Source organism: Netta rufina (genome assembly GCF_964035555.1).
Source record: "Netta rufina genome assembly, chromosome: 3".
NCBI classification, from domain to species: Eukaryota; Metazoa; Chordata; class Aves; order Anseriformes; family Anatidae; genus Netta; species Netta rufina.
In genome coordinates this window covers 53,472,379-53,963,356 of record NC_140125.1, presented here as the reverse complement: position 1 = coordinate 53,963,356, position 490,978 = coordinate 53,472,379, and the positions used below count along the sequence as shown (strand labels likewise).

Genomic DNA, 490,978 nt, shown 5'->3' with positions numbered 1-490,978 from the left:
CCCACAGAGCCTTTCTGTAGCGGTAGGGTAGGTAGCTGCCGGGTTGCAAAGGAAAAGGCCAGCCTCTCACCTCCGCTTTGTCTCCTGTTCACCTTCCCCATCCCAAGCCCCCTGATACCACCTGGGCACCAGGCCATCAGGGTGAGCTCTGGGCTCCCTATCCCACAGGGTTGTTTGCCCCCGCTGCTGGTGCTGCAGGCAGCACTCCCACATCTGTCCCATGGCTCGTCCTGTGCCTGTGTGATGATTTTGTCCTTCTTTTGGTGCAATGGGGGTCTGACATCCGTTCTGGTCCTGCTAAAACAAAACCCCACACGGTGAAAGGAGCTAAAGTCCCCATAGTGCATGTAGGAAAGTGGATGGGGAAGGCAGTGTGGATTGCTCGTGCCTCAGGAAAAGGCAAACCCACTCATGGGATTGTCTTCGCCCAAGGACCGGGGTATACCTGGTAGGTCATGCAAGAGAATGGGGATATCAAGTGCATGCCTCAAGGAGATGCAACCCTGAGAGAAAACTAATCTGTAATCTAAGTTATATGTTGGAGGAAGACGCTGCAGGATCAAGAGGAGATCAACTTTGCAAGGAACCGGGCAAGTGCAACAAGGACTTGAGCTAAGCTGGTGCTAATTGTTTAGTTAATAATAATCTTTCCTTAATATTTTTTTTTTTCCTTTAATTAAATTATCCTTATCTCAACCCGTGAGTTGTTCTTTACTTTACTTCTTCCCCTCCTCATCTAAGGAGGGGGAGTGAGAGAGTGTTTGTGGTGTTTAGCTGCCTAGCACAGTAAAACCACCACACTCAGAAATCAACAACATGTCTCTTGCTTTGTTTTCTACATCTGCACAACTTGTTGCTGGGCTGCTAAGGTAGCGTGTTTCACTCTGGCTCATTGCTGGAGCTCCTGTTCTTCACTCGGTATTTCCTCCTCTTCCACAAGGAGCAGATGACCCGCCTGTGCTCCTTCCAGAAGATCAGGTATGTCTCTGGTGGGTGGGCTTTCTCCTACTTGGTGGGGCCTACTTGGGTGGGCTTTGCATGCTGTGTTGGCTCAAAGGCAGCATCCCCTTGTTTTTGGAAGTTTTTATGTAGTTTGTGTTCTGTACCCTGGAGATCTGCAGTCTTAGGCTGAACACCGCTCTCCTCTGATTCAGAGTGGTTCTGTCTCTGCTCAAAAATCCTTCCAGCAGCAGCCGTAGAGCTGGGCAAAACCTGCAAAGCCAACCCCTTCTGCATCTCCAACAAGACCCAAGCCTGAGGCCTTTCATGACAGAATTTTTTGGAGGGAAACACAGGCTCACCTGTCTCCTGAGTAGTGCAGGTGCTGGGATCCTGCCTCAAACAAGAAGCCATAAATACGATGTCTGTACGGCTGACCGGGACAGGGAGTCAACTCCCCCACAGGTCATTGCCAGCAGCTGGCTGGAGGGGTTTTAAGGGCCGAGTGTGGCTGCCCCGGGGAATCTCAGCTGGCAAGGGTGTGTCTCAGAGAGACTGGCTGCAGTATCGCTTTTCTTTTCTGATCTCCATCTGCCGCAAGCAAAATGAAAGCAAAAATCAGCTGCAGGAGTCAGAAGAGACTAGAGAGCTATGCTGCCTTTCATCTGTGCACAGAGACATGCGATGGAGAACGGGGAGCAGAAGTATGTTGAAACAGCAACTCAGATCTCAAGGGGAGAGCCTGAAAGATGACTAAGCAGTTAGGCACTCAGGAAGCAGTCACCTACACTGCAAAACTGTGACCATGCATCTAAGGACACCACCTTTCCTGTTTTTTTGGTTCAGTTTGGTTTGGTTTGGTTTCTTCTCTTTTGGGTAAGTGCTGTTAGGTTTTGCTTTTGTTTGTTTGTTTGTATTTTTACTCTGTTTCCTTTTAAGACAATAGGAACATATAAGGCATAGATGTAACAGTGAGGTATTTTACATTTATAGGTATTTTTTGACGTTGTAGAGGTTTCTGTGATAACTTTGAAAGGTGGATATGTCATATGGGCAGCTGGCAATGACAACAGTTTTCACCATGCAGCCAGACCATGCCCCAGTCCTAGAACAAGCATGGATCTAGGGGCTCGTGCCTTTCAATGTCTTTCTCAGCCTGAATTGAGAATGCCTGGCTCCTGCTGTGTCAACTGAGGGTAGTGGCACTCCAGAGACAGTGCTTCTCTGAGGGCTGGTGCTTTCTTCTCGACCCTGCCAGCCAGAGAACAGGAGGTGATGTTGAATGCAGTGTTCTTGCCCCAGGGAATGGGAGCACCCCCTTCAGTTCTCATTGGCTTGAGGGTCAGAGATCTCTTAGCATAGGATTTGTATATTTATAGAAAAATAATAATAATAAAATCAGAGAATCATTAAGGTTGGAGAAGACCTCCAAGATCATCTGGCCCAACCATCCCCCTACCACCAATGTCACCCACTAACCCATGTCCCTAAGCACCAGGTGTGTCTTAAAGAGAAGAGCATACTAGGGATTTGGAGTTGATGGAGTTGATATATACTTTTTTTCCCCTTCAGAAATTGTGAAAGATGGATCCTCTTGCTAGAAAGCTTCCTAAAGGAGTTGTTTTCTGCTCCCAAAGGAAGTTGTTACACAGGAATCAGAAGTCCTCAAGACCTGTATTTGTGTCGCAGCACAAGTCCCTAATACAGAAGGGCTAAAACCCACGAGAAAGTCACCTACTGTGGCAGTGTCACGTGAAACATTTTCCTCCTTCTCATACTGGTGAAAGAGAGTAGGACATGGTGGCTTAATCCAAATCTGGCCATGCCCTGATGGTGGTCTCCTCCAGAGTGCTTACAGGCACTGAGCATTTGCACAGTGAGAGAAGACAAGTGCAGCTGCTGCTGCCAGGTGGATTTATTTGGTCTGGCGTGTGACTGCTGCTAGTGGCACTAACTTGCAGTGCCACACCTTCGTGGTGATACTGAAATGAGAAACGAGCACATTTATTTCCTCCTGCTGCCAAGGAACACGATTAAATGTGGCTCTGAGGACCAAGAAATAGGGATACAATACCACTGACACTTAGCATTGACATCTCTGCTGCTCAACGTAAGGGAGAGAGGTCATTTGCACGCGTGACACTCAAGGCATTAAGCTGTCTCCAGGATAGCATTGAGGGCTATGGATTGCTCTGGTTGAAATGAAGCAGACAATTTTGCAAAAGCACCAGCTTGCAAGCTGTATATAAGAAGGCAGTTCCTCAGTTTGCTTTTAAAACTTGCCAGCTGAGTGGCAAAATCCTTCAGTGTCTGAAGGGATCAGCAGGGAGGCATTTCTTGGTATCAGCCTGCAAGAGGAAACGTGTTAAGATTACACAAACAAGTTGCTCTGGCTACTCAGAAACCCATGAGAGGCTCCAGGGAGTAACCAGAGCAAGTCAAACACCTGCTCAGGAGACGCTTAGGTCCAGGAATGACACTGCCTCTTCAGCTGACAGGGGCATTTGTGGCAAAGACTTGCACTGCAGCCAGAAACCAATGACCTGCCAAGCAGGCCTCAAGCACAGTACTCTCTTAGGCTGCAGTTTTGATGCAGAAAAGCCACAATCCAGAAAAAATCATCCTAATGCGGCTGAGGGGCCACAGCCTGCCCTCCCCAAGACTTTTTCATCTTGAATGAGGGCTGAGGGTTTCAGAGAAGGCTCAACTTGTAACCAAGGTGTAGGGTTAGGATTAGGGCTAGGACTGGGAGGGAAACATAGACAAACCTGCAAAGGGGCTGCTGAAGGAAGGGGATGGCTCAAGGACTGTGTAAGGACTGTGGTGGGGAGTGTGGGCACAGGACGCTGCTTGTTCAGCTGGAGTGACACCAAACACATAGTTCAAGTATTGCAGAACTAAACTGAACATGTTTCTCTACATGTCTTTCTCCATTTATTCTCTCCAAATGTCAGCTTTATTTTCCCTTTCACCCAAGAGCATGTGCAGGAGATGCCCCTGTTTCTGTCCCTGTCTCCCCAAAAGAAAAGGGTGAAGGAGGAGGGGGACTCCTTCCTGCCCCCCTGTGAGGTCTGCTGGTATCTCAGGGCAGTGGTGCCTTTGCACCACATTCACGTGGAACACACATGCATCTTACTCATCAGTAAAGGCATTGCTTTTTAATAACAATGACAAAAAAGGTGAAGTCTTCAAAAGAACGAGTGTTAGCATCCCTGAATTAAGCCACATGGATAAAGCTGCTGGCTCTGCCACAGCCTTGCCAGTTGTTCTCTAGAGCCAGCATTGCTTCAAATACCACATGGATACTTTGCACATCTAACAGAAAAAGGCTTTGTTAACAACATCTTACCCTCCCAAGAACATCTTACTTTCCCAAACAGTTCTCAGAGATGGAGATAAGGAAGGTCCCCTGACTTAAGCAAGTGTAGTAAATAGCTTGGGGAGAGACGGTGCCTATCATCTTTTCTGATACAGATTTCACTGAAATGCAAACAGCTTTGGGCATGAGGCACTCCATGTTTATCATGGAAAGCAATACTCATGTCCTCTTGAATTTTCAAAAAGCTTTACTAGAGGGGAAGTATAGTGCAGATCAAATCCCTTAAACCCTCAAAGGTAAAATACCTATAGTTAAGAAAACTGGAAATTATATGCTTTACCTCTCACAATAACTGCCTTAAACTACAGGCTGGAGGCCAAGATAAAGGGAGACACTGTTAAAGCAAGGGGTAGTGGTACATGAAAGAAACAAGGAGTTGAGTGGTAAAGAGAGGCAGTAAGGAGAAGGAAGAAAAAAAATGGCCTGATGATTAAACTGGTGAGCAGCACTGCCTCTAACCTCCTTTTCACTAGAATAAAGTAACAGCTAAGGAGACAAGACTTGTAGGGACCCAAAGATTACTCTGGAAGGAGAAAGATACTGTTTCTTAAAATGCTACTTACATTCAAGGCCTCAGGAGCCACTGAGTTCCAACTTTGTGGACTGCCACCACTGCCTTCATGGCAAGTATCATCCTCCAATGTCTATTTTCCCATTTTCCACTGAAAGAGGATGTTCTTCTGTTTGTGTGTGTGTTTGTTGGCCTGTACATTGATCTAGGATATCCATAATCTGCCCAATTTATTTTTTCTTTAATTCTGCTGGGTCCATTTCCAAGGAATTCTATGAATGAATTTCTGAAATCTTTTGTTCCCAATCCTGAATTCAAAAATTTGCTATTTCCATTGAAATGTCATCAGGATGACATTTTCTAGTAGAGCTCCCCCTCCTCAAACACATGTGTAATCAACAGGGTAATTGTCCAAGGGTCAGATAAGCCTCAGCAGTCTCTTCACAACACCCCACCATGACCCCCCAGCAGGCTCCAGCCATCCCTAGATATCCGGTGAGGTGGGAAGCTGGGGGTGTCTGTACCCTGCAGCAGGGAGTCACCCACTTTATCACTCGTTTCTTCCTCCCAGTGCTGCTGCAGGATTCAGGCTCAGCGTACATGGGTGCTTCATCTGAAACAGCTCCCAGCCTCTTGCCTGCTCCCAGCACACTGAATGTGCTTGGAGGCTGCAAGTCTTCAGGCGCAGCAGGGGCCACCCTCCAGGGACCACAAGGGACAAGCTTCCAGCCATCACTCTCATGGGAGCCTTTACATCCCAACTAGATGATGCATAGATGCTGCCAGCTCCTCCTTCAGTACTGCTCCTCCCACTGCTCCTCTGATGACCTGTGGTGGCACAGATCATTGAAGGAGACCTGCAGAGCTGTGTGCTCCTCCTGGACGCAGCTCTGAAAGGCAGAAGTTTGAGCAATGCTGTGTCTTGTTTTCTGTGCCACCTGAAAATTCATGTTTTTTTACACCAGTGATTCAGCAGAGCAAACTGTGTCTGAGGACTGGGATGTAAGACAGCTTCTGTGAAGGAAAACTCCAAAGCTGATCTCCAACACAAAACCAGGGTGAGTTTCTGTGTTGGCTCCCTGTAAATTCTGCTGTACTTCTTGGAAGCAGTTCCTGAAAGAGCATTTCATTCAGCCTAAAAAGAAGCACAGAGAGTATATCTGCTGACCAGCTGTGCTGAAACATGTCTCTGTCTCCATAGCCTGCTTCTCTTGAGAGACAGTGACAAACCCAGACATTACTGAGTTTGTTTTGGAGAATGATGCTCTGTGTCTCGCCCCGTCAGAAGTGACCTTGAGACGACAGCGCAGCAATGTGTTTAATTTGAATTCTGCCTGTCTGGTACTGTAGGGATAATTGTCCATCCTCAGAAAATAAGGGGGCTGTGGCATATATAAGATGATCAGCAGTAGGCAATGGGAAGGGGAAGAAACCAAAACTCCTGTGTTCTTTATACAAAAAATCAAGCAAGGGCTTTATCCCCTTTCAATGGACTAGTCTAATTTATCAATTTGCTAACTCATTTCTTCATTAATTCAAACATTCATTAACTCACAAAGTCATGAATTCATGAGCTTACAAGCAAAACAGTTGCTTGGGGGTGAGAGTGCTTGTCCTTCTTCCTCTGTCACACTGCAGGCATCCCTTGTGTCTCTGTGGGAAGCATGAGAGCCTCAGCAGCTCTGCTGCTGGTGGATCCACTTCAGAAAGCTCGTGCTACACCTAAAGGCAGTGGTTTGCCGGCAAGAATAAACTTAAGAATAGATAGTAGTAGCACATGCACTTTTACATCTACTTGCTTGGGTCATAGGTTCATTTGCTACCAGCCCTTTGTAAGCTGCTAATAACACGTTTTAAAAGATGAATAATTGTGCTGAGCAATCTGCCATGCTTTGGAAAGCAGTGTTAGGGGCTGGCCCCTGTTGCCTTTGTCCTCTCCAGGATCCCCTCTCTCTCCCAGCTGGATGTACAGTGAGAGGGGCTGCTTAGGGTGGATGAGCCCCAGTGGCTGGCACACATTTACATGTTTCTTTAAAAGTTTTGGGGCCCTCATCATGTCGTGGGGTCCATTCCTAGGCTGTTTTACTATAGTAGGTTACAGAGTGGCTAGGCTATCACACTACACCCTGGAATAGATGCCTCCAGATCCTGAAGTCCCCAGCACAGCACATAACTCTTGTTCTTCTCCCCGCTGTCCGTCTGACTCCACAGCAGATCAATTCCTGCCTGGGTCCGGGTTTCTTTTCTCTCGGTCTCTACCCCAGCAAAGTGGGGATGTGTTCAGACAAGTGTCCGCAGGTTCCGCCAGGCGGCCGGCTCTGGAGGCATCACTGATGCATTGCCCCACAGTGACCTCTTGTGGCAATTTAATGCTTCCAGCTCTGCAGAACAACGCAGTCAGCAGAGTGGGAGGACTGACCGCGTGCCGAGCCTTGGGTACACGAGTAAATGTATACCTGAGTCCTTGCCCGTGACTTTCCCCACGGGTGCCCACAATAGAAACAAATTGTTTGCTAACTGGAGCCTGTCCTTGCTCAGTGTCCTTATCTACCACCTACATTTGGGCTCCTGTGTCGATAAGGGTTGTTGTAAAGTAGTGGGCTTTAGCTGCCACCATCATCTTGGTACTTGGATCCTCAGCAGGGCAAGTAGCAGCTGCTCTGACTGCCACCAGGTCAAGCCCCAGCCCTGGTTGCCTGCATATCTGTGGTCTAGGGGCAGCGCAGGTAGATATCAACACCCCTGAGCTCGCATCCCCAACATCCCCTGACTCAGTCATTATATTTTTAATTACAGTGTCACCACCATCCCTGGGTACAGATCCCAGAGGACTGTCATGGAGAGCTGATAAGAAAAACTTGGCCAATTGACATAAAAGAGTGGTTGTCAGCCCATTTAACTGACTCAGGGAGAGTTCTTTATCTAAACACATTTTCCATAACCACTTACACCCAGTATTGACTGGGGGGTGCTCCTCTATTTCCCCATTTTGCTTTTCACTTCCACATAGAGACAGGCCTCCTTTCCATTATGTTAGCTGAGGTTCCCCCTGTTCTTTTGTCATTTGTGGTATATACTAGTATATATCACATATTCTGGGAACTCCCTTGGAAGGTATCATCACCTAAACCTGGCTAAGGCTAATGAATCCAGTGCTTCCTCCACTCCTTTTCCTATGGGACTGAGGTGTCCCTGCTCACAAATAACTGCCCAGAGACTTGGCTCTGCCAGGGGGGTAGGGGTGGGGGATGTTTGTCTGGCACCTGGGAAAATGGGGGCTCCTTCCTCCAATTCAGCTAAAACAGGGGGTTTTCAGTCTGACTGCCACAGCAGCCAGGCAATAAGGCTGGTGTCTAGTAGTTATTACAGGTTGAAGCAGGCACACGCTCATGGGAGTGCTCTGTTGTCCTGTCTTTATTACTGGTAGAGGGACGGGGGTAGGAAGATCATCCCTGCTATCATCTCCCCCTGAGGACAGGGGACCAGGGTCCAATAAATCCCAAATATCCAACAGACTTTAAGTGGGTCTAACATAGTGGCTTCCAGCAATCTCCTACTGTGCCCTTTGGGTTCTGCAATTATCTGGGGCTGAAGTTTTGATTCTAGCAATTCATTTTGCATTTCTATCTGTCTGTACTTTACTTCCCAGTTACTCCTTCCATTTTCCTTTTCCTCATTTTCCTCTTTCATTCATGCAATCTCTCCCTTCATCTCGTCTGTCGCTGCTCTTAAACAACGGCCTAGTAGCCAACACATAGCATCTTTCCCTCTTCCCTTCTTTAAATTACCAGAAGCCTATCTTAAAACTCATGCCAAATTTTGTTAGCATCCTTGCAACAGCTTTCTGCCGAAGATACATCTCAGTTAGATTTTCACAGTCCCTCTTTCCCAAATTTATCTCCCGGTTGTTGACACTCGTTATTCAGTTTTTCATTTGTCACCATGACACACACACACTTAACCAATTGCCTCAGTTGGCACGGTGAAGCAGCTCGTCCCTGCCAACAGACGTGTCAGAGAGAGATCCAACTTCTGACACTGATAAAATGTCACGGTTCATTTGGGTCTCTCACATTCACAGAGCAACATACTCTGTGAATCAAGCTTTCTTTCATGAGCTCATTAGCAAGGGTACAATCCCCTTTTGATAGATTAGTCCAACTTCTTAATTCTCTAAATAGTTGCTTCATTAATTCACCCTCTCATTAACTCACAAAGTCACTAACTCATGCACTTATGAACAAAACAGTTGCCTAGCTGGGAGTGAGAATGCTCATCTTTCCTTTTCCATCACACTGCAGGCATCCCCTGTGACACTCTGAGCACATGAGCCTAGCAGCTGATGGATCCACTTCAGAAGGCTTTGATCAGAAACTATCAAGGAGTTACTCTTGTAAAGGTGCAATGACTGCAGACCTTGTCCTCTTCTGCCCTTGGTACCCCGTGCACGTGCTGCTCTTACTGAGACAAACAGGGCTGCTACCAGCCAGCACCAGGCCTTAGCAGGAGCTGTGTGCTAGGGCAACACCTGACAGGAGCTGAGGGAACAGCCACAGACATTTATTTCCACCACTGCCTTATTTATTCCTGACTTGATTCACACTGGTACTGAGCACAGCTCATAATCTAGAGCTGAATCTGGATTTTTCTGCTAGAAACTACTGAAGTAGTTTGTTATTCTACATGTGCATCTTATGCACACATCACCAATGCAAGCTAGCACTATAATTCTTTTTCCTCTTTAATGACTTTCCAAGCTGGATGAAAGCTCATGTAACAGCAGACAGTGGCTTGAAGTAGCTGCTTTGCAACATCAATTTCTCCAGTTTTTGGGTTATTTATGAAACAGGAGGTCTCCTGCAGAAACAGCCAAGAGGACCCCTTTAACTGGGGCTGCAGAAGTCACTCTGCTCCGGGGAGCCCATTCCAGCCTCACTCCTGCCTGGGCAGCTTTGAATGTTGGCTTCTGGTTGGGTTTCCATGTTAGCAATAGCATTGCAAGAGTCCGGGGCCTGATTTCTGTGGCAATGATGCCTCAGATAGAGTTCTAGGTGCACTGGAGGTGTTGTATTGGGCTTATGTGGCAAGGTTTTAGTAGATGGGCACTGCAGAGGTGGCCTTTGTGAGACAAGGCCAGAAGCTGCCCTGTGTCAGATAAGGGCCAGCTCCAGCCTTCTCCATAAGGGACCCACCACTGGCCAGAGCTGAGCCAGTATGTGATGTTGTTTGCACCTCTGTGAGAGCAGATTTAAGAAATTGAAAATAAATAAATAAATAAATAAATAAAATAAAATAAACTGCTGCACAAAAGCAGCTGGGAGAGAGGAGTGAGCAGCAGCCCTGCAGCCCCCCAGGTGAGTGCAGCAGGAGGGCAGGAGGTGCTCCAGGCACACAGCAGCAGTTCCCCTGCTGCCTGTGCAGAGGCCCCTGGTGGAGCAGGCTGTCCCCCTGCAGCCCATGGGTCCCACATGGAGCAGATCTCCACGCTGCAGCCCCCCCATGGGTGGAGGAGCCCCCGGTGGAGCAGGTGGATGTGGCCTGGAGGAGGCTGCGGCCCATGGAGAGCCCCTGCAGGAGCAGACCCTGGGCCGGAGCTGCAGTCCGTGGAGAGGAGCAGGGGGTCTGGGGGGAGCTGCCGCCCACCCATGGGGGACCCATGCTGGAGCAGTTTGCTCCTGGGGGATGGACCCCGTGGTACAGAGCCGTGTGGGAGCAGTGCTTGGAGAGCTGCTGCCTGTGGGCAGCCCCCACAGGCTCAGTTGGGGAAGGACGCAGCAGAGATGAAGCCTCAGGGACTGACCGCAGCCCCCATTCCCTGTTCCCTTGTGCAGCTTGCAGGGAGGATGTAGAAGAAGGTGGACGGGGGGAAGGTGGTTTTAATTTGCTTTTAGTCTCTCACTGCTCTGGCTTGTTAGTAATAGGCAATAAATTGCATTAACCTCCCTACTCTGAGTCTGTTTTGCCTGTGATGATAATTGTTAAGTGATCTCCCTGTCCTTATCTCAACCCTGAAGTCCTTTCCATAGTATCTTCTCCCACTTTCCCTTTGAGGAGGGGCAGTGGGAGAGCAGTTGTGGTGGAGCTCAGCTGCCCAGCTGGGTAAAACCACCACGGGTACAGTGTCGACCTTGTGAGAAACCAGCCGAGCCTCCTGCCGGCAGAAGGACCGGCTGCAAGCATGCAAAGGACAGCACTAGATGGTGCAGTCACACCAGTGCAGCCACCCGGGCCTCCTGGCTCGCTGTCCAGCAGCCCATGGCAGAGGCAGGCTCCTGGTGTCCCACAGAGCCTTTCTGTAGTGGCACCTCCATGCCCAGAGGCCGCATTGGCCAGCCCAAGTGGGCAAAATGGATCCTTACTGCCCCCCCTCTTGGAGCAGCTGGAGTAAGGGCAGTAAAGCCAGCACTCAGGAGGGGAGCGGCCTTTCCTGAAGGAGAAGCTTTTCCTTTTCCTGAGCACCCAGTTCTTGCAGAAAGAGGTGCTGGAGGCAGGAGGTGCTGCCAGGCCACCACAAACAGCATCCACAGGACAGCCTGGCCTCAGGTGAGGCCAGGTGGGGAAGGGGCAGCGAGCCTCCGGGGGGTTCTGCCCTCACTGTCAGCAGAGCTGCCAGGAGACAGGCACGAGCCAACAGCTGGGCAGCAGAAATGATTTACTGGGGGGGAAATGCTGAATGTTCCCTACACACCATGTTCCAGCTATGCAAGGAAAGTACAAAGCTAAGGGGAGGCCACTCTCAGCCCCAGCACTGCCTGTCCCAGCGGCGGGTGGGAGGCTGATGCAGCTCCACATCCCCAGGTCCCATGTGGAGACAGAGCCTGAGCACATCCTGCCAGTGTGCATACACACACACAAATACATAAGTGTCTAGGCACAGAGGTTAACACAGAGAGAAAGCTCTGTCTTTACCAGCACCCGGATGCACACCCATAGTACTCAGGTGTCCTGATCCTGCTCCTCCTCTCCTACTGACCAGGATTGGAGTCTGCTACTGCAATATGGCCCCCACAACACACGGGTTGCTCCTGCTGTGGGCTTTGGGCCCTCAGCTTGCCCAGCAGCAGCCCCCTGCCCTGCTCCAGCCACTGGCAACCAGGAGCCCCGAGGTTGTGGCTCACCCAGCTGCTGGCACGCAGACCTCTGCTCCTGCCCCGTGGTGTTCATACCTGCACATGCAGAGATCACAGCCACACAGGAGGCAGTCAGGAATCAGATTTACACAGGGTAGGGAACCGACTGTGCTGATCAAGCACAGGGCTCAGTCTGACAAGTTGCTGATCAGCCACCCTTACATTCAATCAGCCCTTTCTTCCCTCTTTATCCTACAGCTGTTCCTCTCCAATCTGCCTCGATTATTTCCTTCCTCACCTTTGTTCTGCCCACTAAACACTCCCTAATTCTTAACCCATTCCCATATCCCCCTTCAAAGATCCTGTAGTCAGTTTTATACAGTCCCCAAGTGTTCTTCCTCCTGCATCCCATGGATCCCTTATCAGTTTCAGCTGGCAGTTTTCTGGGGAGTTTCCCTGTTGACTCATCCTGGTGGGTTTCACACCTGGGACAATGGTCTCCTCCAGGGATGGTCTTAGGAAACAGCCAATTCAGTGCGCTCTAATTATCACTGATTAGGTTTTCACTGATTAGGTTACCAAGGTTCCTCCACCTATCATTGTTTCTCTGATTTTCCTGTGTCTGTGTGTTTATGATGATTAGGCGTTGCCCTTAGTTGGCTAACTAACAGATGTCTGTAGATTTGGTTAAAAGTAAACAAAGGGAACTCAGATCTTTCTTGTTTGCCAAAGTAAAAATACAATGCCCTTTCTCCACACCTGGTTTAATTAAGCATTGTTAACAAATGGCAAAGTGTGAAGTGAGGACTGCAAATCTTTGAATAACAGAGGATGCTGTAGTCAGCCCACATGGCACCAGGAATCTGCTACATCTGAGGCCGTAGAAGAGACAGATGCTCCTGGTGTCAGCAGTATTACTGCAGAAGCAATGGTAATGTCTTTCTTGAAAACACCTGGCACAGAAAAAGCTTATCCTCTGAACTCTGTTGAACAGCTTGTGCTGTCTGTAGTGCATGTGGTACCTTAGTCATCCTCAATTATAGAACTACTGAAGAGTTGGTCTACCTTCAGCTGCTGTGTGAGCATTAGTGTCCTTACCTTCTCTGAGGGGGTGGCCTTGGAGGGAATACTGGGGCAGAGAAGAGGACTCCTGTTGGACACAGAGAGATTATGTTGCCTCCTTCTCTGGGAGCAGGAGCAGTTGCTGTGGTCTGACGCAGAGCTCTTATAGCTTTCTTGGATAAAAATTGATTCATGATCTAGTAAATGGAGGGCAATAGTGCTTTGTTACCAGGATTGTGGGATATTTCTGAGAGGTAGGTGGAAGTAGTTACACATCTAAGGAGGGCTTCAATTACTGTCATCTTCAGCAGACCACAAAAGGCTTACCTTTAGGGGAAATCAATGTGTCTCTGACCAAAAGCTATCTCTATGCAATATCTTGGGCAGAGAGAGAAGAAACCTGCCAGAAATCCTGGTGACAGGAGGTTTTGGAGGCAGGTGGCAAATCAAATCAGAAAAACTTAACTCCCTCAGTTTCTGGGCACAATCTCTGAACAGCAGCAGAACCAGCAGCCATTGCCATTCCCGAGAGGCAGAGCAAAAGTAACTACCTCCTGAGGGGAGGAGAAAGCACAACTGTCAGACAGCCTCAGTCTGACAAACAACATGGACAGTGAGTCAGGAAAAAAACAAAACAAAACACATTTTTTTTTGCCTTATGCTAACTTCGGGCATGTTTTGATTCTAAAGTATTCCAGTAAGTAAAAGCACAATAGCGTTGTACTACAAAACACAACTGTAATATTAGATCCTGTTGTAGACAGTAGCTCTAAGTGGGTACCTGAGGCAGGGTGTAAGTACAGGACACGTATATGTGGTACTTCCCCTTATATTTATACTTTCCCAGACTCAGTTTTGGGACTTCCTGACTCAGCTGTGCTTTCTGCATATTTGAAATCTCTCAGTGGATTTTCTTCCATGAATTAATGCAGTGTTCCCTTCCCATCCATGTAAACTTACACCACCTCTTTTGGCAAGGAGTCTGGTAGATAGTTACCTTTCACTCATGTTCCCTCAGAGGTGTCCCTACTTCAGCACAGGTCACCTTCTCCTAGCCTGGAGTAAAAAAAAGTTAATTCTCCATCTGCGATCACTGCTACTCCCCCTACTTCATTTTCTCTGCTTAAAATCAGAGTATCTTTTTTTTGTTTGTTTGTTACTGACGCTCTGTTCCCATGATTTGGTTACATTTTGAGCTCACAACAGAATCAAGCAGCGATTTCTCACTGGAACATTAAAACAGGCTAACCTCAGCACTCCTCTTTCGACAGCCTATTTTAAGCTCTTCTAAGCAGAAGAATCATTAATATTTCAGTATAACTCATTTAAAATTCAAATGTAACCTTCTAAACTTTGGTCCATGCCCTTTATAGTGGATTATTCAGTTATCCAGACCCCCTTTATCTAAACCCATTATCCATTCTCAGTATCTCCCTTTCCATTACTCAAGAAAATAACCCTGAGGGGAAAAATAGAGCTACACTGAACTTTATTCTTTAAAGGTCATAATTGGTTGTCCAGATATTTTTATGTTTCTTGTTTTTATCAAATTTTAAAAGCTGCCACTCCTGCCATCTCCTGCAGAAAGGGATATCACTAGCTTCACAGCATTTTCGATTCATTGCTAAGTGTAACTTAAAAGATATGAAGAGATTATTCTTAGTACTTGTGCTGGTATGTATGAGCATATTCTTTAAAAAGGTCTTCATCACAGAAGTTACACCATGGCCTTCTGCAGCGGTTAGGTTTTATTGATCAACCTTATTTCTTGTAAAGCTAGTTTTCTATCTACACACACACAAAGGGAACTCACTTAAATTTGGTGGGGTTTCTGGGGGTGGGCGTGGTGGAATTGCTTTGTTTGTCTGTTTGGTTTATGTTGTATATAACAATGAGTAGATCATGGATTCTTTATCTTTCATTCTCACTTTTGTAATGACTAGACTTAGCATCCAACTAGGAATTCCATCAGCCCTAAATTAGATATAAATATTGTGGCTAAGCTTTCACCTTACTAGCAGCACCCTAGATATGTTCACACCCCTTCTTTTGCCACTTCTCGTCCATCTCCCCGAAGCCAGGACTCGACACCCTGTGCTGCCAGTCCCACCGGGCCACAATTCCTCGTTGCTCCTCGTACCAAACCATACCTTTCCTTGCACGGCCACCAGCCTCCTCAGGCCCACTCCCCTCCCACGTGGCTGTGTGACCAACAAACATCCAGAATTTGGCATCCAGATGTGACCGTCTCAGGAATCCTGTTTCTGGCAAGCTGCCGGCCCGTCCCCAGGCACTTGCTGTATCCAGGCTGTGCAGGTTCCTCCGCGAGCACAGCTGCCTCCCATATGCTCCAGGTCTGAAGGGGAGAGCCAGGTCTGCTTCCAGAGCTTGAGCTAACAGGCAGGATACTCAAGCTATTTCCAACAAAACAGCCTCCTGCTGATTCAGGTGGCTCGGTCGCCAGTCCCTATACTGATGCCTGTTCAGGGTCCTTCACATTAACAAGTACCAGGATATCATAAATGCACAAACCTTGCATAAGGATGGGCAGAAGACTTCAGTGTCTGCATTTACTGTGACCAGAGCAGGTGTTTGCTGATAGTGAATTTAGCATCTCAGCTTCATAGCTGAGATAAGAACACAAATGTAGCTTTTACAAAATGAGTTCAAGTGTGAGTCTGTACAAAGCATGTGGTTTACTGATTTTTCATCCTGGCTCACTGAATACTATTATCTATCTTGAATTTAATGGATTTTTTTTTCCTCACAATTTTCTGAAGTATCTTAATAGTACATGCGTATTTTATAGAAACTTATACCCAAGTTGCCATTTAATTCTGTAATTAGCTCCTTTAATTCACATGAAAAGCTGAACATCCGTTAACAACAATCATCATGAGCAAATCTAACTCTGAAGATTAATCAACCATCAAAAAGTAATTTACAGTGAGCAAGCTGAAAAAAAAAAACAACACGTACACACATTAGAACAAATTGGTAGTTGTATTTTATTTAATCAATGAAAATCTACGTTAAAAACACAAAATCAAATTCAGTAACCCAATACATTGGATTAAAGAAAGCTTCAAGCTTTTAAGCACAAGCCAGAAGTCACAGTCTCAAATGAGAGTTTCAGAGGCCAAAGCAATACGCTGGAACAAAGGAGGATATTTAGGTGGAGTCATGCTCCTTGCACCGTTAGCATGGTTTCAGGTGCAATATATATTTTTAGCTGTCAGTTACAAGAAGCTTTTGTATTTGTTTTATAGTTATGGTTGTTGCATTGCTTACCTAGGCCCTGGATTAATGGAGAAAACAAGCAAGTTTAAGCACTTGCCTGCCCAATTACTACCAACAGACAATTTACATTGTGATAAAGCTAGCTTTATTTAAATGAGGTTCAGACAAGAGTTAACTTTACATATTATTAACAGCTTTGGAGCTACAAACATAAGAATCAGGATTACACAGGTCATGCTATTGTTATTTCATTTTACCTGCTGCAGTCATTGCAATATGGCTTAACGTACATAGGTACACAATTTGTACAAATTCAGCCAAGTTTGCACTTGTGAGGTGTTATTAAGAGCATGATTAACTTGCAAGCCAACTTAAACCTGTGGAAACCAACCGAAGTTGTTGGAATTGCCCAAAGCTAAGGGGGAAAGCTGCCACTAACAATGGACAAAGACAGACTGGATTGTTTGAAACCACATTGTTTGGCTTTAAATATTTATATAATTTGCTCTGAGGTAAGGAAAAATCTTTTGATGCTTCCACGCAGGGCAGCACCAGATGGTGCAATCACACCAGTGCAATCAGTCGCATTGCTTGCTGTACGTGCAGCCCCGAGGAGAGGCAAGCACCTGCCATAACAAGAGCATTTGTACACTAAAAGTTGTTTTTAAAATAAATTACTATACAGGTAGGATAGTGAGCTATTGTTCAACTTGGTGGGCATCGGTTTTCACAAAGTGCGATCTGTAACCTTCACTTTAGAAATCAGAGCTGTGACTGGTACCCCATGTTTGATTTTAATGTAAACAAACAGAAGGGAAGACCTACTCCTGTTAGGGACAGACATCCCAGGACTCTCAGGCTTGAGGCCTCTTTCTCCTTTAGATCACCCAGCTCAGTCTGCAGCTGTTCTCAGTCCAATCCACCTTAGGTGAAGACTTTTAGGATTTCAGCACCCCAAACTTCTCTTCTGTCTTTTGCAATCCAAAGCAGAATTCACTACCTGCCTGGATGTTAGATGGTGCGGGTGGAGGAAAGACTTGGGGATGAATGGGGTAGTGACCAGGACTGAGCAGGGTGTGATTTAGGTGTTGTGGTACAGCTGGGGTTGCTGTACGAGTAAGACAGCAGGGAAATAATAAGTCTGAAGGGTTCTCAGAAACCTGGGAGGACTGCAAGTTGAAGTGACGTTGGTCAACACAGTTGGATCTGACACAGGTCAGGGCTCTCCTTTTGTCTTTAGAAATACCATAGTTCTACATTAAAATCAGAACTGGGCTTAGGATATACATATAAATATTCAAAGCATGACAGCCAAGTTTTGGAGAGATTTTACAAAGGGAAAAACCTGGAACAATAAATAGGAAACTACATGTTATCAAATTCCACTCCACCAGTATCCATTTCCTCTCCAGGCTACTCTACAAAATTCCTTTAAGGGTACGCCTAAACAGTACAGAAGTATCATAGCTCTACAATAAAATCAGAACTGGGTTTAAGACATACATATAAATATTCAACACATTACAGTCCAGTCCTGAAACCTGAAGTCTTGAACAACAGAAAAAGAGCATTCTCAATCTCCTTTCAAGCTACGCTGTAGAAGTAATTTCTGACTAAATCAGGCCTGCGCAAACACAACTGAAGGATGGATGGAGATACCTGAATGGGACTGAAAGGCAGCAATCTTGAGCATCTTGCTCAAGGATTTGTGCGTGATCCAGTTCCTGCTGTTTGCTAGACATGTCTGCTAGTCAGCCAGAAGTCTCGTGTGTTCTCATCTGTCAGCTCTCCTCTTTCCCCTCAGCACAGAAGTGGAGCAGCAGCTGTGGCCACTTGTAGGTCAGATCAAGGCAGCTACGGAAGATGTTTGGGGTAAGGGAGACTGCAGAAAGGAGGTAGGGGATTTGGGGATGAATGAAGGGATTCAGGAAGTCAGGGCACAGACAGGACACGTTAAGTGAGGGGACGGTAATAACTGTGGCACAAATTTTAGTGGTCTGTCCATTCACTCAGTTGTGCATCTCCAGTCTAAATGGGATATTTTGGGCAGAGGCAAATGACCTTTGAATGGAACACGTGTAGATATACCCAACATTAAAGGCATTGTTTTTTAATGACAATGACAAAAAATGTGAAGTCTTCGAAAGAGCAGATGTTAACATCCAAGAATAAAGGGTAGTGAATTAAGCTCCTGGTTCTGTCACAGGATTGTCAGTTGTTCTCTAGGACCAGCATCTCTCCAAATGCCACATGGATACTTAGCACATCTGAAAGTAAGAAGACAGTACAAAGAAAACCCTGTATTAATGACAACTTACTCTCAAAATTATCTTATCTTTCCCAAGCAGTTTTAGAAATGGATTTGAAGACAGTCACATGGCTTAGTTAAGCAAAAACAGTAAATAGCAAAGAGAAAGACTATACCTATCACCTTTTCTGATTTGGATTTCACTGAAGTATAAAGAGCTTTGGGAACAAGGCACTTCAAGTTTACCATGTAAGGCAACACTCACCTCTAAGAAAAAAAAAAAAAAAAAAAAAGTCTGTGGATTAAATCTTATACACATCTGTATGGCATGTGTTTAATGTATCTTGGAAAACTGGAAACTACATGTTCTATCTCCCAGAAATACCACCCTAAACCACAGGTCAAGACAAAGGCCTTTAATGTGAGCACAGCTGTACAGAAAACAAATAAGGTGTAGAGTAGGTGCATATAGGGAAATCTGTGGCCTGTTGGTTGAAACGGGGAGTGCTTGTCTTTCACTGGAATTAAAAAAAAAAAAAAAAAAAAAAAAAAAAAAAAAAAAAAAAAGGGAGAGGAGAGACACAACAGTTGTAGAGAGTGCAAAATCTACTTTGGGGAGAAGAAGAAATTGCTGGCTGAAATTGCTACTTACATTCAAGGCCTCAGGAGCCAACGAGTTCTGACTTTGTGCACCATCACAAGACGTGCCTCCTTCTTGGCAACCATCATCCTGCCACGTCTGCATCTTCCCGTCCTCCACCGGTAGGTGACGTTGTTCTTCCTCCCTTTCTGCACACGTTTGCTGACCTATATGTTGGTCTGAGATTTCTGTAACCTGCCCAACCTCCTTTTCCTTCAGTTTTAGTGGGTGTACATCTTTGGTTGAATCTTCTGAAGTACTTAGCTCTAATGCTGATTTCTGAAGTCTTACACTCTCCCTTGAAATGTCGTCAGGGGTAGGCACAATATGAAGAGAATTCTGACTTTGTCCATCTTCCAGCACCTCACAAGTTAACAGCATGTCTTTTGTTTTTCCTACAGTTGCATGAATTTCCGCAGACTCTATTAATGTAGCATGTTTCTCTACTTTGGATTGCTGGAGCTCTTGTTCCATACTTGATATCTCTTCCTTTTTTACTAGGAACTGGTGATCTGCATGCATGTTTTCCAGAAGTTCAGGTATAATTGTACCTGATGGGCTTTTCCCTACGGTCTTAATGTGCTGCTCTGACTCAAAGGCCTCTTCTGTTTCCGCAAGTTTATTAACGGCCGTCTGGATGACATTCAGTACAATTTTTGTACTCTGGGACTCTATAGTCCCAGAAGGAACAACATCCGCCTCAAATTCTGTGTGGGTGAGGGAGAGACCATCGCTTAAAGGAGCAGCATGCTGTTCGGGTAGTCCAGTGCTCTGGGGACTCTCTGGTATTCCATTCATGTAAGCGGGACTTACTTGAGGCTCGGGTGCTTCTGCCCTACCAGACTGTGCACTTTCACTGCCTGAAGTGTCAAGGGTGGTAAATGGGACCTCATCAGAAACCATTTGCTCTGGTGTGGTTGCCAAGGGCTCTGCAGTTTCGGCTGTTGTGTCTGTGGGCGTGACGGTTTCTGCCACGACATGCTCTTCAACTGCTGCAGCTGCTACAGGCACAGGCATTTTCTGAGCCTCTGAGCTCTCAGCTGATAGGAAGGCTGAGTCGGGGTGCTCCTCCTGCGCAGTTAAAACCTCTTGCTGGACAGCTGTTGAACAACATTCATCACCCCTCACAGCTTCCTGTTCTCCAGATTCAAATACTTCTTTGGCTCCTTCCATCAATTGCCCATTTATGCTTTCTTCTTTCTGAAGGTCTTGACAGTTCAAGGTTTCTACAAGTTCTTGTGCTGTTTCTGCAGACCTTTCTTCAACTAAGCTGCTTTGTTTTTCACTTGTCTTAGGACTTATGTCAGTGAGGGGAGTGCTTCCATTTTCAGTGATACCTAGGCACGCTGATGCTGCATTAGATATGCTGTCTCCTTCAGTCTGGGGGGTGACCTCAGTAAGAGCCTTATCGCTTGGGGAGTGTGTTTCAGTTTTAAGCATGGCATCTTCTATTTTGCCTCCTTTGACTTCATCGCTCTGGGAGAGGCTTTCAGTTGTTTCTGTGCATTCTGGCTCTAGGATGGGGACGGTATCTTTTGTCACTATCTGCTTGACATCCCCATCCCTCACACTCTGCTCAGCAGCTTCTGCTGCTTCTGAGGCTGTGGTTTCAGAGGTAAGGGCACAGGTTTCTACCTCATTCTGCATCGGGACCTCAACAGCAATGACTTCTGTGCTTTTTACTCCAAGGAGTGCAGCATCTTCTTCCTCTTCCTGGGCAGGTGCCTTGCTAGGAACTCTTTCAGTACAAGTTTGCTCTTGTGAGTCTAGCTCAGGAATTTTGTCTTGTCTTTCAGGTTCAACAGGGACCACAGTGACAACTGCTTCTGTACACACTGGTCCTGCGGTGAGAGTTTCATCCTCTCCTTCAAGCTTCACGGGCTCTTCACCTGGAAGCCCCAAGGCAGAGGTTTCATCTTCGGTCTCGTTCTGCACCTGTGGAGAATCGTAACAGATCCTTAAAGAAGGGTACAAGCAGGGAGAGACTGAGAATGTTCTGGGTGAAAGCACCAGAAGAGGTGACCAGGAGGAGAGGAATGTTATAAGGACACTGAGATTAGCAGGTCACCAAGATCCCAGCACATCCAGTGTGTCGGGACACAGCTCAGAAAATAAAGGGCAGCTCAAAGCAAGGGACAGCTGACAGCACTTGAAACCATGACAGCCAGAAAGATGGTGGAGACATAGGTAAGAAGATAGGAACGCATCAGTCACAATAACTTCTGTACACACATAGAGATAATGGTATCATTTCTTTTCCTGCCTTTGCAGAAGTGTCTCAGATACAACTGTATCTCTGCCTATGACTAAAGATACCACCTGCTATGTCTGGTATCATATGCATCACAGCTGCATCATATGTTTTCATATAATATCTTCAGTCACAGAGTGCTGTGCAGGAGCCCCAGTGGCAATCGTTTTCAGCACCTTCTGATCCATGCACACCATCTCCCACCCCCTTTCTGCAGTCATTGCATCCACATCACTGCACATGAGCATCAGTGGCTGCTCCTTCTGGACATCCGTGTCTGTCTCACTAAAAACAAACTTCAGATGCCTCATGCTGCACAAGGAAGGTCTTTGACAGAACTATTGCCACAACCTGACTCTAAATCAAGTTAACACTTGCTGAATTTTTCTTTGACAGATCAACCTTAGTATCTTATGTAATACTTACTGCAGCCTGGACTTCTGGAATACATTCATCTCTCATCTCATCTACTGTTAACTCTGCTAGGGGCAGTTTCTCTTGTTCTGAAGGCTCCTGCTTTGTTAATGGCTCTTCCTCAGGAGTGACAGTTTTGCTATCTTGTGATGAAGGTTCCTCAACTGTCCTCTGCATTTCAGATATCTCTTGGTCTTCTACAATTTCTTCCTCACATGCCTGCCACTGCCTTTCATCTCTCAATACATCCACATTTTCATATCCTTCTGTGCTTTCTTTCACTGCAGCAGATAATTCACTTCTTTCTGAACCTTCATGTCCTCTCTCTTCAATTTTATCTCTGTCCTGAATGCTCTCTGCACTTTCCGGGGGCTGGACATCATCCTCTGTGTGTTCTTCTCTTTTCAAGGACTGATCAAGCAAAACTGTTTCCTGACCTGCAACTTTCTCATCTGTAGCATCATCCTTCACTTCTGACTCAACTTCTTGCACTGTTGTAACTACAGTTGGTGTCATGGTTCTTTCACTAACCATCTGTGCTACTTCTGATGACTTTACTCTTTCAGCAACTTCGTGAAGAACTTTTTGCGTCTGCTTCTCTAATTCTTTCAAATTTTGTTCAGTGGCTTCTACTTCTTGTACTGGCGTAACTTCTTCTGTAGTATCTGGGGTTTCTAGCAACTGTGAAACAGCAGAAACCATCTCAGTTGTCTCCTCAGCAAAGGATACTTCCATTGTTTCTTCAGCACAGGAAGCTTCAGCTGTCTCCTCCAGAGCCGTCACTGCCTCTGAGGTTAACTCTAGCTCACTTGCTGTGGTATCATCACTAAGATCCTTTCTCGTCTCCGGCGCTGTCTTAGCAACTACCACTGCTTGTTCTACAACAACTTCTGATTCAAATGCTTTCTCAGTTTCTTTCTCTTCCTCTTCTTCCGCCTGCTCAATGCACTCTGTCAGAGCAGCAGATATCCACGATGGTGACCTTTCTTCAATACTGGTAACAGCTCTTTCCCCTTCCACAACAGTAACAGTGACTGCATGTACCAGCCCTTCACTGGGTTGCTTAACTTCCAGGGTGTCTTCTAATTTTTCTGCTCCTTCTTCCTCTGAGGTTTGTTTTTTCATTGCTTCAGCATCTTTCACTTTCTGGGCTTCAATTTTCTCTTGCTCTGCTGCTTCATATTCAGACAAAGGAACAACAGCTGGAATATCTGAATCTTCCTCAGCTGTTTCTGCCATGTCTTCTCTTGCTTGTTTAAGATGAGTTGGTTCTGGCTTTCCATCTGACTTTTTCTTCCTACGGCCAGGCATAAGTTTTCTAAATGGAACCCATGATTCATCTTTTCCCGGCTCACCATCTGATGTTGAATGTTCCAGGCTAGATCCCACAACAGAGTCTTCGGTTCTCTCTTCCATTCTGGTTTTGGATTTCCTTCTTGGAGTAACTAACCTTTTAAATGACTCCCATGTTGAAATACCTTCACCTTCAGATGGGCTTCCAGCTTGTTCTGGAGAGGAATTCCCTTGTCCTTGATCACTCTCCTGAGAACTAGTAAGAATTGCATCTGTTGCTGTTTCTTTGCTCTGTCCAGATTCTTCTATTTTTTGGCCATCTTGACCAAATTTATGCTCAGCTTCTTCATCAGATGATGATGATTTCCTGGCTCTTTTCTTTGAAGAGCCTACACATATAAAGGCTTCCCAAGACACAGAGGTGTCAACCTTTCTTTTAGGCTCTTCTGTGACTTTCTCTGTTTTCTGGTCCATTCCATTTTCTTTTAACTCTACCTGACTTTCTTCAGCTCCATTTTCAGTTGCAGGCACTGCAGTGCTCTTTGTCTTATCAATTTCTTCTTCTTTATCACTTTCAGAAGGTCTTCTGACACGTTTCTTGGGAGTCACCATCTTTTTAAATGATGCCCAAGGCGTAACACTTTCTCTTTTTCTCTCCACATCTGAAATTGCAGCATCTTCATTTTCAGAGACCTGCATTCCATCTGCAGATTTTTCCAAAGAAGGAATTTCATTCAGCTCCTCAGGAGAAGAAGCAGAACTCTCCACCTTTTGTTCTTCCGGGCTATCTGGGGAATCTGATAAGTGTTGAGTTAGTTCTCCCTGTTCCCCTAACTTAGATTCTTCTCTTTTGCCTTTATGCTTCTTTCCAGACAGTTTTTTTAATCCAGTACCCGTAAAGAGTTTCTTTAAAGGACTGCCTTGTAATTTATTTTTTTCTTGAGAAGAGAGCAGTTCAGCTTCATTTGTGATACCTTCTGGAGGCCTCTTTCCAGCTGCTTCTTCAGGAGCTATTTCTGTGGTTATTTCTCCTGGTTTAGTACTATCAGTCACAATTTCACCAATTTTGCCTTGTAGCCCTTCATCAGTGGGTTTGACTGATCGTTGATCATCCGCGGTATCAAATGACTGTTCAGAAGTAGAAAAGGACTTTGATCCAGCAGCCTCCAGAGTCAGTTCTGTCTCATGGCCTTTGCTTGCTGCCTTCTCTGTGGTTTTATCATGAGCTTCTCCTTGTGTTTCAGTGGCATCTTCTGCCGTGGGTGAAATTTTCAATTCTGCTTTCTCTGATTTTTCAAACATTTCTTTCACCAGTGACACAGGTTTACTTCCTTCTATTCCTTCAGACTTTTTAAACTCTTCACTAGTTGCCAATGAAGATCCTGCTTCAAGTTTCTCTTCAGAGGATATTTCAGTTCTGTCACTTATTTTACATTTTCCTGTTGACTCCAGATTTTCTCCTACAGGTAGGACTTCTGAGGATGCCTTCAGTTCTCCATTCACACTGTCTGTGATTACAGGGATTGTTATTAGTGGTTTCTCTGTCACTTCACTTTCCTTCTCTCCTTCTTCAGTTTTTTCTTCCTTTTTACCAATATTTTCTGTGACTTCTATTAATTTACCTTCTTGATCTTCTTCAGCTTTTTCCTCCTTTGCACTTGCTGTAGCAACAGTTATCACTACATCCTGCTCATCATGCTCTAGTAGCTTTTCCTTCTCACTTGCATCAACTCCTATGGCTGTTTCAGTCTTAGGCTCTTGTTTTTCATCTTCTGTTTGTTCTTTCTCATGCGTTTCAATGGTTACTGCTGTCACATTCTTCTCTTCAACTTGCTTCTCAGACTCAGATTTCTCCTTTTCACTGGTTTCAGTTGTTAATGTTGCCCCCTCTTTTTCTTGCTCTTCTTCTTTTGTAGGAGATGGTTGTTCATCTTCTTTGGGCTTCCTAAAACTCTTCTTTTTTCTAAATCCAGCCAATCCCTGAGAAAAAAATTTTCTTAATGGTGATGCAGTATCATTGGCTAAAGCAGATGACTGAGAACTAATCTCATTTGCTTCTGGTGTTTTAGGAGATTCGTCTTCCGTTTTTTCATTTTTCAGTGCATCTTTGGTGTTGTCTTCTGCAGAGGGTGCATCTTCAGGCATCACTGTTTCTTCTGAGGTGACTTCTTTTTGATCATCAGCTCCTTCAGTGACTTGTGTTTCCTTTTTTACAGTAAGCAGCTGAACTGGTTCTGATTTTCCTGTCTTCTCTTTCTTCACTGTGAATCTGAATCCAACAAATTTAAAAACCTTTTTAAAGCCCAGATCATATGACGGTGGCTCAGATGCTTGTTCAAGGTCTTCTGCATCTTCTTCCAAAGATGGCAACTGTTTAACTACATGAGCATCCTCTTTCTCAGCATCTACACCATCTTTGGTGCTTGAGTCAGATGGACTTGTCTCCATAGTTTGGGTGTCTTCCTTCAGAATTACACCGGAATGTTCTGTTTGTTCAACTGTTTAAAAAAAAAAAAAAAAAAAAAAGGGGGGGAAAAAAAGTTAATTTAGTTAATTTCCTTCTTGATTTAATGTTATATTATACCTTTAGGTACAGATATATGCTATTTTTCTACAGTTTTATCAAGCTTTCCTAAACATACATGTTCCTTTATCTGCATGCCTCTCTTAAAATTTTTAAGGACTAGTTTTTCTGACCTAAGATTACTGTAATTCCTTTCCTTTCTCACTTCATTGTAAATATCCTTTCAAAGTTTATTTGCAAATGCACCTTTAGAGCTCATTCTCTTCCTCTCTTTCGCAGTATTTTTCTTGTTTTGGAATTTAACACAAACTTAAGAGACAAAAAATTAATTTCTCTCCAATCAATACTCAAAGAATGTAAAGAACAACATGTGCAATCATTTCTGAAGTAAAACTCAGAATCCTTTCCAGGTAGAAGGAAACCTAGAGGGGTGGGAGTGGTGGAGAAATGTTGACTTAAAATTACAGCAAGAAAAGGAAAGCTCATTTTACAGCTCTGTCCCAAAAGAATGGTAAGATGTTAAAATGCCCATGGGAAATTCCCTATTTTTCTGAAAACCTGTAAAGCCCAGAACAGTTACATTACAACGTATTTGGTTTAAAGATTGTGAACCTTGGAATTCTCCCATACATCACATCACTGCTGTTGCCAGACAGAAACCTCATACGTAGCAATTCCACACCACCTGAAAATAACGAAGTTGTTACTATGCAAGCAGGTAAAATTCTACCCTCCAGTTCTCACACGTCTGTGTTTGCATTGCCGCTTTCTTGAGCACTGTTTGAGTTTTTCCTTCAGGACACTGGCAGCCAGCCTCTCAGTCTTGCTGGGACAATTTAAGCATTATCACTCCCTCTAGCCATGAGCTGCCTAAATTCACAGACTGGCATATAAATTAATCCCCCTGAAATACAGCAGTTAAAAAGCCAGCACACATCCGTTTAAAAGCACAAAACTGTAAGCTCTACATACCCCCAAATAAGTAACATGTTCTTACAAATTATTAACAAACTATTGTAATAAGCCTAAATGCAAGTTTAACATTTGTTTGAAAGAATTTTGGACCAAAAAAAATAATCCAATGTTAGTGGCAACATCTTGGGAGAAGGCAGTGCCCTCATCTTTACATTGTGTATGTGCTACTTTGATGCCCAAGGGCATGCAGGAGACAACTTTCAAAAGTACATGCATCACTGCATTCCCCAAAATGAATGTGTTTTTATTTGAACCATCTTCAAGTTGTATCTAACTGTTGTGAGCCTTCCTTTGCCAGGGACTGGACCAGCTGAGCTCTAGAAGTACCTTCCAGTTTAGATGCTTCCCTGCCTCTGTTTGCTTACGACCTCTTTAGAAAGAACTGCATCTTTGTAAGAGTATACACAACATGCGCTAAGGTAAGGCTGAAACACAACTAAATAATAAGTAAAACTAAATCTACAAGTACACTGCCTTCTAATAGCTACATAGAGGGCAAATTATGTTTATATTCACTATCAGCAGCCTACTGGTTGTTGCTTCTCAACAGACATAAGCTTTTTTTTTTTTTCTCCTTATCTAGCTGTTTAAAATTACTTACTTTAATTGTTCACTCCTAATTCTCTTAGAAGTCTGACCTCTGATAACATCCTAGCTCCCTGAACTTTTCAAACAATGATAGAAATTTTCAAATTGAGTAATCTGTGCCTGAGCCAGGTAAGAAGAAATATGTATATATTTGAAGAAGCAAAGATTATTACTCCATTGGTAATAAACCTCTTGCAAACATCAGTACAGTCCACAAGCAAAAATAACTCACTGTAAGAACACTTCAGTCATTGGCAGGGTAGGGAAGGGAAATAAAGTTCTAAGCACAGCTCGAAGCAGCAACAACACATTTGAGCTCACTTCTCATTTTAAGATGGTTAACAAAGGAAGAAAACACTTTGTGTTTATTTTCCTAATGTTCTTGGACTCTTATGAATCAAACATTACAGAGCTGCACACTAAGACCACGTAATGATAAAGGCAAGGAACCACTTTGCTATCTATGTTCATTTATTCTTAGGTCCAGAAAGAAGTGCATTGTCATTGCCATCAAACTATGTAATTTAACAGGAAGCTTATCATGGCTCAATAGGAATTCATAAAGTCAGAGCCATTTCTTCAAATACTGGGGTACATATCACATTTTAAAAATATTTAGTAACAGGCATACTTTAGATCTTTAGTATACCCCATATATATATAGACTATACCCCATATACATATAGAGAGATAAAGGGACATCTGTAGATATATACATATATGTATATTTGTTTATATTTATATATACACATGTATGTATGTATCTATGACAACAAAGCTTGCAAATACCACTGTTTTCAATACAGCAACATATTAACTCCTCTTTTTTTCCTGCATGGAGAAGGTGATATTTCTTCCCTTTGTGTAAGTTACAAGTTTTTTTTTTGTTGTTGTTTGCTTTGTTTTTATGTCTGTTTTTCCCCTGGGTCAACCAGCTATGAAATTAAACACTTATCATTTAATGTTAAACACAGATTTGTTTATGAGCCAAACCTTTTACTATCTCCTATAGAAACAAGGTCTATAGAGCCTCCCTCCTGTTACTCCTCAATCCTGCACTAATGCCAGCACGCTTCCTCTCACATCTGGGACGCTCTGTCTCCATCTGACATGACTCAGATAAAGGTAGAGCAAAAACCAGGGCTGTGAGCCAGCCAGGAATGCTGGCTCTATGCAGGAAAGAGGAGAAGCAGAAAGACAGTGGGAGGAGAGAAGAGGTAAAGAGACAGTCATGGATCACTGTGGGCAACTGCTGAGCAGCTGAAGACATCTTTGTAAGGGCTCTCCTCTCCTCTTGCAAGCAGTCCTGGGGAAGGCATATTTACTATTTCAGAAAAAACAAACAAACAAACAAAAAAAAGTTTTGAAAAAAAGTTTATAGTTACAGTTGAGACGGCATTTCTTTTTGCTCGTTTTTCTTTTGTTAATTCCTAGAACACAAGTTTAGTGTTTAAGAGGAGTTTCAGAGGTTTACAGGTAAACTGGTTTACTGCAAGAGGGGAATGATACAGAATGTAAATGAATGAGTTATATCTGAAGTAAGAGATAATGAGGAGTTTATAAAGGCATCTCTTCAAACTCATAAGTAGTCGAGATTTTTTGCTTATGAATGCATTGATTTACAAATAGAATAACATACTAGGACAGTGAGTAGATATCTGTTAAAAGCTTTGCAGGCAAAAAGAGCCAAAAAACTACTGCAAAACCTGCATGTCCAGTGAGTATATAGTAAGATGGCAAATGGAATCATAAGAATAAAGAGGACACAGAAGTTTAGAGGCACTGGGGTAAACTTTTATAAACCGTTAAAGCAGGTTGACAGCAAGTAGGTCTCCTTTGTGGGTCCAGCAAACACACCGCCTTGCAATACTTTTATAAACAAACTGCAAAAGGTAAAAAAAAAATAAAAAAATAAAAAAAATAAAGAAAAGTGAAGATGTACTTTTAATACCAGTCAGAAAAGCTGCAGCTATGCTACACACATCACTCTTGCATCACTCCCTTGTAGCACAGGCAGTGGGTATTGCACCCCAAGGTAACACAGAGCCTGGATGCCAGCTATCGAGCGACACGCTGCTGTTGTTCCCAGTCTCTGCTTCACCTGCTTCCTTCTGCTCTATCCCATTGAGATCACTGCACCAGCCCCTTTCAACCAAGTCCATTTTGGATGTGTTTCCTCAGCACTGAGCAGGGCAATGCCATTCCAGACGGCTGCCTTGCGTGCTGCCAGGGGGCTGCTGCCACTGCTTGGTGACAAGCTGCAGGGAGATGCATACCCAAGCGATGCTTCTGCAAGGTGACAAAGGATACTTCTCCATCCCATGGGCACATACATGTAGTAAACAGAAGACCTGAGAAGCCAACCGTACATGCTGAACTTGCTCTTTCTTTAGCAATTGGATTCTTTAATGACGTTTTTATTAATGACATTCTTGGTGCTCAAACATTTCAGGGCACTTCTGAATGCAAAACAAACAATGAGTAACTCCACTTTGGAAGTTACTCACACAAGGTATTGTTCAGAGCATTGCAGCACATCACTGCCACAGGTATTTTGGCAGGGCAGCTAGCTCTTTGTTAATGAATTTATTGAATTCGAAAGTATCTTTAAGAAACACAGGAGATCTTCATCAAAATACTTCTTTTAATAGAAAAAAGCCTAGTAAAACACTTATGAACACAGTTTCTTCAGGTCTGTCCTGGGGTAGGGCTGCATGAGCTACGGGCTCATGAAGGAAAACAGTGCAATAAAACTATATCCAGAGGCAATGATAAAAAAAAGTCATAGGTCATATCATAACATTGATCCACTTCACTATTTAAATCCACTGGGGCTAAGAACTAGAGCTGAAATTCTATTTTAACTGCTCATGTGCCAGTTAAACTACCAAATATTTTAAAATTAAATCAAGGTGCTGTTTGTGTTTTAATCACTGCAAGTGGTCTCTTTTATCCCAAAGGAAACATATGATATTGAAGGCCTCGGGTAATGAGAAGTGCTTGGTCCCTATCCCCCATCCCCCAAATTTCTTTAGTCGCTTAGTCCATAGTGAGAGTTTATTTGCATTTTTATGAGCAGTATACTGATCAGATGTTGGAAAATTAATATTCTCAGACTATTTTCTAACTCGTTACATTAAAAATGAAATGAATTCATAGCACTCCTGTTTTAGCAGGCTGAGAGCCACTGTGGCAGCATGACTTAACTGCTCCCACCATCTCGCCTGTTTCTGAAGTGCAAACGTGTTCCTCTGCTGGTAGGTGCCAGAGGGAAAAGCAGCTCTCTGACTGCAAGAGTTAAATCCGCAGCACTTCATGTGCTCGCAGTCAACCATGTCAACATCTGGAGCTGGTTGACTTTTCCCCCTAAGGATTTGCAGTGCTGTGCTGGATTTTTTCCATAAATTCCCTGCATTCTAAATCTATCAGATGGATGTCACACACACCCTGAGCCCCGTGTTTCAAACCCAACTGGCCACTGAGAGACTCCAGAAGACTTTTTCATGTTGTTGTTTTGTTTTATTCGATGTTTAAGTATTTGTGGCCAGATCCTGCTTGTAGTCACATACACAATATCCTTGGTAGGCTTGCTTGAGCCTGAAGGAAAACTGAAGCCGCAGAGCCAAGGGGCGATTTCAGAATCATTTGCCTCCATTGTACCTGGATTTGCCACAAATACAACTTGTGCAGAACACCTACTGCTCTAAAGCTCATGTGGCAATGACACAGGAGAATGTAATTTAAAGAAGAATTTTAACCGAGTGTCTTTGATATTTCGCATTTAACACCAAGCTTTCATTCATAAAATACATTTTCCCTTAATGGCACAATTCCTTTAATTATTAGTAGAAATATTTGAAGGCAAGAACTAATACAAATGGAGAAGCAGTAATTAAAATACATGGTTTGAAACAACAACAGCTACAGAAAACCTACCCTAAACAGGTTTATTTGGAACAAGTCATCTATTGGGGATTATTAGTGAAACTTAAACAACAATGAAAAGTTGTGCTTTTGGGTTTTCATCACAGTGTGCAAGAACTGAACTTTATTCCTTAATTCCTTCGACCTCAAATTTCAGGTGATGAATTTCAGTAAATCAAACAAAAAGCCCCCCGTAGTAACAGAATTAAGCAGGAATATATCCAGGTGTTATATTTTTTTTTTTAACAAAGGTGGGGATTTTGTTGTTGCTTTTAACTACACAGTTTAATGTACCAAAATCTGTACAACTGCTGCTTTTTGACAATATTTCAGATTCTTGCTTCCTTTCCCTACTACTCATGATATTTATGTTTCTGCTTCAACGTATAAATATTTCTCTAATGGAAAGCACACACTTCTTCCCTCCTGATTCTATTCCCTCAATTATTTCTAAGGTCAGACTCAGTGTTAATTGTGGGGAAGGGTTTCTTTCAGAAAAATTAAATAAAACAGAAGGATTTACAAATATTTCACATAAATTTCACAGTGCATAATTGCAATTCATGAGCTTTCTAATCCTGTTCTTCTGTCAAAGCATTAACAAGTCCCCTTAAATTCAGTCGTCAATTCTCTGGTACTTGGGAGGCACCCAAAGTTAAGTCTTAAGTTTTCACATACTTGTGTGTCTCGTTTAAAAAAGAAAGAAGGAAAAAGTTACAAAATAGCTGTAATTTATCATAGCATAGACTTAAGAAAGCAAAACCAATGTCCCCAGAAAAGGACATCACACATAACCTCATATGAAAGAAACTAAAAGAAAGCACGATCATTTCCGCTGTGATGCTAAAACATTCCTCATAAACCTTTTATTTTTAGAAGTTTGTGCTTTAGCTGTACTTGTCTGCTCCAACCTAGAGACTAAGTTCTCAGATTCCAGCGTGGGATGTTATAAATTTCATTCATTCAAGATTTTTAGATATTTCTTCATTCAGTTCAATGTTTCACAAAACAGCACTGAAGTTCAAAAACCAGTAGTTAAGACCCAACAAAATTGTTCTCTTTTTTAACGGAAAGGTCATTAACCGTGGCTTGGATATACAGTTACTGTATTTAAAGATTCTTCATTAAACGAATTCACAATAATAAACTGCTCTCAAACTAGTCCAGCTGTTCTGCCTGTGAACCAGACCAGCATGCTGCAAATATTTATGAAATTTCATGGTTATCCATACCATCCGCGTCTCATGTTCTGCAACTCTGTTTTGCTTTTTAAAATAGAATGTAATCACTAAACCTAAGACAGATGCACTTGGGTATTTGAGAAAAATAGCTGCTCTGCTAAGAGCAAGGAAGGGATAAGCAACATGGCTTAGTCGTTGTTGTGACATTTTTGAGAGCCCCTAATGACTAATGAAAACACACAATGGGAAACAGATTGGAAGTTTTCTTTGTCAAAGCATCTGCATAAAGGATAACAGACATCACACACAAACAAAGGAGTTTTAGCTTGAGCTACACTAATTAGACAAATGATAGCTTAATACGCTCCCGCTTACCAATAAGGAAATGCACTCCATCCCTTCAAAGAATAACGCATACCATGAGCTAGATGCACTTCTTGCAAAATGTACTACAGAAGCAGTTGTGCTACAGTGAAAACCCAAGTTTCCACAAGAATTATTTAATAAGGAAAACCTCAGATGATCAAACTGTGCAATCCTACGAAGAAATTGCTATTGAAAAACAGTTTAACCTTTAAATACTAACAATAAAAGGAAATAAAAAAATAGAGAACCCTTGAGGAAAAAGACTCAGCATGTGATAAGCTCATTAAACATCGAGTTTAATGAAAACCCTATTGTAAACAGCAGTAGGATATCTCCTCCCCTACTAACTGATTCAAATCACGTACAGTCCTCCCCAGGGTCAGCTCCAAATGGAGCTGGACTTCTGCAGGCTTTGTTGTCAGTAGGCATTGTAACACTAGAGTACTTTGCATGAATAAGCCCCCACTATTTGTTGAATTGGTTCACTAATGCCAGCAAATAAGATAAAAGCAAACAAACAAATATTCATACAAGGCAATAAAAAAAGACTTAGTAAATTACAAGAGACATCATCAATCTGAGGGAAGTTCTGATGCAAATTAATTACCTTTACGGAAAACTAAGCTCTTTTTTTCTTTTTTTTTTAAAGTATAAAAATTGTAGTACCACTTAGTTTCCAGATAAAGAAAAAAGCCTGTGCAAAAGCAGCAGCGCAAAGTATTTTTTCCTTTTAGCTTTTCAATCCTGCAAATAGTAATATCTTTTCAGAAAGCCCAGTTAGTTTATAGTGTTAGCTCAACCACTTCAGTGGCTCATGCACTACTTTCTTAAACAAGATGCAGAGTCCTATGCATGTAACATCAAGATTTTAAAATCCCAGGCTGGAATCCTACTGGGACCCAAACACCCACCTCCACACCACGGTGTTAATCTCCTCTGGATTTTTGATTCATTATAATTAGTAAAAAAGAATAACAGCTTAACTTCTCTCATGCAAAATTTTTTACAATACCTAAATGATGCCTACTTCTACATTTCCTTACATTTGACTGTATTTAGCCTCTAAGATATTTGACCGCATTATGATATTTTTTCTTAATCAAGAAATAAAAAGCATTGTAGCCCTTGATTGTTGCTGCTAGATTTCAGACCCTATGTCACAGTCCAATACTGCAGGAAAAAAAAAGAAGTAAGCGTCCTCTAGTTTATAAAAGTCTTGCAATACAAGTGCCACTTCAAGCATGCAATTGAAGTGACAAGAAGTTTTAAAATTTCAGCAGCCTTCACTGTGAAATGGTTCTCATTCTGATGAAATATTTAAGGCAGACCTTTTAACTCCAACTACACCGCCAGGAAATCTATCGAAAGTAAAACAATACTTCTGAGAGCCCAAGGAGCGTTCCAGCATGCACACCACAGCTCGCCCCACCCCAGCAAGTCATAAAACCGCTGCAGCACAAAGTCACCAGATGTCACACACGCAAAGCCAGGCACTAACCAGCAGAAAGGGGGGAAAAAAAAAAAAAAAAAAAAAAAAAAAAAGGAATGTGCTTACGTTTTAGCAATGCCACACTGCCTTACCCGTGATTGTTATGGTCCCCAGCATTTTTAAATTACACTAATAATAAGAAACTTCCTTCTCACAGTATGAGGTTCCTGATATTTATTCCTCTGGAGCAGCCTGAGTGTGGGGAGCGTGCAGCAGAGCAGCCTCTTGCCTCAATGAGAGCGCACGAAGCCTCGTCCGTCTGATGAGAAAGGCAGACTGAAGCTGTGCTCCCACAGCCTCTCTCACTTGGCAGCTGCTCTTGGTGGACCATTCCCTCCTCAGCTGTTTGCTGCACAACTAAGGGAGCAAAAAGCAACTTGGGGGTGGGCTGGGCGCACGTGATGTGCCATAAGGACCTGGATCCCTCCCCTCGCCTGCTCCAGCACCAATTGCTGGCTACCAGACCTCATGCGAGGCTCTGGAAGTGTTCGCAGGCTGCAAAAATGCAGTTTAACTATTCTCTTTCCATTGCTTCACTGCTGGTAACTAAAAAAAATATACTTTGAAGTATTTGTCTTAATACCTTTCAATTCAAGTGCTCTTTTTTTCCTCCTTAAGAGAGGAAACGTCAGCTTTGCAGTAAGAAACAATTGCTTTTAAAACACTATTTCATTCCTAACTTCTGAAATGGTTTTGAAGCAGTCACTAGACATCCAGACCAAACTGATACTTCAATAGGTGCTAGTCAATAGCCCTAGGTAATTTAGCCCACATAAACAAAAAAGAGTATTAAACACTTGTTAATCCATAGTGAATCATTTGCTTCTTTGCATATTGACAGTCACTTTGGGGAAGAAATATAGAACTGATGATTTATTTCCTTGGATGGAGAGATTTCTCCTCATAGAGCATTTAAAAGATACCATCCCCACCTTTACTCATCTGCCTAAGGGACATTTGGACCAGACGCTGAAAGATCCAGACGAGTGATATGAACAATTATGGATATCCGAATGTAGTTTTCACTTGAAAGACTAACTTTTCAGTGCTTTACCAGAGAGTTTTTATTTGACTTTTGGATGGTGTCATTTTCAGCTATTGCTACGAGAAAACATATACTGTATTTCCTCCATAAAGGTGGTGTTTTGGTGTTGTTGGGTTTTGTTTGTTTGTTTTTATATATATAAAAAGTAAAAAGATGCTTTAAGATCAAACCTGTGGAACTGTTTCCCTTTCATATAAATTATGCTACTGTCTAGGCTTGGTTCCATTGACAACAGTAAGATAAATCCCAAATAGAACAGCAGCATCATGCAACCACATGAGAGAGATTAAAGAAAGTAAAACCTTTTGGGGCAATCTATTCAGGTACAAATTCCTAATACTATCTGCATTCATAAAGCATCATGCATTTCATCTACATCTAAGGGAGCTTCTCACTCCTCCTTTATTATACGCCTTAGGAACACAATTCCAGTACAACTAAAGATACAACACATAATTATATATAAAGATTAGTTTGATTGTTAACTTGAAACCACGCCCTTTTAAAGGCCTTTCCTATTAATTGATCCAAAAGCTGAATGCCAACACAAAATCTACTTCAAAACATCAGGTATTTTCTCCTCCTTCATGACTGTGAGTATACTTTCTTATACCTATCCTCTCAAGAGTAAAGTTTTAAAGAGGAATGAGTGAAAGATGAAACACGCCACATCGGTTTTACAGCACCCCTCTACCAATGCCAAAGTCAGCCTGCTGCTGGGCCTCTGCAGCCAATGCCGCCCAGGGCCGGGAAGGGGCAGGAGCAAGAGGCTGGCAAGGGCAGGGCTTCTTTGAGAAAGATTTGGAGGGTCAAAATGCAAGCCTGATTAAAAGCAGTTTGAAAGACAGCTTTAAGCAAAACAGAGCCAATGGATTAGCAGCCTGTCCCTTCCTCCTGAGGAGTTCAAATGGTTCCTGGGCACCCTGTTTGAGATGGCCCTGCTCAAGCAGGAGGTTGGACCAGGTAACCTCTAGAGAGTCCTGCCAACCTCAGCCAGTCTGTGATCAATATTAATATCATTAGTGAATATAATAGGATTTCTACCCTATGAAAGAAGGGATAAGCCTATGCAGCATAAACTCCTAACACAGGAAGAAAAAAAATGAACTGTTCCCTCAGGTGAATGCTCAAGCAATTGGTAGCAAGCAAGCAGAGGCACTGCAGGCTCCCACTAATGGAAATGAAGCTGCCTTGAAGGCAGAAAAGATAGCATCCTGTACCACTGACAGCATCAGCCCCAACTCATTTGTTGCCTAAATTCTGCTATAAAGAAAATGCATCCCAATAAAACACCCTAGAGGAAGCACTTGAGTAACCAACAGATCACCTGAGCAACTCCCCATCCACTATGACACAGCCAGCTGAGTCCCATTTCAACCTCGCACCCAGACCTCTAAGATCAGTCCATTGAACCCAGATTTTTACTTACCATCTGTTCCAAGGGCCTCTGCTTGCTGTCCAGGAGGTTCCTGTATTGGTGAAGCCACCTCTGGCTGCTGCCCGTTCAGCTCCTGAGGCGTTGTGGCAGCTCCTGGCTGCTGGGGCTCCTGCGGCTGGGCATCAAGCTCCAAGTTGTCTTCATTAACGTCAGGTACTGGTGAATTCGCATCTAAAACCTGGGCAGCCAAGTATTGGATGAAGGATGGTAGCAGAAGAGAGAAAGATAAAGAAACGTAACATCAGTACCAGGTCAGCACTTTTTGCACAGAACATTGTTCTTTTGTTCTCATTTCACTTATATACGTGCAAGCATTTGGGGAAGTAATTACTTCTGTGCAGCATTGCTCCTTCTCAAGGTTATTAACTTTAATAAATCAAAGTACTTCTGTGAGAAAAAAAAATACACGATATAATCTGGGACTATTTATTGTACTCTTCTACTGCATGAGATGTGTGGAGGAAGAACATTTTACAGACAATGGCCTATAACCTTGTGTAAAAATACATTTCTAACATTCCTTCTAGCATGAAGGAAAGCTTCGGGATAATGTGAAAAATATCTTTCCATTAGCTAGATTCATTCTTCAAAGTGTCTGGCACAACTCCTCCTATATGCACAGGAATCCTATCTGTATTTTGGCTTTTGGTATGGCTCCTCTGCTGACATGCTTATCTTGTGATCATGAACAGTACAATTGCAAAGAAAATTAACTATTTGGGACAGAAAGCTGAACATGTACATATAAATCCCATGAGGAAATTCAATTAAACTAGGGTTAGAACTAGAGCTTTGGGGCCTCGGTTATTAGGTAGAGGTTATTTTTACAGGGGAGAAAGAAGTTTGCAATACTTTAGGATTCCTCACTATAACATTTCAAACTTTTTTCCTAGATGTGCCAATACCAGGGAAAAAGCTCTCAACTTCTACATTTGATACATTTTAATCACTTCCAGAATGTCTATAGGCTTGCCATATAACAAGGGAGATACTTTTAAAATAAAAATGTCCTTCCAGAAGTATGAAATACATTGTGGTCATAAAAAAAAAAGCTTCCTTACACTTTGTTTAATTGACTAGCTCTCCAACTGATCACATTCCCTTCCAACAGAAGCTGCTTCAACTAATTAACCACATCTCAAATCTCTGCTCCTGAAGTGCAAGTTTAAAGTTCCTCTGGTGGGACAGCAGACCTTAATTACATATCATTTTCTTATTACTCAGCTGTATTCCCAAACTACTGGCATTGAAGACCTGTTAATTATATGAAGGAACCACAGATGCATCCCATTTTCCAATGTAATGCAACATCCAAACGCTTGAAGCACCAAACTGGGATCAGAAAGATGACACATTCGATGAGTATCTTCCAAAAAGCCACTAAAACAAGCTTCTGAATGGGCAGACCTATTTATTTATTTTTATTAGCAACTAGCCTGCTGCAGTGGAATTCCAAATCAACATGCAAAGTGCCAGGCAAAAGGCTTTCCTTTCCCTCTTATCCTTCAACTACCTATTCACGTGCCAGGTCAGATCTGAGGGAAGCGCTGCACCTACTTCCACAGGCAAAAGAGTCTGCATTAGGGCTCTCAATCTCCAGTTCAGAAGCCCTTAATTAAGCCAAATTGTTTCCACCTGGCATTGCTGCACTCCTCAAAGCTGCCTTTCACAGCCACATAATCCACCTCACGAAAAAGGACACCATTCTGCTCTACTGCCAATACCACAGATGGAATAATTTGGCTTCAGAGTTTTCACATGCTGAGACCAGATATCAAATAGAAGAAATACGGAATGGCTCAACACTCAGATTGTGCTCCCACTTCTCACATCATCCTTTTCATAAATCTAAAACATGGGAACTCAGAAGAAATAAAAATGCCACAGAACCGAACAAAGGGATGTAAAATCTGAGTTGTTCTACAATTGCACAAAGGATTAATCAAACAGTAAAAAACAGTTGAAGACTAATAACAAATAGACACAGAAAATAACAACCTTTTTTTTTTTTAAAAAAAAAGTACTTTGAGATTCTTCATTACAAACTTATTAAAGGACTTTTCCTTTAATACATATCATAAATTGTAGTCATTCATTCTTTTAAGAAGACTGTTAGTCCTGCAAACACAGGAACAACCTTAGCTTTACTGGCTCTAAGGGCACTTAGCTAGCCATCCATGGATGGTTATTTTGAGGTGACAACCTCAGAATTAGCAACAACAGCTCTTTGAACTCACAAGAAAGGCAACAGCACTGAATATTTTAGCACTCCTCACCTTGTTCAAAAACTTCCTTCCCTTTCTTTTCAAACTTCCCCTAGTCAAACCATCTCAAAGCTAGAGTCATATTGACAAATGCACTTAGATAGACATATACTTAAAATTTACCATTTGTGTAAGTGCCTAACGACATGAATAGGCACTTACAATCTATGGACTCTGTAAGGATGATGTGGTATAAAGGAACCAGGTACCCCAATGCAGTGCCATTGTCTCCTTCTTAAATTGATCCCTCAGTGTAACAAGGAAATATTAATTATTACCATAGCTAATATTTCCCCAGTCCTGAATTTATTCTACAGTCACAATGCATTCAGGAAAACAGTGACTATGTATTAACCCAGAGATACATAACCAAAATCCAGCAATCACTGAATCAGTGACTAAAGCAGATTATGCTTTAGATCTGTAAATGCTATGATACTTCCCAGTGTGAAGAACAGAAGGAAATGTATGAACACTGCTAGATGTAAGACTAGAAGCTGTTTTTACTATCAGCTGGTAGAATTATAACCAGTATTTATGCTGTCCATAAATTCAGTTTAGAAAGCAGGACACAGCATTCAAAACCAAGAAAGCTGTAAATATACAAAAAATTTAGCATTTTGAAATTTGACCAGATCTGTAGTACAGCCCAGCCCTTCCAGGGAACAGTGACTGTTTTAGCCCAATCTCTAGGACAAGAATTTGATGTGATTCTTGGCCACAGGAAGGCAAATTTAAATTTTAATATCAAGTGTCCTACTTTAAATAATTGAATAATTATCAAAACCAATAAAGTATTTTTTTATTATTTTTTTTTTTTTACAAATTAAAATGCATATAAAGGAGAATAAAATATGCACTTTCAGGGGCTGGGGCATTTGTAACATTAGGGGATACAACAGCATAATTAGTTTAAAAAAAAAAAAAAAAAAAAAACTTTTCTAAGAAAATTTGCTCAGGCTCTTTATGAGGGTCATTGCAGTCTGTCCCAATGCATTAGTTTGTGAAAGAAACTAATTTCAATTTTCACTCACATTAACTGCTTCATTTCTCTGAAGGGACCTGAACCACAGTTTAGACCAATTATGTCCAATTTATTCAGCTGTGTTCTTAATTCCACTGAGAATAATTATAAAGCTTCGACAAATATAAAGTCAAAGTTTAGAGAGATGGGTGAAAATCTCAAAGACAAAAATTAACAATATTGGGAGTCTCATTATTTAGCTCTGTGTTTATCTACAGGTAATGAGACATTACATTGGTACATTTATCAGTATTTATCAGGTTTCTGTGGCATTCACTCATAGCTCCCTCCTTGGGTTATGAATTAACTTATGAATGTGTTGTCTCATAAATGCAGGAGAAACTGAAAAGACTTGGTTATCCAGTTCACTGGTCCTTCAGCTTGATCATTCTCAAAACAAAGAACCATCAGTGATGTAACACTTCTGCTCTTGTCATGCCACCGCCATAAATCATGCAAGCAATTTTTAAAGACTTGCTTCATACCCACTGCGAAGGTGGAAGCCAAGCGCTGGTACGCAGTTAATGAGACTAAAATGCATACCGCTTGTTGCCCATGCCTACAGCAGCTTCTGCTTCATTTGTTGGGTAGTTTTGAGCCCAACCGTTAGACTTCAATAAATGCATACATCATTATAAACGTATAAAGAAAGATAACACAAAGAACCACATGAGATGTGGATTAAGAGAAGGCCCCTGACTGCTTGTTGTACGTTTGAACATGCTTCATACGCTCATTCACTATTCACCACAGGGCCAGCAGTACCCAGCTTCTTCCCCCACCAGGAATCACCGTCATTCCCAACATTCCTTGTACCAGTCCCAAATCATTCCAAGGATTCCTCATACCAGGCCCAAATGCACCAGGGTTAATTTTGCCTCATTCTGTTAATCCCGCTACACTGATTCTACGTGAGATTACTAAAATAGCCAGATCCAGCTGTCTGAACAACTGAGCAAACTAACGTAAACATCTCTAATATTTTTTCTGAAGTTGGATTTCAAAAATTTGGGAAGCTTAGAGCACCGCTGGTCAGCTCAAGAGGTCAGCTCCTTACACACATTGCTTCATTAAAAAGATCTTCAAACAGCAACATTAAAAAAAAAAAAAAAGTGAATTTAGGTCATTCTAGTTCTTTGTTCACAGCAGTTTGTCTTGGTTTGCATTAGCTAAGGACTAGAGGTTCATGGGACGTTACAAATTCCAGGTGGAGATACAGAATAAGGGCCTTCTGTCAAGGCACATAAGATCATACTTAGCTTCAGTATCTTATTTCTTGGTAATATCTCCTGCAGACAAAGCCAAGGGCCTTCTCCTTACCTTTTACTCTCTTGGATCTTGCCTCTTCTGTCCTAACTCTCTCTGACTTCGTTGTGACGTCTCCTTAAGGATGACTAACCTTGAAATCCACTTGGCTAAAATGAAGCCTGGTTTTTATTCCCAAACCATCACCATGATCTTTTTGCAAGTTGTGAAGAAAGCCCTCCTTCTAGCCTGCCATTCAGATCTGTACCCTAAGCCAGAACCAACACGAGCTCCTTCCTCAGTCTCACATCTCTCAACTCTCTGCATAGCAATCCTAGGACACCACCACAACACGGTCAGGAGGATAGAGCACAAAGCAGGTTACTCTTGTTTCAGTAACTAAACACATGGCTTGCATTTCCAACCAGAGTGACTTTCAAAGGCCGCATTGCTCCTCACTGCATCTCTTTAGCTTCTCTGTCACATCAAACACAAGCTAATTGCCTTCCCTGGCCTTCAAAGTGCCTGGACACTCCCTCTACCACCTCCCTCTTATCTCCTAGATGATTAGAGGGCTATTTCACACTTTCAGTAGATCCATGGCATCAATTTCCATTGTGCATTTTTTCAATTAAGCGCCTTTATGCTTTCTCTCAAGCCACTCTGCAGGCATGGGCCCAACTCCAAACATCACCACAAAACGACGTGACCGTCTTCCTTCCAGATCTGAAGAGGACTCGGAAGGGATCAGCCCCCACTGTACTGGGAGCACCCTGCAGCCGCATCCACCATTCAGACCAAAGGCTTCAAACTCAAGTGCTTTTTAACCAGAGCTCTTAGAGATGCTGTTTAGGGACTTTCCTCTGGTACTTGATTAAGCTGAGTTTTACAATCGCTAATGTACGACTTGCTTGTATTTGCAGGCTGACTCAGCCCTGTCACCAGCACACAGTTGTTTAAACAGCAGATGTAAGTCTGTCACAGCTGTTATTTGTCATGCATTCAGACAATAAGACATTCTGACATCTCAGCTGGTAACCTCTTTAGAAGAGACAGTTCCAAATATTTACTGTCTAGCAGACACTTGCTCTCATTACAAGGCAGGTAGCGTAATCAAGTTACTACTTAGAAATAGGAATTATCCAGAAAACACGGCTTGAATGATCGCTGCTCTTGAGCAGGGGCCCTAGCATGGGAGCAAGCCAGGAATTCACCACACAAAATTTTCAAGCCATCAAAATTCCCGCAGAAGGCTATCTTTGCCAAACCTCTATTTTGCTGCAAGAATAGCTTGTTGCTCTGCCAGGCTTTTTTTTTTTTTTCCTCCCCTGCATCCTACCTTTAAAAGTTTCCCCACGTAGCGGCAGGTAGCTGTTCCTACACAGCTCTCTGCTTTCTCAGCAGGGCCACAAAAAGGTACCTGTATTGAAATTGGTGCCCTGGACTTCTAAGTAAGATAAAAACGGGGTGGATCACACTTGTTCTGGCTCGGATGCTCATAGCATGACGCGGCTTTCCTTGCAGACCCTGCAGCTCGTAGTTGCTTCCCTCCCCACAGGGCCCCAGAGGGCACCGCCCTGAGGGACAGCAGGCCAGCACCTCACCTCTTCCCAGTCTCTCTTTTGGCTCTCAACATCAGAATGGGAGGCTGGGAGAGAGGGGCATCACTGCTATGAGCAGAGATGAGCACACAAGGTGAAGGTGACAGCACCAATCTAGCCATTCGCTGCCACCCAGGGAGGTGTCACCCAGGCCTGGTCTGCTCCCTCCACCCACTGGACCTTGACAAATTGGCAAAAATCAGTCCTGCCAAAGAAGCTGAACAGCTTCCTATGGGGTTAACTCACTGAATGAGCTTGCTGAGTGCCAGAAACAGCCCAGAGAAGCTGCAGGCACCCAGGCTGGAGAGGAGGCAGAAGTACAGGACCCATGCCAGCAGACATCTCAAAGCTTTTGCTAGCCTGGGACAGCTGAACTTTGTCTGCTCTCTCTAAAGAGATCCTGCTCCTATTTCTAGCACTATTATTATTGAAATCTGTTAACTCCTTCTCAGACCAAGCTTCAGTCCTCAGTGTTACTCAGGACAGAGTGGCAGGGAGATCTCAGCCATGGTCTACCAGCTCACTGCCACCAGTGTCGATGTTTTCATTTCCCCTCCTGGCTGCCTGCCACAGGTGCTTGCCTTGGCCTGGCTTTAGGTCTCACCTGGACATTGTATGAGGCAAATGAATCCATCAGGGAACTGGCCCAGCATCAAGACTGGCCTGAAGACTTAGCCAGTTTGTTTGGCTTATGGAAATGTACGGTGAGCACCAGGCACAGCATGAGGCAGGGCTGCATCATATGGGGCAAGGCAGGAAAGAGGGACGGGGGAGGAAGAAGAGGATGGGAAGAAGTATTGCTGCCGAAACAGTCAGGAAATATCTAGATCAGATCAACCCTCTGTGGGACCACACCCTGCCCACAGATTTCAGCAGGACATTGGATGTTGATTCACAGGTCGGATGGATTTGGTTCAGACATGTGGAGGGGTTGGTATCTCCAGCTACGTCCCACTCCCTGCAGAGGGGGCTTCCCACAGCAGGGTGGCTATGCACGATAAGGATCTGTTATAGCAAGCAAAAAACAAGAAACCACACCACCAATTTCAAGTCCCACTGACGTGTCGGGATGGAAACTCTGGAGCTGCTGCAGGTATAAGTCAGCAGCAACCTGTGAAAGGATGGGGCGAACACCTGAGGTCCTGGCTCCTAGAGCCTATGTTTAACCTGCAGTGCTTCCAAGCCAACATGCCCAAGGCTCCCAAGCATCTTTAGCACTGCAGCCCAAGTGCTTAACAGGGCATCTGACATCTCCCAGGCTGCAGCAGTGAGAAACACAGTTTCTGGACCCCCCTTCCAGTAACTAGGACACCTCAGGAACTGGTATCTGGCCAAAGAGTCACAGGGGGATAATGACGCGACTTGAAGACTGTAAATTTGGTCTTTCTGGAAGAAAAAGCAAACAGGTTTTCATCTTGTACAAAATACAACTGTTACAAAAGACACTTGATTAAATATTTTGAGGAATTTTAAGTGACTAAGAAGTACAACTGCTGAGATTTTACATTACACATTAGAACAGTTGCCTAGACAATTCGTCTAATTGATTTTTGCCAAGGCTCACTCACATTAGACTACACTGAAGCCAGTTTTCAGAGTTTTTATTCTAAAAGAGAGGGTAGTGATGAGCATTTTAACTTGAAAAGCATAAGAAAGATGACCATCCTTTAAAATGGCTCTATTGCATATTCTGCAACCACATTAGCTCATTGATAGATTTCTCCAGGGGCATAGCATGATCTGGTGATTTTCAAATTCAAAGGGCTAACTATGAAAAATTATGTCTCAAGTCCACATGAAGCTCTCTCACTGGAGTAAGAACAGATTAAGTGAGATATAAAAAAAAAAAAATTAAAAAAAAAATAGCAGGGCTAAAGTTCATAAAAGCTTCCTTTTCTTTTTATTTAATGTAATGGAAGACAAAAATGGCTGGTTTAGAAAAGCGGCAGTAATACAACTTCTTACAGCAGTGAAATGCAAAAACTTCCCCACCTTTAACCAGTTCGACTTAAATAACAAAATTTAATTATTCGAAAGCATGTTTCCTAAAGAGCGGAAGATATAAACCACAGCATTAAAAACAATAATAGTCTGTAGTCGAGAACAACATCGGCGATGTTCTCTTTTTTGTCTTGGTTCCCACAACTGGATAAACACGGCTATGAACATTATGTCCCTTCTTGAGAGTCACATTATCTTCATTTTAAAACAATCATGGTAACCAAATGCTTGCCCTCTGTAAATTCACCGCCGCCTAGATTTCAGCATCCGAGTTCTAGAACCGCTCAATGTAACTGCTAAATATTTTGTTAGCCAACACCAATCCCTCACACTTATTTGGTTAAAAAGAAAATAAAATAAATCTCAGTTAATTTAAAGCTCATTCTCAATGTGGTTTTCAAATCTGTCAAAACACGCACAAGGAGGTCTAGGGGATGCCAGGAACTATGGGAAATTCAACTTGAAAGTTAAAACTGAACCACAAGGTCAAAGAAACAAAGTCATAACCAGTTCTCAAGCTCTAACACACCCACACGCCAGCTCAGAGAAACTTCTGAATAGCCGTGCTCCGGGGACCCAAACTCCGAGCAGCCTGGGTATAACGCCGCGTTATTCCCCCCCTAACAAACCCACGTCTGACCCCACGGCGATGCTGTGTAAACACGCCGGTGGACATAACCTCCCTTTCAGTCCCAGAATCCCCTAAACACGCCTATTCCAGAGGGATAAATGGGTTCATTCATAATCTATTTTTAACCCCCAGACATGTTTTAAAAGAATTTCTTTCAATTCTTTCGGCGGCTCCGTTTAAAATAGCGCGGACCCGGGCCCCCCCCAGCCCGCTTTTAGGGGCTGCCCCCCGCTCCGGTGCGCCGCGGCACCGGGGAGCGCCCAAGGCGGGCAGCGCCACCGCCCGCCGCCGTGCATCCTGCCCCGGGGGGGCTGCGGAGATGCCGGGGGAAGGGTCGGGGGAAGGGTCGGGAGAAAGGGGGGACCCTCCCGGGGCGGAGGCCGGCGGGACGAAGTTGGGGCAGCGCGGGGAGGGCTCCGCGCTGCAGCCCCCGCGGGCGGGCTGGGCTAGGCTGGGCTGCGCCTCGACGCGCCTCCCACCGCACCGTCGGGAGAGATGGGAGGGAGGGGGGGAAAAAAAAAAAAAAAAGAGGGGGGGGAGAAAGGGAAAATTAAGAAATAATAACAATAAAAAAAAAAAAGGCTGCGGAGCGCAGCGGCTGCGGAGCGCCGGGTACCGCCGCAACCAGCCCTGCTGGCGCAGCCCCTGCCCTCTCCCCCCGGCTGGGCGCGGCCCCGCTCCCCCCGCAGCCCCCGCGGCCACACACAAAAGCGGCGCCCCCCGCCCTCGCCCCCGGCCCCCGCCGCCCCGTTTTATGACTGCGGCGCTGCCCGTGGCGCAGTCCCGGCCCGGAGCCCCCCCGCCGGCCGCGGCAGGTGCCCGAGGGGCCGCAGGAAACTTTCCCCGCACCGGGGGAGCCGCCACCGCCCGTCCCTACCCCCCTTCTCCCTTTCCCCTCGTCCCCCGTCCCCGGCCGCCCCCTGCCTTACCTTGGCGGTCTCCGCCGCCGCTTCCCCCGCCGGCGGTGGGGGGCTGCCGGGGGTCCCGGCGGCGCCGTCGCCCCCCGGCTCGGTGGAGCTGCCGGCGCCCATGGCGCTGCCCCGCGGCCGGGCCGGGCCGAGCGGCGGGAGGGGGCTCGGGGGGCGGCGGCGGCGCAGCCGGGAATGAAGGAGCCCGGCTGTCCGCGAACTCCTTTAGGGAGCGAGGGGAGGGAGGGAAAAGGGAGGAAGAAAAAAAAAAAAAAAAAGAGAGGGAGGAAAATCACCTCCGCCCCTGGTCCCCCCGCCCGTCTGCCTCTTGCTCCATCACATGAGCAGAGCCCCAGACACGCCTTGCAGCATCGAGCCGGGCTGATAAGGAGCGCCGGGGGGGGCAGCGTCCTGCCCGCCGCCGCCCCGCCGCCGGGGTCCGGCCCCTCTCTGCCGGGCACCGCCGGGGCCGCTCGGGGCGGGGGCGACCCCCGGACCCCGCTCCTCGGCGGCCGCCCCTCGACGCTGACTCAGCGCTTCTGGCCCCCCGCCCGCACCGGGACCGCACCGCGACCGCACAGGGACCGGCACCGGCACCGGCACCGAGCCGCCGCCCTCAGGGGGCGTCGGGCCCCCGCCCGGCCGCGCTGCCCCGCACCGCCGGGGGGCTCCTGCCCGTCCCCGGGGACCCCCGGGCCGGCGGCGCCCTGGGCTCGACCGCCGCCGTGCCGGGCCTTGTGCGGGAAGCCGGGGGCGCATCCTGGCTGCAGCCGATGCAAAACGAGCGGGGTCCTGTGCCTCAGGCCGCCTCGGGGTGGGGGGAGAAAAAAACAACAACAAATGTCTTTTTTTTTCCTTTTTTTTTTTTTTTCTTCTTCAGGTATTAATTCTTGCCAGATTAAACGACAAGCAAAGCAAGCGACGCGGTAGTCTCTCTCCTGACCCGACACAGGAGCAGGACCAACGCATACATAGGAATGCTCCGGTCCAAAAGTATCCCCCGGGAAATGACACACACTAAAGCACACCAACCGCTATGCGCCAAGTGGATCCATGTGCTTCAAATCCACCCACCCTCTGTGGGGTTCGTAGTTCAAATCAGATATCAGGTACTCAGCAGCCATATACGATTTCCATTAGAAAAATTAAAACAATCCGCTCTCATCAAGACACTGCTTCATTCAGGGAAGAAAATTAAAAAAGAGATAATTATCTTAAAAAAATCCATTCTACAAATTGTCTGATCTCTGCACATGGTCATTTCTTTTTCCTAAAGCAATCAAGCCATACCAAGTCATTGAGTGACAAAGCCACTGCAGCAACTCCCTTCAGCCAGTACGAGAACCTACCAGAGCCTTCAGCATAACAAAACTGCTGTCACGGATGGTGCAGGCAGAACCAGCACCCCTTCCCATGCTGATTAGTCCCACTCCTCCTCAGATTCCCTATAGATGTGTGTCACAGCAGGACCACATTGTCCTAAAGCCACTTATCTGCCCAACAGTTTTAATTGTTTATCTTTTTTTTCCCCCTCATCCACAGGAAATTGGTGTTTTAAGGGAGCTCAGGAAAAATAAGAAGGGATGGAAATCTGGTTGTGTGGCCAGTTGGTTCAGGGGGGTGGGAGTGAAGCCTGCCCAAAGTCATGGCTATCCCCAAGATCCAAGCAGGGGAGCTGCACCCTGGAGAGCAAAGCACTCAAATCCTCGCTGCAGAAGCCATTTTGAACATGCTCCAGCCTCCACACGGCCTCTGAGCCCAGAGCCGCCAAGCCCTTCTTGCATCTATTGCTCGTGTTGCACCTCTGCACTGAGAAGAGCAGCAGATACAGATATATTCCAGAGTGGGCCTACGGGATCTTTTCTGCAGTGAAATACTAGCAAATATATGCCAGTATATATGCAGAGACAGGCCTACAGCAACTCACAGAACCACACGGGAAAGCTTCTGAGGACTATTTTGCAGCGCACGTTTCTGTCTCCCTGCTACCAGGGCAAAGCTTGCTCTCAGGCTCTTGATGTGCCTCTGCCCATAGCACCGTGCACGTGTATGGGGCCATCAGCTGGGCCTGTGGTGTGTCATGGCCCCTGTGTGCCATCTGAGTTGTTCCTGGTGGTTCAGGTGAGCGGGCAGAAGAAAAGCCTTCATCAGATGAGATGCCCAGCAGCTCCAGAGAGAAGAGCCACTGAATGGTTACGTCTGAGCATCCCTCAGCATCTAACAGTGCCTCTGAAGAGGAACTTCCCCATAGGCACCCAGCAGCCAGCACCCACAACCATTCCCAGCCTCTCCTCACCATCGTCCTTCAAAGGATGTTCCTGCGGTGGAAGAGGATCAACTCCAGCAGCACCTCCATTCCCCAACCAGCCAGCCTTTCTCCCTGCCTTCAGCTGCCACACCATTTCTCTTTCCAGTGATGAATGACCACCAAATGCTTCTTTTGAGAGCAGCTAGGATGCAACCTGCTTTTCCCCACCTGAAAGTGCTCTGGAGGCCTTCTGCTCATGAATGCACCCCCTGCAACATGGACTGCAAGGCTGCAAACTGCAGCAGTGTGAGAGCACCTCAGTGCCTATACCCCAATCATTTTCCAAGTTTGGATTTCCTCCTTTTTAATGGAATTTCAGTATCACAAAATAAAGCATGCTCTTTTCTGGTTTTAAGGCTGAGCAGTGCAGAATGACTTGCGCATACACATTTAACTTCCTCCCCTTCCAAACCAGCAACTTTGTGCAAACCTGTGGCACAGACAGCAATGGGGTAGTGTCTCATTTCCTTTTTTTTTTTTTTTTTTCCTTTTTTTTTTTCCTTTTTTCTTCTGTTGCTGATTTGTTTCTATAGTTCCGCCATTCCTGTGGTAACTATAGCACAGGGACTTCAAGAGATCTGTCCTCTACCTGTGCTCAGAGGCTGGTCAGTTCTCTTTTAGCCTTTCACCATGTTTTGTACCCAGTCTATACAGAAGGAATCATGATGAATGACAGGTCTGGCTCTGGCGTGTGTTGTCCTGTGTTTCGTTATCTTCCACGTGCTAGAAGGGTTATTGCCCAGACCTTTAACCAGACCAGAATGCTTCAGAATGGCTCGACAATCTTTTAGCATTGTCCTTAACATGTAACTGCTTTAAAATTCTTTGAACTCTGAGTAAATTTCATAATAAGATTTAAGACAGTCTGTGGATGAGGCTAAATTCCTTCATTTTTTATTTTTTTTTACTTCTCTAAATAGGTTTATAACTGATGTCACCAGTGCAGATGTATTTGTAAAGAAGACATGAACCAGTGGACTCAGCCAGTGCTGATGAAATATTTTCTTGCCATCTTTTGTCCCATCTGTGATTTTCCCCTCCCACTCCTTGTGGTCTTGACTCTGTGTCCCTGCAAGTGATGCTGCCCATGAGCTCTGCCACTGCCACCCACACTGTCTGTGCCTGAGGAGCAGCGGGATGCCTGGGAGGGCTGGTCCCCTGTGTCTGCAATGGGGAACGGAGCCACCTGGCTCTCATGGGCTCCCCATCTCTGGCCCAGGGTGTCTGGCCACAGGTTTGTGCAGGAGCATGGCAGGAAGTCCGGGCAGCTGCCTGGAGCCCTGTTCACACCGACACCCCTGCTGCTTTTATCAGCGGGAGCCACACTGGGATATTTTTGGCATAAAAGCTAAGTGGAAACATATCATATAAGTGTTCTTGAAATGGGAAGCTCTTGAGAACATACCTTAGATCTGGATAGAGAAAGTAGTACTCTGATTTCACCTCAGCTGTATTTATCTTCAGCTTCCCCCACCCCACACCCCTTTTTGGCCAGTTTTGATAGGAAATCCCAGGATGCTCTTAGAAATAAATGCATATCCCTAAGTAGCTAATATGTATCAACCTAACAAAATACTGACAATGTGTGTAGAAGGAAGAAAATGACAAAAATAGCCATGTGAAAATAGTTTGCTTGCAAGCAACCTTGATGAAGCCATAGGAAGAAACAATGAAGGGCAAAGGAATAAAACTTTCAAAATTATCCTTTCCTTACTTCTCAGGAGCTAAAATACCCCAGAAAATCATGCTGATATACAAAACTAAAAACGTAGCAAACAAACAAACAACAAAAACACAAACAGCCTCTAATTCCAATGCAGATCTATATCAGAAAAGACCTATTCATGGGTAAAGACTCATATGTATATATATATATTATATATATATGAGTTCCATTAAAAACAATAGCATTAGTAGCAGAAGATGACTTTCAGTCTTGAATTTGATGATTTAAGTAAAAGCCATACAATTTGAATAAGAAGTGTGTCACCCAGTGCATGTTCGCACACAGTGGCTGGTCCCAGATGCCACTGCTCAACATGCTGGAGCCATTTTGGGAGAGCTGTCCCCAACTGTGGTTTAGTTTCTCTCCTCACCCTTTCCTCATTTATCCTGCTCCTCACAGAAGGACTTTGACAAACATGCTAAGCTTCAGTAGTCCAATCGTCATCACCTGCCTGAAAGCAGATCTTCACAGGGGCATGGGACAGGGCAGAAGACTTCAGAAGTGCACCTCCTTGGGAGTTTTATTGAAGAGATGCACAGCATGGCCAGGTCACTGCCCAAATGGTGCGGTCTCAGCCCTGTAAGAGCTCTGGCTGCTGGACAGCCCTCTGATCTGTTCTTATCAAAATATTGGGGTTCCCAGGGGACAATGTTTTGGAGTCCACGCTTAAAAGAGACAGTGGCTGAAAAGTTATTCTTCAGTAGAGGAAAGAAAAAAAAAAAAAAAAAAAGCTTGGCTTCATAAAGAAAAATAAAATTCACTATTATGACTGCTTTTTTTTTTTTTTTTTTTAGAGAGAAGAAAAAAGCTCAAAGGAATCCATTTCATACTGTTCCTATAATACTTTCCTGTGAATGGGGGAAAGCTAGACCCAGGCTGTAGTTTGGTTCCCTAGTCTTAGTTTGGCAATTGTGCAGCACAGCAGAATAAATAATGCGGTGTGCAGATGCATGGACCCTGGAGCACCAGTGTGGAGCCCAGCTTGCAGGCAAGCCCAAGTGACAGTGGCAAAGGGGAAGGAATGTGTCCTCCCTTGCAGCCTTTTATCTGCTGCATAGATAAACGCATCTGACCCACAGAGCCTTTTAGTCAGCGCTCTGAGGAAATTCCTCATCAGGGAAGGAATGCCTAGGGGACAGAGATAAGGAGGCAGAGCAGCTCTCTGTAATGCCATTGCCCCATTGTCCCAGCAACAGGTGAGTGACTTCCCTGCTGTTTTGTCCTCAGGAGGAAACCTCTGAGGACTGGGACTGAGAGCAGTGACTGTTCGGAAACCCCTTGGCACCGCTGGTGTTGTCATGGCAGCTGGGAAGAATGTCAGGGTTCAGAGGCAGCAGGTGCTGGGACACCACTCTGAAAATTAAATTTTAATTTAGAGTGAACTCAGAGAATAATTTAGGTTGGAAGAGACCTCTGGAGGTCACCTTCTTGTTCAAAATAGGGCTAGCTTCAACCTTAGATGAGGTTGCTCAGGACTTTGTTCAGGCGAGCTCCTGCTCCTCCTCACCTATTGCCAGTGGCTGCGGCGATGCACTTCCAGCCTCCGCTGCTGAGGGAGTCCCCACCCTCCACAAGCTCGGGTGAAGCCCCAAGATGCCCATCCTCTGCCTGTCACCCAACAGTCTCTGCCAAGCCCGTGTGTCCCCAGCTCCCCTCCTGAGATGTGTGGCCACCACCACTGCCCTGGGAGGCATCCAGCTCTGTCCATCACCCAGGCAGCCACCTCCTCTCTCAGGAGCCCTGTCCCATAAATAGGAAGTAGGACATGAAATTGTTCTTCACCCTATCACCCCAGAGAGACTACCTGCCCCTCAGGCCATTTCTCATCAAGTTTCATGGCTCTTGGATAAGCAGAGAGACATTTTTTCAGTGGGACTGTGTACGCCATGAAATCCTTCCTCTGTACTCCACTCCCAGGGAAACTTCTATCGCTGTAGGTGGAAAGCGCCAAGATGCTTTCTGGATCATAAAGCCAGCAAACAGAGCAGGAAAGCAACTTTAGAAGGAAACGTGCAGACCACCGGGATTGTGTCTCGGTACTGTCACATTCTTCCTCTGGCCCGAACAAGAACTGTGCTGCTCTGCCACTGCCCACCCAGAGCGCTGCTGCAGGGATCATTTTCCCAGCCCATTACCTTGACCTTTCTCTTTGCAGCATTCCTCTGGCTCTCCATCGAGCACAATTTACTTGTCTTTGCTTTCAAGAGCTTTCCTCATCTAACCCCACCATATTTATAATCTGTCTTTCAGTATTGCTGACAGTCATGGCTACCTGCCTCCTTCGTCTGCTTTTGAGATTTTCAAACAAGAAACTGTGCTTTGCCTTGTGCTGGAGGAAACGTCCTTCAAGTCCTTCATTAAATCATGCCTTTGACATGCCATCTACAGAAAATGGGACAGCTGCTGTGATGTGGCTGATCTACGATCACTGCCTGGCATGCTGAGCAACCTTATTTCCTCATTTCCTCACGTTCCTGTATCAGTCCATATGAATTTAGTGCAGGTTTACCAGACTTTACCTCTGAGCCCTAGCGCTATTTCTTCACCAGGAGCCCTCCCGCTTCCATGCAGCAGGCACAGGCAGCTCGTGCTGCTGCCTTCTGTTTTCCTTTAGCCCCATGCTGGTGGCACAGGGTCCCACCATCACCTCTGGATGCAGAAGATCCCACTAGAGGGACAACTCCTGGGCAGCAGCTGGGTTTCCAGGCCACCCACTTAACACGTGAACCTTTCCATCTGGGCAGGCAGAGCCACCCAGTGGTCCTTGGGTGGTCTCTGAGTGGAGGGAAGCTGTGAGATCTGTTCTTCACATTGTTTCATAATTAAATTGTAAATTCTCTAGTGGCTGGAGAGCACTTTTGTTCTGTCTGGTAGGCACAATACTGAAGATAATGGGGTTCAGTCTATGAGCTGTTTCTCCAACGGTACAAATAACAAATAGGCCTTAGCTATTCATAATTTATATATTTTGTCATGAGCAGTGAGTAGAAATGTTAGGCTCATTGCTTGACTGACAAAGTACAAAGAAGCACCCAAATCTTAACCAAAAGCTTTTAACCTCTCAGTGATCAAAAATAAGCTTGATTCCAGAAAAATAACCGGAAGAAAGATAGCCTGAAAGATAACCATCATGTTTCAGGCTTGTGAATAATTCCTGAGCTGGGACTCTAACTCAAAACCTTTCCAGCCCTTTTGTTGTCAAGGCACATAAGAAGATTACTGACGCGGGAAGAAAGTGGGAAGTAGAAAAAGCATAGATCATTTCCACAGTCAAGTTTTGTCTTAGTCATTGTACCAGAGGGCATTGATACACCTGGCAATCAGAAACCTTCAGGGATGGTGAGAATTACCTATGGTCTTTGTGTGGGTCATTGTATTCATCTTCAGCTCAGAAAACAAAAAATACAAAGCCATTGGGGTAGAGCCAGAAGTCTTTTTGTAAAGAGTCATGTATGTGTGTAAAATTTAAATAAACTTTTGCAGTTTTAGTACAGGAAAAGGTAAAATGCTTCTCTTGATAGGTCTCCCTCTTTAACCATTTCTGGCAATAGTAGCAGATTCTCAGCTGGTCCTGTAAATGCTTCGTGCACCTTCCTTGTAATAGCAGGAACAATGACACAGCTGGTGTCATTTCTATGGCTAGCCATGCTGCCACAGCACTTGAAGTGATCCTTGATAACATTTGAAGTGAAAGAAAGGAAGAAAGAAAGACAACAAGAAAGCCTCCCCCACGTCAAATTCTTCAGGCTGACCTGTCAGCTTCTATGTTACTACATTTGGACTTGAATTTCTCACCAAGGTCAGAGCAGATTAGAAACTGCTTTCATATCCGACAGAAATATTGCTCCCCTGTGAACAGGGGGTGTATCTTGAACGTGGAAAAAGAGTTCTGTCTTCTCAAACCAGCAGTGTAGAGGACGCGGAGGCCTCTCTATTCACTCTGATTTGCACCAGCAGGTCATCTTCTTTCCCTAATCCCACCTCCCCCACTTTCTGTTTGGATCTAAGCAGCAGACTCTAAAAGCACAACTGAAAATACCAGAAAGACATAACAAGATTTTAAAGATCTTATGATCATCTCATGATCACCAGCATTCATTTCTCTTTATGCTGTTTGTGGGAAATATGCAATATTTTTTTCTTAAACCATGCCTAAAACACAACAACAGAATTATGTGCAGCCAGGCGAGGGCTTTATTTCAGGAGTGACCTCAGGACTCACATTTCCTCTTGCCTGAAGCTCAATTCACATTTGTAGGGAACTTGCTCAGTGGGAGACATGTTTTTCTTAAATGTTCAACAGCTGCATGGAAGCGAGGCAGCAGGAAAAACAGAGGGGCAGGCAAAGGATAAAAAAAATAATAATAATGTATTCCCCCTTTGTCTTTTAAAACTCCGGTTCCCTCAAATAAAAAGCAAGAAAGGAAAGTCTGAAAATCCCGATCTGATGAAACTGAGACACATCGTTTGAGTGGCATGCCAGAGGTCATGAAGAAGTCTGTTATGGCAATTGGAACAAAGCACAATATCCATTTCCCAGCCATGTTTACAGAAATGTCTAGCTCCACCAGAATTAGTAATGGGATGCCAGAATGCAGAAGAGCCACAGTTTTTTCGAGCACAGATCTAAATGACATAGTGCTGAAAGAGCATGATGTGAAAGCAAAGGGTGCATAAATTTAAAAAATCTCTTTATTTTAGAACAGGCTGGCAAAGTAAGGTTTGTTGAGGAAGATGATTGGGAAAGATGTACAGTAGCAGAAAAGAAAGGTGATTGTACTAGAGAGCAGGTGATTTCAAAGTACTGAAGATCAGCATTAACCAGAGTTTTCTGCTTGGTCACTTGGCCTCCCATGTATGTATCCCACGTCCACTTTACATGTCAGGGATTGGACTTGCACCCCTTTCACCTCTAGTGACGGTCTGCAGCAGTGAAAGCAGCTACTCAAAATAAATGGGAAGAAATGTTTCCCTGGTTATCTTTCCCTCTGTGGGATGCCTTTCTCAGCTGGAAATCAACTTTTGTGCATCTCATAAACATGACAGAAAAGGGAAATTAAGACGAGAAAGCCAAAGAGAGATCTGCAATCAGCAGGGGGGTGGGGTTGGAGGTTAAGGACTCAAAAGACAGAGGAAGCAAAGGGCAGGTAGAGAAGCAAAGAAAATCAGTAGGAGCAAAGAGGTACCAATGAGGATTAAGGAGTGAGGGGAAAAGAAGTATTCCATAGATTTTTTCAAAAATGTATTACTCGGTTTGCAAAACCAATGCAAGATAATCCCAAATCTTTTATTTATTCTGATGCATGGCTTTAGTTGTATCAACAGGCACTTTTAGGCCAAAACCAGGAGCTGTCACTTGGCCTGTGCACCTGCAGTCTTTCAGCAGTCTGTAGGCTGAGTCCTCCTCGCTCATGGTGGGGAGAGGATGGAGATAATGCTGACAGAAATCAGATGGAGATGATGCTGACAGAAATCAGCATTTTTATCTGATTTATCTGGCCTGGCTCCAACTACAGGCTGAAGATAGTGCTCTTGTTGATGATAGGTCTTCCACAAATGCAGTGAGCACTCTCAAGATGTCCTTCTGGTGACAAAGTTGAGCACATGGGGCTTATCTGAGGTGGGGTCAAAGCACGTAGGCTCAGACCCGGAGCACATGTGGGGACCAAGATTTATCAAAGCGTGGCTGCTTTTTCTGCAGGGACACACTGCATACCCCAGGCATGTCAGCAGCCCTCTCAGGAGGACAGAACTCCTCACCACAGGAGCTCCTCCATAGCATATTTCTTGTTGATTCAGGAGCTGTAAAGCACTGCTGCATGTGGCTGTTCAGATTCGAGCATCGTCTTGTGATCGTGGCATAAAAAAACATCCTGTCAGCAGAATATGAGCCCTCTGGCAAAGCTCAAACACAGTTGTTTTGTATAACTCTGCTCCCAAGTCTCAGACCTTGACTCGCATTTAAGCCGCGTGGTGCAGAAGCTCAGTAAATACCACCAGGCACCGCGTCTGGCTGCTGGTGAGCAGCTGCATTACCAACACGGGCAGTTAGCAAGGCTGCTAGCAAAACCCAGGTGGGTTGTATCACATTTGCTCTCACAAGTAGCCAGTACCGACCTAAATCTTCTGCTCCCAAACAGTGACGGGGCACTCCCCGCCAGGGCTGGGGCTCCTGTCCTCACGTAGCAGAGTTACCCAATTCAAACAAAGATAAGTTATGCCTTTTTCGAGAAAGGCTGCCTTTTAAAAATATTCTGTTCTTTTCAAGTCTGTAGTGCTAGGCACACCAGAAAGACAAAGATTTTGAGTTATCCTTTTGTTTGCTTGTTTTTGAGTACATACTAGCAGTGATGGGCTAGTCCCCTGTATGTGTTTGTACAGTGTGAGCCCTTCATGGATGCTTATGAAATAGCTTCCTATTTTGTAGGTTGTGTTTTGCTCTGTTATGTAGTGGCCAATATATTTCTGAGGTAATGAAGGGATGTTCTAGTATTTTATCTATCTTACTACCTATTTTCAATCCAATTTCCAGAAACAATAAATATATCTGGAGTCTACTCCAGTTTGTACTTTTGTGGTGTCAGGAAATAAACCTGGCAATGAACAAAGCAGTAATGTCTTCTAGGGTTCTAACCACCCTCCATCTCTTCTTATGATTTTGTCACTTTAATTTCTATTTCAGTGAGCACCAGATCTGATTAAACTGCTTTGCACATTAATTTCAAATCCATCGTCCATTTACCCCAAAGCATGCAATAATGTAACCACCTGCCATACCCAAAAAGTAATGTGAGATGTGGCTTGAAGCTAGCTAATTGATAATTTTTTTCTGTCTAGACATCCACACTGCAGTATCAAGCATATTCAGATTGCTCCTCTGTCCCAAGAGGTTTTTCTCGTGACTCTCTGAACCCTTTCAAGCAAATGGAGGCTTGGGTGGCCCTGTGGCACTGTTTATTTCTTTCTTCTCTTGACCATATTTAAAGCTATCAGTGCAAACACAGGGAAGGATGTAGTATTTGGTGGTGCAGAGACAGAAATTCCCTTTGGGAAAAGATTGCCCTCTCCCCAAAACCTGCTCTCTCGTGCTCCCATTCTCCAGCACAGAACTGGGTACAGCATTGGTGGCACTTTAGGTGTTGAATTATTCTCATGTGAGCATGTTTCTTCTCACATAGTGTCCTTGTGAGGCTTGGGAGCGTCTGACGCCTGCACTGCACTCAGCTGTGTCTTTTTGTTTGTTTTTTAGCTTTGGGAATTTTTATGGGGGAGGGGAGGAGAAGGGCCTCTAGTTTTTACAAGAACTGGTTTCTGTGTGATGTAAGAGAAGTTTAGTTATGTGATATCTTTGTGGCTGCAGGATAATACTGCACGAAAGAGTAAATGCAGACCACTGACTGGGAGATGCGTGTGATGGTTATAACTATACTTATACTGATAGTTAAAGATGATGTGATCCACGGCCCCAGCTGAACCATAGTTATGCTTAAGCAGCTTCCTAAAATAACTCCTTCCCACCCCGTGGTGGAGCCTGGTGCCTGCAAAGCACCTAGGAGTCTTGGGATCTGCCCACAGCAGCTCGCAGAGCTTTGGAGAAGGGGAGAGGGATGCTCCTGGCAGCTCTCAGGCTGCATTTCCAAGCTCCATTTCCCTGCAGCACTGCTCCGGTTTGCAATGAGAGGTCAGGGCTCTTGTGCCCAGCTCTGGCAGGGACAGCTGCTCCATCATGCCTGGTCAGTGCTCCAACTCGACTTTCTCACCAGTTAACTAATGGCAACTGGTCTTAACTGGGATGTCCCAGTGGCTGTTTTACTCCATCCCAGTCCTCCAAAAGGGTTCTTACACTTGCATGTCTGGGGCTCCATTCCCAAGCACATGCATGCAGACCAGTCTGAACCTCAGCCTCAATAAAACCATTTCAGATTGTTTTGACAAAAGATGCTGGCCTGTCTTGAAGCAACCCTTTACTTATAGCTTGTAAATATACCTTAAATTAACTTTGATCATAGCAACCCAAAAACATCGTGATATTTTTGAGAACCTGAACAGTCTAATTTTTCTTTCTGTTGTACTTTGCTTAACCTTAAAAAAAATGCTGAACCAATTCAAACTGTTTTAGAAAGAGATACTGCCCTCAAGCTCTGTCTGTGGAGGTTGCTGGTGGCATTTCACTCCACAGACACACTTGACAGCAGAGATCTAATCTTTAGCACTGATGTTCACAGTGGTAGAGTTGACAGATCCATAAATACGGAGACTAACAAGCACAGCAATGCTCAAAATGTTTCTTTGTGACACACACACAATTTTCTTATCCGAACAGAGAGAACATCTTGTTGCTAACAGAGTATACAAGGTCATGTCAAACTGTGAAGTTGTTGTGTTTGTTTTTTTTTTTTTTTTTCCACTTTTGCTAGTTTTACATTCAGTGCCATCAAATTTCAGGTCCAACCATTGTTCTACAATGTCTCTTTGTCCAGTTTTACAGTTATTCTGCATCAGAGATATTTGGCCTTCCTCAGCCAGAAATGAATAGGTTTGGGAAGATGTTTTCAAATGAATAAAGCTTCTTTGAAAACCTTATTATTGTTATTATTATTATTTAGTGCCGCACAATTTTGTTTTTGGAAGCAAAGACTTGAAGAACATGACTATTAGCTACACCCCTGTTCTTCTGACTCACCCCAACAGTCTAGCTGGTGATGTTGCTTGGGTGAGAGAAGCTAACAGATGGGTTAATGTCAACATTTATTTTTATAACCCTTCCTTCTTCAGCCCCTCGGTTATACAAGGTGGAAAGCAGAGTGGATTCAGCAAATGTTTACTCAGTTTGCGCCAGTTTTCCAGCGTGTCTAGACTCAGTACGAGAATCCACAGCTCTGCACTTGAGCAAATGAAGCAGATGAATAATTTAGTTATTGGTTATTGAAACCTGATGCAAGAAGCAAGTAATATGGAGGAAGACTAAATGTCTAAGTACTCTGCTATTCATGGGGCATCCTTAGTTACAGAGTAATGTCCCGGTATAATGTCCCATGGTATCCATCCAAGAAGGAAATAGTTAGTAGCATTCCATTAGATAAAAACATGCAGCCACAAAGAAGTCCAGCAAATGATAATGCTCTGCTACAAATATGTAATATGAGTAAAAGGCATTGTTCAGCAGTGTCTCTGCAAAAGCAATCTTAATCCTCTTTAATTGTCATGCTCTTCATATTTATTCTCCCTGGTCATGATAAACACCACTAACATTTTTTGCGAGTATTTTGGTGGTGTGGGATGAGATCGCTGGCGACTGCACAGACGTAAGATAATGTAGGATTGCTACAGATGCAGTTAGTCTTCGATAAGAGGTTTTTGCTTAATGTCTGGGAGAGCTCTGATTTTAAAAATCACATCTTTTTCAGAGGAATAAATAAATAAATAAATAAATAAGCCTTCATAGGCTCTGACTCAATTGTCACAGAAGTCAAGGTGAAAAATTAAACTCCAAATGCACAGAAAAGACATTGTTCTGAATATTTTTTCTTTAATTTGAAAGTTAGTTTCTGTTGGCTATCTTTCTAATCTTACTGCCCTGTGTAATCAAACATTGCAAGGACATGCAGCACAAAATTTAGTGTCAGTATGAGCTTTTGAAAAAAAAATGTGATTAGTGGAAATGTTGTTTTTCTTTCCTTTTAACAATCTTTATTGTGCTTACAAATGCTCATACTGAAATACTGTGTTAAGGCAAGTGAGCCAGGATTGGCAATGACTGAAAAAAGTTCAGCTGCAAGTAAAAATTAACCTGATGTCTGTTTACATAATCTAGGCAAAATCCAAAAAGTAAACACGGAGTATTATGAAATAGCAATTAAACTGCCAGATTCATTCACTTTTAATAGCCTAATAATATTAAGTATTTTTAAAAAACAGCTTTTTAATCTGGCACCCTCTCTACTCAGGAATTTTCTGCTTCAATCCAGAAAAGCATTACGTGTGTCAATAGCTTAACCAAAGCAGGGAAAATGTTTGAAGATATCTGAAATATGAATTATGTGAGATAAATCTGGCGTTCCAGGCAAAACACAACCATCTTGTGAAGCTGGCAAAGTTAGGCCTTACATCTTGATCTGGGAGAGTTACCTTTTGTACAAACTTTGATATAATTACCTGTAGTTCACTAAAAATAGATAATAAATTCTCCTTAAGAAAAAGCGAACAGAGTTTGTCTAAAACACTATTAGATAGAGACCTGGAGAGGGGAAAAAAAAAAAAAAAAAAGAGAGAGAGAGAGAGAGAGAGAGAGAGAGAGAGAATGGTTCTTTCATGGGACCTGGTACCCATAAAGAAAGCATCAATTGCTCTGTCAGTATTAGGATCTGTATAATCCCGAGCACCAGCAGTTAATGGCATTTCTTAGCAGTAGGGTTTCACCACTTTAGAAATACCTTCTCAAAGCAAAAAGTTCAGAATAACCTTTCCAAACTAAATGAAAGAAGAAAGCTTTCCTTTTCCTAGGACAATTTTATGGACTTCTAGCCTTCTTCAGGGTGTTGGGACATTCAGGAAAAGCTTGCCTGCTTATGGAGGAGGGTAGGAAAGAGGCCATCAGGCGACAAACCTGGGGAGAAAGGACCCCATGTTGGGGAAGCAGTGGACATGAGTCCTGATAAAGCTTGTGTTAGGCAACACTGTGAGATGGAGAGGGAGAATTGTCATATGTTTTTATGGGTACATTCCAGCTCTGTCTTTCCAGATCATAAATGTCCATCAGTGGGTCAGTTTCATTTTATTAGCTTTCCCAGCTAAATATTAACTCTACCACTATTGTTTCACATACATGGCTATACCCTTGTTTACCATGTAGCAATTAGTAAGTTGTAGCCAAAATATTCCTATGAATTTGAGGAAGTCATGGGTTGTAGGGAGAAAATACATTTTCATTAAACTAATTAATGTTACTGGAGAAAAAATAAGCAAGTTTTTGATCATGCAAGCTTCTTTTCAGAGCTTTTCTTTTCAGAACAAATAGTTAAATACTATTTGCAATGAAATATTTCTCTTCAGCTCTAATAACCGTTATACTTTGTAGAATAGTTTATTACATGACCAATGTTAATATAGCTAAAATATTTACCTCTGTTTCTTACGTGTTCAATTATAATAATTTTGTGCCTACATGACATCTTGCAGTGATTTAACTGTCACCTTGATCTGAAACCTCTTAATTAAGGTAGTGTGAAATCTGTGCAGCCACGCCTTTGAAGCAGACTGATTTGGCCAAATCCTGGCAAGCCTCAGTTCAAGCTGAGCTGCAGTAGGCTGTTCTAACCTGATTTCACTGGGGTTTGGTAGCAATATAATTGCTTCAGTTAGGCTTGGAGTTTGATTTCTCTTTTGCCAAAATAGTTGTTTGAATACAACCTTTCTTGCAGCCATAAGCATACCTGAAGGGAGGTACTTAACAGTGGTGTGTGTTATTGCTGATAAGGGGGGGCTGCACTAACCAAACACTGCTCTGCACCCCAAAACCTCACCCACGGTGTTGATACTGAACCAACCCCACCATGGACGCACAGCATCCTGCTGCTGTCCTGCGCTTTCACCAAGCACGTGCCAAGTCCCTGTCAATGGGCAGGGGAGCGGGCTCATCCCCAGCGCTCAGGTGTTAAGAGTAAAAAAAATAAAAATAAAAAAAATAAAAAATATAAAAAAAATAAAAACTAAACAGCTTTGCTAGGAAAGCTGCATTCACACAGGGAGGCTCGGCTGCCAAGGACTGAAAATCTTGGAAACATGTCAGTGTATAGATAAATCATATGCATGTGCTTGCACAAGTTAGCATTGATCTATTTAAATTGATTTAGTGCATGGTTTTGGTTCAGTCATAGCTGCCTCGAGGCTGAGACGCATGAACCATAATCACTCTCCTCTTAAGAGCATTACTGGCAGCGTGAACTCTTGGCGAGGAGGAGCCTGATCTCAGGGTTGGATGCAGCTCCTGCCCAACGCGAGACACATATATGCTTGTTAGCCGAGACTGCTGTGCTTTGCTGCTCCTGTTATTTGCATGCTGCTTTTGAGACCAAGCATGGTGTTTCCCACAGTGATGCCCAGCACAAAATGTGGCCAGGCTCAGACGAGCACCATCCCTCCCTGCAGCAGCAGCTGCATTCCTAAGAGCTGCCTATAACATTAATGAAACAAAGTCTGAAAGCAAATAAGCACAGTTAACTCTATAGAGCAGGTAAAACATGAAGTTCCTGTGTGAAATCCTCCTCCTCCCTGCAGCCAGGTGGTGGGGAAGGAGGGTCCCTGTGGTACTGCAGCACCTGAGGGGAGGGGAGAGAGGGCCATGCCCTGGGGCTGCCTCTCCAGGCAGCATCCCAAAGAGACATGGGAAACCCAGTGGGGAAGCTTGGAGCACCCAGCTCCAATGTCTCCATATCCACCTCAGAGCTCCCCTGCTGCTATGCCAGCCAGTTCTCCCCACTGGAAATACAAAAAAGTACATAAAACATTTCTTCAACTGAATTATTGCTCATTCAGAGAAGGGGCTGTGCACGTCTTGGCCTCTTCTGTCACCTTTTGGCAGCAGAGCAGGCTCCTGGACCCCAGGATCTCCAGAGGAGGCAGTGGCAGGGGAGTGCTGCATGGACAGCCACCTTCCTGGTTGAGGCTTTGGGGACACCCCTGGCTGGCTTGGGGGGTAGAAGCCCAGCCTAGTGGCATGGCTGTATTTTGGCTAATGGAACAGCATTAACGTTTGGTTTTAGAGATAAATCTCCAGCTCAGTTATGAAGCTTTCTTTGTAATCCAAAATCTCCAAATTCAAAAGGTGACACTTCCATGACAGTGTCACAGGGACCACAGGTATGTGAGAGTGCACCCCTGGGGAACTCTGCCATTTCACTTTTCTTATAGCCACATCTTGCTTCCTCCCCTGTGCTGGGAAGAGTGCTTTGTATGTATATGTGAATCTACATGCACGTGTGTGAGAGACTGAGCCCAAATAGACACATTTTTCACATAAAGTGGCAGGCAAACACCATGCTCCAAAACACGATTACCGCCACCTGTATTTTGCTGCTGCCACCACTGACAGCAGTGTCCCCAGCAGTGGCTGTGGCTGTGGCTGTGACCACCCCTCATGCTGCTCAGGTACAAGTCTCTGGTGGCTCCAAGACATCTGTGTATGGATGCCTTGGCTGTTAAAGAACTGCTTGTGATCAGAGCAGGGTGGCAGTTTCCTCTCCTCATCGGACAGGCAGGCCACCTCCACCCATCCCAAGGTCTCCAGGGACTTTCAGTGGCTTCCCGCGAGGAGTTGCCTCCCTGGGGCACCAGGACCCTTTACAGGTGACAGTGCGGTCACAGCAGGAATCAGCGGCTCAGGGGTGCCGCGTGTGAGTGGAGATGCCTGCAAGCAGGTACATTACTGCATCCTGAGGGAGCGTACTAATAAACCTACTTAGCACCTCGTTCACGTCTTTGAAAGGTTTCACAAGTATTAGCTATGCTGAAGCATTTCTACCTATACTCTATGGGAGCCAGGCTGATGCCTTAACCCAGCTATCTCCATTTTTTCTCATTTTACACTCATCATGGAGACTAAATTAGCGCAGATGAAGCAGAGAATACACTGCTCTCCCCCCAGCACACTGAGGCTGCGTCTGGGGCTCTGCTGGGTGCCGGCAGCCCCCATCACTCATTCCTCCTGACATTTCCATTTTTCTCTCCTGACTAAACCACCCGCATGCACATGAAATGGTGGCACTTAGTGGTTCTCCGCACAGCCTCCTCAGCTTTGACACAATACTGCTTTTTAATGTGTGTAGTGATGACATCTAACATTCATACATAAAAGCACTACATTTCTATAGCATTTTAGAGTGTCATATATAGTATTTTTTATATATATATAGTTAAAAAAAAATAAACCACAGAGCTCTAGTTCTGGAGAAAAGCAGTTTAAACATGAGTTGCAGCCGCCTGTCTCTGCAGAGGCAGCTCCCCATCCTGGGGCACCTACCTGCCGGCTGGTGGCTGCCATCATGTTTTCTAAGCTGGGTGCCAGCTGTATTTTTCAAACTTGGAAGCTATTTGGCAACTTGCAGCTAATGTGCATGTGTGTGTGTGAGAGACAGACGGTAACTCAATCTGATGTGAGGAGTCACCTTTCTGCTTCTGAATCACACCTCAACCTTTTGGAGAAAGTAATTATTAGACTAGTGCAAGGATAGGAGGCACTTAGCATGATGATGAAACTCCAAGCGGGAAAGATAAGAGGTTAAAGAGTGCTTGCTCATCACTCAGGCCATCTGGGTTTGGTTTATGGTACACATTCCTCAGCATCTGTACTGGAGACTGGAGGATTTCCTTCTTTTCCTTGTGTTTTTTTTTTTTTTTTTTTTTTTTTTTTTTTTTTTTTTTGTCCCCTCACCCTATATCATAGCCACCCACCCTTGCAGATGCAGTGAATCCAGCTTTAGGAGACCCGGTACCAGACTGAAAACACAGCAGCCTCATGGTTTTGCAATGGAGTAAAGCAATGCATGGACTGCTGACAGAGAGCCAAACCCCCATACAAACACCACTTGCACTCTGGTTGATTTGAGAGAAATAGGATCCAAATCAAATCTGCATGCCCAGGTGACCCAGTGGCACAGGGAGACAGTGGTTTAATGAGAGTGGACCCATCTCCTGGATGGTGGAACCACTCCATGGCCTTGGTGGACATCCCTGGTAAGGGACCATATCAAAAATCCAGGGCAGGCAAGAGGCAGTAATTTCTTCCTTCACTCAACTCTTGGCAAGGCCACTGGTGTGGCCTCGCCTCGAGCACTGGGTGCCATTCAGGGTGCCACAATATAAGAAGGACATAAAGCTACTAGAGAATGTCCAAAGGAGGGCTACCAAGATGGTGAAGGGCCTAGGGGGCAAGATATGTGAGGAGGAGCTGATGTCCCCTGGTTTGCTCAGCCGTGAGCAGAGCAGGCTGAGGGGAGGCCTCATGGCGGCCTGCAGCTCCCTCACGAGGGGAGCGGAGGGGCAGGCGCTGAGCTCTGCTCTCTGGGGACAGCGACAGGACCCGAGGGAATGGCATGGAGCTGGGACAGGGGAGGGTCAGGCTGGGGGTTAGGGAAAGGTTCTGCACCCAGAGAGTGGTTGGGCACTGGGACAGGCTCCCCAGGGCAGTGGTCAGGGCACCGAGCCTGACAGAGTTCAAGAAGCGTTAGGACAATGCCCTCAGACACGGGGTTTGGTTTTTGGGTGATCTTATGCAAAGCCAGGAGTTGGACTCATTGATCCTGGTGGATCCCTTACAGATTGGGATATTTTGTAATTCTGTGATCCTGTGATTGTGTCCACAGTCTCTCTGGCAGCATGTGCCCTGGGTTTGCACCGCAGCCACATTGCTCTACGGTATTTGCAGCAGTATGAGGTTTGAAGTCACCCTGTAAAAGGCCGTACAAAGCCAAGCTGAGAAAATACTAATCAGATTCCTATCTGGTCATTGGCTGTATTCCTGTGGAAATATGGATCACTACCAAAACCAAAACCTTTTCAATAGTGAAATTAAAAAGAAAGAAAGAAATAAAAAAAAAAAGTTTATTTTGACTTTTTGCATTTAAAATCAAGTACAACAATTATGTTAAAGGCATACAAAAAGTATATGAAAACATGTAACTGTATCTCTGCCCAGAGACAAATGGGGGGAAGAAATCACTAGTGTGGCTTCAGCAGCCCTGCTGTCCTGAGGCCACTGCTGCTGCTGCCTGCACTCTGACACCTCCTCATCCTCATGCTTCTGCCTCCAGCCCTACCCACAATGGGGGGCCAGGCTCAAGCTGCAGGAACCAAAGGAGGCTCTCCAGGAGAGGCAGGCACCAAGCGTGGGGGTGGCTTGTCCCAGGGGAGTAGGGCAAGGTGGTCAGAGCATGGCTGGGGACCAAGAGGTGAAATGATAATCACATCGACACAGATAAAAATAGACGAGACTGAGGTCACTCTGCAGAAAGCAGCACTGGAAACACCACAAAAAATAATGAAGATCTGCAAGACCGTTTATAAAAAGGGCAGTGGGAGGAAAGAAGGCAGCAGAAAGGTAGAGATTTATGAGGACATCTTACAAGACATTATCAAGAGAGCAGGGAGAAGAAACAGAAATATGTGTGAAGATGCCAGGGGACATGTTCTGATCTCGTATCTGAGGATGTGTGTGCATTTATGGGCAAATGATTACTCCAGTGTATTGGTAAAGGCATATGAAAACAGGTATATGCATATGCAAGCAGCCGTTTACATTCACTGGTATGAATTATGCATACACAGCTTCCTGGAAGATGCAGTGTCCTGTGGCTTTTATTGGTACAAATCAGGATTCCTGCATTTCGAATATATGGTCTTTTTATGTCTGCTTACACCGATGTCAGTATTTTATTAGGCTTTTTGTGTATTTCAGAGGCTCTGTTGCAGAGATCTGTGTCACTAGCAACAATAGGTGTGGACAGCACAGCTACACTAGGTAGCAGAGTATTAAGGTAACCATCTTTTTCATCCCTTAGATGATGTAGATCAGGCCAATCACTTTACAGCGGATCCTGTAAAGTGAAAGCAAGCAAGCACTGCTGTTTTGTAAAGGAAGAAAGAGCTGGCATGGTTTCAGCTTTGCTCTCAGTGCCGAAGAGAGGTGATCACCTATCGTTGTGTTGAGGCAGGAGATTTGGTTATAAAGATACATAAAAAATGGTGATTGATTCTTAGCTGGTGACTGATTCACTGCACAGCCATAAGCACAATGTTTACCCTTTTGTTCCTGTTTTCTAACATAGCAAAAGAGGAAAAAAAAAAAAAAAGTGATTTTTTTTTTTTGTGGGTGTGGGTGTGGGTGGAGTGGGGGTGGGGTGGCGGTGGGGTGCCTTAGAAGTGTTGTTAAACAAAACACCATTGGTAAGGGGCTCTGAAACTATGAGATTTAAACAGCTTCAAAAATGCCAGTGTTGTTCTAGGGTAGTCTAAGTTTCACCTCCTCCTGTCAGAAGATTTTAGATTTTGTAGGGAAGGCTTCAGTGGAAGTCCAATGGTGCCCAGTGCTGGGATTGGCCCCCTTTGCCCAAGGGTATGCATGGTCCTGCCAGCGTGGAGCAGCAGTTCAGGCCAGCACTGGGGCACAGACCAGGTACAGCAGGACATGGAGCTGCTGCTCGCTGGCTGGTCCTCCCCTGCCCTTCCTCCTGAGATCAGGGCAGGAGAAACAGAAATATCAGTCTGATAGCAAGCAGCAACAACTGGGTGTAGAAGTTGGCCTGGAGACAAACGGAGGGGGAAGCCTACCCTGACTCCTTTGGGACACAGCGAGTGTGGCGGTGCCCTTTGTTCTTCCCTGCAGGCCCTCAGGAAACCCTCCTTCCCTGGCAGAGCTCCTCAGCACAGTATCACCCCGATCAATGCTGATTAACCATCTCCAGAAAAAGGTCCTTCCTTCCTTTGTTTCTTGCTAGACAGGAAGCAACTCTGCCAGCCCTTCCCTGGGGAAATGTCAGACACTTTGCAGCCTATAAAAGCAAGTGGCAGCTTTTGCACTGGGCAGTGAGCAGCCCAGGTGCCTCGCTCAGGAGCTGGGTTTGTTTCTCCAGCTGATGCAGCCAAGGAGGAGGCCAAATGACTGGGATGGGAATCCTTTTGTTTCCAGCTGTTGCAGCTCATCAAGTGAAAAGATATCTGTCTTGCAAGCCTGGCTTAGGTCTTTAGGTTTCTTATGTTTAAAACCAGTGACATCCCTTGTATTGGTTAGCAGAATATAATTTAAATGGAAAATAGAAATAAAACAGGGGCTGCAAAGGATGATTTTAGTGCACCATTCTCATTCAGTGCCACAGTAACTGTGTGGGAATGAAGTTGATCACCACAATGGGCAGCATTTAGAAGGTAAAGGGTGGCCCTGGATGAAGATGGACATTGGTATTATATTGGTACTTGGTTTAACTGATTGATTGTGATGGGTCCTTAAATTAGACTGTTGTCTTTACATACATGTTGGTTTTGACCATTGAACACACGCACTGCGTGGCTGTAATGGGACCCTGGTGAATCTCATGGGCAATAGCACAGAGACATTCTTTCCCAGTTTAAGTGATACTGTAGCGTGTCGGCACATTTGGAGGTCAAGCAGCGTGACAATATGATGAAAACTCCTGCTCAGCAAAGCGTTCGTCCTCTCATGGTTCGGCTGCTGTGAGCTATTCCCGTCCTGCAAAACCCAAGTCTGCAATATTCCCTCAAGTACTGAACTTGTATCTGTGCAAAAAGAGAATGAACATTCATGATACAAATCCCTGTCTGTCAGAGAGGCAAATGAGACATCTTCCATTTTATCTGCATTTCTGCCCCTTCACTGGACAACGTCTGGTGGTAGTAAGGAGATGGGGGTAGAGAGAGAATAATGCTGAGTGACTGAGGAAAGGTTCATGTAGGACATTTGCTGTGAGCAAGAACGATCATCCAATTATCTTCTTCTCCTACCCAGTGATGGGAAAAACATGCAGTGGTTTCAATTGTATTACCAGGGTTTTGGAGCCCCTTATTTAGAAAGATTTCAAGGATTTTATTAATTATTTTTGAAAACTTCCCTAGGAAATTTTCTTTAAATATTTGGCACAAATTAAAATGTACTATTTGAAATGAGCTAAAGGTTCTTACTTCCTTTATATTCTAGTTCATTATATATTTTTTTTTAATTTACATGATGAAATGGTGACCTTTAAATTGACTTATTCGTGACACTACATTACTTTTCTCTGTCTCAAGTTTTGGGAAGCCACATACTAATCTAAGTTCAGATCCCATACTGCACCTTGTGAGTGCTCACTGGGTAAATAATTGTGTGACCATAGTTTCATATTACGTTAGACAAAAGGCATAATTGTTTGTAATCCAATATGGCAGAGGAAAAGAACATCATACGCATCAAATCAGGCTTTATATGACAGCATCACTTACAGAATGTACAGCTAGCAAAGGACTTTTAGGAGCTGTGGAATAGTGGAAACTTGTAGGTTCAAAGAGCAGATGTTTTACTGACACAAGGCAGAAGCATTGCAGCTAGGAGCTATTAGCGTAACAAGGGAAAAAAGCCTTTGGGGTCTTCAGAGCCTGACTGGAGTAGATGGATCGTGTTCATTAAACCACCCAAGGGATGGGGTTTTGCAACATTTTGTGTACTTCTGATCAGTGAACGGCAGTGCTTTGGGAGTTACTGCGTTAAGTTCTTAAATTAAAGTTTGGGTAATATTTGGTAAAACCCTGGCTCCACTGAAAAGAGCAAGACTTTCATTATTGATTTGGTTGCAAATCAGATCTCATCAAGCATGGCAGGGAGGAGAAGTTTGATTTTTTTTCTTTTTATAAACGCTGAGCACTCAAAGATGGCAGAACAACTCTGCAACAGGACCTTCCCAGAGCCTGCAAACCTCAGCAAAAATCCCCTTGCCTCCATTTATGTCAGATGTGCAGTGAGGGAAGACAGGAGTGGAAGCACCTGAAGGCTTGGTGGACATCCGGAGGCTGTAGTGCAGCCACTGCGGGACCAGAAGTGGAAGCCACCTGATGGGAAATATGGCATGGAAAGAAGAACCTTAAACACCATCACCCTGCTCCTCTCCCCCGTGTCTCCCACCAAGTGCCCTGCCTGAAAAGCTCCTGGGCCACCTCCCTAACCCAGGAGCCACCCTTCTGCTGTGCTGCCCACAGCTCCACAGGAGCCCTGCTCTTGTCCTTTCCAGGAACACGATTGGGATTTTGTGGGGAGTTTCAGTCCGCTTTGGTTTTGATAGAAAAATTAAAATTAAAATACTGGAGCCCTAATAGAGAGCTTTGTTTCCTTGGAAAATTTTATTTTCTTCTCTATATTTTCATTCAATCATTTGCCAACTGATGTTATACAGTAAAATGTTTTTCTAAGTACTCTGAAAGTGAGAGGAATACAAACATCTCTACTATTTTCCTGTGGATCTTATAAAAAACTGACTAAACTTTTCCCCACTTTGAAATGAAAAAGCATCAACTGCTTCCCATTTTCCAACTTGAAAAACAAATTTTTGAAATGTCTTGTCTTCTCTGCCACATGCATTTTGCTTGAATCAAGCCTGTTCTCTAAATCAAAAGTTTCCAGACATTCAGTACCAGCAACATAGGAGCGGATGCTTCTTACGTGCCTCCCATAACGAAGACGAAAACCTTCTAGCTAGCAGCAGTGACTGAGATTTCAGTTGTGAAGGAATAATTCCCAGCTTTCAGCAAAAAAATATCTTTTTATCTTATCCTAGAGCATTGGTTCAACAGTGTAAAATTGACTGGAGTCTTTTATCAGTTTATACATTATATCAAAGCACAAACCAAGAACTCAAATGGGATTTGGGTCAAAAACCTGAGCAGGGGGATGAAGGGCGATGAGTTTTCACCATACCGATCCTTGCCAACAACCTTTACCTTCAGACAAAAGCCCTCATTCCTGATAACCTTTCCTGTGATTTTACCTCCAGACAACTTCTCTGTAGTTCCATCTTCCTCTCTGCCCCAGGTCCCCTTGGGGCTGGGCTGGTGGCAGTGGCAGGTCTCATAACTGGTCGATAGGCTTTGAACCAGCATAGAGGTGATTTCAAGGCAGTGGGAAAAGATTTCAGATAAAATCTAGGGTGTGTTCAAGCCACTTTTCTAACAGGGATTAGGCTAATATAGAAAAGATCCACATAACTCACCTCTCAATATTTTAATTTTCATATGAATATGGCAGCTAAAATTCCAATTAACCTTTGCCTTTCAACAGCTTTTGATGTTGAAATGCAACTGTTTTTATCCAAAAGACTACCGTTTTCAAATGTACTCTTTCTTATTTAAAATGCTTAAAAATAAATGTTTAATTTCTAATTTTCAAGACTTGCACACATATTTGGTAATTTGCCACAATATTTGAAGTAGTTTTGAGTCAACCTGGAGTGTTTAATTGACTAGTTTTATAGAACTGAAAAATCAGGAAAAAAATATGCAGAAAACCCTGTAGCACTGAATGCCTATGTTCCCACTGAAGACTGCCTGCATCCATGGAAGCTGGTCCCTTACTGTCCTCAAACTGCACAATATTGGATGCAAAATAAAATCCCCTCTGCTGAAAAATTTTTGAAATTTTGAGCTAGTATTATTTTATTTTTTTCTCCCATCTCCTAAAATGTTATCCAGTAAGTAGTCAGCAAATTAAAGAAAACCACGGGCGGAGCAGCAGGACCTGCTGGAGGTGGCATTGGTGGCAATGAGTTCACCAAGCCTCAGCCTGGCTGTTATCAATCTGCTTTCTTGTCTAGAGGTGGATGTCCAGCCTCAGACTTACACAGCCAAGGGACATGGGCAGTGTGAGAGAGCAACTTTCAAGGTCAGGAAAAATTCAGATGTGAGTCAGAATTACGGTGGAAATATTGTGTCTTTTTCACCAACCAGAACTAAATACCATTTGTCTCTTCCAGCAGATCCCCTGGGCCCAATTCTTTGCTCTTCTGCCTCCTTAGTCACTCAGGTCCATGAACAGTAACTGTATGGCAAAATGTTTTTCATGGTTGCTAGAGGAGCTGCAATAAATTCAGAATCCTGATTAAAATATTTTCTCCTCTTTTTAACAGCTCATGAATTAATGGCAGTGCTCTAGCAACACTTTGCACTGTGCAGAATTACAGGTGACACTTGAAGCAACAACACAAACAGCAATTTTGAACCTTAGTTCCGTGATGTATCCACATTCTCCTACCCCCCCACTTTTTTTTTTCTTTCTTTTTTTTTTTTTTTTTGTGCACAGCTTGTATATGGTATCATTTTCTGTAGTAGTAGTAGCAGCACAGCTCTCCAGCCGCCTGAATGAAAGGCACAAGCATGTGCTTACAGCTGCAAGCACTGCACACCCACTGGTACACCGGCAATCTGACCTCTCTTTAGAAAACAACTTCTGAACCCTTCGGCAGAGGCAGCCAAGGCATTTCTCTCCACTTGGGCTCTTGAAACGTCAGGGAGTATTTATCCGGAGCGATGAGGAGTTATTGCATGCTGCCCTAACAGTATCCACATATTGGTCAGGGGCAGGAGATTTCCAGTTACTCCTGCTTGTGTGATTAAGTCATTCAGACTGAAACACGGTTTCTAAATTACTCTTTTTTATACATTGGATGTCCTTGCCTGTCATAGCCGGACAAGGAGCTGGGTCCCTCCCACAAACATGGAGAAGGATGACAACAGCATGGGGCGCCTGGGAGGTGACCCAGTGGCCTCCCTGAGGCTGCCCTTTCAGGCTCCTGGAGTAGGAAAGACTGGCAGCGACTGGAAAAGTGATGCCAGTATTGATTTCTCCTAGTGGTGTAAGAAATGATAGTCACTTAACAGCTCTCCAAGGCCCTGTGAAAGAAGTCCTCAGTTTCTCCTGCCAGAAAGGAGCAATGGGCAGCAATTGTTCCCCATGGAACAGACTTTTCCTATACCTTGTGTAAACGTGGATGGACAGCTTTACCTGTTATGGCACATAAGACCCAATTTCTCAAAAATTAAGTGGATGGGATTCAAGAATCAGAGTGGCTTTGAGGTCCTAAGCTCAGATTTCTCCTCTGAGCCAAAGTTGTGTCGTTTCTTGATCTGTGCAGGTTATAAAACAATCAATGGAGCCAGTTTTTGAGCATTTTCTATCAATCACCAACACGCAGTAAGGGCCAGCTGGATTGCCTCCTATGCATTTGTTATGACCCATTTTCAGGGCTCTTACATGTGGAATTGAAGCAATTTGGGGTTTTATAAATATTGTCTTGTCTCACAACTGATTTACAAACTTAGTCAGTAAGATTCCTGGTTCTGAAATATAACAGCAGAATTATAAGCCTGGACAGAAGCGCTAGGAAGGGTGCGTGCTGCTGGTGGTGGGGCACGCAGGAGGGCCAGGGGTGTCCTGCTGGCTCTGGCCACCCCTCGTGACTGAAGCACCAGTTTTTGTGTAGGTTGGTGTCCCTGAGGGTCTGGTGAGCAGCAAACCATGCCAACCCACAGGAGCTGGTGGCAGTGTGGAGAGCAGCTGCCCCAGCCAGGCACCGCTCCTGCCACGGAAACAAGGGCACTGGGCGGGGACGGGGAGTTGGTCCCTTCAGGTGCTTATGCTTGTTTTACTTTTTTTTCCTCTTTTTTTAATTATTATTATTTTTTTTTTTCTTTTTTCCCCTGTGGTGGTTTGCAATAAAAGACTGAATCCATGCTCTTACAATCTTCAGGATGCCATTTGGATTACGACAGCCCATTTAAAAGAGTGATCGGGTTGGTTGGCTGAATATGGCACCTTTGAGAGGCGGTAGGGAAATGGCCCTAATGCTTCTGTGGTCAAGTTGGAGCAGCTGGATTACTTGCTTGTGTTGATTCTGGCAGTCACAGCTTTGCAGCAAGGCTTTGGTTTTCCAGCACTCCTTCACGTGAGTAAGCAAGCCTTCTCGCTTACAGCTGGTAAGAACACGTATGGTATATTACCTAGCTCTTCGTGAAAGTCCATGCTTATACAAAGAAATTTTGCTTATTAGTAAGGAAAAATCTGAGCGTGTAGTTGTACTTGGTGACATCCAGAGAGCCTTTTCTTCCTCTGTGGTTCTACGTAGTTCTTCTATAGCTGCTGCATTCAGTGGCAGCATCTGTACCAGACCTGAATGACACATTCGAATGTTAAAATCATTTGTTGAATTTAATGTGTGGCTGAAGAGGGAAAGCAGCTCCCTTTGTAGTAATGAGCTAGCTGATATTTAGCTTGCTAATGTTTTTTTCACTGGTCTTTCCTTAATGCAATAATGGTGTTGCAAGGATATGTGCCTTGTTTATGCAAACTTTGACTCTTCATGACCAGTATTGGGATGCGAAGGCAAGAGAGTTGTAGAGAACATGGGTGGGGGAATCCTCCCCACCTGCCTATTTAACGCCTACAAGTTTCTGGCACAACTTCATGATTTCTCCTTAGACGTGAGGAAAAGCCCAGATGTAAAACTGATCATATCTGGTATGAGGCTGCACAAAACGGAACTGCTGAGCCAGTTTGTGCCGGTAGCTGTACTTCTGTAAATTCTGCTGGCTATCTATTTGCTCGGTGGGTAATCAAGTCTGCCTATGTCTCTGCACATACTAGACCTGCATCTTTGGCCTCTGGTGGGATTTGGGGAGCAGGACTTGCTCCATTTGTGGGGTGCAGTGCCACGGGAAGGGTGCGCTGACTCCTGGGGACCTGGTGGCCCCGTGGCATGACAGAGGAGTTTGCCCAAGGTCTGACACCAGGGAGCTGCAGAGTAACTGGCTCCAACGCTGATCACATTTGAGCAGTACTGAGGCATTGGTTTGGAGATGCAGGAGAGGCTTTCTTCAGTCTCGCTACAGGGAATGGCTGTAAACATAGCTGTGGCTGCTCAGGCTCAAGTCAGGCTGGTTGAGGCAATGTGAAATTCAAGGTCAAAAGGCGAAAGGCTGCTAAATTTAAGATTCAAGTTTACGTTCAAAAGTAAATGGTTACTTGGAAGGCTTCCATCTCAGATGCGCTAAATAAGGGATGGCTCTCCCAGCATGTCTCCCCGTGCATCTGGGCACTGTAGCAGTGTCACAGGAATTATGGGCTGGAGAGGTCCTCCTCAAACGTGCTTTCCCAAGAATGCAAGCCTAATTGCTCTTGTGCATCCAGGCTTGTTTCTATAAATGTTTGGATGTGGCCCTGCAGGTTCACTTTGTTATCCCAAATACAGGATTAAACAGTGGATTCTCCTGCCAGATTTTTTTTTTTCCGGCTTCCTACCACTTGTAGCAGTGGAAAAACTTGAGCATCAGCCATGTGTGGGGTATGGATACAAATGGATTTGATGGGATCCTCTCTTACTGGGAGAGAGCGAAAGTGTTTTTGTTTTTTTTTGTCAGGTCTTAAAGGGAGAAAAACAGCACCAGCAGAAAGGCAGTGCTTCAGGGAACCTTTCCCTGTGTGAGTGCTCTTCAGTGCCCAGCACGGTGTCGGACTGACAGCTTGGTTGGCCATTTCTGAAGGGTTCAGATCATCTGCTCTTCAGATGGCTCATGATGCTCCCAGTTTGATAACTGCAGGCTCTCCGTACAGCCCCCAGGCAGGTTTCAGCCACATGATTGAAAGGATCGGGATGAGCTGGTAACCAAAACTGGAAGGAAGAATTTATAGGAAACAGCACCGTGAATGTGAACTGAAGTGTTGGCTCTGGGTCTTCTCCAGCAGTGCTCACTTTCCAGGTGTATCCTTCCTTCAGAGGGTGTTCTAGATTACCTTTTACTTGTTTATTTGTTTTTGTTTTGTCTACTCTTTCACTTGCTGCTCATTTTCTATTTCCTAGCATGATTTGATTACATTGTCCTAGCATAGCATCCCTTTATAAATAACAAATTATTATCAATGGTAAGCTTTGGTGGTGCAGTGAGAGTATTTTTCCTCTTTTCAGTACGTAATTGCAGATAAACTTACTGGCATAGCCTTCTTCAGAACTGTTGGTGGCAGGTTATATACCACTCTACTAAAATTAATTTTTGAAATGAGACTTAGTGAAATCACTTCTCAGACTCATCTTGATTTACATGTGCTGCTTTCATACAGTTCTGTGTCCCCCCCCGCCAAAAAAAAAAAAAAAAATTGGCTTGTGCACTTTGTTCCTTTATTTGCCATTTTCATTATCTCATTATCTTTCTTTCTTTATTTATTCTTTCCCATTTTCCACTCATTACTAGGAATTAAATAACTGACTTGCATACTTGGCCATAACTAACCGAGTGGGATCTGACAAAGTCTCTCTGTTTCCCTGTAGTCTCAGCGCTGGAATTAGACCCAGGATGAAGCGGGGCTGGCTCCTTGCTCCAGCCCAGAGCAAGCTTTTGCCAGGCACTCCTACCTGATGCTGAATTAGGGTGGTTGGATGATAACAGAGACAAAACCCATCACTGTATGGAAGCGATGCAAAGGGCTTAGGTCATTAAGCAGGTACTGTAGGCTAATGTCACAGTCTCTAGTGCCAGCTGTGGTGGCTGAAAGGATGCTGACCCCAGAAGCCATCAGCCCTGCCTCGCTGGCGCTGTCCCCAATTCCCTGCTGCCAGCAGGGGTTTGCCTTCTGAACTGCCCACTGTAACCATGCAAACAGGACCTGAGGTTCCCAGGTGCTGCAGGAGGGAAGGGTTGGGGTCGGGAAGCCTCTCACACTCCCACCTCTGACAAAACATCTGCAGTGCCCAACACCGGGCTGCGACCTGCTGGTGTCGGTGCTTCCTCACCTGCTGCAGTCAGAGGGAGCCTGCTTACCCCAGACACCTGCAAAAGCAGGTTGGCAAACACATTTTTTGACTGCACTGGAGGCACTGAGGTGACACGTGCTCCAGCTGAGCGGGGCAGGAATGTGTGCAACAGCACAACCAGGGATCCAGCAAACACAGGGACGGCGTCTCCTTGCAGAGATGTTGGCTGGACGAGAGCTGCGTAGGAGCTGGTCTGCTGCCACAAGTAATACATCAGGCTCTCCTCCCTTCTCTCACATTTCCCCTCAAGACTTTTGGCAAAGATGGAACTGGAATAAGACCTCCTGGAATTCATATAGGGGCATAGTTACATTTCATCTATATAACATGCATTTGGTGCAAGTACAGCCATAATTATTATTTCTTTTTCTGAAGAATATTCACTGTATATGTGATAGGGATACGTAGGTGCTGTGTCATGGGAAACCAACAGGCTGTGTCCTGAAAAGCTAATATCTTCTCTGGCATAAAGGACCTAACTAACTTTGTGACCAGATATTGACATTACAAAAGTAATTGTGACTTGTGTTTGAAACATCCTCTTTTTAAGTAGTACTCTGCTCTGTGAACAAAAGTCCTTATGATCCTTATACACATGCTCTGCAGCTATGTGTACTTCCCTATTGCTCACCTTTCCTACTAACATCACAGTAGGAAAACAGAACAGCTTATCTGGGAAGGGACCTAGGTGTTACCGGGTCTGATCCCCAGTGCAAAGTGGGGCTGACTTGGGGAGTTTCTCAGGGCCTTGTCCAGTCCAGCCTACACTGGCATGTCGCACTCTGGCTCTTTCCAGTCATTGCTCAAAGGTTTCAAGTCAAAAAGTTTACTTGGGAAGTAAATACTTAAGGTTTTAGATAAAAACTGCATGCACAAATACACATTTCCTCATGCCTGCATGTGTATATTTAATATATTACTCACAAGTGCATGGAGAAGGGAACTATTATTATGACCACACATGTGGACAAGTTAAAAACCCAATGCTAGTCCAAATGACTTTGTCTTGCTATTGAGAAAACAGAAGCAATGTCCTGTATGTGCTTGAAATGCTTGATTTCCTTCCACCCCCCCCCTCCAGCTCATCTTGCTTCCCCATTTTATTTCTTCCTGCTCCCAGGCTGCTTGCTGCTGTGTTATGATCCAGTCCCTGAAGCTTTTGCATTTCTTGTATTTCAGTCCCACCCCGAGGAGCTCACGGATGCACGTTCCTGTACCTGCCGCTGCTCCACACAAATCCAGCTGCCAGCTGAGAAGTGGAAAGCATCCAACTGACCCTTGCATCTGATCCAGCCTTTCACGCCAAGGACCAAAGGCAATAGCAAGATATTTTGGGACCAGGACAGGATGTTAGTCTGGTGTGTCCTTCCCTCCAAACACAAACCAACTTCAAAAGGGCTGCACCGAGAGAGATGAGGTGGGGAGCCCTCCTGTGCACAGCCCCTTGCGGCAACAGCCAGCAACAAAACGCCTTCCTGGCTTCTCGGGGCTGGCTTGGCTCTGCCGACTGCTCTGGTCACTGAGGGAACCTGGAGAGAGCCCCACACCTTGCTCACTTCTGGCACTCCACCATGATGCTGCTGAGCTCCCTCCTGCCTTGCTGTGGTCGTGTTTGGCTGGAGCTGGGGGCAGAACAAGATGAAGTGACTTAAGAGAAAAAAAATAGGTCGCTATGGAAGTAGACAGGACGGTGGGTAAGAAAAATATTAAATGATGGATGTTCACTGTTGATGAAACCAGACTTGAGACAGGAGTCACTTCTGCAAACTGAACATCAGCACACATTCTTTATTTTTACGTTTACAACAACTGAAAACCCAGAGCTTTTAATTTTAACGTACAAACCAAGAAACCTGTTTTAATCAGGCTGAAATATTTCAATCTCATTAGTTTTCAGCAGCAGCAATAACAAAATACTCAGTGCCTACAAAAAGCAGACCTGGATAACAAACACCCGTGTGGTTTTTAACGCGCTCTAGGCAAGCCACCCCGCAAAGCTGCGGGTCTGCAATGCTGCAAAATTGCTCAGAGCCGACGCAAAGGCAGGAGCCCCACATCTGCAAGCCCAGCTGTGCAGCAACAAGTGACACACCTAGCAATAGCACTCACCTTGCAAAGATTTCATTTTAAACCCTTCTCGATGAAGGCATTTGGCCTCAGAAATAGGGTGGCCCAAGGGAAGGCACTGTGACTGTTTCTGCAGCTCAGCCGATGGCCAATAACTCAATCCCTGCAGACTGCGAAGCAGAACCTGCAGGCCAGCATGGATTACTCCTAACAAATCTTCTGCTAAAATATAAAATGAAGAGCCAAAAAATGGAATAGCTTGAGGGACTTTGCAGATAGTTAACTAGAAGGGGGAAGAAAGCTAGGACGAAACAAAAGAGAGTCATTCCAGCTTTCCTTCAATTATTGAAGCTATCAAAATAGTGTAACAAATCCTAGGCATGTAACAGTAGAAAAATTACAGGATGTTTCTTAACTCTAAACGAACAGAGTTGGAATGGTGCTTTAGGGAGAGACCAGTGGGTCAGAAAGACAGCCCCAGTGTGCGTGGCCTGAAGGGACAGTAAGCACGTTAAGGATGCTCCACAAGTGGACAGCTAGCACCATGTTCAGCAGCCCACACTGCACGGTCCCATCAGGTAGGGTCCCACACACCAGCCGGGGAGCCATGGTGACCCCCATTAAGGCAAGGGTATGGTTTTCTGAATTTCACTGGACAAGACAGAGGGAAGACCTCATTTATATGTCTTGAATGAACTGCTGGAACTATAGGAAAAGTATGCCTGGAAACCACTCTTAATTTCCTTCCAGAAGTCTTTGGTTTTTTCCAGGCTATGTATCTGTGTGTGCACAAGACGAAATTACAACACAGTTGTGTATACGAATAATGCGGCTGTATTCTGGGGCACAATTTAATAGAAAATACCAGAACTCTCTGTCCGCAGGAGCTGTGAAATCAGTATGTGAATTTTGCTTTCTACTTAGCAGGTTTGTCCATCCTCGGGTAAATTAAAGCATCCACAGTGTTATGAGCTCTATCACCTAATCAGGCTAGAGTATCAGATAGCTTTATTTGTCATGTTTACCATCACAGCGATCCCCCTGGTGCTGGGAGACAATGCTATGAATACAGCCGTTCTGAAATGCAGTCAGCAGACATTTCCGTACTACTCCAGGGAAGGCACACATAATTACTTTAATTGCCCCCAGTTTGTTTTTTGGTCCATAATTACAGTTTGGGGTTTATAAATAACCAAGCGTGATTTTAAAAACCAAAACAAACCCCTCAATTACCTCAGGAACTGTGCTGCAACTCAGGCTCCAAAGGTGGCTGTGCAAAAGGGGGCCCAAATGGCATTGTATCGGCCCACAACATACAGATGTGCGTAAGCGGAGCAAAGCAACAGGATGGGAAACGTCACCAGGAAAATAAACTCCCTCATCATTATTTCGCTGCTTTTTACCTTAAAAAAAACCAATGGCCTATTGTCTCGAATAAACCTATTGTTCTGCCACATTTTTTGTTATTGAGGGAACCAACAGTCCGTCAGTGAGAGTTTCCTGAGGAGCAGCAGCTTGGAAAGCTAATCGCAGTATCAGAAGCTTAAGGCACGTTTTGCTGCAGATTTGGGAAACTGGAAAAGATAAGTTACAGAGGTAAATTAACACACACCGCTGAGGATTTAACTTGTTTGAATAGCCACTTCAAATATAAAACACATTCCAGTTTTGCAAGGTGGCTGAAAACTGCACAGCAAAGTCCTGCCCTGTTGCATCCTCGCGTGATGGGCATTTCTCTCTCATTCCCAGGCATTGTACGCTGCCAGGGACAGGGTACACAAACCTCCAGGTCTGGAACCAGCACAGCAGGAGTTTTCACTAGCCAGGAACTGGAGCATAACAGGGCTTCTGATGGAGCAATGCCCTCTCTGAGCAACCAGCTCCACCACAACAAGCACATCATCAGCTGGACAGCCTCTAACATATGCTTCAGATACAGAGACCCATGGATATGAGACAGCTCTGGCTGAAGTGTTTCAAAAGACATTTGCCCACCAAGGAAACAAATTATGTATTAGAAACCCTTCACAAAATACATGCTCTGCTCTTTCTCTATTTAATATCTTCCTTGCTTGAAGCTTGGCTGTTACCCAAATGCATCCAGAGCAACACTTGATGATAACTCAAAAATGTGCAGTTAATCTGTGTATAGTTTCAGCTCCTGAATGCCAGGAGCCAAAGTGTATTTTTTTGAGAGAAACAGGCTCAATCACACAGCATAATCATGTTTGCGTAAGTTTTCAGATGGCCAAGGATAAGGGAAATAGTTCTGTTAACTCCTTTGAGAAAAGATGAAAACTCTAAAGGCAAAAATTCCACTTTTTTTCAATGTCAGTTTATCCACAAACAAGGATAAGACCCTGCAGAGAGCTTTCTGCACTACAGTGAGAAAAATCTAGCTTGTCCTTTTTTTTTTTTTTTTTTTTTTTTTTTTTTTTTAACCTCACGGCTATATTTCATCATAAAAAACTAGTTTGAAGAAAGAGTAAACTTTTGCTCTTTGGTCTATCTTGACATTCCTCCAGAGACACATAACAGGAATACTTCAAATTCATTTTTGTCTCCTATTTGCAGGAAATAGGAAAGCTGCAGCTCTTAATTTCCAGGCTTCTGAAACAAGAAAGATAAAGAAGTTATAGGCTGAAACAAAAAGTCGTTAAAGAAGAAAAGAGACAGAAATATAATCTAAAATGTACTTGCAGTGTTTTAGTGAAACTGGATATTTTTGCCTTAACCATAATATACAAGAATGGAGGATGCATGTGGCATAAATAAACATTTGTTATCTGTGTATCCACACCAGGAGGGAAACAGAAATATGAACTCATATTCCCGTCTGATATGGACTTCAAGTTCTACATTATCACAATAATTGCTGCTAACTGAAACCCCGATATGTAATACTGTAGAATGAGGCTAAAGCAAGTCAGCTTTTTCTTTCATAGGATCAATCTTGTGGGCACAAAGAAAAGATCTTCAAACAACTTCTATTCATATCTGAATGAATTAAGATGAAAACATCCAGCAAATATTTCCCAATTTTACACCAGTTTTGGCGTCCTCCTCAAGAGCTTCTTTACAGCTATGTAGATGTTCACAGGCTGAGCCCTGGGATTCCTCCTGCATTCAGTAAGGCTCTCAGGGTGGAAAAATACCTGTGCTGTGTATTGCAATCGCTCTGATGCTCTGCCAATTTTGAAGAGGAAACAAGTGCAAGAATATATCTGCAATTGTGGACAGCCATGGCCTTACTCAGTCAGAGCCAACTGAGGAAAAGCACCGCCTCCCCCAGCAACCCAGATTCCCAAAGCAGTGCTGGCACAGTAAGAGCAGACACCTGCTGCCGCTGATTTCATTAGAGGAAGCCCTAGAGCTCACAAGGGTCCTTAACAAACTGTACTTTTGCAGAGTGGGTTGGGTTCATAAATTCTCCTCACTGGGCAAATAACACTTTTTTTTTTTTTTTTTAATAGTTCTTCCTCCTGGCAAGCTTGTCTGCATTTAAATAATTCTTACTCTGACCAGTGCTATCTACAGATAGCTCCCGAGGAAATGATTTCAAATTTCCTCTAAGTGTAAGCTGGGCAGTATAGGATAAATAGGGTAATGGCCAGTGACAAGGAACTAGCCAGATTCTTTTGGGTTCATTCCCTGGTATTCAATTTTTTTTAAACAAAATTTTTTATTGCTCCTACAGAGAGAATTCAATAGCTTATGTTATATGTAGTAGCTATTTGTCAACAACAACAACAAAAAAGAGCTTCAGTTCAAGAAGAGCACCACACAGTTATCCTACAGCAGAAAGTTTTGTCTGCAACTCCTTCACAAGTGTTACGAAGCTACACATTGCAGAAGAGGATATAAATGCACACTAACACAAGAGTTCTCAGCACTGACCATGTTTATAATGAAACATCTGCAGCTCTTAACTAATCTCTAAATATATTTCAATTACCACATCTTAAAGATCTGAATCAATTCTAATGAGTTGGCTAAATATTGTATTACTGGAAATTTTACGTTGTACACTACAACCTTAAGAAAAGAATTCAAACCAAGTAGAAAAGAATCCCTCAATCTGCCATCACAGAAACAAACCCAGATACCCTGAAGTGTAATATCAGCTACAGTGTGGGTTCACTTTAGTGAAATTGTGAAAACAAAGAACTATACTAAGCTTCTTGAAAGAAAGTTGTGAGTAAATATTATCTGGGAATGTATTTTCTCTCTTTATCCAAAATGACAAATGTACAAATCTAGTTCATGAACTGGATGAATTTTATAGCTGATGAACAGTGTCTACCCTGTATGGTGCTCCCTGGGTGTTACAACATTATCAATGCAGAACATGTATTTAGATAGTTGAAAGCAGGAATACAGGTAAACATGTTCCCATTTTTCTCTTTAAAAGGCTTAAGTTTACTGAATCATCTGTTCATCTGATGCCACCAACACCACCATAATGAAATTAAAATAATTTATTTGCAGTTCAATATGCATCATTTTTTGCCTGACTACTATGTTTTTGTTAGCATTTCTTTTTATAGCTAAGAAACCACCATCACTGATTGAAAGCCAAGGTTAACATTTTAATTTCATGCACTACTTCAAAAGAAAGACATTCACAATTGGAACGGAACATTTTATCTGCTTATTCACTATTGTTCTTTGTAACACACCAATCCAAGGGTTTGATGGATTTGTGAATGACCAGGCAGTAACCACTCAATTAAGCAGGTTACGTGAATCTGCATACAGATTTTACATTAGGATCCTGCAGTCATTTTAGATGATTCAGAGGTAATTACATGATTGACACATGATAAACTAAAATGCATGCAAAAAGCCATCACGCATGTAATGTGTATCAGTAACAAAGACAGAATATATGTCAAGAAGTGGTAAGCAACGGAAGAGTCAGGGACAGTTTGCATGTGTGTAAGCACTGCTCATTACTAGCATGTTAGGTAGTAACTACCTGTGCATCCCGTTTAATTTTCAAGCTAAAATTTTTTCACTTCTCTTGATGGGTACATGTGAAATGGCAGAATATGTTCTCACTGGGTATTATGTGAATGCTGTGAGGAAACTAGTGGTTAATTTGGTCTGAACAGTATTCTCCTTGGGCTGTGCAAACCTCTCCCCTCCTCCAAATAATCCTTCAAAACACAGAAAATGAAAGCTGGTTCTCTTAAACCATAGTAAACAAGGATTGCTCTGGGCACATCCAACTCAAAGCTCAGCTGACCTGGGCTGTCACCACAGCCCTGTGAGCTCATAGTGATATAGTTATTCTGTGTAAAAGTAACCACTTTGCTTTCCAGACTGATTTACTGAGTGGGGAGAGAGAGAGGAAAGTAATAGGAGAGTCCCACCACAGACACACATGGTTTATTTCAGGTAGGGTTACATCGCTTCTTATTCCACTTAGTATAGTGCAAGGTTAAAATGAAGTAGCATGAAATATTTTAACTTGGATTTTCAAGTAAGGAACATGTGCTACACAAAATTAAAACCGGACACCAAGAAAATTAAGTATTTAAGAGAAGAAATGGTGGGAGAACTGCAGCCTTCAAGGAAAGAGAGAGAAGCCAGTGTGAAAAACGCACAGCCTGAGAGGCCAGATTTGTGTTCCTGAAATGTTTATTATCATTTGAGAGAGATGACAGCAATCAGGAAAAACAAACAAACAAACAGAAACAAAAAAACACACACACACACAACAAAGCTCATGATAAAGCACAGAAATGTCTCCTCTGATATCTGGGTAATGACAGGAACACACTGCCACATGATAATATCAAAGATGAACTAGATATTTCTTTTTAGGTGACTAACAAGACACGAGTTCTTCAGACTAACATTTTCCACAGCCAAAAGCAGTATAATTGCAGAGCCAGCTCCTTCTCAAACTGGCAGAGCCAGGAAATCCAAAAGGCATCATCAATGCACACCAGTAAAGTGCTGGCAACCACGCAACAAAGGAGAAAGACACATTATAAACTGCACATTATGAAACTTCTTGCCAAATCCCCGTGTGAAGTCCTCAGTGAAACTAGGGCCTATCTAAAGTCCCGATAATCTTTTTCATGTATCTACCAGAGACAAACATCCTCCCCCAAACTGGAATAGGAAAATAATGTCTGTTGACCCACCTGAAGTTGGACGTCAGTCTCAAAACAATCCCTTCACTTGCTCTGTGACGGGGTCGAGGTCAATGTCATAGAAGCATGGCCTCGTGGGCAGTCCTGGCATGGTGCTCATCTGAGGGAACAATGAAACGAAGTTATACTCCTGCACCTGTAAGGAGATAAATCACTCCATCCACGTAAACCTCAGAGTAAGAGAAAGGAGGGATTGTTCATTGCGGACTCAACTACAGATGTGAACTTCATCACATTTTTTGTTTCTGTTAAAAATGTCAAGCTCTGCACTTCTTCAATTCATTTTTAAGCATACATGTACGTTTCTAAAAGGCAGGAAAGAAGAAATAAAAGCCACAAAATAGAGGCTAGTAAACTAAACATAAAAAAATAAACTCCTTAACAAAATTGCAACACTCTGGGACTTATTTGCTCCTCAGAATACTCATCCATAATGCTTATCCATTTATATCTACTTGGAAATTCACACAGCAAAGAGCAAGGACACAGCTGACTGAATTCACCTGGTGTTACAAACATGCTAAACCACAGACCTTTGCCACACAAATTCAGAATATAGGAGCAGAGTTAACCACAACACTTTTATGACTGAATACTTAATATGAGAAACAAATTGAAACAGTTCAACGAAACATACATGGATTGTAGTTGAATCCTAATTCAGTAGTTAGAATTGGTAGGCTGAGATATGAAGCCAAAGCAACCCAATTATCTCAAGCTATTTACAATTAAGATCCTGATCTAGCATAAAACACCAGCATCTGCATACTTTTTAATGTGAATAATCTCATGGACCTAAATTACACAATTTACTACAGTTCTGCTTATGCTACTTATATATCGTTATTTACAATTAACATTTTAGCAGCAATTAAAGGCACATGAGTGACTTGGAAATCTTGAGGTGCAAGCCCACCACAGTTTATACCACATTAAACCAGATGTACCCCAGTTTCTTACCTTCCCTACCTCAGCCCTCCCACCTTCTCCCTCATGCAGATGATGTCTGGAAAGCAAGTTCAGTAAAATAATTCTATTTTTTGATCCCCTTGGGCCAGAAGGGGCTTCTATGGCTCTAATACCAGCACTGGCACAAGGGGAAGGATGCAACTGCAGGGCAGTTTTAAGGCAGCACCAGACTGGATTAACCTGTGCAAGTGTGGGTTCCCACCCTGAGTCTTTATAAAGTAAATATCTCACCCTATCTCCACTAATTCAAGGCACTCTACAAATAGCATTTGTCCTTATGAACTCCATAAACCTTTTCAATATCTTAACCTCAGAATCAGAGTATATCCCTAGTATATTAGGTTCTATATTAATACCCAAAGGGATGAGAAACGTTACAACCTCTAGAAAGAAGCCTGCAGTTCAGCGTTAGCTGACCTGTTTGCTAGCTAAGAGCCTTTAAACATTAAAAGTTCTTTAAGAGATGCTAGATTCTGACGAGCATTTTTAGGTGGGGCCAGTCACCTGGGACCTCACTGAAGCTGGTGGTTAATCTGACCCCAGGAGGTAACCTTCAAACAGGGTTGTACAGGAAGAAATCACATGGGCTTGAGCACCAAAACCACCAGACACAATATCCTAAGGACAGGGGGAAACTGGCCCAGGCGGGTGGTGAGAGAGCCACAGCAGGAGGGCTGCCACCTAGCAGAGCCCTCAGCTAAAATGGCCAGGCCACTTCCCACCTCCGTCCTCCCCAATTCCCCGAGGAACACAGCTCAGCAACGGTGATTTTCCCGTCCAAAGGCAGGCTGTAACAGGCTGATCAGCCTCAAAGGAGAAAAAACAAATGACCACTATCTTAGTTGCTCCAGAGAGATGGACTCAGTCTCCTCTCTGGCTGGAGCGGGCTGTATTTCTTCATAGGCCAACCGGCACCTCCAGTGACCAGTTTACACCTCCCATGGGCTTCAGCTCTGCCCTGAACGCTCAGCACAGTGTTCCCATCACGGGGACACGAGGACAAACACGTCTCTTTGTGCTGCCCTGCCTCACCCTGCCATCGCAGAGGTTAATCCCATTGCTGCAAGGGGAAAGCAGCTCGGGGGGCGCAGTGCCGACACAGCCATCATCCTACTTGAGGTCTGAGAAAAAACAATGCAACCGGCTCTTCTGCTGGACACAGTACATTTCCCCTGGTTTTAAATATAGCCCTTCCTGAGAGCTTTTGTTATCGCACACAGTAGGATTAAAAGACAAAACTGTCTGTTTGCATTCACCGAAACCCTTCCACTGATTGTAGGACATTGTTTTATTGGCAGACGTTGTCTCAGCACCTAAGTTAAGTACTAAAACACCTTGCTGCTATTGTTTATCTGTTGGCCACACCAGTCGGACTACTCCATTATTCGGGTTACTGAATTATTTTCTGCCCCAGATTCATCCCTGTTTATGATTTAACTCTTGACAAGGAACAGCCATAATGAATTAAATTTCCCTGGGATGGGAAGGGAATGAACACATCGCCAAAAACAACTTTCTGGTTACTCTGTGTAAGGCAGTTCTACGTCTACATCTACATCTGAGAGTAAACTCCCAAATTACATGCCTCCCCCTTGTTAAAAAAAAAAGACTATATCTACAAGCTTGGCCAGTCTTCATTTTCCCTGTATAATAAAAACAAGAATAATTTCAGTGGAGTTTTTCCTTATTATTATGTTGTTAAATAAATCCTGTATGTGCTTGGAGGTTTCTTTCGTCTACAAAAATCAGAGTGGAGTAACCGGGCCCATATTAACTAATGGAAATCTATTACGTCTGTAAAATGTAAATATCAAAACAGTTTATTGCCAGTTCAGGGAGTATAACTAGTCTTGTATTGAAAATTTAAGTCAACAAAAGGGAATAAGTTCATCTGAATTAAAATTACTGCTACGCAAAATGAAGTACAAGGCACAAAACCAGAGAGGAAACACTTTCGGACAAATAGTTATGTGAACTGCAGAGTGCAAATAAAACACATCCTGTCATTTTCCCCATGGCCCAGACTTCCAAACAGGCAAAGCCATGCAGATTTACGACCATGTCTCTCTGCTCTCATTATTTGGACATGCAGAGGTAACACACAGCAGAATCTATCCCTTTTTCATTACTTCACGGTCAATAGCAAGAGACAGCTGGCTGGTCGAGGAGATTACTACCACTTATTCCCTCACCAGCACTCTGTTTCTTTCTTGAGGCCAAAAAGGCACGGGAGCAGAGGGCTTGGTAGGCTGCAAGGCTGAACGAGGCTTCAGCTGGCTGGCTTTCCACAGGGCTGCAGACTCAAAGTAATCCTCTCCCCCTGCACTGGGGAACAACAACATATGCCCTCTATACACTGCACAGAGATCATCGGGAATCTCCACACCCATATAGTCCTGTTTTGGTTATAGTTTGGTGGCTACTCTACAGCACGTGATGTGGCTGTGGGGAAAGGCAGAATAAGAAGTAGTGAAAGAGACCACATTATCCACTTCAGACCACAAACTGGATTTACGCAACCAAAATAATACTGAATTTGACCAAAACTGTTTTTATCACACTTCCCTTGAGAGAAGGAACATATAAAGGCATAAACTTTGCATCTTAAGACTTAATGCAATTCATCTGAAAGTTTTATGCAGGGGAGAAAAGAAGAATTAAAAAAAGGTTTAAGAAGAATTCATCCAGCTATTGCCCAAAATGTATCATGAAGGAATTAACAGGAATTAGTTCCGTAGGAACTCAACGGAACCAATCAATTTCTTTACAAACTCTGCAGCTGTCTACACATCCATGAGAGCAAATCAGCTTCAAAAAGACAACATGAAAAATACAATGCATATTTCTTACTATGCCATTCTATGTTTAGGAGATAAAAAGTTCAAGTCTTAAATCAACCATCCTGAGAATCATTTATGATCCTGGAAATGAACATCTAGTGGAAGATAAAATATGATTCAAGTTAAGGATATCTATAGGCTACCATTATTTACACCAGGCATTTACTATCTTCCAGAGGCATGCTTCTATGACTAGACAGAGTAAAACATAATGTGCTTCTTTACGAGAGGAAAGTGTCAGTTATTTCCAAGGAAGCTGTATGAGAGTGGTGTTTCCCACTCTCTCCAAAAACACATCTAGAGTCACTGGATGAGTGATTAAGCTGAGCTTCATTGGACTTTCATTTAAATTACAATTGCATGTTCCCTTGTAATTTTGTTTGGCCATCAGGTCTATGTAACAGTTACCATCAAGCCCTGAGGCTCTGGTAGCCAGGTTTGCCACGGTGCCAATAGGAACTATCCTGCTTCAGTTCCTTTTTTATAGTACAAATTAGTACAAATGCCTATTAGTGGTTGATGCATCCTGCCTTGTACTTCAAGTGTGCATATACACATATGTACAGATATTTATTTAAAAAAAAAAAAATACTTATAGGACCTGAGATCACCTTAACAGGTTTAGCACAATGGCATAATTTGCAAAACAGATGTCCTGAGGACTACATCCAACTCACGTTTAGTGTCTTTTTCAGCTATAAGACAACATGTGGCTGCATAGTAGCATGATTTATAAATACAGAAGAAACAAACAAGCAGAAAAAAAAAAAAAAACACCCCCAAAAACAGAGAAATCTGTACTTAAATAAGTAGGCAAAATAGAAGACTAGAAGATAACAAAAAATCAACAAACACCTTACTGAGGAAACATCTCTGTTCTGTGGCTTATGGAGTTAATCTTGCATTTGACAAGAAATACAAGTCATTCACATTGTCTCATTGTACCCTTTTGTTAATTGAACAAGTTAGGACAACGTGCAACCATCTGAAACTTGAAATACTGTGGAAAACAGATGTTGTTTCTCAGGAGAATCTAGCAGACATGACTGCGGATAACTCCTTAATAAAATCTGATGGGGTGAATTGCACACTCCATACTCCCTCATCAAGAAACAATACAAGAGGAAACTCAAGGGATTTATAAATAGCCCTGTAAACCTGCAAGCATAATGTTCAACGTGCTAGCATTTGTTGGACCCTTGAGGCGTGGCACAAAGGAGCTCCACTTGAGGGTTTCAATAATGTCTCTTAGTGTGAATTAGAGCTCTGAAAGACAGATCCACTACCAGAAATTTGCTTCCCTGCAGTTCATCTGTCAGTCCCAATGCACGAGAAGCTGAAAGAAAGCTTCTTTCCTTCCTTCTGAAAGCATCCTCACAGGTCCCCAACCCTGCATACGTTTAGTCACGTTCTTTATCTCCACCATCAGATTACCTCCACCAACTTCTGTGGTGCTGGGCATGCACTGGAAGTTGGCACCAGGGGAACTGCACCCATGGGCTGGGAGAGAGAGATTGAACAGTTGCACGACTACACTGCACGACTGGAGAAGTGCAGATGTTAATGCTGGATGCCTTAAGGTCCCTGTACTCTCCATAGGACCACAGTACTCCATAATATGCTCTTGTGCAAACCCTTCCATGGAGAGTTATTTCATCTTAAGACTGGACTTTGCTACACTGCACAGAGACATTCAATGTGTACTGAAAAGGGATGCTAGTGCACAAAAATTAGGCAGCATATCCTAAACAGCTCCAAGTTCAGCTTTTCGCTTGTTCCATAGAACCTGAAAATTTCCCCCAGTTTGCAGAGCATCAAAAATCAGCTCACGTTTGGAATGACAGAATAAATAATTTAACAGGAAAATGAAGGAAAAGAATAATTTGGCTTAATTAAAAGAAAGAAATGTAACAGACATGAAATGGATAAAACAAAATAGGCACAATATAGTATAAACAGCCACCCACGTATTAGAGAGGGGAACAACACTGTACCAGACAAAACCAACTCAAGTGATCTTTCACCACCTCTGAAAGGTGGAAAAAAAAAAAAAACACAAAAACAACAACAATAAAAACACGTCCACATTAGGAAAAGCAGACACACAATGAAAGCAAACTAGGGCTTCCTTCAAAAAGTACTAACCTTTAAAGACAAACTAGTAAATTCAGCCTTGGAAATTGCATTAATTTCAAAAAAAATCTACTTCAATAACTACATAAGGCTTAAGAAACCATTATCTCATTATTTTTCATTGCCTGAAAATAACGGGGATTTCTAAAAGCAGTTAAGCAACAATTTTTAGTCAGTGTTTAAATAAAGGTTCACTCATAAGTTTTAATGAAAATTTGCCAAACCTGATGATAGCCAGAGGTGGTAAGGAGAGGGAAGCTCATATTTCATTCTCAGGAAATCTTTAACAAAAAAGGAATCTTGTCGTAAGGTATAACAACAGTCACACTAATAAACTCCACACATTAACAGCTTTCAAAATGACCAAAATAATGTTGGAAAAGGTGATGATCCTACTCCGACACAGGTTGCAGTATTCCTTGCAAGAAATAGCTCTGTCTCACTGGCATGCTGGCTGATACCAGGTGCAGAAGTCCATCTGGCATCAATTATTCTATTATCATTTTCTCTTGCATTAACATTTGCACATTTTTGGCAACCGTCCAATATTGGGAAAGCATTTACAACAACAAAACGCACAGACATTGTTCTTCTGCTATCAGCATCTGGATGAAGTTACAGCAGTACTGAACACCGAGTATGCAATCCCAATTGACCTTGCTGCCAGGTGCTCGAGCGAGGTGGAAGTAGCTTGTGTTCAGTAATGTCCTCTGGGGGATTTCCAGGACCCTACGATTTACTCATCTTGAGCGGAAATAGTCTGAATCTGAGAGCAATCCCCTGGGCATCCTGAATTAAAACACAAGCCCTCATGAACAGTCCTCATCTGTCCAGAACAGTTTTTTGAAACTGCTACGGGTACATATCCCAAAGGAAGCAGGGGACGAGATGTTTGGCCGGTGCTTGGTTGGCCAAGTTCTTAGTGAACAGCTCTGTGCAACATTGCTGAAACTTGAACATTGCTGTTAGCGACGTGCTAAGGCACTGAAGACCCAGAACAGGCATTTTGTTAGTTATTAAATAAAATACTTCGGCAGAGATGTAATCTGTAAAAGAATGAGTAAATTTCCCCTTTAAGTAAAACATTTGTGACTCACATACATGACTGTAGTTCCTCTTCGCAGAGTTGTCTCAACTCAAACGTTTTCATCTTAGAGGATATAAAACCATATTTGTAGTAGAAGAAAATGATCTCCCTAATAACAGCACAATAGTGTAAATATTTTAGGTTTTACTCAAAAAATGCATCCTTCTGAGGTTGCATATTAGATGGGTTAAATATTTGGTGTGTTGTTTGTACTACTGACAGTGCAGTAGGATGTTTCACAGGGAATTCAGAACTGTTCTCTGCCATGGACAGGTCAATAGATAAGCAAAATGCTACAATCTCCCACCACCCAAAAAAAAAAAAGAAAAAAAAAAAAGAAAAAAAAAAAGAAAAAAAAAAAAAAAGGAAAGAAAAACCACCAACAGAGGAGATACAGCCCGGGAGAAAAAACAGTTACAAATGCCAGGTAACTCATTCCAAAACGGCCCCCTCCATCCCATCCCACTCAAATCCTTTTCCAGCAGTAACTGCTCCCTTGGGCTAAGGCCTACATCCTGATTTTCCCTCCCTCTGAGGCTTTTGACAGAGCCCCTGGCAGAGAACTTGCTCTCTGCGTCTCATACGAAATCACCTCCTCGGTCAGAAGAAATCCTTCTCTTCAGCTCACTCCTGAGGGTCAGAGGCTGCCAGGGCTGTTCCCATTCCTGACGAGCAGCCAGCACATCAGAGTGCTGGAAACATGCCCCTGGGGGAATAAATCTAGAAGATATTTTACAGAAAGGTGCTCCTCTCACGTACTGTTTCAGCAACAGGAATGTCTGAAGTATCTGACGCTTATGGGTACAAGATCCTCCTGTTTTATCCACTGCCTGGGTCTCCTGGTGACCAGGAGGTGATCAAGCTGTACAAGCACCTCAGGCTTTACCTGCTCAGAGCAGAGGATCACAGGGTATTTGGGAAGGAGAGGTCTTGGGTGGGCATATGCCAATCACCTTGCCTTTGCCCAGGGACTGGGCACCCTTCACTTCTTCTGAAACCTGTTTATTTTGTACCAATTGTTTCTCTAGAAGGGCCATCCTTCACACCCTGGAAGCAAGTCTCACTTTGTGCTCTTGATCGTCACTATGCCGTTTTGTTTAAAAGTTTCATAACTTTCAGGAGACTTCCCTTGCTGGTCAGACAGCCTGACCTGCTGACATTGGAAAGTACAGAGCTTTGGCGGTAGCCCAGAAGCTGGAGTCGGTGGCACCAGGAGACAATGTAAAGCACGTATGAGTTCTACACGCAACAAACTTTGTCCTTCCCATGTAAGTCATGCTAGGAAGTGCATTGGTAACAAGTGCATTGCAGACCTCTAGCAGTAGGTAACATTCAGTACCACATGTCCTCTAAAATCATATCAGAATATACTTTCTTTGTTGACAAACAAATAAAGAATGGAGGATATTACTTAGATCAGCAATTTTCATCCTATAGTCAACCGACCCACTATTTTAAGAAGTTTCTGAAAAGGCTGCTAAGAGAAGCAAGCCTTGAATAACTTTTGCTGAAGCTCACATTTTTACTGGAAGATGAAGGAGAATATAAATGCTTTGAAAAAGGCTGAAGACCACCATCTTAAATTTTGTGGGTGAACTGATAAAGAGAGAAGTGTGATCAAGAACAGAGTTGTGAAACAACACCCAGTATGAATGCACCCAATTTTCCATGAGTCTTTCCATGAGTCTTATGTTGTTAACTTCAGGTATAAAAATGGACCTCTAATTTCAGTGAGGAATTCACTATTACTGTATGAAAGGGAAGAAAAAAATAACTCATTTGCAATATTTTGGCTTTAGTTTCTAGAAAGAAGGAATGCACAGGTAATGCACTACTGACTTCAGAAGAAGCACCTTCTTTGCAAGTTTCCTGAACTGCAGTAATAGCTGCAGTTTTTAATATATAAAAAATATATAGTTTTATATATAATATATGCAGTTTAATATATATATATATATAAATATATAATATATATATAATATATTTATATATAATATATGCAGTTTTTTAATATATAAAAAAAATTTAGACATGAATATGCAACTTAACTCTCTTGTTGTAATACTGATTTCCAAAGTTTCTCTGAGGAGATACTAAAATTTGAATTTCTATTCGCTGAATTTACACCAGGAGTTAATGTGGTCAGATAGATTTAATTTTCAATGGAAACCAGAGAAACCATTTTGTTAATTAAGGGCACAATCTTTATCCTACAAACTTTTATATACTAAAGATCTGCTTCTATATATGGATAAAGAAAACATTTTCCAAAGTACTTAAAAACATGAATTAAATACATCTGGAAAATACATGAAATAAAATCTCCATTTTAAAAGGTGTGTGAGATAAGAGGCAGAAAAGGTAAAACGATTTGCCAAAAGTTAGAAAGGGAGCTGAGGTGATGCCAGGAGAATGGAACTTGGAATAGGTAAATCTCATTCTCATCTTCATCTCATGTAACTGAAACTCCAAAATAACTACGCCAAATAGCTACAGTCCGTGAAACATCTCTTTCAATTACATAATGAATTCTTTGCATCAGTGTTTTTTAAATGAAATAAAACTTCCTCCATTTCTCACACTTTGCCCTGAAGTATTCAGTTTAAGCCTGCAGCAAGTTGGGTTTAAAATCAGATTTCCGCAACACAACAAAGGATAACAATACATAGAAATAACAACAACAACAAAGAAGTTACTAAAGTGTGCAATTAAAATCAACCATATTTGGAAATGCACCTATTTTTCAGTGTAGAAAAGAAAAACAAACAACACCAAACAACCTACAAACAGATGTTTTGTGTGGGGCATTAAGTATTTTTCCCAAATGAAATATGTGAAAGGACAAAAAAAGGGTTGGGTAGTACTGAATTTCTGCATCCTAACACAGAACAAGTTAACAGTTCTGTCTTGCTTCTTCGCTAAGACCTAGCAGAGGATAATCTATGGGAATTTTTTCTTGAGTATTTAAAAACATGTAACACATACATCATCACGGAAGCGAGAGAGTCCATTTGTGCACGTACACACAGGCTAGATCATAAAATGACTAAAACAAAATGATAACAGAAATTAAAGAACAGTGAGAATACCATCTCTGCAGTACCAGAGTGAACAAACTGGCACACAAAGCTGTAGGCTTTATTTGTTCTCCAGGCTGCTCCTAATCAAAACAAGGCCAGTTTGTAATGAACTCTCATTTTTGGCAAACAGACCCTTCACAGCTTCGCTGCTCAGCCAAAGGCACAACAAACACAGCCTGCAACACATCCGCTCACGCTCAACTCGCCTCGTCCCCTCCCGGTGTCCCCGCGATGGCACGCCGGCCGTGGCCGCAGAGCTGAGCTGCCAGCCTGCGGCTGCCCACCCGCTTTGGCATCATTCAACCTTGATGACAGGCCACCAGCAAGTAAGAGCACTCGCCCTTGGATCCAGCCACAGGTTGCCCTGTGGAGTTGTCATCAGCACCCCTGACAGTCAGGACTTCAGTAGTTTCCCTCGGAAAATCATTTGTGGTTTATCTGCGGGAAAATTCTGCTTTATCTTTGCTTCCACGTTACATCTCTCCTTCACCAGACTGCTTAAAAACTGTGAAGCTAATATTGAAATTGATTTTTGTGAAAGTTATTAAGATTTTTTTTTTTTCCCCCAGAAAAAAGCAAAGAGAACACGAGCTTCACAAACACAGAGGGAGCTTCCCTGCGCTGTCACCAACATGCCGTGATCCCATTCTGGACAGATTACCTGCAGAGCTCTTGGTTTCTGTGTCTGCTCACTGCTTCACATCCTCACTGCTGCTGCCAAATACCATGGCACTGATGCTCTTTCTTACAGACAGGATCAGGGCTCATGCAAGGTCCCAGGCAGACAAACAAATCTGAGTTATGTAGTGCCTGACACATCTGACACATGCAGGCACAACCTGCACTGTCCGGGCCACTACTGAAGGCGGCAGGAGTGGGAAAAAGTCATCAAAGGCTGAGGAAGATGGGAAATACTTGTACTATCTTTGCTGCATTTGTTTGTGAAATGTCATCTTTTAACTTCATTTGATCTAGTCTACTACCAAAAGCTCCTGGTGCCCTGCTTTCTAGTTGTATGGAGCAGCAGGGTGTCGTGCATGCACAGAAAACTGGCGCAGTACGATCTATTAATACAGAAGTTACACATTTTAAATCAGGCAGAAGGCAGGCAGGGAAGGTCTTGTATCAGATCAGAGCAATGTGCATCTTCAAGGCTTTTGTCTCTGACAGCGGCTGATGCCAGATGTTTTATGGAGGAAAGCTAAAACTACGGAGGCTGACAAAACAAGCTCTGTGCAATGGTGGGAGCTGGCAGCTGAAGACTGGCCGAACCCCTGCACGCTACGCTTAGCACTTTTTCCAAATTACTTACCTATATTAATTACTACCCTGCATATCGTTGATGGCTATATCCTTTTATAAATCTTGTTAAATTCTTGGCCTCAGCGGCTTTTCCTGTGTTAATGACTTCCACATTTTAATCACACGTGAGAAAGTATTTCCTTCTTTTATAGAGGTATTAATATGGACGCTTGGCAACTTCTCTTCACAGACCAAAGAAATATTTCAAAGAGAAACTGGCTTCCAGGCAGTAAGATGACAGTTTCAGATAACCTCTAACTTCTCCATAACAGTATGGGGACATAATACAGGTATAAATGCAAGTCTATGAAATGCACACGGCTTCAGATGTTAGAGACATAAATTTTATGTGAATACAGCAAATTACAAATTCTAGGCTTTATCAGTATTTCAAGTATTTGAAATGAGTTAACATGTTAGAGTCCTAAAACTGTTTCTGTGTTAAAGAAACTGAGAATGACCCAATAAGGTTTAATTAACTGAGAGAAGGAAAAAGGTCAAATTGTTAAAGAACATGAACCTATTACCAAATTGATTTGGGGATAACAGCCAAGGTCAGATAATAGTAATTAGCTTTGAACACACATTTTAAATTAGCAAGTCTATTAAAAATACTATACATTACAGTGTGTGCAAACCAATGTTTAAAAACAACTTTAGTACTCCCTGATTTCAGAAGAAAATGCTTAAATGTTTATGGATTGCTGCATTAGCAACTCTGTAATATTCTCCTGCTTTTCAAGATTGCTGTATGGCTGCTTACCCACTAATTAAAATTTTAGCTGAAAGAGATACTTTAAATGAATTTTCATTTTATGGGATATAGGTTATAACACAGAAGTAGCTTGGATTACATATGCATAACAAATATGGTAACTTTCAACACTGAAAAATTTTCTTTCTTGTGACTAGCACATTATTGCTCCTCCAGTTCTACAGTAATTTCTGAGTTTCAGCAAGCCAGACAAAGCGACTGTAATGTCACACGAACAAGGATCTTTAATTTTTATGGATCTGCTGGGATTACTGGGGAGGGTGATGCGAAGCCTGGCAGAACACTGAAAAAGCCAGCACAGGTCAGGAAGTCATTTCTAGGAGCAGATGTTTGTTCTTAATTGCATTTACAGATGGATGCCATACAAGGGAAAGCTGGCATTTAGCAGGTACTGTACTCACATCCATTTTGCTGTCATTAAGGCTATGATTAAAAAGAAAAGACTCAATGAAAGGGAAGGAAAACTGTTGGCATTTGCAGGGCATGTCCATATGACCTAGAGATGCTCTGTGACATCCTAGTTACTCATTTGCTCTCAGATTGTGACTTGCCTAGCTCATTCTGGTATTTAAGGCTTGCAGTCTCTTTGCTAGTGAAGGCCCATAAAAAAGCTGCAGGAGACTGAGGTGAGCCCTTCACAGCACTCTGCCCTGGGAGAGGGCTGTGGTGGGCAGGGCAGGGGTGCCCAGCATGAATTTACTGCTTCCAGAGTGCAGGCACCTGTGCCCAAATTGCTACAGAGAGGGCTGCAAGCCTGCCCATCTGGCTATGTTCTAGTTCACTTAGGGGCTGCAAGAGGTCTAGGGCACTAATTAACCAGCAAGAAGAGTCAAGCTTGGAGCAAGGGGTGAGATAGACCCTCCTGCTGCGCCTCTCTCAGGTCCTGCCGCCTAAGTCACTTCTCAGCCTGCTCTTAGACAACTGCTTTATTTGGCAGGAGTGGTATAAGACAAATTGAAAATAGCAGAGGCTTACCTACCAAACACTAAAAAGTAAATTATAACCACTGTGGAGCTGACTCATGAGCAGATCAGATGTCCCAGCACTCACGGCACCACCATCCCACAGAGAGGCAAGGGCTGCTACAGCTTCGGCAATCTGATTTTCATTTGCAGACATGTCTGTCAGAACCCCAAATCTCGTACTGCATTACCTTTGTGCCTGATATTAAACATGTGTTTGGAAAGAATAAAAGGGCAGTCAGTTGTCTTGAATTTGGGAAAACGCAAAAATTTTTCTTACTCAGGTGTCAGAAAATATGAATGTAACTTTGTACTTTGGAGCCTTTCCACTTTATAAAACCAGTCAGTGCTCCATCTACCTGCAGCGATAAGCAGAAGAATGTTTAGCTAGGAAACAGTCCTATAAAAGTCTCCCTAGTAAATCCCTTTCCCATCTGGGAGAGTACTACAGTTCCTCCAGGAGAACACCAGCAGTAAACTGCAATGCCAAAATTTCCTCTACAGTGCATGTTTGGTTCTGAATCACTTCCAGAGAAGATATCAGACAGCATCAGAACAGCAGCTTTTAATTGTTCCATAAAATATAGATGACTTTATCCCTTTCAAGCTGAACTTTTATGATTAAATCCCAGAAAAATGGTATCCCATGCAACCACTAGGCATTGCACTGCAGTTTTCTGTGATTCATCTTTTTTTTTTTTTTCCTTCTCTAACTGTACTGGAAATCATGTTGAAAGGCCTACAAGAAATCACATTCCTGGATTACCAAGGCTTTTGTATCTGGGAAATAGGTTCAGAACACGTATTTAATTAAATGGTCCATTTGACATAACCCAAGGAAAGAAAGAAGTTGCTCCATTTAGAAAAAGTCAATTTAAAGCATATCCACTGTTCTTCAGTTGCATGGCATACACAGGCCTGGCTAACATTTCAGAGTGGATTCAGATTACCCACAGAAATCCCCCTTTACCCTGCAATAACACTGCTTGCAGACAGATGTACTAGAATTGCCACTCTGCTTAAATTTTAGCCGTACCTCATACCAGCATGGCACATGTGCACGTGTGTGGTGGGCATTTGTGTACATGGTCACCAACTCTCTCACTTCAGTTTCTCTCTTTTCGACTAGGGAGCAAGTGGTCCCAATTTTGCCCATTTTGTACAACACGTGCGAGGGGTTACAAAAAGGCATCTGAATGATTTGAAATGATCGCTGTTGTTTCCTTCAAAAACAGTGAGAAAACCTGATCTTACCCCAAATTTCTGCCAGCAGCACGTTTAACAACAGTGCAAGGCCATATTGTCACTGATGACCACAGCCTGTCCAGCTGCCCGGGTTTCTCGTGCAGGTGGCTTTCCTCAGCCAGCACTAGGCAAAACTTTTCTGGTAGAGCTACATTGATGGAATAGAGGTAAAACACATCTTTCAGCAAATGTGGCCTTTCTTTAGGAGCTGCCATTCCCTGGCCTATTAGCTAACTCATTAAAATGGGCATGTCAGGAAAGGCAGCAAGGCTCCAGCTCACAGAAAACACCATTATGGGACTTGATGGTCCTTAGCCAAGAGGGGAATTTTGCATTACTGACCAACCCAAGCTATTAGGAAGCCTTATTTGCACTTGCGGTCCGCCCTATTTGATGCTTTTCCTTGTAGGAAAGACAAATAAGTGCTTCAAAATGAGCTACCTACAGCTTTTAATCACAGCTTCTCCTTTACTCCTGAGTGGCTCCAGCTCAGCCAGGAAAATGCAGAGCTGCTAGCACAGCGCTGCTGCTTCTGTCCAGCCTCATTGGGGAAGACAAACCTGCACCTGCCCTTGGAGGTTGCAGCTTAGGCCACAGCAGCTCTTTCCCCCGAGATGACGGCCAGAGCATAAGTATTTGGGTATTTTTATTTCCTTTGTGATTGAGCGTCTAGGAGAGAGAAGTCTAGTCAGTGCACTTTGGAGGCATTCTTATGAGTTGATGCCTCTGAGACTTTTTTTTCCTTCTTCTACTGGCTTTGATCACGTCAATACGCTTCAGTGTTGCTATGTTTCTCTCTCTTACATATTAATCTCTTACGGAGTACATGTCCTGTTCACCAGCAGGGGAATATTTGAAGTAATACATCTATTTGTATAGCTGTGCCAGACATTCCTCCCATGCTCTTCCTGTGCTGTGTTTGTAATTATATCTGTCTTTCAAAGATTCAATTAAGGGACAGTTAATGAAAATTAATTAAATTACTCTTCTGACAACACAGAGCAGCGCTGCGCAGATGACATATTACAAGTTCCTGATGGAGCAATGAGAAAGAAACAGCAAAGTACCAGTAAGTCTTATCTGCATCCCTCAAAATACAAAGGAAGGGTCACGGGATCACAGAACGGCTAGGGTGGGAAGGGACACTAAAGATCGTCCAGTTCCAACCCTCTGCCATGGGCAGGGATGCCACCCGCCAGACCAGGCTGCCCAGGGTAGCTTGTTACAAAGGATGTGACATGACAAAGTGTGAAACAGTTGCTGGTTTCTAAGTGAGACAAGAGAGAAGCAAAATGAAGCAGAAAGGTAAAAAGGACATACATGTTGAGTCCAGAATAAAACAATGGATACCTTCTCTTTACTCCCAATGAAAACAACATCTCAGCATTTTTTTGAGGAACAAGGGTGTAAACATGTCATAATCCTACTAATGAGGTTAAAAAAGGCTATGTTCTTTGGATGAAGACAGGCAAGCTGGGATTGAAAAAGAAATCTAAAACACTAAAACACTGCATCAGGGAATTCACTCTTCTACTGCCCAAAGGGTTTTGTTTTCCTTCAAGGAAAAGATGCAAAAATCCTCAAACATGTTTCAGTGCTTTTTGATTTGACTTTTGTATTTGATTCTTTTCCAGCACACCCAATGCATTAGGGTGGATGGAAAGAGAAGAAAAGAGGGGGAGAGATTAAAGATATCCTAATGATCAGAAAGGCAGCCACTGTGAAGTATGACAAATTTATTTGCCAAATCAAAATGAACATGAGAATATGCATGGGTATTTTCTCCCCATGAACACTTACTAGATTTTTTGTTATTGTAGTCAAACCATTCATATTTGCAACTATGCAAACAAGTTGTGAATGTTTCTAAAATCTGATTCAAGTGGCTTAATTTATGCTGAAAGTACAAATCCAGAACTGAAAGCATCCTTAATTGCATCCTGTTGTTACTAAGTATATGTAGGTATATGGATAGGTAGGTATGTCCGTATGTGTGGGTAGTTATTCCCATTGCTCTGAGTACCCACGAAGGAAATGTTTTCTCATAAAACATAAGCTATTTAATAATTATATTGCAATTTTGATTCAAGTTTTCTTACAAAGTCTTTTCCAACTTGTACACATAAGATCTCCTTTTATAATTCGGATTTACACGAGACTCAGTGTGTTTATTTTTTTCCTTTGTGCTCTCAGCTATCCCAAAGCAGGGCAATGAGTGACAGGCTGGGGTGACACGGCTGACTATGCAGAAATGCTCCTGCCATTTCTGGCTTGTCACACCTGTGGTTCACAGCACGCTGGTCACAGCACATGCCGCAGACCTCCTGCATGCCGCGTCTCCAGGCTCCCGCACTACAAATTGAGTTGAGGGACACGGCCAAGCAGATTAAAACCTTAAGAAAGCAGTGCCGGGCTGCAGCTCTGGGTACAGCTTCAACGAGCAGCTCTGAATGCTGGAGGGTGGTGAGCAAAAGCCTCCTAAGTGGGTATTTTGAGAAAATGAGAATCAAATGATGCATTTAAACACAGCTCATTACAGTTATGTCGTAAACAACCAATTAACCTTCTCTCAAGTATCAGGCAACCTAAGGTTTCAAGAAATCAAATAATATTAGTATACTTCATGCTAGTTCATCAGCTGCTATTAGTAGTATACTGTGTTTTATCATAGTAGCTCTCCTCCTCTTACTTCACAATAAAGCAACACTGAGTATCAATGTTTTTGTCTGTGGGGACTAAAAAGAGGATTAAATAAAGTTGCAACTTAATATTACTAAAAACAAGTTATTGAAAGTAGCAATTATATTAAAAATCATATAAAAATTAATTATTGCTAAACCTAGCACTTACTTTTCAGCTGTTTTTCCCCTGAACCACTCTGGGTACAAGCAACAAAGTCCATCTGAGCTCCAGCCTCATAGCCATAGCTTGTCGGTTCGCTGTGGGTAACCAGCAATAAATTTATACGACCAAACCCACTGAGGCACTACTGAGGTCGTTTGGATCACAATGTAGGGAAACAGCTAACACAAATTTTATAGCTTTCAATAATACTGTGTGTTTCAAAGACCAGTCATATGAAACTAATAACGGCTGATGAGGCTGTTTATTAAGGAAGATCTTTGCCAAAGTGCAGGAAGATCTATTAGCCCAGGAAACAATCATGGGAAAAAAAAAGCCCTCCACTAAAACTGTATTACTGAGACAGAAAATAAATGAACTTCATAACATAATGTGAAAGCAGAAATATCTACTCTGTCGGCAGAGAGCACGAGCTGCCTTCTCAGCACCACAGCTCGTACTCCCAAAATAAGAGGGAAGAGCTGACCCTTGCTGTGTGTCCATCCAGGACTGCTGTTCTCTTGCTAATAATGCTCCATCTTGATAGGACACAGCAAAACCTGATGTCATGGACACAAAGCACGTAAGCAGCCTACCGTGTCTTTGGAAGCAAAAGCTAGCTACATATTCAGATGGACAGAGCTTTGGAGATAGCTGTATTTCAGAGGGAAGACTTTGGCCATCTCCTTCCAAAACATTGAGTTCTGTCATATTGAACTATGATGGCATTGTTTGACATCATTTTTCTTCAATTCCAAATTTCAAAATCAAGTTAGATTATAGTGGCTATAATTCTTATTTATGCATTTTTCACATCGTATCTTTTGTAGCCCCTCTCTATGGGCTAGAAAGCCAAGTAGAGAAGCAGAGAAGAAAACATTGTTCGTGATTTCCTGACCTGGAAAACAAATTCCTGAAACTACCACCTTAACCACATATATTCAAATTGTGTCAGTGACTAGACTTTGGGTAACCGTCCAAAATTTGATTTGACTTCTGAAGTCCCCAAATATGTCTACTCCCATGCAGACCTCAGGGCCACTCCCCTTTCCTTGTTCTCCCCATGAAGGCACATATGTCTGCCCGCTTTCATTTTCATGCCTTGGCCCCCTTCCCAGAGCAGTGTGATATCCCCCTTCCTCTCTTTAAAGGCATGACAGAGAATCCAGCTGCAACTACACCGAGATTTGGCCAGAAACACCACGTATCAGTTCCCGGCACTTCTATTTTGCTATACAAAGCAGCACGTTGCTGCAGAGTAAATAACAGATTACACAATAGCAAAAACAATCCACTTCCTCAGAAAATATCATGAGCTTCACAACAGTGCTTTATGCTATTTTGTATAGGAGAACAAGGATGATCATGGGAGTCATAATGAAAGAAAACGGACTGGGATTGTGGTGATAGGACAGTCAAACTGGCAGTAGTTTTAAGAACTAAAAAAATGAAAAGGTCAATTTCAGGGGAAAAAAAAAAAAAAACACAACACAATAAAACAGTTCATTCATCCAAAGACTTTCAAAGCTTTGCAACATTTGGATGGATCCAACTGTCCTTAAAAGTCGTAGGACTTTTTTAGCCCCTAGTTCCTACCTAACATAGTAAAACTTCACTCTGTGCATCTCATTACCAAAGTCAGTTCACCTATACCTTACTGAATCAAACTTCAGCAATTCCTGCTTAAATTTCACTGGACAGAGGTTCCCTGTAAAACACTGTAGCTCTGAAGCCACCAGAGGAAATCTTCCTACCTCTCAATGTCAGCTATATCCCCCAAACAAACACTGCCAAAAGGTTTGGTTCTTGACTGTGCTCTGCAATTCCTTCAATTGGCAGCTTTGTCTCCTTTACTGTCATTTCAGCCCATCCCAAGAGAAGAATCCACATACTTTCCCTGCATCAGTTGTCCCGTAGCACTCACTATAGGCTCAGCAGCAGCAGTTTGTGCACAGCTGTGTAACATCTGGCAAACAGGTGTATGAAACTGCATTTGCTTGCTGCCTGGCTAGTCACCACACATTCTTTGGAAGGCTAACAAACAGTTATCTTGCAAGGAAGACAGATAGTAGTGTTGTGCTTGCTGATCTAGGTAACATTTATCTTCAATGCAGTGATCTCCAGTCCATAAGGAAAGAGAAAATGTCACATTCATTTATTAGAAAAGAAAGCTTGTATGGACGACAAGCACAGTCCTTTGCTTTGGTACCAATAACAGGGCTTGGATCTGGTTTTATTTCCAAGTAGGAAATGGGTGGGGCTGCAATGCACCCTTTAAATAAAGTCTCCTGCATGCTCTGAAATGGAGCAGGAGCAATTACTTTCATCGACCAGCCTAAACTTGCAAGTTAATGCCAGCAACATTGTAAACATTAATCTTAAATACAGCACAAAAGACAGATTAAACTCTCCTAAAAAAATAAGGCTTGCATAAAAGCAAAGTTTGCATTTAAAAGGTGGTCAAATCTTACACAGAGCATGAGAAAAGTATAAGACATTAGATATCAGGTAGGGAAAAAAAAAAGATCAAGGTCATTGCCAAAGGCCTTGATTCAGCAAAACAGATAATTCTAAAACTGCACTAAAAGGGTACAAGACAGACCTACGCAGCAAATGTGAGGACGTACCTCATGTCCGATGGCACAGCAGGCATACAAGTGTGAGCTTCAATATAACAGGTGCAGCAGCAGCCACGAAGATGCGACAAGAGATTTCAGGATGGACTAATAAGCCGTATGCACACAGAAACCCTCAGCAGCTTGTACTGAAGCTGCTAGTTGCATCTTCTTTACTACCATCACCTGAGCATCTGTTTCCTTACTCAGTATAAACATCTTAGATTTCTGCACGTGTATCAGCAACGGACATTGCTTTATACCAGTTTGTCCCCATTAACCTGTGAAAGCAACTTGTTACAAGAGAAGACACTGGTGGCACTCTGACTTTTGCTACCTGACCCAAGTTTTCAAACAGCAATCTATTAAAACCATTTTCTGATTTATAGTATGCTATGTATTTGTGACTTGGTCCATAAGACAAACCAACACGGCAATTTGCAAAGCTTGCAAACCTGCTGTGAACTCAATGTGCTCACCACAGCAAAACTCTGGATTTTCCTCTACTCCCCCTTTTCCATTAGAAAAGAGCACATTCTTTAGCGATACAGTGCCAAGCTCAAAATGGAGGCAATACACCAGAAAAATATCACCTGTGTAACCCAATCGAATTATCCTGATGTTGAAGTCAGGGAACAGTGACTGGTCTTTTTCAATCACTGACATACACTACCAAACGTATGCTTTTTCTTTCTATGTTAACTTTCTCCAGAAGGCATCCTCCCTAGAAGAAAAGACTCATCACTTTACATATCTCAAAACCCTCCTGTTCTGAAATGAAACTGAACATGAACGAGTATTAAATGGATAGTCATGAAGGCAGCAAACACAAGACAGTTATCTTAGGAGGAAGGGCAAGTCCTTACTATAAATCAAAGCTTTCCAAACATTTCTAGCACTAAAATGGATTAGTAGCATGAGCTGATAGGTGCTTTGGCAGAAAGAAAACTGTCAATGTGCAATGAAATATGGGTAGATTATTAAAACAGCAAGCTTCACTGGCACCTGTGGTTTGCTGAAATTCTAATCAAGTTGCCAAACAAAATTCCTATTTGGAATTAATAAAGGAATACCTCACCTATTGTCAGAAGGTTTCAGGCTTATTTAATTAGCTCTGAAAACAACTGGGCACAAAATTTTCTTTAACTAACATTATGCAACATACACATCTCAGTTTACCTGTTTTTCTATGGACTTCATACTTCTCTATAGTCTTGCTGTTAAAGCAGCTGCAGTCAGTTAGGAAATGTCTCTCGTTCTGGTGCTCGAAACCAGTACTTGGCTATATCCACATCTCCTCACACAGGCACTGTTCTCCACTGAGTCACCAGTGCAGGGCAAAGCCCCCTAAGCATATTTTTGGAGGGTTTTTGATTCAAGTAAATGCTATTAAGATTTACCCAAAAAAGAGAAACTACCTCCTAAAAATACTTTGTAGCTAGTGTGGGGAAAGGTGCAAATGGAAAGGTCCAAATGAAAAATTACAAAAAACTTTTATTTCAGCCAAGAGATAAGGACAGATATTCTGAGCCATTACATCCATGGTTGACCAGTAGCCACCCCTATCTTGTGCTAATGCATAAAGAATAGTCTACAAAAGACAAAGTGCAGACCTGATTAAGAGCTAGTTTTTACTAAAGAAACAGCAAGTGGTCAGAGGTGGTACTTCCAACTAAAACATTGAGCATTACTATGCCCTAACGCACCATCTGCAGCGTAGCAATATTTCATGAACTACTTCAAGAACAGACTTTGCAGCAGCTTGACCTGGAAGGCACATCATAGGACCAGTACTCAAGACGAAAGCAAAACAAATTATTCAAATACTATTAAGAATTTGTGTCTGGAAAAGACTTTGTTTTCAATTTTGTTAAAAGCCTGACAGATCCAACCTAACAGTTGCAATCAAGTAGCTAAACATCAAATCACAAACAATTTAAGGGTTTCCTACTGCTACAGGATTGCTTGATTCTGGTTATCAGAATTTTGTATTATTTTATTAAAAATAAGTGGATAAAACACCTAAGAACCATCCTATTGCTTCAATATTTAAGACCATGTGAACAGCAGGGAGCAGGCAGGATAGAGTGATAAGTATTTACATAAACAGATGGAAAACCCACACTGAAGAGCAAATACTCAGTGCAGAAATAAGCACAACTCTGCATTTCTCTTTGCTCTCTGTCCTGCTCCTTACTTAAGCCTCCACACTGCCCTGAGGCCCCAAGTCCATCTGCCCTCTGGAAGGGGAGAACTACAGCCTGAAGGTGATGGGCTGCTGCTGAGCAAAGGTATGTGCACACCTTTCACGTGTGTGTATGCACACTTGTGGTGCCAGACTACTGCACAGCCAAGGAGGAAGCTCTTCTAACCCACAGGCAAGCAGCTGGTCCTACTGGAGCCCAGGAGCTTCGCTGCTCCTAATGGGCAGGTGTACTGTGGAAGCTCACTAGAGACCAGCAAATGTTCCTCTGATGTGGTAAGACTGAAGTTGAACACACGTTCAGGTCAGCAACTTCCTAATATCTTCACATTCGTGGCATCTGTCAGTTAACATGCCGGAGGCTAAATGGAAGGGATGTGCTAATCTGGCACTATGTTTAAGGAAATGTTATTCAATAAATACAACACGCTTCAACATCTCAAAGGATTTCAAAACTCAGCTTGTGCTGTCGCTCAAACCATGCCCTGGGCTGAACACACCACTGCTTGCAGCACCTGCCTGACATCCAGGAAACTCGTGTCATTTCCCAGTTCTTGTTTGTGACGGACAGTTTCCTTCTCATCTGCAGCGTAGGGATTGTGTCTTACTTGCATCTCCTCTGCAACGCTTAAGAAACTTACAGATGAAAAGCATTATGTAAGATATGGCATATTACTGCAAATATATTAGATGATACCGTATCAAATGGGAAGGATGGCATTGCAAATTGATCTTGAAGAGTACATTTGGGAGTTGCCAAGGATATCCATAGCGCAGTAAACATCTACTGCATACCATCTTGTACTGCATACCATCTTGGTTTTCTGCCCACTGACAGTAGATACCAATTAATGCACAGCCACCTCAATAAACTTTTCATACACTTTATATAAAGGCACATGAAGTAACTTGTGATATAAGTTAAATAAACTACTTGAAGTATGAAAATAAATCAGTCCTTTTACTGTAGAGTTATTTACAGTGTACCTTATTTATATTTCATGAATGCCTCTAGGCATACATAGGCACACTAAGAAATCAACATGCACTTTTACAATTAGGTAATTGAGTCTGAAAATTTCAGTAAACATCCAGTTTCTGACTACAGGCTAAATGCATTATATTCCAATAAGAATCTTAATCCAGAGAGAATGCAAGAAAAATACGAAAAATGGCTAAGTACATAAGTGACATTCAAATGGATACAAAAATATATTTCAGGAGAAAAGATATTGCTTGGAAAACCATTACCAATTTTGATTACTGGGGAGGTAAAGCAAAATTATTAATATAAAGATGAATTAAAAACATTGACAGTCTAGAAGCTAGAAGAAAAGAGGCATTAAGAACAGAACTCTGAAGACAGGTTAGAAAATAATATACCATAAGTGGAATGATACACAAAATGTGTAAGTAAATACAAGCCCCTTCACAGCAGGAGAAAGGACTAAAGGCTGTGAATCCCAGTGACTCTCAGAGGCCGATGGGATGGAGAGGCCAATGATCCTCCTTGCTGTCTGTCAGCTGCCAAAGGGTTTGCCACTGCATGCTGTACCGTCCAAGTACCAAGTCTTGATACCCGAATGCTGGAGGTGACCTGAACAGGTGCGCCCTTGTGCTTGGGAATAGATGGCAATGACAGCCAGAGCAACTGAAAGTAACTTTATTTTAAAATAGTTACCTTCCCTTCCTGGTTTTACATAAATATTTGCTGCACTGTTGCAACTTTATTCCCCCTATCTCTAAAAATTATTTCTTCTCTAAAGGACAGTTAGGAAAACAGTATGGGGAGAAGACAGAAGTGTTAGAAGAGGGAGAATGAGTGGGACTGGAGAACCAAGGGAGACGCATGAAAGGCAGAATATGTCACCAGCAAATTGCCTAGAATGGAGGGACATGACCTCCAAAGACAACTGCTTAAAAGATGGAAATAATGAAGCAGTGGTAATGACATTACACAGTGCTCTCAGAGGCCTGAGAATGATTATCTTTGATATGGTACAAGCAATATCCATCCCAATGGCCTCAGCTTTGGGAACAATTCTGCCTTGGTACATGTGAACTAGGGAGAGTTTCTATTTCAAAGATCTTAAAGTCTAAATAGCCAAAGCAAACAAGGAAAGGAATAGTAAAGAAAAGGAATATTAAGATGCTGAGGTTTTCTGAGAAATACGTGTTTCAAAGAGCAATAATGAACTACTTATTAAGAATTTATCACATCCATCTTAAATCCCATTCTCCATGGAATTGGAAATCAATATGCCACTGCAGTCAAAGCCAGATTTTAATTGAAGTTAATTTTTTATTCCATGCAATTTATATGTTAAAAATGTGCAATGAAAATAACACTCTTCAGATGCAGTGAAAAGGCAGAAATATTTACACCTCATTTCCTTTTTTTCATTTTACGAAACAGTTTTCTTCCATTATTTCTACAGATTTAAAAAACAATTTTAACAGTTGGAAGTCCAGTCCTTCTACAGCTTCTTCTAGAAGCCTAACCAAACATAATTAACAGTTTTGACACATTTAATGCTCCTGAATCCCACCCATTTCAAATGAAAAGAGATTGCACTGAAAAGCAGTCAGTGAAAGTTCTTAAGTTCTTAATTCTGCTGACAAATCATCTACAAAAATTAGTTTCAGTATGTTTTTTTCAGCCTCACATCTAGTTATCAGATATGCACTGCACTTAAGTTTAATATAGCTTGTTATTTAGAGGTACCAGCACTTAGCATCAGTTGTTGGCATTGATGCTCAACACTGGTGTCAAACATCTTGTACTGCCCGTAGCAGCGATCAATGTTGGCTTATTATTCTACCCTACTTCCCTACCTGCTTCTATCTGACTCTTAGCCTGATTTTCATGAAATACTCTGGTGCAGGGAATTGTTCTGTTCCTCTCTGAAATGTTGCTCATGAAAACATCTCACAGTGGATGGTTTGGGCTTGAGTACATCACAAAATACATGAAATAGAAAAGGATGGGTTCAAGATGCATTTACCTTAAATAAAGGCATTCCTCCCCATTTTATTAAAAAAAAAAATTAAAAAAAATCATTTAAATCTTGACTTGTTTTCCATAAAACTACAGCAGCCCTTTGGGATGTGCTATTTTGCTGTTGGATTACAACAGCTCCTGCAGTTGTTTGTCGTTTGTAAGAAAACAACCCTCCTATAGCCCCTACTTTAAGTATTTCCTCAGCAGGTTTATCTTCTGAAATCCTCACTACAGTAAGTTGCATTAGAGTTATTTAAGACGTCGAACCACAGAATGGTTTGGGTTGGATGGGCTTAAAGACCACCTACTTCCAACCCCCTGCCATGGGCAGGGATACCTCCCACCAGCCCAGGTTGCTCAAAACCACATCCAGCCTGGCATTGAACACCTCCAGGGATGGGGCTTCCACAGCTTCTCTGGGCATAAACAACATTTTGTAAATGGAGCAAAGCTAACACAAAGTACCTTTCAAAGCTTCCCAATGACTTTTTATTTCTATTATACTGACCACATAGCTACTCCTCCAGTTAATAATGCAGACCTAATCACCACATCAGATGAGGACAGACTCAGACTGTTTTCCTCTGAGTGTCTGATGGTTTCTCTTAATTTCAGAAATAAGAATTCCAATTTCAGTTTAACATGATCTTCTAGGTGATTATACCTCAAACAAAACCACACACTAATACAACACAACCACTCACGGCATTGGCCTATAGAAGAGATCTTCACACTTCGGTTAAAAGGTTTGAATGAAGACATTCATTCTACAATTACAGCAAACGCATGCTATTGTGTTTCTCAGCCTTTTCCTCCTAATCTACCCTTAATAAATTCCTTGAGGCATCACACAAACTGCCTTTTCACTTTCTTTTGGGTTGTTCGTCATGAAACAAAGTAGGTTTACTGGAAGAACATTTTATTAAAAAAAAAAAAAAAAAAAGCAAAACGTTAACAAGAGGAGAACCTGCAGCTCATTCTGTGGGAAGGGTAGATGATGCTTTCCAGGTATCCAATCTGGCACAAATCTAACGCTGCAGGCTGCCACAGGTTCTAGAGATTATGCCTGATATTAATAGAGAGTCAGCAGCATCAGCCCATAAACAGTAAGACAAGATTTGAAGGAGGGCTAGGGCAGGGAGCAGAAGATCAGGAAGAGTTCAGTGCTTTCTGAGAAGGGACTCGGGGCAGAAGAGCTGCTTGCTGCTCAGGCAAGCAGCACTAGGAACACACCTTCCATTCAGTACATTCCCTGGCTCGCTCCCCGGTGGAAGCAGCCAGAAGCCCTCTAACCAACATCCCTCCCCACCCTCTGTCCTTCTTGGCAAGCCTGGGAGAACAAAACACAGTGACCCTAATGCAAAAGGATGTAACACTTCATAGCCTGGAAGTACAACGTGGGTTTGGACAACACAGTGACGGGGCCAGGAAGCCTCCTCTGCAGGGCTGCGGGGGCACAGGAAAGGAGGCAACTGCACACATGCTTTTGGGGTATGCGTGCTTCTGCACTTGCACACAGACAAGTCAGGCACTTGGGGACACGTAGATGCTTTTAATGATCTCAGGACAACCTACTGGCTTGCTCATTTTGACCACACAGAAAAGCTCTGCACTTGGATGCGTGTCTTTCTTCCAGAAGAAATCCCCATAAGAGCATATGTGAGCTTCTCTTTTTTTATTATTATTTTTTTAACATACAACTTCCTCTTGGCTGGATACCCAAAGTTGTAAGTTACACATTCTATTTCTAATATATACCTTAATCTGCTTTTCCATTTTGTGTCCATAAAATGTGAGGTTTTATGGTGCCAACAACATAGCTGGATTTCCCCCCCAACACCTTTAAATAAATAAGACACCCTTAAATCGCAATTTATTCTTGTGTATATCCTGAGTGGAAAACAAAACCGTTTCTCCTTAGCAGAACGCATGCTCTGATTTCTGTATTAGAATGATAGAAGGGTTTTTTCCCTATCCTTTGCCAGTTTTTCTGCTTCCAAAACTGAACACATTCAGTACTTTATGTCCAAGGTATCAAACTTAGGACTGCCTCTGGCTGCCAAAACAGTTTCAAGGGGTGGGTGGGTGTAGGGCCACTAACATGATGGTCACCTATGGAAATGTATCAATTTCTTGCAAAGCATAATACAATTATACAGAACTAAGACAAACAATGCATGGTTTAATGCAACAGTTAAATAGGTGCATGCAATTTCAATGCAGTCCATAATGCAAACAAAAATGGAGATAAACAACTAAATTATGATTTTTAAAACTGACAACAGTCAGCAGAAACCTCTCTTGCTCAGTTACAGTGAGATTCGCCACAAACACCTAATGATCAAGCTAAAAGTATCCTTCTTGCAACAGAACCATTCTTGCATTTTACATCTCCCTGTACTTACAAGGAAATTCTTACATCAAATGACAACTGCTCCATTCACCTCCAGTAATAACATCATGAATCGAGCCAACTGTTTACAAACTGATGGTTGGGATGTTGCCTTTCAACATAAATATAGAGAAATTCTTAAGCAATTTCAGCATTAAAGTTGTACCATGCAAAATGCTGGTCAGTGAGCAGCAACTGAACCATATAGCATAGACATTTCTTCTGGACTACTTACATAGCACGTACAAGAAATTGAATGCTCTGTGAGGGCTGGATTTGTGCGGGCAGTTACAAACCAGTAAAAAGCCAGGAAAGCAGCAGCTCTGTGAAAGCACTTCTTTCAAACAGGCACATGTCCTGCAAAGTAGCAACACTCTTGAAACCAGAAATTGGCCTTGGGCCAAAAGCATGATTTGCAAAATGAGAAAAAAGCTGCAGGACACCCTTTGGAACAAGCACCGGCTGCACGAAGCCCAGAGCTGCTTGCAAGGGAACTCCACTGCAACCACGAAACGGCGCTCCAACTTGTAAATGCAAGATAACCAAGTCCACCAGCATTTTTTCTGGCATAGTAAACACAGGTTCCTGTATTTTGGCTTATTTCCTGGATCAAAGAGAGGTAAAAGTCACAGCTCTACATTCATGTGCTGTACAGCTTCCTTGACAAACTCCCAGATTAACACTTCATTTCTGAGCACTGCAAGTTTTGCTATACTCTGATATGTACAGTATTGCCAGAGCTCAGACCCAAAGGAAAAAAAGCATAATACAAGGTTTTCTTACATAATCTTACCAGCATTTCTCAAGAAGTTTAATTAAGACCACCAAGAGTCAGCACAGTACTTCTGTGAAGCACCTCCGAGGTTCCAGCAGGGACCTCCCTGGGGACAGCTCACCAGCAGCAGCCTGGCTACTGGCAGCAGGCTGAAAATCAGGAGCTGAGCATGAAATTCAAGCCCTGTTGAATTTCAGGTGGGTTTTTGAAAAAGATAAATGAAGAGTAAAATGACATCAGGAGATTTATTTTCACTTGTCTAAATGAAGCTTAAAAAAGACTAAAAAAAGTACAACAGGTTTCTACAGGTGACAAACTGTCGCAGCTCTTCTGGCCACAGTCTACTGATTGGCTTTATTGAGCAAGGAACAAAAACAGATTACCTCAGCATTAGAGTTTACTGATGATTTACTAAATGGCAAACACATTACCTGCATTCCTCTGCTGTTCTCATTCATGGTATGCTTGATTGCAACACTGAAAACTAAGAGGCTATCTCAAAACACACCTAATATTCAGCATTGCTGGGTGTTAGCTTGCCAGATAGTTTACTGTATAAAAGAGCTTTGCCACCTTTGTAAGAATCAGAAGGTTTTCTGAGATTATAATGAATATAAATGATGTTTCTGTGACTATCACAATCCTGAGCCCATTTAATAGTTGATGGGTTGTTTGCTAAACAATGATTAAAAACAGTATGTTATTTTATGTTGCTTAACTTTATATTAAACTTTGTTATTTTCTATATTTGTTGAAACAAGAACCAGTTGATTTGGACCCAACATCTATTTTAAATTGCTGATACATACACTTGGTCTCCAAAAAATTAAGTATAAGTCTGTAAAAGCAACAAAAAGAACAGCTCCTGATGAATTTAGGGCAGCTGTGCAGAAAAAGAAACCATGACCCGATTACCTAATTCTCACTAATTTTCCTGAAAGTGGGTACTCTGAGGTTAAGGTTAGCCTCAAATCTTCAGAGCAGTGGCAAGCTTTAAGTAGGACAGCATGCATAGATCTTCAGAATTTTTCAAATATTTTCTTTCCATTTGCAACATTCCTATATATGATTGACTGGCTATTTCTGAAGCTCTTTGTGTCTCTACCTTTTCTTATTAAGGCTGAAGCCCAGCTCCTTATGTTGCCTAAAGAAACTCTGTTATTAAAGAAAGATGCTGTGGTCAGACGCTCCAGTCTAAAATATCATGCAATTATAGGATTTTACCTTCAGAAAATCCCAAGTCCCTGAAGAGAAACCACTTACCCTACCACTACCTCCAAACTTTGACATGTTATTAAAAAAAACATTACTAAAAACGTGAAAACAGTTAAAGACGATGTTTGCATTTACATTAGGCCTTTTTACATGACTTCATGCAAAAGCCAAAAGTCCAGCTGCCAAGCATTAAAGTGTAAAGAAACAAGCATTGGTAAAGTTAACATGGAATTATAGCCCACCGGATAGTTACAGAAGTAAGAGATTAAAATATTTCAATGAGCATGGCTATGCTACAGAAGTGAACATCTGCACATCTTGTTCCCGTACCTCACTCCCATTCCTTGCAGCTGTCCCAGGCCATGCCACTACCCAGCGCACTGCACGTCACCCCTAGGACTGTTGGAATGAAAGGATGGGTCTTTCCTACGTGCCCTTGGGTCTTACACAACACCCCTGCAGATGCAAAAACAGGTATTTGAGAGATGTGTGGATGGGGCGCTTATGGACACTGTTAAGTGGTGGGCTTGGTAGTGTTAGGTGGTGGTTGGACTTGATGATCTTATGGGTCTTTTCCAACTGGAATGATTCTATGAAAACAGACAGACCGTGGCTTTGGTTGGTTCCATGTCAGCCTAGGCCTTTCCATGCTGAGGCTGTTGTAGTTCTGGGAACTAATTATTGATATTATTTTCCTCTATGAGGAAAATATGTCATAATGCAGCTGCTGCATCACATGCAGCACTCAAGATGTTTTACTGGAGTTGTTAAGATGCTTCAAGTGATACTTTTTTGTATGCAATTGCAGTAAGTAAATGGTGAGGAGAGACAAAGTTATTTCTTGCCTTACCTGTCTTAAATTAGCTCAGACTTGATCTTATTTTTTCCTCAAAGGCCCACGAAAAGCTCTGTTTCTTACAAGTCCACCTTCAGACTAAGAAATCACGTTCTTTGCTTTGACAACATAAAAGAGAAGGAAGCGCTCAGGAGAGTTTTCCCATAGCTGCGTGGAACAGGCATGTTACTGGAGAGGCTTAAACTTAATGTGAAACTTAATATATTCTTATCATCAAAAATGTGAGGAAAAAATGATATGGAGAAAATGGGTAAGCTGGCAGACATTTCCACCATGGAGAAAAGTGTGCAAGAGAGGAAATTCACTGTTCTGGGCAATTGACAGGGTGTCTATACCAGGATTTCACTCTCAGACACAGGAAACTATCAACTACTGCACTATTACTTCTATTGGGGAATAGAATTTCCTCATGCACACAAGAATATGAGCCTTACAAACAAAAAAAAACACACAACAAAACCATCATCTGGTAAGTTATGTTCACCAACACGCCATCCATCCTAGGAAGAGCAGACAGGAGAAGACAGATGACAGTCACAGGGCAGCACCAAGTAGTCTCTCCAAATACCAGAAATGCAGCATCTGCTGAAGCCTGCGGGTCGCTGTTGTAACATGCCAAGAATACTTGTTTTAATGGACTTCTCGGTCTGGGAGATATCTTGTGATCTATAAGCTTCTAGCACAGCATCAAGCTGGTTTTACACAACCCTCTCCTCAGTTCTGGTCAAAAGGTAAGGCTCAATTCATGACATTCCTCTGCCTCAGGAAGTGAAGAAAGATTGGCCCTTTCAAAGAAAACCCATCACTGCTTATCAAAAGTGAAATACAGTGTGCCAAGATTTTTACTTTCATTTTTCTTAAGGACACATGAAGAAGACATCAGGAAATACTTTAGGATTTTGGGGTGGATGGGTGGAGTAGAGGAGGAGTAGCAGCATGGATTTCTTTCAGTCCACAGAATGTAGGTCAGCCCACTCTGATGGCAACACCCTGAACTTTTCTTCACATTCTTAGATGTATGCATCTCACAATTTTGCAGGCCAGGAAATCATGAATTTTAGTCATGGTCCTGCCCCTGATTTGTCAGGGGACCTTAATATTTGCTTCTCTCAGTTATTTATTTTAAAAACTGTGTCAAAATTTTGCTTGTCTTGCAAACTGTTAATAAGAAGCGATATTATATAAATGTTGAGCAGTGTAACTTCTATAAAGACTATGTCACAATGTAATAAATTAGAGAAGCTTGACTTCCTTATTTCCCAATAAAATACTATTTTGTGAAGTATGTGCAGGATTTATTTACTTCAAAATAAAAGAATTTGGAAAATGTCCTTCCTTCCCTGTATAAGCTATTTTTAACTAGTAATAGATTTATATTTTACTCTGTGAAAGTATAACCTATTTTTAACCTCACATTTTCATGTAAAGTTTATGAACAAAATACTTTAGAACAGGAAATCAGAGACCATTTCCTGTTTTAACAAGGATAATCCCTTGACTAGTAGGCAGAAATATTCAGTCCTCTTTATTGTTAATTAGCACACTATTCATCCTATATTTCACAATTTAATGAAAGAAAGCAAGTTACTGGGAACATTATTAAGTTCAAACCATCTTTCACCTTATTTATCCAGAACTCAATAAAACTGTTCAGTCACAGACTTGCAGCCTCCAGCTAGGTTCCTGCTATTAGTCTTAAATCACTTTTAGAGTTGCAATAACAGTAAGTTGCCAAACTCAAATACACATCCATCTACATCTGCTCGATAATTTGTCTTACTGGGCAGTCTGGAAGAATTTCAGTTATTTGACCAAAGCTTTAAGGTCTTTATTTTTTTTTTTTTCCTGCTTACCACAGAATCAATACTTTCTAAATCTACAAATTACCATTTGAAAAAATGTATCTGGAAAAATGTTGAAGGGCCAATGTTTTCTTTAAGGGAGAATGAGATGGCCTCTAAAAAAAAAAAAAAACCCCTGCATGTTGGCAGGTTTAAAAAGGTAACTATTGCTTCCATAGCGAATAGCTGAATCTCAAAATTTCCAGCCTTAACTATGAGGCACCTTTTCAGAAATTGATTTATTCAACTGAAGAGGCCAATCAGGCCACAACAACAACAACAACAAATAGGGAGCATGAAACATAATTTCATTTCATCCCTGCATGGTGGAACAGCAGAAAGCTGCAAGTGACAACAGCAACACTGAGCAGCAGCCACCCACCCTAAAGGCTTAGTGACCCCTGGGTCTGGCAGCATCAAAGGGGTTTGGCAGCATCAACCTCTTCATGCAGCACAGCATCTAAAATATCATGAATGGGAGAAGTAAATATCTGGCTGCCCTCTCCAGTGCCCACCGCAGCACATCTTCTGCACAGGTATCATAACTAAAGTAGTAACCCTTAACACTGCTGTTTTAAGATGATAAACTGATTTTTGAGCTCTTCACATTTGATTGAAGCAGACACGTACAAGGCTGATTAACTGAATGAAGTCCTCCCAGAGGAGGGCCATAAAGATGATCAAGGGGGTGGAGCACCTCTCCTACGTAGAAAGGCTGAGAGAGCTGGGGCTGTTCAGCCTACAGAAGAGAAAGCTCCAGGGGGACCTCATTTCAGCCTTCCAGTATTTGAAGGAGACTTATAAAAATATGAAGAACAATTCTTTGGTCAATTGGATAATGAGAGGATGATGGGGAATGGTTTTAAACTAAAAGAGGAGAGATTTAAATTAGAGTTTAGGAGGAAATTCTTCACTCAGAGGGCAGTGAGGCACTGGAACAGGTTGCCTAGAGAGGTTGTGAATGCCCTATCCCTGGAAACATTTAAGACCAGGCTGGATGGGGCCCTGGGCAACCTGATCTAGTGGGTGGCATTCCTGCCTATGGCAGGGGGGTTGGAACTAGATGACTTTAAGGTCCCTTCCTACCCAAGCCATTCTATGATTTGAGTCTTAATCAAAGCCATTTACTCCCTCTGAATTGGCACAAGTACAAAACAGGCATGCTCACCAGCACAGCCAGTGCCATACGCTAGGATCAGGGAGAGTAGGCAAGGCTGCTCTCCATGGAGAAGCACCATGGAGAAGCTGCCACGAGCTACATACTTTGGCCACCCGCTTCCTGCTTTACCTAGCAAGGCAGCCACAAATTGCTCAGACTTACACTTGCCTATATTTCCAACACAAGTTCTCTGTTTCATGTCTGAAATTTTATGTAAAATCTAGGTAGTGGTCCAAAATTTCTGCTGCTTTCCATCCAAACTGTGTTTTCCCCTTTTAACTGGGAAGTACAATTAATAGCAAGCCTATGCAAATAAGCTAATATATGTTATTCAAAGAAGCCCTATCTCCATATAGAATATCAGTCTCTTGATATTTTTCGTTTCTTAAATGATGCGGTTTTATCCATTCTCACCTGGATTCACAGACTGTAAAGCAGAGACAAAGGGAATGAAACAGAATACATGATCATGCTCATAGTTAGGTCTTACTGGAACAAACAGTAAGGATCTTAATGATTCCCAGAGTTTCTGATGGCCTCGAGCAAACTGCCTTCACAGAGGTGCCCCCTTTGGCTGCATGCGTGGCACAGGTGATTCTAATTTTATTTGCTTCACTAATGCCATCTGCAACCTTAAGACAGCTGTGCTGAGTTCATTACATACTGCTTCACAGGTCTGATAAGGGCAAGACATTAACTACCATGTTGAAGAAAACTGTTTCAGAGCATAATGAGTTGTCTTTGCTCCGGCGTCACTTAAACTTGTCCACACTAGCCAGGCACTACCTTTGATGAAGGAATCAATACTGCCTGAGCTGACGTGTCAATTGAGCTAATCTTAACTGAAAACAACTGCTACTGTACTTCAGATCTACACAGACTGGTTTAAGAAAATCCTGTCCAACAACTCTGATCTGCTGTACCTCCCACTGAACAGCATGGCTGACTGAGTCCTTCACCCCTTTAGATGCAAAACAAAGGAGGCTAGGTAAAATCACCATATCAAGGGATGAGAGGCTATAAAAATGAAATTTCAGAGCCCTTCTGAATTCAGGGTATCACTTTCAGGCTGTGGTGAAACATGAAACTCACTTTCCTTATGTGTAAATAAGTGTCTGTTTTAAGGAACCTATTCAAATAAACTAGTTTAAGTTAACAGTACCACACGCTTATTAAGTCCAAAAGCTTGAACACAGTTTTACATTTGTAGGGATATACTTGAAAATACCTTTGAAAAAGATAGCAAAGGAAACATCATTGATAGAGGTCATTCTTGCTACTAAAAAGTTAATTTTCAAGTTTATAGAGCCAAGTTTAAACATTTGCATAATAAAATTCTCCTCTGACAAGGCTTAAAGTATTGTAAGGTTGAAAAATATATATGGATACTGAATACAAAGAATTACAATAGTTGTGAATTGTAGTGGAGGCTGTACTTAGAAAAATTTCATCTACTCTAAGTACTAAATAGCTTACCAAATCATGGGCTGTATTTTATTCTGTGGTATTTTGTCTGATGGTTTCATTCTGTCCCAAAACAACAAGCCCTCCTCCAACTATTCAGTTTGCTGAAATAATATACATGCCTACACAACATTTTGGTTTCCTTCTCAACTAAAACCAAAACAAAAAGTTCGTCAGTTCTGCTAACTTTACAAATGCTGGCACTTCAGTGTGCTGAATGCTGGCTAGTGTGAAGGAAGCTGCGATAAAGCCGTAATTTAATTTTGCCAGTAGGACCAGCAACGGGATCCAGTCTTTCAATCAGAAAAGGTAATACATTGCACTACATTACACTGTAGGTTCAGTAATGCATAGTAGGAAACAAAAAGAGCAGTCAAGAGAAGCATGAACTACACAGAATTTAAGTGTCTTGCCTTTCAAAAGTTACAGAGATGATAATACATTTTTAAAACCAGCTAAACTCTACTGTTTGTTCTTTGTTAGTCATCAGGGAGGCATGTCACTACTCTCCTGTAACTACGTCCCCCAGTTACTTCGATGACTTCTTCCTGGACGGATCTTAGATCATGTCATTGTTTCAGATAATATTTTTGGAATATCTTCAAGTCTTTCTTCCTCAGAGAGCCCTTTTCCAGTTCTCCATATATGTCCAAGATGCATCTTCATGTCATTTCACAGGTATCTCCTCCCATTGGTGTAACGCTCAATTTAACTTCTTTCCCTCTCTAGCCAACCTCACCCTTCCAATCCTCTCCCATCTTCTGTTCCCATCTTCTGACTACAAAGGGCCATGATCATCCTTCACTCTTAACTGTCTCTTGGTCCATACACACAGGATGTTTTCAGAGGCTGCCACATAGCTCTTTTGATTATAATCTACAACCCTTCCCTTGTCCCTTCAGCTAAATCATTCACTTGGGCCTATTTTTGCCTCATCTACAGTGATCCTTTCTGGCCAACCCAATACAGCCACAACCACATCATGCAAGTAACATGGGTAGATTTGCTGCTGCTGTACTATCCATCTCTCAGCCTCTGGCTTTTAAATATACTGAACTTATGTTGACTGTTCTCACCTTGACTTTTCGCCACTGATCTTATTTGTGTGCTCACCCCTTGCCCTGCCACCCCTACCCTGAATAATTCATCAGCCTTCCACCAAGCGTAACATCATTCAGTATTTCCACATGTGCACGCCTGGCCACTGTTCAGAATGATGCGCCTTGTGTAATTCAGAAGACCCCTCCTCCTCTTCCCCAGGAGGAATTACACCTACCATAATGAATGCAAAGGCATATCACCTAATAGAAGAGCCCACAGGCTTTTCTATTCGTGCTAGTACTTTTCAATTGAGACCTACACAATTGCTAACCTATGTTTCCCATCTGAGTTTAACTTTTCTTTCCTGTTACTTCTTCCACTTTTGTTACAGTTATCTCAAAACCGGCCTGCAAAGTCTAAGGGCTGCTAGTATTTTTTACAGCTGGCTTTTGAGCACTGCTATAATACAGCAACAATGCAACACTACAGACAGGTGCAAATGCCGCATCACCAGGAAAATACTTGGACTCGGAGAGGTCAGAATGCTGAATAGGGCACTACCCCCTTGAAAACCATATAAAAATGTACTATAAGCCAAATGCTTTACAAGGCAGATATAAATCTCACAACTCTCCTGTTTTTGAAGAATCACCCTATGTTATGCAGATTGTCAGGAAGAGGCAGGCAAACCACCAATAATTATTCAGCTATCTCATTGGAGAGCCTGAGAGAGTGACACGGTGACAACTTGGAGACAGCTCAGGCCTCATGTACCACTGGAAAACTTTAATTTCCCTTCGGTGGGACTGGACTCCAGCTTGTGTTCAAAGGACACCTTCAAAACACATATACCTCTTAAGCTCTTAACCACTATAAAGGAAGAAATTCATTCAATGGGGAACAATATTTTCCTTCTCAATGTATTCACAAAAGGGTCTCTCCCCCCTCACAATATTCAGGTAATATTTTAGCAGGACAGTCTTGGCTCTCATCCACCAGTGAATTAGGGCTTCATCATTCCCATAAACTGATTTAAAACCCCTCTGTTTTGTCCCAGGAATTACTTCCCAAAGGGTATAGTTTCAGAAGGGGTTCCAGAGACTTGAAGTGCTTTCTTTATGGGGAGAAATAAAAAATAATATTTCTGTAAAAGACTATCCTTTCTTCAGAAACATTGGTATCTGAAGGACATCAGTTCACTAGAAGATTTTGGGAGCTGGTGTGGCTCCAAAGACTCCTTCACTGGGAACTTGTCTGTGATTTTAAGCCATTAAAACAGAAGTGCATCTCTGGAAGAGGCTAGTACGTATTTTAAAATCTCACTGTGAATCAAATAAAGCTAAATTATTTGCACTGGTGATTTGCTAAATGTCACTTCAGAAATGCGAAAGAAGGCGAGTTTTACTTCTAAGACCAGCTTGCATTCCTGCACATCACTCGGAAGAGAACAACGGAAACGTGACTGAATGTGAGAAAGTACCAAAGTGCAATGTGTGGGGGTGGGGAGAAACACACATACTACAAAAATGTAGTAATTCTCCACCCAAGCATTGCTAGTGAATGACCTCACTGGTTTCCTACATGTACTCCAGCAGCCTTCCTGCCATCACTGTGTTGAGCCAAGCAATGATGTCAACAGTCCACCTGTGAGAGTGATGTAGCCCCCTCGGTCAGGGTCACAGAGAACTCGGATAAAAGCTGTGCCAGTGTTAATTAAATGCACCTCTTGTTTCACTGCTGATTTCCTCTGATAAGGTTCAGCTCATTTTTCCTGGAAAGACTTCCATGCTGAAAGGGAACCAGAGCCAACTATAATACAAAACAAATATTACTTAGAGAATATGAAGACAACGCACTAAATATTTAGTTAAAAAAAAACAAAACAAAGTCTGACAGTTCTAGGAAAAATACAAATCTAATTAATTTACACATGCTAATGACGAGACTAAACTACAAATGCTAGTTACTGCAGATAGCTTATTTTTCAGCAGTACTTAACACTTCTGTTTTAATGCTCCTCCCAATTCAACTGGAGCAGATTTCTAACGATCTACTTTACCACTGATAAGTTCTGACAGGTTAGAATGAGAGGAGCTTATCCAGGAAAAACATGCTATGAAAATGGAGTTCAACTTTTAATTAGCATCAGAATTACCATTACAACTTTAACAGACACATCGCCCAATAGTATGTGTTGTGCCATCAGAAAGACCTCAGATATAAAGACTCCAAGCAGCTTAGCTATTAAGGATACTTTTCCACTAACACAATTATCCTGCAAATAATGAAAGGGAAAAAAATATATATATATATATATTTCTATAAAAAGATCTACCCCCACTGTCATGACTGGATGCTTTCACCATATGCTGTCACCAGGATTTCTGTCATTTTTTCTACTTTGTTGCTGTAGACATTTTCAGATAGCTTTATTAGTGAAAGAACTTGCAAAGGAAGACTCTCAGTATAGTAACCTTACATGAAAAATATTCCTTCTTGGAATTCCTATTAAGTCTTAAAACTTAACTGTCGACAGTAATACACACAAACAAAATCCTGAGCTGACAAAATAGAATCCTACTTTTGAGAGCACTTTCCTATTACAAGAGTATGTTTCCTGAAAATCACAAGCATCAATTCTGAAAGGTGACAAGTGGACCTCTTCCCATACTTTTAATTATAGAGAAAGAATTGTATCACAAAGGTGTTAGGAACATATTCATATTCATTCAGATTTGTAGCAACTGTAATAGTTCCAAGGAATGTTCTGTCCCACATTCCTTATCATTAGCAGTATATTCCAAGTAATTAATGATCACTTGCTGTCTACTTAGTTTTTTACCTCTTGGGGATCTTATGTCTATACAGCACCTTACCCTAAAAACTCTTCTAAAACACATAATTCTAAAAATATACTATCTACCCTGTTCCTGGTGTGGGAAAAGATCCATGGCTATACTACCTCTCACTAAAGTCAGGATAACTAACTTGGACATATTTTTTAAAATTTCCTTCAGCTGGAAATCATATTTATATGTACGTATAAAATGTCCTTCATAAGAACCATATTTTTGGTTCTAGGTGGCAAACCAAAGATGTGAGGTATGCCTTGAAATCATTTGGTCTATACTGCTCCTATGGACAGTTCATATAGATTTACGAGGCTGAACCACAGTTAGTTTGTGTTGAGGAGGGCAGTGTGACTCATTCAGAAAGCTTAGCCCAAGAACATTTCACTCCAACATCCTACAGAATAGCTCCCTCATGGATTTGAAGCAGTTGCTGCCCATTCTTCATATTTACTCCTTCTCACAACTTTATGACACACAATTTCCAGTTCAATCTTGAATCTAGGCCATGAAGGAGATACTAGAACTTCTGACAAACTGTATTCTGTCACCAGTGATTGAGTCTTACACAATTTAAACACACAGCTGTGCTGGACTTCTAGTGGATTCTCATCATGTAGTCACACAGAAGGAAAGCACATCCCCATGTCCAGTGAGTTAAAGTGACACAGTTTCCTGAACTCCAGGAACTCTCCTGGTCAGAAAGTACTTCCTTCCTTGTTTCAAACACTTGATTGTTTCAGAGGGAATTCAAAACAATAGATTAGAAACTTTCAGCCTTTCCTAAGTGTACTGCTACACAAGGAAATCAGGCCGTGCTCTGGGAAGATGAGATAACATTGGGAGAGGACTCTTATCCGGAAATGCAATAGCTTTTGCATCCCTTCTCTAGGACCATCCCATGAATCAGCTACATATAAAGTAATAATTCATACTCTAAGATGTCAGATGCAGTTCAACTATTGTTTGAAATAAGATGTGCATGGTTAGCAAAGGGCACGAGCAGTAACTTCTCAGATACTTTCATAAGCCATGTCGGAGGACAAAATAGTAGGAGCTTCCTAATCTGAAGTCCATACTTTAAAGGAACAGTTAGAAAAAATGGATAATTGCCATTTTTAATACCCCATTGTTTACATCTCTAAAAAGGAGAAAGAAAGTGCTACTACTGCAGTTACAAACCAACGCCTTTCGCACTAGTTTTAAAGAACAGGCAGAGAGACTCCTAATAGCTGGGAATGGATTGGGCTCATCAGATCCTACTGAAAAGCATTCTTTTAATCAAACACTTTTTCCCAACATAAATCCTTTCATCTATATATGCTATGGAAGAAAGATGTAACATTTACAATACCATCTTCCTAGGGAAGATACAGGGAAGCCGGTTGATGAGATTTTTTAATTTTTATTTTTAGCAAAGCTTTCAACACCGCCTCTCACAGTATCCTTCTGGACAAAACAACTAACACACAGCTACACAAATGTGTAATAAAACAGTCAAACAATTGGTTGACAGGTTGAGCTCAAAGGGTAAATGGGCTTACATCAGACTGACAGCCAGTCAATAATGGGGTTCCATAGGGCTCCATTTTGGGGCCAATTTTCTTTAACATTTTCAGAAATGACTTAGATGCAGGACTAGAAGGTATACTAAGTAAGTTTGCAAATGATACTAGATTAGGAGGAGCTGCTGACTCCCTCGAGGGTAGAGAGGCCTTGCAGAGATGTTTTGATAGATCAGAGTGCTGTCAATCACTGACTACGAAATTTAACAAGAGCAAGTGCCAGGTTCTGCACCTGGGACAGGACAACCCTGGCTATACATACAGACTGGGGGATGAGAGACTGGAGAGACGCCACGTGGAAAGGGATCTGGGGGGGCTCTGCTCGATGGCAAAATAAACATGAGTTATCAGTGTGCCCTGACAGCCAAAAGGGCCAAATATGTCCTGGGGTGCATCAAGCACAGCGTTGCTAGCTGGTTGAGGGAAGTGACTGTCCTGCTCTACTCTGCACTGGCATGGCCTCACTTCAAGTATTTTGTGCAGTTTTGGGTGCCATAATTAAGCAGTATGTAAAACTATTAGAGTATCCAAAGGTGGAATATGAAGATGGTGAAGGGTCTACAGGGCAAGACGTATGAGGAGCAGCTGAGATCCCTTGGTTTGTTCAGCCCTGAGCAGAGGAGGCTGAGGGGAGGCCTCATGGCGACCTGCAGCTCCCTCACGAGGGGAGCGGAGGGGCAGGCGCTGAGCTCTGCTCTCTGGGGACAGCGACAGGACCTGAGGGAACAGCATGGAGCTGGGACAGGGGAGGGTCAGGCTGGGGGTTAGGGAAAGGCTCTGCACCCAGAGGGTGGTCGGGCACTGGGACAGGCTCCCCAGGGCAGTGGTCATGGCACCACGCCTGACAGTGTTCAGGAAGCATTTGGTCAGTGCTCTCCGACATAGTTTGATTTTTGTGTGGTCGTGTGTATAGCCAGGAGTTGGACTCAATGATCCTTGTGGGTTCCTTCCAACATAGAATATACCAAGATCAAGTACAGTTATTTAAAGGCTGCAAATTGAATAATCAAAGGTAACAGATATGTGTATATATATATATATATATATATATATATATATTTTTTTTTTTTTTTTCAGGATTAGGGTGCCTATGTACCTCAGACTCAAAAACATCAGAAACAGGAACAATGGGAAGAGTCATTGTCTCAGACCCTGTAGTCAGAGCTTTTGTATATTATGTTTTCCTAATTCTCTTTTCTTATCAACGTAGAGCTACACAACAGGGGAGGATAAAATTATTATTAAAAAAATGAGGACTCACCTGGTTCTATACATTTTTAGTGACAAAGGGGAAATGCACTTCCCTATCAAGTCAGATCAGAAGTAGGGGAGTAATCAAGTTGAACGCTCTACACTCACCGTTCCTACCAGAGGGTAGATGAATCCAGCTCCAATACTGGCTCGCACATCACTAATTGGTAAAATGAAACCAGTGGGAACACCCTTCCTCTCAGGCTGATGGGAGAGGGATAGGTGAGTTTTTGCCATGCAGATGGGAAGATTTCCAAATCCCTAACAGAAAATGGAAAAAAAATGAGAGAAAAATGCTTTTAAGATTGCAGAAAACATAGAACACATTTTTACTTTGTAATCAGCATTTCTGTAAATCCTAAAATCTATATAAGCAGCAACTAATCTCAGTTCCTTTACATCTAATATTTCAGAAATGGACAGAATACCGTATTTTACACACTATTGTCTTTCAGCTCAGGCCAATACCTCCAAAGAGACTTGCCTGTAGTCATATACAGCTATCTGAGTGGATTCTCACTCTGCAGTTAGGTACAAAAGGTGCCTATACAAGAGTTAGTGTGTGCTATTTTCAGAAAAGGGTGCACAACAAGTACCACACTGAACAAGAAACCTACATTGCTCAATACAATTCCAGAAGGGCACGTCTCTCTAGACAATACTTCCCTCTGGGACTTAGCGACCTAGTTAGATAACCTAGACTGGGATTCATAGCAAACTCTCTAAGAGTATCAACATCTCAAGGGTGAAAACAAATGGCTCATAATGCTCACTTTGTTTTTAAACAGGATAAAAAGCATAAGGTGATGACAGCCACTTATGACAGTGCAGCAACTAATCAAAAAGTAGGAAAAAATCATGGAAAGGCCATCCGGAGCTTTCCCAACACTTTGTCTCCCAGGTTATCAATTAGCCTTGGGTCAGACACCTTCCACTCTTCTGTTCAATGCCTTAACAAACAAGGATGCAATTCTCAAGGCCAGGAGGAGAGGCAGCACTGCAGGGAATTGACTCTATAGCCCAGTGCTGACAACAATCCTTTAATGACATTGTGAAAATATTTCCTAATACTGCTAACACTTAGACTAAAAGTGGATTAGAGAATCACAGTGGGAAAAGATAAAGAAATGGATTATTCTGCTTCAAGTAGACTAAGTAAGCTTCTTTTCCATCTAGAAAATCAAGTTCATTCTCATGAGATTTACATATAGAGAAGATGGCTATACTTCTGCTTGTCTGACCAATTTGCTGAAGCATGCTCAGGAATTTTTCCATGACACATCATCCATAGTTTCTATTTTCTGACAGAACGGCTCCAGCCATGTTTACTTCCAGAAGCTGTTACGTTTACAGAAATACATTCACCTCTCCACATGGTTTCAAAACTGTTTTGAAGCTGTAACAAAGCCCACTCCTGTATGTTATAGGAACAGCGACCTATTTCACCTTCTAGCATTAATAATCCCTTGAAAATAACATGAAGGAAAGCAAACAATTTCACAAGTGTTTAGTAACAAAGCTCCCAAACATGTAACTGTGCACAGGTCTTTTGTGATGGCAAACTCATTTTTGAAGGAACAAATGAATATGCTCGTTCACCAGCAACTACTTTTGCAGATGTGCAGTTGTCACATTTAAAGCAGTAAGCCTAAATTACCACTCTGCACAGAAAGTGCATGATTTCATCAGCAACCTCAGAATGATTCTAACCATCATCCACATCTCATGTAGATATGTATGAAAGTTATAGGAAGGTAGGAAGGTAACTTTCAAGGTGAAAACCATTCTGTTCAATCTCTTCTAATCCATACGAATCCATACTGACCACAGTTCAACATCATGGGCAAGCTCATGCCTTTTAGCAAGGCTAGTCTAAACACTCCAATTTGAGGATCTTTTTACCACCTCAGGTCTCCCGAGACTCTCATCTAACAGGTAATCAACCACATAATTCACTGTTGATCTTACCTGCCGGGTGTAACGATCAATTTGTGACTGTGCAGCAGGAGACAATTCTATATCTTGAGCTCCATACACCTTCTGAGCAATGATCCTTATTTTTTCAACAATAGGAAGCTGCAGAGACAGAGAAACAATACAAGTATGAACACAAGCCAAGAGAAACTTCAATCTTATTTGCTGAGTAAGAAATCTGAATCTCTCATTTAGATTCATCCTTCTTAAACAGGCTTGCTAACAAGCAAAGGGCACTCATGATGGATATGATGCTCAGCTACAGGTACATGAATTAGAACCATGATGTCAGCTACTCCATTATGTAGAAGCTGCACTATTTGTGCATTACAGAGTTAGCAGCATGAAGTCACTAAACTCAGTTCCAAATGCTATGAGTATCCACACCACATTATTAATCTCAAATTGAATGTGTGTTTTACAGCTTCCACTTGAAGGCAGATTCAGACTTTCACATTTAGGCCATTGGAAATCCTTTCACAGATTTTCAGCATACAGGTTTTTGTGGAGAGGTCATGTGTTTACTTTTTGTGCCATCATTTCCTTAGGGTAAATTCTCATTCCTTTTGTTTTGCATGGCTTTGAAGACAACAGTTATGACCCCCTGTAGCCTATTCTAAACAAACCAACCTCTTCTGCTTCTTTCAGTGTGAACAGGATGATGAGGGATGGACCATACCTCTCCGCACTAGTTCAGCTACTTCAGTGCTGACCACAGATGGCCAGAGATGCACGTGATACCCCAAGGGACACCTCACCTGTAATTTGTACTTGAGCATATTTAAGTCACAACACATGCAGAAGAAATGCTGAACACAGAGACATCGCTTGGGAACGAAGACTTGGTAATCTCAAGTAAGTAATATACAAAAGTCACCAGAACACAAAAATGAACAAGGGCACGTAGTTGGTATGTCAATAACAGACTACCCAGTACATTTATAGGAAGTTCCACAGCTAATTATATTTTTGCAATGCCTATCTAGAAGGAATGCCTTTTTTTTTTTTTTTTCCTGGCAAAAAATGCATCAGTTAAAGGGCCCATGTCAAGCTGACCTTTTTTTTTTTTTTTATAGTTATGATTAAATTTTAGAAAAATGAAATTTTAAAGTAGTCTGCCTTTACAGTAATGAAGAACTGCAGTAACAGAGACATCACAAGACAAGAAGCTTGCCAGGCTTTCAAACAGCCTAAATATAATACAGCTAAAAGCTACTAAGTCTCAAACATAATCCCTCCCTTACATTAGAAATTTCAGAGAGTGGTTTAAAGATGTACCACAAGACACCTTCTGAACATGCTGACTACATGATTATTGCACCTTAATTGGGTGGAATGATGTCATGTTCCTGACTTCAAGCTTTTTAAATGAATCCAAGCAGGGCAATAAAATCTAACGAGGATTAGAGATAACACATTGCGAATATCCTGGATATAATTCCTGGCAGCATTAACCTGAGTAGAATACCTTAGTGACATGGATAACCATCAAAAGATGAAAACTCCTCCAGGTTGATTATTAAGTACATTCATGCCCACTGCAGTCTAGAGTGCAGTGGAAGAAATGCAAAACACATTTGTTAAGCTTGCCCTTTGGGTGCTGTTTGCTAATAGAAACGGCCAAAGCAAAGGCAAGAGGAATTCCCCTCCTCGTTACCAGTATGCCAACATCAAAGCTAACAGCTTTCTGCTTAAATCTCAGTAAACGCATTGAGATGGAGATGCTCATTTAGATTCAATTTGCATTTGCCTCAAAATATTTCAAACTAATTTGACAGCAGCATAATTACTATGTCCTTAGCCTCCTTCTAGCAACTATAACTGTAGTTTCCAAACAGACTGCAGCAGGGTTCTGGCTAGCATCACCACAGACTGCTTTAACAAAGGCAGGGGCACCCTGTCTCCCAGGATCTGCTACGTTTCTTGCATGACTGAATCTGTGCTGGACAGTGGGATGGTATCCTACAGATTTTTTTTTTTTTTTAAAAAAACATCATATTTTTGGAAAACTTTCAAGCCTGTAACCACACCTCAAATTTTGCAAATTTAACCTCAAAAGAATCACCAGTTGGAAAGCAGATACAAGAACGTGACTGGCAAACAACACTTTTTCTGAGACCACCACATGCACATGTCAACTGGGTGAGGCAAGCACATGATGTTATAGAGTTTGAGCCTATTTAACCTCACAATGCATGTGGATGAGACTTGGCTGAGCACAACCCAGACAGAAAGCAGCAGGGGGGCACACATTAACAGAGCCCATGTATGTGCACACTGTCGGAATATGCTTCCTTCCTGAAGTTTCAGAAGTAAGCTGAAGAGTCCACTACACTGTGCTAAGGATCCACCTGCTTCCTAGTATTTAGTGGGATCTTCAAGGGATCGTCTATTTAGAATCACAGTGTAAGAACATTTTGAGCTAAAAAGTTTCCTGTGTGTCAGTTAGCAAGCAATATTGCTGGAAAATTTAATTTAAATTTAACCTATAGAAGTATTGTCAAAAAAAAAAAAAAAGCCATGTACTAGATTATATGAGAAATACAAATTAATTTCAGGTGAAAATAGCATAATGGTACTTATTAGAAAATAAGTCCTTGTAATTCAAGAGGGTTTTTACGCATTTGATAAAGTAAAACTCTGGATGTTTACAGGACACTTGTAGGAACAATTCTATGTTGTTTTTATCTGGTCTTTGTGGGCAAGTTTAGCTTTAAGTTTTCAACAAATCTGTTGATTAATCAGCACTTTACTGTGGAAATACTTTCACTGATGGTAACAGGGATCCACCATATGTAGCAATGCTTCACAGTGCTAACTCATATGGAAAAGAGTTTAGCTGAATTCAAAGGGGCTGAAAAGTAATTTAGTGCCTAAATAAATAAGATATTTTAAGCAGGATTTCTACTCCAGCTGATACCAAGCTTCTAAAAAATCTTGTGAGCTACCTAGTTATACCTTAAACACCTTGGCAGAATATCTGCCAGCAGAAGCCACATCTCTCAGGCATTTAGAAAAAAATAAGTCTTTCTGTATCTGTCACGTATTTCATCCAAGAATTTCCTACAATAGCCCAGGGCATTCCTGAACTAGTTGTTCATTCACACTGTGGAGTTCCCTTCCTTGGAGATCTCCAAAAGCCATCTGGATATGATCCTGGACAGCCTGCTCCAGCAGGGAGGTTGGACCAAATGACTGCCAGAGGTCCCTTCCAACCCCAGACAGTCTGTGATTCCCACTCTCCAAGTGCAATGCACCACCTTCAGCAGCACTGATGCAACTGTTTGCAAGTCCTCATTAAAACCTTCTCAATGAAAGAAGAACAAAAAGTCCTGCCTGGATGGTATGTGTACTAGAACTGCACCCTTACAAGCACCAACCTAGCCCCACAGCACCTCTGCTAATTGACCTGCTATGGTGACAATGATATTTAAACAATGTGCAGACAACTCAAGTGTCAAAAGTATGTAAGATTTAGGATCAGCAATAAAAGCTGTTTCCGTTTCATTTCCTTTAAGGAAGGTTATGAATGTTATGCAACTAAGCACATTTAAGTAGAGGACAGGTGACAGCTACACAACAAGCAACATGAATTTAGACAAAAACTGACTTTTATAGGTAGCAACTATGTATTAGTACTAATGCTGATGGAATTGTGGCTTCTCCAGAGAATTCTTTTCAAATTCAGTTTTAACTTCTTGAGAAGACAGTGGTATGAAATGTTCAAGGTAAATGTATACTGAATGTAAGAAGGTGCTACAGGGCCATACTGTACGAGTATCTGCTGACAGCTAAGTAGCTTTGGTGTTGCTCTAAGAAACAGCTGATCATCCAGCCCTACTAGAGGCAATATGCATTTCTGAAATCTTGCACATGCAGAGCTACCAAAGCCATATGCTCCTTCTGAGACAAGCACAAACACACATGCTTGTTGAGGCTGCCAAGCACCCACACCATAAACAGGATTAACTCCCAGCTAAAGCCTAGCAAGTGCTACAGCAAAGGCGCACAACCAGCTTTCACAAGAACAGTATCTGCGTAGCAGTCCATTTCAATATTTGATAGAGAACAATCAAACCAAGAAACTAGCAGTAATAAAGAGGAGAACCTGTCATTCTCTAGACTGAGCTGACTATCCAAGATGAAATCACACCAGTGTCGTCATTCAGCCATACTGCTGCTTCCAGGCCACCTCCCTTGCAAGACATGACATTAGTACAAATTAATGCTGTCTATACACAGTCTTCAATCTTCCAAAACTATCATCAACATACTTTTTACTACAAGGTAATATACTACAGCTTTAATTAATGCTACCTTTTTCTAATATTGCTTTCACTCTCTCTCTCAAGTCAGAACAGCAGCTTGAAGATTATCATTTTTCCAAGTGGAACTTGACACCCAGAGCCAATCTCAGAGATTGCTAAAAACAACTCCTGGTCCTCCCTTCCCTCCTTTTTATTAAATACGCCTGCTGATTCTTCCCTACCAAGACAGGGTCCAACAGAAAATGTCTCTGAAAAGCCAGAGCCAACAGCTGTAAGTCTTCATTCTGTGAAGTCCCAACAAATGGCACAGCTACTACAAGAAGCAGTGGTGTTATCTAGCTTAAATTGAATACCTGAATTCAGTCAGCATACCTGTCTGAAAGGATCTCTTCACAGTTATGACAAATATTAAATTTACACTAATTCATTACCTCAGAAAACTTAAAATTTGCTGAAAAACATGCAGTTAACCAGAGAATATGGAAAAGCCACTCACTGAACCATCACTTGCATTGCACACTGGATACTTCAAGCTCTTTAAACATTCGTTTCAGTCCCACTGCCTATAATATTGCCACTACTTCATTTATGTGATCACCAGCCTCTGGATTTGTTGTAACAGAAATTCTTAAAATAGTTTAAAAGTCAAGGCAGTGGCACTTAAAAAAAAAAAAAAAAAAGTTATGCATTCCCTGAAAGCAATAATAAAGAACTAGTGCTTTCACTTAGCACTGGTTGACTAAGTGGAACAGTATGCAGACATCACTCATTCCTCTTCTTGGGAACATGGCCAAATGAAAACATATGATGGGAGTATGGCTGAAGGTGCTGTGCGGGGTGACAGAGTGCAGTGCTAAAACAATAGCTGACTCTGCACATTCAAACTCCTACTTCTAGCTTTTCCCTTGGATAAAATAAAAACACATTTATTAAAGTATCTGTATATTCTGGTTCCAGAAGATCTGTGGCTGACAGAAGGATTCCCAAGTCTCTAGCACTCTTCTTCCTTTGTTGGCACAGGACGAGATTTTGTTTTTTAATTTGCGGAAAAGCATATTCAGTCAAGTTAAACAGTTTGTGAATCAACACCTAAGCCTGTGGCCTTAGAGATTTATATTCCATTTCCCCAGCTTTGAAATCCCAGCTGTGCTGGGAAGAATATTGCTTCTTGAGAAGAATAGGAAAATAATAAAAACAAACATAAAAGTGCAGTGCCGTCACAGGCCTACACACACCAAAAAGAGATGGAGTGGAACAAAGATAGCTTCCAACTCCAGAACATCCCATTCAGTGAAAAAAAGTGTCCAGACTCCACCAAAATCCCTTTGATGGGAGCAGGAGGAGAGGCTGGTACAGGCCTGTGGGATTCTTCTTTAATGTGGCTTCACTGCTAAATGCTCACTAGCAGTGGGGTGGGGGAAGTAGTTTAAATACTAGCGTATCCTAGAGGTAAGCATGGCTGGCATTTCAAGATGGGAGATGACCTTCATTGCCTGTTAGGAAAAGTTTCTGTAAAGGAGCATACATAATTTTATTTATTTATATTACTTCAATAGTGCTTAAGGACGTTGCACTGAGCGTCTATACCTTGCTGAACTGTGCCTTATGTAGGACTTAACAAAAGAAGTTATTTGCCTCCAAGGCAAAAGAACGGAGGTATATTGGGCCAATGAGACAGAAGACACGTGATGAATGGTTTCCACAGCCTAGGTTATCAGTGGAGGGAGAAGAAAATCTCCCCACTTCTTAATTACACTGGAATTAAAAAGGTGACCAGTTTACCAATGAAGAGAAACATCTTCTGCCTTGGATCTTTTTCCTGGAGCTCAGTGTCCTCAAAGGCAGGCCCTATGAGCTCCTCTTGACTGCCCTCCTCTTAAGGCCACTGTCCTTTCCCTGGCTATATGTACACCCTGGTTCATCCTTGTTTTTGGAGACTGCTGGCAGTGGATGGAAGAGAAGCTAATGCACACAGAGCTCTGTTTTGGTGCTTCCCTTAGCCTCCTGTGGCCCATCTCTAACAGCTGAAGCTACAACTGGAAGAAATGAGCACACACCACACTGCAATAGCACAACATAGGCAGGGGCAGACAAAACTGGAGGCTGAGATGCTCAAGATTTGTGCTAGTTATTTCTATGCTCCCAGCAGGGGAAGGAAAATACTGGTGCTGAAGCTGTTAACTGCTTGAATGCCTCCCCAGAAGTGCTGCTTAGCCTCATATTCCCCATGGATGGCTTCAGGTTGACAAAGCTCCCCTTTGTTCTGCAGGCTGGACAGGCTATTCACTGCACTCAGCCAAAATATTTGTGTAATCAACTTCCACAGTACAACCTGGAATTATTTTCACTTGTCATGATATTACTTACAGACAGAGCACTAGCAAAAATAGATAAACTTGGAAGACTGGAACAACCCCTTCTCCTCCCTCCCCTTCATTACCTTTACACTCTTCAACTTAGTTTTCCAACACAGCATAAATCAGTGGCTTGAGGTGCTTCAATCATATTTTGCCATGTTTTTTTAAAAGGACAATGCTAAGTTACTGACTGGCCAGATTTGCTGATCCTGCCTCATGCCATTTGCCTGTCGTTCTCCTCTTTTATCTCCTGGAGTGTTTGCCAACCACATTCCTACTGCCTTGTAGGCAAGGGCAATGCATCTCAAAAACCCAGTGCCTGCCTTCATTCAGACCTATGGTCAATATCCCCTGGTTGAGGAGAGCTGCTGCAGTCATCAGAGAGTTTAACAAAGGAGGAAACAGAAGAGACCCCAAGCATTCTCCTCCCAAAAACAGAGAAGTCTCACTTCTGTGAAGGAAGGAAGGCTCCCCACCAGGCATGCACCAGTGGGGAATATAGCTTACCTCCCCCACCACACCAAGAACAAGCACTAACGCTAGAGAAATTTGGGAATGGGATGCGTATGTTTCCATCTTCTCCTATCCTCCCCACAGTTATCTAAACTCACTTCTAATGGGTCAGTCAACTTTGAGTAATAGCTTTCTGCTGCAGCTTAAAGACCCATACTTCAAGAAAAGTGAACCCAGAAAGGAAGTCAACAGTGATAAGAGAGTTGATATTTTGATATTTTCCATATGTAGCAAGAATATATATATATGTTTTAAAAAAGCACAAATTATTTCACAGAGTTCAGGAGGCCTTTAAAACAAACCCATCCTCCAAATGCTAAAGAGAAACAGTTGGCAAGAAACTGATTCAACAATAAAATAAGGGGTTAGTTTACACTGGAGGCAAAAATTCATATTAAAACCACACATTGCTACAGAACTTATTACAACTACTGCTAATAATTGTTTAAACTATATTATATACTCTGAAGACTATCATATAAAAATCTCATCCTTGGTCATGAACAACCCCTCCCTCCTCACCCCCAATTCCTAATACTGCAAGCATTTCATAGTATACTGTATCTGTTTACGTCCTTTTCTTATACTTTCATAGTGACAACAGAGCAGGGGTTACTTGTCAGAGGCTGCTTTTTGACACAGTTACATATATATGCTCCCCAAATAATACATGCAGTATTCTTTTGAGTACCCTCAAAGTATGCTTGAAGCTTATTCTGTTCTCATTTCAGCTCCTGAAAAATATTTGTTCACCTAATACCAAATGTCAAATGAACCCTTGCTAAAATCAAAAAGTATTAAAAAAAAGTACAAACATCGACTAGTAGGATAAAAACAAAAGCTTGCCTGCTTAGAGAAATAAAGAAATGTGAAAAATAATCTAAAAGTGGGACAGCACTGTGTTATGTAGAGACACCTCAGGAAGTTTAAAACAGACCAACTGAGATGTTTCAGGGAATATAAGCAGACAAGCACAGTCCTCTAATTAGACTAGCTCGCTGTGATACTCAACAGGACCACTTAGTTGAGCCCAAATCCTGAACTGGTACAACTGTGTTGTGTCCACTGTCCAGAATCGCTCATTCAGCACATGCTTGGATATTACTTGACAACATGGAACAAATGTATAAACATATCTCAGGATTCAGAAAAAAAAAAGTGAAAAGGCTGATCCTTAGCTTTTTACTTGTATTTGACAGACAGAAGAAAAAAAAAAAGCACCTTTCTCATTCTTCTCACATGATATGCATTTGTAAACACCTTTCAGCCTTTGTTTTCAGATACATTTGGAAATTTCAAAAAGCACTGTATATAGATATATGTCACTTGGAAAAAATCCATAGAGTACCCAGTTGTCCTGGGCTACCCTGTAATTAGAAGACACACTGACTATCAGTAATACAACTTGCTGCAAACTTTGGCCTGACTAGTAGAAAGAGTTCTAAAACAGTTTCACACGTAAGGGAGTTGGAATTTTGTTTCTGAATACTAAGGGTAATGTTTTCTTCAAAACATCAAGATGTTCAATGAATCTATTGCAGCTTTTACCTTTTCCTACAGTGGTCTGTGCTGCTGGGAGTTGTTCTAATTATAGACAGCTTTGGAAGTAAATTCTGATGAATTTTTCCAGACTGAAGAAAATGAGACACATAGACATCAAAGGACTAAATGGAGATGTGGATTAAAGGGAAGCATGGAGTAATCTCCAAAGACAGAGATATGAATGAAGGGGCAGAATGAAGGGAAAGAGAAAAACCCACAAACCCCATCAAACTTGAGGCAACTGAGACTTGAAAGTATTCAAGCAACTTGATAAGTCTTTATAGCAACTGCTGGAACTGCTGCAAAAAGACAAGGGACAAAACTATGTCCTTGTACTTACACCCCCTTTTAGGCATAATGACAGGAGAAACCATGTGTCTGAATCCCATCTCTCTTGTTTCTTGACTTTTCTTTCATGGGTACCCCCCTTTGAACAGTAGAATTCAGCCCTCAAAACTGCTGCATCAAAAAACCCCATTACAACAATAATTAACATCTGGTTTTCCTTCATGTCTCCATGAGCATCGTGAGTAAATGACCTACCATACCTTACAAGTGACAGATCTTCTGTTTCACTCCCCTGTCTCCAAGTTGCTTCAATCCCCATCCTTTGCCCAGTAAGAATGAAACAGAAGCCCAAAATTGGTATTTTAGTGTTTTTGTTGGCCTGAGTTTACTTTTTTCCCCAGTACTTTAAGATTTTTATATGTTTTTATAAAATCCCTTCAACATAGTTTTGAGGCTTATAATATTTGTTTTAAGTTACAGGATATTAAGGTGATGTAAAGATGTGATTCGTTCCCTCTGTGCTACAATCACACTGCTTATGCAGTACAGCACAAGAAGATGTGCTGGGGAAGGACATTAAAGTAGAAATCAATCTCATTTTATTCCTTCACAGAGGCAGTGACCAGCCCTACCAATCCTTTCTACTCATTCATGCCACCAGATTCTTAGTTACACAGAATATAGTAACTTCAGAGCTTAAATATGGGATTCATCAAATGCTTGTGTGCTATCTATGTAACACAAATGTCCCGTGGGGAAAACTACTACTTGTGTTTCTGAAATAAACTTTTTTTTCATTTTATTATGCAAAAAGCGTAAAATAATATCCTTACTTTCCAGAGCATCTCAATTAGAGACAAACTGAGAAAGGCATATTCATTGTTTGGCTGTAAAAATGTTCCATGGACAAAAAGGCTGGAACAGATGCCATAGCACTTACATTCCCAAGGTACTGCCATCAATTATGTGAAGGCAGTATTTAACACTAACAGGAGCTGGCTGGGTTACTGACATTTGGGAAAACAGTTTGGGAGGTGAAAAGAAGAAATAAAATGGGTGCAATTGATACAAGGTATGTATCAGGGAGGAGATAGACTGAAAGACAGCAAGTAGGGCACATCTACCTCAGGCTGAACTTTTTTCTGGCAAGAAGAATCAAAATAGGAACTTTCAGCCATTTAAAAGAATGAAGCTAAGGTTCTGCTGTTAAGAAATAGCACTCAAACTTTTTTTTTTTTTTTTTTTTTTTCCCCTAAAAGAAACTTAAGCAGTGCTGTCAAGTGGGGAACAAGATCTGAAATTTGACAAGGGCTGTGTTGGTGCCAGAGAAGTCTATTTTGCTGCCCAAATTTTAACCCACCCACATTTGGATAGTCAGGAAGGTCCCGAGAAACTGTTTATGCAATTTCCCTGGCAGTATGTCCCTCCAAATGTTCTGCCTTTATGTATGGTGGTACTCCAGCTCAGTGCTTTCAGGGACACACAGCCCTTCCCTGCAAGCTGCTCCTCCTGACAGGCTCACCTTGCTGTGATGTTACCTTGCAGATGACTGCAATAATAAAGTTTCTAAGACATGGAAAAAGAGTCACCATCTTCAGCAGAGATAGCATTGAAACTTGGAACAAACTATCCTTTGTTAGGTTACCTAACAGCTAAGCGTATTAAACACAAAGGCCAACCAAGGATCAGAGGAACAATGATAGGTGGAGGAAACCTAATGATGTAATCAATGAAAAAACCTTATCAGTGGTAATTACAACACACTGAATCAGTTGTTTCCTAAGACCATCCAAGCAGTAGGATGAGACCATTGTCCCTAGAGAGAAATCCACCAAGATGAGTCAACAGGAAGACACTTTCCTCAGAAAACTTTGCAAACTAAAGAGGTGACAAGTACAGAACTCATTAAGGGACAAAGCAAGAGCAGTTGGGACCATGTAAAACCTTTTTTCTTTCTTTTTTTTTTTTTTTTTTTTTTTTTTTTAAACAAATGGGAGATTTTTGAAGGGGAAAGGAAATAATCAAGGCTGATTGGAGAAGAAGAGCTGTAGAAAATAGAGGGGAAGAAATGGTTGGTTGAATGTAAAGGTCAACAGCAGCTTGTCACTGAGCCCTGTGCTTGATCAGCACAGTCGGTTCCCTACCCTGTGTAAATTTGATTCCTGACTGCCTCCTGCATGGCCGTGCTCTCTGCATGTGCAGGTGTGAACACCACGGGGCAGGAGCAGAGGTCTGCGTGCCAGCAGCTGGATGAGCCATGACTTCGGGGCTCCTGGTGCTTCTGCCAGTGGCTGGAGCAGGACAGGGGGGCGGGGGCTGCTGGACAGGCTAAGGGCCCAAGGCCCATAACAGGAGCAACCCGTGTGTTGTGGGGCCATATTGCAGTAGCAGACTCCAATCATGATCAGTAGGAGAGGAGGCGCAGGATCAGGCCACCCGTGCTGTGGGCATGCAGCTGGGTGCTGGTAAAGACAGAGCTTTCTCTCTATGTTAAATGGTGCCTGGACAGATGTGCAGTGCATACATGCTATCTCTAACACCTTCTTCTTGCACGGAGTGAATGTTTCAGGGAGCCACAAATCAGTGCAATACTTACGTGAGACCTACTGCAATAACTACGGTGAGACAGTAACTGTATTTCGTTTTACATGACTGTCAGGAAAAGCTTCATGACTTGTATCTTTGTGAAGTCTCCTACAACAGTTTATAGATGATACCTACAGATATATTTTTATGCTAAACATGAACTTATCAAAAACGTTCAATGCACTAAGTAATAAACGCTACTAGTAAGTATCCTGCGACAAAGATTGCTTGCTCTCACCAGCTTTTATGATTTTAAGCAAAGTCCCTTTCCAAGTATGCTAGATAGCTTTGTTGCAACATTCTCATTTTAAATCCAAAACTGATGTAGCAAGCATTCATAAAAGAAAAAAAAAATCTTACCTCCAAGCTGTAGAGGTATTTGAAACTGTTTTTCTGATTGGCTGCTTTTTCCACAGCTTGAGCTAGTTTTACTGCTCCTCTACCACCATCCGACCAGTGATTGCAGGGTACAGCATCAAAAGCTCCAGACTGCTTTGCAATCTCACACACCAGATCAACCTCAGCAGGAGAGTCAGTTCTGCCAACCAAACAGTTCTGGTTTGTTTAATAATTAGTTCTATTTTATAATCTTATACATTTAGCCTTACTCTACATCAGTAGTTTTTATATAAAGTTGACATATGCATAGCACTTTTATATGCAGCATGTATACTTACATTTCCAGGACGCCTTTAGTAATTGTTATAACTAATTAACATGGACATTAATATTTCCATAACATTATATACTTTTTGTTGCTTTAAAACCTTAAGAACAAGCAAGGATTTAAAGGATATTCAGGAGGAAGGAAGAGAAGGAGAAAAAGGAGGAAGGAGAAAAAAAATAAAGTTCTTCAACACCTCTTCTTCATGCCCAAACTATTTAATTTATAAATCAAGAAAAAGTGTGAAATTTGATCTGTGAATTTACTCACAAAAGTAACAAATGAACAGACTTACTTGAAGACATTTAGAGCAACCACAACAGGAACTCCAAAGAGCTGAGTAATTTGAATCTGTTTCTGTAGATTACAGCAGCCATCAGCTACCAGCTGGAGGTTCTACACAATTAAATAAAAATTAATGGAAATGGTCAAATACATCAAGCCTGCTCCTGCCAAATGGAATGTTTTAATGGGATTTTCCATAAATTAAACTGAACATAAACAGTGCTGATTATGACAGTTGCGGGCAAGTAAAATGTTTCCAGACAAAATATTTTGGTAGTTATTAATTCTTAGTTAAATTAATAAGCAACAGACATATTTAAGTGATTACGCAGTGTCCAAAATTTGTACATGAATGCTTTGCTCTTTTCTAGGATATGAGAAGACACTGCAGCTGATGATTGGCAATATAAAGGATTCAAAAAAGGGTCTGTGGGCAGGTTCACACAAAACACTGGCAGCCTTGTTGCCTGTTCCCCTTTCCCTCCTACTCTGATCAGTGGCTTCCTTGAAGGAGATAGCTTCACATAGTAATGCAACAGACACGTTGCCCCAAAACTGGGGTAGATGGCAGATCATTTTTCACCTCAGCTACTCTGGTCACCTTGTGCTCATGTCCTCTTGTTCTCAGAGGACAAATCAATCTATGGGCAGAGGAGACACCTTAAATCTCTTCCATATTCAAATGCAGGAAGAATGGACTTGGATCACAGCCCTTTGTGCAATGCCACAGAAACACGTCAATAATGGAAATCCTGCTAAGGTACTCACACATCCCACTGACTTCAGAAGGATTAGACCCACAGAGATGTAGTTTATAAGACTTACACACTTGGGAGACTTCAAAATATAGAGGATATAACACAACACATACATCCACTACTTAAGTCAGATATGTGCACCTATATATTCATCAGTAAACACACAGTTTGGAAAATTTACTACCTCTGAGTTTCTGAAATGTGCTATTTAATTGATGACGTTAGATACATATTCTAATCTATGCATGTGTCCCAGATAAAAGCACATTAGTAGATTTCCTTATTTACTCTATTACCTCAGACTTTGTAGGGCTTGTCTTAATTGCAATAACATACATATCCTTAGCCTGATATAATCAAAAGTCTTAAAGTGGCTGTTTGAATTTGTATTCAACCTAAAGGTGATCTGATTGTAAAACTCTCAAAATACCAGAGGACAGCAAAGAGACAAAGAAAACAAACTTGAAGAATGTACTTTTGTTTGAAGAATGACATCCAATTCCAGATTAAGCCTGCTGTTTAATGAACAGGTTAAGCTGTCATGAATTGCAGGGAGTGTCTTTGACCCCTGCACCACTCTGCCCTTGTGCTGCCATGAATGCCAGAAATGCTTGAGAGGCTATATGATGGACTTGAATGAAGAGCTGATCAGTCTGAAAACTTACTGATCCTTGAAAGTTTACTGAAAAGTTATTTTTCAGCTGGTTCAGTTCCTCAGTACAATCTACCATGCAGTGACACACATAGCACACACAGGAGGGATAACCACCAAGTGGTTTTTAAACAAAAACTCCTCCTAAAGTTTTGTAGTAGTTCCTCTTACCTCTTCTGTGTATTCCTTCTTCAGGGGTGCACCAGCAGTTACCTGGAATAATAAAGTCACCACAGATTTAACACTTGTCATGATCCTAAGTAGTCAGAAGTGCACTTTTGCTTGTTTTCTATACTGCCTGGCAGTACAAATATGGCACAAAAAAAATCATAGGGTGATTGCAGCCTCTATTTTATTGCAAGTTACACCGATACAAGGAGAGTAGCAACACTTCCCACTGTATCTGAGCAGCAAGACACAAGTAGTTACTCAGCAACTAGTTGTAAAAGATTTATTAGAGAATGTAATTGGACCCTGTTCTACATGTTTAACGATGCACCAGCAGTGCAAAGACAGTGGAAAGGAACCTCCAACAGTTGGCTGAAGGAACAGCTCTGACACAGATAAACAGAAGACAAACATCATCTTTGGGTGCTCTGTAATTATTGCCCATGGCAAGGAATTTCATGCAAGTAACTTCCTTTGCTGGAAAGAAAACAGGTATGGCAGAGTATGACTGGTGTACTATTCTGAGCCTCCCAGGACCAAATATATCAATCTCAGGTACTGGACTTGGTCACTTTTCTCCTAGGCACTGGTCCTGGTCCATTTTACAGCTAGCTCCCAGTAAAAGTATCTGGCATTCAGCGTAGCTCTATGATGTATTACATGACCAAATGAAAGCTCTATACTTGCTAAAGACACAACTCAGACAGAAATAGAGACTGCTACGAGGACGTATTCAAGTGGTATATTTACTAGATTGAATGATAAAAGTACACCAGCCTGACATGCAAGAAAGAATGTTATTAAAAATAAAGAAAACTTGCATTAAAGTGGACTAAAATGATACAAAGTTATATAATTATGCCAACCTGAAAGACTGGAAAAGGAAAAAGCTCAGCTCTATGAGATGATTTGCTGTAAAGAAGACCACGCAGTCCAAAATTTTGTGGCTGCGGCAACAGCTCTGGTATTTTCATCCAGTAAGACTGTTTCCCTGGCAGCATCACTCTCTTGCATACCATCGGGCAAAAAAGTGTTTTTAGGAGCTTAGCGTCTGTCTGCTCGGCTAGCAGAGTCCAGTCTGCTTGTATGACTGAGGAGTACTTCTAGAATCAGTTATCTATACAAGTGTCTTCTTGGCTTAAATAGCAAAAAGTGATACACTTCTGGTACACTGAGAAAACACTTGCACACTTGTACCAATTACCTTTGCATCCCTGAGGGAATTAACCTGAGCAGACTAAAAGGACAGAAGGAGTTCCCATTATTGCAGTGAAAGAAATCTCAAAACTTTCATAAACAATGTTCCCTACTTCCGCTCACATACTGCAGCCTGAACTTTCTTCTCTGTCCTCCTCAGCTGCCAACTTTCCCAGCTTGTGACTACTTCAATGCACTCAGATATGCTATTTCAAAATGCAGGGAAAAGAAAACATATCCATTTTATAGCTTTTTTTTTGTTTTTTTCTTTCCTCCACACAAACAAACTTCCCTCCTTCACAAGATTTAGTGCTTCTTCAGAGCTCTTTCATCCATCTTCTTTCATTTGTGCCTTTGCATTTCTGCGTTGCCTTTGGAGCTAACAACTATATGATGAGGTAAGTCAGAGATGGTATCTAAATATTGCTCCAAAAGCTATCCCCATTGTTTCTTAAACCAAGATATTTTACTTATTTCAAACTTTAGCGACAATTTTATTTTCCAAGGAAGGTGCAAAAACTTACATTTGGCCCACCTCCATGCATCTTCAAAGCCCTCACTGTAGCAACAAGTACGACCACACTGGGAACCAAGCCAGAGGCTCTGCATTTGATGTTGAAGAATTTCTCCATTCCGATGTCAGCACCAAAGCCAGCTTCAGTCACTGTTAAACATTAAAAAACAAAACAAAACAAAACCACACATAAAACATGCTTTCAGTTAAACACTGGAGGATACTTCTACTTTACCATACAGTGCTTTTAAATATACACCAGTACTCAGTTTTGAATGAACTTTCAAATAGAGGGCTATTTACATTACTGAGTCTGATTAAAAAACTATTCCCAACCCAGAAATAAATTCTCTTATTCTTGATATGTACAATATGTCATCAAAAGTAGTCATATGGGGAAAAAAAACAAGCAATCCAAATGAGTTGGAATCAAAGTCTTTTACAAACATCTAGTCCTCCAAAATAGATATTTCTGTATAATTAGATTGATTTAAAATGTTTGAAAATTCTTACAGATATAAGACTTCCCTACGTTATTCCTTCTCCCTTGATTGCACTGAAGATATGCTTTCTTCACAGCTATCATATCTAAATTCCCCTAGGTCTGCAGAACTTTTGGTCATCTCTTGCTTTTATGGAGCAGATGTTTAATTATAAACACAAGCCAGCATCTACAGTCACATCTCAGTCTCGAAGATGCTACTGAAAAGTGAAATCTTTACCAGGATTTTGCACAAAAGAGCTGTGAGATGTTAATGTAGTATGACAAAGGAAAAAAAAAAAATCTGTGCAGAATTAAGATATACCAGGTGAAGTATTTCTCGTAGAAGTACAGATAAAAGAGAAGATATTCTGTATTAAATGACAATCTCTTTGGAGATAATTTGCTCTGGTTTGTCAAATATCAGTTACTTCAAGTGCCTCTTTTAAGATCCAAAGGATTTCTTATTCGGCAAACATAAGCACATTGCAATTCAGAAATTCAAGGGATTAAAACTATTGGCTGAAAATTTGCCCACGTAACTATTTTCCACCAGAACACCCTGAAAGATGGGATCAAAGCATGGCTCTGGAAGATGGGAAGGAACTTCCTGGCAGACAAACCAGGGTGGTAAAATAGCCCTCTCTAGAGGCTTCTGGACCTGATTCCAAGCAGGGCTGGTAACATGCCCCCATAATCCCAAGCAGCTTGCAAAACCTAGCAAATTCCTTTTCAGCCTCCCCCCCTAGCCAGCAGTTTTGACTCTCAAGCTTTGAAGGTGATCACAAGGAGCTGCCTGAACACTTGGGGGCTGGAAACCTTCAGTGGGGTCAAGGAGGATGAGGAGCAGCTTCCAGATCAGCTCTTGCTTCCGTGGGAGAAAGTCCCTCTCAGTTGGCAGCTGATGGACTTTAGGAAGTCTCAGCCTTCGTGCATTTGTCCTCACTCCCCTGGCCCTCTTCCACCCCTTTCACTTGGCACAGGCTGAAACAATCGCCTGCACGGCTTGCTCTGAGGGAGGAAATGGCTGCTGGGGCTGGGGGAGGAAGCAAGAGCCAGAAAACAGGGCGGTGGGCATGGCAGGGAGCAGAAACCTCTTGAGATAGTAACTTGACAAGCGTCATCATTAACGTTCCCCAACATCGCTGTAATAAGTATGTTATCTTTTTTTTTAATATTCCTGAGAAAAAAAACATATCAAATATGGAAGCAACTACAAGAAAAAAAAAGGGGGGGGGGTGTTACACAAACACAATGATTCACAGGAACAAAGCTAAAGTCAGGACATGTCATATTAAAAGCAGAGCCAGTGATCACGTCTACTTTCCAGTAACCCCCATTCTTCTCCTCCAGCCTCTTACGTGGCTCAGGGTTATTAATGAGAACTCTGTCAGGAATACATAAGCACGATCAATCTTTAATATAAACAACAGATAAACTACCAAGTACTTGAGAGGGTGGGAAAATAATTTTTCTCTTACAAAGGTTGCTAGCATATATACATAGCAGTCTCCTAACGTTTCCAAACAAAGTTTCCAGGGACTTAATCCTTTTCATGCCAAGCTTTTCCAAGGGTCAATTTTCCTTCGACTTTGGATCCCCCTTTCGCTACCTTTCAGCGAGCAAAAAGCAGAGATTTGAGCCCTCCAACAAGTGCAGGAACTGCACACATAGCACTTCAGGTCTCTGGGGAGGTGCTAGACTCCCTTCACCAGCCTAAAAAGCCAGGGCAAACACCCAGACACTTATCTGTTTAGCTATGAATATTCATCTATTCCCTGCAATGCTTTCCTTTGATATGGAGGGCAAAATGCAGGCTTGCCTAAACTCAATGCATGTGAACAGCCCAAACCCTATATCAACAGCAGAAAAGTGAACAAAATACATGTGTTCAGTGACCACTACAACACAGAGAACAGGTTTACTCAGATTGGAGAGGAATATCGGTGCTTTCTCAGATGTGAGGAAGGAAACAGGATGCAGTACAAAAGCTGCCTGGATGAAAGTCGCTAAGTCCATTTTATTTCCTCTGAGGAATAGAGAGAAGATGGAGTAATATGCCAAGCTATTATATTTTAAAATCTTTGTGCTGAAACACTTAATACAATTACTTTCAGATTGTTTCCTGCTTCCAAATTAAAGTGCCAAAGAAAAACAAATACAGGCCATGAATGGGAAGTTTCAAGCTAGTCGACATTCAGAGATTATGAGATAAAACAGCTAATCACTTTAAATGAAAGAACAGGAATGCAAAGTAATACATGTTGTTCTATTTCGGTTATCGTTTCTCGTATATGATTTGTCAACAGAAGGTAATTACAGCTTATGAGCGAACCGATGAAGATTTCAGGAACAAACGTCTACCTAAGCATGGATGTGGTCAGCTGCACCTCAGCTGAAGGCAGGGAAGTTTATGATGCAACTACTACTCCATGATTAAACAGTCTCTTTTTATTTTTTAACTGACTTTAAGAACAACACTCTCTTCCATGCATTTCTCTTAGTTTTAGACTAGGAAAGGCACTCTGAACTAAGAGCGTGGTTATCTCAGCAACAGCAGTGGCTGAATTGTCCATTTGTAGACCCCCTCATGTCCCCGGCAATACACTCCAGCTTCCCAACATCAGCACCCCACTACTCTGACCCCTGTGGTCCCCCTGAATCTCTGCTCCCTGCAATCAGGCGAGAGGCTTGTAATAGACAGTAGGATGCCAGCATGATGTTAACTGCTTGCTTTGATTTCTTGGCCACAAGCACAGTGGTTGTGATGAAAGTAAAGAGGTAAATGACTTACCTTCAGCAAGCTTACGTATTTGCCCTTCACTGCTAGCCTCAGAGTGCAATCTGAAGGCAACATATCCAAGGTGGCTCAGGGCTGTTATGGCCCCAGGTTTAGCCTTCTGCTCCAAATCTCCTCCTTGCACTTCTAAGACTGGAAATGATCTAGACAGGTACTAAAAGATTATTTTCTGAGCATAATTTTCAGGCCATACAGCTCTCCAGACTGTCTCATTACATGGTCATATAAAGTGCAAAACCTAATTACAGAATCACAGAACAGCTGAGGTAACGGCTGAGGTGGGAAGGGACCTCTGAAGATCATCTGGTCCAAGCCCCCTGCCGAGCAGGGTCACCCAGAACATGTTACACAGGATGGCATCCAGGTGGGGTTTGAATATCTCCAGAGCAGGAGACTCCACAGGCTCTCTCAGCAGCATGTGCCAATGCTCTGTCATCCTCACAGTAAAGAAATGCCCTCTCATATTCAATCAGAACTTCCTAATTCTACAAATATTCTGCGTGATTTTATGCTTCAAATGTATAGTCAAGTATCATACGAATGATAGAGTCATTAGAACGTAAATTACAAGTTAAAATTACATGTATCAGCAGTGCACTACCAGTACATTACTTTTCATAATGGCCCACAGGTCAAATCTAGCAATTAATGACACACATATCAGAAATTAATTCAATCAAAATACTCCAGTCAATTCAACTTCTCACAGAAGACCCACGTGAGGGTGACCAAAAACTAAGCTCATTCTCACACACCAGGGAAACTTAGGGGATCTTATTTCAAAGTAACAGTAGGCAAAACACAACACACAATTGCTACAGGGCTTTCTACAGGTCATTTACACAATATCTACTTGACTGAGTTTGACTACCAAAATAACCAATAACCTGTAACTTTCTTTCAGAGCACAAACCTGCAACATCCAAATTAGGTTGAAAACAAAAGGGGGAGAGGAGGAATGAAAGCTTATAAATGTGAAATTAATCAAGAGAGATGATAGGAAGCCTGTCAGGCTGTATGAAGTCAGAGCAAGGATTTCCCCTCTGAGCAATTGATACCACTTGCTGAAGTCTCTAATTCCTCTTTAGGGTTCAGGCAAATGAACAAATCACTCCAATGGTTTTGTTTCTTGTTTGTAATTACCATAGCCTTTTGATGGAATTATGCCTTGCCAAGCACATCTGGGAATATTTTATCACCTATGCATGACAACAGCTTACATAGTCAGTGTCATGGCTTAAGCCGCTAATCAGATTTCACAGTCATGCTTAATACAAAATGTAATTTTTTCTCCACCTAAAAATGCATCTATCATGCTATAACTGCATAAAGTAGTTCCACATTAGGCTCACATTTACATACTGCTTAAACCCCTTACAGAAAGTGTTTTTTTAAAAAGAAGATATTTCACTAACAATGTAATTTCATGTACACTGAGGCTAATTCCTACTGTAAGTAGCTTCTCCCTAGTCAGCACTTTCTATCAACAAATCAATGTCAAAACAAAACGCTTGCACCACAACAGGCCAAGTCAGATGCATGCACACGAGGTGAAGCTTTGGGACAAGAATTGTGAGCTTGGGTTCCTGAACAATGTAAAAGGAAATGGAAACTCTGAGCTGCGAGCTGCCATTTACTCCCCACATGTAAACATATCTGTTCTGGTGCAGCTGTCTGCTGGTAAACTCAGGAAAAGAAAAGTTCAAAGTCACAGAAGCACATGAACTGTGAACCTGGATCTCAAGGCAGGCTAGCTGTAGAGTACTGATATGTTCTTGTTTAAGTGAAAAATATCAAGGTGCACAACCGCCAAGATAAACTAGGATGATCAGTGAACAGGATATCATATTCATCCCTAGCTATACTAACAAAAATAAGCCAGATGTTTGTCCATACTGACTGGCAATTCATCTGATGTGAACTTCCAGTATTATGACTGATTTTGGAATGGAACAGATTTTTTTTTTTTCCCCCTCCTTTTTCCTCTTTTTTCTCCCCCTCCCCAGCAGGAGATGGAGTTTTCCTGTTCATTTTTCTTCTGATGCATTGTCAGATAGCATGCAACAACAGCTGGACACAAAGTCCAGCACAATAGAAAACTACATGCAAGTATATTAAGAATGAGCATTTTTCACACCATGAAGAAAATAGCTTCAATTGTCTCTGAGAGTTTATATGCTGTTGTCTCACTCTGTCTCAGTTTTGGGAGAGAAGGGAATAGGAAAAATATCTGCCATTAGTTTGGCAGAACACAGGATCACTGAAAGGAACAGGTACTTTTTATCCTGTGCTAAAGAAAGATGCCAGAGCAGCATGTGCTCTGCAGAGGTAAGGGCACTGAAGATGTCTCGAGTGATCGCCAATTCAGATCTTAGACTGAACCAGCAGATACGGAAGATTTGGCATCTTAGGTGAAAACCATCACTAGTGGGTTTTCTCCAGGAAGAAGACCTGAGCAAAAGACATTCTGTTCTCAGAAAACAAATAAAATGATACTGAAGTCACATTCGATATTAGATTACTATTCACTGGAGACTCTGTGTAGACATCACTGCAAAGGTACACAGACCCACCTGCAGAAGCACCTCCAGTGAGAGATGTTAGAAATGCCCAGCTCCTGCCTCCACACTTACTTCCAAGCTGCAATACTCAGTGCTCCAGCAACCAAGACCTCTGCTGATAAAAATTTATTTGGAGTAAAAAAATATGTAAATTTTCAACTTCTCCACATAAAGAAAATGCATCAGCTGAAGAAAATATTCATATTCAAGTACACTGCCATCCTACCTCACGACAGGAGCAATTTGATTCACATTGCCTTCCTCCGAAGGACAGACTTTTCACATGGCCATGAGTCTTGTGTCGCTCCCTCCTGAGAGCAAACGCTGCACAGGGGTGCTTGGCTCCAGGAGTATCCTTCAGCTAAGTGCCAATTCCCTTCGGACCCCCTAACAAGCTATTTCAAGCTTTTCCACAGAAACATTTTTTTTTTTTTTAAACCCGAAAAAATAAATGGATTTTCCCATTTAAATGCAAGAAAGCATTTAATGAGAAACTCAAGGTTATAGACTAACCTCTTCCAATTAGTCGCTTTAAAATTAAACAATTGCTGTTAACAGCCAGTATTTTCTGAGATTATCCTATACATTAAATAAGCAAATCTGCACAATGACTTCTACAGGTTATTCCCAGACAATAGACAGAAGACTAGCAAAAAGTTCACTTTATTTTCTACAGTCCAGATTGAAGACGATAATTTTTAAATCTTGATTCTCTTGCAGTTAAGAGTGTAAGACCTCTGAGTGATTTGCTTATATATGTATGCTGTGTATATTGGATTTTAAATTCAGGGAGCATAAAATCAAACTGAACAACCCAGGAGCTGGCAGGAATGGCACTGTGTGACAGAAAGCATGCTCTGTGCATCTTTCCAGCTCTGCTTGCCTCCTCCCTCTCTTGAAAATACACAGAAGTGCAATTGCAATGATTGCTGCCCACAAAACACCAATTTAGGGCATGGTTTGACACTATGGCTGAACCAAATGTGTGCCCTGCCTTGCTGAAAGGGGGCATTGCTGCTCTCTCTTAATTCTACCTCCCTTCTCCCCTGCTCCATCCCTCCCTCCCCACTGCCCAGACTTCCCACAGGCTTTTGGCATGCATCTAGTTGGAACTGTTGTAATTTGCTAACCAAACAAACAACAAACCAAACAAACAGAAAAACAGAATATTTTTTTTCCACTGGGTTAGACTTAAATCAGCTCTTGTGAGACCAGACAAGTGTCTGTGTCAAACAAGCAGCAGAAGCAGAGGAAAGAAGGAAGAAAAAGCCCCATTTCAACAGTACCAAGATGTTAATTCATTACTAGTCACCTTGTCAAACCATACTCTAACATCTTGAATTTAAAATTTGATGTCTTCTCACAGCTCACTAGTAATGAGCTCATTATTTAGATTTATTACTAGAAATACTGATATAAAAAAAAAAAAGTGAAGATGTCTTATAATCTACAAACAATTCTAATAGAAATATAGAGAGCTGCACGTGGCTTCATGGGCTATGTGTTTCTCTGCATCCCTCTGCTAAGTCTGGTGGCTTTTATACCCGCTTGTTCTTACCTCCTGGGTCCCATAGTCAGGTAAGGACCCATTACTCACAGGCTAAGCGTTGGGTCCTGCACAAGGGCTATGTAACGCACAGCTGAATACATTAGCCAAATTTAAATAGTTCTTTTCTAACCTCCTTCATTTATAATGGTCTTGAAAGTTACATTACCCAGAAAAAAATATCAAACAAAAGGACTGATTTTTAAATTGCAGCCTTTTACCATTCGTAGCACGTTTCATTTGAGGTAACAGGCTATCCTTTTGCTCATAAGACAGATGACCACGTTTTTAAAATGGAGTACAATTAATGGCACAGGAATAAGGCAATTACATTATCTCATACTTAAGAGATCATCACAGCCTTTGGCAAAGACTTATTAGCCTTCTGGTAATTACAAAATTAAAACCTCACCACTTTTTTTTATTTGGCATTGCATGGAAGGAATGATTAACAGCAGCACTGATTGATCTTCATTTAAGGACGTTCTTTTACAATTCCCAAACTATAAGGAGTGTATTAACTTACAGCATCCACAGTATTATCCAGAGTGCTTATAGTAAATTTCATCGCACCTAGACCACGTTCCTCTGTGTGTATCCCACCACCAGACGTTCATTTACTCTCCCTTTTAAAGGATTCAGTCGGCTGAAACTCCAGCCCCAACCACATCTTTCATCAAAGTGAGGCTGCTCTCTGTTGAGCTCTCAGATTTTGGCTCAGCCCACTCCCCCAGGAAGAGCTACGGAAAAGGCACTTGGAACAGGCATCGAGAAGTCACGTTATAAGCATCTGGAAAACGCTGACTTCAAGAAGTAGAGAGCCTCAAGATCTCTCCTGGAAATGTTCTACCCGTTTCAAAGGGCTGTGAATTAACACCTGTCCTAGCACTAACGTTGCACCAATTCATAAAACAGGAGAGAGGGGAAGAAAAGGAGCTTATTCTCCAGATAGCACAGCGCCTCAGCATGTGCCTTGGAAGATGATGTGATTTCTAAACAGCAACAGAAACACGATCAGGTGATGCGTGACAATAAAGACAGCCAACACTGAATACATCACATTTTGCAGCCACACAAGGCACCCTCAGAGACCAAACCCATTTAGCTAACCACTGCCACGTGAGGTGCCGGTGCTCCTGTGTCTCCTAGCAGTGGCGAGGCCAGGAAATCCCCTCGCCAGTCAGTCATGTGCACTCTTCCTTATCCTGATCCTAAAACAAAAGTGCCTGCACAGGGATGGCGCAGAGCAGTGTCGGTCGAGGCCACGGCAGCCACACAACAAAGAGCGCGGCCGAAGCAGAATGATCAATGCTGCTGTCACGTGGCACAACCACCCGAGGCATGCCAGGCAGGGAGTCATCCATCATTTTGGTGTAAACCTACCCCATAATGCATGCAACTATTTGCCTCAGGCTAACTCCTCCAGTCCCCCAGACTCCTCACGAAGGCACACATCGTGAGAGGTACTCCCTGCTCTGCCCTCCTAACACCCCAGCAGTGCCTGCTTCTTATGATAATGATTTTTCCCATGATTTAGGTGCTGTCTTTTCAGCATAGGCATATACTGAATCCTCCTTCTAGGAGCAGAAGGTTCTGGTTTTATTTTATTCCACTTAATCTCTGCTAGAAGACAATTTCTTCCCTTCATGACTGGCCTGGAAGGTGATACCACCAGCACTGTTGTTGACAAAACTACTGAGCCGTGGCTTAGAAATTCATGGAAAAGGGCATCTCCTGTTATGTATCTGCAGGAAGAACAGCATACCACTGCACTAGCAGTTTGTCTTGGTGGAAAAAAATTGCCCAGTGCAACATGGGCTATAAATAACTGCACAAGACCTTAGGTGGAGAGGTCTTTGTTGGTAGAAATTCTATCAAGAGTGCAATACATTTTTCAAACACATACACAATTTAAGATACCAACACAGAATGACTTTCTGTAGAGAGAGAAAGCACAAGATACAGTTAGTACTGTTAAGGAGATAGGAAAAAATGCCTGGAGGTGAGAAGATGTGACATAAGCCAAAAAAGAGCAGGTGAGGGGAAAGAGCCAGTGATGTAAGGCCACTGTGCTGCAAAAAACATTATGAAATAGCCATATGCATGTGAAACGCAGCAGGAACAATTCTGGAAACTGCAGAAACTTTTCAGCTGTAAGCCCTCCTATACCTCTTGCAGGTAGGCATTACTTTGGTTTTAATCACCAAGGTTTTTAAAACAAATTGTGCGAGAGCAGCATTTGAATCTCTCCTCAAAGCGTAAGACTGATGGCCTGTGTTGAACATTAATATGCATTTACTGTTTTTCCTAAAATTTTTGGATGAGGAAAAAGGGCTCAGCTGGTTAAAATCACTGTGGAAAATAACTGTGTCTATTGAACCGTGTGTGCATATACATGCAATCTATCTTACAGAAAGAATCACAGACTGAGGAGAGTGACAGTCCTGAGGTCACACACCAGCAAATCCCACATGGAGAAGGACTTTCCTATATGGATTTCCTAACTAAGAATAAAAAGCACAGAATAAAAATCAAACCAAACCGTAATTCTATGAGTTTACAAGCCAAACCCTTTCAATAGCTCATGGCTAAGTCATTTGTTTAATGCTTAATGTGAATTTCTCCACTTAACCACAATTCATGTAATCAAGGCAACAGAATTCCCATTGCAATCTACCCATTACCATTTTTGAAATATTTGTACATTATTAGTGGATCCTCCTCCAGCGAAGATTATAATTTATTAATATACATATTTTTTCAGTTCCTCTTCATAATTGCCCATCATCTTGTCATCCCAGCTGCTCTTTTGTGCTCGGCCCTCCCCCGCATTTTTGTGCTTTTTCACCGCTTGTGCAAGCAAAGGGCCCCACACCGTATGCTGAATTCCTAATTGACTGCAGGAAAAGCTGAACCTGCAACCCATGATTTATGAAGCTGTTATTCAGCCTCTTGGGAGCTCTGTTTGAGATGCAGGAGATAGACGCAGCATCCTCATGCATGTAAAGCATCTGCTCTGTCCCTGACACGTCATTCCCACTCAGATCTTGCATCTCAAGCATGGGACTTATTACTGCAGGAAGCAAAGTTGAAGAGTTTGAGTTTGTCAGCTTCAATAAAGCTGTCAGCACAGAAAATCAAGTATAAAGGGACCAACAAAAAGGACCCAGCATATAAAGGCAGATAGGCCACCCAAAGCTTAAAAATAGTTGTGACCCACATTTTCTCTTCCAGCATTTGAATCTAATCTATTTTCTCAATCAAATCAAATTAGTTACACAGTACTTATATAAAACTGCAAAACTAAAATATCCATAACGACAGGGTCAGAGCAGCAGACTGACCCTGATATACCATCTAGGGTATTAATCTTCTCTTTTAATGTATTATTTTATAAAATCAGAGAACAGACATTGAACACTTTCAGATACTGTCAACATCTGACCTTCAAAAGCACTTTGGCTCTTTGCCAAAGCAACACTCTTCCCATTAAGAAATCACACTAGCCATATATAACCTAGTATTATTTGCAATCCAATTAAAATATTTGGAAATGGTTAGAAAAATGTGTATCCCTCATCGTGTATTCTCAACATTTTGAATGCTCTTCCTTCTAGGTCATAAGATCAGATATGTATCAAAACCTAACTTCTGTTTTCAAAAAGAAATAACTGTATTCAATTAAAATTATTTAGAAATTTCCAGCATAGAATAGCACATATGGTTTGCTGTTTGCAGATTAACAAGAAAAAAAAAAAAAAAAAAAAAACAACAAACAACAACAAAACACAAGAATTTGAAGTCAGCACACTTTCTGAGAAATCATACTTTTTCTCTTTTATGTTAGACTATTTCATAAAATTTATGAGGCAAACAAAACATCTGCAAATAAAAATCTTAGGTGTCCTCTGATGCGCATTTTTCTTCTGAGACCACCTGAAAAGATACCCAAACCTTTTCACCAAACCATGATGTTATTTCATTTGGGCTGGTAGAGAGGGTAGCGCAGGACTAGAAAAACATTTCTAATTTCTACTCCAAAAATCAATGTAACTTTCAACAATTCTTCCTGAAATATTTATTAACTGGACACTCAGTGTGCATGTGTGTATGGAGTACCGCTGTAAAAGAGAAAAACAATTTTGTTAAACATGTAGTAGATTAAATTAAAACTCTGCCAACCATAATTGCCGTAATCAAAAATGGAAATACACATTTATGTCCTTATCAAGTTTCACATTTGTATTGACTTTTCTGAAGCCTTAAAGGCTAAGTCAACATTTCACAAAATACACACACACATTCCCTCTTCCATGTTTGTACATTGTTAACAATTTAATTATAAAAGGTTTATAGAAAACAAATCACTCCTGTCTGCAGATTCACAACTCAGAAAATAAATTAAAAAAAAAAAAAAAAAGAGGGCTATTCTGACATGATGGAAATGTCTGAGCAAACCTAATTCTTATGCATGTAGGCCATAAAAAGAACATTAGATTTCAGTATCAAAAAGCCATTAAAACTAACAAACAAAAAAAATCTATTAAACAGCTTAAATTTTCAAATGATATTTAAAATAAACCATCCACTAAAATTAAAATTCAGCCTTTGAAATGGGACTTGAATTCTGTATGCATACTATGCCCTGCTGACCCTTGCTAAAGAGTGCAAGTCAATATGAAATACTCATAAATGGAGAAAGAATGATGGATTTTCTGCCAAATAACCCTAAGCAAAAGTAATGCTGTTAGCTACGGAGCCTTTGCCAAGCAATGAATTAAGAAAACCTCCTAGCATGTATGATGTTTTACTATTTGCATTTTTTTTTAACCTCCGATTCGTTTCTTTTTATAAATAAAAGCAATATAACCAGTAGGTAGCAGAAGAACAAAGAACTGCTTATTTGCTTCTTATGAGTTGAGAGCTTTCAACTGAGGTATGACTGCCAGTGTGGGGAGGGAAGGGAAGGGAAAACACAACGGGACAGAAGTTCCAATGTCATCTGTTTCTCCTGAGTAGATTGGTATCCTATTTACTAGGAACTGGGCTTTCCTCTGCTCTGAAAGAATGACAGATCCTTCCCAGCTATTTTTACACCTTTGGAGAACTGTCCTGGGACCAAGAATAATGGACAGGTCTCACCAGTTGTACAATCTTTATTTTTAATTTATGAATGTAATTGACAGAGGAAACAGCTGTATTAAGTTCTAACGCTGCAGAAGTCACCACACACAGCATTAAAATACTATTTCAGCTTGTCAGTGTAGTCCTGGTAGCTGCCACTGCCCTGCAAAAGCCCCGTTACCTGAAAGTTCCTATTACTGCAGTGTTTGGCATCTCCCTGTAAGTCATGAAGAGACATTTCTTGCCCCCCAGAAGTTTACAAACTACAGTCAGAAGATTGGGATTAACTGTGCAGGCATGGAGGCTGAGATTATTTGTCTAAATTCACAAAGCTAGTCCAGCATGGAGCTATATCACGAAACCTTAGCCTTGCTTTAACAGTTGAGCAAAAAACCACCCCACATTTGTTCATACAGCAAAATGAATGTAGTGGCAACTGCATTTAGTTTCATGTGAAAGTAAGCACTGAAGAAGATGGAGATGAAATAACACAACATAAAAAGAAACTGGCTGGAATCTTAAAAATGAAAGCTCTCCAGAGGATCACAGCATGAAGCCACTTTCTAGTGGTAGCAATAAGAAATTAAAAAATAAATCCTTGAAGTCCAACATTTAAATGTAATATATTGCATGTTGCACTGGTGCCAAAAGAAGCTTAGCAAAAGTATTTGGGCTTTATTTTTCCTTTTTTGGAAAAAAACCTACTACTAAGAAAATAGACTGAAGTATTTTATGGCATTAAAAAAATCTACTGAAGATTACTCCTTTAGTGCATTAAACACATACTGTTTTTATAAGGTGGCTTGTAAACTTATTCTATAATGTCTGCTCTAAGTGCACGTAAAATGGATACCCTTTGAAACACAACTTTGTATGTACTGAGCAGACAGTTAGAACAGCTAGCATTGTTAGTTTATTCTAACAAGAATACCAGTACAATTACCAGTTATTTAGCTCAGAAGAATTTACTGCTTCTACCTAAGTTTATACATGTGACCATTACACCATTAAAAAAGTGGACCAGTTAAAGCACCAGGAAGTGAATCTTTCCTATGGAAGGCGCCAAGGGTTTGTGATAACCTTCCTCTTGTCATATTATACCAGGAAAGACAGAGTTTGGCATGACTTTAATGCAGTTTTTAATGCAGTGTCCTCTCGAACGCAGTGTGGAATGGGATGTGCTTATTGGGACTACAAAAGAAAGTAATTGCCCAACATACAGGCCAATCCTGAAAAAAAGAAGGAGACTGGGTTAGGATTCCAAAAACATATTCAGGCTTTACTTTTCTTCTGATTTAGAGCAATTCTTCTCTCAGCTGAAACACCTTCAAGAGATTAAAGAGATGGATGGGACAGTCTGCTGAGTTGTTTATTGTAATAATTTCTGACATGCCGACAAACACGACACAAGGAAGCTCATTTCTCTTCCTCTTTCATCCCTTAAATCTTCAAAATACCACTTGGATAGCCTATATTCACTGACCAAAAAACCCAACAGTTCATCCTTTCTATTTACCTTCACAGAGCATCAAGAAAAAAATCTGACTGATGGAGAAAAGGACCTTGGAGGTTTACATGGTAAGTATTTTGCTGCTTTACACTAGTATGGGGAGGGATAAGCAGCAGAGAGGTGATGTCAGAAGCCTTGACAATGTTAGATGTGTTAAGTGTCAGAAACCATGACCTCTTCCTAAGCTGAGCAAGAGACTCATCACAAGAAGCAGCCAGCTGCATTCTGTGTTGAAGTTAGCAATGTTTCCCTTTCCTTTTTTTTTTTTTTTTTTTTTGTCTTGTTTGCTTGTTTATTGGTTTGGTATCTCATTTTCCTTCTTAGCAAAACTGCCTATATACATGTCCACAAAAGTAAGCAAAGATTGCAAAAAAACCTTTTCCCTCACATGCCTGAGCAAGTTAGAATGGGTTCTGTAATCTAGACCCCAACATTTCTGGGTGCAATTTAAACCATCTGTCTCTAAACAAACCTTCGTCCTTAGTGAGGCAAACATCAGCAACCAGAATAAATTCCACCTCATTGCTGCTGCTTTGTACTCTTCCTCTGCTCACAGGAGATGTGCCTGATGCATACCTACAAAAACCCATAGTTTTTGTCTCCCTGCAAATTATACTAAGTTATTTTGCCTTGAAAGCTATCACAAAAAAAAAAAAAAAAAAAAAAATAAAAGAAAAAGAAATTAAAAAAGAAAATTGCTGAGTGCACAGGATGAAAACACCACTGTGATACAAGCACAGTTTCCTGCACTTTGCCAGCTGCCTGTCAGTAGGCACTTGTCACTTCTTGCCTTCTGAGTAGCTGGCATGTCTTTCTAGGACAAGACTAATTCTTGTTCTGCACACATGAAGTGCTTGTGACTCTGAACCAGCAGTGGTTAGTTTGGTTGAGCCCCTACACTATTTCCATTCGTATGTCCTTGAGAAATGGCAGGGGGATGCACAGCCTTATGTCTTTAAGAACATCCAAACATCTGTTTTCTGAAATGTTTCTTTCCCATACTGCAAAATTTTATATGGAAAAAAACATTATCTAGAAAACTTGCCTCCTGAAATATGTTGGGGTTAAAAACATGAGTCTTAGATACACACAATATGCTGGGGGGTCCATGTGCAGGACTTCTGCTGTCACAGGAAGAAATATACCAATTCTTTGTTTGCATAACATATTCATCCTAACCTAGACACCCAGAGGCATAGTAATGTTCTTGTTTGCAAAAACTGCCATGACACTTAAGAAACAATCAAGGTCTTTTTCAAAATGATGATGGGACACTATGGAGGCAAGAAAAATGAGGCACAGGGGGCATTTCAGAAGAGTACTTTCAACAAATTAAAATACACTGCCTTTGATCAGGAAGTAAGAGTGCAAACAATGGGAGAAATCTGTGTAAAACCAGAACTTTACAGAAGTGGAAAATTTATCCTGAAGGCTGCCAGTAAAAACTTCAGTTGCAATTTACACCACGCTGGGCCTTCAGCATTGACTAACTTCTGTAGATCAGCTACAAGTTTGACATTACTTCCACACCTGAAGATAGCAATGAAGAACAAAGCGGGAATGAAGGAGGAAATACTGGAAAATAAAACTAAAGAAATAAGAAGTGACTGCCTAAACACAGATAAAGACAGATTTCCCCACTCAGTCATAACACAGGACTCTGCCTAAACCCTGAGCAGCCTTCCCAGCCATCCTGCTGAAGTGACAGCAATGAGGTTGAACCAAAAACAAGCAACCTAGAATCAGTCTACCAGGCCAGCTTAGACCAGCTTTCAAAAAAAAAGGGGAATGAAATGTCAGGAAGCCTGCAGGCTGCTGCCAGAGAGGCTGAAGAGACGTGTGATGGACTGCAAAGCTTAGTCCTCAGCCAGAGCCCCGCACTCACAGGAGCGATGGGAGAGGGAAAGGAGAAGCTGAGCTACGGAGCTCTGGCTATCTCCAGCTTAACGAGGGTCTGCGATTCCCCTGGATACCTGACACCGAAGCAGGGAATGCCTTCCATTAGAGAGCTCACAACAGGGCTCAGCGGTTGTGCTTTGTTTAGATTTTTTTCAATCAGACTCACACATTGCTCTCTGGCAATATTGAGAAGGCACAGCACGTTGCAACTCCAGCTGCAGAGTGAGCACAGAAGCAGGCAATGCAGACAAGACAGAGAAAATCAGATTTTAAAATAAACTTAAAAAGAACATTTTGGGAGGAATTTTTTTTTTCTTGGCCGTGGAACATGGTCACACAAACAGCGGGACCTACACAACCAAGACCGGTGTCACGCTGCTGGCCGTCCCAACTCACCCTCCCCTGCAGCAGCTCTGGTGTTTTTGTGACTCTGGGCTGAACTGCTTCTGTGTTAAGTCAGCAGAAAACAAAGCCAACAAAAAGGGCAATAGGTTTCTGCTGGGATGTCATGCAAAAATGGTCGAGCACAGGATGAGAAAGGAGACAGGCATAGCTGCTCTGGCCACACTGGCTCAGTCTGATCAGCTATTTGTGGATGCTAATCCACATCAGCTTTACTGGCACTTTATAGCTCAAAATGAGGCTTTACTTTTGTAGATAATTATTTCAGCAAAAATACCATCTTATGTGGTATTATCTCATCTCTCTGCTGCACATACAACTATTTGTCCTGTCACTGTCTGTGAGGGGAAGGAAAGGGATTTTTTTTTTCTTTGCCGTTGTTGCAGTTGTTTTCAACCAAGAACAATTCTCCAGTTTAGTTTATCACATGGCTCCATAAACAGGTGTGCTGGCAAAAGTGAGGCATTGCACGGGACTGGAAACAAGCAGCTGGAGGAAGAAGGCTGCTTAGACCAGGAGAGAAAATGAAATAAATATGTGAAACTGGTGCATGTTCAGGACATAGAATTCTCTTTAGTATGGTCTGTACACTTAGCAAGAGAGTTCTGCTCTAAACTAATTATGGCTTAAGTAAAAAATAATATATATAGGTAATTATTTTAAAATCTCATATCACATGAGTGAATTAACATCCTTAGAATAAGATTTTTATTCTACTATACAGGAAATGGTTGCAGACCCTGTCACACATTTCTCATGTTCCTACTTTGGATGCCTCTGCACAAGGCTGAGAACCATGCTCGTAGTTCATGGTCCCTAAAATACCTCTCCTAGCCATGCAGTCTTGCAACGTACCTTACACTATTTCCAGCGCTTTTTGAACTCTTTCATAAGATTAGACAGCTAACCTACATGGCAAAACGTGAACTGAATTTGCCCAGACAATAGCAATAAGTGTCACATCCAATCTGAGAAAAGGACTGGAACTGCAAAAGAATGGGCCGGGGCAAAAAAGAAATACAGAACAGGTTTTTTTTGTTTGTTTGTTTTTTTGTTTGTTTGTTTTGTTTTGTTTTTTTAATGCTTTTAGAAAGAGTGAGTAATTAACTAGTTCATCTAGTTACAGAACTGCAGCACAGCTGTCCTGAATTCCTACCATCTGTATGAAAGACTGGATTATCTTTCCTCCCTGAATTTCAATGGCAGCATGGGTTTCAGGCACACACTACACTGAGCTGAATGTGGGGAAGTTTCCAGCTAGCTGCTTTGCTGTGTAGCTTCACAGGGCAGCCAGCTCCTTGCTTGTATGGATGTGACCAAAATGTGGGTTGGTGCACACCTTCTATCTGTGATTCCAGAAGGCAGACTAATTTTGAGCCCAGTTTCATGGAGATTTGTGTTCTGTAGAAGTCTGGAACAAAAGCCCTTAAATGGCAGCTCATGAAGGTTTCCATCTATTGCAGCTATACCACTTTGTCTCCCAAGAGAAAAAACAGGGCCAAAGACAAACAAAACAAAAAGAAGTGTTAAACACAAACAGGTGAATAAGAGAAAAGAAAAGAAAAAAAGCATGAAATGCTTGCATATGCCCTCAGTGCCTGAGGGAAGCACTAAAAGCTGAGGAACCTAAACCCAAGGCAATAAGTTTCAGGCTCCAAAACCTCTACCAAGACTCAAGACCGCTGTTAACCTACTTCCATTCAGATGATACAAAATTGACTTCCCACTTGAATGGATTGCTTACTGCAGAGACAAAGTTACTGCTCCCAGCCTATGAAAAATGTTAGACATCCTAAATGCTTTTGCTTTTTACTTCGCAAAGCCACACATCAACTAACAAGACTTCATAAAATACTGATTCTATTATCATTAATAAATGTACTCAAAATGCAAAAATGTTCTTTGAATGGAAGTTTGATTCTTAGGGGGAAATAAGCAGTAACACAACACAACTGTAACACTGGAGAACACAACCCTTTTCCTTGAAATGGCCATGCATTTTGAAAAGAATACACAAGAACATGAAATGCCCAGACTGCCTTGGAAACCTCATGTTTCACCACCTTACATGCAATACTTCATTTTCTTACAAAGGCCAGCATTTTCCCTCTCCTATCTAACCAGAAGTAGTGAGAGCAGAATGCTGAACCAAACTTTTCCCAAGAATGCTATTGCTAACAAAGTATCATGTGCAAATGTCCAACAATCTTTGCAAATTATATTGAATCAGAAGTGCAGAGGTTAGCAAAATTGACTCTAGGAACTGATTTTGTTGATAATACTTTAATGGAAATCTAAAAGTACTTGCATGTACTTTGTTGTTCCATTAAAAAAGTTGAAGAGTATTTCTTTTACTCACATAAGGCTTAAGGAGATTAGAAACTTACTTCTATAAAGATGAACAAGCAGAAATGAGAAAATAGAACAACAAATATTCTTTAGAAAGAAGAAAGCCCACAAGACAATGGAACACAGATAAATGAAATTTCTACCCATTCAACCTTTTTGTTTTCACCTAGGTAACAACAAAGTGATATATTTCTCATTAAAAAAAAAAAAAAAAAGTTTTATTTCCCAACCTCACCCCCCCTTAAAGTCATTATGATCAACAGGTTTCAACCCTTTATTTTTTCCTGGTATAGTTGTTGCTTCTTTTTAAGATTCCGGTAAGAGATCTGTCTTCTTGTTCACTAGTGAACAAGTTTGCATAAGAAACCTTTCTAGTCCTTGTCTATTAATATATAGGCTAGGCTGATTTATATTATAACAACAGGTTCTATAATAATGCAAACATCTCCTATATCATTTCTAGGATCACCAATGAATTTGAATAGAAACAATATTTCCAAGTAATTTGGTTCTCTTTATGTAATTTATAGTAACATGTAGGTAAGATATAAGCATATCCATGTGCATTTCTCTGGTAGTTTCAGGGCACAAGCACATTTATGTTTCAGGTTACTGCATCTCTTCAAAAGCATTGTTCCATAGGTATTCAAAGTGCAATTTTATGGATTTACTTAAGCCAACCTGGCCTCTGCCTGCTCTCCCACTGTTCCTAGCTGGATATTCTTAGCATATTCTTTGCTCTAGCACTAGTACAGTTATAGTAAGCAAGTTCAAGAAAGCTCATCCAGCTGAAAGCTGATCATTCATTCTCATTTGATTATGATACTGCTCCAAGACAATTAATTTAAATTGGGGCTGCTTAGTTCCCCTTGCCTCTCTCTCCAGTCTCTTTCATATGTGCATTTCTTTGATAGTTAGTGAGGGTGTTCAGGACACAGGCAAGAGAATGGCTGCAGCAGTGGAAAGGCATTACTACTGTGAGGTAGCAACACCCCTTTCATTTTATCAATCCTCAAGTTTAAAAAATACTTTTTTTTTTTTTTTTAAATAAAATCTAGTTTGCTGTAAAGCACTTGAGCCACAAGTTTATTTTGCCTACTACCATAATAGCTGGTTCTACATGTCTACTGTTGCTCCTTCTGTAAGACTTGCTTGTGCTGAATTCTTAATATCAAAAGAGCCCATCCACCCACATGCTTTCATGGGAACATGAGGGCCTCACATTGAAGTTTTACAATACAGCTGAGCCAACCTAATGGCTCATTGTCACCAAAATAAGGTAGTCTTACTCCTCCTTTCACCACCATCTGTCTGCTGTTGCCTTTGCACGGGCTCAGGCACATATGATCCCTGATTTGTCTGAGCTTCCCGTACTGGCAGAAAATATGATGAAACAGGAAAATTGAATGGTTTTCATCAGTTATCAAGAGGGGTTAGGTGAATACTAACACAAGGAAACATGGGACACCTCTTTCAATATAAAGAAGTTATTTAATGGCTTTGGCATCCTTGTAGAACTAGAAGCACGGTGATGGGAACACTTGAGGCAAAGAGCAGGGTGAGAGAAGTAGTGTTTTGTGTTTTTTATGCATTCACTTTAAGACTATTTAAGATTACTACATTTTAAGATTATTATTCATTCTGGCAGTTAATTAAGTAGCATTCTTTACTTTTCATTGCTATTTTATCTTTTCTTTTGCACCACTGTTTGCCAACTTACCAACAAATCATAATATAATAAAATAACTACTCACCAACAAATCCTTTTTCCCCAACTAGTTTAAGGGCAATTTTATCTGCCAAAACAGAAGAATTTCCATGTGCAATGTTAGCAAAAGGTCCAGCGTGAACAAAAACTGGTGTTCCCTGAATAAAAAATATATATATTTCATTAATATCATGGATAGGTAAGAACACAAACTCAATTGACTTGCAAGCTAATCAAGATGATACACAAATCAAAAGCTCATAGAATAAAAAAGGAGAAACTTGGAAATGATTAAGTGAATAAAAGCTGGTTGTTTCCCTCTATCCCTCAAACACACCAGTGTTAAGATAAAAAGCTTTAGACAAAAAAGTCAATTTTTTACATGTAAGATGAGAACTGTATAACAGAAGTGAAATACTCATGTTACATCTTCCTGTTTTACTAACACTGAACAAATCTCACACAAAATATAAACAAACACCTGTTCTTACTGCTTCCTCTAGAAGTGATCATACATAAATAACTGTTTTGTTCAGAGTAAAGACAATTACATTTTTGCCACTGGTACATTAAATTTCAGGTTCATTCTAAGAAAACTTTTATTTATTTATTTAAATTGAGGTAGGAAAAGGAGAATATGCATACACATTGGCAGAGGATATTCTCCAGAGACCAAACAACTAAGCTAGATCCTAAAGACAATTCTGCCCTATACACATCAGAGAAGAAACAGTAGAACAGGAACAGAAAAAGTAAATAAACCAGAAATGAAGCCCTGTAACAAGACTGATGTAGATTATTACCATCACAAAACACTGATATCATAGCGTTTACTTAGGGTTTATCTTTATTCTTGGTTCCTATCTGTTACCAATAGCATACTACAACATGAATAGGGCTTTAGGCATTTACGCAAAAATTAAACTTGAACTAGGTACACCATCAAACACAAGGTATCAATCTAATAAGAAGTACTGTACAAAATAAAAGATTATTATTATCCCAAAGGGCTTGGAACTTACAAATAAAATGCAGACCACTTCTACCAACCTAAGCCTATCTTTCCTCAAGTTTTATTTCTACCTTAATCCAGTATTTTCCCTCACAGTATTCAAATAAATAAGACTGCTGTTTTCAGCTACTAGATTGAAATCCACAGGATTTACTCTCATTTGTGTTTTATCACTAAAAAAGTAAAATTACATTTTATGAGTCCTTAATTTCTTGTGGCAAGCAATTACAAGTCCACAGTTTACTACAGCCCAGAGCACACAACAGCAGATATGACACACGGAAGCTCCAGAATATCAGTACCGAAGAGGCCCTCTGACACTAACTTGAAATGAAAACACACTACTAAACCACTGCCATTGCAAGATACTCCCCTGGAGATCTGAAATCCACCAGAAGACAAGGGGGAGTTATGTGAAGGGTCTTTTGACAATGGCAACCCTGGAACAAAGATACAGTTTAGGTCCTTATGGGAGCAAACTCCAGCAGAACCTCAGGAGCCTCCAGCACAGCCTGGAATAGAGACAATAATGTCTTCCCTGGCCAACTTCAGGCTCTCTGTGTCAGTCCAGCTACCTCACAGAGTGCCCCTTATTTTTGTTACACTCTTAATAAGCTATATGAGGAAACAAATAGTGGCACAGGGATGCATTCTGCTGACTGTTTTCGGTACAGGAAACTTTATTATCCAAGCATTAGTAAAAGAAAATAAACCCTGAATGTCAATAAATATCTGAAGTTATCTGGCAGCTAGAAGGATGTTTATAATACTTATTACCATCTTTACTGTGCGTGGCACTTGAAATGTAACATAAGCAGATGAGCACGGAGCAGCCAGACTGCAACTACAAAGAGTTGTCCCATACAGCAGCAGCTGCTCTGTTACGCATGGTATAAATAAATGCTAAACATTATGGGATCAGTTCACAAGGGAACAAATCTATCATGACAAATATGGATAAACACTATGAAATCATTATGTATATTTCAAACAAAGTAATCTTAATTCTACAGCATTAGATACAAGTTCTGCTGAAGCCCACATTTATTGCAGGTAGAGTCAACAGTACTAAGCTAGCATTTTGCCATGTTTCTCATTTGAGATTTTCCTGTCACTCCTGTTTATAAAACACTAACTCCTTGAGGTGGCATTTCTGGTGACAGAGCAGCAGGGTTGTGATAGAAAGTCCCCCAAGAAATCTCTTAAAAAAAAAAAAATAATAAAATATATATGTATACACGCCAACACACATGGGAAAAAAAAAAAAAAAAAGCATTCACACGAGTTCCATAACATGCAGGACTAACATTCAGCCATTTTTGATTTATGAACTACTAGACCTCTTCTCCAGCGTGTATGGAAGTCCTTACAAAGCTAGTGCACATCTGCTGAGTAGGCCGTTCTTCTCCCTCTACCACGAGCTCTTTGAAGCAACTCCTCACAACTCCAGCACTCAACAGCATACCTGTGTACAGACTCTTTGCCAGATCACATAGAAGTACAGCTATCTCTGCAATGGGTGCTTGTAGCTGCTGCAGCCACAGCCACTATTAATTACAGATTATGCCAAATTAACTGTCAGTATAAGCTAGAAATCACCCAGATCTCCTGCTCCCTCTCCTCGGGCAGTCTTTTTGCCATTCCCCAACACCAGAGTGGACCTGCCTTGTGGAGCAGTTTCATCTCTAACTTGCAGGACAGGTCTGTTGCAGTCTGAGCTACATTTGTGGTCTGTGTAATTATATCATTCTGTTTTTCACCACCACTGCGTTGTAGACAGTGGATGTGCTTGTCACATGATCATTTCTCATGTTACTATTGTCAACTCATGGTGCTGGTGCTAAAGGTCTTTACACTTGTATAGAGAACTTGTTCTTTCTGAAGAAATAGGATTATGTTGCCCAATTACTTGCTATTGTTAGTCTCTTTGGAAACTTAAAAGGTCCCTCTTCTTTTGGATGCTGCTTACTAGGATTATTTCAAGTGTAGGTTGGGCTTCAAATTTCATTTCTGGCTTATGAGAAAAAAAAGATTTGAAATTTACACACACATCAGAAATATATTGTTTCCTATAACAGAAAGCACATTATTACATCCACCATCTCAGAGTACAGTAGAATTAGTGTGGCTTAAAATCTGTCATGCTGGAAGATTCTACACTCTCAGGTGGCTCAGTGCACTATAGTCAAATGAACAAGGCAAAAGATTGCCCTTATTAGAGGAAAAATTAGCAGCTATCAAAATTAGCAGCTATTAAAGCCATTAACTTAAAGATTAACAATAATGAGAACTATTTATTCACAAAATGGGACACAAAACAAGCTTGAAGCTCAAGAACAGTAACAACAGCATGGGCAGTAACAGAATAAGCCATTGCACCTCTATACACAGTGACAACACAGCCCAAGGGGATCACACCAACTAAAGCACAGCATTATGTTTTGGGCCCCTTACTGCAAGGGCATCGAGACCCTGGAAAGTGTCCAGAGAAGGGCTACGAAGCTGGTGTAGGGCCTGGAGCACAAGTCCTGTGAGGAGCAGCTGAGGGAGCTGGGGGTGTTTAGTTTGGAGAAGAGGAGGCTCAGGGGAGACTTTATTGCTCTCTCTATCTACCTGAAAGGAAGGTGTGGAGAGCTGGGCATCAGATCCAGGGGAGGTTCAGGGTGAAAGTTAGGAGACATTTCTTCTCAGAAAGAGCAGTTGGGCATTGTAACATGTTACCCAGGGAGGTGGTGGAGTCACCGTGTTCAAGGAAAGGTTGGACCTGGTGCTTAGGGACATGGTTTGGTAGGTGACTTTGGTAGTAGGGGGATGGTTGGACCAGATGATCTTGGAAGTCTTTTCCAACCTTAATGACTCTATGATTATCTTGGACAAGATTTTGACAAGCTGGAGATTTCCATTCTTGGATATATGAATGATACTAGCCTGCAATTCAACAGGTACTCAAAGGGTGACAAAAGTTTGTCATTCAGACTAATATGGCAGAAGCAGAACACAAAGCAGTCTTCTGAGCTGTTTTAGTTTGCTGGAAGTAATTTTAAAAATAACTTTGTAAGAAGAATTTTGGGAAAATATCCTTGGGTACTGCAGTCAGGGCCCTCCTAAAAAGCAATAGTTGCTGCAGATGTTTCAACTATACTATAGCTTTGACTAGAAAAGAGCACCACATAATAGGCAGAAATTTTACTGCATTGAAATACAAATATAAAGAAATGCAGTGAAACAAACAAAGAAACAAACAAAGGAAATGCATGCCACATCCAGAACAAAATGCCTGCTAATCAGAATAAACTCTTCTGACAATTATAGTCGCCTTCTAGAACACTACAACAAAACATTATTTTGTAAGAGGTATGTGAAGTGCAAATAGAGTGACACATTAAACAGAATCAAAATTACTTTGTCAATGAAGCTTAATAAGCACTATCTGAATAACAATTTAATACACATTTCTGGTTATGACATTTTTCATTCTACATGACCTCCAGTTTCTGCTATCAGATTTTTTATTAAGTTTTGATACACACACTCATATGTCTCATACAGCCACATGAAAGAATAGATGTCCTTTGCAGGAGAAATCAATTAGGATGGCTATAGCAAAACAATACGTAGCATGACAAATTCTGGTTTTCTAACATTCCTTGAGAATAGCAAGTCGTTGCCATCCAAACACAAAAGCAAAAACATAGCTATCATTTTGATATGCTGTAGAAAATTAGACTTTTTACCATCTGGGGACTGTTCTGGTATCTTTCTACACTCTTTAACTTCTCACCATGTGAAGAATTGTTATGAGATAGTCCAACTATGTAATTTTGATGGCCAAAATTCCAATAAAATTGATTAGATTTCTTCCAAATGCATTTGTTTTCAAATCTGCTTCAGTATTTCCCATTTTTCTCCCCTCCCCGTCCCCCCTGTCCCCATGAATGTCATTCATCTTTCAGCTCACTACTGAAAAGACAATACTACACTGCCCAGTCACTAAGTTCACAGTTGTACCAAATTCTACATTCTTCGAGCTGTTGGAAGAAAGCTTACTAGGATAAGCTTAAAATATTCCTTTTACAGACCAGCAAAGCTTCACGTAGTCCCTGAAGGCACTATAACAAGAAAGAGTGGCTGGTAGCCCGCTTTTCAAAAATTGTAAATGGGCAGAAGGACTCTCCTCTTTCTGAACAGCACAAAAGATAACACCTAATAGAATGGCCTCATCAAAGTATCCGCCTTCCACACAACATGACCCATCATAGGAACATACACATATAGCAAACAGATTTAAAAGAAACACCTCTAGCAGAGGGGATAGGGAACAGAAGGAAGTTTACGACTCAGAAGCCCAACCTGCTTTCCAGTGTGCTCAGAAGCAGATCAGCAGTACACTGCAGCTTGCTTTCAGCTCCAGGCAAAATTATGACTAAAGCCAGACTTTCAAAGGAAAAAAAAAAAAAAAAAAAAAAAAAAAAGGACCAAAAAGGTACAGATGCAGCTAGGGTTGATTTATTAACATATACAAATGAACATTTTCTAAAATGCCTTTACAGAGTCGACCCTGGCCTGAACCGTGAAAGTTAAGTGCAGTCACTAGAGAGAAGTATGACAAGCACAATATGGAATTTGAAAGCTGGAGAAGAAGGGCAGACATCACAAGCTATACTCACCTCTAATGTTTGCATTAGTGTTGGCTTAATTGCATCTTTCATCAAAACTGCCAAAGCACCTGTTACTCCCTAAAAAACAAGAGTTCACATTTTAAGGAATTCAATTCTAAGGTGCAACATTACCGAGCTTGAGATTAAAGTTAAAACAAATACAAAACACTTTACAGTTCAAAGAAAAAAAAAAAAAAAAAGGTTGCTCATAAACCATAATGGATAAGTAGTGTTAGTGTTACATTACAAATCTATCTAAATGTTAACTCAAGATTTCTAACACATTTACAAAGTGTGCCAGAAACAGTAATGATTGTACTGTGGGTATGAGTACCCTCTAAAAGATAGCAGGTTAATATTCTTCCCTTTTCATAGAGAAACCAGAAACTGAGTTATTAAGTGATCAGCATGACATTCATGGAAACAAAAGATGAAGTGAAAGCAAAGGCTACTAAGACTTGAGAAACCAAGACGACAATAACTTGTTAAAGGTGCCTAAAGAAATGACAGATGTATTTCTTTCATGACAGAATCAACAGCATGAATCAATAGCTAGCAACAACCAGAAAGGGTATTTTGCAAGACCTGTACAAATAATAGACACAAGGTGAAAGCAGGCCTAGGAGTAGATAATGAATAAGATCAAAAATTAAAAGCGCCTTATTGTAATGACAAGAAAACAAAAGGGAATTGAGGGAATTGATGTGCACTAGTTAAAAGAAAAAATAAAATAAATCTTACTCTTCCCTAGAGATATCAAGCACAAATCTTATCTAGTGTAGGCTGGATAAGAAGTATAGGTTTTGCACTGATTGAATTTAAGAGAATACCATGACATCATTACACAGCATTTACACTAAAATTCAATGCCTATTTTAGAAAAAAAACGGCTACAGAGCATGCACAACACTATCAAGCTATAAACTATCTAGAAACCACAAGCATATATTCCCATTTATTACTAAATTATTTTGATTCTGAGAAGAAAATGTATTTGGTTTTAAAAGAATTAGATCACGGATAGAAAAAATGTAGCAGTGCTACAAGGAATATCTTATAACATTGCTGGAGAACACAAAAAGCCGATTTAAAACATTATTTAATTGAAAAGAAATATTAAAATCAAATAAAAATACCAGCTTCTGTAAACTGTTTAAGGTTGAAAACCATGGATCTGTTATCTGAGTAGCCTATAAGGAGTTAAACAATAATGTTCAAATAAAGAAGAGCAATGAAAATAGTGTCTGTAGAACTCTCCACACAGCTCTTGCCCATTAACCCAAATCTGAACAATCATACTCTGTGCTAAAATCTTAATGATAGACAGATGAGAAAGATTAAAGTACACCGTCATTACAGAAATACAGTGTTTTATACAAACTACTTTCCTCTTTCTGAACATCACATCCGAACACAGACTTCAGAAGAAAATGAAGCATTGTATTTGACCTCAGATAAAAGTGAACTGAAAGCAAAAGAGTAAAACTGATTTCTGCTAAAGCTTAGCAAGTGTTTCCTTGGAGGAGAATGAAGGAAAGGAAAGGAGGGAAGGATTTTATCTTTTTAGGCTCCTTTCATTTTACAAACTTCTACCGTCTACAAATCCCAACAGACCCATACAAAGATGTAATATGAGAAACTGGTAGCAAAACAATACGGTTTTCCTTTTTCTAGATTAACAAAGAATATTTTTTTGTTTCTTAACGGAGTAAATTCTACAAGTTTTATTTCTAGCTTTAGGATCCAAAACCCAAGGAAACTCCAGAGCGTCAGCTCTCTGCGACAATGTGTGAGGCTCCACCTCTTCCACAGAAGACACCTGATGCTATTCTGTACATATACCCAACTACTCATTTGAGTCCAAAGCTGACAGTCTAAGTACAAAGAAAAGGAAAATATCTTAAAAAGAAAAACAAAATTATTGCCACTTTTCACTTTCACAAGTTCCTTTACAGATACACTGTTTTAATTTGTAAAGATTATGAACTACTTATTTCAGATAAAGAACTTAAAAATGCATAACAAAACTCACCAGTTAAACAATGCTTCACCAGTATCTCATAACATTTTCTAACGTTAGAATACAACGTAAATTCAATACTTTATCAATAAGTCTTCTTTTCACGACCACATAAAAATAACTGCTACTGCTGTTGCCTTTGATTTCTTGTGTTTTAGTCACCTTAGTCACATTTAAAATACGTCTTTATAAAAAGTGGGCATATTTTTTAGGATATTAAATTTAAAATTTGTTCCATATAACCATTTCCTTTATAAAAAAAGGTTAAATGGATTTTAAAAATTTGAGGCACTTGAAGTCCCAAGCCTACCAATGTTACATGAAAGGGAACAAATTTCATTGCTAGTTATTTCTTCAATAAAACCTGTTTTTTAATCTTTCTAGTTTACAGAAAAAAATATTATTTCTCCTGTTATCACAGTGCAAAATTTGAATTCATGAAAAATCAGACTTTTCAATACACTTAACTAATGCATCTGTAAGCCTGTTGTTTTCCTACTGCTTGATTAATTCTGCAGCCAGCTGGTAAAGCTTTTCTCACACTACAGGCACAACTCTTCCCCTCCCACCACCAGCTGACCTAAACAATGTTTAGGACTAGCTCCTAGCTGTAACTGCTAGTTAAGTTGTTTGTATTCTGTCCCACAAAAAGCAGTATTATGTACTCATGCGAGTCAGGAGGTTACAGGCAACAGACATATCTGAAGAAAAAAGCTGGTTGATTTTACCCATTTTCTTCCTGCATCTCAGTTTTTCCAATACCATACAGAATAAGCTATACATTTACCATCTATCGTGCTAAAAGAGAAACAGCTGCTGATGCTTTCAGTGCATTAACACTGAGATATTTTACAACCTTACCACTGAGATATTTTCCAACCTTACCATGTAAAAGACAATTGTAATTGTAAATAATATTCAACTTTCTGGAGAAAAAAAGCCCAATGGTAAACTTTATATCAGGTCTTTCAGCTGGTCAATAGCAAGTTTAACTAGCTGATCAGCCCTAATGCTCTTCTTCTGAAACCTGCTTGAGGACTGACAAGTGTTAACTCATGCCAGCTGTAACATTCGATTAGAAGTAAAGTTTCTGTTGTCTGCTTCATGCTGGACCACCAGCTCATTCAAAGCAAGCATGCAAACCGCTATTTGCTGACTCAAGCTATACTGAGTGGAAAGATTTTGGGGGAGAAGGCAATAACAAAGAAGGGGGAAAAAAAGGACATTTTCCCCTACCCCTCCTAGTCAATAATGGCTCATATCTTCTCTCCTTTGCTTTCTGATAACTCTTCACTAACCTGATAAAACAGTGAAGTAAAACAATAAATAAATAAAAGAATAAAAAGAAACAAATACTTCCTTTATACCTATACATTTTTACTTTTTGGAAAATTTCATTCATACTAATCGTACATCTGGACACATCTCATTGTATCTGAAGCAGAAAGCATAGAAGAAGAGACAAAAAAACCCCTCCAATTAGCACACATCATATCTGTCTGCCTTCATGGTTCTTAAATCTGCATTGTGTCAACAACAGTCCTTAAAAACTAAACAGCCTATGAAGTTTTCATATCCATCTACCATCACTGTCAAATTTTTTGTTCCTTCATATCCCCAATCCCCCAAGCAGCTAGTAAAAAATTGCCATAGCTCGCTTGAAGTCCTGGATCTAATTTGCAAAGCCATGTGAGGAATCAGGTTCCCATTTTTAATTCAGAGGTAGGTAAATTTTTTATAGAAGCATTAGAGGCTTAGACACTTACACACCAATTAAGCATGTAAGAGCCTAAGGATCATTAGCTTTCTACTAACTCTCTGTCAGCAGAAAGAAGTAGAACTCAGGATCAAATGTAATACAGACAGGCATCTCTCTTGGGTTCCCTTCTGGAACTGATCCCAAGTTCTACTTCTGGAAGCAAGACTCCTTCCATCTTCCCATCGGCCATCGGGGCAGGTGTGCTCCCCAGGACTGCAAAGATCACAGAGCACAAAGTAAATTACACACGTGACACAGGAAAGGCAAACCTAGATGAAAACCCCACACTTTCAAAACCACTTCCACAGGAATGGTCTCTGAAGTTTATCGAGAGTGGAAATGAAAGCCAGCATTAGATGACAAGCAAGGTGATTGAGAGCAACTACTGTGAAATGAGTAAGGGTTATACAGACTGAAGGGCAGAGAAACAGCACATTTCTCTAAAAGAAAAATAATGAAGCACTTATATCTTCCCTTTGTTTGAAACTATAGTCCCTAACAAAATGATAACATTTTTCTACAATATCGGTTCTGTAAAAAACCTAAACCTTAAACCAAGAAGGGCTGTAACTACTTGCGTTTAAAGTAAAGTATGTACACAGTGTTTCTGCTGAACCAGGGAACAAAACATATTCAGCTGACAGATCATTTATAAAAATAAATATGAAGCTTTTTTCACCCCCGGAATTCTCGAAATCTAACAGCATGGTAGAGATAGCAAACTGAGAAGTCTTATTAAAAAAAAAAAGTGACTTTTATTTAATATTTTTTCATAGCTGCTGAAATACTAATCTAGGGCATACATACCCATTTAATTTCACATAAAGATATGGCATGTGTCCATCAAAACTTTTCTAGGCTGTAAAAGCCAAAAACCAATTCAGTCTTCAAAATACTGTACAATGAACACCACATTTTGGCAAAGACTTCTATATGTTCCATTACAGAGGCTAGATATTTAATCCATTACTCTTATGGAAGGAGTCTTCTCAATTCATGAAATATTCAATTTATCTTTTTTCTATTACTTTTAGCATGCCGCTGCATCTGGTTTATATCTGCCAATGTATATTTTAGGTTTTACCATTGTATTATTCTAAATATACTGAATATAAAGTCAAAATTAAGAGCAATTGTGTTTTTGTGAAGTATAGTGTGTGTACTTCTGGAAACAAATCACAGAGAAGGTTTTAGTGGTTTTGTTTCACACAGATTTCAGTGAACTAAGAACTACTGTCAAACATTTAAACTTAAATAAATTCAACCTTGGTTGCATATATAAAAGCACAAACCCCAGATTTTATTTTATTTTTTTTTAGTTGCAGATAGGACTGACCACCACCCATTAGTCATGTTGGGCAGAAAACACTCCTTTAAAATGATAAAGCCACTTTTAAATTTGTTAAAGCTATAAGCACTTTCAGTTTTTTGGGCTAAAATGTTCCATGCCAAGTGGTTATGATAGATTCAAGCTTTTAATCTTGATTTTGTTTTATGAAAATTTAAGCCAAAATGCTTGAACTGTTTTTGGAATAAGAGTACTGTAAAAGCATGTATAGCATTTTTCCTATATTTGCTGGTCTTGACGTCTTTCCTTTCTGAGCTGTAAAGATTTTACACCTCCTCTCTGCCCCCAGTTCTGAAGGAGAATGAAAATTCAGGGTTCAAACCTTTTATCACATGTGAAAATTTGCTCAAGATAAAAACCCTTGGAATACCAAAGTTACAGTTCACAGATGTCCACTTGTAAATGCTTAGTCCTGTCCCATCCCGCCTATAAAGCTTTAGCTGCAATGTGCAGTGTGCTTACAGCCTAGGGTATCTACACTACACATCAGGCTGGACCAGCACTTAGTCTGGATATCTGCACCACAAGCGAAGATCTCTTCTCCTTGATCCTAAAGGAATCCTTTTCTAACACATAGGAGATGGAATCTGTGCAGTCCAAATGAAGGGGAGTCAAAAGCTGGGATTGAAGAAGCACAGTAACAACACACGTAGCACAAGCAGCTGGGGTAGAGTGGATCACAGAATCACAGAATCATCTAGGTTGGACGAAACCTCAAAGATTACCTAGTCCAATCTCTGACCTAATACTAACCAGTCCTCCAGTAAACCATATCCCTAAGCTCTACATCTAAACGTCTTTTAAAGACACCCAGGGATGGTGACTCAACCACTTCCCTGGGCAGCCTGTTCCAATGTCTAACAACCCTTTCAGTAAAGAATTTCTTCCTAATATCCAACCTAAACCTCCCCTGGCGCAACTTTAGCCCATTCCCCCTTGTCTTGTCAACAGGCACGTGGGAGAATAGACCAACCCCCACCTCACTACAGCCTCCTTTAAGGTACCTGTAGACTGCGGTAAGGATACTACATTTAAAGTCTAGAAATGGTAGGTTTAGTTGCAGGCTGCTCAAACAGACTGATCACCAATAGGAACAAAGACGAAGCACCACCCAACCTAACTGAAACTTATCTTCTTTTTATGTATGAATTATGACATGGTATACTCTCTGATCATACACCTCTTGCTTCTTGTTTCCAGAAGATTCAACTTTATACAGGATACTTTCACAAGTGCAGTACAGTACAGTTATTCGTAAGTGCTCTCCCTTGTACAAAGTAATACATATTTAATTTGAGGAAGAAAGTCAGAAAAGCCACTACTAATTTCCTTTTTGGACATTTCTTAAATCCCAACATCATGACATCTGACTTCATCACCAACATTAATAACTATGAAGAAATTAACAATTGTTCTTGTTTCCAGAAAAACAAACAAAAAACAACAACAACAAAAAAAAAAAACACAGTACAAACAAGGATTAAACTCAAAAGTATTCACTAATTTTGGGTGCTCACCCCTAATCAACATAAAAATAATTTCTCCCCATTCAAAGTTTTTGATAGTGTTTCACCCTTTACACAGATTTGATTTGTTTAGCTCCTGAGTATCAAGCCAGACCTGAGGAACACACAACTCCTCGTGTACCATGAGAATCAGTTTGTAAGGAAACAGCATCATACACAAAACTCTGTGAAAAACACCGGAATAGAATCCAACTCTCCTAAGAGGCACTTTTTTGCCTTAACTGTGAAAACATATTCCTATTCTTTGTATAGTTTTCATTCTCACTTGTAGCACATCCTGCAAAGGAGGTAGGAGTTTCTCCATTTCAGTCATGGATATGCACCAAAATTGTCCCTGTACATGAGATGAAGAAACCTTGCAGAAGACAAAGAATGCAACAGTATAGCTGCAAGATGAACCTAACACATATCTTTGACACTGTGATATTTGTTTTTTTTTGGGGCAGTTCTTCTTTTGTATAATATAGAAAAATGCTTTGGAGAAATACTAGAAACATCTGCTCAGCACAAGTGACACTACCAAACAACTGAGATGCTAAGCACAGCACGTTTGTTTAGAAAATGGCAAAGAATAACAAATTAAAAAGACTTTTTACTGAGCATACATTTCATTTTATGGACATAATGGAAAAATTTTGTAATATTTTGTGCACTTTTCAGAATTTCAGCTCTAACATTTTCACAGAACTATAGATGAAACAGACCATACTGCTTTCATTCATCAAGCTGATTAGCATTAAGTGGTTGAAGACAGGTTAAATATTTTGCAATATTAATACATTAAAGTACCCTCATACAAGAGTAGCATCAATAATTCATTTAATTATTTTAAAATTCAATTAAATTTAATTTTTTTGGATATACAGTATAAGATACTGTAAGTATCCTCACCCTCTACCAGCTGAGCCAGACAAAGTCAAACCTTCAGCAACTGGAATATTAAATGCAGTTCTTCATAAAGGATATTCCAGAATTTATATGACCCATGCAAGGGTGCCTTAAAATGTGAGTATGTGAGTTTCCTGTATAACTGGGAATAGCTTTTGCTCTGAATTTTAATGATGATTTTACTTAGAAATTTTTATACCCTTATCTTCATTTCAGTCATAAGCCCATGAGAGCCAGATACCATATTTTCATTTCTTTGTTAAAATGGAATCTGTTATAGTTGTGAAGACATTCCCTGCTTGCGGATTTGCTATGTTTGCTGACAAGGTTCTTTTGCTCGTTCTTAAAATGCAGCAAGTTTGTGCAGTTGTCCATGTAAAAGGGACAAACGGGATAAAACACTTCACTGCATAAAGGGAATCAGTCTGTGTGATGCTGGCTGTCATTGCCATCACGGTGGCATGAAAGCACAGCTCTAAGGCATATCACAATTGCCACCAGGACGTATTTTGATGACAGATAAAGAATGAAAGCAAAGCATTATCTCATTTCTTGTATTTATGGTGTGCTGTTTATCTGCAGTACATGATCTTAATTTGGCAATTAGGCTTCAGAATACAAGTAATGTGATTTTATAGTAAATTAGTACCAAGCAGTGAGCTTAGTCCTGACATGCAGCTGGATTACAAGGGTTAATGGGCAACTTTTGACTGCACCAGAACCTGCCACACACAGACAGGTGTGAGCTTCCAACCACTGCCTACTGACTCACACTCTAGCTATAAGAACTAGGATTTGACATAAAGGAAGAACATATTAACCTTTTTCAGAAGTTGAAGGAGGGAGTTAACAGAACCTATGAGGGTGCAGGTGAGGAAAAAAAGTTCTAATGATGTGAGGAGATAATCCTACCCCAAGCACTTACAAAACATGTAACAGTTTGTTTTCATTCTGATCTAGTGGTATAAGCATTCATGTGGTAACTATCACTGTAATATCTGAGCACACTTCACAAATACAGTAGCAAACATTACCAGCTCTCTCAAACAGGAAACTATGCTCTTTGACTCACTCCAGCACCAAATTTGTTTGCCTTAATAACTGCAGAAATCTATCCAAGTAGGTTATGGAGAGCAGAGACATCCTGACCCAGATGCTACCAGAAGACTTGGAGGAATAAGTTCAACATCTTGTTCTCATTGCAAGCAAGTTTTGGCCAGAAGATTTTTCTTCGATATCTGACTGCGTTGTTCAAAGCAAAAAGCTTGGCATGCACCTGTCCTTACAATGTTTCAAGAAGCAAAACAAACGAATCAGAGGTTATTCATAACTCTACAGCACTGAACATACCAGATCCTCTGCTGTTACTGGTTCTCCTTTCTTGTCATTAGCCACCACCATTTTCCCCAGCCTCTCCTTCATATCTTCCAGGCTGTTGGTGAGTGCCAGGATTGCCATAATTTCACTCGCAACAGCAATATCAAACTGAGCCTGTAAAATAAAAATGAGAAATTAACCAAATCAAAGTCAGGTCAAATATTCACAGGGAATTACCAGGAACGGACCCAGGAAAGATGCTGGAATTCAAACAAGTTCTAAATTGTAACCTACAGCTTTTGAGATTACTCAGACTACAGTAACTTCAAACACTTTGTTTATAGTTCCTCACTAATGTTCTTCGTTACACTTCATTTACTTGGGGACTATTCTTGCAGAGTGCTTAGCCCCTTGGCTCACATTATCCTTAGCAGAAGCTCCCTGAAGGACCAAAAATTTTTCCTGTGGCAAAAAAAAACAACACACACAAGACACCAGATGTGATTTCAACTTTACTGGCATGAGCACAGCATTGTTGGGGCTTTGTTTTTATCTTAAATTCTAGTTTCAAAAACATTTTTGTTACATTTGATCATTCTTTTCAATGTAAATTCAAGTTTTAGAGTCACTGCTGCCAGGTTTTATGCTTGATTTATGACGATGTAAAACATATGCCCCCCCCCCCCCCCCCCCTTTAGTAAATGAGCAAATATCTGTTAGGAAAAACAAACAAGAAATATGTGCTATATCAATCCTATTGCTCTTTATATTATGGAAATATTAATATTTCTTCTTAATATTATGGAAGTTCATCCATACCGTGCAGTGCCTCAGCAGAATGAAAGCTGTGGCCTTTAATTTTCTTTAAGACCTTGAAGAACATATTAGCAGTATTTGCATTAATCTACTCTTAGTAGAGCCCAGGCCGCATGCTGTCAGATATAAACAGAGAAGAAAGGCACAAAGACTACTGTCTTGTGCTAGAAGGATGAAATTGGGGTGAATGAGAAGAATTTCTTCCCTGCGTTTCTGCTATAAGGTTCTGTCTTGATGGCTACAGCCCAAAGCAGTCCTATGAGGCTGACCACTATGTCAGCCTGCAAGCTTAGTCAAAACTCCTGAGGACATCTGAGCACTTTCCTGGATTGGGCAAAACCAGAGAGATACCACGGAAAACAAGAATTAATATTGTAGTTGAGATTTTCAGCACAAGGATTCAAATGAAATGCTGAAGTCACAAAGCGAGTTTTCTGTACCCTCTAGAAGCAGTTCTATACACAACAAAACAGGTGAGTACACAATTAACATTGTTAGTGTTGAGTTGACATGCTGCCATCTTTTCTCAAGAAAAACACCCCTGCAAGTCATCATAGCAAATGTAAGACAGGAAAAAAGCCTCAGAAATTTATGTGTAACCCATATAGTGGAACATACTCTAACTTCATCAGGATGTTTATCGGGACACAAAAAATTAAGTTTTTATTATCATTGCTGTTTGGTAAACCCAAAAGGCCAGGAAAAAAATATTCACTGGTAGATGCTCAAAGAGTGACACAATATTTAATTGAAAAAAAAAACAGGCACAAAAGGTTGTGATAGCAGGTGCTATTTTAACTCTAATAACCTTTATACACCTATGAAGTGCTGACAGAAGCCTTAGCTGGAAAGCCAGTTCTCTGTTGATGAAAGGATCCACCCACATGGATTCAATTGCAGGATCAAGGCCATCAGTCATGTAATACTCTTTAGAAACCACAGCATCCCCGTTCATTAAAATGCATACTTTTGTGCCTGCTGTGCTCTGCCATTTTACACAGGTGTCATTGATTTTTTAAGAGTGCTAGAACATCACTCCAAATATTTATAAAATGCATCTGTTAGTTATGAAGTCCTGTTTTATCTGGATCTCTGGCTAGGCTCTGAAATGAGTTTTCCTAACTGTTCTCTATTTCTAGGTGGTAAGTCCATATAAAATACGAATGGGTATGGCAGAATTTGACAGCCATACATCAACTAGTATTCTGTACTAAAACAACCCACATTTAACTCAGCAGCATAATTATAGTGGTAACATGTTGCACACTAAGGCTGACAGAACCTGGCTTAAAGCTAATAATCACAATGAGTCACTGAAACAAATCTAAATATACAAAAACATCTTCAACAAGTGCTAGAGAAACTTGTACCAAACACTGTAATTTAGTCCCAACCCATTATCAGAGATAAGTATTAGCTAACACTGAGTTTTCTTCAAGTAACAGACAGAAAACTCTCTACCTATGTGTTCAAAAGAAATGAGTGATTCTCTCCAATTTGCTTCTCCAATCAGACTGTTTTATATGCTGAACTGAACAATAACATTGGCACTATTTTTTGGTCTCTTTATTTAGACACCAACCTTAAAGGAGATCTGAAATTATAAAGAAGACAACAAAAGTTCCAAAAAGAAGCAAAACCTGATATATACCACAATAACCATTTACTTCACTTCAAAATAGTCAGAACCTCATGAATTTCATGATCCAGAGTGTTAGATGACAATAACCCTCATCAAATTGGGAAAAACTCTACGTCATTGCAATGAATCTGCTTCACCTGGCATTTGTATTCTACCTGGCATTTTTTCAGGACTGGATTTACCCACATGACACCACAAACACTTTTCCAGATAACATCAGCAAAATCTGGCTTTCAACATATTTTCAATAGAAGTTCCTTAAAAAACTTCCAGAAGCTCTCATACAGTAATGGAGGCTAGTTTTTTACACTGCTGAAAAGTGTAAAAATTGTTTTCAGAACACCACCTTCAAGACAACACATTAAAAGCCTTAAGCACATGGTCAATTTCTTACAATTTAGATCCCAAAGCTGAGATGCACGATAGGAAAAGAAAACTTGACTGGAGAACTAACAGTCATTTTCAGTCCTCACCAATGGAACCAGTGACACATGATACACCCTTGCCTGCAGTTATTTAACATTAAATTTAAATTTAATTTAAAATTAAATTTACACGTAATTTAAATTACACAAATACTTCATATAGTTTGGGGAACTTAAGAAAAAGGAATAAAAGTTGAACAAACTTATCTTATGAGGGCAAAGATAAATGCAAGTTTTTTCTTCGCCTTTTTTATATTCATCGGAAGACAAGGTTGGATCCTTAACATACATTTTTTTCAAGTTTTTCCAGCACTTTGTGCAACATGCATTGATTTCTGTTTCTGAAACTTCAGTTACTCATTAACGCAATCAGTCTCACTGCAAGAATGCTATACAATATCAACAGATGTTAGCATTACAATTCAAAGAAACATGCTGAAATAATTACAGGATAGCAAGTATCTCAGCCTCTACAGCAAAGCCTGTCCAGAATGAGATATATTAAATCACTTCACATACCTGACGGACAAATCCTTTTTCTGTATTCGCCTGGCCAACCGTTATTTTGCGTAGGAATCTATCATTTGTGTCCACCACTGAAATAAGGGAATAGCAAAAGCAGAACATTAACAAGGACTCAGGGGTCTGCATGTTTTCCAAGCATACCTGTTACGTGTGTAAGATTCAGCTACTTGAACAGAACCATGTAGCCAGACAACCACATTTCTGCACATCAGCAGTGGTGCTGATTTGGTTTCTGCCTTCTGTGTGATACCACTAGATGACAGGATGAAATAACTTGAATACAATTTCTCTGAGCAATATTTTCAGCTAACAGATTTTAGACATTCACTTGTACAACTTAATGTTTTACCTACATCTGAGAAATCGGTCTTAGTAGTTAGAATGCACCTCAGACCTACCTCAAATCATTTGCTTCTTCACTTATTTGTTAAGAGTTGATTTTTAAGACTCATGATGTAGCTTAAACTTGGTCTGTTTCTCTTTTAAAGGATGATTATGTTGTCAGATCGGTTCTTCCAGACAAGTCACTTTCTTACACATCACAGTAACTAACTCCACATTGAGTTGCACAGCATTCAAAGAAAGGTTTTTTTCAATTGCCAAGACCAACCATCTGCTATTCAACACTACTTCACTTTTAGACAACTGTCTTTCTAACCTGCAAACACTTTAGATATTGCAAGGGTATGTCCAAACCATCCCGTGGAATTGCTAACTTTGCAAACAATCACAGCAACCCAAGTTCTCCAACGCTGCACTGACAACATGCAACTTCAGATGTGCCTTTATAGGAACCAAAAGGAAGGATTGCGAAGAAGTGCTCTCATCTGCTGGGAACTCATCAGGATATTTCTTAGGAAGAAATATTAGGAGGTTGTGTCTGTTAGAAAAGACAACTCCAAGTCCTCTCACTCCCAGGAGCAGTAATCCCTACAAATGCAAAAACAGGCCCGCTCTTTCTTACAGGTTTTTAGCTTTACAGATGTTTCAGTCTGCACCAGCCCTAAAGGAAAGGGTGGAATGTACTCTTGAGCAGTACAACCTATAGCTTGGCAATTAAGTCATTCTTCTGATGAAGATTTGAGCACTGTTCGTTCTGAGGCAGAGAATCAAGAACCTCCAGACAGATTGTCTGTAGTGAAGGTCAGTGACATCATCTCCTCCTACTTTTCCTGCTGTTTTTGGAGATTAACAAATTTGACTGTACAGTAAAGGACAGCATAATTACACAAGAGGGACTTTAAGTCTCATTCCTTTACAAATCCCAGTTCAGGATTGTGAGTGGGCTGGGAGAAAAGCAAGAACTAATCCTCTATGAAGACTGCAGTAGCTGCATGTAGAAGTCATATCATATGAAAGAATTGTTTTTGCCACAGAAACAGTTTTTCCTTCTCCAAATTTTTCCTCCTCCTTACCTAAAATAAACTTTTCAGGGAGCTTTAGTTTCAACTAAATGTTAGGTTTGATATATCTACTGTCTTATCCTCTAAACAGGAAATGAATACCAAGGGAACAGTGAGCAGGGGGAAGGCTTTCCCTCTTTTAGTATGCTGTACCTCTTCAAGCTAGTGTAAGATAAACTTTAAGCTTGTGACACTTCCAAGGAAAGAGGTCCTGACTAAAATTCATCCTCAGACAATTTGATAGCTCTCTCTTCTATCCTACAAAGTCTCTGCTAAGTAACAAGCTTTGCAGATACACGGATTGCAGAAATAGTCCCAAATAGAACACTTTTGAAATTATCTAAGCCTTTCCTAAAACAGTTTTTCCTGAAATGTTTAAAATCTGTACATCATACAGAGTCATGTAGAATGAAATTTGCACTAACATTATATAAAATGAATAATTCGAGGTTAACAGCTGTTGAGTAATGTTGCCTCCTCCCAAACCAGTGCTGATAAAAACGATGAGTCACATTACACTAAATATTTTTATTATTCCTTCATCCCCATACAGGTCCTTTCCACACAGACACACTGTGTGATTAATAAAACATGTCTTATGCTGCATTCCCCAGTATTATCTTGAGAAAATATTCCAACTCTGAGATGACATGCCTGCAAAGGGCACAGTAAAGCATGGCTAAGTCTCTCAATACATTCACTGAGCTGCACCATTATATATTTCTCTGAGCATCATCAATACATTTTATTTAACAATAATTTTAATCTAATAATATCAGTGCTTAAGAACTCGGGGAAAAAAATAAAATCTAGTATCATTTAGCATAAAACTTGACACAGTCTATTTGTTTAAAAAAGAAAAATACAGTTATTGAAGTCAACACTGAAACTTAATCCAGCAGTAGAACTGGAAAACGGGAAAACGCAGAGGGGAGTTGCCTAAGAGCAAGAAAGTGGACACTGGTTTGCTTGGCACACATAGTTGAAACTGTATCACATCTTTCACCTCTTCTTCCTAACAAAGCAAACAACTCATGACACCTTAAATGTAGGATATATAAATGCACATACAATATTATATACAGTCCCTTAGGTCTATTTAGTCTCTGAGCAACCCAGACTGCTGAACTGGGGAGGAACAGGGACCAAAGCCAAATATAATAAATATTAAAAACAAACAAACAAACCAAAAACCGTAACAGACACAGTTAAGTAAAGAGAGATAAAAACTTGTAAAAATGCACAGAAAAGGCAGTTTAGTATGTTTTAAGATATATTATCTAATGGGAGAGAGACAAGGTACTTGAACTGTCTCTCGGCAATCTATTCTTCAGAATATTAGCAAAGTCTCTTGAGTTACTGTAGATATTTAACCAAATTTAGAGCTACATACTACTTCCAAACCTGTTATGTACCTGTTATGTACCCAAATTTCTCTCTTGCAAATGGGTTACTCTTAAGAGTCAGAGAGCAGACACAGCTCTGATTCAGGTAAAATGAAGCAAGTTAGGAAATAATTTATGATAAACAGACAAGATGAAGTGCAGCTTTCTGATTATATACCTCTTTGCCATGTTATTGTGGATGGGTCAATATCAAGACGCACAAATTTATTGATCTCTTCTTCTGTTAATGTTCCAGGATCAGTCTTGTTTACTCCCAGCCTCTATGGGAAAAAAAAAAAAAAGTTTTTAAAAAAGCAATAAAATGGTTATTTTGCTTCAAACGGTATAGCTGTTCTCGTTTTCCACACCCACCTTACACAAGCATTTGGGAAAGAAGCAATTCAGAGCTGAAACTATTAAAAAAAAGCACATACAAAGGTGCCTGTAACTTAAACAGAGGCATTGTTGATGGAAGAATGAAATAAAAAAGTAGAAATACTTTTAGGCAATTAAATGAGAGCGCCCTTTCTTATACAGAAGAAACTTAACGTAAACCAAAAAAAACATTCAACCTTATCACTTGCTAAGAAAAAGATAATTAACTGCTTGCTCGTTTGTGAAAATCTTTGAAAGACCCATCCATGTGTTGTCTTGTGTGATTTATCTTCAAATGAAATGAAAAAATTCACTTGAATAGGCCATCACCCATAATGAATGAGACAATATCTTTTGGCTACAGATTCATGATTTTAGCAACACCAACCTTTTTTTTTTTTTTTTTTTTTTTTTAGGTGAACCTACATAAAGCTGGATCAGAAAATTGTGTTTAAAAACTGCAGTCTTCAAAAAAAAATCTTAATTTTCTCTGGCACTAGAAAGCATTCCTCAGTGAATTAACCAAGCATCACAGATGTATTTTTTAAAACCAGAAGCTGGTATTACTTCTATCCTTTCTTCCCCTCTTCCCCTCTCCTCCCTCAGTTCCAAATGCACCTGTGTATGCACTTGGCAGCTATCAATTGCCACCCACTGCCTCTGAAACAACACTGGTCAGGACCCCAAAGCCAACAACAAACGTGGAAATGGAAATAGAAGATTGAAGCTGTTCTTAAGGTTCATGTATAAGTGGTCCATATTCTCTCCCAACACTAGTGGCCTGCATTGCTCTCTAGTTATTTATCTTTCTGAGTGGAAGCCTCATATCCAGATACATTCTTCTTACAAGAATTGTATAGAAGTTCTTCTGGAAGCATTCAGGAAGCAAGATGGGTTGCAAAAGCATAGTATGCACAGAAATACACTTCCGTCCCTCCAATGAAGGAGGTTATCAAATAGACATCAACAAAACCCCAGCAAAATGTGTTACAATAAACTTTCAAAACCAGAAAATACTGCAACACCAAAGAATCTGATCTTTCAAATGTGACTTTACCATAATAGGAAAAGTATTTTAAAACTCTGACTTCAATATTTCATCAGGAGAGACACACCATTTGAAAAAAAAATTGGTTTATTTCAGGAGAAAATAGCAAAAATGCTAGTTATGAAAATAATATCAGACGCAGATCCTATTTCTTCAAGTAGGATGCTTTTAGAAAGATCCTGGTCTTGAGGGAGGTTTATACAAACTTGGCCCCATACGTCAAATAACTTTCAAAAAGTTGCATAAGATAATATTTTATGAAGAAATACCGTAACTGGGGAAAGACTACATTAACAACTTACTCTCAAACGGGCAAACTGAATAGGAGAAAATCCTCTCACACCATTAACTACTGGAACCAGTCTGTTATACAAAGCCTAGAAAAAAAAAAACAACACGCAAAGTTAATGAAAAGATAGTTTTTAAAATAAAAAGCTCCTAATTTTCTTTTATTTAGATTAATTTCAGTAAGAATTTCCCAACCACCTAAGCTGTGGACTTCTGGATAGACGTTTAAAAAACAGTTCTCAGAAGGTGGTAAATTTTTAAACAGTGCCTATGATTTAGTAGCCTAAATGCAATTACCCAAAATACTGTTTTTCTAAGTCTCCATAGAAAAGTTCTGGATTATTTTTGAAACTGGAATCCTTTAAAGCTTTAACCAAGGGCCATATTACTCAAACTGTAACTATCATTTGCAAATCAGCCTAAATGCACATTTGTGTTGCACCAAGGGGGACAAGACAACCCTGCTCAGTTTTAACAAGTAGTTGAAAAGAGGAGGTTCTTTTCTTCTCCTTTCCTCTTTAAATACATGTACTCAAGTTAGCATTTGTATTAAGTTCACAAAAGACTTGGTAGAGAGAAGAGGATTTAATTTATTTCCCCACACCTCTTCTTCCTCAGGTACATCATACCCAACTATATATCAGAAGCATAACTTCTAACTTCAAAAAGGACTATACAAATCATTAAAAAGAATAAAATTTGGAGAGAGAAAAACCATCTCTTATTAGCCTACTTAGTAAAGTCTAAAATGGTTGACAAGCTTCTGGGCATAAGATGCTTATCTTAAAGACTATTTTATGACAGATATTTGCCAGAAAAATATATTCGGTAAGCATAATTTCCCAGCAGAATACAGAATGGCTTCAGCAATTGTTTCCATTCACACAGTGAAAACAGAAGATAGTCAACTTAGTTTACTTTGAAATTCAATTTACTGAAAATTCAAAAAGAAAAAAAAAGAGTCATGTGGATATTAGAAAGTAATTCTCACCTTATCAGATTGAGTGCCCTCATGCAAGATCCTAGCGTCAATAGCAGCAGCCAGCAAATTATTCGCAGCCGTTATAGCGTGAATATCTCCAGTCAAATGAAGATTGAACTAGATGGTGAAAGCAACAGAACTTTTTTTTTTTTTATAAAATGCCTTTAACACAACCTTTTAATCTCAAAAATTTTAGGAAAACAAACAAACAACAACAACAAAAAAAAAAAAAAAAAAAAAAAAAAGCCACTGCCATCTCCTTGAGATTGCAGCTCAAATTAGTCACCTATCATTGTAGAGGAAATATTACAGGTTGAGAATGTATGGAACTATATGAAGGACTTGCTTCCACCTGAGTAGTAGTAAACTACTCTGAGCTTAGTCAAACAAAGCCACAAATGTCTTTATTCTTTGCTAAATGACCCAGGAATGGAAAGCCCAGGGCTACAGTTCCACATGATTGATACTACATCAGTTTATTACCAGCAGTGTAAATTTGACATGGGTCAGATGTGCAGATTACTGCCAAATCCTCCAGTGCACACAGCGCTTGCTGGCTTTATGGTTTCATGCCAGCTTTCTGCAAGCCATAATAGAACAGGTAGTACCAGATCAGGCATGAACCTTGTTGATACAAAGTTTGTCCAGCAAAGCTTTTTGGAAAAATCTGAAATCAGCCATTTAAATTAGATTAGTGTTATATAAGGTGGTTTTAAATATATATATATACACATATATATATATATACATATATATATCTTACACAAGGAGATGAGAGGTCAGTTTTAACTGCACTGTAGTACTGACAGCTGAGAAGCACCAACAACAGCTTACACCAGCCCTTGCTATGATGGTACTCTAGTGCAAACAGCACCCAAACATTGCATGACTGCTCTGTTGGGACCAGCTGTGTGTACTTTTGCCATGGCACCTCACCAGTTTTGACTGGCAGTGATCTTGCAGAGCTCTAAATTGGACTTTTTTCACCGAGCTACAGACTAGTTGGATTGGCAGGAACCTCTGGAGGTCACCTTGTCCAACCCTTCTATTCAAGCAGGGACACCTATAGCCTCTTGCCAAGCAACATGTCCAGGCAGCTTTTGAAGATCTCCCCAAGGAAGGAGACTCCTCAACCTCTCTGGGCAACCTGTGCCAATGCTCAGCTACCAGCACAGCACAGAAGTGCTTCCTGATGCTTAGAGGGAACCTCCTGTGCTTCAGTTTGTGCCCACTGCCTCTTGCCCTGGTTCTGGGCACCACATAGAAGAGCCTGGCTCCCAGGGGGACAGGGATTTGCTGCCTCCATTGTTGTCTCACCTCCTCCATGGGAATCACTTGAGCATATCCACCACCGGCTGCTCCACCTGCGCAATAAAGCACACAGTCGCATCAGATTCGCATCAGTTTTGGGAAAAACAACACCTTAAACACACAAAGTTAAACATACAGCTTTGATGATACATTTCTCAGTATTTTGCATTTTATTAGGGAATTCATGATGCACCCGAATAAACAGGATTTCCTCAAACCTTGATGGCTTTTTTTCAGCAGGCAATAAAATTAGAATTCTTGAACTGAAAGGAAAGTCTACACATAATGGCTGGCCCAGACTTTAGCTAGATAAGGGTAACCCTCTGCTCTTGTCTAGATTTGGGACATCATCATGCACATGCAACAGTTGGGTGGAAAGACGCAGCAGTAATGAGCAAGCACTACTTCTGCATGAAACCTTCACACTCTTGCCTGAGCGCTCCTTCCCCACCGCCTCCCAGGGCACAAGCAAAGAATTTTGCTGTAGCCTATACAAAAGTTGAGCGGAGGGATTTAAAGCACTCACATGCACCAGTCTTGGCTGAGAAGCACCAAGCACCAGGAGCCTTCCAGCTGAAATCAAACTTGTTAACTTAAACTTCAGCAAAGCAAAGTAGAGTAGATGGGGAGTGTTTGCCCAGTTAGGCACCAATCTCAGCTGAGAAATGGTAAAAACAAAAACAAAAAAAAAAGATTGTATTACTTCCTGTCAGTGTTGAAGAGAAGCTTGAACTCTGGCTGCCTCTTACTTGGCCCTCAGACCCTTTTAGGCAAAAATGCAGCAGCCCAGGATGTGAGGGAAAACTCAGAAGAACAGGAAGATGAGGTTGAGACCTAGCTAAACGTATGATGCAGACACAGCTGAACCACACATGACAGCCAACTTCCTTGGCTTAAATATTTCATATCAATATGAGTGGACTTAGGACTCCTTCTCAAGGGATAATTAAACGGTAACATTTAGAGACATCTCTGTAGCGTCTCCAAGCAGAGGTGTGGCTGGAAGGGTGTGTACTCACTCAAAATGCCTCCTGGCTAATTCATTCCCAGGCCTTTCATTATGTTTGGCCTTTATCTGCATCATTAATACACATAATTACATGAACACAGACATGAACCTTGCATGAGATGATGTGTGAGAGAAACCTTTATAAGTTACTTAACAAAAATACAATATGCTCCTATTCAGGCAATCCACTGCATTAGTGGAGTAATTAAGACACTAAAAAACTGCAGTATTCTTTATTCTGGAACAGATCATACAGTTTGCAACTCTTACGTACCTTTAACTCCAAAAGTAGGTCCTTGGGAAGGCTGTCTCAGACAAGCAAAGGAGTTAATGTTAAGGTGTGCAGTAAGAGCTTGAACAAGACCAATTGTGACTGTGCTTTTCCCTTCTCCTAAGGGTGTAGGGGTTATTCTAGCAAAACAAGAAAAAAGATTAATCAAATTCTTTGCTGATGTCAGCCTGGCTGAGGATATCAGAACTTACAGCTTTTGATTTCAATGAAGGATATTTGTACAACAAATTTCAATAAGATTACTTTATCACCACAAAAATACTGCCACAATGTTATCCCCTAGCTCAAGCTGGAATGCTAATATACATGTGTCTTCTATTTAAGCAATTTACTATGATAGCAGAAAAAGAAAAGATTATTTTGGCAAAAGTTCTGAAAAGAATAAATTGAATTTAGACATTTTCATTACAGCACAACAGTGTCACCAGTTTCATTAACAAACCATCCATCAAGATACTTTGAGCATCTATTAATGCTTTTCTGTAGCAATGCAGATGTTTTATTCCCACTACTGAAACTATGAATTAAATAGCAGCATATTTTAAATTAAACAACCAACACTTTTGTTTATAGAGCTTAACTATACCTCTCTATACCTGATTGTGACACAAATGTTATGGAATAAGGGGTGGAAGTTGTGTTGGGTCTGTCTGAGCTGGAGTCACCTTTTCCCTGCAGCACTGCCATGTCATCATAACACTCCATAATGACAAAAAAAGCATTTTTTAAAATAATACAGGACACAAAAGTCACTATAGTCAACTAAATATGATTTATTTAGCACTTAAGTTTCTTGACACTTTTGCTGATTAAAGGCTGATGAGGGACAATTACAATCACAGTCCGTCCTCCTGCACCACACCTCCAAAATCTCATGCTACAAAGAAAACAGGACAGTATTTTAGAAAGACATCCAATCTCAAATCAGAGACACCTCAAATCAGAGACGCTAACCTCCAGTCAAAGACTCTGTCCTTGTCCCTTTAAGGAAGGGACAATGATGGTTGACTTTGCAAAGTGGAAAACTTAATCAGCTCTTCCTCTTCTCCAACCCATGCAACAGACAAGGGAAGGAATACATTTATGGGTTGGGAAAAGAATAATGCATGTTGGACAGCTAGAAACAAACACGCAAACCAACCAACCAACCAAAAACTCTCAACTTATCCCTCAGTTTTCTGAGCAAGTTTGAACTGCATCTGAGAAATGCAGCTCAGGGAGTGCCGCTCCCTCAGCAAAAACACACAACTTCCTTTAACAACAGTGTGGTCTCTACAGGCACTTAATCTTAATACGTAAAAGATTCTGTGAATGAAAGACACCTTAGGTTAAATGATGTCCTCCCTGATTTCAAGGCCATCAAGTCTATGATCCATGTTAAAAATAAGGGTTGTAGCTCTTCCCCCTCCCCACCCTTAGAGTACGAACACATCTCATTCTCCAAAACGCATTCAAACTCTTCATTTGAGACACAACGCTTCTCCCTCTGACTGGCAGAAGAAAGCCCTAGTCCACTGACACCACTCTCACATAAGTCTTGAACTTTTTGCTTTGAAGCAAGGTGATGTTTATGACATCTTTGTTGTCTCTACTACCAGCAAAGCAGGAAGTACCTTAGCGAAGCTGACATTAAAAAGTAATCTTCATTCCCAAGCAGATGCAAGAACGCACGTGAATACTAGTAGAAGATGAACCCTTATCCTATTCCCTCTATGAAACGTGAGCTAACACACCTCCCATTAATTAAAAACACTTCCTTCACCAGCTAGCAATTTATGAAAAGCATTGCTATCCTTAGGTCACAATTCAAATGGCAAAAAACACTAATAAAATTGTCAAGTGCAAGGAGATGTCAGTTGACTTAGTTCAGAAACTGACATAAGCCTTTCTTTGCCCCACAAAATATAAATACATGACAAACATCAACGTGTCACAAATCTGTCTTTTACATCACTGGATCCTGATGTTCTTTTCATTTGCTTGCTTTTTTTTTTTTTTTTTTTAACAAAAAAACAAAGGAGCAAAGAAGCCTTTGTTAGACATATCTGAAAAAATATGGGCAACAAGAGGCAAGCCTAATTAAAATTCTATATTGTTTTAGAAAAATAATTTTCCTATTTAGAAATGTAATGTTTTAACTCAAGTTCCAGTAAAATAATGGGATTTAGTACATCTATAAGAGAATTCCTTAACTGAGACTATACAGAAATAGTACTTTGTCTATTGACAGCTTTGAACTACTCTTATATGACCATGTAGTATGTGGATTACTTAATTTGGGCACGTTTTCATTCATTTTCCCCCACATGTATAACATTGTTTGTCAATGATCAGAGCCTAAAGCACAGCCAGTAGCTCACTCTCTAGACAGTCATCCAGCTTTCCTAGAACTGCACTCCTTTAACTGAAAAAGGGAATTCACTTCCTCCTCTGTGATTCCTGTCAAGCACACACAGAAATACAGTCCAGACCACATGCCAATAGAAATCTCCACCCCTCTATGCTGTGCCATTCCCTCTGCCATGACCTTACTGCAGAAATTCCTGTTCAGTCCCAAAATGCACTGCCTTGCACTGCATTAATATTATTTTCCCCACTTCTTATGTGCTGGTCATCAAGGTTATTCTGCAAAATCTGCTTAACAGCTGAGGTTCTTCTCTATATCAATACACTTCCCAGCTTTGCACCATCATCAAAATTTCAGCAGCGCTGTCTTATCTGTTGCCCTAAGGTCATTACAAATATTAAATGACTAAGCCCTAAGATCACTAGCTAGAGCGACCCATATCATCATCTCTTCCTCCTGACATGCCCAGTTTTAGCATAGCCAAATTCCTCACCTATGTGCAGAAAAAAAATAAAACTATTTTACAGGTTTATATGGCTAACCTCATTTCTCTGACTGAAAACTGTCCTTTCTCATGTGTTGCTTATCTCATTGCCTTTACAGTGCAAAAATATAGCCATTTCTCTCTCAATGAGAGGTAGAAACTGCCTTTACAAGCTAACAATTAAAAAAGCTAAGGCTGCCATACTTCCTAGTAACTTGCTCCTATGCCCATATCATTAATCTATCAAAACCACCAGTCTGAAACAAAAACCTCTCCATGTTTATCTTCTCATATGATTATTTGATTCAAAATATTTTGCTACAACCAGTTCTTCACTTGTATTTTTATTATTTCAACTTGAATTCAGAAAAACAACATCAGATCTTGTTGGTTTAGCAAATGCTTTGTGCAGAAAACTGACGGTTATTGCATTTCATGACACCTGGACCCTACAAGTACTAGTTGCATTTGTTCTCAGATCTCCCTGCAAGCCTTTCCTGCAGCAGTTGTATTTCCTCACTCAGAATTTCACGAAGTATTTATGTAGATAGATACAAAAGCTGGGAGATTTAGAGCAGATGCTGAGAAGAACCTACTTTATCTACTCTAACTAGCAGGTTTGGTCCCTATCTTCTTTTTATCAGTACCATGCCTTCTCAGTTCTTTCTGATCTACTGCAGGAACACAACATGCTACTTCATTTCTTTCACTTTCCTGTTTGTAATTCCTACAAGAACAGATAGTCCGTAATCTCTACAGTGTTACCACAGCCAGCCCTCCCTGTTTTACTCTTGCTAAACTGCCAGCTTCCATTTTCCCCACTGCTATTTCTGGCATCTCTGTTTTCTTCCAGGATTCTCACTTGTCTGGAAATATGGTTCTTTCAGAGCATCCCAGCCAGATTCACTCGCATTCACTACCAGTCTTGCCTCCTTGGCTACTATTCTAACTCTAGTTGTCCAAAACCTCTTCAAGTCATTATTAGTATAGTTTCTTCTTGTTCTATTGTCTCATTCATTTTTGTCTATTCCCCTAATCTCTTTTACTCAATCCTCTTATTCCTGTGCATTAAAGCCCAGATTTAAATAATAAAAAGTAATCTTGAGGCATTGCAGCACTCAAAGATGTAACAAGATGACAACATTTTAAGCTACTAATTCTAAAAACAAACAAACAATCCCTATTTGCTACGAGACAGACTCCTATAACTGCTATAACCATTTTCTAAAACTTACTAGTAAAGGACTTCCACAAAACCCCAAAACTCAGTGCACGCAACCCCTACACTGCTAACAGAACAACTTGTATTTTCACAGTGTTTCCTGTCAGTGATTACTGGTGTGTTTAAAAATCAGATGCATGATAGTTCTTATGAAGTTCTTATTTGACATTATTCAGAGACACCACTGCTAGCTTAAGTGCCACTCAAAGCACGGCACAAGACTGATTGGGCATGCAGAGAGGCACGGGGACTTTATCACTCTCACAAAAAATGGTAAAATCAAAGATGTGGTCTACTATTCAGTATAGGAAAGGAAACCAGAAAAAGTCAAGTACTTTAACAGTAGCCAAAACACACATTGGTTGTTGTACCAGGAATAGTGTCTACCTGTCCCAGAAGACACACACAATCAACAGTAACATTACTAAAATGCTCTGCTGACCTGGCTGGCCTATTCTAATATGACTATGTAAAACAAACCAGAAAGCACTGGAAATTTTCTAGTGACAAAGACCCTTTTTTAGAGAACAAGAAGGGAAATACACCATTGCTCAGTGCAGATTGGAGAAACAGGTCTTGCATCTGCTGAATTTCTAGTACATTGATACTCTGCACCAGCCACATCCCTAACATGAATGTGACACTCTGAGAGAACCAACCATCACCAAAACGAGGGCAAAAATGAACTAAGCTAAGCTTATTTTCCCCAGAGTACTCCTGCAGGCATGCAACAGTTTACAGGTATGCATCACTGCAGACAGGACCTTGTCATTATAAAATCTGCTCGTCTTTAAAAGCCTATGTTTTCAGTGTGTTCCTCAGATGGGTTTGTTCATTTTAATAGGCTTTCTTCCCTTCCGAGAAACTCTGATCGGTAGTTTTCCAGCAACTACAATTTATTAGATAAATACCTAAAGGTTCAAAATATCTAAAGGCAGGTGTGATGAAGGAAGGCAACCAAGAACAAGACTTCCAGAAACAATCTATAGCACTTGGGTGACACGCTCACAAGAACACTTGCCCACTGCAGCAGGTAGGAATGGGCACAAACCCCTGAAAAGTCAAAAACAGGCACCTGACTTTTTAGATTCTTCCCATCTCACAGAATTAACAACCACGGGGACTCCTGGCAAATCACACTATTCAGTGAAGCCAGATTGGTCTTGACAATTCACCTACTTATCTCTTACATGAGACATCCTGTCAGGACTCCTTTGATTCTGAAAGGTTCAGCAGCAGCCTTGAGACTACGGGACAAACATGAAGAGCTGTACAGTTATTTAATATTTTCAATAGATACCTGAACCTCAGTTTTAAATACTGGTTAAAAAAATAGCCTGAAATTAAAACAGATTTTTATTTCAATTATTTCCTTAGAAAGTTTACTTTAAATATTTTCCCTTTTGTACCTGGCCTACACTTTGATCGAATTTTATAAATAAAATAATCCATTTAAGCTGTTTTGTGGACATTTAGATGTTTTTGCTGGCTATACTACTGAGCCTGCACACTTGGAACTTAGGTCACTACCTCACATGAGTATAGAATTACAACTGCCAACGGCTAACTTTAGCTCAGTTGTACATTTTTAGATAGATATGCAATGCTATGTTTTGACCTCGTGCAAATCTAGGAAAAAAACAACTTTAAAATAGAGTACATTTTAATGAATTTTGAGAGACTTTTATATACATCTGCATTCTTCATATTTAATACACTTTCAGTCTAAACACAGAAATCCCGCAATCATTTCCCTCCTTAAAACTTACTTTGCCACCTACCAAGTGGTCACCAGCTCTTTGGCAAAGCAAGTTTTCCATAACACTGGAAAGCCTTCTCCCCTTATGTATATCAAAACAAAGATAAGAACATGCAGACTTCTTGTTTGTTTGTTATACATCACATTAGCTTACAGTAGAGCTATTTCTGTGGGAAAGCTGCATGAGGTCTGACAAAGGGAAAATAAACAAACAGTGAGATGATACACTGCACCAGCTGCAATCTCCTCACAGTTACCACAGCCATTCTGACTCCAGCAAGAACTCTACTACTTATGTGACAATTCTGCTCTTGCAGTTCCCTATCCTCAACTTATCTGTACCAGCTGTTTCAAAGATTTTAACGAGTTCACCATCGCCATGATGCACATGGAAACCTATGAAGAAGTCTTGTTATTGAGGTGGTGGGCAAGAGAGCTTTCATAAATGAATTTCACATCTCTCACCCAAGATTACAACTGTCAGAGATTTATTTCTGAGCATAGAAGTGTTGCAATTCCTGTCACTTCATTGAGGTTGGATTACAGCATTGCAGTGCCATCCTTAAAGTGGGATTGGAGCTTCTGGATATGAGAGTACAGTGCCTGCTGTTAAGCAACAATGATTGAACAAAGCCAGCAACAACTGAAGAATCTACAACTACAAACTCTCAGTAGTTGATAAAGACAAAATAATCCCCCTCAGCACCTATGCAACTATTTGGCAAATACATGACAAACAGTCTCAGCCATGACTTTCCTTTGGACTGCCAAATGTTTCCGTATCAACACAATGGTATTTTTTTCCATTTAGTATTCTTTCTTTTTGTCCACCTTTCTTTTTGTTTTTTTGTTTGTTTGCTTGTTTTTGTTTTTTAAAGCACCTATGGGCCAAGAAATATAGTGAACAGAAATACCATCCAACCCATCTGAAGTTAATGAAATCCAAATCTGCAAATTCTGTTCCTACGACATTTACCATCATACAACTTGTATAAACATTAAGCTAGTATCTACTTCCACGTGGTCTTATCTTACCACTAAGTAGTTCGTTAAAAAACAATCACTAATGTTAGTGTGAAAAAGTCCTGATTTTAAATTTTTTAGCATTCAAAACCTAATATGCTTTTTGCTACAAGCAGCATACATTTCATATTGTGGTTACTAATATGCTGTGTACAAGCTTGAACACATGATCCTGGGCACTAAACTCGGCTCCTGTCTCATACAGGCTTTGCTCATTTTCATACTCTCAGCATGCAGAGAATGAGAGGTAGCTTCACTTAACATATCCTGAAACATAATTTGTTTTAGTGTACTGAGAGTCTGTACACAGGCAGTTGATGGAGAAGAACTAATTACTCCATGAGAACTCATGGGTCTGACCCCAAGGTGTCTCAACACAAGCCCTATAACAAATTAGACGCGCACACACACACACAAGAATAAAAGAGAATGAGAAAAATGCTCTCCATAGAGAGGAAAATAGAATTTACAAAGAAACGACGTCTTCATCTAGATGACTTTTTGGGTAACTTGATCTGTTAAGCAAACTGTAATTTTTCAGCATTCAAAGCGTGTATTGCATTTAATTGTACTTGTGTGCATTCAGAAAGTGCACATAAAGCTTTCAAATTAGTAGCAACATTTTAAAAAGCAAGCTTAGGATAAGCATTGCATTAAAGTAAATTAATTACTTGCAAAAAGTAAGTGTTAAGATAAGCATCTAAGGTTTAGATAGCACTAAGGATAGCATCTAGCTATCCTTAGAAATGAAAACGGTACATCTTAGTTGCTATCCAGACCAAAATGTTCTGGGCTCTAGCACATCAGGAATAAACTAGAAGACCATTTGCACCAAATATTCATAGCTCCTAAGCATCATGAAACACTTTAGCCCTATTGTGGAATTACAGGCACAAATGTCTCTGGCTGCACTGCGGTCAGAAGAGGGAGATTCTCCAGCTTGCTGAATACACACATCCACTTTTTGCTACCTTTGCTTATGAAAAGTTGACATCATACACAGTTAATATTTCCATCAGACCAAATACTGAGAACTAAAGAAAATGTTTAAGATACATGCTTATGAAGCCCTGAAAACTTACTCTGAACACCTAAACACTGCAGCTTTCTAAGAGTGTCTAAATATCTAAGGTTATTGTAAGCCAACATAATAATCCAGATGGCAGGGTAACTCATCCTTGCCTTAGTAGGGAGAGGATGAAGAAGGCAACTGAAGGTATTATTTTGTTCTCTGATTTCCATATTGAATGGTGTTCAGTCCTCATTGTACTAAATATTCCCTCACCAGATACAGCTCCCCAGCTTTGTGAAAACCATTGTCTGCTACAGTCAGTTCAGCAAACACGAACAACTGAGAATACATGAACACAAGTCATATATCTATTTGATATATACAATATTTCAAAGTAAAAAGTTGCACTCTCTCAGAAGAGAAAGTTCCCACTATTACAGCCACCTTGCCCAAGCACTCCTTATTAACCACCTCATGCAACAGATGTGGTTTCATACTCATTAAGTGATGCAATGACTTCAGAGAGACTGCAAATAGCAACATATTACATAATCAAGTTACATAGGCAACAAAAGCAGCTATTTGTTTATGAAATGCAGTTGAGTCTTTATACAAACCATATAAACTTATGAATACAATTTTCTACTTGTTCCCAGTTCTTTATCCAACTTGTGGAAATTCTGCCTTTTTTTTTTTTCATGAGTATACACTTTTCTGTCTGTGTGCCAACACGGCACAGACATACCTTCCTGACATACCCTACCTGAAAGACAAGACTAGGGGACAAAAAGGAGTGAAGATGCTTAAGAACTCGTGCATGGTCTGACAACTAAAATCCACCTAAATGGAGTCTTGCATCGTGCTATCTCCCATCTCCAGCTATTTTCAGATTTCTGTGAGTTTCAAATTTCTGTGAGACTGCTGCTAGAGAAGCTTGGCACAGCCTACAGCATCCTGCGTAGCTGATGCAGTTGACAACATGAGCCTGAAAGTACACGGTAGCAGATTCCTTCATCAAACACAGTCAAACGCTGAATCTGCTTTTCATTCTACAAGCAAAAACACAACAAAAGTAAACCTAAGTAAACCAGGCTCAATCAGCTATTATTTCCTTCTTTTAAACAATTGCTCTGAAGTCCTCCAGGAACATCACTATACATTGCAATTCTACAGCATAGCTTTGAAGATAGCTTCATAACTCACTGGCCTCAGACACGTAACATCAGGTCTCTCAATCTACAACGGCTCCACCTCAGATAAGGCCAGAAATCCAAGTAGTGCCCACAAGAAGACGCTAAAGCAAGCAATTTCCAGATACTATCTGACTGAGGAATTGGTAGATCAAGGCAGTTAAAAACAGCTTTCTCTTGGATCAGCCTAAAGCTATGTTTTAAACCTGACTGGTTGTAGTTGGAAGGAAGCACCCATATAGATTAATTCAGAACATAAAGAACACATTGCAAGTTAAATATTAATGCAAAAAAACATAGTTGTTCACAATTATAAGTCTCCACTTAGCAAACCAGGTGAATGAAAAATGTGCACAGAATGCAGAAAAAATAGCTCTTCAGAAAAGAAGCACATAAACCCCGTTGAGCATAGCATTTGTTGTAATCGTGGGAACAGAGAGCAGGATAAGCCTGCCTGGCGACATGTCTACATTTCAGAGAAAAAACATGGCTTATTTAACTATGTAATCTGTTCTTCAATAAAAAAAGTATTTATTGTTAATATCAGCAGATTAGCATGCAGCTTCTGTTACAGTTTGTTTATAAACAGCCACAACAGACTTAAATATTCTAGTAAAATATTTAAAATTCTGATAAAACAATAAGAAAAACACTATAAAACAGAAAGGATTTAAGCGTAGAACACCCTACCTTTATAGAACATACTTTACCTCCATAATAACAGTTTGAAAGAAAGGATGTGTTACTTTAAAAAATATATATTGAAAATTTCAGAACAGAGAAACATACAGCCCCAAACACTCAGGGTTCTTATTTGTGCAGTATATCAAAAAGATGTAAGTTGATTGTTTATATTAATATGAGTAGAAAGGGTGTGCATTAATCACATTACCATGCATTCTTACCCAGCAACTAGAACATATTTTCCATCTGGTTGATCCTTTAACCTTTCCAGCAGGGACAAACGTACTTTGGCTTTGGTTTGGCCATAGATTTCAATTTCATCTGTAAGCAATCCTATCTCCTTGGCAAGTACATCGACAGCTTTTGGACTCTGCGCTCGGGAAATCTCAATATCACTGGAAAAGAAAACAAATAGAAGCCAGGAGATTTCTCTCAGCTTAGGTGGTCGACAACAGAACACAAAACAACAGCAAATACTCCAACAATGGGGCTTATTGTAATCAGTTTTTCAATCCTCTCTTGTATTTGATTAATCAAACCTAAATATTAGCTAATAATGAAAAATCACATGCACTGTTTGTTGGTTGTTATAATTTCACAGAGCTCTCGTTTAATCGGATTCCAAATACTACATAATGCTTTCATATCAAGCTAGAGACATGTCTGCTGGATGCTCCAGCACATCTCACTGGAATAGATGTTTCTGTTTTTGTTTTTCTTCTCCTCCCTCCCCATACTCTTCAGCACATACACTTTACTAAAAAGCGTATACTTTCCTTGGCCAAGAGTCACATAAACACATTAGCTAAACTTGATACTTGTGCATGTAGTGCCTTTCATCAGAGGGTACCACCAAACGAGCTAAGCCTTGCTACTCCCCTGAGGGAGCCAAGGGAAACCAGGCGCTAGAAGATCAATTCACACACTTCTAAAGCACAGCTAAATTGCAAATGGCCACATAGCAGGAGTTTAATGCACAAGGCTCTAGCCAGAAGTCCACTGAGCTTATAACAACTTCCTGCAAGGACTGCAAGTGGCAGCCTACGCAAGAGAAAAGCACGGAGCAAGAACTGCCTGAGAGGAGGTGGCTGTAGGCTGGAAGACATGATGCATCCACAGTTTCTGACCTAGACCACCTGAACTCTTTAGATTTAATACCCCTGTATGGATTTTTCTTCTGTGAGCTTGACCCAGTTGTCCCTGAAGCCCCCATAAGCTTTGAGCAGCTGCGAGGTCCTGCTGCAGTAGTGTCTAGGGTCAGGCAAGCAAGATGTTTGGAGTCCCTCAGCTTTGGATTGCTCACACCACCACAAAAACTGGCTAAAAAAACTGCCAAGAGATTAATTACTTTCAGCCTATCCAGACTAAATTCCTTCCTGCAGTTTTGGCTGATTACAGTATTTTTAAGATCTAATCTGGCAATGGCATCAAAGCTAATGCCCTGAACCTTCAAACAGTCTGCAAGACCTCAAATATCCACAGATTAACACAGAACTACTGCCAAATCTCAGCTCCAAGCATGGACTTCAGCTGTTCTGCATCCACCAGCAAATGATCAGTTTGTGCAAGCTTAATTGCATGCATTTCTTTGACGATATCAATATCCTAACCTGGAACTATTCAATTACATCTCAAATATCCCACTTTTACACCCTGCAGCTAGGTGAACCCCAGAAATCACCCATTTAAATACTGACACAATCCAGTGTGAGGGGGCAAGAAGCTACTCAACCACAGGGCTCAATGGCTGGGCTGCAGACTGTTTTGTTGCATGTACTCATATGGAGTCTGATTACTTCCAAAGACGTACTGACTGCATCCCCCTTGCATAGAAGGATACACCTTTGGCTTTCTTACACATTTTTTTCAAACACAATTAGCTGTAAAAATGTATCAAGAACACCAGATGCAGTGGCTTACAAACATCAAATGACTTAGAACATTTAAAGTTTTCTTCAAAACTCTGTCTATAAAAACAACTTCAGCCCCAGGAAAACACTGGTAAGGTGATGGCAGTGTGGTACCTTGAAGGAGTAAGGGAAAGAAAACATGTAGGGTCACCTATTCTCTCATTAAAGCAATTGACACATTCAGCAAAGGGAGAAGAATGTAGATGCACGTGACAGAAAGTTAATGTGATTTTTCCCCCCTCTCATTTTCTTCCTACTAAATAAATCATCCTCTACCGTAAGACTGAAGCTGCTATTTGAAATCTCAGGACAGTCTATCAATATTCTTTGCAGCAACCTCAGCCCTTCCCATTTCCTTCATCTCTCCCACCACAAACACCTCCCTGAGTTCTGGAAGAAACAATTAGTTTTTTTCCACCCTGCAGGCAACACGACAACCAAAAAAAGGAAGGAGCAAAACTGACATAACTGAACATTTGTAATTCATTAAAAGGTACATAATTTCCAGATAAATAGAATTACACATATTTTTAGGAGTCAAATAAAATTGGCAATGGATGCTGACAGTTCACCCTTTGTAAAACCACTGCTGTTGTCATTTCCTCATCAGAGGTTCCCTTAAGAACCTTCAAAGCAAGTAGATTTTTAATAACTTAGAAAACCCTTAAGGATAGATTACACACTGACACATGCAATAAGGTGATAAAACAAATAATTCCAGAAGTGACATTTATACCTTAACGTCTGTGGCTAAACAACACATACAAAACATTTCAGTCTATTACGTTTTTCCAGATAAAACCTATTTTCTGAAACACAGGAAATTAAAGACTTGGTTATAACTAACCTTTAGAAGTCTACATTTGCAGCTAGTTCTTTTAGTTTGACAAAATATTCTATATATTGGAAATCCCAGAATTATTCAGTAAGTTATATTATTCAATATTAAACTGCAAATGTGCAACACTGGTTCTTCTGCACAAATGAAATTTGTTAAGCAAAAAATGTGCTATTGTCAGCAGTAAGCCATAATTCATGAAATGCAAGAAGATTTAAAAGACACAGGGAAGGCTCTACATCTACTCAGCCTGTCATGGAATTTTCTTACTGAATATTTGTAAGAAAATCCCCCATTCATTTCCAGAACCTTTGGAAATATTTCAATTAACACCCAGATCTTACAGAAATCAAAAAGCAGATGTTCCTAGTTTTAGTGCTTAAGCAGTTTTGCCTCATTTTCAATGAAAACTCCATCTGCTTCCAGCTGTGCACTATTCTAAGATTCTATTTTATTGCAGGATACCTTCCACCTAATGACTTATTTTACACTTTAAAAGAAAAAAAAATAATAAAATAAAGTTAGAGTAATCAAGTAAATAGAAGTCCTATTACCAGTTATACTGCCTAGCATTATACATCAAATACATAAAAACATATGTACTAAATACACAATCCCATAGAGAGGGTGGGGAATGCTTTTGGAGGGTTTCTTCCACCATCATGTTCATGACAACACATGCTTTGATCTATTGTTTAACTATTTAAGGACAGATTTTTCAAGTTTTTACTCTAGGAGTGAGTGTTATGTGTTGGCCCAGGGAAAGCTCAAGAATTTCTTCCCCCTTGTGCCCCTGAAAACTCATTCTTTCGGCATCTCTGAAATTTCAAGTTGCCTCCATTCCCATTTAACTCTTGTAAGAGACAGTGAGAAGTGAATTAAAGTGCTTAAAAACCAAAAACATTTCACTGCAGCTTTCTGAAAGCACAGCAATGGGATTCAGAAGCAGGCACACCACACAAATACACACACATAAATTTCACAGCTTTCCTCCATGGCAGAACCTCCCTTCAAGCCTTTGGTTCCTCTCTGTGCCACCCACCACAACCAACGGGTGAGAAAATCACTTCAGCACAGCAAAGAGCTCAGGCTGCCCAAAACTCTGGAGATATCAGCAACTCCGCTAAGACAGACCAAAAACCCTGACAGGGGCCTTGGGAGGTAGGGGGAAATGAGAGAAACCGATGGAAAAAGAATTATGTGAATAAACATGTTTCCTGCTCTTCATGCCTATACATAAATTTAAAAGTCTAACACAGAAGAAAATACTTCTGCTGAGGGAAGAAGAAACAGCATCTAATGCTATTAAAATCACTGGGCCTTAACAAGATCCATAAACACTCTCCTCCATTAGGGGCTTCCTATACTAGGAACTTATACTTTGTATTGCTGTTGATATTCCACACAGCTTCACCTCCCTTCCTGCAGTAAAACCTTCCAGTTTTAGGTCTTCAAAAATAAAGTTTGGCACCAATGCACACCATAAAAATAAAAACTGAAGCAAAGGGGCATGGTCACAAGAAGGCATACACAAAAGGCACAATCTGTAGACCATGTAAGCAGATTAAAAAATAGGCTTGGGATAATTTTTGGTTCGTTGCCATGTCACTTGGCTACTTTTTTTTTCTTAAAAAAAGAGGGGGGGAGGGAAGGACAGCTTTCTTAAAAACAAAACAAGCCAACAAAAGCAAAAGATCAAACGTTTATTACCTGGGCACTGGTGAGAGAGGTTGAAGCTTCAAGCAGTGGAGGTCCCACTTCCTGAACTGCTGGGACATGATCCATCGCTCTGTGTTTTTTACCATGTTCTGTTTTTAAACAAGAAAACAGCATACACCAGCTGCATCATAAATGCTGAACACTAATTTGAAGCAATCTCAAGAGTGTGTTGAAATAACTTTTATGACAAAGGCCAACAAAAACCAAACTAAAAAAATTGTTCCATCTCTTGATTTCAGGATGTAAGAAAAAACAACTCCTGCACTATGAGCATGCTGTTGTTTATACAGATTTCAAAGAGACAAAACCATTAACACTAGAATGGCTGAAAAAGATCTCTAATTGGGTGCCTGGAGATTTTATTCTGGTAAGCTTGAGAATTACTGTTATTCTCTCACACCCTAAAAAGAATGGAAGATATTAATTGCTCACTGACAACCTCATGCTGCTTCCACATGAAACAAGTTCTTGGATCCTCCATCCATTAAACCACAAAAATGTGTGCAAGCACAAGTAAACGTCATTGCCTTGTAAGAAAAAAAAAAAACATTAGTCTATTGATAAAAGTGCTTCTGGCAAGCTTTACAACAGTTATCAAGAATTGTGAAAAGTTTGATTTTTGATTTATCTTTAAACACAACTGGCATGGCTTACTTTAACTGATTACGAGTTGCTATTAAAATGGAAAGCAGGTAGGATTTTCAGTTGAGCAGAACAGAAATTAGAAAATTTAAATTCTGGAAGCAGTTTCTACAACTCACAGGAAAAGTACACAAAAAATGTACAACGTTTGAAGTTACACTAACCTGCATTCGCATGGCTACTGCGAGAGAACAAACTGCGTTTTCAGCATCATGGTTGTTTTGCTGACCACAGTTGTGTTTTCCTGTAGAGAATATTGCACAAACAAATCATGAGGCTTCTGTGAGTGGGAGCAAGTGCATTTGAAAGCTACCCCCAAACAAAGTAATTCTGAATGCTGACTTGAAAGGTAACAATGTCGCTGCCAAAATAGGAGGCTTCTTTAACACTTGAACTGAAATAATTCAGTAGGATTGATATAGTGTGAAAATTAGAGAGCAACTGGATGCTCTGAAGTATATTATGCAAACATTAACATGCATATGACAAAGCTTAAGTATACTTGAAAAAGAAATAAGGAACAAAAGAGATCAATTCCAGTATTGCTTCTGGACCAGAGAAGGGAAAAAAAAAAAAAAAAAAGAGAGAAAAGAAAAAGAAAATCCTGACAGGTACAAGGATTTGAAAAACTAAGCATATTTTTAACAAAACACCTAACTGAGCATGGTAAAGATAGTCTTCTTTTTCATACTCCCATGACAGTGAGCGAGAACAATGAAATGATCACAAAAACACTACACATTTTTATACAATGGGATATAATATGGGATATATAAATGGGATTTGCAACTTGGAATCAGAACATGAAAAAAAATTTGAACGGCAAGTTATCTTCATGAGTGTGCCATTAAAAGCAGATATTCTGAAGAGTCTGTACAATCTAGATTGACTCCAACTTTCGAGACAGTTAGGATTATTATATGATACGTTGCCACTAGAAACAATCATACATCAGCTACCCTAAATAAATATATTATTTTAACATTTCCTCGTAATCCTCCTTTTGGCTTGTTCTTCTTTTGTTGCTTATGGTCTTTTATCTAGATGCAGTTTCTCCAGAACGAAACTCACATCCTAATCTCTGTGGGCATTGCAAGGCCCTCGTCTCATGGCGAAGGGCGTAGACATAAACATAATAAAAAAATAACTGCACACTGACAGTGTTAGTGTTAGAGGGGAGCTGGAGTGCAAACCCTGACCTAGCCAAGCTCTCTCTCTGCTCGCTCTGGCTGTTGCCGTCATGCAACACCCTTGTCAACTTGCAGAGCCACCCCTGCCAGATGTAGGCCCCATGGTGGCAGCGGGGCTCCGGATCCTAAGGCTGGGCCCAGTGCCACAGGCAGGAGCACATGGAGGAGGCAGCACAGCACCAGCACCAGCTCCAGAGCTCATGCCCATCACCAGCAGAGCCAGAGGCACAATATATAAAACACTATATATATATATATGTGTGTGTGTGTATATATATATACACACACACACACACATATATATATATATACACACACACACACATATATGTATATATATGTATATATATATATATACACACACACACACACACACACACACACACACATCTCTTCTGAAAACAATCAGTTTTCAACTTGAGCACAGGAGTATTACTGGAAGAGCCCATCACAGTCATAAGCTGAGCATTGCTGCTTTGAGATCAGGCTGGGACAGCTGCCAGAGAGACAAATGAAGTAGGGAGAATGAAGTTTAAAATCCCCTTTCAGACAGCTGTGCTTTGCACAAACATTTCAACTTTTTATATTATTTGGCTTAATGTGATTTCTTTATCAGGGCAGAGCTATCATGCTTGTAAATATATATTGGAATTAGATGTTCCCTTTCAATAAAGTGCTTGTCTCAGCCTGCCTACACTACACGCTCACCACACAGACAACTAACCAGGCTTTTACAGGGGTGAAGGCGAAGCCAGAGATAAAAGTCATGCCCCCATGAGGAACAGGATAATCACAAGATTGCAATGGTGCACTACGGATGCGTTTTTCCAGATGGGAACTGGAACAGTGCTCTCTGTTTTGGATTCTGGTCAGATCAGATGGACTGCAGACACTGCTCCCTCCTCTGCCTCACCCTGATAAAGGCCCACCTACTTGTAGCACATGGCCATGCAGATGATTGGATGGATTTAGAATGGAGAAGATGTGGTGAAACAGTCACATTTCCCACTTAGTTACTTAAACCACATTGGCTTGAGCTTTCAAATGAACCCAGAGGAGCTGGGCATCAAATCCCAAACAATTTTGGCATAGTTTTGTTCAGAAATTCATTCTTCACTTCTATACAGTTACATATGAAGGATTTTGCTGCAAGAGGCTACCAGCACCCACTTTGTTCCAAAATCATTAGTGCAGCAGAATAAGATGTTGCACTGCTAGCAATTTTGGAATTGCGATCATTAAAAAAACCTTTGATCAGATTTAAAAAGAAAAAAAAACATGGAGAAAGAATTCCATCACCTGGAGCAAGCACTTTTAGCTCTACTTTCCTGGCATACATCACTACAGCTGCCCAATATAATTACATCCTTGCAAATTTGGAGCACTTTTAAAGCATTCAAGTGTGTTAGGCTACATATATATCTCATGTAGCAAACTAGCACCATGTAGCAACAATAAAAGTCACTTCACAGCCATCATTGCTTTTGGGCCTCATTTAGCTCCTGTGACCCCACAGATGTTAAGTTGGGCATTTCTAAAGCAAGAGAAAACATGGAAAAATTTCTGAGCACCTCAGCCAAATAGATTCTGCCATGCACTGAAAGTGAACAGTCAGTTATAAGACTTAGTGGTTTCTCCAAGATCGTAACTGTTCCAAAATATGCTTTTAATACGTATCTTGCAATTCAACTAAGTGCATTCTTCCTGTCAGACAGACACCTGTGTTTCATGTACGTCTCTAGCAAGTCTTCAGGCCAACGTTTCTATAAGCTGCTAAAATGTGTTTCTGCTATTCTTTCGGAGTTTCTCCAAGTTTCTGACAATCTCAAAAGCATAAGCATAAGGACAAACAGACATTTGGTAGGTAAGTTTCTTTTTAAACTATCTTGTTAAAATCTCAAGCTGCCTTTCAAAGAAAGGCTATACATAGAGCAGCCCACTGCCACAACCTGAAAAATTCAAAGAAATCTATAGGCACATACCAAATCTTATGATTCCTGCCTTAAGAATGGATTTTACTGTGGTACATGAACATCTTTCAAGTGTTTTAGTAGTTTTCAAATTTTTCATTTTTAGGAATAGAAAACAATAATATTACTAGTGGCTCTATAGAGCAACTAAGGCTTGAAGATTTTTAAGTCTCAACACATGTCAAGCAGATAAATTGTGTAAATGAGCCCGTGAAGGGAAGACCCAGATTCCCCTGCAATGGAAAGTGGGAACTGGGTATCAGGAAGTGAGACTCCACCAGCAGCACACAGAGCTGGGCGAGTTCAGTCACCAGTGCTGCCCACTCAGGCTACAAGAGCTTACCCCAGCCTGCCTTCATAGACCTACACCTCCGCCCCAAGTTTGGACACCTCAGTAGCTCCTGAAGAAGGCGATTAAAATGAGGATGGGCCATTCCTTTTCATTCATGTATTCATAGGTGCTACTGTTGTACCTCCATTCCCTCTTCCCTTCCCCTTTCCTTTTCTCCCCCATTCATGCGTCATGCAAGGAGTGTGTCACACCAGTAGGTTGGGTACCTGCTGAAGAGACCTATGCTCCAAGCAGGTAAGTAACAGACCTGCTCTGTAGATGCTTAATAATTATATCCCATTGACCCTATGCAAAACAAAGGGCCACTAAAGACTCAGAGTCTCCTAATCACTACACTAGCGTATCATGATTCCCCTCAATCCCTCTTTGGTTTAAGAAAACATAAATTATTTTTGGACAAGTTGTGCAGCATTAGCTAAGGATGAGGCTTAGTACTCTCCCCTCAGATTCCCAGTAGGATCAGAGCACTGTTCTGGGAGGTGGAATAGGAAGAAGTCCAAACACTTTCAGACAGGTGAGTGCATTTAACCCAGATCTCCCACATCCACAGTGTGTGTTGAATTCAAAAGGTTATCAAAAGAGACAACAAAAAGAACCTCTTGCTAGAGGCCATGCCTTGCATGGGAACAACTGCTTTTTTTTTTTTTTTTTTTTTTTTTTTTAAACAAGCCTGATCTTACATTAACTACCCTTAGGAAACATACTCAGCTTAAGGTCAAATTGACACATGCATTACTAAAAAAATGAAGATATCTAAGGATTCTCACAGTAGTTGAAGGAATTTTATAAGAAATGCAATTCTAGCAGTGGAATACAGTAACTTCTGGGAAGCTTTCATAATTTCAGCATTTCTCAACTAAGAAATTAATGAACCTATACCCCCTTTCCAAACACTAAGCTAACTTACCTTAAAAGGGGTGGGTGGAGAGGAATCCAAATTCATTCTGTAGGAGTAATGGCTGCAGAGGATATCTTGCCTGTTCTGAGCTACACTATTTCTTCACTTTTCCCTACACCATTCTCTGTACACAGTTTACAAATAATATTCTTAGCCTCTTGCCTTTTTCCCATGCTCCAGATGAGGCCACAGAAGTCACAAGATAACACGCTGTACAAACCAGGACTGAAATAACAGCTCATCTGATGACTCCTCTGAATGAATCCACAGGATCATTGCTTATTTAACAATTCTGATATGAAGAATTTATTCTAGTATTTCCTCTCTCACCTGACACATTTCCTCCCCCCATTTATTTACCAGAGATGCATTCACTCATCCCATGTACAAAAACACCCACTGTTAAAGGCTCCCTCCCAGAGACATAGCTTTTAACCACATTGTGTGATCATTGACATGCCACACGCTTACTTCAACGATTCATCATACATCACTTTCAAGAACAATTCACTTTTAATGCCTCTTACCTGACAGTAAGTCCCGAGAACAGTTGATGATAGTGGTTCCAGGCTTTATCCAGCTCACAGGAACATCATCAGGTTTTGTACTGCCAACTACTACCACATCCGCATGATGGAGCTATGAACAGCCCAAAACCCACCCCAGAAATAAAACAAGCATTTAATGTTAGAAGTACATTCTTGAATATGCAACTTATATTCAGACCTTTTCAGCAGCAGTCTTTTGAGACTTGCAGATAAAAGGAAAAAAATAATGATGGCTGGATTCTTACCACACAACACATTTATGAACAATAGCATTTTAAAAAGAGAAAAAAAAAAAAAAAAACACAAAACAAAGTAAACTGAAAATGGGCAAGTGAGGATCAGAGTTAGCACCAATAGTATTTAATTGGGATTATAAATTTCCAACAAAAAAGTCCCATCATTGTCCACAGTACTGTCCAACAAAGTAACTTGGAAAGTCTTGGGAAAAAAAGGATTGAAACACAGTAAATAGGTAATTATAAAGAGCACATTTGGTTTATCTGAAAGTAGAAAACCAGGTCAGCTCATGGGAATGTGAGATGACCTGATCTGAAAACATCAATGACTTTGAAGAACACCAATTAAAGCATTTTTTCCCTTCTCAGTTCATGCTTGCTAATCAGTACCTCTGATTTAGTTCGACCTTACAGATGTTAGACCAAAAATGCTTACTAAAAAATTCTTATAATCAAAGAGATAAGTGTCTTCCTTTCCTCCCTGTTCTGAAACAAAGCCCTGTAACAATTATTGGAATCAACATGAGATAAGGGACAGCACCAGAGACAGATGTATAAAGAACCACTCCAACAGGAAATATGGGCACAGCACTGCCTCATGCTGGACCATAAAAAATGATTCAGAGAGACAGTGATTTTGGATTTTTTTTATTTTTTATTTTTTTTTTGAAAATTTTAATAAATGTCAAGTGTCACACTCTCGGCAAGCCTCTCCATGAGTTGATTTGTGACTGACAAACATTCCAGCTTCTTTTTTGGCCAAAAGTGCTCTGACGCAACCCTGCCCAGCACTCCTGCCAAGAAAGAACAGCTACAAATTCTATCAGGATAGCAGTTTTTTGGCACAGCTGAACATCCAGGAGGGGAGAAGAGCGTAACTGTGGCAGAAAAGGCAGAAAGCTAGAAGAGCTCCAGCTTCTCCCGAGAGGACACACGGATGGCCTAACCCTCCTCAGAGATCCACATGTGGAAACACCGCCAAAAGTGTGGGAGAAGGTTTACTTGCTTCACAGATGACTAATGCTACAAGCTGATTCGAGCTTCAACCAGGAGTCCTGTGACACCCCTATGATTGCCTGCAAATATACAGTCTCAACAGTCATTCAGTCTTATACAAATTACCTGCGTTCCTGCAAATATCATCTTACATGCCACTCCTAGGAGGTCACACAAGTAATAGTGCTTGACTAGCATCAACTCAACTTACACTGTGGAATTTGCAAGCAAATTTGAATAAAAAGACACTGCAGTGACTTACGTACCAAGCGTATTATGCTCTTGTGTACTAAGAGTACAAGAAGCAAATCTCCCCTGCAAAAGAGACAGCCTCTGCCATAACAGCCAGTGTCATCAACACCGAGAAAAAGTGATTACAGTGATTATTCCCAGTTACTGAAATCCAGTCTTTTGAAAAACAAAAAGAAAATAATATTATAGAAGTTAAAATTTATACACTGAAGATCAGGAATGTCATCCCATGCAAAGCCTCTGAGACAAGGACTATGAGCTTTATACAACGCTTTGCATCATGAAGCTCTGAACCAGTCGAGAGCTGTATGCAATAAGTGATAATTTTGACAAATGTTCAGCCAACATACTTATGACAGAATTGATTCAATTTAACTATAATGTCAAAAGACAATTGACCAAATATTCATTTCTATGATTACCAATCATCATGCTCAAAAATGTTAACAGCTGAACACAATCATTTTTTTAGCCAATGTTAGCACTGGTTCAGATGGCTAATGTCAGACATATCCATAAATGTGTCAAAAAAAGACAAACCTTTGATCTCATTGCCCTGCCCCACCTCCTCCATGAAAAGAAAAATTATCATATGGTACAGAATAGTTGTCTTACAGGCTGAAGATGGACTGAGCACAAAGCCTTTCCCCCGTTATTTCCTTTTCCTCATTTCCAAAAGAAAGTAAATGTAAAGAAGAAAAAAAAAAAGCAGAGATGCATTTTTAACTCTCTTGCTATAAGTACTTTTATGTGCAAATATTTATTATATGGATAGTCAATGAAGTATATGAAACAAACACTTTATGGAACTTTTTCCTCCCTTGGTGATTAAAAAAAAATTATATCCAGAAACTTGTTTAACTGGGATATTGAGTCCACTGGAAGCAAAACAGTTGCTTACAGAATTTTGAGTGTCTTTGGAACAGATTCATGTGATCTCCCCATCAGGGCATTTTGGTTTCCCTTGCAAGAAGTCGTGCCCCTGCCCCTGCCTCACCTTTTTATTTTTTCTTTTGCCATAACCTACTCTTTTGACTGCTCGTAAATCACAAAGGCAAGCAGCAAGCCCTGGGAGTCATGTGCAGACCCTATCTCCTAAATCAGGAATAAATCACAGACATTAGAGATGGAAAAGACCTATGAAATCATCACATTCAACCTCCCTCACAAATGTACTGCACAGTCCCCAGACAGAGGATGCATCTGATAGGAACCAGATGCTATAGGCAAGCGTCGCCAGAAGGCTGAGGAGCTATTGACAGGCACTAGCGTGTGGCCAGGGGGTGACCCATCAGGCGGAGCTCGCTGATGGAAGCGCTGCGTCCCACCACACAGCCATGCAGAAGGAGCGACAGCCTTGCCTGAAACCATCCGCAGCGTGCTAGGCAATGGGTTGAAGACGAAGTAAGCCAATACTCAAGTAGCGTCCTGCCTTCTCACCGGTAAATATTTTTTCAGTTGGGAAGAGCTGTGCCAATAAATAATCTGAAACCTTACCTCATAACAAAATACAGTTCTCTCCACCAGGACTTAAGTAGAAGCAGATTAAGAAGAACCACCCATTCCCAAGACAGAACATCAAATGTTAAAACAACAATGCAGACACTCAAGCCAAGTAGTTAATGATAATGGTAGAGAAATTGTATATTCCAGATAATTGAAAACCTATTTTGACATCAAGCCTGCATAAACATTTTGTTTCCCTCTATTTAAGCTGAGTGGTACAAGAGCCACTTTTAAACACATGACCAAGGAAAAAAAATCCATTAACATTTGAAAAGTAAAAGCCCTCAGTTTCTTGGGTCTGAAGTTAGGGCAGCTAAAATTTAATAGAGGGGATGAAGAATAGGAAACTGATTCAAAGTTTTTTTTTTTCCCTTCCCACATCTGCTAATGAAAAAACTCATTTTACACGTCAGTGTACAAATTGATTTCCAGATCAATCACTGCTAATTACCTTCCGAAATCTTAAAGTTTATTGAATAAATGATTAGTTCCAGGTATTTTTTCACCAAGACACGCTCTCCTTGTGTGGTTTCCTCCAGCTCCATCTCTACCTTGGGAAATTTAAGCTATGGACTGTAAACCACTTGCCGCAGCCCACCAGGGCAACTGCTGCTACCACCTTCTTGCCCAGACACCTGCAGCCCTTTCCCTACCATTCCCACACACTCAGTGCTGCCACAAAATATGTAGGGTGCTCCTAAAACTCACCACCTTTCCTGGGCAGCCGGTCACAGCGTACTTGCAGACACAGGAGAGGGAGCCAGGCTGTGCCCCAACTCACAGCCAGGGCTATGCAATTCCCAGGTGCAGAGGTTAGCCCCTACAAAAGCTACATCAAACAATATCAATTCTGTGATGATTAAAAACCCCAAAGGAAATTTTGCTTTTATTTTTACATACTTTAAAGCTATGCCAACTAAAAAAAACAGACTTTTTTTTTTTTTACATATGTAATTGTAATGGTTCTATAAGGTGATCCACTGCGCTTTACTCACTATTCTCTCAGCCTTGCTCGTAATGCCAATATGCAGCCTCTTCCTGAGAGAGCAGGATAACTGGACTTGAAAAGAAAATAGGTGGGGCTCACACAGGAATAAAAGGCTGCCAACTCACACATTTCTCAGCTGTCACAGCCAACCTCCACAGATACCCTACAGCTACAGCAGGAGGTATTGGCTGGGAATGTAGTGCCACCCATCCTCTCCTTACCCTCATCGACACTACAGGCCTCTGCTGGGTACCTCTACTGCAGGCTCAAGCCTCTTGCCATGAAGCATGCTTTAGCATCATACTGATCTAGCTCACAGACTGGGAGATAACGTTCAAATCACAAGGAACAGATATGATATGCACAAAGTTATGAAACAGAAATACCCACTGTGTCTACAGCATCGTCATTGGAAACTCCATGCAGCATCTTTCTCCTCTCCTGTTACGGGATCAGTACAACCGTCCTCACTTTGTCATGTCACTTATGTCCAGCAACATGAAATGCACTTTTCTGCCAGTAGCAAAGCTCTTTGTCTTATCAAGACACTGATAACAGGACAGGAGATGACTAAGAGATTTCAAATACACTGATACTTAAGTGGTGGCTCTGAGAAAAAGTAGACTGTGGTCAACAGAGGTTCTTACTGAACCTGAGAAAACCACCATTCATTTATTCCAGCTGAAATACTGTCCTATTTCTCAACCAATCTTTTATAAACAAATTTTCCATTACTAATTATACCTCAATAGACTGATTTGCAGTTATTTTACAAAAAAAAAAAATGTAGGATAGTAACTCTCTTAAAATATGCATAATGTGGTTCACAAACTTACACGTAAGATAGCATGTTGAAATTAGGATTGAATTTAGATGACTGAATTGAAATTTCCTTATGAATAATAATTATTAGCCAAGTTTTGCAAGAAAATTACTAAATAGATTCCAGTTGAACAGTTCAGGTTACCTCGTTTCAAACTAGAAAGACAGTCATTTGTCATGTTAGAATTAGGATAAGTATGTCATTCCCATTGTTCCCTGGTAATACTGAAACAACTTTTGGTTGTCATTTGAAAATGGAACTACCAAATGAGACATTCCCAAAAATGTCACTAGGTCATTCTTCAGTATCTCTGCATCAATTGCACTTTGAAGAGTTATCTACACAAAGCTGAGCAATCTTACCTATTTCCACCAAAATTCTCAAGTCTTTATCCTTTACTTCATACTTCATTTTACATACAATAAATCAATGCAAAAAGAACAGCATTACTGCACAGCAACTATACACAGCTGTGCCAGAACCTTCTCAAATATTTTTTTCATTTGTGATTTTATTTGAAAACCCATAAATCTCAAGGCTGTTAAAGGAGAGAGCTCAGCTGTGCTATGATTATTTTTAATAGATAAAAATCAAGTCAACCCAAAATGGAAGAAAAGGAAATATTAATAATCCGTTCACCTTAAAAAAAAATAGTAGGGGGAAGGAAAAGAACATGCAAAGTGTGTCAATTATTATGCAGGTCAAAGCAAGAAAATTAAAATGTCCCATTATTTTATTCTCTTTTCCTGACATGAGATAGAAATAACTATCTCATATCTCATAACTATCAAATCAGATGCCAGATGGTATTATGCTGTTTGCTGGCAGAGCTACCTCTACACTGTTAAACTTTTCCTAAGGTTGTCTAAAACATACCTGCATCTTTTGCAGAAATGTTTTTAAAATGATAAAGTGCATGAGTGAAAGAAGCATTAACAAGTCCACTGTGATACAAAACCCAATCTAAAAAAATTGCCAAGATTAGTATTACATTTCTCATTTAAATCAACATAATTGCTAAAGAAAACGATGTTATGCTACCCTTTAAGAAAAAGAACAAATCAGCAAAGATAATACCTGCTTCAAAAAATGTATTACATCATTAGGTTTGGGGTTTGTGATTCAGTGCAAATGGGCCTGGCCAAAAGACTAAGACAGAAAACGTACACCTAGCCTCGAGCTCTATTTTTCTTCTTCTGGTATATACTCCAAAATAAATGCATCTCAATGAAAAGTTCATACTCTTCATCAGTTCATTTCTCACTCTGTAAGTGAAGTTATTGTGCTACCATACATCATACTTATGAACAGCACACAGAATGGTATTGTAGAAGCATAGCTTTCAGAGGAAGGAGCAAAAGTGCATAATTATGCCTGAAGGTAGTGCTTTGTGTAGAAAATAAAAATGATTTTTTTTTTCTAAGTCCTGGAAAAAACTCTACTTCAACTAACACATTAGCTTACTTGAAATTCAAATGGAAAAAAAAAAAAAAAGAGAGAAGAAACCTTGTGAGCCTTTAAATTGTTTTTGCTTAACCAGTGTATCGAATGAGCAAGAGAAAAATTCTCATCCTTAGTTATAATCATGTCATCTAACAGTGTTATACTGCAAATGCAGGCTACCTAGCCACCACATAAGAAATCTGTGCTTGGTTTCTGATTCTTAGACTTCTGGGAATCCAGTACAGGACAATCTCCATGCACACGATCCATTTTACCTATGAGCTAGAGTTAACTGCAACAGCACCGCATCCAGTCAGTTTGATCAGTGCTCAGGGTTACTGGTGACACACTGCTGCAGGCTTACAGAGGAGGAAGAGGAAGGTAAGTCTCCCCAGACAGCTGCTTCTGGGTCCTCCAGACAAAGCAGAAACTCCTTTATTGCTAGAAGTTAAAATGAACTTCTGAAGACTGATGTGCAAAGCCTCCAGCTTCCTCCTGCTTCAGCCTCATACTCTGTTTCCCATCAGTGACCTGCTGTGAGAGGTAAGCTACAGGGAATGCCAAAAAGCAAGGCTGGATGATGGGAAAGCATCTAGATGGGAGGAAACAGATCTTTCTCCAACAGACAGCACTGCACAGCAGCTCTGGCCTGGTCCAAGTCTTTTGCCATGACCCAGCGGAAACACCTCCGGGTACCCCATTACCCTCCCCACCCAGCCCAAAGCAGCCCTCAAACTCAAACAGCAAAAAAAGAATTACAGCAGAAGACACTGCCATATGAAGTTCACAGTGCTTTCACCTCCGTCAGGAGTATGTGTTTCCTAAGGCTTGTCAGTCACTCGAAGCACAGAAATGAGACAAGCCTAACAAAAACATCAGCAGCTGTGAAAACATGGGGTTGCCAAAGGACTTTTGAACTGTGACAGCTGCTTACGGGTGTTTCCTCCTCCTGTCCTTGAGCTCATACCCGAGGGGCTGGATACCATCAGGTTGAGTTAGCTGCCACCATGTGGTGTGTGCTGTGCAATGCGAGGTGACAGCCGGCCTGTGCTGCAGGATGAACAGAGAAGGGACCCTTTCTGTACAGACACGGGGGACAACGCACCCCCAGCTGTATTATTCTGTGAAACTTGGGATTAAGGAACAAAATGGGAAGTTTGGCAGGAAGTCGTATCAACTTAAGAATTGTTGGTAAAAACTCTGCAAAAAACAACCAGGAAAATAAAGTACATGAAATCCTTTGAATTAAAAACCCTGAATTTCTCCAAATCCCCTTACAGTTCTCTTCAAACCCATAGAGAAGGTCCCAATCTCCTTTGTCCCCAGAGAGGCAGCATTTGCAAATCTTTAAGACACAACACAAGTGAGCAATGCTCCAGTGCTGCTGGTGGCATCCCAGCAGGGGACCTCGTGTCCCTGGGGAGCAGTGCATGGATGCCTGAGGAGAGCTCTCACCTTGTTCTGTAGCTCACGGGACTTCCACTGGCAGCTGGCGGTGGTGGCTCCCCTCCTCTGCAGCAGGCAGTGCAAGGAGGCCCCCAGGGCCCCATCAGTGCCCACCAGCAGCACCGTCTTCCCATCTGCAGGACAGACACAAGGCATTGAGCTGCTCACAGCTGTAAGGGCACTAGCACCAAGCCCCACATGCAGCGTTCAAGTGAACACTTCCACCCCAGCCAGCCAGCAGAGCACATCCCCACAAGGCAGCTCCATGCTCCTCAACCACAGCAACCACGTCGTTAAAGGCAACTTTTCTGGAGCCCACGGAGCGACACGAAACACGGGTTTTAAGTCGTTTCTTTGGGACTCTCCAGTTCCAGTAAGCAAATATTGCTCTTCTGGTTTGCTGGTATTTTATTTTCACAAATCCTTCCATTCATATTTGTTACTAACTACATTTGACCACATGCTTACAGTTCTGTTACATAAATCCTTGTCTCAACAATGCTGAATCGCCCTAAGAGAGGCTATTTCTGATCCCCCGCCTTGAACTAACGTCATCTTCACAAGCTGCAATGCCACCTGTTTATATCTGCCATGTCAATGTTAGCACTTATAAAATACAACCCCCTCAAAAAATTCACTCAGCAATTACTTACTGGCAGACCTGGATTTCTTCAAGTGCTCGCACTAATCAAATTTGCCAGATGAAGTCACTAGTAATGTTTGCACCCCAATATTTTTTTGTTTTTAAGGACTCAGACGTCTCAGGTAGCTTCAGTGAGATTGAATTAGCTGATGGAAGGAAATCTTTGCCTTATTTCCCCAAACTAGAGCTGAGACCTATTTATGCAAATATTACATTAGATCTCACTGAGGTTCTTTTCATTAGCGGGAGACAAATATATTGCAGGTGGGGAATACCAAACTAATCAGAAAACAAAATCTGAGGAGATTATATTTGTCTTGGTCAGGACTAATACTGAGAGCATTAAGATTTTAGTTACATTCGAATTAATGCTGTAATTAGGACAGAATGACTCACCTAAATCTTCAAGAAACTCCAGCACGGCACAGGCGGTGGGAGAAACTAAGCAGTCATAGGCATCTCCACGTACCAAGCGTCCCAGGTTTACATCAGATAATCTGCAGTGGAAAAATATGGCAATTAAAAAAAAAAAAAAAAAAGAGCTTGTGCGATGTAAATGTAAATCCTCAGTAAAGCTTGTAACATGAATAATAGCTAATCCCAAGAGCAAACACGTCTCGTAGAAGTAAATCCTTCAATTGCATCATCCCACATGCCCGTTAGACAGATGCTGAGCCTAAAGAGGGACCAGAAAAGGGGCCTGAGAGTGGGAACAAGTAACATGAGTGCAGCATGCACAGGCAGCTCTCTGCTCTGCGGCAGGTTAGACATGGCACCTGGGGACAAAACTCCAAAGTGACTCCTGTGGAACAAGATCAGCCCTGCCAGAGGAAAGCTGAGGCAGAGATAATGCATCCTTCTGGGACGAGACTGGCCTGCTCAGGACATTGGAGGTGTTTCTGCACTATGTTCTCTTCAAGAGTATTCTCAGCATTTTCTTTCTGTGTCAACCTCCAGTACTCAAGACAATGGAAAGTCAATTAATTTGCAAGGTTTTCAGATTTTGCCCTGACATGATGTGAACGGAGAAAGAAGGAGGGGGAAGGGATGGAGACTGGTAGCAGTCTTCAGGCAAGAAGAAGAAGGCTGCAAGAGCAGCAAATTGGTGACCCAGACATTTCAGTCTCTCTCTAGACAGCTCTGCAATTCAATTCAAGACTGATTGCAAAGCCGTGCTAATTGGTCCAAACTGTTACAGCCTGCTCTCCCACCAGGAGAGAGTGCTGTGAGGAGGTTAAAACCTTTTCTGCAAGTTCTCCCTCAGTCCCTCTTGCAAACGTTTTGGGGTTTGTGTTCAGTACTGTGCAGCTATCATTTCTATTACTAAAGCGCTGAAATAGTAAGTATTCTCTGTAAACCAGAACAGTGTTTTCTGATTTCTTTGAAAAGATCATGTCCTGAATAGAAAGATTAAAAAGATCAAAGTGACTTCAAGAAAAGATTTCTTATAGATATGCTAGGATCTTTTATCACTGCTCATTAGCACAGCCAGAGACTTTGACTGAGGAATCCATTAGGGAAATGCAGTGGGCAAAACTGAGTTTGAGAGATGTCAGCCTTGTGTCTGCTAATATTATTTCTCAGTGGTTCACTTACCCATCCACGTCCTTCTCAGGTTTCACAGCATTTAATACCTTGCTGCTATATGAGCTTTCTGGGAGGTCAAGGGCAAGGCCCTGCACATTAGGATCTTCATTAAGCCTCAAGATTTCACTGACAATCTGGAAAGTTAATAAAAAGCATTAAGGATCAGAAAAACAGACAAAAGAAGAATCTAATTACAAGGGGATACAACCTATTTTTTAGTAACTTGCTTACGGCCACCTTTGCTTCCCTCACATATTATTGCGACTTTTAAATGAAAAAAGCAATAACCTGCTTCCTCCGTTTTACATTTGCATGGCTTACTAAATTAAGCCACCCTGACTCTATTGTAAACATTGTGCAAAGCCCACACGTATTACATGACATTAAGCTGCCAACAGCATTTTGTCTTTCGCTGTTCTAAATCTCAGCAAAAGCTCAACACTGTAGTGGCTTTCACTTTCACAGGATGCTTTCAGGTATAAGACAGCTTGGTTAAAATATAGTTCAAAATAGGACCAGTTCATAGCCCAACACAGAGCACAGGTGAAAAGCTGTCACATTAAATGAACAATTATATGAGCAGTAGGGCAAAGAGAATTTTCATTTTCATTAGAACAGCATATACTATTACTGATTTTCATTCTCAAAACACCCCGATCCTAAGAGCTGACATTCATCTTATGAAGAATTATTATTTTTACAAGGCACTGCATAAATGTTTATGAATTTCAAGTGTCGAACCAGATGTGAGTTCAAACATTCTATTGTTGGTCACATTCAGCATCCACGTCTGCATTAACTGCCCTTGTCTGCTTCCTATCTAAAGCACAATACTGATCCCTAGTGATACGTGCTGTTCTGCAGTGGCCATGAAGAATATAACACAAAAAAAAAAAAACACAAGCAGAAGTTTTCTCTGGTGAGAAATGTCATATAAGCACATCTTTCTATTATTTAAATAAAATTAGTGTGAAATCACCACAAAGCTGTATAATTTAACTCCATTAATATCCAACAGAAAATGATAATAAGATTTTCCTGAAACACTTTGCATGTGAACCATTCAGTCTAATTGCGAACTCTACTGTCCAAACATTTGATATGCAGTCAACATAAAGTGGGGAAATTTGTTAGGGGTTAGACCATCTGCAACATCTGAACCACAAAAGCATGCTGTGCTGCTGTTAACGAAGCTTGTACCTGCATATCACCCATATACAGATGTCCCTGTAGTTTGCTGACTTCTGAGATAGAGAGAGGCGTATGTATCAAGTGCCTGTCACTTGGCAGCAATAAGGCTGGTAAATGCTCCGACCAAAAAGACAAGGATTATACATCACACAATGGATGTAAAAGTATCCACTTTTCTTTAACAGTCCTGATATGCTAGCAAATGTCAGGGGTCTACATGGTAAGCAAAGGTAATGTAGTTCATACAAGGCCTGAATCTAAGGATCTTTGAACAGATTTGTGCCTGCTCCCCAGAAAATAAATAAATAAATTATTTTTTCTATTATCACTGCATGTACAAGGTACACAACTCATGCAGGGTAAGCAATCTTGCATTAGCCTGCCTGTACTGTACACAGATAGCTGTGGCAGAACAAGGAGTGTATGGCATTGAAATGCCCCCATCCTGAGGAAGCAAGCTAACCTGGATTTTAATGGATGGAAAAAATAGCAGCAGCCGCAAACAAGTAGGCAAGGTAAGCAAACTTAGCAACTTTCTTAAAAGTAGCTTACCTCAAATAACAAAAATACCCTGTTATTCCTTACATATAGCTCAGCCACTTTCAAAGATATTACTCCAATATTACATCAGCTACTGCTCCATACCAACTAAATTTTTCACCTACATGTATTTCCTACTGTGTTATTCAGCAGATAAAACTCATTTACTAACAGCAAAGTGTATTTGATCTTCATTTCAAAATCCCATCTTTCTTACATAGCTAGCTTACTATTCATCATCCACAAAACTGTACTCCTAAAATTAGTCAACATAAGGAACTTATAACAAATACAAAGCTGTAAGTTCCTCTCAATACACATGGAAGCCATTTTTGACATAGTGCAAGACAGTAACATTTTAAAAACTAAGTGTACCAAATACAAAACAATACACAAAATCAGTAAGTATGCAGTATTATCAAGTCTCCCAAGCATGAGGAGACCAACTGGGAACAGTGGCATCTTCTACTACAAATTCCTTTGCTGTTTTCACTATCTGATGCCTCAGGACTGTGTACATTAATATGGTTTGCAATATGTAAAACATACTCGATATTAGTGCTGTGCCTCCAAGCTAATGCTTTAACAAGGTAAGAAGGTAGCCCTCTAGTGAATTGGGGTAGATGAAATTTTTAATATGTACTTCAGGCATTACAAGAGCAATAAAAAGGCAAAATAATTCAATCCCCTGCCCCCATCCCAAAGCAATTAATCTCTAATTTCCCTGAGTAAAACTTGGGCAAGAATCAAGAGCTCCATAAATAGATTTAAGGTCACAAGAGCAGCTGTGGGAGATAGAGTATCAAATGGGAGCCCTAGCCCAGAGCTTCCACCAAACACAGAAGACACACAGTCTTTGCCTGCTATGACGAGATGCTGCAGTGATATACCAGACACGGAAACAAAACATGACTGCTGATTCTGCCTCAGGCTTCTGGGGACAGCACTTGTCAAACTGGGATTAACACTTACTATCTAAGACAGTCCCAAACCTCATTTGAGTTAACAGGGAGATCTGCTCAAATTGATAATCAATGTCAGCAATAAATAAAAGTTTATGATGAAAGCAAAAAAGGAAGAGTCATTTGGGTACTGTGGTTACCTCATCTTTGCTGCTGCCTTCAGGTAGACAGATGTGAATAACACGTAGACCAACCTGCCAAAAGGAAAAATGACAATTACCACACGCAGGTAGCTCATAAGTGATAAAAAGCATATTGTCTAAAGCTTACCTCCTCAGCAAAGTTCTTGTTTATTTCTTGGACCAAAGGGTCATTACGTGCCTTGGGGAACAAAAGAGAAAATAAGTTCTAAAATAATAAATTTACATTTAAAAAATGTCAGCGTACTAATACACAGCTGTATGCAAGAAACATAGTGAGGGTGCCTGTGTCCACTAGTGTTAAAAAACAATAAACAAGCACATGACCATTCAACAAACGTATTTTGGTTTGACTAGTATAAGTGTGTGCTGAGATTAACATGGCTTTTATAGATAAGACTGGCCATTTCCTTAATGTGAGTTTACCATTTGAGAAAGGTGCCAGCCTGTATCTGGAAATACCATTCTCCATCCAGCCATCTAACAAGGAAGATATTGGCAACAGCAATGCTAGCATTTTCTGCATTATCTGCCTGCCCCTCTCCCCCCATATTACCAAACAACACTAGCAAATCATTACCATCACACATTACAGTGAGCTCTGTCATATGAAAGAAAAAGTTACCAGCTCCTCCCAGCTGCCAGCAGACAGGCCAGAAACATCTCCTGGGCAGATTTACCTGGGAGAAGCTCCATCTCACCTGGCACTCCTCCTGCCCTGAGGTCTCCACTACTATTTGCATCATATTTATCACAATATTTCCTTTTTTATTTTTTTTGGCTTACTACTTAATCTTGAACTTTAGGAGACTTTTCAATTTTCATATATTGCAACTATAAAACAGAATTCAATATCCAGAACTATAAACCTCCTATCAACAGGACACCAAGACTTCCACCTCTTAAAAAGCAGGGGCTTTATAACAAAATTAATAAAAAAACACTTATTATCACAACTATATGATTATGTATAAAATGTGTTTTCCAATCCATACAATGGGACCAAAATAAACTGTTATGAAAGGGTTCATTACAATTCAATGCATACATTCTATGTAGCTTCCCCCGTGTGAATGATTTCTCATTGGAGACAGGACATTCGCTTAGTGGACAGCCTCCAGCACTGGCTTCATCTGTGACTAGTGTCACCCAAAACGATTTTGGTTCAAGCCCATAACAATTCACTGACCTGTTAACTCCCTAAAAAGCTAACAATGAAAAAAAAAACCACAGGATTTAAAACAGACGCTGAGATCCTCCATATCCCACACAGAGTCCAGCACTACCAGTATACTCAGCGTGGCACTGACACTCCTCTTCCACTCCCCAAATCTGGCACCTGGGTGTGAGGGGCATTGCAGAGACCACTGCATTGAGAAGATGAGTGAAACCAGCACTGATGCAAGGGAAGGAGAGGTGACGTTAAGGACAGCTTAGCAGCTGCTCCTGTATGCCACAAAACATGACATTGTAACCCCCTTGCCGATACCTACCTAACAGGACTGTTAACACGACTTAATTGGGGTTCAGGCACCAGCAGCATGATACCACCCCCTGATGAGAGCTCATCTCCTGCTGGTGCAGCAGTCCTTGAACTGACCCAGCGCCATCACAACCTGCGGGGAGCACGGCCAGGCCTGACAATGCAGGCCAGCAGGCTGCAGGGCAACAGCTCCAGAGCTGAACAGGATCCTGATGCTAGATACTCATTTTCAGCTTAAATATAATTAAACAGCAGCCACCAGGGATTTTTTTGCTGTTGTACAGGTCCAGTTCAGGTTCAACATGGATTACAAGCAGTGCAGGTACCAATCACGAAATTGACTCAGGCTCAGGTGGCTGGAGGCGAAAAGCAGGCAACTAGAGCCATTTCCAGAGCAGACTCAGCCTGAAACTCCACGTTCCCAGCACTACTGCAGAGGTGCTGCCACGCTGTGCCAGCTGCTGCCAGCTATGAACAGCTGGATGAAGAGATCATTTCCCTCTGCTCGTCTGGCTGCAACGTGTCACTTGGAGAGCAGCACAAACCTCAGGGCTCTGCCTGTGTTACCCAGGAGAGCAGAGCACCACGAGAGCATTAACAGACTAAAATAAGTCCTCTTTGTACCAGCAAATATGGATGTACAAGGAATTCTACTTCAGCCCTCACTACCAGGCTAGAGCTAGAGTGACACACAGCTGAAAAGTATCAGCTGAGTGAATTTCATGCAGAGGGATCAAGCCACATGTTCTGCAGCCGTCTCATAATGCAGATCAGGTGGGGTGCATGGGGATACCAGAGTGACATTTGTTTAAAGCACAAACGTGATCCAAACCAAAACACTGATGTTAAACACGTCCTAAATCATATTATAAATGAGCCAGAACCTCCCCATTCCTCACACAATGCCCCTGACAACATGTGACCACTTTTCTTTGTCAGCCCGTAAAACTCACAGCCATACAGAGGGCTGTCTGAAAAGAGTAACCACCGTTACCTGGAGGGTAAGAGATGGAAGAAAGCCTGCTCACTCAGCCTCTCTAGATGACCTACTGAAATAAAGCTGGTGCATCATCTCTTAGATTCATTGTTACTGTTTCAAAATATTTATAGTTAGGTTTTAAAACTGAAACCCACTAAGTCAAAGATTCAGCATGCGCTGCTTCAGAGCCACCAAGACCACCCTAGGAAACAGGACAAGGATGTTTCTGCCTGTGCAGGTCTGGGTCCTGCTCTGAATGGCCAACAGCCCAGCTTCTGGGCCCCTACATCTTCAGAAATCTGAAGGGGAACATGTTTCAGCTCTGCAGGAAAAGCAACCCTCACTCAGGAGTTTGTTTGCCTATTTCAAAGCCAACAGTTCCACTAGGGTACGAAGCTCTTCAGAGGCTACCAGCACACCAGCTCTCAATTAGTAAGAAAGTGCTCCACCTTAGGAAGTGCTGCTCCTTTTGAAAGATAGCAGTATTTTAGGGCGTGTATTGCATAAAGGCCCTTTTGAGGTGCCTAGGACTTTTCAGGGTAGCTCTTTCCCCAGGACAGTATAATGCAGTTGCACATCAGAGCTGCCCAGAGGTAACCAGGCTGGCGGGAAGAAGCTGTTTTTTCCTCTGCCCTGGCAGAGTTATTTCGGGGGAGGACAGCAAAGAAAGGCTCAGTTTTTCAGGCCTATCAACATGTTATACAGGACTGCAACAAAAGCTTCAAGCTAAATAAAGGCTGAGAAAAACTGCTTTAACTCCGTTACATGAATTGACTTAACCTGAGAAAAGGCAATCTGCACTTGCTATAGGGAAGGTTTTAGCAAAAGGAGGAATAAAACAATCTCCTTCTCCCTAACAACCACTTTGCTGCCATCTGAGGCTTGCTGGGCCTGTTTTAGGCCTGGTGAATGAATTATGAGCCCCAAAACTCTGAGAGTCCTCCCTCAACCTTTAAGCAGATGGTGTGACTGGCTCCTATCATTTTACTTGACAGAGTTGCTTTCTCCATCATATGCTCCTGAAGTCTCAAACAAGAAACGACACTAAATGCGATCTCTCATGTTTTACCTGGATGATGGCAAGCGTTGGCTCAAGACGAGGGTTTTCTCTCTTAAGAGAGGCCAAGGATTTTCTTGCATTCTCAGCAATCTTGCTGCAACAAAATAACAGCACAGGCAGATTTTTAGCAGAAAGCAAACAAACAAGAAACTGACCTCCCATGAGTCAGCTGAAACCCACGTTAGCTAGCAATAGAGAATAAACGCTTAGGCACACACATTTTTAATTACCAAAATGCCTTGTATGCTGTGAAGGGCGGCGTTTAGCAGCCAGGTGGAGAAAACCTGAACAGCCCAGGATGCCTTTGTTTTACAGCATCAGTGCTCCAACATGCCCCAACCTTTATAACCGTGCTGTGTCACTGCTTCGTGAGGAGGCTTGCCTGGCCCCACGGCACGGAGATGCCACCGAGCCACCACCCCGGGGCCAGGCGGGTCTGCAGCCCGAGAAGGAAGCACTGCAGCTCCTTTCCACCTCGGGCTGCTACAGCTCCCCTGGCATCCCCAGCGGTAAAACTGCCGCTTTCTGGATGCCGTTCAGAGCTGCGTGCGGCAGGGAGACAGAGGAGCTCTGTTTGCTGCTCTGTTTTCTTGGAAAGAGCGGCAGAAGCAGCGGCCAGGCACCGGGCAGCCCTGATGGAAAATGTTATGGGGGAATTACTGGCAGCTCCGCTACCTTAGGCACGTACAGAGGGGGGGATGCTGCGGCGAGCGGGAGACCCCTGCTCCCATTTATCCCCCCCCCCCCCAGCAAGCAAAATGCAGCCTAGAGAAGCATTTTAGGGCCGGACATCCCCTTCGCAGAACCCAGCACCGCGTCCCGGATGAGGTTTGGTGGCCACATGGCCGGCGAGGGCTCGCAAGATCTCTCGCAAGCTCTCTCCGCGGGCCATCCCCAGCCCCCCCGGAGCCGTACCCCCGCAGGCAGAGCCCCCCATCCCCACCACCCCCAGCCCCCCCGGAGCCGTACCCCCGCAGGCAGAGCCCCCCATCCCCACCACCCCCAACCCCATCCCCGCTTTCGGCCCCCTTCCCTCCCCCCCCACCCCTCGGTTGCATCAGCCGGCAGCGCCGCCCCCCGCTCACCGCGCCGCCCGCGGCACGCTCAGCCCCCGCCGCGGGGCCCCGGGCACTGCGGGCGGCAGGAGGCGGCCCCGCAGCGCCGGGAGCCGCAGCCCCAGCCTCATCCTCAGCCTCCACCGGGCTGAACGGCGGCGAAGCCGGGGCGGGGAGTGGGGCAGGGGGGAAGGCGGTGCTCATCCGAGCACCGCCTTCCCCCCTGCCCCGCTCCCTGCCCCGCTCCCCGCCCCGGCGGAGCCCCCTTTGCTTCCGCCCCCCTGCCCCGGAAAGAAGAGAGCCGCGGCGTTTTGGAGTACTCGACGTTTATTAAAAATATATGAAATGGTCCCTGGGAGACACGCTACGCGCTGGTACAACTCCCTTTTCTTTAATAATTATTATTTTTTTTTTTTCTTCTCTCTTTTGTTCCAGCTCCACCGATGGCGTTGAGGTGCGGTTTCAACGGATCTAGAGCGCGCGGGGTGGGGGGGTGTCAAGCAGAGATTTAACTCCTGTTCGTATTTACAATACTTTACAAGCTATATTAAATAAATACGGGCTCCACTACATCTCGGCGGCGTAACTATGTACATCATTGCTCAACCGGCGGGCCTGGCACACGTTGGTAAGCACCCCGACCAGCCAGCCCTCGCCCTAACACCTCCTAGCCGATGCAAGACACGTCTGGTAAATAATTTAAACTCCGTTCTAAAAAGTTCCAGTCCTTAAATCGCAACCTGCAAGTAATTAGCTGTACGTTGATAACCTCATTTTTTCCTCGTCGTAACCAGTGGTGGAAATAGGCAGCGGTTCTGGAAGCGCAGTGCTCGGTGACTGAGGGGAGCGATGCGTGGGTAGTGAAAGTATTACTTCCACTCCTTTATTTAATGGTATGTTTAACTCAGTACTGGCTTTATCTGCGTAATCTGAAGAACTTCAGCACCAAAAAACAACAACAGTCACTCAGATGGTCAGTGCAGACATATTTAGGCTTTCCTATCGGTATAATGTTTTCAAGTAACAGAATCCAAAGCTGTGCAATGAAGATGACAAAAGGGAGTAAACGTGCATCATACCGGAAAGTCTGTTCCTACAAATGGGAGCATTTACTCTGCACATCCTTTGCGAAAGAATGGAATGTATTCTCATTTTTAAGCTACTTGTACACGAATTGAATGAGATTCAGTGCTGGCTGGTTTAGAAAATGCCTCTTTCGCCCTGCTCTGCCAGGAAGGATCGCTTCCTACGATGGAGATGCCTCCCCCGGGGAAGATAGCTTGTAACTCACCCAGCGGTATTGCTGAAACACCCTGTGGCTCAAACACGCCGCGTGATGAATGGTTAACCCCAGCATCCAGCCAAGTCCCGTTCTCTCTCAGGGTTACTGATTTTGGGACCTGACCAAACAACCTGCAGGCCACTGCATGTAAATGACGCTTGGGAAATCCACACACAGCGGCTTTCAAGTGCTAGGCTCTGAGCTACAAGCTACTCGGATTTTGCCTGCATGTCACAAACACTGCAAACGCTGGACTTACAAAGCCAGGGCTCTGTCTAGTCGTGTCCACAAGCAACAGAGCTTCCCTTCTACTGCCCAGAACATCCTCCACACAAGGATGGTGTCATGCTGACAGATTCACATAAAAAAGCTGCCACGGCCTGTCCTCTGCCTACTGTGCAGCTATAGAAAGTAGAAAAGGCTTCAGACACAGCTGTCGTCTGACGTTGCTCATAAGCACAGGGACTAGATCTTGTTTAAAACAAGTCTGCTCTAAAGTAACATAGCATATTTGGTGTCACATGCATTGGTCCTGTACACTTGGAATTTCTCTGTCAAAAAGTAACATAAGACAAGTTTGTGCAGTTGCACATGTGGCATGTTGGTGTTATTACCAGAACTGTGCTCAGAAATATGCGCCCTCAGAGGAGCAGCCACTCAGCCAACTGCTACCACATGCCACCAGAGTAATCGCATGGATATTTTGGACGTAGAACCGGTCACAACTCAGAAGTCCAAATACTAAGGTTTCCACATGGTAACATGGCTTAACAATCAAATGGTATCATACCTGGATAGACAGTACGAACCAAGGGGTATCACACCTAACAAGAAACTCAGCTGAGGAGAAGGAAGGGAGGAGATGCAGAGGTTAAATATGAGATCTGAAGCCCACCTGCATTATGGAGTGAGACAGCAGACAGTGCACATGTGGCCTTTTAACTTCCAGGATTCTAAACCATTAAAAAAAAAAAGATACATTTCACATCTATTTACAATATTACTGTGATACAATGCCTGATGGTGTAATATTACAGAAATACATAATGCCAGTACTGATTGTCCTAGTATATACTCTTCATGTACAGCTAGAAATCACTGGAAGCATCAAGCAAAGCTACTTGAACTAAGACACTGAAACTTTTCCCTTAAAGACTGGACGATATTCTGCTGGTTAGGAGATGGTACTCTCCACAGGTAGTCATTCAGTTTGTCTGAATCGCTGTATGCAGTAAGATACGGGGTAAGCGCATGCTTGCTGCTGGTGGACTTTGCAGGAGTACAAGACACAGTTTTGCTGCAGAGCGTTTCAGAAGGAGCAGTGTCCGTGTTGTGCAATTTGGGATCCAGTTTCCTTGTTTGGTTCTGAGAAGTTTCCAGGTCAGATCCCTCATCTTCAGACTTTATTTCTACATAGTCATCATCATCCCCTTCCCTTTCTTCAGTGTCTTTGAAGTTAGAAAAATAGTTCTGAGTGGCCATCTGTGCAGTCAGAGGGGAGGTCCTGTTTACTCTCAGGACCTTTTGAGAATCCTGCAGAATCATATCTGAATAGTTTTCAGGGATCTGCTTTCTTGTATCAAGCCCCGTACATGCTGAAGCAATACCCAGCGTTTGATGGCTGTTGAATCGGAAGTTTCTGCTCGAATGAAACTTTTTCTTGTCCGTTTCATTAGGATATACAATGGATTCTCCAGACCTATTGACAACGATTGAGGAAGACGACTGTGACCGGCTGTATGCCTGTGGCTTCATATTGCTTACTCTCCTCCCAAGGGAGTTATAGATGTGATCTTGATGTAAATTTTCTTTGTTAGGTTGGCTTATAATCGTACTCCACCTCTGCGCTGGGACATGCAAACGGTTAGAAATCTGAAGGGAAGGCACTGAGCAAGCTGACGGCAACTGCTTTGAATTGCTTTTTGTACCAGCTTCTGCATATGAGCCCTTGGACTTTGGGTCTTGGGACTCAGGCCATGGAGAAAAGTCAGCCAGCTCGCCGTTGCTGTATGTAGAATGCAAGAGCCAATCCTCTGCTCTTGGGCATTCACTGGCAGCCTGGGAACGGGGGGGAGACGCAGCCACAGGAGTGGAAAACCTCACGGCTGATGGCTCCTGAGGGCTGGCCCAGGCTTCCTTTTGGACCTTAGGTGAACTGTCCCTGAAGACAATCTGGTCATAGAGCTGGGAATACTCAGCTATTCTGGCACCTAGAGAAGAGAGAGATTTAACATATGAGACAAACAACCCATTCAAACGTGTTGCATGCAAATTTAAAAATCCCAAAATGCTTTGTATTGGCAAGAGAAAAGTTTACAGCTTTGTCAGTGTCTTCAGCCTCACAGGCAACAAAGTAACACGAAATAACGAAGACTAGAAGAACCACACCTCACTGGCACGTTTGCATTGTCTTCAATGCATTTCATTGCAATTCAGTAAATTGCATTGAAAAAAATAAAAAGCCTAACGTGTTGCAACAGCAAGCAGTCAATGAATCACAAATTCCACAACGCAATGAGAGCAGTATAATCACCAGTTACAGAAGAAAATTACAGAAGAAGTTGCTATTAAATCTGAAACTGTTTAAGCCTCCATTATTTCCAAGTCACCAGACTGGTAGTTTTTCATCTTGAAAGACAATGATTTTACCCCTCTAAATGTGAATCGTACTGGTGTGACACAGGCATAACTGTACTGCCCTGTGAAGGGAAAGAGCCTAGAGGAGCTGCTGCCTGCAGGTCTACTTGTTTATCCAACAGTTTTGTTTGATCAGACCATTGCAAACATACCTGTGCTTGCAGCCAGTTCACTAGCTTGAAGACTGCCTTCTAAATAATACCTGTCTAGCTAAATGCAGAAAAGCATGGGAGAAAGCATGAAAGAACACAATTGTCATCTATTTTCCACGTCATTTTTACACCAGAAAAAGATAGGAATGGCTAATTATCTGCTTGATCACTGTTCCTCTTCCTTTCCCTCCTTATCCCACAAGAGACTGAGAGCTGCAAGAGAGTTGGCAAACAAGGCACAAGAGCACGCTTGTAGAGAGCTTGCTGTTGGATGGGACTAACCTAGTTTTCAGGCCAGCATCCTAAGCAGCTGGATAAGCTGCAGCAACTACCTGCAGTTCTCTTAAGACTTGTCCTGCTTGGGCAGACACAGCCTCTGCTCTGGAGTGGGGTTGTATTTTCATATGTGGCTTCCCTGAGACAGGGAGACTCCTTTTAAAAAGCCAAGGAGGCACTAACCACTGCCTGGGAAGAGTAAAGGGGACAGACTAACATCCTGTGGAAAGGCTGGAAGTGGGAGAAAGGATTATGTGTCTGAGAGACGCCAGAGGGAGCAGATTCACAGCTGCTTTCAAGCCATACTAGTTCAAGGAAATGCACCACTGGGCTTCTTGAGAGAAAATGATGAAACCAATGATACCTTACAGGGAGAAATGGTTAGCTAGGAAATGGTCAAAGGCCTTTCAAGAACCTCTGAAGTTTGGTTCAATACTGCACTTTGGGATACTTATTCAAATAGTGTACATCTTTGAATTTGCCCCACTGCTTAATTCATGAACAATTCTGCCACTGTGACATGATGTTTGGTGCTCATAACATTTCCTACAACATGTCCCATACAAAAGTACTGCAGGCAGCACAGCAGCACGCAAGGAAACAGTTCCAATTAGATTCTGTTTGTTTCATGACAAAATGGAGAAGAACATTCTGAAATGGTCTAGTGAATAAGATATTTAGGGACTTTTATAAATACCACCAGGAGGCAAGAATGACACTCCAGTGTGTGGAGTCTGCTGGCTCCATGGCTGCAATTTGTTTTGATTGAATATGGACAAAAATAGTTCCAAAGTTGTTGCATACCCATGACTTTGTATGTTTATTAGAAAGACAACTAGCTCTATCTTATCTGACCCCACTCCTTATGCTTGTTAAGTGTGATGTGGATAGTACCTTAGCAAAACTACATGACCTGTGAAGGTGAACCTATATACGTTTTTAATAAAAATCTGAAGATCACGCTATTAAAGGAAATAACTACTTTTCTATAAAGAGGCCAGTGGTGCTTCAGGCAGGATTTCTATTTATGGCCTAAGCTGAATTGATCTTTCCTGACACTGTCCCAGGATTTCTTACCAATTTTATCAAGTAACAGCAAGCATTTGTTGAGATACAAAGGACTATTCATGTCAGAAACAGTCACAAAAAACTCCTTTCTCTGGTAACACCAAAAATGCAATACAGATATTCAACGTGGAGAAGATTCATAATTTTCCAACTGCATACAAAAATTTCACAGAAAGTTACTAAAGAAATAAATCTGTATAGGAATATTTTTAACATACCAATAGCAGGACCACCTTGTTTCTTCTCCTCCAGAATAGCAGCAAGATCTTTGTGTTTCAGCTTCTGTTGTCTGCTAGCTGGCTGTTCCTGCTCTGGACTTTTAACTTTCAAAAGCTGGTTAGCCTTCTTAATTTTCTGACTGTATTGCCTGGCCATCATAAAAACTCTGTTCTTTGTTTTATCCATGATAGCCGTGTCATTTTCCATGCCCTCCGTATGTGCATTGGATAGAATACTATTGGCAGATTCATATGGGCTATCTACAAAAGGCATCTCACTGGAGAAGGAAGATCTGTTCAGACTTGCTAAAGAGGTCTCCTTGCATGCTGTAGTGTCTTCAAGTTTGAGACTGGTCTCGCTTAAGGTGGCAGCCCTAGGCTTCACAGTTTTAGGGAAAATTGGAGTTTCTGGCAGAGAGAGAGTAGACAGTGAGTACTCTACATCTTTACTCAGTTCAGGTGTACTACCAGCATGCAGCCTTTCCTGCATATCATCTTTACAAACAGGAAAGGCTGCGAGAATTCGGTCTCTTGTCTTTTCCTGATTCTTCTTGATGTAATTCTCCAGGTCATTCCAGATCTCATCTACCTCCTCTGACAGTTTATCTGCTGCAGACTTATGGGACAATGAATCGGAGTTGGAAGAGCTGTCTACTAAGCTCAAATAGTCATTGTCAACAGGAACTCGATGGTAAGGACTCTCATCTTCACTGAACTGGAGGCTCTCCTCAGAAACGAACTGCTGCAGATTGTCAGAGCATGGCAAGTCTTTTTCCAGGCCCAGAAAACTCCGCCTTTTGGAACATTTTAAGGGGTCACACTTAAAATTCAATAGCGGTGTTTCTGGAAGCGCTATGGTGTCATAGATGTTATCTTCAACAATTCTGAGTTCATCCAAACTTGAAGTAGGTGCTTCTCTACTGAGTAGGATCTCATCCCTGCTAGCACGAAGGGAGGCCCTGTTTTGATTTGTTATCCGCTTTTTGGTGGGTGAATCTAAGCTGCTTTTGTTTTCAGCCTCATAGAGAGAGTCTCTAGCAGATCTCTGGGGACCATGGTGTGTTTCCTCCCTTCTTGTCAGACCCATCAGCTTTAAGTCTTCATAGCTGATATTGTCATAAACGTGTTCAATATCATCAATGGTCAGCTCCTCTGAAGATTCGGGATATGCATTCATACCGCTCACCTCTGTTCTCTTCACATCCCTTCGAGAACTGCGCTCACTGATTTTATACCTTGTGCTGGCTGTGTTACTTTCACCAGCGCTACTGGCCCGCCTAACGATTTTGTGACGACTGGAGCTGGTAGTTTCATTCTGATGCATTACCCCCAAGTGCCAGCTGCATGGCCGACCAGAAGGACCCCTCCTTTCTCCACCAACAGCTGGACTAGTGTTGGATGTAGACACTGACGGTACAAACATCTGATAATCGTCTTCATCGTCTTCATTCTCGTAAGGTGGACGTCGGCTAGGAAACAATGCCTGCCTAATTTGATGGTCAGTCCAGATGTTTCTCACAGAGGTAGTTCCCCCCAGGATATTCATGATCAGCGAGTTGGTCTGGGGCGTGCTGAATTGTCTAGGCAACTGTGACTGCCTAGCTGAGCAGGAAAATGGAAGATCAGCACTCAATTGAGTGGACTCTTCATCTGAAGGATCTTTGGAGCTCTGTGGAGATTTGAAATATGCAGTATGAATGAATATGTTAGTCTATTCCCTGCAATAATACAGAGATTCCCTCCATTCACAGGACTGCCCTGCAGCATGAATTCAGGTGGAGATGGGTAGGGCAAGCAAACTCCTTGCTAGAGAGCCAGGCAACCACAGTGGCAATGCCAGACTACTTTGCCTCCTAATCCTTATCCTGGCTCATAGTTCACTGTTGGCATTTAATATTGCCTTACTTCAAATACAAGACACCAGGACATGCTAAAGCATAAGTAATTAAAGGCAAATTTATTTGGCAGGGGTTAGATTAAACCTTTTATGCTAGCTCTGCAGTTTCACAATTAGATAAAGTTAATCTGACTCTGGGCTTGTGCCAAAAGTTCTGTTCTCCTCCCTTTCCTATTACCTATAACCCTAGCAGAAAGGTATGTTATGCTCTCTAGCACATGCCACTGAAAATTTTTCAAATTTTTTTTTTGGAGTGAATTTTCATCCAGCTCAGCTAGCAGATCTAATTTACAGCAAGGTCACATCCCTGCTAATGCTAATATGAAGGATGCTGTAGGCGTACCTGGCAGAGACAGAAGATTACTTCTTTTGGTTTAAGTTAGTGCTGTTTGATTTTTTTTTCCCTGCCCCTGAAAGAATTCTCTTTGAAGTCCACACAGATGAATATTAAAACATGAAAAACACAACATGACTTACCTGTCTACCTAGAAAAAAAAACCGCAGATTTGACATATCTATGATGCCTAGCAAAACAGAAGTAAAATATATATATATATACCTGCATTTCACACTTGTTGAGATTAACACTTCTTCGTTTTTCAACATTTTCAGCAGCTTGACTATTAAGTCTTTTCCTTCCTCCTTTTGATTTCTGTAGTGAATTCTGTTGCATTCCCTGTGATTTAAAAGAAGGGAGCAAGGTAGGGCTATTAAAATCCAGTACTTTTTACAGTGTTATTTAAAATAATTACTAAGCAGCTAGAACAGCAGAGCCGGGTCAGGTATCCATAGCTGAAGGATGCAATGCTCATTAGTACATAGAAATATTTCAGAGTCAAGAAAACTTTCTTTTCAATAACTAGTTAAATTAAGTTAATTTGCACAGCTTGACAAAAGAGGATGAAAACAGAATGTGTGTACAATAACACAGGTGTAGAATACACATGAATTGGACTAGGAAAAGCAAAATAAAATATTTATAAAAATAAAAATCTTTGTAAGGAGCATAAATTGCAGATGCATGCCTCCTTGCAGTTTTGCAGATACTTTTAATCCCTCTTCCATCCTCCCCAGGACAAAAGGATTTTTTCCCCCTCTTTTTCCTACCTGTTCAGCTTCTTCTTCATCATCAGCATCAATCTGTTCCACAGCAGAAGTCTGGAGATTTTCATCCTGATCACTGCTGTAGGCTGGCTCAATGGACTCTTGAAATTGGCTCTCTAGCCCACTGGGTTCCAATGAAACCTTCTTCCTAGAATTCAGCAGGGTTTCATTTGATCCTAGTTTGGTGGCTTGAGACAATAGGGCTCCTTCTATACCAATCCGCTGGAAAAAAATAAAAGTACCGATTAAGAGTCTATATATTGTAGTATGACACTGTCTTATATCGTACTTATCAACCATGTTTTAGCAACATTCAGTTTGCTACACTGAAATGGGATGCACATGCAAAGAATTAAAACAATTTGTATTTTTCCACAGAATGTTAGGAATGGAAAAAAAATGCAAACAACAACAACAACAACAACAACAACAACAACAACAAAACACAATAATGTAATGATGGACTGCAGTTTTATGGCATCCCAGTGAAGTCATATCTAATGTACCCTGTTAATAAACCTAACTCCTAGCTCCTAAGCTCTGTCCCAGATAAGCCTAGGACCTGGAAATCAACAGGAGACTTTCAAACTGCACTGGAACTTTATAACAAATTCTTACAAAAATGTATAAATGAATAACACTCTTTTCCATCTGTTCAAGCTGTATTGACTCTGTTCAAATGTTATGATTCATATATAGCATAGATATCATATCAGAAGAAGCTCAACATCTTTTTTTCATTTAATACAGGCACAACGTCCTGCAAAGAACAGACACTATCTTTACACACAGCATTTCTGTGATTATAGTGGTATTTACAAGTACCCTATAACAGTAGCATTTGATTGGGCTGTACTTAAAAAGTAGAAGAATTTATGTATCAGACAATTTTTGGCTTCTAGATATTCCTGAAATACCTAGCTGTATTTCTGTTTCTTTCATTCCAATAATCTTATTGGAGATACTATACAACATTATGGTTTTGTTTCTTTCTTAAAATGAACATAACCAAGAAGATGTGGATTCTACAGCAAATGTATTCCTCTAAGTTACATGCTACTTGAATGTACTAAAACAAGAAATGTCTTACCTTCTGCATATCTGGACTTCTTTCTGAAAACAGAAATACAATAATTCATCATTAAGTGCATAAACAAACTGGTGTGAGTCTACGTCACTGGTTTAACACTACACAATTATGAATTCCCAAAAAGGGATAAAATGCAACAGCAATATTCACTTGAAGGTCTCTAAAACAGAGACAACAGCAGTTTTCTTATGACAGTTCCACCTCAGGTCCTAATATCACAACAAAGATCCAATATGGACAACTACTCATAGTGGCTGACTCCTGGTATTCAATTACCAGTTGCCAAGACACTTATGGGACCAGAACCCACATGTGGAAAAGCGAACATTAAATTTCAACACTAACATTTTGTTTTCTTTGCCCACTTTCCCCCTCCCCCCTCCCAAAGGTGTATTTGAGGAAAGTTACAGGACAAAAGGATCCATTTTTACTTGTTCTACAAAATACAGAAACACCGGGTATGACAGTGTCAGTAGAGGAAGTAGCTTACCATTTGACTTCAAAACTTTATGGACTCTTGATGAGGGTTCTGAAAAATACAACAACATGTTTAAGCACTCCAGCATCCCAATGAAAGTTGTGGGTATCTTTTTGTAACATGGATACTAAAATTTTATCTTCTGGGCCCATGCAAGAAAGGCAGATTTTCTTATCTTAATCACTTAGCTAACTTACACTTTTGGAAAAAAAAAAAAAAAAAAAAAGGATACATTGCAATGTGAAACCTACAGCTGCTACCAAAGTACTTACATGTTCCTAATGCTATAGCACCTACTTTCCACACATGTAAAGTTTAAAGTAAATAATCCACACGTGAAGTTTAAAGCCATGTTAAGCTTCCTGCTTTTTAAAGACTTAGTCCTCATCTATGCTATTTCTCTAAATTGCTGGAGATTTCCTATATTCAAATTAGAAATATGTCTGAGGTACTGAGAAATATGTTTGAGGCACTTTAAGCAGTACTTTGAAAGTATAAGTAGCTGAATGTTACACAGAATTTCATTCAATCCGTATTTTGAATTATTCCTTTTATAGGCAAAACAACATCCATGGAATTTTTTACCTCAGAAACAAAGGAAGATGCCTGAGAAGTAATTAAAATTTGTTTTTTGGTTTTTTTTTTTTTGGACACGGGTGGTGCTATACAATGCATCACTATATCAGTACTCTCATGAACCTTGTTTAAGTCATTCCAATACACAATGTTACACATTCCAAGTTGGAAAGGTCTTTAAGCAGTTGATCACAGTGACTGCGATATGAAGTCACTCAACTACACAGACATTTGTAATTGCTTCAGGAGCAAACTAACAGTAATTACAGATGTATGTTTGAACTAGGAGAAAGAAAAGCAAAAATCAACATAACCATCTCTCAAATCTCTATTACACGTAAGGCAGACATTACAGTAAGTAAAGGTAGTAATTATATTTTGAAATAACAAGCCTATCATAATCAGGATGGAACCACTTCTGAGACAGTAACTACTCAGGGGTGAGGGCAAGAAAGGTCAGACAAATAATGTGACTGGCTTTCCAGCATATGCATTCTTCTGTCCATTAGGAAGTATCACTTGTTCTTTATGCATCCACCATTAGGAATGCATGTATTCATGAAATGAAATGGAAGTGGTGGATAAACAAAATAAATCACACAAGCAACAAATGCTTAATAAGATCTTCCATTTGTATATCAGAGTTACTGTGCTCTGTAAAATCTCAGTGGAATGCAAGCTAAAGACCAGTTCCATGTGCCCAGTCTCAAACAACGCTAAATACTCCTGCTTGCCTTTCCTCATCATCTTTATGGTAAACGAGTTCATTCACCTGATTTCCTCCTCACTCTTTGTTGAGTAGTGCCTTCTTTAGGCTGGTATGATGATTTCATTTCTCCCTCGGGGCTATAATGAAACCCTGGGTGATCTGTGGAATAAGCAGAGGTAAAATAGTGTTACTTCACACTTCTCAGCAGCTCTTTGGAGGCAGTGCCATCTTCTCTTTGTGATTCACCCAATGGCACTTCATCAGAGCTTGATGCAAAACAAGTGAGGTATTCAACTTAATCATCTAGCCATAAAAACATTTTACCCGTTTAGTTGTGCCTTGCTCCAGAATGCTAACCCAGCAACACTGATGGCACGAGCATTGTGTTTAATTGTTTGCCAGTGTCTCAGTCTAAGCCTTCCTGACCCATTCTCCACAAGAATAACTACATAAATAAATGACAATTCTGCTTTACTCCAAGACTTCCTCAGCATTTATATCTAAGACTGTTGTTTCATTTCCCTACACTGCCAGAGATCACTGGCAACATGAAGAGCTAACACAGCTTGCACCAGGAGAGGCAGCAAACAAGAGATGCAGCAGAAAGAACAGCACAGATGGGGCTGGATTTGGAACACAAGGCAGCAGCAACCGCATGCATGCTCCCTAAACCTGGCTCCTGGGACAGGCCAGGTAAATAAACTTTTCAGTCAAACTTTTGGAAAGAACAAGCCTGCTGGGTTCCAGCAAGAAGTTTTCTTGGCACGGTACCACGGGTGCATTTGGTTTCTGCCACAGCCACAAGTCCAGCCGTAGACAGAGGACAGCCAACCATGCTGCTTCTGTAGGGCACTGGGCTCCCTTGCTGGGCTTCCAGATTATCTGCACTGTGCACCAAACAGCTGCCAGCTGCCCTCACAATCCTCCAGCTCCAGTTTTGCCAGCATAAGGAAGTCATAGCAGTGCTATGTACTTCAAACTCCATTTGCTTATTCCTAGCCTTTCAGTGGGTCCTAGCCAGGAGTGTATGCTATAAAAGCAGGAAAGATCATGCATTTAATCAGCATGGAATAAGCAAAACAAAATGACCAGTATTTACAGAAGGTCTAATCTGCCTCTTCCTTGCTAATCATGAGACAGAATTTGCTGGCTGTGGATCCATCAACTCAATGCCTAGAGAGTTCCATGGGATCTGCATGCTTTTGGTTTTTTTTTCAGTAAGGTCATAATTCAAGGAGCGTAAGCATGGCTTTCTCTCATTTCAGATGTAACCAACAGTCAAAGCCAAACTTTTGAAGACAGTTTTGTTCATTTTTTTTAAGTGAAAGTGAAAAATAACTTACGTATGGCATCCATTTCCAGAATTGCCTGTTTGGCCTGAAAGCACCATTAAAAAAAAAAAAAGTTAAACTTTAAATAGGACAAATTATGTTGCATATTACAGATAGTTGTGAGTTTACATGCAGACAACATCAAGTTTAATTTTTTAGCTATTAAATATTGTTAGCATCGTTATTCTCTGTCTTTCTCTGTATGCTGCATACGTTACATATGTGAAGAAGAATTCTCCTGGCAAGAGCTTCCCACAGTTTATCTTCAGAGCACCACACAAAAGCCTTTTGTTCACTGCACACCACAGCTCTGTCTTGCTCATCTACCACTCTGGCAGTGCAAGAGGAGGAGCACGTACCTACAGCATCAACTGGGATAAGAAACTTCTGGGGGATATAGTGATGCACATCTGACACTGAAAACTACACTGGTATCACCCACATCAGCTCATGCTACACACATTCTGAACACTCTGGCTCTTCTCCATGGGGACACATACCCCAAGGACCTGTCAACATGCCCCAGAATTTAGAGCCATTGATACACCACTCCATATGCTGCTGGGAGTGGCAAAAAAACTAGCCCTAACATCTAGGAATCACAAATATTTCCTTTTTTTTTTTTTTTTTTTTTTTTTTTGTGATACATGAAACATTTCCTCCCTAAAAATAAAATAGTTTAACTTTACTATTTTTTTTATCCTTTACTATTTTTGCAGTTCTGACGTTGTTGGCATAGAGAACACTACCAACCCTTCGTCCTTTAAGTGTTTCCTTGACGAACTGCCATTAAAAAAATCACCATTTTGTTTAAGTAAGATGAAACAAGATAAACAGCTAATATCTCACGATTGCTTAAAACTTGACACATTTCTTTAGGAAAAATAAGCAGGATGTTTTACCAAGTTTATCAGATAATAAGAAAGAAAATAGACCAAAACGTAATACCCAGATAACCTGCTTGACCCTCTATGGGTGCAATTCCGTGATTTTCCACGAGGTGTCACAAGTGAACTAATATTAAATCCCCCCCAATAGCTGGACACAGGGAAGTCTTTCCTGTGCAAACACAGATTTATCAAAAGATATGTGCAGACAACCTCAAAGACTTATTTGGTTAAACTTTTCCTCAAATAAAATTATTTCTAAGATCTGAAAATGGCATTATGGTGTATTTTGGCGATACTTTTTTTTTTTTCCACAGATAAAATAAAAATCCATCGAGAAAGAATAATCTTGATACAAAAGCTGAAGTCATGCTGAAACATTTTTTACAATCTAATAAACTGCAACAAGTATTCACATTGTAAGCGTGGATACCAGCATAAACATTATACCTTCCATAAACTCTGTCAACAAAAAAATATGAGAAGAATTACTAATAGCAACTGCTAGGTCTGCTTTATCCTATAACTCTTTGTGTTGAATCGTTGAAAACATTAGTTAATGCACCTCTTGTGTATGTTAGTCACATTTTTACTCACTACAGCATAAAAATCATTGAAAGTAATACTGATCATTGAAAGTAATACTTTTTAAAAAAAAAAAGGAAGACGAGCAGTATAACTCTGTGGAAAAAAAAAATATCAACAGAAAGAATCCAAGTTACATTGGGAAACATCACCTAAAGGTCTAAAACAGGATTTCATAAATAAAAGGACCAGACTTCCCTCCTTGTAGGCATTACAGCTATGAGTATGGTGTCAATAGGTATCTGACAACTGTGATGAAATGTAGAACTGTGCCTCATTTTCTCTGGCATAAAGCTTTCGAGCTGTCTCACAAAAAATAAAAATAAAAAAGGCCCAAGCATCCCAACTAAGGATGCAGGGTTTGGGATGGGTATTTGTATTTGTAAAGTGAAGTGTGTGTTGCAAATGCCTTCACTGCTGTGGTATCTAGCCAAGACAGATTAAAACTAGCTTGGTAATGTCTATACATGCTGCAATTAGAACACCTCGGTGTTGTGCAGACAGGCAGTTTCAAGCCAAGGAATGCTCCTCCAGTAGAGCTTTCTGACGCTGCATCTCTGTTACTCACATCCTAGTGGGCAAATCCTAATGTGGACAGCAATGCTGCTAACCCAGTTAAATTCTTCTACTCCTATACCAAGCCCAGTAGATGCATTTAGTGGAATTTTCCCACTGATTCTTAGGAACTTTTAAAGATGTAAGAAATAATATGTTAATCTCTTGGAGTCTAAACTTTCTCTAAATTGTAATGCATTTTGCAGCTAACAAGATTGCCCTAAGTTACATGCACATTCAAAGAGCAGGGCTTCATTTATTTATTTACCTTGGCAGGAATCTTAGCAGGATGATTTTCCAGAATTAACCTCTTCAAATGAAGAATCCAAAGCCGTTTGTCTTGCTGAGATTTTGCCTGATAAAAATAAAAATCAGCACTATGAGAAATAGCCTTACTGCATTATGCAGGGTCAGGAATAGCATATGGTCATCAATCAAGCTATCCAGTAGGCAAGGATTTTTCTGTCATACCTGGACAGTATGTTGCATCTTGGGATTTTTGTAGTGGAAGACACTAAAGCTGAGTGGTTCCTTTGGTATCACTTCAACAAGCATAAGATTCCCACACTGCAACAAAGAGAGGCAGCACTGTGAACTACGGAGTAATTTCAGGGAAATCTAGAGCCAGCACATCGCTGTTTGCCCTCTGACATACCAATATGTGAGCTTTGTATGCAAACATTTCGTCCCTCTTTTTCGTGATTAGCAGCAGCTTGTCAAAGAGGAACAACGTGCGCTCATTTTTGGCTCGCTGAATGCGGAACGTTCCCTCTAGAACCAACTCCCCGTAACTGGTGAGATCGGGTCCTTTCCAGTTAGTGAGCAAGCTCTGTATCTCCTGCAACAGATCAAAGAAGAACAACCAGAGTTCATGTCAGATGTCTTACTTAAATAAAGATTCAAAGGATAATCTGCTGAGGCCATTCCAGCTCTCCCATATAACATTCAACAGTGCAAAGCCACCGGTACTGAGGTTGTTGGGTTACGTACACATCATAGCCAGGTGCTTCCAGACTTGATGCTAAGCCCAGACTAAAGCATAGCCTCCTGAGTACTGGTGGCTTCTGTGGGGACACAGCAAAGAGCCCTGAGCTCCCCAGGGCTGCCAGCGGTGAAACAGCTCAACCCCATCTCCTGGGACTCACTGTGGAGGATGGACTGTAATGTAGTCACCAGTCTCTCTCATGTCTGCTTCTCTCCCCTGCCTATGTCCATAAACCCTCTGAATGTTTGTTTCTTGCCCTGCAATATTCTCTTGAAGCTGTGTGGTCCCCAGCTGGATGAATTATAATGCCTTCTCTGTGTCTTGTAGGCGCATCCCGGAAGACGCCTCTGTGAGGAGTTCAGACTGTAGAGGTGTTTCTCAGAAGACTAAAGGACCAGAAGTGGTTTGGTCAACTGATCATTTGAAGATGTCAAGATTTATATGCATTTGGAGTGATTTGTATACATACCATAGATATTTCTCACCTTATTTATCACTTACAAAAAAAAAAAAAAAAAGATGGAGAAACATCTAAGAACATCCTCAAAAATCTGTGCTACTTGCTATGACTGTCTTGTTTCCTTTAGTTGTTCATTTATTCTGTCAGTGGCACAGACAGGATTTAAGCAGGGTAAAGCAAACTAAAAGCAAACTCAACCTTAAGCAGGGAAACTTCAAAAACATCCATTGAGCTTTAACCTGGGCAGCATTAGCAAAGCAGGGACAGATTTACTCATCCTAGGCTGATCTCAGTAGAACACTGCACTGTAATACAGCATTCAGCTATAAAACTTCTTGGTATTTTTGAGCCCAAAGGCAACCTAGAGCACATGCAGGAAGAAAAAACAATGCATATAGCAGCACACTTTGGACTATATGCAAGGCTATTTTAAAACCCAGTATATAACAAATGAAAAAAAGGTCTATTTTATCAGGTCCCTTAAGGAACTTGTAAATAAGTCAGGGTACAGCACAGCCATCAGTTTCACCAGTGTTAAGGGAGAGTTGGTGCTGGAATCACTGCTGCAGTACTTGCTGAACTACAGACAGAATGGCAGTGTGATAGCTCACTGAAGACCTATCCCTATGGCTACAGAAACAGATTTTACTTGTATAAAGGGTAACCATGAAAATAAACATTTTCCACAACCCCATATATTTGCCAGCTCAGCTTAATAAATTAAAAAAATACACTTTTCCAAATGCATTTAGCCCTCTTTATTGCCAAATATTACTGGTTATCATTATTCAGATTTACAGCACACTGTTTGTAGAAGTCATTAGCATGCATTTCCAGCAATGTGTGGCAAAGGTTACACTGCTGCAGGCAAGACATTATCAAATGTAACCCTATTCCCCGTATATATAAACAAAAAAATGAGAGCCAATAAGCATAGTTTATGTTAAAAGGACATAAAGGAATAAAAGAATAACATTAGACAGATTTCTGGAACCTATTAAACTCTTTTATTAACTAAAAAAAATATTAAAGCTATATAGATACTGCTGACAAAAGTGTAATGTAAAATGGTGATTCACTGGCATGTTTGAAACAGAATGATGTATCTGTAAAAAGTCTACCAAATAGCTTACTCGACAACAGAAGTTATTCTGGGTTGCTTTTTTTCTCCTAAAAATTCTTCACTCAAAGTGAAGTTAACGCTTTTCTAACTATCATATTTCTAGGTTTATACTTTTCACATACACGAAAAGAAAAGAAAAGAAAAGAAAAGAAAAGAAAAGAAAAGAAAAGAAAAGAAAAGAAAAGAAAAGAAAAGAAAAGAAAAGAAAAGAAAAGAAAAGAAAAGAAAAGAAAAGAAAAGAAAAGAAAAGAAAAGAAAAGAAAAGAAAAGAAAAGAAAAGAAAAGAAAAGAAAAGAAAAAGAAAGATAAGCCTTCAGAAGCCCAAGAGGAAAGTACTTAAACAAGAAGAAGAGCAAGAAATATCTTAAAACAAAATTAATCAGCACAAAAGGAAGAAATCGGAAACCACAGGATTTCTGAACAAAGGCTTGCCCTAGGGTTGTACAGCACTGCTGTACAATTGAGGGAAAGGAAGAAAGAAAAGTTATCTGAAGTTCCATATTACTGCAAAATAAATGCTTTACAGGATGCTGCTTGCAGAGATTTCTGAGATTTTCCCGCAGCAGCTTTGACCATGGTTTCCAAGATCAAACAGCCAAAGGCACACTCAGCAGGACTCTAAATTATGACTGACAAAGATAAGAAGAGAAGATAACTGAAAAATGCTAACGGTATATCTGTTGACAAAAACAGCTTACACCAGTAAAATATTTTTGGGAACTCACCTGAAGCCTGATGGCATGTTCATGTTTCCTCTTCATGTCATTTATGTGCCACGCCACTCTCTGCATCGTATCTATGGCATCTAGCACCACATCGTAGCCCTCAGTGTCCTTGTCAAGGTGGTTTTCTATTTCCTAAGACAAAGGAAAAAGAACAAAGTCCCATTATTTTTAAATGAATTTTCCAGCCTGATATAATACTGACTATGCTTTTATCTATACTGTTTAGTCTTTCTGTTGCAGTCTCCCAAATACAATGCTTCTGCCCTTGCTATTGCATGTTGTTATCTAATTGACTAACACAAGATGACTAGCAATGTAAAGCCTTTAGTAGCAGCACTTTAGCAGCAACTGTACTTTCAGCAGCTGCTGCAAACACAGAGGCACAGAAAGGCAACACAGCTTACTTACAGGAAGAGACCTTTTCAGACAGTGCTTACTGGCTTTCTTAAAACACAGGATGTATCTACACACTTACAAAATACTGAGGGAATTACACTAGGCATTGCTTTACACTTGGAGAGAAGAAAAGCACCAGACATTTTAAATAAGGATCAGTGTCTTTACACTTCACTAGAACATGACTCTGTAATACGAAACATATGTGGAAACATTAACAATAAAGCAAGAATTTCCAAAACTTGCTTAATTCAATTCACTGAATATGGAAAGAGTTCCCACTTCCTCAATCATTCCTCTCCACAAAAATCTTACCAATCAGGGGTGTTTATATGTATTTTTTCCTTCTTTCAGCCACCCCCAGCATTGTAACATGGAAAAATACCGTTGTTCAATGGAACAATAAATTTTGGTACAAAACTGTTTACTCATGACAAGAATCTTCCATACAACTTCAGTATTACAGACAACTCAAAAAGAAATGTAATTATTTGAATGCACAGAATGATTCAGTGTGTCTAAAACAATTACCATACATTCCCCACTCAAAACATATGCGTGTATTATGAAGTGACAAAGACAGAAAGTCTCCATGTGTAAATATCAAACACTCCCAAAAGAGTGTCTAAAGAAACCCAGAACTGTTCTAACCATCAGGTCTTGTATCAGAGGCAGGAACATCAAAGTGTAGCAGCCCTAGCTGAGATATATATTTTAGTGGGTGCTTACGTGCAAAAGTAGGTGGTACTTGAGGATTCGCTGGACAGGTTTCAAGAGATAGGAGCCCAGAGGCAAAGAATGCTGCAGTGCTTCTTGCCGTTCTCTGAAGAACTTGGCCAATGTCTTGTTCCTCATGCATTCTGTCAACACGGCTACTGACCTGAAAACACAATGTGTTTAAATAGTGTGTCTTACACACTGTGTAAGACACACTATCTCCATAAGTTGTAAGTAAAGCCAATAATTGTTTCTTTCCTTCCTTGCAAAAAGGGGACAGCAGGTTCCTAATCCAATCACTGGTTTTTCTTGTTATCTTGTGCATTGAGCTATGTTTTCTTCTGACTTGCAGCCATTCTCTTTACACCAGGAATTACACATTTGAAGCAATACAGAATAAGACCATCATTTTCTAACAAGGATAATAGCAAAGAATGACAAGATCAAAGTAAAACTTCAGATAAGCATCTTTCATTTTTTGTTTTTCGAGTTTAAAACAACAACAAAATAATCCTTTTCCCTCCCTCCAATTTGTAAGGGGGAAAATATATATGTATATATATATTTACTTTTTTAGATTGTAACTTGTATTATATGAACAGGCCAAGGGACAAATGAAGAAAGGGAACCCAAAATTCCTACCTTGGGTAGTTGGTGCAGTACTGTGTATATATGTGGAAATCTTCACTCTGCATGGATAGAAAAGATTTATATATACATTCAGATTTTGTCAAACTAGCAGCTAACACACGTGGTGCAAAGATGATGACATCAAGGCAACATATTCTCCAGTTCCTGATCAATGAATTCCCCACTCTCACAGTGATAGTCTTAAAGCTAACATAGATTGACTTACATAATTTCACTTTTGGGGGAATTTTCCTTAACTTTTGTAGAAAAAAAATACACAGAGAAAAAGTAAGTGGATTGCAACGGAGCCTCCAAGGTCCTTTATGACAACCTATAAACCTTTTAAAAACTATACACACACACACCCCCCTTCAAACAACTGACTTGCATGCACCTAGTTTTGTATGTGCTCATGCACACACCTGCAGAATTAAGTTTTGTGGAATATGTTCACTGCAATTTTCTAATAGCTATGAATACTTTCACATTTGAGCACAATCTAAGTATGAAAATTAGATGCCACAAACTTTTTTTTTTTTTTGAAAGCAAATTATGACTCTGTGCAAGCAGAAAGTGATTACCAAAACAAGTTTTAATTAGATTTAGGTGGGATTCCACGCTTGCATGTCACTGTGAAATTGCTAACTTAATGCTGACAAGCCTCTCAGAGGAAGAGCCTGAGTTTCCTTTCTTTCTTCATTGGCAGAAGATTCTTTCTTAATCATCATAATTTAATTCCATGCAAGAACAAGTCTCCAGAAATGTCCCCATATGCTTTAAGTTCAAATCTGCCTATCAATGTATATCCCAAATAATGTTCAATTTCTGCAGCTCGTCAGAGTTGTAAAGACTAGAAAAGCACTGCAGAACTGCAAAGCGCTCCTAAAATCAATGACTTTTCTGAGCCCTAGTGCAATATAAAGCAATCGTCTGGTGGTAAACAAGACATGCTTCCCTGTGAAGCATTGTCAAAGCATGCTCTGACCCGCTGCCCCATGACAGCTGTGCCCCACAAGGGGCACCCGCTCAGCGGTGGTAGCTCATGAATGGAAAGACCAAAGAGCCAGAGCCCAGTGCTCTGTGGAGCAACAGCACAGGGGGAGAGGGCTGATGCGGGCTGAGCCTTTTGTTTCTTATTGTTGGGTTGATTTTTTTTTTTTTTTTGGCTATTCATCAGAAAAAGCCAGCTGAGGCAGTGCCCTTCCCCCTTTCCAATGGTGCTGTTCCCTTCCCCCTCTCCCTTGTACATCAGACCATGCCATTCATTTTTCCAATGAGCAGCAATTCAAAAGGACCACATAAAAAGAAAGCTGCTACTCAACCTCAGTGTAAGTCACTGCAATTAATTTCAGTATTTCTTACAGGATTTCCACACTAACTGTTTTGAAAAAATAAATCTAGCAAACTTCCTGCATGCTGCAAACCTCTATTACTTTAAGATGCTCTTATCTTAGACAGCAACCAACTACATTTAGTCTTGATACAATACAGTTCAGTGATTTAGCTTTCACGCCTGGACTAATTCTGCTGTCACAGCCGTTTTTTGTGGCGGTTTACATACGCCCAGTGTCCACACCCAAAGACAACGAGCTTCTGCCACAAACTATTAGTGTTCCCGCTTGGAACTTGCAGCAACAGCTACAAACCGTCCCAACACAAAGCTAAGCATTAGCAAACCTCAGTATGTTGCGCACATCACACTGTCATTTTCTTCAGCAGTCATTTCTAAGCCAGCTAGCACTCATAGCAAGTGAGGGTGCTTACGAGAGAGCATCATGATGAAATTCAGGGTCATAGAAAAAGGCAATTTATTTTATATCTGCATATATTAATACGAGGTTTTAATTTAGGGGCTTTCTGATATAAATTATAACACATTCCCACGGCTACAATCACGGAATAATGCAATTTATAGAATGACTTCACAAGCAAAGTGCAGACCATTTTTTTTTACAATTATTTATATGTGTATAAATAAAATATACATATATAAATAAATGCATATTTATTTATACATTTATAAATAAAATATACACAAATAAAATGTGTATATGTATATATTTATATAATATATATATTATACACCGCTCAAATAGTCACTTGACAGTTCTGCTTTTCAAACAAAAAGAAGAATATGTGTTTTGAAATTTCAACATATGAAAGCATTATCCATAAAACAAACACGACCAAACTTTTCAGGGTTTCGGAATGGATTAATGCACATTCCCCACAAAATCAATAGCAAGGCCAAAACCCCCAGAAGCCTTTTCACGCTCTTCCACTTTTTTCATTTTGTTTTCTACATGACGTCAAAACTATTTTCAGTGGAATTTTTGGCTATAAAAGAGCTTTAGTCTAGCTATTATCTGGAACAAGTCTGTATACCAAAAAATAAAATAAAATAAAATAAAAAATTAGTTCCTCATGCCCTCAATACCTCTAAAAATTTTAAAATGGTTTCACAATCACCCCTGCTTTCTGATGGGAGTTTATTCCAAATTTCATACTGAACTTCTATGTGCACTTACTTCATTTCACCACAGCTCATTTCATCACACAAAACCATTAGATAGCATTTACTTTCACTGAGCCATGTGCCAGTAGAAGGTCAGTTATATGTATTTTGTCTCCAGAATGAGATTGTTGATGCTCACTCAGACTTAAGCTGGTACGAATCAACAACATATACCTTGTTTAGGCATCAGCAGTAGTCGTGTGAACACATTGGGAGGGTAGCCAACAGAGCCGCAGATTTCCATTTCACAGTATGTAAAGAAACCTGATCTCTTAGAAATGCTGATCAGGTAGAAACCAAACGGGTATTTTCTGTAAACTTTTGCAGATTTGTTCTCAAATACATCTCAGTTACACAATTTAGAAGTTAATCTGTTCCTTCTCCACTGCAATCAAAGAAGGTTGTTACTTGATAATAAATCCATCCCACTGATCTAAAACATACCCCATAATCTTTGCCCCCCCCCCCCCCCGCATATAACCACAACCTCTTCCTAAGGCTGAGGAAGGAAGCCTGAGGAAACAGTCAAGATGCCTGTGCTCCCATGGACTGCCTGGTTACCTCACACCTCTGCCACCTTGAGAGAAGGGACTACAAGTTCATGTGCAGAGCTGATCCTACCTACTTTACAGCAAGCTTCCCAGAGAGAGTGCTGTATTACTGTGGGGCATATCAGGGCAGACACCATGCAGGCTAAAGCCAATGCTGTGAACTACGTTCAGAAGCAAACTAAAAGCCAGGACTAAAATTGATTTAATATATTTCAATCAATACTTTCACACCACAAGTTAAATAGTAGCTATGCTCATTGGTATTTCTTTAGATGCTCATGCTTCCTCAGCTTGAAAGTCATTACATTCACCTTAACTGCCTTCAAACCAGATTAAAAGTGATCACTCAAGAGAGACTGGAATCACTCCAGAGATCATTTTTAATCTGGGGGCCCAAAGCTGTTATGGCAGAGGAAAAAAAATAAATCTGAGACCAAAGCCAAGTTCATCTGCACTGACTACAAAGAAGAGCAAAGCCAAGCACAATAAGATCACAGCTATACTTAGTTTGTCCCCTGCTGCTGAATCAATTCACTGTGTGTCTCCTACGCATGGAGCGAAGAGCCAAGCACATGGCTACAACCCTGATCTCTCAACTCTTGGTGCACTGTGCTTTTTTATAGCCATAAAAGGCACTTTAAAAGAAAACAGAGACTGAAAACATGAGCTGAGTGAGAGCGTAAGCTTAAGCCAATTGCCTGGATCTCCTCTTCATTAATGAGATGGGAGATTAGAGTAATTCTCCCTTTCCCCTTGGTTAAGCTGTTGGTTTGTCTTTCAGAAAACATATGTTCTAGATTTCTGGGGCGCTGAGTGAGAAGAGCGATATGCCAGAATTAAGCTTTTCTTTTACAACAACTCACTTAAATGTAAACGTGTGGAATACTGAAGTCTATCTTCTAATTAACATTGGCATCATTACTATGAAAATTAAAGACTGAGTTGGCAAGAAAAAGTAAACAAACTTCTATGTGAATAACCAAGCTATAGCACTGGAACCTTTTATCAGCCTCTGATTACAGATAGCGGCAAAACGTCTCCAAGACATTTAAAACAGTTCTCCTACATGAAGAGGCAGGCCCAGGGCTGGTAGGAATGACACTATTACACCACGACCCTAAGTGACAAGTTATTTCAGAGCAGCAGGCCCCCCACACCGTTTAAATAAAAACCCATTCATCCCCCTTCGCTTCTTGAGGCAGATAGCTAAAATCAGCAAATCATGATCAGACAGCAAATTAAGAAAAGGTGTGCTTTTCTGCATTTGTATCTTTATTTCCCCATGGGTTATTAATGGATTTTAAAAGCATTTGGAAGAACAAGGGCTTAGTATAATGTGTAAGCAGTTGTTAAATATTTCTACTGTCTGATAACTTTGCATGGTTATTTTATCTGTTAGTGAGTTTTATGTTACTGGATGGTTTACAGTAACAATGTCTTGATGAAGTTGTTAACAAGTAAAAGCTGCCACTTTAGGAGCTATTTACTTTGGGCACTCAACAGAATAAATGATAAAGACTCAAATCCACAATTGTGAGTCTTTGTTCAAAGTATGCTAATGTGATTTGATAATCCTTACTGTTTTTCCCTCAGAAATAAAAGTTGCAAAGCTGTTTACTACTCAAACATGAATGCTATATGCAAGAAACAATGATATATGATTGCATAAGGGAAACATGAAAAGCTATGCAACAAATTTTACTAAACAAAACCAACTAACAAATTCAAGTTCAAAGAAACAGTCCATTGTAAACAGCTCAAAACTAGACCTTACAAAAATAAGCTTACTAGATTTTTTACTTTAACCATAACTATTCTATTATTCAGGCAAAACAAATTTTCGCCATTTCACATGAATCCTGAAGAAAGAAAAGGCTATTACTTCATTCAGTTACTGAGTTTCATGAAATGCAAAAAGTAAACATAGTACCTACAGTGAAAACTTGATTATGTGTTTAAATTCCTAACATCTAGGATATTCACAAGTGAATCAGTAGGGTGAAAAAAAATGGAGCCAGTTTAACCCAAAGCACAGCTCCACTGAAAACACTAAAGAAGCTCCACTGGAGCTACATCCATTAGTTAAAGCCATGAGCTATGACTTTGGTATGAAATTATCCCCGTGTGTAAGTCACAGTGAAGATCTAGCACACTCAAAGTAATCAAACAATAAGTGGCTAAAGTCCCGTAAGACTTTAAGGACTGCATACTGCCAAAAAAGGATGTTTTGTTTCCACTACTCAATGCTGGGAAGATACGAGCAACCAAGAATGGACAACTGGAGTCTGTTAAGACAGTCACCAGTTACTGTAATGACATCTTCACAGCCAAAAACAGAACTGTGGGGTATTTTGGTATTGTTTGATTTTGCTTTTAAGTGTTTGCACTCGTCTGGATGAAGTTAAAAATGTTCACTAGGATTGCAGTCTCCAGCAATTTCTGAGCCATTAGGCAGTTGCCTGCCAATAATACAAATGCTAAAAGCATTTGACAAGGGAACAAAAAAGCACAAGCAAGCAATGATACACAGATGGATTTTGGAACTAATGGCCAGAAAGTCTATCAGAAAACTACTTTCAGCTGGCCAATATCACTGAGGGAGCAACTTTTTCCTGGACTAGTTATTATCTCTTGCACCACCTCTGTTTTGTGTCTCAGCCAGTAGTAGTCCCAGATACAAGCATGCAATATGGCAGCACGATGTACAAACTCCAAATTCTGACATCTCTAAATATCATGAAGGCCTTGCAACTGGGCATCAGCACAGGAACAACTTACATGACACACAAGGTATGACAATGGTGTCCACATTTTCTCTGTGGTAGAACCCACAGGAATAACTGGGACCCTCAGTTCTGGAATGACCCCCAAAATCAGCAGATCGTAGGATAATTTAGATTGGGTGGGAACTCTGAAAGTCATCTCATCCTTCCTCCTACTCAGAGCAGGACCATTTAGATCACATTGCTCATCTTCTAGAGCTCTAAATATCTTTAAAGAAGGAGCTGCTACAACCTCTCTGCAGTCCATTTGATGTTTGACCACCCTCTTATGGCTAAACAACAAACCTGAAAATCATTAAATCAAACTGGAATTTCCCTTGTTGTAACTTGTGTCCACTATCCCTTATCCTATCATTGTACTCCTTCCAAAAGCAGTTGGACTTTGTCTTCTCTATATTTTCTTGTTAGGTAGACAGCAGTAGACATTTCTGCTCAGCTTTTTCTTGTTCAAGCTAAACAAATCTTGTTTTGTCAGCCTTAGTACACCATATTTTTCATTCTCCTGACCTACTGGCTCACTCCAGTATGTCAATGTCTTTCTTGTACCAGAAGTCCAAAATTCATCACAGTATTCCTTATGTAGTCTTACAAATGCTGCACAGAAGGGAAGAGAAGCAGGTTCTCTAAATCCGCTGACTACATTTTTGCTAATATATCCCAAGATGCTGTTGGCCTTCACTGCAATGGCGTACCGCAGATACACTTGTGCTCCATGACCCCAGATCCTTTTCTGCTGAGCTGTTCACTGGTCAGCCAGAGCCTGCCCACAGGTGGGGTTGTTCCATTTCAGGCATAAGACTTTGCATTTGCCCTTACTACATTCTCCTTCAATTCGACATAGTTTGTTTGAAGTGATAACAACATGCCACAAGCCTGACTGCAATGTGGCAAAAATACATCCAACACTAGGTTCTTCCAGTCCTTACAAAAGATCAGCTGCTAGATAAATTTTTAAACACGGAACAGAGACATACCACTATTGTCTACCAAGAGAAATTCCTTTGTTTTCTGTTGATTTGCTAACTTTTCTTGGTTGAAATAAAAATTAGGTCTCGAAAGTAATTAATTTTACTTTCCCATATCATTCTGCAATAGGCGTTGTGCTGCAGAATCTTGCAGTAGCCTCTTACCTTGGAAACAAAACAGTCTGCTATAGCAACAGGATCATTTTCACAGTTTTCCAAATCTTGCAGAAGTTCACTAAAACAAAGAACAGAAAAATCCAAGACAATTATTTCACATCTCAGAATAGACACACACGTATACCCTAGAGCCAGACACTTCCACTGTTCATGGCAGTGATACCCAAAGCACTTATGATGGAGGTAGTCCAAAAAAGGTTACTAGAAACCCTCTGGCTCCCCTGCATAGACCTTCCATTTTCCAATGAACTGGCCCACGTAAACAGACTTCTTTGTTTCTTTTCAGAATATAAATACACCATCTTATAAAACAGGGTCAAAACTGGACTGAGTCAAACATACAGTTCTGGTTCCTAACGCATAAAACACAACAGTATCTTAGCTCTGTTCAGTGCTACAGCCATTGCTCCTCTCCCATACAGATAAGACACTCAGATTTGGATGTCCACAGCTGCACTGTATCTCCACATGTACCAAACATATTTTTTTCTTATGCACAATCAAGCTGTTACCTGCACATGCACAGAAATTCCAGTTCTGGTACCACAACATGTGATCAAAATAAACAACTGCTTATCTTTTTTGCCAATATGATAAGTCACATTAATTGACTTTATATACGCTTTAATTGATTCTAACAAATGGTGGCGTCATGGTAACTGCAGCACTGGAATAGTTGCTCCTGTCAAAAAACTAATAAAGTCAAGCGACCACAAAACTTTATGGTCTCTTCCTCCTAGGTATGAAGCCATGTAGAGAAGCTTTCTCTCTGGAGACAGATGAGCATGCTAGGAAAATGGTATTCCCACATACTTAAACATGCAAGTCACCACAATGACCATGGACTGCCAATCTATGCAAAGATGAGTGCCTTTCTCCAGAATGACTGCTCTTCTATGAAACGCATAGTGGTGTAGTCAGAGGGTTGTTTAGCTTGTACATCAGCTGACACAGTCAAACCAAACAAAATTTAAAACACGCTGAAGCACATGCCCTGTCCTATAAAGATTTTGTATGTTTCAGTAGCTTGACGTGACTGAGGTGGATGAGGAGCTAGTCCGAAAAACACGGATGAGAAGCAGGAATGTGTTACATATACAAGAAGAACAGTAATAAGTTCACACAGGAAGATTTGTCTACCTTTAGTGGGTCTCTTCACTGAAGAAAAGTGGTGAGCCAGGAAAAAGTTTTCTGGAAGGGAATATATAAATTCTACATGCATAAAAATAAAATCTAACTGAGAGGATTTTATATTTTTGACATGCCAAGCAGGAAATGAATTCACTATAACAGGAGCAAAGCAATAATGGAGTATGTTCACTATCATATGAAATTCAGTTCTGGAAAGCCAATTCAGTGAAAGAAAGAGTTCAAGCAGCAGAAGAAAACCTCAAAGGTCTCTCGTTGATCCTAATATTCTTTAGTCTTACTGAAAGATGTACTCAGAATACCAACAGGAAAAAAAAAAAAAAAAAAAAAAGAATTTTCTCATCAGATGTTTTTTCATTTAGTGCTACTTCTCTCCCAGTTCACAGCTGGTTCCCTGAATGAGTTCTGCATAAGAGTTGCTAAACTTGTATCTAGGGAACTACCCTTTTCCCTTCTAAGCAGACACAATTTCCCTGTGTAAGTAAGAATGGGAGTAAAACAGAAAAATTTCCTGACTTGTTCTTTGCTCCTGTAATTACTGGGGGAAGGAAGGGGAGAAATCAGTAATCAGTCACATTGAAAAAAAGACAGACAAAGAACTTAGGTTAGGCGGTCACTAAGCCACTCTGTATAGCAATAATTTAACCTCCACACCTCAGATTTTCCCTTCATTAAAATCAGAATAAAAATATGACCCTTGCTTGATAGCCCACATCAGTGAAGATCCTTTAAATCAGCAAAAGAAAGAAGCTGTAGCAATGCTGAGCATAACCATTAATTATAACAGCTGTTTCCACAAATGAGTTTTGGAAATAACATCAAATACACTGAACAAGCTCAGCGTATTCCTGTAAGTAGAGGTTCTCCTGATGTTTTAGAATACATTCAATTGCCATTTTGTTCCTACTGGTCTCCTTTAATACTATATTATTTTTCCTGCATGATACAGTAATATTGCATTTAAAGTTTTCATATATTCATGCAATGGGTCCAGGTTTATGCAGTAAATGTGTTGGTGGCTCGTGTCTTCAGCACAAGCACAAAATGTAAGGGTTGTGCTTTGAATGATTTTGTTAGCTGTACTGCACTCTCTTTTGTCTCATCTTACAGATGAGACAAAGAATGGGATTGGTAAAAGCAGCCTGCCACTGTGTAACAACAGCGAATCTGCGAAAAACTTAAAGAAATACCTATAATAACACACTGACGTGTGAAAGAGAGAGTTTATAATTATGCATTTAAACACCTGACAACAGAAGTAGTGGAGAGAAAGCAGAAGTTCCCTTCACCTGGGTATCCAGATGTTTTACACTTTCCACAGACAGTAATGGAGCTCTTAGCATCCATGGTTACTTATGCCAATGGCCCAGGCAGGAAGGGAGCACAAGGAAGCACTGGGAAAAAATTTGATGCTCTTGCAGCTGAACTGCTAACAAGACTCAAGCTGAAATACATCACGAATGCCAGTGCTCTTTAAAACCATGAACTAAATTATGCAGCTTGGGTTGTTATGGTCTGGAAAAATGTGATCATCATCAATAGCTAATGATAAGTCCTTTGGGATGAGAGAGGTAAATGTAGAAAGACAGACAATTTTTTATGAAATGAACTTGTTACCTTTACAAGTCAAATGAACATAAGTCTCATTACACTATCTTTTAGGATGTTCCGACATTTTGGAGCATGAATTATTTTCAAGACGAAACACTTAACTTCCCCTCTCAGTGGGTAAAGACTGTTAGGTCCGTATGAAGATGCTGACTACAGGAGGTGAAGAGGAATAAGTTAAATCCATTTACAGGTCTGTAGATAACTAATACTTGCACACAAACAAGTTATGCACTTTTTCATTGTATTCATTGTATCATCACCACACTATTTTAAAAAAGACCCAGGATTTTTTCATCTCGTTCTTGATCTGAATTGGTGAAAAAGAAAGATGATAATGACAGGCATCTCGGATGGGCCAGCTTTGGTGGAATAGAAGGAACAGAAAGAGGCAGAAAGGGAACAGCATTATTTGTCCTGCTGAAAATTTCACCCATGATGAAAAACAGTTGCAGTGTGCAGCCTAACCATAAATGCTAACGTATTATCAAAAAAAATCATTATCATGATGCCTAACAACATTCAAAGCTAAAAGGGACATAGCAAGCACAATCTGGTCCTTGTGGCTGAATAATTTCATTATATAAAAATCTAGAAAATTTATCTGAAGAGTTCAGATTTTTACTAAAAAAAAAAAAGATATAAATTATACTTGATATAATCACACTGCTACAAATATTTTGTGACAAAAACTAGTATTTCCACACTCAAAAAAAATTCCTTTTCCTTTAAAGGCGAGCTCTTACAGGTTTTATGAAGGCTCTTCCCAACAAGAAGTCAACCACTGCCACCATGAAGCTCAGAGCAGAGGAACTGCTGAAGATGGCAGCTGTACCGAAGAGCCCTGCACAGCATCTGCGTGCTTCAGTAGTCACTGATGGACAAAGAGCATGCACGATCTCTGTTGGCAGCAGAGGTTTCAGCTTGGCCTCTCTTAAGACCGGCTGAGTGTTGGTAGAAGTATGAACCTATGCATGTTTCACCACAGAATTCCCATTTCAGAATGAAGTCACGCTATTGTGAATTTATCCCAAATCGTTGCTGGAAAGAATCTCAACAGGAGAGGCCAGAGAAGTAAGGCAGCAAATGATGATTTAGAGGATGCTTCCCCCTTCCGAATAAATCAATAAATAGTGAGGGAGCTTCTTCCAACAGATGGAGAAGGACTGGTGGAATATGGTCAATAATTCTACTTTAAGAAACAGCTTTCCAAAAAGAGATCACAAAGGACTATTAGCATCCTGACTATCATTTCTGCTATTCAATACAACACCTGACAAAAAGTCATTTCAGTAAATGGCATTTCTCACATCTATACAGGCCACAGAAGCCCAAGATTAAAAAGTTTCATCACTGATTAATCATCACATTCAGAGTTGAGAAAAACATGGTCATTCTGAAACTATGAAATCATTCTCACAAAAAGCATCTGAAACTACTAACTCAGAACTGCCAAGTGGAACTTATTCAAAGGTAAAAATAAACGAAGAGGCTATAGAGTATGTTCAGGACCCAGAAGCTACATGCCAAGTTTCACACAGGAGGGAACTTTATCCTTGAAGCTATATTAGGATCTACAGTGCGTGTTGACTCTTAAAAAATCTCGCAATTTCCATTTAGAATTTTGAATCGTGATGCCTGAAATACATTAGCAATTTACTAGAGGCTTTGGACAACTTTCCAGTGAGATTTAACCATTCTAACATATCTATCCCTAGGAGCTCCCAAATTATTATTATTTTTTTTTAAATCTTTTTTTTTTCTTTCTTTTAACCTCTGGAAATCCTTTTTTCTCTCCCTCAAATCATTTATTCTGTATCATGATTAAAAAGGTACTTTTATTCAGTAATATTTGCAATGATGCCTATATAAGAGTGTCCCAACTACGTACCCTGCTATTTCTCTGGCTTTGAAGGATCAGAAAATACAATGGCCACGTCTGTGTTTTTTGTTTTTTTTTTTTTCCCATCCTGTGACTATTAGGAAGCTCACAGTCACTGTCTCATGGCTCTAAAACACAGGATCAGACTACCACTATGTATTTTCCATCACGTTAGATATTCAATCAAGTCAGAAGTTGTAGCTGAAGCAGGACTTAGCAGCTTTCCTGAAAGTGTATTTCCCATACTGTGCTGTAGATGCAAGATTCAGAAAAGGATTTTAGGTTTCAACTTTGTCCAACATCTCTAAATAATCTACCTCCACCCTCCCCTTTGATGCTGAACAGTGATCCCCAGCAGCAGAAGCACTTTAAAATACTTTCCCATGATGACAGAAAAATACTAAAGAAGCTCTTTGACAGGGGTCCTTCACTTCAGAATCCTCTTTTTATTTAAGGAAATTATTTGGTGTTCTTCAAAGATTACAACAGTTTGGGATATCTTTTGTCAACTACAGTAAGGCTAAGACATCTTTTACAGGAATAATGGGACATAGAAGACATGGGAACTTTATGCCATTAGGTTTGTTGCATTGATCACATGTTCAGGTTTTCCTTAAATACTGAGTAAGTTAATTATTTTTTATAACAGAGGATTCAGTCAAAAGTAGCAGTAGCATGCTCCTAAAACTGCAGATACTGCAGATCTCACACAATCTGGCACCAGCTATAGAAGCAAGAGAAATTTTACTTGAAGTTCCCATTATATGCTAGAATCCCATTTGCAGAGTTTCAGAGAAGGCTGTAAAGATACCTAACAGAAGTATTCAATACTTAGCAAGGTACTTGAACACAGCTTTGATAAATTATTTCAGGGAGTGCCTAGTAGTTTAAAATGTTACAAAAACCAGATATATGTCAGTACTCCAAAGGACCTAATATAATAGGGATAAAATATTGCCTGTTTAGTGAGACAAAAGTTTAATTCATGGTGGTCTTGCACTAGGTTCAGCTGGAGCACAGAGCAGGTTAGGTTTATATTTATGGAAATACCCAGCATGAAAACAGAAGTAGTAAATGAAGACCACGCTTGATTCATTAAACCAGCAGCTACATAATCTGATCTCAGCAAACCAACCCAGCTGAGAATCAAATACCATTTCTCAATTTATATATCTTGGCTGTATTACATTGATAAAAAACTATTTACTTGGTTTGCTCCCTCCCATCAACACAGGCTGCTTCATTTAGTTAAACACTAATTTACCTGTTGAAATGGTAGATATCCCGTATGTTTCCAAACAAGGCTGATCTCTCTTCTGTCCCCAGGGACAGCTTGGATTGGTCAGTGATACAATCGAGGTAATCCTACAAGAGAAATGAGAATGAAGCCTGTAGACATTTCCTCCTTTTCTAGGTCAGTAAATGGAGCTACCTTTTATTGTTCAAGATGAGTTCCTTCATATCAGTTTCACATTATTATTACAGTAAACCCTTCAGTAGCCTCACTGTGAACAGTCATTCTATTATGAAAGGTAACAGTACTTACCTGTTCACTGAAACCAAGAAAATAACAGAAGACTGAATGCTAAGTTATAGTCCTTAGACTGGACAGCCAACATTTCTCTTGCTACTGATATACAAATGTATTCAGATTTCATTCACAGTGACAGCTTAATTGATCATTTAACTGGCTCAGAGACAAAAAAAAAAAATGTACAAAAATATGTACAAAAAAAAATGAAGAATGTCATTTAATAGTCTTAGTAACAGAAAACCTATATAATCAAGAACTGAAAACATAGAAACAACAAGGGCTCAGAAAAGCAAAAACTACCAAAAAAAAATCTTTTAAAACCGTAGCTGGAAAAAAACAAACACACACAACACAGAGATTGTAGAGGACAGAAGATCCCAGAGTATATACACACATGCAATTTAACCAAACGTACAGTTACATTGCAAACTACTGTGGTATATGTTTTAGCAAAGACTTTAGCAAATACTTTCACATTTACAAGAGTGTCTCATCCAATGACTTCAACTGAATAGGAACAAGAGAACTAGAAAAAAGATCAGGCCAGCATTGTTCTAGCAGAACAACTTTCCCATTTCTCCCCCATTTTGATAAGAGCTCAGCTCCCAAAGCATCACCTTTCATCCCATTGCTGCTTCAGTGTTAAAATTTCCTCAGCTAAGGGCAAACAAATCCACTGGGCTTTTTAACTAACTTCAACTCATAAACCAAGAAACCCAATGTGCTGCCACATCCATGAAGAAATTCTGCTAGAGGATGGAAAACAATAAAAGAAAAGTGAAAACAGCTGAAACAATGTGAAATAAAAATAAATAAAATCCCTTAGCCTGGGGTTAGACAACGCGGTGTGGCAACCCACCAAAAGCAACACGGCATTCCACTGCTCGGCAAGGAAGGAACCCTGTGAAACGTCAACTAGACCATGAAAACTTCTAAGATGCAACTGCGTGCCAGAGTCATAAAGAAAAAAATATTACACAACACATGCACTGGACAAGATTCATTCTCCGAAAATCCAAAGACGACAAAGGGTTTGGATCAGACATTGATCTGACCTTTGGATTTTAGATGCTCTTGTTAGGATGGTTATGAATTACAGCACTCAATTCTCTATCCCCATGTTCTTTGCAACTGAGATGGTGTAAGCAGAGTCACAGGTCCTAGTCCTAACACTCAATAATCCACATTTGGTATTTGGTTACCAAATTAAATCTACCCCTCATCACCACCAAAAAAAAAAAAAAAAAAAGAGTTTTGTTGTTGTTGTTTGTTTGTTTGTTTTTATTGTTTTTTTTTTTTTTTCCAACAGGAAGAAAACAAGCATATTCAAATGCAACTTCAGTGTCTTTAAGAACAACAACAAGCAGCAGTGGGCAAGCAAGTAGGCACATCCCAGAAAGCCTTCTCATCTCTTCTGTGATGGACATCTGTACTGTACCTTCTTGCAGCCTCCTAGTCCCAGCCTGTCCTTGAAATGCATTTGTGCAGTAAGCCATTGGAATGGCATCCCTGGGACTGCCTGAATTTGTTTTCATTTCATTTATACTCAGATATTCATTTTAATAATATTCATTTATACTCATAAGCTGTAGATGAGTAAAAGGTTTGGGAATTCTGGTGAGGCAGGCCAGATTGCAGCATGTAGTATGCTAGCTCAAAGGCAGTAGATGATAGTTTCAGGGCTATTCCAATGACAGTAATAAATAACTTTTTCTGTCCACTAATACAAATGTACATTTAACAGTGAAGAACAAAAGCTCCAGTGGAGCCGTGATTCTCCAAAAACATTTGAGCATTGCAGGAGCACTGTAGCATCCTTAGCTAGTGTGGTGTGGTGTGTTACAGAGGAATGGAAATCTCACAGTAACTCCAACTCTCAAGTAACTCCACACAGCCTGTTTATTGAATAAAGAGGAGTTTCTTTCAAACTCCATCTCAGAACGGGTTTCTTAAAAAACAAACAAACAAACAAACAAAAAACAGTCCAAAGTCTTTTTTTTTCCCCAGTATTGTAGACAGTTTTAAAAGCATAACCTCCTATATGCTCCTTTTGTCCTCCAATCCCATTTTTCTCCACATATGTACATGTACATTTTTCTCAGTCTTTTACCAACTTTTAGCAAGAAATAAGGAACCGGGCCCTTTCTAAGGCTCCTGCCAAGAAAAAGCCTGCAGGTGCTTTGGCAGTTTTCCAGCATTCCAGCAGCATGTGCCAGGATCAGGTTATCCCACGCACGCACAGCTTGTGCTCTCTGCTGCGAAAAGTTCCCCGAGACTGCACCTCTAGCCTCCATGTCCTCCCAGCATCAGATCAGAAACAAACTTGAAACAAATGGCTGGGTTTTTGCTTACTGAGGGTAAAGGGAGACGGTTCTTCATTAAAAATGCTCGGATGCGAGGATGGCGGTTGCAGGCCCATACTCACAAAGCGGTCTGACAAAGTCCGGGCACGCTGCAGCAGCAGCACGTGGCTTGCAGTGACACAGCAAGTGGGACCTTTCTGGTTATATTGCTTTATAGAGTATGTGTGCTCTCATAAAGTTTCATGAACTCATCCGGGAAACTGATGCAGTATCGGCATATAGCCTTCTGCAAGGACAACAGCAGGAGCAGATCAAAGCTACCCCGCCATGGGGCTTTTCCTAATTATTTCTTAGCAAGTGGTACTTTACCCCCATGGTAGTCACTGCAACCTCCTGCAGCATATCAACAGCTGTTATCATCTGAAGCCATAATGAAAGGTTTGGAGCTAGGAGATAACAGAGCAGGCTGCAGCCATAATGACACGGTGCAGAAATCAACAAAATTTATCAGAACAGAGCACCGGGCTTATTCGCTTTATTTGTTTCTTGTCAGCATCTACGGACCTTCTGTCAGCACCGAATGATTTGTTTATAACCTTTGCCTTCACTGGTGTTTTATTGCTTCTCTGCAGTTAGAGCAAAACATTTAGCTTACTTTATAAGAGAAACAAAAATAAATGCTGGTCTCTTTAGATTGATTTATGGAGCAAGGTTTATTCTAATCACATTGCACAATTTTTCCACCCTATTTCCTGAATCTCTCCACAGACTAGAAGAGGCTTGCCGAATGGCTCTGCCGCCCTCGCTGGGTTTGACATTCTCCCCATTTGTCTTTCATCGCTCCGAGTCTATCGGGAAGAATGTCTGTTAGGAGCTTCGCATCTGATGACTGCCTCCTCCTCTGCAATCACCTGAGAAGGATCTCCAGAGGAACAAAATGATGACAACACTAACCTCTGAGGATAAAACAGTAATTGTACGAATTGGAAATGAGAGAAAACTGTCAAGAAAAGAACAAAATGAGCAAAAAGTTCTTTACAGATTGATTGAAACTATTTTTTTTTTCCATGGCCAAAGGTCAGAAACGAAATGCAAATTCACATGGGACGTTTTCATCTAGACACCTATATTATTATCCTTTGAAAACAGGCCCCCGCTTAGCTTTAAAAACATAATAAAAGCTAAACAATAATAAATATTATTGTTTAAATAAATTGTTTATTGCCAGACATTAATGTGGTAATGTTAAAATTACATGTTAAAATTAGAAATGTTAACATAGTAATGTTAATGTGGGTAAAAGTGACATTACCTTGTAAAATATTTTTTCCTGCCCTGAAAGAAACAATTATATCTTCTCTATATATCAAATATATCCTCTATAGAGCAGGAATCTGCACGTATGAAAATCATTAGAGATAAGCAAGAATGTTGAAGGAGTAGTGCTGTTGCATGTGCACACCTTTACCAAATGGCAGACACATGAAATACTGTAAATCTGAATAAATATCAATAACAGGAAAAAGTAACAATAAAAAAATCTTTGTATTCCAGTGCCTAAACACAGGCTGAAGGAGAACGCAAGGCTGCTGTACATCTTTAGACTTCAACAACATGTACTTGACTCAAAAGTTGAGTACTTTCACCAAGAAAACTCAGTCTCTGACCAAAAAACGCCTAAAACCAGGTACTCATCAAAACTCCAGTGACGTCTCATGCTGCAGCAGGAGGAGGAACATTCATTATTAAATCAAGCTGGACCTGCATCCAGGTTGCACAATACCATTGCTCAGACCCCAGTTTTCTGATATTCCCTACTTCTGTACTACCAGAAAGGCAGCCCCTTCTCCTGGATGCTATACCAACCCCCTGAGCATGTCATTTGCCCAACTGCCCTCTACCCAACATGATGACAAACGGCGCAGATCAGCTGGTTGTGGACAAGAGGAGCCACTGACATGCATCAGCAGCCTGGGCTGCCGGCATTATGTTCCCACACTGCTTTGAGGGAAAGTCTGTGGGCCAGAAAGAAAACACGCTGCAAACTGGATCCCAGTTGTAGCCTGCTAGCTAGAGCCACGCTGACCAAACCACAGCTCATCCTTGTAGCCAAAGAGAAGGTTGGGCAACTGCTGCTGTACAACAGTAACTGCTAGAACATGCTCCATGCTGCTGATTACAGAGGTAATTATAATCTCTACCGATGCCCCTTTTGCCTGATTTTTTTTTCTATTCCTTTTTATTATTATTTACTTCATTTGTGGATTTATCTGGTAAGTACAGAAGCATTGTCTGATGCCTTGTGGGGAAACAGCATACTATCCACGACAGGTGGCCGAGGACACAGTGCATGTCAGAGCAGCTCTTCTCAATTACTGAAAGTACAGCTGTAACCTGCAGAGAGAAGGTGCACTTGGAAACAATCCCTATGTTGCCTTCTCAACCTGCTTCCTTTGGCTACATCTGGCTGAGGACTTAGAGATTTAAATCAAAGCCCTCTCCTTGCCATATCAAGGCCTCCTGTCAATATTTCTCCTTAAAGCACATCACTATCATTATTGCTATTACTTTCTGTGATAGAAGATGATAAATCCATTATTTTAGTGTGGGTCTCGTAATCTGCACAGTGGTTTACCTGGAGACCCCTGTAGCAAAACTTTTCATGCAGCCAAAATTAACACTTTTCGGACTGCTTTCTTCCCTTCATTTTCTGTCTTCCATGTTCTTCCACTTTATTCTCTGCAAAGGGTCACGTATCTGTAGGAAATTTCATTTTGTCTGAAATCCTCTTTCTATTCTGTGAGTGAAAAAATGTTTGCTCAATTGCTCTTAAAACTATTTCTCAGCTGCCAGTCCCTTTTCAAAGCCCTTGCTCTCTTTAGCCTCACCAGAGAGCCTAACATGTTCTCACTTGGAAGACAGGAACCCATACCCACCAAGATAATTAGCACCCTAACTCCCTGCTTCGGGAGTTCCTCTGCCGGAGAAGCAGGAGCAGCAGCAGCTGTGCTTCAATGCATTACCTGTTTGATTCAACAGAGAAAGTAGTAACTTTTCAATTTTTTTTCTGGGATGGTGAGGATTTGCTAGCTTGCAGAAGGTATCTGCACCTCCCATGAGTAACACAACCACTATCCTAGGCTGTAAGCAACACAGTCATGTTGTCATACGATGTCATACAGATAAATACTTATATTTCATTAATATAAGCCTTTTTTTTTTTTTTTTAACTGTAGATGCAGTTTGATTACTATAAAACCCTGCACTTTATTTCTGCCACAGATGTTACATATTAATGTCACCAGTAAATCAAACTTTAAAAAAAATAAAACAAAATCTTGTACTGTCCACCATATAGCGGACTTCTCTACATGCAAAAATGGAATTAAATAAAAAAGGAAATTTCTGTGAGCATATCTTTCTACCTTCTACATGTACTTTAAGCAGAAAGTGAAGACTTTTATTAGTAGCAGTATTTTTACAGATATCTGAAGCAGACAAATCCAGACATAGGCCAAAGCATGAACAGGTCTGAAAAGACAGCGCCTGCCTGGGGCTAAGCACAGCAGGGCACAGCCCTGCCACCAGGTGACCACCAGAGCCAGGGGCTGTGTGAGGAAAACCCGGGCTCAGAGCTCTAAGCAAAGCCACACAGCCTCCTCTGCTCATGCCAGCAAAGAGAGCAGAAAGTTCCTGGGTGCCGGGTACCTCCTATTCCCTTATTTCCCTTCATGTACCCTAGGACTTTGAATGTAAAACTGACACTTCATGCTGGGAGAGAGAGCCCTGCCATTGTGGGGATCTCAGCTCCCCACAGCCTTGTCCGTGGGCTCCCACGCAGCCGCCCCCATGCTGGAAGCAATCTAACCCTGCTGTCAGGGGAGAAGGGCAAGGAGAATATATCCCACCGCAAACAGCCAGCAAGCCTCTGAAGAGGAATGGTAGAAGTAAACCCCATGTTTTATACAATCCATTACTACGTGTGGTGTGTGACTGATCCCCTTCCTCTCTGATTTTCACGCAGAACAGCAGTCTCTGAAGTGGCAGGATGCTGCCCTGCTGATATCAGTCCTCTCCCCAGTCACCATGTGGATGGAGGTGGTGGAGGAAGCTGTATAAACTCACCGTTGTTTATGGCCAGCTTCCTCGGCGTAGCCAATTCACACATGCAGCCGGCTTACAGCCTACAGATTACAGCAGTAAAGCCGGCGTGGTGATCCAGTAAGACGATACTGCCCACTGACTGCATGCAGCAGGGCAAAGATTGATGGGGAGAGCACTCGTGAGAACATGATATGAAGAAAGACTAAAAATAGAGAAGCGCATTTCAGTTTTCTTTCCACTGTTCAACACTGCAGAGTAAGGTGACCATGACAGACTTCTTGCATTTTCCACAGTTAGGGGTCTACAGGATAGGATGTTTACAGAGCATTGTATCAACTTTCACCTACAGAACAAAAGAAGGGTATTTTTTTCCCTCACATCACTATTCTCAAGCAACAGATTTTCTACAACCAACATGCCTCCCTCCCTCATCTTATAGATGTTACAACACCGCCTCATTTGCAGATACTAAGGACGGGAAGTAGTGACCTCTGGTAGGTTGCCTTGGCTTCTTCTGCATGCATGGAAAGCCACAGTGGGAGTACGTGTCAGCCAAAATTAGCTGTGACGAATTCCTGAGTCCTAACACTATGCCTTGCACCTCTAAAACATGCTCACTCGTTGGTTTTGACTGCCTGTGAGCAGTTGTGCCCATAAACATGCACAGGGCTGCATATAACGTCTGAAAATTTCTAGGGCATGTCAATGTCAACAGTGCAAGAATCAGGAGACCTGGTTGCAGGACCTCAAGGATAGACTGTTTTCATGGATTTTGCCTTCTTAGCAGAGGAGAATTTTTGCTTGAATGAAATACAATCGAAGTTTAATAATATTCCCCTGTTCACCTGCAGGTATTTCATGCCAAAATCTCCCATCCTAAAAAGACACCCTGGAAGGCAGTCTGTCAATTAAATCAAGGTGTAATTTGATAGGGATGCGCTAAAAGCACTCATAATGTGAAACTGGGATTCATGGATCATGCACAGACAAGTCCCCTAAATCGTCCATCATCTCTGAAGATGATATGGGTAAGTCACTGGGAACAGAAACTCACATGTAATGCCACTTACACACTTCAGCACATTAACTTATTGAAGTCGTAACCCACTGATTAAAACCACGTTCCATGTTTATCTTCGGGTATCAGCAAGCACCAACTGATAAATCACAGCTACAGGAATTTTGCCCAGAAGCTGGCACTAAGAATTGCTACTCAGAGGTATGATAAGACATAAATTCAGAGAGCAGATGGAGATCATGGGATGATAACAAATGCTATCAGTAGTTTACTGACATGTCATTGAAGAGCTATGTGAGGCCCCCATCCAACTGGCTTCCTAAAGATATAAGGAAATAGAAGAAATAAGCTACAATAGTAAGGAAAGACAAATGAAAACATTAACCAGCAGTTAGGATGTCAAATGGTTTGTAGTCGCTAGGCAGATGAAGTAAGTACTCTGCAAACTTCTGTATCAAAGTCTACAATTGAGGCTTGACATCATCAGAATAAATCAGCAGCAGCACTCAAAAAACTAGTGTTTTTTGTTTGTTTGTTTTTTGTTTTGTTTTGTTTTGTTTTTTTTAAAGAAAGTATCATCTAAAGATGTGCAATGATTACGAATTCTAAAAAAAGAAACTCAAAGTTCTTCTGGATATTTACGTTATTCCTCACAACAGTGCTTACTCTGTTTGACTATAACCTTATTAAACCAGTGTCAAGTGAAGCGCAGAAATTTTATAAGGTGTATTTAGTCCTTGAATGTGGGACACAGCTGGGAAAGGAGCCTAAATCTTATCCTGTTGACTATTGCCTGTTACATAAGCTGTCCTCAGTTTGTACAGTAAATGACTGTTGCCAATTTTTTAAGGTGATCTTGATATCCCTGCTAGTTAAATGAGGCATTCCAAAAGAGAAATATTAATTTTAAAACACAAGAAGGGAAACTGCAACAGTCTGTTTTCCAAAGAATGAAAATGCAAACCCAGCATGATGAAGAAAATGTGCACACATCCTAAACATGCATTTATCTTAACCTTAGTAACCACACGATTCCCAGAGATTTATTGATAGATTTTATCAGTAATATATGAACAGCAATGAAGTGGAAGGTTATAACAGTGGGTGGTTTCCAACTGAAAATGTAAGAAAGTATCTTATTTGCAAAATGGTCTTCTCATGAAACCACAAAAAATTGCAACTAGCACCACACCTTAATCCATGGGAGTGGTGAGAAGGAAAAAAGAGTGCTATGCGGTCTGTTAAGCCTTCAGGTTTAAAGGGCATGGGTTACTAGAAGAACACAGTTCACCAATAAGTAATGTTTAATAATGATGATAAAACAAATTAAAAATGCTCAAATATTTTCATGGACCAGAAGGGAAATGGTCATAATAAGTTATTAAAATTCCAGAAACCATGGGCTGGCGGCAGTCTCAGTAGTTAGTTTCAATTTAATATATCGCTTCCAAATTTCAGAATTCCTTTACAGAAATCCCACTCATTGTGCAAAAAAAAAATACATCATCTTATTAAGCACTTAAATATTTACTGAGAACTTAGCAGCATAAGCCCACAACTCCTCTTCCCTGCCTCTCAGCTCTCATCCCTACTCCTCCCAGTTGTGCTGCCTACCCTTGCCAGGCTTTCTTGCCTGGAGCCACCATGCTGCTCTTCAGAGCTCCCCATCCACTGACAGTGAGCAAATGGCAGCCACAAGGCAGAGGTTAACAGGGCCATCTTTTGTAACTTTCTAAATGACAACAGGGCTCTACACATCTCACTGAAGAGTAATATAACCTCATGGTCCAGCCTCAGTCTTGTTAGAGGAACAAAGTTTCATGCTGAGGTTCCTTTGCAGACCACACGCGCTCCTAAACTGTGCATTCTCTATTTAACCTTTTCTTACCTCCCCCCTCCAAAATGAAAAGAATAGAGCTTTCCAGAACAGAAGATTAATTTTCACCCTTTTATTTTATTCATTTGCATTTACAGAATCACAGAATTGTTGAGGTTGGAAGGGACCTCCAGAGATCACCTAGTTCAACCCCCTTGCTCAAGCAGGGTCAGCCAGAGCATATTATGCAGGATGGCATCTGGGCAGGTTTTGAGTATCTCCTGAGAAGGAGACTCCACCACCTCTCTGGGTAGCCTGTTCCAGTGCTCTGTCTCCTGAACTGTAAAGAAGTTCTTCCTCATACAGCAATGAAACCTCCTGTGGTTTAATTTATACCTATTACCCCTTGCCCTGTCACTGGCCACCACTAAGAAGAGTTTGGCCCCATCATCTTTACATGGCCCCCTCAGGTATTTGTAGAGATTGATGAGATCCCCTCTCAATCTTCTCTTCTCTTGGCTAAACAGGCCCGGCTCGCTTAGTCTTTCCTCCTGGGACAGATGCTCCAATCCCTTAATCATCTTTGTAATCATCTTTGTAAGCATTTAGAAAGCATACAGGAGGCTGCAGACAGCAGAGCCCAGAGATGTATCCACTGCTGAAAGACGAGTCCACCAGCAGCTGCAGTCAGGCTTTTCAGCCATTCTTTAGCTTGCTGGCACAGCAGCAGCTATCACTGCTGCTCATCTTCCACCCACAGCATAGAAAAAACTCACAGTGCATTTACTGACACCTCATTTAGAACCACAGCCTAACTCACTTTTTTGTGCTGTCCAAGCAGAGCTGACCTACAACACAAAGTTACAGCTATATACTTGTACTGCCATGATGCACACAGCCCATCCATACACTAAGGCTCTGCAATGGGTCTCTGACTCAAAAAGTTTCTACAGCCTTGGACTAAGATAAAAGCTAGATGTCAAGTTCAGGTGCAGAAAACACAAGGCAATACTGACGTTTTATCCAGCACCTTTCAAATACTCAGAATAAAGTATTTTTATATATCTTCTGGATAAAGGATATTAATGAATATTACTAGCAGAATTAAGACTGTGCAGTGATAATGCAGCTAAGAAAAAACACGCATCTATATATTTAATCATGATTTTACATATTTTGTATGAGGTTTGTATACAAACGGCTCCCTGTCACAATACGAGCACTTCCCTCTCACCATGTAAGCTAGGTTACTTCTGGTTGTTCACAACACTATATTCCTACTATACAACTAGAAACAAACTTTTTTTCCAAAACCCAGAATGCTTCTCACATGCCCAGAAAAACAAGTTCTAGGTTTTGTTTGCATTTGGTTTTGGTATGGTTTCTTTTCAGGGTGCATACGATCCCACATACATAGCTGGCAAAATATTTTTGTTCAAGATCTTGGAGTTTCAGAAACAACTTCATCTTAGATTATTTAAAACACAAATATGAACAATATTTAGTGTATACTTCCATCATTTTTGGATGCTCCAGGATGTTTAATATGGCTCACACCCAGGAAGCAAGATGTCCACCTGGAAAACTGGACAGTCCTACTGCCTCAGAAAAGAGTAGTCTTGTCTTATTAACCATAAATATTTCTCAAAGGTAGCCAGAACAGTTTTGTTTTTTTTTACACCTGTTCGGTAACATACCTGGTGTTGCTACTAGATACCTCACCTTTCAGCAATCTCCAGTGGAGAAAATGGTCTTGATCTGCAGACAACAAATCCAGAAAAAAAAGACAACACATTGGATTCTCCAATAGAGCTGCCTTCAAATTTATTACTGATTTTTAAGTGGAACGTTTTCTGCTCCAATTTATATTGATGTAACTCTGGATAAACTAGGCTGACGTAAAGAAGGTCTTTTAGATATGCACTGAGATAGTCAAGCACAATTTAGTTTCAGCTATCATATCTCAATATTACTGGAAAATACTTTCCTTGCTTTTTAGCCATGCTTTCCCTGAGGTCAATCTGAATTTGACACAGCCTTTCCTTCATGGATGAGAAGCAAGCGGTGGGAAAATTCATCAGCTCAAAGGAACACTAACCACAGTTAAAGTTATCACTGCCACTATCACAATATTTGCTTTGCAGGTAATTTAAATTGCTCATCCAGATTTTCTCAAAGCATTAAGGACCGACTCCTAGTCAGAAAGAACAGTGTAAGTGCTAAAAGTAAACCAATCTGTGTTTATCTACTCTTTAAAGTCATAGCAAGACAAATTTCAAAGAAGGAAGAATCTCACTCTGAACATTCAAATCTGAACTGAATTAAATCTGAACTTTGCATTCTGTATGGGATATGCTCTGCAGCCGGTCCCACCAAGAAGGAGAGCCTGTTTCAAAATCATCATGCTATTAATGAGGAAATTAAAGTAAACTGGTTAAAAATCATGCACCCAACACCTGCGCTCTCTCTTTTGTGCTGGAGATTTAAGACAAATAAATGAAGCATGTCAGCAATCTTTGTCAGATGGACCATACTTGCAAAACAGCAGTGCTTATGCATGCAGCTAAAGTGTTGTTCCCCTGCTTTACAACCACTGATGTCATATATGTCATATGCTAACTTCTGGCCTTAATGAACTGGGGGGGGGGGGGAGGGCTGGGAACACCATTAATTGTGAGGCCACACATCACTGCTCCCTAAAAAGGATGAAATAAAAACGATGAAAAATTCAGAATGCCATCATTACTACCTGCTGATTACAGTAATGCCTCAAAATTCAGGTTGCTTATACAAGAGGGACCAGTTCATCCTCTCACACCACAGGTAACCTTCTCAGTAGTCTTCAGTAAAGCACTCTGAAACTTCTTGAAGCACTCTGAAACTTCTCATCTACAAAATGCTCAGAAAGGACAGTGCTAATAAGAACCAGTTCTTTTATTTGATGGGTGCCAGAATGCTACAAAACAAAGGTTCTCCTCCAATAACACTTGCAATTTATGTCAGTAATCTGTAGGCACTGTCCTCAGGCATGTAAGTTAGCGGCCTTAATAAAAGAGATTGCAAACAGGGAGATTGAGGATAATGTGGGAACAAACTTTTGCAGCTGCATTAGCTGTATCATGATTCCTACCTGATAAGAGGAATTAAGTTTCTTAGAGCTATGCTATCCAACAAACAACCCAGCAGCTATACTTCTATTGACACACCACAAGAAGTGACAATGAGCACACTGCAGTCTTAAGTGTTTTGGTTTTTTGTTTGTTTGCCCCTTTTTTTTTTTCTTTTTTTTTTTTTTTTTTAAACTAATTGCCTGAATTGTAGAAAGAGATATCCTCTAAATGCAGAACAAGGTGGCAGGAAACTTGGAACAATAAAACTCCGATACTGACTTCCTCCCAGCAGAGCCTCCTTGGAGCCTCCTTTGGTGCCACAACACCGTCAGACTTCCAATATTTCCCTTTACAAGGCTTCGCCCCATCCTGCAAGGAGGATGTAACTTTGTCAAATTTGCTCACCTTGGATAAAGCTTTCTACACCAGAAGCCTGCCTCCTTGCTGAGTTGTTTTAGGCAATTTCAGGAAGAGAATACCCCCAGGCCTTTTTCAGAAAGAACTGAAAGCACACTTTTCTGCTCATGTTGAAAAATTTTGTTGACCTTTCCCCTCTAAGAAGACGAGCACCCCCAGGCTGACTAGCAGGGACATGCAACATCCCCTGGCATTTCAAGGAGGGGCAGTAGCAGATGGGAGCATAATGGAGACTCTGTTTCAGAGTATGGCTTTTGCTGCCATTGTGAAAACCTCCCTGAAGTTGAACATAGATGGAGGGGTGGGGAGTGAAACCCCTCAAATTCATGTTTTCCCAATAGGAACTTTTAGCAAAGATCCTTTGTGTGTTTCAGCTCAGGACTCACTAGCTCTTCATCAGCAACTGCCATTCTTGGATGCTAAAAGCCACATCTGGTTCAGATCTGCTCCTATGAAGAAAGAACAGGAAAAAGATTGTTCCTGTGTCTCAGTGAACCTCTGCAAGTGTTCTGCAACACGGAGAAGCATGCTGTGCAGTTCCAGGCCAGAGGAGACACAGTGGAGTCCTACAGAAAGGTGGGAAGGAGAAAATAGGACTGAAGCCTGATGGACACCAGGAGATGTAGACTGAATATCAGCATAACTTAGAGGGCAGAAAAATTTGGAATGATGAAAATGATGTCAGGAGAAAAGAAAAACCTAGTGAGAAGCTGAGGTATAGACAGAGGAGAACAATGATGGGCCTGGCAAAAAGACTGACAAGCTGTGACAAGCTGTTTGAGAGAGCATCTTCAGATCTGGAAGGGAACTGTGGGGAGAGACCTGGAGGCAGCAGAGACTAAGAACATGGAAAAAAGAAAGATCAAGAAGTGATAAATCACATGAGGAAATGCGACACCATGGACTGATGAGGATGGGATTACACAGAAAAAAATGATGATAGGTGGTTGTGAAGAAGACTACAGGCAGTAGACTGCAGAGAGCAGGACTTTCTGGGTACAAAGGCTTGACTGAGGAGTCTTAATAAATAAATAAATAAATAAAGGAGTCAGGCAACAAACCGCATGGAGAGGAGACAGAAGACAGACTTCAACTAGAAGGGATGATTTAAAATATGTCACATCTGGAGTGAGAATAGAGAAACTCATTCATAAAAATGAAGTCTCCCTGACTTCAGATGCAGTTCAGTATTCCTGAAGCTCAACCTTCATTTGCATCAGACATTTGTGCAATGCACTGACAAATTATACTTTACTCTAGTTACTGGTCTTTATAGATGACAACAACTTTTTAATGGCATTATTTTACTGCTGAGTTCTTATATCACATGGCCGAGTTTCACTGTGAGAGTATATTTAACGTAACATGTCAAATACAGTCATTTGCTACAGTTATTTTATGCCATGTACAAGAGTAGGGGCTTCTAACTTCTGTGAAACACTAATGCAAAGTACCGAATTTTATTATAAACTCAGGGGAAGCATTTTACACAGGAAAAAAAGATGCTGCTTGAGTAAGTAACTCTACTTGAAGTTTATGAGTATTCTAACTCGACTGCTATTTGAAATAGTCAGGCTGGGTCCTGGAGAGGAGAAAGTCTGCAGGTTTTGCCCTGACCAGTACACCTGTCAGCATGACACAAGCAGGAAGCCAAGGTATCCGATTTCTCATCATAAACTTGCCTGAAACACGCTTCAAGCTGTACTAATTCAAAATTGAAATACTCTTAACAGATCATCTGATAGAACACACCAAACAATGTTCAGTCTATCCTTGCTACAATGCTTGCCTGTGCAAGAATCACAGCAGCATTCCTCAAAACAATAATAATTCAACTGCTCTTCCAGGTCACATACAAAATGGTTGTAGTGCTTAGAAAAGCAGTTGTTTTAAAGCATGTCCTGAGGCACAGGGAGCCAAGTAGTGCCCTTATGGCCTCCCCTCACTCATCCTAAACCAATGAAATACTTCAATTTAAAAGCTGGAGAACCTCAGTAGATCTCCAGTATCAGTTAAAGATCACATTAGCCATGTCCTTTGAGGTTAATTTCTACCTGTATCTGACAGTTTGGCACTGTTCAGAAAAAAGACCACCTGGATACTCAAAAGCCAGTCAAAATCTGTGCCTTTTTAATTTACTTTAACCACGTTGGGTCACAGAAAACATCGAAAGAGGTGAAATTCTGTTTTTCCCCATTCACTCCATAGTCTTTTATGGGGAGCATGCTAACGCTACATGTTCAAAGGATTACACAGGTTGAAAAGATATTCCCTAAAACACTATTGTAGGCTAACTCTTAATGAATGAGCTTCAATAAGATGAACAGTACCAGGATCCTACATGCAATTTCACACCATTCATGTTAATGGGTCGTTTGTGTATGTCTTATACACGTATGTATGACTAACCCTGGAAACCATTTCCAGGCACATCAAGGACACAAAGGTAATCAAGAGCAGTCAGCATGGATTCACCAAGGAGCTGTCATGTTTGACTACCCTGATAACCTCCCATGATGAAAGAACTGGCTTGGTAGACAAGGGGAGAGCAGTGGTTATTGTCAGCCTGGATTCCAGGAGGGTTTTCAACACCGTCTCCTGTAAGAGCCTCACAGGCAAGCAGTTGACATGAGTAGACAGCGAGGTGGATTGAGAAGTGGCTGAATGGACAGGCCCAGAGGGCGATCAAAAGCAGAAGGTCTAGTTGGAGGCCAGTAACTAGCAGTGTACCCCAGGGCGCAATACTGAGTCCAGCACCTCTCATATGAGGAAAGGCCTGATCAGCCTGGAGAAGGCTCAGGAGGGATCTCATCAATGCACTAAAATACCTCAAGGGAGGGTGCAAAGGGGACAGTGATGAGCTCTTTTCAGTGGCAGGACAAGAGACAATGGACACAAACTGGAACACCGGAGGCTCCCTCTAAAGATGAGGAAGCACTTCTGGTCATTGTGCAGGTGACCAAGCATTGGCACAGGTTGCCCAGAGAGGTTGTGGAGTCTCCCTCCTTGGAGATCTTCAGAAACTGCCTGGACATTGTTCTGGTCAAGTGGCTCTATGTAGCCCTACCTGAGCAGGGAGTCTGGACCAGATGACCTCCAGAGGTCCCTCCCAAACTCAACTAATCTGTGATTCTGTGTAGCTTTGAGTTGCTCCTTTCACAAGTTAATGTGACTTGCTAGATGGGGCTGAACTCCTCTACCTCTTCATATCTCTTGGCACAACATCACAACTGGATGCATGGATGTATTAAAAAAATAAAAATAAAAATACTTGATGGCACATTGCAGGCAAACACGCCTTTCTCTGCACCAAAAAGAAATTTAGAGAGTGGGTTTAGAGACTTCAGTTTTAAAGCCATCTCAGTTGTAGAGCTGGAACATGTTTCAAAGTGCTGGAAACAACAGTGAGAACACGCTCCTTTTAAGTATATTTCCATTGTCCACAGAGAAGGTAATGTCAGCAAATCCCCATTGCTGGGAGGACAAAAAGCCTGTAGCAACAGCCCTCAGCTGGGGTCAGAGGGCAATTAAAATGGTACCTATTCATTTCTCTCTTTTTGTCCTCATGCCATCCTCAGTCTGACATTATTTCAGTTGCTAGCTCTTTGTACTTGGGTTGCTTTGCTTCTCCAACTATCCAACAAAAAAGGGGAGGGGGGAGAGAAAAACCTCCTTAGTATTTTTAGTCTGCGTACATAAGCTGTTATATTGCAGTCTGCTGCAAAACTCACTAACTCAATTAAATCACTAGAGTGCTCCAGTTCCACTTAATTCATACTCCCCCCCTAACTTTCCACTTCCTGGGTTTTCCCTTATTTCCTTGTATTGTTTCTCCTCTAATTATTCACTCTCTCCACTTAGCACTGGTTCATTTGCTTGTGCCTTCCTCCAGCAGCTCCCACCTTCATGTTTCCATACATGTCATGGGCAGCACTTGTCCTTCGACCTTCCTCTAGCTCTCCTTTTCCTATTCTTATCCCATTTCCTAACTAGCTGCCAAAACTTGACCCAAGTTTATTTGGAAAATAAGACAGATTGAGCTGCTTCCCTTCATCTTAGTTTGGCTCTGTACCAGTCATCTGGCTGCCAAACTAAATGGCCTCAAGTCACAGACGCCTAGATAATCAAACCCTCAAAGGCTACAGTACTCCTACAGATGTCTGCGGAGGCTTACCACCCTTCTTACAACCACCACCCTTGGATAGGTGAAGCACTGCAGCATTGCTAAGCTAACATGTGGAGAAAGGAATCTTGAGAAACATATACAAAGAGGCTGCTCCGTGACATGCTTCCAGTGACAGCTCTCTCCCCTGAAACCACGTAGAGAACACGCGCAGGCTGAGGTAGCTGGCTCCCCACTGCCCTCACCGTTTAGGAAGGTGCTCCTTCCAAGCCCAGGGATTCTGAACACCGTCTGAAACAAAGCCCCACTGCCAACCCCTCCACCTCTCAAATAGGCTGCTAGTGCCACGCAAAGCTTTCAAGATTCTTTATTAGATGATGAAGAAAATGACCTTTGACATTTCACAGGTAAATTCCTCAAGTTCTTTCACAACTTCATTTAATCTACATTTGCTGTAGTGATGCTTCAAGTGTTTCTAGTAAGCATTTTTTTTTGGCCTTTCTACTTCTAAATGGCAAATTTGTTTCAATATGTTAATGATAATTTTCCAGTTTCTCAAGTTGTATAGTTTACTGCATAGGAAGACGAACAAGGGGTAAAGTTTCCAAAAACATAGAGGTCATGCCTTATGAACAGTGACTACATATAGATATTGACTGACTTCTATAGCTTATGACAACCTTTAACACTACCAAAATGTAACTTCAAGGTAGAGAAACAGCAACAGCTACAGAAACCAACAAACCTTGCAGAAAAAAGATTTCTTTGTGAGAACTTGGGGAGGGGATAACAAAGTATGCATTTGTTACCATTTGTTACCAAAGCCTTAACCTTTCTTCCTCTTTATTTAAATTTTTCATAATTTGCTGGGCAAGGGGCTGGGATTGAGGGGGATGTCGTCTTCAGCTGACTGATATTTTCTTTTGCAAACCAGCTCATACAGCTATTTAAAGCTATGTATTCTACGAATAGTGCACCAAACATACACCTCCCAAGAAATTCTTCTCTGTGGGTGGTCATAACACACAGGCATGGGTTAAGTACTTGGACTACAAACAATAGCCGAGAGACTTCATTGTCATCTTCAATAACACAAAAGAACATGACTGATGGGCACAGTTGTAAGCACATGAAGTGGCCATAACAATCCACAGAAGGACTCAGCTGTATTTTAGCCCGTACTAGAAAGGGAAAATGAAAGATATTGTTGGACTGGGGATTGGACAAAAGCATCACCGCTACTAATACATGCTACAGTCACCACCCATTCAGAACTGATACTAAAGAAAACATAGTTCCCTCATGCAACAGACAAACAATAGGGTTATCCAGCAAATGCACATGCCATATTCAATAATATAGGCCAAGGACTTGGAGCGAACAGACTGCAGCTGTGAGCTGCACAAAAGGGAGACTGACAAGGCAGGAAAGAACTTGCAGAACTAGTATTTGGGGAGTGGGGGTAGGGTGGAAGAATCAAAAAGGGAGACCCTTCAGAAAAAACCTTTAAAGGGCCAAACAGGTTCTCTGCAGTTTGCTTCTTACTATATATTCCAGGGGGAAAAAGAGCTTTTTTTTTTTTTGGTAAATAAATGTTACTGCAAAGAATTCATCACTCTTTATTCACTACTCAACTATCTATACTACTAACTATCACTATATCCTATCAACTGTAGGATATTTTTTCTGTTAATTCTTCATAAACAAGTAATAACAGTTCAGATTTATTTAATCAAATGAAAACTAGAAATAAACAAGAACAACGATGTTACACACACACATTTATAAAGACCCTTGTTTTGGTCACCAGCAAATGCCAGTTCCACTTTCAGGTCCATCTGTTCTGCTGCAAAAGCTAAAGATATTACATACAGCACTACGGAACAGTTAGCACACTCATCAAGACTCCTACCTCCACAATGCTTTTCAGGTCCTGCACGTACATCCTCTCTGTTTCCAGAATCTCTTGGACAACTCTGTCTACATAGAGGAGCTTCGGACTGGTGGGCTCCGTCACCAGGGACACTGCACAGTTTTTGCTCACTCCCTTTGGTTCTGCTTTCCTCGTCATGCTGAGCTTTTTTTCCAGGCTCTCCTCAGGATCCTCTTGCTCCGCAGGGGTGTTTTTGCATGGCTTGGTGCTGGAAAATCGTCTGGCTGGGACTAGTTCTAGCTTGATGGCACCCGTTTCTTTATCCTGGTTAAACAGGCCCAAGTGGCTGTTGGAAACTAAGGTCATCCTGCTTCCAAAGGAACAGTGGCTGTCCCTGGAGGAAGCAGAAGAGGAAGTGGAGCTAAAGCTGACGGGACGGTCACTGTCTGATAGGTCCATGGTTTTTTTTTCACAGCAGCGGAAAGATCTGCTCTCCTGGTGCAAATCTTCCCCTTTTGTCTTGGAGTCAAGGGCCTCTGTCACAGCTGGTAAAACATCAAGAGGTAAGTGGAAGTCATCTAAAAAATAAACAGAAGGAGTGGTCTTACTGTTGGTGCTCCATGTAACTTAATAGTTGGCAACAGACATTTTTACAGCTTTGCATACAAAATTGAGACAAATCTGTTTTTCCCAAAAGACAACCAGAGCAACATAATTTGGGGATCACATTTTTAGGTGGTGGGGATCCCCCACAGGAAGCTACTAAATAGGCATTGCATGATTCCAGTTCGTGTATATACCTCTGACACATCCTGTCTTGGCCCCATGTGCTATGGTGCTGGACTTAGTGATAGCACATGCACCGTTCAGGCTCAGCAGAGGAGAGAAATAAGACTCAAAGACTTTCCCTAAGGTTAAAAAAAACTCTGTTGGGAAGAGACCTTGCTACCCCCAAGCTGTGAGTTGACCATGGCTTGGATGCTTTCAAAAACTCAAGGACTGTGTCATTGATACCAGACAGTACCTTCCATTTTGAACACTGCAAGGCCAACACGGGCAAGCAGAAACTGAAAGCAGTTAGTTATCACTTACCAGCTCTGCAGCTTGTACAAAAACACTAAAACCAGAATGATTTCCCTATGAAAATAACATAGCTTCTGAAAAAAAGAACTCCCACAGGAAACAGTGCTGCCAAATAATTCTGTTTTCTACTGGGAAAATAAGTTTTTCTGAATCTGTACAGCTCAAGCCAGAATATTACCCCTCATTGAACTGACCCAAAGCTGTTTTTCCTATCAGTGCAATAACAAAGTAAGATGTCTGTCTTCCTGTTGGCACATCAAATCTAGTTTCTTTTTATTGACCATATGCCCTGAAGGACATGGTCCATGATGTAGTGCAGATTTCTCTCTGGACAAGTTGTGTGCCGTGCAGCAACGAGAACCTGTAAAAGCAGCTGCAGATACATCGAATACTTCAAGGTTTTGTTTCAGTAAGAAGTATCTACCCCCAAAAAAACATGTTTCAGACTCAGCAAAAAGCAGTACGTCAGTATTGTGAAAAACAAACTTGTGACAATTTAGAAAGAGAAGCAATACTGAAGCCACCTACACATTGTGAAGCTCAGTCCTTATTTTACACTGGTAACAACCTAATTTTTCAAAAATCATACTGGTGACTAGAACTCCAGAGGGTGGTTTCAGTAAAGAAACCATAAAGCCTTTAAAATAGCAAATTAAGCTCACCTAACCTTTAAGGTGGATCTTCTTAAACTAAAGCAGACTGGTTATGAAATTACAAGGAAAAACCACCCCCCTACACTGACTGGGGCCAGGAATGGGGGAGGATTTTATTCAGAAAAGAAAAAAAAAAAAAAAAACACTATTTATTTAAAAATAAAAAATAAAAGAAATCCAAAACAAACAGACAAAAAAAATCCCAAAGAAGAATGTTTGTTTTATTTGGCCTATCTTGAATGCATACGATTTGATTTGTACATGAGTAATTAATACTACCATTTCAGTGACGATGATATTAGCTTTTTGTTACAGAAAAGTACTGCCCTTAAGGTAACACATGGAATTAACAGAGAGTAATTTGCTCATTATGTGGGTCAGAAATTGGCCCTTAGACTAAAATCTGATTTGGCACCTCTGTCCTCCTGGTTTTATCTCAAGTCTGAAAAACTACAGCCCTTCTTTAAGCCATGTTCTTCCATTTTTGCAACACAGGATCATATTTTCTTCCTTTTCTTAAATTAAGCAAATGAAGTATAAACTTCAAAATAAAATATAAAGCAAAAATATGGAAAGTGTTTTAAACTGAAGAATGCAGTGAAGTTCTCTTGTTTCAAAATCAGTATGGACAAAGATGTTTGCTTTCCTATTGCTTGTGATAAGAAAGTATGCATTTTTGATAAGAATGTATTTTTGTTATCAGCTTTGGATCATTTTTCAAGTTCAGTTAGAAAGCATAATGTTACTGTGCAGATGTAAACCCCCTTGAAAAATGCACAGGATAAACAAGATAACAGGGATGCCCTTCCGCTAACTTACTTCAAGATATTTTAACTAAAATTACACGACAAAGAAACACCTGATTAGCCACATTTAGGGGGAAAATAAAGGATTCCTGTTACATTCCATTGCTCCATGCTCTTTTCTTCCCATTTCACTGATATGTTGTCTGCCTCCCAGATAACCTGAAGGCATTAATATATAATATTTGCTTCACAAACACTGTGAGGCTCATTAATACAAAAACCCAACAAAACACAGTTCAGGTCAATGAAACAGATCAGAATAAAAGCAGTTTTTTGTGTTTTTTTTTTTTCTTTTTTTTTTTTTCTCCATAAAACATACTCATAGAAAGAAACATGGGGAGATTCCAACACACCTTAAATAAAGCAACAACAACACAAACTATTTATTTCCTCGTTTAATGACAGTGCCATTGCTTATTAAAAACTAACAAGGATTAGTTGTAGCAGTTAAACTGTGCTTGCTCAAACACCTGCATTCTCCCTGACCCTGGCAAGCCCCAGGTCCCTGCTAGGCACAGCTAATTAATTACTCACAACACATTTGACTCAAGTTCCTCTGTTTTCAGACAAATTCCTGCATATTTCTATATAAATTACAGCAAGCAAGCTATTTGTTACTTGAAAATCATCTGCTTCGTCCTCAGAGCTTCATCCTAACTACCAGTCTCAAAGTTACTTTTTCCTTTAATTTGTCTTTATTCCGGCTGTAAATTGGGTGTTTGGCTTCTCTGTGAACAGACTTTGCTCAAATCCTGCCACCTTGTCCCTAAGAGAGGCGCTTTGCCAGGCAGAGCACATCAGCTCCAAAGAGCGTCAGGCCCTGCTGGAAGCCCACCTCAGTTCACAAAGCTCAACAGAAAGGCACGCCAAGCCCGGCCGGGCATTTTGGCGTGACAGTCTACCAGGAAGCAGACTCTCTCTCCTCAGCTTTCAGGCCCTGTAACAAACACTGCACACCCTGCTAGTGTCACTCAGAGCTGAGGATGGGCCCTGGCTCAGCCTAGCCCTGACTTTCCATCTGAGCTACAGGTACCTGTTAAATAGCCACAGCCCTTCCCAACAACACAGCATCTATCTTCCAAGGTTTTGCAAGTTTATCTTTAGAAACGCCTCTGAGGCTAGGCAGAATTACCCCTGTTGTTGAAACCAGTTTCCGAGAGTTGAGATGATTTCTCCAGTCACAACCCCATCAGAAAACGCAGAAACTGAATCCCGTTCGTTGCTGCAGTCCCATGCCCATCCTTCTCTTTTTCAGGGTTTGGATTTGGCTTTTCAGAACCCTGGTCCAGTTTTAACATAAAATAACTTCACTCTTCTGCCAACTGCCTGAATTCTGCATATCCTGGCTGCTGAAAACCTCACAGATAAATTAATGCAGGGGGAACAGCCTCCCCCAAAACTGATCTCGCCATGTCACAGCTGAGACAGCTGCCCTCTACTGCCTGTGCCTTTGAAAACACTGTAGCCTCTTACAAATTTCTCTCTGACACAAACTTGTCATTATGAAAAGCAAATTCACCTCTCAGATAGCCCGCAGGACTGATTTATAAGGCTCTACAGCCCCCCTGCATCCACACACCCCCCCCCCTTTCCCCCTGATTTCACAGCACCACCAGCAGCCAGCTGCATTGGGCTGCAGACGAGCTGTGCAGTTCCAGCTATCGGCACATCTCCTGCAAAGGACACACTCTGAGCAGGGCTTGTGCTCCCTGACCCACATCTGGCCGGGTCACCACGTTTTTGTTTGGTGTTCCTTTGTCTGCTGGGCCTTTTCAATGACGAGCCAAACTAATATTGAGAACTTTTGTGAGTTGTGAATAACGGTATTTAACTCAGTCTGGGGAGGAAAAAAAAAATCTTAAATTTGCATACTTTAATTAACGAATAACAGTAATGACTTGTTAGTTCAGTGCTGAAAGGAGGATAATTGCACATTTGTCCGGACTCACAAGGCAACACGCTCCCCGAACAAAGTCGTTTCTTGTTTGTGCCTTTGCATGAATCCAGCTAGCCTTCCCCTGGACCTGCAGACCTCCCTGCTCCCCTCCGTCCCCTGCACCCCACTGACAAACAGACAGACAGAGACACACACACGCGCGCACACACACACACACAGTGCATGCTGGCATGACACGACCCCAAAGCCCTCCCAAGCAAGAACCACAACTTGTGCTTACCCTACAGTGGTGCAGGGGCAAGAAACACAGCATTTCACCCCAACAGGCAACTGCAGTAGTAGTTTCGACATTGAAGCCACATGCAAAACAAATCTTTTAGCGTATCTAATGCTTTCAGCATGCGATCATAAACAAATGCCCAGAGAAACATCTTCTATCACTTGCTTTTCTTTAACATATACCTCCTGCCTGTAACTACAGTCAGAGTAATGACAAATGATTTGCCATTATCTCCACAGCCCTGGCTACTCTAGGACACGCAAGATAAAGCACTCTAAGTCAATTTTGTATTTAAATACAAAGATCCGCAAGCCCTGTCTAAATATAGGTGTTTATTCCTTCACGTTGTTTACTGCATATGACATCTTAAGATACAGTGCATGACTAAGAACTCACAAGTCAATTTATATTCATAATTAGTATTGTTGTTGCCTTTCTCCCGGCATGAAAAAGGGTACCAAAGATGTTATCTGCAAAGTCAACATTACCAGAAATTACAGGCTTCACATCCTCTGGAAGTTCAGCTAAATAAAAGTGATGAGACTACAAGAATCCTTTCCTGTATTTTCTTTGAAATAGCTGCTTATTTCAAAGAAACCATTTATATTGTAGACACAATTAAGCAGAACTGTTTACAGCAATTTCTACATTTAGCATTAAGTTCAAATGCAGCAGTGCAATTTAGAAACATAAATGTTATACAGCTGCCTGACTGAGAAAGATTAAAATACATTCACTACAATGATTCCAACACGATCTTAAGCACACTCCCCATATCCTCTCTGAGTTGAATACTACACAAGTGAAGGTCAGCAGATTACTAGTTACTAACTTCTGAATACGAACATGTCACTTCTAAGACTAATACCCTCTGTGAACAAAGCCACATTAGAGACTTAACAATATTTGCAGGATTAGATCTCTTGAGATTATGAATTCAGTATGAACTGTCACGAACGATACATTGCCAAGTACTTTAACTGAACTTTGAGCAACAGAAATCCCATTTATTAGCAATCTTACAACAAGGAAAAAAAGCCATCAGCTAATGTGTCTCTGTCTGTCAAGCCGCCCTCCCCACCATGCAACGCTTAGAGCAGAATAGCCTCTGTCAGAACCAAGCCCGCTAATGCCCGAGAACATTATTGCAAGGGAAAATCCTCTGCGACAGTATCTCACCACTGAGGAATGTCTCTGGCTCCCCGCACAGAGAACGAACAAGTCCTCTCTATTTTTCAAATCCTCACAGAACAACCCACGACCTACCTGTGCAGCGGGGAATAAATGCACGCTCTGCCTTCAGCTGTTCCCAAATTACCTCACTGGGCACTCAGGTAAAATGAGAAGCACTTACTAGTCCGTACAGCTCCTTCGCCAGAAATATTGCATGAGTCAGCTTTTATCTATCAAAACCCTAAACACAAAGGCTTTACAGAAACCTGATTCACAACTTTCTCACTGCCTTTTTCCCAGTGCACCGAGAGTCTTCAGCATCGCTAAGAGCCTTAAATGAAACATTACATCATTCGATTCAGGGACAGGACAATGGGCATCGCTGTGGGTAACTTTGAAACGCACACTTCACTGAGCAACACCCAGTAACTTCCATTTTTCCGGGCACAAAGCTGTAAAAATAGCGAATAGAGCCCATGGTTCCATGGCATTTCTTACGCTTTGACCCCTTGATTCGCCGACAATATTGATAAGCATGCAAAGCAAATAAATAACCTGCTGGCATTGTGAAATTCCTGTATTTATATTAGAAACTCCCATGAACCTGCAACGCTAATTAAAAGGGATCATTCTGGACTCTATTCTGCCTTTACATAAACAGGAACAGGCTTTTACAGTGTGTTTGCAAAACTTCAGTGTTTTTTAAAGGGACAGAGGAGAGACTTTCAGAAGAAAATGTGAATGCTGAGCCACCAAATGCTTCGTGCTAAATCACAATGAAGCAAAATAAAAGAGAAAGGACTTTTGAAGGGAAGGGGACAATGAGAGGACAAATGGGAGGGAAAAGTTAAAAATAGAGAAAAGGAGAAAAATGGGTGTAGAAGGAAGAAAACAAGTGTGTGTAGGGATAAGAAAGGAACAGGGATGCAAGCAAGAAAGATGAGACAGACAGAAAGAAGGTTTATCAGAAAACCTTGCTTGGTTGCTTGGAGGCTGCACGTCCTGTGGTCCAAGTCACTCCCCAAATCACTGGGCTGGGTAACCAGGAAAAAAAACCAACAAAACAACAGCGTATGATGCCTGTCTGGACATTGATAGCACTAACTTACCTAGAAAAACAAAGAAACTATCGATCCAGAGATGAACTATTCCTGTGCATCTTAAAGCAGGGCTGGGTGCAGTTGTTGTGTGCGTGACAGGGGCGAGAGTTTGACAATTCAATTCAGCCCCAGTCCTACTCCTCGCACACCAGTGCTAACAGGTGGGAAAGCTGATGATGGCTCCTCTGCCCAGGAACTCTTCTGGCCCTTGGAGGGGGTGGTGGCATTTCCAGCTTGGAGCTGGGAGGCAAAGGAAGTCAGAAGAGTTCCCAGCTGCTGGCACCACTTCCCAGGTGTGCTCTCCCAGCTGCATGCTCAACCCGAACCCACAAAGAGCTACTCTAATCTTTAAAACCACACTTCACATTCACTCCCTCACTCCTTACATGCAACATGGCCTCGACTTCACTTTGAGCTTTCCTGAAGAGTGTATTCACTGAACAACACCCTTGCAGCAGGAAGCTGGGGGTAGAAAAGGGAAGTGAAGATGGCCTTGAGGCCGTTCACAGAGCCGTGAAACACTTTGATCTCAACATCCGGGCTGCCAGGGTGAAGTCCCATTTACCCAGGCTTAAAGATCAGCTGTTTACAACCCACTGCCTCGCTGCCGCCAGGGATCTTTGAGACATGCTCTCTCTCAAATATATTCTCCTGTAGTTTTTGAGGGTTTTTCTAACATATGCATATTTACATTAAAAGATATACATGCACACTCCCAATTTTTGCAAGACCTGAGTAATACTTCAGACAGGTCACCATGTATCTGCAAATCCTGGACACGTTCACTGGCATAGGAAGTCCAACACCAGCCCCAGTGTCCTCATCACACATGCACACAGACCACAGCACCCTTGGTCAAATAACCCAAATGTGGCAAACACACCGAACATTTGCTGTACTTCAACATTCACGCACATTTTTGTCAGAAGCCAAAAATTCACTTCCCTGAACCTCTGCTTCCCTCACACGTGGTGCCCGCCTTGCCCATGGAACTTTTAGCACTTCTGAAGGAGGTTTCATATAACACTTGGGCAGATCTGTACAGCATCAATGAGATGCAGGTCATTGCTTGGTCACTTCTGTGAGCTACTGCCCTGTTACACACAAGCAATACCAGCAAAGCAAAAATGCTCTGTCATTTAGCAATGACAAACCTCCTGAATTCCAAAGGCTCGAATCAAGCTCAGCAATGGGCCAACCAAGAGGCAGCCAGCAATAGAGAGCTTCCCACGTTTGCCTCAGTGGGCTAGGTGCAAGGTCCTTACACTGTTCTGCTTTGTTCTTTCCTCTCTATGCATCCACATTTGGCCTTGGCTCCCATCCCCACATTATGCCAGCAAAAGTTTACCCCACACGTGAAGATTTCCCAAGGAATTCCCCCAATGCATCCCTTTAAAGATGTGTAGCACTGAGATCTGTCAGTGCAGAATACCAGCAACTCAAAGCATCTTGTTTTTAATGCGCATTGCCAATAAAAGAGTACATAGATGTGCCAGAAAAACAATGTTTTCGCCTCACTTCTCCTTATTTTCTGTCGTTTCATATCTCTTGGATTTGGCTTCTGCTTATCTGCAGTATCTTCCAGGAGCTGGCATCCTGCTCATTTCTCTGCCCTGTCTCCTCCTCCCTCTCGCTGCCCGCAGAGTGCCATAGACTGCATTATTAATGCATCAAGGATGAAGAGCTGAGAAAGGTGACCTGTTTTTGTTTTGGAATAAAGCCGTGATGTTTCTAAACTTAAACATTACATGGAGTTTAGAGAGGTTAGGAATGATGTTATTCTGTAATTGCCAGTTGGCTAAGGATTTACTGAAGAAATAAGTTATTCTCAGCAAAACTCAGGGAAAAAAAAAAAAAAGGAAAAAAAACCACCATAACTCAACCACAGGGTACATTCAGGCTTAAGGACAAATTGACATCTTCACTGAAAGTGCAATGTAATGTATTAATAACTCTCTGCAATGCAGTAGATATTTGGTCTGTATACAGTGCTGCAGAGACACCTAGAAAAAGGAACAGTCCACCACGTGCTGCTGAGGTACTGCAACACAAACAGGGCATATGGATCCAGTGCTCCATTTACAGGCCTTTTAAAAGGATTATTTTCCATCTCCTTGTGAACTTTGGAGGTCCACAAGGAGATGAAAAAAAAAGGCCCATTTATGTAAGTAAATCAGCAAGTAAGATTAAATGAAAACTCAGTGAAGACATGTTGATATGAGCGCATATGTAGGAATAAATACACAGTTCTTATCTCTACCATGGATGATAATGCAATCAAGGCTTTCTTCTCTGTCCGTACTGGTATTTATGGAAGACTAAACAGTAAGTGTTCAATGTGCTGCTGCCTGAATTTTAAAGCATTTTTACATTCAGATGTCCACACCACAACCAGAATGAAAATCCACACGTGCTCTTCTTTCTGCACAGCACCACACTGGATCAGGCCTTGCTGCTGCCACAATACTATGCCTCTATCATACACTACACCACTGTAAGAGTGTTTGGACATCAGGTCTGTTTTATACTTCTTCCTGGATCAGTCTACTGCTCCCAGCAAATGCCCCATCATGCCAAATGCTACTTCTAAGGGCAGTTTCCAACTTATCTAACCGAGCTGAAGTTCACCTTCAGAGCCTGCTGCAGCACAAGCACACTGGGGTTCTTGGCTAGTCATCCCTACACAGCACAACATGCTGGTTGCTTTACCAAGAACATTGTGAAGTTTTTAAGATGAAAAATGTTAAATACCTTGCAGTAAGCAAATAAACTTCACAGAGGGATGCACAGTTGCAGTAAAAGAAATGACAGCATCTAGGGATTATTTTAATAGTCACAGTCAAAAATTTAATTGTGTGACCACAGAAAAGGAATCTTGATACAACTAATCTCTTACAATTTAACACAAACTCATAACTACAATATCTAGCAAAAAACGACCAGTTCTTTAAAACTCATTTTAACAGATTGTTGTTGACTTCTGCCACTAATTTTTTGTTGACTTCTAAACATTTAGATTGAAAATGTCTTTAAAAAAGGCAAACAAATGAATAAAAAAAAACACATTTTGTAAAAGCCAGATCTTTGAAATAGCTCATCTCCTTAATTCTAAATAAAAGTGAATTTCAGAAACTTTAAAGACTTGGTATTTTCCTTTAAATCCAGCAAAAGGATTTCTTCGATTTGTTTTTGAATTGGAGACACTTACTGGAACCTCCTCTGCACCTCAGGAAGTTTAGCAACTGGAATTTTGAAACAGAACTGTAATAAAAACACTGGGCTCATGCTAACAGATGTTTGCATTTACAGTAAAATAAAACCTTTCCTTTGGGTTTCCTCTCTTCAACAAAAATAAAAGCTACAGAAAGAAGCATTCATGTTTATTTCTTGAGGAGAGAAATCCTTACACTCTGCCCATGCTGAAATTAAGAGACACTGACGGACAGTGTCCACCACGGGCTGGCTCTGCCCTTTCAATTAATCAGTCATTTTCTTTTGCCCACTCTATTAAAATGCAACAACAGGTCTTAATTTTAAGGTGGTATTATAACAGTAAGCAAATAGCTCTTTGAAAACCCTAATTCAATAGGAATGTCTTCAACTTGATAAATGACTGGAACAGATTTTTGCAACATACAGTAATGGTATTTTAAAATCTTGCAGCACTTTAAATGAAAATAAATAAATAAAAAGAACCCAAATAGGCGTTCAAGTTCAAAGCAGTAGTGTACCACAGTTCCTCCTACTCTGTTGCTTTCATAGCTAAGAATGGTTTTTCATGTCAATAAGGTCCAGAAGACTCAGACTGCCAAATGACAACAAACCAACTGGTCACAGCAGTAACTCGCGACCTCTCATTACTGCCATATACAAGAGACCTGTAGCAGTGCAGTCACACCCAACAGTCATTTTTTGCTTGTTTGTTTTCTACCGATGATCCTTTTACATCCAGACCTGTTGTATACCTTGTTTTGGTCCTCCCCTACCATATTGTCATTCAACTATAAGGTATCTGTGTGAAAGCCACTCTAGCAGAGCCAGCTTTTGATGAAGTGGCTTAACAATACTTTCAGTGTTGCTTTAAGGCAATATTGCAGCGTGCTGCTCCCTGCTACTCTTTAGCTGCTACTTCATGAAGAGAAGCCATTAACACCAAAATTCCTTTCTCAAACAAGCAATTCTTTCCCTAGGACTTCTGTGTGCAAGAAGCGAAGCAAGAATTGAGGTGATCTGAGATCCCTGCAGTGTCAGTGTCCCACTGCAGTGCAGCCACTGCACCCACGTACAGATGGTGCTAATGCCTGCAGCATTCACTGACGCATCGGCAGCCAAGATTAGCAGTGCCAACAGTCACACACTTCCGAAGCCACAGGGCAAGAAACAAACAGATTAGAGGCTTGGACTTGTCTAGTGTGAATATTTAGTGCATAATTCACAATGACCGACTCATTGAGTCATAAGACTTTCTCTGCACTTTCTTCTTAATAAAACAATGTAATGCTTAATTTGAACCAGAAAGGCAGTCAGTTTATTAAAAGCTACATGTATTACAGAGCAGCCCACATGCCTTCTTCACTAATTCCTACAGAAAAATAAGGACTAGACTTAAAAGTTTGAATTCTCTAACATTCAGAGCTATTTCAATTGATCTTCATTGATCACTGTACAGGAAAAGTCAGTGAAACGGGGTGTTCAAATTTGTACTGACCATTTGATTTATTATGCCCTTTTTTTTTTTTTTTTTTTTTTTGCCTACTCAGAGGAACAAAACCTGACAAACAGGAAAGAGGCATAAAATCTCATTTGTAAAAGGGTACCACTACATGTCTTATAGCAAGATAAGATAAATTGAAAACATTCATGAGAAGACATGAGATAACTGCCTGCCACTACCCTTCTGCTTGCCTTACTTTTACACTTATAGTCAATGCCACATTGCCTCTCTCTTACAGTCTCAAACACACTTTTACCCTGGCCAGTTTTCAGACTGCAGGTAACTCCAATCAACATCTAACACCGTCTGTGTGGCCCAAACAGCCAGCAGTGGTCAGTACACAGTTCAGATTTGCCTTTTCAGTTCTCAGGTCAGATAGAGAGAAGGGAGAAACTTAGACTCCTACTCAAACCTTCTTAATGCAGCAAATCAGAGTTGTTTTTCTCAGGTTTCTCCTTCACACTGTATCTTTCTTCCAGACAGGGACATTTAATCCCACTGTCTTTCTTGTTGTTTGGGTTTTCCACTTGCTCATTTTCTGTGAGAAACAAGTAGCAAATCCCTCTGTTTAAATATTCAGTTGGGCTCCAAATCAAAATCTCAAAACCAAAACTCACAGCTCAGGCTTTGAGAAACTTTGCCAGAAAGGTAAATATCATGACCCAGAAACACTGAAGGCAGGAGGCAGAGCATTTGAGCACATATTACAGCATTGTTGTAACTGCGGAGTTTTCTGAACAAGCCATGCAAGAAAACAATTCGTTTTGTTGCTCTTCCTTTTATACCATCACGGGTTTCTCAACTCCATAGCCCTTACACATGGGAACTTACCAGGTAATTCAGTGCCCGGCCTCATCTTTAGGAGCCATTCTGACTCATAGCCCCTGTTTATTTTTTTTTAAAAAACCTCACCCAATAAAACATTCATTTTCCTCCAAGACCAAAACGTCACCATCAAGCTGTAAATCTTCGATGAGCTATCTTCTGTCACATTCAGCACGAAAGGGCTGGTAGGGCAGCCGGGGAGGGTGAAGAGGCTGAGCTCCACACTTCTCCCAGTGGAGCAGGATGCAAGCGGGTCTCCCTGCTCCTGCCTGGATTTCCATGGTCAAACAAAGCTGCACATTCACTACTGAGTGCTGGGGCTCACCATAAGGCTGAAAGGCCACTGCACAGCTATTATTCCACCACGTTCAGCCTGTTACCACAGCTATTAGCTGGCATTCTCACTTTTCAAATCCCCATCTCTTTGGAAACCCTGACTACCATTATTTTACTACAAAGAGGCACAGGTTGAAAGAGCAGTAGCTGGGCCTTCTCCTACTCTCCCTCTTTTGCATGACCTATAATGTATTCCTCCCAGAGGAAAGGTTTCAGTAAGGAGCATCTCACTTTTACAGGTATTCAGAAATTATGTAGCTATTAAAATGCATTATTAACAAAGATTTTGGCAAAAGATTTCTGAAGTTTGTATAACTTCAATCAGTAACAGATGATCAAAAATAACTCTTTAGTAAGACACTTGTACTGAATCAGGGCTTGCAAATAATTTCTTCATTAACTTTATTTAGTGAAAAGGGATGGTGGCTCTCCTCCACATCATTTTTCTTCTTTTACATCAGTTTCTATATACAGCCACAGATGATATCAGTTATACTTGTTTCTGCATCCAAAAACATTTATCTCACTATCCATTATGCCGCAGAAATGGTTACATTCTTCCCCAGGACAATTTGAATGAGGACAGTAAACCAGACCCCTTTTGCAACTGATCAGCATCACTTAACAAAGCACCAAAAGATATTAAAAAATCCACTCCAATTTTTTCAATGAATACATGTTCTTTATAATCTAAACTAAAGGACTTGAAACATTTTAAACTTCTGAACTATGCACAAATCCTGCCAATTACAAGTTAATTGCAAAATAGTCCAAAGCTTAGAAAAACAATCTGGGGGAAACATTCCCCTCCAATGAAATTAGAACAAAATTCTTTGAAAACAATGTCAAAGGCTGAAGGCCTGAGCACCAAACAATGAATCAAACTGACTGCGGTCATACTGCTGCCTTTCACAGGGCAGTAGTTGTAGCTGACTGCAGCTCAGAAAAAAGGAACACAAAAAACTGGAAGAACTCCATGGCTACCCTGTGTCATTCACATGTACGCTGATGGATGGAGGAGAAGTTCCCAAGCTGGTCTCCACTGTTAGGAGATCTCAATGACAGAGTTAGAGAGACAGTGGAGTCACAGCTGCTAAAAGCACCTCTTTACAAGCACAGCCCACTACCACTGGAAGTACCAAGAAGGGGTTTCAACATCGATGTCCCCCTGTGCCCTTCAACGAACAACAACATAAATCCATTTTAAGGAATTGAAGACAGACATTGACACAAACCGCGTTCCTGAAGTATGACATCTTGCTCACCAGAAGGGTGTGCAAACACTAAGCCAGTTTAGCCACATTAAATGTATGCTTATTTCACTATATATGTTTTATTTATAATTTATTCATGCCTAGGGAAGGGGTCTTGTGTTAGGAAAATGCTTAGGAGAAACTTTTGAAACTTGGGATTTGTACAATTTGTTGTTAATATTTTTGCATCTGCCAATAACTCTGTCTTGGAAGAATACCACACAGACAGGAATGTGTGAGGATGGAAGCACCTTGACGTCCTGGGCACTCCACATACTCTTAACCTGTCACCATTGTCAATTTATAGGATTTTGAGTTGTGGTTTTCTGTTTTATTGATTTTATTATTTTATTGATTGCATGCTAGCATAGCATATCTAGGGATGTGAGCAAAACAATTATCATTAGGATTTACCAGAGCTCTTACAGCAGGAACCATGGGATTTTGTTTGTTATCAGCTTCTCTGTACCCTGAAAAGGATATTTTGAACTTCAAGTCCCACCATGTCAGCACTTCGTCTCTAGCATCCAGAGGTGGCAAGAAGCATATTTAAGATAAAGGACTTGATAATCAACATTAGCAAACAGGAAAACAATTATGGAGTATGCACTGAGTGTGTTACACTGGGGCCCACCATTTTCCCCCAGTATTGACATTCCTTTCTCTTATGTTTACTTTTCTCTTTTCAGACTAACACAGCTTAAGAACATATCACTGATACTGGTAGTTAAGCTTTGAGACTAATATTACTCTATACATAGCGATGTAGCTAGGAATCCTTCCTTATCGATCCCATTGACCCCTCCATTTATCCCGTGTTACAGAGATGACAGGACATTGGAAGTGATAGCTTCCAATACTGTTAGTTTAAATGAAGGTAATTCATTAGGCACCTCCACATCCTCATCTGAACTAGATTCATTTTTAGAAAATCTTCAGATGTGTCAAAGTGGAACTGAAGGGATATACATGCTGCATATCAGGGTTTTCAGATTTCCAAAGTGTGCAGCCATTTTCCCATGTGAGTTTTAAGGAAATATTTATTGCATTTATTAAGAAACTGGAAAAGCCATCCCACAAATACTAAAAAAAATTTTACATCCCTTTACTAACTAGGTATCAGTAGCCCAAGTTTTAAGTTTACTTACTTAAGAAACAAGCTGTTCTTTGTCACTGGGATTTAAAGCATCGATCACGTGCTAGGCCACCTAAAAAGTTCAGTTGATATCCCATTACTGTTTATACATAAAAGTTTAAAATTAAATAAACCATTTCTGAGAAAGGAGTTATATTCTAACCTGCCATAAAAAATAAATGAATTTGGCACATTTTCTCCACACATGTAAGTCATGAGCTCTTAATATGAGAGATTTACTCTTTTCCATCCTCAGAACATGAGTTGATGCAGGAGTGTAAAGCTTTACTTCAGCTAATACTCTGGAGTCCACCTTGTGAATTTGGTTAGACAAAAAGTTATAAAAAATGAACAATAACCCACAGTGAACAAAAATGTTATCATCTGCACTTCTCCAGGCTATCTGATACCATTACTTAGTTATGTGTATTCTTGACTGGAAAGCTGATGCTGATTGCATGGAAGCTATTTCATAGGATTTTAAGAAATATGAGTAAAGCAGCACAGCGAAGGCAGAGGTTACGTGTAATAAAGTCTTAGCATTGCAGTTACCCTGGTAACTTTGACTGTCCTCTTGCCTAAGCTTCTACATCTCATCAAGGCATTTAGGGCCAAATATAAAACAGTCCTTTGCTGAGGGTTTCCACATTTCATGTCCCTTGTCAATGCTAAGTACTCAAGACTTCAAGCAAGGGGAAGCTGAAGGAGAACGGTAGCTTTAGAGAACAGGTCCTTGAGCCAGACATTTAGCTTCTGAAAAACGTAACTCATGGATTTTAACAGACTACAAAAAAAATTAAAAAAAATAGTTACTCCATACAGAACGCAATGCACACCCTAATTTCCAGCTGCCATAGCTCTTCACAGTTGTTTTTTTAGGAACACCACTATATGTACCTTCATTAGGCAGAACCCTGAAGAGGCTGTGAACCATTTTGATATCACAAAAGTCTGTCTAGACGTAGAAATGAATTCAGATACAAGGCAGTGCTCAACTTTCTCCATCACAGCAGCCCAAAAGTAACACTGTAGTTTCTGCCAGTGCCCTAGAGCTAGCACAAGACTGGCTCTCCTCCAGCACAGCCAGCTAGTAACTAGTGAGCCCAGAGTCAGGAACAGGATTAATGTCCATTTGGGTACTTCTGCTGCAGCAGACAGATTCTTATCTTCTCTGAAACTTAGCTTGAAAGCTATCTTGCACACATTTAGATGATATCTAACCAGTGCCGTGTTTTATGGCATTGCAACACACTCATAATTTTTATGACGGGAGAGAGAAAAAAAAAATCTTTCAATTTCACACATGTATTTACCTGATAGGCAAGAAATATCTACACCACATTCTGCTGCATAATACATGTTTATTTTGTCTAGATAGGAGGAGGATGAAAACTTGACCTGTTGTCACACCACATTATTACAAACCTCCACTTTTACGGGGAAGATACTGAAAAGGGCAAGTAGCATATAACATTATGCTTCCCAAGTGCAATAAAAGCAGGATTGGCGTTAAGCTGCTGAAGCCTAAAGGCTTGATGGATATAATACCATTAGATGGAAGATGGATAAACTACTTCTTTCTTCAGCACCTACATGCACCAGTGATTTAGAACTCCCTTGAGCTCAGGGTTGAAGACAGTATGCCATCAGCACATAGATCTTTTAAACTGATTCCTCTGTGAATACTTTAAACTTTTGAATTTGCCTGCTTATTACAGTGGCGTTTTGGCATCTTCACATGGAAATCAGTTGTCTTGACTTCTGAGACCTGCCTTGCTTGCTACCATGAACAGAAGGAAGGATAGTCTTGACTTGGTTGAGCCTGCCTTTATAGTAAAGTATCACTGATTTCAAGTGAATGTTTACAGGTGTGTGTCTAGCATACATGAATAAGACTTTTAAAATTCACCTTTTACTACTGCAAATCAAAATTCAACAGGCAGTCATGTGAGAGAAGAGAAGGACCTTTACTTTGGGGTTTTCACATGTGTGTAAGAGCCTATTCTGTAAGGATGCTACCCTCCCATTGCATTACGCTCAGTTTACACTCTGTTCATAACAGAAGATGTTTCCTTCTGCAGTGGTTATTCCGTATTTTAACTCGCCATCAAAAACAAGCAGGGTTGTAAAAACAGACGTGTCAAAAGGTTAAGAAATGAACAAATGGATTTTCTCCAGCTGTACATTACACATACAGCTGTACAGCTGTTACTGTAGCTGACAATCTCATCTCTCCAGATCACAAGAGAGAGGCATTACTGAACCAATTATCTGGTGTTTAACCAATTATCTGGTGTTTCCATTTAAAATGGAAATAAAGGAGGGGATGAAATTAATCTAGCAAAAAGTAGAGCAGCTGCATGAAAGAATACTTTTCAATCTTTGAAAACTGGATGATGCCTAAGTAGGATGAAAAAATCTTAATGGGTATATAGTTTAGCATATAAATTTTAAATACAAAACAAAATGTTTTATATTAAATACTCAATTTAGGTAAGCATTATTAAAAGAGTATTAGAAATAAATCATTTAATGGAACAAAGGTTGTTCAGCAAGGACCACAGACATTTTTAAGCCTTGTATTTATTATGCAGGTTGTATCAAATCTGTAATACTCCTAAATATTTGATACTTTGCTTTTAACATTTGCCTTGTGTGAAGGATGTGTAGTGGGTTTACGTGGCAAGGTTTTGGTAGCAGGGAGCCATAGGGGTGGTTTCTGTGAGAAAGATCTAGAAGCTGCCCCATGTTTGGGAAGGGCCCCATTGTTTTCCAGATCTGAGCCAATAAGCGATGTTGTTTTGCACCTCTGTGAGAGCATATTTAAGACAGGGAAAAAAACGCTGCGCCAGACAGCAGCCGGGAGTGAGAAACAGCCTTGCAGGTGCCAAGGTCAGTGTAGAAGGAGGGGGAGAGGTGCTCCAGGCGCCGGAGCAGAAGTCCCCTGCGGCCTGTGGTGAGGACCATCGTGAAGCAGGATGTCCCCCTGCAGCCCATGGAGTACCACGGTGGAGCAGGGCTCCACGCTGCAGCCCGTGGAGGAGACCACGGTGGAGCAGGTGGCCCTGCACCGACGGAGGCTGCCGCCTGTGGAAGACCCCTGCCGGAGCAGATTCCGGGCCGGACCTGTAGCCCGTGGAGAGGAGCCCACGCAGGAGCAGGTGACCTGGCAGGAGCTGCTGCCCGTAGGGGAGCCAGGTTGGAGCAGTTTTCTCCTGAGGGATGGACCCCGTGGTACGGACCCATATCTGGAGCAGTTCTGGAAGAGCTGCTGCCTGTGGGAAGCCCACGTTGGATCAGTTCATCAAAGACTGCATCCCGTGGGTGGGACCCCACAGCACAGGGGTCGAGAGTGACCGAGAAGGAGCGGCAGAGAAGAAGTGCTGTAGACTGACCATAACCCCCATTCCCCCGTTCCCCTGTGCCGCTCGGGAGGAGGAGGTGGAAGAGGGTGGATGGGGGGAGAAGGTGCTTTTGGTTTCTTTCCTTTGTTTCTCACTTCTCTAGCTTGTTAGTAATGAGCAATAAATCTTACTATCTTCTTATGCTGAGTCTGTTTTGCCCGTTACAATAATTATCGCGTGATTTTCTCATCCTTATCTCAACCCTTGAGCCCCTTTTCACATATTTTCTCCCCATTCCTCTTTGAGGAGGGGGAGTGAGAGAGCGGCTGTGGTGGAGTTCGGCTGCCCACTTGAGCAGAACCACAACAGGATGCAATATAATCTGTATTCCCCTTCTCCCCATCCCTCCACATGCACCCTTTAAACCCAAGTAAGACTAACAAGGTAAGCTACCTTTCCTGTCAGAGTGAGGAAAAAGCATTTGCTAAGACCCCTCTTTTTCTTCTTACCTCCCCATCCTCCAGTAAGAGAAATCAAAGGTCAGAAAGCATTCAGTGCAGTAGAAAGCACCAGGGTTTAAAAATAAATGAATTAGAAAAGCTATGAAAGATTATAACTGGACATGTACTATCTAGACCATTCTTCAACCCAGACACACTTGTAGAAATACACTAGGTACCCTGACATTGCTAGCAAACATGATTCAACTATATTTATAAACATTATGAAAACAATCACACACAGGTAGCATCCCTCCCCAAATATTTACTTGTCATTCAGGAGATTAACCCATGAAGAAAATGATCATATAATGCATTTACCATCTGCTTTTTTTTTCTGCCCCTACTTTAAAAGGCACAAGTAGTACGTTTTTAAAAGGTTTTTAAATAATCTAAGTATTTTCCTACTCTTTTACATAGGCCACAACAAAATATTTATCTGTCTTATATGCTAGTCAGAACCTTTGCAAGAGGATTAAATGCTAATATATCATAGACAGTGAGAAAAATATATTTAGGTTCTTAATTTTCAAGTCAATTTGGTCTCTATACTGCCTCACAGCTACTGTAAATCCACTTTAAGCCCACCCATGGGTTTGCCTCTCTCCCTCTCACCCTGAACACGTAACCCCAACCCCTCATTTCCCAACTGCACCCATCCTCCTCGGGCCACACAGCTCAGTGCTCACCTGCAGCAGACTTCTGCTCAAGCTGTAACTGCACAAACACCCTCATCAAAAGAAGGGATGAGGCAAGAGCACGTGGCCCAGAGGCTCCCAGAGGAACAGGACTGTCCCCTCTGTCACCACACCAAAGTGTTTGGAAGTGCTTGGGAGAATTAAGATAGCTGCACTCTGGAGCTACACAAGCTGTCCCAGGTTCAACAAGCCTGATCCCTTACCTATCAGGGCACCTCTGGGGGATGTTGTGGGTTATTAAAAGCCATGAAAAAAAAAAGAATTTGATGGAAGAGAGACCTACCTCACACTTCCACCCCCTCTACTCCTGACCACATCCTCTAGCACACTTAAGTGTAAACTTGGCTCCAGGCACACAGTCACAGTGATTTAGGCAGAACTGTGAGACCTAATAACACGTATGCACAGATGCACGCACACACAACACATTAATTTCTGGCTAGGCATCACTTCCCACTAGCTGATTCAAACAAAACTGACTTGCAGTAAACCTCTGACTTCAGAGGTAAAGTTTGGAAATATTTATCTCCTGTTAGAGCTGGTTCCTCTGAGCAGTATTAAATGCATCTTCTTCCTTTCTTCCCACTTTCTCCCACAACAAGAAGTGCAACCTCGCTGCAATTCATCTTCTGTAGAGTGCTTATATGGACACCAGCACATACAAGTAACTTATTTTGAATCACAGGAGGATAAAAGCATTACAATTCTATTTCCCTGAAAACCTGCAAGTTAAAGGGAAAAGGCTCCTGAGCTTTCAGAAAAATTAATAACCTTTTCCGCCTTATAGTTGGCAATTTCTAGAGAAAGCAAATCTAAAAGAAATTAGAATGGTACTTGAGAACATGATCTGCCAGATCTTTGACTAAAGAAGACTACTTATGCTCTCACATGCCCCTGTGCAAAACACTTACACAAATCAATCACTAGCAATGCAACAACATTAAAATGAGAAGGTATTACACTGAAACAAAATCGAGCATACTTTGCACTTCTAAGGCTTCTGTAAAAATTCAGCATAAAGCACATCTGAAACAACCACAGTGTGCAGTTTGTCTCTATCTTCCTCTTTTTCTTTCAAGATTTCAAGAGAAATGGCAAATGAAATGCCCAGCAGTAATATAGTTAATGTTGTAACATTGCTTTAATTCTTGTACAGCTCTGCCAACCCATACAATATGCAATTATGATAATGACCAAAACAACCCCATAGCAGTTCATACTTGCCACTTAGGTAGTGAATTAAAGGATTTTGTAACATCACTGAGAAGTACACACACTCAGACAAACAAGCTGCAATGGCCAAAGAGACCGATCGTGGCAGCTGTGCTGCACTCAATGACCAATTTAGGAAAAACCCTCCACAGAGAACTTTTGGCATAAAAATACAGGACATTGCTATTAGTTGTTTTTTTTGCTATTTAGTTCTTGGAAATTAAAATTACCTTAGAAATTAAATGATGTACCACAGTATGCTTCCTATCTTAAATTACTCAACAGTCATTAAGTGCTTTCTGTACTGCACTTACGTAGTTGGCCAATAACAAAGATAACAACCCAAAAAAAGCCACATAGTTTTTTACAAAACTGTATTACCAGATTTTTATTTGTTTGTTTGTTTGTTTGTTTGTTTTAATAAATGATGCTTTGTTTTTAGGGTCTACTACAAACAGTTCCTTCCTTTCAGAGGATGCAGGCAAAAGCAAGAAAGATGGAAAAGGTAAAAGAGAAGGAAACACTTACCCAAAACCTCATCCTACAGCACATGCAGATTCATTTTCACTGAAGGCACAACTCCATATACACTGTGTATCACACTTAGCCCAACAAATAAATACAATTTCCAGCAGTTAATTAGTTACCACTGTTTTCAAACATTCTAGGAGTGCTGCTATCCAGAAACATGTCTGCAGAGCAAGCCCCCCCGGGATTACTTCTGCACTTGTGAAGCAGTGGAACTGGTAACTCTCTTGGAGACATTCAGCACAAGATTAGCAAGTGGCTAAGAGCCACCCTCTCATTCCAATTTTAAAACCGCAGTTTTGATACCACAGCTGGACACCTGCCATCACTGCAGGCCTCAAAGAGGAATAAGGTTTTAACTTTCGGGAAAATTCTTTTTCCATGTCTGCTGCTCTGCAGCCTCCTGAGGCAACTCAGGGTGCCAAGGATTTATTCCACGGCCAGTTCTGCACTCCAGTTCCAGAAAGCCGTAGACATACCAAGCGGTATCTTTTGGTTATTTAAATTTGGGAATCCTCCAGAATTTCTTTCCATAAGCTGTCCGGGAAATGCTGCTTGGCAAATTATCTGCACTATGGCTAAGACTTAAGCTCCCTTTACAGACTGCACAACAGACTGATAGAAAAGATTTTCTTAAAATAGTAGCATGCCCCCCTTGCCCATGCACACACAGCATCGCTAACCTGCATTGAAATAATCTTGTCAAGTGCTACAGGATGAAAAGTAGTGTGATTAGGTTTTTTTTCCAGCAAAAGATCAAATGTTTTAGTTGGATACTAAGCAAACTATGAAAATTTAAGAACAGCAACAAGAAAGAGAAAACAACTCTTCTTCAATGCACACAGGTATTTACATATTCGACACCTCTCTTCTAGAGACACAGTAAAATCACTGAAGTTACCAAGTAGCACCAAAGCCACAGAAACCACATACACACGCATCTCTCTAGTAAAAACAGAGTAAAATATACCAGCCTAACTTCTTTCCCCAAAGCATGCATGAATGCTACATTTTCACTTTTTCCAACACAGTTATAGGGTGTTGTTTTCTGTTTTGCTTATTATTTTAAAAGAACTATTTTTCCAAAACCAAAGCTGAAAGTCTGCAAGTCCTTAGAAAGAGAAGAAACGAGAGCAAAAGAAAGAAAACATTACTAATGTGCAACTACACAAGCAAGAAAGTCTTAGAAAAACAGACTCTATGTTGAACAAAAGCATCCTTTTGAATAGAAGCCACACTTAAATAATAAACCTCGGTCTGCAGCAAAGAATTAACTCTGTAACTAATGTGACATATAAACTAATGAAGGAAATCAAGGGAGACTTAAAATAACGTGAGCAGAAATCCTGAAGGTAGATAAAATTCACTGCTAGCAAAGGCAAACTCATGCTTTTTGCAACGTATTAGTTTCACAGACAAATAATGCTATTTGATAAGCCAATGGTAAAGATAGAGACCCATGTGTTGTAAGGAGCCAGCCACTGACATCTGCTGTATGCACAATAATAATCAACACTGATTTTCCATTAAATAGAATTAAAACTACAAAATGTACAAGAGTTTAGGTCCTAGAAGCACAAATTAGATATTCAATGGGCATAGCACATCAGGTGATGTATTTAACACATCCTTTAAAACACTTCATACTGGCTGCTAGCACTGATCATGTTCACTATGGCTTATATTATTGGTAGTACAATACATACCTGTATAAAGTATTCATTAAGAGTCAAAATGTTACCTGAAATTGTCCTAGCATTAAAAGATAAATTGGAGCTGCATTGGAGGGCACTATGTATGAATGACAGCCACATTTTATTGCTCTATAAATGTTTGTCAAACAGTTGTCATGTCATTCCATGAATGCCAAACAGTAAATTTAAAAGAAGACTCTAGAAAATACAGTGAACTAACTTCAGCAGTTCTGAACATCACCAGCTATGCACTTCCTTGCACTTCTTAAAATACACCATACAAACCTAAATAAAACACTAGTGGGTAGGGTTGAGAGGCAGCATCTTATTTAAGTTCAAAGGAAATTACACATCCCTGTTTTCATGCATTATGACCAAAGTTTGCAATAAGAAAATTGCAAGTGGCAAAAGACTAATTAACACAGGTTTTCCACTAACTCTTGTTAAACTTCAAAGCTGTGTGAATTAAAGATGAAATAAATTTACTCCCAAGAAGTGGTATTAAAGTATGAAGGGAGCCAGGGTCCCTAGAGAGATAACGGTAATTACATCTTCAGATATGCTTTAAAAAGCTCAGTTTTAAAAAGAAATAATTGACCAAACCTGAAATTTAATTAGTGCTGGCAGGTCTGCACCAGTGGGAACAGTTCCACAACTTCAAATTATCAAAATCAAATTATCAAACAAATAATTTAAGGTTTAAGGGTTGGATAATGGGGAAAGGAGGTGTGATTGCAAAGGGGAAGGAACAAATGAGGCAGCTTGTTTCTTGCTACCATCACAGAAACTTATTTTATTTTAACTTCTCAGTTCTACATCTGATTTTGATAAAAAAAAATCAAAGGAAAATGAACTTGACCTAGTGCTAACATTCATAGTCACTGTACAGACACACAGAAAACTAATTTAATCATTTTTCAGCTCTCTCCCTCAGGCAGCACTAAGCACAGGGCCATATCTTCTTGAGCCCAATTTCACAAATAAATATGTAGTTTGTGTTCTCAGTTCCTTCCTGGGAGACCAGGAGCACATTTGTTCGTTTTGTGATCTGCACCCAATTACTTGGGGATTTGATATCACACTTGTCCAAAAAGGAGTTATTTGAGGTATGTCAGGACCCTTTCTAATATGCCTGAAAATTTTGGAGGAGAGAGGCTTTGAATTTCAGCTGTGTGTATCAAAAAAGAAACTACCTCTGTCAGGTAACCATTAGGCCCGACCCAGATCTGAGTTTCACCTATTTTTAACAACCTTTGATTTGGCCACTGTGTTCAAATATCGATAACAGCCCCCAATTCAAACAGCAATGGCCGCTTTTATCTTTATCACAGATGCTTAGCTTTGTTCCTGAAAGCAAAGAATGAAGGTCAGAGCAATTGCACCCTTCTTCTTCAGCACAGTTCCTCACAAATATCAAACATATCCTACACGCATCTACTTAGAAGTTGCATGTCCATTAACTCATTACTTCACTAACAATACTGGTATTTATTTTTTAAGTTAAAATCCTTCCATTACAACTACACAGCACAGACACTATACTTGCCTAGACCACAGTTATATCCCAGATTTGTTGTGGATAGTATTATCCAGGGTGGTTTTTTGTTTGTTTGTTTTGTTTTAAGTAGATAGTTTTACAGAGTAATGTTGCAGCAAAAAGTAAAATTGCAATTTGGAATTCCCCCAAACAAATTGAAAGACCAGAAACCAGTGTATTAAAGATAGCACTGATATCCATACCGAGGACAAGACCGTTCTAGTCATGCGACAGTCCCAGTGGGCAGCTACAACACACAGGTGCAAATGGAGAAGCAGGATGGCCACCATTTCATCAGGCTAATGTACAGAGAAGCTTGCTGATTTTGTAGAGAAACAGGCAAATACTTAGCTTTAAGCATTTATTTAAAAAAAAAAAATAAATCACTTTTCTTCTAGTTAATCATGCATTTATGCATTTTTCATGGATCATGTTAATCACACACTGTTTATACTACACAAGTTAAAGGAGTGGAAATGAACAGAAACTGCTGTAGATATATCCTTATAAACTACATCTTTGAAATTTTAGGTTAAGAACTAATTCTGACTACTGATAATGCTATAAAATAAAACATATTCCCTGACTTCCTCACAGCTTTTCTCTGCCAAAACTAATTAAGAGTACTGTACCTTCTGGGAGGGATGAGGAAGGGAGGGAATGCTTGATGAGGTTATGACCGTTTTTCTGATAAAAAACAAAGACCTCTGACTCCATTTCACAAGAGACTGGATACCAAGAATTACTATGTTTCTGATTTTCCCCTGGAGTTTGTTCATTCTTTTTTTTTCAAGTCTTCCAGCAGGATCAGCATTAAATTCAGAACTATTACATTCAAAAATAAAAAATAAAAAACAGTTGGCCTCTTAAGGTCAGAGCAAGTCTTTTGGTGAAGTTTCCCTTTTGATCTAAACAAGTCCATCCTGAATGCTGAGTTACATGCCTCTGAGCAGGCACATTGTGTGTTGCCATTACGTGTTAAACTCACAGCAGAAACATTCTTGCACTTGCTTTTATTGGGTTTAAAGCTGCATTTGACTTGCACTCTTCTGCCAGTCAGAGCCTAGGCAATCACAGTCAGTTAAAACATCCAAGGTCTTGACAGCTGACTGATGTGTTGTGTGTAGTTAACCCTTGGAATGATTGCAACTACTAGGATCTACATTATGAGGATAGCGAAGAACCTTAAGGAAAAGTTGACTAATCCTAATTCTCCTCACACAAATACATGCCATAATTTAAAATATGCTGAACTAACAGATTGGATCAGATCATCTCTTTCTCCACACACATTCAAGTGTGCACGAATACTTTCTTGAGCTTCTTCTGCCACTGGTCAAGACAACTATTATCCATAAGACAAACTTCATGGTTATTCTTCTTTCTACTTGTACATTTTTATTGCCTCATGCATCAGGGATAAATTTCCCTAAACAACCTACACCATAACATGACCACTTGTAAAATATCCTTAATGCATGTTATAAGGGTTTGGTCTGGGGCACTGGTTTTCCCAGTTTCCTTGCATAGTGCTGGGAATGACTGAATTTCTAGCTATGGCAATGGGGGTCAGAGAAAGGGGTATGCTACAAAATTTAAAGGAAAATGCCACCTCTGCAATTTAGGGGAAGGGAGGAGAGGGAGAGAACTTCTGTGTGTTCAGGTCACTGAGACAAGAGTTTGTAAGACATCATGACCACACAACTTCATATACCAAATCCACAGAACCTTCCACGGATGCCTCTGGCATCATCTTCCCAGGGTCTTCACTCTCTCCACCACTTTACTGCAAACCTCACATTTGCACTTCGGCTCCCAACTTTCTTTTCTTTAAACTAATGACCAGGACAAAGATTCTTTTTTAGCCTGAGTAGTTAGACCTCAGCAGAACAGTGGAAAGTTTGTCAGGGGTACTTCAGTTACACTGGTCCAAAACACAACCTTTAAAACTCACAATACGAAGAGAAGAAAGCAGTAACTTTTGACACATTCCTTTTCTCTTCCTATGACATGATACTCTCAAGTGCAATGATATACTATTATAAAACCAGAAACCTGAGAAATAGAATATAATGGTTTTTACAGATTTTCTTTTTCAGCCAACTCTATCAGGATTCTCTAGGATTACCTTTATTCTTGTAATCTGAAAGAACATTTTACAATGGGGCTAAGCATTTACCAAAAACAAAATAAAATGATACCTTTCTATGCCTAGAGAGTAAAGCTGAGTTGGTTCCATCATAAGACAGAGACAGGCTACTGTTTTGTTCAAGCTGAATTGGAGAATACGCTGTGATCTCAGCTTGCTTTAGAGGAAAAAAATCTACCTGCCCACTAGGATTTCACACTGAGATTGCTATCACAAATTAGCTATTGTGGTTTAACAATTTGCTTCTTTTTAGCGCTGAAAACATAGTCCTGGACATCTGATTAACAAATTCAGTCCTCACATGCATAAATACAAGAAATACAAGAAAAGATTCCTTTTTTTTTTTTTTTTTTTTTTTTAAATGGTACAGCAAAGGATAATAAACCACATCAGGAATAAGCACAACATTAGCATTCTTTCTGAGGTTAATCACAGGCACCCAGTCTGCCATCAGTAAGAAACTTCTATTAACATACATTAACAACTTGATTACCTCCAACCTCACTTTTACCTGACAGTCTGTTCACTTCCCATTTATATTGCAAGGTTGCAAAAAGGCATTTCAAGGGAAATTCCAAAGCTCAACACAAATAAAGGATTAGTTAGTGGATACTGCTTTCAAGATAAGGAGGTACGCCAGCACTAAAGGTATCTGAACTAATTAAGCCCTTCTAACCACAGAATGTTGACTCTGTATGAAAATTAGCTTCAAATGCTTTCAGTGCAATTGCTAGCTACAGAACAGACAAAAGTACTACCTATTTGCACAAAGTGAAATGGAAACAGAATGACAAAAAACCTTGTCTGAGTTTGAAACTGATTTCAGTATTAAGTTTCTCAGTTATGAATGAATGATGAAACAATGATAGCCAGACAGAACATGCTCGAGTAAGCAAAAAACTTCTAAACAGGATTATATCAACCACTGAGCAAATACTGCTAGAAAAAAAATAAACCCACTGAGAATACACCTTAAAATCAGAGCTGCTATTTCCACTGCTTCAGACAGAAAAGAGTACAGCTTTAGAAAGCACAAATCATAATCACAGGTTTTATTAATTATCGTTGTATGAAGGATAAGCTAAACTGTGCACTGCATTGTATATACAGACAAAAAATATACCAAGGAAGTGGTATATACAATCCTAGGACTTTGAGAAGAAGCACTTTTTCATGAAAAACCCACTTATTTGCAGCGTACAAATGCACTTCTCTATGCCACTTCTCAACCCCTGAAGTAAGGTCAGGGTCTCTGTTCTGCCACCCTTTATGGATGCATTTTCAAAGTAAATAGCCAGGTATATATATATATATATATATATATATATATATATATATATATATACACACACACACATACATAACATATATATTTCCCTCATATACATATATGTATATTCCCCCCTTGATGTATGACTCCTCCAAACTGCGACAGTTTAATCTATCAATAAAATGTTACCTGTCTTTCTTCTGCTAATGATACTGCAGCCTCAGTTTTCTGTCCTACTCAGAACTTACCTTTTTCCAGCTGCAAATAAACACTTCCTTTAACAATAGTAGCAGTAGTCATTAAAGAGCCTTGTGGCAGTGAAGAGGCACTAGTCTGTAAAGATATGATTGACAGAAGCTTCTTTTTTTGCTTCTGGATAAGATCTGGCAAGCATGAAGAGAAAGGAGGTGGGCAAAATGAAACACTAAGTACTGAATGGAAAAAAAATAAAAATGAGGAAATTCCCCCAAGATAAGTTAACATTCCTCCTTATGGGTTCCCTATAATACAGTCAAGTTCCTATCAGGATCCTCAGGCAAGTCAGAGACTTGTTTAAGTATTACAGGCGAGGAAGTACGCACACGCAGATTTCAAAGCCTAGCCCTCAAGCCAACAAAAACATCACTTCTGCTCCGCAGGCCGTGCGTGTGGTTCTGTGTACAGCTATCATTTACATCCTTATGCAACACAGCCTTAGAAGTATCGCATTGCCCTGGCTGGAAGAGGAACAACCCCTCATTTACTTCAGAGGCGAAGCATGTTTTCATTGCTCGATTCCATAAGTTCCATTACTTCATCAGCACCGAGCTAATGAAATAGAGAGGGAAAATGAACTAAATTCACTTCTTAAGTGCACACAAGGCAGAACACTTTACTCGGCGCTGAATTAATCTTGAATTCAGCCTCCACATTGATAAGTGCTGGACAAATCCACAGCACTGAATACGGTTTTCCCTGCATAATGTTTGTAACTGACATGGATGATTAACAGCAAAGCTCCACAGCAAGTTGGCTCAGGGATGGCTAAGCACTTTGTATTAAAAAAAAAAAAAAAAAAAAAAAAACTGTTTCCTGCTGAATTTGCTCCTGAAATATCATGGGAAAGCAAGCAAAAGTAGATGAATATAGAACTACAGTTTCTTCTTACCTGCTAAGTGAAACATGAAATCATATCCTTTTTCCCGAAATGTAAGAAACCAAACACAAGTGCCTAGCCTCGGGCATGTCAGCCTCTCTGAATCTATGCAATACTTCAATCACTTAAGCCTATGCACTTGTTTAAATGCATTGTTCTGATAAATTTCCAGTACTGAGTCCAAATATCCTGGTTTCTCCTGCAATAAGCACTTTAAGATTATGTTTTATCTATACTAGTGCTAGAATCACTTTTATTGGCAGCACAGCTTACAGGAACCATTTCAAAACTTTCTTCATTTTTAAAGCAGAGAAATGGTAAAAAAGTACAAAAAGTTTTCTGGATGTTCCACTTCACATCTCACTCAAAGTGTTGCTCTAACATCTCAGAGCATCTTAAAATACATTGAATGAGCTTCAGCAGACTACTCTGTGCTACCAGTCATAATCATATTGCAGCACAAGGACACACCACAGCGATATTAAGGTGTTGTGCCACAGTCATACAACAGGGCAGTTGTCTTCACAAGCCCAAAACAAGCCCTTGACCCTCCTGGTGTGACTCAGCACCACCTCAGATACCTCCTCACACATGCGGGTACCTCTGCAAAATCCAGCTGTGCTGCTGGAGCCTCTCACCGGATACAGGAAGAGGGAAACACAGTATGTAATAATGCAAGTCCTATAAAGGATTTTCAGCTGGGCCCCGGTTTTAACCAGGTGCATGCAGCAATATCTTCCTTCCTCCACACAAAGCACCTTGAGAATCAGAGTCTTCTACGCAGTCCTGGAAAATCATGTAAATAAACTGGAAATAGAACAGGGTCTACGTAACCGTACAAAGATGACTGCTTTCAACTGGCTCACAGATTGCTTAACCATCCCATGGCTAATTAAGTCAAAAGCCTAATGTTCTTAATGACAAATTTGGAGATTAGGCCTTGGGTAAGGAGTGACAGGGTTCAACACTGATGGCCGCAGGGACTTGGACGGACTGCCGGCCAACTGAGTGTGACCCAAAGATAACAAGTAGATTTTTGGTGTGTATTTGCCTCAGGACACAGTTTCTTCAGATTTTGTTGTTATGTTTTCAAAGCTGGTGGCTCACTGATCAGCCTAAATTACTCAGCTTACAGGGCAAGGTATTACTCTTTCAAAAGGGACATGTTTTAAGCAGAAAATTAGAGTTAAAGGCAATTTCTTTAGCACTTTTAACGAAAAGTAGTGCATCAATTTTAATTGTAGAACTAAACATAGTGATAAATATACAGTGATTCACCAGCTTTATTTCATTTTTATTTTATTTTCACACTGCTTTTAGTATCCAATATTAATAAAGAGGAATCCTAGCAGTTTTAAATTACAATTTGGTATGCAACCTGAAATCACAAAAGAAAGTGTCAGATCCTTACAGAAAACAAACAAACAAACAAACAAAAAAAAAAAAAAACAACAACAACAACAACAAGATGTAGAGATGCCTCCATCATTTACAATGAATTGACTACATTTTGGGGGGGAGGGGAGACACATGACACATGCAATAGAGAGGAGCAGGTGAAAAGATGTAAAGGGTTTAAATATCACAAATATTTAGTAAGAATAGCCTACTTGGAGAATCTGAATGAAGAAAAAAAGGAACTTTGGCAATGTAACTCATAATTAGGACTGAGTCCACAAACAAATTTATGAGCCGTTATTTTAATATCATTTTAATCCCTGTCATATGAGGAAGATTAACAGACATACTGTGTGAAAACACACTTAATATTTCTGCTTCTTCAAATTACTCATTTGTACATACACATTAAATCTATACAACTGTGTAACATTATGAAAGTGGTAGGGGTTTTGTTTATTTGTTTTGACTGCTTTTGAAAATGAGATCTCTTGCATGACTTTTGGGAATTTCTTCACTGATGACTTATGAGCCTGGCTTTCAGAGTTTCCACTCAGATAAACCCGTTTCACTTTTGAATGAGCTTCATAGTGTTTTCATACTAATTAAAAAAAAAGAGTTCTGGGCTCACACACAAGAACTGAAGACCTTTCCCATCTATTTAGTAAGCTAGAATTATTTTCTTTGGAATACATCCCCTCCCCATTTAAAGATCTGACCTCTTTATCAAGCTTTGATTGGTGTTTAGATTCACTGACATTTATACAGAAACACCTAAAACCCCTCCATTGCATGGTTATTGATATTTTCAACACAACATATATGTAGAAAGGCAGGAAGATATCTAAAGCAGAGACATCAGTATATTCTCCTCCTGCTCTACTGAAGCAATGTTTCTCAGCCAGGAGGCACTTCTTTGGTGAGGCGCAGCAGAAAGGAAATCAGAAACACTGAAACCTGCTTTCCTTTCTAAAGCTTGGCCAATCTGATTATCAGGGTTTTAAAGTACCCTGCCAAGGTACTGAGAAAAGACCTCAGGATAGTTAAAGACTAACAGCTACAACTGTGTGATTTAAAGAGACATTAAGTCATCAGGTTCAGCACTGTTTCCCCTAATTACAGGATCATTTCCTATCTGGTCATTCATAGTTCAGATTATAAATCTGCTAAAATACCTGTGATCATAGATGTCTGGTATATCAACAATATCCGAAGTTCAAGGTAACAAACTGAGCTCAAAGTAGCTTTTATATATCTTGCTTTCCCTTAACCCCTTCAAACACCATGAAAGATGGCTATTTAATATAAGATTTTGTTTGCCTGTAAAGTACAGAGAAGAAAAATAAAGAGATAAAGAGTGAAAAAAAAAAGACCTCTTCCCCCGCATATCCCCTCAAAAAATCTATATTTAAACATTTTATGTAAGAGAGGCTTCTGCTATTTAGTAGTTTTGTGCACTTTTACTCTGCAACCTGAACTCCATTCAAAACCTTCAAAATCACTTCAGACCAGCTCAGAGCTTTAAATGAGTGATTGCTCCCTTTTTCTTACCTAAGATGAAAAAAAAGAATGTGCATTAATTACAAGGTACTGACGGACCTGGATTAGCCATTCTTCCATGTCAGCAGAAAGGAATTCCTAACATCTGCACCAACTAGGAGTACAGAATAGGCTGTTCCAAGTGGATTTCTTGTGGGAAATAAATAAAGTCAACTTTTGTTTTACTTGGGTGCCTAAGTCTAACAGTGTGTAATCTACTAATGAGACAATAGCTTTCTTCTATAACCTTTCAAGTTATTTTAGGAATATAGCAGTATATAACCCTCAAGTTTCTGCTTGTGCTGTTTAATTCCAAATTGTTACAAGACCAGTTTTCCCTTATTTACAAGTAATCCTAAACACCTTAATCAAGTGACAGTACGGAAATGATGATTACCTCAAGAGAAATAAGAAGGGCAGGCTTCAAACATAGTCAAGCCCTAGCACTTACATTTCAAAAAGAACACTGAAAAATTGTGAGGAGTGCAAAATAAGGCATGAGAATGATTTACTGTCAGAATGCCTGCATCATACCAAAAGACAAAAGGATCTTGATCTATTCAACTTACATAGCCCATAAGTGCCTGTCTGAGGGCGACAACCTTCTCTTCAAAGCTTACTGTTGGAATCTAAATACACTGACATGTTCAGTCTAGAAAAATGACTGAATTGGTGACATAAGTAGGGGTAAATTCTTTTTATCATGCTTGATTCTCCAGCATAAGTTTGTGCTTTATAAACTACATCTCCTTCTACAGTATGATATAGTGGAAAAAAAACTTTTCAATTCACACCTTCATCTCCCAAGGACACATTACGCAGAAAATGGGCTTGAACAACTACTGAAGTCCTTGCAGGCTTTAAAAACTTCTAGTGATCTTTCCCATCAGAAAGTCCACGTATCTTCCTGAGCTAAAACAGAACTCATTTAAACCAAAACCTAAAATTAAAAAACAAACAAACAAACAAAACTTTCTGCCTTTTTGCCTACGCATCAAATCCAAGTATGTGTTACTTTTATTGATAAAAAGAATCACTGCTGTGGACACCAAAAATCTAACACTGGGCTTTGAAGAAGAATCAATTAACATTTACAATCAAAACCATAAAGAAAGAGCTTAGGTTTGCTTAACATTTTAAGTTTTCACTTTATGTAATAAAAAAAAAAAAAAAAAAAAAAAAAAGCATCAAAAGTATTCAAATAACCCCCAGCAAATATAAAACGCCTCATATGTAATGATTTTGCTGTTCTTTATAAATTCATTTAAGATGAGGATATCCCCTTCTGCAGAAGCATTACACGTGAAAGTTAGATTAAACACTTTGAACAAAGACTTCACAAAATATTGTTGATTTGAAAAAAAAAGTTAGAAGGAAGGTGACTATGTTTTGATAATAATTTAACAAATGTTACTATACACAGTTGAGTAGAAATAGCATTTACCTGTTAAAAAAAAAGTTTCACCTGAAATACACAGTAGCAGAATTTGACATTTAAGTAGAAAAGCTACTTCAATATACAGAACATACTGTAAGGAAAATTATATGTAATATATGAACTGAAATACCAATTCGTTGTGCTTTTCTACAGATTGTAAAAACAGTTATAGGCTGAAATGTTTGAACTTGGATTTTGATATATCATTACTTAGTAACACACTCAGTCTGCAAAATACATCCAGACTTGAGGAAACTTGCCAGAATCTATGACTTAGCAGAAAAAGATTAGGCAGGGTCTAGTCCGGTCAACAGCAGTACTTTCAGCTCTGCAAGACATGTTTGTTCATTTGTTTCCCTCTTCTGGTTTTTAATTCACATTAATTTCTAAAAGAATTACAAAGGCTCAAACATGGAACCAAGGAGTCACCCTGTATATCAGAGCTTACATATGTGTTTATTGACTTATGTCAAAGGCAACCCATGTTGTATCATTTATCCTCAAACTTAAAAGAAAAAAGTAAATAAGGCACAGAAGCAAAGGTAAATTTTTTTTCCTACTATATATTACCTTCAACATGCTTTTTTTCCCCTTTTCCCCTTCAAGCTTTTTCCTTCCCGCCCCCCGCCCCCAATGTTCTCTGTATTTTACATTAAAGATTTCCTGGTATGACATTATCAGTGTGTCCTTTCCAGTTCCTTTATTCACATTCAGAGAAGGGTGTGGGTAACTTATAAAAGTAGCTGTAAAGTAAATACACCTATAAACTTTGACAATTTTATAAAAGGACGTTATTTGTCTGTATTTAGAAGCAACAACAATACAGTGACATTTTCCCACCATAGATAAGTGCAAGTCTGCTTCAGTTTTGGTATCCAAATGACTTCAGTCACAGAAATAATGCCATGGCTTTTAAATTCATAAACTTTTAAAAGCTTGTACGCCACTTTTTATTCTCATCAGAACTTTAAAGACTTAAATACAGGCTTAACATCTCCAAAGAGGAAGAGAAGGAAAAAAAATACAAAGTCAAACAAAAAAAATAATCAACTTTTAATTTAAAAAGTACTTTCTCAAGCACAGAAAATGCAAAACAGCTGAGTTAGGGCTCCCCATCAGGGCTCGTGGAAAGAAAAAAAAAAAATCAAGCTGGAGGAGAGCAGACATGAAGAATTTACCTGCTCTCTAAACAAAGTCTCAACCTCATCTTAAGTCTGTTCATAAAAAGGAGCACACAACACACACTTCGAAATGTGTGGTAATTCTGGTCATTTTGGCTCACTCTCCCAGACCCCTCGCTGCCCAGTCTCAGCTGAGGCCAAAGCTCTGTTAGTTTTGCACAGTTGCAAGACACAGGAACAAGCTTGTGCTGTTGGAATTGCTTTGTGCTAAATCCAAAGTCATGATTTGAAGCATATCCATGATTCTGCAAATGAATGCACCTCTCCCTCATGAAGCAGAATGTCCCTCAAAGCATTATGACCATAACGATATTTCTGTTACAATTCTCTCATAAAACCACTGAAAAAAAAAAATAAAAAATCGAAGACATGGAATAAGATACAAAAAAAATGCATTAAAATAGCATAATTTTCTTATAGGAGTCTTGTTCATCTCTTTTAGGAGTGGAAATAAAATTGTCTTCATATTTAAACAGAAAAATAAGGTCATATGCAGTTGTGCGTGCATGAGAGGTATGTGTATATAGGTATCAGATGTGTATGTAGGTATCAGTCAGCTGCACGCTATCTGTCTGAAAGGTGACAAAATGGACTGGAGCCATCGTATTAATAATGCAGATTCTAGCCAGGCCTGAAGAGATAAACAAATCATTGTTTGTGATAAAGGCATAGGACGTCCATATATTTTGGAAGTTCAGCTGATGATAAAAGATTGCAGAGACACCACTGTATTTAGAAATACTTGTTCCCAGTCAGAAAGCCAGACTTAACATATAAGTTACTGGAACTATTATGGAGAGCATTTTCCCCAGAATCACACTGCACCATGAAGTGAGTTCCAGTTGCTGTTTCTCCACATCAGATAAAACTTTTCATATCATTGTGAGCAACTTTAGCTCTGGGGGGAGGCCCAAAATAACTCTCAATACACTTCCAAACTAGCAAGCGTCTGCAGTAAACAAGCTTTATTTCTAGAAAAAGGCATAAACCTAAGACCTTTTCAAAAGCTATCGGTACCTGCTATGATAGCTGTAGTCATGAAGCTTACAATCTTGCAGTAAAAGTTAAAGAACTGTAACCCAGTAACTCAAGTTCTCTACCACATTAGACCTGGCCATATGAAATGCAGGCACTGTTCTCCTTCAGCACTTTACTTATGAAACTCTTTGCTTAAAATATTTCTGAATACCTCATTAAATGCACATTATCAATAAACATACAACTAGCCAAATACTTGATATTTGTATATCCCACTTGTATATCGTTTCAAGATGCAACCTAAAACCTGAATCCTGCAATGCAACTCAGCCATATAGTTTCATGCACTCACCTATGGCTCCTTAAATAGCAAGAACCAACCTCTTTGTGGGCTGGTAGGATAGTGCTCTGTTAACACAGGAGTCCAGATAAATGGGTCTAGGCACATGAAAAGATAGGGCTGCTGGTTTTAATTCTGAGAGCTGGAAATGAGAGGGGATGACAAGCAGCAGGACTAAACTACGTTTTTTATATATATATATATATATATATATATATATATATGGTTTTGTATTAAAAGTAGGACATTCTTCATAATTATTTCTGAATAGAAAAGTAAGCAACTAGTTTATGATGGACTTCAAACTCAAGAAAATTTTCTGTCTTTTGGGGGGATATTCTGGCTAACAGCTGGGAGCAGAATGAATCTTTAAAAATACTTTGCCTGTTGTAGCAGCTCACAAAATATTTGTGTGGTTAGGTTGAGGAGGGGGCAATTCTTGGACACCTTCAAATTCCTGTTTGAAAGCCAGCTGCCATAAGAGCAGACCAGCACCTGTAATTAATGCTGCCACTTCTTTGGAAAGTGGCAAGCCTATCATTTCCAAAAGCTTCAGACAGCCTTTAAATAAAATTAATTTATATTGCTAGTGTTCAAATGTGGAGAAAAACAATCAGAGAGACAAAATAATGTATTTACACATAATTACACTTATGGCCCTAAACAGGCCCTCTAATGTTTCCTTTGGAATGACTACACAGCCGGGATCTAATCTTAACCAAGACTGTCTCACTGGGTAGGGATCCTCATCAGGGACAAACCTTGAAACACAGCCATTTTCTGTGAGAGTCACAGCACAGTCCTATCTTCCTCAAGGATTTCCTGCTGCCTGTGAACTATATATTTAATTTTGAAAAACATTCAAGACAGGACATCCCAGCTTTAGAAATGCTGGCCTGCTTTTGACATGACTAGACCGAACCATCTCCTGGCCAGACATAAGGCAAAATTCCCTAATGATTAGCCTCATACTTTACATGATTCTTAAAATATTGCTTTTTATTTTGAAAGACAGACTCTCTCATGAGATAAGACTTAACCATCAACACAAATTTTTAAGCAGTGAAAACTACAACTACAGAAACTGATAACCAGCCCATGCTACAAACACAGACTTGAGACGAAGCATGTGGTTCCTAACTATCTTGACATAAACTAGACATAACAGAACCCAAATAACTTGGACTGCTTGTCTTTTCTGGTGAGTCACGAGACTCAGACTTGCTAGGATAGAGGTTATATTCAGGCTCTTATACATTAAACTGTTTCTTAGTCCTTCCATCACTTGAAGTACAGATTGCGTTCTGTGCATATAAAAATTGTGCATTGCACCTGCAAGTTGTGTCCATCTTAAATTATTCTGTAAAATACATATTGTGGGGACCATTGCCAAGATGTGTGTAATGGCATTTATATTAAGTACTGTTCCAGAAAAACCACAACTAAGAACATTTGCTATTTTCAAAGGATTCGCTAATTTTTCATGTCTTGAACTACACAATCAGTTTTTACAGCATGTTCTGACCAAATCAGCTACCAGAACATAATGTGGTTTTAATTTAAAGACTAAAAGCCTCCTATGTGTTCACTCTTTCGCCTGGACTGTTAATGGACCTGGAAATAATAAAACAGGACCAAGTCTCCCACCTTTCCCCATCTTTGCCTTCTGCGGTCAGAAAGTATTTCAGTAGTGCTGTAACCAGGCCGCCAGTTTGCTGACGCTTCAAGAAGTTGACTTCAATCGCTTGACGTATCACTCAAACATGCAAAAAGTTTCTATTAATTTTTTATTGCTCATAAAACTTCAAAGCTAGTTCCCTTCTTGTCTGTCAGCAGGCAGCAATTTCCCCCTTTTTAAGCTAAATTAAACTATAGGGAGCCAATTAAAAAAGCAAAACCTAACAGCCAAGATTTTCTCTCTATTAATCTCTCTAAATTTATGATATATCAAGGCCTCTAAGCCCACTTCCATTGTTACTGGCATAGCCTGAAATTACTGCCAGACATGTAATTAGGTGACTAAAAGATCTAAAAAAAAAATGGGGGAAAAAAATGCAACATTTACGTGATAATTAATATTAATTAATATTAGCAGTCATTAATTTGCTAACTACATAGCACTTGTCAAAGTTCTTCAGAGTAAAGCAGTAAAATAATTAGGACGTACCCGTGATGGCTCTGTAGCTGAACGGGCATAGTCGTCATATCTTTATTTTTACCACTTTGGATCTCCTGGTTTTAAGGCTGCACTCACCTCAAGACGAAAGAATGTAACCTTCATAATCTAATTTATCTTAAGAGTTACAGTTCACTCTAACTGGCAGTAAGCAATCAATTTTTCCCTCTTATCCTTCAATGTCCTTTAAAGTAGTTTTGGAAGAAAAATGGCTGGGGAGGGGGAAATCAATGAAACTGAAAACAAATTTTAGCATTCCACTTGAATAAAGCAGCAAGATAAAATATGGAATAAATCTCAAAAAGGGAAAAGCACTTTTAGGGGTATGAAAACTGACTTTCATTTAAAAAACAACTGACTTTAAAGTAATTAAATGTATTTTACATCCTATTACTGTAAGGAAAATCAAATATTAACACTGACAGAAAGATTAACTTTAACTGCTACTTTCGCTCATTTTCTATATATTATCCCTGTGCATTTGGAAGAAGTTTGGAGATCTTTGTTGATCGTGTTTCCACACAACAGTCTGGAGAACACTACAAATCCTGTAATAATATGACTATCACATAACAGTCATAAAAAAGCAACAACACACAAACACACACAAACATAAAAAACCCTCCCAAGCCCAGAAAGAGACCGGCAAAGGAAACTAATTTATAGCATGATTTCTAGGATAACAACTTCCATGATGACTGCATCACTTTAGGATGCTCTAAGTACTACTGAACAGTAATTTAAAACACAGTAACCACTTTAACAAAAAGTGACTGTTCTGTTTGGTGACAAAGTCTTCCCATAAAGAGATCCCAAGAGAAGCAACTGCTATCATGCCTGACCTAGAAAGAGCAGATGCAAAGTATACACCTAACATCTGTGATCGCAGAATAGACTTCTCCATTTTCACTCCAGGTCATGCTCACGCATGATTACAGTATTAGAGTTATCACAGTGTATCCTCTATCCCGGGTCTTCTCTGAGAACAATAATGGCAGTCCAACTCTTCCTGAAGATGAGAAGAGAATTTAAACCTGCAATGGCTTCCCTGGGGGCTATGAAGTGCATGAACTGCAGGAAAACAAAGAGCTGAGAGAGGAGTCTTCCAAAGAATCCACTCTTTAAAACTTAGCAGCCCCAACATTCAACTAGAAAGGATGAAAAGCCATCAGGTGTGACAAACAACAAGCTAAACATATGGCTTCATCTGTTTCTGGGAGAATGCAGGTGGGTAGAACAAGGAGGAACATATTGCTAGCACAGGAGTTGGGGAGGCAACAGCGCCCTGGATGCGTCCCACCTTGCTCAGCCACGCCAACTGCAGCACTCCGGCCCCCATCACTGCTGCGCTGTGCTGCATGTAAACAATTTAGAGCAATGCAACAGAAACAAAGCACTGACAATATTTTACTCAGGATATGAAACCTCAGTTATAATTCAGCCTAACATTCAAGTCACAGATCACAGCTTAAATGTAAACACTTTAAAAAAAATAATAAAATGTTGGGAGAACCAGGTAATCTCCAACCTGTTTTAAAAAGCATCTGAAAGGAATACTTACACTAAAATATACAGAAAATTAGCACACCTTGTTTGTTTGCTCTAACAAGGAACCTTTGCTCCTTCAGAAATATTTGAATTGTTTCAGATTTTTCTCATCTTGGTACATAAATTTAGAAATAAATTGTACCATTAGCATTCAAAAGAGCTTTAAAGAAACAACCTGATTTTCCTCATGACATCACATTGGATTGTTCCATGGAAGCTGCATTCAGTATTTCATATTTGTCATAGTCGGCTATTTAATATGTGCACAGTGTTTATAAGTGATGATATGGTTTTTATAACAATATACTTTTCATACAAAAGCAAAAAGTGCATCAAACTCAAATGTTACATGTCCTAAGTACTTAAGACTGAAGAATTAATTACCACTGAGACAGAAAAGCAAACGTAATTCTTTAAATATCGGATTATCAATACATACTAAGGGAAAAAAAAAAAAAAAAAAAGGAAAAAAAGAAGCATACTATTTTCCAAAGTTCAAGGTTAAACAGTTCAGGCTACAATATCCTGCTGCACTGGTAAGAGGGATGTAACTAGCAGATGACTGGAGCACCAATCTCTGATTGGGCACCAACCGGCCAGAGCACCAAGGGAACTGCTGGGCACCTGAAGAACAAGCCATTATACCAGTTAATAGCAAACCTTTGTGATCTGTGATTCAACCACCATTCTGGAGAAGAGCAGATTTTATTGTACTCAAACATTTCACAGCGTCCAGCACAGTCTGCCTGTCACCACCCTTCACTGCCTGAGATCAAGGCAGCAACAGTCACTGCTGCCCACTCCCCTTCTCCACTCCACTGACCTGAGGAAGCTTGAAGGGCACAGCCAGATAACATCCTGTTGGCAGCTGAGAAAGAAAGTAGGACCCAGCATGGCCCAGTGACTTAGATAGTCAAAGTAATTTAAAAAAAAAAAAAAAAAAAAAAAAAGGTAAATTGATTCAATATTGTGGTGTAACGCATCATAACACAACCAGGGAATTTGAGCCATGCTGTAAAGCACAAAGCTGCAAGCAGCACAGAGCACTAGTTTTTGTTTCAGCTATTACTAATATTCAAGCCCAGTGCACTAGAGCTAGCCCAAATTTCCCAAAAGAGTTATGACAACAGTTATCATGCATTACAACAACTAACGTTTCAAAAAACAACAACAACAACAACAACAACAACAAAAAACGTGCCAACCTCTCTTAGTATGCAGACAGAAGCCAACATTATTTTATTTCTCAAAAAGGGATATATTAATAATAAAGTGCAATGGCAAATTTCTGTATCTATAACTATAGCACTTCCTTGATAAGTGTCCTAACCCTGGGCAGGAATTCCTACATTGCAGGAATCAGTCTTAGAAAACTTTGGGGGCAGAAATTAGGCTATTTTCTTCACTCATTTGAAGTGGACTTTAAGATTTGAAGATTCATTGGGCAGTCTACAGATCTACATGGCTGTACTTGCATGTTTTTCCACTGCAATATGCTACTTATTATGGCCAAAATAACATACAAACATATGTCAGAGAAATTATAAAACTAAACGAGACTTACCATAAATAACAGTAACAACTGGTAGGCTCCTGCTATTGTCATCAGGTAGGCAATGCAAGGAAAAACACTGCTGATCCTATCAGAAAGTTTGCAATGATACCAACTTGTTGTCCACTGACGTTTGTTAGTGCCTGTTTACAAAGCACCCGTGTAACATTAGTTTCCTTCAGGATGTTAGCATGAAGCACAAAGACAGTAAGGGAGGATCCAGATGGGGGAATATGTGGAACTTGCTTAATGAATGGAGATAGGGTGGGCAAGGGGAAGGAAGAAGTGTTTGGGGGAGGTTAACTTCCTCACATCTTTCTCTACAAAGATTTCTGCTTTTTAAGGCACAGCAAAGCAACTAGACAAGCTGACTGGAGAAACCTAATAAAGGTTCCCACATCTGTATAACTTTCTAACTACTGCTCAGGAGGCATTTGACAGATACCTCAAAAACTTTGAGTGTAAGAGCCTTCCAAGTGGCTACCAAGGTAAACATCATGTTACAAAGAGCTGGTCAAAGGTATCATGACCAAAATATATATCTATATCTCAGAAGTCCACAGGATAAAGCACTTCATTGTTATGAAAGCCATTCAATATCAGAAGTATTCTCTTATGCTACCAAAAAGAAACAAAACGACATGATCAAAATCACTGTTTTTAATTCTCTAAGATGGATAAGTCGTGATGAAAAACCTACAAACATTCCCCTAAATTTTTGCAAATGACCAATTGCCCAGATCCAAATACCATTACGAGCAGTGACTGTGAATGACAGCAGCCTCTCTCCAAGTGTGAGAAGAGGAATTTACACAAGGGGTGAGGTACTCCTGTCAGTCTAATTGCCAAGTGTTAACTATACCACAAGTTTAAGAGTGACTTTTCAGCAAACATGAGCAGAACAAATGCTAATTCCTTTGCAAGCTAAAACAGAAATACACTCAATCCACTTCCTGGTATTGACATAGTGCATTGTTCTAAATGCATCCATTGTAAATAGAATATAATAGCTTTGCCGTAGGAAAACAGTTAAGAAAGTTATATGCGGATCATGGTGGGGTTTCTTGTTTTAATTTGTTTGTCTACCACTCCTTGAGAGCCACACAAGCTTCTCGAAAAACTATTCCTCCTGTGTGATGTACACACCCCTACATCTTTGCAACAGTAGGACTTCAAGGTAGTGTTGTGGGTTTTTTGCCTTTTTTTTTTTTTTTCCTCCCTAGAGCACAAAGCAACCAGTGAAATTTATAAATGTAAGTGTTGACTCAAAAGGGTTTGACAGAAAAGGCAGCAGTAAAGCAAATAATCTGCCCACTCACTGGGGACCCTCAAGTCAAGGACTAAGTCACAGAAACTTAATTACAGGAAACTCATTTCTCAATTGTCTGCTCCTGTCTGCTCATGGCTTAACCAGAGCAGTGGGTCAGTGGGTGAGGGGCAGGGAGGGGTACTGCTAGGTTAAAGCAACACTGACTTTTTAAAAATTTCCAGATAATCAGTTATCTTGCCAACACTTTGGTCAACCCAACTTGACCCTTATAAATGAGAAAGGCTAATTGTCAGATATTTGTAACAACAAAAACACATTTTTTGAAGACCACTTGTAGCACGAACATTTCTTTGAAAAAAACAAGCAGTGATAAGATGTCTGGAAAAAAATAATGAAGTTCATATAAATGTTTATGCACATAAGTAGCAGTTATATTTTAAACTTGAATAATTAAACACTCACTTCTTATTTCTGATTCTGTCATACTCTGGACCAGTGAGACATTCCCATTTATCAGCAAACTGTATGAATGATAAGTAAATATAGAGATGCATGTGATCAAAGACTATGGAAGTCTATCTTACAAGTCAGTGCTAAAGCAGCTACTGGCCTGTGTCTGGCAATTGTTTCTGAGCAAACGTTATCATAGTATTCTGTAAGAGTATTTATGAAAATAAATCAGTAAAGCCTTTCACAGTGTAGAAATTCTAACTTGCACCAGCATTGATTTAGAATCATTAGAAGACATTAGTAGCATGTTTTTGTCTTGAGTAGAATGTGAAAATCAAGACATAACTTGAGGTTTCTAAGATCCATTTTTATTCATCATTTCCTTTTGTTAAGAGGAAAACATTAATTTCAGAAGTGACTAAAAGCAAAGTATCCAGATTAACCCATAATTTGTTTCACTAAGCACTGTATGTGCTAAAGAACATTTTAAAATGTTTGAAGTGTGAACATACGCTTCCATATACATACATGCATATACATTCACTTACACATACAATGAACACAGTTACACCGCCTCACATACTCACGCAGTTTCTTAATGATCTAGATGATCATTTTTGATCTGTCTTCTGGTATATGGGAGATTTCAAGCCACAAGAATCTTGTATGAATTCCATTGAAACATGAAACTTAGGATTCAATTTAAAAAAAAAAAATCTCTGGTGGATCTTGGTGTCAGAAAGCTTTCCAGACTTAACTGTCCTTGATAACTTGCAAGACAGTGCATTATTTTTCTGCTTGATTCAGATGTCAGAAGTTACTAAACACCACAAAAACCTTGAAAACATACACCAGCAAAGCATGAAGGACAGCTGTAAGAGGAAGTACCATTGGAAAGAGGGCAAGGATTTGTTTTCATGTGTCACTTGCACAGCAAGCCAATGTTCCACTGTTGCAGAAGTTCACACAGAACAGTTCAAAGAGTATAACACACATACCTCTCTACAACACTTCGATTACCTGTGCTTTATAAGTTCAGTTCCTCAGCAGCCACTGTACACTAACTGAAGCTAGTCTTACAGCAATAACCAAAATGCCTTTGCTCAAGTTTTGTGGGTTAACCTTGGTAGGCAATGAAGTCTCACACAGCTATTCACTCACTGTCCTCATCCTCACCCCAGCAGGGTGGAGGAAGAGAATCAGAAGGGAAAAAAATAAGAAACTGTCTAAGTTCAGAAAAGGACAGGTTAGTAAGAAAACAGAAAAAAGAAACAAGGAGAAAAAGTAATACGAAAGGCAATTGCTCACCACCAGTCTACCAATGCCCAGCTAGCTCCCAGACAATCACCCTATCAAACTTTCCCCTACAGTTTTAGTGCTGAGCATGACTTAACGTGATACAGGACATCCCGTTGGTCCATTTGGGACCCCTCTGTGTCCCCCCCAGCTCCTGGTGCACCCCCAGCCTCCTCGCTGGCAGGGCAGCATGAGGAGCAGAAGAGTCCTTAACTCTGTGTGAGCACAGCTCTGTAACAGCTGAAACATCGGGGTGTTATCAGCACTGTCTTCTCTACAAATCCAAAACACAGCAACATACCAGCTACTATGAAGAAGATTAACTCTATTCCAGACAAAACCAGTACTTCATGTTCAGACCCTAGTAGGTTTTTTAATAATTGCTCATCCTGTGCTACCCCCAGCTAAGTAAAGGAAGTGACCCTGTTTTGGGGAAACTGAAAGATTTTGAAAAACTACGTTTCCTGAAAAATTCCTAGAGTTTATCATTGTAATCCATATTGTCTGAACTTCCAGTGGTAATAGCAAACTTCTTTGCACACGTCTGCATAAACATAAGTATCTGTGTTACGTTCAGTATACATTTTATGTCTTCAGGCTGCAATGATACTACATTTATTTCTTGAGACATATACAGAACGCAATGTTTTTTGCCTTTATTTTCATAAAGATTTTATAGTTAAAGCTCTGAAATACAGCATCTAGCGGGGAGGGTTGCATAGATGTAGAAAAATCATCTCCCTGGAAAAGCAGAAGACTTTTTCAGTCTTAATTTGTTCTTGATATGAGCAGCACATACATGAACCTCTAGTGTGAGAATTTGGTTAATGGGGGCAAAATAATAATAATTAAAAAAAAAAAAAGACGACCTTGCACTACATATTCCTTTCTCCCTGAATTCCGAACCCACTGGGCACATGGTGAGCTTTGGAAGTAGAGGAAATAAAGCTGCTGAAATGGTTTATTTTTCAAGTACATGAAAGTCTGTACATGGAAACCTGAAGGCTTTCTATGTATTTTGCAAGACTGACCTCATTTTTACATCCCATCATGCATTTTCCAATATGCAAGTAACCTAGAATTGACAAGGTACTGAACAAGATCCTCTGGGCATTTTCTAGATTTGCTTAATTGCAGAGATGTTTCTAGAATTGTATTTATTTATTTACCTAAGGACGCTTCTGGTGAAATGAAACCACATTTACAGAAACAAAAGAGACACTGAAAGCTTCATGAGAGTCTTCCAAAAATGAAATGAAAACCAGCTTCCTGCCTCTCTCTCCTGTGCCTAGACATGAACGATCCCTTGTTCAGTTTCAACCTTGTAATTTGGGGCTGGAGTTCACAGGAAAATATTTGGCAGCTGGTATCTGGGATGTTCCCAGCAACCTTAAAGATAGCTGTCTTTTCAGTGTCTCACTGACGCACACGGTAGTTCTCAGCCCTCACCCATCTCTCTTAACAGGGGTCAATCTCTGATTGCCAGCGTAAGGAGGAGAATCAGCCTGTACTTGATGGCCAAGGTGACTGTCAATGACAATGTCAATGACTGTCATTAACAACGCTGCAGGATTCTTTCCGTTCCCTCCCCTTCCTTCCCCAGACCCCTGCTCCCAAGGCCACCTACAGCTTTACGCTATCACCAGTCCTACCCACTTTAACTCCTGACGTAAAGCCAAAGCACACCTTACCACTCACTTATGGGAAGTTGCTTATATGGTAAATTAAAATGTAACAAGAGGAAATAAAGTTAGAGAGACATTTTCCCCCAGTTTGATCAGAAGGCTTTACATCATCCCTCACTAAATTTATCAGAACTCCTCTCAGAGACTGAAGGACTGAACCACAGCATTATCTGCCACCACTCCACAGCCAGAAAAAAGAATCAATGAATGATATTTATTACCAGAGTAGTAGTAACTATAACACATTTAGATTTCATTAGTACCTATGATAGCTATAGATGTGATCCCATAATCTACTTGTAGGGAAGCAACCCGGAAGGTACATGACAATTGTTCCATGTCTTAATGCACAGCACAAGTGGAGACCTTGCTTTTAACTGGATCTAGGTACAGCATTTTAGCATTAGATTTATTTAGAAGGTGAGCACACAAAATGTGTATCAGAAAGAGCACTCAATCCTTTGGAAGCCTAGCTGGACTGTTTCTCATCTGGTATTGAGAGTTCTCATAGTAGCATATATTAATCTTGAAAAATAAATTAATAGAAAGGCCTTTTGCAATTACACATAGCTTATTACCCTTTACAAGGAAGGAAATTTCTTTCTCGCCTGTTATTGATGCACTTTCTGAAGTTATTTTTGCAGCATGTTTGTGATACCTTTCAAATGTCAACAATAAGATTTAAATACAACTAAAATACTTTTTAAAAACTAAGCTTTGAGATGGGTATCCTAAGGTTTAGACAAAAAGCCTTATAACACAACAGACAGAATGCTGTATGACACAGTCTGAGCTGCAAGTTTTATTAAAAAATAAAGCACATATAATAAATACAGTACTTATATGAGGACAGGCATGATATAGAAAGCAAGTGGATGGAACAGATACACAAGTTTTGTCACTAGACTGTCAGAAACACCCCACAACCTTTACATGAAATAGCCAATAATTTCTTTTATACAGTATTTTAATAAAACACAATTCAGCAGTGTTTCTGAAGGACTAAAACATGCAAGAAAATAACTGGTTTTAGATTTTTAAAAATCCTTAAAATCAAGTACCAAATATTTGTATGTGGCAATTTAAAGTTAATGGATGGGGGGGTGGGCAGAGTCTTATTATCAAAAAGACTTGACCATTTCAGTATTCCACTAAATTTAATGGAAGTCACACATTTTTGCTTCCTCTTTGTATCAGTCAGTCCCCATTATAAATGCCAGCTTTGGTTCTATGAGACTGAAGTACCCCACACAAAAATCTGACCCCATTCCACAAGATCTCCCCATCTAAATGGGACAAAATTAATTCTCCACATGTGAAATCCTAGTAGCCCACTGGTTCTCCCAGCTCAGATAGGTACTGCTACTTAGATGAATACGCACACACAAAGTCAGTTCAGTTCTTCCTTAAGGTTAAGGACACGAAGGGAAGTTCGCCTATTGACTTAGTACTTCACAAATACCATGACACTTCATGAAAATGAAAGATGTCTGAAGGAAAAGAAACTACTCACCTTCATTCCTGGGAACAGGTTCTGTACCACCAGGAGTTTTATCTGGCATCTCAGCAGAGACAGGCTTAGCAAAATCTAATGGACAGAAAGCAAACAAAAGGAAAGAAAAGCATTCTTAATCAAAACCATTACATTTCCGAAGGACACTCCCCTGCCCCGTGCCCATTCATGAAGGATGAATTTTCAGCTTTCATAATTTCCGTGTTTAGATGTAAAATATGTAAACAAACAAAACTCCCTCGAGTTTATCTACAGTACGGTTCCATAGAACATAACTCGGATGTGAACAAATACTGTAGCATTTGTTTATAGGCAGGCAGGCCCCCTAATAAATCGCAATGGTAGCCTGGTAGACTTTAGTCTTTGAGCTTGGATATTTTTCCCCACAAGTGAGAGTTTCTAGTCAGAGGCCTATGAATTGGGATGAAAGTTGCTTGCTCCCATGGACTGCTGAAGTTAACAAAAGAGTGGTTACTCAGAGTCACACCAGCCAGCACTAAATACAAAAACAGCTTAAAGCTTTACTGTGCTGTGGAGTACCAATGTTTCTTCCATCCCAGCAGTGCGCAGACACTTAGGGCTTCTTAGGCAAGCAGTGGTCCCATCTCCTCTTAGCAACATAATGTACCTCTGTAGTACTGCCTGATGGTCAACATATACTGACTGGAATTTTGCATCCTTCTATTTAACACCTTCGAATATTTTCCCATCAACAACTGGGTTGACACGCCATTTCATATAACACAAAGCTCAAGATCAGACAGGACATGGTAGTAATAATAACAAGACAGAAAAGCAGGATTTTCTGCCCAAAGGAGGCCATGCATCACCTGGCAGAAACATTGCCTCAGGTGACAATTCAGATAGCTCACCTCACTGCTGTGTACAACAGTGCCCAGAGCTTGCAGCACTGTGAGGATTAACAGTCCAGCCTTAATCCTAATGATGTCAATGAACCACCCTGTTTCCAGCAATGTTGAGACAACGGTACTGATTCAACACAGAATTCAGATACTTATCAGACACAAGGTTCTGGTAGACCTCCCCAGCCCATCCTGCACTAAAACAGAGACTGAACACTAATAAAATAAAAGGACAATGCTCTATTTCCTACACAATTATTTTGCTCTCAAATTCATATGGTTTGTTCTGAATCCTATCAACAGACCTAGAATTAAAATGTTTAAAAGCTTAGAAATACCTTAGATGCATCTAAGGCTATGATCCACTAACACTTCCTAAGGTTTCATTCATTCAGCTAATTTATATTTAGCTGATGGAAACTCCACTGTATATGCCGTTCTACGTCAGCCAGTTCATCTCCACTGAAGATAAAATCTGCCAGTTCTTACACAGCAATTGCCACTGATGTAGCACTTTGCCCTTAACACAGGCGTTATATCTGCAGAACATGACACATACTGAACGTTTGGAACTACCCAAAAAGTCCTTTCTCAGCTCCTCAAAATTAATAGTGATAATGCTTATCCACCTAAGAGTCTGCGCACGAGTTCATTAACCACAGCTGGACAGTGTCACAAGATGAATAAACAAGTGTGCCCTCAGTGGAGTATTTGAACAACTACATCTCCAAAATCTTTATAAATTTGCTGAAAAACAGAAACACACTCTCCAAAAGACATTAAAAACATTAAATCTGTTGCTTAAAGAAGTTGCTCCAAGTTGAGGCATTGGAATGCACTGCCCAGGGAAGTGGTGGAGTCACCATCCCTGGAGGTCTTTAAAAGATGTTTAGATGTTGAACTTAGTGATATAGTTTAGTGGAGGACTGGTTAGTGTTAGGTCAGAGGTTGGACTCAATGATCTTGAGGTCTCTTCCAACCTAGACAATTCTGTGATTCTGTTAATTATGCATGCTCATCATGTCTAAACAGCTGACTAGAATAAACACACCAACTAACTCTAAAACTTGACAAGCTCACATCCAACCTGCAGTGATGTAATACATACTTGTGAATATTATGCCAGTTTATAATGCCAGTTATTTAGCAGTTAAATAGTAAAGTAGACAGGAACTAGTTAATCCTTTTGGTACATTTGAACTAGGAAGTTACACCAATAAATACAATATTTATTTTCATGATTCATTTCAAGCTTCAAGAAAATGGTTTATTTAAATTCTACATTTTAAATAAATTATCTCACATCACAAATTCAGGGTACTACTACACATTTAAAATAATAAAACACAGATATCCATGTAATTATTTCTGGTTTGGGTTGTATCAAGTTGCACAGTATTAAAATAAATATGTAAGTAGAGTTCAACATGAAAATGCTTAGTCAGTAACTTACTGACATATTAATGAAATAAAATTGGCAGTCTTAGAAATAATTTTTGATTTTTGTTGACATGTTTTGGATGAGCTAAATAGAAGCAAGCAAGAAAAAAAAAAAAGTAATTATTTTTTCTGGCCTCTTCTGCCCCAGTTTTTATTTATGTAAGTACAAGCTTCCTTGTCTAACACAGACCAACATCTCTCTCTGTTTGACCTTCCAGAGAAGTTACCTCTTTCTTTTGTGTCATCCAAAGTCAGTACCAGAAGGAACTTAAATTAAGACACCTACCAACATTCACTTCTCAGGAATTTAATGGAGTGTCTGTGCACAACCCATCATTTCCTGCACAAAAACACTAGGATTCAAATAGGCATTGAATGACCTTGGCATTTGCAGTAATGGAATGGTAAATTGAAAGCTGGATCATTTGATTTAGTGCACACAAAGGGTATTCACTGAACAGGTTCAGACTTCCCATAGCTACAGCAGCACTCTGTTTCAGGAACTCACTCAGACAGTACAAGGCAATTTAAAAATTCGTATGCCACAAATTGCTTTCAAAGTCTACCAATTTAGCAACTCCACATTACAGTAAGAGATAGCAAGGGAGGCTCCACATAGGTATACCAGGTTGAAGAAAGTCAACCTCTGTGTCCTAAAAACCAAATCTTCAGAACACTATCAAGAAACATTTGTCACTCTGTAATGATTTTTATCAAGGAAACAGTCTGTGAAATGTGTTGCCATTTCCTAGCTTTTTCTAAACTGCATGGGAGAATAGCAGTACCAGACCAGTTCAATGGGTGCAAACTATATTACCAGTATACAGCCTTCAACATTTTCCCGCAGCATTATCAGCAATTTTAAATGTTCCATCTATAAATTGAGGTCCAGTTATGTGACACCAAATAGTATTTTAAGGGAATTCTTTAGATAGCATGGAAATCTATGCATTTCAAATACTAAAAGTCTGTTTTCTTCCCTGCTCTCTCATTAATGCAAATTGGTTCCATACTTGCTAGAAGTTGCAGAATAAACAACTTAAATTCCACTCCCCTCCCCCAAGAAAAAAAGAAAAAAAAGCCTAGACACATTACCAAGTAACCACATTTTCTCTTCATATACCCCAGATAAACTTATTTATTCTTTGTTTTGCTTTAGTTTTCTTCTCTGAGACATACAGCAAATCTACTGGAAGGAGGAAAATTTAAATAGAAGAAATACTGAACTCCACCCTCACCTCCTGTAACATGCCAAGTTCTCAATGACTCAAAAACCAGACATTTATAAATAAATCAATAAAAAAAAAAAAAAAAAGCAAAAGTTCATGGTTTTAATCTGGGAAGTAAATTTTTGATAAGTACTATTTACCAAAGCAGGAAATGAAGTCTCCCTTTCTGCAAGGAGGCTAAATAGGACTTGTAAAAACACAGCAGTGAAGCAGCATTTAGGGTATAAGCTTCCTAGCAGGATACAAAAGAATTTCTTGCTCACTTTTGAAACAATCAAGCTCTACTTATCCAAACAATCTTATTGCAATCTTTAGGTTACTGCTACTACTTTCAAGATTATTAGGACCTTAAACACCACTCCTGTTAGACCCTTCTAAATAGTCTTGTAATTTAATTATTGATGCATCTTCAATTGTCCCTGCACCTTTAGCACACCTATTCTAGTTGTCCATGGGGTACTTGGTATTTCTGAATTTGTCACTCAAAACTCACTACCTATTGCTAACTTCTCTAAGCAGTTTTTCACAGAGCATCCCACTCACAGAAATTGAAATATGTATGCATTCATAACTTACGAATAAACACAGCTATACTGTTTACATTTCTTAATTAGGCAAAACTCTTAAGAGTAACCAAAAACATTCAGATGTATGACCATGCATTTTCACAGGCAATAATCTGCCTGGACCACCCAACTGGACATACTGGGAGGTCCTAGTTCAAGAGATTTCTTGTTCCTTATAAAGGATCGTTTTGCCTTTAAAATTCTGCTAAAAATTGAAGATCACCTTTGATTTTATGAAAAAATAAGACCTCAGTTCATTTAAACACAGGATCCAAATCAATAGCATGTGATAACTGAATTCATGAGAAAGCATTCAAACTTCCAGCACACCAGTGACTTTTTAAAAAAGCATGCTAAGGACAAACATGTAATTCCTGCATTTCATAGACAAATACAGTCTAGTCTCTTAAATTAATAGTATATTGCTAAAAACACATTGCTTCTAATTATTCAAAATAATTATTCAAAATAATTGTTGACTGAAGTATTGCAATATTCAAGTTTCGTGGAGAAATTCTCATTAGAGAGATTTCTGTTCCGGTTTTGTTTTCTCAGCAAATTATTGCTCTACTCTAAAAAAGCATCAAGCAGCTTGAAAGAAACTATCGTTAATCACAGTACTGTTTGCTGTCGTAACTATGGAGCCCAGCTATGTATTTGTGTTGAACAACTAACATCACTAACCAAAATCTAACCTGAACCTCCTTTGTGAGCGGCTGAGGGAGCTGGGCTTGTTCAGCCTGGAGAAGAGGAGGCTCAGGGGTGACCTTATCGCTCTTTTTAGGTACCTCAAGGGAGGCTGTAGCGAGGTGGGGGTTGGCCTGTTCTCCCACGTGCCTGGTGACAGGACGAGGGGGAATGGGCTTAAGTTGAGCCAGGGGAGTTTTAGGTTAGATGCTAGGAAGAACTTCTTCACTGAAAGGGTTGTGAGGCACTGGAACAGGCTGCCCAGGGAAGTGGTGGAGTCACCATCCCTGGAAGTCTTCAAAAGACGTTTAGATGTAGAGCTTAGGGATATGGTTTAGTGGAGGGCTGTTAGCGTTAGGTTGGAGGTTGGACTCGATGACCTTGAGGTCTCTTCCAACCTAGAAAATTCTGTGATTCTGTGATCACCAGCCTCTAGTCTATGTCTGATCCAAAGAGCTGGAAGCAATCACATTAAAGGAAGTTGATTGGGTTTCTTCAAAAATATCTCAACATATAGAACCTTAACCAGACATCACATTTCTTTCCAATCTTCCAAAGAAACAATCAACATTACTAAGGTCTGCTCCAGCTGTAGCCACTTTATTCATGATCAACACAGGTATTCCTTTAAAATACTGTATTTAATTTTTAAATGCAGCTTTTTACAGAATAAATAGCCACAAGTACAGATCAATATATAATGAAACAACTGAAGCTCTGATGTTCAACATTACACACCATGCTGTTAACAGTAAAGCCTTCTGGTGATTTATTTTTAAAGAACATTTGGATGAGTTCTTTCTGCTTCAACTAAATAAAAAAAAAAAAAAAAGTGTAAGAGTGGGAAGGAAGAAAAGGGATAATAGCACTTTCCTTGACATAAAATGTCCTGTAAACCAACAAGAAAGCTTAGATGCCCATGCACCGCCTGCACAGAATAACACTTCTTGAGTGAATGGTATAGGACATTGTTGCCAAAGGCAGTATCATTCACAGAGCCCTCCCAAACCAGTAATCAGAAAGCCTCAGGCCACAGGATGAACTCCATGTTCTGAGGAAGGCTATGGCAAAAATTCTCACCCACATTAATGGAACCAGAATTTGACATTTGGCTCTTAAAGGATGCGTATATCTTTGTTAGAGAATAAGAACATCCAGCTCAGATTTTTTAGTAATTTATTTGCCTACAAAATCCCTTCTGGATCAGAAGCTTTGCTGCTTTGAACCCCTTGAGAATAGCTTTGATCCTAGGTCACATAAACCATGAAAGCTAGTTTACATGTGAACACTAACACAGTTCTTTCACATGAACCAAGAGGTGACACTGAAGAAAACTCTAAATAACAGGGACAGAAAGGATATAAATTATGAGGACACTATACACTGTATGCCATGAAGCCTCATTGCTGCTCCTATTCACCACCACCCCTCAGTCTTTCTAAGTAACATAGCAGTACCTGTCTAAGATTAAAGTGCTATTTCAAGTTAGTATTTATTTCTTCCAAACTGCACTGAATTCTAATGGCTCCTTTCATTCCCTTCCAGCAGAGCTCTGGATGTGGGTGTGAATTACTGCTTCCCTTCTCCAACAGTCCTCTCCCACAAAAATCTCTCAGCCTTTTTTCCCTGCAATGCAACACATGTTAAAACACTCCAAGCCCTTTTTTGGGGGGTGGGGAGAGGTGGGTAAGATGCCTCTTTGCCAAACCAGGTCACCTTTGCACCTCATTTCTCACTAGCAACAGTGACACTATGGCAACTGCACCAAGAGGTGAGCTGGTTCAAACAAGACCATCTGAGCTACATGGGCAAGAAGGAACAAAATATCCTTTGCATATCATTTGCCCTATTAATAAAAATCACATTAACATCAGCTCTTTCTCCTCTGACATTCAAAACAGCACAAGGCACCAGCATACTCTGACTAATTTCTACAGCCAATCATTTATACTGCAGCTGCAACCGAAAAACCCAACTCTTTCCCCTCAAGCAAAGACCAAATCACAGAATTCCCTTTGTCACTTTCATTTTGGTTTACTGTAATCCACTGGTTTTGAATCTGAAAAACATCACAAATGTTCCCGTATAAGGAATGAGCTGGCTGGCTCCTCTGTGGTTTAACTGCTACGCATACATCTCCCTCCTCCAGTCTCCCCGATAGCTCTGAATCCATTCCCAGTACTACTCCAAGGCTTTGGCCATGGTTTTTCAAACCCACTAAAAGATCAAGTTTAGCAACTAATCACCATGTTTCAGTCTACAAGTCAAGACAGCGAAGTAATATGGGATATGAGGCCTAGAAGGGAACATGGCACGGGATCTTCTCCTTCAAACTTTATATAGAATGAACTTCTTGAAAAGATGAGACTTACTCAACATTTGATCAGGATCCAACCATATTTCAAGGCTCCTTCCTTAACACCACCCGTTGCCATATTCCAAGTGAAACAAAGAGGAAGCCTTCCCTGTCAGGTTTTCTGTGAGGAGGAAAAGGGATCAAAACCTCCACTGAAACTCCAACAACCTGTACAATCCCAAGTACCCTTGTGCAGTGCCAGTTCAAAGCCTACACCGAAAGATTTCATTTTTTAATGATGAAATATATGTATTTACTCAGAGTTTATGTGTCAGAAGTAAAACAGAATTCATCAACTCGGCAGAAGAAATACCTTTCAAACTCATTTCAGCTCCACTAGCTGAAATTAACCACTAGCATTTTTCTTTATGTAAAGACCAACTGTTACCGAGTATTTTTGAAACTATCACCTTTTAAACAAGTAACTTTGCTTAGAGATCAGGCCTACGCTGCATGTCATCATGCTGTGCTACAGCAAACTGATAGAAAACAACCTAATGCTTCTCCTGCTGCGACACAAAATTGCAATAGCACTTTCCCATGTGGCTTTCTAATGATGCTGCATCTCTGAATGATAAAACCACCTGTTCCAGCAAAGCTCCCGCAGGTGGCACTAGCTACTGCTGACAACACAGCACGGACAAAGCCAAGTGTTTGCAGCTGAAACTGCCAGTCCCCTTCTGGTCAGCATGCCAAGCAAGCGCTACAGATCCTTACAGCTTTCTAGTATCTGGTACATCCTACTTCGTGCTCAAGTCTGGATCTGGGTTTAGACAGCCTGCTGGCTGTGCCATTCTACCACTTTTTGCTTATTTCACAACCTTCTATCATCATAAACCAGATCATTTTTAAGCACTGTGTGTTTTTCAAAAATACATACACACACATTGCTTCTCTCATGCATTTGTACAGGGCAATTACATACAAACAAAAAATCCATCAAAAGATCGTGTTTCACTTGCACACAGTAAGTCTGTCTCTGTGGTCACCTTTTGAATTCATGCTTGAGAAAGTACACAGCCTTGAGTGAGATAGCTTAGCAGGTGACATTCCTGAAACACACACTGAAGAAAAACGAAGAGTGGGACAAGTAGGTCAGTCCTAAAATATTTAGGGACTTGGAGGCAAGCCCTAGTGCAGGCTGTACAAGTAGAGCAGTAGCAAGCCATTGCTACCAAGTATTGCTGTCACGTACTCAACTCAAAGAAGTCTTCTCTTTAGTATGTATGAAATGCAGGACTTTTAGCAACATGAAAGTTCTTCTTTGATAACGTTTTAATATTGTAAGGACTTGCAGAGTCACTTTATACTGTCACCTGCGGGACTTACAGCCAAATATGGTCTCTAGCCATTAGCTCTACAACTGCACTTCTACCTCGCCCACCTTTCACCCCTCTAACACACACACACCAGCTAGGTCCTGACTTTGATTAAAAAAAAAAAAAAAAAAAAAAAAAGTCTTTAAACCTACATTTGCTATTTTCACTGGTCACTATCATCTCCTCTTCTTATACTGCATATTTTATCATAATAAAAGTTTCAAGAAAAACAAATATAGATGTATAAGGTTTCTCAATTTCCAATAATTTCATCCTAGTGAGGTGCACAACAGAAACCTCACTACAGGGCTAATAATTATGGTTTAATAAATTTAAAAGAAAAAATACACCACTTCCATATCTGGATACAAACCTGTCAAACTCCAACAATAATGCAAATTCCTTTATAGTGTATGAGCTTATGGAAAGAAAACTGAAGGGAAAGAATTTCAGCAGCTTTTATCTCAGACTTGCTCAAATTCTTTTTCAAAACCCAACTGCTACAATCATGAGAGATGCTGATTTGGCAAATACACGGTACCTGCTTTCCCAGGGTTAAAGTCGCTTGCAAATTGCTTTTCTATTACAGAAGTTGTGTGTTAGCACTTAAGACATACATCTTATTTTCTTTGATCCCTGTGCTTAGGACACCACTATATACTGTCCTGGAAAAGATCATTGTTGTGCAAATTCATCATTTCACCACACACTCAAGTAGTAGAGGAAATAAAACAAGCTGCAAGGAATGAATGGTGTTGTTGCAACACAAAGAATTCAATCTCAGCAAGCAAGTCAAACAACAGTGAAAGTAAATTATAACACACAAAGCATTAAATGAATTTGAATCCATTCCCATGTGCTCAATAAATATTACAGTGATAGATAACAAATAACCAGATTTCAACATATCCTAAGAATTTTGTTTCTCCCATAATAACATATTTAGCATGTCTGCATGCATTTCACCTTCTGAAATTTCATTTTCATACATCAATTTCTGCTATAGAAAGTTTCTTGGCATCCAGCTAAAGTTCATTAACATTGTCACACTTATTTTATAGGAAAAAGGCAAATAACATTGCTGTCAGCTTGGTGAGGACATCCGATTGTTTATATTATGTCACATAAGCCCTCCTGAAATCACAGGACTATGACAATAAATAATGTTTTTCTGTTTGTTTTTGTTGTTTTGCTTTGTTTTATATTAAAGTTTTATACCACTCTTACAGAGAAACTTTGATAATTTAAAGGTCAGTAGAAAAGATAGCTACTGTGAGAAAAATAAAATTCGTAACTATTTTAATTTTGAGTAGGACCAGAGTCAAAACACCAAGATATGAACAAAGTTTTCATCAACTCAAATAACCTTGTAACTGCAGTCACGGACAGCTTAAGAAATAGATAAGGTGCATCCAAAAGTAAATGCTCAAAGTCAACCAAACATGTAAATGCTTTTTAAGAATATAGATGAATACATTTCAGTCAGCTATTTTAGGGGTCTCCCCTACTCACTTCAATACACGTTTCTGAAAGCACCCTATAAAGAAAAGGGGAGGGAAAGCAAACACAAAAACACAAAATACTGCTCTGCACCCAATCAAGATCACAACTTCATTCTCTAACCTGTGTTTTTTCAAGGCACAGCTATTTTTAATTTTGCTAACAACAGGCTGATTAGCATGCAACAATTCTAATTACACTGTTTTACCTGTTAAATAAAATGGTTGCAATATATTTGGCTTCACTATACAGTTTGAAAGAAATAACTTTATACCTTATTGCAAGGGATAAAAGAAAATAAGAGAAAACTTCCAGAAGTACATCATACTAACAAAAGACAAAGTGTCAGCATTGTCCTGATGGTTCATTCACTTTGTTAAAAAAATTTCCTAAACAAAGTTAATTCCAAGTAAACATGAGGGAAATATATTTTTCCCCTCAACTGTAAACTGTTTTGGAAAGCTAGAGGGGAAAAAAAAGTACAAAAGAATGTTTGGTTTGGCATTGCTGCTGCTTATTCACAAAAGGGAAGCCTACTTAAAACCATGATAATGGATAACTATCACTTACACTTGGATCCTTCACTGAGTTCTTTTCTCTCCTTAGCAAATGGTGATTCCGTTATGTTTTGCAAGGAAAGGTACAGTTACAATTTTACAGACTCGCTGTCAGGAAAAGGACTCCTTGAAAGTTGGTTGTGTGTTTCCTGCAATTGGGATAGGCTTGTGTAAGTGCTGAATTGGGGGGCTTAGGTATGGGCTTTAGAATGATTAGAAAAGGAGTATTCAGGCTGGCTTTTCCAAAAAGTGTCATTTGAACTGCTAGCCAAAGTACAGCTATGCATAACAAAGTTCCTTACATGTACCCTGTAAAACACATTTTTCTCCTTGCAGCCATCAGAAAAAGACCATCTGATTTTTGCTTATGGTGAAATGTGATTAATGAAAATTTCTTAGGTTTTGTTTTCATCACAGAGTACATAAAATTAGGCAAACAACAGAGAAAAGGTCGTAAAACATTCAACAGTTAAAGCTTTCTAAATTATGACATGTTCCAGTTACCCAAACGCTGACGTTGGCTGCCTCCCAGACCTAGTGCAAGCAGCTGACGGGACAACCACTGCACGCTTCTTCAACTTTTCCTTCTTCCTACTTTAAGAATATGTATGCCTGGGTGTGCACATGTATTTATATACACACTGCACACACATGGAAAAAAGAGGAAATTAATAACAGTCAAACTAACAGCACCATGCACGTTCACTTCTAATTTGTCAGAATGAATGGCCTCATAACTCAGATTGGGACATTTCCTGTAGAAACACTACATTATTTATCAAACCACTCCAGAGCACAACTGTTGAAGTGCAGCTTGCAAATAATATATTTTCTAGAGCCAAAGTTTGCAGTTATCTACAGAACACTTGGACTAATGGTTACAGTGAGCCAAGGCCCTCCCTCCGTATACAAGCTTTGAATATCCCATCCCCAGTTCAGCAGAATGCTATAATTGAAAGTTTAGCCCTATTTGTTTCTGTGGCATTTAAATACATATGTACAGTACAGAGCACCAAGAAACTACACGGTTTAAAATTACATTCCTGCTTAATCTCTGGCTAATCACAATTTTTGTATATACAAAAACAAACGTGCATATATATAATCACTATAAAGAATTTTTAATATTAAATCAAATATGACTAGAAAGAGAAAGGAAATGTGATTTCACACAATTATGATTAACACAAGCAGTGCCTAAGAGACTAACACTGCTGAAAGCAAAACTACACAGAGCAACCATCTTTAACCTGCTACAATTTGCAAAGGAATCTGAATGACCATTGTGACAGAAGTAGTTGATAAACTGCTGAATGAACATTTATTCTGGGTTAAAATGAAATATTCCCTAGATAGGGAAACTCCCTCTGTAATGCCATAAACATGCAAAGCTTCTTATCTCCAACATGCTTTCCTAGAAATGCTGGATTTATTACTGAACGTAGCATGGCCACATGCAGACCTTCACTGGCCCCATATGAGAACACTAGTTCCATTCAGAAACACACATGGGGGGAAAAAAAACATTGCTTACAAATGTTATAGTTGGAAAGGTGATTTCCTTCAGCTGTATGTCCACCCCCATCAGTCAGAAAACCATTCTGCATTTTGACATTCTGCATTTTGACAGGACTTCCATTCCCCTTCTCAAATAAATAATTTGACTTGGGTTTCAAACACAGAGACAAAGAAATACCTATCATGAAGTGAAATAATAGTCACTTGACATTACTTCATGGACAGCTTATAAAAATAGTATGCAAGCATTGAGAGTCTTTCAGAGATTTTTAAGATTCTTGAAACAACTCTACTATTCACAGCTGGTGCCAAGTGAAACTTTTTTTTTCATGAAATGCATGTTGCTTTGTACCTTTCCATGAGATAGGAGAAAAATCATCCAACATCTTTTAGTGTTTTAGATTGAAAATTATTTGAAGTAGAATGATCATCTGGAAATATCATGTTTGAATACAGATTATCCAGAGGTAGTCAAGAAATGGTTTCCATTAATTTTAACTTACAGTTTTAAAAGGTGTTAAGATCGCACACCTTTTTTAATCTGTACATTAACAGACACTTTTCACCTAGAAAAGGAGTCCAAGTTACCCTCTCTTCACCACAAAATGGTTCACACCACTGCTGAAGGTCACCTTTCTTAACTTTCCATTTCAACCATACTAAACACCGAAGCTTTTTCTCCTTTTTATACCGTTACTACAGAATCAGGAATGAATCATGAGTTGAACAGTCAGCTTTCCTGCTCTCGTTGGGTTGTTAGAATTGCCATCACTGATCCAGGGCTATCTCACTTCCTATCTCTTCCCACTGAGTTAAGTGTTACTAGACTGAAAGATGTATCACATCCATACTTGAATAATAGAGAACAATCAAACATTTCATTTCTATCCTCAGAAAGAGATGATGATAAAAAGAGCAAACAGCTACAAAAAGGATTTTGTTTTTCCTTAATTAAAACTAATACAATTCCCCAAAATCTGCAGTTCCAGAGACAACTAAAATTTGTGAGTTACATTGCTTTCCCACCGGCAATGCAATTCCACTGACAGTGAAAGATCTGCAGTACTAATCCCAGCCTTTCCAGTTACTTCAGTTTATGTAAACGCCAAACACAAAGTCAGGCCACAGGAATAAGATAACCACTGGAGAACCCATCTACAAGAGGCAAAGCTTTGCATTTCTTCGGTCATTTGATCAAGTTCTGGAAATCAATACAAGGACGGGAGGGGAGGGATCTCTGAATAGACTTGATTAAAGTAAATATTCAAGGGGATATTACTCAACTCAGCATCAAGAATTTCAGCCAACTTCCAAAGGCTTTTGAATTCTCAGAGGAAAGCCCAGTGAATTCAGATGAAAGTTCCTTTTCTTCCACTTTTACGGGAAGAAATAACTTAAGTGAACCTTCTACAAAACAGCCTCCCGTATTCAGCAGTAGGGGAACAAACCTAAAGCACTGCCAAGATAACTAAATATGCATACAGTTATAAGCCTTAACGGTTTATTCAAATATCAAATACTTATTACCTGACACAAAAACACAAAGGTATTCCCATTAATGTTGTTTCAAATTAAGTAATTCAGTCCTTGGTACATTAAAATCCCCCTTCCAATACTCTTGCTGGCTGTCCCACATTCTGAAGGACGCTGGCACACCAAGTGCATACTGATGAGCCCAAGTTTCAGCTGGATCCAGCAAGAAGCACGGCTAAGCAAGACTACCACCTGGCCTTGCCCAGGCTCCCAGATGATGTGAGCATATTCAACAGGGCAAAAATAAATAAAATAAATAAAATAAATAAAATAAATAAAATAAATAAAATAAATAAAATAAATAAAATAAATAAAATAAATAAAATAAATAAAATAAATAAACAAATCCCCGCTGTATTTCAAATGCACAAAGGGCTGTGTATCTTACTCCAGAAAGCAGGAAAACATTCTATTGCATGAGCAAATGAGATTCTGCAGCCCTCTAAGCCTTACTGCATTGAAGCAATAGGAGTAAGTGGAGAAAGAAGCCTTTGCTTCCTCTAGATTTGATTAGTCATTCCACCTCCCTTTCACGCCCATCTTCTCCTTCTCCCTGCCACCACCCCCAGCCCCTGCAGTGTTCCCAGGGCTATCACCAAGCTGCTTGCACTTTTTGCCCAACAGCGTTTCTCATCCCCCACTAAGTGCTGACCCATCACGGCACATCAATCCAACAAGTACCAAGCCAGTTTCAAATTCTTCTCTTTCTTTATACAATTGTTCTTAACCTCAGTCCCTACCTCCCCCGTTTTTCCCAGCTCTCTTGTAGTGAGAGGACATTTCCAGATATCATATCAGGGAACACACAAGTCTAAAGTTCAGGCAGCCCTTCTGACACTAGCAGGGTAAGGCTAGCATGAAATGGAAAGCAGACCCTCAACACAAGTGAGATTTTTGTGGTTTGGGTTTTGTTGTTGTTGTTTGCTTAACTCCAGTACAGTTTAAGCAGAAACCATTAAAAGTTAGGGAAGAAGCTGCAAGGCACCATAAGTATTAAAAAAGGCCAAAAGTTTCAAAAAATGACTAGCCTTTTTGGCATCTGCCCTAATTTGTGGAAAACAGGAGCCCAGCATACTTTAAAAGATCACTTCAGTTCAGGTTGAAATAACTACCAGAATTAAAAATAAATAAATAAATAAAAATTGAAAATTTTTGAAAGTCTTAAATCTAAATTGTTATTTAGAAAAGTTTTGTGTATTTTAAAACACGTATGTGTGTGATGCTTCTGTCAAGACATTCTTATTACTTGGCTTTATTTTCAAAGTAGGTGTAAAAGAAAACAAGCAAGAAACAGGGAACAAGATTTGGATAATGTAAGCCCCAGAGGGTTAAAGTAACATAACTTTTGTAGTGCTTGTACAACTATTTTGTCTTTTTCCAAAGTTAGCTGAGGGCAAAATTTACACACCAACTCAACTATTCCATTAATTTATCATAAATTAGTATTAATGGTTAAAACAGACTACCTGTAACTACCAACCTCAAATCTCTGAGGCTGAAGATTTAGCAATTTTTCTAAGGAATTATGTGAGCCTGTACCATTTTTCAGAGAAGCAATTATAAAAATATGTTTTGTACTTTCCACTTTAATTATACATTAAAACTGTGGTAGATAAAGTCCATTTGAACCTCACATATGTTTTTGGGGGTTTAATTGAAGTTTTGCTCTTTTTAGCTCCTGCAAGGAGTCTATCCAAGATGTACTTTAACTAGTGTATCAGAATGCTGATACATTTTTAACTAATGTATCAGAATGCTGATACCCTGTTTTCCTCAGGGGTGCCCTCACCTGCCCTAGGAGGGCTGTGTTCCCCAGAAGCTGCATACAGCCACTATTGCTTGTGTGATGCTTTTGAGTCTCTTCAGGATTAAAAGTGCTCCATATAAAACTGAATTGTGTCCTAAAAGACAAGTGTATCTATTTCTGCCCACACCTAAGCAGCTTTTATGTTAAGACTAAAAACAGTCACAGAATGAAGTCAGTACCTTAAGCTTTGCAAAAACAAACAGGATGATCTTCATATAAAAATAAGCTTAAATAAGTCTTTTCCAAACTCCAATTTTTCTACTAACCTGATTTCCTTTTATGATAAGATCACCCGTATGGTGGACCAAGGGAAACCAGCTGATGTGATTTTTTTGGACTTCAGCAAGGCTTTTGACACGGTTTCCCATAGGATCGTACTGGACAAAATGTCCACCATACAGCTAAATAAAAACATCATACGATGGGTGAGCAATTGGCTAACGGGCAGGGCCCAAAGGGTTATGGTAAATGGGGCTGAATCAGGCTGGCGGGCGGTCACCAGTGGGGTCCCTCAAGGCTCCATTTTAGGGCCGGTACTTTTCAATATTTTTATAAACGATCTGGATGTAGGAATAGAAGGTATTTTGAGCAAGTTTGCTGATGACACCAAACTTGGAGGAGTTGTGGACTCGAATGAGGGTGGAAAGGCCTTGCAGAGGGATCTGGATAGGTTGGAGAGCTGGGCGATCACCAACCGCATGAAGTTCAATAAGAGCAAGTGCCGGGTCCTGCACCTGGGACGGGGAAACCCTGGCTGCATGTACAGACTGGGCGATGAGACGCTGGAGAGCAGCCTAGAAGAGAGGGATCTGGGGGTCGTGGTAGACAGCAAGTTGAATATGAGCCAGCAGTGTGCCCTGGCAGCCAGGAGGGCCAACCGTGTCCTGGGGTGCATCAAGCACGGCATCGCTAGTAGGTCAAGGGAGGTGATTGTCCCGCTCTACTCTGCGCTGGTGCGGCCTCACCTCGAGTACTGTGTGCAGTTCTGGGCACCACAGTATAAAAAGGACATGAAACTGTTGGAAAGTGTCCAGAGGAGGGCTACGAAGATGGTGAAAGGCCTGGAGGGGAAGACGTACGAAGAACGGCTGAGGTCACTGGGCCTGTTCAGCCTGGAGAAGAGGAGGCTGAAGGGGACCTCATCACAGTCTACAACTTCCTCGTAAGGGGGTGTCGAGAGGCAGGAGACCTTTTCTCCATTAACACCAGTGACAGGACCCGCGGGAACGGGGTTAAGCTGAGGCAGGGGAAATTTAGGCTGGACATCAGGAGGGGGTTCTTCACAGAGAGGGTGGTTGCACGCTGGAACAGGCTCCCCAGGGAAGTGGTCACTGCACCGAGCCTGTCTGAATTTAAGAAGAGATTGGACTGTGCACTTAGTCACATGGTCTGAACTTTTGGGTAGACCTGTGCGGTGTCAAGAGTTGGACTTGATGATCCTTAAGGGTCCCTTCCAACTCAGGATATTCTATGATTCTATGATTCTACATTTGATGACATACGTCCAATCGCAAAACATATGGCTCCTCTGTTTTTCACCTAGCAGAGCCCCTAGCCACCTCTGGCCTTCCCATCTCTTACCTATGCCTTTGTTCCCTCCCACATATCCCATTGTTATATTTAAAACTGTGGTTTTATTCCTAGACAAAATTAAGATTTTGTTCCCTCCCTCCCCCCCTTTTTTTTCCTCCTCCATATTCTTGTCAACTTTTGCGATTTGATTTTGCACCCCACTAAAATCATTCTGATCAGGAGAGCGGCACCAACTTCTGTGAGTGGTTGTCTTTCTCCTCTGCTACCCTACTTTGCTTCTGGGAACTAACAGCTGCTAGAGCTGCTGCAAAAGACAGTATATTTGTTTCCTCTCCTCTCTGGCACTAGCAGAAGCTGTCCAGCAAAACAGTAAAATGAAGAAGAAAGCAGGAGGGCTGAAATGGTGTTATTCATAAAGTGAGAAGGCAAACCACAAACTACGACAGCTTCCTTAAAAGTCATCAGAACTTTAGACTGATAGACATGATTGGTAAAATCTTTGAGTAAGTACAATTAATGTTAGGGTATATGTATTCTTGTATGTATCTTATTTGAAGATACATACTGCTGCTGTAGACTGCAGTGAAAACCTCATACACAAACAGCATAAGTTCAGCACCAATACTTTATGTAGGGCATGAAATATACTTTGGAAATCTTCCATCCTTTAATTCATCCTATCATATTGAAACACTAGTGGACACTGGCATCTTCAATGATCAGAACAGCATCTTTAAAAATACAGGTTTACAATCCCAGAGTAACACACAAGAATCATCTAGGCAAAATGATTTGTTTACTTTCAGTGATACAGATCAACTGCAGGAAGTACAAAAATATAGACATTAAAATATTTATATTATGCCTATTTATATATAAATGTATATTTACGTTATGTTTTCCACACACAGAATTAAAGTATGCATTTTTCTATCAGTACTGCCAATTTCTTTCTAAGGAAAAGCCCCAGCTACTAATCTCATTTCCAGCAAACACACAACAGGCTTATGTCACTCACCTTTGAAGACTAATATCCAGGCAACCAGGGAAGGAAATTGCTCATGCAGGGGAATTTCATGCCTCCCTCATTTACACAGTTATTTACACTAAAGAATTTGCTCGAGTACCTATATCCTTACGCTTGATAAGGGTACGTATAAAACAAAATATGCTTTGACAATATGAAGAAATTTACATCATTCTCAGTGTTGAAAGGCTGTAAAAATGTTTTATGAGAATTACTATCTCAGACATTTAAACTACAGCTTGGGTTTCAACCTAGGTGCACGGGATGAATGAGAACAGACACAAATAGTTGGGGACTCATCTGATTATCGTCCATTCCCTTTGGCACCACAACAGATAAAATGGTTGTGTGGGACTCATCTAGTCCCTGGAGTGATAAACATTTTGGTTTTATGTCTCATCTCCCCTGGGGGCTGGAGGAAATCATTCAGTTCTCAGGACTGCAGAGTAACTGGAAAACAGAAAATAATGCTGAAAGGTAAATTTGCTTGCTAGGATTTTCTTCTTTCTCGCAAAGCAGTCACTAAGCACTCTCAGTTCAGTGGCAGAGCAGTAAACTTCCACCTCTACCCTATTCAGGACAAGTTTGAGGCCAGTGTGTCTACCACTTAAATGACTACTGTTTCAATGAAAAACAAGAAAAACACAATGAAGTCAAAGAAGACAGTCCTCTTGGAAAAAAAAAATAAATCTGTATTTTAAAATTTCATCCAGCTTTTATTTCTTTGTTCTGTGTATAGTAACAATATGGACACTATGGTGAGCACAAGTGTGTTATCACAGTCACAGCATCTCTTGAAGTCTACTGGACATTAACAAAAGAGCAGATGGTCATTACTTCAGACTCCCTGCCCTTGATCATCACTAATTCAGGAGCAAATGAGCTAGTGCCAATTCATAAAGAACTCTTTGTCCTCCCCCAAACTAATAGCATTGTATCTTGTGTTACCAGATGTGCTTCAGAGAAACAATACATTTTCAAATTATAACATCCTGTTTAAAGTCGACTTTACTGTCACTTCTCATAAATATTGGCGTATGAAGCAAATTTCAAAACTATGAACTTACTCCCAAAAATAAACAAAGAAAACTCTGATCATAGTTTTGGTTTAGATTCTAGACAGATCTAGCACAAATGTATTTAATTGTCCTCTAACCCATCTGACCAAAAGCTCTCTATTCTGAATCTAGAAGTGGCACACAGTTTTTTGAAAGGCTACACTTTACCCTGAAGATTTATAAACCTTCAACACTGGCACATCCAATAAAGAAACAAGCAGTTATGGTGACCATTACATAAGCAATGCAACTTAGATCTGAAATATTATTAGGTAGTCATAAAAGGACAAATCAAACTTACAAGTATTTCGAGTAGGCCTTAACTTCGTTGACAAGTCATCAGCAGAAGTCTTAAAATATGTCAAGTGGGGAACAAAAGGGAATACAGTGAATCATCTGACATGATTCCAGTCATGTCATGTCTGACATTTGAGAGGCTGTTCATATTAAAACAAAGAAAAAAATATTTTCTTTGGGAACAAATCCCAGAAATGAACATCAGTATATTGGATACAACTATATATTTTTTTTAAACTTACCAAAAATAAGAAGTATACTTTTGAAAATATCTAAGTTCTTTGAGAGGAAGAGGTAGAGATCATAGGAAGGCTGCAATCCACACAAAAATGATTTAAAATAACTTTCCAGAGAATAGAAGGTTTGGTTTTAAATTACACTGTTATTTCTGCAAGAAAATGTATACCAGTGCTGGGGAATCCTTTATCTCAAAAATTCCTCTTGCTAGTTGTTTTGTTGAAACTTGCTTTTTTGTGTGTGAAACTCTTATTTTCAATAAACTGCTATTTTCCAACAAAATATTTTTGGCCAAAAAAAATATTAAATAGCTTCATTTTAAAAATCAGTTTTCAAGTATAATATTTCTCAAAGTATGATGCTGTTTCTTACTTAAAAGGCTACATTGGGTATTTTAAAGATATACACCCACCCACTCATACTCCCACAACACAACCAACATTGGTGTTTAAAGATGTATGGAGGGTATTTTTTTTCCCAAGACATTCTTTTTCTACACAGAAGAAACAAATAAGAGTTGTGACTTTAAGGTCTTTTCTATTCTACATTGCAAACCAGGTTAGAAGCTACATCTCTAGTAAACTTTGTCCTCCATTTGATCACAGATGACTGGGATATCCAAATACAAAATATACCATCTTTACTAAGCAACTTCACATATCTAAATTATTATATACTAAGCAAATACAATACAGGCCAGATTTATCCTTGAAGCAAAGTTTATAGCAATAGCTGAAGGATAGAAGTTAAAGTCGAAATTTCTGTGAGGGTGACAAATATGCTCTTGGGAGATGATGAGGGCATGAGGGAAAAGAAGAATGTTTTATTTAAAAATAAAAATAAAGGAAAAACATAGTTATGCCTCCCATCAGATTGCATACTGGTATTATTCTGAATCACAAAAGAAACTCATGAGTAGAAAACAAAACAGTATTTGATGTACTGTACTTATGCCATTCTAGCTATGTATGTAAAGTATTCTTTTTCCCATGTATTAAATATTTCTTCAAATTCCTACAAAATGTAACTAAAATAAATATTTACTTTTACAAAGGGTCAAGTGGACAAAATGTAATTCTCCCAGAAGGAAACCAGATGTTCAGTATCTTCAAAGTGATGTCTGTGCTGATAAAAGCAGTAGCTAATCTTTCTTTTAGGGGTTGAAGTTCAGGATACAGTTTCTTTTACTAAACAGCTATGTATCAAATGCTCTGATGAGTATCTGCCTCAACAGAAAAACTATTTTTAGATTTTTGAAAGATTTTGTTTTGTGTGCAAAGTAGTCAATGATCAAGCTAAAGAGCTGCCTTTGAGTATTTTGTAAAATAATCCCAGTCCTGCTACAAGTCACCTACTGCTATCTTTAGCTCGGGAAGAAAGCTGTCACATCCATTCCCAAATCTGGGATTCCATAATACCAACATTTTAGCAAATTTCTATATAGCAAATGGAATATACTAAGTCTCACAAACAGTCATGCAGTTTATTATGAGTCATGCAAGAGGTACGATTCTATGCACTATGGTGTTTCTTAAAACTTACCATACATATTAACAGTGCCCCTTTAACAGAATTTCCAAAAATGAACAAATAGATTTAAACAGATTCTATGGAGGTTTTCCTGTATTACTTGGCTGGTGCCATGACTAATATTTAGCTACAACTTGATGCTTGCCAACAGATGCAAGATAAGACTGAAATCCTATGAGAATAGGCTAAAAGCCTTTGGAGGCATGAACAGAGTCTCTGTATCTCATTCAGAAAGCAAAACAATTATTTAATTGCTTAAATTACCCTTAGACGAGCCTTTAAAAAAAAAAAAAAAAAAAAACAGCAATGACATAAGTTTAACCTTGACTATGCTGAATCATTACACAGTTAATTACTCTACACAGTCCACAGATTTATAGTGCAGGTGGAAATCAGACCCAAGAAGGAGGGTCACACTTTGATACGCATTCTGCTAAGACACTAAGTGCATATGTACTGCTGGGACATAACTGCAGTATGACTGATTTATGGTATCATCAGCTTTGTATTCAGCTATTTAATGTTCATCTACAACACTATGTTCTTGATTACTTTTCCCATCTTTAGTGGCCATGTGCACCTGTTATTTGAAAAACCTGTTTAACCTAAAAGAGGCTGTAAGCCTCCAGCTAAATAGCATCTTATGGATGCAAAGTTGTACATCTCAACACCTCCTCTGTTAAGTGATGGAGATGCTCTTGTAAGAGGACATGGGCAGAGAAGATTTTGGTACAAAAAATGACAAAAAAGAACTAGAGAAAGAAAAAAACACACACACACACACAACCCACATATTATTTTATCTAACACACATCAGAAACTCCAAAGAGGGCAGTGCTGCCCAGTGTACTAATTTTAGTCAACCAGCTTCATCCAAGCTCAACATAAACATTGTCAATTTAAGTACCAAAATATTTAGCTTGTGCAAAAACAGAGTACTGGCACCTTTCTTACAAGAAATGCTGCAATTAAACATAATAAATGGGAAAAGGAAGACTCAAAGAAAAACAAATTAAGTGGTAAGGACTTTGATTTACAGAGCTCCTTCAGTTCGCATGTTTGCGTTTTTCCCACACACCTTGTGACGCAAGAGAGAGCAAAAACGTTTCCTGTGGACACTCTTGGGGGTTTGCACATCCCACTTCCACTCGCTTCTTTATGATACAAGTCAGAAAGACAAAAAAGCATGGTTGGTATGATGCACAGGACAAGTGGTGAAACACTGCACTACCACCCCGTGCCTGTTTCACCCAGCTGCTTTACTGGCCTCCCTCAATCATTTCCCGACATCTGTCGTCTCCACCTTCAACCTTCAAGTCCCCTTCTGCACTCATGCCAGACCCTTTCCTAACTTCATTGTTCATCAGTTCCCCAAACTTGCTTCCCTGAGGTCTGTAAAGCCATATAGGGATCTTCCCCAGCTCTGTCCCTGGAAAAAGCACACCCGAGTCCTCCAGGCCTCAGCTCTCCTGGGAGTTGTACAACACAGCAAGCAAAAGATTGTCAAGCAGGAGATGAACAACAATCCCACAGGCTGAAGAACTGGATCCTAGAAACTGCAGTGGTAGTGTGAATGCTTCAGCTTTCATACCCTGGCTGCATATGCTATTTTGTTTCTCCCTCTCCCCAGCAGAAGCCATTTTCAGTGTGATTTTGGAGCTTACACCTACCATGCATGGAATGCCCTCTGAAGACAGGACTCTCTACCTATCCCAGACGATCAAAATACAGTACACATCCCCAAAGCTTTAACAATTTTTTCTTTTCTTTTTTTTTCTAAAATATAAACAACTCTTTCTGTCCCAGCTTGCAGCTTGTTTTTCTGCTCTGGCTACACCTGTGACAAAGGAACAATACTGTCACATGTCACCCATATCCCCCCTGTTAACTAGTCCCTAACAGGAAAAAAAAAGTAGTCTTCAAGACAGTATCACTGCTGCACAGGATGCCCAACAGAAAACAACAGATGTGCTATAATCACTACTGCCCATTCGTTTCCTTTATGTCAGAAAGAAAGCAGCAGTCATCAATTAAGAACTCCTATCTACTGGACACAAAAGGAAGCATGCACTTTTCCTTGATCATTTGACCATAACAATAGGAGATGGCAGTGGGAAAGGACTGACCACTGAGCAAGTGAAGGGGGAATACAAGGGTGAATGAGCTTGTCTTTGGGGATCTATTTAAAAAAAAAAAAAAAAAAAACTAAAGGTACATATAAGAAATTGTGTTCAACAGTTTAACATACAAAAAAAAAAAAAAATCAAAAGAATCCTTTGACCACAGAATATACAAAATCCTAATTATGTTATTACTGAATTTGTCCAGACAATTCTTTTCACAGTTGAAAACATGAAACACATGAACTGACAATAAAATTAAGGAGCACCTGGACAAAATGTTTTTACCAATTAAAAAAGACTGCTTAAAGAGTTACCATGATTTTTATAAAACTGTTAGTCTAAATGTAGTAAGTGTTCAGACATTCAGTAGGTCACCGGCAAATTATTTGTATTTATATTTTGAGAAATCTAGTCAGATCTGCGCATACTTGTGTTAAACATCACATTTACCGGTCAGCTTTTCTATAGCGAAGTAGAAAGACAGGTTTCATAAAACCATCAACAATTTACAACCCTAAAGATTCACTTCACATTGTTTCTATTTTAGCCTGGCTACAATCAGTTGCAAAAGATTTAGGGTAAACTTATGAAGAATTTCTAGCCTTAATTATGGCACTAGACCCTAATCTAGTACGCTAAATTAAGCCCTCAATATTCCCATGGATACTAATGCAACTGCACTAATAATCCAGTAGGCACTTTCTGCAATGAAAAAGCTTTCACAGGCCTTCATATCCCAACTGAAACCCTATTCTTGCACTATACCTCTGCTCCATTGCATACCAAAAATAGACCAGACTTACAGAAAACCTTATGCATGGGCATGCATCATTCTTTCCACCCCCACACAGTTTTGCAAGCCTTCATACCATTAAAGACCTGGCCTAAACAAAGCAATCAGTGACGCACAGATCCTCAAGAAATTTTTGTTTGTTTTTTAAATATGTATTGGCTTTTAGCATAAACACACTGTGTATTAAAACTCATTTTCAATTGTTAGAACATGTAGATTGATGTGATATTTCCTCCTCTGCTACAGCAGATGTAATGATTTTAAGAGTTGCTTGCTCATATTCATTAATTCTTTCCAAGGATTACTGTACTCTAAACAGCACCTTATTGAAATAATTAAAAGCACACAATGTTGTTAGACAAGTCACATGGATAACAAAAATATAAAACAAATTTCATAAACTTTCTGCCCCATGCCCCCAAAACAATTCCAGAAAGAAAACATTCTTAAAATTTACAGATTTAATTCTGGAACGTGAAGCAAATTTACCAAAATTACTAACAGTTATTTGCTACGGAGTTAACATCCATCCCTAGAAGCTGTATCTGCCCAAACCATTAAGATATCCCTTTTACAGAACACCACTCATTATAATTTCATGGGACAATGAAAGAAAACTAATTCCTTACTAAATACGTTTCATCTAGCCCTTGAATAAATATCCATTCAGTAGAAACATTTCCACACACCCTAGTTTTGTTGATACGATATTCTGGAACACTGTAAACTATATGCTTGTCTGCCATGTATCCCAAAGAATTTTAGGAAATCCTCTGCTTCTTAGGACATGTATGAGCCCCATTGTCTCAGCTTTCAGAAAAGAAGTTATTAAGTCTGACAGTCTCATTCAGCTTTTCTGTTCATCATGCAAGCATATTAAAATCAACCCCAACTCAAAATCAAGGCGAAGTGGCACATTTGAAGTGAAATGGAAATCAGGGAGAAGGGAAAGAATTTGTGCAAGTAATTCACTTCCTAAGGTCATGAGGCCAATACTTAATGGGCATTTTGATACGCATAAATTTCAAGCTAAAAAAGACAATTTGCTGTGTGGGGCCTGGGAACGTACAGCCCAGCCCCCATAACTCTGGAGGAAAAAAAATACGCTAGTAATTAACCAATCATCAAATAATAGATGCAACTGAATAGTGTACCAAATTAAGGTCACGCCTTTTTTGTTGTTGTTAACATATGTTAAATCATGCAACGTTATTCAAATCAAAACTGCAACACTATTCAAATTCAAGTTACTATTTTTAGAAGAATTTCTGGTCTTTCCTCTCTCAGCCCAGATCTGTAAAATGCTTTCCTGCTTGCAGACTGTTACCCTTTGGATCCACAGGAAAGATCTTTCTAATGTTTATCAGATGTAAGCTTCAGCTGAATGCTAAGCAATTCCACTACTGCCTATCTATTAAGGCTATGCAATCTCAAAATATTGGAAGTGACTTAAAGCTGCCACTCTCCTAAAATTGTGTTAATGTTTGAACACAACTGGATCATCAATACATACTACAAAAATATATACATAAAATATATACAAAAAATACATACTACAAAAATCCTACCACCAATAGTATAAAATAAATATTAGGAGGGTGTCCTAACATAGCACATTAGTATTCCCTTTGCAGCTCACAGAAGCCAGAGTGGCAATTAACATTTTTTTTTTAAGTTGATCCATGCTATACCAGTTTCAGCATTAGATGCTCTATCTGAAAGCAGTGAAACGGGTTATTTATAAGTCAACGAGTTTTTCCAAATACCAGTGTTCGTGCAGTTACCCACAAAGCCCATCACTGAATGCCCACTTTCTTCAAAGAGAAGAAAAGACTCCTCTGGGTTGGCACTGAGACTGAGACATTTGTAAGAAAGGAGGGAAAGGAGTGAAAAAGGGACCCTGCCTAAAGCCATCTTCTTGATTAACATTTACTGGGGAATCTCAAACCACCCCTATCATGAAGGAGTTGGATTCAGTAATCCTTGTGAGCCCCTTCCAACTCAGAATATTCTATGATTATATGAAGATCTCTGCAACATCAATATGGTTTAAATAGTGAAACAAATGAAGTTGCCTACTCTAATCAAGAGACACTGCCATGATATCTAAATCTGTTTTTTCCTATTATCTCAAGATCTTCAGGTCCTGCAGGACCTTTATGTAGTAAGAGTACATAAAGAAAATTAAACCCTTAAAAAATAAACTCAGAAAGAACAATTCCTTCTCAAAATGACATAAGCAATATTAGAAATCTCTACAGAATGCAGATGTCCCAGATCTTCTAAGCCCTATACTCCTCATAATTACAAGACCATTCCTTCACCATAAAAATAGCACTCCTACCTCCAAAAGGATGGAGGAGTCAAGCAACATACCAAAACTTTAGCTACAGATCTTTAGCAAAAATTGAGTTACTGAAACAGATGCTGAAATTGAAGACTTGCTATAACTGCAACAAAATTACAGACCTGCTATAACTGCTTAGGTGCCTCAATTTTTTTTATTTTATTAGTATAAAACTCCACTTGCACACACATCAATAAAACCCATCATCTTGGCTAACATCTCTGACCTTTATTGTACATAGACTTATTTGGGATTTACATGTTAAGCAGTCTCATGGTTAACTTGGAGTATTTTCACTGAATGCCAATATTCAGCTCAGACAGAGGCTCTGAGACAGAGGCGTGATCTTTTTGCTTATAAAAAGAAAATAATAATGATAATATGTACTTGGTAGAGCACTCACCGAAGAAATCACTATTAGGTTAGGAAAAGTGGAGTCAATTTTCCTCTCTTCTGTTCAAGCTACGGCATTCTGTAAAAGGAGTACAACAGTTATGGAATTAGAGAAAAAATAAAACAGCACAACTCTAACCTGTCAGGGAAGATGTGCTGTATGCACGTGAAGCCACACTCCCAGCACTGCCTTTGCATTTTGCCTTAGAGAAGCTGAATAAAATGTAGCACGGGCTGAATTTGGTTCATACAAACTAAAAGGTATTAGGTTTTGAATAGGAATTAGACACTAATGTGATTCTGAAAATCCCATTACCACCTCTGCGAATACCTACCTACCTACGTGTTGTTAAAATCTAGTTGAAATAGATTATCTGAGGTTACAGTCTGAGTCTGATTCAGAGCAGGAAAGTGTTCTCAAATTCCCAAGATCTAAACTCTGAAAGCTTCAGGCCACACTGCTTCTAGAAATTATTATCACAGATTTTAAACCTAATTGTCTTTAATGCCTGGAAACTCCTATCTAATGAGCCACCCACTTTCCTGCTAAGCAATATAAGGACACATCAGTAGCTCTAAAGCAAATCTGTTCCGTTAGTTATCTCCTAGCACCTGCCTGGTAGCTGCATCTGATCTAGCTATTTTCATAGAATCAACAAAGAATGAATCCAAATGAAAATACCATTTTGGCTGTCACTTCACAAAACACAACTGTTTTGACTAGTGGTAAGGTGATTGTTGGACCAGATGATCTTGGAGGTCTTTTCCAACCTTAGTGATTCTATGATACAGTTGTGATGCAGATCCTTCTAGCAAAAGTTATTGACTTATCTTGAAACCATCAGAACCACAGGTCTCTTGATTTAAACTTAACCTTTCCTAAATTTACAATCCTTCCAGACTCCACAATATTATTCAGAAGGTCAACCAGAAATCAAACATGCATAACTTTTTTTTTTGGTTTTGTTTTGTTTTGTTTAATTATTATTTTCATTTCTCTGAAACATGGGCTTATGTTTGCCTCTTCTGGAGCACATCAAGATTAAATTGCCTCGCCTCTCCCTCATAGCTATTTCTGTGCTATGGACTCAGCCAGACACGACAGGGAAGAACCCAAAGAACAGAACATCAAATGTTCTCACTCTGGACTTCCAGGTAGCTATTAAATGTAAGACTGGATTTTTCTTTTTTCTTTTTAATATCACCATAAGGCATGTTTATATACTTGGAGTGGAAACAGCGCACAGTCAGCTGCAATTGATTTCCTGTATGGCAAAATACCTCAGGCATTCAGCTGGCTGGGAACATTACAGAGGCCTCTCACCATTACCAGGTTTTTGGGACCAAGATGCTCTGCCCAATGCCTGTTCTTACGCCAGAATAAACAGAATCCCAGCCGGGTGTCCAAGTTAATTTGGTCTAGGGGAACCAAACCATAAACAGGCAAGATTTTAAACTAAAAATCCATTTTAAAAATATTGGTCTACTTTCAACTTAAACAATATACAATCAATTCAATCTTGCTAATGTGGCATGATGTTCATCTCTACTTTCTTTTCAAAGTACAAAAACACTGCTCCATCTGAGAGATGCTTTATTATTATTATTATTTAAATGAAATATCAACACTTTTTCTCCCCATGCAGTTGCTAAATTTACAACAATAAATACATGGAAATTTTACAGATTTTAAAAGGTGTATTTTTTGCCCCATCACTGAATGACAATTGTATTTACAGTTTTATTTACAGCATTTAGTTTTTCTCCATGTGTAACCAAGTACATAGTACATAGTCTCCACTAACATTTCTATGAATTTGCAGAAAGGAACATATGAGTAGTCTTAGTAGGTTCCTGTGATTAGACTGCAACAGTTGTAACATTCAAATGCCCGACTACCTTCCTGTACCTCAGACTGTAAATTAAGCGAAAGCAAAATACAGCATGAGCTGTAATTACCATGCTACTTTCCATTTAGTCTGTGCAAATTCCCTTATTCTCAAACCCTCCAGAGGCAAAGGACCCCGTTTCAATTGCTAAAGAAAGTAGTTTCTTTAAGAACCGTAGACAGAGCCAGACTATCAACACATAAGAAGTAGCAAAAACCATGACCATTTAAACACATACACACAAGAGTGTGAGCAGATAAGGAAACCAGGAAGAAACCTAAACTTTCTACAGTGGCACTCTGGTTTGATGACAGTTTCATCCACAACAGCTTCTTAGTTCCCAATTAAAATAAATGATCCAATGCAAAAAGATATTCTCTAAACTCCAGAGCATCCGACAGCTTTTCAAAGCCTTTGGATTGATGACTTTTGGCAGGGTCCTACAGTCACTTATGAACCAACTGAAGCACAAGCTTTTGGACATTATGGGGAGATCTTCTATCAACCTCCTTTAACTTTTTTGAAAATGTTTTCTACAGGTCTTGTCTTTTTCTTTCAGATTTTCCTGTCATATAGAAAGATAAATTTTTCATTCTGTGAAATTTTTGACCAATTAGATTGACTATAAGGTTTATTTCTCAAACATCAGTGTAAGAATATAACACGCTGTTGCACTAGAAACACTATCACAAGGAAAACATGTGCATGTCCACTAAAAGAAATTGATTAACCAAATATATTGTCACTTGTTCTATAATTTCTTTTTTATCTGCTTTAAAATTGCCTTAGTTGTTCCAAAAATACATCATAACTATTAATAAAAAACTTTGTTTTCCTAATCATTTTTAGAAGATACATAGGATTCAAATTCTTATTAACAGATATATGTAGTAAAGCATGCAGTTTAGTTTAGTTTAAGCTAAAAACCTTACCGGAGTGTTAAAAATGTAAAAGAAGCCTTGCACAGGACCCAAGGTAAGCAGAACCTACATTCAGCTATAGAAACTTATAAGAAACTTATATTCAGATATAGTCACATTAAAGTTGATTTGAATGATTTGACTGTAAAACATTCTGCCACCTGGAAATTTCACTGTAACATTAAACGAAAAGTCCAGAAATCAGAAAACTATCTTTCAAAACCCAGTTAGATGAAACTTCTCTTTTTGGATATACTCCAGATACAACCAAAATTACTTTCAGTAAGACCGGTGGGTTGTTTTTCTCTTGGGATTCTTTAGGTTAAGATCTCAAAAAGTGACACAAAACCCCTTTGTGCTACACACTAATGGTCCAGGACTGAGGTGCTGACTGAAAGGCTAATATTATCAGTGTACTCCAACAAACTGACTTCTTCAAACACATAAATACGATTTTGAATCTCGAAATCTCTGCTCTTCAAGGACTTCCCTATCCCATTTCTGCTAGGGAAAAAGAAAAGCAAGTGAAACCCACCCAACTATGTATCATTGCACTTCACAAGCTTACAAGTAGGAGTGACTCAGATCTGCTTTAATTATAAATATTAAGTCACCCCTGCTCTCACCTGGTCCCCAAACGTACTAAATGGTATCTTGTATTCAGACAATTCTATCCTTAATGCTTGGACAGTATTATGTGTTCAACATAATAAACCATTGTCAATATAGGTTATATAATTTTAAAAACAAGTACTTGTGCCAAACAATTCCACACAAATCTGACAAGAAAATTACTCGCAGAACGTCACATTTCTTAGACAGCAAACCACTGCGCAGGTTTCATCACCAACAACTACAACTAAACTAAGAATTTATTGGGCATGATTATTACGGAGTTACATGCCAGCACTTATAGCCCAACTTTCCTAGCCAAGGAAAGCAGTTTGCCTATAACAACATCAAGGGAAGGCCACATACTGTAGCACCTTCTTGTTGCATGATGTAACTGTGATGAACGGACAGAAGATCTGCCGCTTCCCAGAGAACCAGATTTATTCCACATGCAATCACCTGAGAGCTTTCCCAGATGTATTAAGCTAATTGCATGAGCTAAGTATATGCAGCCTTCCTACCTCTCACAGCAGTGAGCAACACAAAGGTGGAGTTGCATGAGAACGTCAGCAGCTAAGAGTAATCCCTTGCCAGAACTCCTCCAGATCATTTCTTGCGTGACCTCAAACTGTCCCAAGGAAGGAAGTCAGTGTTTGGCACCTAAGGCATACACAAGTAACTCTAACCTAACTACCAAAACTAATCGTCTGCCGATAAGGCGCAATACTTGTAACTAGCAAACAAGAGAAACCAACCCAGTATGTTTCTGAAATTGTCACAAAACAGGCATAACCAATCCTCTACTAAAAACAAAAAGGACTCTTCATGCAGCACAGTCATCAATTTAAAGAACCAAAGGGGAGAAAAAAAAAAAACAAACACAGAGTGAGCAGACCCCTCATCACTATAACACAGTGGCAATGAAGAGGCATTCAGTCCGTCCTGACACCCTTATCTCTCTTGAAGCTTCAACAGCCACATGATGCACACAGCCAGGGTAGGCAGATGCACCCATCAGGTATGTAGAGAAAAGCTATCCCCTAGAGATGAAACACACTGCAAAGCAGCAGATTTTCAGTGACAAAAGCTGACAACTACCTTCTTATGAAGGCATCATGGTTTTGTTTTCCAGATTTCTTCCTGCCCCAGCAGTACATATCTGATACTTGATATAGCAGGTAGATGTTCAGATGAGATATTAAGGGGTTTCCCCTGGAAGTCGGGGAGAAACTCACAAGGTTAAGTGAGTGCAAGGTTTGGAGGAGGAGATAGTGGAGAAGATACCATCCTACCACAGAAGAGAACAGACTTCACAACATGACTGACCTGATAAGGAATTGATAAAGCTAATTCAGTGAGGAGTGGGGCAAGTTAGCCTGTCTCTGCAGGACAGACAGCAACCTCCTCAGGTGGCAGGAGTACAAAATGACCAACATAGATCATATCAGAGATTAATAACTTGTGTCTCATCTAACATGAGGGAGACTGACAATTATCAGAGAAGACTGAAAGGAAAGATTACAAACATCATACGCTGCTGGTGTGTAAGGGAGGGCAAGCTGTCTCCCCAAATGCACTCATGACTCATTAAAAACACTTTTCCCTCCCATTCAAATAGGCTAAGTCAGAAGAATTAGGTGTTTCTGCAACAGACTGAAGTCTGTGTTGACATCATTCAGGTACTAAGGTATGACAGCTCTCTGAGCAACACCACAAGGTATGTTATCAGGATAATGAAAACGAACTGTGAAGTAAACAGTGACGAAGCTTTACAACCTCTGGAGTTGCAGCATGATAATCTCAGCAGCACCAAACCTGCTTGCAAGTTAAATTGATGTTTCCGTTCATATTAACTTGGTTACAGTTTAAAGAGTGAGTAGGAAACTTTGTGCATGCTGAGGTGATAAAGAAGATAACAGACTTGCATAATCACTAGTTCTATGTTTCCCTCATCTATTTTCAAAATAATTCTCAGAGGATGAATTGTAATTTCCCCTTTGTATCAGTCAATTCCTGTATTAAGGAACCAAAGCACCGTGTTACTGTAGATCGAAGTGCCATAGATCAGTGACAGCAGCAGCAACCAAGCCGCTCAGCCACTGTTTATTTCATATTTCTGAAATGCTTTGGAACCCCATTTATGAACCTGACCTCACTGTGACATGCAAAACAAATGCAAAAGAAAGAAAAAAAAAGTTCATACTGGTAGGTAAGAATCACAACAAAGCTGCAGCTGACACTGGCTAATTTTAGGGTATATGGGGGGAGGTATAAATATTGGTAAATACTTTAAGAAAAGTTATTTTATAGCCAGTTAGCAAAGACAAACTTGCCTGTGTTTACAGATAACTCCACCTAACACGAGTGGAAGCATGGGAGAAAGTACAAATGATACAGACTACGTACAAAATCTAAGAGATAGGGACTATTAATGTGGACTGATTGAAGGCAGAGCCTTTAACCTTGAAACGCACACCCAGATGACAACGCTGAAAAGTTGTCAGCCATGACGGTGAAAGGAAGCTGGCTGTTACACTGTCCCCAGCGTTCCTTAGGGCAATCTAAACAACCTTCCCTTCCTAATCTGGACATCAAGGTTTTATCTACAACAGCTCTGAGTAAGCCATGGGCAGGTGATTCAACAACAACCAGTCCCACAAAACCCTTTTGCCCCTGCTCAGTGCTTCTAGTGAGAGGATGCATGGATCCCATCAGCAGAAAACATTATCCGTATGATATAAGTGCCTGGGGCATGATCCTGAAATGTCTGAATGGATAAGAATGCTCAAATACTTCAACGTTAACATTCATTAAGTCAGATTTTAAAACATCTGGGCAGGGCTCACATGCAAGTTTCTACAGAACGCATGCTTACAGGAAGAGGCTTGGCACCACTTGTAGTCTGAAATTCAATGACAGAGCAGCCAAGCAAGACTTATAGGATTCAAAGATAATTAGTACTGTTTAGGAGTCAACTTTGCAAGGGAAACAGCTGCCAGCCCAAGATATACCTGTTGATTACACCTATAAACCATATGTGTAACTTCCACTGGCATAACCACCCACGGTCCTGTGGAGGACTAGGAAGCAGGACTACTGGAACTCATACCATGGAAGGAAGAAAGAAACCAAGTCATGAGCATCAAGTTTCTGTCCTGGATAAGATTTTGAACTGATACCTTGCTCTGTATTTTCACAGCAAGGCTCTGCATCAGGATCACTGAGAACATGGTCAGTGACCACCCCAAACTCCGGTCTCGTATAAGGCACTCCAGTCAACAGCTGACAGTGGTCTGAAGCAGCCTTTAAGTGCTTGGACAGCTGCTTCTTTTAGGCCTCATCAGCAACTATCAGCAGCTTTTCCCTCAATTTCCTTCCCCAGTCCACCCTGACTAGGCCCCTCTTTTCCTGCACCTGCAATCGTGTTTGCAGTTGAATCTATTTTAGGCCAAGTAAGTTCATGAAAGCTCAACTTGGTGAATCAGATAAGGCAGACCTATTTGATACAACAGCCATATATAGACAAATGTTTTATATCCTTAAAGAGTCTTGAGAAACTGTTAACGCTATCAGCTACTTTGTTACACAGACTCTTTTGGAAATGGAATTAACACAAATAGCCTTTTCAAGTTATTATTTAATCTGTTCACATTCATCTCTTGTATTCATAACCACACACACAAGAAGTGTACCCAGCACTTCCAATCATAACTGTTGCCACTGTGCTGCTGATATGACCAAGACTGACTTTACTTCTTTACTCGCTCTGCTCCCATTCTCCCCATTCATCCTCATCTGTGATGTTTTCATCAGGGAATTTCAGTTCTTCTTTCAAAGTGAAGTTCCTGCACATAACAGTTAAAATAAAAGAACTAGAAGGTATGACTTTTTTAGTCTTAAAACACTAAAATAACTGAAAAATACTACAAGATTAACAGCTAGTAAACCAAATGCACAAGTCTGGGAAGTCTGAGCCATAACTGGAGTTGGGGGAGGGAAGAAAAGTATTTGGGATTGGTGATGCTGCACAGCTCTTCCAAAGGTTTTGGTTCGTTTCCAAAAATGAGCAGATTAATTAACAAGTAAATGAGCATCTATTAGAAGTGCTTTGAAAAGCATATTTTATAAAGAGGTGAGGAAAAAAAAAAAAAAAAAAAAAAAAACAAAACTATGAATTCCATGTCATCCCATCCTCTATATTCTCAGTTTACAAGAGTAACGCTTTTTTCCCACTTTTTTTCTCATTGCCAGTTCCACAAACTAAAGCTCTCTGTGTAACCACAGCAATGCAGGTTCTCAAAGCTAAGCATTCAGCAACACCTCTGCAAGTCCTTTTGCTACTCCAGACTGTGCTGAGGGCTGCAATAATTCTCTGTTGGTTGGTTTGGTGGTTTTTTCCCCTCTCTCAACACTGTAAAATAGAAATGCTGTTTAGAATAAGTAGTAGTAAGACATCTTCATCATCCCCATGAGCAAAAGTTACCAATCATTCTGAAAGGACTGCCACACATAATCACAACCGATCCATATGTCTTCAGTAGACATGATTTTTATCTTTTTTAAACACAATTTTACTGCATCTTTTCTAGTCAAGATACCTTTGTGCTGTATTTGGCCCTCTCAGGAATTTAAGTTAATGTAACTTAAAGCCATAACTACTTTAATGTGTCTATTTGTTGTTTTTACTAGAACAATCACCCTTTTCAACACATGAGTGAATACAAAAGAGAATGGATATCAGAAAAATTCCTTTGTAGTAACTTAGAACTGCCAATGCTTTATAGATGTCAAATCCAAGAAATGCTTCCCAGAGTCCTTTAAATGGGTTCATCACCATATTGGATATTTTGATTATTTCCTGACCAAGTGTATGTCCACCCTATGACCATGGGGTGCATGAAAGAGCGATGCTGAGCATCTCCATTTGCCACCCAGCAGTGGGGCCTCTCTCCACTTCATGGCCATGAAGATGGCCAAGAATTGCAGGGGAGGGGAGAAGCTTGGGAGGGGAGAGATTTGGCCCAGCCAAGCAAGTGCTGAGGTGGTGACAAGTATGAGGGTAATACACAAATAAATGCAAATCACCTCTTTGAGGAGTCTTTGACATACTTTGATACTTCTAGCTTTAACCTTTTAGATAATAATAAATAATAATAAGGACACACAAGAAGGGTACTAAGAACTCAGTCTGACAGTTCCACAGGTTTTTTGCTAAGCACAGTTCATACCAAGACCTCAAATTCAACAACTTCAGACCCAAAGTACACCACTGGACAGTTAGCTTGTATTCTCACATCCTGCCCAAGAAAGAGGGAAAACACATTAGCAGATGTTCTGAAATCATGAGAGCTTCCAAAAAATGAAGTTCACTACTTGAAGATTTCCAAAGCCACACATCGTTAACTTCCACCCTTCACTAAAAAAATCAAAACTGTCTTCACAAGATGTTTTCAAGTAAGACTACAGATTACAAATCAATTTGATTATGCACCCATATTTTCTATTTCTGAAAACCATAAAGTAAAACAACAAGAAAAATGACACATTAACACCTCGTGTGGCAATCATAACCTGCCTTTGCAGGGATACACTCAGTCATACAGCCACAGGTCAATATTGTTTACCTAGGGCTCCACAGACTTGTGGGAAAACGACAACATTCCAGTAAATGAACACATTCAGAACTGAACCATTTTATCACAGCATCTTGCATCGTTCCCATTTGTCAACTTTAGAACATAGAGAAGTAGAGAGTCAAAGCTGAACAGCAAAGCTTTGGGACGAACCAGAGAACAATACCAATATTCACTAAGAGGCTGATCTCAGACTGCCCTCTCATATTTTCAAGACAAGCACCCTATTAATAAATTTTCTAACCTTAGCATAACTCTTATGTTTTCCTCTCAAAGCACCCCCACATCTATTGGTGAAGAGCTCTCAAAATTAAGACAACTGTACATCACAGGCACCAGAAAGAGTTTTAAATAAAACTCAAAGAAGTTATATATTGTGCCTTGCCAACCACAGTGAATTACATAGCCAGGAGTTGCTACTGCCAGATTTAGCTTTGTACGAGCTAACAGGATTCCTTTATAAATTTAGCTAGAGGCACAGGCAACAAACGCTTGTGGAAATTTGAACTGCAGCTCTCAGGCTGCAAAGATTGTTCCCTCCAAGAATGAAACGGTAGCAAAGGAAGACTATTAGTAGGATCCCATTACACAGCTTTCAAAACACCTATAAGTCATCAGGTTCTCTAGGCAGCATTATAAATACTGAAATTATCAGCAAGCAACATGAAAAGAAAAAAAGCAAGGCCACAGCTGTTTCTGTGTCTCAATTAATAATCAGAGGAGGGGGGGAAAGCTGAGCAAAGAGGAGCGTGTTAGCTGTACGTTCAGCTGGCATCGAAGTTTGTTTCAGGTCCTCTTCCCTCACGCCCGGAGCACTGTTACTTGTGAAGGAAGGAAATGAGAGCCTCGGGGTTGTCAACACTGGCTGAGGGATGAGGTCCGAAGGGCTTCCCATTCAGCAAGGAGGACAAGGGCTGTGACACACAGCCCACAAAGCAGGGGAAGGACGGGGACGGGAGAGGGGGAAACACATCCGTGGTTCCGCTGGACACTGGAACACTGCTCTGCCATCTCGCTCTCCTCTTCCCACCCCAGGATAAACATCCTTGATACTTAATGATAAGACCAATCATGCTTTTAACCCCCTCTGGGCCACAGTCATCACATCGCGATGAACATTACTTAAAAGCATCAAAGTTCTTAGAGATGGTTTCCCAAAAGACACCGGTTTAGCAAAACACCTGTGTAAAACCAGAAACGCCAAGCAGTTTTAGCGTGCATTAAGGGGAGCAGCTCCTTCCCCCCGAACCCCAAAAAAGGACCCGACAAAGCCTTACGACCTCGCCTAAGCCCGGAGCCCCGTAAGCAGAGCGCAGGCGTGCGCCCGACGCCCCCCTTCTCCCCATCGGAGGCTGCCCGGGGGGTGGGGTGCCCCCCAAAAAAACTTCTGGGTGTCCCCCAGCGACCAGCAGCCGGCCGGAGCCCCGCCGAGAGCAGCGCACGGAGCAGAGGCAGGGAGAGGGGCGGGGGGCCGGCTCGCACAAAGGCTGCGGACACAATGGGGGCAGGCGGCGGGGCCGGGGGAAGGGGATGGGGCCGGCCCTGGGGGGGCTGCGGGCGCCTCAACGACCACCAGGACCCCCTCCCCACAACCCGGGGGTCGTCCCCTCTCCCTCCCCCCCCCCAGCGCTTACCGGCAGCCTCTCGCCCTCCGGTGCCCCCCTCCCGTTCAGGCTCGGGGCGCAGGGGCTTCGGACGGGGGTCTCCCCGTCGGTGCCTCCCCCTCGCAGCGCTCCGCGGCCGTGTCTCGGCTCCCTCCGTGCGCTCCGGCTCCGGGCAGCGGCTTAATCCCCAAACTTCCTCCTCCTCCTCCTCCTCCTCCTCCCGTGCGGGCAGGGGACTCGGCGGAGCTCCCCTCCTCCATGCAGCTCCCGCAGCCCAGCCGCTGCCTCGGCCCCTCCCCGGGGAGGCCCGGCCCGGCCCCGGGCCGCAGCTGACTCCGCTCCCCTTTTCCTCTCCTCCACCCCCCCGGAGGCTGGGGGAGAGAAGAAAGATTAACCGCCTGGACTTATTCCTGGAGCCCGGCCAAGGCGAGCAGTCAAATTACAGCCCCGGGAAGAAGAAGGGAGGAAAAAAGGAGAGGAAGAGAGGAAAAAAATAAATAATAATAGTAAAAAAAACTCGGCTACCGTTTTCACGCACGGAGCAAGTGCTCCCCTTTCAGCCTCGCCGCCGGCTCCTCTCCGGCACCGCAGGTTTGCCGTCCGCTGCTCCAACGCCCCGTGTCCTTACCAGAGGCTTGGAGCTCCCGTAAATGAGTTAAAACGTCCAAAAAGTGCAAGGGGCAGGTCAGCGCCGAAATACGGCCCGTAAAAAAGCAAATTCAGAGAGGTTTTGGAGATTACATCTGCCCCCCGGCAGTCTGCGCGGCCACCTTCTGTGAGAAGGTGAGCCCGAGCTACCTTTAAATTACAGCTTGGGAAGGTTGCACAAGACACGCACTAAGAAAGAAGCTGCTTAAATAAATCCTGAATTCTTCACACACTCAGCTGTCCCCATCCTTCTGGCCCCTAACAAAATATACGTTTTCTTGTAAAAAGCCTGCTCTGGGCTTTGCGTTCAGTAAAGCCCTGCTGCTTTTGTTCTCTAGCACAGTCTCTCCCTCTACTCGTGATAATACAGAGCACATGGGGTGTGAGGCAGTTTGGGAGGTCAGAATAGCTCAAAGTTTTAAGATGTCAAAACAAGTAATTACTGCAGTAACTCAGTAAACCAGGAAGTTTTGGCGTTTGCCCTCATCTTACCTGTTCCCATCAGATTCCTACAAAAAAAACTGCTCTGGCAAGGCCTGTACCATTAATTTAAAAGCTCAGAGCTCCTTCCCAACATCTACGCAGCGTATGTTTCAGACCAGTGCTGAATTTTAAAAGCTCGACACGTTTACAAATTCATTCTGGCCGCATTTCAAACCAAAGGTTTGCATTAAAAGAAGTGGGAATAAATCAGCTTATCAACCAAAGAATAAAAACAAAAACCCTCAGCAGCCTTAATGGCAGCTGTTCTTAGAAATAATATTTATTCACGTTGCAGAATTAGAGTACAGTTATTACTGAGTGGTAAGTCCTGACCCACCTCTGCTTCCTTGTGAACTGTCCCTGTCCTATCGGACAGGAAAGGCAGACCATGGGAACCTGGGGCTCCACAGTGAATGTTCTAGAACAGTGCTCCACAAAATGGCTACAGAGGGCAAGCGTGGAAAGGGTGAGACAGCCTGGATGTGAGGGGTGCCTCCACTCACCCCAGCCCAGGGGTTGTGACCTCCTGCAACACATCGCTGCTCCGCGTCTGAATCCAGCATCCCACTGAGATGTCCTGAGCTCACCACACTCTGCCCTTGTGCTGGGGACAAAGATTTGGCCTTCATTTGCACACCAAAAGAAAAAGAAAAATAAATAAATAAATAAAAACACTCATGAAATAACTAGGAGATAAATATTTGGAAGTCTTCCCCAGTGGGAGAGTCAGGGAGTGTTTTTCCTTTATGAACAGATCTCTCAAAGGTGATAATAAAGCAAACTACTGGTTAATGCGCTTCGCTTGGGCCAAATTAAAATGAATGAAAATGCACACACATCCCCAAACAGCAAATGCAAGAACAAAACCCCCAAACCACGTGGTATTCCGAGTCCCTTTAAGAAACTGCACAGCCTCTGCAAATATGTTTTAAAGGCCTGACATGATCTGTTCCATATGGAGTTTGTTTTCTCTCAGCGCTGTGACTAACAGGAAAAATCTTCAAGAAGAGAAGCCTCTTCCTCTTTCCCCATCCTTTTACCTCCCTCTCCCCAAAGGACTGACCGTGAGCTAGTCTGGTTTCTGCTGGCTCGTGCTAAAAATAGTGCTGCCGCGGATGGGCCAAATACCTCCAGTTTTATGTTGATGGGCGGACAGAATATGATCATTGTTGCAGAAAGAATGATGGAGGTTTGAAGGTCAGGCTTTACAGCGCTGTCATACAAACCACTGCATTGGGAGAACCACTCCTTTTTGGAGGAATTACGCAGATGGACAGGCTGTGAGAACCCTTATCTCTGAAGGCACTCTGGGTGACTACTGTGAAAAGGCCCAGATAACCTGCACAGGAGTAACAAAGAAGCTGCAGGCAGGTGAACCTTTTGCCCAGGTATTTCCCCTGTAACTGGATACAGGTGGCACATGTAAGGGACTGCAGTGTCAGCGGAAGGGGTTCCTGACCAGTTTGCCCAGTTATCCTCTTGCACAGGCAAGATGCAAGCCTCTGCTCCCCCCTCCTGATGCTTTTTTGGCATGTGAGGGTGTCTCTCACTTGAGCCTTAGGACTTCTGCCTTCCCCTCCTTGCACAACATGGGATCCCGCTCCTCACCCCTGTCCCTCCGCTGCCCCCAGGAGTACAATTGCCCATGTGCAGGAACCTGTGCCCATCATCTGCCCCCATCTTCCACACAGGGGGTCAGGACTTGTCTTTGGGTACCACCTGAAAGCAGTTTGCTGACTACAGTTGGGGATTTATAGCCTTTTTTTTTTTTTTCCCTGTTTGGGATTTTTCCTTTCTTCTGAAAGGACTGCTTATATCAAGTCTACCAGAAGGTTTATATGCATATATTTGATCTCAAACACAGCATTTCCTTACATCATCAGCACTGAATTGCACTAATCACTGTGCTATTCTCCTTTTGGCTGTGACTCAGCAGAACTCCAAGCAGTGCTTTTAAACATATGGAAATCTGTGTCACTTCAGTGCTGCTGACTGATGATGAATGTCAGCAATCACTTGAGGACAAGCCCAAGTTTATACATTCTGTGTTAGAATTTTTTGGGAAAAAACCCTTTCCTACAGCAGCAGAAAACTGCTATTCATTAAGGCACCCCACAAAGAAAAGCCACCAAGACACAACACAGACTGCCAGTTAAGGCAGGATCTGCAGAAGCAAGCAGCTACATCCATGCCACGCACACAGGTGTACAACAGGAAAATGGATGCAGTCTTAAATTGGGCACTCCCCAGTCAGCCTAAGTCAAAAAAAAACATCTGCAACGTGTTTCTTGCCTAGCATCCAAATTAATTATTCCACCCACAGTACAATTTAATTGGCAGGCACAGGTACACTTGTTTGCTTTGGAAAACTTATTATCAACCTTGTTGATTTTTTTCTAAGAGCTATGCCCCTGCTTAATAGAACATGCTCTTTTATTTATGCTAATGCCAAGGAGCACTCAACCATTCCAGTAATTAGATGTTCCAGTCAAATCATTAATATCAAATAAAATGCCTGCTTTATGCGCGGGTCCTGCAGGTATTTAAGTACCTCCAAGTTGATGACATAGCTGCGTGAAAAAAAATTGGAAGCATGTTTAAGTCTTTGTAGTAACAGCTGCTAAAGCTTTTAAATTCTGAACTTTGCAGTATCTGATTCTTACTCCCAATCTTAGCACGAGATTTAAATGGAAGTACTTTAAATACAAGTTGTCTCTGCATGACACTTGCCTTGAGACACGGTACACATACAGAATAGGAGATGATGAGGTTTAGTGGTTACAAGTATGAGCACTGTCAACATAAGAAAATAAAAAGAGATTGTACAGAAGGAATTAACTGAACTTAATCTTTCTAGGGAGAGGGCTTGGTTCCTCCTTTGGGAACGTTTCCATGCAGAAGTAAACATCTTTGAGATCACTTGCTTTCCCATGTAGTGCTATTGCTTAGATCCTCCACAAATGCAACTGTATTTCATAAAAAGGCACGCAAGCCAGCTGCAGCTTTTACAAAATATACTTCTGGTAAACTCCAAAGCTAGCACAATTATGGTGTCAGCTCAGGCCTCAAATTCTTACAAGTCTTGGTCCTCAAGCGCAACCTCCATGTTGTTATGCTTTCTCAAGCTTTTTGCTAGACAAAACATTCTGAATTTCCCACCCGTTCTCCTCCAGAAGGCTTTTCTGCTGGCTTGATCCCTGAAAACATTTTCATCTACAGCCTTAAAAACAAAAATTGTTTTTCAATCTTACAAGGACTCCTGTCTCTTCCCATGCATTTTTCATTAGAACATTTTAGGTTTTGTGGTTGGAACTGAGCAGTAAGTTCCAGCATCACAGACAAGGACAGCCTTCAGTCTCCCTGCTCTGGAAGAAAGCCACCATCAGCTCCACACTCCTTTTATCAAAGGCACGAGGCAAGGGTGAGCCACTGCATCCCCTCTAGGATGCTTCCTCCTCTTGTCTTGAGAAGACACTCAAAAGCACTCAAAATAAGGCTAGACCAGGATCCCAGTCATTCCCTCTTCTCTGTTCAGACAGGCTTTCTGGGCATGTAGGAGGTGTTTGTTTCTCAAAACTCAGCTGCCTCTTTTTAAGCTTAAGTATATTATTCAGGAAGAGATGTCACAAGGAGGCTTTTGGTTTGTGTGTTTGATTTAGGGGCTGCAAGATCATGCCCTATAAAAGTATTTTTTTCATCTTGCATGCTTTGTGGTGAGTCTGCATGCACAAAAAGCCGGATCAAGTCTGAGGCCATAAGAACACAACAAAGAGTACATAAGAATCGCTTCAAGCTGCAACCGAGAGTTACTGTTCAACATTGCTAATGCAGGTTGCTCAGATGGCAGATGGGCTCATCTGATTACAGGAATCCGCTTCAACTGAAAGGAAACTCCTTAAAACACATAACCACCAGTGTCTTCTGGCTCATCCAGGTTATTAAAAGAACTTTTACCACTTAAATGAATATCTTGCGGTTCTCTGCTTTCAGCTGCACCTTTTAAAGCACAATGCTCCACAATAATTAGACTAATTGTTTTAAACTACCATCTGAGTAATGAGTAATAACTTTTTTTTTTTTTTTTTTTTAATGCAATATTCAGCCTCTGGCCAACTGCTCAGAGATCCCCAACCATTCCTTCCTGTATTTCTTCTCTGAAGCACAAGTGGCCTGAGGTTCTCCCTTGCATTTAGCCCCTGGTTTGCCACCATCAGAGTGACCCTGAAGCAGGCAGTTTGTAAACTGACCCCACACATGCCAATTCTCTGGGCACAGGAGGGAAAAGATCCCAAGGAGAAGATTTGCAAGAGGGAGCTGAGAGGACTGTAAGCTCCTTTCTGTATTACTGCCTAGTGCAGCAGACATTCCCAATCCTGTATCAGGCAACTGCTCTGCTACTGATTAGCTATCTCAATCCTCAACAAAGCTGCATCCCATGCTGTCCTAAGATAATACTGCAGGGAAAAAAAAAAAAAAAAAAAAAAAAGCATCTTGAGGAAAGATTTTCCCATGTCTTAGTGAATTGTAGGAGCAGAAAAAGCCAATCAAGTCACTGGCAGCTGGCATAATTTATCACAGCCCTTAGGCAAGTCTAAATTACATCGAACAACTCATGCTTAGGCACTGCAGACAGGTCAGAGGAAGGTGATATATCAGATGCTATCAAGCCAGAACAAAGATTTAACAAACACACTCTGGTTTTATTCTGCACATATATACACAAGTACAGACAGGGCAGTGAAAAAGGAAATCCCAAAGCTTTATCAGAAGTTGTAATGACCATGGCTGTTAACCCCCAAATGAGAACTTGCACCGACCTCAGTCAGTATCTATCCAAAGAAGAATGTAAGCTCTGAAATGAAGGGCTGTCTTTGATAAAAAGCCAGAGTACCTCTTAGTTTTTATAGATCCTGCCACTTACAATATAGATGTAGCTTTTGATTCTCTAAGAGTTGCAAATTACTCTAAATAGAAGGGAGAAAAAGATAGTGTCTCAGCCTCAGGTATGGGAGGGCTGAGCAGACCACAGTGTAATAGTGAATTAAGGAAGAAAAACGGAAGAAAGATGGAAGAAAAATCAGAATGCCAGAAAACACATCACTCAGAAAAGGCAACATATTGTAACATCTTGAAAATATCTTTATATGATAAAGATGGACGATATTGCTTACTCTATCCCTGGTCATGAAGCGTTTCTCTATGGGAAAGAGTATGAAATCTGTGAATGAATCATAAATAATTCCCAGTAATTCTCAGGTAGAACTTAGCATCAATTTTTGGTATTTTGAAGGCAGAATTCCTCTAGTCGAGCAGCCAGGTAATGCACCAGGCAGACAACCAGTACACTGTATTATCATTGCAGAGGCAAGAGTTACTAATTAAAGTCACATTAAAAATTGGTCTTTGGAAATGGCAGATCAGAGACTTCCAGACCTTTCAGAGTGTCCCAGAGTAAATGATGACCAACTTTCACTGACTACTGTTAGTAGATTACTGTGAGAACTTTCTTAAGATATGGCAATTAAGTCACCTTCAAAATTTTTTTTCTAGTCACACAAAGCAACTGATACAAGGAAGAGACAAAAGTCTGTTGCGTTTCCTCAAGCCTCCAACTTTATGATGCACCTGGCCCAAAATAGTGTCCCACTATCCACTTTGACTGGACAAAGAAACCAGCAAATACTTACATCTGTTAACTGCATGTAAGTGTAAGCAGCTGTGTTGTGAGTCATTTCAGGACTCTCTAATTGAATAAACAATTGTAATTGTGCTCCATGGAACTCCTGTGTTTTCCTTCAGTCTTGGCATCTCTTCTCATGAAAGCTGTAAGTTAGGGTGCAGCCACACAAATTCAGTCGCCTATGACAATGTTTACCTCATGCTTTTAGTCTTTACAACCATCATGAAGCGGATCCTCCTGCTGGGCAACTAACAATTTCCAAATTTTCAAAATCCACGGATCAGAAAGTTACAGAGTGGTAATTTTTAATGGCCCTCAGATAACAGCGCAATTTATTAATGGTACCACAATAATGCTCAAAAGGCACAATGACTAATCTACTGAATGCTGCACTTGTAGAAAATACAGTGCTGTTCCCTACACCAGAGGATTTACCAAGTGTTACTGAGTGTGTCTTGAACCCCTAAGTAAATGTACCTTAAAGTTTAACTGAAAAGGAGGTCTTTTTTCCTAGATCAGTGGTCTACTTTTAAGAACTTATGATCTACTTTTAAGAGACTATGAAAAATAACTGAGAAAAGAGGGTTTATTTTGGTAGACATAGAGTCATTTTACAGGGATTCATAAATTTGAAACATTGAAAATACAAATACTCGCTAAACAAGAGAGGCAGTCATCACAGGAAGTGCACTGAGAAACACTGAAAGGGGGCAATACTCCTAAGATCCCCCCCAGCTTCTTCTTCTTCAGCAAAGGATCGCAGACCTCAACAGTATGAGAAACAAAGTTGTGTTTTTGCAGTAGAGAATTACTTTTCTGTATTCCAAGGTAGTTATGTAGTCATAATAAGGAGAAATGCTAAGTAGATAAGTGGACAGTAGAAGGCCTCACTATTCCAAAATAAGGTAGAAGCTTGAGAAAAACAGGATGAGCAGCATGAGAACAGTAAAACAAAGATCACAAGTTCTCAAAACATAAGAAAGGAGAAATTACAGGGTGAAAAAAAAAGAAAAATTGTACATATATGGTATAAAGGAGCGTCAAGTAGCTTGTGAACCTGTTGTACTCAGCCAATGAGGAAACAGGGGAGGTGATCAGGCATCAGGTAATAGGGAATAAAAGGTTATGATTTGTTTACTAAAATGCACTCCTGGTTGACAGGATGCTTGCCATTGCAACCGCAAATAAAATAGCTTCACAGAAGATCCTGTCTGAAGAAAATTATTTGAGATGTTTCTCACAACAGTCAGCAGCAGCAACTGAAAAAAAAAGATAAGAGATAAGGGCTTAGGAGCCAGATCTCAGCTCTGGAAGGTATTGGAAAGAGTGAAAATAAATTCTAGGGGCTGTAAAAATCCTCAGATTTTACTAGTAGATAAAGTAATTCCTCTTAAATCTCATGAGGTTTATATGAGAAGTTTGTCATGCAAAGATCCTCCACTTGAGAGCAGATAGCTTAGCTGCTGTAACTCATTCAGCCTATAATAGGTTTGCCCAGGCCATAAACAAAGTTTCAGGCTTTCATGTTTTGTTGACACAAATTCCACTGGAAAAAGCTCTGACACCCCTCCAGCTGCACATTTCTTTTCACCTACAAGACACTGTTACGGGTCACACAAGACTTCTTAGGCAAAAAAGTAGAGTGCTTGTGCCTAGAGGATAAATTTGCTTTGATACCTAACAAGACTCTGGTTTGCCATTCCTGGAGGAATGTCCTTGCAGCTGTGCTTCCTAAAAGACAACCACATCAGTGTTAATACCCTTGCTGTACAGTGCTTCCCTTAATAAGTGGATATTAATAAGGTTAGGAGATACCCTCTAGAGGAGTAAGTCCAAAAATGCAGAGACAGCCAGGGGGAAAACATCCCAAGACTGACACAATAAAGGAGACAAGTTAAACAGAGTTACGAAGATCCATTTAACCCTAGTGAGCTGGGGTTGCTTGGCTTGGAGAAAAGGCGCCTCAGGGGAGACTTTTTATACTTTCCAGTTACCATAAAGGAGGTTGTAGAGAGGTGGGGATTGGGCTCTTCTCCCACGCAACAAGTGATAAGATGAAGAGAAATGGCCTCAAGTTGTGCCAGGGGAGGTTTAGGTTGGTATTTAGGAGAAATTTCTTTACTGAAAGCATTGTGAGGCATTGGAATAGGCTGCCCAGGGAAGTGGTTGAGTCACCATCCCTGGAGGTATTCAAGAAATGTGTAGGCATAGAACTTAGTAGCACAGTTTAGTGGTGGACTTGTCAGTACTACACTAAAGGTTGGACTAGATGATCTTGAAGGTCTTCTTCAACTTGAATGATGCTATGATAAATAAGGCTGGCAAGCCTGCAAATCTGTTTTTAACCTACAGAGTTAAGGCCTGCTTTAACAAGCCTGTTGTTATGGTGTACAGGAATATTACAATTTATTTATTTTTTAATCTTATAGACTGGTACGGTGCAAAACTGGTGGTTGGACTTGGCAATCTAGGTCTTTCCCAAACCAAATGATTCTATGAAAACTGATTGACTCAATAAGATATGACCTATGAAAGTAGACACCTTTACTCACTGTTTCGTATAAAAAACAAAAAACAAAACAAAACAAAACAAAAAAAAACAGCTGAGTTGCAGAGATTTGTCTTTGTTTACCACACAACTGGTATGCCATTCTTTAGGCCTAGAACCATGTGCTTTGACAGACTTAATCTATGGTCCATTATCTTCCACAAAACAAATTAAGCCAAATGCTTGTTACAATTCAGCTGTACCTATTTAGGGGAAAAGATTTAACAACTGAAAAAAAAAAAAAGTGGTGTGTGTGTGTGTCTCACAGCACTAAACATCTTGAGCAATCTCTTTGCCACCTATCCTTTCATCCCTTTTCTCACTTTTTAAGTTCTCTGTGTGAATCCTGAACTGATCATGACTATTCTATCACTGCATTCATCGATGCTGATGAACCTTTCTGCAACAGCCCAGCTAACAACTTTGGCCACTAGTCTTTGCAAATCTTTTCCACAGGCAGCTGACTTATTGTGTAAGTGAGGTCAAACATTCAGGTATTATCCTACTTGATACAGGTACATGGAATAAAATGCCCAAATTATATTCTGAAAGAAGTCATCTTTCTGACTGAACTTTAATGACAAGTGGACCACGGTTTTCAAGTGAAAGGGAAATAAAGGAGGACTTTCTGAGGCACTACTTGTAATTCACAGTCTAACACTTGATGCTCTCTTCTAATACTTGGCCATTTTCCTTTTCTTTTCCCCTCCCCAGAGCAAATTCTGAGGCTTCAGTGAGCGGTTTTGGCATTATGCTACTCCTGGGTTGCACAGGCTGTGCCACTTTGTTTCATTAAATGGGTTCTTAAAATCACCAGCCAGCTTTACAGATTAGTTTTATTTCTAAGAAAAGCTATAAAGCTATAGGTAAACAGCTCCATTTCAAGCTTCCTTCTATTAGAATTAAACCTGAAATTTTCAGGTCTGGGTTTGAAGCTGTCGGTAAAGAGCACGAGCAAGCAGGTATGGACAGGCTAGTGAGAGATCTGTGACCCAGCGTGACTGTGCTATTGATATGAAGAAAAGAATCAAGAATATTCTGCAAGAAACTTAACCAGATGAATACAAATGATGCAGATAGGCAGTGGAAGAGACTGTAGTTATAGTTCAGACAGTCTTTCCTGGCACAAGGAGCACATTGGCATAGTGCTTAGCTAAAGACAGGTCTGAAATAAATTTTGAATATTAAGCTTAAGAGGGACAATGGCCTGAGTAGAGCCGAGCTAAGAGACCACCTCATGCTCCAAAGAAATGAAAATATTCAGTGACAGCTTCTCAGGTGTGATATGACTTTTTATTCTCAAGGGCCAAATCTGTTCACACAGAATCAGAACAGAACCAACCAAGAAAGTGGAGTAAACCACCCCAGAAAGAAAGAGACTTCAGATTTTATCTCACAGTAATTGTTTCTTTTGCATATTAGCAAACATACAGTGGCACAAATTACAAAGGTAACATAATGGGTCTAGCAAGCATTGTGCTGCAGGCAGGGTTTTCCATGCAGCGCACAGTTAATGCACAATGGAAGACAAATATTATACCAAGAAGGTACTGACAGAAGAGAAACATGCAAAGAAAAGGGAGGAAAAAACAAACAAACAAACAAAAAAAGAACAAAAAACACATGATTTCTGATCATTTCTAATCTGCTCCATACCCCTTCCTGAAATGCTGGTCTTTCCACCTAGGAAAACACTTCAAAGCAGAAAGAGTAGCACAAAAAAATCTGCTCTCAAAGGGGCAAGCAGAGAGGACGCATACACACACCCTTCCTTTTGAGTAGGCTTTCCTGAATGTTGCCTCAGCTGTCTGCTGAACCCTCATGGAAGGACTTTCCTTTTTATTAAAACAAATCATAAAAACTTTCCTCTTTGTATTTCGGAGCCAGCAGCAATCCTCAGTGCCAGTGGTTTCCAAATCTTTTATTGCAAAAGCCACTCCCTGCTCCACACAGACTTTGCATTTGGCTCTGCTTTTATTTCACGGCATTGAACCGAATCAGCCGGGCCACTGGGTGTCTTGCAGCACTGGAAAAGCTCATGTGCTGAATTCTGCCCGTTTGCCACCCAACATGACCCCTGCCAGTACTATGCTCAGTGCAAGCAATGTACCTTCCCTGACTGGGAACCCACAGACTACTACGCTAGTTTTAAAGCCTATCAGCAGTCAACATGCAGCTGCTCTTCAAGCCAAATTCTGCCTGAAGACAATTCCCAGCAGCTCCAGACTAAAAGGGGATGATACATGGTCATACTAGATGTGCTGTTCCTGTTTGCTGTGGTAAGTGCTAAATTACAGGCATATACACAGAATGGGATTAATCAGAAGAAAATTCATATTCTTATGCTTGAAGAACACTTTGGTTTTGGGCAATGCTACTAAAACAAGTAAAAGAAGGAAATTAAAATAAGTCTTGGATATTTTTCTCAAGAAAAGAGATTACTTCCAAAATTCCAGTGAAAATTGGTTTTGACCTGGCAGATTTATGAGGCTTTGAAACTTTCATTTGGAGCCTAAGCAACAGTTTGTTTTGTGTTTAGAATAATAATACTCTTTAACTGAGGCAAAGAGGGGCGGTGACACCACTATTTATGGCTTGTTGTCCCCTCTCAGTTTCTGCACAGGGAATGCAGCTGGACTGGTTGTTGCTTTTAAAGTTATTGCACACTTTTTGTATTAGCAATCCTCATGGAGCGAAAAACCATGAAACTGCTCCTCCAGAACAGGGGCTTAATTAAAATGAACTTTTTTTAAAGTAATACTTTCAATTGCTGTTGATTATCTTCTTGTTTAAGCCATTAGTGAGCATTTGTTCCAAGTTTCCAATTTTTTCCCCAAAACATTGAATGCTAGAAACCTTTCAGTCAAAGCTGAAATCTTCATACCTTTTAGGATTCTGTGGTCTGGGGGCAAGTGAATAGATACCACTAAGTATCATAGGATAATATGAGCAACAAACTGCCAGTCACCGGCACAGAAATTTGACAGGGCTGTTTTGTCTTCTCAAATAGCTTTCTACATGAAGTGCTGGAAAACATTATGAAAAGTTTGCATAACATTTTGACAGGTGTAAATGCAGTTCAAAATACAGTGTTCTTGCTTTTCATTTATGATTGATAAAAATTTGGGCTACTCTAATCTGAAGTTTTCTTAATGTGCTGAAAGTACTTCTTTCTGCACAACCTCCTCAAAACTGGCTCAGAAACGTAGTCTTCCTTCTTTAAGTGGTGATACTGAATGTTGTGGTTTGGATTTTTTTTCTCTATTGAAAAGGCAAATACCATTGTTTCTACAAGAATTCTAGAGCTGCAGAATCAATAGGCTGTTTCATATCCCATCAGCAGCAGATACTGGGCTGAAAGCCAGTTTCATCACGATGGCTTTGTTTAGCCTACAGTTTTGGTCATACTGTAATTCTAGTTAATTGATTGCTGGTTTGTTTGAGTTAGCACAATTGAAAATGGTAATGTAGACATCCAAGAAATATTTGGGGCAGAACAGTTCATTAATCAAAGTTACAGCATGTCCAAAACTTTAAAACACAGTAGGTTAGGCTGGATATAGATCCCCCCCATCTCTCTTCCACCTGACACTCAGAAACTAACACCTCCCAGGGGTTCGCTGCACCGAAGAACGAGAGCTCTCATCAGGACCTAGGGTGTGGTACATCAGTCTTTCAGTTACAGATGAGAGTGAACAGAGTCCCATTAGACAAAGCAAACCTTCCACTCAATCTCCTGCACCAAAGGGAAACAGTATGATGCAAACGTACTAAAAAAAAAAAAAAAAAAAAAGAAAAGAAAAACCAGATGCAGTGAAGCATCTTTTCCCCATTAGCACAGAAAGTTGAAGCACCAAAGGTTGCTGAAGCTGTATCTTTCCTTTCACCTCTGCTTCACAACTGAGTGTGAAAGAAGGTGTTGATTATCTGCCATTTCACATGTAACAAACAGTGTATTCATGGACGGTTCTTCATGCAGGACAGAACTGTGCAAAGCAAACCATTGTTCCACCAACAAAACGTCAAAAATAGGAAGAGACATATGCCATCACATTTATGCACACAAGTAAAGAAGAATGATGGTCTCTCTTACATGAATGTAACAAGACAAAATGCTAGATTTTTTTAACACTATTGTATAAAACGTAGTGGAAGAGAAAGTAGAACTGATCTGGACAGTCAACATGGCACACTGGACTGATGTAATGCAATGAGTGAAAAAAATGAGAGCATTCTTTAGGATGTATGTTCCTTAATTTTTAAGAGGACTTGCAGTTCAGTCTTCAGTACTGTTCAGCTTCCACCATCTACTGAAGAGATGTAAGGATAGGAAATTTAAATTTTAAATTTAAACTTTAAATTTCATAGTATAATGAGTTAATATTATCCAGACTGGAATCTGAGCAGTGGTCTCTTAACTCCTAGCTATGTGTTTTAAGCCCAGAAATATCCTGCTCCCCACCGATGACCTTGCATACTATCTGATATTGCTGTTATAGGGCGTGAATATCATGAAAAAGTTTGCATCTGGTTTCAGAAAACAGACAATCCTATACGTACCACTTCTGGAGAGTGGATGTAAGGCTTGATTCTCTCTTACTCACTTCTCTGGAATGAATGAAAGCAGATCACCTCATGTGGTTTGGGAGAACTTACATTTCTTATCTTTCCTCTTACACACATCAGCAGAAAGCTTTACTGTACTTATGAGGGCCTGAACTCAAACAGAGCTGGTCCCTGCTGCCTAAGCTCTGCCCACCATGGAGAGCCATAAGCACTTTTTAAAGCACAGAAAGAGTAATGACAGTTCAGCATGGGGATGCTGAAAGACTCAGACTCATGACTGATGCATGTGAAAAGACTGGTGAGCAGAGGGTGGTCAACTCTGAGTGAAAAAAGACCCATCACTGAAACCAGTGAAAGCTGCTGACAATTGTTTTTGCACATGGAGGCTATTTCTAAACACGCAAAAACTTACTGCTATTGACTGTAATTTTATGTTTCCTCTTCCTCTTGTCATAGCCACCATCTTCCTGTAATGTTTATTAAGGAAATCTGGAAGTAGGAAACGAATCAACAGGGAGCCCCACCTTTATGTAGGGAGACTTCTATGTTTCGTGGAAGTGTCGTATGTAAAGTAAGGGGAGTGTTTCTAGTTTTAATCAATTTTATTAATACATCAGTCAACTGATGTACTGATCAAGTTATTATATTTGATATATTTTATCTCCTTGTTCTAGTATACCAAATGTCCAAAACAGATGACAGATGTCAGCCCTTAGAGTTCATCTAACATGGGAGGAGAGAGAGAGAGTGCACAGATGAATAAATGTGTGATTAAAGTAGTAATTATGCCAATTTAACTAGTACAGAAAGCCTTTAGACTCATTTGCCCATCATTCTGCTGTCTTCATTTCCATCACACAGGTTTACCTCCTCAGAGTACAACAAAGAATATATCCAAATTAAAGGGACAAAACCAAAACTCTCAGAGAGGCAGACAGGCTCAAAAAAGTTAAACACACTTATAAATCCTTTCCCTAGCAGCCCCAGCCCCAAACTTTAAGTATTTTATTATTTTTTTTAATAGTCAGTAATGCTTAAGGCGTACTTGGGTTGGTACAGCTTCTTTGATATAGAAAACATTTCAAAATAAGGAAAACTTCAAGGTACCATGGCTCTATATCAGATTCTATCCTTGCTAGTCAAGGATACATGATACCACATATTTTTACACTATAACCACTAAACTGCATGTACACTGGTCTAAAGATAAAACCAGATAGAATACCAACAGTGACATCCAAATGATAGGACTAGCTTTTTTCCCCAGTGGGAGGTAAGGGAGATGGTAATTTTGGCTTTCAGATCCACAGTTCACATGCCTTCAACAAGAATGCAGTCCATTTTCCATCACTGAGAAGCCTTCAACTTCCTTGTTCTTGGAATCTGCCAGGAATTTCCCCTGTATTCATGGAAGCCACAATGACGGTAACCCGGACACCCTAAGAACAACTTATGGGACATATTAAAAATCACCTTGTGTGGGAGCCAGGACAGCATGTCACTTGAAACAATGGTCAGTGTCCCAGCCAAAAGTACATAGCATGGATGGGAACTCTCAGCCCTGAGACGCAAGTCTTCCAACTGTCCCTCACTCGAGTGAATCTTCTGTTCCATTGTGCTCAGCAGTGCTTTGTCCTTCATCTTTAAATCACTTCAAGAAAAACAGATTAATAAGAAACATATGTTAAGCTTGTTTGAAAAAGACCCTTGCCTTATTAGAAGATACTACAGGCAAGGACCCCACACTGCACTATGGAAATCATTATCATCTCTTTGAAGCTTCAGTTAATAGCAGTGATTTCTCTTACAGTGCGGAAGATGAGTTGTCTACATTGAAAAAACACAGAACTCAACAGCAAAGTTCAATACAGTATTTTTTTTTTTTTTTCAGAAATATTTACAGAAGAGGTTTTCATTTAATTTAAACCACACACTTTTGTGTATAAGCCTGAGTTGAAATTCTGAAGTACAAAATTATTCTGAAAGAAAACATGCATAGTCTTCATAATATTTAAGTCATTCTTACTAAATGGGTACTGGTTAAAACACCAGATACCAAGATGGGTGGAGTTTTCCTAGTGGAGGTTCTGGAATTGTTTCCTTCTAACAAAACTTTGTAATTCTTTTGTCAGCACATATGATTTCCTGTGCTCTTTGCTGTATTCCAAAAGCCAAAGTAAGCATCCTATTGTGAAAACTGGTTTACTGAGAAAATACAAACAAACATCTTCATGGTGTCAGTACTGAAGGCAGCTTTTTGTAGGTGCTGGAAGATCTCATTGGGTTGTGGAACATTAATTATTGGTAGACATGCTCAAATATTGTCAACAGAGATCATGTCAAAAAAAATCTGAGACCTTTCCTCTTGTAGCTGCAAGGTTGAAATCTCCAGTAGTAAACTTAAAATCAACCATTAGTTTAACTTTGTCACGTGGCATTCAGCTCTGAAAAAACAAAGTACATTGATAAAGTGAAGATCAGCATCCTAGATTAACAAAATACACTGCCCCATTACCGAAATATGTTTACTGCTTTGTGTCACTGTTAATAGGGATATACTGTGGATGGAATATATGAAATAAAGCCTCTAGTACGAGCAATAAGTGGACTTCATAGAGAAATTGAGCAAGCCTAGAGTTTTAGAAGCCTCTAGACTACAGTTCCACAGATATAATTGGAGACAATTTTCCTGTGGTTCCACAGACAACTGAACAAACCTAGTGTCCTGCAGTAGCCAACAAAGACACTCCACACACCTAACACTTACTTTGTGATGGCTTCTTTGCTCTTTGGACTATTTTGAATGCTACTAGAAAACTGCCTAGGTCTCCTGCTGAGTGACTGCCTGCTGGGCTAGTTAGTGGCTTAACCTCCCCTGTGCATAGAAATGGATGCATAGGAAGGCCCATGGCAGCACATCCACAGGCAAGGGCAAGAATTTTCCTTCTTGATAGCTGTGAGCCGTTAGTTTGTCCTGCTACCCAAGGAACCAGAACTAAATAAGCAGCATCATGACAAGAGACAAAGAATAAGAGTTCCTAGCATCACTCACCTCAGCTGCTAGAAAGGATACTTGCTGCTGACCACAGCTAACAGTTTGATTTTACTAATTCCATGAAATTACAAAGTGGATAAAGATGTCCTGCTGGCAAGTTTAGGCAATCCTCTGTAAGGGTGTGTTATCTGCTTTGCAGCAGAGAACCTAACCAGCAGACATGCAGCCAAGAAGAACTGCATTGTGCTAGATTACAAATACATAACAGAATTGTCTTCTGCAAGTAGATTACAGGTGAGCAAACCAAAAAAAGTCAGAAAAAAAAAGATTGTCTATACTATAGGTCAACAACAATATCAGAACTCAAATCCCCTCCTGGCTCACTGTCCACTAGGTATCTATTTCCCAGCAGCTTGGACCTAATCAGAGCTGCACCGGTTTGTATTGTAGAGTCTGTGACAAATCCATCAAGGCTCCAGAAGAAACCATTCAAATGAATGAAAAATGAACACTAAGGCTGAAGAAAAAGATTTAGTTCAATAACTATTTTTATTCAAACAATATACCGTAATACCAGAAATGTCAATTAGGAGGACCTGTGGGGTTTGATGTTTAGCTTTTTTGTGTCTTGTTACAGATTTCTGCAGGACTGAATGGACAACAGTTGCCTGCTACTGAGTTAAAACTATGGGGAATATTCATGTTTCAACAGAGAGAGAGAGAGACAGACTATTCTAAAAGGCAATTCATTTCTTACCACTGTCAAAAAAGCACACAGAGAAGTTGGCATCCACTTAGGTACCTTACTTAGATGTTTATTGACCTGAATATCTACTCTGTCAGAGCAAACTATTCTGATGAAGCCTTTTGAACACGTACTTGTGTTTTTGGTTTGCAGACCACACAAATTTCCCAGAATAAGGAGAACCTCCATTATATTTTAAACTTATAAAACATCTGCAGTCCATATGAGAAGAAGTGTATCCCAGAGGAACAGAAAATTATAGTATTCTTAATGTGTGGATAAGAAGCAACTGGTGTTGAGGGTAATTAAATTTTGGCACTGATGAATTTCAACCCACTGTGTGCATTAATTAATCCACACAGTGCTCCTGAGAAAGAAATGCAGAAAGGTCTGAGATTCAGGGCTTACCTGTAGGTGAAAATCAACGCATAACAGGATAGGGAGACAATTTTAAATGGAAAGTTATTTTGGAATACTTCTGTGAGTGGACACTTCTATTCTGGACCGTGTGATTTTTTCTGGTTTGCTTAGTCCAAATGTAAAGCAGCTTGATCTCGTTCAGAAAAAGGGAAAGACCAAAAAATAAAAATAAAAATACTGTTCTATTCAAGACAGGACCATCCAAAAGCCCCCAAACCAGTTACTCATTCTATCTATAGACAAGCCTCAAAATCTAATTTTACATGGACCCAGACATCTGCCGTCCTTCAGTACTTGCATATTTTTCACATCTGACAAGCGTATTGGTATAATTCTGATCACGCTGCCTCTAAAAGGATACAGTAGAAATAGCACTATGCCAAAAAGTGATGAGGATGAATGCAAGTATGGCTCAGCATCTGTGCATGCAAAGGCTAAAACAGGCTAGCTTTCCTCAGGTCTAGATGACTTGCGTGTGTGTGGAAAGGTTTATAAAATCATGATGAATAAGAAACAATTGTTCATTATTTCTCACCACATAAACAAATGAATTTATCAAATGGCAAGTTTAGAAACAGATAAAAACAAAAGGAACATTTTCCACCCAACAAGAAATTGAGCTGCGTGACTCACCACTACATGAAATTTGGATGCCAAAAGTATTAACAGGTCCAAAATTGTATTGGGCAAGCCAATGGAAGAAAGGTCTGTCGAGGATAACCAAACAATGGCCCTAATGTAATATCAAGGGAAGGAAATGCCTGTAGCACTGATTGCTAGAAGAAAGGAAAGAGAAAAGGATCATTGCTCTGTTAAGTTCTTTCTCTAAGCTGTGGCTACTGGCTGTTGTCTGAGGCTGTCTAATGGGATGATCAACCAGTGTGGTACTTAAGCTGGTGTTTTTATGAGTTTCCAGTGACTTCATCTGTGTTTTAATAGATTTCGACAACACAATACATCAAAAAAAGTAATGGTAACCTATTACACACAGTACAGAGCACCAGAGACAATTCTGGATCTTGTTTTGGACCTGACCCTTTTATGTTTGCTCTTTACAGTAGCAAGTACGATGATCCAGGTCCTATGACTTCTATGTTCTCTAGCTAAGGAGTTCTGCAGCAGCACAGGAGGGATGGTGAGGACTACCAGCATGACATCAGAAGGCCACTTCTTATAAATAAGTCAATTCCTTCCATGCCCTATATTTATTAATCTCTTGATAAAATTATCCAAATGAGTGAATGATTTCTTTATGAGAGCCTTGACATTTCGATCACATCTCATTAATTTAATGTTATGGTCATTGTTTCAAAGGCTGTATATCGAGAATGAATTTGCCTTGTAACCATTTGGATCTGAAACTTGACTGAAATACACAACGGAGTCTTTATGGCCTGTCTGGGCTCTGCCAATTCAACAACAACAACAAAAAATGACAAGAAGCTTCTCTTCTGTTCTCTCTGTTTATTTCCATATTTCACTGTGATTTTTTGACTTGATAATGCATTTTACAGATTAAAAGTCTCTCCAACCTATTTTTGTTCCCAGTGCTATTAATGTAGGCAGTAAAAAGAGGTTTTCAGTTAAGACGGACAGATTTATTCTGCCTAATTTTGACGACCTCATAGAAACGACGGGATCAAAAGTTCAGTTTGACCTTTTTATGGTATCATTTATGTTTACTCATGAAAGAAGAGACAATGCAAAATAAACTGCAGTGAAAAATAGAAAACAGTTCAGAAGAGAGAACACGTAATGAGGAAATGAAGACTAAAGTCACCCAATTGTGCTGGGCTATTTTCTATGGGCCAGTGGAGAGCTTGCCATCTCTACTAGAGAATGCAAGGTTCCACTTCAAAAAAAAAAAAAAAAAAAAAAAAAAAAGACAGAAACAAACAACATCACGTGGGAAATCACAAGTTTAAACTGCACAAAAAATATGAATTCATAATAAATTCATACTAATTACATCAATAAAAATCAAAATAAGATGTACAGTGGACCACACTTCTTGCCAAAACCAAAATTGTTTTTAAAGCTAGCTTTATATAAAGTAAGCAACTTTAAGATGATTTCTGTACCTATTCTTACATTAAAAATAAATTCATATTTTGAAGAAAAAAGAACATACAGTTGTAAAGGGAATAAAAACACACCTAAAGACATCCTAACTTCTACAAAAAAAAAAAAAAATCAAGAATAAAAATATTGCACGATAAGCTATTAGTTAACATTTTAATAACATTATATGTTGTAAATGCTATATCATTAAAATGTTACATAATGCTTCATATATATCCTCCAGCAGTCAAATTGTATGAGATATTAAAATGCCAACACAAAAACAGATTCCACTGAACCAGTCTACATAAAGCACCTCTATGGAAATCCAAAAATTTTCAACAGTGGAATGGTATGAATGGTTTCTAATACAGTCTGCTAACCACTCGTGGAGTTTTCAGCAATACAAATTAACTTAGAAGCGTAGCTGTAGCAGAACATTTAAGGAATCAAAATTTGTTTATTTGTTAATCATAGACAAATAAAGAAGAGTGCCTTTCTACCAAAATATGGTAAACATATACATTTCAGGAATGACATACCAGAGTGTCATGCACTTGTTGAAAGCCTAAAAAAAGATGCAAATAATGCAGAGAAATTGTGCTGGGCTGAAATAATCAGCTTGCAATACTATTCAGGGGTTCAGATACTATATAAGAAATTTTTAGAAGCTATTTATAAATAAGTATGAATACATTTTTTAAAAATCTATGAACAGTAGAGTTAAATTAAGACTCTTTTTCACAAAATACTAAAGGCTTGTTAAAAATAATGAGAGTCACAGGAACAAAACTGGGAGAGGTGGAAGGTTCTTGGTTTTCTCAGAAAGTAAAGCTTGCATAATCACACTTCCCACTGTGAAACATTTTGGGGTCTTCTGGCATATTTCAACCAAAGTTAAATGTAGAATAAAAGTCTCAAAGACTTAAAATATCTAATAAAATACTTTTATATATTTTAGTATAACTTTTAGTTGTACTAAAATAACTAATAAACTTACAAGCTTTATTAAATTAGAGATTGGGAAGGGGTAAAATAAATACTTCCACAACAGTAAAGGCATGTAGGGGTAAGCTTTTCTAGATTTCCATCCAGGTCTCCTGTTCAACACTTACCTGGCTGCAAACCAGCCAAGGAATATAACCAACCCCAACATAAACATGAGGATGCGAGCCCTTTTCTGGGACATTGAAAACCACAGACCAGCTCCCTCCTCTACTTGTGACCACTTGAAGATCTGCTTCTCACTTTCAAGAAAAGGTTCAGATCATGAATGTCTGGGACACACAGAGACCTGAATTTTCAGCCTAAATCTGAAGTAGAAAAAGCAACCGGGGCCCAGGGGAGGGGACAAAGCTGGGGTCCCTCTCACGGGCACGTTCTGGGAGGAAGGATTCAGGAATCTGCTACAGCCTGGGGAGGCCTCATCTTGGAAAACGTGAGGGGACGGCATTTCTGAGGAGATGTGAGCCAGAACCCCTGCAGTAGGGAGAGAAACACAAACTCTCATCCCAGGACAGAAGGGCTATTAGACAAACAGGCAGTCCCTCTGACAGACTTTTTAAAGCCAGACTTTCTATTCCTCCCCTCTTTTTCTCTGCTCTCTTCTAACCCTTTGTAAAATAAAATATCCAGCAGTGAAGATCTCATTCTATGCTGAACACAGCAACCCTCCTTCATCTTCCCCTCACAGTCTGTACCACACAGTGCAATCTGAGATGGCTCTGCTGGAGTTTTTGTGCCTGATAAACACAATGATGAATACATTTACATACAAAGCCATATGAACAACAGTGCTCTGTGAAATACACTACTCCAACAAGAGATGCCAAAATCTTTGTCCCATTGTTTCTTCATTCAATGAAGAAATACAGAGAAGACAAAAAGAAGCAGCATTAATTTATGCCTCTGCTTCACACCCACCCCCATATCTCAGTGGGATTTCTGGAAATAATGCAAGGCCTCTCCAGTGTTTAAGATGCAGCCCCTCCAAATGCAACAGCAGATCTCTACAGTCAAAAAGCAGAAAAAAAATGCATAAATGGAAACTAATTTATTTCACCTTAAAGAACACTTTCTGTATCTGTATTTGCATACACATCTTTGCAGATAGTACTACAAGCATGGTCAGATGTATTCTGCTGTTACTATGAGAAAAGCAGACATCATTTGTCTAAACTGTTATTTATTATTCAGCGAATGAATTGTTTTAGGGCATGCATCAAGAAAATATACCTACATTTTCCAAATGTTTTTGAGTACAAGCATGTGTAAGATATTATAAGAAAAAAACATTTTTGTCAACATATTTTTCCGTTTACTCATCAGCTTCTTAATTTTTCTGTGGAATAGCAAAACAAAGCTATGCTATGTTCTCAACATGGCTATTTTCATAGTGGAACAAGTTTCAGATTAGTGACTTGGTGCTCTTCCCCTATTAAAAACATAAGAATACAAAACTGGTCCCTTGCCCTTCCTTCAAAAGACTAGAAAACAGAATTTCCAGAGATATTCCCAGTACCTCTGCAAGCAAAGAAACAACATCAGAAGTCTTATGAACATCATGGAGGAAAGGAGAGATAATGAAAGCAATGCCTGTGTTTATTTTACACTGTATATGCACTCGGCTGTCACTGACTTCAATGCAAATTCCATTTCTATAACATCTACAGTATGAGACTGGTGCTGTGGGAGCCATACACTAACATATAAAATTAGACAGGCAAACGACCAACAGTCTCCTTGGAAGCTGCTGCGGCGTGGGATGGCAACTTAGACTCCTTTTGCCTAATCTGCCTTATTAGGACTTTTCCCACATCCTCTTCTCTCATTCATTTAAATAAATGAAAGCAATAGGAAAGCAATAGATCCCCTAGCTACAGTAAACACAGGTGGACAAAACAGATTAAAACTTCACTTCTGATGACCTTATATTCAAAAAAGATAAAAAAGCTCACGCTGGGACTTGGAGTGGTGTTTGAGAACACAGCTTGCTTTCACTGCTTACTTGTCTGACCTTTGTACAGAATACCAAAAACTATCAATACAATATGCAGAAATTATGTCAGCCCTTTGATATGGAGGGTGAGGGATGGCTCATTTTGGATATTTATTTTAATGATATCACAATCACACATTGTGTGGTTTGAATTAAATAGATTCTTTTGAGCTTAAAAAACCCCATTGATCTTTCAAAATATTCTTTTATTTTTGTCTGGCACTCGACTGTGCTTCCTAGCACTGCTGCCATTTAAATGACTTCACAGTTGATGCAATAAACACATGCAAAGATATAAACACCTCATGTTTATTTTTAAGCAAATAAGAATTAAAAACCAGTTCCTGGAAACTTCAATGGCAACTGAAAAGTGGCACATGCAAGATCATTATGAATCAAACTGATATGGAGTCAGACCCATTGAAAGGAGCCATTTTCCTGAAAATAATTGCATCTCCAAAAAACAAATTTCTAGTTTATGCCTCTGACCACAATAACAAAGAATGAGACACAAATGTCTGTAGCTTTCATGCACTGAACTGAACAGCCACTGACTCCAATGTGAATTCCACTTCCACATGCTTTACAGGTTGAGACAGATGCTGTAGGAATCAGTATAACCTATTATTAATGAAAGCTATATTTAAAAAAAAATAAAATTCATAAAATATCTTAAAATTTGTTACTTCAAACGGTCACCTCAAAACCAAATTAAATGTTTCATTCTGATTTTAAGCTTCCATTATACTTAACTGGTTTATCATCCCTATCTTCAAGTGAATGAAATAAGATCAACACTTAAAGAAGATTTTTGGTTTGAAACTGACTGTAATAAATAAATAAATAAATAAAATTTCTACATGAATCAATTATTTTCTCTTTTCCTTCTCTCCAAGCCCCCAACATATCCAGTTTCAAGATCTTATTGTAATAGAGTTGCATTGACTGAAACAAAGCTGCTTTTCAATGTGATGACCCAGATGAACTATTTCAAATTCTTGAGTTTTATTTATTTTAAATTCATTGAGGAGAAAGGCTATTCTCATTTTCCATTTAGGATTTTCAAACTGGCTCAAATGAATCCAGCACCCATCTCCCAGTACTTTTCCTTACATCTCTGAAGTATGCCAGACTGCTTGCCATGTACAGTGATACCGAATATCATGGACAGGACCACAGCTGGTGCCCAAGACAACATGTTATAAACAACTGGAGAAAAAGAGCATTGCTAGAAGGATGAGGTGACTCGATCTTTTCAGGGTAGCAGCTTTAGCATTCTGCATGGTTATGAATCAGGAAGGAATAAGAGAGCACTGTCACGTCCTGTTTTCTCTAACTGCTTTTCAGCAAGGAAGAACTTGAACATAGCCTAGATATGTTCTTAGCACTGTGTACTTGCAAGTGATCAATAAGAAAGGACACTGATAAAGATCTAAAAGTATTAAATATCATAAAAAATTTAAAAAAATTGTCAGAAACACGTCAAGGGCATGGGTAGTCCCCAAATTTTCCTAGTGTCCTTGATTTACTATCAGGTCCAGTCACCAATGCTCCAAATGAAGAGAATGAATTAGTTCAGGACATCCTTGTTCTAAAAGTAACAAAGAGAGAGATGAAGGAGGCAGATCGCTAGTACTTGCTGAATCAACACACAAAGAGATAAGGACATAGGCTAGTCCCACAATATAAAAGAAGCTGAAACAGACACTTTCCTTTAGCAGGCAGTCTCTTCAAAAGCATAGGAAAATCTACCATAATTGATACCTGGCTGTTTTATAACAAATGGGCTGTCCTAACAGCAGGTTTATTTAATATTTGCCCTACTCCTACTTGGGGAACTTATATATTTACTTTGATTTCTCTTGATGGACTCACAGAGCTGTATGTTCTTAGATGGCGCAAGTTTCTGAGGGTAAAACTTACCTTTATCGTATATGCTTCTGTTGTATTTACTGTGATCTGTAAGTATATAAATGGCTACAGCTTAGAGATAAGAGATTTTTTCCCTATCACGTGTTAGCCTACTTCCAGAAAGTGTAATGAAAAATAATAATATTTCCTAACAATAATAATGGTAATAACATTTAATTCAACTATAACTGTCCTTTTTTTCCAGAACTAGTCTGACAACAGCAGCTCTTAATTTAGACCAAGCTGCACTCTGCACATGTGGATAAGCCAGTTACTATGGCAGCAAAACACCTGGGATAAATTGCTGGGCTGCTGAAAAAACAGTTTTGCTACTGACTTCAAGAGGACACTGTTTAGGCTTCTACCACACAGAACAGAAAATGAGCTTTTGTTAAGTAGTCTGGCCTGTCTGCTCTTTGGTGGATGTCTTCCCTGTTAAATTTGTCACTTGACATAAGAAAAACTTAACCTTATTCTTGCCAAATCAGAAAAGACAAGACCCAGTACCTTTAGACCACGTTTCCTTTAAAAGAAGATAATGTGTTTACCATCTCTTTCTTTTATCTTGCTTAGTCTTCATCACCTTGGCTTATCTTCCACGCAACCTCATATTTACAAGTTCAGTCATTAACACTGAAAATAGTGCAAAGTACTCTCATCATCACACAGACAGAATTTCACATGTGCTTTTTCACAATGCATTTTCCTGTGACCAGGAACAAGGACATATGGACTTAAATCCTCTGGCACTCCACTGATATAAAAATACACTGTCCCACTTCAAAAACAGTTCAGTAAATTTTCTGAATGAGTTTCACACAAACAAAAGCGTGTGTTCCAGATGTAAAACCCAGATGCACAAGTCATCTCTCGCTGATGAGAATGTAATACTAGCCAGAGCCTAAACCTCAGGGAGCAGACCTGTACTGTGTAAAACATGGACAAATAATACAGGATTATAGTAACAATATCAGTGCTAGAATAATACTGACTACTTATGCCAGACACACATGCACACACACACAAAAAAAAAAAAAATCCAACTTGTGGAGGTTGAATGTTTGTGAATCACCTAAACCCTGAGCAGCTATTAAGGCTCATAAGGCTCAGCCATCTTTCTACTATTGATAAACACATTGTTTCTAGTTATGAAATAGCTAAAGATATGTTTTTCTTAGTGAGGTAAATGCAAAAAAGCAGAATCCTTTCACGTAACATACCTGGTCTCTGCATTCTGAGCTCCCATGCACCCAATAGGTAATCCTTCCAAAAAGCCATGAACCATCAGTACAGCTAAGTGGCTGTTTCTTATACATCAAAACTTCAACTCTACCCAACTGGTGTCACGGAGAAAGCTCCCATTAACTCCTTGGAGTCAAGTTGCTCAAAGTCAGCAAGTCACTTTAGGAAAATCTGCTACAGGTGAAGGTGGCCAAGCTGTTGCTGAAGAGTTGAGTTAAGGCAATGATGACATGGACAGCTGCCTCAAATTGGATAATCTGAAGGTTATTAGCTGTCCAGGTATCACCCAGTGGACATACTGGCTTGTAGAACCCATCACGGCTTTGGCTATCCACTCTTAAATCTTTATAGTGGGCACAATAGACACAGAAATTTTATTAATAAAATAGGTGTTAAAGGGCAATAAGCACACAGCTATTTCATCTTTTTTCTTTCTTTGTCTTTCACAGCTATTATAGTCCTTTCTGCATGTTAGTAATGATTATTTCTATCTTTTGGCAATTTAGAAGGAAAAAAAGAAGTAAAAAGGGATATAATTTTTAATTTTTATCATGCTTTACAGTACTGTGGCTGTAGGGAAGAGGAACTCTACAACTGTCCTAACCAAGTTATTCCTCATTTTATTTATTTATTTTTGTCAAGTGTTCATCACCTTTCTCACTTTTGTGAGCTTTCCATTAATGGCTGTTCCTCAAGCAGCACAGCGCCGATCATGTTGGAGTTGGACTCAATGATCTTCATGGGTCTCATCCAACTCGGGATATTTCGTGATTCTATGTGCAAATCTATCCCATAGATTGACTAATACTGACCTTTAATGGATTTGAGCATTTGGGATTTATAGTTGCAGAACATGCACGAAATGCACATAATACCTGGGTAGGTGTGAAATACCAAGAAACAAAATATAAATTCTCATAATCGTACTCTGTAACTTCTAGTTAGACAGCTTGCAGGCTCGTAGAGTAGCAGAAGAAAATAATTTGCTGAGATAGGGGTGACAAGGGAAAGATCACCATCTCACTGCTTTATGAGGACACAGAAAGAAAGGACAGCCGTATGATGGGAGTCTTAAAGCCACAATTAGCACAGAGCCTAATACAATGTAATACAATTTAAAAAAAAAAAAAAAAAAAAAAAAAAGTAACTTATGCTACTGCTTTGGATATATTCCAACAACTTCACAATAAAAAAAAAATACAAAAGCTTATGCCAATCTTCATTTGCAGTTACACAAGCTTACATATTTTTCCTAGAATACTAATCTCCGTTTTATTTATTCATGTTAGAGCGATTTAAAAAATTCCTCCTCGGCCATGCCTCATCATGTCATAATTATTCATTTTCATGAAGGCTTCTTAACAGCCTCTGGTTACAACACCATGACATTTTCTAATAAATTATAAAGTGAAAGGATAATTTAGTCTCCATAACCAATTAATCTTTGGCTTCTTAGCAAAACTTAGCTCCAAAAATAATGCGTGCAGTAGTGTATGCAGAGCTGGACTCCAGTAATCAGCTCACCTCACATTTCCCAGGAATAGTCAACAGATCTAAATGCTCTCCAGCTCCAAGCAGGACAAACCTTAAAATACTTGAAAACTGAGTATGAGAATTAGCTTCTTTGAACTCTCTGGTCTTCTTCAATGAGAAAGCAAACCAAGGAATGCATTTGCATCTGGAAATGGAGATGAAGGATCCTAACGAACGTGCCTCAGGCTTGCTGTAGAGCGGAATCTCATGCATTTTCTACAGACCTTTTGCTAATGTCTGCTGAGATCAATGGAAATAGACCCTTGATTTCATGGCTACTGGTGTGCATGCTAAGGACAGGGGGCACAATCTTATACAAATAGCAGGAGCAACCAACGTAAACTTTTGGACTAATTGCAGTACAGTAATCAAGTTGATGGCTTTTTAATTGTAGATGTATGAGCACCAAAAGTAAATATTCTTATAGAAAATCCATTTTTGCAGAGCTTAGTCTAATTTGAATCAACCTTTTATAAAAACAAATGTTTTGAGTTCATTTAAACTCAGGTGTCTGCAATATCTACAAACATGAGTTCTGTCTTACACACACAAGGTCAGTGAGATGTTTTAGGTGTCAAGGGGGAAAGTTCTCACATTTCTGGAATGGTGGAAGGAAGATTTATAAAGTTTTTACTGGCCTGAAGGAAAGAAAGAAAGCAGAAACATCTGCCAGAGTCATAAGTGGATTGTTGGCTAAATTCATTCAGCGGGGGAGTCTGAAATAGATCATCTCTGCCTTGAGCAGTAGGCGTTAGTGGAGTCATCAAAAATAATTACTACAGAAGAGTCCAGGACATACCTATAGGGAATAAAACTAATCTGACAATGTAAAATAATTCCACAAAATATGGATAGAGAAGTCAGCAGTTCTTGCACTCCTGGGCTCACACAATGTACTAAGCTCTTACAAAACATGAGCAGAAATACTTTTCATTTGAATCTGGAATTATACTTATGAACTAAGAACAGTAGAAAAGGGAAAATCACAGACATCAGAGGTGTCTACAGATACACCTATGGTCACACCACTCAGAACATCTGTGGTAAAACATTTACTCAAAGATACAAGCATGGATTTCAAACACTGATACTGCTTGGGATGTTTCTCATTTGTTCTAGAAACTCACCTGTGCTAAGACTAGCAAATGCAAGGGGGGAAAGGGTTTAAACTGTTGAATAGCAGTGAGTTGTACACATTTAAACAACTCTTCCCTTTTTAGCTTTTGAACTAAATCAAAAAGAGGACCTGCAGCTCCCAAGATGAACTATCACATGTGTGGTTGTGCTAGCCACTTGGCACTATCCTATAAACAACATACAGAACACCATAGGAACAATGACGTGACCATTTCCCACAACAGTTCTTTCTTTCTCCTTGTAAACAAACCCAAGGCAGCACATACTCTTAAGAGCCATGGCCTCTCCTCAGGAGCTCACATGAAAGCACTGTGTTTTGACTGTGTTTTGCATTAGCTTATTTCCAATGCCAAACAGCCTCCAGATTCCCAAAGCACATACCGTAAAATCCTCTTCTGGAAGCAGAGCAAGCAGGGTCACATGCCACTAGAGATTCGCCCACGTGCATGGATGCTTTTGGACAAAAGCAGACCCTCAAGCTGTCTCTAGGGGCAAAGATGACTCCTCCCTGCTGTATGATTGATGGCAAGCCCTCCTAAAGATGTATTTTGCTGAGGAACACTGAAAAGGTACTGTATTATTTCAAGGGTACACTCTGTAAGTGTGCATTCAAGCAGTTTGAGCGTCTGGGAATGGCTGCAGTCATGGCCAGAGCTGCTGTTTTTTAATCTGGGTGTTAAAAGTCTGCCCCTCTGACTGCACTAACACGTTTCCACAGTTAAACCTGTCAGGCCCCAGGTATGCGTAATCCTTCAGGGTTGTTGAAAATTGATTAATCCCATTTTAATGATGGTCAAACTCTCAAATGAAATATTATATGGAAATTATTTTAATTCTTTCCTTTATGAGGGGCTGCTCTTGGTTGCTACTACTGCAGGGAACTATTTTACCCTGAAAATGACGGGTAGTGGTAGTTAGACTTATATAAAGGGAGTATGCAAGGTATTCAGAGCTATGGTTCTTAGCCTCTACCTCCATTGTCCTTACATGAGACCGCTACAAATATATCTACAAACACAACCAGCATGCAAAATAAATAAAAAATGCCACAAGCTCAGCCTACAATTTTTGCAAGATAAAGCATTTGTGGCAATTATACCAATTTATGTTCTGTTTTTCCTTGTCTGATTTTTGCAAAATTTTCCATGTTGGCTTTCTTCTTTGAACAGTAGTAGCTTTCCATGGAGAAAGAGTATCTTCTGCGAGATTTTAGGTCACATACAACACACATAGGCAACTTTACACGCTCTCATACCCCAAGATGCCTCCAACAGAAAATATTGAGAACTCAGATTTGCTGTCAATATGTCACTAGCTGTTCCTTCCTAACCTACTTTTCTCTAAAATGTCTAGGTTCAAAAACTGTTAGGTACTGAGCTACTAGGGATCATTTGAACTGAATCAGATGACAGGAAAAAATGTATTATTTAAATTATCCCAACGTGTTCAAAGGAGTAATAACCACTCATCTCCAGCAACTTGTGCGAAGAAAGTGGGAAAGAGTTTGGAAGCAGGTAGCAATGAGCAACTGGAGCTCATGACAGAGGGGATAACTTTTAAATAAGTTCAACTGCATCCAAAACAGACATCTTCCTTTTAATTTTAGTGTATTATAGCAAATGAGGGAGAAGAAAGAGGCAGCACAAGTGATTCAAGCCTTGGTTTTGTAATTTCTCTGTCAAGCAGAGCATTACGAAGCACTGGAAGTCCCAATGCTATGTTGTATAAATTACATGTGCTCCAGACCTCACATATGTTCACAGACAAAGCAAGAAGGTAACTACATAAGCACTGAATAATTCTATAGAGCCTGGTGCTATGCCATAATTTAGCTTTTGAAGGAAAATAAGGAACAATTTTAAGTCAAAAATCTTTTTAATCATGTAGTCCAACGTCTCCCAACTGGGTCTTCAGACATACAACACCATACAGTTCAAAATTAATAAAATAAAATAAAATAAAATAAAATAAAATAAAATAAAATAAAATAAAATAAAATAAAATAAAATAAAATAAAATAAAATAAAATAAAATAACATAAAATAACATAAAATAACATAAAATAACATAATAGTAAACCCTATTTTCTTGTTAAAATATTAACTGTCTTCCCTTCACTGTGGTTTAAACTGCTTAATTTTCCATTTTGTGTTTAGTGTGGTTTTCCTGTAGGTACCAAACAGGAGTCATGTCTATTTGAAATACAGATCTCAAGCCTGTAGAGTTACCAAGATCTGATGACTTCCTTATACATCTGACTTCCTCAGATATTATTTCAAAGAGATGTTGGGTTATGCCTCCACAAAACAATACATTACTGTGTGTGAAATGAGGACAGCTCTGAACAGAGTAGTTTTGATAGAGAAAGTATGTAAAAGTAGCTTTAGTTCAAGTCCCCGAGGGAGTACAGCCATGCCAGCCCGGCATGACTCTTAGCTTAATGTCCCCAGCTACTTAGCACAGCCTCTTTGCAAGGGCAGATCATTATTCCAGTGAGGAGATGTCATTTCTGCACATGACACACAGAAGTCATGTGTCATACACTACTGGCTTGGCAGGAAACTAGAGCTGTAAAAGCACACTTTCTTTAACTTATTTACAGCCTGTTTTATTAACTTAGTAAAGCATGAGTTTAAAGTGCAAAACAAGCACTAAGCTACTGCCCATACAGCCTCTCTTTAGGAAAATAACCATACAAGAAGTTTCACACATGGTACAACAGAACTTGCCATCTGAGAGGAAGCTGGGAAGAAAACAGTTAAGATTATGTCTTTCTAGCTTATGCTACATTTTGGTTTCTGATTCTAATGTGACTCTCACCTAAGACCAGGTCCACAGGAAAAGGTCCATCCATTTTGATAAGAACAGGATTTGAAACTGTTGTGGTGAGAATATGACAAAAAGTTACCCAATTGTTTTAAGAGCTGTCAGATTCATTTTTCTTCTGGCTTGAGCTGCAGTTTGGGGGTGGAGATGAGAAAAAAAAAATAGCTCATGTAATTGAGCTTTTCAGAATACAACTTAAAACTATGTCCTGCCTACTCACAGCAGCCGGGTAGGACAAGCTTTCAATGCCCCACAGAGAAAGGAGTAGGCATGATCAGGAAGCTAGAAGGCATCCTGACTTAGCAAGAAAAGTTGTTTTGGCTCAGTCAAAGAGGAGAGAAAGAAGCAAACTGGTTGACCAGGTCCAGAGAAATGCCCAACAGCTGAAGGATGGAAAAAGACTGCCCCCTGACACCATAAAAGTTAAAAATAACAAACAAACAAGGATTTGAGAGAGAGAAAAGGCTAAATCACAAACAGTAAACATCTCTAGCAAGAGGAGGCCTCAAAGACAAGTCTCTTCATCAGAGTACTAGCAGATACAAACAACGGGGAGAACCAGGTGCAGGCAGGTAGAAATCAAGAGCAGACTAGATCGTGTAGTCTGTTTCAGACACATGGACATTGTCTGCAGGGAAATAATAATAATAATAATAACAATAATAATAATAATAATAGTAATAAAGTCAAAATTCAGAGAATAGAGAGTAGCCCATGGAGGCTGGGGAGGAAAAGGTCAATTCATTTAGCTTGTGTTAATCTCTGCCAATCGCAGCTATGAAGGGACAGATCTTTTTCCCTCTGATTTCAGCTTTCAGGTCTCAGTCTTCTATTCTTCCTTATTGAAGGCTAGCTCCAAACAGAGTTTAATAATCTATGTCTGATCAGAGCATCCAGTGTAAACATACAAATGCTTCTATGTTAGCAAACCAGCAAGGTGGTATGAAAAGGTATTCTACGCATGTCTGATAAGAAAACAAAACAAAAACAAACAAACAAAACCAGATGCCTGTAACTCATTACATAAAACGGAGAATCAAATGCCAAATGTCTGAGCTGAGCTTCCTTCTACAAGGGATGGCTGAAAGCTTGTTTTGCAAGCTAAAACTGAAACTTTATGGCATGGTTCAACTGAAGAAGTGAATCTGGAGATGCCCAACTATAGGGGGATCTTCCCTAATAGGGAGCAAAGGCTGCTATGAGCTGGTCAGAATACTCTTCCTCCCAACAAACCAAGAGAAAAAAGTATATGAAAAGGGTGCAAGCTGCAGAGGGACTTTTATACATTATAAAAGGTAACTTCAGAAGGTTAGATCAATAAACCTGAAATACATCAATAAGCCACATTACATTTTATCAGCCCTTACCCAAACAATACTACTTCATTTGGATAGTTTGCCATCAAAGGGCAATAGTTTAATTGCATTGCATAAACAGGAACCCAATTAAATTCACCTCAGCAGTGCACAGATACTGTTCAAATAACTCTTCCAAGCAACATAAATGGTCTTAAAAAGGCACTCTGCGATCATAAAGGAGATTCTTAGGTCACCATCAAAGAAATTCAAGGTGAAAGACATAGCCCTTTAACAACAAAGTCTGTGTTTGTGCCCTCCAAAATGCAATTGCATTGCTTACAATACTTTGGCATATTCTCAATGTTTTTTTCTCCTGGCAGTACAGTGAGATTGGGCTACAGGAAGAAGAGCACTGTGTTACCACCACTGTGTCTTAAGGACTATTTTTATTGTTCCTGATTTATTTCTGACCTCCTGTTTTTTGTTGTTGTTGTTTCTTTTTTTTTTTTTTTTTCTCCTTGACCTTTTACATGAAGACAAGGAAAGCAGTACATTTCATCTGCCAGTTCAGTGCATTTTCTTTTCTTCACTCACAGAATTATAGGGTTTTAAGTGAACGTCAGCTATTGTGCCCGAAGGCTTTCACTTCACAGAAAGAGTATACCTGGCCACTTCTTTCCTCACTGGTAATAGCTTTTGTTAGGTAAGGGAATGTTTACCAAGTAAAAACAGTATAGCTCCTCATAGTTTTGCTGAATGACAAGGTTTTAAAAGTCAGTTTGCCCTGGGAGTCATAATCAGTGATGTGTAGTCAGGTATTTTCTTAGTGCTATTAGCTTGTTTACCAAACCTACATATTTGCTATCATGGTTCCTCTGAACCAAGATAATGAAAGGCACACAAGCAACTTCCTAAATGTGGATCAGCATATCACTGTGTGCTCAGGAACTGCTGTTCTGTTTCCCCCTTGCCTCACCACCGATTTACTCCATGGCTCTTAAGTTTATGGTCCCAAGGTTATTGCAGGTATTCAGTACTAAATATACCCATCTTCTGAACCTGAGATCAAAAAAACAAATAAACAAAAACAAACAAACAAGAAATCAACCAAAAAACATTTATATTTGAGAACCTCATCACTATATTAGCATCAGGGCTATGATAGCATCCTTGCATTTAGGGAAGCTGAGAACATGTCACCCTCCCCTCTCTGTCCTCTTGTTCTCACAATTCCCTGAACTGTCAGCCCGTAACTCAGCCCCTCACCCCTCTCACATCCCCACTCCTGCTAACTCTTATCTTACATCTAGAGCTTCTGGGATGACAGGAGCACCACTGGAGTCAAAGGTAGGACATGAATCTGAGGTGGGTGTTGCACAGGATCAATAAGTTCATACCCCATCAGCCTCAAAGAAGGCTGCTGCCTCGGGGAAGACTGAAAGGTGGACAGACCATAGTACAATATTTTCCTTTCTGTTCCCTTTCCATTCTAACAGACCACTGGAAATCCCTGCCTCAGCTGTCACTGCTGCATCCATGGCCTCCTTTCTGGCAGCTGTGTTTCTCTCTACAGCCAGTGCAGGTAACAGAGGTGGAATGTTATTCCCATGATCCTACTACAAAGAGGGACCAGCAGGAGCACTGGCCTGACATAGGGAGCTCTTCCTTGTGGTTAGCAGTTGTTCCTGGGACACCATATCCCAGGTACCTGACACTTAGGGGCCTTGAAGCTAAACAAAGAAGAGGGAAGACAGGTACCAGGAAGGTCCTAGGTGCAGGAGGCTTGCCATTGGTGCCCAAGTTCCTCCCTAGGACTCCATGGATTCCTCATTAGGACACAGGACACCCCAGCACCAAGCAGGGGACAGCAAGGGGTTTGTGTGGTTCTTGGATGAGAGGCAGCGAGGGCTCTAGAGCCCAAGGAGAACTTCCCTGGCTTCACTGTCCCTAGTTGATTTATAGTATGGGCATCGGCATTCACAGCGATAGTCCTAGCATCTTCCTGTCTGCACTTTGCCCACGTCTTGCTGACCAGACTGAAGGCAGATCTAGCAGGCAACCAACTCTACCTGACAGCAGTAGCATGGCTGAGGCCTTATATGATGCAAGGCCACTTCTCTTGTTTGAATGGTAACAGAGGAGCCAAGTAGGTGATTCAGAGCCTCTTCTCATGTACAACAAATGACCCGTAGCCTGTTAATTGTAAGAGAAAGGGTGTCTTACTCCATCCTAGTTAGTCTGTGACAAAAATGACTGGAAGGTTTCTTCTTCTCTTATCTTAAGCTGCAAGCAGATTATTCCAGCCTGAAGCTTGCAGTGTGTAAATGTGTGCAAACCATTAGGACCTCCTTTCAAAATGATAATATTTGCAGTCAGTCTTTAGAAACAGCAGCTATGATTCTCCAGTGTCCACAATTGTGACAACAGAAAATAAAGGCCCAGTTAAATTAACTTAGCTGGTATCTACAGACTAACAAAAAATGCCTTAGAACTAATTTGAATGTCTCCAATTTTCCCCACGTACTCAAAATATAAAAAGTGTTTTTCTTTACCCAAAACAAGTCATCAAATTCTCAAAATTACAATTCTGTCCAACAGTTAATTCTCTCTGTCATATGGAATTTAAACATTAGGACTTTTATTTTTGTCATTGAGAAATGTACTTTAAAATATTTCCCACTACATTTCTATTTGCAGAGGGACTGTTGATTCAGTTGCTCTATTCATACCCCATGTGCTGGTACTGAAATGTCTCTTGCAGTCACATCCAAACAGAGAAACTGTGTCCATTTAACAATAGTAAAAATAGTGCAAGATGTTCCCATCTTCCCCAAGTATAGTACTGGTACAAAAATTCCATATAACAGTATAGTTAAGGACATAAAAAAAGCAACAGTGGATCATGAATAGCATTTAGCGCAACCTTCTGTGTCTGACAGCAGCCAGCAATGAATGCCAAGGAGGAATAAAGGAGCATGGCATGCTCATACTGACACTCTGCAAGATTTCCTACCCTGTTTCCAGGGATATGTGCATGACAGACTACAGGAACCACGGTGGCTATTTTTGAGCCTGTTAACCCTCAACAGGTTTTTCATCTGTGAACCTTCAGAGTCTGTTCCTGAAGCTCTGAGTACTTCTAGACCCTGCAACAGGCTGCTGCCAAGGTTCCCACAGTTTAAACACCCAGCGTAGGAAGAAGTACCTCCCTCTGTTTTGAACCTGCCGCCTGGTGGTTTCATGGCACACTTACCTGTTTTGGTAATGGAAGCAACAGAAAAAAGAAAAAAGAAAAAAAAAACAAAACACTTTCATACTGACTTTTCCCTTCCGACTCTGCCTTGCACTGGCATCTATCTCCTCAACCACCTTTTTCTTCCACACTACAAAACCATAGCCTACTGATTCTGCTAAAGTAGTTCCACAGGCAAGGGAATGGGCACCTTCCTTTCAATACTGCACTTGAAAATAAGATGAGTTAATTACTTCACCAGTAAAAAGCACATTTCTCAGGTTTAAAGTACTAGCAAGTTAGTGCCAGCTACTTTACATTAATTGCTTATTTACATGCCACTTCTCTGTAGTTAATACCAGGTACATTACCCTTCAGGGAGAGTGAATCATCACCGAAACAGAGATAAAATTTATCATGTAGCAAGAACACATACCCAGGCAGGTACTGAGTACCTGACACCCACGCCACAAACTCGTATCTTACTTTACCCGCCAAATACTCAGTCCTCGTTCAACTGAAAGGGCCTCACTTGGAGTTGGTGTTGCATGGTTTGGTCAAACAGGCCCCTGACATCCCCCTCCAAACCACTTAAGCCTCTGCTGTCTTCTGTACCCTGAGCTGTATCATCAGTACACAGACTGGCAGGCAGCCCCTTCCTCCCACCAGCTGCAGCCCAAATCCCTGTCCTCCTCTGCCTGCAGGCTGCCAGAGCCCTGCTTCCCCCCTCCATCTCGAAACACACCATACTGAAAGACCACAGGCTCCTGCCAGCTGCTATAAACTATGGAAATGCCAGAGCCTAAGCAAAGGTCTTATCATTTATGGCTGGTTTGTCGTCACTTCAGCTGTCACAGCCTGGCACCGGCAAAATGGAAGTGCCACATGTTCACATTCTCCTTCTACCACTACCTTCTCTCTTCCATGGGAGGCTGACAGTTGGACAGTCACCTACAACATTACAGAAAAAGAGCACTGATGAATGAAACACAGATGTAGACAGGAGGCCAAGGTCAACTAATGCTATGAAATTCCTGGTCAGAGATAAACCTCTATGATTTTTAAGCATGGTGCCTGACCATTTAGTCAGAGTAAGGCAGTCCTCCCCCTTCCTTTTTCAGTCCTGATGAACAGAAAAATCAGTGCTTTCATCAATAAAATCCATCAGAAAGCATTTCCCTTGTTAATCCTAAATAAAGTGGACTTTAATAGTCATTCAAAGAGACAGGATTCCTCATGTTGCTCTTTCATGTTTTCTGAGGTTGTAATAACCTCAATCAAGCAGGTCTTTCTTTAAACCTGTCTTTTTTTAAGGCTTTATTTTTCCCTAAATGATTTACTGCAACAATTATAGTTTTAAACTAGATTACCCAGCAGTGTTCAATCATGTGTCATGAGTCATTAAGCCACGTGGTAAATCTGGGCAAGCACTTCTGGCAGGAATACACCTGTGTGCAAATTTTAAATGGTGTCTCTTCAGTTCCCAGTTTATGAAACTGAGACATTTCCCATTAGAGCTTCACTGGCACAACATACCTTCTGGGTAGCTCAGTAGAAATCAGTGCTGTGCAGCTGTAAAGAAACAATGTGGTAAAGGCAACTTGTAACTTGAAAAATTATCAGCACAGATCAGCAGCTAATTAAGTTCTCACACCTTTCCCATTCTTAGTGTCAATACAGGATACCTCCTGCTAAGCCACTTGAGTCACACACTTGACTATAACAGAAACACAGGCAAGGAAGGGACTTTCAAGGATCGTATAGCCCAGGCTAAATATTTCAGTCTTTTCTAGGAAAGTTAGAGCCAGTCTATCCAACATGAATAATTTTTCTCAAGTAATTATGTAGGCTCTTTGGAAAAGCTGACATCACTACAGATCAATTGATCTGAGATAGTGGAGAAAGGAGAGGCAGTGAAGGAAATGGAAGAGGAATATCCTGCATTCGCCTCTAAGGCCACAAAAACAGCAGTGGGAAGGAAGAGTGTCACATGAAAGCATGTCTCTTCCAGACACAATCTATACAGATGACAAAAGAAATTTAAAATAAATGTTTATGCCACAGGAAACAACAGGAAAACAGGAACTGTCCTGCATAACATCAGGGAAGCAAATGCATGTTTCAGAAGAAGGCTGTAATTACAGCCTTTTAGTTATTTGAAGTCTCCTTACCCTCATAATGATTCAGAAGGAGAAAAGAACAGTGCTGTCAGTGCAAAAGATGCAATGTATCTAAGCTTTTTTCCCTCTTTGTGCCTTCTCTGTTTCTTCTTTAGAGTCTGCCAACAGCTGCCCAGGATGTCTACAAATAAAGTAGTGTTTCCTGGCCTCCTTATCCAAGTTGGACCTTTTGAATTGCTTTCAGAGGCATAACTTAGATGTGCTTTAAGTGCCAACAGTCATATCCATACCCCAACCTTTTGCTGCTTCTTAAATATTATCTTCTGACGGAAGTTTCTACTCCCACCATGCTCATGAATAGAATTTACTCCTCTATCATTAAATACCCTGCTATATGCAACTACATTTGCTCTACATTACTTTATCAAAGTGTGTCTATGTTCTTTTTAACAGTCTTTCTCAACAGAAGGTATCTGAACAGGCTATTTATTTTAAATGCCTCCAAGATAATCATAGTGTTTTGTTTTGTTTTTTGGATGATGTTTTGTTTGTTTTTTAAATGGTATTTGAGCACTTGGAAGACACTTGGAGGCCTAAGTACTATCAAAATGAACTCAAACTAGGCATCTATGTCTAGACAACTTAAATGACAATGTATTGTTTCCTAAAAATTAAGCTTTTCTAAAAACCTACATCCAAAATACGTTCCTAAGGAATCTTTGTTCCTGATTGTTCACTTAAGCTTTAACCATGGGTTTTCATTTACAGGTCCCTCATACTAGCATGGAGTAGCTGGTGGGAACTGCAACAGCCTGAGGTGAGATGGTCCGGTAAGTTTGACCAATGTTACTCATGCCAAATTTATGGAAAAAAATGCAGTGCTAGGAAGTTAGCTGATATTTTTAGGACCAATTGAACCCTTTTTAATTGCCAGAAAAAAAAATGAAAATAATAATAATAATAAATCAGTATATTATGCTGCCACAGTCAATTCAAATTCAGATTTTTCTTAAAAAGGCTTTTCAGATGACCAGAACTAGTTCTCAAGAGGACCAAGGGGCACAAATGGCAACAAATGACCAAAAATGTGAAGAAAGGGACAGAAACCACTTTGATGTACCACATTTAATCTTTAGCCACTGAGCCAGTTTCTCTTCATCCAGTCACAAATGGTCTGAAGGCTGGCAGGAGGCAATGCTCCTTCTCCTGAAAACATACAAAGTGGGGTGTCACCTTCACACCCCTAGCATCTTGAGTCCCTGACAACTTATGATTTCCTCTTCTCAGTCCCCAGGGATGTCAAACAGGATGCAAGAGACTTGCTTTATGTAGTCAGTGACATCCCAAGCGTATACACCTGGAGTGTATACTGCTCTAAAAGTCAGACTGCTTCTGTCAGCACGTATTCAAAGTGAACAGATGAATCAATGTGTGTCAGTATTTTATCCATCACGGCAGGAAGCAGGAAATTCTGTCTCATAAGTAGATCTGTCAATATTTCCTGAAATGTTTGGCAATAATGAAATCTTGTACATGTACTGGTTTTTCAGAGGCCGCTGGTAATTTGTCCTTTGAACTAAAAAGAAGGCAAGAACTACACTTTCAGACTTTAAATAGATATTTTTATTTGTTCTTTGAAAGTTTTATTACACAGCCTCTCTCCTCTTTGCCATCTGACTGATAGGAAATCAAAGGATGCTAAAATGAAAAACATCTGATTGAAGCAATTAATTGGCATCAATAACAGCAGCATATCATTACTAACAAAAGCAAGTCTGCAACAACCTAGGATCCTTAAATAGAGCATTGAAGAAAAAAAAAAAAAACAAAAAAAGGCACAACAACCATGGCTAAGACCCATGCTGGCTTAATGGGAGAAGGAAATGGCAAACTGACACTAGTTTTACTTCTTGTACTAATTTAACATATTTGCTCTTTGCCATTGGAACATTTTATTGTCTGTGATAATTGCATAACAACATTTCCATGGCAACAGGATGAGTGAGGTGGCTCTGGCCCTCATTTCTTTCTGCGTAAAGCTGCTGAGCTCCAATTTCAGTCAGTGCTGCAAAGCAACATGAAGTGTCATGGTGTTGACTGTCCTAAGTCTCTAGGTAAGTCTTACATGACCTTTGGCAGAGGAATTCGGCTATGAAACCATCACACAGAAGCCCAGAATCAAAACTGTGCATTGCTTGGAAATGTTTTTCAGCTCCCTGGAATTTAAAAGGCTTAATACATAATCATAATAAAACAGTAATGAAAGCTTTGCAGTTAAGTCACTTTCCTTAGAAAACCAGGAAGAAATGAACAAAGTGGCCTTGGTCTTTGAAGTCTGAATAAAAACACCAAGAGCAATCCCTCTAACCATATTAAGCAGCCTTGGTATAATCACAGTCCAAGAATATCTGTTTGCTTAGCCTACATTATGTGAGACTTCCATGTGACAGGCAAATATGTGCCAGTCTGCTTGGCTGAGTTCATTACTAGACATAAGTGGCAACAGAGATGAAGGTAATCTTTAAAACTTTGTGGAAAAGGGGAGAACAAAGAAAGAGAATTTTATTCTTTGTCTTGCTACAGCATCACTTATTACACCACTTTTTCTGTCCTGCCACAGGAGATGGCAGGACGTCATGCTCTCTCCCCCTGCCTAATGATTTTCTCTGAATGCATGCTCGGTCTGTCTCTTCAAACTTGGCAGTTGGCTGGCTCTCTCACTTCAGACAAGCTCTTGCCCTGGGTTTCTCTCCCTCTGAAAGAGGAAGGGCTGGGAAGGCAGCACACAAAGCCAGGGCAGACCTCTGCCTCTGCTCTCCTGTCTACAGGGGTGTGTGACAAAGGCAACAGCTGTACGAAAGGAAAAGGAAGAGAAAGGAGCTGAGGAAGGGGGGAGATAAGGAGAAGTTGTTGTGCAATAGATCACAGTGAACAAACATGCAGGTGTGCGAGCAGCTAAGACAAAGTGCTCAAAGGCAAGAGGACTAACAGGAGCAATCAGGGTAAAACTAGGCTGTGCGGAGTGTCATCTCTACACAAAGAGATCTAACTGAACAACTCTGTGTAAAAATAACAACCTGCCTTGCCAGCCACATTCTCCCTTTGGCCCCCAGCTGTTTCCACTTCCTTAACATATGTTGAACCAAGTAAAGTGTTTACTAATTTCCCATCCAGCTTTTTTTTTTTTTTTTAAAAAAAAAAAAAAAAAAAGCCACTAGAGCATGCTCTGCCAAGACCGGAAGAAGGTGAAAAAGACCAAACAAGAAGAATAGTAGAAGATATCTACAGCGTTTTAATCAGTGCATTTCTCTTGGGTTTCATGCAGGTCTTACTTAACTGCTTCGTTACCACAGCAGGCATCAGGGAGGACCTTCAGAGTTACTAGTTTGGTGGAGCTGAGTGGATGTCCATGGCGAAAGGTATCAGAGTGGGACCTCTTCACCCCGCAGAGGAACCAGTGTTACCCTTTGAGCAGCTAGCAATGACTGTAACAAAAAATAACTACAACATACCTGTCATTCACTCACTAGAAGAGGTGTCAGTCAGACAGGAAACCTTTTTTTTTTTTTTTTTTCCCAATGTTGCTCTTTTTAGTAATAATAATCCATAACGAAACAACAGTCAAAAGTTGTTAGTATATTTGCTGTTCTCTATCACGTGTTTCATCAACAGTGCTGAAGGGTAATTCAGGCGTGATTCCCTGACACTAGTCGTTCTGCTTGGTCATGAATGCATGTCAATAATCCAAGAGTAATCCTAAACAGCTAATTCCCACCCACTGTTATCACATAAATAGTGAAACTGCAGATGTACTCATTCACCAAGGAGAGAAGGAAAGAACTGAGACCAAAGCCTTGTTGTTCATGTTCAAAAGCTCTGCTACTGAACATGGTGCAGCTGGTATGCCTTTCCGCGTGCTTCACACCGACACACCAGTTGCAGGAACACACCATATCTATAAGAGTACTTTTCTATCTTTATAATGGTGTTCATATGAAACTGATCCAGTCCAAAGTCGCACTTTGAACAGATATTTACACCAGCGAAAAAGCTCCCAGCAGCAGCTGCATCACACCCTGAGACCACAAAAACAAATTTCCCTTGGTTCCTTTTCCCATGCTTTGTGCCTGTGAGCACGGCTTTGTCAGAGCAACAGGCAAAAACGCAGTTGAGTTAAAAACTGCAACAACAACAACAAGAAGTAATCCTAGGTCTCACATGTTTAATGATGAGTCCAAATCTTTAGAGGTTTATTGAAGTAAAAACCTGGAATAGCAGCATGGATTTCCTGTCAGTGGAGAGGTTTGGGCTGAGTTTAAGCCTTCAGCATTTATTATAGCTGCTTATTCCCTACTATTTCTTGCACTTAACTAATATGGTCCAGTTAATGATGGAAGAGAAAAGACCCTTATGTTGGATTGCTTGTTCTCAACAGGTTCTCCATCAGCATGTATCTACTACAAAGCAGAACAGGGAAGAATTATTTTTCAGTTGTAAAAATAAGCAAGGATCTTTGTTGCTCCCACATTGGCTAGCAACAGAGGGTAAGGACAGTCTGATTTAAAATCTGTGTCAGACAGCTCTTTGCTCTACATCTGCAGTGTTGAGGTAGGCTACCTCCATCCACTGGGACACAAGGGCATGCAATCTCATTTCCTTCCTTCAGTCCGGGTGGCTGCTCCCCATGATGAGCCCAACCTCTCTACCCTGGCATGCTTCTTAAGGTCAGATTTCCTGGAATCCAAGGAAACCCCAACCAAAAGTAGAGATACTGGGCTTCCTTCCTCTCTCCAGTTACTGCTCTTTCAGTTGTCAGTCATTTCAACACTGCAGACTCTAAGTGAGAAGGACACGGGCAGAGGAAGCTTTCAGCATCATTATCTTTCTGCTTCCAGATATTGCTCAAAACTGCCTTGACTTCCAGTGCCACGCAGAGCAGTTTCATGGCTGCTCTGATCTGTTCCGGTGTGCTATCAGCCAGAACACCATGCATCCCAGTCCTGACCCCTCCATCCTCCTGTTGGCACTGGTGGCCCTATAGGGTCAGCAGTTTCATCAGGCAGGGGCTAATCATGTTCTTCAGCACTTCTCGTTCTTTTCAGAGTGCAGTAAAGAAGCCTGGATAATAAGCCTTAAAGAATTAGTTCACAGTAGTTTGCTACAGAAGACAGACTGAATAAAAAGAAATAAACTTACACAGCAGCTGCAGACCAAAACAGTCTCCATACTGAAAGATGGGAAGCACAAGTGTTAGGCCCCCTTGACAACTATAGAATGAAACAAGGATAATACCAATATAAACAAGTGTACTGCTACAGTTAAGACACTCTTCATAGTAGAGGCAAAGGGGAAACTAAACAATAAAAATAAAAATGATTATATGCTATAGAAGTATAAACTACAAATCCCTCTGTAGACATCCCTGTATCTGTTCCCCTTTAGCTCTGACAGCCCAGTCTTCATCCTTTCTCTGCTGACTGCAGCCTATCATACGTACCTTCTTTCACCTTGCTCACACAATCTCCCAAAGACATGTTGTAAAGCAATCTATTCCCTACCTTATTTGAGTCTGAATGAGGAAGTCTCTCCCCAGTTGTTTCTCATGTGGTTTATAATTAATCAATCTAACAGCCCTTTGATTTCACTTCCACACCTGCCTGATCATGTAGTGGCTTGTCCTCCTGTCTTAAAGCCTCAGCCTTCAATCCCTTTGTAATTTATATGCTGTTAGCATGTTCTTAAAACACCTCTAATCAAGGAGACTTGATTTCTCTAAATAACCTAGGCTTACATTCAGGACATTTTCTTAAGGTCTAGCATGAACTTTATGTCTACAGCTGAGGCCCATTTTGTTTTTATCTTGTTTCTAATTGGGAAGATGGAGAAGGAAAGCAGGACAAGTGCAGAGAGGCAGCAAGACAGGGGCTATTATTTACTTGTTCCATTTACTTGCCCTAACAGATTTGCATGAAATCTGCTGTGTTACAGGAGCAGCCTATGGCTGTAAAACAATTTGCCTGTCTCTGAGCAAATCAACTGCATCTCAGCTAAGGTGTGGACGCAGGGCCAGTGGCTGATGAACTTTGAGCCTTCTCTCTGACAAGGGCTGGCATCGTCACTACATTCAGGAGCAGCTTTCCCTTTCCATTCCACAAAGGGCAGGTAGAGAGTTCTGCCAGGGCAAGATAACATTGCTGCAGCAAAGCTAAAAAGGAAGAAAATGCATTGTGTCTTATAATTTATTCTTCATTTTTAAGTTGCCTACATGTTGCCCATAGGCTGATATTTTAGTGATAGCCATTGCCTAAAGTCCATGGTCCTTTTGCTGACACAGTACAGTAACACATTTGCAGTAACTTACATGAAAAAACTCTAATCTACTCAGCACTCAAAATCCATCCTTATAAGGTCAATCACCATTCAGTCATGCCTTCAATTCATTTTTCCCACTTTGCTTTACACTGTCCTGCAGGCATAGTTTTTCTGCTTTTTCTCCTTTTCCAGCATATTTACCATAACCATACCAGCCACTATTTCTCCTCCAACCCTCACTTCTGTTCTCTTTTCGCATCGCTTTTTCCCCATTCATACTCCCCAAAACTCTCATGAACCCTGCTCCCCATACATGTCCCCTGATCCAGCACAATTTCCTCTTCTTTAAATAGTCACCTTTTTTTCTACTTGATTTTCCCTTTGCCTTCTCCTTCCTTCTCCTTGTAGTCTAAACACTGCCTGAGGTCTTTTTACCCTCTAACCTCACTTTCTATCCATCATCAACCCCTTCTGTTTGTGTACTACCATTCCCCATTCATCTCTAACTTCTTTTTCTCAAGCAGATGTCACTCACCCACGAGTTTCTTTATATCTCACATACTTCCCTTTTCTCCTCATCCATCTCCACCATTATCTCCTTTGTTTGTTTCACCCATTTGCTGACATGACTTCCATTTTCTCTTCAATACATCAGTGCATTCTTTCCTTTGCTAATATCTAATTTCTTTGCAATTCTTGACTCAGGACTTGCAGTGTTTCAGGAACAACATGAGGGTCTATACATGTATCTGTAAATGGGAAGCTTTTGAGAAAACTTTTCTCAAAAAAAAAAAAAATCCTATGGATAAAAACCAGTGGAAATCACTGAGAGTATATAATAATGATAATAATAATAATAACTGTAGCCACTGTAGTGGCTCCTTCAAAGGGGGCAGATGCAATTGTTGGATTACACTGAGTTCTTGTCCCTTGCTAGGGAGACAGGTGACCTAAGTGTCTCAAAGCAGCAGTGTCCTAGTGCCCCATAGGGAAGGAACTTAGTCATTTCTCTTTTCTCAGCTGACTTACGACTGCCTCGGGAGTGACGTCAGCAGGGAAGCTTATCAACGGGGGGGGGAAGAGAAAAGAAAAGGGAGTGCGGTGGCTAGGAGGGGGAAATGTGCAAAAAATTAAATTCTATTTCAGGTCCAAGTTGTTATCCAGACAGCGCTGCTGAAAAGGAACTCTTTATCCATGAACCCTGCTGCCACAATGCTCGCACGTCTTCCATATATCCACATATCTGCTAAAAGACTTTTACTTCCCCATCACAGTAACTACAGCTCTCACTGCACAATCAAGCTCTTCTTATGTCCCTCAAATTAGGGATATTGCAGTGAAGGCATCTCTCAGAATCCCATATTCCGTCCCCGTCCTCTGACTTTTGCAATATTTCCTTTTCCCTCCTATATACTTCACCTGTTTTTCTGGACGAGAGACAGCACAGATCATGGATGGTTCAGAACATGAGGGCTGACAGCAAAGCTTGCAGATCACACAGGCAAGATAAGCATTGAACTCAAACTTTCCCTCAGTCTTCTTTCCTCACAATGAATATTCATTAATGTTTTAGGAACTTGCTATCTACACTTCTACTTCCAAATAACTTCATTACAATTTAGAATTTATCGGTGCAGTTGTATACATCGGTAGATAACACAAAAGCTTTGTATTCACAGGACCTTGTTTCTTCCTGTTACTCTTCTGGATCTTACAACAATCCTAGATAAGTGATCCTTTACCTGATTCTACAACACAAATAAAACAGCCAAACAGCAGACAAGAGAGGCTATTAAAAAAGTGAGGTAAGGGAAAAGAAGCCAGTTCCCATATCAGTCTTTCATAATTTTGGCAAACCATTAGTTTTTGTTTAGTCTCCTTTCCTGATGCTTAGGAATGCCACTGATGTCAATATACAGCCCACAGTTACAATAGGTCAGATGTAGACACCTTCCAGGCAACAAAACCAAAGGCAATCCTGTAATGAGCCATAGGACTCTGAAGAGCTGTTAAATCAGCAGTGGTTTTTTCCCACTCCCCCAGATCTGGAAGATTGTTCAGTCTGGTAGCTAATAGTATTTTGTACTGTAAGATGAAAATCTGAAGTCTCATTATTTTTAAAACACAGAAAATAAAACAACTTCTGTGCTTTCCTTCCTGTCTTCTCTCAGGTTTGAAGTCAATACCTGTATAGTAGCACATAAAGGTTACCACTGGAAGCTGTAATTTGCACCTGGCCTGTAACAAATTAAGATGCAGGGTCTTCAGCAGATCTTTCCACAATTTTTACTTCAAAAATGAAATAAAAAAAATAAAAAAATAAATCCATAACTCAGATTTCAGTCCTGAAATATGCACACAAGGATATAGAAGGAAAACATTTGTTAAAATTTAGTTTGCAAAAAAGTGAGTCGTACTGCCATTCTATCTGTAACACTTCGCATTCCTCTTGTCCTATTTTCACAGTCTCTAAGTAAGGGCTGACAAAAGGAATACAACTTGATGACTAACATTTCACTGTATCCTTGTGAGGACAAAGAATGTGAGGCTGCTGTTAGAGGAGTCACTAGAAGGTTTTTACGCCCTCTTGATTTTTATGAGAACAATAAAAATTGTTCACAAACAATATCACCCAATGAACTTGCTTTCTCATTGTCTGTCATAAACCCAGAGCTATACCTGCCATCAGGGAGGTAATGATCTAGAACAGTAGATTTTCTAGACTGCTGCTTCAATAAAACCAAGGTCTGTTCCAGTGCAACACAGTTTTTCTCTCTCATTGAGAAGCCTGAAATACTAACCCCCAGAACAGTCTTTTCAATTAATGACCAGTGTTCTGAAAGCTGAAATTTTACCTGGCAACTGTAAAGAAACTCTGTAATTTCTCTCTTTTGTTTTGTTTTGTTTTTTTTCTTTTTAACCTATTCTGTTGTCTCCCTCATTCACACCATGAAATGTGCTGTAGTGCAAGTAGCTGTTAAGCCAACAACCTGAGGTTTAATACCTGCAGAGAGCTTTATCTATAAGTGATAGGCGTTCCCCTCAGCACTATCCAGAACCCATCTTATAGCCACTTCTTACTGGTAATTTGATGGTGCATTTGATGTATGTGACATTCAGGTGTTACTCTCCATCAGTGGAACTGCTGCTGCTGGAACACTGCAATATACTTACTGGCTCCTCTCTGCTGGGGTAATCAGATATCAGAACTGTTTACAATTCACCATCTGCATATTCACCTCTGAACAGGATTAAATAAAAGTTAAATCTCTTCAGCCTGGTTTCAGCCCAGAGCTGAAGAACTCCATTTTCTGCTTGATTAGGAATAGATAATGAAGTTATAAGTATTTGCTATTCAAATATACATTTATATATATATATATATATATATATATATATATATATATATAAAATAGAGTCAGAACAGATGCTTGAAATTCAAACTGTATTATTTCAGTGTCATCAAACAGGTAAGTTTTACTTTCTGCTCTTCATTTTCACCCCTGATTTGATGAATATGTAAGCACTTCCAAAGCAAATGTTTACATCCATATGTAACTGGTATTTTTTGCCTAATACTCAAATGGGAACGTGTAAAAGGCATTTTGGTAAGCAGGTGTATCAGTAAATATTGGCTGACATTTCTGATGAGTGGACACAAAATGGGGAAAACATCTTCAGAACCAGCGATGTAGTCAAAAATATATATATATATTCAGATGTGCATTTTCTGCATTAGTCAACCTTGCATTACTAATATGTCTGGAAAGACAGATAAAACTGCGGAAGCTGAGATGACTTGTCATATGGCTCTTGAGGTCTATGACAGGCTACTTAAGGAAGGTTATTATATGTCACTGAAAAGGAATTTTTTTTTAAGAGCTATTTTTATGTTTTATTCTGTCCATGTATAGACGGTAATTTGTGATCAGCTTGCTTAGTTCACTCAGTGCTGCCAAAGAACATCCCATGTTATAATCCTCAATTAAGTCAAAGAAGGTCAGGTGGGGCCCAGCAACCTTTCCAGGAAGGCATGCCAAATATTTTTTTTAACCTACCAGCTAGATATAAACCACATATTGCTTCTCAAAGAGACAAAATGTTCAGGACTCTCATATACACAAGTCTGTGTTTTTGTGCACAACAGACACTTCCACTGAATTTGGAAGAAGGAGTAGAGAATGCCTGTGAGTCACAAACATCTCCTTCAAGATATCACAGCTCCCATCATTTGCTTCTGCACAAACCCTCCTGAGTGCCATCCAGAGGCACCTGAGGTTTCCCATTTCTCAAAAGACAGAATTACTTAGAGGGACAGCCCCTTTCACACAAAATAAATAGCTTACACATCTAACCTGTGGGGTGGGTGCTTCCACTGGAGTACCCCCTAGTCTGGATTTCATGACTTTGACTGCAACACAGTGAAACTCCATTCAGCCTAGGTGCTTGGGTTTCTTATTTCCAGAAACTCAGGAGCATGGGGTAAGGAAGAAAAGTTGGAAGTTGGTTCATGAAAGGAGACAGGATACTGCTTGAGCATAGTTCCTTACACAAGACCTGGGGATAACTCCTGAGTCCTCCAGTTCTGATTTATCCTTAGCCTATACCGTCATAAAGTTGTTAAATGGGAAATTCATTATACCTTGCACTGAGCAGAACAGCAATTTGTGGGATGATCCATGTTAAATACACTCCTGTGGACTTTTGGACATTTAGTCCTTTTCAGCCTTGGCATTTTGAAAAGGAGCTGGGGATGCAGGTCAACAGCCAGATGAATATGAGTCAGCAGCATGCTCAGGTGGCCAAGAAGGCCAACAGCATCCTGGCTTGTATCAGAAGTAGCAGGACTAGGGAAGTGATTGTCCCCCTGTACTCAGCTCTGGTGAGGCCACACCTCGAGTACTGTGTTCAGTTTTGGAAGGAAGGACACTGAAGGTGCTGGAGCACGTCCAGAGAAGGGCAACGAAGCTGGTGAAGGATCTAGAGAACTAGACTTATGAGGAGCAGCTGAGGAAACTGGGGTTGTTTAGTCTGGAGAAGAGGAGGTCCTGGGAAGACCTCATTGCTCTCTACAGCTACCTCAAAGGGTGCTGTAGTGAGGGGGGATCGGGCTCTTCTGCCAACCAACAAGTGATAGCAAGTGATAACAAGACAAAATGGCCTCAAGTTGCACCAGGGAAGGTTTAGTTTGGATAATAGGAAAAAAATCTTCACTTAAAGCATTGTGAGGCATTCGGACAGGCTGCCCAGGGAAGTGGTTGAGTCAGCATCCCTGGAGGTATTTAAAAGACATATAGATGTTGTGCTTAGGGACATGGTTTAGCGGTAGATTTGGCAGTGCTAGGTTAATGGTTAGACTTGATGATCTTAGAGGTCTTTGGCAACCTAAATGAGTCTATGATCTTTTTCATATGCTGCAGCCATACATAATAAATCCCTCAAATGTCACCACAGAAAACAAGATGCCATGAAAACTGAACACACAGTATTTGTTCCATTGTGCTGATGCAGTAACAACTTTACTTAGTTGGCAACTACAGGGATAAATTTTTTAACTGCCAACATTGCAAATTTATGGGGACATGAAACCAATCAAGCTTCTTATGGCTGTTAACTTTATTAATAATAACCATTACAAGTAATTATGCAGCCAGAAACCAATAGACGAGATCTTAATATGTAGAAGACAGTGTAATCCACACACAAGGGGTTATGTAGCTGAAGTGCAAAGGCTGATTCTTGCCTAGTTTTGTATAGAGGGAAAACTATTTGGGAAAAGAAATAGCTCCCAGCTTCTTCATTATGAAGCTCCCAGCTTCTTCATTATGAGAACTCATGTACCAAGTGGAAAGCCGTGCTGACACCATTCTGCTGCTTACACTAGGCAATCATGCCAAACTTAACAATTATTTTAAGCAGCTTCACTTTTTCCTAGTGATGTATTTGAGCAACTAATACTAAATGAACTCACACAAAAGCTAGTTGTTTTCAGAAATAATTCACTGGGAACTAATCAATACTGTATCTCTGGAGTTACTGTTTTAATGGAATTAGAAACTAAATAGGCTTTGCTTATGCTTTCTGTTTGCTTACATATGCCTTTCTTACAGTCAACATCAACACTGTTTAAAATGTTGCAGATGCGTCTGCCCACAGATCCTTGGTCTCTTTTTTTTCCCCTTAGCCTTCACTTAATAGAAAACTCAAATTGGTAGCGTGAGCTCGTAAATTATAGCCATTTGTACTGAACAGTAATCCCTGCAAAAAGGAAATGAAATCAGACAGAAAAGACATTCTACAACACACAAAAAGCATTGCTGGTGTTGTGCAGGAAACACTAAAAGAAAACAAAAACTTAGCACATCTCTGCAGCTGGTGAGTTTAAAGTAACATCACAGTTGATAGAAGAGAGTAAAATGGAAATGAGAGGTTTACCTCCCACAGCCACCTCAACACAAAGGTTTGTAAGGTCCTGTACCACACATCAAGCACACACAGTGGACTTGTCCTCTGGATATTTTTCTAAGTTACAAGGCATCATGCTCCAGAACCTGGCCTTGCTTTATAAGCTGTTAGAATCCCAAGCACGAGTAGGTGGACCTTCACTGCCTAATCCTGAGTAGCAGCAGCTGGAGAAAAAACTGGTACACTAACTCCACTAGCCCTGTCATCTCAGATGTCATAGTGATGAAATGCCAGAAGTCCTCTTTGTGTACAAACTTGTTCATGAGTGCTCTCTGGGAGAGCACAAGTGAATGCTTTTACACATCTGTGAAACATCTCTGGGCTGTTAATGTAAGGAAACTGAAAGTAAAACACGGCTGCAAACGCTAAGTCTTGGTTAAAAAAAAAAAAAAAAAGAATTGCAGTCCATTAATGTGTACTGTAATAATGACATACAGATCTAAAAGAAAACATCTAAATATGACTAAATATGCTAGGTTTCTGTCTTCTCAGTGTGTATTCTAACATTCATAGAAGCCAGCAGACAGAAACTGAGTAAAGATTTACCTTGGTGGAACTGCATAACTCCTCTCCTTTCTCTCCATTAATAACTGGATTTAAACCCTCTCTGGCCAAAACATCTGAAAAAGGCAAAGTAGGAAATAAGCCGTCACTAGTCAGAAGGTAGACCTTCCTGTCTCATGATGGTTATTCAACAGGGGAAGTACATATTTAAATCACCTGATCCAAATGGTGTCGCATTAAGTAAAAATGACACATTAGGAAAGATAGTGGAAAAGGTAAATGGGTAACAGATGGGAGATTAAAAACAAAATTACAGTTGAAAAGCATGGAGGAAAGGGGGTCAAAAACATAGACAGAAGGTTTCTTTTGCTAATAGGTATATTCATTATAGGAACCTACATTCATACACTGCTTTCCTCAAAGGAGGTATTTTCAGATGAGAAGCACATAAAAGAGACACAGCAGCTATGCAGACTGCAAACCAATCATGAAAAATATAAAATATTGGCAAACGCCGCTCATAAGTGCTAGGAAAGCCACTAAGCTTTATTAAAGTTCACATTAAAACTGAGAACTCAGTTGTCGTCACTTTCCACTACTTTCTCTAGCCTATTTTGCTCCCTTCCTACTCCCCTTCTGCCAGGATAGGTTGGCAAAGCAACTGAGCAGAATCATTACTTGCACAGGCTGGAAGAGAAGCTGGCCTCCGTGGACTCATGCCAGGAAGGCAGGATTGAGTGGCAATCATCTTACCTGCATGGAGACAGACAGTCCTTTCCTCTGCAGTGAGATCAGCTGTTCCCAGACTGGAGAGAAAGCAGGGACTCCAGCCAGCCTCTCCGTGCCCAGCACGGTGCCTGTTCTGCTGCCTTCCCACCTCCAGGAGTGCACCTTGGGCACATGGGGAGCCTGCCAGCGGCCCAATTCCCAGGACAGAGCACTAATGGGCACATTTTCAGGAAGCAGCCACATTGAGACGCCAACTTCTGCACATCACAGATGTATTTCAGATTCAGAGTACTCTACTATATCAGGCACCCACATCCAAGGCAAGTTTAAATCTACAGTGAGGAAGGCTGTAACCCCTTACAGCAAAACTGACATTGATTAATCCAGTACATATGAGTAGGATATATGCAAGGAAGAAAACTGCCTTTCAGAGAACATCTAGATACAGAAGCAAAGGCCTTTTATAATCTTTCTGTCATGTACCTCTATCATTGTGAGGCACTTTGAAGAGACATTTAAGAAATACAGGAAGGAGGTCTCAACACCACTGAGACTCTAGAAAACTCCACCTCATTCAGTTTTCTTCTGAACCCCTTTCTTCACACCTTCGGCTGTCACATCCTTTCATCCTTACTGCAGGAAGATGATGTTCAATGGAGAATGTTAGCACAGTCCTCAGAAGAAGCTAATTTTCCTTTCTTTCAGCTTAGTCTACAACAATGAGTTTCAAGTACCTTCACAAAGATTCTAAGAATACATAATTTTTAAACTAGAAATAGGTGGCAAATAGCATAGTGAAACAGGTAAGCTGAGACAAATATATTGAACACTGGTATTAGGAGCGTATTACAGTAAGTCTCCACAGTGAGAAAGAAAACAAAAAAGTCACAGACATCATTCAAGATTCAGAAATATGCCACACAACAAAATGTGAATTCTTGCTGATATGTGCAGTATTCATCACCTTGAAACAGAATGCACAAATCTGAAACACCATTTTCTGGTTTCCTTTTCGGGCTGGACCCAAAGAAGAAACTGCATGGGAATGATTTCAGTTATAGTATATTGTGTTAGAACAATGCACCTTCATTCTCAAGCAAATGTTATCTCCTGCCAAAATTAATCTTGACCAATATATACTTCCTTTCACTACACTGGAAAATAATATTATATCTCTAGCATCCTATGCCAGAAAAGATATAGCTCAGACAGGAAAAGAACTGTCTGCTACCCCCAAATTCTCTGATGTTTGTTGAAATCTGAAGGCTGTTTAAAACAAAGAACCACTTGAACCCCATCCTTGGAACACTTTAGTCCACCCACTTTAGAATTGGAATAACTTCATGCAATCAAAACTGACTGCCTTGCCTCATCCTGGACAGTGTATATGCTAATGATGATAGATTCCTAATGATATTACAGGAATGCTACACATACTGACTGGCTCCTAGGTCCCAATCCCTACTAACACAGACTTCAGAGCAGTACTAGCAGCTATGCCACAATCATGAAACCACAATCACTACTGCAAGTGAGATTTACTCTTTAAAACATATTTTTCCTAAAACCTCTTCTCAGAGTTTCAGAAATAATACTCATTGACCCCAATTATTGAAAATGTTACTGAGTTTCTTCAGTGATTGGATTCAGTAGCACAACTGTGGATAAGTACCACAAGAACTATTTATAATACTATAGGCAAATTCAAAAACAGCATGTCCTTTCCTGCTTGCACTTCATTAACAGTCCAGGTAAATGCTGCCTTGTTGACTGTTTAGCAAAGTTTATTTTAAAGCTACACGTTACCTGAATTGTATGTAAAAGAGCTTATGCATACCACTAAATAAGGTTAGCACAACACATTGCATGGTTTACCTGATCCACTGCCACTTGACAAAAGCTAAGCATTATGCTTACAAAATATGGCTTTAATTTTGAAACAAAAATTTCCCTTCAAAGGGGACATGTACTAATTGTTGAATATATTCCAATAACAATGAGTTTCATGAAAATGAATTGGTTTTCCCAAGCCAAAATAGCTTCACGTTCGTTACACTGTTCATTAGGATGCATTTATTCTGCCCTGTTCAGAGTCAGAACAAATTTTAAATACAAAAGGGAAAGAAAGCTTTATGAAGAATATACCAGAAAGCTGAGTCACTGAGAAATCGCTGAGATTGGTCACAAAGTAATCCTATAGCACATCCCGAGAAGTAACATGCAGATGACTGTTTTGTACTACTTTAATGCTTATAGAAAAGAATGACAGAAACATTTTAGACTGTGGCTAGGATTTTCATGTACTTGTATCCCATGCCATTTGGGTTTATTCAGCAGAACCACATGGATATTCTGAAGTCATTCACTTTGAAGCAGGTTGCTGGCTGGACTATTGCCAGTGACCTTATAAATTACATAATGCAGAAAACCTTCTCATGGCTTTGTCAGACCAATACGTTTCCCCCCTCCCCAAGAGATCCAGGCATTCAAACATAATCCCAGGAAATCCTCTTGTATTTACAAAAGATGCTGTCATCCCAACTTGCACTTTACAGCTCCCCCCAGGTGTGGTTGGATACTTCCAAATGAAGTCACAGGAAGCACAGGCATGTCTGTGGACTTGCAAAGTGCCCTTCTGGTATCAAATACCAAAAGGTAGAAACAATACGTGGCCTTTATGCTCGCCACTTCATATTAAGCAGCCAGCTGAGGAAAAGTTCTGACAATATTACTAAACCCTATATTTATCTGCTCCGTTGGAATACCCTCAGCCTCGTACCCCGTGAACAGCAAGCAACACAAGGCCGAGAGCTGCGTTACACAGGCTAGCCAAGTTCTCCACCCTGAGCATAAACTTCCCATATTGTGCTTTATTCATGCTGCTTAGAAGGCAGTCGGACAGCCCCCGCTGGTTTTGTCCCCATGGCCCTCTGTGCCCAGAGCAGGGCATGTTTGAGTCCAGTAGCTAGAGGTATCCAGTGCCAAGGGGGCTGGAAAAGGCCAGAGGCTGCAGCTCTGCAGCCCACCCCACGTACTGGCCTAGATCTGTGATAAGGCCTGGCATGCGGTTTGCATGAAGCGAACTGGCAAGCAGCTTGCGTGAAGATCCAGGAGGGAACTCCCTTCCTACTGAAACTGCAGATATTTCCCACACAGCGTCCTGACTCCTGCCCACACACGGCGCTGGTCTCTCAAAGCCCTAGACCTGGAGGGATCCGCCTTTATCTCTTCTGGCCTCCCGAAGATCTCCTCCCCCACTTCTGGCACCGATCCCAAACTGCAGCTGTTCCAGAGAAATGCAACAGCTCCTCTGCCCCTGCTCCTCCTTTGACTCGGGCTGATAGCAGACGTCAACGCGTGGACTCTTTCCCAGGAGGAACACGCGTGCAGCCAGAGTAATTAGGCTGTATTGCTGCTTATAGCGCGCCCGGCTCCGAAAGGAGACAGCTCAGCTTTTCAGACATGGGCCGTCTACATGACTGAAAGCATGCACTGTGCCAGTGGGTGCAAACTGTGGTAATTAGAGCCCCTGGTCTACACAGTCTAAGTCTGACTCAGTCTGATAATTCCCATATTTCTGTGAAAGCAACTAGTCTTTTTCCTTTAATCTGTCCTGCTTTTTCCATCTTTAAAAACCAAGGCTTTCCCTTAGGCACGTGAAACCCCAAGGACATCTGCGATGCATTTGGAGATGCCTGTAATTTTATGTATAATCTTTTAAAGGGTTGTTTGATTACTGGAAGGCAATTTACTCTATAAAAACAGAGTTAAACTGAAAAGCAGCCTGCCTGCACCAGGCAGGAAAGAGCACAGTTAATTTTCATATAGCCCAGGCATTTGGCTACCAGTTCAGGAGGAGGTTTTCACACTTAGGAACTTTGGGAACCTTCAGAGGGGCCTGAGCTCTGCTCTGTGAGGACAAACCAGGTAGGGGAATACTCTAGGACAAGGCAAGTAACATTTTCATACAATTGTAGAAGAGGCTTGTACAAATCAGGCTAATCTACTAAGTAAAAAATCAGGATAAACTTGTGTAGGACAGACCATTTAATTAGCTTTAAAGGAATAGTTCCTAAAGTAATCAGACTGCTAAGGGACACAGACTTCAGTCCCACCTTCCCTCCACTCACAGGTCAGAGTCCCAGTGGCCTCCATTTTTTAGCAGGTAGGATTATAAAGAAGCCAGGTCTGTATATGGATTATTTGTTTTCATCTTTCTTCAGTCTTCCTCTCCAAAATTCACTTCTTAGCAAATATATAGTGCTGTTTTATGTACAAGCCTCTGCTTCTAGACTGAAAGGTCCTATGCTAGTGCACCTACAAGGTCAAAAAACAAGGCATGGCCCAAGGACTACTGCATCACCAGTCTGCTGTGAGGGGCTGTGACCTGAATGATTGAACAGAAGAGCTGAAGAGAAACTCAGACTGGTTCAGACCATAATTCCCAGTCTGTGAGGATCTTTTCTGTCTGTGCAGGCCCTTCTCATTCCCACTCTTGCTCCAGTTAAACAAGAGCCAGCTTCTGTTACCACAACACCTGCAAGCTGCCAGGCCTGGCCAGCTGAAGCTCCAGCTGCCCTTCCAAATACCTCCTCTCTGGGGCAAACATGCTCTCCCAGCCTCTTCCTTCTTTCTGTCTGGGAGATAAGCCATGCAGCACAGCCAGGAAATTAGCAAGAACTATCTGGCAAAGGGCAGCCTTGAATATCCTATCCTGCCCAACCCACCCATACCACCCCACAGTGACCAGACTGCTTTGAACAATGTTTAAACATGTGCTCCAAAAGGTAAGGTTAGACAGCACCTGGCCCAGAAGGGTTGAATCCCCAACAGCTGTGCGGCATCCTATTTGCTGCAGCATGACAGCACTGCTTTCCAGAGCCTGGATGCCTGGCAGAAAATAAGGGTAAATAAAAATTCTCTCCAGACTAAGCAAGGGAAATAGAGAAATGGGCATAGAGAGCAGAGGGAGAGAAAAAGAGAGAAAACATCTTCCCACTCTGTCCTCAGGCTCTTCTGGACACTTAGACATATCAACACCACTGAGTGCAGGAAGCAAGGGTGGTGAGAGGAGGCTGAAATGTTTTGCCCCAGGATGATAAACAGCTCTCAGAGGCTACCCCTGGGGATTAACAGAAAGAAGTCGGCCTAAGAAAAGCTAATAGGAGAAGCAATGACAGGAAAGAGCAACTGCATCGCTGGCTGCTAGTACTTCAGCTCTCCCCTCCTCCACATTCCTCCCTCCCTCCTTCCCCCCCCCCCCCCCCCAATTTATTTCACATCAGGATGCAGGTGTGATGGAAAGGAAAGTGCTGCAGGAGAATTCTGGTCTGCTCCTAACAATGGTTTAATCTACTCGACAAGCCCTTCCCCTAGGCTCTCTCTTGCTAAAAATATTCAACTCTTCAGCCTTTCATGGGAGTTTAGCCTTAAGACTGTGGGATCGGTGCTTTATTTCCTCCTTCAGCCAAACTTTTCTTTCTTCAGGTGGCAGAACTAGTTCTTTCTGCCTTGCATCACCACTAGCTTTGATAGGCTGCCTGATACTGAACATAAGAAAGCTCACTAAGAGCCACGTGCTAGTCTGGGTGAGGCAGTGGTCAGCCCTGCATTCCTCAGCATTGCTATGATTCCTCCTCCTTCATTTTAACCACTTCAGGCACAGTCCCGCTAGCCAAGCAGGCTTGTCCCAAGCTCCAGGTGCAGTCAGGGAGGGGCAGAGTTCAGGGGGAGCTTTGCCAGGAGCACTGCAAATGCCACCTCTGGGCTCCTGCCCTGTGAGGGCACTCGCCTCACTGACCAAATGGCCCTAGGAGCCTCACTGCAACAGTGCTAACTTCTGCTAACACACCTGAGCCCCTCTGATCCCAATGTGTTCAAGGATTTCTGGAAACTGCCAGATTCCAGACAAAGATATTCAAGGTCCGTCATGGTGCCATAGAGCTAGTAATTTTGTAATGACTGTGACTTACAAAAATGCAAAGGAATACCTGGTAAGATTGCTGTAAACTGTTTCGCTTCAGTAATGCAGATCTGCAAAGCAGTAACTGCTTATTCCCATATACACTGTGGATTCATAAAAGCTTTTCCTCACCTATTTCTCAGTGCTCTCTCTGCTTCTACTTCCCTTTTAGCGAATCTTTCAAGGTAAAAATGAAAGATGTTTTATTCTTCACATAAGTTTACAACTTTTTCATCAACTGCTCTGTACTGCCTCCAGTGACATGCGTGCAATGCAGTGTAGACTAAGTTACACAGTAAGGAAGTACAAATTAACCACATTAATGGGGAAAAAAACAGTCATTTATCTAAGCATCATGCAAACACTGTGGTAAGCAACCTTTCATTAAGTGAATCCCGCTTTAAAAACATGTCTTTCACCCAGTGCCTGGCCTTTGTAAGAAGTTGTTTTCTTCCTCATGAGAACAGGAACACAGAATAAAGAGAGAAAACCCTGCCTCACAAGGCTTTCTATTTTTAAGTAGATATTTGACATAGTCCTCAGGAGACAATGAAAGTCTGAAAGCAGCAGCCAAGAGGAGCTGAAGTTTAAATCTTCATTCTTTCCTTCCCCCAGTGCACAGAGTTCACTGCTGTCAGTCTGTCCAGGGTTAAAACGTTTCTGCATTGTTTATCTATTCTTTCTCAGTCTCCTGTTTTCCCAGTATTCTTTCAGCATCCGTGACTATTATGGGAAGAATACTTCCATGATTAATGATCAAATACAGATAAGGTTCAATCACTGATAATCTGAATATGAAATCTGGAAAACTGTTGGAGGCAGCAAATTTGATATTATCTGATCAAGGTTACCACAGGCTGCTCTAGAAGTTTTTACCCTTCAGAGAAAAAGATACTGAGTGATTTGTCTGGTTTATAAGGGGAGGAGTTCCAGTATCCTGCCTTAGCCACCTGGCTGAATCTTCACTAAGGGTTATGCACCAGATGCATCTTCACTTTATGTTGGCATCTGACTTGCTACTTGGGCAACCAAGTAACTCCTCTGCACCTGAAGGCAAATCCAAGCCTACCTCCCCCAGTAAAGCAATTCCTTTGTTGTAACACAGCAGCAGAGCTAGCCTGAACGCAGCATTACAGACATGCCTTGCCTTCAAATCTGTATTTCCACCCCAGGCTTTTTCGTCCTTCTGTGCTCCCATTAGGCTTCTAATGCCATCACAGTCTACATTATAATGTGACTTGTACTTACTTCCCTCTTTGTTTAAAGCTCCAAGCTTAATTCTTACACTGTTTATGGAAATGGAGTTTAGTTCTCAAACACAGCTCATTCCAAAAGCCCTTCACTTGAGTAGAGAGTAGATGAAGATTTGCAGGATACAAGTTGGGGAAAGCTGGGTGAAAGTTGGGGAAAGCTTTTTCTCCACAACTCCTCTCAGTCTAATGTCACATAATTCACTCCTATGAAGAGAAAGAGGCTCCTTTGTGATTACCTTCTTTCAAGCAAACTGCAGAAATTAAACATGGGGCACCTGTGTGTTTTACTCAGAGGACAAGCCATGCCTTGTGGTTTATATTAGCGAGTAAGAGCCTCTGAGTAGACTGGAGCTGGATCTGTTCCTCCTGAGAAAAGTGACAGCATGCCGTGACTTAGCTGCTTGCTGGCTGGGCTTGCATCACTCTGAACCTGAGCATGAAGACACATGGGAGAGGAAGGGAAATAAATAGTGAATGAATTCAATGAAAGGAAGTGGCTGGAAAATAGTGACTGTTTTCTTTTTTAAAGACACCTGCTGAACATGACAGTCTGTTGGACGACTAACATGAAATTTTCTGTACTTATATCACTATATAGGCATATGGTAATATACAACTGTGACTAGATAAAGTTGGGTCCCGTATATAAGGAGGCAAAATCCCACCTACAAGGGCCTGAATGAGGCAAGTCTCACTCTTTGCATGTACAGTGAACTGTTAAGCTTTTTGTGCACACACAGTATTCTGTGCTTTTAGTTCAATCTCTTTTTGATTACAGACAAGACTCTAGGTTTTTATTCTCAGATACATATTATTACATCTGTGACTTGGTAACAGCAGTAAGCAGACCTAATGACCGACTCATTCCCAAGGCAAAGTCTTCTGTTTGTACATAGTCTTCTTATGCCATCTAGCGGCCACCAGGAAATGGTAGTAAATAGAGTGGAGCACTTCATGTATTTTCTTGACAAGCGGAAGCAGATGGAGATAAAAAAGATTATTGTGTCTACATATGAACTAGGAAAATCTCATTACAAATGAATAGACTTTCTCTGAGAAGCTAAATAATGCAATAAAAAACTTTTTTCCTACCTTTCCAATATACAAGAGATAGAAGGAAACACATCCCTCCAGTGAGAAAAATCTGCTACACGACTATGCAAGTGAAAATACGTAGCCTTTGATCCAGAAGGATTTTCATGCTCTGCAAGGAAATCTCACAGATAATAGTCATTCAAAGGGTCTTCCACCTCTCATGGCTGCTCTCCATGCTCTTTTTCACACAACGATCGATCACTCTGCCCTGCATCTCCAGTGAGATGTGAAACTGTGAAGTGGGAACCCACAGATATCTAACAATGTTAGTGCAGTCAGAATTCATAGGAAGTGAATTCAATTTTTGATACAGGCATGTTTGAGAGTTTTCCACCTTTGATTCCTGTAGATGATCTTGTAGTCTCCTATCTTAAGAATATTCAATAAAAGAGTGTCTCAAGTTGTATGTTTGGTTATGAAGTCTGTCATTTGTTCAGCATAAGTTGATTGGAAGTCAAGCCGCACTGACTCTGTATTCTGGATGGATAATTGGTTCTACCAAACAGCACAAATTTATAACTCTGCAGTCATTTGGAGCGAGCACTGCACTAGCTAATTGCAGCATCAATTACAAACTGTTTTCAGCTGCTAATCAAATGATCCACAGAATATCAATTATGTTCTAAAGAAATTCACTCCTAATTCCAAATAATTACATTCTTGAACTTTGCAATTTGTTCATCAACAACTTACTAAATGAAACTGGAAAGTAATACCACAGAGAGATGCACTCTCTTCTATTTACAGGGAAGGAGGTATTTAGAATCTCCCAAATTTCCTGCTGGCAGTTAAAATAGACAAATGTTAACAGCAGCTTGCTGTAACCTTTGTTTATTACTCCATTCATACTTCTACTCTGTGTTTCATTGTCTAATTATATGCAAATGATATAACAAACTCAGTAGAGAGGAAGACACACTGTGGAATAAGAATTGCTTTCTGTTGTGAGTGGAGTCCAGGTGCTGTACTGACATAGAAAAGGAAAGGAACAAAATGCAGAAAGCTCAGAAAGTACCTACATCAAAAATATACTATAAAATGGATGTGAAATGAAGGGCAGAGAAGAGGCTGAGTTAGATCACATTAGAAAATGGATAAACAAGAATCAGCCATTACTTTGCCATTGTTCATTCAACATGAAGGCACTCAAGGTGTACCAGGTGGAAGGGAGAAGCAAATTGTAGCTATTGTAGCACAGTGAGACATTCAAGACACAGTTTGTTTGAGGTTTGTGCATCAGGTTTTTCTCTCGGGTCTCACTGAGCTACAGAAATGAGCTACCAAGCCCCATTCAACTCATAGTGTACCCATAAACTGAAATGCAGTCTAGAATCCTACATACAGATGATCAGCTGTAGGCCTGACTTCCTAACATAGCAGACAGCTTGGAAATACAATTTCTCATTTCAAGGGTAGGCTGAAATACAGTTCAGCATGAAACAGATCCTAAATCTCTTTCAAGTTATTACGCTTGCATATGTAATATGTAGCTTTGGTCTCCAAAGCAGTAAAAAGAAATAATCACAATTCTTTCATGCTTTCTCAAAAAATGCAGTTAATGAAAATGAGTCAGTATCTCCAGTGATAGCGCATTTATAAATATTTCAATGCTTCCTTTTGAAGTTTGCTTTCTTTCCTTTGCAGAATCAGCTACTACCAAAGTTAACTGACAATACACTCTAAAAATCTGAGAATCTTCTACCTTTTAACATTTTAGAGAACTACATAAAATGCTTGATTACTTAATACTTAAATTTATAAAGCCACATATAACTGTTCAATACTCCGCTTATAGATTATACCACCTCTTTGTTTTGACCAATACTTATACTTCACTGAATTTAAAATAATTCTGCTCTCAATACATGCCTTGTCTCCATTTTCCATCAAAAAGAAATTACAACCAAAATTAGAGAATAAGTTGCAGTACCATACTAAACCTATAAAGCACTTTGAGAAATAAAAGGCACTGTAGGCAGGTGTGGTGCCATAACTGTCCTACTCGGCAGCAGCTAAATCTTCACCCAATAGTACCCTTTCACGTAATCTCAGGAGTCACACAGATTTTTCAGTAGCCCCATAACCTCCGTAAATTACGTCTCCTCTAAGTTTAACACATCTCAACTTTTCAACAAGATCAAACAGAATGGCCAGAACCCACACCACTATGACAGTGTGGGAAAGCTTTTTTTCTCCTCAGCTCTTTCACCATTTTAGCTACTTCTGTGTTGCCTACTAGTTTCCACTTGTCTCCCTGTGTTTCTTTTTTTCTGCAGGTGTAAAACCTGAAGAACAAGTACACTGGGGCACAGAGGTCACACTGTTATAGAAAGTGGCCTAAGACCTTCAGACTGAAAAAGGGCTGACCACACCAGTACAGAGTATTACTAATTAATGCTATGATGCAAAAAATACCCTTGCTAAAACCTTTCACATGCCTTACCCCAAATGCCTCTCCCCCACATAAAGACTTGTGCTTTTAGGCCATTAGGCCCTCATTAACTTCATCCAAGCAAGTCATGGTCAACTTTTGCTAGACCTTGAGATTCCAGCAAGACCTCTCGGTCTGTTGCAGAAGAAGCATTCTCACAGGCTCTTGCAAGTTTAACAAAATGTTGTTGGTTTTTTTTTTCCCTTTTTTCTCTGGCTACTGGTTTATAGATATGTCTATCCAAAGCTATTCTTTTAGGTCACCATGTTAGGGAAGTGACTCGGATGAACACTGAGTATGCTGCTTAAACAAAATCAGAAGTCAGAACTGACTGATTACCTCACATCACCAAGAATAGTTGCTGCAAGAGACTTACATCACATCACATATTTGTCCCTAGAAAGCAATGCCAAAAGTTTTTATTACCCCTTCTACCTTACAATACTACTTTTGCGTACGTGTGGTTCACAGTAAGCTTGTGGGGAACGTATTTCTCTTTACCAAAGACTGGTACCTTTGCCTTGGTCCCACAGAGAATTGGTTGTGACAGCCTTCTGCAAGCTGCATGAATCCAATGATCAAATTAAATGAATGTGTATGAAAATACTTAAAGCCTTGTGATGTTTGGACCATTTACACAATAAAACAATGACACAAAAGTTTCATTAAAATCCAGCAAGTAATTTACAGAACACTGTCCCCACTGCATATCCAACAGAAAAGAAGTCGGTCTGTTAAAGCAGATCCTCAGATCTGCTCCATATTTAAATCCCACCTGTATTATGGCTTTTATGGTTCTCCATAGCTGTGCTTTTGTCTACCCTACTCTCAATATATATACTTTGAACTTGATATTTTCAAGAGCTGTTCCTCTGGACAACTCCACCAATAGAGTCACATTCTAGGAAAAACTCTGTGACTCCAGTCTCTCCCTTTCAAGCCAAGTCACTAATGATCTTCATGACAAGATCTTACCATCAGGTAGGAGAGGGCTCAGGGCAGCCTTATAATAACTCCACGTAACTCATAGCTCTCTTCTGAAAAATGCCTCAAACACTTCCTCATCAGCTGCTATGTCTCAAAAGACTGGGTAACTGATGCTTAAGGTTATGGTCATCGCATATCTCGCTGATCAGTGTTGTTTTCCCACATCTTGGACTGTGCTACCTGTGTCTTGGACTACCTTTGTTGTCTGTGTTTCCACCAGCAGTTCAACGCAGCTCCAGTTTTGTAGCCAAGGTTAATAGTGATTTCACCCACACCACCACAGGGTGCGATTTTTAGCTGGTAACTTGTTCCATTCCTGATTTGAGCTCCAATGACTCTCTCCAGTCTTAGATTTGAAAGGACACATTGGCCAGCTTTCATACCATTAAGTGCTCTCCTTATCACTTACACTCCACAGACAGAGGGGAGATCCATCCATATGAGGCATAAGACTCAACAAGTTACAGCTCTCTTGGATGTCTTATACAGGTCATGTTAACCAAAGAAATAATGAAATGCCTTAAGAGTTATGAGTCATGATTGCAATGCCTGTTCTGCAAAAGCTGAGCAGATAAGTAAGCTCAGGTGAGCAGAAATCTACAAAAATAATACAGCAGACAATCTCTTCCTAATGATGTCTATGGAGGTATGTCTGATCAGCAACAGCTGCATGAAACCAAGGCTGAGCCCTTCTGGAAAAAATAAAAAATAAATAAATAAAAAAAATCCCGGCTGTCAGAATTAGCTTTTATGCTTTATTTCTTCCAAGTGCTTTGCTCAGAGCAATGGATTACTGCTGTTCTATCAGTACGTAGCATTCAGGACCTGGGGGTCTTGCCTTGGAGTGGGAACTGAACACTTTCCTCAAGATTCATTTTTCAAGAGTCTGTGAGATCTATGTAGCAACAAGAGAAGTAAATTAATCAGATGCTGACTGCACACCTACGTACTTACTTAAAGGTCTCTGCAGTGCTGTGGCTATAAGCAAAACCACAGTCTGAGGCTACAGCTTGCATGCCTCTGTTCATTTGGGATACACAGCACCAAGTTACTTACACCCAAAACTTGCTTTGCTTTTATTGTATTAACATAAATTCACATGGTAAGAAGTGCTCAGATACACAGCTGATGGGCTCTGGCTTAATACAACCCCATGCAGCAGCTCAAACCCAGCAGCCGTTCTTGGGCACAATCATCTCCATCAGGTGCAAGATAACACCACTTAGCCTTAAAAGCTAAAAGCAATGCACTTATATGGTTACTACAGCTCAACTAGCTTGTCAAAATCTTGATCACATGGGTGAATTCTAAGCTACAGAAGAAATGGGTATATACCAGCATAGCAGAATCCTCAGAGCTCATGCTCTGAATCAGTGAGATTAATTTAAACAAAACAAAACTTTTCTAGCAGGATCAGCTATCTGTTGGGTTCTGGCTCACCTGGCAGGAAAGGATGACAATTGAGTGGGCAGGGATGCTGCTGCTCCTTTGACGCGCAATAGCTTATAGCTCAGTACTTGAGGGCAAACTGAAACCAATAGCACTCTGGCCATCCATGCAACAAAATAAAACAGGCAGTCCTCTGTGATTCCTAGCTCCAGAAACAGGTGATACCCATTCCTTTAATCACCTGGGTTGTGATACAATCCACCATCTACCGCAGGCACCTGATTTCAAGCCCACTTATTCAGCAAACCTCAGACAACTAGGGTCCTTGAATGCATACAGATTTGTCCATACAGTTCAATGAAGAAAGATCCGCTCTCCCAAGAGTGCAAGCTGAGCCAAATATTCCCCCCAGCAGGGTGGGTAGATCACTTAGCTCAGAAAGGCTGCCAACAGTGCCCTCTCACCAAAGGGAGACTCAGGCACAGTCTGGTTTTGGACAACACTTCTCCCTGTCTCACCCTGGTGTTTCCTTCTTGTGAGACAATTGTGATGCCTTTCTGAGCATCCCTGAGGCACTCAGAATCTGACTACTATCACTGCTACCAGCAGTCCTCTCACAGATATAGAAAGCCATACACAGGTACCTGGTGCTCCGTGGTGATGTTTCTCCCACCCTCCTTGGTGCTTCCTTCCTTGAGCTAACTAGAAGGAAACCCAATGACCTACACTTGAACTTGCGAATGCTGTAACATCACCCTCACTACCTTCAAGACAAAGGGCTGCTGAGCACAGCTGTCCTCCCTCCCCGGCCATGCTTTGCTCCATCCTCACCCTTTCCCAGAGAGGAACACTCCCTGCCCCAACAAAATGCTGCTTACTCAGCTTGTAAGCTCTTTTTTTTGGGGGGGGGTAGGGTTACCATAAACTAAAAAAAGCAAGGGCAAAAGATAACAGAGCAGAGTGCACACTTAACAGGTTTGGGAGAGCAGGGATGCTATTCAGAAGGAGCTGAACAGTCTGCACAAATAGGCTGATAGGATCCCCATGGATTTCATCAATAATAAATCCACATCCTGCATCTGGGATAGAAGAGCCCAGTGTCACAGTACAGGCTGGGGCCAGCTGTCTGTGGAGCAGCTCTTCAGAAAAGGACCCCAGGGTACATGGTGGACAATGAGCTGAATGTGTGTCAGCAGCGTGCCCTTGCAGCAAAGAAGGTCAATCACATCCTGGGCTGCATTAGTAAAAGCAGAGCATGCAGATCCAGGGAAGTGATCCTTTTTTTCTATTTGACACTTGTGAGACCAAATCTGGCATACTACGTCCAATTTTAGCCTGTTCAGTACAAGAAAGATAGCGACATGCTGGAGCAAGCCCACCAAGCTGGCCAGGACTGTGTTTGTTGTCTGGAGAAGACAAGGCTCAGAGGAGACTTGATTGCTCAAAATACATACAGGCTGCCCAGAGAAGCTGTGGACTCTGCATCCTTAGAGATGTTCAGGATTTGACTAGACAAGACCTCGAGCATAGGCCTGCTTCGAGCAGAGGTTTGGATAGGATGAACTCCAGAAGTCCCTTTCAACCTCAGTTATTCTGTGATGCTAGAAAACCAGTATTTTCAGCTAAGTTTTCTAAAGGACTCTGTTCTCCTCTGAGTTCTGTTCACATCATTTTATAAAAGAAGTAGGTAGACCAAATCCAGAGCCTTTTAGAGATCTGGCCATAAGGTATCATGAGATAACATGCTAAAATTCCATCCTGTTTTGTTAATCCTGTCATGGATGTAAAAATTAAATCTCAACTGATTCCCCCAAGATGTTCTCTTCCTGAAAAGATAGTTTGCTCATCCAAATAAATGAAAAATACTTAGTTAAGTCTAAAACAATATAACGATAACTTCAATTTTAATTTTATTTAATAACATTCTGCATGGAATGGCAAAGTTTCTTCTTATTTCATTTGTGTAAAGAGTGCTGGGTGCGCAGGGAGTCTGGGCTCCTCCAACACGCACACACGTTACATCAGGCAGCTACTTTTGATGCTCCTAGGCTAATACATGTTCATTACTACTTCTAGAAAAGGCAGAGTTATTATAATTAGTTCCTGGATTCCGAACCCTCCCACTGGCGCATGCGTATCAGTCCCCAGTGGTCCCTCTGGGGGGGTCTCTCCTGCTGAAGGCTCGTAGTCTTCCTCCCAGGCTTTGTCCTTGTCCTTCTCCTTTGTCCACCTTGGCCAGATATCAGAAACTTGCCTGGTGTCCCATGCAATAGTCACAATAGTTAGCAGTTATTCTGAGACCCCTTTGTTCTCTTATCCCCAGATATCAGAGACTCAAGGTTTACCCTTCAAGCCCTTATCAACACGAATTGCTGGAACTTTCCTTACAATACTCTTAGATCAGGATTCTGATTCTAACAATGGTTCCTAGTGCAGAGAACAGAGAAGCAAACCAGCCCTGACTGCTTTGAATGAGATAGCAAACAAATGTAAAATGGAGAAAATAAACCTGTGTGAATGTTTTCAAAGAATTGTCATAGTCTAAAAGCTTTAAATTGGTTCAGTCCCTGAAAGTTAATTAGCGTAAACTCAGGTTGCATCACTGAATTTGAAGTAGTAGGAGAGACTTGCACCATTGCAGAGCCTCAGCCGTGGATTAAATTGGCATTGCCTCTAACTCTATACAAGAAAGAGAGAGAAGCACACCTTTCTACTTTGTCAGCTACTGGCAGACCTAGAGAGGAAAAAAAAAAAAAAAAAAGTTGTTAATTAAGAAGTACTGTTGGTTTAAGGCATTTCACCAAACAGGTAATATTTGGTAGAAACCACACAACAAACGAAAGGGAAGAAGAAACAGTAGAAGGTACTTGCAAGGCCTTAATTTACATGGCAATTAACGACGACAATCTGCAAAGATTTATAAGTGCCTTACACCATTCACCCTTGAGACAGAAAAATGGAATTCCCACATGAAGTAAGGGGAGTGCAATCCCTCTCAAAATACAAGAGCCTGAGGTACGCTACTGAGTATTGAAAACGTTGAGACTAGGCAGCACCGAACTCAACAGAGAAGGGAGGCTGAGTCTCTCTGGCTGTTCACATAAAAGAAAAGAAACTCAGACGTGAGCCCTAAGCAATGATTCTTAGTGTCAGGCAGGGAACTAGTTCTTTTTAAGCCAGAGACCATCTCAGCATCTTTAAAGCTAAAGAAAGGGTTGAAGACTCCATGGAATGTTGGCCCTGGCACAAAAATCTGGGGACCAGGACAGTAGAAAAGCACCCTAGGTAACCTGAGCCTCAAACTCCCCTGGGGAGGTGATTCCTCCCATTTGCTTCCTATATAGCAAAGGTCAGATGATCCCCACCTGGCAGATTTCACTTCACAAGGGTGGAGCCAAGAGGCCTTGTGGAATAGGCTCATCTACCTGGCTTCAATGTTTTAAGGTCAATGGCTCCTTATCACTAATAGAAATAACCTGACAAGGGGCTTAGTGGTTAGAGTTGACCTAATGAATTAACTACAAAAGATGCGTAAGGGTCATATTTCTGCTAGTCATTCTGCGAGGAAAATTAGTACAGAGCCTGTTAAAATAAGATAAATAAACATAAATAAAAGAAAAAAGAAAATGACCTAAAAGGCAAAATTGCCGTCATAGATTTTCATCTGTCTAGTCATGACAGATAAAGAATATAGCAATCAGGAAGATGTTAATGTTATTTAAATATGCTTTTCTGAGATCTCTTCTTTATGCAGGACTTTTCAAAATCTAGTGCCATGACCTCTGACTGCAGTACTTACTTTGCCTGCATATAAACTATCATGTATAAATGCCAGGATCCGGATCCTCACTCCCCATTCAGGTCAAGGACCGGGCTGAAAGTTTTGGCTTTAATTTGGTTACATGACTACATTGCTGTTGTCGTGGTTTCCCCCACCTGGCAGCTAAGCACCACACAGCCGTTCGCTCACCCTTCCCCCTCCTTCTCTGGGATAGGGGAGAGAAATAGGAAAACGAAGCCTGTGGGTTGAGACAGAGACAGTTTATTAAGACAGGAAAAAAAAAAAATAATAATAATGATAATAGTATTGCTACTACTACTGTGTACAGAATAAGTGACGCACAATGCAATTGCTCACCACCCGCTGACCGATGCCCAGCCTATCCCCGAGCAGAGGGCCCCCCCATACAGGCTAGCCACCCCTATCTATTGTTTAGCATTACGTCAGAGGGTATGGAATAACCCTTTGGCCAGTTTGGGTCAGCTGTCCTGGGTCTGTCCCCTCCCAGCTCCTGCTGCACCCCTAGCCTGCCTGCTGGCAGGACAGAGCAAGAAGTTGAAACATCCTTGGCTTGGTGTAAGCACTGCTCTGCAACAATTAAAACATCAGCGTGTTCATCCTAATCTACAACATAGCACCCTACCAGCTCCTAGGAGGAAAATTAACTCTATCCTAGCTGAAACCAGGACAGCTGTTTTCTGGCAGGTCACAGGGAGAAGATTGGCTGGCTTGTGGGAGCTTCTGTACACATGGCTTTTAGGCTGCAGCCAAAGTGTTCCTCTAGATCTGGAAGTTTGAAGATGGTTGAGTGGTTAGAAAGCTGCCAGGCAGAGAAGGACCTGGGAGTATTGGTTGATAGTTGGCTGAATATGAGCCAGCAGTGTGCTCAGGTGGCCAAGAAGGCCAACAGCATCCTGGCTTGTATAAGAAGCAGTGTGGCCAGCAGGGCTAGCGAAGTGATTGTCCCTCTGTACTTGGCTCTGGTGAGGATGCACCTCGAGTACTGTGTTCAGTTTTGGGCCCCTCGCTACAAGAAGGACATCGAGGTGCTTGAGCGAGTCCAGAGAATGGCAACGAAGCCGGTGAGGGGTCTGGACAACAAGTCCTACAAGGAGCGGCTGAGGGAGCTGGGATTGTTCAGCCTGGAAAAGAGAAGGTTCAGGGGTGACCTTATCGCGCTCTACGGGTACCTTAAAGGAGGCTGTAGCGAGGTGGGGGTTGGTCTGTTCTCCCACGTGCCTGGTGACAGGACGAGGGGGAATGGGCTAAAGTTGTGCCAGAGGTGTTTTAGGTTGGATCTTAGGAAGAACTTCTTTACCAAAAGGGTTGTGAGGCATTGGAATGGGCTGCCCAGGGAAGTGGTGGAGTCACCATCCTTGGAGGTCTTTAAAAGACGTTTAGATGTTGAACTTAGTGATATGGTTTAGTGGAAGACTTGTTAGTGTTAGGTCAGAGGTTGGACTCTATGATCTTGAGGTCTCTTCCAACCTGGACAATTCTGTGATTCTACGAAATATGCCCTAACTGATTTCAGATATAGTGAAGTGAGTTAACTGGAGCAATCCATAAGGAGGGCTGAGGCTAACCTAGCTGGATGTGCCTGAAGGTATGTGTAACAGGGAGTGAGAGTAAGTAACAGCTTCAGGAAAGGACTACTCTCTTCCAGCATGTTTATCCCACGCTGTTCACAAAATAGGGTTGTAGGTACAGAACTGGCTACACAGATAGAGCCAGCAGAAATCTGAGTCCACGAGAGGGCTCTGCCGACACAGGCATCAGCAATGCAAATTCCTCCAATGCAGTAACTGAGTGGTACCAGTTCAAACCCTGCCCAGAGACAAGGCTTTTAGTAAGGAGCCTTGCTTTTGTGAGAAATGACCTTAAAATAAACTAAAATATGCCTGATATAATATGACATGGAACACCTCTCATGCATTAGAGTCTGTAAAGCAGTTTAAATTTCAGAGTGTTAAATTGATATAGTTTCAGGTATAAACAGGGAGTTCTCTCCCAGTGGAAGCAGCAAATATAGAGGGCATGACTGAGAGCTGCCCTGGGATCCAGCTGTGCCTGCCACAGGTATAAATAAATGGCAACAAGAAAATCACTTGGATGCCTTGTTCATGCTAGATCCCCCACAGCTGAAGGCGCTTGCACTAGCAGTAGTTTAAGAAACCGCTGTCTGGTATAGACAAGGCTTTTGAGCTCAGTCAGGTAGGAAAAACACTCCTGTATATGGGAAAAATATCTTCCTCCTACACAAAACTGAACACAGCAAAGTGAGGTAACATTTAAATAGTACACACTGATCAATAGCAAGACAACCGAGTTGATTATACCTCTTTATACCTTTAAATACAACCTCCATTAAAATTCTGAAGTAAAAATAGCTGTATAATGGTAATCACAAAAACATAAGGAGAAGATACATTCCAGTTCAAGGGAAGATTTGTCCCAATGATGCAAAAGAAAAAACAAGTGATGAAGGTCATTTAAATGCTATTGTATGTATCCACTGGAAGAACTGGCTAGGTTCACTGATAATACAGCACCTGTCAAGTACATGGTGCTTGACTGCTTGTTGCTATTAGTAGAAGCAGTCACCCTGATTATTAGCACTAAAAGACATGCAGCTCTAAACAGCCAGAGCAGCAGTGACATACGAGCATGAAAGCTGGGCATAATACACAGGAAAAGCAGCAACCAGGTCAGCGGGCTGCTGCTTACTATCTGGCAGTAGGGTGTGCTCATTCTTCGTGGCACTGGGCTCACACAACCACCATGATGTCTTCCAGGGGCTTTCGGGTCAGCACAGGCACAGTGGCATCTCTCTTCGGATAGCCCACAGGGAGCAGCAAGAGCAGCTTCTCGTTCGCTGGGCGCTGGAGCAGTGCCCGGAGGTGAGGGCCACAGTTGAGGGGAGTGGTGGTCACGGTGTAGAGGCCTGCGTTCTGCAACAAGACCCACAGGAAGGGAGTGAGACCGACGGCTGTGCTGGCCAGCTGCATCCATTACTCTCGTGAAACCTGTGCACGTTTCTCACATCGCCTAGCCCACAAATGCTGGTTTCATTACACTCTTCTGCAGGCTTTACAACTGATTTACTAATACCTCAACAGTACCATGAAAGATGCCTGTTTTGCTTACAGAAAAGTACAACATTTCTCCACTGCAGCAATAGCACAGACTAATGGAAATAGCCCTGTTCTTTCTGACATATCTGTGTTGTACAGCAGGAGCCTGCCTGGAGTGTACAGCATGATGGTGGGCCCATGGCTACAGGAAGCTGGGAAGCAGTTGTGGGGATATCACTGGAGTGTCATCCCATGGGGATCATCTGGCTCACAGAGAGAGAGGCTTTGGTTCTCGCCCTCATATAGTTGGCAGGAAGATGTCTTTGTGAACACCTGTTGCTGCTCAAGAGTGGTACCTCACAGGAACAGGGAGCACAGGACGTGCCTCTGAATTTGTCCAGGAGCCTGTTGGTATCTCTCACCATGGCCAATGTCCTGGCTTACATCAGAACCCCAGAATAAGTCTATGCATCATTCCTTCTCCTCATACAAAATCTCCCTAACACAAACACACACGCACAAACAAACAAAAACACACTAAATGCTCTTAGGTAAAAGCTAAATGATCTGACAAAAAGTAAATAGCTGACACTATCCAAAATACAACCATACAGCTGAGGTGCTTCCTGAGAGCTGTGCCTGTGGATTTCAGTCTCTTCCTGCATCTAATGAAAGCATTCAGGGAGTCTTCAAGATATAAAAAGCAGCCAGGGAGACTTACTCAGCCAGTGTGCCTCTCATGTTAACATCTATGATCTTCTGAAGAGAAAAGCTGGTAGTGGTGGTGTTGAATGCTATGAGTCCATGGCACTGTGTCCTTTAATGTTGTCAATTAACTTCTAAGAGCTGGGAAAGAGACAGCACTGAGGAGCCTAACAGTCGGTAGGGAGCCTCAGAAGTCTCACCTGATGGTGGGCTGGCTGGGGGGAAAGTGGGGCTTTGTCTCTCCTGCTGCTTCTGATTTGATTAAGGCACTAGTGACACAGCACCGGTTCTGCCCTATTCTTTGTGCATCCTCTTTGCTCTCAGCTCTCAAGACCCCTGTGCAGCTGCAGAACAGCTGTACCCCAGAGATGTGCATCTGCACTGCCTACATCTCAGATTTCCCATCCTGAAGAACCTCCTAAGGAACAGCAATGCAGGCAAGGAAATGTCACTCAGAACAGAATGGAGGAGAAATGGCAGTTCCTGGTAGGGAATTGGCCTAATAAAAGAGGTGGCAGCTTGCTGTTACCCTGCTGACAGGCCATGCTAACAATCAGAATAACTTCACTAGTTAAGCACTTGTGTGAGTACATCAGATACATCGAGCAGAAAGGAACACTGAGAAACCACTGAGAAAATCCAATTGGTTGGTATCAAGCATGCTGAGCTTTAGAAATTAGTTCATTTTCAGAAATGCCTCCAAAAGCCTGATTGAAATAGTACAGCCTGTTCTGTAAAATATGTCCCTGATATTTTTCCAGTATTGCGAACTACAATGATTTGGACTCAAGCCATTTTTTAGGGGTTACTGAAAAGATGGTGTTAGTGCAGCACTGTACAGCCAAGCTTTGTTAACCTGCAAACCCTTGCTGTCCCTGCTAACATAAAGCAGAAACTGCAGCTGCTGACATTGTGGCAGGAGTACAGTGACAACTCTGGAAGGAAGCTGCACCACTTTTTTACTCTTGATAAGCAGTACTGAGGATAGGAGTCACCACAGACATGGACCTATGCAGAATAACTTTTAACCTCAGAACTAAGACATTGCCAGGAATTGAAGCAGTCTAAAGGACTGATAATGTTAAAATCTAAAACTGGTTTCCTACTCATTTGCGCTGAATAGTTTTGGTATGTAATCCAGGCCAATATACTGACTCCCAGCCCAGCGTGCCAGTGCTGTCAACATACCTGCAAAGCAGCAAGCAAGATGCCACAGGCAATAGAAACACTGATTTCATTGTAGTAGTGGGTCTTCTTTTTGCCATTTGGAAGCCTCCCATATACCTGCTTGAAAATGAGGATCAGATAGGGAGCAGTGTCCAAGTACTCTTTGATCCAATTTGTTCTGCAAAAGAAAAACGTTAAAGACATTTATTTTGCAACCCTTTCACTTTACTGTAAGTCACATTTACTGTCTGTAATGTTGCAGTAAAGTTATATGACAATTATAGCAGTAGGCTAAAATTAAAAACATATTCTGTATGGGGATTAAGTGTTATCACCTTAAATAGAAACATTTCTGCAAAAAGCTTGAATAGACTTCTGAGGTTTAACACATTCAGCTGAAGAATTGATGTGCTCCCTCTGAAGAGTAGAATTGCATAAAAGTAGGAGGTAGGTCTTGACCTCTTATCTCTGAACTGGCCTCAGGAGCATTTGTCCTTGAGATGATTTAATTCCTGAAATTTTGCAAACCTGCAGCTCTACCTGTTACTATCAGTGCCAACATTTTTTTGTAATTGCAGGGAAAACTGCTGGCAGAAAATATCAAAACTACTTGGTCTAATGTCTAAACCTGAATATGTTCTCACAGCAAAAATTGTTATTCTATTTCTGGATATTTCAGCCCTGTTAGAATTTATTTTGTTCCCAATTTCCTACTGTGAGAATATATACAAAAATGATGTCAGATTTATTTAAAAAAAAAAAAAGTTTATTTTGTACTGCTCTCACTCAAAATACAAAAAATAATTTATTTTAGTAGTTTGCATAGCAGATGTTTACATAGCAAAAAACCACCTGAAAAATAATAACATTATGAAACAAATTGGGCAAATTAACCCTATAAAGCTTGTGCATATGCTTCATATGACAAGCCAAGACTTAGTAGATGTCTTCCCACTGTGTGAAGCTAAGCGAGTCAGGCAGTCTTTGCAGGGCATTTCAAAAAATTAAATACTGCATAATTCAACACTTGCATAGGATCTAGCCTCGGGGCTACTACAGTCAGCTGCAAAACTCTTAATAACTTTGGGAGTTTCATTGTTTGACAAATACCAGGAAAGAAATAGGAAAAAAGTTCTGGAAATAAAGGCTATATATATAATTTAAAAAAAAAAAAAAAAAAAAAAAAAGATGGTTCCAAATGCTTGGAAAAGTCTCAAAATGGAGAATATGTAATCACTTTTTACTGGAGGCAATTTTACAGATCAGACACCAAGGCTTTACTCACATTTTTACATTTTTCTTTGCAATCATAAGTCTTAGAAATATCTTAAAAGGGGGAGGGAGAGAGTAAGAAAAGGATACAAGGAGAAATCAAGACACGCTTCTTTCATCACTTCAGTTTCCTAGACTGTAGTGCTTTCAGTAAGATTCCCATCATCTTGAGAATTAAGACAAATCCATACAACATGGATGGGCGAGGTGAATATTTGAATCATATATTTCACTCTTTCTCTGGTAAAATTGAAGCACACAGGCAGCGTGAGATTTTTCATAGTTCCTTTGTTTTTTGTTTGTTTCTGTGTGTATCTGTCAGGTGCTGTATCTCACCTGATCCATAGAACAAGGTGGCCAGAATTAAGATAGACAGTCAAAAAATATGTTAGCTCCTCCTGGGTGGGAGCTCCAACTTTCCTTAGACAGGAGATTCTTCTTCCCAGATGTGAGTTAGCAAAAGGACCACAATATATAGACCCTGGCAACTCACCAGCTGGGAGTCTCTGATCTCATCTTCTTTCTTTTTCTGTAATCAGGAAGTGGGAAATATTTACAGCTGCCCTCCTAAGCAGCACCACAAAACTGGGGAGTTTAAGGAGCACAGACTTGAAATAAGATTTTGAAATAAGATTTTTTTAAAAACAGAACTGAATACTTTCAGAGTTTTTTTCTCTTCCTGAAAATATGTGGAAGAAATTCAAAAAGACAAGCATGATCAAAACCTCCCAATACAGTCTTCTCTAGAGCAAAACATGGTTTTGAACCCCTTAGCCACTTGATTTTTTCATACCTTAGTCTCTTCAGGTCATTAACCCATTTGTCTCCCATCCTTTTTTTGTAGTTTATTTCTTCTTCTTCTTCTACTATCTCCCGAATCTTATGTTTTACATCTGGATCCTGCACCACCACAAAGGTCCAGGGCTCGGTGTGCGCTCCACTGGGTGAAGTACCTTGGTACGAGAACAGGAGATGATGAAAAACACTTGGCACGATGAGTGAGGGTGTGCAGTGAAAGATATCAGCTCTTCTTTGTGGGCTTTCAGACTGGCCATCAGAGCGATGGAAAAGCAAGCTGATGAGCTGGGGGAATAAAGGACTGAGACAAGTTTTGGCAGGCAGGCTACACATTTGTTTCTCAAAGAATGTGACGTCCCAATCAATGACAGATTAGTCCTTTCAGGTAGCCATCTTACAGGAAAGAAACATTAGGGGTTTGTAAAAATTCCTTTGTGGTTCTTTATGATGAGGCAATCTGACGATGCAGTAATGTTAATGCAAATATTACACCCAAAGCAACTCATCGTCTGAATATGCAACCAACTCTGAGAAATGATTTTAGCTGAAGGGCAAAGCTAATGGCTTTCAGGGAAACAAGGCTAACGAACCATCCGCAGGAATCTGTTGCTGGCTGACAACGATGAGGAACTGCACAATGCAGACATCTGCCATATAGCACACAGGTCTGCATTTGTTGTCCCAAAGACAGCTGGTGCACGTAGGTGTGCACATATTAAATCTGCACTTGCTCATTCAGCCCTGATCATTACACACCAACACTATCAGTGAATATTTTAACTGCCTAACAGACGAAAGCCAGAGGCTGAAGAACACAGTTATCTGTACTAGCTCACAGAGAAATAGGCTAAGGACATTTTTCAGGTCTCTCTAGACCCTCATAAACATTCTAAAAATATTTGAAGGTCTTGAATACATATTATATTTGCTTATGTAAGCACTGATTTCAGCCTGAGAAGCACTGAATAAGCAGCTTGAACTACCTATCTCTTATATTAAAATGTGTTTGTATCAAGAACCTCATCTCTCTTCTGTTTTGGATAAGAACTGATGACATTTCTGTTTTGCTTTTTTTTTTTTTTTTTTTTTTTTAATTATTTTCTTCTGCACATCCCAAAGCTTTCAGGGTTACAAAGTACTTCATCTGCACTCCAGGCTTGTTCACTTTGCTGCATTTGCCAAAACATGTTCAGTGTTTTAATGACTCCCAGCTAATTAGAGGAAGATGGAGACTCATTACAGTGCAGTAACAAAGCTGCTTACAGTTTTTAAAGGGAAAACAATGCACCTCAAATGCTAAGAATCTCTTTATTATTAATCCTACTAGAGGCTATTGAATTTTCCTGTAAGGCAGCCTGTGAATACTTCGCTATACTAACAGTGACTGGTTCACAGAAGAAGAGAAATAATGAGGGTCAAATCCAATACTGGCTGAAGTCAATGTTATTAAAGCAGAAATGAGATTAGGTGAGGACATTACAGTAATGATTTGAAATACAAGTTCTCAAAAAAAATGAAAATTCATATCTGATCCTTAAGCAACCTCAACCAGGGTCCTCAGCATAACACTCCAGTCATATAGGGGCCTGGCACTGATGCTGAAAGGACTGGAAAAGCTGTTTTGTTCTCAGACTGAAACCTTTTTCCTATAATAATCCTTAACCATTTATGTCATCCAAAATGTTTCACATAGCTGGGACAATTTAATCCATTTGTCTGCAGAAAAACAGCAACAACAGGAAAAAAAAAAAGTGCTAATATCACAATGAATTAAATTTTAAAGTATGTGAAGTACACATGCTTTGACACTTCTGAGAGAAAAGACTTCAATGTTTATATTTGAAAGATGTTTCACAGAACTGTATTTAAATTTTAGTTTTAAAAAGATCTTTTAAAGCTTAAAACAAAAGATTTTGTTCATGCTGTTGAAATGTTTTCTTTACATTTTGGGTGCACTGAAAATACAAGAGGATTAGAAATGCTCCAAACTAGTTCCCAACATGCAGTTGTTAAAGCTGAGTAATTTTCAATCAATCAATGGGTGCTTATTTATTGTGGCTCCAGGTGAGTCTAGGAACACCGTAATCCAAGTGCCAATTCCCTTGGTTTTTCCATACCACTTTTAAACAGTAGAGCAGCAATGCCAAAGCTTTTGTCTTTCAGACCTTGAACCATTCAGTACCCACCTGCTGTTCTGATGACATTATCGATAACCTCCCTGGGGACTGGCTCATCACTGAGAAACCTGACAGACCTCCTCTTGTTGAGAAGTTCATAGAAGGCCTGTGACCTTTTAATCATTTCAGCCTCAGAGTAGCGTTCCGCAAAGAAGGGGCCATGGGCAACATTTTCATCAAGTCCTTGCCACTCTTCATCAACCTCTGCAAGAAAATAAGCTTGGTTAGGGATTTTGTTGTTGTTGTTGGAGAAAACTGTTTGCATCTTTGACATTCTCCACTGTAATGCACTTTGGCCAGCATTGGCATACATTGCATTTCTACACTACTAGCAAGCCAAAGTCTGAGGTTCCAGTTGACACAACTCATTGATCCCAAGCTGCAGCTACTGAACAAACACGTTGTTTAAATACCAAGAGGCAGAAGGGTCCTGGCTGGCTGTAGCAAGTGCCATCTAGGAAGAAGTTACAGTCTTCTGTACTTCAGTCTACAAGTGTGCCTGTAAACGTAGGGTACAGGCTGAAACAGTAGTGAAAAGGTACTTTTCTCAGTAAGAGAATGTGAACGTGTATGTGCATCCCCAAGCAGTCTAGTGAGAAAAAAATACCAATCAAATTACTGAAATTGAGATGGCTTGACTACTGAGATGTGTAAAATTTCCTCTGAAGAGCTGAATGTCAGCTTCTTCCTATATTTCTGTTTCATAGCAGAAGCATTACAATCTAGGCTCTGTACAAATGTGACTTTGTGGTTAAGTTCTTTGGTTTCACGATACTTTCAGCATAAGGGTAAATGGCATCTATACTTAGGATAACAACATATCAAATGCAGGATATCATGTTTCTTGTCTTTAATTTAAGAACTCAAAATGGTTCCTCATTTGTCTGAAAGCTGTCCCTTTGGCTTTCTTATACCATAAAATGAATCTTCTGTTGTCTCTGAAATTTCTTATTTCTCCCCTGCATTCCTAGAATCAGCAAGGATAGCATTTTTTGCAACTATGACATGGAAGTTAAAGCCATTTAAATTTTGCATTTCTGCTAGTCAATAGTATTGAGCAATCTGCTACAAAGGGCTGAGTCAGGAAAAAGTATTCCAGTTCTTTTTCAGTTGCAATTAGGCTGTTATTCCAAAATCACAGCAATCTGCAGTGCAAATTCAAACATCAATTACTTCTGTGTTTTAGTAGTATGCAGTTGCCTTAGAGACCAGGCTGATTTTTTTTGTCCACCTTATAATCAGCAGTGAAATATTAACAAGTGTGGCTTAGCACGTGTGAGAGGCTGCAATATACCCAGTTTCATATGCTGAACCTAAAGAGTGATTCTGGACCCCAAACAACATAAATTTAATTTTACATACAAAGACGTTACCCAGAAAGTTTGTCCCTTTTAGCATTTCACATCTGCATTGTCAAGTCTGGAAGAACCTGGCTCCAGGGTAATGGGAATCAGAGACCAGATGTAAAAAATATTTTTGTGGGAATCTTGCACACTCAAACTGAAGAGGAGGAAGAGAACAGCTCTTTATAGCATTCCCTTTGAGTTTTACACTTAGCCCAGTAAATTATTCATTATTCAATAGCAATTAACTCCTAGAGCTTGCTCTTTGCTAGGATTCTGATCACCTTCTCTTTCAGAAACTTTCACACCCTCTTTTTTGCTGCTCCTCCTCCACAATCAGTGAAGGCAATACCACTGGATTACAAAGGCTATGTTTACACTAGCAAGTAGTGTGATGCAACACAAGTGGATATGTCAAAAGAAAGAGCTTCTGCCAAGGACCCGGTGTTCAGCACTGTACCTGTTTTAGAGCTGTTATTCTGCAGGAGGTCTAAGCTGTTCCAATGAACTGAACATCCATCAGTAAACCAAAGAAATTAAGACAATTAAGAGATTCCATTGAATCTGATCTAAATGCTTTATCCATACTGAAACACTCACAGATGCATCCAAAAATACTTTTCTCTAGCCCAAAGAAATTGTCTTTCATATTCCTTAACACACGCTTCTCAAAGAAAAAGTTGGGCACCATGTCAGAAAGCTGGTAAATACAAGTGTGTTAGGACAGGCTGGCCCCACTCCCCCTGCACCAGCAGGGCTAAAAAGTGAAATGTAAAAGTTAAAAACCTTCCACAGACATAAGCTGAGACAGTGATTGCTGACAGTTGAAGGATTTGAGAGAAGAATTGATGAAACCAAAATGTACTAAACCCTAAGGGAAAAAACAAGGAGCTGCAGGATAGCAAATCATCAACCCATTCTGACTTGCCTGAGGACTGTCTTGCCAGTAGAGAAATTCAGGTGTCTCATTAGGAATGATAAACGTATCCTTGTTCAGTCTAGTAACTCATTAGCCCTACCTGTCCACCATGTGTATTAGCCAATGCCTAATTGCTTTGTAGTCTTAAGCTGTATATACGTGAACTTGAATCACATGTTGTAAAAGCAACCCAGAGGGGAAAGGTTACGGAGAGAATGCTCTTTCTCAGGCCCATTGATACAGACAGAACAGAAAAACATGCTTTGAGTGCATGAATTCTCCTGAAAGCTTTTCTTGAAGGTCTTATGGGCCTGGAAGATAGTTTTCATCCTGCAGCTGGTCTCTCCAAATTCATCTTATGTATAGTGTTTTTTCTACTACAACCAAGATACTTGTTGCCAAACTAAGATTTAACAATAACATTGACTGACACACGTCTTAATGTTATCTATAGGCATGTACATAAGAGGATTTTCTACATGGGTAAAAAGATTTTTATGAAAACAAAACAAAAAAATCACTTAAATCAGCTGAGGTTGTACATGTGTGTCAGAAGTTAGGATCTGACCAGAAAACTATACTGAAAGTAGGTATTAGAATAGAGTCCTGGTGAAAATTTCAGGTCAAACTACACTACTTGTGTTCATATCAGCATGCTGTAGTGATCATCCCTACCCATTTCTCAAGCTTACAAAGCTGAGTGCCCTGGGAAATAGGAATAGACTATTTCTATTCTAGAATAAATTAGAAATAGTCAAATAAAAACTTAATTCCGGGACCCAAGAGTTCTTATGTGCTCTCACTGTTTGCTTTCTTCTAATGAGGTTTTTATCAAAGTTCAGAAAGCAGGAACTACTTTCAATGCATTGTACCTTTTTATTCAGCCACTGATGGAGGAGGCTTTATAGTCTAACCTTGGCTCCTAAACTAATCCATGTCGTGCTTGGTCATCTCTTTTTCCACTATTATTGCAAAACCGTCAGAAATCATTCTGAGTCACAGATACTAGGACTGGTCTACAAACTACTGAAACCTTTACAAAAGAGTTTTGTCAAATGGGAGCAAAGGCTGGAGGAAATTTATGTAATCTATCTGATTTTGAAACACAAGGTGAGGAATGTCAGGTAGATGATAAGCCATCAATACATACATAAATGTTGAAGAACAGAAGGATGAACAGCAAGGATTGTTGAATCCAACTCCCTTGAAGCCCTGGATATTTTAAAGAGTAATCAATTGCAGTATGAGTTCTAAGGACTACATTTTTAAGCTTCTCTATCTTCTCTCCATCAATTTTATAGAATGGACAAAACACTCTAGAACTGGGATTTAGCTGACAAATTTTGTTCAGGTTTCTCACTTAAAAAAAAAGACATGACATGGATGGAAAAAACAAGATGTAGCAACAATAGCAGTACCTGCTTTGACATGTTCAGGAAATTAATTAATAAAATTAGGGAATAATTCATGTTGTGGTAGATTGCAAAGAAACACAAAAGTAGCATGACTAAAACAAGTCATACTTGAATCAGGCCATGCCTTTAAGAGAGAGTTGCCTCAACTGTGTCATTGTTATGCAGTATATGGTGGAAGCACAGCTTGCTAGGTACAAACTGAAGAGGAAATACTATGACAATACTAGAAACCAGTCTTCCCATCTGAACAATTGAATACCTTTATCAAATAACTGGTTCTTTTCATGATGCGGTGATTATCTTAGCTTTGGTTTCAGTGAGATGGGAGGACATTCTAAAAAAATGTAAAAAAATAAATAAATCTCTACACTGAGATTATCAGTTCACTCAATTTAATTGACTAAATGGCAAGTTAAGGAAAAGTAAGTCTAACTTGGGGAAAATGGGGGATTAAATAAAAGTAACTTGGAGAACTCAGACTGAAGAATTTGGAAATCAGAAATCAGGGAGATTTGGCATTTCTTTAAATCAGAGATATAAAATTCATCATACACGTAACTGTTTGAATAAAAATATCAAATAAAATATCTATAGGCAACTATGAATTAAAGGAAATTATTAGTTAGCACACAAAGTAAAACTTTGTAAGTTAGAAAGTATAAAATTTGCAGTATTGCCTACGGTCAAGCTGAGTTAAATTTTATGTGGTTTGTTTGCATGGATTTTTTTTTCCTTGTAAGCAGAAGAGAAGAAAAGCAGCTGCTGTGTGGCCAAGATGGTTCGGCATAATATTTGTGCAGCAAAAAAAGTGAATATATTTTCAAAAATCTTGAACATGGGGCAAAGGTGAGGTGACTAGTGAGAATTAAAATATGAGAAGCATCTTATCTAAACTTAAGTTTTAAACTTCTGAATGCACTCAAAATGGGAATACCGGATGAGGCAGGAGAAGAACCTAGAAATAAGAGAACTGATGCACAAAATCAAAGCTCTCCTGGAAATATTCTTTTAAATAAATTCATCTATTATTTATTCTTTTCTACCATGTGTCTACCATTCATTCTTAGCAGTTAATCTTATCCATATGCTAAGCTAAAATCATTATCAGCACCATCTGCTTAGTGCATGCTCTCTATATCTTTAATATCTATGTTTGGACATACTTCTGTCTGTATGGTCACGTTATACGATACTACAAATGTCTTGTTTACATCTCTGTGTATTCCATCATTTGATGGACAACAGACATCCTGCTAGTCAGTCTATTATCTTGTTAACCATATTATCAACATTCCCATCAATTCTGTTCTGTTGTGCATCTACAATAGTCATCAGGCTTCCTGCTTTTTGAGCAAATCTGAAATAATTTTGGCTTAGATATCCGAAGTGAAATCTCATAGTAGAAGTGCTATTTCTCTATCTGAAATTCCACTCTGGATAGATTTTAGGATGATGTTTGTGTTGTTCCCAGCATTTCACATGGAAACTTATAATCAGCCTACAAATCATGTAATAAATTTTCTGTTTATAATAACAATTCTTACTAAGTTCCAAATAACGTAAACTCACCTTGAATACAATGACATCTTATCTCATTTCTGTTGGCTACTTGTTTTACCCACACTGATAGTCTCTGTGTTATTGGCTCCTTGTAATTTATGTCATTAAGAAATTTCACTTGTACATCCTTGGTTTTGTGAAAGGGTACAAGATAAAATTAACCATTGGTCTCAAGACTGATCCTTGAGAAACCTCACTAGTAACCTTAGTCTAGACTAAAGTGCTTGCTTTTGAAAGCAGTTCTTTCAGTTACTTCTCTAAGGAATTGCTTCCTAAATTTAGAATTCCTCTTCCTATTCTCTTTTCCGTGTAAAGATACAATGTATAGGAACATGATTAAATGCATACAAAGAAAGGCTGTGGATTTTTGGACCTAAAGTGCTGGGCAACTGACCATATGATTTTTTGCTTGATTGATGGCAGACTGCTACATAATATGCCACTACAGGAATTCCAGTAATTAATCCAATCCTGAACTGAATGTGTCACTAATGGGAAGCTAAAGGAGATAGAGTGCCTTACCTGCGGGGTATAAATAGTTGTTAGCATGCTGACCCTCAAAACCCCAAGAGTTAGTCAGGGATCTTAAGTGTCAAGTGGGAAAGACAGACTTTGGAAAAAAGAAGTCAGCAACAAAATATTGTGAAGAGAACTTCAAGCTGTAATATGGTTGCAGAAGGTTTCTTAAGATTTTCAAAGGAATAGAGCATTTTACCTAGTAAATGGAAAGCTGAGAATGAATCTGATTTCTGTCTCTAAACCACAGGAGGGTTATACACCAGGTCTGGAAATGTAGCACTGGAACTAGCAAAAGAGGATGGAACATGAAAAAATGGGTATAGACTACTATTAAGTAAGTTTAGGCAGGCAGACAGAAGAGGATTTTTAACCCATGGCATGAAGTTCTGGAATAGCCTTGCAGCAAGGTATTTAAATGGGGTCAGTTTTCAAGTTCAGTCAGCTAATGGCAAAGACTGGAGGTGCATGCAGCAGGGAAATAAACACAGTGATGCACGATGTCCATGTAAGTCTTGTGTTCTTAAATGACACAAAACATGAATTGTAATTAAATTGGAAAATTAAATTGATACTGTCTCACTCGTGTCAGTATTATCATTATTAAAATATATGGGGAACCTTTGAACTCAGGAAGAGGAGAAATACTTCTAAGCGGGAGAGGTCTATTATAAAAAATACTATAAGCAACAAGCACTGCACTCTGAGAAGAGATGGAACTTTCAGGCCTTTGCACATTGCTTTACACTCTTTATGAACACCACCAGGTGAAGTCCCCACAATTAAATACATTGCAATAAAATGCCTTTGCTGATAATCTCTGCAACTATCCCCAGACTAATAAGGGTGTAAATAAAATTCATTCTGATCTTCCACACCACTGTAAACTGGGTCTGTATTTACCTTATCCATCAATTGTATTGATCTGAATATATGACCCAGAAACTAACTTATGTTTGTTCCTGATTTGAGCAGGGTGTATTGTAGTAATTAACTAGGGAAGGATGTGATTTCAGAATGAATGTGCACTAAACTCCCTGGGCTGAATAATCTGCCAGAACTCCTCTTTGCAACAATCTAGATCTAACTGTGTAAACCTGAAGCAGTGAGAGACCTGGTACCACCGCTTTGGGATCAGATGCCCACCACTAAGAGAGACCCCCTGTGATTCATGCTTCAAGACAGGGCTGAAGAAACATGTTTTTGAGCTGTGTCTAACTGGTAATCAGACAAGGCCTACTATAGGACATGGCCAGGTATACAGACCATTCCTACCAATTTGCAGCACAAGAGTCTCTCATTCTAGATCTCATAAATTAAGGAAGAAGATACAGGACAGATGGGTATGCAAACAACTCTGAAGTACTGCCAGCTAAGGCATTAAACAAATAGACTGACTGAATGCTTGCCACTTAACCAAAGAACTGGGTTTCTGCACTGAGAAACATCCGTCTCTTCAGATGCTGAAAGCATAACAGAGACAGGCTTGGGAGCACTTGGTCCTCCCCCTTCCTCCATTAAGAGGCTCTACTGAGCCTAACCAAGCAGATCAGCTAACTACACCAAACACTTTATTGCTCAAAGGTATGCCCCTTTCAGGGAAAACATCCCCTGCTGGTGCCACTTGAAAGGAGATTCACAAGGCTGATGATGCCTGAGCAAGCTCAGTGCCTTTCTAATGGAACTGAAGAGCACAACTTGCCCTTTGCAGTGAGTGTTCCAGCACTGTAAGAGGGCTGTGCATGGTCAGTCTGCTTCATTCCCTTGGCAAGGTGCCCTTTGGTCATGGCCAAGCATCAAAAGACTTGGTCTTTTCCTACTCAGGGGATGTTCAAAATTCATCTTGTTTACCCAAAGCAACCTACCCTAGTCTTAGACAAGGACTTAAAAATGCTTCATCTCCTCTAACTCAATTTTTCAATCAAATTCTCTTCAGAGGAACTTCGTCTTAAAGCACAAGCCAACTTGAGATGTTCAAGTAGAAATGAGTTTTTTAATAAAGATACATTTGTAAACTAGAAGAATTTGTAAGACAGGTAAAATATTCTGTACTGTTAAGAAAAACTGTTTACATTACATGTTTACATTTTGGCATCTATTGTAGTCAGTGAAAGTTTTAACACTGACAACAAGGTGAAAATGGTTTGATCCTTTATTGTAGCAGTAGCAGAGTAACAAATCCCTTCCAAGGTGGCCATATGCTCTCCTCACTGAGGCTGGGCTTTTTCCTGTTGAAGAAAAATTTCTCAAGCATGGTGCAATTACTTTATTTTATCCGGAGATAAAGGACATGTCTGTTTTGCAAATATGTTGGCTTTGAATCAAATAGCATTAAGGGAAAGATGATTATTTCTTGTTAAAAGCAACATAGCAAGAAAGCCTAATTTACTGTTGGATTATAAGGTACATTGAGGGAGGTTTTATTTAAGCAAAATCTCCTTTCAACAGGAGCACAGATGTATATTTACCTGTCTTTTTTTTTTTTATAAGCAATTTTAAACTAGTGCATTTGAATTTAGCACCTGAATAAAAGATAGGGAGAAAATAAGTCATAAAAGAATAACATTTTCTATGTGGAGCTGCGACACTGAGGCTCCTTGTTAGGTGCTAATAGGTTTGTTTATTTAAAGGATCTAAATGACTGTAGTCAGATGTAACAATGATAATTCACAGATTTTTCACTTGAACTACCCACAAAAAGTTTAATTTGCAACAGTTTAACTGAACAAGTAAACAATTAGACAAAGGAAATATGGGATTTTCTTCATAGAAATCCTTTTGCATTGCATAAAGAAGATTACAACACATGAACTAACTTTCAAGCAAATGTTGTATATTTGGGAAATAGCACGGTTTAAAAGGTTCCAAGTATCAACTCTTCCTGGAAACTGATACACAACACTAACTCAAACTATACTGAACATTAAGAAATAGAGAGAAATAACGGTTCTAAGAAATTGGTATAAGACACAAACTAGAATATTCAAGATTCCAAGAAAATTACTTAGAAAATGTGTGGAAAAAAAAAAAAGTCTTTGAAACCAGTTGTGTTAACTGCAAGTTTAAAGATTTCGTAGGAATAAATGAAGGGAACTTAGGTAGGATAGTCAGGAAGCAAAAAGAAGGAACGGTGCACCTAATGCTCATGCTTTTGTCCAAGCTGAGCGTCAGAAACCACTATTTCAAAAAAAAGCATTCTATATACAGTTTCAAATATGCAGTTGAGTGATCAGAGATTACCAGTCACTACATTTTATTCTAAAATATTTAACTCAACATACCTCCAGAATGATCCCACTGCTAATCCAGCTAAAGCTCTTGTGGACTCTCACAGAAATCACAAATAGAAGACTTTTGTAATACTGTAATAAACCCATTTCCATATTTTCTGGGGGTGATGAGATGAAACAGGTACTGTGCTGTAGCTCTAGAAGGTAAAGTGAGATGGAGGTGTCTACAAAGTCAGCCTGCAGGCAGAAACTTTCTGCTCAGATCCTTCCTTACCACATCCTAATGAAGCCTGGAAAGAGGCTAGGGGGACTTTAGCAGCATCCCCTTTCTTTTCCTACATTCCCCACAGAATTCCTCACAGGTCTGAGATCCACTGGGTACAGGGCCGACAGTGGACTTTGGAAATGTGTTTTATTCTTGCACTCTGACCTGCGGACTCTGGAGGAAAGAGATTTAAACCAAGAGGGACACAACACCAGGACAGCCTCCTTCCACCAGCTGACAAGCTCACAGCATAGCAGCAGTATGCATTTCCATCACAGTAGGGAAGTCTAGAAGCTTGCACCTTGTTCATATCAGCAGACAAATTCAAACAACAAAATTGCTCAGCTAGGTTAGATTTTTCTTACCTTCTTCCTCTACCGGGTGGTCAGTGCCATCTTTTAAATCTTCATCTACCCATGGGCGAGATACAGGCTTGCTTTTAGTCTCACGTTTTTCCTTCTCTCCATTAGTCTTCTTCAGTATTACCCCAATCAAAACACATATAATAGCTATAAAGACTGGGGTTAGGGAAGAAAAGAGTGCCATGACTACAGAAACGTGGAGACTTCCTTCCAGGTTCAGGTTCCTGTCCTGAAAAGGAGAGGATTAAATGGGAAGAGCAGAAGGGCAGCAAGCAGGAAGGGGTGGACCCAAGGTTCACTCCTCAACCCTATCCCACTTCCACTTTCCAGCCACTGCCCCCACAGCCTCATCTGCGATGAGCTTCTGCTATTAAGCAGACCCAGATTTCGCTATTCTGGAAAGAAACTGCTTAGAAATATCAAGCAGAGGCACTGACCTCGTACACACACATAAATGCCAACAAGTGCAAAATAAATAAATAAGATCTTCCTGATTCCCAGGCCAAGTAGAAACACTTCTGCCCCTTATTTTTTTAGTTACGGTGATCCCAGTAATCCTGCCTGTAACAACAAGTACGAATAAGTGCCAAGTGGGAATGTGACTTTTAAAAACTGATGGCATCTCTGCAATGTTTAACTCATTGTGCTTAGTCACATCACGTGGACCCCAGGAAATCAGGATATCACAGAGAATGCAAGCTTACAGTGCCACCCTTGGCTGGGTAAACTGGTCAATACTGCAGATAAGTAAAGCTGTAGCATTACCTCTGTGTGAAGCATGAAGGAGATCAGCCGCAGAACCCTCTGTCTGTTCTGGATGTTTGGGGGAAGAGAAAAGGAATATTTCTTCTCAGCCCTCAGATTATTCCTTGAGTAAATTCCTTTCTTTTACTAATAAAAGTAAATTCCTTTCTCAAGGAATAATCTGAGGGCTAGCAATCTACACTGTGGTGAATTTTTAAACTGATATTCAGCTATTTTACCAAAGGAGAGATTAAAAGGTGATCCTAATCCAAGAATGGCCAATGTCTCAGGACTTTAACCCTTTTTTTTTTTCCTCAGTCAGCTGCTTGGGAACTGAAACAACACAGCAGCACCAAAGCTGTGGGCTTTCCCAGCTCAGAAACACAATAACTACATCCACGTTGTTTCAGCATGTCCATCAAGCAGTCCCTATGTCCAAGACAGCTTGTGGTCCTTCCAGGCAATGTATGGGATCTGTGTAAGAAGGGTGCCCCTTAGAACTAGCTAGATGTGTGTAAAAATATGTCAGAAATCAAATAAGGAGGACATGCAAAGGTCATGCTATCTAATCCAGCAAAATGGGCAAAAGACAGTCACCTGCCTCTGATTAAGAGGGTAACCTGCTTGAAAATACAAGCTGTGAATTTTTTCTTCTGCTTTCTCTATACAGGTGTGACCTGGGTTACAGGCTTGGATCACTGATCCTTGGTTGCCTGTTAAATAAATAAATAAAAATTTGCACTGTACAAGAATAGAAATGTGGGGAGAAAAAAAAAAAAAAAAAAAAAAAAAAAAGTTTAATTTATCCTCTATCTCCTTGATTTAGAGCAGATATTTAAATTCATTTGTCCTGCCTGCCAGCCATCCAGTCAAGGAGAGAGATACTTCATCTAACCCCAATTAGAAACATCAAATTTGTTCATGTGAGTAGCAAGGGACCTACAGTTTCATCATACACATTTTCAACAGCCTCCTGTACAGCAGGACAGGAAAGAGGAATGCAGGCTGAATGGCACCGACTGTGTCTCTCCCACAGGGAACATATTCTTGTTAACCTTGAATATTCGCATACATATAAATTAGTATCTGGATGCTTTGCAGCTGAGAATCCATCCTGCAGAGAGACAGGTCCACGTTGAAAGAGAGAGGGAAGCAACACAGAAGGCTGAATATTATTGTTTAAAATAACTACCTCTATTTGCAATGCTGGAAACTATAATCTCTCACTTGTCTGGAATAACTTTGACTTTCTTAGAAGTGATGAGGTATTATTTTTCCTCTTGCAGAGCAGAGAAGAAAAAGAAAGCTAAATAAAAGTCCCTTTAGTATTAACTTAGGCAAAGTCTGCATTTTCTGTTATATATTCAAGGCTGTTAATTTGAACTTTAGCCCCACAGAAATCCCACAATACCATGTTTTATTAAAATTTGATTGAGTTTCAATAACTCTGTGCTGCAGACATTCAAAATATAAACACGGAGATGCTCTGAGGAACTGTGGGAAGGGGTGGGTGGAAACAGTCAATTTTTATATAGTAGATTTTCATCATTTTTCCTAAATGCACTGTTGGATTTTCTTCAATCCAAGCTTTATATAAGTATAATGATTATTATCATTACAACTTCAAGCAAATTTATTATGATTATCTCTTCTGTTCTATTGTAAGCCCTGAAGCCTAGCAGATGGATTTTTTTTTTTTTTGAGTTGCAAAAAAACTAAGGAGATACACCACAAATACCCCTACTCCTAAGAATTAATGAAGCTTTTCTGAAAGGTTGGAAAGAAGATAGAATTTTTAAATAGACATACAGCTATTGCAGACACCAAAGTACTCAAGTATTATTGCATGAAATCCATATAAACACTCTTAAAAGATACAAACCATCATACTAAAAGCTTTTGGACCAAAAGCTTTTTTTTTTTTTTTTTTTTTTTATGTATTTCCTATTCTGTGCTTAGTTGTCATTCTGGATAAATAAATGCATTCAAATACCAAATACGGCTTTTTTTTTTTTTCAAAGCAACTATGTGTTGCTTTGCAGATGTCATACATGGGCTGAAACAATATACATGTATGATGGCACAGCGCAGTGTGTTATCTCTGCCCTGAGCTAGTGTGACTCCACTTGTGAGTGCTGTGGGACTGACTGACTACATCTGCTGTTTCACCCTCCTCCTGGAGGTGCACTGAGTGGCAGCAAAGCCACCTATCAGCACCCAGCCCTGAGCTCTGGTCTCTGCTTTGGATATTTCTCCTCAGTACTTCCCATGATCACTGTGACATTGGTGCACCCTTCTCATCGTGCTCCAGGGAGTCTTAAGGCACTGTTATGGGATCACCTCATGGCTAGGCTTGGACAAGACTCTGGCTGAATTCCTTTATGAATATGTCCACCTAACACAGACAAAAGATGTAAATGATAGGAGACTCTCCAAATGCTCAAATTATCAATGAACGTGTTACCTGTATGGGGTGAATGCAGGCTATATGAAAGGCACAGAGGCAGAAGGGAAAGAGACTGAGAACAGCCAGGCAGAACCAAAACCATCTGCTCCAATGGTCTCTCCTACCTGTGTTTTCCTAACAGTACTTTTTTGGAGAGCTTTAACTTGGAAAGATATATGGAAGGAGGGACCACTTCATGCATCTCAGCCATCTCATTTGTCCTCATTTCTACCTTTCTTTGGCCACGGACAGACATGAGCTATAGCAGAAAAAAAAATGCTAACGGGGAATAAAATTTTCTGTTGTCTTCAAGCATACAAGCTAATTTCAGATCAGTGTTGGTGTTTACTGAAAAACAACCAAAAAAACCCTATTCAAAGGCAACCAATGATCAGCTACCAGCTCAGTATGTACCTGTTATGGGCAAGGCAAAAGTGCACATGAAACACGTAATCCAATTTCCCAATCAACACATAGAGACAAATGTCTGAGATCAATTGAAACTTATACATTCACCAGGTATTGGCATTACTAAAAATATCATGAGCCTGATGAGCTTCTTCATCCCTGTGCTATATCTAGTGCATGCCCTCCTGCCTCCACCAGTGACCAGCACACAGTGCTTCTGAGCAAGGTGACCCTCACTCTTCTGCCATCTCTTGCCTCCTCTGCACTCCACACGCACACAACTGCCTCCTTCCCTTCCCCCGAGTCAGCTGCATGATCTCTTCATGACCCCTAAAGATATCAGATATCATGCCCTGTAGCATTAGATTTGATTATCTTTTTCATTAACTTAGCTCAGATTGCCACAAATGTTATTACTGCTTATGAACTAGCCTTTTGAAATCTAAGAGTACAGCAGCTAATACAATTACATCCCATAGCAATGAAAGCACGAGACAACAATGCACAATTCAATAGAGTAATTCTTTTCATTTGTCCTCAGTGTACCGCCCTTCAGTTGCAAGCTCACTCTATTTATGCATTACAGGACAGGAAAAATAACCTAGCAGTAGTCAACATTATTCATTAATATCTTTCTAAATAAACTAATCCATTTATTAGGATCTGTGGTACCAGATAAACCATTACTCATACCCAAGAGGACAACAGTGGTACTAAAAATATTTGTGATTTCAAAAAGTAACCTAAATTTTAACTCAGAGACTAACTTACTCTCAGATTCATACCAGAATTTACCAGTGCAATTTGCTACTGCTGTACAACTGCTACCACAATGAGCACATAGGACTGAGTTTACCCATAGCAGGAATGTGACAGACACTAATGACATTACTCATTGGAGCAAAGCCGCAGACATGAGTTTGTATGAATCCACAAAAACTTTCAGGTCTCTAAACATGAATCCTGAAAACATCACTAAGCTTACATGAAAAGCCACCAAGGGTCTGCAGGCAACGTAGACCTTAAAAGGTATTTGCCCCAATGGTAGAGATAAAAAAATACAGATAAATACATAAACAAATACATAGATAGATACACAAATTCAGGGATAGATATAAGAGCATGGATATAGACCTCAACCAGCTCTGTCATCAGAGCTGTATAATCACCATGAATGTAATCATCATGATGCCAAAGTCTTGAGCTTATCTAATAGTCCAGGTGCATACTCAAGCAGCTCCCCATGCGGGCACCCCTGCAGCTGCAGCTCTCCAGCCTTATTCCCCGGGCCCATGCTGACACTGGTACACCTGTACGTGCTCTGCCTGTGCTTCTGAGTGCAGCACAGCCAGCCATCATCCCTGATCCCTCCTCATCAGCTCACAACACGGGACGAGTGTTTACAGTGAATTCATAGCAGCGCCCTACATGAGCAGACTTCAAATGGTGATGTGAAGTCAGGTAACTGTTAGTGGTAGAGAAATGATAACTGGATATCCTTTGGAGCTGACGTAAGAAACACTGTTACTGTCATTTTGATGTGAAGAAGAAATACATGGAAAGTATAATAAGGGGGGGAAGAATAAAAATAGAAAAACCCTATTTTTCAGAGGTGGCTTTTTATTTCCATTTGTTTATATATTTGTGTGTGTGCTTACAGAGAGGGAAATTGTCTTTCATTCCAAATTATCATGATGGGACAGCCAAATGGCAGCATGCAGCATTTGAAATCAGCATTTCAAAGCCCTAGCTATTCTTGGAATAGCTATTTCTATTACTTCGCTTCTTATTTGCGCCAAATCAAAACACGGCTAGCTTGTTTGAAGAGTTCCTTAGCTGATTACATCTGAGCCTCTAAAAACTTCATCTAGGGAAGCGGTTTCTAGCTATGAAAGTGAAGGAAGCTTTCAATTCCTATGTAATTATAAACAGCAATGTTCAAAGGTTTTTTTTCTTCTTCTTCCTTAAATGCTTTGAATGATAGCTTCATCTTCTTCAGTCTCCCCCTAGTCTCCCAAGGAAATCCATCACCACGCTGAAGTCCTGCCCTCACCACAGAGGGCACCCACAGCCTCTTCTCCTCCTTGGGTGGGTCTGACCATTTTTAGCTCCAGTCATCCTCCAACTTTTCTCCTTTGCAGGGGCTGCCTTCCAGTTCACAGTTCCACTTGGGCTGTGGATTAGCCACCCTGGAAATGCCTCCAAATAAGACCCTTTCTTCTGATCAGCAACACCAGTGGCCAAACATTACTTGTCACCATGACTCTGGTTCAGCTGTGTTAAGGATGATGTTTGTTCCAGTATTTCCCTCTGCATTGCTCCAACATTTGTTGCTTGCGGAGTTGAGACGGAAATCAAAAGTTAGCCATTGCCACACACATGGTCTAGATCAACACATGCTGACCGGTAAACCTCAGAGGCAGTCAGGCAAGGTGGGTGCCTTTTTTAGAGGGCCAGATGGTGTGAAATGCCTTGGTATCTGGAGAGGTTGAGATATCTGGGTGGTCAGGTCAGCTTGCTCCACAGGGTCCCCAAGGCTGGAAAATCACATTTGGAGACACTCAGGGTACAGATCTCCTTCCCATTTTGAGGCAGCCTTTCAAAAAGTGATCCCAAGCACATAGACAGCTTAAAGCACCACCTCAAGGAACCTGACAAATGTATTTTCACCCTTCACTCTAGAACTAGAAAAAAAAAAAAAAATAGTCCCCCAATCACTGATCTAAGACTTCTTGCTCTCTACTTTTACCCTGTGCCTAAATATTTATTTCACAACCTATGACACCAGTTAAACAGCAAATTGTTTTTCTCGGGCTGCAGTGCCACCACCTGACGGGTTGCCAAGGGGTGTTAAACTTTTACCCTTTTCCCTCCTGGAGAAAGAAGCTGAAAGAAAGACCAGCTTTCTCTGGCTGGTCTGCAGAAAAGCAGCCAGTTCTCACAATAATGCTTAGTTCAAAACCCCAGCACTTCTTGGACAATTCACTCACAGCTAACACTTGGTCACTCCCTGGAACTGGATGTTAGCAGACTGTTTGAAAAATAAAATCATGTAGCACAAGTAAACTGTCTGAAGTTTGCTGCTCCACCAGCCAGTGATTTGTGTGTGGTTTCTTCTGTGAGATTAAATCTGATTTAAGCATATAGAGCTTGGAAATGGGCTCAGCTGATTTTTTTTTTTCCTTAGGATCTCTGGGATCTAAAGTCTTTGAAGAGTTCAGACTAATTAATACGCAAAATTCTTTCTGTATCTCACTGTGAATATAAAAGCTCAGGCCATGACAGCCTTTTGAAAAGAATCATAGAATCATCTAAGTTGAAAAGACCTTCAGGATCATCAAGTCCAGCCATCAACATGACTACACAGTCCATCACCAAACCAAGTCCCTTAGTGCCACATCTACATATCTTGTAAATACCTCCAGGGATAAGAGCTGCTTTCTGAATGAGAATCAAAACCAACCTCTTATTACTTCAAAAATAGCAACTTGATCCTTGATATCAGAGGAAAAGTTTACAAAGGGAAATGATGACCAGTAATATAATGAAAGATCTGGAGAACCTCACATTCAAAACCGTGCTCCACCACAGATATGTCATGGCCTCAGCCATTGGTATGAAGGAGTGGAGGCTCAGGCTCCATAGATGTTATTTTACTCAAAAAAATTATGAATTGGCATTTATGAAAAAAATATGATGTGCACTGTTAATGAGTAAACTCAGAGATCCAGACATTCTGCCAGCTGTGTCACTGCAGCCTCTTTGGTACTGACACAGTGACAGACCAGGCTGCTGCACTCCATGATGCTCCCAGATCATCTTCCAGCAGCAACAGAGTTCCTGTTTATGCTATAGTAAATTTAGTTTGGGACAGTTCTGCATTTATGGCTGATGTTCTCTTAAAGATCACCACTGTGCTGTCCCAAGACAAAACGTCGTCCCAGCAGTGATCAGTCATACCTTACCTTGCAACTCATGCACTTGGTCTGTTAGCTAATCAGTGCTGGATTGTCTTCTGCTTCCAAAAAGATAAGTTCATTTCTCAGTATTGACTGCAACTGTTTGCTTTTCAGCATAATTTCTCTCCTAAATTAAAATAGAATTAGGAGCTATGTACTGCTTTCCCTGTGCTATGGACTCCCCTGTTCCTGCTAAGCACAAGATAGCTTGCCATCACGTCACACGCTTTGCCATCGGGTACACACACAGTGAGGATCCTGCCTTAGCATTTTGCCAGTGGAATTTTGTAGCTTATGAGCCCAATTGCTCATTTCAGTCAGGTTCTTCTCAGTAAATGAAAAAGCAGCTGAGCTTTATCTATGAAGCCAGGCAGGGCCCTGTCCCAGCCCTGCTGTTAACTGAGGTGACCCCCGAACAGCGTTACCTCACACGCGGTGCCAGCTGCCTTTGAGGTTGTGCTGACAGCAAAAAACAGAGCTGGTATGTGACCAGCGCTTGGTTATTTCCCCCTCCTCAGCCTATTGCTTATTCCACAAGGCTCTGAGGGCTGTAGATGTACAACCAACAACCTGTGAAAGCATATTTCCCCAGCGGTTCCTTCTGAGCAGCAGGGAAGTGTCAGATGAGGACAGCACCGGCTTTATGCTGCTGCTGTGACTGAGTCGCAACAGGAGCTCTGCTGTTAACCATTTAGCAGTCTAAACACACTCTGCAGCACTGTCTCCTCCGGTTTCTGCCCTGCATTACTCCTATTAGAGAAGGTTCAGGGAGCTAATTGTCCAGCAAAGCTACGTGACAAGCCTCTGAACAGACACACATGGACAGACCCAAGCACTGGCCCAGCTGTCCCAGCATCCTGGCAGCACCGGCACAAAATGCCTCAGACACTGCCAAACCTTCTGCTCCTTCAGACCAGGTCCCCTTCCAGCAGTGGTTCCAGCAGATAATTGGGGCCTGTGGAAATACACCAGGCTTCCCTTCAGAAGGTAAAGACTTGCTTTATCACGGCCCTTTCATTGACGGTCTTCTTGTGCCACTAGCCTAAAAAAAAGTGGCACAAGACTAGGTCTTTTTTCCACGCTGCTAATTAGATTTGTATGAAACCCCCTTGAGGGTGTGTTGACAACATGCTGACACAAGCTGGCAGCAGCAGCCATAGCCTGGTGGAAGGCAGTAAGCTCAGGCCACCCCGAGACAAATTTCTCTTTCCCAGCATCTTCTGGGAGCTGCTTGGCAGCAAGCAGCTCTGCTCATTCACTGCCGGCCATCCCCCTGTGCTATGCTGCTTCTCTCTGTCCTCCTGCTTCGAACCCTACCTCTCCCCTTTCCCATTATTCTCTTCCATCCAATCCCACAACCCATTTTCCATTGCATCTTTCCAGAACACATCTGTATACTTTTCAATGGTACGAATGGTGCCTTCCCTTCCACACCAATGGTTTACCTGAGCTGCACAGCCCGGCAGAGGTCCTGGGAGCAGGAGGACAGCGCTACTGAAACACCTTTCCTGCCATCAGTCCCCTATCAAACCCATCCTGTCACTGCTAATTTGCCCTATCAAGTTACATTCAGGGCAAGATGATGCCAGTTTTAGACAAATTCTGTTACTCTAACGTTACTTCAACATTCTGCCATGAAATCTGACAAGAAGTGTGTTGCACTCTCCTATTTCAGCCACCAGAACACAGCTACATTTCTGTTTACAGCTACGTTTTTCTCTGTATGTGCACAGTACTATGGCTCAGTGCCTTGCACTACCTCCAGCCGCAGCAAGGTTAAAGGTAGCAAGAATCATGGCCTTACAGCTCATTTCATTTGTCATTTCAAGTTAGCTACACAATATCCTCATGGTTTTATATAATATGGGAAAACAAGTTCTTGTATTCTTCCTTTTAACTAAATCCGCCCCTTTTCCATGCAGCAGATAGTAAAATTAATGTCTATTTGCATAATATTTTATGATCTTGAACATCAAATATTCCCTGGTTGCTGAATCAATCAGGATTCATTGACTCCTATTAGCAGTTAACAGGGCACTGCCTTCTCTGCGCAGACACTCGTATTAAGGCTTTTACTCTGTGAAATCGTGCTTGATAGCCAGGAAGTCAGTTATGCTACATGCAAGATCTGGTTTGCAAGGACTAATAAACATGAATACATTTATTTCCTTCAGTGCATTAAAGTGGAATAACATTCAAAGCTCCCATGGCATAACTTTAAAATATGATAAAAAATATGATAAAACCTTCATCACTTACATATAATCCCATTTATTATTTGCTGTGTTTCTGTGTTTCAGCTAGGTAGAAAGAGAGACGATTTTTCTGATCATCCTCTAATACGAGACATGAGGAAATTCCGGGTCTTTAAATTTTCAGATAACATTTTGTAGGAAATACATTTCTGTAATACAAATAGAACGTTCCTGTCGGTAATTTAAATGGATTATGTAGGTGATCATAAGAGCATGTTCATTTACAGTTATATGCACAGTTACACACTTATACAAACTATCATGAATAAAAACAAAACCAACAAAAACCACGGATATCTTAAAAATAGAAATGACTCCATATAGAAGCCCATACAACTGTTGCTAAAATATGACACTAATGTGGGACATTTTATGGTCTTCTACTCATAAAGTTTAAGAAGGAAATTAATTTATCTCACTTGTGAGATCAGCATCACCAGCTCCAGTTGTAGGTAGCAGCATAAAGCAAATATCTTTGTATCTTTGCACACACTGTGCTTCTCAGAATATGCATTTCAAAAATAATTGCTCTCTTAAAAGAGTTAAGCGCCTCTGCCCCTTTTTAAACGTGGCACTGTAAAAACATTGCTTGCTCTCTCACTGACAAGTACGTTTCGGTAATTGTAAAGTCATTTTAAATTCTAATTCAAAGTAATTTGATTTGCAGGAAATGACAGCTAATTATTCATGCAGATGCCTCTGCTAGGTGTGGCTGGACTGTGCACAACCCTCACAGCAGGTGAAAGCACACACTTTGGTGCTCCTCATACAGTCTAGGATTTCTTTCACAATATTGAGTAAAACTTTTTTCCCCCTGCAAAGCCACTTCCCGCTGAAAGCAATTTCCATGTGGAAGCTGAAATTGGAGGTTTAGTTCAACATAAGGGATAATTGTGCTCCAGCCAGTTTTAACTGCTGTTTACATGTCTGAAGCCAATATGCACCTCCGTGACAGCTCTGATCCGGTGGTCTGCATTTCACAAAGCCCACCTCTTCCCACCACCCTCGTTTCACTTCCAGACCCCAAAGAATTTCCTTCTGATTGCCAGCATACCTGAAGGTGAGGTTTTACAGTCCTAAGCCCAAAAGTTCACATATAGATAGCGTAGCCAGACAGAAGTTGAGCTGTTTGAACCACACTGCATAAGGGCAGCATTTTGACAATGGAAATCTCTGCAGGACTGGATGGATATTAAATAATCACCAAGCTAAGCATCCATGGAAGGTCATGGCACAGTTAGGAAATAGGAACATTTCCTTAAAGGAGAGCTGGTTCAAGAGGAGTCTGTGCTGGGGCCTGTGCTGTTCAATGTATTTATAGGCAATTGACACAGCTTACCAATGAGACAAAGTTATTAGGGGTAGTAAGGACAGGCACCAACTGAGAAGGATTGCAGAGGAATGCTGTGTAACTGAACAAGAAAATTCTTCAAAAGGTTTATAGCACAAGTAGAAAATGTTCAGAGAAAGGCAGCACAGAAGATCAAAGGCAGAGAAAGCTGCTGTGCAAGGAACAGATCAGTGAGGTAGGACAGAGCAGAGTGTGAAAGGGGTGACTGCTGGGCTCAGAAAAAAGGTCTGCAAAAAGGTGACTGTGTGTAGGGAGGGTGGATAAATACCCATTGTCGTCACCTCCTGCAGCACCTGCACCAGGGGGCATCAGCTGAGGTAGCAGGAGCCAAATTCAGAACAACAAAAAGGGGCAGCAGGAATGCCTTAACAGAGGGTGCTGCAGATGCTAACTGTTTCTGTGGCTTCAAGAAAAGGCTGGCTATATTCCTGCAAAAAAGAACCAGATCTGCCCATGAAGTCTCTAAGGAGAGCATCAAGCATCATTTATATTTGTCTCGCTCAGTCCCTTCCCAAGGTCTCCAACTATTGACACTCCTAGAAACAGCACTCCAGGTGATGCAAACCTTGAGTCAGGCTCTGCGTCACACAGTTACCTTCTGAAAGCACTAAAATCTCTCCTACAACAAGCTTTCAACATCTTTATGGATTAACTTGCACCTGAGGTTTGTGTTAAATACGCCATTGTCCTTAGTTCCTTCCCCAGGCATGTTATAATTCTGTCTGAATTGCCCATTTTTTAACAGTTGATAGCTCTCCTCAAAGCAGAGGGAAGCTTGGGTGCACCTCCCCGGTTCAGAAGTAAGAACGCAGCCACAAATGAGCACAGCCACAGTCCTCACAACTCACAGCTTCTGGGCTTCTCTCCTGATGACTGCGAGGCTCAGCATTAGCAATAAAGCTCTATGCACTGTTCAAGCCTAGACAAAAAGAAGAAATGAAAAAAAGCTTAAAACTGGGAAATCTTGGCACTGCAATACGTTGTTTTAAGGATGCAGAAATGCTCTAAGAACTGCGTGGCACATGTAAGGAAAAGGAAGATCGCTAGCACATCCATGAGATGATTGGCAAGCTCTATTCCAGCCACTCTCCTTGGCTGAAGGTTGAAAAGAGGCAGGAACTGGATTTTCACTGTTGAAATCTGACACTGTTTTACACGAGAGGAGTTTTGAGATCTGAGAGGAAAAAAAAAGAAAATGAAGTGGCAGTAGGAGTCTAGTCGTGATACAGTGCTGAGCAAGGCCTGCTTGTACTTAATGATTTTTTTCCACTGTGTTGCTGCCTGAATTCTCCAGCAAATCAGTATGCCAGGCAGGGCAGAAATTGTACTGCAGCAAGGCAAGAAAAAAAAAAAAAAAAAAAAAAAAAAAGGAAAAGAAGGCTGTTGCTTTCTATCTGCACATTTCCGATGCAATATGAGAGACACCACAGAGGTTATCCCTTAAAGCAGAGCTCACTTGGCATTTTTGGTTTCCTTCTCATGACCTTCACGGGGAAGGCAACAATGCGGGAGCAGCTCTAATTGGAAGAGATCTGGTTTCTGCTGAGCAGCTGCATCCCACCTTCTTCCCCTAGAAGGGAAAAATAAATACATGTTGAAAAGAATGCTGAGGCAGAGCTACAGGATCAGGGGAGCGGGTGACCCCTACAAGCAGGTGACAGCCCTGGTGGTTGCCACAGGGCTAGCACAGACCTGGGGAGCATCCTGCCAGGTTCCCCCCCCAGTCCTGGTTGTGCCTTCCTGGCCTGCCTGCCCTGCTTTAACAGCCTGGTCTCTCCTCACATGCTTTATCAGCAGAAACAGGGGAAGGGGCTGATGGGACTGAAGTATTATTTTGCATTCCTGGATGTTGAACTACACGTGTAAATTGTCCACCGAGATACAGGCAGAGATGCATGAGCATCTCCTCCGATGCATGAGCATCTCCTCCCTCCACAGAGCATTGACAAACTGTCCCACTCCCAACAGGATGAATGAAGATGGATTCCTGCCAACTGATGTCCTACAGCCCTAGGACAGCCCCAACTCCAGCTGCCTCTCTCCTGCCACTGTCCCCCAGAGTCTCCCCTCTGTCGTGTGTCTCCCATCTCGTCCCACTCCCCATGGCCACATGCACTGGCTGGCCTTATTTTCCCATTTATTTCTCCTTAAAACAAACAAAAAAAAAACCCTTAAGGAGGCTTCAAGAATCACTTGGCATTGTTTGTTATGAGTTGAAAGGACCTACAGAAAAAAAAAAAAGACAGACATTTTACCTTTAGAAAAATGGCGCTTATAGAATGAAACATGCAAAGCTGTGAGGAATCAAGCTGTGCCTCTGGGGCCATGATTACACTGAGTGTGACTTCAGCTGAAGGCCACTTTATTGAGATGTCCAATTTATTCTAATGACTGCTGCTTAGCTTGAGTAGCATTAGAAGTCCCATATAATTGGGGAGATATTTAGCTGAAGCCAATGGACTATATAATGTTTAACCAAGTATTAAGCAAGTGTGGAAGTTTAATCTCTTTTTGATTGACAGGGAAAGCAAAAGATCCACAATATAAGGATAGGGAAAATGCAATTAATTTCACTTTCCCTCTTGGTTTTGTGGGTCTTTTTAACTCAGTTACTTTATTTTCAGGACATTTAGGCTGAAATAGACTGTGCTGTCCTGTATACACAAACTGTGTATACAGGAGGTCAGACTAAATGGTTACAACAAGCCCTTTTGAAACTGAAGCCTGCATAATCCCAAAAGACACAATTTCTTACCATGCCCTAGCAGTCACGGTTAAGATTTGCATGTATATATACAACTTAGACATCAGCCCTCAATACCTACCCTTCAGAATGAAAGCAGGAGTGCTTGCCATCTTCACCAAAACACAGGGGCTTCTTTAGAAAAGCCCGGGGCACAGATCAGTGCTTATGTCCCAAAAAAACTCAGAGGTGCCTAAGCAGATAACTGTTTTTTAAACCTTAAAAGACCCTTGTATATCCTAAAGAAACAGACTCAAACTTCTGCATATCAATAACAAAAGCAAGGACAAAATCCTGAGGTTAGAGGGGAAAAATTCTGAGTGGAGCTATGAACACATTCCTGATTTATTATATCATAAAATGGACAGGTCGGGACCAAGATAATCTAGGTGCTGCAACAGCCAGTGCTATCAGCATACCCAAAAATGTCAAAATGCCAGTATCTGTCAAAAGCACAGCTTGCTTCAACCCAGTTTTGGAGAGAGAGAGAAAATTCCCTAGGTTTCTCTCTCCTGCAGAAACCAGCTTTGCCAGGGCAGCCCCCCAGTCACCTGCAGCACATCCACATCCCCCTCTCCCAAAATTGTGCCTTCTGGTGCTGCAGCCATCTCCATCAGAGCAAGGCCCAGTGCTGTTCCTGCTGGCATTGGACAACTTCTGCAGCACAGCCTGCAGCAGACAAACAGGCAACTCCACTGATGCTGTGTGGAAATTGAGAAAACAGCAAGCAGGGTCAATGAAGGAAAGAAAATCTGCCATGAAATAGAGAAGACAACATGCACTGTTTTTAGAGAGCCCTTGTCTGCGCTGTGACAGTAAATGTGAAAGGGGTGGAAATGCCACCGGGAGCTAATATGTGTCCAGATCTGAAGGCAGATGTACCTTTATTACTAGACACTTAGAGCTACCCTGAATTAATGATAGTCCTGCAGCCCTTGTCCACTACAAAAAAAAATAACAAAGTATGCATTGATATGCTGTGTGCTGCCTCTGGAAAAGGCAGTGTGGCTAGAGAGTATGTAATGAGCTCGTCTAGACTGGGACCCAAGAGAGCTCTGCACAGGCATAAGGGACTGTGTGCTCCTGCCCAGACATCTCTGGCAGCCTGTCCCTTAAATTGCCATTTGCACGCTCCTCGGTAATTGCACTGATATGGGTGGTTTTGCTGAAATGAGCAGGAAATCAGCTGACTTGTATTGATGATGCTGGAAGATCACGTCTACGCTGAAGGAACATTTCATTTTACCTTTCTACCCTATGCCACCAGAGGATGTGAAGCACATCCCACAGGACATGTTTGCATTGCAATGGAGTTCTTAAGCCATGAATAGCCATCAAACTGCAACGCCCTGGCTGAACAGATCCACAATACGTATTTCCTGCTCTGTCTGCAGTAAGCGCAAGTACTGAGGCAAAACTCCACAGGATGGATCTAATCATGGCCTATAAAGCTCAACCAGATATCTGCACAGTGCTAAACATCAATATCATGTTCAGTGTTGAAAGACACTGGCTACGTTACTGGAGTACAAACTAGACTGATGAGATGGGATGCCACCAAACAGCACAGGTTCTTTATGACAAAACCTTTTTGGCAGGAGCAACGCAGAAACCAATCATCATCAACTGTGGTCAAAGCATTAAAAAAAAAAAAAAAAAAAAAAAAAAAAGTTTACAGGTTTTACTGAAAAAGGTGCAGGAACCTGTTTGGTTTCATCAAAGCTGGGGCAAAGGAAAAGGGAAACAGTTTCCCACTCCCAGGCTTAGCATATCCATGCTCTGATGAATACAGAATTTTAAAAGCTCCAAAGAGTGTGAGAGTTCAAGAGCTGATACCTGGATCTCCCTTATCCCTACCTGGATGCTACACAATTGCATCCGAGTGTTGGACTTCCGGCATAAAAGAAGATGCCATTAGCACAACTACAGATTTGCAAACACAGTCAAAAGGTTTTGTTTCCAAATGGATACAGAATGAAAACAGGTTTCAAAAACTGCCTTGAAATTAATTGTTGCTGTCTAGCCAGCCCCAGCAGTAACAAGAAACAGCGAAGCATCCTGCAGGAAGCCATGGAAAATTTGGCAGGAAAAAAATATGTGCTTTAGAAATGTCCACGAGTTATTGTGGTAAATTTTTCAGGGGTGACAGAAGTAGAAAGGACGGACTTATTTATTTTTAATAATTCCTACCTCAGCTGATGTAGCATTTCATATCGGATTCACTCTCTTATTGCCTGGTTTTAAGATGTTATCTATCCTAATGATTTTTTTCAGCCTTTTTCCAGCTCTTCCCCCTTCCTCTATCAAGAGAGCACACACATGTATGCCATCTACCAGCCTTGCCTTCCTCCAGCACTTCTATTCAGCTTCTCTCTTTTTCTACTTTCAGTCCATTTTTGTTTCCCTCTCTCATTCCATCTCTTCTTTCCAGCTTCTTCCCTTCTTTGTTCCATTCCTCTCCCTTGACTGGTTATTTTCCCTGTCACTCCACTCAGCGTGTTTTTCTCTCCTAGCCTCAGATTTTCATTTGTTTTCCTTTCTATTTCCTAGCCTTTCCTGCTGTAATGTTTCCACCCCATCAGTATCACACACAGAGCATCACACGAACAGCTTTCACCCCTGATGGGCTCCACGATGATTAAAACCTGCAAGGTATGGACCAACTATTTGCAATGTGTCCTTCAGAAGCAAGAGAGAGGTTTTTGTGTGTGTGTGTTTTTTTGTTGTTGTTGTTGTTTTCTTCTCTTTAAAAAAAAGAAAAGAAATCCCTTGTTCCCTCACTCTCCTTAGCCTTATCATCCATCAAAGCAGTCAGCCCTTTATAAAACAAGCCGTGAAGGGAGCTTGTTGGCAGGGAACCTGCACTGACTGGGAAGCTGCCAAAGCCTGCAAAAGCTCTGAAAAACATCACGGGAGACAGAGAAGAGGAAGCTGTGCCCAGTGTCTCAGAAATAGGTTAGTATTACAAAAGGGAAAAAAGGCGCAGAGACATTTCAGAAGGAGTTAGTGTCTCTAATGCAAAGCCATCACATTTTAGTCAAAGAGTGATTTGGAAATGATTGCTTTCCTCAGCAGTTCCCAGTCCAGAGCTCACAATGCTCCTCTCCCTTCCTCCAGCCTCATGCTCATCCAGCAGCTGCTGCTCGGATTCCCAGCATGTTGACAGAGCACAAACACAGCACCGACCAAATCCTCTCCACTCGAAAAACACCCTTCTGCCAACAGGCATTTGCAAAATCAGAGTGAAGGGTCCTCTGGGTGAGACCAAATTATAATATTTATTTCCTCTACATCCTTTTATACCAAATTCTGCTTGGGCATCCATCTGATGGGCCGCATGCTGACATCCAGGGAGAAAGTGAGTAAAGCAAGTTTGGGAGGTAGTATTTGTATGCAAGTATTATAAATCATTCAAAGCCACTTAGTTCTGTTTGCTTCTGGCCTGTAAGCATGCATCTGTTCCCATGGCTACTTTTCCCATTTGTGCTTCTCCTTTCTTTTCACTAGTTTGCAGTGTCCATTCATAGCATCTTGGCTTCATTAGGCTATAAACAATTTGGCAACCACTGCCCAGCACCTGGCAGGCTGGGAGTTCAGCACTGACTGAAGTCTGTGATGCTATATCCCTAGAGATAACCAGTGAAATATTACAATCTTTACTAATGAAAAAGATGTAATTCAAAAATATAATCTGAAAGCACAACAGTATTTAACCATATCCCCTCTCTTTTTTTCCATTCCCTTTATCAGCATGAAGAAAGAGGTTTGGGTGAAGCACGCTGTTAGCCTGCACCCCAAGAGCCACCTGTGCTCTGCACCCCAGTACTGAAGGAGGGTGAAGTGCTTCTCAGTCCAGATGGTCACTGCCACTTTCAATAGCAGCTGCGAGTGAGTCACTTTGACCCAGAGAAAGGGATTATTTGAGATGAAGTTAAGGACACTGACTTACTGGAAAGGAAACAGTAAATCTGAGGTTTTCAGCTTCTCAGGAAGCTGGTTTGAACAAGCCCAGCATTTGCAGAGGCTACCCAAGGGACCATAAAGCTGGTCTGGCTTTAAATAGGAGTAACCTAGAGGGTGATATGGAAGGAAATAGGACATGAGCTGACTTTCCTCTCTACAAATGAGCTAAAGAATCCTCCACACGCATGCAAAGCAAAACAGTAAAAAACCTGTAAGGCCTTTTGCTTCACCCAGCAGTTCACAGAGGTAATATTACTATGTCATTGAGGCCCAGGGTTCTGAAACAGGGCACTAACTAGGGCAGTATCTCAGGTAGGAACCCCTGGATTAGCTGATGACTAACCAACATATAAGACACTCTAAACCTAGATCTAAATCTAAACCTAGGTCTCCTAGTAAATGTGCATTCATGTGTCGCCTTCCTTTGGTGGTATTTTCCTTTTCCATTTTGAATTGGAAGGACAGAAGCCAGGACTCAGCGCCATCAGAACTTGCCATGGTCATGGAGCCTTCATCCCCAGGCAACGTGAAGAGCTGCAGAGGACGAGTGCTGAGTAGATGCACGCTGGGCATTTGAATGCCAGACCTGGCTGTTTCCTGTAACTAGTCATGCTCTTTGGTATGGCATAGTTACATATACTGGGCATAGACTATGTCTTTCTATTCCTTCATTACTCTCAAATGAGCCTTAATTTGCTGGAAATTGTCTGCTTCACAGCAGCCATCCTTTTCTGGCAAATGTTTCTTCAGCATGGGAGCTGTTCACCAAGTAAGATATAACCTACTTTAAACTTCTCAATGGCAAGTCCCTAGCCACTGAAGCTGGAAACATAGGTTTTGCCCTTTCATAAAAATGCTGAATCATTTTAAAGATCTTCTAACATAAGTTTCTGAACTAATAACTCATGACAGCATCTAGCAACTTTTCCCCTCTACAAAGACTAACATTTACACTGACTTTTCTAATATTTAGACTATGTTTTTCCTTCAAATTTAGTTTGTATTTAGCACAGATAATTGTTTTTCTACTTATTTAATGACTGTGACTCATATACATGTAACCTGTTTAGTCTTTTTTTTCCCCCCCATCATTCTCATGTGATTTTGCTGCTGTTATTTCTGACTACCAAACAAGCCTATTTTGGTAAGGAAAGAAACTGAATTTTCTAGATCTCCCAAATATTTTTTTTTTTAAAGTTAGTGTTCACACAGGTATGCATGAATAATTCATAATGCAACCTCATTTTTAGCACCATAATAAAGTCAGTCCATTAATTTGCAAATCCATATTTGCATTATTCATTTTGTTCTAATTGCAGGAATTCTCAAATAAAGCATGGAAACACTGCAGCACTAGGAACTGTTAGAAGTTAGGAACTAATACTTTTCATTTAGAACTAATCAGGAACTGAGGCTCCATTTCCTGTCTGCTATGTTCAACTTCTGGGCAAAATGCAGCACGATTTCTAGCCCAATTTCTGGTGGAAACATGGCTGGTGCAGTCACACTGGGTGAACATGTGCACATACACTATGGGTTTCATAAACCCTCAGGCCAAATTAAACCAAATCTGGAAAAAAAAAAAAAAAAAAACAAGCAGGCTCAGAAATTTTCAGCTATTTCAAGTTGCTTGAAAATAGATAGCAAAGAATAGAGTGATATTTTATATCCCCTAGCTGAATAATATACACCTCATTAGAAACTAGGGAAGCCATACGGAAGGGAGCTCTAAAAATGCCCCACTTACAAGAAAACCTCGTTCTGCTTTCTTTTTTGATTTCAAAGACTGCTGTATAGATCAGAGAGGAACATGCATGTTGGCAAGCACCAGCTTTGAAATATATTCATGCACTGGCCGAACATTTGTTTCTGTGCTACCATATTTCCACATCCTCTGGAATAAGGCAAATTATTACACACAAAGCTAATGTCAATGTGAGACACTTACCTTACCGAAACCCCTAGGGTTTTTGGTCCCTACTAAGGTCCAAAACTCTCAGAGCAGAAATGGAGGGAGATACCAGGCTCTTTTCCATGGTAACCAATGATAAAGTGTGAGGGAACAGCACAAAGCTGCACCTGGGAAGGTTCAACCTGGACATTAGGAAAAATGTCCTTACAGTGAGGGTGGTCAAACACCAGAACACGCTTCCTAGAAAGGTGCTGGCTATCTTTGGTGTCACTAGCACCCAAAATTAAGATGACTGCATCTAGTTAAACAAGAACAGCAAACAGTGGGCTTTCCCTTTTCCCCTGGTGTGCAGCTCAGGGTCTGTCTGGCACAGCAGCCATTTGGTGAGGTTACCCAGGATGAGCACCACACCCCACCACCAAGCAGAGCTTCTCTGCAGCTTACCTGTCACAGAGGGCACGGACAAAATCAAGAAGTGCAGATTGGTCTGAGATTGGCAGTGGTGGTGGTAACTCTGAGCACTGCATCAGATGTAGTGTCCCATTGGCATCCCCCATACTGCTGGGTCTTACCTTCTCAGCACACACTCTGTGCTAACTTTCCATTTCCTCCTGATCTCTCAGTCCTAACACCTAAACCCCAACAACACTCCCACACCTCTCCTAGAACTATCACGTACTCCTATAAAAAATTCTGCAGAAGAAGTGATCTCTCCAGGATACAGCTCTCCTTTGATGCCTTTATGGAAGTCAAAGCTAGGAATACCTAGCCCTCAAAAATAAATTTCTGACCTAATCAATACATAGAGCCATGGCTGACAAAAGAGCAACAGAATCCTTCATGGGAAGTTCTACTGTGTTATGCTCCAACTGGAAGTGCCTTCGGGAAGTCAGTCATGACTGGAGCCCTGTTTCACTCTAGCAGAGCCTCACTCTCTGTTTTTAGTTGCACGTTATTTCAGTCCAAAATGCACAGAGACCAGTCAGGAAGTTTATATCATTCCTCCAATGTCCTAACCTGCTAAAGATGAACGTCCCAGCCAACTGATGCTGAAGGGAAAGTCAGGCAGGCCATTTGCCTTAAAATGGCCCAGATAATGCCAATATATTTTGGTGGTAAACAAAACAAACAAACAAAAACAACAAAAACACCCACAACAAATTGTAGCTTTGCAACCAAAGCAGTGTTCCTAGTATAAAATATTTTGTAAAGATGCATCTCCCTCATAGCACTACCATGGAGTTAAACTGTGTGGAGATTTTCTGCCCCCAGCAAAAACATTTCACCAAGAAACCCCACCAGCAGAGTCCTGGGAAGTCCTGGAGAATGCCAAGCATTGCTCTCAAGCGGGTTGATGAGCACCATTTTGACTGTTCCAACTGCTCATGACTTATTTAGCATTCTCTCAGAGGAGCCAAGACCTGTGTTCAAATTCAAATAGGGCTGTAGCCATATTCAGTGATTTGGGCAGCCATCCAGCTACTAGAAAGGATTGATATATGTACACACACACACACCAGCTGTGAAAATTTGTTGATTTGTTGAAGGAGCTGGGGTATGTATCAAGTACCTTTCATACCTGACAAAAAAAAAAAAAAAAAAGGCAATTTTGACAGGCACAGAAGCTACACCTCAGCCCTGCAGCTTTGTCCCCACTGACATCAGTAGCAAGATTGCCACGAACCTGAACAGGATCTTACTTTGGGCCATGGGTAATATTTTATTTTCCACATAGGTTATACAATAGGGACAGACTCACACTAGCCCCTGCTTGGGACATGAACAAAACATTTGAGATTTGTACAAAATTTGCATGTCATGTTAGCAGTTGACGTTCTGGATTTTCTCAGCTGTTTGATGAAGCGGCACATTATTGGGGACTCTTGACCTGTAGGTCACAGATTTGACAAAATATTTAGCCTGGAAGGTAATGGGATAGTTAGTGGTGCTGTGGTGCTGTAACAATCTAAGCACAAGGCAAATAACTCTTTTGATTCCCTTCAGAGAGGCTGAAGCCAAGAAGTAACACGAAGTAACGCCAAGGCTAAACATCTATTTACTATTATCTATTTACTTTAAAGAGGACTTAAAATTAGTCATCTGTCACTCTGCACAGCCCCAACCAAGGGGCATTAAGCCCCAAGAGACATGTCTGAGGATGTTGCTAAAGCAGAGATGAAAACCTAGAGCCGGGACTCAGACTGCAAGGCAGTACCAAGGCCACAGCTGCCAGCATTTCCAAGTAAAACTTCTCAGGACAGGCTTCAAATCCAGAGCACACCATAGGCTCTATCCTGCTGCTTTCTCCTCACAGACTTCAGTAGGAGTATCAAACTTCAGGACCAGCCCCAGCTTAAGAAACATTGTCCACCAAAATGACTCAGAGGGTATCCAAGACTTACCTTGCGTGCATGTATGTGGAAAACTAGGTCACCACCAGTCCTTCCTCCCTTTTTTCTTCTGCGGATGCTCTGCAGTGTGAGGTAAAATCCTGCAACAAGAACAGCAGGATAACAGCATTACAGAACCCATCAATAGATCAAGTGCCCAGGGACACAGAGGTCTGAATCACATTGTGTGAGCCCTTTTTTAGCTAGCAATTCCCCATTCATCTTATCTGCAGTTCAGTGAAGCAAAGTATTCAATCAGAATTAATTCCTACTATATACAAATGAAAGACGATACATTTAGAAAACCCTCATGCAGCTTTATGTCAATAACAGAGGCAAGCAACAGCAAATTTCTCTGCATTAGATGCAATAATAACAATAAAAAGCAAACTATATGCCTTTAGTTCTTTGAAAGAGCTCTTCAAACTGTCTTGATTTGGGCCAAGCCAGGGTCATAAAAGAACTCATAGCTGAGAATTTGCTCAATCACTACCTGCAGTGGGAGAACACCCACTGAGAACACATCTTCTCCTACCGCAAATGGTGCAGATGAAGTATCTCTTCAAGATTTTAGTGCTTTGGGATGACTTTCTTCAGAAGTGAAAACTCCCTGTGCTGAACTGCAGTAGGAAGCATTCTCAGAAGGAGAGGGGAAGGGGAACTGCTTGTGCATAAATAAAAGCATGACTTTGGTTAGCTATTGCAAAAGTCAGATTTTCTTTTTATTAGCAGAAAATGAGATGCAGTCACCTGTCCTGCTTCCGTCCCAGCTTCTCTTGCATCCCCAGCCTCCTTGCTGGCAGGGCAGTGTGAGAAGCTGAGAAGTCCTTGACTCAGTGTAAACACTGCTGTTCAACAATTAAAACAAGTAGGAGACATTTCTTTTCAGAAGGAGCAGTCAGGCATTGGGAAAGGTTGCCCAGGGAAGTGGTGGAGTCGCCATCCCAGGGGGTGTTCAAGGAAAGGTTGGACGTGGTGCTTGGGAACATGGTTTAATGGGTGACATTGGTGGTAGGGGGATGGTTGGATCAGATGATCCTGGAGGTCTTTTCCAACCTTAATGTTTCTATGATTCTGTGTTACACTGATCAGAGGCTAAAGCCCGAGCTGGAAAAAAGCCACATGGAACATGAGGAACAAGGTAGATAAGGCTGCAATTTGCAAGGTTCTGCAGTTTTGCCACCTAACCTAACCCACAAAAGCAGCCTAAAAGCAAGCTGGAAAGGGACTCTATCAGGGAGTATAACAATGGAACAAGGAATAACAGCTTTGAACAAATGGAGGGGGGATTTAGATTAGATGTGACGTGAGGAAGAAATTCAAAGTGCACATGGGAAGTAGGGCTGAAGATGCAACTTGCTTCTTTTCCTTATAGAATGGAATTACCTAAAAAACAGTGTTAATAATAAACCCGGGGCACAGGATAGGAGGTGGAGGGCAGTCCCTGTGGCCAAGGGGCAGCCTTTCTCTCTGGCAAGCCAAATGGCCCAAGGCAACTAGCCCCAGAAAAGAGGTCCTCAGCCCCCCAACCCTCCTCCTTCCACGTGAGCGCATCTTCCAGGCCGCTCCCAACACACATGGCCACACATGGGCCACTCCATCACAGAGGCTTGCTGAGGTCACAGGGGCCACCACTGCCCCGCCATTGCTGCGGGCCCTATAAAACAGGCCCCCTGCAGCTGGCCCACCATTCGCTGAGCTTCTAGGCACTCTGACAGCCACCTTGTGTGGCACGAAGAAGAGCCAAAGCAGCAAGGCGAGCAGCAGGCCTCCTCATTGAGAGGACAGCAATGCAGTCTGAGGAAGCACTGAGAAGGATGGCACTTAACGAGAATGAGAAGTGTCATGGGCAGAGGGATCACGCCTGCAACACAAGAGTCACCAGTGCCCGAGAGACCTCTGGCACGCAGCCCACAGGCACTCACAGGCAGTACATTGGCATCACAACGACAGTCCTGCTCCTCATGGTGGTGAGCTCGGGCTGTTGGATCATCCTAAACCCCTGCTCCAACTTGGTTACTCTTCATTTCCCACACAGCCTGGCCTATAGGTCCTTGCACTCCCCGAGTGTTGAGCTAGTTAACACCATTTTGTAGGACTTTCAGCTTTTCCTTTTTGGTTACCTTGGTTAGTCTGAGGAAGAAAAAAGCATTCACTTAGGCTTAGCCACCCCCACCTGATACAACTGACAGAAGAAGACAGGATAAAGGTGAAAAACTCTGCAAGATTTAAAAAACCCTCCTAATACTTAAATGCTAACTTGGAAAAGGTCAGGAAGATAACCAATGCAGAACTGAAACAGGACTGAACAGGTAAAGCTGACACATTTTCCAGTCAGCTGGAAAGGAACAGAGCTCCCAAACACCTTTTCTGACACCAGTATTATACAAGAAAAAAAAAAGGAGGGGTACAAATTCCGCTTGTGCACATGCAGTTTCTAGGAAAGGGAAGGGGGAATTTTTAGTCATGGAGGTAGCATTTGCAAAATGTAGAGCAGAAACCAACATCTAAGATATCCCCAGGGCAAGCTGAATTTTGAGAGTACTTCAAAACATACCCCTCTTCCTCCATACACACTGAGCCTGCACCTTATTCAAAGTCAACGCCAGAACCTGAACAAAAGTGGCACTGCCAACAGAGGGTTGCACCTTGCTTTTTGGCAGTGCAATGTGGGTCTGCAGAAGGCAGGCAATCAGCTGCAGAGCTGTGTCCCCTCCTTTCCAGCCATTGCAGAGGGTGAGCCTGTGGCACCTGGAAGCCACAGTTCCTATGCAAGTTACCAGCAGTCCCAGAAAATTGCTAAAGCCTTGGTGCTGAGTTGCTCTGAGAACTTATTCTGGTAGCATCTTCTCTCTCTCTGTATGATTTACCCTCTATAGTAAAACTAGCACCTATGAACAAAATCTTAGCGCTGATCAAGAAATGGCACTTGAAATCTTTATTTCTGCAATGTCTACTGAAAAAAATAAATAAAACAAAATTCATTTTGGAGCCTTAACGGCTGTCTGGTGTCATATGGTGAATGGCCCCATGTAACAGGAATTCACACCTCACTAATGGGATGCCTTGGGAGTCTGTCTCTTACCTTGCTTCTGGTCAAAAAAAAAAAAAAAAAAAAAAAAAAAAAAAAAAAAAAAAAAAAAGACATCGGATAAGTTCTTAATATGTCTGGGAGATGTGTAGTAGTGGTCTGCTTCCTGTTCACAGATTTGTTTATGATGGGAGAAACTTACTTAAAATACTATATGTGAAGAGACTCAGATGCCCAGATGTCTTTGAAATTTGGAAGGATTTGTTACTGTACCCTGAAAATGCCAGTCATTGCTAACTAAATGATATATATGCATTTCGTAAGTATTTTAGACTGAGGTAAAGTGTGACTTCATATACAAACCCCTCTACTATATGGCAGACGTGTCAATACAAGGATACCAGAACTCTTATGATGGCAGTCAGCCTCTGGTATACTGAAGGCAAGAGCAGCACTCCACATCCTTGTAATTTACAAGCTGTTCACACAACAGTCCTCGCATATATCCATTCTTCAGAAACCAAGATATTCTATGCATAACGTGAACATAGCTTTTGAAATGACTTCATATCATATTGGCAGAAAGCACCAAATTTTCTTCCATTAGCAGTTCCCATAGTAACTGACATTAAGTGAAGGAAGGAGAAATCCAAGCTAGGTAGTGCAGCAGGAACCCAATGTTTTCACATTAAGAGGAAAAAAATGGATGAAAATTAGGCAAACGGAGATCTCATTCGGAGCTGTCTGGTACAGTCTGCATAGCTCAGTGCCTGACAGAGCCCAAGTGCCTTCCCCTGAGGTGCAGCACCTCAGTCCTTCAGGTTTTGCAACACTTAATTATTGCTTTAAATGAAGTCACAAAAAGCAATAGACGATCTTACGCAAGGACTGTTTAAGAACAGAGTGATACTAATTGCTTTCAAATTTAGTTCCTTGTGTAACACACTTTCACTACTGGCTGCATTGAGAAATGCAGTGTTGCTGGTGGCTTCCCAGCAGAACCTGGTTATTCCTGCCAGAAACTGATCTGTCTCAGGTCCTTAAAGCTGGCAAGGAAGAGGATGGTGCAGAAGGAGGCAGCTGAATATAGGAGCCAGTGGATTCCCAGGTGAATCATTGTTCCACAAAACAGCCTCACACTCACTTGTGAACAGGTGTATTCTTCAACAACTCACAGAGAGCACATCTCTGGGTACTTCATGCAAGTCTCGCTTCCTTCACACTCAAGCCTCATGCTCACACACAGTATCTGATATGAATCAATTCACAAAAAGACACCAAAAGCTTACCAGCCAAACAAGCAAGATGACAGAGCATCTCCGAATGCCCTGCCAGAGCATCACAGCACAGCTGTCACAGCGCTCCAGTGGTTCCAGCCCATGTTTGCTCCAGACATCAAAGCAAAAAAACACTAACAGAAGCCTGTAAGCAAGGTGCCTGAGCAACACTCTGCTACACACACCTCCCTGCCTTGCAGCTCTGATTTCCAGATCTGCAAGAAGCCAGGAAGTGTTGTTAGACAGACATTTACATCCAAAATAAGTCACTTTTTTTTTTTTTTTTTTTTAAAAAAGAGCAACCAGCGACCATAATTAAGCTGCCAGTCTATTACTAGCATTTAATTGCTCTAATAATGCCATTGTCTATCACGCATGTTCTGTGCCAAGTTCAGCCTGAAGCGCAGCATTCAGTTGGCTGTGCAGAATTCGGAATAACTCACACTAACTATGCAGGGAAGTGCAGCCTCAATTATTTAGCAGTCATCGACTCAATATATAGCTCAGATGGTTTCAGTGCATATATTTTAGTCTAAAACACTGTTCTTGTTATCATGAAAAATGCACTGAACTGCCCAACAACTCAGTTGGGAAGTGCAGCAGAGCATTTAGTGAAGAAATAAGTAAGATACAGGAACTCAAAAAGGGAGAAGCTAAAGGCAACCAACAAGGTGATACAAACTTTGCATCATTTCTCGTGGTTTAAGTTGGTAGAAGCTGCTGCACCATTCGTCTGTCTGGATGTAATGAAATATGCACAGAAATATACTGCCCATTTACTCTGCTATGCGATCTCTTTGGAAGAAAAAGCCTCAAGGCTCCTTCAGTGCATCTCAAGGTCAACGATCAGAGAGTTCTGGATATGCATCAATTCCCATGCAAGATCAGTGGCTGTTTCTGCTTCCTTCCTACCCATCCATATAGCACACAGATCCCTCCCCTGCTGTACGGAGCTTTTTTCTTGCTGCGTGCCCCCATTTCCTGCATCAGCCCCTGCTCTGAAGGGAGGAGGGGGCTGGATTCAGATCCAAGCTCTGAAGCCTGTCTCCTTTCTAACAGGCAGATTTCAGCCTTGCGCAGGAGCAGATCCAGTTAAATTACATGGGATGATATCTGTAGCAGCAAGGGTAATGCCTGGAGCTGCAACGGATCACCCAGAAGGCACCACGAAGTGCCAGTCCAGCAGTTTTATGAATGCAATCCACAGAGTCCCTTGACTTCTTACTTTTTCTAAGGCATGCTGTAAATCACTGTCATCTAGTTCAGTGCACACGCTGAAAGAAAAGGTCCAGTGCTTTCTTGCAGCACTGCCTGAGCAACATTAGACTCTCAAGGGCTAGAGGAAGACGTAACGCATTCATGCACAGAAGTATTGTAATAGGTGCTAATCAAAGCAAGAGCACAGAAGGGGGGTGCCTGCTTGCTTGAAATCCCTGAATGAACATCTTGTTATAACGCATGAGTGATCTGGGGTATTTCCCCTCTCAAGCCAAAAAATAAACAAATAAATTAGGAGGCTTCAGTGCTGAAAGTCCACAGAATGGTTTACCAAGTCAATGTAAATCTTATTAAATCATGAACATCAGAGGGGAAAATGCCTTAACGTGCCTTTTGCACAGTAAACTTAAAATGTCACCTGTAAAAGAAGAGCCTCTCGTTGAGCAACAGGGTTATGTGAAGGGAAGTACCTTACGCTAAAATGATGCTGTTCAAAGCAGGGGGAATTGTTTATTTTTAAGATCTAAGTAAGCAAGCTCCCTGTCACAGAGAACTAAGCAACACAGAAATAATTCTTGCTTTCCCAAACATGGATGTTTTGATGCCAGCTGTGCTCTGTGTAAGGATTTCAGCCTCAGAACTCACGTCAAATACTCCTTGGTGATCCTAGGATGCAGTGATTTAATCTCCACTGACTCTGACTGCCACACTCCCCCAGAGCCAGAAACAGCCAGAAGAGCACAGAAAAGCCCTACCCCCTTCCACAGCACCTCACACTAATCCAGCCTCTCTGCTTCCCATCTTCCCAGCTCCATTGACACGTCCACCCCACCTCATCCTGGCCCCATTCCACAGTTCCTCATCCCCACCAGCAGCAGCCCAGGTGCTCAGGTCCTTTGCAACTTGTTTTCTGTGCACCCTGGGGTGCAAGAAGACAAGACTTTCCCTCGGGCACCTGATCTCTTAGCTTGCCTTTGGGGGAGGAATATAATTAGTTTGCATTTACATGTATTAGGGAAACTAAATGTCACTGCCCATCAAGCTCTATCATCTGTCTTTCATACTTCTCTCCACAGCAGAATATCAAAAGGTAAGCACCAATTCCTCCTTTATTACTGAAATCATTGATCTAAGCTAGAAATAAGAGGGCATTGGTGTTAATGCTCTCTCCACGACAACAGCATCTGCCAAGCCAGTTCATGCACCCTGATGAACATTACCACTGCAGCGTGAAGACTAAGCAGATGCAGCCATATATCTACATCAGAGCCCTTTCTCCATTCAGAGCTGCTCTGCTAAATATTTTGGCCTGCCTCCTGTAGTAGCTGCCCCACAAATGTACCAAGTGCAGAATGAAATCCCTTTCCAGCCCACGCACACCTTTCAAAAAGAGCTTCTCCACCAGAACAGCAGCAATGTATCTGACCAGCCCACTCCAAGCCTAATAGAGAATGCTGCCCTTCATGGCCCCAGAGGAAGGATTTTCTGGTGAACAGGCTACCTCCTAGTGAATTTCCATTCAGGACAGAGGTGAGATTTTTACGGCCTTCAGCAGATCAAAAATCACTCCTGATCACACTCTGCCCAGCTGTCTGCTCATCCTCCCCTGGAGCTGCTGCACTTTCTGCTCATGAGCATCAGTCCCACTCATATTTCATGCTTCAAGTAGAAAGACAAAGTCTGAGTAGTGAGACACACTTCCGTAGTTTTTTGATAGTCCACCTGAAACTTTAACATGTTACCTGTGTCTCACGGCTGAAAGCCCTTTCATAAGCCCTAGCAGAACCAAATGGATGAAGAGATTTAGAGATAATTTTCCCAGACAAAAAATCCAGGTTATGGTGATGGAAGAAGTATGGTGGAATATCTGTAGCCATCTCATAACAGCAAGACTTGTGGAAGACTCAGCACTTACCTGCAGGAGATGAACACGTTGACCAGCTTCTCCTGAGAGGGACAGGGAGAGTGGGTGGGCATATGCCGGCTAGCAAAGGAAAAACATCACCTTGGGAATAAACTGATGAACACACAACAGCCTTTGCCGTGTTTATGTCTGAGCAGAAGGGAAGTTAGATGGATAAACAGCTAAGCTACAGTCCTGGTTATGGATGGCATGAAGATCTGCCCCTTGTCACTGACTGTTCATATTGGTTTGCTCCACTGCTTGGCCAGGGCAGCCCTGAGGGCAGCAGAGTGCTTGAGAGGTAATGGGGCTGCGCAAGCATAGGAACTGAGAAATGCCCTGCCAATAAACATACTGGCTCTGGAGAACAGAGTGCAAGGGTAAGAGGAATAGATGAGGGTTAAAACATATGAAGGGTAAAATCCTAAGAGCAAGAAGGGGCACCCAGAAAACCACTACCAAAAACTACTCCAGTTCCTGAACTATTTACTTATGAGCTATTCTTCAAGGCTGTTATGAGCACAAAAGAAGGAAAAACAGTTCAGGAAAGGTTCTGAATTTAAAAGTACAAAATCAGAACAACACAGTACAGGAAGAAAAAGGAACTTCAGGATGATTTTTTCCCCACAGGATTGATTGTACTTTTTTTTTTTTTTTCCAGGACAGGGTAGCTAAATCCTAAACATTTCCAATGACAAAGCCTTGACAATATTGTCACTCCGAAATCTGTCCCAATCCTTTACTATCCCTTATTTCAGAAAGAGTATCCTAATGTCTGAATTGAATCATCCCTCCCACACTGCCAGTATAGTCAAGCCCACTAACTCTTACCCTCGCCACCACAATTATGGAAATATTTTATTCTCTTCTTCCTTTCAACCATTCACATAATCAGCCACCTACCTTTCCCATTCCCTTGCTTTAGACTGACTAACTTCTTTCTTTCAACCCAGCAGGTGATGTTTTCTAGCCCTCCAAATCATTCTCAATTTCTTCACATTCACCCTCCCAGGTGCTCCTCATTTTTCTTCAGTCTTTCTGCCCAAAATGAGCTGCAAAGCCCTAGCCCAGGCCTGACCAATTCAGACAAAGCAGCAGGTGGCTGGCTGGTTCCAGTTGTGTGCCCCTTTCTTCCTCACACTGACTGCAAGCTTTGTCTTCTTCCCACTGGAGGTGCTGGCTCCTGCTCAGCCTGGGCTCCTTTGTAATCCCCAGACCTTTCCAAGAGACTGCTCCCTTGGCACTGGCCTCCCTCCCCATACCTGCATCACCTTCTACACATGCAGACTGATTGCCTCCTGGCAAACACTGGTTGCTCCCGCTTATTGACTACCTCAGGGCAGTACTTTGCACCTGCTCCTACTGACCTCCCTCTTCTTGTTTACCAGCAATTTCTTCAATTTACCAGGGCCATTTTGGATCCAAAAAGGAAGAAAACCCAATACATATCACCCAGAATCCTGCTTGATCTGTCCTTTCATTTTGGCTACAAACCACTGACACCACCTGACAGAATGGGTATTGAAGAAGTTTTGCTCCTACAGTACAACAATTTCATTTTGACCATATTTCCCTAGCTTACTTACTACAGTATCTGAGATAATGTCAAATGCCAACTCCTGCAGATTCTTTCCTACCTGTAATATGTGTTACCATTTTGTAAAATGATTTTATATTGGCTTAGCACACTTTGCTCTTGACAGATTCATAATGGATGCTACAGACTTTCTTGTTTCCTTAGGAGTGCCTACAAAAATACCATTTAACTGTTTCAGATATATATATTTTATTTTTTTTTTCAAAAAAAAAAAAAAAAGTTCAGTTACTGGCTACAAATAATTCTCCTCCTGTTCCCCCAACCTCCTTTTTCTAATTGTTAAGTGTCACACTTGTCATTTTCCAGTTGTCTAGGACCCTCCCTGACCATCCTGTCACCAGGATGGTCACCATGAACTGTGTCATTTCATGATCACCATTACACAAATTGCTCTCCACAATGAAACTGTCAATTCTCCCTCCTAGTTAGAAATAAATCTGCAAGGACTTTCTATCACAGTTGCTTTTGCCACCTCTGTATAAAAACTTTCCCCCACACATTAAAAACTGGATGAACCATCTGTGACCTGTCATCTTTTATTTTCGACAAGTGTCTGGGTAACTAAACCCTCATTAACACCACATCCTGCTCTGACTAATCTGTGAGTTCACTTTTGCTGGGACATCTCTGTGATCTGTTAGTAACAGGCAAATTATACTTGGTGATTTGCCAGTCTGAGGAAATGAGCTGTACATTTTCAGGAAAGAGGTCTAGTTTTTCCTTTGCACACTGTCATTAGAAAGCACAGAAAGGAGAAGAGCAAGAACAAACACTTACCTGCTTTATGAGCAGGTAGACACTAAAGAAGACAGACTGCAGCATCATATCACCAGCTCCCTTTGCACCATGCACTGAATCATCGACTTCATTCTACCTGCGAAGACTCACAAGGACTTAAATCTTGTGTCCGGGACCAAAGAAACACCCCAGCAGATCAGAGCGATGGTCCATCTAGGTTGGCACACTGAATCTGGAACATTCGTGCTGCAATATGCCAGCCAGAGCCCCCAGTCTGTGTTTTTAATGCATGTATAAACCTTGAGCAGAAGAGCAAGGCAGGATCCCACTGCAGAGATGGAGACTTTCCAAGCCAACTGTATTTATCCACGCTGTCGCTGGCCTTGCTCTTTCTTACACTGTCTGGCCAGGGGTGGAAATCAGACTCACTGCTCTGTAGTCCCCTGCATCCTTTCTAGCCCAATTTTGTAGGTAGGAATTACAGTGGCAATCCACTAGTCTGCTGTCTGTGGCCACTTGCAACGATGAGTTGCACAGGCATAAGCTCAGTCATTTCACCACAGAGTTACTTCAGAAACCCATGTTGCATGCTGTCTAGACCCAGGGACTTATTAACTTACCTGCTTGGTCTAACCGGATCTGGGTCTCCCAACCTTACTGCTGTGAAGAAAACGTTGGATGTAGGAAACTCCTCAGCAGCAGAGAAGGCCAATACAGATACACTGATGTTCTCAGGTACGGAGCACTGAGCACACAGAAGCACTGAGCGCACCTTTCACCTTTGGCCAGAAAAGTGGTCCCACCAACTCCGTGTCTGGCTTCCCAGTTCTGGTGCAGCTGAAGAACTCTTTACTAGCAGCTCAGGTATCCTTTGTAAGGCTCTCGTTAAGTAGTTTTTTGGGGGAGAGTTTTTTAGTCCTCCAAATTGCCTCTTTACTATTGACCTGTGTCCTGGTTTCAGTTAGCACAGAATTAATTTTCTTCCTAGTAGCTGGTGGAATGCTGTGTTTTGGCTTAGAATGAGAAGAGTGCTGATAACACCCCGATGCTTTAATTGTTGCAGAGCAGTGCTTATACTAAGCCAAGGACATCTCAGCCTTTGCTCTGTCCTGCCAACGGGCAGGCTGGGGGGTGCAGTAAGAGCTGGGAGGGGACAGACCCAGGACAGGTGACCCAAACTAGCCAAAGGGGTATTCCATACCATCTGACGTCATGCTAAACAATATATAGGGGTGGCTGGCCGGGGGGAGGGGGCCGGACTGCTCGGGGTTAGGCTGGGCATCGGTCAGCGGGTGGTGAGCAATTGCATTGTGCATCACTTGTTTGTACATACTATTATTACTTTCGTATTATCCCCATTGTATCATCATTATTATTATTGTTATTATTATTTTTGTTATTTCTTTTTCCTGTCTTATTAAACTGTCTTTATCTCAACTCACGGGCTTCACTTTCCATTTCTCTCCCCCGTCCCAGAGAGGGAGGGGGGAGGGTGAGCGAACGGCTGCGTGGTGTTTAGCTGCCGGTCGGGTTAAACCACGACAACCTGCCATAACTTATGGGCTCTCTTTGTTTAAACCACATTTCCATTTTTTAATACTGAACCTCTCCTTGTGATAGCCTTGACTCTCCTGTTAACCGATAAAGGCACTTTACTAGACTTATGTTCTTCTCCTTAATTTCACTGCAAAATTTACCTAAGCTTCTAATACAGCACTTTTGAGAAGCCTCCAATTTTCTTACTTCCTAGACTACTGCTTTCAAGGTTGTTTTGTTCTTTTTTTGAAAGAAAAAAAAAAAAAAAAAAGCCACATTTTTACTAAGTTGCCTTTCTTGAAATTGAATATTCATGTTCTGGATTCATTTGGCTTATCGTCCCTGAAATTTAATCATGTTTAGACAGCTGCTATAGAGCAGCTCTCTCAGGAATACCTCTTGAAGTGGGTCCCATGCACCACTTGGGACCAAACACAGATCAGCATCTTCTCTTGTAGGTTATTTTAGGAAGCAGCCGCACAGAATGCGAAAAATGTTTACCTGTACACCTTGCCCTAACACGGCATCAATCCAAAATATAGATGGAGGTTATAACTACCCACTTTACTGTCTGTCTTACAACTGCATCTCCTTCCATCTCACGTAACATTTTGTGGTCAGGTCTCGACTACTGATCCTCATCCCAAAGGGGATCATCAGTATGGTCCTACCACGATGCCTTGTTACTTGGTATTCCATAGCACACCTCTTTTTCCTGGAGCATTTTTATGCTGTTACACTCTGTATTATCCTTCAAATACAGTGGCACTCCCCCGCCAATATGTCCTGTTTTCTCATCCCTGCAAGGTTGGTAGCCTGGCAACACCATATCCCACTGATTATCCTCCTCCCACCGTGTCCCTGGGCTTCAGGGCTGCCATTTGAACCCAGCCATTCTCGCATGCCCTTCCTATTTTTTTAGGCACAAGGAACTGCTGTAAAGGCACAAGCATGTGTTCCCAAGCTCTGTTGCTCAGCACTGCTGCCCAAGGGTGACCACAGGCAGTCTCATTTTCCTTGTTTGTTTCAATTGAACTCTTTCCCCTTTTTTCCTCTCCCTTTCGCCCTTTCAGAGGTGCACAGCTTTGCTTCATTTTAGCCATGGTACATCCATACAGGCTGTACAGGTCCCTCTTATCCCAGGAGCTTCCTCATTTCCCCAAATGCTTTAATACTACCTCTGTGCCTGTGCACTGGGGCACTGGCTCTTTGCCTGCCTCCCATGCCCTGGCAGTATTTCAGGCAGCATTACTGCAGAGGTCTGCGATGCCATTCTCCTGCCTCCCAACCTGAAGGCAGGCCCCAGAACATCCATTTATTGGTTCGGATGGGGACCACAACCACCAGCTTCCCCTAGCACCCCTGGTGACAGTCCTCTTACGAGGTCCCCTACCTTTGTGCATGGCAGGCAGGTGACAACACAGTCTGCTAATCCATCCAGGGTCATCCACTTGCCTGCTCCAGGAGGTGATCGCCCACAGTGCAGCCCATGCTGTCTCATGGGGAGCCACCACTCTCTTCCTGGCCTTCTTCCTGCACCTTCAGCTTAAGGTCTGTTTGGGTTTGAAAGCTTATTGAAATTTAGCTTCTCTCCTTTGATTAATGCACTCCCTCTGTACCTTACTGAGCCCATGTTAAGCTAGGCAGCTCCCAGCTGAGGACGAGGGGCCATGCTGACCTGAGAAACTCAAAACCAAATCCTCACCAGCATCAACTCCCCTGCTTGCTGCACCCTCAAGCTGCTCACCTACTGCTGGTAAAGTAACCCAGGTTCACCCACCCTGCTCCAGCTGCCCTTTGGTGCCCTTTTGTCACTGGAGGGCTCCATGCCACCTCTGCCAGTGCTGTGAGACCTGCCAGAAACCCGCAGGCACTCAAGCGGCATTAGCTGGCTGTTGTTTAAGCGACCGAATTGAGGGCCTCAGGAATGTCAGATTTGGCCTAGAATAGCAGGGAAAGGATCTCGAGCTGGAAACAGAGAGATGCTTTGGCACAGCTAGTTAGAGTATACAATAGGTGTTACTTCCGCTGAGGAAAACAAGGAGGAATAAGAATTAAAGATTCTTTTTTTTTTTTTTTTTTCATAGCAGAGAGATTTATCTTGATCAACTTGATGCAAAGCCAGATGCTAAGAAAAAAAAAAAAAAAAAGATAGAAAAAAAAAAAAGTCTTGTGATAGCAGGGAAAATGGAAATAGGAGTGAAAAAGCAGCCAAATGCTCTGGTCTTTGTGCATTATTTTGGGGCTGCCCCCAGTACACACCTCCTGGCAGAAATCAGCTTTTCTGAGCAGTGCAAAAATGCTATAAAAATACCCAAACCCTTGGGGAACCCTAGAATGCTCTGAGTTTTAAAATTGAAGTTTTGATTATTCCTTTCCAGCAGGTTTTATAACCTTGTGATCAAGGGTGTTATATGCTACACTTTTTTAATTTTATTATTATTATTATTAGCCCCAAATTCTTTGCCATGAGGTTTGTAGTCTCTTTTACATTGCATGTTGTTTCAGGCATGAACTGAAGCATCTCAAAGAGAATATTAGCGATAGTTATTTCTAACCTCATAATTAAATGTCCTTCAAAGCCCTAATTTCTGGTACACAGTGATTGAGGGCTTCGTAGGATAACTTCTGTGCTTTCGGAGGCATTTAACATCCACACAAAAGAATCAAAAGGAGACACTCTTGCTGAAGAACATGTAATGTAATTTGCCTTGCTTTTTCATGCAGCTACAGTTTCTGCATGTTCCTTCCAAATACAATACAAATCTGAAAATGCATTGGTTTTCCATACAAAAATGCTCTTCTGCATGATCAAGGACATTGTCTAGTGCCCCAGTGCATTGTAACACACTCTTGTGTACTGGGTCTTTCATTTTTCATTCACATGTAGCTTTTTTGCAGCCTGTCTCCAAGGCCAGTGAGAGCTGCAGAAAGATCCTGCTGGGATTTCTCCCAGAATTTCACGGAGCATTCATTTTACATTTGTGGCACTTTATTGATTGGTGTCTTTTGTGGGTGTCCTTACAAAGCAGCTTGTACTTATGCCTTTTGGAACAGCCCCATTATGGGATATACAGAGCCACACATTGCAAAATATAGGACAGCTAAAAATAAAAGTTTTCCTTCAAATGATGTAATGCAACAGAGTACGACGCAATCTATACTTAAATATGGATTAATAGAAGTGGACTTAAATATGGACTAAATATGCAAGTGCTTTTGGTTTGAGTATGACTGAGCTCACAGATTCTCTGGAGACAAAATATAAATTGCGCAGCCACCCCTGGAAAGTTGGTGGGGCTATGAAGCAGTGACTCACTGGACATTTTACTGACTCAGATTACATTCTCAGCTTCCGAGAAGGCATATTATTATTAATATAGCAATGCACAAGGGGACTAAGTCCTCCTTTGAACTATATTGCAGCATCAGTCTTCTGACTTCTGTGAAATTATTCCCAATCAACATCAATTAAACACGAATCTGGCCAAGGGTAGGCCCTGTATGTACAAGAACAAACATCACAGCAAAGAGTTTCAACAGATGAGGTATAGTCTCGATAGGAGTTTTGCAATTCAAACAACACATATTCAGGCACTGAAGAGAATAAAGACCTAATTAGAGAAGTCTAGGAAATATCATTTTTGCCCTAAGCCAGCATCCAAAGAAATCATTGAAGTCATTGGATACTTTTTCATCAGTCCTTCATTTCACGGGCGTATTTTTCATTAGCAAGGACAAAAAAATCCCAGGTACTGAAAAAAAAAAAAAAAAAAAAGGAAAACAAAACCAAAATGGTGGTAGTGGTTCAGCAGCACCCTTCCCCCTGCATCTGTGCTGTTCGAAAGCCAAGATATTTGGAGAGGAAGCAGAAGATCTCTTGTTCGTTGTCCTCAGTGCCGAAAGAAGTTAACCTTCATATCTTGGGAAAACTGCACAGCGGCTCGTTAGCATTCTGCCCACACAAGCCCTCCCTGCCACTACGCTTGGGCTTTGTGCTCCTGCCACTGCATCCCATAAACCAGCCTTTAGTGCTGCAGCACCGTGTTGAGCATTGGCCACATTTCTTCCAAAAAATAAATAAAATCATCGTATTTCTTTCAGTGGCAGATGAAACAAGTATTTAATGTAGGGGCTTCAGAACAAAAATGTTTTCTTGACCTTTTCAGAGTGAAGATGCATGGGATAGCAGTAATGAAATGCAAAGCCGACTGGCTAAAAGTCAGAGGGGTCAATTTGGGTTTTATTTTTTGTTATACAAAGCAAAATAAGCCTATTTTAGCACATAGGAACACTTCCTTATTATTTTTAAACACTGAATAGCCTTGTTTCCAATTCATAAACTAGATAAATCCTACTTCTCCACCAGAGAGATTTAAAAAAAAAAAAAAAAAAAAAAAAAAAGGTTGTGCTTTTGTTTTTTTCTCCAAGTTAAGTGAACTGTTCTAACCAGAAGCTGCAAGATGTGAGATTACAAAACCACATAAACTACTGAAAATATGTATATCAAACTTCATTTTACACAGTTCTACCAAGGATTAAAGTGCTACTTCAGTGAAAGATATTATTAGAATTTGTAATGCTCTTGCCATGGAAATAGCTGTCATGTCACCCACCAGGATTATGGCTGGGTGGACAAATAAGAAGAGCAGATGATACATGAAAGCAGTAGAAATGGGAGCATTTTTTAGAATTAGACAGCAATGGCAAGGGAAATGAAAATGACATGTAAGGTCTAATTGGAATTCCTTTAGTCATTTGCAGAGGATATTAAAAAGCCTTTCTCAAAAGCACTCTTATCAACATTTTCTTCAGGAATTAGGGTACAGCATAATTTGGTCAGAGCATAAGCATATTAATTTTTCATTCCAGGAGCAGGTGGCAGCA

General features: G+C 40.8%; 4 protein-coding genes across 6 annotated transcripts; all 4 read right to left on the bottom strand.

The window, feature by feature from the left end:
- Positions 1-15,949: 15,949 nt before the first annotated feature.
- On the bottom strand, positions 15,950-46,607 carry AKAP12 (A-kinase anchoring protein 12). Its single transcript, XM_084283298.1, has 5 exons — positions 46,273-46,607; positions 36,569-36,755; positions 21,767-25,545; positions 19,102-21,024; positions 15,950-18,468 (listed from the first exon to the last, which is right to left on the bottom strand). Exons 1-5 carry the CDS (start codon positions 46,372-46,374, stop codon positions 18,460-18,462), a joined length of 6,000 nt encoding a protein of 1,999 aa, XP_084139424.1. The 5' UTR covers positions 46,375-46,607; the 3' UTR covers positions 15,950-18,459.
- Positions 46,608-78,369: 31,762 nt separating this feature from the next.
- MTHFD1L (methylenetetrahydrofolate dehydrogenase (NADP+ dependent) 1 like) lies at positions 78,370-227,761 on the bottom strand. Of its 2 annotated transcripts, none has more exons than XM_084284268.1 (28): positions 227,631-227,761; positions 226,555-226,639; positions 223,154-223,204; positions 223,024-223,077; positions 220,200-220,324; positions 219,000-219,100; positions 217,970-218,094; positions 210,250-210,361; positions 205,477-205,556; positions 204,662-204,759; positions 200,425-200,598; positions 190,465-190,601; positions 189,188-189,234; positions 187,880-187,987; positions 186,903-186,977; positions 185,356-185,458; positions 182,384-182,460; positions 179,015-179,155; positions 170,133-170,201; positions 164,500-164,611; positions 144,084-144,223; positions 142,366-142,407; positions 140,795-140,895; positions 140,196-140,373; positions 128,276-128,383; positions 126,416-126,568; positions 84,838-84,946; positions 78,370-81,292 (listed from the first exon to the last, which is right to left on the bottom strand). In XM_084284268.1, the coding sequence occupies exons 1-27, from the start codon at positions 227,729-227,731 to the stop codon at positions 84,857-84,859; spliced, it is 2,787 nt and encodes a 928-aa protein (XP_084140394.1). In that variant the 5' UTR covers positions 227,732-227,761; the 3' UTR covers positions 78,370-81,292; positions 84,838-84,856. The 2 variants fall into 2 exon arrangements, with proteins under 2 accessions (XP_084140394.1, XP_084140395.1); XM_084284269.1 differs by lacking the exon at positions 78,370-81,292 and adding an exon at positions 84,598-84,646.
- Positions 227,762-227,956: 195 nt separating this feature from the next.
- Positions 227,957-364,646, bottom strand: PLEKHG1 (pleckstrin homology and RhoGEF domain containing G1). 2 transcript variants are annotated; one of them, XM_084283453.1, is made up of 20 exons: positions 364,497-364,637; positions 353,819-353,887; positions 327,096-327,170; positions 279,449-279,987; positions 260,376-260,476; positions 254,461-254,530; positions 247,494-247,540; positions 246,864-247,014; positions 245,739-245,870; positions 243,101-243,283; positions 242,917-243,012; positions 242,714-242,800; positions 240,431-240,464; positions 239,151-239,246; positions 237,815-237,853; positions 237,325-237,347; positions 236,238-236,456; positions 235,690-235,806; positions 233,234-234,902; positions 227,957-231,092 (listed from the first exon to the last, which is right to left on the bottom strand). In XM_084283453.1, exons 3-20 carry the CDS (start codon positions 327,142-327,144, stop codon positions 229,990-229,992), a joined length of 4,755 nt encoding a protein of 1,584 aa, XP_084139579.1. In that variant the 5' UTR covers positions 327,145-327,170; positions 353,819-353,887; positions 364,497-364,637; the 3' UTR covers positions 227,957-229,989. The 2 variants fall into 2 exon arrangements, with proteins under 2 accessions (XP_084139579.1, XP_084139580.1); XM_084283454.1 differs by lacking the exon at positions 353,819-353,887 and having other exon boundaries at positions 364,497-364,646.
- Positions 364,647-436,585: 71,939 nt separating this feature from the next.
- Positions 436,586-452,804, bottom strand: IYD (iodotyrosine deiodinase; the record flags this gene model as incomplete). Its single annotated transcript, XM_084283784.1, has 5 exons — positions 436,586-436,768; positions 438,785-438,941; positions 440,829-440,988; positions 443,020-443,214; positions 452,624-452,804. The coding sequence occupies 5 exons, from the start codon at positions 452,802-452,804 to the stop codon at positions 436,586-436,588; spliced, it is 876 nt and encodes a 291-aa protein (XP_084139910.1).
- Between the last annotated feature and the right edge of the window lie 38,174 nt (positions 452,805-490,978).

What these genes read in the sequence shown, in the direction of transcription:
- PLEKHG1 (XM_084283454.1), bottom strand. Translation starts at nt 327,144, where the DNA reads ATGCCAGATAAAACTCCTGGTGGTACAGAACCTGTTCCCAGGAATGAA. An exon ending in CAGACTGTTTTGTTTCCAAG is followed by an intron (nt 247,541 to 254,460) that starts GTAAGAGGCTAC and finishes CTATCCATGCAG; the next exon opens with AGTGAAGATTTCCACATATA. An exon ending in TACTGCACCAACTACCCAAG is followed by an intron (nt 247,015 to 247,493) that starts GTAGGAATTTTG and finishes TTGTGTTTTCAG; the next exon opens with GTCAGTAGCCGTGTTGACAG.
- AKAP12 (XM_084283298.1), bottom strand. Translation starts at nt 46,374, where the DNA reads ATGGGCGCCGGCAGCTCCACCGAGCCGGGGGGCGACGGCGCCGCCGGG. An exon ending in CGGCGGCGGAGACCGCCAAG is followed by an intron (nt 36,756 to 46,272) that starts GTAAGGCAGGGG and finishes TTGGCTGCCCAG; the next exon opens with GTTTTAGATGCGAATTCACC. An exon ending in TTCCAGAAGTCCAGGCTGCA is followed by an intron (nt 21,025 to 21,766) that starts GTAAGTATTACA and finishes GATTCTCCACAG; the next exon opens with GTGCAGAACGAGACCGAAGA.
- MTHFD1L (XM_084284268.1), bottom strand. Translation starts at nt 227,731, where the DNA reads ATGAGGCTGGGGCTGCGGCTCCCGGCGCTGCGGGGCCGCCTCCTGCCG. An exon ending in CAACGCTTGCCATCATCCAG is followed by an intron (nt 223,205 to 226,554) that starts GTAAAACATGAG and finishes TTGTTCCCCAAG; the next exon opens with GCACGTAATGACCCTTTGGT. An exon ending in ACAAGAACTTTGCTGAGGAG is followed by an intron (nt 223,078 to 223,153) that starts GTAAGCTTTAGA and finishes TCCTTTTGGCAG; the next exon opens with GTTGGTCTACGTGTTATTCA.